This window comes from Embiotoca jacksoni, unplaced genomic scaffold, assembly GCF_022577435.1.
Source record: "Embiotoca jacksoni isolate LCO1_2020_lvr unplaced genomic scaffold, fEmbJac1.0.p SCAF_49, whole genome shotgun sequence".
NCBI classification, from domain to species: domain Eukaryota; kingdom Metazoa; phylum Chordata; class Actinopteri; family Embiotocidae; genus Embiotoca; species Embiotoca jacksoni.
In genome coordinates this window covers 1,542,245-2,118,960 of record NW_027185402.1, presented here as the reverse complement: position 1 = coordinate 2,118,960, position 576,716 = coordinate 1,542,245, and the positions used below count along the sequence as shown (strand labels likewise).

Below are 576,716 nucleotides of genomic sequence, written 5' to 3'. Positions count from 1 at the left end.
CCAAAATCTCTTCAAAAGACTTCTGAACCGGAGAAGCAGACACCAGGCAGCTCCAGGCAATCTTGTACCATCACTACGAGGATGTTCATTCCAAAGGTGGGCCGTGGCATTGAAGTGTTCGGCATGGACGACCCGACATGACAAGAGAGCTGCTCATTAATGCCAAGACGCTCATTAATGGAAGCACTCCGGGTTGCTTTGGGTTTACAATGCAACGCCGCATTACTGTAGCTGCCGTTACAGCTCAGCCGTTAGAGAGGGATCAAATGAATCTGTACAATAATGCCTTTTTGATTTGAATCGCAATTATTTTCTTTGACTTTTACAACAGGCCTGAACTGTGTTTGTGGGAGACTGTACATATAATAAAAAAAAAATTTAAAAAGATATGACTGTACCAGTTCTAATTACAAATGTATCAATAGATCAAATTCATACACTTGAAATACGTTTGAAAATGGACGAGCTCCGCGGGAGCCATCTTACTAAAAAAAATGACGAGACGATCAACAATGTTGATTATGAAAAAAAAAGTAAAGTTGCTTTTCCGTTCGTCTTTTACAGACAATAGAGGAAGTTGCCCTGTTTGAACTGAAATTTTAAAGTTTCATATTAAAGCATCAGGTCTGCATGTTAAGTAAAGGTCTGCTGAAAAACACAAAACTGAGAGTGAGATTACTTTGACATCATATTAACTTTTCAAACAAACTGTTGATCCTCCAGATACATTTTATTCAGATTGCAACACATTTCATCTCACCCTCTATTTCAGAAACTCAATATCTCCCTATTTATGATATTAATATTTTCCAAACATGTGTTTTTTATTTACACGATAGACTCAAAAGAAGAAAACATTCCTGAACAGTTCAAGACTTATTTTAAAGTAAGTTCACAGGTTCTGTATGTCAACTTTGTGTTTTCTATAACCTTGTGAACTGCTAAACATTATCTAGGTAAAAGCTTCAAATAAGCACACTGGGTTTTGGCCTCTATTCCAAAAAAAATTAATAAATAACTGGCTGCTAAGGATATGCAACCAGCTCAAACTAAAGAGATTTTTTTTGTTGTTGTATCTGCTAGATATCTGTAAGAGAATGACTGCATGAGCGTCAGAGGCGCTCCTTCGCTGCATGTCGCAACTCTGTGGCATTAACTCACGCAAAATTACCCCTTTTCTTTGTCCCATTATCTACTGTACTCTGTTTTTCAGTTCCCTCGGCGAAAGGAGTGAGTTCTAAATCACAAAGTGATGAAACACAGCGTGATTATCCAGCCTTCGCTGCCATGAACTTACACCCAAATTTGATTTCCCGCCCGGGAAAGTGATTCATTGTGGTACCAGCGTGCTGGATATCACTGCCGAGTGTGGTCATGCAGCAGCAGAGCGTATTTCTGAACGGGGCCGACTGCAACGCTGGGTGTCACGCGGCTTTTCTTCCACGCAGGCTTCGGCGTCTTTTAAAATGTTCATTTCAACCAAAAAACTGAAAGTATTGAAAACAGGCTGCGGTAGGTTTACGACGACCTGATGCGTAGGAACAACCGTTCTTTTGCATTTCTGTGCGTACATTTCACATAATGTAGCATCTGACTAGCTTTTCCTTCAAAGCACAGAAAGAGCTTGTTCGTTGTAATAAATATGTTTAAAAAAAACACAAAAAAAAACACTTGAATGCAAGTACAATGTGTTCAATCTGAACGAGGAAAATGCAGAAAAGCACACAAAATAGTATCCCCCCCCCCCCCCACCACCCCCCACAACTACGAGCAGGTAAAAGAAAATAAGAGGAAACAAAACAAAAACAAAAAGCAGCACCGGTAAAGAACATCGGCAAGAAATAGAAACAGAAATTCAGCCTTTTCTCACTAATTCAAATTAGTTTCAAGTCTTGTGGATTTGAATCTATCCGTGGCTATTAGTTGTATCTACAAGTGTAGCTTAATACCACAGGATGAAGCCTTCATTCTCACTTGTGGTCCAAATTAAAAAAAAATGTTGCATTGATTTTTGCCACAGTAATGACACCACATCAGGAAGTAAACAAACCAAAACCGAGGCTAATAAAAAACGAGGTTCCTTTTTTACCACATGGAATGGAGAACAGCGGCCAAGGCTCTATTAAAAAGTAGATTAATTGCCTGGCGGTTTTTGCATCTTCCAACCTGTGAAGTTGCAAGTTTTACGTGCATGTCCGTCCAGACTCGTATAACGTGTGGAGGAAAGACTTTAAAAAGGAATCCTTATAAGTGTTCACGCGCTCGGCCAATAAAGCTGACTGACGGCAGACGACGCTTCAGATGTGAATGTCGCTGAAAATAAGCTGCGAACTCCAAAACGAGGAAGCTTCGCAGACATCGTCAAACTGACAACACAAAAAGATCTCCACAATCGACATGCGCCGTCTGCAGGTGGACACCCAACGCGAGTCGCCACTGACCAAACGTTCGATGCGGCCTCGATCTTCTCATCCGTTCCCGAGAACACTTTTTTGCAAAACACTGTGAGGTCACAGAGATGTCGAGCTTCGACGTTTTGCGTACGTCATCGCTTCGTCGTTTCATCCCGTTTTGTCATTTGTGTGAAATGTAGTCAAAACCAGCACGTGGGTTTTAAGAGTTCTTGCAACGAACACGTAGCTGGTGTATTTACATTACAGCGAAGGTAAACGGTAACAGTGAAGGGAAAATTAGGCCAAACGTAACTCGTAGGCTATTAGTGATGCTGAATCTCCAATGAACGTTATTTGTTTTCACTCGCCGTCTGCTTCTCGGCAGCGTGCGCTGGCTTTGCAGCTGTTGGTTACCTCAGCCTCAGGCTTTATACTGTTTGAAAAAAAAAAAAAAAAAAAATGCATTACGATGGAAAGCGCCGGGGCAAGAATTTGACCTGCCGAGGAGAAACGGGGCAGGATTAATACCCCTCTTCCTGCCCAAAAATTGTGCACTATCGCTTTTTTTTTTTTTTTTTTTTTCCAAATATTACATTACATTACATTTAGCTGAGGCTTTTATCCAAAGCGACTTACAATAAGTGCATTTCAACCACATATGCATATACCACATATACTGAAATCTCTTGCCCCCGTCTATCATTGTGCGTCAAAACAGCCTGCTGTCCGGAGACAACAGCACATATGAGGGAAGCGGCGTCTGACTGATCCGAGTCGACAGTCTGCGGTGTGTCTTTATAAAAGCATTTACTGAGGCACGGTGGCGTGGCCTGCCGAAAGCTCATCAAAGAGCGGCTTATTTTATCAGCCAAGTGGAAAATGTGCTGAGAAAGAGAGAGAGAGAGGCAATAGCGAGGAAGTCAGCGAGAGTAACTGAGCTATTGTGCCCATCGCTGACCCAAACACCCGCATTACAGTAGTCACGGCCGCACACGACAAAAGCCCTAATCGGCGGAGCGGGGCTCTAAATTAAATGACCCTGTAGTTGTGACACTGTAACTGACAAGCCGGCCTGTGCACGCCGAGGCCAAAGGCAAAGGAGATACGGCTCATGAACAGAAAACGTATTGAAATGGCGGCATCTCTTCCAAGCAGAGACAGCCGAGAGTTCAACCTCCACGCTCCTCTGTGAAGTGCGCAATATGCGCCGTTAGTGCTTATTCGCCTACTTGCAGCTATTTCGTAGATTATACAGACTTTAAAATGAGCTGCTCTCAGAGACAGAAATAACCCGAGCTTCATAAAGATTTCCTCGGCGCCCTCAGGTAAGCTGCATTTTGAGTATAACATACTGTGACTTTCACCGAATGTAACTACTCCACCTCTCGCACTGTGAGGAAGAGTCTGCATCAACTTTAAAATGCTTAAATCGCACCGTCGCTCCGAGGGAAAAAAAAAAAAAAAAAAAAAAAGGAAATCTCAAAAAGGGGGAACAATTCATCTCTGCATCAAGGGGGTGAAATAGAAACAAGGCCTTTGTTCGTGAAATGTGAGTTTAACGAATCACATTGCGTCACTAAGTGAGTAATCATAGCCAGTCAGTGACAGCTCATTTGGAAGGAAGGGGAAAGCAACTGAAGTCAATAGGCAGCATTTATAATGCATGGGCATCATCCCTACCCTCAAGGGTCACATTAAATTCAGGAAAGCTGATAACAATTGACTGAGGTTGCTGGCAACTACAGGAAGATTATGTATAGTTACGCGTCTGCTTTCTCATTCTTTAATCTCACTCTAATTCTCTGCCTCTTCACTTTCTCAGCGTCCACTCGTCTGCCGCCGCCACCGATTCCTTCCCCTCTTCTTTTCCTCGTCGTTCTTTAACCCCGCAACTCCTTTTTCATTATCTTTAGATTTTTTTTTTTTTTTTTCTTTTCTCCCTCTAGCTCCCATTTCTCTCACAGACTCTGCGCTGGCATACAAATGAGAAGAGATGATGAGGGACGTACAGCGCCGAACACCACACTCCATCCCCAGAAGACTCCCTTAAACACGGGCTCTAATTGACCTTAATTGGAAAGGGATGAACCTTGGGATAAGAGTCTGGAGGTTACTCTGCACTGTACGCATGTGTGCGCTCCTATTTGTGACCAATTGTCTGTGGAAATCTCAAAAAGACATGACTGATGAACACACACAGCCTCCGGCATAATGCATTCACATAAAGCGCTACACAGCACCTCCGTTTTACATTTTCATACGTGGGTGTACGCAAGCTAATGTGTTTGAATATTTATGTAAATGGCATGTTTCTGTACTCCTGGGGCCCTCAGATTGCTTCTCAAGCAAAGAACGAGATTTCTATTATCGCACGATCTCACCAGCGGTCCCGAGCAACGGAGACGGTTCTTAAAAGGCTTCGACGGCCAATACGAAATGCATGAAATGCACGGTCAAAAATATGCTGTCAAAATACCAAGCATTCACACGGCATGCTGGGGCCACGGAGCTGTTTACCTTAGCAGAGGAATGACATTATGCCAATCTCGCTCGTCTTTATTTGGAATACATACGTATTCCCACCATGATGACCAACCTTGCAGCAGAACATAAAAGCCAATAAGAGGGGAAAATTGTATGGGTGACACTAGTGGGACTCGACACCGTAGGTCCTTCACGAGGGTGCACGTCGTGTGCATGTACAATCAGCCATTTAGCATTTTCCTTTGATGGCTATGCCACGTGGAGAGGCCCATTTGTTCTGTGAAGGGTTACCAGTGCAAGGCCGTGGAGACACTCAGAGTGGCGGAGAGGATGCCCTCGAGTGCGGCAACACATCAAAAAGGAGGATTAAGTTCACTGGGTCAGGAGTTTAAATGGATATAGTGTTTTCATAATATGTTGAGTCACGTAAAAAAAAAAAAAAAAAACTGTCAATGAAAGTGATTTCAATGTAAATTAAAACTACAGTTATAAACAGCCATTCATTTTCATTCGAAATAAAGCAATTCAATATATTTCAGATGAATCGAGGACTCATTTATCGAGTAAAGGTTTGGAAACGGGGATAAATACCAGAGTCCGACGTGTAAAACTGCTTATTTTGACCAAAAATCAATGAAAAACTCAAAAGGATTTGGTCTATAATGACACGAGAAAAGTTACCATCAAAATTTCCCAAAACTAAAAACGCGATTGTCCGATCTTGATTGTTCCAGCTCTAAAATAATTTATCCACCATTTAATTAGTTGATGATTCATTTCCTTTTAATAACCTTTTCAGCGCCAATGTTACATACACACTCTTTGTGAGAAAGGGACACTAATTGTGCCTCCAACGGGCCCCCTCTCCACTGCAAGACAGAAAATCTGCAACTGATTGAAGGCGTGGATCGAGTTACAGGTAGTTTACTCCTGAATCCTGGCTCCGTGTGTGTGTGTGTGTGTGTGTGTGTGTGTGTGTGTGTGTGTGTGTGTGTGTGTGTGTGTGTGTGTGTGTGTGTGTGTGCGCGCCTTTGCCCTCCCCGCCCTGACAAATATGGAACTTGACCCTTTCTGAATTCTGATGCCGACCTGCACACTGAATATAACCTTGGCACAGGCGGGGGGAGCGAGGTGTGTTTCCAATAAACTCAACTCTTTGAGTGTGTGTGTGTGTGTGTGTGTGTGTGTGTGTGTGTGTGAGAGTGAACGTATGCCTGCTCTGTGTTTACGTGAAATTCAATTGTGTATGTCTGAGTGCATGCACGTCTGTGTCTTTACACGGGTCCGCTTAACCGCATGTGTTTATTTGTGCGTATGTGTGTGGATGTGTGTTTGTGTGGGTGTGCAAGGGTTCAATGAACATGTGTGCAGCAGGGGGGCTCTGGAGTGTCTCAGCACCCAAGGCGCCAAGGACATGGCTTGACAGGTGTGTGTGTGTGGAGGACCTAGTGGTCTGCAGAACAGCAGCGGGCAGCAGCACAATGTGCCCATTCAGGCCTGGGAGGAGACAAGCAAGATATCGCAGGACCCCCGTGAGGAGGCGTGCGGGAGGGCGGGACGGGGGGGGGGGGGGTCATCTAGAAGCACGTCAACCTTCTCGCTGTGGCTACAAAGAAAGACACAACTATAACTGCTTCAGCACAGTAATGAGCTGTGTGACCTCGTGCCGGGGAGCTCTCTGCCGACATGTGACGGATTGAAGTCTTCTACACTTTCCACCGCAGACAGATTGGGCTCAGATAACTTTGACCACTCAGGCTGAAAATTGGGTTTAATGTGGACCAACGGGTCTTCGTAGGTGGATAGTTGAGTATAGCTGTGAAATTATAAAAGCAAAGATGTGGAAACACTTGGAAGACTCGTCTTAGTAAATGAACGTGGAGTTGTATCCCCAGTATGTGCCACATCCGTCCGATTTCCACCGTCAGCTATTCTGCCAAAAAATGTAAAGTTTCAACAGAAAATGGAACTGGTTTGACTAATTTCCAATTTGGCTTTCTCTCTTCATTTACATGAATGAACAAAGCAGCCATTCAGATGGCAATTTGTTTTAATTATCTCAGAAATTAATAACCTGTGGGGGGAAAATATATTTCTTCAGGCAGGTTTTAGTCAAATAAAAAGATACGCTTCCGCACCGTCACCGACTTACCCCTTGAAATGCAGCCTAATGCATACACGTATAAGCAGACAAGACTCGCGTGACAAACCACAGCGATACACAAGCTAATGGCAGGATGTGACAGAAACGACCGGTGTCTGGAAGAATTACACGGCTGTGGAAGTCCATATGTCTTTAACGCACATCTGACAAGAGCTTTTAAAACACACACAATACCACCAGCGCCGCTATTCATGCAGAAAATTGGACAGCCATCCTTCAGCTCAGACATCAATCTGTGGGGTAGCAAAACGCGTCGGAGAGCAATATAGCAGAGAACGAGTCTCTGCTGAATCCCAAAAAAGTAATTGAATTGAGGATGAATATGGATGGGGAGGGACGGGAGTTGACGGGGAAAACATGTCTCGTGAATTTGATGCTTTGCAACACGACGAAGGAAAATTCAGAATGTTTTGATCGACTTGTTGTCCTTGAAGTGACGCCGAAAGCCTCGACGGTTGTTTCCGAGCTCGATCCCTTGTCCACACCTTTTTTTTTTTTCCCCTCCGTAGGAATTCCTCCTCTGCAGCCACTTGCGCAACGACAGCGAGATAACCTCAGCCTGCATACATTGCCGCCGCATACGCATAGTCTCCTCTGCTGCGACCTCAGACTCCCGAGGCTATCTGCCCACCAAATCACATCTGCAGAGTCGTATTAAACATGTAGCCCCGAGGAGAGCGAACGCTCAGCGAAGAACGATGGGCGTCTTTCTATCACCGAAAGCCTGCGCTGCTTCGTTTCGAGCAAGTGGCTTCCGTGATGGCACGGGATCGAACAGTCGGGGAAAAAGAAACGGGGGGGGGCTGCAGTTTAGCCAATGCGACGGAAAAAGACGCGTGCACGTTCATGATTACAAGAAAGGGCGGCGCAGGAAAGGGGACAAGCGAAAAGCTCGATTGATCCACTGGATGTGCATTATTTCTACAGAGCCTTTGAACAAGGTATGGATAACCTATACGCTACACTCTTGACAGCGCCTCTGAAGCCCCTCCAGTCCCACCTCCAATGTCAGACTGCCGCTGCCTGAACGGGGATGTGACCGCTATGCCAGGAAGAAAAAAAAAAAAAAAAAAAAGGTGGAAGAAGAAGCAATCATACTGCTGAGCAGCAGTGTACCGGTGATACACCTGGAAGAGATACTAAAGTCATGCTCATAGAAAACTTTTTTTTTTTTTTTTAAAGCCACTAGCAGGTTCTCACTTGCAACCAGAGCGGACTGTTTAATTCAGGTTCGGGGCTTCAAAATTATGCCCATATTATACAATTTTGCAGCTCGCTATTTACATAATGCAAACATTCAGTGCCAGTGCAGTAACTAGTTACATTTTATATACAGGGGAAAGTGGGTAAGTGAGCTTTCCCTGACCACAACTATGTAATTGAATTGCCTCACCCCTAACCATGTCCTAACCTAACCCCGGTGTTTGAGGCCTCGTTCAGACTGCCAGCCCAGACATGCTTTTTTTTTTGTCATATCCCGAAATTTACCCCCCCCCCTCCAAAAAAAAAAAAAAAACAACATATGAAATGCGTTCTTTGCAAATGGGATGGCTCTGATCAGATTTCTTGCATCACTCGCAACGGGACACACAATGACAGCGTTATTTTCAGAGTGAGCAGAATCGACGCTGCCGCTAGCAGAGTGCTATCAAAGAATCCTGCCGCCACGGAATGACAAAGAGAACAAAAGTCCGCGGACAGACGGCAAAATAAATTGTCCACTGGCACTTTGTTTCCGCGCTAGAAAGCCACATCATCAGCACAGCAGCAGAAAAAAGAAGCAGTTGGGTCGGGGGATGTCTGGATAACGCCAAATTCAATGGGCTCAAATAACAGTGTGGACATTCTGTCTGTCCTAAATATCTGATTTGAAAAGTAAATCCGATGTGCCTGCAGTCTGAAAGAAGTCATAGTTGCCTAACTCTCACTTTTCCTGAACCACAGTTTATTTGCCACAACTGTTCCCTGATCTTAACCGTATCATAGTTTACCAGATGCACACATGGTCAGACCTTGCATTTTTAAAACGCTAGCACTGCACAGAAACACAAAATTGTGGTTTCTGAAATTGACAATCTTGACTGATTGGTCAAATTTCACACATTCTCTCATTGTGTTGAAATATTCTTATCCATGTGCACTGGTTTTCATTGTGTCAGCTGACTTTTTGATATGGAGAAATGGCACTTTTACTTGGTGTCAGTTCCCAGAGCATTTAAAGCGATACCTCTGACCTCTTTGCTTTTTACCTGTTTTGACATGTTGTTTTTGTTCCAGGAATCAGGTTCGGGGAGGGGGGCGGGGGCGCAAATTCATTTCTACTGGGCACAATAACTCATTCCAGCCATCCAGCCGAGGTAACAGTATCGCAGCGCACCAAATGGCAAACCTTTCCACAAGTCTCAGAAACTAGAGATGTTGACCATCAGCATATTTTCTGGTTTCTGTTACATGGGTCACGTATAGGTCGGGAAGGAGACTTTCCGAACAAGGTTTGTCGCTCATAAGATTGGTTCAACATATTTTGCATGCCATTTAAATTGTATATGGGTATATGAAAACAAACTGCCGGTGCATGGTAACAGACACAGGGAGACAGATGGCTGCTAGAGTGGGGTTTCTTAGGCATGACGAATTGTCGCATCTGCTGGTGAGACTGCGCAAAGCTCGCGGTCAGGGGAAGTTCTCAAGAAAACAGGAGGAAGCGTCGCGTGAAAACAAGTAAACAAAAGCCAGGCTGTCATCCATTTCCGAAGTAACGGATCTTCTCATAGTCCGGAGTCATCTGCACTGGCAGGGAATCCTGCCGGGACCTGAGGGCAATCGAGGTGGCAGTCACTCTCCTGGAAACCAGGTGAGGAGACGTCGTGCCAGGATACAGGCTTGTGATCACAGGAAACAGCCCCCGAGATGGGTCTGCATCCCGAGGGTAAACCTGTAGGAAGAGCTCAGGGGATCCATCCACAAGCTTTGTCACACCTTGTCATTCCAGTTACAAAATCCTCCACGAAACAATTGGGCAAAGTTTGTCAGACGTCGAAACAGATCACGGAAAGCATCAAAACTCGATCACGATGAAGTGCCCGTGCGGCCTCGGTCCGGACTCCCCGAGTCCCTTTCTCACGTCAGTGGCATTTCCTAATTAGACGAGAAGCGCGGTTTGATGTACATGCTCTTGTTGCATTCAAAAGCAGGGAAGAAAAGCACATACGGAGCTTCCCCTTGTTTGCATGCAGTGCAGCGATGGAGAAGGTTACAACTGCCTCTGCCTCTCTCCGGGCGTTCGCACAGAAAAATCGATGCGCAAAAAAAAAAATCACTTCATTCCTGCTCCGTTTCAACTTTTACTGCCAGCATAATTAAAAGTGGCTCTTATGGACTCTCGCATCCAAATTTCCCCATCAGCCTGCTCACTGGCCAGCCATTAGCGCTAAATACTTGAAAGAATCCTGTGTGCGGGACTCGTTGACTGCATGGGAAGTTTGGTTTCTATCGTACAGCAGGAAACAAACAAACAAACGGAAAAGTGGAGAAGACACTTGACGGAGGATTTTAGGCGGTCCTGTTCAACTGCTGTTTTATCACAATTTGTTTTTTTTCCCCTCTTAAAGATACAGCCTAAGGCTAGGAAATTGTGTCAGCAGCATCCCCCCCCCCACCAAAAAAAAAAACAACGCAAAGCCATGTAAGTTCTGTTCGAGCGCGAATCATTTTTACACACTCCTCCCGAAAGCTGCAGCGTCCAACACTGATAACACCAGCTGAGAGACAGAAATTAGCAAATTACCTGTGTGTCATGACTGCGTCCAAGCTGCTGGGCCAATTATTTCTGCTCTGCTGCAATTGCAAAGGCCTCTCCAGCTGCGTTTGACACAAAGCTGGCTTAGGGAGGCTTACGACTGACCAAAAACATAAACAAGATTACAGGTGCCTAACCTTTTGCGGTGCTCATGTGTGACAACAGGAACCCCCCTCCCTCCCCGCTAAACAGACCGTTTGGTTCGGAGATGTCAAAAGTGTGTTTGGATTGTCTCTTTACCGCCATGCTTCAAAATATGGATAAATAAAATAAAATTAAAAAAAAAATACTGGAGCAAAGTCATTATTGCTGTGAATACCAATCAATAACGCCGTGTTCATTAGCAGAAACTGTACAGCACATGGGATCGAAAGGAACAGACGGAACAATGCATTAAGGGAGAGGAGCGGCAGGTGTAATAAAACAGGAGCGCAGATAACTGCATAACTCCGGCATTCCACTGATGACTTTCAAAGCAATAACTACACCTACCTTATTAATCATTATGGGCAGAAATTCCATAAAGGCTTAGCCTCCATTGACCCCAGTGAGCTCATCACCCAGTGGCACGCTGCAGTTTCATATGTTCCGAGCACAACTGGCATGCCACTGTGTTAAGCTATTTGCTCCGCGCCAGCCTGACTTTTAGCTATATTCATTATGTGCGAGAGGGTTAACAGGGGTCCACGGGAAGATTATGAAAGCTTAACATTTTGACGAGATTAATCTCGCTATCAGTCTTTACACGCAGAGAGTAGTGAAGCCCTTTACTCTGTGACGCGGCAGTCAATGAACAAATAACGTTTAGAAATTGCTTAAAAAAAAAAAAAAAAACATCAACTGGAGGCAGAACCCTGTAACATCCACCTTGTGAGCGGCGGGCTGCAACCGTGAATGCGGGGCTCTGTTCGAAGATGGAGTATCACTGTGGAGAACAGGAAGGGAGCGGACGTCAGTCGCCCGGAGAGGACGATCTGACATCTCGACTCCCGCTGTCTGTCATTCTGTCTACCCCGATGATGTACGGGTGGCGTATGGCACCGCTCACCCAGCAGGGCCCGTCGTCGATAACACCATGCCGAGGAACGCTACCGCGAAACAATGGGAGACTGTGACCCCTTGTTATGGAATGACAAAACTCCACGAGGGTGGAGGTCGGGAGGGAATGGGGTTTGTAGGGCGGGGAGGGGGGAGGAGGAGGGGGGCCGCTTTGTCATTCAATATCACGTAGTCTGCAGTTCCAGTGTGGAACATTAAACGTTGGGGGGAATATCGTTATGAATGCCATCCGTGGCTGGGTTTAGTTTGGTTTGCTGCATCACTCAAACAGAAAGATAAAAACACATCAATCTTAGTCCTAGATAGAAGAATAAACTGCTGGGACTTATTTCCATCGCTTGTTCCTGGTATTTCTGGCCCACCAACCTGCATCAAGACAGAGACACGCTTTCAATGTCTGACATTAAGAAATAGTACGAACTCAAAGGTAACATAACAGAGTATTGAATCATACCATTAAACAATAGAGCATTTTGTCTCTGTTATGCACACAATTTAAAGTGCGAGTCATCCGAAAAAATTAGTTTAAGAGCTAAACAGTTTAGCCTTTCCCTCTCCACGCTGCTTTTAGCTCTGAGGCTTATTTCTGCTTGCAGTCGTTAGATAAAAGTCTTTGAATGAGGGTGATAGATAGTGAGCATCACTGATCCCACGCATTCTCTATTAGGACCCGAAGGTGGGTTTGCCATTAACCGGAGGGAGGGCCCGCATCGACGCTCGATGCAGCCCTTGAACCAAGGTGACGTCCCTGCGTGGGCGAACGAGAGGAAAAGTCCCCCCCCCCCATTTCCTGAGCTCCTGGGGGCTCTGTTCCTGCCTGCACACCGGCGCTGTTATCTGCTGCTTATTATTTGGCTGAATGAGCTGGAGCTGGGAGCTCACCGGGCTCGCTTCTGACATAATGACTGATTACAGTCTTGTGGCTCCCCTCTAAGAAATCCCACAGTTGCGCCGCGGCGGCTCAGCATCACAGCCCAGACCAATGTAAGAGTGGCGGCGGAGGAGGGCTGGCGGCTGGTCGTTTCCAGTGACAGCGTAACTGCTACCCGGTCCTGGGGCTGTCACGACTGACAGAGACCCTGGTGGACACCCGGGGTCATCAACCCACTTGTCATCAAGTGCCATGTTAACAAGCACTTTTTTTGGATCGGCATAACATTCTACACGATCCCAGACTGCAGAAACGCGACTATATAACGATTTGAATTTGCCCTTGAACAATGCGCAGCACATTTGCCACTTCTCCTTCCTGCAGAAGTGTGATACATGCTAATGCATACTGACATTAAGCCCATTAGGAGTAATATGCTTAAAACGAACCGTCCGTAAAACACAAACCTTCCCCCCCCCCCCCCCACATGCAGCATGCATTCTGGCTTATGAGTGTGAGAATATAGATGTATGCAGGTGTGACAGGAGTCTGAAAACAACACGCAACAGCCTCTGTCAATAGCTCCCCGTTTCCAAACAAGAGAAGTCTTTCTGTCAGCACTTTTCAAACGCCAGCTTTCAGGCAGTCAATTAAGTTCAAGGTGAGACAAAAATGTGTTGTCATTTAAACGGTTTTGCTCCATTGGGGCGGCGCATCAATTCAGTCGTCTCCATTCCAGAGGTGACAAAGGGCTGGCAGGGAAGTTTATATTTGCCAGTGGATACGCAATTCTGCTGTCATTATACCAACCTGAGATGAAGCGGGATAACAGGTGCACACATTTAAAATCCACCGTTCCCCGGGAGCAGAGCCTCATAAAGACACCACCAAAAAGAAAAAGGAAAAGAAAAAGAAAAAGCCTAGTTTTGAGGAGGCTGCTGGCTGAGGCAGTTGGCCCTGCTAGAACCCACCACCCCACTCCCACACTGCTAAATCCAATCCAATGCCATCGATTAGGAAAATCAATTTGGTTGAAGTCACAAGGAGAGGGAGATGCTAACATGCTGCAATACATTTTAAAGTCGTGAGAGGAATCAGCTTCTGATCCCCTGAACGAATGCACCTTGGTTTAATGCATGACAAATGCGCCCTCTCTTAATTAAGAACAAGAGAAAACGACCTCACCCGATAGAAGCATAAATCTGTCATTGTGGAGCCATCCACTTGTATGAAAACACTTTCATTATCTCCCTGCGAAAAAATAAATAAATAAATAAATACTTTTACACTCTGAAAACCGTATCAAGAACGAATGGGGAAATGGTGTTTTAATTTAAAAACATTCACCAGGATATTGTAATCAACATTTCTGCAAGGCATTCATGATCTGTGCTCCATGACAAACTCTCTTGAACTGAATGGCTGAAAGTATGTAGGAAAAAAAAGAAAAGAAAAAAAAAGTTGGTAATGGAATTTTTTACCCACACATAATAGTGAAACGCTATTAAAGTTTATGTTCTTCAGCGTGTCGGACTCTTTTAAAAGTATAGACCAGGGGATGAATAACTGCGGAGGCATACCGGGCTCAGGCCCACAGGGTCGGGGTTTCAGACTGTGCCTGACACTCCGTTTTAAGTGATATTTATCATTGGAAAGGGAATAAAATGACGGGACGCTGGGATGCAAAATGACTACAATAGACACAAAACAACAGCAAAGATTTCTTTTGTTGTTGTTTTGTGCTGAGCAGCTACAAAGAGACACCTTCAAAGAGACAAAATGACCACGGAGAAGACGCGTCGTTTGTAGTCTCCTTTTCCAGGTCTGTGCCCACGGGTCCATTGTCCACTGAAAAGTATATTCTAAAGCAATTCTTGGTCTAATCGTTTGCTTTATCAGCACAAAACATGGGCTTCAGTGACCATCTGGCATTATTCCAGTAAGAATATTTCTTATTCTAGTTTGAAGGTGCTCTTTTTCCTATGTAGTAAGGCTGCACCTGATATTTGCAGATCCAGCAGTCACTGACCAAGGAAGTTATCTTCATTTCTCTTCGCTGGCCAATTAGTGGTCAGATCAGGAGGTCCCAATGGTTTAGGGAGGCGTAAATACTAACCGTCATTTCCATTCATTTGTATGCGGCTGCAGGTGCACTACCTTATTATGCATTCAAGCCCAAACCTGCCTCCCAAACAGGCCATAAATTAACTTCTTTTAGAGCTTCGGTCTCAGAGAAGCATTGCATCTTTGTTTGAATCCTCTTCGCCGGTCTAAAGTTCACGAGGAAAAGAGAGAAGAAAAAAAACAACCTTTGGAACAAAAGACAGCTATCGATGCTGCTGCAAAAATGTTGGTGTCATAGTGTGGAATGCACGTAGACAAATGTATCAGACTTTACGGAGTAGTAAAGAGGTTGATGTACTGCGGCTCCGTCAGGCTTTGTCAGTTTGATAGCTTTTGGATACTTTTTAACACCACCAACAGGGTCGTAAGAGTGGCTTGGCCTGCTTTAAATGCTAAGTTGACATTTTTGGGTCCATATCTGCGCTCGGGCCGAGTCTTTACTCTTAAACATTAATTTTCCCCGGGCCAGGTCTGCCTTTCAGGGGCGACGGTTAACAATGTTGTACAACATTTATTTTTTGGTATTTTAAATTTTAAATACAGATATGATCGCTGAGAACGACAGCGCTGCTTTCATCGCGTTAAGGGGCAGCTGATTGGATACTGTCCGCTGGTCAGACTGCAGTGGCCCTTCTCTGCGTGCATCACTGGCACAATGCAATAACAGCATCTCCTTTCAAATGCATTCTGCAGAAGATAGTATTTGCTTTTCACTCGCGTCCTCTTGTCATGCAGTCATTGCGTGTCTGCCTGCAGACGTCGTTGAGTGTTAAAAATGGGCCTGCTAAGTGTTTTGACCCCCCCAGGGACAACTTAACTAAGTGTCAAATTAAGGGTGGAGGGGTGGCTTGCAGATAATTAAAACAGCAGTCTAAAACATAAGAATCTTTGAAAGCAAGCTGACACCGGTCGTGGTAACGAATACACTTGAGCTCGGCGATGAAGCAGCCTCGCAGGCCTTTGTGAAAACGGAATGCATAAATTAATGGGACGCGCCAGTGCAATTCAAAACACAGCTGAAACTCACGGTGCCTTCCAATACCAGCACTACCAGACTATTAAGTATGCCGGAGAATAATTTAGTATTTCCCAGTGCATAGTATGTGAATGCAAGTGTGCCAAAAAATAGCAGGACGTCCGACTGCATCCGCCTGTATTTTTAGTGTGCAGGCCAGCATGCTGCTCCGGCTGTTCTGACCCACAGTCCTCGTCACATCGACTGAGCAGCCGAGAGACTTGGTGGCACTAATGTGGCCTGGTTGAAATTCACAAAAGGAAGAAGAAAAGGCATTAAAAAGAAGTATAACATTAAGCGTGGCACTCATTCCAAATTGAATCCTTTTTTTTGTTTGTTTTATTTCAAATGTCGCGCCTCGGATTGCGCATTTTTATAACAAAGTAGGAAGTTCCAACTGTATGAATACCACTGCAACAGTACAGGTTTTGTAAGGGTCGCCACAGTGACAGTGTAAAAAAAAAAAAAAAAGTATGCAATTCGGAACGCAGCTTTTGTGTCTTCTGCCAATGCAACAGTAAGAAAAGAAAAAAAACACTTCTGCTGAAGATTTCATGGTCAACCAATTATGTTCCTCTGCAAATACTCAACTGCACATCCTATTTCTATTCACTGTCAGGATTATCGGCCAAAGACAAATATTTCCATGACCTCAAACTGTCCTCGACACTCAACATACCAACATACAATTACCAAGAACTTCAGGAGTGCTTTAGACAGCCATCGCTACTCCACACGCCCTTCAGCCACAGACAAAAAGCTGCAAATAAATCTGGTGAGCTCGATCATAATGTAGACACATGATAACTGTTTTGGTGGAAATAAATACATATATTTTTATTTTATTTTTTTCTAAATGAGAGAAGAACAGGAAGCATCGATTTTTCACACAGTTCCACAGATAGATGGAGTTGCCTCACACTGTGTTCTTCTAACTTCTGTAACAGAATATTCTTTATCCCAAATATCAATGTGAAATTGTATCTCCATTTCATATATCTTTCAGAAAAACGCCTCTTGTGCTCCAGGGCTGTGAGGAATACACAAAATATTGATGTCCAACACTTAAACCTTTACACAAGAAAGCTTTGCTCAAAACACTGCTGTCGACCTAATAACATCTATTCATGTAATATAATACATTCTGTACAGCGAAACAATCCAATTCTGAAGAAGCATCTGTAATGCTGTTATCTGCTGCTTTCTGGCTTTTACGCTTAAAATGCTCCCAAACGTCGGGGTCACCGTCTACAGAGCGACGCAGAATCCAGAAACTAATTGTCTGCTCTTTCCATCAAGCACCAGCTGAAGTCTCCATCTCAACTCTAACCCCATTTCCTGCAATTTAGTGTTCAGGGGGTTGTGAAAGCTTGTGTCAAAACCTTTATCTCCAAGCTCTTTATGAGACAGGACAGCTAAAGTGTTGAGAGGCAGAGACCTCGTGGACCTTTTCTCGGCCATGCGCTTTCATTTTTTTTTTTTTTTTTTTTTCATCCTCAGCTTTTACTTTTCTTCTTGTGTGACATTGCTGCCAGAGAGAGGGCCCCAGCAAACTGAGCTGTCTCACTTCTAACAGCAGGATAGCCCCAGTCACGGGGACCTCAGGAAAACCAAGGGCCTCACTAGGTGAGCTTCAGCCCACAGGAATGTGTATATGATCCAGTAGTTGGCCAGCTTTCTCTTTTTTTTATTTTTTTTTAAACCACAGATTTAAGCATTGTTTTAAAAGACAAACGTTATGAAGTTATAAATTTCACATAGCCCTAATAAACGGCTGTTTTAGCCGCCCTGTCTGTGGGGTTACCTTGGAGATAGAGCTCCCTATTAGTTAAAACTCTCAGGGGAAAACAATCAGCCGACAAATCCAAAAAGTAATATTCCTTCTCTCAAGATGTTTGTGTGATGCTTAGCATGTCAGCATCCAGCCGCGGGGATAAACAATCATTCAACTGCAAAATAAGTTTTAAAATCCATCACTTAGACAGCCTGTGAGAGGAATCAGGAAGCGCTTCTTATTTTCTAACTTGTCAAGGATCTCATGCGGCACTGCCTACGATAAGGGAAGAAAGAACGTTCAAAGAATAGGCATATCATGTTCAGGGAGATTTGACATAAAGGTTTACTGTGGAAGAGACGGTGGCATATGCTGGATGAAAGCTGAAAACTACGGCCTGAAAGTGGAGCGGGTGAGGTCAACTCAGACCAACAGTCGAAAGAGCAACGATTATGTTCATCAGTGAAAAATCTGCTGATTATCATGTTCAATCGATTAATAATTTAGCACATATGGTCAAAAAATAGAGAAAAAAACGGACATCACAATCTTCAAAACCTCAAGATGCAGCCGTCAAATGTCTTGTTTTGTCTGACAAACAGTCCAAACTCCCCAAAAATACTCAATTCATTATCATTGAGGACTACTCACATTTAACATTTAAACAATTTTCAAAATAGTTACTCGGCAATCTTCTGGTTGATGACGAACTGATGGGAGAAGCGTAACATGTGATGACTTACTGGAACAACTCAAGTCAGCAACGTGGCAGATTCCATGTATGAAAGAGGCTCCTGTGTGGTCGCCATGGAGACCATCAGTTATGCCGCAATTGCTCTTCAATCTCAACTAACTGTACAGTAATTGCTAGTTGCAAAAAAAAAACAAAAAAAAAAAAGAGGGATCCAACTAATAAATAAAAACACTAATAAATCAGTTCCCGCATTAATGTGCACGAGAAGCAGGAGGAAGATGGAAAGTAAATCCCCAACCAGTCCCTGGCCGTGCTCCCGAGAGACTGCACATTTCAAAGGGAGAAAATGTGAATCTATCATCAGAAAAAGTATGCGTAGTACATGACCTTGAGCATTATATTCAGCAGCGCAGTGGCAGTCCAGATGACAAAAGACAAAATAGTTAGATAAAGGCATAAAAAGACATTCATATTCCGCTGTACTGCTTTTCGAATCAGGGTCGATTAGTGTGGCGTTTGGAGGTTTTAGCACTGGTTTTAACTTACTGCCAGAGGGGTAGTTTTACGGCATTAGTCAGTGTCTTTAAAGTCTAATTTATTAAGGGCTTCAAAAGGTTCAGATCATTCCATCCCTATCCATCACAAACAAACTTAAATCGAAGCAAAATACGTCAAAAGATGATGACAGTGAACAGGAAACATGCATGCGTGTGACTGACAGATAACTTCTACGTATGCTTCACTCTGAAGAATGGTTTCCCATATTGATGCACCAATAAAAGCCTAAACTGTACATAATATGAGCCATGAGGCTGCACCCTACATAAGCTAACCTAATGAAGAAAAGTGGAGAGCCCGTGCCTCTATTCATACAACCAAGACAAATTGGATTCCTTCTGACTTGCAATTGTGTCCAAAAAGGCAAAAATCAAATCAAATAAAAGGAACTGCCACATGGGAGAAATTCACTCGCCGAAAAATATACACAACTGAGTTAAAAAAAAAAAAAAAAAAAATAAGGCAACATCACAGGGATCCAACAAAGACCAGACGTGCTTCCCAGCGAGGGCAACAAATGAACTCATATTAGTGTAATACAATGCAAGTGGAAGAAATATGTGCCAGCACTAAGTGTTGGATTCACACTGAAGACAAAAAAAAAAAAAAAAACGTAATGGAATGAGTCACTGTACAGACACAAGAACGCCTGAAAGAATATCTCATATGACCTCCAATAAGTCAAGTAAATTGTTTTTTTTTAAGCTTTTGATTGTTTACAAGAACAAAAAATGAAAGATGTAATTTCCGAGAGCTGAGACAGAAAAAAGTAGACATTTGAGAAGCAAGAGAGAAAAAAAATGGGCTAAAGTAGTGATAAAGAGAGCACTAAAATACTGTTTCCGTGGTTGTTTCTCCCACCTATCACTATCTCGCTGTGTCGCCCCCCAGATAACCAATTTAATCAATATGTTGTGCAGGAGCTTGTATGCAGCAAACTACAGTATCTTCCAACAATAGACTGCAGCAGCTTCGGGGAAGGCGAGGGAACAATTATGTTATTTTCATACAGTGCCGTCCCATCAGGTATTACACCAGATGCTGGGTTCAACTGCCGTTATATTAAATATAACCTAGATTATACTCCACAAGGAGCTTCATTTAGCTGAATCAAAATGGATGAGACAACAAAGTGCAGGTTGGTATCGCAGTTTAGTCAGAAAGCATTAAATGTCCTGTTGAGTTTCCCCCAGAGAAGGAAGTCAAGACATTTTTACTGAGGAGTGTTTTTAGTGTGTGTGTGTGTGTGTGTGTGTGTGTGTGTGTGTGTGTGTGTGTGTGTGTGTGTGTGTGTGTGCGCGCGCGTGCTGTGCATCTGTGTCATCTGCTTGAGGGTAATTCTACCAATGCAGATTATTTGACAGATGGTGCTGCAGTCCTGGACAGAATGAATGTAATTGTCAGATAAGGATACAACCAACAACAATATTAGTGAGATTCTGAAAAAAAAAAAAAAAAAGGGGAGGAGTGTGTGTGTGTGTGTGTGTGTGTGTGTGTGTGTGTGTGGGAGGGGACGGGGTGGAGGGGAGGGGGGGGGGGAGCATCTGGACCACAAGAGGCCCCAAAATGAAAAAAAAAATAGAAAGATCACCTCTACAGTTTACAGCATTTCTGTCATCCTGGAGTAAAAGAATCTAAACGATGAATTGGAAATGAAGTGGCATCATTGTGCGGCGATGAGAAAACTTCAGATCCGATTCAAAGTGATAGGCTTCGTTACCTTTTCCTCTTTGATTCTGACGTTGAAAGACAGTGTGCCGTCTTCGCATCAAAAGCATTCGGTACAGTGGCCCCCTCAACCCTGCACTCCTCTCACTGGGCAGCACGTCTCCTTTTAGCAAAGGCAGGCATCCACCAGTCTCTCTTTTTTATGTATGTTAAATAATATGTGCTGTGCAGTATTTATGGGGTGTTTTTTTTTTTTCGTTTTTTTTTCTTTTTCACTGCAATGGGTATCCTGCAAAGGGCATGCAGTGAGACTTTGGCAAAAAATGTAAACAGTCCAACAGAGAGAGCGAGAAAGATATTCAGTAAAATATATATGAGGATTTCTACATAGCCCGGACCTGCATGCTGCATATTTATTCTTAACACATAGTCTCCCTATAATGAACAATTCAGATACTCACACCACTGCATCTGTCCTCACACAACACAGGCCTGCATGGGGGCATTTCTTCAAGCACAAATGAGCCTTTGCAATCAGCTTCTGTCTAAAAAATAAATAAATAAAAATTTAAAAAAATAGGGCTAAATATGCTATTTAAATTGTGAGGAAAGCAAACGGGAGTCCTGCTTCCTTCAAAAACTTCCATTCATAGATATTCATCCAATATGCAACTTCTTTGCAAAGTCATTTTAGAGCAGCTCGCATTGTTTTAAGCGCCGTGTAAATGCCCCCCCCCCCCCCCAAAAAGGGACCTTTCACTTCTTAATTCCCTGCGTACAATTGGATCGTGATGCAACCTTCTTACAGGACGGATTAATTAGTCCAACAGGAAATTGAAATGATCATATTGGCTATCAATAGGTTGCGCGTTGATCGGCGCTGATTGCACCTGAACGCATCGATAGCCCAGTTAAAAGTAATTAAGAGTGGAGCGCACGCCAGGGTTGAACGTTACCGAGCACATCGACGCTGGCGCAGGGATTCGTTCGCGGACATTATCAACCACCCGGAGCTGAATCTGCAGATAACAGTGGATATGCGCACCAACAGACGCATTGTGAAGAGGAACGTCACACTTACCGCGTATTTGGAAAAAAAAAAAAAAAAAAAAAAAAGACTGCTGGGATGCGAGGATAATAATAATAGTCCTTCGATTCAAAGTAAGCCTTAATTTCTCTCGCAAACTGTCTCTCGAAGCGCAGGGTACCGTCCTTAACGCGCTGCGTGTGAGGAATGGACTTGGTCGGGTCGAGGAGAGAGAACAACGAACCCAAAGTGTTGCCTCCTGTCGCTCCGTTCAATATCCTCGTTTAAAAAAAGAAAAAAAAAAAAAAAAAAAAAAAAGAAAATCGCCTCTATCTTGTCTGCTGTGGCTCCAGAATCCCGGTCCCGGTGATGTCGCGGGAGAAACGGCAGCTTCCTTCGCGGGTGTATCCACGCTACTGTCCTCCCCCCACGCACACACACACACACACACACACCTTTACATCCCTTTATGGCACAAGGCGTCCTTCATGTGCGGGGGTGGAGGGGGGGGGGGGGTGCTACATCACGTCCCATAAAGCTAAAAAAAAAAAAAAGAAAAGAAAAGACGCGAGGAGACCTCTCTCTCTCTCTCTCTCTCTCTCCACTCACGCACACAAAACACACACACACACACACGAGAAAAAAAAAAAAAGAGTATCCAGAAGAATTTGGAAAGAAGAAGCGAGAGAGGGGAGCGAAATCTTGTTGAGAGAAGCTCCGCAAGGTGGGGGGGGGGGGGGAGAGAGAGGAGAAACCTAAGTTGTTTTGGGTCCGAAAACTGAGCTCTCTGCGACTATGACAAACCAATTGTGCGCACTGGCTGGGAGTAAATTCTGTACGGAGACCAAAGGGGGGTTTGGAGAGCCAGTGAAAGGTGAGAGGGAAAAAAAAAAACTCGGATGTGGATTGCCGCTCTCGCAGTATACTCGGGCTCCACCTAGCAGCAAACACTGGATAACATGCACACAAAAAAAAAAAAAAAAAAAAGCAAGAAGCCTCTCCAACCGGCAGTATATCTCTCGCCTCGGGGCGGGCACGGAGACCTATGTTATATTACATTCTGTCTACGCGCCAGTGGCTGCAATATTCATGTGACCCCCCCCCTCCCACCCCCCTTCGGCCTATCTCAAAAGAGTCAATGCTGCTCGAAAACACCAGAGCTGTCCATCAACACTTCAATCTGCAGACTGAATCAGATTTTAGTGGGTGGCAACAAAAAAAAAAAAAAAGGTGGCAGATGAAAATGGCATCCCTTAATCAGACACGTTTGGAAATGTGAAATAATAATACGAATATATAAGCTGCATTTCCTAATGGCAAGTTGTCTCTTTGCACGACACGTGCCCACATCTGGATGCTTATTTATTTATTTTATTTTTTTGATACAGTGCACGTCCTCGAAGAGGAGTTCGTGGTCCCTCTCCTTGCTGGAAGCCCATCATTCAGTTTGCGAGTGGCTATGGAAGCGCCACCTTTTTTTTTAATAATCCCGCCACGTCGATTCCGTCTCATTCCATCTAATTCCAGCTGATTGTGTTTTAAGATGGAAATGCACTGAATTAACAGTCAAAGATGACAAAATTACAACAGAGTATGAAATGCATTTCAAAATTTAAAAAAACAACTAAAAAAAAACAGAATTTTTCTGATGACCTTTGAACGCTGCACCAGCTGCACCAGATCCCCAGCTGGAGCCTGCCTGTGTTCACCCTCTCAATCATCCTATAGCCGTTTAATCACTCTAATAATCCTAATTGCAATCAAACAATAAGTAATCATCCAATCACTCACCCAGTGCTCCACTAATGAGGCCGTGCAAACACGGAGCTGGTAAAGGACGTTTTTTTTTTTTTTTTTTGCACTTTGTTCCCTGTCTGGGGAAACACCTTGAACTCCTGAACGCACCCATGAAAAATAACTGCATGCCTGCATTTGAAATGATGCTGCGTTATCTCTTCCTGGCGCTGCTTTCCACATGCCACCCCCCCCCCCCCCCCCCCCCACACACACACACACACACACACACACACACACACACACCTCCCCATCCCCCACATCCCCTCCCACCACACACACACACACACAACCCAGGATGGAAATGAATTTCTCCAGGAGGAGCGCTTACCAAAGCTGCATTACTCTTGCTTGGACCAGGTAGCTTCAAAGCGACGCCTTGAGTGCCGTGCAACATACTGCTGCCAGCACGACTACACAAACAGGACCTACAAAATAGCAGTCTGTACATTATCCAATCACACGAATGCTACTGTTACCAACAGAGCAAGAGAGTACAGATTTAGATCAGTTCCTTTTTAACTTCTCAATAACCCACTTGTCATGATTAAAGGATAAACAGCTTTGCTCCGCAATGAAATGGAACAAGATTTCAAAAACATGGAAATGAAGGCGAGTTACACTCTTCTAGTTTTTTGTGGAGAGAAATAACGATCGTGAAAGCGATACGTCCCTCAACCGCACAATTATAGCACTCTTCTTTGTTGAAGTATGAAAAGAACAGTGAAATAAAACTCTGAATAAAAAAAAAAAGACAATTCAAGAATTAATGGTAATGTTATTGAATATCTGACAGAATTAGGAACACGTATTCAAAGTTTAGGGAACAACGAAAAAGCTATGATCAGGCAACATTTAACAATGAATGAATATGAATGAATAATGAATAGCTAACTCTGACATATCAGACATGTCAGATTTTGTGCTAATGAAATATTCCCATCAGCAGCATTTAAAAAAAAAAAAAAAAAGAATTATATTATAGCAACTCTCGCTTACAGTGTGCAGATTAGCACAGAGATTTGTTCCTTACTTCATTCAGGAAGAGATTTCTTCATACAAATTCTCATCTGACTGTCCTAAAGGCAGAGATAACACTACTGCTGTCAAAAAAAAAATCTTTCATTTTAACTAAAGTATCCTACAAGGGATTAAAAATAAAGACGTGTATTTTCATATGCCTCTTCAAAATTGCTAAATTAGAATGGGTTAAATTTTTGAGGTGAAGTGTTTTCACTAAATCAAATTCAACACTCATGCAGGCACGCTTGTCAGGATTCAAACATCCACAATAAAATTCAGATGATAAAAGGTGAAAAAAACAAAAAAAAACTGTTTGAGACCTACAATACTCTAAATCAAAGAAGAGAGCACTAAAATATATTCCATAAGTTGAGCCTGAGGCTGATTTACTGCTCTAAAGCTGCTGGGATCAATATGTTTACATTAAGAACTGACCACATGACTACTTGGCTATGCGAGAGGTCGCTTGCAGTCATGAACTCAGAGAATTATCACGAAAGTCAGCAGTTCTACTCAGCTCTGTGAGGCTTTGGAGTCCTTATGTTCACTGTTTTGGTTCAGCCCATTACTTGATTGTTATGGTTGACTCTCACAGCTCTCATCAGCCCCAGGGGCAGCCAGCAGTGAAGTCACCCATTGTTTTGTGACCTGCTGTTGTGAAGCTTCAAGTTTGAATCAGATGGACCGACAGAAAACGAATAACAAGGACTGACTTCAGGGAACGATACCATAATGACTCATGGACAAGAAATTGACTGACTTTCTATTTCATTAGAGAAGTTAAATGGCAGTCTCAGGAGCCAGAGCCTTTTTGGAGCCGACCTCTAGCGGTCATCGGTGGTATTGCAGTTAAAGCACTTCTGCATTGGCCTAACTTTTCAGACCAGGAAGCTTCGTCCACTTTTATAGAAAGTTCTTTGCACTGTAAACCGACTGTACACGGACACTACCAACCAACGACGGTTAAAGTTAGCAACTTTTTGAAAGAAATATGTGAAGCTCGCAGCCAAAGAAAAAGAGTGAACAATTCGACATGCTGCTGGTGTTGCCATATATCAACTCAAAGCAATATATCATTATTTTGTTTGCAGATTGTTTTTGCTGCCCCCCAGTGGCAGAAAGAAATGAACGCAGGTTAACAATGTATTTCGCCTCAACAGATAGTACTGTCGAATTATTTCCATTAAGACTTCAAAGACTTTTTGTTAAATGTTTGATTATTATACTTATCCAGAATTTAGTTGTTAGCGCAGTTTTGGTTTATCACATCAAGAATTAAGGCTGAATTAAAGCTGATCCCAAAAATAACTTGAGGACTTCTTTCTTTCCAGGTGGAAGACTGAATCCGTATTAATCAACCCCAAAAAAATTACACATATTGGGGCATTAAATACTCAAAATTTGATGTACTAAATCATAATGTATTTGGCTTCACAAACCTAATGTTTCCCTTTTTATAGAAGGAACTGAGAATAAATAATCTTTATACAACTGCCTGTAATATCCTGGTCTTTTTTGTTTATCATTGTAATTTTATCTGCGACACAAGCCAAACACAATGAAACGTTAATACAGATGGGAAGTGGGGCAATATGACAGAGTTTCTGAACCGGTTCATTTTAATGTCTACGTCCTTGTAAACAACACCATTTCAGCTCGATGACAAAATGTATAACTGTGTGTGTGACAAGCTAATTCCAAATATCCAGCTGCCAACAGATTTACTAAATACAGAGAGTTAAGCACCTGAGACACTGTCATAATTGAACGCCATAAAGTGATGCATAGCACCATAAAACCTCTGTACTGCTACTCACCATGCTGTTGTGAGAAACTCCTGCCAAATATAAAGCTGTTCAGGAAAATTAAGGCTTATGGGGACAGTTTTTGTGCAAAGTGAATCCAATAATGTAGAAGCCATTCTCCCTGTTTATCCATGCTAGCAAGCCCAGGAATTATCATCTCCACTGTGCTGATACTTGCATATGCAGGAGTGCTTAAGAGTGCTTAGACAACAAGACCTCAGCTGTTTGGGGGGAGGGGGGGCTGTGGAAGTGGGCCAAAGAAGAAACAAGTGACGTTCGAACTAAAAGTACAAAAATAAGAAAGTTAGCAAAGTACTAAATGTAAGTTTGTCACGTAGGTGAAATGTCCCACATGAGGATGTGGGACATGTTGGCCTGACTTGAACCAAGACGCGCGCCGCTGAACCATGTCTGCTGAAGTGCCTTAATCCCACTGGAGGCCACCAGAGGTTGGCTCCAAAAAGGCTCTGGCTACATAAACTCCCATTCAACTTCTCTCGCGAAATACGAGAGAGAAGTTATTTGTTTTCCAGCAGTCTATATGAAAAATAATTCCATCATTATTTAGGAATTAGGCCTGAAAAAAAGATGCATTTTGACGACGCAAACGACTTCTGAAAGAAGCGATGACAAATGAAAAGTTTAGGTCTGAAGCAACAGGAGCTCTTTAGTTTCAACTCATTCAGGGGTTTTGTTGCAACAGCCTCAATTGGCCTGGCATGACCAGCAGCTTGTGGTGGCTAAGGTTAGAAAACTTCAGCAAGATAGAGAGACAATACTGAAATAGTTTGTTGAGTTTAGAACTCTTCTCTTCTCACATAATGTTTCAGCATTTAACGGGATCCTGTAATTGCCGCTCGTGGTCCCACTAAGTTATGTCGAATCACTTTGAGGTTAGGAAAGGTCATTGCTTGGGTAGTAAAACTTCTTGGTTTAGGAAGTAATGTGTTTGAGGCCATGGTTAATTTTAGGGAAAGGCATTGTCACAATCATGATAAAATGAAATCCGTCTTGACTGTCAGAAGTAAACAAAAACAAAAAACTCCCACGTAGCTTTTCTTGACCCATTCGTCAACTTCCAGACAGGTTTTGTGCACAGAAAACAAAAATCACACTGCTTCTTCTGATAAAACAAAGACACAATATAACTGCCTCTCAGGTCCAACATTTCAAAACAAAGGCCCAACATTTTGATGAGATCTGATGAAGGTCCTGTAATGTCATTTCAGATATTTTTTTTGGAGTTGAAGGTTGAACTTTACTCCCGATTCCTAAATACTACTTACAGCCTTAGCAGCGTTGATTAAAACAACATTAAACCATAAAGTGAGTTTTTTTCACACTGAACTCCGGCACATTTATACAATCCACACATCTTATTTCACTCCCCTAAACCTATATTTTAGATATTTCTTCACGTGTTGAATATTAATTTTTTTTTTGTATTTAACTTCAGCGCATAAAAGCACATGACACCCCACAGTCAGTGGGCACTGCATGCCGGCCTACATCCAACATGACGTGAGCCGCGATAAACTTCACCAAGCAACACCTACATGTCTTTCACCCACTGCAGCCTACATTCAAGGGAATACTTCAACTTTTAGCAGAAATCCTTAGCAACAATAACAACCCTATCCCCCGCATTTAAGAAAAGAATAAATATCATAAAATATACATATATACAAAGAACTAATGTTGTAGAAATAGAATCACTTAACGTCCCAAAACTGGAACTGTTAAAGCTCAGTCACTTAACAGTACAGTCCTATCGTGCCGGTCGTGATCGATTGTGTTTGTGTGGGTGACCGTGTGTGTGTTCGCTTGTTGTTGTTGTTGTTGTTGTTGTTGTTTTTTAAACAAGATAAAAGTTTCTCCTTTAAATCGCATTCATGTGATGACTAAGAGATTTTGGAGTCAGCCCTAATAGAAACATTTGAATAATTTAATTCTCCAATCAGAAATATCGGCTGCTATCCACTTGAGATTAATTTCGGCCCTAATGAATAGAGGTGTAATGATTTTGACAACCTCCAAAAAAAAAAAAAAAAAAAAAAAAAAAAAAAGAAAAGAAAGAAAGAGCGGAAAATTCAATGCGCTGGAATTAAAAGCTGGATCGATGGATCTCTCTGGTGTGTTGGATGACCATCTGTGTGACTGTGCTGAGAGTGTGTGTGGGGGGTGAGCTTAGATATACACACACCTACTATCATGTAGGCAAAGCTTGTGTGCGTGGAAAAGACAAATGAAAAGGCCGTGTAGGAGCTTTGCACCTCAGCAAGATTAGATCGAGCCAATCCTGCTCGAGTAAAAAAAAAAAAAAAAGCTTTCTGTTTGCACGCCTCAAATATATCTAAATATCATAACAATAGGAGTTCTATTAATAATAGACCTTGAGTGTACCGGTGTGTTCCTTGAGATATGGGTTTGACCTTTGCCGTGTTTAAACCCCCACATGACTGGAACAAAAATCACTGCAGCACAAAACACAGCAACACACGCACACACACACACACGCACACGCGCACACACACACACACACACACCACAAAGGGAAAGACTGGAGCTTTGTGCTAAAAAGAGACATCCTCAACCGACATCGCAGCGGTTCAGAACAGCTTCTGCCAGCTGCACTCGGTTTTTGCACAACATGCAAAATTTGCACACTTATTAAAAAGTTTATTTTTGAAAAGTTGAGTTTAGCTTAACGGTGCTACCACTGCTATTCATGTTATTTAAAGGTGGAGGTAAGTTTGGAAGAGAAGAGATCAAATCTGCAGAAATGCAGGCACAAAGAACGATACATGTCCTACTTCTGCTTCTCCCGTTTCACACTTCTCATTGGTCGGATGGATTTCCACACGTTTGCCTTTGAAATGAGATCGCTGGAAAGTAAAAGGAAAGGCTCCACCACAGCCTCCATGATCCTGGCATGTTATCCAGATACAATTCTATATTTTGTATTATTAGTAATTCACATGGAGACGCATACCTTTGGAGAGGCTGAGGAGCAGAGAAAAGAACTGCAGTCAAATATGAAGATTCAGTCAAGAGCAGTCTGAAATAAACTGCTTCTTTTATGAACTAGAGCTTTAAAAGAGTCAATTCAGTGAACTAAACCAAAATGACTTTTTGGCAGGAATAGAAAATAATCTTCAGAGATGTGTTTTCATTACTGTATAATCCCCTGAAACTAAGAATTATTGTTGTACGTAGGGAGCGCATCCTCTTTAACAGAGACCACCACGTGGCACCACAATGTTCCTACAGTAGCCCAGAAGGGACAAACCAAACACGGACTCCCGAAAGGGTGTTTCACGTTTTTCACGATGCACAACCTCACTGATAGATGCTGTTAAATCCCACACGCAGCTTCTTTTGTGTCGGCGAAATACTTGAGGAGGTCAAAGTGAGAGGTCATTAGCTTAGCTGAGCATAAAAACTGGAGATGTATTCGTGTAGCAAACACACACATTATACAGAAGTATCAGCTGGATGGGTAAGCAGTTTTTGGCCAAGATATGCTGCAATTACTTCATGAAATTCTAATTTAATTTTGGGGGGGGAGGGGGGTGGAGAAAGCGGCTTGTTTTTTTCTGCCTGTCTTAATGCTACTCTAGGCTAAGTGTATTCCATCTCCAGCTACATACTTAGTGTGGTATGAATCTTCTCGTCTAACTCTTGCACTATGACTTAAACTACTCCTTTAACTGTGGCTTAACCATAAATAAGAGCCATTTGCAAGCCTACTTCATATTAGCTATTTAACTGTTTATTCAACTACTAAACTACTTTCTTTGATAGCTATTTTGGGAAATAAAAAGTATTTAGTGAAAACATGGTTCTGTTGGGGCTGTTCTCAGACACTGTGTTTCAGAGTATTTTTTGGATCAATGTGGTACATGATAATATCAAACCACTGCGTCCCCATATACTCTAAATTCAACTGTCTGTGTAGAAATGTCGCCCAGCAGGTGGTCATGTGTGTTGCTACATAAAAGATCAGTAAAAGAGCTGACAGTCTCCTCGAGAATCCTGACAAGATAGACTTTTTTTTTTTTTCCACCCTGTCACACATACAGCATGGCAGTTACTTCCCTAGTAATCAACAGCATTTCCACAAACAACACTACATTATTTATCAGCACGGCAGGCATCCACAGCTCCCTCTTTAAAGGCTGGTGCAAAAATGTTGACAAAATAAGTTCAACCAGATGGAGACCATACACAAGCTACAGCGAAACACGAGCCACAAAAACAGGATAGAAATTATTCAAGTGCCTGCAGCCACAATCTTTCTTAATCATTACCAGAACCATAACTTGCTATTTCTTGGATACAAGAGATAATCTAAAGTGTTGTCATACTGTCATTAAAGGCTGATTTAAATGCTCATTTCTACCACTGCGTAAAAGTATCATGAAAAAAGTACTGATGACATCCTGAGGAACGCTTGAGTTCAGAAGGTAAACTGGATTAAGGGTTAAACTGACATTATAAAGTGCATTACAAGAAAACATTATCAGCTGAGCTCCCATTTATCATCCTCTCTCCAGAGAAATACTTGATGTCACTGCACATATGCACTTACAAGCAGCCTATTAGCCACTTAACCCACAAAGCCAGTTACATTAAAACCATGGCAATCTTCTGTGGACTGATGTCGTTGCACTGTTTACAGAAGCTCCAGGTTTGTCTTGACAAATAGCCACTGGATAAGCTGCCATGATGCTGGGCACAGACAATCTCTTGTATCTGCTAGTATGATTACTATTCATTTTAGCTTCTCTTCATTTAATATCAAGTGGTGATATGTTGCTTGTAATGCAATTAATGTACAAACGTGCAGTTTTCAATGTAAAATAAGATAAATGTCTCTAAAAAATACCCAAGTTCGGTGATACTTTAGTGATTCTGCTTCAAGAAAGCATCTGTATCTGTCTGAGCAGTTTTAAAGGCCACTATTGTGTTGCAGCTGGATAGTTTTTAGGGTACGCCTCCAAACAGCAGTGAGTGTAGTCAAACCACCTGCAGTGTTTTTCAAAGTCTGGCTTGCAATTTCCCTTTGAGGAAAAAAAATGGTGTAGCTGTGTGACTCAAATGTAAATGAACATGTGAAGGCACATTCTGCTCGTATATAATGTAAATTAACCAAAGGTGACGTGTTCCTCCGCTCACTGACCGATGCTTGCTTTTAAAGAATGAGTGGCAACTTCACATCATTTATTCATCAGATGTTTTTCCCAACCTTACGGCTGCTCGCCTCACCTGCTGTGATTCACAGCGCATTCAAAAGCACTTGACTGCAACATAATGAAACCAAGAGCAGTCCACTCTGTGGAATATTAGCTGCAAGGCCCCTCAATTCAAATATGTCACATATAATAAGGTCAGATATTGTGGAGTCATGGGTCAGTTAACTGCTCTCTGAACTCTTTCAAGTGATGCAGATTTTAATGCTGCCCTCTCAGTGTAATGTTACAAAAACTTGAAAAGAAGATGGAGGTAATACATTTTCAGTAATAAGCCACCATGCCAGGTTAGCAATCAACGACCTACAGTACAGCAAGTAATGCCACAGCTGGCAACTCTCACACATTGAAGGTAATTGACTCTAATCACATTCATTCACATTACACGTCTTGTAATTCACGCAGCGAAATTCTGAAATAAGGATATGCACTAATGTTAAAAATGTATTCTTCTCCTTGTTTTTATTTTGAAATTGTGTTGTACCCTTGCTATATAGGACCTGTGTCTTGCACACCCAGAATTCATACTTAAATATTACATGTCCATCCTGAATCAGAGCTAAATACTGAAGGGAAACCCAAGGTATCAGCGGTTATCATAAAATGTTTTTTTGTTTTTTTTATGTCTGGTTAGAGTGACACTTGTTGTGTACACTCATGCTCTCAAAAGGCAGCTGCGGATTGATTTCCATAACCCTATGGCTTCTCTTCTGACACGACCCTCCGAGACACAACGCAACATCTCAAAGTCTCCAAAATCTCAGAATAGCCGCTGGATTGGCATTAAAGTCCATCTGCACATTCACATTCCCAACAGGGCCAGAGTTATTGATTGGCTTCGACCCGCGTGGCTTTCGCTCTGCAACACTAACAGGCTAAACTTTCAACTGTCAGTTTTCGGACCCTCACGACCCACTGACACGAAGCCAGAAAAAAATTGAGGAACCTCTCCAACACATCTAACTTTCAAATCCTCTAAATCTCTAGTTACTCTCCCTTGTTGCCCTTTACAACCCCTGACCCAACATGCAGTCCCACAGCTGCAGTTTAAAAACAGTTGTATAATTTTCTGCAAGATACAATAAAAATTAAAAATATGTTTTTAATCAAACCTGGGAAGTACTTATTACTTACTTACTTACTTATTATTTCATTGTTTAATTTAATTGCGAGCTCATTTATAAGAAACGTATGTCTGATTCATTGTGTGGGCCATTTACATCATTCGGGGATGTTTCAGGTCCAAAGGCTATTTGAATGTTGATTAATTTATTGCCAATAAATCAAGACAATCAGACAATGCCTGCTTTCATTGTGCCAATATGATTCAGTCAATGAATTTGTGATTCCTTCCGGACATTTCTTTATTACACCTTATGACTTCAAACACCGATCCGGAATCCAATAAAGCAAGATGTCTGAAAGTGAGTTCTTGCAGTTTTCATGCAGTGGTGTTATTTTTTTTTATTTTTTTGAGAGAGAAACCGATTGTCTCCGCTGATTAATATCCACACTAAATAGAAATCAAGGTATATATGAATGTCACTGGTGTTCACGGTTCACACAGCAGACATGTTGACCTGTTCTCCTGTTGCTAATAGCATTAATTAAGCCAGAATGCTATTTAAGGGTGCCTTCCTTACTGTCATCAGTTACAGGCGTGGTCACGAACAACAATTGACAAACACTGGTACCTTTTATTGAATACCCTTATATATTATGTGCAATAGCTTATTATACAGGTGAAACAAGCAGCTGGTTTATTGCAAGGGGAGACTGAGTTGGCGCTTAATATTTTGATGAGTTACTCTGATAATGTCTGAGTTAGCCTCGGGTGATTGTCAAATTAGAGACTCTGACATGTTAATTAAACATTTTACTTTCATAGTTGCTTGTTAACTCCTGTAGGGGAAAAAAAAAAAAAAAGTAATGTAATTAAATAAAATGAAACCCTACTCATGAGTGGGAGCAAAGAACAGAAAAAAAAAATTATTGGAAAAAAAAAAAAGAATAAAATAAGAGAGATATGGATCCAGTTATCACAGATTTGGTGTCTCATGTCACTAAGCCGTCTCAAAACAATGCCGACTGCGGAAGGCCTGTGACAGGCAGGTATAAAAATACAAAATGCTGAGGCTGCCTAGCGCTGAGCTAAGAAGTTTTTTTTGTCTTCCTTTCTTTCTTGTTTCAATCACTTGTCTTTTCCAGCATTTGGCTGAGTCAGACCTCCCACATGAAAGTGGCGTATTGTGAGAGTGAGAAGGGAGTTATTGGGTGGATAAGAGGGAGGTAGAAGTAAAGATATAAAAGAGGGAAGGGATTTAGTCAGTATCAGCTCTCGGAAAGCGGTTTGTATCTCCCTCCCACTTGTTGAAATGAGTTCTTACAGAGTGACCCTGATCCGTCCTGCTCTCCTCCGAGGCGCTCAGCTACGAAAACAAAAAGTTCTGGGGATGGCAGCACAGGAGCCAAAGTGCAGATCGTCAGCTTGGTGGTATCTACCAGACCAGCCTCTACCTATCATAGCTTCCCTGGAGGTAAAAACAGTGCAATTATAATCAGAGCTTTGCTATTGTGGTGCTTTTCGAGGCAACGGACTCGTCCCAGTGTGAATTTGAAATATTCCATTTGAACTAACAGCTCATATTAAATTTGACAGCACTTAGCTGTTTGAAATGGAGTGTATAATCATATAAACACGGGCAGAGAATTCGGCTTTTATCAGCAGGCCATGTCCTTTTCGAAAGAGCCTAAAAAAAAAGTTAGTTTCCACTTGTATTAAAATTCACAACATGTACCAGTGATTACACATGTATGGTTATGCTTTACGATGTACTTGGGTAGGTGCACATTAATTGTATACGTACGAATAGGTGTAAAGTATACGTGCATGTGGTTGATGTGCATCCGAGTTTGCTCTCTAATATTTAAGTAGCAGAAGAAACAATGTTCTGATCAAACTGAAATGTTTAAAACCATCACATTAGCAAAAAAAAAAAAACACCTGTCATCAGACACCAATTAAAACTGATTTGAAGAAACTTCCGACAATTTCACTCAAAAAGCAACAACGTTAGAACCGCAAAGTAATCAAGATGTCCATCTCATCGAGTCCAACATGGCTCAGTGTAGTTTCATAGAGAGGCACCCCACGTAAATCTGAAGGGTTATGAGATGATTGAAGGGAGAGAAAAGAAGGAAGACATTTTTTTTTTAAAAAAATAGTTTTTTAGTTTTTGGACCTTTTTGTTTAATCTTTGATTTGTGGTGGAGTTTTTAACAACTCATACGCCTTTGAACTGCAATACTGACTAACACACTGCTTTTTGTAAAATGTCCAAAATCAAAAAGGTTTGAAACCACCGGTTTACTCTTTAACAATGTGTTGTATTTTAAAATAGTGTCATTTTATTCATTGTGTTGAGTAGAAGGCGCAATATTTCTCATCAAATTGAAGTATTCAAGTAAAGCACAAGTGGCTAAAAAAAACCAAAACATTACTTGTATATACTTGAGTAAATGTACTTAGTTACTTTCCACCACGGTGCATATGCATTAGTTTAGCGCACACATTTGCCTTGTTTGCCATGTATTGTCGTGTATACAATATAAAATAAATGCAGTTAGTCTTCCTCGGAATTTATCATCATCTTATTTGGTATTTGTGCAAGGAGAATGAAACTGCCATCGCGCACATGCGCAGTTCACTTGACGGTAACTTAAAGGAAACACCAAAGTTTTAACGCTCAAGAGATAAAACCCGAAGGTGAAATGGGAGAACGGTTTTTTTTTTTTTAAATGTTTTATTATTATTATTATTTGACTTTTGCCGGGAGCCCGGGCCTGACGTCTGCGGCCTAGGAGTCACGGGCGACCAGCAAGCGGCGCTTCAGTCCCGGGCTCAAGTCTCGGGCGGCTATCGCCGGGAAAAAAAAAAAAAAAAAGAAAAGAAATGTCCACAGAGGATCGGGTTACTCTTACGCCCCATCTTTAAGCCCCAGTCTGTGCGCGCCGTTCAGCCGCAGGACGAACGGGAGCGCACGGCACCGGGGACACTGACCGCCGGGGAGCTGTGTGAGGCTCCAACACTCACGTAAGTGAAACACTTTCTTCACACTTGCTTCGCTCGAAGAAACGTCAAAGTGAGCGTTTTAGGGATTGAAAAACGGCAACTTTGGGCTCCTGCACCAGTCGGCTTTGTTGGCTACGATGGAGCTAATGAGAGAGAGAGAGAAGATGGAGGGGGGGGGGACAATATGATATATTCAGAGACGCCCGTTGTCGCGGAGGGTCAACTGTTCGCCAGAAAGCCGGGATTTAAAACGCTTCAAATGTCTCTTTTCAAGTATAAAGTCTCGTCTGTGTTGGTGTGATTAGCCACCGTGGGTGGGTTTGTTGGGGGGGGGGGGGGGGTTTGTTGTTTTTTGGCCCACAAAACCTGTGATTCCTCCCAAACTTGTTTCTCGGAAGCCTGTTGCTTTCTTGCTCCAAAGATGAAGATTTGGGGAAGGAGGAGGAGGAGGAGGAGGAGGAGGAGTTGAGAAAAGCGGATTTGTCCCGAGTGCTTTGGCGACTATATTCAAATTACTACCAAAGGAAGCTGACTTGTATTCACCGGCCTGCTGGTAATAAACGCGTAATTAGCGCAAAGAAGTACCGGACGGACACGTACTCGACCGACATTGCTGGGTTGTTGTTGTTGTTGTTTTTTGGTTTGGAGAGGGAGGGAGGGAGGAGAAGGAGGGAGGGGAGGGAGAACTGCACGATAAACTGAGAGCCTGTTGTTATTATTAGCTATTTGTGGATTATCTACGGCGGCAAATGCTACCTCGAAGCTAACGTGTTTTCGGCTGAAGTCCGGGTTGTTCCCGGGGCCTCCCGCGGAATCATTACCAGCCTCTCGGATACGCGCGACCTCAACCGTGAACCTATATTTCCAGTGTATTTCAGCAGATACCGTACCCCCCCCCCCCCCCCTCCCTTCCCCAGTTGACCTGAAAACAACACCACGCAGACACGCCTGCAAGATCACCCTGGGATATCACGGCAATTACCGCGGAGTAACGCGCGTACGCGTAAAACAAACCCCCCCAAAAATAATTCGCTCACTGTGGAGGGGCGTAAATGCACAGTGACGTAAGCGCACGCAACACACGTATAGAAAACCGGTGTGTTGCGGCTATTCTTAGCGTCCACACAGGGCTTTCAATTATCTGACCAATCTCCTTTAATCGTGTAACGTCTCCTTGAGTGATGTCATGCTTGTTACAAAGCGCCACATGCGAAGTCAAGTACGGCTCCTTGCGTGCGGGGATCGACGGCTGATCGCACCTCAAAAGGAAAGGACTCCCGTATGAAAGACCACCATCCAGCACTGGGGTTTTTTTTTTTTGTTTTTTTTTAAAGGAGGGGAAAGCATCAAGGCAGCAGGAATCGCTCTGAAGTAATTCGCTATGAAGTTGCTTTTCTGAGTTAATCAGAGCCACTCTGGCGACGGGATGTTGATCCGCGGTCTACCTCGTGTCATATATTACTAAACATCTGACAGCAAGAAGAAATTATAATATATCTTTTAAGCTGAAGAAGATGTAAACTTTGCATTCAAAACAAAATAAATGCATACACACACACACACACGTTACATCAAAACTCCTGCAACTGGATATTTAAATTTAGATATGAGCAGGGTGTTATCCTATTTTTTGAAATAACTGATAAGGCTGTCCGCCTGCATGAGATTATTTATGATCAGGGTGTTGTTTTAGGATGAAATATGGCTTTAGGTGTCTATCTGATAAGAAGAAAATGCATTAACGCCAGCTGTGGACACGTTGCACATTATTCAAAACAACTTCCAAAGTTACTTAATATAAATTGCCGGGTATTCATGCATCAATAAGAGTGCTCGTCCAACATAAGAGAACTAACAAGCTGCAGTTGGATGTGCTCAAACAGGCTCACTCGACTAGGACAGGTCTTTAGCATCAACCGTGATGCTGAAGTTTGAACCCTTCTCAAAAGATAAATATGGGCCTGACGGAAAGGAAATAAATCTATTTTCTCTTTCATGTTGACCTTTCGAATAGAGGATATTCAAGAAAGTTGGATTAAGAGAGGAGCTCTTTCTACTCTGACTTCCTGAGTGCATTGGAAGTAAATAAATGTGTGAATAAGTAGCCTCATATTCCGTCTTCTGACTGCAAAAGAAAAATACATAACTCATCATATTGGTCATTTTTCAGATATCACGTTCATCCGGACTTCTAAAAATGATAGAAACAATGGGTGAGTAATATTTTTCTTTGCTTGTTTTATGCCAGCCAGATACACCTGATTGAATCCGTGTTATTAAGGGTAGAAATTGAGGTTGATTAAAGTATAATCAACTTTATGCCTCAGGCTTGTATCCACTGTATCTAAAATGCTCTTTCTTTCTTAATTATATCCATAATTGGACTGAAACAGGCCCAGCTTTAGTGTCATGTGTTGACATGATAGCAGAAGTTTGAGTCCAATAGCAATACTCTGTTTAATTAAGTTTCGATACCACTATAATAAATAAGATGAACGTTTGATCTTCATATGAAAAGGAGTAGTTTTTGCAGAGGGGTTTGGTGTAGTCAGCTGGGCGTCCGTCTTTGCTGGCACTGCATTGCACATTTGGCTTAGTTTTCTCAACCAGCGTAAGAGGCACTGGATTCAGTTCAAGGCCTGTGGACTGCCAATGTTGCCATATCTGATAATGTTGCCATAAATTTGATTGTTTGTTTGTCCCTGTAGATATTTATTTGTCCAACTGTCAAGCTTGAAGCCAAATTGGTGCTGCCAGCCTCTTTCTTTAAAGCCGCAATCTGTGGTCACTCTCAAGACCGGCATGTTGACCGTATACCGTCAGCTGTAATGTGCAGGTTGGGTTGCCTTGGCATCATAAGAAATGAAGTAATTTGAATTCAAATTTTGATCTCATATTCTTATAGCCTTTGGAAATATCCAATTTGATCAATGGGGGAAATTCGATCATATCATTGTAATGCTTCTGCTCAAGCGCCACCCTATCTTTTGGAGTGCAGACAAACACACACGCATGCCACGGTCCGGAAGGAGTCCACATAATACGTACTGAGCCACGGGTGATGGCAATGATACAGTTCCCTGCATAGAACCAATGGCGAACAGAAAAGAACAAAACAAAAAAATCTGCTGAGGCACAAATGTTTTTGGCTTGTTTACAACCTTTGTTCAAACAACATAGTGTCTCAGTGCAAAAAGTGCTTTGGACCTTGCTCACGCCCTATTAGGTGTTAGTCACGGTTGGTGAGCTTTAGAAATTGCTTCATTTTGGCCGAGATGACGTCTGGCCGGCCCATCCTCGCTAACAAGCCACTCTGGAGTTACTCCATTGTCGGGCTTATTCAGGGTCCAGCAAGCAAACCGTGGAGGGCTTGGTCCTTTTTTTTTTTATCTTTTCCTTCTGATAACCAGTCTGTGCTCCTCTGCAACCCACCATTGACCCTAAAGGCAAAAAAAGGGAAATGTTGCTATTCTGAAAACAAACAGTGCGTTGAAAATGGATTTTTCTTTTTCTTTTGTACAAAATCTGTGGCTCCGTGATTTTGATATACTAAGGTCTGCTGAGCACCAGTAGGCCTTAGCTAACACTAGGTTGTGATATGAGGCTCTCTCCACTCTTCCTTTGGGCTTCAATTAACATAAAGCAATACGTTCAAGGCATCCGCCAAATGCGTATGGAGCGTTGTTTCTTTTTAAAAGCACATTATTAAAGGAACAATTTAATAAGGCTATCCAAGTGAATAAATAAGGTCATATCCAAACGTCCTTCCCAGCCTCACTATCGCCACCCATGTACTGATAAAGCCTCTGTCCTCATCACCTCTCCTCACCTCTTATCTCTCCCACGCCTCCTCCTCCCTGCGTCCACGCCTCCGCTCTGGCCGGCGCTGTCACTGAAATATGCGACGGCTTGCAGATACACAGCGTGCCTTGCAGGCAGTGGAGCGTCTCCAGGCCAAACTGAAGGAGCGGGGGGAGGTGCCCACTGAAGAGAAGCTCAGCCTGCTCAAATCAGTGCTCCAGAGCCCCCTCTTCCACCAGATCCTGGCGCTGCAGAAGTCTGTCCAGCATCTCAAAGATCAGGTAAACTATTTGATTGTATCATTTCCCATAACTTTTTTTTTTTAATAATATTCTCAGACTTTTTTTTATTTATGTTAATTTCTGTCCACGGTATTGGTACTTTCAGTATTGATCTTCTTCACTGCTCGAGATTGCATTTACACAAGCCTCGGTGTCATGGATTATTGAATAACCACTTTTTATCACTCGACTTTTAGCATAAGAACGATGGAATATTTACTATCCTAGGCCTGAATGAGCCGGAGGACTGCGTGAGCATAACGTTAAAATCGGAATAACGATGAAGAATACAAATGAGGGATCCGGGGTTCCCAGGATGCTAAGTTTATTTAGAGCCCTGCATTATTAGTTTGTAAAGCATAAACTACCATAATGCCAGATGGCGGGATCATACATCATTAGTACAGATATGTCTTATAAACATTGGTAGGCATATATGACGAGAAATAAGACCTTCATTGTCTATTTGTATTGCTGTCACTTCAAATGAGGAGAGGTTGAGGCAGGAGGAGGAACCATTTACACCCATGGCTTAGCTAGACTGTTGAAGCTGACACATTAACTATCCATTAATTCAACTTGCCCACACTGAGTGCAAAATTGAAAGCAGTATAACAACTACAACATGCTTGTGCGGGTTAGGGTCCATTTTTTTTCTTTTTAGTACCTTAAAAAACTGTTTATTATTATTACGTTTTACATGTCTGGTGTGAGCAGCGAGACTGACTCTATGGTACAATGTATATTACTGAATTTACTTTACTACTGAGAAGAGTGTGACAGAATTTCACCAACCGGGGGGAGGAGGGGGGGAGTAGCTTTTGTTAGTGGTTACGTGACAACCATAACATCCTCAAGAGGCTATGAGGTGAATCTGACACTCTTGCATGACCTACACCTCAGGGTTGGGATAGCACGTCAGCCTTCATCTTCAGGAAACCCTGGGCGACCTTACTGATTCTTTTTTCTGGCTCGCGTCAAGACACCAAACCCATCCTCTTTCAATTCCCATCCCCAATAGTGTTTGCAGCTCTGGCCAAATTGCTGTCAGGGTTCACACAAGCCAGATATAATATGGGTACATGAGCAGAGATAGTTGGTCTAAGTCGGGAACTCTTTCCCGAGCTGATTCTCCCCATCGAGAATTGGACTTTTGAATGGAAGGAAAGAGCTCTTAAGTCACAGTGGAAAGGGGCCAGGGTAAGCGGTTGAGAAATACAGACGAAAATATGCGAGCTATGCAGTGGGAGGCAGGGATGCTCCAGCTTTTTACCCCTTGTGGAATTTAGATTATAGAAGCCCTGGTGGCATTTTTTGAGCGCTTGTGATTTAACTTATTTCAAAAGAGGTGCATTTCTATATATATGTGTGTGTGTGTGTGTGTGTGTGTGTGTGTGTGTGCGTGCTGATGCATGTGTTTTGTTTTACTAAGCAAAATTTATCAAGCAGCCATTCATCATAGATTCCCCTCAGATCTTAAATGGACCTATTCCATGTTGTAACAATAGTAAAGAGACATATTTCAGAAAAAGCAACACAAATATGAGTCTCTTATGTTTTCATCAAGCTTCTAACCCCCAACTGCACTTGTTTGTCCCCCTAAAGGGAACCAATTTGGAGAGATGGTGCTTTTTGTGTTATGTTCCGAGACAAGAGCCAGACACACACACACACACACATACACACACACACACACACACACACACACACACACACACACACACACACACAGTCCGTCTTCTGGCTCTGCTAGTTAGGCCTTGCTCAGCTCATGTCGCTATGGCGACAAGGCCCCACTCTCCAATGAGAAAGAGGCCGCTGTGTGAAGTGGGGCAGAAACAATTTCTTAAATGTGCAAGAACCAAACTGGAACTTTAATCCTCTTAGCCAGGCCCCAGCTAACAAAGCTCATGCATGAGGACAGCAATTTAGCAGCATGCTACGCTAACTTAGCCCGGCCCGTCGGGTTTTGTTTGCATCGTGCAGCACTAATGTCCTGTCCAATGGAGTTTTGTTTCTAACGACTAATCTGGGGCGCTATATAAAGGAAGCATAATTTACAGTACATGTTTTCCAAGCTCTGAAAGTTGTACAGTCAACTTCCTAATGCAAGTTCACAAGGACAGCTTTGGTTGGCAGTGCCATATGCCAAATGGAGTGTTTATGGAATTATTGCTCTGCATTATGTCCGTCTTTTTGAATCCAATTCAGACGGTCATAAACATTACGCCCTTTGGCTAATGAAATCGAGAAAACACGGTTTTATGTAGTTGTCCTATTCATGTAATTCATCTGTCACGCAAGTAAAGTCATTGCAGTAATTAAAACCCGAGCATATTAAGGCATCCAGATGGCCAGTGACGCTTCTCCCCCACCATGGTAGAAATATTGTATTTGGAGCCTAGTCATTGTTGGAACATCAGCTAAGAGCCATTATCTCCTGAAGGATTAGGCTGCCATAGATCCAGCTAATCATGGTGGTATAACAAACGATCTGCTACCCCGGTGGTTTTAGACACCCACATTCAGGGTTTTTGTGTCTGAAATTAAACCTACCAAAGTGTTTACATTCACAGTAGGAATGAGTTGTGATGCTTTGCATTTAAACTTTGAATTGTTTTTGGTTGGATTAACGCCACCCACGGTCCCTCTGCAGAAACTTCAAAGCCGTTATGTAACCTTCAAACTTGTAATGGAGGTCAAGTGTCACTCTCAATCTGTTCTTTTCCTCCACGGCGTTATTGTATACGTGTATTTCGGTGAAAACGCGTACCAGAAGAATCCATCTGCACCTTTCAACCTCACTGACTCCCGTGTTTTGTTTTTCCAGGGGAGTGTCCCGTCGTCACGAGGAAGTGACCTCAGTGATCACGGCACAGCAGTCAACCCCAACGGCAGTCATGTTTCCTACGCAGACATATCAGCTGCTCCGCACATCAACAGCAAGACATCATCTGAAGAATTTGAACATATCATCCACTCCATGGCGCAGGTATAACCAACTGAAGAGGAGGCAACTCCTGCGAAGTTTGCTTCCTATTTGTGAATTTAACGTGATAAATATAGTGCTATTTTGTCCAGTGTATTGTTGAGGCCCCAGTAGATTTATGACTCCGTTTTTTAATATTTCGCTGACTAACACAAAACCATAAATAAACAGGAACATCCATTTAAAAAAATAAAAAAAAAGTCCTCTTACTCACACCAAACATCAAAAGACTGATAAAAAATGACAAGTAACGACTGCACACCTGGCATTACCATGCAACCTGTATCTTATATGGATTAAGATGTTTTTCACTCGAGGCACTTCAAATAGACTTCTGAAGGCCCGACTTTCGCTTTGATGCCATAGTGAATCATCACAAGGCCAAAGTTAATGTGCTTGTGTGTGTGTGTGTGACACGCAGGGGCGTTACGTGACACATGTGGAGCTGCAGAAGCCAGTGTCGGGAGGTCTCGGCTTCAGCGTGGTGGGCCTGAAGAGCGAGAACCGCGGCGAGCTCGGCATATTTATCCAGGAAATTCAACCAGGAAGTGTCGCTCATTGGTATGTAAGAAACAACAAACCAGGAAAACACTGACAGACTTAGAGATTGATTCAAATTGTCACAGCTTTTGTGCAACATTTAGGGCAATTGTGTTGAATTAGAGAAAAGGATCGAGAGAAGTGAATTTCAGGCGGTCCGTCCGGGACTTTTGCAGATTCTCTAGGGATGTTAGGGAAGTGGTAAAATTGGCTCGTTTACATGAAATACCAGAAAGTCACTTTTCATGTCTTTAAAACGTCTCAAGTGTTTTCCTGAATTGTATTGAAAAATAAATGTAAATTTTGAGCCTTTACGTTGCAGTTTTTATGGACATTTGGCCAAATCAAGCCAATTTAACAAGTGCAAATAAAACAAATGATGAGTATGCCATTTACAATATAAAACAAGGAAAGAGAACAGCAGAGGCAGTGATATAACTCGCTGCACGACGTCCTTCTCTCTTCATGATCTGATACTGCGTGCACGTTGTCCCTGCAGCGATGGAAAGCTCAAAGAAGCCGACCAGATCTTGGCCATCAATGGCCAGCCTCTGGATAAGACAGTGACCCACCAGCAGGCCATCGGTATCCTGCAGTGTGCTTCAGAGAGGGTGCAGCTCACAGTGGCTCGAGGGCCAATACCTCAGCTGGCCAGTCCCGTGGTGTCCCGCACGCCCTCTGCTGCCAGCACACTATCAGCCAACTCCAGTGCGGTACGAACACACTCGCATACTAATGTGCAGACAAACCTCTGCTCGGAACTTTTGATGACCTGACGCAATGAAAGCTGCACGCACACGCTCGCTAACGCGCGTGATACACAAAGGCAAATTATACAACAAGTAGTTCCGACCCAGCGATCTGATCTGGTCAACTGTACATCTGGAACGTGCTCTAATCACCGTAAAGCACACCCTGCTCATCACTAGAAATGTCACTCTGCCTTCTCAATGGGAAAATAGAATTGGAATTGAATTTCATATAATATGCAGTATAATGTTTTACTTGCTATAGGTCTATGAAATGTGACCCATTTGGTGAAATCGGGTCTCTTTTGGTGCTTTTTTTTTTTTTTTTTTTTTTGTGGCTCCGAGCACCCGTACCGTAACACCACAGATAGTCGGGCACGTAAAATGATGGCGGCGGCTAGCTAGACCGTTTTGGTTTTAACACATGTATTTTTTTTTTTATTTTAGCACTGGGTCACGAGTGTATCGATATCTTCTTTCAGCGGATATCTTAATTCCAACGAGACTGAGCTAGCTGAGCAGTTTAGTGTTTCTACTTGCTGGAGTTATTCAGTTTGAGAATCCATCTCCAGAAAGCAATAAAGCGGACGAGATCTCGTCTCTGTTGCTACGTCGTTTAAGGGTCGGACTACTTCCCGGAGTGGTAAACATTACACACATTACATTCGCTTCTGCTGATGCGACCGATTGCTTTCCAGTTGTTCGTCTTGCTCCATCTGTTTTATGACTGGATAAATTCAATTTATGAGTTTATTTGCATTTTTTTTTTCTTCACTTTTACCTCTCCTAGTGGCAGCATGTGGAGACAATTGAGTTGGTGAACGATGGCACCGGTCTTGGCTTCGGTATTGTCGGAGGAAAGACCACGGGGGTTATAGTCAAAACTATACTTCCTGGGGGGATAGCTGATCAGGTGATTGTATTAATGCATCTGTACTTCCTTTAGGAATCGGTTCAGGTTTCGCATTTTTCCGGGTTGTTTATACAGTAAAAAAAAAAAAAAAAAAAAGTGACTTCTTTTTTTGTATTTATGACACTTTAAATGTTCTCGATCCAGTAGACTCCCGTCAAGTGAGATTTCACGAGAACGACTTAATTGCAAGCAGGCACAGAATGAACTGTCACTTATTCGCTGATTTCAAAGATACACATGTTAAGAAACTAAACATACTTGTTCTACCTCAGGATGGCCGCCTGCGCAGCGGCGACCACATTCTGAGAATTGGCGAGACTGACCTTTATGGCATGGGCAGTGAACAGGTGGCTCAGGTCCTCAGGCAGTGTGGCATCAGGGTGAAGCTGGTTGTCACCAGGGGTCCTGTGGACGAGAATCCCTCTGCTGTCATGCCTGTGGTGCTCCCCACTGTCACTGAACAGCAGGTAGGTGGGGGCTGTTTTTCTGGGAACCTAAAATACAGCAGGAGTTCGAGGCAATTTATTACCACAAAGATACGTGTCATTTCAAAATTCATCTCTATAGCGAAGCAGATTCTCAACGATGTGAACAGCTTCAAAATGGCGATTGATTGCCATCTATGACGCAAACTCAGAGTTAGACACATATATTCAAATCTTCAGACTTAAAGTTCAGGTGCTTCAACTCCACTTTTATCTTTTCTTACGTCGTGACAAGCCTGGATAAATGGATGTAAAGACAATTGCAGGTTACATCACCCGAGTCACATTTTGAAAAACAGATAAAACTCAGCTCTATCTGAACATGAATGAATTTCAGTGACTCACGATATGAATGAGAAACGTCATGTTCCTTTGATCGTGAGCGCTTCTTTTTATCAATCAAAGTTCAATGATGTGTTTTGCTGACCGTGAGATGTAATTGGATGACGACCGTGCCGTGACTTGCCTTTCTACTGTGATCAAATGATTCATACTTTGCTTTTGTTTAGTTATCAGTGGATGCTGACCTGCTGTTCCCGTTAACCTTTGCACAGGACTATGAGGAAGATGAGGCTGAAGCATTTGATGTGAACCTTACCAAGAACGCCCAGGGACTGGGCATCACTATTGCTGGCTATGTTGGAGATAAAAATTCAGGTAAGCAAATGCTTTTTTAGGATAGATGGTCCTTTAAATTGAAGTGTCATACTGATGTATATTTACTTCTGTGCTTCACTAGATACGATTTCAATCTGCAGGAATTAATATTCTTATAGCCTAAAAAAAAAACATTGATCGAATTTGTAATGTCGAAGGGGGTTGCTCATGATGAACTCAGTTCTCCTGAGTGTTTTAGCATCTTTTAGCTTATTGTTTCCGTTTTTAGGCCTCGAAACTCGGCTCTCATCAGCCCTGTATCAAGCTGTCGTTTCACTTCTTTGAACCTTTGAACACTCCTTCAACTCCAAACGGATGACACACAAAACTTGTGAAAAGGTTCACATTCATATAAATTGGAATAGGCTGTGACAATAGACAAACACAGTCTCTAATATGTTACAGTTGTGTTTTAAACTTTTTTTTAGGCAGAGGAAGTCAACTAGTGCAACTTTTATATTAACCTTATAATATGTCTTCACTTTTATTCGTTTAAAATATAGCAATCAGCTACAATGTAATGGAACACCGCGCAGCCTTTCATCATATATTTTGTATATTCAGTGAATTAAATCATAACAATATGTCTCTCGTCTTCAAGGTCAGAAAAAGTGCACTGGTTTTATAAAAAAAAAAAAAATGTGTACATGTATAAAGAAACATGCCTTCTCACAACAACTTTTATCATAAAATTGAAACATCTGTTTGCTTTTGTCCTCGGGTTTTATTTAATGTCGTGATTCATGTTTATGTTCCTCCCTCTTTAATCTCTTAACTTGTTCCGACTCCTCAGAGCCCTCTGGTATTTTTGTTAAGAGCATAACAAAAGACAGCGCCGTAGATCAAGATGGCCGTATTCATGTTGGAGACCAGATAATAGCTGTAAGTTCCCCAATTATGCTCTTTGTAGCTATGACTATTTTCTCTGTCTTCAGTGGCATGAGGTAAAATATGCAGTGAATCTTTTATATTATCTATCATAGAGATCACATTTACTCATTTAGTCAATGGAGGGGAATTATGAGATGCATAATTTTGAATAATTCACAATTAACTGATAGTGTTTTTTCTTGTGACTGTGAATATAAAAGAGTCTTGAATTAGCACACTGAGCAATTAAGTTTTGAATTCCATTACTGCAGGACATTAAAAATTAAGTTGAACTGTAATTTCTTGCATAATTCGAAGCACGAGTTCATACCGACTCCTGTTTTCCTAAAGTTCTTACAAACTCCTGTTTTGTTCAGGTGTGCATGTGTGAAGGTGTGCCTGATTTACTTCTGTACTTAAATGCAAATGATAATGTGCTTTGAGACTCCACTTAAGAACTTAATAACACATTTAAATGCCAATGAATTATTTAAACATGCAGCTTTTACCTGCCCGAAATGATCTAAATAAATAATGTAAATTGTTAAAATAGATGGGAACACCCAGGTGCAGCAGTTTCCGTTTGTGAATGTGTGCTGGTTTTTATTATTGACTGCGTGTTATATCAATTTCATCTTAAACAAGAATATAGATGGCAGTTCAGCACACTCAACAATGTCCAGGCAAGCTGCTCTGCCCCTTGTTTAATCCGTAGGCTCACAAATGGTCGCCCTCTGCAGGTCGATGGTGTAAACATCCAGGGATACACCAATCAGCAGGCAGTGGAACTGCTCAGACACACGGGCCAGACAGTCCACCTTAAGCTGATCCGGCGGGGCTTCAGGCCTGACGAGATCCCCCCTGCCGTGGCCCCCAGTGTCACCATCCTGCCCCCGTGCACCACCATCCCCACCACCACCACCGTCATGAGGGAGCTGGAGCTGGAGAGGCAGGCTGAGGAGGCTGCCCAAGGTAGGAGGGATAAAGAGAGAGAAAATCTAATGAGGATAGAAAAAACACACACACACACACACACACACACACACACACACACACACACACACACACACTCCTTGCTAGTCATCATCCTGTCAACAAAAAAGGGGTCATTTGATGTGTAAATGTGGCGTAGACAGGATTTTCATGATGTAGTCAGGAATAATTTCCATTCCAAATGGAGATTGCTGTCACTTTTCATTACAGTTAAAATACAGAACTTTCTCCTGTCAAATATGAAAAATGTTGTCTTGAGTTATATCCTAAATACAGCCCAAAAGGGTGTCATGGTTGTGATATAATGGATTATACAACGTGAATGTGGGCCCGCAACAGAATATCTAGCCGACATCTTTATTCTGCTTCAGAATTTGTGTGTACATTTTTTTAAGCAACCATTTTACATTAATGTAAATATTGAAAAATGAATTGCTTGTTGCCAGCTAAAGGGTTCCTCCGAACAACAGCAACAGATTGAGTACTCCCACGTTACTGCACATTTTCACCTCAATGATGGACGTGAACTTAGTGTGGTGCTACCCTTCGTTGCTTTCATAATAGCTGGTGGAACCTAACAACCTTCTTTCTAAGGAAACAACTCAAAAATTCCCATCATGTTGTTTTGACCTTGAACTTAATGACTTCTATTTTATTTAGCAATAAATTACCATATGATGCACAACATCTGAAATCCTTTGAACCAAGAAACTGACAGATTTACACACGAGGTCTCTATGTTCTAACTTCAGCAATTTTCAAAATACTGACATCACACAAGATGGATGGGAAGCAAACTGAAAGACTCTTGTCTCCAGCTGCACTGACAGGACCTCCAGGCTATCGCAGAAGCAAGAAAAGCAACTTGATCGATGGAGACTGAAAGTGATTAGATTTGGCAACAGGAAGTTGTAGCCCAAAAACCTAATGAAAAACTAGGCATTAGCATACATTTAGGAGACATATTTTCTTGGCTGCTCTGAAACATCTAAAACAATCAAATGAGTTTTGCACAAGAAAGAGACTTCTACAGTTGACTACACCAGGGCATCAGTGATCGTCTCTGGAGCTCCCTGGGTGTGAAAAGAGAACAGTTTGGTGATTAACTCGGTTGCGTTTCAGCTACTTTATGGGCAATAAAATACTGTATATTTTGGTGCGAATGGTTAATAAATGGTTGGGATGATGGCAAGTAATTTAACTGCTTACTCAGACTGTTGTCAAGTCAGTTTTAGGGTTGTTCTTCTTCCATCTCTAACTAGCAAGTAGTAGATTATGATGGCACTTGCTGATGTAAAGCACACGTCATGGCTTGCCCAAGTATGGAAGGAGTCATTTCATGGGTGAGCAGTTCTGCGCCCCATGGAACCCTCAAGACATAAATTGTGGCACGAAGTTGTTTACATTTTTTTTTTACCAGGATCATTTGATAAATATTTTAAGTCCGAGTATGTTTATGGGTAACATCAGCAAGGACATTTACCGTATATACGTTAAAGACAAATAGGGTAACAAGACAGGTTCCTCTTCTAAACCGAGAGCGATTAAGTGACCAGGCTTTAAGACGGTTTCTAAATAAATTCAACATCAGTGTATATTTGCATTTTTTTTTTTTTTTTTTTTTGAATGCATGTCTGCCGTCGGGGAGAGGAGATTGCGTTTTTGCCATTAGCTGTATGCCTATACTGTCTGTGTCGGTATCTCAACTGTTCATTGTGCGTTTACAGTCGCCACCGATGAAAAGCAGCTCCAGACAAAGAGTGAAGGATCTGATGTCAGCCCTGTCACGGATCAGCTAACGAAAGACAAAGATGGTAGGAGGCTGCGATTCTTCTCCCAAGTACTCCAGCAAAGATACTGGGCACACATGTGACAGATAAGGGCTATTGTTGACAGGACCACACCAGACTACAAACACACAACAGGAGGAAATACTGAAAGGGGTGCTGCTGTTAGGTTCAGAGTGCAGCCGTTTCAAACTATTTAATAGGTGCAGATAAAAGTTTACCGCTCCTACTTGAAGTACTTTGCATAGGAACTGAGGGTGCGTTCCAAGTCGTGAATGGTTTGACTTCATTTCATGTTGTTGTGTATATTAACAGAAGTACTTTGTATTGTGTTTTTCAAGGGTTGACGGTAACCACTCTTGAAGAAGACGAACTAATGACGAAGTGGCAGGAGATTCTGGGACCAAGTAATGAAGTTGTAGTAAGTTTGCTTTTCATTGTTTTTCCAATCATACTCAACACCACTAAGTTCCCGAAGCAGTGGCTTTATACTGGCAAATATCTCAAAGGTGATGCGCTAATGGGGACGTAATTCGTTGTTTCTGTGACAGGTGGCTCAGGTGGAGAAGTTCACAGAGAACAGCGGTCTGGGCATCAGTCTCGAAGCCAACAGTGGGCATCATTACATCCGCTCTGTCCTTCCTGAGGGGCCTGTTGGTCGTTGTGGCAAACTGTTCAGTGGAGATGAACTGCTGGAGGTAAAGGGTCACTTGACTGAGACAAACGTTAAGTTTGTTGTTCATATTTACGACCGTTTAAATTTTTACAGGTATTTCAAAAAACATTCTTTTGACGGGGCAAGAATGGTTAACAGTCATTAGCTTTATTATAATACATGTACAGCATAATGCTTGTATTAGTTCCGGAGATTTAAGTATTTAAATTTGCCATAGAAGTTAGTTCAAAAAGACAAGTTTGGAAGGTATTGGGAATTATTACTGCCCAAATATTTAGGACACGGCAAAGGCAAAAGCCTCTAGTGAGAATAATAAAGTAAAAGTATAACTTAGAGCTGCATTCATTGACTTCTTTATATTAATAATGGATTTGGTGGTTGATGGGTAATGTCAAAGGAGTTGCTTGTAGCAATGATGACATTTGAATTAACACTGAACGCTGCATTTCTTTCGGCTCTGCAAGGCGTCCGTGCAGCTTTCAGAGATGTTTTGTATTCATGGCAGGCAGCTTAACTGTTTTAGTTCACTCTCACCGTTGTCTTTTCCAGCTTCAGCGGGAAGCTGTTCTCAGTGAAAAAGTCGAATAACTACTGTGTTCCACATGTACGCGTGTATCAGCAGCCAGAAGACAGACATGACTCTAAAATAATACTAACACTGCTCCCTTTCTGCTTTGATAGTCAGGAAATGTGACCATGGATTTGACATAAATTGATAAATAAATTGATTAAGCCAATACTAACCTCCCCTCTGTCAGGTCAATGGTATTTCCCTGATTGGTGAAACCCACAAAGAAGTAGTGAGAATCCTGAAGGAGCTTCCACTCTGTGTGTACATGACGTGCTGTCGGCCTGCTCCTGACCTTCAGACTGATATGGATGCTGGCCAAGCAGAATCAGAGGCTCTGTCCACGGCATCTAAATTAAAGGTACCACATTTGCATTGCTACCCGACAGCACATAATCACACGGCGGAACGTTTTTTTTTTTTTTTTTCTCGATTATTTTCACAGGCACATTTGTAAATGTTTAAAGTCAAAACCAAGCATAAGTGATCGAATATTTACCTTAAAAACAGGCAGACTATATTATTACAGAGTATTGTAGCGGATGACGAATATAAATCGTGTCGTAAACTCTCTGCCTCTCCTTGACAAGCGGTGATGTATCATGAAACATGTTTCCCTGCCCGTGCATATACAGCAAGGGTATATGATTTGAAAGTGATACTCTTTAAGTACCCAACTTAAGTTTCTCCCTTGTAAGCCATCAACTATTATTAGCGTAGCTTTGCTGTCAATCGCTCCATTGGCTTTCCGCACTGCCAGCCATGATGGATTAAGACGAAGTGATAAGCGAGGGAAGCTAAAAGTTTATTAAGACCAATTCTGGCAATACCTCAGAAGTAGCCAACAACATTTCCGAGAGATATGAAACATCAAAAGCAGCTTCCCTTTGGGGAAGGGGTTTTCATCTCTAGCTTTATCTGTGATAATATACTGAGGCCCGGGCATCCCAAAGATATTTCCTTTTTATCTACTGCCAGAAACCTGAGCCAGAAACACAACTAGAGGGTAGCAGCCTCTGGGTTCAAAATAAAAGTGAGGATGGCATGGTGTTACTTAGTGATTTTGGGCTTCTCCTCTCTCTGCAGAATGAAATAGACCTCAGCAGTGCACTGGTTGCCGAGGACTCAGAGGTGAACCCCTTAGCAGCAGCACAGGATAACGTGACTGAGGAAGCGATAGGGTGTCCTTTGGCTATGTGGGAGTCGGAGATCCAGAATATCGAGCTCGAAAAGGGAGAAGGGGGATTGGGATTCAGCATTTTGGATTACCAGGTGGGAAAACTTCCGAGGACTTTGCAGAAGATTTTGATGTGTGTGTGTACAAATGTTACGAGGAGGGGATTCTTTTGAGCTTGTTTTATAAAAGTATGTTGGTAAAGTTTTGATAGATGTGGCTATATTGTTTATATTTTTGTCTTTGGAGTGCCTAAACATACAGTGAATAGTCATTATTAGCCGAGATTTTGCACATGTTGGAATATTGTTGTTTTCATTATCCACATTGTGTTCCTTTTCTAACATTTACGCAAATATTTCCACAATTAATTAACATTAAATACTCTATATGGCTAATCAAAATGAATTCAATTCCATTTGATTTCCATCTTAAGTTTAAGATGGAATTAGTGATAGTTTACCTGTTGACTTTACTGGCCTGGCTTCACCTCAGGACCCTTTGGACCCCGTCAAGACGGTGATTGTGATTCGCTCTCTGGTTCCCAATGGCATCGCCGAGAAGGATGGGAGACTGTTGCCAGGAGACCGACTCATGTATGTTAATGCCACCAACCTAGAGAACGCCAGCCTGGAGGATGCTGTCCAGGCCCTTAAGGGGGCCAAGCTCGGCACGGTGCAGATTGGCGTCGCCAAGCCGCTGCCTGTAAGCATTAGCATTGGTTATTCTTTCCATTTTTCTCTGCTTTTAAACCTTTCTGAAGGTAGAGTGTAACCTGTGTGTTGGGGGTGAAGTGTAAGCGTATGCAAATCTGTTGGGGGTTACTAAAGAGTTGTATACATGCTTTTGTGATTTTTTTTTTTTTGTTGTTGTTGTAATATTTGTTCAGCAGTCAGGGATTTGTAACTGCACGCCTGAGGTTTTGAGTCAGACAGTCTTTATATCACACGACTTAGTACTCAGTCACGAGGGCTCAGTTTACAAAGGCTTGAATTTTTCATGGAGGGAAAAAGTGTGGAGGTAGGCTGCATGGTTTAACATTCCACCCACTGTTCTTTCAGAGGAGGTGACCAGCCTAAAATGCTCTGTGCCCTCCGTTTCATATTCTTAAGATATTGAATTTTCCAAAAGCACCCACCCTCTTGTACATTTAAACACACCGGGGCACCTGTCAAATATTAAGTCTGTCCGGCGGCATGTTCATTGCTCCGGGAACCTGTGCACTTTGTACGTGATGTTTCGCTCTGCAAAAAAAAACAAAAACAGCTTGCATTCTTTCAGCTGTACCGCTGCATTTCTCTCGTATTGAATCTGCCATTGGATTACTCAGTGAGACCTCTGGGCTGCCTGGGTTAGCAGGATTACAGCGCTGTAGGAAGCCTCTGTGGAGTTATCCAGCTCTCCTGCAGGACGGGGAATGTACTTCTGAGGGGTATTTTGTTGTATTGCCTCTCAAAATCTAGTCTGACTCGTGTAATCCTCCAATATGCCTTCTTGCTTTTCATATATCTGTCTGGGCTGCATGCTCCACAAAATCAATACCAAGAGCTCCTACAAGAGAGAACACACATGAAAAGTTCAAGAGCGTTTTCTATTAATCTTTCAAAGACATTGTGAATGCGTCAATTTCTCTGTTTGACCCAATCTTTATTTCACTCTATAGTTAGTGTACAACATTCTCAATAATTCCTAACATCTCTTTCTATCTCCATTCCATACTAATCTACTAAATTTGGGAAAAATAAGTTTAAAAAAAAAAATTCGAATTACATAAAGCTGGAGACACTGAAAGAATTTCTCCACTTTCCTAGGGAATATGTGGATATTCCCACTCTCCACACCCATATGGTGAGCAGGAAATAACTTCATCATCCACCATCCATTCATTTGACTTCAACAATATTTTGGTTGAAGAAGGAGAGGAAGAAGAACTGACTGAGGGCATCCTTTACCGAGCAGAACCTGCATTGGTTAGTTAGCTTTTTGGGAAAACTGAAAAATCAAAAACTCCTGAAAAGAAAAAACTAATTGTACTTTACATGTAATTTCTGCTTCTGTCTAATATTTACAGAGAGTGCTCTGTTTGTTTGTAATGATGCAACAGTTAGCTTTTATGAATGGCATTGTAACAAATTATAAGGTACATGTTAATGTTGTATTTTGGACATAAATCATTTTGAATTAGTCACATTAGGATCATAGAAAAGTTTGATCATTTCAGCTGTCTGTCACTTGATAGTTCACCAAAGTGCTCGACACTAAATGCCAATTTAGTGCGAGTTGTTTATACTCTCATCCGTTATCACAGATTGACACCAGCGAAGCAGACCTGTCTGATGAAAAGGGGTTAGATCATACTTACTCTGGGATAGAGGACGACACTTTCCAGGCCTCCATGATCGCTCTCCATGGTAGCAGCTGTAGCGCCGACCTGGATTACCTGCACTCGTCCACGCCTAAGGTAAGCAAACATTTCTTAAACATCACAAAGTGTGAGACAACTGAAACCAGAAATCATTTCCTCGTTTCATGCACTTCGTCTTTGTCACGAGCAACACAACGTGGCATGCAGCAATTCCTCTCGGTTTTGTCATCAAGAGCTAAAAGGTCAAGAGACATGTTTCTTTTTTGTCTTTGTTACTGACATTGTTTTTACATGAGCGTTGTAGCTGGGTGCCCCAAGAACAGCAGCTCCCCAAATGGTTATTAAATTATAGGAATATAAACAAAGAAGAGCAAGGGGCAGACAAACAATTATCCTAAGGGTATCTGTGTGCTTCCAGTTTTCCCAACGGTCACAGCAGACCTGATTTGTAAGGCCTTCCTGAGTAATTTAAAAGTATTACAGGCCGGCCGAGAGGGACAGACGGGACAACTCGTGGCATTTTATAGTATTGTGGGATTTCACGAAACCGATTTCAAATGTTTATATGAGACCAGACGGCTCCGTCTTCTTGTGATGATAAGCTCTGGAGAGAGGGGCACAAGTCTGTTGATAAATCTTTTATTTCTTCGTCGCTGACAGTAAATGGTTGACCAGCTTTTCAGACCTGCTGACGGTATCTGAGGAGATATTGTCCTGAGGAATGTGGATGTTTTTGTGTGTTGTGGTCTAGGCCTGTTTACTGAACAGCAATATAAAAGGTCACCAGAGTGTCAGAGTGTCCATTGCTTCCAACAGATTACAGTCCCGCTCTGCTTACCATAAAAATGACTTATTAGATACTGTAGGTGTGCCGTTATGTACACTTTATGAACACTAATAATAATAAAAACTAAAGAAATGTCACTGGTTCCTGTAAATCACTCCTTTTAAAAAGAAAAATAGTAGTATCAGTCTTAGGACTGTGTAGATACCTGGGAGTACTTTTAGTCTGGGCAGCTCATCTACTTCTACATTTATGGTGGTACCTTATTTAAATTCAATATACCCTTTTTCTTGTTTTATTCTACATATCTGCTTTTGTTGAGCCCCACTTGTAATCCATATTTGCATAGTTGAACTTTTTTTTTGTACTTTCGTTCAGGCTCCCAAAGGGAATTTCTCACTGAGATTCATTACCAGCCGGTTCCAATAAAGTCTTAAATGCTGTTATAATAAAACTACATATTGAGCAATTCACACTCAAGATCACCCGGAATTCATGCCATTTTCTATTGGCCACTGTTGACTTCTCTGTGGCACATTACGAGGAGGGCAGGATGGCGACCGAGCAAGAAAAATTCTCGCTGTTGGGCAGTCGTCTAACGAACAGAGCGGGATGCTTAATCAGCTCCTTTGTTTTGTTTCCCCCCAGCTGACAGCTCGCCTCAACTTGTTGGATGAGCATCCCTGCTTTGCAACACCATCCGGCCTCGCAGACGGCACTCAAGTGTTCTCTCCGGAAAAGTCCGCCTCTTACACTCCCCCGAGTTTGACTGGTCACATTCCGGCTTTTAATGCCATTCTGAGCAGCTCTGATCGGTACCTGGCACAGCACCCGGACGAAGAAGACCCAGTGGAGTGCTTAAACGCCTACAGTCCATTCACTGAAACAGAGAGCAGGCCCAATGTCCAGAAGGAACCCGTGGAGCCCCTTCACTACCAGAAGGAACCCGCTATATCTTTTGGCGATATAATGAATTTGATGGAGGTAAAATAACCAGATTTTTGACAAAGCATATTTTTTTTTTGAGTCATAACAAAAAAATGTGAGCAATGGATTTTCTGACAAACTGATGAAGGAGAATTAGTCATCAGCATGCCGTAAACATCAAGAAAATGTCAAGGTCCCTCACAAAAGCGAGAAAATAATCCTCCTTGATCTTTTTTTAAGTGAAATTTCTTCCTTTTAAAAAAAAAAAAGCCTGCGGTCAGAGACTCTATTCAAACACTCGATTAACAATCTTCTCAGTTTATTTGTGTAGAATTAATTTCAAAGCCAAACTGCGGCACCTGCCTTTTTCTCCAGAGACCCCATTTTGTTTATAATCTGGCCTTGCATTTTCATTCAGTGTCATAAATAAGTGTGTTGAATCACCTTCAAGGACGACGGAGCTGGTGTGAACGAATCGGCAGAAGACGGCGACAAAGGGCCGCTGACCTCGGGGAGCAATTTCGAAAGGACTATCACAGTTGTCAAGGGCAACTCCAGCCTCGGTTTGTGTTAATTTCCTCACGTTCTTTTATTTATCCTCTTTATTTATTTTCATCTCATCCTTCACGGAAGCATTAATGAGGTGGCAGGATTGAAAGGCGTATTTGGCCTTTCCTTTTTTTCGTTTCATGTTTTATGAATCCCAGTTTTGAGGCAAAAATTACAGAAGTGATTTTTGGCGGTTTTCCACACAGAAAGGGTAATTCCATTGCTATACCGAGTATTTGCATTTCAAAACCTGCCCTAGGGGCTGCTGCTGGCTCAGAGAATACCAAGTTTGCACTTACAAAACAAATAGGTGTGATGAAGGCACAGTTAAAAATCTTCGGTTCCTTGAAGAAAACAGCCTCTCATTTTGCTTTTAGGTTCTCTTTGAAGGTCTATATTTGGTACTTGAATAGAATATTCTGCAATAATATGTTTGAGTTTTCTCTTTCCATTGTACCTTTTTACCAAATATGATTTTAGTTCCAAAACCGCTCTTAAATAGACCACACGAATTGGTATTTTTATGATCTTTGCGAATTAACTCCCAGACTGAGTTGTTACATAAGAGGGTTTGAAATTTAGGCTTCAACTCCACTGTCCCCTCAAGTTGATAAAGATGAGAACATGCGTGCGGATTAATTGTCTCCCATGCCTCCTCTTCTTCTCTTGTTTAAGGTCGAGAAGTCCCTAAATATATTATGCCACACTCCTCCATTGAGGACGACATGAGCAAGAAAATTTGTCAATACCTCCACAGTTTCTAGGATTGCAAAAGGTTTTTGTGTATCAGAGTTGAAACTGCTGAAAGTGTCTCAATAGATCAAAATGGAGTTTAAAGTACTTGAGAGTCTGACTGATCAAAATTCAAGGTTAGTGCCGAACACTTTTTTTTTTGTATGATCTACCTCAAAGGGATGACAGTGAGCGCCATGAAGGACGGTTTGGGGATGCTGATCCGCAGTATAATCCACGGAGGGTCCATTAGCCGCGATGGACGTCTGGGGGTTGGAGATCTCATCCTGGGCATCAACGGAGAGCCCACCGCCAACCTGACCAACGTTCAGGCTCGTGCCATGCTCAGAAGACACTCTCTCATCGAACCTGACATGGGGTATGACACTGTTAGCAAACAGCAGTGGTGAAGTGCACCATCTGTTTACGCAGATTACTGTGACTCAATAAGAGGACGTAGTATCACTTCAATTTGTCCAATAACAGTGCCTTAATGATACTGTTAATAATGATGTTTTTTTTTGAGCTTGAAAACAGGATGAGTCTAGCTTCCAATTGCATTTGTTTCATGTAATTCTCAGGGCTGTACCAGAACTTTGAATGGATACAAAAAGTGAAATTAAAATCAGGGAAAAGATTGATCACTGGGTTTGTTTGACAAGGCTGGTCAGCTTTTATACAATCATATTTTGTTTGTATCCAATTCTTAGTATTTGGCATTATACAGTAGTTATGAAATCATTGTTTGCTCCGTTCATCTCAAGAATCAACTTTAGCAAAACTTGGACGATGTTTGAAATGTGGATCCAAAATACAGGCTGGGAACATAGACTCAAGTGTTACCGACTGGTTGTATAAACAAAAGCAGGAATAAATTAACTGGACTACATTAGTCCCACCAAAGTTACACTGTGTTGCCATGAAAAAGTTCATCCTGCCCTTTGAAGGACTTCCGTTACACATAAACTGTGTTATTTTACAAGTTCCGCTTGCTGAACTAAACTTGGCAGTTTGTTCGCTGCGGTGCATAAAAGCCAACTCTTCACATTCTAGATCTGCTTGTGCACCCGAGGACGATCTGTGCCCATTTTATGTGTGAGTATGACTAACTTCCACGCTGGTGGCGTCTCGGCGTAAAGCTGCCATCTTGGTTTCCTTCCTCTCAAGTCTCTCCATCTGCTGCCGGGCTTCACTGCAGTCTATTAAAAGAGTTTTATCCAGACAAAGAATTTGAAGGTCAATTCTTCACAAAGAGTGTCAAAACTGTGACAACAGCAAAACATACTACTTTATGGTTTTGGAATTTAGTCACTGAAGATGCTGCTTTTCAAATCAATCAGATGACTCGTTAACATTTTAATTATGCTGTGACCTTGCACTTCAGTATTAACCAGTGTTTAATTCAAATTTGTCTCGTGGCGACAGAACCTAAACCGAATACATCTTAACACGCATATCTGGATAAATCTTGATTGACTGTCACGTAACTGCATTTAACTTTCTGCCTAACTTCATTAATTTTACTTTTGTGACTAACATGATCAACACCGTTTACAACTCCCTCTTCCAACCCCCCGTTTTTGTATTCATCATTGGTATTTAAGCTCTGCCATGTCCCTCACTGCCTGTTCTTAATGAACTGACTCATCCATTTCATTATTTCACTGGGATTCGTTTCCCTCTGTCTGCATGCCATCATGTTCAAAAAAACAAATCAACCCATCTGTTGAAGATCTGTCAGCTCCGCTCAGATGTGTTAATGTGCCCTTCAGAATCAACTTCACTCTGAATTGTTTTGAAATTGGACTAAGTGGGTGTCAGATTTTGTCAGTTATCGTTTGCTTCATTTCTTTGAGTAAATTAGTTGTCTGATCTTTAATTCATAATAGGTGGAACAGATCCCTCAGATTTGTCACCCGTTCGCCGCACAATAGGTGACATCCGGCTTGATTTGCTCAGACATTTAACAAAGTAAACACCTGTTTTGAACAGTCGTATGTCAAGGACCTATATATAATTCATTGCCTTCTCACCTTGTGCTGGTGACAGGAAGACTGCATCAGCAGAGAAACACAGAGTTCAGTTTTCCTGTTGACGTTAAATCTGACAAAAACAGGCTTCTAAATGGGAATGAGCAGATTTGTTTTTCTTTTTTACCGTTTTGTTTATGAAATTTATGTGATGCTTTCATACAAGTTTACACTCAAATGGAAGTTCACTATTTACGGTAAATTACCACGTGCTTTTTAATAAATAGGGGCGTAATTGCCTCCAAGGTGAGTAATGGAGTATAAAAATATTGGTGCCAAATTGTGAAGTTATGGAAAGGTTGATTCATTTATGTGCGTGTGTGTGCTTATGTGTATTGATGTGTGTGCGCGCATGTGTCCAGCATTACATATGTCCCAGCCGAGTATCTGGAGGAGTACAAGGCCAGCCTGGAGCAGGCTAGAGACGATGTCTTCTCTGAGGCGGCTCCCGTTCCAGTTCCACTTCCATCTCCAAAGTACGTCCTGATGCTCACGAACCAAAGTATCTGTTGTCATGTAATTACAGATTAATGCTCTCCTGTTGATCATATTGTCTTTTATTATTCTTTTTTTTTTTTAAGCCCTGTAGCTTTAATAAGCACCCGACAATCAAGAGAATACATTTTTCTGACTATTATAAAACCTTTTTCTTCCACTATTATCTTTTTAGAGATATTCCTATCCTCCCTGAGCGTGAAGACGGAGAGGGCGAAGAGAGTGCCTCTTACAGCAACTGGAACCAACCAAGGAAGTGAGTTCCAAATGAAACGCGCACAAACGTCACATCTTTGAAGGGAAAACTGGGAAAATCTAGAAAGCCTGCATTGGTACCCTCTGCAGAGTGGAGCTCTTCCGAGAGCCGGGCAAGTCGCTGGGGATCAGTATCGTCGGAGGCCGAGGGATGGGCAGCCGGCTGAGCAATGGAGAGGTGATGAGGGGTATTTTTATCAAGCACGTCCTGGAGGACAGCCCAGCTGGACAGAACAGGACCCTGAAGACCGGAGACAGGATTGTAGAGGTAAAGGAACATGTCGGGTCACAAAAGCTATCAAGTTCATGTTGTTATTTGATGTCATTTAGATTTTTGTGGAGGATTTGAAATCAGTTAAACGACCTGGTTTTGGACTAATAACCTCAGTGTTAAATCATTAAAATGCAAAAGGGAGATTTCAGGTCCCTCACTGACTCCTCGCCTTAATATCTCTATTTCAGGTGGATGGAGTCGATCTGAGAGATGCCAGTCACGAGGAGGCGGTGGAGGCCATACGAAGGGCAGGCAACCCTGTCTTGTTCTTGGTTCAGAGTATTATCCACAGGACCAGGGTGAGTCTGTATAATCGCGTCAAACCAATCCCGTATTCTAAAGGTCATAATTTCCTCACTCTGTAGCTTCTTTTTTTCACCTCATGTAAAACTTTACTGTATCTGCACAGGCCATTCAGGGCATTTTCAAGAGCTAAAATGTACAATATCCAACCCCTGTAGTCTCTCCTGTAGTCTCTGCCTTGTTTGGATGTTCAAAGTCATTTTGAAATCTTTCATGAAAGCGATCACAAACCCTGTGTGGCATATTAAATATTTTAGCAAGTTTTAACCTTTAAGAGTGACACTCATTGAAAATCACCAGATCAACAACATCGTTTGTTGTTTGAAAGTGCCCTCAGGCCTTTAAAGCATGACTAAGTAGTTTCCTGCTGGGGCCGCTGCTGGCTCGCCTCCAGTGTCAGATCTCTCACAGTCAGACACTTTTCATGCACTGTTATCAATGACATATTCCCACATGCTTTCCTCTAACATTCTGGTGACTCATTAAGCATGTAGCAACTCATAATCTAACGGAAGACGAGCAGGAGAAGGACACAAGGAGGGCAAGAATTACATTAAAGCCGCTGTAATCACTATTTTTATGAGCATAACAGAGGGGTTGTTTGTTCTGATGTACCCACAGATAATTGACTGACCCCGACTCTGCAGTTCCCCCCTCTGCTCTACGGAGCTTCTTTTTTTTTTGTAGCATCTTTCAGCTTACTGTTTCCGTTTTCTCGCCAGCAACTGTGCCGTTTTGGTTCCCTCTCATTGCTCTCAGTCATAGCAGGCACCGTGTACTGAAAACTCCCTGTGTGCTTAACACCCAGGACCAAACAGTACCAACTTGACAGCTAACTTAACCAGCCGATTTAAAAGTTAATGATATGTCACTGCTGTGAGGTTGTTGCTGCTTTACAAAGTCAACAAAAGTCTGTTAATGCAGGTTTCGATACGCTGTGGCTCGTTGACTCTAGTAAAGAGGAATTCAATTGATTCAATTTGTTACCCCTGGAGCATACTTAATAACTCTTTTTAATAAAAGTTAGGTGAGCAGATTTATACCGCTCTCGTATCTGTCTGTTAAATATGAAAAACAAGACAGCGGAGGGTCTTTATGCAAAGCTAGCCCTCTGTTAACTGCAGCTTCATACTTAGCATTCCTTTAAAGAGGGTTAAAACTCCCACGTGCTTCCATGAAGTGCTTTTTAACCACAGTTACTACATTACGAGTTGCCTGAAACCCTTCATCTCTGCCCCCCCCCCCCACACAGCTCTCTCAGCCCGAGTCAATAACTTGCCCAGCTCCATCGCCCGCTGTAGAGACACACACTGCCGCTTTCACATGCATGCCACATCACACATGTCAGGTAATCTGTCTTTCTCTTTCCGTCTCTCTCATTTCTAGCGCATCACCTATCCATCACACTTAATCACAGTTGCCTTATCTCTCCTGCCTCCTCTGTCTTTTCGACTCTTGACTGTTAGTGGAGTCTTCCTTTTTAACTCCGTCCTTGACATGTACAGATGTATAGATGTAATGTTTGCATTTATAGAAATAAAGGCAAAGTAGAATCGGAGAATCACTCTGGGAGAAAAAAAGACCTGAAGGTTAATGTTAGTATACAGACATCCTATTCTATTTTCTATCACGGTAACAGACATGGCTGACAGAGGTTTTTAATCAGTGAGTGGTAAAATCAATTTTGGTCATGAGGACAGCTCTGTGCTGAAGGTGTGTAATGCTGACACTCAGTACAAATCAGGACCAGATCCTTAATACAATTTAACCACAGGGGGGGCTTATTGGAATTCCATTGCGACCTATTATAGAGATACTCATCACCATCATTTATACAAAATAAGGGTTGCCAACTTTTTGAGGTTGGTAGAGATTTCTTCACATAATGAAGATGCAAATTTCACCAGGCGCTGTGGACCGTTTCATCAGTCGGAGAATTGCAATGAGAACTGGAGACAGTAAATTCTGCGCATTATCTATTCAGCGCCATTGTGGTGGCCATTGATTCTGAAACGAGATGTTGAGTTTAAATGCTTTTTCAAATTGCCGTGAGCGTCACAAATGAATTCCTTTCATCTACAAACCTACAAATCTAGAATAAAAAGGATGGATGGATAAATACCACCCGAGGTTATTGAGAAAACTGTCATTTTAAATAACCCAGATAGAGAGAGTCCGAGGGCGAACTTCAGGGATAATAATCAGCCCAAATATGTCATGTTTTGTTGACAAAAATCATGAAAATTAATTCATGATTTTCTTAACACTTAAAATCACGTCTAGGCGTAGTGATAATTTATCAAACCACAGTAAGTTAAGATGTATTGTCATTGTGACATTATTTCAACTTATTCTGTTATTTACCATAATTATTAGAAAGGTTGCATCCTGAATATTGGAGCTCATCCACCTGCACAGTTATGTCACTACTACATACAGTATACTTGATATTCTTTTTCTCAAAAATGATAACCATAAACTCGCCATAATGAAGCTCAGGACTCTGTTAATAAATGATTTGATTAGTGTGTGACAGCTAATTTAGAAAGTTAGAAAACTACAGAATGTCATTTTCCTTTATATCCCGACTGATTCTGTCTCTGTGTTGGAGATAAATATAAATAATAAAGTTATCATATCACTGTTGTGCCACATGTACAAATGCTCATGTAAAACCTGGATAGCATGAAATGGCACAGAAGATATTATTAGCAAGCATCGTTAATCTGACAGACTCCACCATAATGAAACTAAAAGTTGTATTTTTACAGCCATCTCCATTTAAATGATCCATTATGTGGGTGAACAAAGTGAAAGAGGTTAAACTAAAGATACATAAACAGTGAGACTTTAAGGAGGTCTGTGTGTGGCTGAAGTTGGCAACCCTGAAAATATAGAAAATAAATAAAGAAGTCATTTGTGCCTCCGTGACTTGAGGAGAACACTTTTCCAATTTACTATAAAGTCACTGAGTCACTGTTCAGTTGCGGCTAAACTGAAATTCATAACAACTGACTGAATAGTTTGAAAAATATCATTTTGATTGGACGATGTGTCGAAGTAATGTCGGCATACCTGCGGTGCCATTTTAAAATGCAGCCGCTGCGGGCCACCTGGAGAGAAGAACCACATGTCCGTGCTGTTCCCCTTCAAGTTTCAAATCTTTCTCTTGTAAGCAATGAATAATCTCAAGGTAGCCTGGAGGAATCCTGGAAACAGAAAGAAGCTTTTCTCAGACTTTTTTCATGTAAAGAAAACGCCTCCATCCAGGAATAATACAATTGTTTCTCATTTAAATAAAACCTGAGGTGATTCTGTCCTCGATGCACTCCCCCTTATTTTTCTCTCTGAAGGGCCTCCGATTCAATTTTGTCAGAAAGGCTCCGCCGTCATATTGAATGTCGTCAGCTTGTTGGTGTTGTGTTGCTTTTAGAAGCCGCCCCTGCCCTTTCTGCAGCTAAATAGCCACCGCGGGTCGAGCCTTTGCTGCACTAATCAAACCTCCTTAGCGCCTGCCATCCTTCAGGTTAGAGCTACCCCGTGTCTGTGTCTTTCACTTGACCCCTACTGCTTTGACGTGTGGAAACTTGAGTTAACGAGCTGCATGATGCGAGAGAAGGAGTGGATGACGGAGTGGATGACGGAGTGGCTGACGGAGAGGCTGACGGAGAGGCTGCGTGGGCGTGTCACAAGCTAAAAGGGGTTAAACGTTGTTAAATGTCAGTCACATTCAGATTTCTGCAAGTTGCTCCAAATAACAAACCTTTTTGGAAAATTATTATCCCAAACGTTCTGCTTCATTTCTGCATCTATCCGTGTGTGTGTGTGTGTGTGTGTGTGTGTGTGTGTGTGTGTGTGTGTGTGTGCGTGCGCGTGCTGCTTTTGAATCCATACTTTCCTCTTATCTGTTGGCATATGTTTGTCTTTATGTCTCCTGTGCTTTTTGCTTTTCCCCTCTGTTGTACTGAGCGAAACGCTAAATCATAGTCGAGGCTTTTACTGCAAGTGCATTTTATTTTCCTCCTGTCAACAGCTTTGAAAGGCAATTTTTTCCAATTATCCCTCAAAACATTGTCCCAAGTGCCTCATTGCCAATGTAAGAAAGACAGCTTGATTAGACCGTCTGCAGTCAACACAAGTAGCACGAGGTGAAGAAATGAGAGATCTTTTTTTTTTTTTGAAGGCGCCAGCTTCTCTGGTCGAGCCTTTTAAGCTCCATCGTTGGGAAGAAATGGTCAAGCTTGGATGGACATGTAGAGCTGGGCACGCTTTTCCACTCAACACATCAATGTTTTGCCATGTTTAAGCGTGTCTTGTGTTTTGCCAAGTTTCCTTCAAGTTAGCTGAAGAAGTGAAAGTTTTCCGTTACTTGAGGATTTCTAATAGCATTTAAATAAATAAATTTTTAAAAAAAAGACGGTTTACTGTAAAGCACAACAGACTCCGCTCGGTTTTAGTCATTCGGAACACTTACGACTTTAAGTACGAACTTATTAATATTTATGGGATTACTGTCTCTGCGTTCCTCAGCAGCGTGATACAGTATCTTTCCCTATCTGGTGACATTGAAGGGGATATCATAAATTCGCTCTCTATACGTGACACACATTCATTTGATGGTCCTCATTGTTATTGTCTGGTGCGGAGTTGAGTCATTTACCTTCATGTCTGTCTTTAACGCTCCAGTCGTCGATAACAGACTCCAGCGAGGAGCGAGCCGCGGCCGTATCAAGGGACAACAAGGACAAGGTTGGTGTTTCCAATTACCCTGCAATGACAACACGCGTCACTGTTCGGTATCTGTCGTAGTCAACTTTCAGAAGGTGTCGCTCACCGCAGTAAGAACCAGCTGTGAAATATGCTTCAAAACAAACTCAGTAAAAACCGCGGCGCGTTTTACATGTGGTTCGCGATGACCTGGAGATATGGCGTGTGTCTGAGTAGATGTAGGTGTCCGTGTTGTCTCCTAAAGTCGTTGCCCTTTTTCTCTTCTCTGTAGGAGGGTGACAGTCACAGTAGACTTTTCCTCCGCCTCTCCCCAACTAACCCTTTTACTCCTACCCCGTTTAAGGTTTGTGGGTCTCCCGTGTTGTGCGTTCCAATTTCCCCCATGTGTGTATGCGTGTACAAATATACTCGTATACCATGATATAGTTCCTGTATTGGATATATTCTAACATGCTGTACATGCATACACACACTCTACCATCTCATCTGCTTGTTCCTGTGTGTTTTGTAACATTTTTTTATCCTTCCCTTTTTTTTTTTTTTTTTTTTTTTTGCTGTCAGTCCTTTCTTTTACAAATATAACTGAATCAATACTAACAACAATGACTGCGGAGAAAATTCAAGATTTCTTGGCTTGATAAGTTGTTTGTATAGAAATTTTATATTTAGGAACAACAATTAAAGTCATCAAAAGATTTGTTGCGCTTGGTCTTCAGGTAAGTGGATTGTGTGATGGGTGACTTTTTGATTGTAAGCATTAATTTAATCATAAATAATGACATCAGTCGTTACCAGGTGATAAAAGCATCAATACTGTAGCTTCAACAGGCTTGCTGGGCGAATTCAGATTACAGCCGATGCCTTAAATTTATGACTCAGCCTGAAACATACTCTGCTAAATCTGATGAAGCTGCACATGTAAACCAAACACAGGGCCTCTTGATTCAAATCGATTTAAACTTTAATGCAAAGATGAAACCCTGTTTCTCCTCTTTACCTTTTACTAATCAACTGTTTTCTGACTCCATCTGCGGCGTGACAGCTGGCGAAGCGTGAAGCGGCAAAGATGTCTCCCACCAGCACCGTCCTCCCCCTACCAGTGGTGCCCCATGTGGGAGAGACCGATACAGACACGCTGACAGAGATTCCTGGCAGACCTGTGGAGACAGTGGAGGAGAAGCAGGAGGAAGAGGAGGAAGAGGAGGGGGGCGAGGAGGAGGAGGGCGAGGAGGAGGAGGATGAGTTCGGATACAACTGGAGTGAGTTCACTTTGGCATTTTCTGAGGTTGTGGTTGTGTATTCCGTCACAGGCCACAGTCAAAATTTGCATTTTGTTATATTTTTTTGTTATGTAATTTCACACTGGACTATCATTATCATCAGTTCATCAAAGTCAATAATTCTCTGTGTAAATGTGACCTGCGATAGGCAGAGTTGCCCGACTCCCCCCTGGAATTGTCACCAAAATAGAAATAACTATGGCAACATGCTGTTTCTGTTTACTTGTTGTAGGGTGCAGTGACACCAAATTGCCACAAGAGGTCCTCCAAGCGACATGTTTGTCTTGTCGGCCAATAAATCCATCCTGCAATAAACAGTCTGCAATAAAAGTGCACTGATTCACATGCTCGAGGTGGTTGTACCTCAGCAGAACCTGAAGGACTCAATGTCCCAATTAGGCTATTATCATCCTGCAGGCACTCTAATGTCAGCTGTAGGATGAACTCACTTCTCCAAAGAGAACGGTGGCAGGCAATCAGCATAAAGGACAGACTTCCAGCCTCCAAACACCTGGGACTGTGGAGAATGTGCCTATGTGTGTGTGTGTGTGTGTGTGTGTGTGTGTGTGTGTGTGTGTGTGTGTGTGTGTGCGTGCGAGAGAGAGAGATAGACAGAGCACATCCTGCAGGAATAAGATTGATGAGGTTAGGCCTGGGGAGGTGAGTTGTGGAGATTAGTACAGGACTGATGGTTCAACAGTGGCAGGGAGCCCAGAACAACAGGAGCCCATTGGTCTGAACAGTGGCTATCTAACACACCAGAGACAGGAGAGGTGGCGAGAGAACGAGAAGAGACTGGAATGAGAACAAAAGAGGCAAGATTGAGACAAAGAGATAGAAGGTGAAACTGAAATAGAAAATTCAGCAGTTTGACATTTCACACTTTTACCGTTTACTTCCTGTGCAATCTGCATCTCAGCGAATACCTGCCCCCGTTTCGAGCACCATTACATGAAATGGTGGGGCTCAAGACAAACCTGGCGCTATTGAGCGGTATTGTCAGCTTACATCTGTCCGCCACGACTTCACCTGCCTCTTTCAGAGAACATAATCCAGCGCTATGGCAGCCTCCCAGGTGTCCTTCACATGATTGAGCTGGAGAAAGGCAGGACGGGCCTGGGCCTCAGCCTGGCAGGGAACAGGGACCGCTCTCGCATGAGCGTGTTCGTGGTGGGAATAGACCCCAGCGGGGCGGCCGGCTGGGACGGACGTATGGTGGTGGGGGATGAGCTGCTGGAGGTGAGATGTGTATTCATCGAGTTTCTCCATCACAAACTATTTTCAGTCTCTCCAGATCATGTAGTTTTATAATTACTGTTTCCATGAGCCATTTTTTTTGTATTTTCTGATAGATCAACGGACAAGTCCTTTACGGCCACAGTCATCAGAATGCATCCTCCATCATCAAGAGCTCCCCATCGAAAGTCAAAATCATCTTTGTTAGGTACAATAAAATGTTTTCTTTTTTTTTTTTTACTAAAACTTCTATTTGAAAATATCCATGGCAACAGCTGCTAAATTCTTTCTCTCTGAAAATTCTTACAATCAAAACTAACCTGTTAAAGTCTATTGTAATGATATTTAAAATCCAATAGAGGGAGCTATTGTAATTCAGTAGACACATCAATACACTTGGCTGTGTCCATATTCAGTGACTGAGAACAGATTCTTCGTCATGCACGTATCAAACTATTATTAGCAGTTATCGAACGAATTGTTAGTTTAAAATCAATAATGCACCAATTCATTAATAATTGACTGACTGACTCTGTAAAAAGATTTACCCACCACAACAGCTCTGTCCCAAATCAACTCGACAGCACATAATTCTTCAAAGCCAGTTGTGAGTACACGTCATACTCACGTTGGAAGAGAATATAACATACAGAAATAAGTCAGCGTAGTAGAAAGTCCTTGGCTTTTATCCAGTAAGTAAAAGAGTATGGAATAGAGATATATCAGCACGGAGTCGGACATATTTGAACCTTGACCTTCCCACTACTCGACCTCGCACTTAACTCGCATCCCTTTCCTGACCGCGGGGGGAAGACGCTGTGATCAGCTCATGTAAATCACCGCTCCGCTGTCTGGAGGTGGAGGAGCAACGATTTACCTGAGTTATGACTCTCCGCAACAGGAACACAGAGGCGCTGAACCAGATGGCTGTGGGCCCCGTGAGAGAGCACGAGGGAGACACAGTGGAGCCCCTCGCTGAGGTACAACCCTGCTTCTGGCTACACACACACACACACACACACACACACACACACTCATACACTCATAAAACACACGTCGCACACACTCCAACAGACACACACCATGGAGCAATTAAAGAGCGTGACGTTCGAGCTGCGTCACGGGCTTTTAAACGTTCAAACAAAAGCGTTCATTTTAGGTCGGGCCCCTCGTGTAATTTAGCTTTTACAACGTGTGGTCTCGGAGTTCCCAACATCCCATGACAAAACCGCAAACAGCGGTGTCGACGCACGCAGCACCGTACTCCCACCAGCCGACAGTTTTATGAGCAGTTTTATTTATTTACTTCAGTGTACCAACTCGCTGCCTGTTTCCTCACAGCCGGAAGCAACTGCTGCTAATGGCGATGCTGAAACCTCAAAATCTGATCATCACATCATAAAGGAGAAGGTGAGACAGTCTTGTTCTTTTGAATTAGCACATAAGGACAATAATAGGAAGAAAGTCTATGAAGCAGTGGAGTAATCAGGGATGTGCACACACGAAAAAAAAAAGAAGAAAAAACAGACAGGGAGCACACAGGAGCAGTCAAGTTTGACAAGCTGCCAAAATGGAGAGAGGAGACAGAAAATAGTGAAGTAAACAAAACAATGAGTGAATGGGAGAGTGAAGAGTTCCAAAGGGACTTGAAGGCTCAGTTCACCCGAATAATAAATAAAAGGGAACATTTTTTTTGTTTCCCTTGTGTGGTGGGGTCTACTTTCTACCCACGCAGAAAGCAGACGACGTTTGTGAAAGGTCATTATTTGATCCTTTGAGCATCATGAAGGAAACTCCATTCGGTTCCACAGTGTTGGAGGGGAAGCAGAAGTCTTACTGGTGGATACTTCACAACCTCAGCTCATAAAACTCTCTGTAAGAATAGTTACCAGAAGGATGAAAAAAAAAAAATGAGGTGAAGTGGCCCTTTAAATGTTGAGTTTTGACTCAAAATTGGCAGGGGAAAAAAAAAAGGGGGGGGGTGGGGGAAGAAAACTTTTCTTTAAAAGCTATAACACCGAGATGGGGAACCCGTTCGGGTACACGGGGTACATAAGGTTACAAGGGATGACGGAGTGGATGCGGCAGCTCATTAATATGATGACAAGCTCAGGAAGCTCTCTCTCAGAACAAAAGATCAGAGGTGAAGGGATGAAAGGTGAAGCTGGAGATAATTATATCTCCGTTAAAGCAATAGAAAGTAGCTGTGCGAGTCAGTCTACATTTCTCGGCTAATGGTAGTATCACTTTTTCATTCTCTGACGACGGTTTTCTTCAACAGGACGATGGAGGACTTGGTATCACTTTTGTGGAGGGCAACACGGACACTGGAGTTGAGATCAAGAGTATTTCTGAAATAAAGGGACACACTGGCAGAGTATGTGCTTACTGCATAGAAAAAAAAAAAAACTCTTAATTACCTCTACTTCTTACCTTTAGCTGGCTTTGCTAATCACAGCTCCTCCATGAATGTGTTGTGTGCAGGAGGGCTGCATGAAACCGGGGGACAAACTGTTGACGGTGAATGGTGAATCGGTGCTCGGGTACACTGTCGAACAGGTACGTTGTGCCATTTGAACCGTTGTTATCCCGCATCACTTCAGAGACAATGTGATTTTGAATGTATTTGAAGTTACGATGCGTGATAAGTAGCAGTAGAATTGTTTAGAAAACAGCCAGAATGTTACAGATGAGGTCTGATTGACAATGCTCATGTCTTTTAGGTCAATTCTCTTCTGGGAAAAGCCAAAGGCCCAATGAAGCTAACCTTCTCTTCAAACGAGACCCCCTCCTCCCTCTCCTCTCCCCGGTCAACCTGCCCGGACAGGGGTTGCTCAGATGGAGTCCTCGCCAGCCTACCCAGCGTGCTGAGCACCGTCCCGACAACCTTGAGTCAGCCAGAGGCAGAAGTGATCACGAGTGAGTCCACGTAGATTTTGAAGATTTGCTTTGCTCGATTTTCCACGTCACCCAACTAACCTCGTTTCCTGCTTACAACGCCAGAAGAATAGATATTTTTGATACGTTACACCTCACCTCTGCTTCGTCTTCTTTAGGTCTCAGTCGCTCATCCACCCCTTCCACTCTGGCCTGCGACCCGACGACCTGTCCCATCATCCCCGGCTGTGAGACCACCATCGACATCTCCAAGGGCCGCACAGGCCTGGGCCTCAGCATCGTGGGAGGCTGTGACACCCTGCTGGTAGGAAAAAAAACAAAAAAACAAATAGGGAAAGAAGCCTGCTGATGAGGCTGTATTACCAAAACCAAAACCTACTGTTAGAACAGTTAGTCTCCCTGCTGTCCCTGAAGTCAAGTATGACGTATTTAACAACACCAAATAAAGCTAACAAATGAAGTATTTTAAAGTTGCATGACTCCACTTTGTCATTTCCCAACCACGATGCCACCCACTTAGAATCTTCGGTGGTGGTTATAACTCGGGTTTGAAATAGCCGTCGCAGCTCGGGAATGTAGGAAATGATGTTGTCACAGCCCTCCTCCTCCTCCTTCTCCTTCTCCTCCTCCTCCTTCTCCTCCTCCTCCCCACCCATGCCATCTTTCCTTCGGCCCATCCATTCTGTCTGCTCAGTCAGGCTTGGGGCAGCGGCTCTTTGTCTGGCCTCGGCCGCAGCAGACAATATCCAGCGCTGGAATGTGACCTCTAGACCCTAAATGACACTCACACTGGAACGCAGAGAAAACACTCAGGAACACACAGAAGCAGAACTCAGAAATGATGTCTGTTTGCCAACAAATGCAAAAAAAACAACAACTTCCATGACCTCATACTTTTAAGAATAATTCCCTGGATTTTGATCTATTTTTTTTTTGCCACTATTTACAGTCCTGCATGCCTTTACTCCAAATAACACAATGTTCTCAATATATTTCCAACAGTTCCTGTGCAACTTCTTCTCCCGTCCTGTACATATTTGCTCTTTTTTTTTCTCTCTCTCTCGCTCTCTTTCTGCAGGGGACCATCATTATCCACGAAGTTTATGAAGAAGGGGCCGCCTCCAAAGATGGGAGGCTGTGGGCAGGAGACCAAATCCTCGAGGTGTGTAGCAGTATAATGTGCATCATATACGACCTAGATTTTAAAAAAAAAATTAAGGAGACGTGCCGTCTGAGTTTTAACACGAAAGCTTAGGCACCGTATCGTTTGATAAGACGAATCTGAGCAACAAATATTTAAAATAGACGTTAGATTATTAATAGCAGCTAAAAAGAAAAAAGAATAATCAAACGGCACTTCAAAGCAACCTGCTTTTTCCTGTTAGTGAGACACCATACTGAAGAATGAAGTGATTGTGATTCAAATTACAGGAAAAGCAGTACAAATCCCGTTTGCATTGTGTGCATTGACAAGTTAAGTATCCGAGCTCAACTTGGATTTGTCCTCCATTCGACCTCCTGCTGTCACAGAGGGAGGGGAGGGTTGGAGCTCAGGAGTTCAGTGATTGGAGCTCAATCAGTGGAACCTCAATTCAAAGGCACACACACGCATGCATGCACGCACACACACACACACACACACACACACACACACACACACACACACACACACACACACACACACACACACCCTTTTGACTTAAATGCCCTCTGCAATTAAAAAATAGGGTCAGAGAGGAAAAGTGGAAAGAGCAGTTTCCCAGTCCACAGCGATGCCATTAGCTGCTACGGGAAAAATCTTTTGCATGTCCATGGTGAGAGCTAATGCGCTATTTCCCCTCCTCTAATGTGGTTTAAAAAAAAAGAAGCAGCTGGACACACAATCCTTAAACTGACAGTTTTGTGGGGAGGCTTTCCTGTATTTAAATTCAAGTGTTTTAACAGTTCTCTACGCTGTGAATTAAATATTATGAACTAGTTTCCACATATCTCAGCACTTTGGGTAACTCAAGAGAACGTTGACAGTCGTGAGAAACTGTTTTAGCGTGACAGTAAATTAAGCCGTTTGAACTTTTTATAGTCCTCTGCCGCAATTACTTCATATTAGGAATAAAAGACTCGGGCTTTGTTACTTTACAATATGCCGAAAAAAAAAAAAAAAAGTTTTGGGTTTATATGAATTTAAGATGCCCCACGTTGCCGCAGAACACGAATTGCACACCCGTCTTTCTGCCGTCGCAGGTGAACGGGATCGACCTGCGAGCAGCCAGTCACGACGAAGCCATCAACGTGCTGCGGCAGACCCCGCAGAGGGTCCGGCTGGCGGTCTACCGGGACGAAGCCCAGTACAAGGAAGAAGACCTGTGGGACTCCTTCACCGTGGAGCTGCACAAGAAGCCCGGACAGGGCCTGGGTCTGAGCATCGTAGGGAGGAGGTGAGAGGCGTTGCTGCCTGACGCGGGTCAATGTACGGCACAGGATTTACTGCAGTGGCGGGTAAACCCTCGCATGAGAAACTAACTGAAAGAAGTGCATTTTCTTTCAAGTTTGCGGTTTAGCTTGGCCAGTTGCTTTTCTGGGTACACAAAAACTGTTAGCATATCAGCATTTTATTTTTGCACCACTTTCGAATACAGGACAGCATTTATGAGTACTCAAATGAAAAATGTATAGATTTAACAGAGGAATAACTAGAGTTGTGTAACCCGGACAACAGTAGTATTGGTCAAATAGTTAAAATGATTAGACAAACAACCAGTAAAGTTTGTAATTGTACTGTTCTTATCTTTTAATGCAGATCGCGGGACGAAAGGTAACCAATTATTTAAAACCCTTTTGCATTTAAATATGGAGGAGCAGAAATGACACATCCGTGTTAAAATAATGCATTTTTAGATCGAATACATCTAAAATGGGATCTGAAACGTCAACGGTTTCAGTTGGCAAAGAAAAGCAACGTGTTTGGTGTTCACGACTGCATTCAGAAGAAATCCCACTTTCCAGCGTTAGATCTCTGCTATCGGCGGATTGTATTTTTCTTCTCACGATGGACAACAGGGGTCATTATAGAATATAGTCATACGATATACACAAGTTGGAAACTCGCAGGAGAACAGGGGAACAACGTGGCAGTTGAATGGTCGCTCGTCTGCCTGCCAAAATGTCTTAACGACATCGTCGGGTGAGTCATCACCTCGCCGGGATGCGTTTGCGTCTCAAGTCATTCTCAGGAGCTACGAGTGGCCGCACCGTTTTATCGAGGGGGCCCGGGTGTAACCGCCCGTTGGCTGTAAAGCGCCAGATCAGTCGTAGAGACGTTACTGAGATCAGAGCTGGCAAATTGCGGTCCATCACATCCATAAAATCCAACGCGGGCTCCTGTTCTCTCCCCGAGTGTTTTGAAGTGTGAAGGTACGCGTCGGGCGGGGCTTCCTCATTCCACAGTCATGTGTGATGAGTGATATCCCCCTCCGGGATCACAGGACCGGCTTGCGCAGACCAAATATGCACGTGTAACTACTGATTGCGCATAGCACGTGCATTTGGGTTTTTAGAACTCTGGATTTCTCCGAATGTTGAAACGCTCGTGCCTAAAAAAAAAAAAAATTTTTTTTTTTTTGGTCCTGCGCTGAAGTTTTGTCAGAAAAACACCAAATGCAGGAAGGTCTAAGTCGACTTCAGGGTGAAAGGCCCACGTTGGGGTTGAAGTTCGGAGAGGTCGGACAGCGGCAGGCGGATCAACTTTTAATCGAGGTTCCAAATTTTCTGCCTCCGTCATTGTGGTTTCGCTACACAAGTGGAAAAAAAACAAAAAACTTAAAATACTCATTCAGGATGGAAAGACAGTAACGCGGACAACCTAAAACCCTCAGCTGAAAAGGAAAAGTGCAAGCTAGCAGTTAGTGGTGAGGCGTTGTGACAGCCAAGTATCGCTGGCACTGGGGATTGAATGGGATCAAGTTGCCGTGCTTCACAGCTTCTGCTTGTTTTAGTCTTTATCCACGTGGAGATTGGCAACTCGAGATATGCAAAGTCCTCAGCGGAGATGTCCATTCAAAAAGGAAAAAGGAAAAAGAGAGATTGGCTTATGATAAGTCATCTTTTCTTCTCCTTGAGTTATCTTTTCCAAAGCCAGCGCTCACGGCAAGCACAGAATTTGACTTTGTCGATCATAAACTGCGGCCTCAAAACCAAAGCAGGGTCAAATTGTGTAAAGCGTGCACGCGACAATTTTAGCTATTAGATATTCCATAATACAAGCTGTATGTAAATGGTTTTCCCAAAAAATTAAAGTCCATCGTTCCATTGGGGGGAAAAACCTGTAATTGCTGGATTAATAGTGTATCAATAACAAGTTGAAAAACAGACTTTTGGAGAATGATTAATTAAAGATTAATATAGCCAGTAGGGGGGGGAAATGCATCCTTATGCCGCATACATGCGTCACGTCAACTGTCACGTCTTCCCACCAGGACCGACACGGGAGTGTTTGTGTCTGATATCGTGAAAGGAGGTCTGGTGGACACCGACGATCGACTGATGCAAGGCGACCAGATACTGTCAGTCAATGGCGAGGATGTCAGGTCGGCCACTCAGGAGGCCGTGGCTGCACTGCTCAAGGTATGACACCCCCCCCCCCCCCCCTCCAAAAAAAAACAAAAAACTGCCTTTCAGACTGAAACCCTGTTCGTGATCACTTGAAAACTTGATGTTGTGCCTTGTGCCGCAGTGCTGCGTGGGGCCTATAAAAATGGAAGTGGGGAGGTTTAAGGCAGGCCCCTTCCACTCTGAAAGAAGGCTGTCTCAAAGCAGTGAGGTAATTTACCGCTTGTTTACCATCTATCAAGGACACGTTTGAAGTAGAAAACTGTTCTAATCTAGTCCTTGGAGGAAGAAAAATAGTGTTTTTCAGCTCATTTCAGCTGCTGAAGAAAAAAAAAACAAAGCTCTAAATGCCTTTGTTTCAGATGAGTGAAACAGACAGCTCCAAGGTGGCCTATCAGTCATGTTCAGACTCTGGAAACCTTCCTGCTGACCCTGACAAACCAAGCAGAAGCCAGGAATGTAAGTACCATCAGATTACAACCATAAAATAACAAGCGGATACCAATCTGTGAGGCATATCAGTGAGTCGGCCGTGTCCAAAAAGGGAAAATGTGGAGGAATCCATCATAACAATGTTTTTTTTGTGGGTTTTTTTTATGTCCTCGCAGTTCCAGAGCATCAGGACACCAGAACTGTAGAGTTCACGAAGGGCCCCAATGACTCTCTGGGTATCAGTATAGCAGGCGGAGTGGGCAGCCCTCTGGGAGACATCCCCGTCTTCATCGCCATGATGAATCCTGTCGGCCTGGCTGCTCAGACCCAGAAGCTCAAGGTACAAGATCCGCAGCCTTTCGACGGTCTCCCCCCCCCCCCCCCTCAGCATTTGGCCTTCAGTAGAATGCAAAACGGAGAATTTGCATACCTCTTAATTCTTGTGTGGGATTTAATGTGAATCTCAATTATCTACAGCAATCTCACTCCTACTCACTTTACTCTGCTGGTGAATCTCGAAGGCCTCCAAAGGTCGACAGCCTACAGCCTCCAGCAATGACCTTCACAGAGAAACTGACAATCGTAACTCTGTTTGACCGAGACTGGAGGAGGACAATAGCCATTGCTGACATAGATAATAAATCTCCCACTCCTGCGTTAAGGGCTCACTGAAATGAACAGGGAGGGATCTTGAATAGTGTATTCATGCTGCTTTTTAATTTCAGTGAGAAATGAGGACTACATAATGGAGTTACTCAGCTGAACATAAGCATAGTTTTGCTTTTGTATGGCATTATGGAATGAAAGCCGTAAACACTATTTGCCAGTGAGTTTTTGACACCATAGAAATCCCATAACGGCGCAGAGAAAGGTTTTCGCCACGAAAAAGAGCCCATTTAACACCGTGCCTCCAAAACGTCATGAGAAAAAAAAAAAGGAACAGGGAGAAATCTCCGCCCCGTGCTGCATCTAAAATCTAGCAACTTCTCTTGGAAAGTGTGAAAAGACAGCTTCCCCGCAGAACGTGTAAAACTGTTTTTCCTCGTGCACTTTTATTTATTTATTTATTTATTTTTAAACAAAAAACTGCTCTCACGTTTCCAGATCGGCGACCGGATTGTCAGTATATGTGGGACCTCCGCGGAAGGCATGAGCCACTCGCAGGCCGTCTCCCTGCTGAAGAACGCGACGGGAACCATCCGACTGCAGGTGTCCCAGAACGCACAACCGTACACGCCGTGTTCCCGTTAGATAACCCGGCGGCCGGCGAGATAACCTGCAGCTCCGCCTGCGCCGTACTCTCTCCTTTTATCTGAGGACAAACTTTTCCCCCCCGAAAGGATGAGTCGAAGGGGAGCGGCGGCGGCGGGCTTTTGAAGTAGCATAAAACTTGTCTCACCCATTCAGCAATGCCATCGTGCTATCAGTCTTTATCTTGACAGTAAAACAAGTCTACCAGACCGTAACAGTGTGTGTGTGTGTGTGTGTGTGTGTGTGTGTGTGTGTGTGTGTGTGTGTGTGTGTGTGTGTGTGTGTGTAGGTGGTGGCAGGTGGCGACACCACTGTAACAGGTCCCTCTCAGGAGCAGGCGGGCGGGGGTCTGACGCCCAGCTGCATTTTCCAGGATGACCTTGGGTATGAAGTTGTTTTTACAAGAGCAGACATTTTGTACTGTGTCGCGACATCCGTCTCACCCCTATAATGTTAAGTCTGTCTGAGGGTTTGTAAGAAGATTATTAGCGGGGGGGTGAGGGGGGGGCAGAAAAGGAAGAGGGCTGCATGTTCTGTTTTTTTGTTTTTGTTGCCAGATGGATGCAGGACAGGAGAGGACAATTTTTTTTTTTTGAGTTTGAATTCGTGGACGGTCCCTAACTTCCTGTGTCTCTCCTTCCTTCAGCCCCCCCCAGTATAAGTCCATCACTCTCGAGAGAGGACCAGACGGACTGGGTTTCAGCATAGTCGGAGGGCACGGCAGCCCCCACGGAGACTTGCCAATTTATGTTAAGACGGTTTTTGGAAAGGTGAGTGGGCTACACGCGACAACAGTTCATCTGTGCAGACCGGATGTGCTTGCGTGGTGTTAACGTAACCCCCCCCCCCACCTCACCCCACCCCACCACCCCCACCCCCCGTGCTTGTGTGTGTGAGTTTAGGGGGCAGCGGCAGAAGACGGCCGCCTGAAGCGAGGAGATCAGATCATGGCCGTGAACGGGCAGACTCTGGAGGGTGTCACTCACGAGGAAGCTGTTGGCATCCTGAAACGGACCAAAGGAACGGTCACGCTCACCGTGCTATCTTAAAACGCAAAAACCTCCACCACGCCGCGTCACGTCCGGGAGTGGAAAGAACTCGGCGTCAGCGGTAATTTCACTCCGAGGTTAAAAAAAAATCACACGTAGCCGCGAAGTTATCCGTTTCAATTAGTTGTTGTGTGAATCTCAAAGGGGGGTTGTTGTAAATCGTTTTAAAAAAAAAAAAAAACACTCCACGACTCTGGATTGAAATATTCACTGGATGCAGCGGCTTGCATTTTTGTCTGCGTTGAGAAAAATTGATTTGACAACAGTGCATATTTCCACAGAGGAGTGGCCTATTTTTTTTTTTGTCTTTCTTTTCTTTTCCAGTCCGAGGTAGACCACTATATTCGGAGCATAAAAACAGCATTACGACGCACCTCGAGGTAATTGGGAGATAAGCGGGATTTAGCCAAAGGCCGCATTAGCTGAAAACGGCATTATTTGTCTGTTGCCGTGCACCGCGGGTCGGCGGTTAATCACACTTTGATTCGTCCTGAAAGGCTGATGCTGCTCTAACTGATGTTAATCAACTTATCATGAAGTCACTGTTCTTGTAGGAGTCGGATTGTGTAAATGCACAGTCAGCGTGTTAAAACTTCTCTGAAGGAAAAGATGTGAAATCCTTAAAGTGTGGTTTGAATGCGTGTGTGTGTGTGTGTGTGTGTGTGTGTGTGTGTGTGTGTGTGTGACCTCTTCACTGAAAAATAGTGCTGCTAAAGCTGATATATTAAGGTATTATGCCACAGTATTTGGACTTTTTTTTAAAGTATTAATTCATCTTTATTTCATGTAAGCGCGCAGAGAAGTAAATGAAATGTTATTTAGGTCCGCGTGGACGAGCGGTTCCGACCGTTTGACTCGTCCCGCGGACGGCGCGCGAACGACCCGGGCCACCTTTGACCTTTTTGTTGACACACAACGAAGTCATCCGGTGTGTCGTTCTGAGCACGTGTCGTGTGGTCTAGTCTCAGAAAAAAAATGTCTCGGTTCTCTCGTCTCCTCACCTGAAATGTGTTTCTAGTGCTGTCCAAGTGACGGTATTGAATTCATCCACACTGAATTAAATAAAAAAGTGACCTTTGGATTCAGTTAGTGATCTCATTTGCATCGTCTTGTACTTTCTTGTTCCACATGCGCCTAAAAACAAACAAACAAACAAAAAAACACTCCTGTTTCAGCCTCCTCTATTTACACAATTATGACCAAAAAAAACAACAACAAAAAAACAGGCCATCATTAAATCATCAAAGACAACAAGCAAACTGAAATCCATCACGTTATTAAATAGATAATAGCGGATGTGCAATTCAGGCCAACTCTCCAAATGCACTACTAGAAGTGTAACTGAAGGCTCTGGTTATTGTACTGTATACCGTCACATCTGCCATACATCAGCCAGATCAATTTTCTCTCCGGGAGATATAAAAAAAAAATAAAAAAAAACAACAACAACAAAAAAAAAAGCAATTTACTGTCACCGCAGGTCACAATTTAAATGAAAGGCGACTGGATCCGAGTCGGGAGCTGAAGTGAGTTTAAATGAAACGTACGCCGACAAAGATTTACAGACCGGAGATCAATTCGGAGCGGCGCGTGTGGTTTTGCTTGAACGAGACTCTGTTGTCACCGGAGACTCGATGAAGGCCGGACGGAGAGACGCAGCTCTCCGTTAAAATACGCCGTCCCGTCTTGTCTGCGCGCTGACGAGCGCAGCTGCTCCTCAGCCGCAAGTCCTCGGCCTAATGAGGCCTGGGGGGGCTTGTTCAGTTTCACCGGGCTGTTTGGAGGAGAGCACTGCAGGTCTTTTATTGTGGAAGTACACGAGCTCAACTGTTGGGTGACTCCTTCACGCCTGCCCCCCCCCCCCCCCCCCCCCATCCCACCCCCACCCAGGTCAGGACCCAAAGCTGGTACCTGCAGCTGCTACGAGCCGAACTACAATCTAGCTGTTGCCCTCCACTCGACAGCTGAGGCCGCCCCCCCCCTCCCTCCCTCCCCACTCCCTTCCAAGCACCTGTTGTTTTAACAGCCCCCCCCCCCCCTCCCCCGCGGGTTTTCGAGGTTACCCAGCCTGCCTCCGGGGGGTTCAGGAGACGCTGCTTGGTTTACACGGGGGGGGGGGGGGGGGGGGGACTCGCCTGCACGGGCCTCTCAGATGCGAGATCAGACGTTCTGAAAACCTTTCCGAGGTCGCGTTCGACCTCCTTCCCGCACGGCGGACTCCGTTCCCGCCGGTCTTTACCTACGTGTCAGAAAGATTAGCGCATGGCGGGAGCGCGCAGCCCTCGGCATTCTTTTCAGTCAGCCCCCCCCCCACCCCCCCGCGCGCCCCGTCGCTCTTTAACAGCCCTTCCTCTCAAACACAATGGTGTCACTGTCCACAACATCGGGGCGGCGGCTCCCCGGTGACGGCGGAATCCGTCCGCTCCGGACAAATACGACGAGACGCCAAGAACGTTTATCTCAATGAACATTTTGGATATTGCAAATCGGTGTAATGAGCAGACTAATAAGGATAGGAATGCGAGGAAGCGGCTCCGTCGGCCTGCGTCTCGTTTCCGCCAGATTGAGATCAACCCGCGCGATTAAACTTTATTGAAAGCAATGATTAATGGCAACCGCCACCGAGGCCAAATATTACCCAAGACCGCTAAACAAAACAAAACAAAAAAAACGACAACTCTTCCCCAGCGTGAGGACAAAGCTGCTGGGAAGATGAATGGGGAAGAAAGAAGAAAAAAAAACAACAACGACCGCGCGGCCCTGCTTATGTGGCGTTTCTATTCTTTCTGTTTTTTTCTTCCCGTTTTTACACATCTCACTCTGGCGTCGAGTTTCCAGAGCAAACAAAAAAAAGATATATAACTATCCTCTTTATATTTAAAGGCTGACGATTCTCTTGAGTAAACAGTCGAGACACAAACAAACGCATACTTTCTGTCCTTGCCGTAACCCCAAATTACGCCAAACTCGTACTTTGCGAGCAGGAAGCTGGATGTCACGGTGATTTACAGTGAGGTTTTCCTCATTACAAGGAGAGCGACAGCTCGGCACACGGTCTCACGTTCCCTGACTGTTCAGACCAACGTGGGCGTCAACCACATGACATCATGCGGGATCGGATTTCAGCTGGGTTTTTTTGTTTTTTTTAAGAGCGTTTCGCTCAAAGTGGATCGTGAGGGCGGAGGATCGTGTTTACAAGGACAACAGAGCGCATGTTCAAAGAGGAAACGCCAAACACCGGTGTTTAATGTTCGGCGTGGAACCTCTCACTGCCCCTTATTGCGTGTTAGTAGTAGAAACAGCCGACTCGGCTCGGCCCCATAACGACACAGCAAACGAGACGGTGTCTCTTGTCCGACGGATGACGGGGAAGCTGCTGCACCACCGCTCACCTCTTGCGTAGTTCTGCCGGTAATGTTTGCGTCTCAGTCAGAGGCCTCGAATTGCGTCACCGCGGCCAAGGTCCGATAAGGCCGGGTGTGTAATCGCCACGTTACGAGCGGCAAGTAATTTGGTGACTCAGACGCTGGGAAATGTTTGCAGAGCCGAGGGTGAAACAGTCACCCGTGTTTACCCCGACCTCGAGGAAGGACGCAGAAAACACACAAAGCACAGTGCGGATTGGAAATGGACGCCCGTCGGGCTCTGCCTCGTTCCAGCGCAGTTGCCGTGGAACTGGTTCGGCACCGGCCGGGGCGAACCTCACCGTCGGCCCGAGCCAGCCGTCGCAGGCCTCAGCTGCCCGAGAGCCTCCACAGCGGGAAGTGGGAAGAGATCATTGATGGACGGAGGCGACGCGATTCGATTTTCTGTCACTCGACACGTTAAAGTCCCCCGCAGCAGAATTTATGCTGAGAAACCCAACAATTCAACAATTCAACAATTCAACAATTCCCACATAAGCTATGAGGGGAAAAAAAAAAAACTCCAACAGAGCGAAGAAAAAAAAAAAAACCTCTCCGTTAACAGGAAGAAACCTCCGACAGAACCAGGCTCAGAGGAGGGCGGCCATCTGCCTCGACCGGTCGGGGGTGATGGGAGAGCAGACAGAGAAAAGGAAAGTATAGAGATCCTGTAACTATGGGGGGGAAAAAAACAGTAATAACTTGTTTTTAACTGCAAAAAAACAAACAAAAAACAGGACTTAACAGCCTCTAGACATATTACCTCCCACGCCAATATTACACCTTTCGCGTCCTTAAGTAAGAAATAGTCTGGCGGAGTCCACTCGACATGAAGTTCCCCATCTGAGGGTGTAATGCGTGGGTACAGCGCAGACAGCCACGTACCTCCAATTTGATGAAGAGACAGGTAGGTAGGTAGGTAGCATTTATAGATACAGGAAAGCAATAAAATAACAGTAAAAAACTATTAAATATAAAAATGCACAGTATATACAGTACAGTATATATATATATATATATATTATATTTAAACAAACAAGTAACACAGACAACAGTGTTGTTGTTGTTGTTGTGTGATGGATTTTGCCAGAGGTGAGTTATTGCACAGTCTTATGGCAGTGGGCAAGAATGATCTCCTGTATCAGGAATGATCTCCTGTATCAGGAATGATCTCCAGTATCAGGAATGATCTCCAGTATCTGGAATGATCTCCAGTATCTGGAATGATCTCCTGTATCTGGAATGATCTCCTGTATCAGGAATGATCTCCAGTATCAGGAATGATCTCCTGTATCAGGAATGATCTCCTGTATCAGGAATGATCTCCAGTATCAGGAATGATCTCCAGTATCTGGAACGATCTCCTGTATCAGGAACGATCTCCTGTATCAGGAATGATCTCCAGTATCTGGAACGATCTCCTGTATCAGGAATGATCTCCTGTATCAGGAATGATCTCCAGTATCTGGAATGATCTCCAGTATCTGGAATGATCTCCTGTATCTGGAATGATCTCCTGTATCAGGAATGATCTCCAGTATCAGGAATGATCTCCTGTATCAGGAATGATCTCCTGTATCAGGAATGATCTCCAGTATCAGGAATGATCTCCAGTATCTGGAACGATCTCCTGTATCAGGAATGATCTCCTGTATCAGGAATGATCTCCTGTATCTGGAACGATGTCCTGTATCTGGAATGATCTCCAGTATCAGGAATGATCTCCTGTATCAGGAATGATCTCCAGTATCAGGAACGATCTCCAGTATCAGGAATGATCTCCTGTATCAGGAATGATCTCCTGTATCTGGAATGATCTCCTGTATCAGGAATGATCTCCTGTATCTGGAATGATCTCCTGTATCAGGAATGATCTCCTGTATGATCTCCTGTATCAGGAATGATCTCCTGTATCAGGAATGATCTCCTGTATGATCTCCTGTATCAGGAATGATCTCCAGTGTCTGGAATGATCTCCTGTATCTGGAATGATCTCCTGTATGATCTCCAGTATCTGGAATGATCTCCTGTATGATCTCCTGTATCAGGAATGATCTCCTGTATCTGGAATGATCTCCTGTATCTGGAATGATCTCCTGTATCTGGAATGATCTCCTGTTTGATCTCCTGTATCAGGAATGATCTCCTGTATCAGGAATGATCTCCTGTATGATCTCCTGTATCAGGAATGATCTCCAGTATCTGGAATGATCTCCTGTATCTGGAATGATCTCCTGTATCAGGAATGATCTCCTGTATGATCTCCAGTATCTGGAATGATCTCCTGTATCTGGAATGATCTCCTGTATCAGGAATGATCTCCAGTATCAGGAATGATCTCCTGTATCTGGAATGATCTCCTGTATCAGGAATGATCTCCTGTATCTGGAATGATCTCCTGTATCAGGAATGATCTCCAGTATCTGGAACGATCTCCTGTATCAGGAATGATCTCCTGTATCAGGAATGATCTCCTGTATCTGGAATGATCTCCTGTATCTGGAATGATCTCCTGTATCAGGAATGATCTCCAGTATCTGGAACGATCTCCTGTATCAGGAATGATCTCCTGTATCAGGAATGCTTTTTTTTTTTTTTTTTTCTTCCCGCTTTGTTTGGTTGGACCGGTTCCGGCACCGCTCCGCTCAAGTCGAACTGAACGCAGCCTCGGTTTAGTGTGCTCGAGTGCTGAATGTGCTCATGAGCGTTACAGACGGTACAACCGAGGCTGACGGGAATTAGCTTCGTGGAGTATTTGGTCGTTTGACAAAAGTATTTGAAGGTCAAGGGGGTCACCAGATTTGGAGCGTGGGCACATGTTATGGCAACGCATCCTATATTCATCTCACCGTGGGTTTGGGTTAGAGCCACACTTCCATTGCTCAAAAACATACCGCTGTAACATATTAAAGGTTCTGGCAAACACACCGGAATGTGCTCGTTCACCATTTGTTAATGGGTCACATTATTAACTGCCATCGGTCCACGTGGCCGGTTTAAAAAAATAAAAATAAAGGCATCCTATTGATTTGAAGGCATCGTGGACAAAGGAGCCGGTGATGAAAGCCCGTTTATGCCTCCGGCTCTCACCGCTGCTCGAAAAAAAAAATCTTTCAATCTTTGCTCAGCAAAACCTGCCAGCGCCATTATATTAAAACTAATGTCAGATTAAATGACACACGATAAACATCCCTTTTTTTCTGAAAGTGCCACTTGCCCGGGCTTTGACTTGCCCGATTCACGTTGATCTCCCCTTCTCGTCCCGAGGATGACGTTTTTAGAGCCCTTGTTATCTGTGGCAGAGTTACAACCCCTGGCTTCAGCCCCTATTTAACACCGGGTTACAATTGCAATGAAACCGGTTGTCCCCGAGAGATTTCTGCCGGCTTTGATCTGGCGTGTTACCAAGTCGTTACTCGCACCAAACGGCTACCGTCTCTCCTTAACGTACACTTGTTGTTACACTGCAATAAAGACTTGATGAAGTCATAAAACTCGGCCTTTGCGGTGTTATCGAGCGGTTAATCGCTTCGGGGCCAACGGGGTTCATTCGCGACGTTTACACCGACGTCCAGCCACGCCGACGATGCGCAACGAGGGCAAGTTGGAGAAATTCTCTGACAATAACAAACAATTTAAAAAAAAAAAAAAAAAAAAAGGCCTGGATCCAGCAGTGAAGCAAATGCGCAAGAACAAATTCAATGCTTTTGAATGCGTTGCCGCACGAGCTATAAAACGGTCGGACGCGAAGCTCAGATTCCAAAAAGGCGACTTTCAACAACGTCTCTTCCTTCTCGTCCGAGAGCCGTCGTAAGTGAAGCTGCCCCCGCGGCCTTTCCCAAACTGCGGTGGCAGCGTCTGCGGCGCCGCCGCACTTAAAATCCACCTCCCGCCGCTTGATTTATGAGGACGGCCCCGCGGGGCGAGGCGGCGAGGACTTCCGCTCGGCTCTGAAAGACCACCGTGGGCTGAACGCGGGCCTCACCGGTGCCATAAAACGTGTCCGCGCGTCCCTGGCGAGGTGACGGTATCCCCGCGCTTCGTGTCGGCCTTGTGCTGTTCAAAGCATTTGCTGACGCTGCACTTTTTTTTTTTTTTTTACTTTTTCCCCTGGAGATCACAGATGCCAAACAGTTCTGCTGCTTTTACTTCCTCAGTTCGTTCGGAGCTTTAAACAGGTCGTAACCGCGTCCTCCGGTCATCGTTAAAGTCGGGCAAAGACGGCAGACGAAAGTTCGCGCCGCCGCGACCGTCTTGACCGCCACACCGGCCACGGAGAAAGAAATGCGACAGGGTGACGGCGTCGCGTGTCCTCTAAAGATACGAGCACGTGCTCGAGTCTGACTTGAGATCCCCCCCCCCCCAAAAAAAAATTCCATTCATTTACAGATCCGCTGCATGTGGACGCACCGTCTCTTTGAATGCGCACACCTGTCCTCAACAAGAACGGCCCCGCAGCTACTCGTGAGGCGCCAACGGTTGTTCGTTCAGGAGCGGATTCATTCAGCACATGGCCTCAGAAAATGCACAAAAGAGCGCGTCAGCGGCCTGCGTGGAAATCAGCTCACCGAAGCCGGAGGGCACTCAAGAAAAAAACATTTCCATCCGACTTGCACGAACGTGTTGTTTGCATTCAGCCGGAGCGATTTATGCTCCTCTTGATATTTCTGATCTAAACTCCTATAGGTAAATCAAATATATCAGAGGAGTTATCATTCATCACTGTTAACTGTCATAAAAATCAAGATCCATTTTGGCTAAATCGCAGCCTCGCCCTGTGGGGGTGGGGGGGGGCTTACTTAATGACTTTTAGGACAAACACAGACATTGGCCCGGTCAATGTTGTTGGGAAAGTAATAAAGTCAGCAAATGTCTGTTTGTTGACAGACACAAGGAGAGAGAGAGCTGCCAACAGACATGGCTGCGGGGCTCCACAAACACATCACGCATCATTAAGGGACGCCGTCACATGACTCGACGGCTTCATTTCGCCACGCCGGGAGTGCACGGCTTCCTGATTTCCCCAGAACGCATCAGGACCTCAGGGGTTATGAAAGTACCCGCCGAGCGTGATTTGACTTTCAAAGAATGTTGCAGACGAAATCCGACTTCCGGGGAGACTGCAGAAAGAAAAAAGAAAAGCCAAATGAACGAGACGGATCGGATCCCCGCAGAACACAAACCACTTGGTCGCGGAGTCTCAGCATTCCTTCGTAACGACTTGTGTCTCTGACGTCGCGTGATCAGAATCTGTAAAGCACACCCTACTTCATGTAAATACAAACTCGGCCGGGGACGAGCCTCTTCTGTATTTCAATACCATTTAGCTTTAGTTAAATCAGCATTCAAAACAGACCTTCTATTGAGCTCCTTTGAATGCTGAGAACAAAAAAAAAAACTACACGCGCGACAGGAAGTGACCCTCAACTGTAAACTGAATAAAACTGTGGTATTCATTTTAAGACGGAAAAACACGAGTTTTTATAGTATTTTTTTTTAGAGTAAATATTTATAGCGCTGTAAAATGCTTTCATCTGAAGATGGAATGTCGGCATCTGTGCAGCAAGAGAACAAGACCTTCCGCGAAGCTTCGCAGCCACGCGTCTCTCATCCCACTCGTCACAAGTGGGCCGGAGTGGAATCCACGCTGCGTCGCGTCGCTCGCCGATATCCAGAGATTCCCCACAAATTTCATTTTATAATTCAGCATAAATTAAAAAAAAAAAAAAAAAAAAGCCAGTGGCTGCGACGTATTACGACATCAACCGCAGATGAATTTTCGTCAGCCCGCTTTCTTTTTCCTCGGACCGCCGCCCGATTCCTGTCGCGCTGAACGTTTTAGGACCAAAAACGGCTCGTGTTTCATGGAAGCGCATGTTTCGCTGAGTGGGTTTTTAACGCGGCTCACGGATGCATTCTGAAGCGATCCGCTGCTCAGCTGCGGCTGAGCCCCTTCGTTGTCGTCCCCGCTTTTGAGGTCATGTTTCCTGACTGTCTGCTGTCATTTGGAATAACACCCTTGTCCATCAAAAAAAGAGGCAAACCCCCCCCCCCCAAAAAAAAAAACTCTTAACGTACAAAATCCCATTGGTTACAAAAAAGTGACCATCTCGCAGAGATGGCGTTACCACCGTGGAACACGTTGCCACACAATTGAAAAGGTAAAGGACTTGCTTACGCTTACACTCGGTCCATTTGCTGAGAAAGGCTGAGATTCGCTATCAGAAGCTGGGAAGTGAACATTTTTGAATATTTCACCACAGGAAACTGGTGCCGGCCACCGTGTCGCACGATTTCTGCTCGATGTCTCGAGTAAATAATCCCCGGCTTCCTGTCGCGGTGACGTTCTCCGTGGGTGTAACTATATGTGGAAGTGTTCCTGAAACATCATCAGCAGAATCATTTATAACTGAACGGGTTTAAAGGTTTAAAGGCCAAGAAATCTGCTTTGCTCCTTCAGCATTTTTTTTTAACCTATCAGCAACCTACGCCATCATTTGTCTTCATTAGCCTCTCAGCAATAGTGCAACATCCTCGCCTGTGTGAGCATCCAGCCATCTATCTGCATAAGCAGACAAGCTGTCAGATAGCAGTGCACCAGTGATTCCCGCAGTGATCCGGCACAGAGGCAAATCATTAACGCAAACTGCCGGCGGCCTGAACACTGCGAGGTCAGCTGTCAGTGGCGTCGCCGCGCCGCGTGTTTGAAAGCGGGTGTCGGGCCGGCCGGCCTGCGCTGCGCTATTGACGATACGGGTACGCCCTAATCCTACGCTTGACAACCTTCACAAATACAAAACCAAGCCGAAGCTGGGTTATATAAAAAAAAATAAAAAAAAAATATGAGCAGCAGTAACGACTGAATAAAAGACAGTCGTTGAACCGTGTCACGATGAAACACGCCTGTAACCCCTCGTTGACAGCAGAAGTCTCCCGAGTCCTATCAGTAACGGCCTGCTAAGAGGCTTTATCCCCCCCCCCCTCTCCCCAACACACACACACACACTCACACACACTCACACACACCCCACCCCGGCACAAAGAGCTGTCTGTTGGGCCGGGGAGGCATCCCAGGAGTCAGCCGAGACAGGTGGCTATCCCCACAGGGTATGTACGTGGGGGCTGGGAGCCCGAACGCTGGAGTAATCGGAGACAAGTCGAGACAAAAGCACGGTGTTATTTCAGCAGTGTGGGTTTCCCACTGTTGAAGGTTTGGTGGACGGAGAAGCGAGAAAAATGTGGAATATTCATTCCACCTCACTGGCGGTAGCCTCGACAACATTCAAAAATAAAGTCCAAAAGAAACTCATTCCGATGGCTTCTGATTTGAGACGTGCGACGCGCGGGCGGGGCTTCAGGTCACGTGTTGCGTATTTTAGAAAGTTTGACCAAAGAAAAAGAAAAAGAAGTGCGTTGCCAAGTGCAGAGAACACCGCCATCATACTCATAATCAAACGTCAGTATTGAGAAACAGAATACACTGGCTGGGCGATGCGGACCAAAAATCACATCCCGATATATTTTGTCTGAGTGGCGATTGACGATATAGGGGGGGGGGGGGGGGGGGGGGGGGGGGGGTTCAGCGACTTCCTCGCAGATCTTTGTATTTGATTTTCAGTTATTCCTCTGCCTCCTGTAGTAACAATCCGACAAGTAGCTACCGTAGTTTGTATTAACACGTCGTGCATGGGTCACAGCGAGGGGAACGCTGTCCAGGTAGTTTCTTCAAATTTACACTCCAAATCAACTCCAAATCAACATCTCTTTTGCATGCAAACGTTCAGGTAATTTAAACCTTGCAGAATTACACCTCTGCGGCGGGGACCATCCAAACCCTACTCAAGTAAGAAATGATCTGGTGTTTTCATTGAAGCTCTAGATTTGAATGAGGGGGCTTTAAGAGGGTGCCAAGGAAACCTTGCCAGTTCTGCGTCCTAATCTCCACCCCCACCCCCACCCCCCCCCCCGGATATTAGAGGTCCTCTACCTCTTAAATCAAAGCACTTGAGTGAAATCTTCAAGGTCCTGTTACAGCAGTTTTCAGAAGCAGAGGAGGGCTTCAGTGGCAAGTTTTGAGGTTTGAACTCGGATGGCCCCTCCAACCGCACAAGAGGCAGAAAAAAACAGACACTAACTGCTTTGTGTGCGTCCGTCTGGATTTGTAAACCAGGGCTGCTGACATCTAGAAGACCTGGGGGGAAAAAAGAAATAGACTGATATGAAGATGGAAGTGGGATTGCAGTGATACAAAAAGTGGATGACAGCTGAGAATGTCTCTTGATAAGGCACAAAAGCATTATGTAACATTTCTGGGCTTGTAATCACGGAAAAATGTAACAACATGATTGAAATGAGCGCGACAAAATCTGTTATTTTAATAGGTAATTTCATAACAGGACTTTATATAATAGCAGTGACTGCTGGAGTGCCATGAGAGGACCATGGTGGGGTGGGGGGGTGGGGGGGGGGGGTGCGCCCTTGCAGGACAGTCACAGGAGGGGGGGGGGGGGCGGAATTAGTCCTTTCCCAAGAGGATCACGTCTCTTTTTGCACGAAGGATGACAGATTATGAGGGAGCGCAGACAGAAACGGTTCGGAAAAAGAGATCCCACAATGACAAGAAAGATGTGATACTCTGGGATAACGTGTGCAGAAATGATCATAGATCACGTGGAGAAAAAAAAAAAAAAAAAAAAAAAAGAACCTATCAGGGCAGAAAATAACCGACTGAAAGAGGAGGCTGCAGAGCTCTGACTGATAAACTGGAGCCAACAATAAAGTGAATTGTGAAAGTCCTCAGCAGAATTCTTTACAACCCAAGAAAATACAGAAGAAAAACACTCGGGAGTAGACACAACAACAACAACAACAAAAAAAAAAAAAACAATCTACGTCAGCTATTCTTTTTCCTACGGCCAGTCAAACACTATAGATTCATTTCATTTTGTCTTTTGAATTGAAACCTGCACAAATGCACCTGCTGAGACGACAAAGTAACGCCATCCTGAAAACGCCTCGAGGCATAAGAACGACAACACGAGCTACTATTTCACTCAGACGGCCAGTGTCCAAACGTCTTCACCGTTAAGTCATCGGGTCGAGATTTCCCAAACTCTGTGGGTCAATCAATTATAACGATTTTCCCGCTGACCCCAAACTGCCCTCGTTTGACTTGAATGAGTTTCCAGGGAATTACAAAGCAGCCCTCCGCAGGGAAACGTCCGGGGTAAAGCATGTTTGCCAGCCTCGAGTTTAACACCAGCTCTGCTCCTTTAACGGCGAAGGGTCACCCCGTTGCCAGGAAACACTCGAAAAGATTAGTGACCTCTTGGCCTATTGCTGCCGGAGCTTTTTTTTTTGTTTGAAATCAGCGAGGAGAAGATGAACGTGGGAATATCTTAATAGTCTGCGTCCATTTTTGACAGCATAATTGCCCCGGTTCGCGCAACCACGAAGGTGCACTGGCAAAGTTTTCTCAAAGACAAGTTTGGAGTACGGTCGACATAAACACGCACATTGAAATGCCACAACTTCTGAAAACTTCAAAGCAAAACCGATTTTTTTTTTTTTTTCTTGCTCCTCTATGACTCCCAACTTGGCTGTCAAAGAGCAAAGCAAAAGTTCAAAAGCTCTGACAAGGTCAGTGCCTTCTGTAGAGGTCTCTTTGATTCCTAATATAGTCATGGAAAGGCTTCCTGGCCCGGATAGAAAGAGAAAAGAGGGTGAAAAAAAAAAAAGAAAGAAAGGAGGGGGATCAAACAGGATAGAGGTTTTGTTTTGTTCTCCGCTCTCTGCCGGCTGAAGGTTCACAGTTTATATAGCCTGCAGTTTAATCTCAACTGGCTCAACAGCTCGGACCGCGGCGGTGCGGTCAGGAACAGGCACCCGTGTCCAGAAACGCACCCAAGGCAGTCAGGGGTGTCACGGGGCAACCTGACACACAGGAAGGTAAACCCTGGGCGACAAGACGCAAGGCTGGAACGGAGAAAATACCGACGTTATAAAAGAAACAGGCTCGCAAACTCTAAAGGCAAGAAGAAATACAATTAAAATGACAAAAGAAAAGAGGAATACGCGTCAAGAGTCAGAACTGATCAAACCCGATAAGAACTTGTGACTTTAGTGACATTAATCTCCACGATTGTCACGGTACAAATAAGTTCATGTTTTCTTCTCTGCTAAGTAAAATGTCGTCTTCAGGGCAAAGGTTAGTCATGACTAGCGATGACTAATTGTCAATCTCAGAGCACAAAGAGCCTGAAAAAGAAACTCATTCCCAGAAAAAAACCACAATAGCTGAGACAGGTGTCGACATTAACAGCGGTTACAGTGGAGCCTTTTAGTTGTTCCACCAGTTTATGCCGGAAAGAGAAATGTTATTGCACGATCAGCAACTGATTGCATCTGAATTATAGCGTAACCGAATGAACAGTTCTGCGTTGTGAAGCTTGTTAAATGCCAAAATATGATTGAATTCCTCAAGGCCTAATTTTCCTGTGTGCCCCCCCCCTTGTTCTTTATAACGGGTGGCCATTCAACCAAAACTAATAAACTATGCGAACAGTGTAGCAGCACAAGCTTAAGCATGACAGGACAATTTTAAAACTTGAAATCCATTGCAAATGTTTGGGTGACTTTATCTTATTTTTATATGCATAGGCTACATGCAGGGATATGTGCACTACAGTTAGAAGTATTTAGGCTATTCAGTTTATAATGAGTGGGACATATTTGATCATTATTTAAGTTAAAGCCTGGAACTGAAACACTAAAAACAGGTTCGTTTTGCCAGTCAAACAATAATGACTATGATGACTTAGAGGTAATTCGTTTCATCCCTCGAGGTTCCTGAACACCCGACAAAAATGGTCCAGATGAAGTCTCACGGGTTGATTTTCAATCTTTTATCACTGTAATTATATCTGATAAATAATAAAGCTCTGCATGTTTTATGGTGATTAAAAATACCCCACAAATTATGAGTGGGATGCAGCCCGACCAGTCTGGATGGTAAATTCTCAAGCTGTCCACTTTCTGTATCGGGGTTTCTCAAATGTTTTCCACGAGATGTTTACAGAAAGCTTCCAGAGGGTCACTCTCCAGCTCTCAGAGCGGAGCCGGCCATTGTTAACGTCTAATATTTGCGCTGACGGAGACGGTTTTAAAGTGATTTCTGCTGCGGTCGAACGCGGCGGTTCCCGAGAGGAGCTAAAGTTTCACGAGGCCTTTTATAAGAGACTCGCAGCTCGGCAGAAAGCCAAACAGAGCTCCCATTAGACTTTATCTCCCCGACACGGATGTTTTCCTGACATACGAGCGGGGTCGACTATGATTTCCACTTGTGTAATGATCCAAATGAGAAATTCGGTCTGTATTTAAATGTGCCCGAGCTCGTCAGCCGGCCAGAAAACCTCATGCGAGGGACATCGGGGCTGTGGCTAACCTTGACGTTCATTGAGTATTTTTCCGAGACGAAACAAGATATCCGAGATATCCATGCAACCGAACGGGCCTTATTAAGTTTTCCACGGCTTCGTAGCCTCCCATCGCGGAGCTCCTCGCGCCCGGGAATGTGCCGGGGCGCTCAAGAGGACCAAACGTGCCGTATCCATCCGAGCGCTGACTGCATGTCACGCGCAGCCGTCGCAAACATCCATTCTAATTCCTTCCGTTACTCTTTAATATTAAGAGTGGCTTTTTATAGAGTTCTCCGGCCTGTTTAAAGTTGCAACCGAACTGTGAAACAAACCACACGTCTGCAAAGAGAAAAGCGAATTAAACCAGAATAAAGGAACTTGACAGTTGCGTATGTTCACTCTGGACGCGCAGCTTCCCGTCTGAGGCGTCCACTTTGTCTCTGGCTCTTTTGATCTCCCTCTGCACGCCGCTCCAGTCACCCCGTATCCCGTATCCTCATTTGGTCGCGTGGTGACGGTTTCCCCAGATACCAGACGGTATTGGTTTCCCTTCATCTCGTGGCACGGGTCCAACCCCAGTGTCGAATTTGTTAATGGATCCCTGCTGGAAGCCGCTGCTTTTGACTGTACAGCGGCGTAATTATTTGTGCTCAAGTGAGGTAACCGAGGACTAACTAAGGGAATGAATAAATCATTGTTTTGTACTCCGCTCCCCAACTCGGGAGGGTGGGGGGGGGGGACGGAAGCTGATTTTCCTTTTTGTTTGCTTTCCGCGAAGCCCAGGTGTCATTCACCCTCGCATCAGGATGACTATAATTGCCGACGGGAGGATTTGACAAACTCGGGAGTCACTTTACTCGGCTGGAAAGCAAACCGACGGCCGGTCTCCTTTTACTTTCCGAGAGCAACAATACGGTCATATTTACTTAAGTTTTTATCTTGAAAAGAGGCGCACACGTTTGCAGCGGGCGCAAAAACAAAACAAAAATGTGAAGAGACAGAACTTGTCCGGTTCTGCCTTTTCACGGAGGAAATGTACACTAATAAGAGCAGGAACAGGCCCAAAAGGCAACTCCTGTTCATGTGTAGTGTACCATGTAGCACTCAGGAATTTTGACTCTTGACTTATCGCAACTTAAACTCAAAGAACCTGTTCTGTATGTCCAATTATTTCAAGGCCACTGGTTCTAGTCTCAACAGTTTCCCTGAAGTTGATATCAGCGATCAGTTGGATATTTCGCAGTCGGATGTGTTCGGACATGAAATTAGTCGAGTGAACTTTTTTTTTTTTTGTGTGTGTGTGTGTTTTTAAGCGAATTGCTGACAAGGAAGTCGTGCTGCTGTTCTCGGGGCCCCTTTGGTTTCGCGGCCCGGTTCAGTTTTGACAGGGAGCTTAAGCTTTCCAAAGCCTCTGGGAGGTAGAGATAAGGGATGGCCGCGGAAAACCAAATAAAGCTGCTTTGCAATCGGAGTGAGACAAAGTTACAAGTGTGCTTAATGTGTCTGCATGAAGTGATTACTTCTGTCTGGACCGAATGTGACACCGAAAAGCGTCTCTGGTGTCCAATCTCGTTCTTGCTCGTTCCATATCGCACAAGAGGACTCTCAGACGCGTCACCCACAAAAAAAAAAAAAGATATTTCCAAATAAGATGAGGCCCTGACATGACACAGCTCCGCAGACTGTGTGAATAACCGAAGACTAATCCAACAAGGCAGTGTTTCCAAAGCCAAAATCCTGATGTCAGCTCACAGTCTAAGAACTGCTGAAGTCCTGCGGCCCGTGGCCACTAAGTCATTTGCAAGCCAAAGAGACCCAAGGTTCTCATCTTTCCTGTAATGACTTTCCCTGTATACTCTGGTCTGGAACTTCAATTATCACGTGGAAGATAAGAAGCTGGCGGGGACGCATCGCAAATGAGGACAGCATAAGAGACCCGTCGCGTATTCCGCGCGGTCGGCGTTTCAATTCCAATCGCGTCTCGTTTTCATTTGGGTCGGTCGTTTTCAAAACGGCACGGTCCAATCATCCCGCTCGAGATGACAGATACTCGCGAGTTAGTTATGCCGTGCGGAATATAAAGCCAAAGGGGAGTTTTAAAAAGGCACAAAACGAGCAGCGATTTGACAGATTGAGAATCATCTTCCTGTTTTGACCGAGGAACATGACGCAGTGAATTAACAAGGGTAATTTTCCCTACACGGGGCACCACGAAGTCTGACTGCATTATAAATAGATTATTTTCAAGTTACATTTTGTAAAAAAAAAGAAAGAAAGCAACACGTGGTCACTTTCCATCTCGTTGAGATTCATAATGAGGTTTGTTTCTAAAAATGAACGATTGCTCAACAGTTCAGACTTCGTCAGTGTTTCTTGGCATTAAAAACGTTAAAACAATGCGAGTGAGAAAATCACAATATATTATTTAATTTCCACGACAAAGTTATCAGCAATCAATAAAAAAAAAGTTGTTGTTTTTTTTTTTGTTTTTTTTTTTAAAGCGGGCATCATAAAATACAAATGTCAAACAAATCAAAAAAAAAAAAAAAAAAAAAAGTTCAAAGCCAAAAATAACACATTTATGTACAGCGATGCACAGCATGGCTCGTTCAACCGTTTTAACAGGAGAGAATTCAAATGTGCCCACAAAAGCAAACACGTGTTTCACATATGTCCGCCGTCGAGAGATCTCCCGTCTGCCTCGGGCCCAAATCATCCACAAGACAATCAAATTGCTTTGGTTTTCAGTCTGTGCTTCGAATGTGCAGAATTTGTCATGAACGCAAACTGCACTTGCCGTGACACTTAAACTAATCGTGCTGCCGCTCGAAACGGTTTAACCCCTTGAATCGCTCGGCATGAAATGTCCCAATTTTCCAAACGGCTCGCTGAATCCTAATCTCGCCCGTTGCTCGGATCTGACGATTGTAACCGACCCAAATCCAAGTGGAGTTTTTCAGGGGAACATTTGCTGTTCGGCTGACGTCGCTACTTTCGTTCACCCTTTCTTTAATACTTTTAGGCTAAAAAAAAAAAAAAAAAGTGTGAAGGATGAAACCGCCGAGTTATTAGATAACAATAAATATCATTCTGAATCGTAGAGTACCTTTGTGGACTGAATGAACCTGCACGGTGACCTCATCGAGACATTATTGTTAATGTGTTTTCACCGGCATCGGGTGCGACGCCAAGTAGCAACGGTTTAAGGAGGCGCGTCAACTCCGCAACAGAAGGAAATGGGTTTCAAGGTACGACATAATGCGCGGTCGGGCTTTGCCGTTCCTACAATCTGAGAAAAAAAAATTTGCACGTGGTTAAAAAAAAAACAAAAAAATGGACCGGCGGGCCTGTGTTAAAGTGAAGAACACTCGGGACGCAAATCTTTCTTGGCAGAACGTCTCCGTAACCGCCGCGTTCAGCTTCTCGTCGTCATCCGAAGCAGTAGTATTCGTCGGACTCCACCCTGAGCTTCAGAGGCGAGTTGCCGAAGGCGTCGCCGTCGACGACAGCTTTATCCGCGAAGCGGTCGAGGCCCGTCGGGGAGGGGTCGTCCGGGAGGTCTTCCGCCAGGGTGTCCAGGTAGCTGCCCACAGACAGGCCGTCCAGGCCGTCGCTGTTGCCGCCGTTCAGGCTGCTGAGGCTGCCTCGCAGCGAGGCGCCGTCCTGGCTGTCCGACAGGCTGTACAAGCTGCCCGTCAGGCTGCCCTCTTGGCTGGCCACGCCTCCTTTGTCCTCGATCATCCAACGGACGGACTCGATGCCCTCGTTGATCGACATGAGCTGCTGCATCAGCTTCACGTCGATGGCTCGCAGGTTTGCCTGTGCGGCGGGAGGAAAAGACAACCCAGTCAGGTCATTGCGCTTAAAAGAAGATCCGTTATTTAAAGGGATAAGTTTGTACATGTCGTTTGATGTTTTGAAACCGTCCCCGTACCTGTCCCGTGACCATGCAAACAAGCGCCTAGTTGGCTGAACTTGGCGTAAAGACGGGAAACGAAAGGACGAAGCTTGCTCGTGTCAGTCAAAAGCAAATTTGATGCACCGACCAACGCAAAGCTGACTCGGTTACGCGTTACTGCTCTTTAGGTGAATCCTTTTAAAAGGTGTGAAGATGAAAATGTGTGCTTTTGTGGACTGTTATGGCGTGAACTTATATTTAACAGACAGATGCTAAAGTACAATTGCTCTTCTTATCTAACTCTTGGCAAGAAAGCTAAAAAAAATGTTTGCATTTCCCTAAATCTCAAACTATTCATTCACCGCAGTTATGACGCGAAACGGTACGCCTTCAAATTATGCCGAGCCAACACTATTATCACTTCCAACGTCGGCATCAAAGTTCACAGCTGATTCTCGACCTTGGAAAACAGTTGGGATCTACCGCGGTGAGATTTGTTTTTTTTTCCCTTTTCCAACTTTCACTAATCTTATTTCGTCTCACGGCGAGAGCACCGTGCGCTGCTTTGTTTAGACCAGCAGCTGTTGTTGTATCACGCTGTAAGTATGAGGCACCGGGGAGGAAAAAAAAAAAAGGACTTGGGCTCGTGCAGCAGACGAGGAGACGGGATAATGAACGTTAGGCCCACTTAACACAGTACGGCCATTGATTGAACTCCCTGCCATGACAAACCACGCCATTGAATGCGGACGGGAGTGGCGAGCCCGTGGAGCCATTTGAAGGGATTCCCCCCCCTCCCCCGTTTCTACTGCGTGACAAACACCGAGTCCGAATGAAAAATTGTAAATGGGCAGCTGGAACATCCCGCCACAGTAGACAAGTAAATTTGCAACGTTTGGTTCATATTTCCGCCAGTGTGTTTTGAGTTGTGATTATAACCACCCGTTTCATACACCAGTCGAAATCTAGCAGCTGGAATCGATGTATCTGTGTCAATAATGTTTTTTTTTTTTTCAGAAACAATCGGTGCCGAATTATTGTGTCCGCGTCGAATGGCAAACAACCGCAACGTACTTCTTTTTTTTTAAGAAGAAACAAAACAAAAAAGACAGATCTTTCTAAATTAATTGATTTTCTCCTTTGATGAGGTGTAGATTATTTCAGCCTCTCAAACAATGGAAAAGAAAACGCAATCACATTGTTCCACCGGACCTGTGCACACTGAAACAGAGCGGTCTGCTTGGATTAGTGGTTAAGCTGTGAAGAGAGCCACAAAAACAGGACAAATACTGACGGCCCGAATTTGCCACAGAGCCGCCTAAAAAGTGAAGAGACCACTGGTGACGTCGCACTCTATTGTTTTTGTGTAAATCCTTTTTTTTTTTTCTTCTTCTTCTTATATGAGGAGAATAACAGGATGATTTTTTTGTTGTTGTTGTTTTTTTGTAAATCTGTCAATTAAAGACTGTTCAATTTAAGAGGAGAAAATCAGCCAGTGCCAGGTCTTATATTGTCCTTCACAGCTGAATAAATCTAATCCAATCCAATCAACGCACCGGGTCTCCGGGCGCCGGGGTCGGTTTGCTGGCCCTTCTTCAGCCCGCAAAACTCAGCCAACTTGACCATCTGCTCAGGAATCCTAATACCTTTCATGACCTTACTTGTGTAAAATGGGGGGGGGGGGGGGGGGGGGTGGGGGGGTGGTATACTGTAACTCTAGAACACGAACAAAGCTTCGGTCTGACGTGAATGAGATTTGAAAAGTAACTCCTTGACATAGAACCATGTAATCATGGGAGGATAATTAAACTGGCGCAATTGGAGCAGATCGCCTCCAGTGTTGGGAGGGGGGGGGGGGGGGGGGTTGTTTCCTGAGGTGCCTAGGGTTCAACAACAACAACAAAGGTTCTTTACTCAGTGCTGCGTGCGAGTGTGAATGGCTCTCACCTGCTGACCCGCTTCAACGGTGCTTTTTTTTAAAAAAAAAAAGACTTTTACGCACGACACTCCAAACTGGGATTTCGCCTCCAACAACCACATGTTGATACGCGGACCGGTTTTCCATGCAGCATTTTTTTTTTCTTTTTTCTGGGTGCCCGGGCAGGTTTACAGTGTACACAGTAGGAAAAACAAACAAAACAAAACCAAAAAAAAAAAAAAACACGCAAATAGTTCTTTACCTGTCGCGAACCTATACTAGGGAGGGGTTTGCCGGTTTTTGTATAGTTTTTTTTTCTCTCTCTCTCTCATTCATTTGGACGTAAGTAGCTTGGGTACAGGGAAAACAAAATAAAATAATAAAAAAAAAAATCGTGTGACTTTGCGTGAAATTACAAGTTGGCAACTTTAAATTCAGGACTCGAACATAAAGCAATACGGCGTCTATTTACTGTCCCTGAGCATCGGTACACAATATAAACAGCGTGTAGTAGTATTTCAACTGTTCAGAGCCGCTGTGATAGAATTCCCGGACGTGTCCGTTCAAATGTTACGGAGAAAAAAAAAAAAAAAATGACACTCACCATCTCTTGTTTCAGGAATTGCATTTTGCTCTCCAGCCTTTTCAGGTCGGCGGAATTGGCGACGCGTTCGCCGTTCGCCGATTGCGGCGCCGCCGACTTGTCGTGTTTGTCGCTCTGTCTTCCGCCGGCGAGAGACCGAAACAGACTCTCCGGAACCTTCCGACCCAACTTCGTCTCTATGTCCCTCAACTCGGGCGCGACGCTGCTCTTCTCGTCCATTGCGGACTTGTCAGAAGCTTCAGGCGTTTTCAGTGAGGATGTGTTTGTTTTTTTTGGGAGGGAGGGAGGGAGGCGGGGGGGGGGGGGGGGGGAGACAATTTACAGACCCCACGAATATATCCTCCCAAAAGGTCTTGGAGACGCGCGCGAACTATTTCCAAAGAGGACTCGAAGTAGCGAAGAAAGTCGCAGCGCTCGCGCTCATTGCAACTTCTTTGTTGTTGTTGTTGTTGTTGTTGTTTCTTTCACCCGGCTCACAAGAGTGCGCGTGAAGCCCGAACACTCTTCAGCACTGGATCCGCTGCACCGCTGCAGCACCGACAGACCTCCCATTAAAAGTTGGTGACCAGTAGCAGGACAGGTTTTTTTTTTTTTTTTTTTTTAAGGACAACCCTCCCATCCGGGCGCGTCCTCTGAAACAGGACACCCGACAGGTGAGGCGACACCGGGGGTGTAAAAAAATAAATAAATAAAAAGACAATCAAATGATGGACGCGAGTGTATATTCGATGTTCATAAACGCACGTGTGTTCATCGCTGTCATTGTAATTAATACATGTGTGTAAAGTCAGGCAAATCCATAACATGAAGAACATTTAATCAACAGCATAATTTGACAAGCTCTCAGATTCAACTGAATTGCATATAAATGTAAAAACAGAACATCATTCATGACCACCAACTATTTTTGTTGAATTTATAATTTACTTTAAAAAAAAAAAAAACACACACACACACAAAGAGCTACATTTCTTCTGAATCATCACCCTCGTGTTTTTTTTTCTTCTTCTTTTTTTCCTTAATCTATTTATTCATTAGCAACACATCAGGTCATGCAGATCAGTTTATTCATCATTAAAAAAACAACAACAAAAAAACAGTGCTGTACTTGTCTTGCCGGAGTTTCAGAAATTGAACGACTGCACCCCCTTGTGAGCGTCATCGCTCCCTTACATGGGCATGATCACCTATTCTCTAACAATTAAGTGTCTGGCACCTCACTTGTATTACCTTGTGCAACTAAACTCACCTAAACTAGGAAGTCTGATGAGCACAGGGATTGTTACAGCCTCGGCACGTGGGAGAGGTTGCACATTTTCACGTTTTAAAAAAAAAAAAGATCTTGGCATGTGTGGGTTCAAAAAAGTTACACAATGTTTAGCTTCACTTCTATGTTTTTTACAGCGGCGCACCTTTTAAGTGAAATGTCAAACACTGAACTGCAGAATGAATTGCTGCCGATACCGACGTGCAGATCTGACATTCTGTTTATTCATGTTCACTTTATTTTTTGAACACATTTCTGCTGCGATCGTTGCAATCTCTGCAAAGCCGCGCTCTCACAGGTTTCCGGAAGTAACTTTTTTGCGACGAAAATTCTTCGATAAGAGGGAAGTGTCAACATCTGCGTTTTCTACGAAGAAACGGCATCCGTTTCTGACACGGGGACACGGGGACAGCAAAAAGATGATTTTGATTTTTTTTTTTCACGAGAACAGATTCAAACTGCGTAGCGGTGTGTCACTGTGAAAGTAAAAAGAAGCGGCACGTGGGTGGAGGCTTTTGTTCGAGCGGCGATTTTAGACCACAGATTGGCTTTTTTCATCGTCGTACCGCTGGTACTGATCCCCGAGCAGAGGCTGGTGGCCCTCCATCTGGTAAGACCTGGCGCGCACGAAGCACGTGGTGGCGGCGAAAATGATCGCGACGACCACGAGGGCAGCGACGATTGCCATGGTTATGATTTCAGTCAGAGTGAACGGTTGACCTGGAAAGGAAGAAGCGGATGGTTATTACCTTCATCGTCTGCATCTGTTGAACGGGACGGTGCTAGAAGTTATCTCCAAACAAAACAAAAAAAAAGGTTTTGTACCTGGCCAGTCAACTTCGTAAGAATAACCCAGATTTTCACGGGCCGCCACAAACATGTCAGAGTTTCTCATGGGAGGCCAGAAGGGCACCATGTGGTAGGCCCTGTTGTGACCGATGGGGGCATTTTCTTCAGGATACACAGCCGAATCTGTGAGGAAATACTGTAAAGTTATCTTCAAAGCTCGTCACGGTGATAACAAAGCAGTAAAAAAAAAAAATATATATATATATATATATATATATATATATATATATATATATTTAAAAAAAAATGCAGCGATTGCGGTGAAAAACGACAAGAACATGTGGTTTTCAAAGCAGATTTTGTTGCTAAAACACCTGGTCTGTGTCTCCTCAACCATTCGTCAAATATAGCGTCAGTGAAGGTGTGGAGCAGGACAAAGATGGGGTCGTTGGGGGACAGGTGAGTCTGTCCTCCGGTCCCGTTTAGGAACAAGTGAGCCAGGTTGTGGAGGCTCCTCACGGCTGGGTCATAGTTCCCCTGGGGGGCGCTGTAGCCTGCCGAAACAGCATGAAAGGGGTATGAGAAAACACTGCATGGTAATATTAAAAAAAAAAAAAAAAAAGACAAAGAAAACATCTTTGTAGTCGCTCGCCTTCAACGGTGTTCCTGAAGCTTTGGGAGGAGGTGGAGTAGTAGGGCGGCGTGTCAAAGGCGTTGACCTGCAGACAGTCCGATATGTCCTTGGGCTCGGGCAGACGCTGGACCATCGGCCTGTTGACATTTCCTGCTGGGTTTCTCCTGATGGGAGAACTCTCAGTGCCTGGAGGGTGCAGGAGGAAGACATCACACAAACATTTTCTCTGTACTCAAAGAATTAAAAAAAAAAAAGAATCCACGTAACATCACATGTCTGTCTGCTGTGGTTAAAAGAACAGTCGCATTACTGTTGCAGATGGTTCCCAGTGTGTCGTAGTCCTCCACGCCCTCACAGACGACCCTCCACTGGGAAAAGATGGAGTTTGGACTCAGGGAATTCATCTCAAACCTGCTCCTGGCTCCCATCAGGTCATCTGTGCAGATGTCGCATGTGTTTCCGCCGATGGCAAAGTTCCAGTATGGCAGGGCGAAGGAGAAGTCTTGCAGCATTTCCTGGTTGTTGGGTGGAAAATAAATCAAAGGTTAGAAAACAGAAGCACAGAATCAAGAGAGTTTACCGGAGACTTTATTGTGCTGCTGACTAACGTAATCCCGCTACGTCAAACTGTCCAGAAAATCTCATCGGTATCATATCATAGTGTCATAACACACAGAATAAATGAGTTCTCTTCACGCGCCGGTTTGTTTTGAAGGACCGTCTGAACAAGATCAATTCACAGTCAATAAAGAAATGTCCCATAAAGCTTTTGTAAAAACAATTTGAGGGATGATAATTACTTAATGTGTAAAATATCTACACGGAGACCGAAACAGAGCGCGCATGGTGGCATGACGTCACCATGGATTTGGAAATGGTCAAACTTTTTGGAGAGAAGTTAAAGGGTAATGTTCACCCTTGCTTTGTCGCAACTTATTTCAACCGCCTTTAGTGCACAACATTATTTCAGATAAGACATGCAGGTAAATGTAATAATAATAATAAGAATAATAATAATAGGTAAATGTGTCAATACAGGATTTATAGAAATTCAAATATTCATTAAGATCAATGGAATATAAACCTGTGAGTTAACGCTACTTTAATCCTGTTTTAAAAGAGGAAGACCAAATCTCATCCTGAAACTCCATTTTTTTCGATATGAAACCAGCCACTAAGTTATCTTAAAAAGAGCGAGCCCATATTTTATATAAAGCCCGTCATTTTTCTCAACAGAACAAACTAATCCGCCACACTATTAAAATCCAGACCCAATATGATTTAAATGCAGCAGGACATGGAGCCGAGGCACGTTTTAGTCATCTTAGTTCAAAAATGAGGTCTACCTCAGAGTGCCAGTATACCAGATATATATATAAAAACTGGCTAATTAGGGAACACAATTAAAGCCAAAACTTTCACTGGATGGAGTTTCTCTGCGCTGTCGAGGTTTTACATCCAACACAGCGACTCCTCATTTTCTGTACTTCATTGTGACCCACCGGATGGATTGAATACTTAAACGAGCTCTACACTGGAAGGGATTATTAACAGTCTCCACACATCACCGCGGTGAACTCCTCTCACCGGCGCTCTTTGCAATACTCTCGGTTTCTCCAAACGGACGGCGTGCGCTGATCAAAAAAATCGCAGCGCGTCACGCGGTTCGAGTCCCATTTGACGCGCTGCTCGCTCGTTACGGCGTGACGTTGCGTCATCAACGTGGTGATTCTCCTCGCCAGTTTAGTTGCGGGGAGACGCGTTACGCCAAAGAACCAAGCAGGCTAATCCAACGGGTGATGTGCCGGTGAATTACAAACAATCAGATGCACAGCACACACACTCAGGCAACCGGAAATACAATCCATTCATATGTTTTCTTTAGTTAAAACATCAACATTGGAATTATTTGACAGAATTTGCATGCGTCACTACTGCTCTAATATTCTCTGCGGAGACTGTCCCACCTGCACGTCGCGCTCCAGCTGCAGCAGGTGGTACCTGTGCCAAGTGACGAAACCGGGGCCCTCGTGCGAGAAGTCCACTCCCCCAAAGCTGGTCTGCCCCGGGCCCAGGAACGTCTTGCTCACGGAGTAATAGTGGGTCCACACGAAGTAATTGTAGATGGTGACGTTTTCGAACTGCATGGTGTTCCCGTCGGGCCCGAAGATGTTCGCATAGTGCCGCGTGGCGATCACCAGGTCGGGGTGCACCGTGCGCTTGGCCCGGTCCAGTGCGTTCACAAACGCACGCTTCTCTTCCGGGCTGAGCCGCATCACGTTTCTCCTCACTTGGGGGGGATGAGGGGGGGGGGGGGGGGGGTTACAGCAGAAGGGGAAACTGGATTAACTCAATCAGTCATGCGTTAATTTGGGGATCCGTTTTTTAATGACCGCAAAAAAAAATGTCAAGAACATATGTGTAACAGGCAGATTTTTTTTTTAAGACCGTTTTCATTGTCTGATTATGTAATTGAATTCATTCTAAAAAAAGTTTCTGGATACTTTCAGTTTGTTTCGTGGGGCTCTAATTTGAATAAATGTTGTCAAACCTGTCTTTATCGTTATCATTCAGCTGACGCATTTATCCAAAGCGGTTTACAACACACCGACGGCAATTTTAGGGTTCAGTGTCTTGCTCGGGGACGCTGAGGCATGTGGACAGGGGGAGCTGGGGTCGAGCCACCAGCCTTCCAGATTAGTGTGCAACCCACTCCGACTTGAACTACAGCCTCCCCTATCAGATCGGAGCAGATCAACACAATGGCCAAAATCCATAAATTCTTAGACTAATGGGGTGCTGAAGTGCCACTGAACAACCACCGAACTCCAAATCTAACTACTTCACGGTTCTGTTGGGAGTCTAAATCTATATATCTATAAATCTATCTACCGTATCACACGTCACTGATCAAATGTCTTCCCGAAGGAAGCGCACTTACCAACACTGACTGGCTGGTCACAGTTGGGTCCAGTCATTCCGTGTTTGCAGCGGCCGCAGCTATAACCGTCATAGTTCCCATTACATCGACAGGTGCGATTGAAGTAACGGTTGGGCCATCGCTCCCGATCGTCCCGTCCGTCGTGCGGGTACTGAGGCCCGTGCGGGCGGTCGTCAACCAAGATGGGAGAACACTGTCCGCGCCCCACGCTGACGCCACACGGGTCGTTATTCAGTCCAGAGGGTGACGGACAGCACTCTCCACTCCTGATTCCCTCCGGTGTCACACACACCCTGGGGAACTGAGCGCTAACAACCGCCGCGCACACAAGCACCAAAAAACAGCACCGCCACATTATCCGAAGGTGTTTCCGACCTTTACGCACGGCTGCGGCTGATTTCGAGTCAGTTTCACCGACTGGATATTAACTTGAAAATACAGGCTGCACTTCAACTAACACTTTATCAAAAAAATAAGCGTGCATCACTTCAACGCAACAGCAATGACTTTCTCTGCCAAATGAGTGAGAGCAGACCCCCCCCTTCCATGCGCCCATGCAGGCCCCTGCTTCTATTTCCACCCAAACCACTGAACCGTCGACCTTAAATACCGGATTAGCGCATGACTACCCGGATTTTCTGATTCCCGCGTGATGCCATCACATAACATAATATTTCCTCTGGGGATGGAGGGAAAGAAGGGAGCGTGATCCGGTCATGCGTGGTGTTATTCTTCTCAAAATTCCCTGGATTTCTGCACGAATGCAACGCGAATGTAAGAAAGTCCAATTACAAAATCTGAAAACACAAATTATGATGAATGAGCTCGCTCACCCACGTACACGTACTGCAACGTTTCAGCGCGCTTTTATGAGCTGTGTATGAAAATTAATTTGCTGTGAAGTAATAGGTCCCCCCCCCCCCGCCCCCCTCCACACATGTAGCCTTTGGCACAGAAGGAGATGTTTGTGGATTTTTAATTACTCAACATGAAATAACCAAAAACGTTTCCCAGTGTGGTAAAGACCCCCCCCCCCCTCCCCCCTCACTCACTCACTCTATCTCTCTCTCTCTCACACACACACACACACAAACAAAAATGCCAGGATCTAATCTTGAAATACCTGAGGTTCATGTGCTTATTAAAGTTCGGGTATTTCGGGTCATTTGACTTCTCTCTCTCTCTCTCTCTCTCTCTCTCTCTCTCTCCCTCCACCTCATTCTTTCGAAAACCTAAAAGCCAAGAGCACGTGAGGCATGGAATTAATCCACAAATTTATTCCACAAAAATAAGTCTGTGTGGAATTATTTTTTATTATTCCCATTTCATGTTTCGAACTTAAAGTGAATCAACGGGCAACGGTTGATATTTCCACGCATTTGACGTGCAATAAACTTTCACGCTTAATTCAAACGCTTTCAGTGGAAATAAACAGCTGTGCACTTTTGGTATTTTGTTTCACTCTTTTCTGAATAAACATGGCCTACTTTAAATGCGCCAGACTGCATTTGAGCTGCACCTTCGTCTTTATGTTTGCCCCGCAGCAGACAAAGTGAGTTAGTCTTTGTTTCAGCTCATGATTCCACACAGAAGGTTTGTTTGTGGCACAGGGAAAGGAACCAACGCAAGCCCTTTTCTGCTGTAAAGCCCTTTCGTCTCCAACCAGGTGGCAGTAATGTGAAGTGTGTGTGTGTGTAGTATGAGTGCTGAGTGTGTGATGGCCACTGCCACGCCAGAGAGATTGGGAATAAGGAGGCTGGAGATTTTTGAGGCAGTATGCGTGAAGCAGGGAAGTTTGTTGTTTGGTTGGAGATATGAGATAATTAGAATAATAATTCGGATGGGACACAAAAGTGAATTTCACGTGAAAGCGGTTCATTTTTATGCTTCGAACGCATCTTGCTTCACCTTTTCTAGGGACTGTCTGCGCAACATTCCTTTGACGTCTCCCTCCAATCAGTCCTTCACTGAGTTGCGGGTGAAGGAGCTCAGTTGGAAACAAAAAAATATTTTATAACTTCGAAATGAGCCGACGATACAAGCGACACAAAGAAAAAAGATGATCTGTTTGTGTTGACAAAGCCTCCAGCGATAGATAACTCTTAGGACTTGGAATCTAGGGCACGATCAAAAACGCCCAAAGCATTACATCCGTCCCATAAGTCACAGCAGGCTTTACCCTGGGTTGCAGAGAGGTTACAGGATAGTTGTTAATTGTCAGATATAATTCAGCAACAACCAGAGCATGTATATCAGCTGTCCTCCGGGGCATCAACACCCACTAATTAGCAGCAGATGCTTTGAAAATTCACACATCCAGTGATGGTGATGGGAAGATCCTTCAGGAGAGGCAGAAAAAAAAAAAAAAAAAAAAATCAGGTTAATGTATGCTTCTACTTGAGAGACACTCCTTGTCACGTTTCAGCAGTGGTGGAAAGTCACGATGTACATTTACTCAAGCACTGTACTGAAGCACAAGTTTGAGTTACTTGTACTCTACTTGAGTATTTTCATTTGGTAGTACTCCATTACTTTTCAGAGGGGAATATTGTCCTTCAAACCTCATGCCATTTATTTGACAACTGCAGTTACTTGCCAGTTCAAAATTTGAAACAATGGATAACATAACAAGCTTTTAAAACACAACGTATTGCTACAGATGAAACCAGCGGTTTCCAACCTGTTTGTCGTCCGATATCTTATAAAGTAAAATAACTGGGGTCGCATTTCAGACTTCTATGAGTTGCTAACAGCTCCACCAAACGGTGACTTTTACCTCGAAACTTCTCACATGGTTTCATTTCAATAAATGCTCAAATGATCTAATATCTCAAAAATGTAATATGAGAAAAAACTTCAAAAATAAAAAAGATTTGCGTGTCAGAACTTAATTATTTTGTCTTTCCCCTCTCAGTAATCATTTCACAAACCCTCATATTTATCTGCTGTTCCTGTTTTAAATTTTTTTTTTTTTAATCAAAACCAGCTCTAATTACCCCAGCTACAACAGTAACATGCTCCGTACACACTGATGCTTCGGTATCAATAATGTACTCATGTCATATATAATCATATGTCAGTCAGAGGGACCAAACCACAACTTTAACTTTAATACTTGAACTACACTTCCTGCTGATACTGAGTTTACTTCAGTAGAATTTTTCATGCAGAACTTTTACTTGAAAATATAAGTAAAGCATCTGAATATTTCATCCAACCGCTGCATTTCAGATGTGGGAGAGTTTTTCATGTTCCCAGCAGAGTAATTTTCCCTCTAAGCTTCTCAGATGGTTTTGAATTCAAAAGCTTTTGAAGCCCAAAGAGGTGAAAGTATCAAATATTTCAACACGCAAATTGTAGTGAAGAACGAAGACGAATATTTACAAATTGGTGAAGCTCGAGTTTGTGTTTGTAACCCTCTTAATCCTCAAATAACTCGTCCGATTCATTTTGTGACCCGCGGTTGGAAACCACTGGACTCAACTTTATAAAGTAATAGCTTTACATAAATAGCAAAATCCTACTTACATATCAGTATTAACAATCTAATAATACACAATAGTATCAGTCACATATTTTTCAGACTTTGAGTAAATTCAGCTGATAATATTTAGGTCAGGTTTAGAATGCAGGACTTTTACTTAATTAAGTAATCAAGTACTTTTCTATTGTTGCACTTATACTTTTATTTAAGTTGGGTACATTAACACTCGTCTCATCACGAAAACAATATTGAGGAATTTACCAGTGAAAGGATTGATGTTTGGTGCCGTTTGCTCTAAAAGTAACAAGTTAACTTTATTCTCAGAAAAAAAAAAAAATCATTAACGTCAGTATAAATACTGCGTGTTCAGTAATTCACCATTTAAATGTTCTCCTCACGCACATATATTAATGTCATAAGAATGCATCAAGTAGGGAAACTTTTTTCCAGTGGGATTGCACACACCAAAAGGCAAAGACTCTTAACCCAGTCACATGTGCTTCACGTTGGCCATCATAATTCCTGGGGGGATGTTTTGTTTCAGAATTGGGGCATGACCGGGAGGATTACACAAAGCTAGCATGAAGCTCATTCTCATGTAGTACGTTTGAAAAGGCAGCCGTGGTCCTTATGTATATGTAGTTCCCATGTTCACCTTTTGGGAACTTTTAGGGCGACTGGTAACGTGGCAAGGTTGTTCGGACCATTTAAAACATCATTTCTGCGGAGCCTCCACCCTCGCCATGTCTTAAATGTCAAGATGAATACTCTAATAATTATAAATTATTTTGACCTTAGAGTCTTACACTGGCCCTAAATTAATTTTCTATGATTTATCGTCATAAAAGAGATCTGGGTATTTAATAATTCATCGCGCTATTGGTCCGAAAATGCACTGCTGTGTTTTAAGGTCACGTTTCAGGACAGACGGAGCCAGCGATCTGCTGACTGTCTTTTGTTCGAGTCTATAAAGAAGCTTTTGTTTTCAACATTTCTCTGCCAAACTCTTGTGCTGTTCACTTTGGGCCAGAAAAATTTGAAACTACATTTAAAAAAACAATTCCTTTATTGCCAATTTGTCAATCAACTTAATTTGTAAAAGCCAGTTATTTATTTTTTTTAAATGTATGCCAATTAGACAGTTACAGGACTGGATTTGCTTGAGTCAACAGAGTAAACAGTGGAACGGAAAGGTCGAGGGTCATGTCACGATGATCTGAAATGGATATGAACACACCGAGATCCAAACATACAAGCACACACACACAAGCGCAACCCATTATTGGCTGATCTTTGTTCGGAGATCCGCTACGCCGATCAGCTGTGGGTTCCACACGTGTCCATTTCTGCCCCGCCAGTCCCGCGACCGCTGCTCGGCCCGACCTCCCTTTCATCCTCGCTCTCCCCCGCCGACATCCTGGCGCGCGCTCACATCTGCGCTTGTGTGTGTGAATGAACCTCGGGCGGGATGGAGGATCATGTGAGAAGATGTGACTTGGGTTTAATGGTAATCCTCGCCTTCGGTGAAAAAAACACCCGGCACAGTGGGAGTCATTAGGAGGGAGCTCCATGGGAGCGGTTCGTACGACTGCCCGCCTCCTCGCCTCGCTCCCCCTCTCGGACGACGCCGGCAGCCGCTCGTCATCCTCCACTTTCTTCACGTCATCCCTCCGTTCCTCGTGTTCCTCTCCTTCTCTGTAAACGACGGGAAAATTAAAACAGTTTTGAAACTGTCTCAAAGATGTCCCACGTGTAACACCTCTGTTGCAGCCTCGGGCGTCCGTGGCTGCAGCAATAAGAGACAACAGCCACGCTGGCGGCTCTCTGCTGCTATACTTAGACGCGGCAGTGCTCGGAGCTACGCGGTAACACGATCACAGTCACAATGCTGACACGTTAATGTTAAGCATACAATTTACCCTGATTACCAGCTCAGTTTAGCGTGTTAATTTGCTCATGTTTGGTAATTAGCGCTTCACAGAACAGCTGAGGCTGACGGGAGTGTCACCCGTTTGGCGGGCGTTTGGCCACAAATCAAAGCATTTTATAAGCTGGACTTTCAGAGTTGCTGATGCCAAGATGAAAAGGCAGAGGATCACCGAAGTAATTCACGATCATCCTGACGAGTTTACCGCATTTAGCGAATGGCAATCATTTCATAGTTGTCAAGGCATTTCCCTCAAAACGGCGAATGCCAACCCTCGTGGTGAAGCTGGAACTCTTGACGACTGTAAATATTCGTATAAAATCCACGTAGTAAATGTTTGAAACACTGAGGAAGTCAAAACGTGGGCCTGGCCGAGGAAACGCCAAACTTCAAGGCAGTTAACCCAATTCAAATAGACAAAGAGGCCAACAGGAAGCGACAGAGCCACAAAACTGCTCGCATGCCCAATAAAGAAACAAAACAAAATAGTGTGTAAATCAAACTGAGTGTTCCATTCACTTGACCGCTACAACAGAAGGTTTTAATGTCCAAGACAAACTACTCCCGTTCTGATTTATCACATTAGCGTAGTGTTGGCATAGCACGCCGTGAATTAGTGAGGCGTTTGGTCGGGCAAGGCGGGAAGTCAAATTGAGTCAGTCGAGCTCTGTGGTGTTATTCCACATGAATGTGGCACTTTGCGTGTACTTTAAAACGAAACGCGTTGTGTAGTAAATATAGACGATCAGGAGGTTGAGGTTGAGAAAGGTCGGGCTGCTAATGTGTATTCCAAATGAGCTCAAATTAACGAGTCGATCGTGAATGAGCGCACCTTATGCTGGGAATACAGTTGACCGCTTCATGGAGCCGGGGGGCGGAGGGAGTTCTGTGCTGTGTTTCCGTCTCATGATCGAAGGCCCGGGGAGGTACCGTGGAATGTATGAGGTGGATTCTTATCTCCTCGCACGTGTTCACTGCATACTTGTTGTTTCATTTCTTAAACTGCATCCACATACAAATTTGGAATGTCTTTTACAATTTTTTTTTTTGGACACAAGATAGAATACAATGTATGGTCTGATGGACTAAGCCAAATTCTGGGATTTTTTTTTTTCATTTTATTTAATATTTTTTAAATGTAATTGAATTAGTATTTATTCATGAATTTATTCCATTTTATTTTCTAATTATCATTTAATTTAATTACATTTTTTTTAAATGTCACTATATTGGTGTGTTGCTTGCAAATGTTCAGACTGCGTATGTTTTACTGTTGTTGTTTATGCTGTTCCTCTTTTTATAAAATAAATAAAAACTGCATGCACATCATGTGTTGTGTATATAATTGCAAAACTAAATCAATTTAGATCCTTCAATAGAGGAAAAAAAAAAAAAAAACTCCATTAAGCTTCTCACCATATCTGGTGCAGGAATACAGATAAGCTGGGGAATAAGGGAATGCATTAATATTGCGAAATACCGACGTGCTGCGGGCAACAGAGACTTTTTTTTTTTTTTTTTACAATTAAACAATTAATCCCCTCAATGGAGTTTGCTGTGATAAGCACATTAACAGTCACAAGCTTGAATTCCAACACAAATTACTTGTGCTCGGTGGCATGGTAATAGTTGGTGGGACACAATGACTGTATAGTTTAATTACACTTAGTTAAACCATTAACAAACAAGCATTTTCCTTTGGCCCAAATTGGATCTCCACACCGTGGGTGTAATACAGTACAAAAACCAGCAGAGGACAGTGACATCTCATGTAAAGATTTCTACTGAGACAAGCATCCAATCTGTGTTTACAGCAGCTCTGGGTGGGGCTCCATCCGCTGTACACATGCTGTACATTGTAGACACAGAAAAGCACATTTTCAGCCATAGTTTTAACTATAAACCACCTTCCTCATAAGGAATTGCACTTCTATAGAACATCGTCTTTTTGAAAGCCCTTAACTCATTATTCTTAAAATATCGCACAACCTTAAGTTTTCAATACAAGGGAAACCTTTACAGTTATTATTTTACAGCTCACGCATCCACCTGAAGGTTTTACACTGGGACAGTGAAAGAACGCAAAGGTCTTTGCGTGACAGAACGAAGAGACGCAGGTAAAGTAAGAGTGCCTCCACTACGAGCTTGTTCAGAACTTTTAGGCGCTATATTTCACATCAGTTTTGCAGAAATACAGAATAGGCATTTTATGTGCGAGTCAGAGAGAACTTCATTTGTTCCGCCAGCGAACTTCTCAGAATGTAGTGCCAGCTCGAGGTAGACTGACACGCTGATGAATAGCAGGAGTTATTCCCTCAAATGGAGGCCTCCGCGAATATCGGGATACTGTCTACTTAGCACATGCACCAGCATCTTAAATCTGCTGCTTTCCAATACCAAAGCACTTCAGGTGATTTACATAGCAATAATTTAAACAGCAGAGGTGCTGTGGCCGGGCGTTGGCAATAAAATACAGAGATCTACTGCACAGACTGCTGCTACCACTTAATTGCTTTTTAACAGTCATTAGTCTTGCAGGAACCTCTTGAAAGGGCATCATTTTTTGGTCAATCCTTTGCTCTACTTCACTGATTTCTTACTGATGTGTGAAAATGAGGGAGGTTATTGACAGGTACTGTAAATGGGAGAGGTGAGGGTAATTCTGTGGGAGTTGACTATGTCACAGATCATCGGAGACAGCAGCAGTAATTAGTGAAGAACACTGGAGTCTTGCTCCGGGTTGTGGCTGGAACACAGCTGGGTTGGAGGGTTGTGCCAGCCTCAGCCAATTAAAATGCTGGATAGAAGAAGCTGATGACAGGGATGAAGGCTAAGAGCCAGTTCATCGTTACTGGAGAAACACTTTTTCGAAATAACAATGCTGAGGAGGGATAGTTATGAGATTTTGTAATTTTCAGTGGTCACATCTGATGCACAAGTTTTCTCCCATAAATATATATAAAAAAAAAACCTGTAGAGATTATACGACCATATTTGTTTGTACCGATTGACGGGTATGGTTATTTTTGCGGCTTAAATTGATGGCGACACATGAAAGGTGCAAATGAAGTGACAGCGTCTCCTGCAAATTCACCTCAAGTCAGAGATTTTGGATCGACATGTCCGGCTGGACTTGTCGATCGTTACGTCAGCGCCGGTGAAGTTAGAAGTCACGAATCCACACAAACAATAAAGAGACAAAGAGAAGTCGTAAATAGCAGTAAAAGGGATATAGAGACAGCCAGACTGCTGCATGATCTGCTTGTTTAGATTTTAAAGCTGGTGAATCCCTTCCTGCTTAGATAGATGTTGCCTAGCAATGCAAACGGGAATTCGGATGTTGCATTTTATGACATTTTTATCAAAACTAAAAACAAAACAAAAAAAAATCTAAACTACATGTGTAGGTAAATAAACAATGATTCTTGATCATAGTATAGAAGCTGACAAGTTACGCAAATATAATCAATTATGTGGAGACATATCAACTGGTAAATAGTAAAACAATTCCTTCCTTCCTTTGTAATCATCGAAATTGTTACAATCCATTACATAACAGCCGACATTACATTCGCCATACCGCCCAACAGCCTCTCATCATTCCTGCCGGCGGCTTCCTTTTATCAAACAACCAATACTTTCCTCCACTCCTGTATTGAGCTGTGCAACACACTGTCATCCCCTTGTTCCATTTTTCCCTTCAACTGCTCGGCCTCATTAGGTGTCCCCTCACATGTTGCTTTTTCGAGGCAGGCAGCTAAAGCTCACAGTCACCATGAACGAAGGGATTGGAGGAGCGACAGAAGATCTAAGGCCTGGGATTGGAGGAGAGACAGAAGATCTAAGGCCTTGGCGCAGGATTTTTGTATTTCTGGTTTCTACTTGACCCCTTTTGGACAAACGGCTACGGATACGCTGGCAATGTATGGAGAATATTCTTTGAAAGACCACTTCAGACTTTTCTGCTTGACAAAACAGAGATATTTCCTATAATGTACAGTAGGTGGTATATAGTTATTCGGAGTATAGAGCAATTCACCTCAGTCTGTGGGTGGATGAGAGACAGGCACTGATGTGGCATGAGCTTTACGGAGATGGAAGCACATTGCCTGTCAGGGTAAGGCATGCATGAACAATACAATAGATCCAAAATGAGCTCTAGACCCATTTTTCAGCTTATTACAGTCATAGTGGAGGTTTGTACATCTCTATGAAAATGTAAAATTCCCTTTGTGCCGTGTCACATGTGGGATGCCAAAAGTTTTTGTCACCGCTACCAACTTTTCTCAAACTCACCCGAAATGTATTAGCAACATGCTAATCCGTGCTCACACTGCATAAACTCCCTTTAATGAGTGTGTGAGAGAGTTTTCCTGAAAGAAATGAATTCAGCAGAACTTCTGAATATAGACTCGCTGTTGCGGCAGCGTGTCTTTGGTTTTGACGGAAACTCTGACAACAATCCAAACACTAAAGAAACACAAAGTTTCCCCGCGATAATGATATCACAGCAGCATGGGCCATTTTTCATCAAATCAACCCTTGTCAAATTTCAGTTTCAAAAGGTGATGAGCCGGGCATGGCTATTTTTCAATGAGACAATGTAAATAAACCTCATGGTCATTAAGAGCAAAATATGGTCAATCAAGACTGGTATGGTCCATCCTTTCTGGACTTCAATGTTGTTTCTACGTTCCAGTATACTCATCACCATCCAGGGAATGATCATCGAACAAAAGTCACACAGGAAGCAAAACTGTCTGCACGTGCCAAATCTGCCCTCCCGCACATTTCTTCTCTCTTTAACACTCCCAGACGTGATGATGTGCCGGCGAACACGATTCACCTGCCACAATCTCTCCGTAGCTCGCTCGGGTGGTGAGTCATTTATTAGCACTCCATTATGTCGCGTAGCCAAATGTATTTCATTTGTTATGCGTGCAGGGGTGACGAAGGTTGAAATGTTCTTGCTAATTTAATGCCCATTGAGACAGAAAATTGGATCTACTCCAGGGAGCTCTGATGAGTGTCGGGATGCCAGAGCTGCCAATTTCTGACCGAGATTAATTAAAATGAAATTTCCATGGGGCCTGTGACAGTCGCCTATCTCCTGTACATATTTCTTCATAATTGGAATTTCAGTTGGTCTCTTGAGGAGGAAGGGGATTCTCGGATGTTTCAGGAAACCGTGAGGGATTTGCTGAGGAGTGCACCGGGGAGACCCCGATTGTGTTTGCCCCCCGCCACCCCCCAAAACACACTTTGAAAGCTTTGAACACAATACCAGGACAAATAAATTTCTGCCAGTGAGATGACATAAATGACTTCGAGTTGTGGCAGACTGAAGGACAACGAAAGGCAAGCCCACTTACACTCCACCAGTGGGGCCAAAACCAATATATCAAGACCCACTACAATGGATCCAAGGCAATAATAGGCTTTCGTGGCAACTCATGCATAACAACCTGGCTGTAGCATGAATAGAAGCTACATTACTTAATATGCTGGCACAGCATGAAAAAACAAGGGCACAACAAGATGGAGCACTTTGAGATTCAGGACAGGTGCGCTTTTCTTTCATTCTACTGGCTGCTCTTCTGCAGCTATAGCACTGAATCATTTCAAACAGCAGCACAACAAAACAAAATGATGTCGCACCACTAGGGCCTCGGTTAACCACTTTTATTTTTCTGTCAGGTTTATGTGCTTTGAAAAAAACTGAAATTCATCAGCACACTATAATGAATGTGGCTCCAGCTTAATTTACAGCAGCAGTACGGGAATGGTTAAGGGTCAAATTGTGAGCTGCTACAGCAACAACTTCTCACAAATTCTATCATATGGTAAAAAAAATATATATGTAAAGGTTATTACAGGGTAGAAATTGGTCATATTTGGGGAAATGTTTTAGGAGTTTCGCTCCACTGATTTGACAAGTTCAGTTTATCAGTAAAGACAGGGACTAGTCATCCTGTTAAAACTGGTATCATGCCGACTGTGGCTCTGAAGGGTGCTTTCCAAAGTTTGAAAAAAACAATTGTCTCAGCTTGTGTTACAAGCTGGTGTTGTTGAAATTGAAAGCCAGTCAGAAAGGTTCAGCTGAAAAACACGAATGAAATTACACAAATAATGGAACTATGCAATTGTGTTCTGAAAAATGTAGGATCTTCAAAGCACTAAAATTCTCAATATTTCAGCATCTGCTGCTTTGATGTTCTCCATTTGTGTATTTAATCTGTCCGAGTGTGGTCCCCAACAATACGGAAGCAATTCAATTCAATTCTATTTATACAGTGCCAAATCCAGACAATAGTTATTTCTTAGCATAGTAAAGTCCTTACAACAGAACTTTACTGCATTGTACAAAGGAACCAAACAAATCAACAATTCCAACATGAGGAACACCTGGGAGGAGAAACACCCCTTTAACAGGAAGAAAATCCTCCGACAGCAGAAAGGAAAAACTTCCTTTTAACAGTAGGTAAAACCTCAGACAGAACCAGGCTGAGGGCGGTCATCGACCTCGAAAGGTTGAGGTAAAGGGAGGTCAGAAAGAGAAAAGAACAGCATAGCGACGCAAGCACGCGACTAAATCGCTGGAGTGCCCTCTTAAGTGAAATATGGTCCCATGAAATCCAACATGTCATTGCTCACTCAGATGATGCTGGATAAAAAAAAGATTCACAATATTAAGAATGAATGAAATGGAATCAGTGTCAAATGTCTCAAAAATAAGTTGTGTGTAACTTTTAAGTGGTAACCAGATGGCATCCAAATGGCATGCAGTATATATTTTTTTTAATTTCAACTCTTACTTGAAGCATAACTTTGTCTTTTTTCAACCTGGGTCTCATTACACAACTAATTCCTGACATCTTTGACATTGTTATCACGTCTGCGGAGAAGGAACTTGGTAACTGACACGATCAGACATGTATTCAAAAGTTAGAGATAAGATATTAATGCTGCCCCACACTATTCGTATGGAAATAAGATCCAAGTATTATTCTTAAAAGCATAACTTTCTCTCTGGGTTTTTATATTCACTGATTAGCAGTTGTATCGCAGCGCAGTGAAAAGTACCCCAATAAGTAGAGCACGATCCATCAGTTTTCTTTTTTCCATCTGTTCTGTAATCCTTAGTCAAAAGATCAAGTTGGTTTCTTACCTTTCTAGGTAGACAGGAGCTTAAGTACTGTCACTGGATGGATTTGGGCTGGACCTGAGCTGTCTGTAAAGTCTTTTAAAGTGTCTTTTTTTTTTTCTTCCTACTTGGTCAAAGCGAATGTGCTCATAAGTTAAATGCAGCTTTCTGAGAGGAGTTAAGGGCTCTTTAAAAATGACTGAAGTTCAAGCAGCAACACACACAGACACAGACACACAACTTGGAGGTAACCCAGTGAAATATTAATGAACCGAAGGGGAACTCACAAAGAGTTGGAATAAAAACCAAGAAACGAAGACTGACACGAAAAAACCTCACACTGATTAATTACATTGAGCGTTCAGAGTGATCAAAAAGTGTAAAAGGAAAGAATGTCAGCCGTTAGACAGCAAATGGAAACATGCATCGACTGGGATTCCTGCTAATTAAGGATCTACATAACGCATACATCTGTCATTATTTCCTTTGTGGAGCTTTTCTTAGAACACCAGAAAGCTCCAACAAAGCTCCAAGTTTAATTATAGATTTAAGATTCAGTTTCTCCGTCAGGGGAAAGTAACAGACTCGGAACATTTCTGTTTTAATCTTTGTGGCCATAGGCTATGTAAATATGCTGCTACCATGACGAGTACAGCGCACCGTGATTCTGCTCATTTTCCCAACTCACTGCTTTGGTTGGAACCCGTCCACTGGGTATGACTGTAGCTACGACGATGGAGCACATTAGTACGGCAAGTTCTGAACAGCGAGTAGGTTCATGAACTCGCATCGAATCCAAAAACCCAACTAACCCATCTGTTCACGTCCCATTATGAATTGTTCAGAATTCATGGAGTGTGATTTGAACGAGTCTTTGCTCTTGATTAATTCAATTACTTGCAAGAGTATCAAACAACCTGAGACGTGGCCTAGAATGCAGTCAAGGTAGTTGGGAAAAAAAAAACAACCCTGCCCTAGGATACAAGGCAATTTGAGTTCAGATTTTCAGGTTTTATTCCGGTGAGCAATTTATCTCGAGTAGACAATTCCTCCAGTAACAGCTGTCTGCAACTTTATCGTATCCCATAGCCTTTTCTAAAACACCAAACGATTCTCCTGGTTCTTTTCATGTCAGAAACCGCAAAGACAAATCTGAATAAATCGTTATTTTTGTTTTTGATTAGAATATTTGAGAGAAACAACTACATTTATATTATTAGTGGAAGACTGAAACAACTCAGTGAAAAAACCTGAGTGCAAAACACAAAAGCAGCATGCAAGACCTGATAATACATCAAGCCGTGGGATCCTCTAGTTCTATATTATGGTTCTGAGGGAAATACTGCACAGTGCCTTAGCCATTCATACATCAGACAGAGCAGCCTTGATGCCGAATTGAGGCAACACAGAGACAGAACAAAGCAGGTCAACAGACTGAACGCACATTGACACCACTGGATCTTTGAAAGAAACTCTTCACTGCCTTTGACAACTTCTTGTCCTCAGTCTATTTTCCTTTCATGACCAACAATTATACAACAAACATACATGTGTATGTTTAAAAGCACAAGGAGGCAAGCAAACACGTAACATATGCAAGTGGGCATGAGGACTCCCCCCCCCCCCCAAAAAAAGGACATGCAGTCACACCCCCTGCCATTTGAGTAAGAGACAATACCACGTCTGTTCTTCATATTCGGGCCGCTTACATAACTTTCATGAATTATGTAATGCACCCCCATTATTAATTTTTAAATGCTTCCCTCTTTGAAGCAACTATAATTGGGCATTTATATGTTTTGTGCCTTGTCTCTGAGGTATCGACGCTTTCTGACGAGAGTTCAGTGGCAGCGTAACAAAAAGTCTCCAAAGCAGAGCACACATTTTGCCTCATTGTTATGTGGCTTTAGAGTACAGGCTGGATCTCTCCGATTAAAACTAAAGCAGAAGAGGTTTCATCCTGCCACAGGGAACACAAATGACATGATTTTTTTTTTTTTTTTTTTTTTTTTTTTTGCATTCCCTTGGAAAGTTTCACAGAAAAAAATTTCTTGCGGCAGCCGAGGCAGACTGAAGCGTGTTAACTCGGTGACAGCTGTCACCAAACTTTGTCAGCTGTTGTTAAGCCTTGTGTGTTTTCATAGCACTACATTGAAGGCCTCGGCATCACAGAGCAGGTGTGCTAATTTGCACAACAATGAGGTTTACTCAGCAATGCTCGTCTGATGCTGGCTGCTGTGCTTTGACATCATGTCACCGCCAAATTAGTATGTGCCTCAAAATGTTCCCTCAGAATAGAAAGTGGAGACTCTGCAGAAACATTTGCAAAATCCAGGGTCATTTGCAAAGCCATCATCATAACGCAAAAGCTCTTAATTAAGGCCACATCCTTTTTAAAACCATGCTGTGACGTGGAGAGATTTACAGTCAGCAGTACTCACAACCGCAGCGATGAAGCCTCCATTATGATTTGATGGTTCAAGTATCATTTGTAAATTGAATACAAAGAGAAAGAGGGATCATTAGTAACATCATCACTGGTCCAAACAATGTTCTGTAACAAATAAATGTGCTGTAGCTCTCCGATACTGAAGCTGCCTGGATGAAAAGATTTGTAACATACAGTATACACAGGGTGAAAGGCTAAGTGGGACTCAAAGACACACCACTTCAGGATACCGAAGCTTGTTCAAAACCTTTTTATGTGGGGAAAAAAAAAAACATGATTTGAACAAAATTGCCCTTTTCTGTAGATACTTTGGCTGACAGAAAAATGAACTGAAAAATATCTGGTTTTGATTTTTTTGTTTCGATGAAGCGGTATGAAAGCAAACTATCGACATGAAGACAAAAAGTAATGATTTTAGGAGTTAACAGCAGGCTGGCACTCTGACCTTTGTGGTATTTGTTACTTCAAAAAAAAAAAAGTCAAACAAAAAGGGTTCTGTCCAAACCAACACTCAACTATGGTGTGTTAAAAACCTTGATTATACAATCTAGTCTCACAACTATGACACCGGTCTCACTACGACATGCCCGGTCTCCCCACGGGGGATCATGAAAGTTTCATCAGCGTTGGCACAAAGAGAGCCTGAATGCATTTTTCATCATCATTCGCCATTCGGCATTCACGGTAATCATCTAAAGTCAGAGAGCTTCAAATTCACAAATGAACACATACAAACGTGGATCTGGTGGCCCTCGCTGGCCGAACCAGCCCTCCTGGAGGTGAATTGCAAACGCTCGGTGATTAACTGATCTCTGCAAAGTGCAGCCTGTCAGTAAGTAGTAACATTTAAAAGGAGGACGCCGGCCTTTCTCCTTCTCCTCCTCTTCCTCCTCCTCCTCACGCACACTGACAGTAAAGGAAGACTCCTCCGTCAAAGCATTGATCAGAAATGTGCCCGTTATTGTGAGATGCCCTTAGGCCTAATTAAATATTAAACCTTTTATTGGCTTCCACAAAGGTATTTGTAAATACATTTCGTGCCAGGGAAAGCATCAAAGATTCCAAATTCCCCTCCTGACACAAAGTTGCGGTTATTGCTGCTCAACCCCACCACACCACCCAAACCATTTAGGCGCATTTAGAATGATGAAAGAGGAAGGAAATTGCTGCCGATGGCTTCCAGGGGAATGGATAGTATATACATCTCAGTCTATCTGTGAGAAATTATATGTTCCTGACTTTTATGAGGTTATAAAGTGAGGTTATAAAACAATGCGATGTATGGAGTTGCTTCCCAGTTTGCATTTATTGTAATTCTGATTATCAGATAAAAAAAAAAAAAAAAAGTCAATCTTCTAATGAAGGTGGAAAGAAGATACTGCTAGTTTAGTGGATGCACAAATTGCGGCGGGATAATGCACATTGTTTTACTGCCTCATCCTCGAGAGTAATCACAGCGGAGCCGAATAAATGCAGGATGCTGACTTGCAGGAGCGCAGTCAGTCAGTCATAAACAACATGTGACAGTACATTCAGCATGTCTGTCCTGACAGGGCGCCTTAATTGATCGTCTTGCCCGACTTGACTGGATAAATCAGGAAGTCCATCATCAATAGAACTGCAGGCTATTAAGTCATAACCCCAACCAAAATAAATGGTGGGGAAGCGTGGTATAAAACATATATTGGCCTTCACTTGCTTGGTATATCCATAATTCACAGGCATAAATTACATTGCCTCAGCCTCACTGCCGAGTGCGGCTGCCCTCTCCTCATTTTACGGACATGGAGGGGTGAAGTGAGTCAGCCGGAGCGGTATCAAGTCGCACAGTGTGGAGTTCACAGAAGCAAACAGTAGATGGAGCCCCTCGCATTGGCTTCCCCCCCCTGCAGCGGGAAGCACGCCCTCACCGGAAACATTACATCAGTGATTTATTTTTCCCTCCAGCTCCATATCATCATCATTACATGCCATTTATGTCATTAAGGTTGGCGTGTGTTTGTGTGCCGCTGCCTGTGTGCACTCTGCTTTAGGTCTCTGCATGGAGAGCCGTGCACAGAGCACAACCGGAGCATTGCTGTGAGGAGGGGAGTTTATATTAAAAACAAAAAAAACAAAACAAAAAAAATCCTTTGGAAACACTGAAACAAATATTGTTCAAAGAAGGTTGCATGCCAATTAACTTGATTTGTCAACCCAAATCTATACTGCATTTTTCCATCAGATCCCCTTGGGTTACTTAGTTTCAACTTTTGACCGCTGTCCCTCTTTGTTGATGCAGTGCCTGCATCTGGGGCATTTGTTGTCATGATTTTCCTGGCTGCTTCCCTTTGACATGTTACATAATTTTTTTTTTTTTTTTTAATAACTGGTGCATCTACTACGTGGCCACAGAAACTGGACTGATGCTGCTTTGAAAGCTCGCATACTGAAGTAAAGCACAGATTACTCCTACAACCTGTGTAGGTTGACAAAGTTGCTCATTAACAAACCCGTGCATATGATCTACTCTTTCTCACTCTGTATTTAAAGTTACTTCAAGACTTTTTTTTATTGAATGAGGTATTTCCATTATTTTGTCCACGCCTGCATGTCACCAGAAGGAGCATCTATCTGCTATGCACTAGCAATCCTGCGCCTCACAACAAAGAGCAGCAATGGATCCGCACTGCACTGCAATAATGACAGAAGACTAATGCCTGGATGTTTGTTAGCCTGAGGAACGACCATGGAAGATGAACGCGATGAGAGATGACATTTAAGAAGAAAAATAAAAATACAAAATGGAAGTCGAAGAAGATAAAGCAGCGTGGAAAGCGTCTGGCTCGCTCGCACGCCGAGGCATGGACGGCACTTCTCGGCACTGATTACTGCCACAGCTGAGGAAACCTGTGGATGTGAGGGGAACCCGTTGACATTTAGAGCTTTCTTTAAAAAAACAAAAAAACAAAAAAAAAAGCCCGGATGGAGCCGGCTCAGCTTGTCACATGCTCGGGGAATGTTGAACCGCAAACAACAAGCGGAAGACTGGAGCTGCCACGGCGGTTTCCGAATGTACATAGACGCATGCTCTCACCTCTTTGTCCTAACTATGCTCATATAAAGATACATATCCCTCTTTCACTCACTGTCACAGCCAGACATGAATATCCACGCGCGCACGCACACACACACACACACACACACACACACACACACACACACACACACACACACACACACACACAAACAGCACAGCAGTCGAGCCAGGCCAGATTGCTGTGGCTGAAGATACGTAGAGGAATCATCAATCACGAGAGCCTCCCTCTGGTCAAATCAAGTTTGTCCTGGTGTGAAGGCAGCGCGATGCCAAGGCGAGCAGAGACAGGCCCTTGCTGGGCAGGCGGGTCCGCGGGACATGCCGGGGCTTTTCACGACATCTGGGGGGGGAATGGAGGGCGCATCAATCTTGCGGCAGATGGATGGATGGACGAACGATGATTAGGATGATGTGTGGCTTCTTCAGGCCAACTGGGATGGATCTTCCACCAGTGACAGATCCCTCTGTTCTCCAGTCCACCCTACAGCAACATGAGAACGAGCTGGAGGGATGGAGAGATCATTGTTGAACCCCACATCTGTTCTCTGCTAAATCCTCCTCTTAAGGTAGACTGGCTTTTTGAATCACCATCTTAGACAATGAAGTTACAGTGCTTGATGATTAGAGTGACCTCAGGTAATCGGGAAAGTTAAGTAAAACGCTTCCCGTTCAAAGTTAGAGGCAGAATCATGTACCTACACCTTGAAGTACGGCTATAAAGTGTTATCAAGTCCAGGTTAAAAGACTGAAAACATGGCAAAGAGCCTCAAAATCACCTTCACCATTTCGCGCAAATTCAATCTGCAGCTGCATTCTTGCGAGCCTTGAGCACGAAAGCAGCTCTGTCTTCCGTTCATAAAAAAATACTGACCAACGTGGCTCATACAGCGGATGCTGCTGCTTTGCACAAGATCTGCAGAGAAGCTGAAGTACTCGCATGCTGTGTCCATGTTCCCAATTCCTCTCTGCATTCTGCCATTTGTCAAGGTCAACTATTTCATCGGAATGGAAACAGAAATCTGGGCTCCAACCATGTTTGAGCAGTAGGATTCGAAGGAAATGAGAAAGCTGAAGTGTGGCTCACAAGTGTAATTGGTCTCCTGGCATCTTCACACACGGCTTGATTAACATGCCTTTGAAGCATTCCAGGCACATTTGCTGAACAGAACAAAGACACAGCAGATAATGGTGATCAGAAATTTCGGAATTTCCACCAGTTATTGACAGACAAGGTATTCCAACGTCTCGGACATCCGCCTTTGATGTGAATTGATAGATACGCTCCGTCCCTTTAAGGTGCAGTTATCTTCAAAAAGCCAGACAGTATTAAAAAAGAAAAAGGGAGTGTTTGGGGTGAGCGAGAGGAACATTAATATTAAGGTTCGGTCGGGCCAGGACAGAGAGCCTTCAATGCCCGTCTTCGCTCGAAGCGATCAGTAACTGCGGTTGGATTCTTTAAAAACACTCCCATGAGTGTTGATGGATGCTAAACAGCAGTAGTATATGATATACTTGATTATTTATTAATTGCCTTTACCAGTGAATTCACGTCAGGATCAGTTTGTGAATATTGACGGCTTTATCTTTAATGTAAAAGGGAAGATGTCTTTATTCCTGTGAGAATGTGGGTTTTGTCATACATTTTTTCATCTCACCTTATCGTGAAATATTTATAAAGTATCCTGATCTACAAAAAAGAAAAAACTTTTCTTGAAAAATGCATTCAATCAGAGCATGAAAGCTCGTTTTAGCATCACAAGGTCACACAGTTACACATATTTGCACTTAGGAGGGGCCTGATTCAACCACACTGCTCTCATGTTGGACACGTCGCAGCTCCACTGGAACAGCCGGGGCGCTGAGCACCTCGCTCAATAGCATTTTTACGCTAAGTATTGAGGATAGGATTGTCAGCCATTGATTTCCCTCCTGCTCGAGTTCCAGAAATATCACATGAATGAGTGGTGTTTAATCCAATATTTTCACTCTGTTTCATGTGCCATCAAAGGAGGGATGCAGTCAACTGTTGAGTAAAAGGATCTTCGTATATTTCTTTGCAAATTAGCTCCCAATTCAGTTTGCCTTTTTCTACCTTTTTCTGATTTATGTTGACTGTCTTGGATCAACAATCTTTGACTCGGCTAAATGCCATTTGACACCTCGGGTGGTAGATGCCGTCCACAAAGTGCCAGTGATCAAAGCCACAATAATGATCTTATCTTAAGCCTGTTGTTGGTTGCATGGTGTCAGCGGATGCAAATTTACTGTATTAATACAGGTCATTCCGTCCTACTGGGCATAGATCTTGAAACTGTACGGGCAGCCTTTGTCCAATCAGTACTGACCACCATGTGTGGTGAAACTCCACCACCGCTGCAACTATATTTAACCCTCGTGTTGTCCTTGGGTCAAAATGACCTGCAGCTGTGTTCAACCAAGTTCTATTTTATTTTCACATTTTTTTTGGGCTCATTGGTGACAAGGAGGCTTGTGATGGTTTCTTTAAAGAATGATGACCAATGATCCCAAAAAAATATAAAAAAAATATCGAAATAAAATAGAACTTGGTTGAACACAGCTGCGGGCCATTTAAAAAAAACAAACAAACAAACGCTTCAACGTCATCGCCACCGGCACTGGTCGGTGATTGGTGCACCCTTCAGCGTCAGAGTGAACGTTAAAGCCAGTTTCCAGACTAAAATCACATCGAAGACTGAAGAAATGAGCACAAGTGCGGCACAGCCAGTCTATGTTGATAGCTGAGTTTTAGAGATGAAATGGACTCATGGCTGTGAGTAGTTTAAAGGATTGTGAAAAAAACAATTCACTGTGATCACCAACTTCTCAGTCAGTCAAAGCAACTTTAATCGCGATAGATCCAACACACTATTATCACAAACACACCTCCACATTGTTTTTTTTTTTTTTTTTGTCTTCACAAAGCCATGCTTTTTCTTTTTGATTCACTATCAACTGAACATCTGCAAAATTGCACCTCAGCCGTGTCTGTTGTGTTGCGCAGACGGGAAAAAAAATCTGCATTCGTGTTCAAATCGAGATTTCTAGGGTGGATTTTCCATTTGAGTCACCATATTACATAACGATGCCATTAAAACGTTGCTTTTAAACTGTAAAGCAAATTAAAGAGAGGTGGATTCGAAGAGCCACAAAGACAATTCGTGTCAGTCACATCGTATTTTTCAAAAAGAGACACTAAAAGCAAACTCGGTTCCAGTTCAGCCTCAGTGTACTTCAGTGTTCCCTGTGCTTGGCCAAAACAGATCCCTCTGCTAAATGCACTGCTGATGTCAGACCACATTTCCATTACAACAGAGGCAGCTTCTCAGGTCATTCTTTTTTAATTTGCAGATGAGGAGGAAGTTATACTCCTCTGTGGCGTGGAAAATAAAGAGCAGCCAACATTGCCTCTCCTGATCTCCAGCCTCAATTGCTCTATTGTCCTACATAACATAAAACAAATTAAATAAAATTAAACAGTGTATTTCAGTACCGAAACACCCACACAGGTGAAACTTCTTCACATCATAAAAGCCAAATCACTGTTTGTAAAAGATTTAAAATCTTCACCTCCTTTCAAAAATCTTTGAATCACATCAAAGCAGAAAAACGAGGTTCACCATCCAGTTTAATACAGTTCTGTTTAGACCCAAGCTCTCTCAGTATATATCCTGGGGAGTACAACTGCTCCTTTTCTTTTGCATGCATAAAAAAAAAAAAAAAAAAAAAAAAAAAAAAAATGGAGAAGAAAGAGGGTAAACAATTAAATAGACTCTGAGCGTACTTCTGAATCTGGAGCACTATGCTGTTGATATTCTAGATTCTGCGATACAGCAAACATTATGTTTAAAGGATGTATCATTAGGATTACATCATAATTCGTGAACCTTTTACTTCATGGCGACAAGTGCTTCTTCTTGCATTACTTTCGATATTTTTCTAAATTAAAGCGTGACCAAGCTGATTGTGTCATGAAACCCTGGCACTCCTAGCTGCAGGTCATGAGCTTCACTGTCTGGGAGGTCACGTGTGGGGTGTACAAAAAAAAAAAAAAAGTTGTGTGTTGTTCAAAGTTCAATAGAGGATTTCATTTGTTGCTTTGAAGAAGGGATTCATTAGATCATGTCGTCAGTGAGATCTGCTGGGCAAAATGAAATGAAGTCATTTGCAACCAAAATTCTCTCATGCCCCGTAGTGGCCTCGCGATTCGACTCGTACGATACCACTGCAAACTTATCTGGAGAAGCCAAATGTGCAGCTGCATCCATTTGAACCCGACGACTAATTTTGTAGGGGGCCCTGATTTCCTTGACATTACCAGTTATTTGTATTCCCAGGTGATAGCCAATAAAAATCAAAGTGTTAATTAAGCACTACATATTTAATACCGGCCTTGATTATCAACACCTGTGTGACCTTTGTTGAGTCAAGCTAATACAAGTTGAAGGAAAGAATGGGGGCAATTAGGAGGAAGCTGGTCGCAAACATGGAGTAAATATTGAAGTACGCCTGTTAAATAAATGTGTGTTTCTGTAAAATGGCCTGGTCTGCAGCATGTTCTGATTGCCATACGGGCACATAGAGAGAGAGAGAGAGAGAGAGAGAGAGAGAGAGAGAGAGAGGGGGGTGAGGGGGGTGGGGTGGGGGGGTCTGTTTTAGCGTCACCGAAATGTCTCCAAAGAGAAAACGAGAAAACAAAAAGAGAGAGGCGGATGAATCATCACATTCTGTTCTTTGTTGGTACAAACTGAGGGAGTGCTTTTGAAGTCACTTAGGAGTTTGTAATTCCCAAACTGAGGACACTTTTGAGTTGATGTTTAACTGTTCAAACGGCAGTCTGAACAACCGAGATGAAGAGGGAGCAAATATCAGCAAACCACACATAAAAAGGAAGCCTCCTACAGCTATTGATGTCTTTGAACAAATTATTTAATTTAATAAAATTATATATATTTTTTTTAACACTGAAGTAAGAGAGTGGCAGTGTATCTCCACCTGCAAGTGTGAATGCATTTCCCCAATGCCCCCCCCCCCCCCCGACCTGGATGAAATCTCTTCACATATGAAAGGACAACATGTCAGCCAGCCTTGTTGCTCGACACACTTTTCTGTGTCCCCCCCCTTCAATATTTGATGAGGTCAATATTTTCTTTTTGTTTCATGGTCAATAATGCATCAAAATATCAAACGATATTTGAATCCAACGTGGTCGAGCAAACGCTGTTTCCATCTTAAAACACTGTCAGTTCTTGGGGAGCTTTTGTGCCACAGATCAAAGCATCGCAAGGCTTCTGTTTTTACCCGCCTGCATAAAAGATCAGGGCATATAATGAGGCAACCTGAAAGGTGATAGTTCACAAGATGAAAGTTGTGGTTGCTTTGGAAACGTCAAAAAGACGTGTGCCACTCTGAAATATAACCATCACACGCTTCCGCTACGATACGGATAATGATCGCGATTGGGATTAATTGTATAATATGCACTTGATCTCCGCTCACATTCATTGCATTAATGGCTATCTATCCATGTCATCTGATACTAAAAAGCTTCAGATTCAAGGTGTTTCATACGTTTCATATAAAAGGAATTTTTATGTCTGTTAGATGACATCTTCAAAAATATTTGATGAGTCAGTTTGATAAAGTCCAAAGCCAGTAGCTTGTCCTGAATACTCAAATTGTAGATATTCATTTAAAACTCTCTACGGCTACATTCTCAGCATTACTGTTAAAAAAAAAAATACCAGCGGGCTCAAGTATGGTGTCCCAAAGGGCTCAATACTAAATACTTTTTTTTTTTTTTTTAAATAACACATCAATACATTGTTTAAATTATTTTTGGACCAATAGATTGGGAAAACACAAGAATTAAAAAAAAAGCCATCATTTTGAAATTATATTAATTTTTCTTATTGTCATAATAACAGTTTTAGTGGAGATCATATTTATTTATTTATTCTTTATTTTGATGATGCTTCTGTTTGACATGTATGACTTGACTGTGGCACTATTGTGATGATTTAGTTGACAGGAGGTAAGTGGCTGAATCTGTTGGCAGTTGTTGACAGGAAGCACGTGATTGGCTGAGAACTGAGGAGGCTGTTGTGGTGATAACGCCGGTGGCAAACAAAGAATATGAAACTGTCTAAATTGAAAAAAAGAGAGAATGTTAAACCTGACGAAAATAGAGCAATAATAATCAATTGGCATTTGGACTTTTGATAATAGGTTAAATTGTCTCTTTATTCATTGGCCCATTTATAAATTTAAGAAATGATGATTTAATCGAGTGCACTTGAGAGTTCCATAGTTTGTGTGTACAACATGTAAGTGTCAAACAAAGAGAAACATTTTAAACATAATCAGAGCACCGCTTCAGTTTGAATCATACAGTATGGCACTAAAAGGTTGACCCAGACAGCAATCAGCTAATCTGGTTATTATCATTGACCCCTGGAAGAATGAAAGGGCATTCTAATCAGGCAGGCACCACACAGTGATTTCATCCTTGTGGATCATCAATACTGCGAACAATAGGAAAACTGAAATGAATGTATTGGTCATGTCGTCAGTCATGCTGAGCGTAGCTAGACAGCTCGCCACCCGGGGGGATATTAGCTCTTCATTTCCACTTAACCCTCTGCGGACTGCGGCTGGGCTGCTGAGGAGGGATGCAAGGCCTGGTGGTCTCCCGAGCACCATAAAGGTGCCACTCATATGTCAGATATGCCAAAAGTATTGAGTTAATATCTCGTTAGCTATTGATTTTCACATAAGTCCTTCATATACTTCAGTCAAAATTGTATTAATAGGTGTCTTTTCTGCCATTTTTTTGGGTGTGTGCTGGTGCCCCTTGGATCATAATGAATAACATGATAATTGTTGATCATGACAAATAGGGGTGTTAGGTTGAGGGCAAGAAAGCAAAGAAAACACACCCATACCGGTGCATCTCACGTGTCTCATCGCATAAGAGGTCAGTCAGGGGTTAATTTGACCTCTCCTCTTTGTTTGCGATTAAAAATTCCTCAATTATTCATGTGCTTTCAGACACAGCAGGGTTCTAATTCGACTCCAATAATGCTCGCACCCCTATGACTAATTCTGTGAAGGGCGCAGCAACACACTTCAAATATACGTAACTGCCAAGAGTCTGAGCACCCACGTTGCTTCTTCTGGATGCTGGAAAAGAATAGCTCAATTGAGGAGGGCCATCTGGAGGAGGCGTTACAGTTAAGACTATACCAATATCAATACACCATACCAGTAGGATCTAATGTCAGAGATATTCCGGGACAAAGGCTGAAAGACTTTTGCCTCGTGCAAATTATCACCCGTTTCAAACACATAAGCGACATTGCTAAATAAATATTTATTCTCATGAATATATTGTGTTTTAGATTCAATTATAACGTAGGTTGTCTGATAGCTCATATGGATGTTATTTTTTGTCTTTACTGCTTCATGTTAAAACAGAGATGGGACATGACTACCAGGTCCAGGCAAGATGAGTGGCGACTAATTTAGCTTAAGGGTGTTTAGGGCAACTCTATTAATATGTGATTATGCAAATAATGGCATTAAAAATGCTCTGAAAATGGCAGTAAAATGTGTCAAAAGAATGAGATCTGGCGCACGTGACCATCTTTCAAACTAAAACACCACAACACTCTCGTGGACCGACATGCCGAAGCTCATTTTCTAAACTTAATGCGTGTATATTTATTCCCTTTCTATTATTTCTTACCATTCCCTATAGCCACACATACATATCTAAGTATTTCTTAGAAAACTTTCAGCTGTTGACGCATTTATGTAAAATATGAGGCACAAATGTAAAGTCCAGAGCGATTTAATACATGAAGGACAAAGAGGATGTGCATTGATATGCCAGAAGGGATCAAATCTGGACAAGTACGCTTGGAACTCCTCGTCTGTCTTCATCTTTCACCTGTTTTTAAATTATGCTCCCCATCTGTTTTTTTTTGTTTTGTTTTTTTGCCTTTATTTATTGGAAACAGACCAGAAATTGGGGGAAAGAGAGGAAGGGAATGACCTGCAGTAAAGATCTGGTTGGCCGGGAATCGAACCCGAGACTCACAGCTGACATTTGCACATAACCGCTTGGCTATAAAGTCTCCATTTTAAAGTACTGTATTTTCTTAAACTAAGGTTAGCTTCACAGAGTTGTTGGAGGAGATGCTTCACATCCCTGAATACTGGAGATTTGAATGCAGAACTTTGGGTTAAAACTTAAAACTGCAACATGATGTGTTTAAAGTTGAACTGGGAGATTTCAATAACTGGGTTTACCAGCAGCTGCCATTTAGCATTGCACTCAACTGTCGACCTCTCTGAAGAGGCAATCTCTCACTCCAGCATTTTGGAAACATGGAATAAATCCACGCCACGTGCTGAGATTACTCCCCCCCCCAAAAAAAAAAAAAAAGCCGAGGTGTATTTAAATTCTTTCAACAGCTAATGATACTTGCACCACAGGACAAAGGGCCTGCATCAAGAATGCAAAAACCAGCATGCTCCTTTAATAAGTCTGCTCAAGGTGTCATCTCCTGTCGTCAGTTCTCATCTCTTAATTTCCGTCAGGACAAAAACATACAGTGCTGCGATACGAAAAAAAACGTCTTCTCATTTGACAAAATAAACTGAGTCAGTAAACATGCCTCGCTGTTCGGTGGCTTTGACAACACATTAACGGTGCGGCTTTAACTGTGTTTACCAGTCTTTTATGGAGTAGACGTGCCACAAAACTTGAAACAAATACCAAACAATAATACGATTTGGAAACCCCTATTTAGATGGCCAGCACTAAAGCTCCTAAATACAGTTGAAAAAGAACTCAAGCAAAGATGATAATAACACAAGAGGATAAGCAGAACAGAGATAAACATTGCAGACATAATGTTTTTTAGTTATAATAAAATGATGCACGAAACACAACACAGGAAAAGGACATTTATAAAAGTGTTGAGACACAATATTATCATTGCATCTCGACGATAGGTATTGGAGGTTTTGATCACACAAATGTCATTGCAGAGTGTATTTTTATACACTATTGTAACTGCATGTGTGCTTTCTGCTGTTGTTGTGGCTCCAAAACCAGAATTGTGCTGCAGCTTCAAAGCAGATAGAGAGCAAAGCTTTTCACCCTTATGTGCCAACTTTTTGATAAGCACAAAGAGACATCTTAACCACTTGTCAGTCAGCTATCGTAGCAGCCGGGCCGGAAGACAGGCAGGCCAGCAAAACAAACAACCAACACTCCTCCATCTAAGCCATCGCCGAATAAATGGACAAAAGTAGCCGGGGAGGCAATAACACGACGACTAAACCTACTCTGCTCACACCAGCAAACCAGCCAATTCAGCTTCAAGACACCCAAATGATATTGCATATGTGGAGGCTTGGCCCAGCCAAGTGTAAATAAGCATTTCCACGCTCAGCATTGGGTGTACAACATGGTGTCAGGTAGATACAATGAATGTGGGGAGGCAGAAAGAGCAATCAGCCAACCTTCGCCTTGCCTGAGATGGAGGGCCACTACCGCACACACAAACAACCAATCACCGCGGGACAGTGATTGATGTCTCATCCCGCTTTGAAATCTATCACCCCGACCAAGTGGCTGTCGGGAGCTCGCCTGACAGATTGTTAAACATGGCATCATATGCATCACCCTGGAAAATAGTTCATTAATTCTTTATTATGTGGGCTTGACTTGTGTCAGCCATTGTCCCAACCTGTATTTAATACACAAAGTGCTTCAGTGTCTACGGTTGGACATTTTTAAGTCATGATTTTGTTTAATCATTCAGAATGTCATTCTGACGCTTGGAGTCCCAAAGTGTCCCAACCATCTCATCATGGTTGAATTTTTAGATCTTAAATTCATGACTTCGATTTAATTTGAGCAAAGTGGATAGAACTAGAAAACCTGAAGGGAGAAGATAGATGAGATGTGGTGACATCCTGCACGATTTCTGGCCTCAACACTTCATTAGCAAAAATCCAACACAACTTATACTCGCGAGCGTGGTGAGGCAACAGTTTGGTTTATTCTTAGATCCGTGAAATCACATTGCATCTTGCCAGTGTCATTTATGCTACCTCGCCTCACCCTTTAAAGTTTACTGAAAGACTGTGAAGAATGCAGGCAGCCACGGTCTTCCTGCCAAGATCTTTAAAGTCCTTCTGGATTTTTTTTTTTTTTATAGCAGCTTACGTGCGTTCAGTTTCACAGAGACCTATTTTGAAGACAATAGGTAAAGAGGAGCTTGCACCGAGGCAGTTATCGTAATCATTTTGTATACTTTGGCTCTTTAAAGCTCTGGTGTCGGTGCCCTTGCAGACCGCATCCTTCACAAACTGTGACTGATGTGAGGTAAAACTTTGCCAAAAAGGTCTGAATGATGAATGTCAATGCGACGCGCGTCGCATTTGTCCCGAATGTGGGTAAAGCCACCCAAGGGGCAAGCGGTCTCACTTAGTTCCTCCACCCACATGGAGCTCTGTGTTTATCATCCACCATCTTGACAAGTTGTTCCTCATCCCCGCACGTGTCCTCCTCGACCGCTCGTCCCCTCCCTCCGCATGCTGAGCGAGTCGCGGAAAAGCGGGCGGAGAGGTGCCTTCACGGCGAGGGTTATTTTTCTTCCCTGATCCCTGTCCGATAAGCGTGTTTGCTCTTTTGTGTCCGGGGCTACTCTTAATCAAGAGGAGGTGGAACACAGAAAGAATTTGAACGGGCTGCTGATAAGGAGAAGCATCTGTTTAACATTTTTTTTTCTTACGTGCAGGGTTACAAATGATAGGCAATTTGGCCGAAGGAAAGGTAGATAAAAAAAAAAAGAAGAAAAAAAAAAAAAGAGTACAGCGCATTAATGCAGATGTATTCCACTTTAGCTTGAGAATTGCACACAATGCTAAAGCTATTCGGTAATATTATGTCTTTGCCTGATTCCAGTCGGCGATGATACTTATCGTATCGTTCGCCGATAACAGTCCCATTGCCTTTATGATACTGTAGTACACGAACTATGTCATCAATCATGGTGCAATTTTCTCTGTGCTGCAAGTAGAGATAATTAGGCCTCCTCCATCTATTCATGTAATGGACACATCAAATTGTGCAAATACATGTATATGCAAGTGAAATGGAGCAAATCGCAGAGGATGACAATCATCCGTTTTGAGAGCAGTATCAGTGACATGCAGAGTGCAGACACGAATTTAGCATTTCAAAGCCTTTCCGCTTTTCACATCCGACTTTATACCTGTAATGGCCACTCACAAACATATTTTTAGCCTCGTGGATTCTGCTGTCCCCACTGGCTTGTTCCCCGGGGAAATAACCGGTCCCGGAGCTGACATCCACGGTGCGCTCTCTATAGATCAAACAGGCCTGGTTGTGAATTGCCAAGGCCACGAGGACCCGTGCTGCCAAACACATGAAGTGCCTTTGTTAATGCCTGCTAGTCAACTATCTACTATATCTCCTGAAGGGGGTTTTACTTATTCTTCGAGGACGCGCCACACTGTAAAGCATCACACGCTCATAAAGATACGAGTTCTAAAGCGAGCTAAACTTGATCTCCAGCGAGTCAGATGTTGAGTGGCTTGAAGACGTGCTCTCTCCGCCTTTTGCTGGAGATCAAATTTAGCTTTCTTCTCTCCGTCTTCCTGCCCACTCTCATCTTTTAAAAACCCCAATTAAGAGAAAAGTAGTTGTGTGTGGGCTTCTGCTTACTTCAAACAAAGACCTAATCATAGAACATCACTGGTATTTTTTATTTAAATTTTTTTTTTTTTTTTTTTTTAAAGCAACAAAAATAAAAATAAATTAATTAAAAAAAAAGCACTTGGCAAAGGGGGTAAAGCATTGGCCTGGATTCTGAGGAAAAGTTTGTTCCACTTTCTCTCCACTTTTCACTGGTCTCACAGAGCTCTGTGTTTTGTTGCTCCAAAATCAGAGATCAGCACAATTGTTTTATGTGGAAATTAACTTTCATCCTGTCATGCTAAATTTAACATGGTACAAAGCAACGTTTTTTTTTTTTTTTGCACAGAGGGGGAGCTGAACGATGGGGCTTCTCATTTTAGGAAACCTTGACAGGGAGAAAACAACACACACGTGCACACAGCACACACACAAAAAGACATTAAATTCTCTTTTCCTGCAGCCATTTTCAGAAGTAATTTCTGCAACATTGGCCCATCGAGGAAGCTATCTCGAGATGTAGAAATGAAGTAAATACATGGGCTCTTTCATTCTGACATCAGAGACGACTGCTACTCATTCATCGCATTTTTGGGGTATGTTTCTTATCAGCAGCAACTCAGTGGTAATACTCCACACGAGCCTCAGCAAAATACTGAATATTTCATTTATCGGTCTGCCGCAAAGTTCGTGGTCAGTGTTAAAAAGCAAAAAACGGTGCAAACAGAATATCTAAAGACTTTAACAGATCAATGACTGGGTATATTTTTTATGTCTAATAATGGGTTTTATTAATTCTGGTGGTACTTACTCCGACATTAAGGAGAAAAGTAAAAGTAAAGACGCCCTCACGTATGCACTGTTCATGTACACAGTGCGTATGAAGGGGTGTCTGAGTGAAGAGGAGCCAATGTTTGCACTATGATCGTTTCATAGAGCTACTCACAGTTATTCTCCTTAGCCACGGCTATCTCTCAGAAGACGCCCACTCTTTTCCCGTGGGTTTAATTATCTGTAAGCGTTGAGGATGGTAGAAAGCGGGCAGTCGCAATGAATTCTGACCAGTGTGAATGCAAGTCATACTGTCAATCAGGCAGAGATAAAGGAGCAATGTTGGACGTGGACGCATGGTGTGGACGTTTTTTCTTTTCTTTCCAAGTCCTGCTCATAAAAATACTTCATTGATTTATGAAGGGTCTTAAATGTTATCAATGAATATAGATTTTAGTTTATTATATAAGAAGACAAGCCAAAAAAAAAAAAAAAAAGTCTGGTGCTCCATTTCATCAATATTCATGGGTGCAAATAGTCAGCGTGGCCTTAATAAATCTGATAACATGCTTTTTTTTTTTTTTACTGTCCCATGAGTTCTGCATGAGATTACAATGAAAGATGAAACGGTGTTTGTATAACAACACCTTTATTATTCATATGTTTCATTTTCAAGTGGCCTCCTCATTAATCTAGGCTAATTATGGCTGTAACACTTTGGAGAGTGGATAGCGGAAACAAGATTAGAGAGAGGAGCGCTCTCACAGATGCACAAAACAACCACTGAGGCGGGGTAATTTACAGCAAGCTGCCCCAGATAACAGCGACGCTTGTTTGGAGTCATGCCTGAATCTTATATCCATCATTTACTTTGCACTTTTTACTTCATTCTAAATGGAGGTTGGGTAAACATGTCTTTTCTCACCACATCATTGACAGAAATGTCAGTTTTGATGAGCCAAAAATATATTTTTTTGACTTTTTTTTTCAGCCACAGCAAAGATCTCACCAGAACGAGAGCACTAGAGGTGTGATTAAAACATTACAACACGCATTGAAAGGAATCACTTGCTTCAGTACACTGTATGCACATCAGGATGCATAATAACAGTGAACTAACTGGAATGGCACTTGAAGAGAGCAGACCGCTGCCAATTAGATGACTGCGGTAAGCGTTGCATGACAGTGTATTTACCGTACGTTTCCATTGTCTGAGAAAAAGTATTTATTATTACAATTGTATCAATGTTCTGATTATATTAGTTCGCTACTATGAAAATACAGTACCCAAGTGAACCATAACAAATGCTTGTGTTATTAAGTTTGAGCAAGTACACGTCTATGTAAGTATTGGGCTCATGTTTGAAATAAGTAGTTATTGGTGTCTTTAAATAGTTTAAAGTTATTGATCAACTGAAACAGAATTATTGCATTAAGGCAAAAGTCCTGGACAAGTGGCTAAAATAGCTAAAACAAAAATAAATAAATCATTGATAAACATTGGAGATGTTTAAATTATTGGATTGACAGTTGAAAAGTTAGATTAAAGTAAACACGGTAAAAAAAAAAAAAAAAAGTAAACATTGTTGAAGTGGCAAAATGTATAAGTGAAACGGCTGAAATATTTAGCTGTAAGTAATTGGTATGTCGTTGAAATGTGCAGCTTTTCTCAAACTTGACCAAACCAACCTAAACAATTAGGAGTTAAATTAAAAAGAAGTTATGCTTCTACACAAATAACACGATGTAATGCTGCTGTACAGTAGAGTATCGTTCTGCGGTCGCTACTACAACACAACATTTCTAACCTATTTGTGAATATGCGACACTGCTTGAGCCATCAGGACAGGACAGTGCAACATGTTTAGATTTCTTGATTTTTTTATAAGTTAAATACATACTTAAGACTACACAGTCAATATCAGAATTCCTAATATTAGACTGGTGGTATTTGTGCCAGTTGGAGATCACCTCAGAGACAATATGTACTTCACTAACTTCAGTAAAAACATTAAATTCCCTGCGAGACTGTCTGGCAGACTGTTACTAGGTCTTTGAAAGTAAGTTAAAAAATGTAATCAGGTTGTTTATGATCCAGTTTGCAGATTAACTATTGACACTCCAAGCCTTGTGCGATTACATGGGGTGGTAAAACTAATTATATTACATTCTGAAGGGTCGCATACAATTGTTGTCTGTCATTTCCATTTCAAACTATGATCCAAGGAGCAGGGTGTGAATAATTAGCTTTCAAAATGAGATGAGCGCATATTGGATTACGCTGTACTTATCATGTCTGTTTCTCTGTGACTCTTTTTCCATCCACATTGATTGCAATAATGCAAGCTGATGACTGTACGTGCTTCTAACAAAAAGCAGATCACCCTAACAGAAACGCCTTGTGCTTGTATGTTAATCTGCAGAGCATAAACAAGAGCATCGTTCACTTCATTTCCAGAGTGTGGGGGCCTTATTATTCTGGTTCTTCTGTATGACACTTCTGGGTTGCGTCCCAGTAGAGAACCGCGCAGAAACTGGGTCGAATGTTAAATCGGCTGTTGAATCAAGAACAGAGCAGGAAAGCCTCAAAAGGAGGCTTGATGTTCTGAAAAAAGGTACGACGGTATCAGCATTTTCTTCTCATTTAATGATAGTTTCATCATATGGATTGATTTGACATTCAGAAGCAGATTTGTTAATGTGTAAATGAAGTACTGCTTGTTCGTCAGGTATTAAATAATCACAAATTTCAGAGCGCGATCCGATTAATATGCTCTTTGAGCTCAGTGTTGTCAAGCTATTTAGACATACTATAACCACTGTGTGCTTTTGTTCTTTTCGTTATTTAAAAGAAGTTATCAACTTAATAAATGGCAAAGAGCTTATTAGCTTTTTAAAAAAAAAATTATTCACAGAGTGATTTGCATGTTCCCAGGACTTATTGCTTTCTGAGATCAGTACAGATTAAACTTGATAACATTCAAATATACGTGCACATAAGTTTTGAATGTTCAGTGCAAGTCACCTCCAGATGTAACACCACGGAGGTGCCATCTTGACAGTGTCATGATATAAATTGGTCCCTGATGTGGTGTCTCTCTTGCCTCCTGGCACCCGTTATTCTCAGCTCTCATATGGACCGGGAGTTTGCTGCCTAATCTTTCCAATCAAAGTCTTCCAGGGATTTGAAGCGATGCTTGAAAAGCAGTTTGGAGTCTCTCCATGTTTTCTGTCTCATCTAGTTTCCAGTGTCTTCTGGTTTAGACCGTGGATGGTGGAGTGACAAGTTACACATCAAACGCAGTCATTAGAAAGCAGCTCTGACACACTCCAGGATGTTCCAATAACGCAATGACAACATGTGATGTATGTTACCTCAGGTTAGCTGAAGCTGATTTCTAGGGCGTTAGGTCAGGGGGTGGGTTGATTTGTCTACAGTACTTACTTACACAATTATTTATGAACAACGGGTCTGAAGAAAATGGGAAGATAACTGATGCAATGCCAGCAGAAAATGTACATCCTTCACTCTTTTGTTCCAAAACAATCCCCTTGCCTTACGAGGAAACCAGCTATCTTGACACGGCAAGGGAATCCTTGATTAAATAGTCCTTGTCTTTACCGCACATGCACTTATTAACCGCGTGGCATCATAAGGGCAAAATGTAAGTCCCTTTGTCTACATTAGGCTAAACATCCCGATAAGTGTGGGCAAGGTTGATAGTATACTACCACTGGTGATTCATTATACCGTGAGAGATACTCAGCACCATCCAGAAAATCCAGAACCAGAGTCAGAGACAAATAGGAGAGTCAGGTAATTCCGGGAACTGACACGAGAAACGTATTATCCAGCCCTTATCTTAGCAGGGTAAACTGTATTTGGGGCACTTGCTCGGAAGATAGAGGAAGCACAAATTGCTGCACAGGTATGCAGAACAAAACCATAGAGTATAGACTGTATCTGATGAGGTTCTGTGGTTGTACAAGAGGGTTAGTCACACCGCTCAGTTTCTCAGGGGACCTTCATTACAGAGGATAATAGTATTGAAAACGGGACATGGAAACACCATCAGTCAAGTTTCAATAGAGAGTATATCGGTCTGAAGAGATTTTTTATTTCCCCTTTAAGCAAAAGTGCTCATTGTGAATGTTTCAATTTAGTATCACCAGTTCAATGTCATAATTGAAGGAATATATTTAACACAGTCTCAAAGTTTTGCTGGCATGCATTATGTATTATTCTGCATTGAGTTTAGGAAACAAATTTATTCTTGACATCATCCTCCATTTTGTATGATACCAGAATAACACCAGTATTTTTCAAAAGAATAGTAATTAGGCTGAACACCTCGCAACTCAGTGTGCCGATATAATTTAATAATAGGCATATTCAGCTGAGAAATCCATCTGCTTTCTTGTGTTGAGAGTTGCATACATTTTGCACTCTCACACTTCAAAGTGGAAAGTTGACTTCCAGAATCACACAAGCAAATTTTGAATTCTCATACAGCGCTGAGTGATCGAAAATAAGAGCATGCACTTTGCACAGTGTTACTTTTATCAGATTCGCTTTGGAGACTGAAGTACTTTTTTGACACTTGCTTCCCATAAACAACATTTGGGGGCAAAAAATAGAAGTTTTCCTGCGCATCACAGAAGCTGATTCTCACATCAAGAAAACACATCTTCAGTTGTCAAACTGCTTCGTGAGCCCTCCGAAAGGGGCTGCAGACAAATACATTTCACAGCACCAAAAACCACAAAGGTACAGTGGGCTTTCACACTCTCTTTTACTCTCCCTTTCTCCCACACATAAACTGTGAGCCCTGACAACACGGACCATTTTGTTCACAACAGCTCAGATGCTCCTTCAACATTTTTGCTCTTTCACTTGCAATTGCGAGGCTTCGAATCCTGCCCAGAATGAGAGAGGGCACGCGGCATGCAACAGAGTGCCATCTCGAAAAGCACCAACAGGCAAACAGATGGATGGCATGCATCATTACTGGGAGTTAATGGAGCTGTAGTTAAGATTCTACATGAACGCCGACTCCTCGACTCCTTGTCCAAATTTTCTCAAGTTTTGCATCCTCTGTCGGAGTTTAAAGCCTCCATGGGGATAAAATGCAGTAATAAACCAAGGAGAGGAGATTTACTGTGGAGAGGAATAGAGGAGGGTACAAAATCTTACCACCAGCAAGAAGTCCAAAAAACATCAAGAGCTGGATAATCTTGGAAAAGGCCACCAGCTGTTCCTGCTTGTCTTTAACAATGCATCAGCCTGATGGCAATTTCCTCTCCATCATGGAGCTCAATTTCCAAAATGTACTGCCAGACTATCTGATATTTATCGTGGAATTGGCAAGTGCTGTTAGCTTCTGTTCTGAAACATACCAGCAGCCAAGACCCTGCATTACTCATGCACCCACAGTATGGTAGACTTTGGCCTATTCATTTTGTTCCAGGATATGAGTAATGGCTCTGCCATTCTTTATGTGGCCACAGGGGTGTTTACCTTTGATTTGTTCATCGTTCAGAAACTCTCAAGTTCAAAAAAATAACTTTGTCTTTATACGAGTCGTACTTTTTAATGTTATTAGCATATAATATATTAATTATATTAAGAAAACATTAAGTTAAGCATACATTTGGAATCCAACTGATATAAACGACAAAAAGTGGCAAAACGCTGGAATTTGCCTTCCCCGAAAGCCGAACCCACACGTTTAGCACTTTCATGCATGTAGTCTCATCCTCAGATGACCTTATATTGGCCGATTTCTGCTGTCACATTCCCCCCACCCCGTCATCAGCATTAGTCAGGCTACCAAGGCTGCTCTATCTCATTCTCTCTTTCTTGCCATTTAATCGATGCAGACTTATACTCACAGTCTTCCAGGGAGCAGACGACAAATGATTAGCAATCATTTTGTTTAGGCTGCTGCCAGGGGAAATCTAACTCTCAGGGTTAATGTCCTATATGACACTAGGTAAGCTGAGGAGGAGGGATCTCCCGGCTTATCTGCTGATCAGCACTTTGGGTTATCCCTCTTCAGGTGATTAATATTAAGTAAGGTGCTGCAGAGGTGGGAAGTTCACTGTAATTGTAGCCAAATTATCTTGAGAAGAAAGTTCCTCCCGTCTCTGTTGCATATCAATGAAGAGGCCGAGAGCTCCGACTAATCAATCATTGCAGAAAGCCAAATCACTCAGGTGTATGTTGTCAGGTTTTTGGCCATTGTCAACATGCCTGATGTCCTATTTCTCAGGAAGGGAAAGGAGAAAATAGTGCTGGTGCCACGTATATCCAACTTGGTAATGAGTTTTGGAGATTTAAATGTAAAATCTAAAAATTATTTCTACTCAAAGTCAGAGAAAAATATGTACAAAGATCCTTTAAAATGCTGGCTGCTCCTTTCTGTTGAAGCAAACTGCTCTTAATTTGAGAGACTTCTTCCACATTTTTTTTTTTTTTTTTTTTAATGGCCCAGTTTGGTTTGTTTATGAGAACAATTTGTACTCAAAGGAGGCAGTTTGAAGGTCCTTTTAGAGTTAATTATCATTTGTGGGAAATGCTTTAAACTATATTTGCACAAATCCTAATAAAAACAACTAAATATACTCGTTTAGGGTCTTACTTTCTGTGACACCAAAGCCTTGCCAACCACACAGCTATTCATGCTTTAGTTTTCTGTTTTGCAGCTACTTTCCCAGATGCTGACCCTGTTCTAATTTAATGTAAAAAACACAAGACAAGAAGGGGAAAAAGTCAATAATTATAATGGAAAGCCCCTGAGAGATCATGGAGACCATTAATAATGTGTATAATTTCCCCACTGGCCACTCTATTGCATGATGTTTGACAGATTATCTTCCCATGTCACACGAACCAGCAGCACGCACGATATGAACACAAATGTTTTTACAGATGGGAGGAAGCGGTACCTTCTTATCGTACCAAAGTAACTACCAAGCTGCTTGAGAAGTTTGGTTGTTTTCGTAGTGGTGCCATATGACAGCTTCAAAAAAATTATAACGCCTTTGATAAAAACATTTCTACGCCTACATCACTGCTGCATGTAGACCTGGTTGCAACCCAAGATAGATGAATGCAATTAAAGACAGAGGGTTGTCAGTTTCCAGGAGACAATGCTGTTTATGTAGACACACTGTACTGTGTGTAACAGGAAGAGGCTTTTCTGAGAAACAACAACTTTAATAAGGAACAGAAAAAGTGCAAAACTTTTGCAAAGGTTGGTTTAAGATTTTTCCTGAAGTATATAGAAAGGCGACTACACCCTCTTCTACTGTTTCTACATAACACAGGAAATGAAAAGCAGGTATGTCAGCAAGAAAAGGACCAACTCCATAGAGTCCAGGTGGGAGCGATGGAGAGGAGGAGGCAGATGCTAAGAAAAGAGGTGGCGGTGGAAACTGTTAATGAATGGCTATTGGAAACTCTGGGCGGACACTGCGTTGAAATGCTTACTCGTCCGTGATTAATGACTACTAGGTTGCCGTAATAGGTACCACTGGGACCTCAGACACTGGCACCTTTTTATAGAATAGCCCCAAAAGAAAAAAGATGAAGTCCCCATTACAGTGCTTTTTCAAGGAAAAAAAAAAGAAGAAAAAGAAAAGTCTGAATGTGGCCCACGGCGCTACAGTCATATCATAATGGAGCTTTTCTCCACCCAGCAAAAGTGTTTTTGTCAAATCAACTGAAAATATTAATCATATGAAACACCTGAATTTTTCATTGCTCAGCAACCACGAGCAACTTCAAGTGTGGACCACATTTTTTTTCTGGAGTGCTGTGATGAAAAACGTCACAAATAATGGATTTCCTAATTATTAATGGAGAGGTGATGATGAAAATGCGAGCTGCAGATGATTTGATTCCGAGGAGAATCTAAAATCTTTTGAGAAAGGACACTTGGACAATTTGAGTATTCAATATAAAGTTCAAGTAGACTTTTGCAGACAATTTAATAACCCTAAAACGGTCTATTTTTAATCTCTTTGCGAACATGTTTGGAGTTCACACACTGAATTTTTAAACTAACACTTGTATGTGTATGACCGCAATGCATGCAATGGCCAATAAATTATTCATATCTCTTTTGTTCTACACATTACCTAATCCTCGGAGTAAGGAACAGAGTGCATCTTGGGTTCCTATTACAATCCATTTGACTTTAAAACAACTTTGACTGTGTGTGTGTGTGTGTGTGTGTGTGTGTGTACCACCATACACCGCTCAGGCCGAAGAGCAACATTATATCTTGGCTGCTTTATCCACATAAACATTTATCTTTGCACTTTTCCGAAATACATAAATTCACAGAATTAATCTTACTGTGTTCCACATGCAGGCAGGCACGGCAATTCAGAAATGAATTAACCAACCCAACACAACTGCCTGGTTTGCATTTTTCAAGGTTATATTGAACTGATTACATGTAAGCAAGGTTGGTTAAGGAGAGAACATTTGTTATTTCTAACTAATGAACACAATACAATTTGTTGGATTTGTTTTTATCAGCTTCTTGAACTGGAGCCTTTTTAGGGGAAATTTGAAGTTTGTAACAGTTAATAAAGATTCCAATTGAGTTTCTCTTTGTCTCGTCTCCATGGCGCTGCAGGTTGCTGATTTGTAAATGGTCGGTCTCTTTTTGCATGGAACAACATTGTCTGCCTATGAATTGAAGTGTTATTCATAAAATTCCTTTTTGTAATGAAAAGCGACGAAGCAGGCAGAAGCATTATTACAAGATGGTCTGATAAAATTTGTGGAAGAAACACAAATTATAAAAGGCAGCTGCAGGGTTTGTTAATGGTTGAGCTTGGGCAAATAAAACAATTGTTGCCAACATACAAAACAACAATCTTGGAATTGTAGTGTTTCAATTTACATGGGTGAGATTAATGAACTATTTCCGATTCGCAATTAAAGTTGTCTTAAACTGCAATGGGAAATGTTTACCTCGGATAAGTTTGCTTTTCTGAGGTTTTTAAAGTTGCTTGTTATCGTCACTGTGACTAAAGTTACATTCAGTTTGTATCCTCGATGTCGAACAAACGTGTCGAACGCATTTCCTTCCTCGTAAAACATTTTCAAAGCTTATTCTTAGAAAAGTCATACTTTACCTCCATGCTTACGTGCTCGCAGTATTCTTCTTCAGGCCTGCGCTGACAACATTTCTGCGCCTTTTAAGGCATTACTGCCGCCAACTGTTGATTAGTGGAATAGCATGAAAACAAGAACACAGAATTTTCTATCATGTGGCCAGCTTGAATATACCTCTTCATATGCATGCACTATACAGACAGAATGAGGACTCACTGAAAACAACAGTTCTCCATAATGCTACAAGTGGTCAACAGCTCCACAGGGTACCTTTAACTTACAGGATATTACTGGTTTATTTGAACTTGGGTCAAGTTTTCAAGAAGTGTCTGATGATTATGATGATACTGTACTCATTGTGATAATTGCTCCAATTTATCTGATATACCAACAGTATGCTGAGATGATCTACATTACTCTTATAGGACGCAAAAGTGAGAGCACATGAAATGTTGCCTGGAAATCAATAACTATGCCAAATATGGCGAGTTAACGCTGAAGTAGGAAGTCTACCCACCTCTGTAAATGATGGATGCTCATAATCGACAGGTTTGCTGATGATTTTGTATTTTGACTTTTTGTTTCCCCAGTAAGTTCACTAAACTGGTAGTTTGTATAAATCTGTAAAATAAAGTTTTTTTTTTCTCATGTTTCTTGTCCCATCTGACTTAAATTTTTTCTCATCATTTAAATTGGTAAAGACAAAGTTATCATGACCAACTCATGCAATGGATAAACCTAAACAAGTGTATGTTGTACAAAACTAGAATACTGTATATAGAAATATGTTACAGGAGTGAGGACTGAATCAACACCGACCTGATAATTAATGGATTATTAATGAGCAGCTCCTGAACAACTCAGAATCACAGACTCTCCAGAACATAATGATGCGTTGCTACAGAACAGACCGGAAAACCAATGAACGATTAGGTAACAATTAGGTCATATATATGAGTGAACTACTGTAATAGCTCAAAGTCAATCATGCCACGGGGCACTTTAGAGTTGCAGGGCAGAAGATAAAGTATATCTGCAATCTTATACTGCAAATTAAACAAGAGCAGACCTGCTGGGAGATTTGCAGAGAAAGGCCAATGAAAATAACATTTCCCTTCGTATGTAATCTGCACATTGGAGCGATATGGACGATTGAGTGCAGCTGAAGGGATTCAAAAATTGGACTGAAATGCAAAGATCGCTTTGTGAATTCGAGCACAACACTTTCCGTCACAGGTAACAACACAGCATTATCAAGACAGCATCAGAGTCAGCCAGCTACATCCTCTCCTCCCCAGTTTACTCCATATGACATAATCCCTCTTTGTTCTCTTTCAGCGCAGAAAGCCAAACTGTTCACAAGCTTCTTTTGAAAAAGTCTCTTTTCATTGGGTCCGTACAGGAGAGCATAAAAAGATCTGGCTCCGAGATTAATTGAAGAGGGACCTTTACAAGAAATGAGAGAAGGACAGTGTGATTGTCCCAAACCTTTGCCAGATAATAGTGTCTTGGCTGTAGGGATCTCTCTGGAGGTGTCTCTAAGCCTCAAACAATGGAAGAAAAATAACCTTGCGGTAGCCCATGCTGACATTGGGCCCACCCAGCACAGATTGGTACCATTGTGACACATAGGCAATCTTAATTAGATTTGACGTCACTATCCTGCCAATTGTATTGATCTAGGTCCAAGTTTATCTCTGGAGATCACAATTTGTGAAGAGGACTTGGAGTTTGGGGTTTTCCGACCATGACCAATCAAGGCTTCCAGGGAATTCAACTTCTCTGGTAAATGGCTAAGCTGTGTAACCTATCTGTCTCTTCGACAAAACTAAATGGACATAAACAACAACAACAACAACAACAAAAAGAAAAAAATATCACGTGCAAACTAGACACCACATGCTGTGATTGCGTGTCTATTTTAGTAGATGCGCACATCGGGAGAGACGGCTGCTCTTATTGTGGTGAGAAGGAGACGCAGGAAAACCAAAGGATACGCAGAGAACGTGGTTTTACACCCGTGGAAACACTTTTGAGATGACAGAGGGAAAAATGATTCGGACATATCATTTGTCCAGTGGTGACATTTCAAAGTTATTGAATGAACTGAATGATGATTGACAGCCAACAACAAGGAGGAGCCACGCAAACCCTCATTTAAATAGAGCACTTTGCACCTGATATCAAATTGCTCTTCGCAAAACGGGTGCAAAATAAATATGTCAACTTTTGGAATAAACACGCAATTTAGTAACCTTTATTTGAGATCTTAAATGTGTTCTCGAGAGGCGGCAAAAACGAGTCTCATTTAAACTTGAATGAGTTCAAACACAAAGATTCCCCGAATAACATTTACTTAAAATGTATTTTCTTTTAATTTTCCACCAGTTGCTTTAACATTTTGTCTCGGTGCCTTTTATGTTTTATGTAAAGCAATTATGGGATGCCTTGTTGCTGAAATGTGCCATACAAAGAAACTTGCCTTGGCAAACCTGAGCGGTGTGGGTGTTATATTGAAGCTGAACTTGACTGGCCTTCCTCCTTAGACTTTATAAAGCACCAGATCACACAGTTGAACAAATTCTCAAACAGTGTCCAAGGTATGAGGTTTCAAGGTGATTGTGAAAGGAATCAAGGCTGTAAGTCAAGCTGCCATCTGCCGCCCCATCCTGCGTTATTCCATCTTCACCGGCCCTACCGGCTTCACTGAAACCATCCCTCACTGCTCTAAGGTCCTGTCATACATTCTTTATGATGGTCTGATAACCAGGCACAGGATTGGTGAGGAATTCAGCTTGGTAGGGGAAGGGGGAGACAAATGCAATGCTGTCAATATATCATGGGAGACAGGGCCAGATTTGATGATCTAGGCCTGACTGAGACAGGTTTAAGCAGCAGCATCAGCAACCTGTTTGTGTCCGCTGTGATCCTGACAGATAAGCAATCTGCCTGCAACATCACCTCAACTCTGACGGACTGTGATTCAGTTTCAACCAGACATAAAAAGATGGCTTTCTCGGGGTGGGGTTTGGGAACAAGCACAAATTAATTCAGAGCTGTTAAAGGAAACGCGATTTGTTGAGACCGTATTTCCTAAAAGTCTGTGAGTTTATGATAATGTAGAAATGTGTACACGAGGCAGGACATATTTAACTAAATGGATTCATATTTTCTCTACGCCTTATATTATGTAAGTTATGCAAAGGACCGTGCTTAAGGAATTGCAATTTGTGTTTCATAACACCATCAGTCACCTGGAAAGTGGGAAGCATCCACTAAAATCTCTGTGGACTGTGAGTGTACGCCTTATGAACCCTCTGTCACACACACACACACACCAGTTAGCGCAACATACTATCTCTTCCTTTTAGCAAACTAAGGAAGGCACTCACAGCAGCTGCAGCCTGGCTAATGGCAGCTGTATGCTAATGTCCTTTACTGAGTCAGCAAACGCAGCCAAGTTCATGGCCGGCCGCCACAGTTCCTCTGTAAGTCATCCCCTTCCAACAAGTCGAGGAAGAACCATCATGGAGGAAGAAGTGGATTGTGCTTTGTTTGAAATCATTTTTGCACACGCTTGCAAGAGGCTGCGGTGCAAATTGACTGGAGGGATTATCTAACTGCAAGATCTGCAGAGTTTAAAATACATTTGAGTGGTTTTCAGTTTCTAAATTCTAAAGATACATTTCAGTGCAATCAAAATACAAACAGCTTGGTGGTATCACCAGAATGTTCTCCGAGTAGCCATCTACAGATCAATGAGATTTGCGTAACAACTGTACGTGCCAATTCTGAGCAGTTTCCTCAATTCTTAATGTATTATTGGACACAAATCACGGTCCATAATCACACACACAAAAAAAACAAGTAAATAGGGAATTTTAGAGATGAATTGAATTAACATTAGATTAAATAAGACGAAACCGAACTGCAGCCAAGCGTAAAGTCTCAAGTTCGGCATTTTGGCGATCACCGTCTTTTTTTTTGGAGCCAGAAGAGACCGTATTTGGGCAAGCTGTGGAGGAGTGAGGGAGGAATCTGACTTAATCTGACTGGCAACCTGAGTACACCAGGCCCCGCCCAGCAATAGTGGAAACCTGACTGCCCCACAGGCCTGTCAATCAAACCAGACACGTTCCAAATACCGCATCTTTGAGGCCTAATATCTAATTAATGATGGAATTATTTCCAGAACACTGATCAGAGGGAGTGAATTTAGCAAATGACTCCAAATCTCCAAATCTGATGAACTTTATCGGCTATTTTATGAGAGAATTTCAATGAGAGTCTACGGAGCCAGAGGCTTTGTAGCAACACCCCCTGGCAACCCTCAGTGGTGTTCCACTTGAAGACACTTTCCGCATTGGCTTCACTTTTCAGACTCATAAGCTACATCCACTTTTATTTACAATATATGGACAGAATCGGCTGCTCAGACCAGTTAAAACAAAGAATAACTCATTTTTCTTGTATCAACAAAAAGGACTATAGCTTCAAACAGCTGTGACCAAGTAAACCTAAAATACATCACATCTTTCAACAGACTTTTGTCACATTGGTTTCATCTTAGATAAGAAGTTTACCTTCGCAACGTGAACAGGTGAGTTGATAACTGTTTTCTTGTAGTTTATCATTAGTTGAACAACACCTCTATGGGATGTTCATAATGTTACTGGTTACAGTCTGGGTACATAGTTTGCTATGATGATGTGGAGCGGTTATTTATTTTTTTTTTTTATCTATGGAGTGCTTTTATTATTATTGACACCAAACAAATAGTTTGAGGAATAGCATGGAGCTGCGGACGTAATTGCAAAAATGCACAAGTCCCAAGTCGTCAACAACAACAACAACATTCCAAGGTATGCATTTAAGGGGTTCAAATAGTTGAGGCACCACTGAGCCGCAGCCTGGTGCTACACCAAAACTACAGTACGTTCCCGCCAGTTGACACAACGCGTCACGCAATCACAGGACATCCAAAGAACCATGTTGCAAACACAATTCAGCCAAGACATATTGTTCTCTTTACATCAGCTCTCCGACAAACTCTCCAACGGATGCATTTCTTGCTCAAACACCGACGGCTGTTGTGATCATAAATTAAACATTATTCATGTCCAAGACTTGATTCCACAAATTATGTGTTGAAATAGGCTTTTATTGAGCAGAGGAGGAGATGGAGTGGCTCATCTCAGGATGAAATACTGTACCTGCACATACTGTACTTAACGATCACCGCATTTTTTTTTTATCACGCACCCTTTCTCTCACTTTGTCTTTCACAACCTCACGCCCACACACACACACACACACACACACACACACACACACACACCTGCTACATAGCTCATTTGGGTTCCTCATCATATAGTTTAAACAAATACATGAAATGTGGGTGAAACAACTTCAGCATGGTAAACTTGTTAATCAACATTCCGCAAACATCGTTTCTCTGGTCCCTCGCGCGCTACATGCATCTACATGTGCGTACACACATGCACACTGTGATATGTAAATGCAGACAGATGCTCTTGCATAACATTTGCAAGTCATTTCTTAAAATGAAAAACGATCTGAAAGCAGGTGCACCGACTTAGTGGATGCTTCGGATAGGTTTGTGGTAGCACACGGGAGGGAGAAGTTGCTCTTAATGGCCTCTAGAAGTCACCAACAGTGAATGAGGAAATGACAGATCTTTTTTTTTTTTTTGAACTGGTTTCTATTAAAAACACAAGTGCCTGCTGGCTTCCTGGCATTTCTCCTCAAGCTCGGAGCCGTCAGGGAATCCGACCCTTGAGCTCCATTTATCTGCCTGACAGCGAGATGACACAGTGTCAATCAAGAGATGGTGCAAAGATTCTCTCTAAAGCACTCCTCGCACAGTGGTGCAATCCACAAGATGGCACAGGAATTCCTCCCTATCTCGGGTAGCCTGAATGTGACACAATCAATGCACTATTTCAGATCGGTTTGATCTGTTGGGGAGGTTTGCTTTGAGTAAGATCACCGGAGAATTCTGCAGAATGACTGGAGCTCTTATTGTATGGCGTACATTTTTGCTCAAACATATGACCTGTTGACATGAAGCAATATCCTCCATTTTCAAATAAATTTGACTTTGGATTGATATCGGCCACTTCCTTGATTCTACATAAGATTAACAGGATACAATAATCCCAAATCTGTATGGGCTCTTGCCATTGTCACACTTTGTTGTCAAAGTATCTTAACACCCAAATACAGTGCAGGGATGATACATCTTTAAACAAAAGATTTACTCCGCCTCGTTGTGATGTGTGAATAAACCGATTAGTTCAGCAGAGATAATGTCATTGTTATCGATCTCCTTTGTGTTTATGCTAATTACAAATCCATAAATCTTTACAAACGGATTTAGCCACTGATGGAATTAATCGTAAGCTATTCCGCTGGCTTTTCCCTTCGTTCCTCCGCAGGTTGGTTGATGTCTCATGGATTTAATGCCGTTAATGATGGATTTGGTTGGCAGAGTTTGCAGAGGAGAAATGCAAAAGTGAACTTTTTTTTTTTTTTGTGGAACTATGTTGAATGTATCCATTTTTCATTATCGCTGACACCCTGCAGTTGTTTTTGCATGTAAGAGGGATGCATTATTCAATCATGAAGCAGCTAAATATAAACAGATTAAATTTTGAATCTTCGTCAAAGCAGTTCTCAGAGGGAACTGTCAGTGTAACCCAGTTTTAAATGTCTCTCTTGCGCAATCATTTCATCTCTTTGCACAATAAGACTGCGATAAAAAGGGTCACGGACTCTTCACTAAATCCTTCTAGCTTTATTTTGAGATAATCTCGGCTTGACAGTGGAATTTTGTATTATTATGTGGTCCCTTTCACACATAATCGGCATTTTAACAGGGAATTTAACCTACAGTAGTATTAAAGAGTCAACTTCAAAAACAATTAATAAAGTCTACTGGGTGAGGTTGTGTACCAGTTTTACTTGTTTCAGCACGATTAGAAAGAAATACTTGTTTTTGAGTTGGTTGGTGGTTTTGTAGGATTCTTTCACTTCTAAGCTTTTAGTGCTCAATAAAAAATTTAACGACGTGTGCATCAGCAGGCTGCTCTCGGTTGCAATGCATTAATAACCACATCCAAGGGATTCTATTCAAAAAGGCTAGTGTATGATGTGGTTTTGTGATCACATAAACTGTTATTTGACTTTTTTGAGGTCAAAAGTGGACATTTCGAGCCAAATTCAGCCCAATTTGTAGTAGTACTCTTTCATTTAGTACTGTTGTCAAAATCTTCTTCATTAACTAAAATGTAAGTGATGTTTCATTTTCATATTCACCATTGGGTAAAAAGCCACCTCTATTTGATCTACAGGCATATGTCACATGCAAAACAGGAAATCCAAGATGGAGACTCGTTTGTGGTTTTCCTTAAACCATAAAGCCATAACAGTTGCCATGGTCAAGTGAAACTCCCAAAGGGTGCGAACCTGACCAATGGGCAAGAAATAGCTGCTGCTCATTTGAGAATGACAAATATTACACCTTTCCCTTGCCTCAGTAATGGATTTTTCCTTGAAGCTCTGACAACTCACCAGTGACCTTGACATTGAGCAACTATCCTTGGGGGTCAATTTCTCCATCCTTCACTGTAAGCCATCGCTGTATCAAGTAAATGGTAAAAGTAAGGTTTGTTTTGACTGGTTTGTGTTGTGACCTGGTTGACGATGGATGCAGTAGTGAAAGAGTATTTACACGGACTGGATGAGGCGTAAAATATTCACTTTTGAGTGTTTTACTGACGCTATTAACACACAAAGTCTCAAATTTTGGACAAGCACAACAACATCACGCTGATGATTCAAGGCTACTTCAATATTACTGTTTGTTTTGTATGCAAGAAATAATATCCATGGTTATATTTAGTATATAGAGTGATCACTGATAACATTGGCAAATTAAGCTTTATTACTTATTATTAACCTTTTGTTTTTGCAGTATTTGAGAATACAAGTCTTTGTCCTTGGCCCACATAAAACCTCCACTTCATTTTTTTTTTTTACAGCAGGTCCAAAAGTATTTTTCAAAAGCGGTTACACAATACAGGGAATACAAAACCCCCCAAAAAACAAAACCAAATCCATCTGAACCTGACACATCACAAAGCATTGTTACATGAAGGACTGTCAGAATCACGGCGTAAACTTCTGAATAATTAACGCTCTTTTATGAAAGGCTCTCCACTGTGATAATACTGTCTGATCACATAAACAACACACACTGACTTTTCTGAGCTTAATAACACCAACACATTGAGAAGAAATCAATTTTTTGCTTAATTAGATGACTATTTACAGCAACATCTTCCCTCCAATCTCCATTTACTCCATTCGCTCATGTGCTAAACCCCAAATGGGATTGCATTTATTCTGCACCACAGCAGGCTGTTGGGCTTATCTCAGCCTAACAATAGAGGGGGGGGGAGGACAAACAGGCTGATGACCTGACATGTACGAGTGCAGATCGTAAAAGACAAATGAGATCAGGAGGGTGGGTGGATGATGGTCCCGCTCAGACAACAAGGCAGTTTGAAGGGTTATAGGCACGGACATTAAGGGCAGCCATAAGGTAAGATGCGAAGGCAAAAGAGGGGAAAACCACCATTGTGGCTGATGCTCACATCCACGAAATCCAATTCAAAATGATCATTAAAAAGCAAAAGATTATTCATACTGCTCTAAAACCAATTTTTGGTGGTTGGAACATGCTATTAAAGCCATGCTGAGCAGTGTGCAGGATCATAATCCAGAGCCTTCAGCATCCATGCTCATTAATATTGGCTTAACAATTAGTCATGTCAAACAATTATCCACATACGTCACTGTGTTGCAAATTTTGCTTTTAGGGAGCATTCCGTTATTGAATTAGTTCCATTTGAGCATGCCTAATTCTGCATTTCTGGAGCAGTGAACACGACAGTCAGACAGAATAATACCCCAAAGTCTTCCTGTCCTCTGGCTAAAGGCAGATTTTGTGCTTGACGATACATAGAGAGTTACAAGGATGTGTCGGCCTGATATGACAATGCATGTTTTACAAGCCTCCACTAATGTGTTACTCATTAGCAGGGCAGCTGGAAAAAAAAAATGCCCAACTTTACGTATAACATCAGCAGATTTGCCCGCTTCACTACCAAAACTGTGACAATACAGGGAAACGAGTGTTTCAAAATGCCTGCCATTTTCACACTAGTGTAAAAATCTGTCACAGGCAGGACTGAAAATAAATCTATAGATTACAGAGTAGCTTTAATGGCAGCACACAGCAAAATTATCTCAGTGTCTGAGCGAATTATAATAAGAAAGCAAGCAATAAAAGATCGTTTCTATTCATCTATCTAGCATTTATACTGGTGTAGCAAACACATCAGCCTCTTTTACAACCATGTCCTTGTCAGAAGGTCTGATAAAAGTCACACACCACACGGAGGTGTTCTGTATGCTGTGACATGGTATAGATAGATATCAATATTTCCATTGGCTGAGTAAAGCGGCATCAAACCGAGCACAACTGCAATTTCAGCAGATTCTGCATCACATTTAATTAAGAGGACATTACGGTCAGAGCGTGTTCCGTTGGACATGTCAGGGTATTGATTTGGCATCAAGGCGAACACATTGTTATACCTCACCATATACCAGTCACACCCAATGTTGATAAGGTGCGAGACATTTAACATGCTATCCTTTGCCTTTTCCATTAGTGTCTTGTATATTGTCCCTGCTAAATGGTGGAAGAAGAAAAGCATTGCCTCAGAATGGAAAAGCAATAAACGTACTATTAGGTCGTCCCTCATAAATTCTTTCGCTTTAGTGCTCAAAAATCAAATATGTGCACTGCAATCAATGGCGTAACAAAATTACAAATGCTTAAACCCTTAACCTCGATTTAGCTTTCCTTCAATAACCTCACATTTAAGAACCTGATCGTCTCTTTGTGTTTTGAAATACCATGGCCTCTTTTCACCTCCCTGGCCAGTGGGAAGTACAGTAAGCCATCTATGACCAGTAATTTGTCTTTATCATCAGCCTTCTGTAACAGACAAACTGGAAGCAGCCGTGTGGAGCCTGGCACACGGAAAAACCCAACAGCCAAGTATTATCATGCATTAAGATGGATTGTCAAATGACAGCCGAAACAAAAAGCAACATCTATCTCTTTATGAATAACCTTGCCTGTTTCAAATTGGTGTGAGCCCAGGGGACAGTTTGGATGTACGTGTTGTCTATACACACACAAATCAATCTGTAGCCATGAGCATCTTCTCGCTTTGCTCTTTGTTCGTCATAATGAGAGAATGACATAAATAATGCCGAAAACTGGATAAATTTAAAGAACCATCCGTCTCTGTGACATTGTTTATAAACCAACAATCACTGACTTTGATTTCAGACTCCTGTTGATTAAAATATTATGTATTTTAAGAGATTCTCTCTAAAACAAGAAAATTTTTTCCCAATTGAAACTGGGTCGTCACTTTTGTAACTGCAGTTGTTTTAGCAAAAATGTCATCGTCTTGTAGACCTAAAGAGGCAAAGTCAAAAGATCGCAGCCCTAAATAGACATAACACAAGGCTTTTACATCGGGACACACGAAACAAAACAAAAAGTTACTGTTCCTTGATGGAAGTGACAGGCTAACCATGCTTGACTACACTAATGTAATACCACAAGCTGTCCGACCTAAAACTCTCAACTCTGGCTGCTTTCTGAATAAAAAAAAAGGCCTCAAGAAGCATCGTGGATCCTTTGGGATACATATGGCATGCCAGCTCCCAGCGGGGTATTTACTAGGGCCAAATCCTTACTTGTAGCACTTAGAAAAATGCAAGCTACCTCAGGGCATGATGAAAATGTGAAAACACAGAGCGAGACATGCAAAGCTTTTGGCCCCGAGTGGGGACAGTGACAACCAGCACAACCAAAATTCCAATCTGCTCCTCATTGGACAAAATGATCAGTCCCTTGGAGTGAGAATAACCACATCGGACAGCGGAACCCAATTCCAGCAGGAGCTGTGAAAGTAGCCTAAAAAAAACAAATGCATATCAGCACCTGATTTACGGGGCCAATATCAGGTCAACGCTGCTACGCTACAACTGAAAAGAATCACGAAACTGTCGGAAAACCGAGCAAAATCCAAGAACACGTGGCAGAGATGTTGCCTTATCTTGGTCACTCCCTTTTTGGTAAAGACGGCTATCAAGGCAGCCATTTGTCTGATGGACTGTACCCTTATGGCACATTGAGGATCCAAGGAAGCCATCTCATAGGAAAGTGAAAAGAAATGACAGAGCAAATGAGTGAGTCTCTGTTTGTTTCAGCGACTGGGCATGTGGCAGGCCCTCATTGAAACAAAGTGACTGCGAGTGACTGTGCGTTGCAGAGAGCATGCCGAAGAATGAACAGTACCACTCAGTTTGAATGGGTTCATTGAATCTCTCTCATGGTTTGTGGCTTGGAAGAGTAGTTGGCAAAAAATAGATGCAAAGACTCGTGCCATGCAGCCCAGTCAGATCTCAGTGTGGGAGCCAGTTCGGCCTTCGGAGCTGTGAATCGAGAGTGGAGCAGCCTCGGCCGTTCACTCACACTATTATTTCCTTGAGCTTCTTCCTCAATTTCCTTTCACCTACTGCAAATCATCACTGGCTTAATAGATCCACAAATTCAACTGCCGTCTGCTGCAACTCAACAGTTTCATTCATAGGAGATGATTATGAATGTGATTAGGGAGAATAATATGAAGAAATTGATAGTCCATTGTGCAACACACAATGTTTTGGCCCCTTGTTTGCTCACGTAGAGATGGAGCCCTAGAGGTATTGAGCTGAGCCAATCCCCTGTGCTGCCTTAGTGGATCATGGGGTAAGCTCCTAATTACTCCGAGGGACAGCTCAGTGGCATTATGAGCTGTGTAAACACACACACACACACACACACACACACACACACACACACACACACACACACACACACACGAGCTAAGTGGGTGAAAATGCATTCCGCATAAGTACCTCTTAACAAAGTTTTAGATAATGTATATATTTAACAGCATGCCTCAAATTTTGACTGCCACCAGCATATTGTGCTAGAATAAAGAAAATAAGTGGCCTTATTTGTACAAAGAAAATGACCTACTATCTGAAAGCCAACATGGGGTAATAAAATTAATGTTCGGTAAAACTGAATATCCACCAGTGTCACCAAGCCTTGAACAAACTAATACATTCAACTTGTATTTATAGCAACCAAATCCACAGAAAGAAAGAGCTGCACTTTCACAGCCAAGAATGATTAAAACCTAGTGAGTAGGGTGTACAGAGATTCTGTTCTGCTGCGGCATCATTATTTATCTCCCTGTTGGAAGTGTGCTCTAATGTATGACCGTAGAAATATTCGGGAAGAGTCAACATTTGGAAACCACGAAAGCATTCATCATCTGGTGCCTGCAAACTGTTTCAAACTAAATGAACACAAACATATGATATTCACCGAGGCGAGTGTGAATGCAGTGGCCTGTTCAAGGTCACAACATGACCTGAGTTCCTCCAGAGGGAAGGTGTGTGTGTGTGTGTGTGTGTGTGTGTGTGTGTGTGTGCTTCCTAGTTAGGCTCATTCCCACCAATACAAGAGGCCATGTTGATGGCCTTCACTCGTCAGTGCCCTCAGAAATCTGCTACTGGCGTACTGCATGGAACAGCCACAGTAAAATCGATAACGTGTTTTTAAACCTCGGGAGAGCCGGGGGTGGTGCTACATGTTTACTGCGCTGCAATGAAAACTAAATCCATCATATATTGTTTGAGCCGCCTGCTTGCTCTATATTTATTTTCTCTTTTGTCATGTGTCTTTTATTTATGGTTTTATTTCTGATATGAAAAAAATAATTTAAAATGATTTGAGGTAGTCAGAGATAGATAATCATGATTACATAAGAAAATACATACTGCTTGTATGTTCTGTATATGCTGATATTTGACCTAAAATATATATATATATATCATGTGCTGGTAATTTGACTAATGTTAAGATAAATATTTACAATTAAAATGTGACTTTTCAGATGTTTTTTCAGTCTAGTAATTAATAGAAAAAAAAAAAAAATCCTCTACAGGGATTAATTCCCTTAATTACAGAGTAGCCTATGAATAATGAATAACATAACAGGTGCTGATGCCGGGGATTACTTTATGGTAGTAGCAAGCTTCCAGCAGCTAATCCAGAGATTTATTTTCTACATCGAGTGTGTTTAATCTTTGATACAGTTTTACATGATTTTCCTGTACCAGAATAACAAATCATAACTTTCCAATTTTGACAACCTAAGATAGAGATATCCCTTTTTTTCCTCCATCATATTGAATCCTGATTTTAGTTTTTCAACTACAGGCTGTTAGGTATTGCAATAAAATGAATGCAATTGAATGTGGCATCAGCTGTCTTGTTTTACTGATTTCTTTCTTTTTTTTGTTGAAAGTTTTGAAGGCTCACATATGTAGTTCATGGTCCAATCTTAGCATCCACATTAAAGTTACAGTAAAAGGCTTCAACAGGTCCAGAGATTTGGACATGATCTGAAACAGGAAAAACCTCCCTAAAAATAATGTGCATACATTGATGTTTTAAAAAAGAATCTGAAAGGATCTTCAGCACAGTCAGACTTGAGCAAGAGATAATGAGACCTGATCCACCGGCAAAAGTAATGACCAATCCAACAAACAGCTGCAGTCAAAAACATGTCATCTTTTTCCTCCACTTTAAAACAAAAAATGTTTTCTCGTCTAATAGTGTAATCAGTATGGCTGACCTCTACCCTGAACTGCCGAATCCTCAGACCCTTTGGATGAGAGCACTTAGCAGTAAACGCTGAATGTGCGCAAGATGGTGTGAGGCCATGACATGTTAATGGCAAGACAGAAACAGCAGTTTGTGACATCAGAAGAATTTCTGTGGATCGTGAAGTCAAGTCAGGGTCCTTCATGCTCACGTTAAGAGACAACCATTTCTTGCGTCTGATGTCTGTTAGTAATTGTACTAAATTTTCTGCATCAAATAAAATAATTAAATTGGCTAGCACGCTATTTACACGTCAATTTCCTTTAAACGACTTATTCAATGCACTTTATGACCGTTTCGAAGGGTGCTTTAAAGCCTCAAAAAGTCTTTCTGAAGAGACCTCACATCCTTGCCAATTCCACAGTTGGACAGCCCTGAGCCGTTTTGGAGATATCAGAAACAAGCATCAAAGTGTCTGAGGTTGGGATTGGACCCATCACTCACACTTATCATACCTGCGGCCATTTAGGAGATTTGGTCAAACAACCTTATATACCTTTTGACAGGACGATGCAGCGATTCAGTACTTCTGTAGAACAGAAAGCATTCTTCCTTTACTATCTTGACATTTATGCAATTTTATCATTATACTATTGAGATTGTGACAACTGCATAAATAAAAGGAAATAGAGAACATAGACAATGAGGTTTTTCCCGTCAGCAGGATGTGCTGCGATTCGACTGACTCAGTATGAAGTAATCTACGTGGCTCATATTGATCTGACATGTACCCCTATCCTGACCGCGTCCCATTTCAACACTGCGCGGATGGAGAATGTTGACGTTCCCTTTTTCTCAAAGTTTTAAAGCAAGCACTGTGCAGGTGTGTGTGTGTGTGTGTGTATGCGTGTGTGTGTGTGTGTGTGTGTGTGTGTGTGTGTGTGTGTCTGTAGGCAAAGCCCTGCTCTGTTCTGAAACATATTTCCAGACCCTGGTGTTTGAGCTGTGGGGGAAGAAGCGAGGGGAGATTGAAATGTAAGGAGCTGCCGCCGTGGCGCCACAGTGATCTGAGGGGTGCCATGGAGACGCCTGTCATGGGTGGGGGGGGGGGTCCTGTGATGTTGATGTGTCTCTGTCTGCAAAGGCTGACAATCTGCTAAAGTCAAACTCCTCAGATGAGTGCTCGGTGTGTGTGTGTGTGTGTGTATGTGTGTGCGCAAACGTATGAATTTCTGTATATTCTCTGTGCATGAGTGTGTTTGTGTATGCGTTCACTGCGTAGGTGTGTGCCTGCTCTTTGTAGATGTCTACTTTGATTTGAATATATCCAAAGAAGGTGCTGCCTGCAGCACAGTGACAGGTTCAAAGGCAAATCGACCCAATTAGGACCAGAAAATGGTATTCTCATGTAGAGCCCATGAGTACAAGTAGATGCAGACACCGAATTATAATGCGAAAGGTAATTATTCTTGCACTGCTTGACAACAAACAAGAGGAGTTTTTATAATTCTACTTCATCGGCTGTGAATGAAAAAGTCGGTCCTCCAAAAATGATTTCAATCAATCTTATGACCATAAGTGGACAATCAGTGACCTACCCAATGCACTTGTAAACCTGCCGGTTTGTATCTTTTTAAAAAAAAGGTAACTAAAAACAGTTCCCATGAAGTGCAGTCACGACTCTAAAATTACAGTCATGCTCACTCACATAGCATTAGTAGAAATGTCAACTTACTATAATTTTCCAGACTGCTTCCCTTGACATTTTAATTAATTTAGCAGTTTTTGACCAAAGCACATGTGGTTTGGGTACAGATGAGCTGGCCTCATTGGAGCTCTGCAAGTGTCTCATGTTGCTCTGAAAAAAGTAGGAGGCTTGATTGTTCTCTGAATGACTAATACTGCCACTTGGTATTCAACATCATACAAGTGACGATTGAAATGGTCACTTTTGAAGGAGAGTTTCAGTTATTTTTTTTCCGTCTATCCCCTCTAATATTTGTTCACGCCGAGCGGGAAAAGTCTCACAGTATTTCGAACAGAACCTCGCATTTCCAGTCATGATTCAGTCGGGCACAACCCGTTCCTGGGTGTTCTGAACTCTTGATTTGTGCTTTGATGTACTGCTTCCTAACTCGTAGCCAATCTCGCCCATATTGCTAAATCAATATGCCCGCTGATGAATGTTCACCCTGACAGATTGTGGGTGACAAAAATCAACTCAAACATTTGCTGCCTGTTCATTTAACAATCCATTTGTATATCGAGGATGAGGTGATGGCAGCGGGCTGGGGGACACTATCCCTATTTCAATTACAGCAGAACTCTCCTGAGGACGAGGTTGAAATAGAGTTCACACACATAAAGAGAAGCGGGTCGCAGAAGTTAAGGGGGCTGATTTTAACAGATTAATTTTCTGTGGCTTGAGTTGGGTGTGTTACATTCACTGCACTCCAAATTTACACCATCAACTTTTGAACTTACTGACATCAGTTGCTGTTAATTAATGGTACATTAAATATGCATCTTTATTATATGAAAACCTATTTAATCTAAGCTAAACTATATTTTCCAAAAGCTTTACTTTGATCACACTATGGTACATTTGATTTTTAATAATAATAATGTTACTGATAATTTCTTCCAGAGTTATTCATAAATCCCTATGTGTGATATTTAAGTATTATGGGTTCACAAAAGAACAAATCCTGAGTGTGAGAATGTGTGAGAGTCAGCAGGAGGAGGGAAGTTATTAGTGAGAAAGTGTTATTTTTAAATTTCTGCCATGAGAGTTAACTCCTGTATGACAGGGAGTTAAACATTTTCAAAAGTAATATCCATATATGCCTAGAAACTTTTTTTTGTCTTACACTGCAGTATATTAGGGCAATGCTCCTTCCCCAATGCCTGTTGTTGCTAAAAATTGCCACAGATACTAATGCCATATTTATGACAATCTGACTGTTGCGGTGATGTTAGCACAAGACAAGTTATGACAGCGACATTTGACTGCAAGAATCTTGTTTATGTAAGACACGTTACCTCACTTCCACTCTGTAATGATATAACAAGATCGTATCTCACTTGCACTCTCTCGCTGTTTTTACATGTCTATACCATCATCATCGGGTCTTGGGGGAAACCTGCTAAACCTGTCTCTTTAGGGGGTCTCAGTGCGGGCCGAGCAGCTCCTTAGCCAGCAAAAAGAATTAGACACAATAAGTGAGCAGACAAATCTGCCATGAGGAAGCTTGGCTGACAAAGACAGCCAGACTCTCCAGTGGAGCATGAGCAATTCTCTATATAAGCACATCTCTGTGTCCAGAGGGGCCCCAAATTGAAGTCGAATGTCCTTACAGCCAAAGCAGCCATCAGCCATGACCCCAGAAGTGAGTTGGGAAACGAATACGGTCTATATTTTTAGGCCCATACATCAAACATTTGTTTCTAGGCTGATAAGTATATGGACTTACTTCTGTAAGCACTAACTGTTCAATTTGCTGGGGCTATTTTGCCTCCACTGAGAAAATGATGTTGAAAAAGGACAACACAGTCTCATGAAATCCATGAAGTGAGCACACAGTCAGTGGCACGTTATTTTACAGTCCAGTGGTCAGTTAGTATTCACAAAGTTTATTCCACAAAGCCGTTTCATTGTTGGCAACAACAATGATCATCTGTAACTGGCACAGCATTACATTATGTACTCATTATGTAACTGTTTGAAATGCAACTGTTTTTGTAACATAATCTAACATAAAACCTATTTGTTAATTGTATCTGGTATTGTACTAAAGGATATTCACGTTCATAACATAAAATCTGGACTCAAATAGGGGCCAGTGTATTGTCACTCTGAGGCTGTGATTAGGCGCTGTGGTGCTTTGAGCTCAACATGTGGTTGCATTGCTCACAGTAACAATGCTAAGATGTTGATGGTTAGCATTGTTGCTGTGTTTACCACGTTGGGGATCTTTCTTTATGATTGTGGGATCCTAATATCTGCTCATTCTCACTGAGCACAAAGTACACGAAGAGTGGTAATAAGCATTTATTTGATCATTAACCAAAAAAAAATAATTTTTAAGTTAGATGCTGCCGTGAGATGAAAAGCTGGGATCACCGCGACAGTTTATCCAGAGGGGAATATGAATGTCTCCACCAAATCCCATGACAATACACTTCGTGGTAGTTAAAACCTCTTATTAGTGAAAACCACAAACGCTCGAGAAAAAAGTCAGGCAATTACCAGTGATTAAACTGTCTGGGAAGCATTAATGTCAGTACAACGTTTTTGTTTTGTGTCAATCTATGAAGTAGATGTTGAGATAATATGACACTAGCTGACAAAATATTGACCTGTTTGGGAAAAAAAAAAAAAATCAGGGGATTACCAAAGAACTAACCCTCTGGAGACCTTGGACATCTCTACCAAATTACATGGTAATATGTTTAGGATTGACATTTCACTCAAAATCAAAAAATGTCAAACTTATGGTGATGCAAGAGATAAAAAAACAAACAAAAAAAAAAAAAAAACAGTGGATCATCCAAGTCAATAAACATCATCCTCTGAGGACAAGGAATGACTGAACACAATTTTATGTTAATCCATCCAATACTTGTTGATTCTATAGTTATTATTTCTGTCTTCGGACCACGAGGGTGGACAAATGTACCTACATTGCCATCTGTAATGTCACTCAAGTGACTGATATAATAATTCTAAGTAATGATGCCTTATTAGAGATTGTGTGAGAGGATGACTCGTTCACAAATATGCTCCAACCCTCACAACCATAGTCAGACCACACATCATTTGCCAGCTGACAGAGATTGAGTCACATGAAAACATACAATTTACACAATCAGTTCAAGAAGCAACAGAGCAGCTGCTGTGAGTCACAATCTGTCATACCTATTTCTCCTCTCTCCTTAGCAGACTTTAGCAAAAAATTATCTAAAATATTTGACAGGTAGCACTGACCCTGAATACATCTTTATTAGACATGTGGGTGCACCTGAATACTGAGGTATTTCATACCCAATAAAACTCAAAAAAGGACTCACGGGTACATGCCAGCATGTCAAAAAGCAGCCACACGCTAATATCAATGCCAATTGCACGACACACCTGCATGTCGGAAAGCAATGGGTAAGAGAGCAGTCCTTAACTACTCGGTGTCACACACTCATCTGCATCTGTCACAATCCCCGTTTACAAGCCCCCCGGTCATGTCACACAGACGTGTGAAAATAGTTGTCGAGAGAAAAGTGGAGAGGGTGATGCAGGGAACAGCGGCTGGGAGTGAGAAATCCGGTAATGATGAAATGAAATCGGGTGGTATAAACTAGAGAGCAAAATAAAGAGAGAGGAAAAGTGAAAGCAGGATGGGAGACCAAGGAGAAAATAGGAAAAGTAAATAAAGAATATTGCCAAATCAAATTGACATGGAAACCTGATAGCTGCGCCACACTGCTTCTAATTTAAAGCATCTAAACTTCCCATTTTAAATGTAAATTAGAGCTATAACTGCGATGAAATACAATGAAATGAAACAAGATGCACTTAAGGATTGAGCGCAGTCTGGAAATGTTGACGTCAAAGAATATACTTATTGATACTAATGAGCCTCATAGCTGGTCATTTAAAAAAAGGATGAGAGCATCCTCCACCTAACAAGACCAAGAAGAAATCATCATTTGGAAAATTAAAAAACTACATCCGATGCACTTAACTGGGAGCTCAAATCATACCCTGACGTCATATTGACACGCCAATTAGAGGAGTCATGTAACACCCTTTGGTAATATCACCAAACATAATTGCAGAGCTAAAATAGAATTATAGCTAGATCAATACAGAAATCCTGAGAGGGATAGAGACTGCGAGTATGAGACTGTGTCTGAGTGTGTGTGTGGGGGGGGGGGGGGGGGGGGGGGGAAGCAAAGCTGAGCTTCATTGTGTAGAAGTTGATCTGTAGAAAGAAAAAAAAAAGGTGGGAGCGAGCGGTGGGAAGAGGGTTCCCAAAGGATACCACCATTTCATAGCACAGCGCTCGGTGGTACCTCCTGGGCTGGAACTAATTGGTGAGAGATTAACTTTCCTGTGGGATATAACGACCCCGAGTGATGCCACACATCTGCGGATCAGTGACATCGGAAGGGGCCAGTTTCCATGCCATGCGCTGCGAGTGATTATTTGGTCCTGGACTGTCTGTCTACCACTTAAAGCCCAATGGGACAAAAATAGCATGCTTTTGAAAATGCTGCAGGGACGTGATGTCTGTTTATCTGCAGAGCTGGGGGAGCGAGTGTGTGTGATGCACCTGCAGATGCCGCATGATGGTTAAATCAATATCAAACAGGATCAAATCAGGAGAAGAGATGGTCTGCTTAGAATTCACTGCTCACTCATAAACATTTTAGTATAATTAGCACCACCAGATTTTTCCCTGAGCTCTTTATGATATCTGGAGCTGGAGAGGAGAACGGTCCGAATAAATGCTTATGGTCCGAGTTTGTGAAAAGAAGGCAAATGTCATCTCCCTGCAGAGCAAGAGTGAGGACAAATTGTTGTTCTTTCATAGCTGCGCATACACTTTTTGATTGTGCTTAGGCTGCATTCTTTTAGGTTACGTTAGTCCTCAAACAACCGCTTGTTTTCCTCACACCCACTCATCACCCAATCTTGACAACCTGAGGGCAGCACCAGTCAATTGCGATGTTGAACTAGTGGTCGGTATCCGACAACATTGTTGTTGACTTGTTGATCTCCGCCACGATCGATCCGGGCTCTTGTTTGATTACTGGATGACAGCTCGTTTTGGAAGGCTTAGGACTTCAACCTACAACTTCACCCGGCTGCACTGCTATTTGTTCTCTGCAAAGTTGATGTTGGTTCACATGATAGTGCAGCACGTTTCACCTTGATGAAAAAACACTGCTGTGATCTCGAATGCCATTCTTAAACTTGATTCAAGAGTTTGAAATTAAACCCAGTAATGTTTATATATATTTATAACATACATACTGTAGATGCTTAATCATCTTTCCCTACTTCAATGGATCTGTGACCTTTCTAGGTCATATAAACAAACAAAAACCAATCAATTTGAAGCTTAAAAATATATGATTATGATCCAGCTGGTGAAAACATTTCCTTTTCAAGTAGCACTTCATTGTCATATGCCAGAAAACTCTTTCTACCCTTTGTGGCTGATCTTCTCTCATCTTTTTCTCCCACGGTAATGAAAACGCACTTTTGCACCCAAAAACAGGCATAATTGCTGTCCCTTTGTGCCATTCTCATCTTCTCACTGCTCTTCTTATGCATGCACCCTCAAGGTGAACAATTGTCGGTTTTACCCAAGATTGTTCTGCAAATAATGGGCCGTTTGACGGAACGCATAGTGGTTGTACAGAAAGAAAAAAAAAAAAAAAAAAAAAAAAAATCATTCATCCGGGGAAAGGAGCAGTCTCTTTCTAACGGTTTGAATTTAAGTCTGATGTCCCAGTTATCACAGCAGACTTGACAAGGTGCAGCTACCACTACTCATTTCACCTGTCAACAGCGGGTGTATTGACACATGGAGGGGAGACGGTGTTTTCATGGGTGAGTGGCACCCAGTGGAGAAAACCATTTTGCAAGGTAACCAGACCATTTGTGGGTCATATCCTCCCTTTCAGAATGTGTAGCGTCTCATAATGCTTCACCAGCTCCCCACTATCAGTGAAATTGTTGTGTTTGACTTCCAGCATGGCATCCTATCTTTATTTCAGTAGAAACCACCACGTTGAGGCCTCATAGGAAACACCAAACCTGCAGTCAGCGCAGAGCAGTGTGTATTCGCTGTGTAGAAATGAACAGGCAGAATTCAATGGTGTTCAGGGTGACGTAGAACAAGATGGGAAAGCTGCAGTTTCCTGTCCCATCACATGATTAAGTGGAATACATCTTCATGTGCAATCTATTACGTGTACAGATAGATACACCGCCTTTATATTACATTAAAATGTTTCCTGTGGTTCCATTTTCTTAATAATGCATTGATCTCATTTTAAACCCTACCTGCTATTGTGCAGAATAAAGTGGTTCTCTGTACATTTCCAAAATCACAGCAGGATTGTAATTAAGCGAGTATAAATAGGTCATTTTTCTACACTGATGTTCATAAGTCTTTACAAACCTGAACTGGCAGTGTCTCGGGAAACATGCTGATGCTAAGCAGGTATAATATGTGCTCGACTGCCAACATTTTGATGTCCCTTCTTGAAACATTCTTTCATTTCATTGAGCGTGTATATTTGCAAAATGTTTCTTACAGCTTTTTTCTTTTACTCCCGTAACTTTCATATTCTATCCTACAATAACTTTTTAATCTGCAGTATTTTGATGTTCTTGTCTTTTTTTCTTTCCCTTTCGCCTTCAGTTTTATCATGTTTTTTTTTTTCCCTAAACCATTTTGTAGAAAAAGTGCTAATCCCCCCCAAAAAGGTATTATATTATCTCTATATTAGTTAAGCATGCTAATACAGAACACTTTGGTTTGAAGCTGGTTTAGTTTTGTAGACATTTGTTTATAAATTATGAGACACAAATATATGAAATGATGATGGCACAAGCAAAAAAAAAGTCAAGAGATCACTAAAGGTTTAACAATTTAGCAAGAGGGGAAAATCAAAGTGTCTTCAAATGTCAATCGATCTGATAACTTTCACATTTCACCAACAATCACCATGATGACTCTAAAAGAGTCAAGGCATCACTCAAGTCATCTGGCTTCATGCTCAGAAAATATCAATTCTTATAAAAAAAAAAGAAATGTTAGGTCATTTCAAGTATAAGACGTAGAGAAAAATTAACTCATTGATGGCGCCATACAAAAAGTCATAGCATCACCGACATTCATTGGTATTCATTGGCTGGGAACCATGAATCTCCGTATCAAATTTTACAGCAATCCATCCACGAGTTATTGAGATATTTTAATAATAAAAAAAAACAAAACATGAAGAAATGTCACAGGACCTACAGTCAGTACAATTGAGCCTCTGGGGACCACAAATCTCTGTGCGCACAGTATCACGGCAGGATCTAGTGGTCGTTTAGTTATTTCAGTCTGAGTCTAAGTGGAGGACTGACTATTAGCTATTTATGGAGGCTTGCTACAAGCCACGCCACAAGGAGGGCTCTAGGAATTGCTAGAAAAACAAAGTGTCTTAATACAGAAGTTATAATGGAGTTATAGCTCTAATTTGGTTCAACGTCCCCTGAGGAAATCACCTGGCTGTCTGCAGTTTGCCAGATGTATGTTTCCCATTACTTGACACTTGTTTACTTCGGCTCCATGCCAACAACTTGTGCAAGTGGACACATTGGACATAGAAAACAATGAGCTGCAGACCGGGCTGTTGATTCTCAGTGGGATTAGCAGGACCAGCAATCTTTTTTATATTTCACAGAAGCATTTCATTTAGGGTTTAATTATTTCCATTATGCATTTTTTTTTTCATATATTTCTTGGAGGACACGGAATAACTTTGTCGTTTCTTGTGTATTAATGCAAACTAATCACCCACCAAACCATTTTGCTGGGTGAAATTATTTATTGTTAGCCTGTAACAGCCACACTAAGTCCTTAATTGTACTGGCTGTGCTGGATGGAAGGGTGTGTACTCGACTATATTTGGTATAATCAGAATACTTAATAAAGAAATAGAGCAGAAATATACTTCTAGTTTTGGTGAGACATTTTAAAGGCATTCAACTGGCTTGGTATAACGTACAGTATGTCAAACCAAACCTAAAACAAATAATTACAGTGGGTACAAGAGAATCCAGACATGTTTAAAGGCAGCAAGAGGACCCAACTTTTATTAATACAAGAGACATACTGGTCTCTGAATGCAGATGATAACCATACAATCTATTCCTGCTAATACAACTGAAGTACACCCCCTTTGAGAGAAAAATCAAGTTTCAGTCCGAACGCTTGCCTGCTGAGTAGAGCACTCCGTTAACTGCCATTTAAACATCAATAATATTATCGAATTCAAATCCCATCCTTCAGCGATGCCAAAGTCAAATATTGACCCGGCCATGTTTCACCACGTTTAGAGGAAATGTTGTCAAGCCAAATGACACGTGGTGACCTATTCAGAGAAAGTGTCTGTGTATCATATGGTCGGGTATAACACATCAAGTCTAGCCTCTTCGTAACCTCTGTCACTCAGGAGGTAAAACCTGATAAAGAAGACCGGCTCTCACTACATTTCTCCTGCATGCAGATCTCTCAAGTACTGAAAAAGTCTGTGCCTTAACCAACTTTGTGCAACAATTCTGCAATTTCTTACAGGATTTGACACAATATCTGAAATTTGTAAAAGTTGGTTAATCTATGTAGCACCTACATACTATTGATCAATCAGTTCAGGAGTGATAGAAGTTGTCAGAGCCTCTGAAAATCCTATGAAATCTTGGATGGTCTCCAGTAGACTGTTATAGAAATATTGAAATTAATTTGCTCTCAATTACTGCTGAACGTGGGTCTCAAAAAAGTGGTGCACATGCAGTCCAATATATGACTCCATATGAGCAACACAGAAAGTATATCTTTTCTCAAGAAAAAGAGGGAATGGAATCAAAACACAATGTTCTGAATTTCCCAGAAAGCTCTGATTATTAATTCCTCCTGGATCTTAATCAAGTCTCTGCCCTTTTTAATCCTGCCTTACCTGATCCAGTGGGACTCTGAATAACTGAGGAGAATAAATAAGGCTTTCAGCACACCATGGAAGAACAGATAAATCTTTTAAGATACCCATCCTGAGATGGTGTAATTTTAGTTATATAACAGACATGCATTTAGAATAAGGCAGAGGTGTGACGTCAATACGAGCAACTATACAAAAATGACGTGTAAAAAAAGAAATGTTAAAACCTGAATTAATTATGGAGATGGCATTCTATTTCCTTGCTCTAAACATTTTGAAATACGAAATCTGTGTGGATGTGTGTGTTTGAGATTCCTTTGCCATGGGAGAACAAACTAAATGCCATAGATGTGTGAATAATTCACAGGCTTACCAGGCTGAGGTTGTTTTGATAATACCTCAGACGGAGGAGGAAACATGAATAGTGGATGGCCAGACACAAGACTTCTATTTACCTATTGAGTCTAACTTGAATCAGCAAAACAGAAATAACGTACTTCCTACAGAAGATCTATTGTGTCCCAGTTTGATTAAAATATCAAAATAATACTGTTTTTGATAGAGAGAGAAAAGTCCACTGAATGACTTTTCTATTTGCATGACCACCACTAACCTAAACATTTTGTTATCAGATCTGGTCACTTTTCAGACATATTAGTGACATTTCACACAAATGTAGAGCTATCTCGAGCAGTAACTAGAGTTGCTTCTGTACGTAGAGCTCAAAAACTCACATAACAGATGCAGGCTTGTGTGAGTTCACAGAGCCAGGTCTGGTGTGAGCAATGACTCAATCAGCCTTCATCAGTGTCTCACTCCACAAACACGTTTTCACTTCTTCTGCAGTTCCTTTTGAATATTCAATGATTAAGTGTGTCATCACTGATATAAATGGGAACAGACAGAATATCAGAAACACCTTGCAAACAGAACCATGAAGAAGCAACAATGGCAGCAGAGTGTACACAAGTCACGTTTTCCATAAAATACAAATTACACACAAAGATTCATAAGGACAACCTTTAACCCAGACGCAAATTAAGTGTTTTCACTTCCCATACATTATCATTTTCCTGATATCACTGGACGAATGACAGTGTGCCAACAAAACAGAGACAGATTTACGGGGTTGCACGGTGTACAACACTAACTGTTGAGAGCTTAAGGTCAAAAGGAGCCAGTAAAAGAGGTCACACTGCAACAATAAAGCTAATCCAATTTTACAACCAAAGACAGCGAGACAGTTTAAATGCTGACCCGGGAATCAGAAATGCCAAACCAGCCAGGATTTGATTACTGGCTTACAGCATTCATCACACAGGCATCAATACTTCCAAACGCACTGACAGATCTCTTCATACACTGGGTTAGTTTCTCAGTATGTCATGTCTCAAATCTTATTTTCACATAAAAAGAAAACTACATCGTAAATGCAGAAATCAACCGTGACAACATGTTTCCAGTTATGTGTTTGTATATAGTGTGGAATAAACAGATATGAAAACTGTCATCACTGACAGTCAGTAGATCACTGCTTTTCTGTCAGCAGGGTTTCATCACAAGTCTGACAGCTTGTTAAATGGAACAATGCAGGAATAATTGGTCCCATTTCATGTCCCTTTTCATCTACGGCACTACGACTCTACCTGAATCTACTTGCTTTTGGTAGTATATATGTTTCTAGATTTAATTTTCCACTGCAGATAGTGCACACGCAGTGTAGCTGATCATCATAGAGATGCCACATGAAACTACTGTGATGCCGCCTTCCACACAACACAGACAGAGACAATGGAGGATATGTTGGCAGCTAAACAACAGAATGTCTGCACCTCCTCACCACCATGTGTGGGTTGTCATTAATCAAGTAGTCCAGTTAACAAAAGGAAAAGTGTAGCCGCTGTAGTCGCTTGGCTATTTAAGAACGGAGAGTAAGTGCAGGATATCCTGTGACAGTCATGCAGTGATAATTGGAGTGACAATTTTCTTTGACCAGTCAGTAGTCTGCAGTGTTTTCATGACATTGCTTTAGAATTGGCTCAGTTTGCTTGATACCAAAAATAGTAGCAGGAACAGGGACTATTCACAACTTTTGTTGGATGGAAAATCAAAAGAAACCAGTAGAAGCGAACTGAGTCACTATCATGCAGTGGAAAATGGCCATTAGAGCTGGTTCCGCATATTGAAAGTGCCTTGAGGCAAAGTTTACTGAAAAGCAACTCTAAAAGGGAAAGTTGTTACTGGCGCTCTCTTCAACCTCAACCAATACAAAGTACAAAGTCACGTTTCGACCATAAACACCAAAAATCAACTGGATAAATATGGTCATACTTCACCTAGTACTGCATATCTCATACACCTGCCATTTGATCTCACCCCATCCCTCAGCTTTGGGCCATGTATAGAACATTGAACACAAACACATCTGGAAAAAGATAACAAGATCGGGAAATTACACAATATATAGCCAACAATATTTGAAAATGTTGAATGGTTACATGAAAATTTGGTCTAAAAAAAACAAGATTTTCAGGAGAACTACAATTTTTAAAGGTCCAGTTATGAACCACAACATTCCCAGTTCGTGACCGAGTGAGAACCTATGTCCATTGTCAATGACGCAAACTGGGAAGCACTTTAGATGAACGACCCAATTTTTACAACAAAGCCCCTCTCAGATGATGTTGGAGAAGGATTACAAAGATGCCGAGTAAAGAGTCTGAGTAAAAACCAAAATTGTCATTTGACAATAATTGATTTGTTTTTTTGTTAATCGAGATGAATTTACAGACAGGTTCTCTCCTAATGTGTTTGCCTTTTATATGTGTGCCGGCTAGATACTCCAGAACAGCAATAGTAAGGTAGAGGGAGAGAGTGCAGGCTTCCATCTAACTTTATGCTTGCAGGGAGCTGCTGTTAAAAATAGCCACAAGCTGAACACACAAGTTTCCTCCTACTTGCCTCACATCAAAACCCCACCACAGTATTCACCACTGAAATACATATAGTACCTCTGTGAAGACAAGAATATTCTCAAACTGCACTGGTGGTGGTGCAATATTTCTATCTGTGTGTTTCTGCTAGTGGTGCAGTCCAATGCTGTGTCTAGGTCCATTCTGAGGTTTGGCAGAGATCTCCAACCACATTTACATGCTGCAAGAGAAATGTAGGCAGACGTACCCCTAGGCCATCAAGTGAATCTGAATAGTCATGAAATAGTAAGATCTTTTGCCTCACTTTGTAGCACTTAAAATCCCAAACTGTCAGAAAATATTCAAAACAAACCAGGAGAAAAGATAAAAAGGAAAATTTAACAAACACCCCTTCTGTCCAGGGTAGCACTCAAAATGAGGGTGCTGTTATTGCCCATTAACGTGGATGACTTCTGCATCAGGATGAGACAAGGGGACCAAGTTGTGAGAGAAGCATTGTGAGGAGGAACCCCAATTTAAGGTGCCAGTCTGCCAGTTTGAGGAGAAAAAGCTGAAATCACCACTGCTGCAAAAAGTTTGATCCATTAGTCTGACAATGTGCCTGGGATTCATTTTTCTTGTCTTCGACTCATAATGATGACATCCAATCATGCAAGAGATAGTTCTGTCCTTGGGCCATTTATAAGACATTTCCTCCCACATGGTGCAGTCCAATGTTGATTAAGTAGCACCTCAGTTTAGTGAGCTCTTACCAGCGCCACATCAGCTTCTCACACAACACTGTTTACCACAGACCGGGAGGTAAGAAATCACCAAACTATGACTTTTTTTTGCAGTAAATAGAGTCTTCTGTTCTGTCCAGTAGAAAAACACAATGCAGGGAATCACAGAGGCACTCTTCTACTACAACGATGAACTTGTTGTCCAGATTCAGACTGCTGAAACTAGGAATCTCTTTATGACGAGCTGGAAAAAATAGCATGAATGTTTACCAGCAATAATAAATATATGAGCATGTTTATTGCGATGGCTTGACAAATTCTGAACCCATCCTTTAACCAAACCGCGGACGCCATGGAGAAATCAACACCCACCGTTTGAATATATGACAGCAGGTGACAAACAGTAAAAAGGTTTCCTGAGGATTTCTCTCCTGATTGCATCAAGTCCACAAGGACAAAATGAGCAGCTAGTAAAACTGCCAGTTTGTTCGGTGTTTGTTTCAGGAGCGTATTTCCAGGTATACTTTTTAAAATCATGTAAAGACAGTCCTTTTATTCAACACCCTGAGAAACCAAACATAGAAAATAATAGACAGATAATCGATAATAGCTCACAAATTATGCAAAGTTAAATATATCAAGTCACAAAACACCTAACTGACAATTTAAAGAAATGTTTGGATACAACCCCCTAGAGGAGTGAACACTGGCAGAGCTGCAGAGAAAAAGACAGTTATGTACTGCAGGTATAGAAAATAATTTCAAGAATGCAGTCCAACATAACCATGAACTGCAATTGAACAACACTAACAATAGGGCTGACAAATCACAACAGAGGACCCTCGACCCGCTGTGTCACATTTAATGTCAGTCAAACCAAACATTTCATTCTGAACAAAATGTATACAGTGAGACTCATGGTGGCACTAGAGGCAAAGTCAGGGGGCCAACAACGTCATCAGGATTCATCCTCTGGGAACCAATATCGAGAACAAATCTTTTCCATTGTCCCACCTGCTAGATGACATCAAAATATTTCCCTGAGTGAGTGAAAACGTTGACCTGCTGGTGGTGCTAGAGGAAAAGCCAGAGGATCATAAAGACATTTGATTTAATGCCCTCAAGAACGTTGAAAATCTGTCCATCCAGCATGTGTCCAGATGTTTCACACAGAAGCACAAATGTAAACCAGGTCAAAATCCACAAAAGCCAGCACAAAATGTAAGGGACATAAATCTAGTACTGTAGTTGATATATTAAATCCTCGATAAAATTCTGCCTTACTGCACCTACGACTTGTTTCTGGGACAACAAACCATGTTACATTTGGAGCAGTAACATCAATTATATGACACCCAAATAATAAAGCATCATCATTTCTTTTCATTTGGGAATTTCATAAATATACATAAAAGTATGAATATGTGATATTTTATTTAGCTGTGAATAAACTGTATTCAGAGTCAAGATGTACATGAAAAGCAACACGACCAACTGCTTGCTATTAAATGTATAAAGTACTAGAAAATGACAAACATCAAATGGAAAATGAAATCAAACGAAATATAGAGGAAAACAAGGGGGAGGGAAGGTTGAGTAAATTGTTGAAAAGAAAAAAAAAAACAGATGGAGTGAGCAAAAAGAGTTTAAAGGATGCAAAAGACACACAAAGTTAAGACATGGTGAGGAAGTGGGATGAGGTCACGGAGCCCAAGAGGTAGCAGCAAATATCCAGCAGCACAACCCACGCAGTCTAATCTGTCATCACCTCCTCAGATGGCTATTAAGCAGATACCCCTGTGATGCTCGCAGACACAGAAAATAACAGCTGTTTACCCAAGCCATCAGGAACCTCAACTCAGTGGAACATGCGAGGGCACACACATCCATCCTGACATGAAGCAACAGCAGGTGTTTCACAAAAATAAAAATACAAATAAAAAAAAATAAAACTTTGTTTCAATCGCGCAAATAATGTGCTTGATTCTCTGTCCGAGACAATAACAACTATGGACAACACAACAGAAACACAGCGTGTTGTTTGATCAATTGGCCTCGCTGGATACGGAGACAAAAATGCAACTGACACGAGCAGATGTTGCGTGTTTTTAAAGTCGATTGTACGTATTTTGCTCTGCGGTCTGCAAACCGCAGGCCTGTGCACGTAAGCAGTGGGAAGAGACGCTGACTCTTCTGCTTTGCTTGTTAATGCAGCACATTTTCACCAGTACGTCTGACAATGGTGGGGCGCTTTCTCATGGTCCAGTCTTCTCCAGCTTGTCCCAGCGTAAGCCGACACTGTGGTCGAGTGCTCGTTTCTGTGGACAGAGTAAGTGTGTTGCACGGTATTACAGGACGGTTTAAGTACTTGACGTATGCGTTTGTGTGTGTGATAAAAAAAAAAAAAAAACGAGAAGAGATACTGCTGTGTTTCACCACTCGGCTCTCTCTTTGAGACTCCTCCCCTCTCCCCGTCTTCCCTCCGAACACACACACACACACACACACACACACACACACACACCATACATCATATCATGCATTTATGCCAAGCAATTGAATTCTTATTGGATATAAATCTGGGCGGTGACAAATGAGGCCTCTGTCTGCGTCTTCATCTTATAAACTGACGTGCATCTCTCGTGACTGATACCTTTAATTAGCACAGCAGTCTGAGAGATCCATAGCCCTCTGTCTTTCACCTCTAGAACCGAGACACACTGACTGAGTGGAGCCACAGATAAGAAGCAGCTTGACGCCAAGTTAACTGTAGCTGCAAGGCGCTCTCAGACCTTCTTTTACGGCAAATCATAAAAAGTGTGAAGTCAAGCTGTCTTAAAAAAAAAAAAAAAAAAAAAAACGCATCAGGACAACATATCCTTTGTTATTGATAAAGTATGTGCAGTCAATTCCAACCAATTAAACAAAAGTAAAAGGACTATTTAGAAAGAACACTGATAAATCAACACTGTAAATTTCCTACTAGATGACAGACTTAGCAAATCATCAATGAAAATAATTGTCATTCGTCATGATCGGATTGTAATGGCTTCTGCCTTTAAGTAGTTCAACATTGACTGGCTTTTATTCATTTTTCTTTGTCACGATTTTGGGATACAGAAGCGGACAGGACAGAAGACATAGCCAGGAAGAGGTTCTGAAGAATCATTTGATGGGTTAGAGAGGGGACATATTCATAGCCAGGCTTTTCGGTAAGAACTCGAAATTGGTGCCATCAAAGTTGAAGGAAAATAAAAGATGCAATTAGCACTATAAACATCTCATCACGCTTATGATTTGGAGGGTGACCAAAAAAAATTCAAAAGGCTGATACAAATGGTCAAGATGAGGTATACGCTCGAAGATTTAGACTGACTTCTGTATCCGGGCCTCTCTCCTCAACAGTGAGAAGAGCTAATTGAGAAGGTTCTGGCACTGAGTAAGGATTCCTTCCTGGCCCGTTTCCAATTCAGATGTTATCCAGATGTGTCCTTCTGGGGGGTGACCCTCGGGTAGACTTACGACAGCTGGGGAGGGCTGCAAGGGAAAAAGGACATATTGGCTTCTCGATGTGCCCAACTGCCACTGACATCCCGAATAGGAGAGGATGAAAATATCATTTTCTGCTTGTATCCCTATATTCATTACTTCTTTAAGGTGCAATAATTTATTGAGGCACCAAAAAAAGCAGGAACAATCCGAAGTGTGATTCAATGGAATTTTGGACAGAATGGACAATGAGTTAGGATTGTTCAAACATCAATTTTGACATTATTGGTTGGGCATCTCACTTACACTGCAACTTTTTTGACTAAAGAAATAAATATTTGTATTTCCAGTTTAAGGATTTATTACAAATTCAAGAGAGGCATTGCTCATCTATTAACTCAGGGTGTCAAAAGTTTACTCGGTTGAAAAACATAACAGTCCAAGATTATACACTTTTTATTTATGATCAAACAAATACCAAAAACATTTCAATTATCTGAAAAGACAAGAAATGGAAACTTAGGCCATTTACTGCCCGTGAGGATCATAATGATTGAACATAAAAAAAAAAGTCATATTCACTTTAACTGTCCATTTTGTCCAAAGTCACAAGCGATTTCCTTTTGAAATCATCACAAAGTGTTCGCTCTTTGTATAATTCCTCCAATTCTAGTGTGTGTCAACTGTATGCACGACTCTGACAACTTGGCCTTTGATGTACAGCGCACACATCTACCAGGACAGTTTTAGTATTATGAGTGAGGCAGAAAGATTCATTATAACCTGAAGAGGAATCATGGCTTCACTTATCTCTCCACAAAGCTACAGAGAATCACTGAATTCCCAGCATGGCAATAATTATATCATACTTTCAAAGGAGCGTTTAGGGTCAGCTTTAGAAATAAAAACTGCTAAAGATTAGCTTGTTTGAATGTGTCTCCTGTCTTGAAACATAATAACCATCATCTATGACGTGACATGATATGATGTCATGTCATACATAGTGCCTTGTGTACGGTGGCACTGAGGTGCAAAAAGAAAACGCAACAACAAAAATTAGCAGTCCCGAATTGCAAAACACATCCATGCAAAAAGAAGACGCTAAAACTCCACAAAAACCTGTGGTCCTGAGATGCAAAACACAAAACCAAAAAGGAAACAACCACATAAATGAAACGTGCCAAAATCAAGACAAGTTTTCGCCTTTTTGGTGACTGAATTTCTGTTATTGATTGGTCCGACTGGCTATGGTGGCTAACATTAACTCAGTTAACTACGGCCAGCTTTAATATTTGCTTTCGGCACATCTATTGGTGGTGAAGGAGTGGGCATACCACCCGCTTTCCCATCTCGGTGCTGCTGCCTGAAATCCTTTGGAAACGGAGCTAAAGTTGACGGACCAGCTGATGACGCTATTTCCGTTATGTTTGGGCTGCAAGTTGCATTTCAGGACTGCTCCTTAATGTTGTTGTGTTTTTTTCTTTTAGTATTCGTGATTGGCACTTCGGGACCGTACATTTTTGTTGTTGTGTTTTTTTATTTTTGTATTTGCGCTTTTTACTTCAGGGGCCTGTTTCACAAAAACAGAATTATGAGAAAAGCCAGGCTTGACCGAGCTCAGTCAGTGCATCCTGGCTTCATCTGTTTCGCAATTGCAAAGCCTGGCTGATCAGGTGCGGCTAGTTCGAGCCAGATTTAGTTAATCCGGATAAATGCGCATTGACAGCTGCGTTCAAAAGACCACGAGGTAGATCACAGATTCACCGATGGGGAAATGGAAAAGGGGCGTGCCTTATACTTAAATCCCAGTGATAAACAGCTCTTAATGGAAGCATATAAAGAGGAAAAGGACAAATTATGTAAATAAAGGGAACACTATTGGTATAATTAAAGAGCTTCAAAAAGTGTGGCAAACAATAGTGGACTGACTGAATGCGTAGTTTCCTAAAAATAAACATTTACCGACCACATATTTGAACTAAAACTGTCATAATTCTATAATTCAAGGAGTTAATGGCTCTAATTATCAGTTGTACACCTTAAGGCCTTAAAAGTGAGCAGAGGAAGTTAATGCTACTTATATTATTCACCATGAAGATTACAGCTACCCCTCTCTTTCTCTCTGTGCACACACACACACACACACCAAATCTGTAATTCATTGTCCCTGAGATTTAGTAAAATTCCTTCCTAATATTGCACATACTTCTGTGGGAAAATGTGAGACTATTATTTCAATGCCAAATATACCCTTCTAACGGAGCGACAAATTTGCGGCTTTGCTTAGATTTTCAGCATCTCCTGCTGCATGGAGAATTTTTTTTTTAGCCCGGTGTGGCACGGTCAGGGCTCCATGCTCTGCGGTGCTGAATCTTGGGAACGCTCATGCAGGCAGTCATTAATAAAAGCCGAGGGGGCAGACCTGTCCCGAAACACCTTTTTCCATCAGAAAGCCTGTTTGCGTTTTATCATCGATGACATCATCCAGGGCACGCGATTGTAAAGGGAGAAACACTCGTGTTTTAATACTTTATTGTCTTCATGACTCCATTTAAAACTCCTGTGCAACTTTATTGTCTATTTCTAATCATCTCAAGGGGTGGAATAAAATACGACTCAAACCTCAATTAATAAAATAAACAGTAGTCTTCATAAAGGTAAACTTCTTTTATTGTGTTTTTTTTTTTTATATAGTGAAACTTCCCTTTGACAGGGAATAACTGTAAGATCAGATCAGAGTAAACACCTGACTGCAAGGCACCAAGATTAATTAAGCCTGGCTGTTAGTCTGGTCTGAACCAGGCAAGTTTCACAGAATAAATCTCCATAGTAATTTATGTGCCACTGCTTTCGTGAAACCGAGCCAAGGATTAATTAAGTGAGGATACCTGGAAAATCACGGCATAATCCCTTATTTAGGTTTTGTGAAACAGGCCCCCATGACTGTAAGTTTTTGTTGTAGTGTTTTTTCTTTTTGTATTTGTGATTTGCACTACAAGGCTGCTCATTTTTGTGGTTGTGTGTTTTTTTTCTTTTTGTATTTGTGTTTTGCACCTCAGGACCACAGGTTTTTGCATTTTCTTTTTGTATGTATGTGTTTTGCACGTCAGGAGTGCACGTGCATTTTTGCGATAATGTCAAAGTCAATATCTGTAAACATCGACCAGAAGCAGCAGTAATAGAAAACCTGCAGAAAAATAGAAGTAAAAAAAAAAAATCACATATGTAACCTTCTTTACCTTCAGCTCATGTAAACAAATGAGCAACGCATTCACATTTTTCCTATGTGCCTTTTTCCAAAATGTTTTAGTTTTGTAAAACTTGAGCAAAAGAGAAGCCCCTCTAATGAGGCCAGGAGAGTGTCAGAATAAACAGTTGACAAAGTGGGGCCAAAATTCAAATGGCAGAACAGCAATGTCTGAAAACATCCCAGCTTATCGCACTTGGCTCAGCTCTTCGATGCTCAGCGAGGTTTTGTCTCCTCGATCTCTTAAATCTCCTCTTCTTTGTCTTACTTTTCCTCCCTAATCGTGTCCCCTCTCTTTCCACCTCTCACTTTCTTTCAACACGCAAGGAAACACACCCAAGCACCGATGGTCCTCTCATTGACGCAGGCCTTCACAGGGCCAATCACAGCCTGACATTTTGTCTCACAGTTCAGTGCATAATATTCCCAAAGGGATCTATTAAGTTATGGTATGCAGCGAGCCAAGGGAAAGGAACGCCTAGCTTCCGATTGGATTAGTTAATCAATAATATGGGGAAGCATTAAAATAGATGCATTCATACTTTGATTTAGAACAGGGGCAGGCAGCCATCTATTCCCCGAGGTATTAATCCTGCTAAATGGTAGGTGGACGTCCTCCATGAAAGGCGTCACAACAGTGAGCTCTTGGTATTTACGTGAGTCAGCTCTAAAAGAAAGCATTTGGCTAGAAATTACTCAAATTCACATGCACCGCTAAAAAAAAAAAAAGTACCATATAAAAGACATTAATAATATTGTGAGAGGACATTATTGTTGCAGTTATTTTTGTCTGACTCTGTGGCCTTTGAGGGCAAAATGACCCTGAAAATATATATATTTTTTGTCCTTATACAAATTATACTTTTCTTTAATTCTCAAGGGAGTAAAAGAGGAACTAAGCTCATTATCATGCAACTTTGCTGCATTGCTGCACCAGTGAACTCCTTTCACCTTGGCTAACATCTTACTAAACCTTTTCTGTTCACCTTGTTGCTGCGTGAGATACTCTGGTCCCTGAACCCCCACCCCCCTCCGAGGGCGACTGAACAGCAGCTCAACTGGGACTTGCAAAGAAAGCAATGGCTGATAAAATGATGTGTAACACAAGTAAGCGGCAACAGTAATCTGTAGCCTGAGGGCACTTTTCATTATGCAATTATATTTCATCGTCAAGTGGACAAAAGGGCCTCGATTGGGGAGTTGTTGAAAATGGAGCATGGATGAAGATGAAGGGAATAAAACGTGGAGGGTGACAGCAGGATATATACATACTGTACAGTGTATGAAGGCCAATCAAAGCACGTAGGGACGCTTTTAAATAGACTTGTATAACCCAGCTCTCAATGATCTCGGATTGATGTGTCCTTGTGAAAATACGGAGTTGTTCATCTACACATGCCAATCGTATCTATCTGGACATCACATGCAATGTAATGAATTGAGAACATGACCTGTATGTGGTCTGTGGGGAAGTAGAGAAAGTGTATTTAAAATCCAATTTTTCAATATTTGTTTGAAATAATAAAATACAATAAAATGAGGAAATAATGAGGAAAGGTCTCCAGCACTTGCAGTAGCCACATATTCAGGTGGACACGCACATGCCTTCTAATGCATGTGAATGTTTATCTCTGTCTGTTGGACGTGCTACGCAACTATTTGCTAACATTGTTCCCATATAAATGTTATAGGGTGATAACAGTTTAAAGTACACAATAAAGATATTTAAACTGCAAGAATAAACTAAAACATGCACAGGAAAAGCAAGCTTTGAATATAAATTAACTTGATGAGGTATTCGCGACAAGTTGTCAACAATGGAGGATTGACTTGCAAAAAATGGCACCCGTGACACTTCCACTGGGACTCTCACATTAAGAATTTAAGAATTTGAGCTTGGTGCCATCCATCCACTTATAGACTCCAGTAAATAAAAATAAAAAAACTGGGAAAAGGCAAAAATCGCAAGCCAAAGGAGAACAGACACCCAAAGAAAGAGTAACTGTAAGGCATTATAGTGTTAAAAATAAACAAATCAAACCAGCAATTAGGTGTCCAGTCAAAGTGTAGACAGCGCGATGTCACAGCCAAGTATTTCAAACACCTCTAAAAATACACCTTGATAGAAAGAAGTGGCTAATCTGTTGAAAACATCAACCACACACATAAGGTTTTGATGTCTGCCTTTCAGAATAAAAGAGAAACAACTTCTATCTATCTCGTGTAATCAGCTTGCACCACCATTCAACAATCGCACAAAGAGAATGATAGAGATGGTTTTCTTCACTGATAGCAGCTGCAGTAAATTACTGCGCGGTCGCAGCTTGTGTGCTTTATCTGTTGTTTGTAGCATCGTGGAATGCAGTTCCATCTGCGATGCACTTTTTCACGCTTTAATCAGCACATCGGCATCTCACTTCTACGGGCTACAAAAACTATTTGAATTTCCTCCTGCTTGTACACAGTGCAGAAAGGGATCCTTTCTGGAGACTGCTAGAAGCTGAACTTAGGCTGATGTGAAAAAGTCCTTACACGTTAACTTGCATACGTAACTTCAAACAAGTCGACGTTAACTTGTGTGTTGACGAGGGACACGGACAGCGGTCTCCTGAGTGAAAGAGTCTTGTGCTTGATCAATCCAACCAACTCCAACCTGCTTCCTTGTGCAGACTTTATCGCCCTACGTCACCTGCCTTCTTTTTTTTGCTCACAGCATAATTATGACTGCCACTAGGTTGCATTCACTGTAACCGTCTGGCTTACGCGTCGGTGCAATTTCCCCAGTAGGTTTAGCAGGCCCCTACAAGCCTATGTATTTGTTACAGAAGAGTGATGATGGCTCCTTATTGGATAGTCTGATAAGAGTCAGATCGGGCGTTTCTGTGCATGCCGTGATTCTGTGCCAGTGTTGGAAAGTAATGTAAACTTAATGTAAACACCTCGGTCATAATTTACTTACCACAACCACAATCTGGCTTTTATTATAACCAAGTGTTAAGTGGCCTGAGCCTAATTATAACACAACTGGAATTTATTTGCCATGACCACAATCTTCCCCTCAGCTTCATTAGCTCAGATACTCTACCCATCAAGCATAATCGTCCAAAGCCCTTTTCAGACATGGAATATGTTTCAATGCTGGCTTCATTCATGTGGTAAAGTGATTGAATTTTTTTTTCTCCATTCAAACATTGGGGACTTTTACTTTAATATTCCCTAAGGCTTTATTCAGACATGACTGGACATGCTCGAGGAAAGAAGTTTGTGCTTGTGCGATATTTGACACCTGCTGTGAGAGGAATGACGTTTTACAGCTGGAAAGCAGCAGAGAGTTGAAAAGCTTGATGACGTGATGGAAGACACTGCTGATTTTACGTTGTTGCAATAACTTGATTTTCTTAGAGCGTGGGGAATCAAATTTACGAGCGTATTCACGGAAAACGTGTGCTGCTGTAGACTTTACGTTCATTTCCTACTTGTGTGTTAAAGGTGATGCGGGGAAAAAGTACTGGGTTTGAACTGTTGCTGATGTGGCTTTAACGCAAAAGTGACTTGGGTGCTTATTCAGACACGAGACCAACATCTCAATTGTCCAGCACCTTCATGCAAACAGTCTGCATGTCTGTAAAGGCTTTGGCACTGGGTTTGGATGACAAACTGGCATAACAGTGAGAATGGCTACACCAAATGAATCCCAACAATTGATTACAAAGTAACTCCTGCTATAAACTCGCACGTTACAAGCTGATCATATTTAACACCGGACAAGTAACCGCTGCTGTCTTTCCTTGTTAAAATCTCTATTTCTCGACAATGCTTTGATAACTTCCTGCAAACGAGCAGTGTATTTATTGAATTCAAATGTTTACAGATGCAGCACAATCAGGAATTGGATGCAAATTGTTCCATTTATTAGGCTGATCCTACACCTGCTTCTGCTACCGACAGTCTTTCCGCTCTTTCTCTCCAGTCTTTTTTTTTTTTGTCATTTCTGTCATCTCTTCATCTTTTTCCTCTCTCTCTCATTCTCCACCCAGCATCTTTTGTGCATCCCTCATTTCCGTCTCACTCCAAAGCCCCTTTGGAATCATCATTATGCACACGCAACCATATCATCTACAAATATTTGTATGCTAATGCCTTGTTTTCCTGCGCTGCTCTAATTAAGGCTGGTAGTGTGACATAGGCTAGCAAACAACCCATAGAGTGTTCTCAGTAGGCAAAGAAATGAGTAAAACAATCCATAAACACTGCTACTCAGCATGGAAATGTTCGAGCCTTCTCCCCATAGGCCGCAAGCTTGTGTAAAACAGAAACTGCTTGATTGGCTGCCACTGAACTACCTTAAGCTGACCTCCCAATGGGATAGCAGGTAAGGTAATTAGGCATGCAACAGCTTCTCCCTAGCTACAACTGGTCTCTTGCTGGACAGAAAACTTAACAGCGTTTCCCCTTTGCTGTGCGGTGTACGTTTGTAGTGAAGCACAGAATAGTTAAAGCCTCTGGGAACAGGTTCTAAGCTATGACCTGATGTTTGTACATCAGAACCAAGTGTGCCAGCTTCCTGCTTATATTATTTTTGGGCTGAACCCAGAGGAAATGACTGAAACTTTGTTCCTGTCAAAATTCCCTTCATTTACCCTCTCCGAAAAGTATGGTTTTCCACGGGGCCCCTTGGCTATTGTATTTTTATTTACTTTTTCATTTGTGATAAAATATCCATGCTATTCACCAAAGGCCTACTGGCCTCAAGTTTAGATGAAATTAGAAATCTATAATTCAGTTCACACTTCAGAAAGTGTGCCCAGCAGAGTAAATGTTTGGCAAGAGAAAGAGAGAGAGACACACACACACACACACACACAGAGAGAGAGAGAACAAGTAAGGGTAGTGAGAGAATTGGGGGGGGGGGGGGGGGGGGGGGTGATTTAATTTCCTATGCCTCAGCCCATCACTGCTTGTGGCACAGTAAAGTCCCAGGAACAAAACACAACCTTGAATAATGAACTATACGTGCATAACAATATATTGCTTTTTCATTTTGATATTCAAATGAAAAATGGCAAATGGGTTTGAAAAGTAAAATAAACAAATAAAAACACTGCTCCGAAGAACAAGCAAGAATAAACTCTAAACATCAACAGTTTGACAAGTTGTAGCAAGAAGGCGAGAGATGAGATCAATGCTTGATCTCCTGACATGATATGTGACACATTTCTCTGATATAATTGCTTATGGAGGAAACTGCATAATACCTTTCGCATCATGCAACTTTTTCTTTTCTCCTCAAGTCTCCGTTGGTTGAAATAGTCACTTCAAAGATCCAACTTAGTGGGATGTTATTGAATTTTGGACGGGGGTGGAGGGCAGGCTGGAAAAGATATTGCTCGAGAGTTTTTCGCCAACACTCAGACCAATATCATCAGATATTAAACATGGGGAGAAATCACTCCCTTTGAAGAGCGGTGGAGGGAGAGTGAACAAAGGCAGGAAAACACAAGATCTATTACCTGGGATGTTGACAGAAAAAAGAAAAAAAAAAAAGAAAAATATATATATATATATCAAATGTGGCTGCGGGCGTGAGGCATTTTAACCAGACTCACACAAACACTTTCCCTTTTCATTCCATGCAGCAGCACTGTATTCTGCTTTGTACACTTTAGTACACTAGGAGATGCTTCATTGCTTGACACAAGTAAACAGAGCCTCTGTTTTCATGGAAGATGTTGAAATATAAATGATATTCATGGGTGGTCAATCTGGTGGTACTTATTGGGGGCTCAATGGTTCGACTCGTGTGAGAGGAAAGTTATAGGGAATCGATGTCAATATCAGTCATGATGGGGTTTTTTGCAGTGTGGTACATCTGACCATGAGCAGATGTGTGCCGGGACTTGTGCTGAGAGAAAATGTTACCTGTGTGTAGCTAAGTACAGACAATGTACTATGTGTCCACCGCAGTTGAATGTCTCATGAATTGAAGGCCAGAACTGTGACCGCATTAAGATAGCTGATTTTTCTTCTTCTGCCCTGTTTTCTAAAGGGCGATTCACTCCTGCATTTTTGGAGGGACAGTGAAACACGATGCTCCATGTCGCTCATGAAATGCATCATTTATTACGTGGCTTTTCTTTCCACTGATTTGCCTACAGCTGATGCTACGGCTTTATGTGAAACCATTTCTGGAGTATCACTAAGTAATAACCTTAATCCCCGTAATATCTGTAACATATAATTTCAGACGCCTCAGGTTATTTTGACAGGGAAGCATGAAAGGATCTTTTTCACTGTCTTGTCATGTGTGAGACAGATGGATATTTTTTCTTGCCGTCATGCTCTGATTCAAGACAAAGCAGAGAACACAGGGAGATGGGTTGGGGGTGGAGAGTTCCTTTGTACCGCAGGAGAAATCCATCCAAGTCTGTTACAGTGTTGAAATAATACAGGAGAGAAATGAAGACATCATGGAATCAACTGCTAAAAAAAACAAGAGATGGCAATGACATAATGTACTACTTCCTTATAAAACCACACAATAGTTGAGGTTACAATTATAACAATGCAGATCAGCTATCATTAGTCAAGTAAATAAGTAGTCATTTGCATCTATCTGACCTCCAGTAAAGTCCATTTTACTATCCAATGATTGTTTTATCATGCTCATTTCTGGGTTTGAAAAATCAGTAATGGAAGACAAAAAAAAAAAAAATGATAATATGACTGTAACCAAGAGCTTCATCAGATTCATATTGATGTTTCTGAAATAAATGACTGAATACACCTTTATATTCCTTCCTGAACTAATTGGCCTTAAATTCTGCCACTTGAATCTCTCAATGATGAATAAAACATAATCAGCCTGTTATAGAATAGTGTTTTTTTGTGATTCAGAAATAACACAAGTGTGTCATTGCACTTTATTTGACCGCAAACCCTTCAAACCCGACGAAAGACCGCAGACTTAATTTCTACAGAAAATGCATTTCAGCCAATTTCATGATTGTTTGCCTTTAGTCATGTGACTGACGTCCAAAACAATTGGTAAATGCTTCAGCCTCTGGTTTTTCTATCATACCCTCTCGCAATAATGAAATGCATTACTAAAAGCAATAAACTGGTATTATTAAAGTGAACCCTCGCACTCCCCATGAGTGAGACACTAAACTGTGTGAATCCAAGCTTTTTTCTATCAGACAATTCAATGACCTAACACTGCAGCACTGGCCATTTCTGGTCTAACTCCGTCATTTATTTGAAATAACAACACAAATGTGAAATTGATTTCACCTCTTTAAAAGGTGCAAATGTTAAATGTCTCATCTAATGGTGCACCACTTTGGGCTGATTTTTACCCTCAGCTCTCCAATAAGGTTCCTTTGATGTTTTACACAATGTTTATTTTATTTCTATAGTATTTAAATATAATTGAGAATAATAACATTCTCTTTGAAAAAAAACGTATTAAAAAAGAAAGTAAAGTGAGACAAACCTGCTGAAATGCTTCCTCACGCTGTGTCGTGTTACACATTAAAATCAGTAATTAACTGCGACTTCTCGAACGTCAACTTGACATCTAAAATCAACTATTTAAATGACTCTGTTACTGGAATCTGTTCTATATTTTCAGCCGATCTGTGCAAAAGCTTCTGAATTATTCAGCCCTAAAAACTGTGCATTTTTATTGATATACAGATTCAATTATGTATTGTGTTTCACTGTCTTTCCTTTGAATTGATCTGTACCCTCCAACAGGCATTATCAGCACATTGCGACCTTTCACAGGATTTGATGACACTCCCCATCAACACATTGCCAGGAAATATTGCGGCTCAAAGAGGTCAGATGTGCATCAATATACAGTATATTACAGCATGTCTGTCAGAAGCAAATTTAAAGTGTGACACAACAAAAACAGACATTTTAAACCAGATATCTTCATTATGATGATTAACAGTTTTGGTGCATCCAGATGCACATCTAAAACAGCCAGGCACAATCTCTGTGTAACTGAGAGGTGCCACACAGTGGGGCCAGCAGCCACTTCAGTTCGCTCATAGGCCATCTGCCATGGCCACACCTGAGAACCACATCTGACAGGCAATTAATAAGAGAGCCTCTGGCTGTGGTGGCCAACCTCTGTGGCATATGTCGCTCTGATGACACCAGTTTGTCTGGCATCTTCTTTAACTGGACGGGACAGATGCACATTATCTCAGTTTTATTGTTGCACTCACACACACAAGTGCATTTGTTCAAAGCTCTTCATCGAGAAGATTAGAAGCTTTTGGAAATTGGACAACAAACAGGACAGCAGATGTTATTTGGTTTTACTTTATGTTAAATATTGAATTATTATGCTCTACACTGCAAAGATAGCCACGTCAGCTACATTACTCTGCTCATGCAAGAATGACCAGCTGAGTGGTTCACTTTGGGAATGTTCTGTGATTTTGGCCTTAAGGTTGTGCTGACTACTTGAGTAGCGTATTCAGCCTGTTGCCGACAGATTGTGCAGATGTTATATCTAAGTCACAGCACTGAAGTATCTGTCAAAAGGTCATATTTGTGTGCGTATCTGGTCAACAGTTTGCCACGTTCGAGGCTGTGCCAGGCAACTCGCTCAGCCTCACGCTGCAGCCCTGCAACATCTACCTGACTCTGGTTGCGTCCACACCATGGAAACTGACAGCCACGTAGCAAAGTACGCTGTATGCGAGTTAACAGCTGTGAATCACATGGATGAATTGATGCAGCTTGGCACTGTGCCAGGTTGAAATGTCAGTGCTCCGTTATGGACTGTGGATGTGCTGAGAGATTCTCAAAGATTTGGCAGGATGCAGTCCATCAAATCGAGATCTGCCGAAGAACTTTGGGTCAGTGGTGTGAGAGTGATTGCGCTGAAGAGATCCGGAGACAGTTCAGCACTCATGTTGGATTTATGCAGCCACCACTAGGAGATATCAGCCATCAGTAATGGAGAGATGTCATGCTGAGCAGCTGCTTCAGTAGTTTTGAAAGGAGCAGAGCTTGCCTTCGTTTTTGGATCTATGTGCTCTAGTTCACGACAGAAGACGTGCACAGATTTTGGTCAGTGGCAGCCAGTTTTACAGACTCCAGGCAAGACATGCAACGCTACTCCTGTGGGTCACCCTCTACAGATCCACAGCAAGAAGTCCTTCAAACTAATTTCCCTTAACTTGTATGTTGCATCGAAAAGAGCCACACTTCTCACACTCCGATCACACAAGAGCATTTCTGATGTTTATTCAAGGAGTTTGCGGGGGTAGGTGAGATTCAAGGCTATTGGCTTCATGTTAACTTTATAACACACACTTCAGTGGATGTGATAGCCGAGATCTGAGGGTTTTTTGCAGTAAAAATATAAAGCAATATCTATAATCTAGTTTGTCAATCCTTTGATTTTACTTTGCATCTGGGGTTCAAAGAGTAACTTTTGGTGTGAAACTATAAATGTCTTGCTTTGGCTGAGGGAAAAGAGCAGGGAAGGTTTGCTGAGCTGAATAGCATGGGTATATCTAATATGAGCGGGACAGTGGCTCCAAAGCTTAAGGGAGTGAAGGCCCAAGGGTGAAGCTAATTGGTGCACTGGACAAACCTTGAGCTTTGAAGGGAGCATACCAGATATGCTACAATATCGATAGCAGGGAGGTCACTCGTGTTCAGTAATGAGGTGAGGCAAAGAGAAGTGAGGGGGGTACATCCAGCATTTGTGTGTGTGTGTGTGTGTGTGTGTGTGTGTGTGTGTGTGTGTCGGTCAGTACATTGTAAGTCTCTTCTCCTGAACTGTCATCTGGAAACTGCATCAGACCAAATATAATCATCTCTCCCTCATACTCCACTTTACATGTCATATGGTTTGGTCTAATGATAAACATTTAACCAGACTGTGTGTGAATAATAATATATCTGGAAGCTATGGACATTCATATCATCTAGGCAAGCCGGGGTTTTGAATGGGCTGTCTCATGAAGTGATTGAGCTTTTCTATTATACACAATGCTTATGAAAGGACAGTCTCTTTTCATTCTTAAAGCCTTTAAGAAGCCTTATTAGGAAAACAAATTGGTATTTTACAAATAGCCGCCAGATTGTGCGCATCGGTCTTTGAATTGTACTGAAATATGTGTCCTTTGTACTTTGTTGAGTAGATACAGTATTGAGGGTGAGCCGAGGACCAAAATAGTTTCTTGTATATATGACAGAGGCTTAATGAAATTACTAGTCTGAATGTTACCAGATAAAAAGATGAGTTTGCTAAAAGTAAAATCACATATGTAACAGTTGTTAGTTTGTCCTCACAGCAGAGTACATTCATTGGCTTATTTCAATATCAAGCAAATGTATAATATTAATGCCTTCAAACATCTTTCAATATGAAGGTGATCCAAAATGGCAAGAAACAACATTACTGATACAGTAAAGTACTCCTTTACTCTCCTCAAGGGGCCACACACTGATGCTCTTATCTAGTCAATCCATAATGTCAATGATGTGAACGAAGCTGCATTTGTTGTGTCTCATCAACTGTGAGCACTGAAACATCATGACTTTTTGCAAATGGACTGGGTAAGTAAAAAGTGAAAACAACACCCAAAACACAATTATGACTTGCGGTACCAAATCTTCTGGTACCAGTGGAAACATCCGTTTTAGGAAGATGGTTCAGGCTACCATCAGACCCAAAACCACACTATTATTATTTGAGAAGACATACTTCTGTCACAACAATTCTGCCCAACATTGCAAGAAATGAAGCTCAAATATTCCATTTCTATCAGAGCCAACTAATTGTTACCCCACTCTAGTTCATCTGTCTCGTGAATTGTGGTAGTTTTGATTATGTCTGCAGACTCACCAAACCATGCCCAATGCAATTTTTAAAGCATTGGCCGTGTGCTTTTAACTCAACTGGCCCTCTCTCTGGTGACTGTCTTCTTGCAGTGATAGTTAATTATTGATCAGTAATTGAGATCTTCTCTTAAAACGCTCTCCTTTGGGTCGGAATTAACTTTAGCTATTTAAAACAGCATCTCAGGCTTTACAGCTGCGATACTCTGGGAAGAGTAAAAAAAAAATGGAAATGGCTGTAAAACACGTTTTAACTGATCTCAACAGGTGAGCTGCCTGATAACTGGCAGTTTCTCTGAGGAGAAAAAAGGTTGGAAAAGATTCAATATGCAGATGTTCTTATCACTCTCAAACACTTTAAGCATGAGGCTGAGTGGAGGGAAAACTAAATTGCCATCTTTTCTCAATAAAAGTGGTAGGAAGGGGAAAAAAATGACTACACTGGGCTGATGCAGCCAATGACCTCATTTGCATAACCACAGCTGACTGACAAGTGACGGTCTGATAATTACTGTGCGCTTCTGTAAGTAAAGGAGGATTCCTGATGCAGCTTAAGCTTCACAGGTGCTCATTTTATATTCACTGAACACAGAGCAGAAGGGATTTGGACTTCTACGCATTTTCGCATTTAAGTCCTTAGATATTTTTAGACTAAGTGGACAGATAATGGATGGGGAATTATCTTCATGGAATGTCATTTGGAAACTACAAGTCATTTGCTGTTTATTCTGTCGTAGTCACTTGTTAAGCAGAATGTAAGTCTTTTATGTAATGTATGCTATCAAATGAATGAGCCATAAATAGTGGCTGTCAGTGTACATTTTTGCCCTCATCACTATTCTCCCCATTGCAATCCTCCATCAGCTATTAACATGACCATCAGCATTTCAAAGAATGCTGCTCATGTCATCCATCATGTTTCTACTGAGGAATTGACAGGTAAACAGCCTTTTATCTCCACTTTGTGTGCATGGATGTCTGCATTTGGTTTGTACCTGAATTAAAACTAGAGGTCATTTTTTTAGACAAGTTTTGGAGAACATGATTTAAAGAATAGAGTCACAGCAATAACAATGGTATATAATGCAACTTGGGGTCTATATTGACAGCACCAATGGGAGGGTTCTATTGGGAGGGAGGGTTCTTCATTCTTCGGTGCAGCATATCCAATACATTCAAGTGCAGAACTGTAAGTGGGCAATGAAACCAAAAATCAGCACTGTGTTGGTCCATACTTACAGTTACAAGTGTGAAAATGTTAACATGCAAGTTGACTGATATCAGACCACTTAATAAGTGGTTATCATCTGACTTCTATCCCAAATACATGGGTTGAAAGGGGCCAACCAAACCGACCAGTAGGTTCAGGAGGCTTTTACCATTCATTTGTTTTAGTTGTCCAGAGGGTTACATTTACTGCGACCTCTAATGGCAATAGTAATTATGGGAGCAAAGGAGGAAGTCAAGTGATGAAGTACATAGATTGATAAAGTCAGAAAAGGAAGGAGGTGGGACGGAGTTGGATGGTTCAAACACAGGACTTTCACCCTGTTGTTCGCTGGTCATGTCCTGTGTGGAAACATATATCAAAGTATTTAACTTTCGAAACGAATGTCACGTAATTTACATGAGCAACGTACTTATTTTAAACCGAAACGTGTTCTCTTCTAAAACCTAACCAAATAGTTTGGGTGCGTTGTAGACAACAGCTTCCTGAACGGACCAGGAGGTTAGGTAGGCTCCAAACAACCCATATATTTGGGACAGATGTGTGATGATAACCGCCACTTCAATAGTATGATAACAGTCAATCTGGGTCATCTTAAACTCTGCGAAGTACAGAGGCAAACTCTTGATGGCACTCCCACTACTCCACTCCCTTTACTGGTTACCAGTAGCTGCCCGCATCCATTTCAAAACATTGGTACTTGCGTACTGTGCTACGAACAGATCGGGTCCAGTCTACATCCAGGACATGGTCAAACCTTACATCCCAGCCCGCTCCCTCCGCTCTGCATCTACCAATCGGCTTGTTGCTCCCTCACTGCGAGCTAAACACTCTACTAAATCACGACTGTTTGCTGTCCAGGCTCCTAAATGGTAGAATGAGCTCCCCAACGATATAAGGACAGCGGAAACTCTGTACATCTTCCGCCGCAAACTAAAAACACACCTCTTCCGACTTTACCTTGAATAGGAGAACTTTAGTAGCGCTTAACATGGCACTTACTTTTAGCACTTGAAGAAATTGTATTTTCTTGATTCTTGTTGTTCTGGGTTTTGTACCCTCATGGTTGAAATGCACTTATTGTAAGTCACTTTGGATAAAAGCATCAGCGAAATGAAATGTAATGTAATGTAATGTCAACACGAGAAGGAGGTAGTTACAAAGTAATCTAATATGAATGTTTTGAATGAGTGAATGTTATAAGATCAATCCAATTGAAATTGGGCATACAGCGTATATGATGTTGCACTGCAATGCTGTAAAAGTTGACTTTTTTCTTGCCAAGGCACTTTGTGTTGTGACACCTTTTGGCTTCTCTCGTTGTGCTTGTGGGATTTAAATAATTGAGTGGGCCGAGTTATTTTGATTTAGAGTCAGTCCAAATCCTGCATTAGACCACGGCTCAGTAAATGCACCAACATTTTCATTAAGGTTGTCCCCTGCATTCAAGATACTTGCACGATGCCCTGCCAACTAACACATCACAAACAATTTAGTCATCATGCAAAACTGTACAGACATACTACAGGCAGCCTAATATACCAGAACCACTGTGTTGATTACTGGCATAATAATAATGAAGTTATGTAGCTGCCTCATGCTGGGCGTTTCATCTGTTGGGGGAGTGTTGAGAGTGTCGAGTCATGCGGTCAGTCACATTGCTGAGACTGCCATCTGGGTGTCGCACATACTGGGTCAGCCAGTACTGTATGGAGTCATGCTTTCTCCATCACAGGCCAGAGGTATCCCTGTGACTCAGCAAGTTAACCACGCAACCCTTTGGACCCTAATGGTTGAGACAGGCAAGCTACAGTACCCAGCCAGCTTGGCATCGCCGGCTTCGAGTGGCATGTGATGAGCCAGAAGGGAGAGCACAAGCCAGTGAAAGGCACTGGAGTCTCTCTCCTTTTGATTACCAAAATGCTTCATTCTTCAGACAGGCTGCCTTTGTCTCTATAACAACTTCTCTTTCATTTTCTGAGAGTCATGCCTACTCATACATTTTGGACACCGGACACCGTTATGCCTTGCCATGGGCCACAGTTGTAATTCCACCTTTAAAAATGTTATTTTTCTTACTCATTCTAAAAACACAACTCATTCTCTTGACACAGAAGTGCTTTCTGGCATCTGTTGGAGGACAGAGCTTCGTGGTTGATCATTTGAACTGGCCAAGATTTTGTTAAGAAGCATGCTACAGCATTTCCCTGACTATGGGAGTGTTTCTATTCCCACAACAGCTAGTATAGCCAAAATGGAAGAGGACAGCCACGTTGCCATCCAAATAGATGTCTCTTGTGGAGTTGGGGCTCCCCTTTAAGAGACATCCACCTCAGTGGATATTGAGGACACGGCGCCATCTTCAGTTCCTAACATTTTCCGAAGGGTAAACTGCCGCAGTTTGTCTAGACCAGGAAAAATAAATTTGAGGGGCATTGCAGTGTGGGCTTAGGGAGCTTCGAAACCAGTGCAGTTTGGCTGGTCCGAGAAGCCAATTTTGGAGTTTGCATTGTCAACACAGAAGTGGCAGAGCTGGTCCAGATCCACATTAGCAGCCATGGCAAAAGGAACATGTTAATCACAACTGTGTGTGATTATCTATATTCTTGGGTTCTGGCACTAAAGAAAATTCAGGGTGTGGACATTGTGTTTGAGTGTTCCATAGGATTATCCTGTATAACATTTGCTCATCCTGATTTGCTGTCGAGTATATATGAACGTTGTCAATGGACAAATGGATGAAGTAGTCTTTAGACTCCTACTAGAGTGGGAGGCTTGTTGGTTATTTAATGCACATAAATTACATAAACTAAACCACAAAAAAATAATGGCACTGTTTAAACGTTAAGAAGCGGCGGGATTGTGTCAGTGTTTGGGAATTCCTTTCACAGTGCAGCTTGGCTCAGATGACACAGCATGTAAACATTTTCTGGCAAGCCATATGAGTAATCCCATCTCATTAAGCCACTGTTAACAATGCTTGGTCAACTGTGACTTTTGAATGGTGCAAATGAATGAGAAAATAACTGGGCTGGAAAACACTTTTTCCCTTGTCAGTCCCTTCTCAACTGTGAGCTCGTATAAGAGGAAGCACGTTCTCCAAAAGTGCATCAAGTAGCCTTTAATGAGTCAAAGAGACAGAAGGAGATTCTGGAGTGGGGACTTCCTCCACTATGTGACAGCAACCCAGTTATCTAATTGGTGCAGATATATGCAGTCCCCCAACAAAACTTTGTTTCATTTTCTATTTAACTGACAATGTCTTTAGGATGTCAATATCACTAGGTTCATCATTACTCTTACTATGTCGGCTATGAATATTCTGACTGCAGTGTAGTGTCCTCGAGAAATAAGTTTGTCAGGGATCCATTAGGAATTTTAAGACGGCTGGCTCTAAAATCCCATCCAATTAGAATCAATCAAAGTCCTGACTCAGTCCTTCAGGATCCTTTTGGGTCTGACTTTTATTATGCCGAGAACCTCCAAAGCTTGACAAAGAATTAATGGCGGCGTCTGAAAAGGATTGCCCCGGGCGCTCAATTTTTAAACCTGTATCAATTGTTATTATTTATTTATTTACCTAAACAAAGCAAAACTACAGCTTTAAGCAGACATTACTTCACTTGCCATAGAGGTCATGATAACATCTGAGAAATATTCACAATCCCCCACACCAGCGTGATTACCTGCACATGCAACCTCAGCCCTGAGACAGCAGTGCATGACTTAAAGTTACAGATTGTCTATCGAAGCTGTTACTACAATATGGTTGACTTGGAGGCTGAAAAGCTTAGATTAGGCCACCATGAAGCGGATGTTCAAGCTTAGGGGCTTTTGAATGATTTGTCACTGTTCTCCATCTCTTTCAACTTGAGCTCGGGAGACGTGATCTCCGAGGACAGGGGGGACTTCAGTCCAATATAATCATTTGTGACAGGCGAGTTCACATTGGTACTTGCACCACAAACTCACTTGTCAGTGTGAAATATGTTGTGAGAATGAACATGTTTGGGAAAAAAGAGAACAACATGGCGAGATGTGTACTGTTGCTTTAGCATGGCGCGTGGCCAACTGATATCTCCGTTTCTCTCATCGTTCTTTCTTCAGGCGAGGCCAGCGTGAGGTTAGCTCTCTAATCTAAAGAGAACTAATGATAGTATCACAGGGGTAGTACACTCCCCTGTCTCTCCTCTCCTCCCTCCTAGTCTCCATCCTTTCTACTGAACATCCACCAATTCTTCTCACATTGTTGTATTTTACATTGACCAATATTCAAAAGTGTTCAGAATAAATCTAAGCCCACTACACTGAAATGTGGCATGCTGTAAATGGCCAAATTAATTCATAGTAGAAGAAAAAAATGCAAATCTGCTTTGTCCTATAATCCAACAGTGATCACAAGAGGCTCTAAAGAGCTGTGGAGTCATGATACTGCGCCTTTTGAAACGGGTATGAGCAACTGAACGTTCCAAATAATTCCTGTCTCCCAGAATAATGCTATGACTCATAAATATCACCTTACTTCTGTGAACCAAAGCAAATATCAGATACAAAGCACAGAGCATAGCTTCACCCACTCAACTTTTATTTATACTGCATACTTGGCAGAATACCAGCTATATATCTCAATCCAATACCAAGTCAAAATACAGCTAAATAGTGGAATCCCATTTGTTCATCCTCTGTGGGTTTCACAAGTGTTTCAATATCAGGCCTCCAGAGTCACTTTGCTTTTAGTTATAGATGTATTCAAATGCACAAGTAAATTACAGAATATCACACTGATTATAATGACTGAAACCTATTGTACATTGAAATGTGTACAAAAAGGTGCACAAATCTTAACAAATTTGTCCATAATACATACATACTTCCACAATGACAAATGTTGAATATACTCCTTGGGTACAAAGTATGTTAGTCTGGTCTGATGTGTGGAACATCTACATATTTTGTATCTGCCCTCAATGATGCCCACTCTCTTAAATTCGTAAAAAGTATAAAAATCATTCAATGGTCAACCAACAAGTGACGCCAGAGCTCTTGGGAAGCTCAGGTCATGAAATATTCTTGAGTCACGACACATCCACAAAAGGTCAAGAGCCCTTTTGTAATGCAGCTCTCCCACATGGAGAGCACAACCTTGGACGGCAGATACAAAGGTTACATTAACCACCTTGAGCCAGTGGATGACCTGACACAGTGGCAAGTGATACAAGTCTCATGTTAACAAGCCAAACTTGTGTTAAACCCACATAAAATAGTTTATAGGAAAAATAGTGTAAGCTTATTCTACGCTTGATAAGATTTACAGGAATAAATTAAGCTGATTAACGTGGATTTGCTTGGTCTGCCTCTATATTCTCAACATCAGGAATATAAGAGCTTCCACAAACCCATATAGGAACAGTATAAATGCAAAGGATGTAAGGAACAGCACATCTCCTCCAGACATAATTATTGTACTGCAGAGCAGTGTGAGAGAGATGAGGCAAGGCAGAGACATAATGTTTTAATTCTAAAGTTATTTTAAAGTAATACTTCACAGTCTTAAAACGGCACTTTTTTTTTTTATTGTTATTGCAGACACAAACTCACCCTAACGAGCAAACAGATCGAGTATGGACTCAAGCTGGGATGTAGACCTAACACTAACTTTTAACAGCTCTCTGATATCCTTCTGTTTTCAAAGAGGAAAAACAGGATGGTCAGTGGTTATCAAAACCTGCAAGAGTCTGAGAGGGGCCCTGCTTTGAATCCATTTCAGCCATATCCGCATCTTTATTTTTCTGACAGGGCATTGCGCTTATTTCAAGAAATGCAGAAACCCTTAAAATGGTGGAAGTGCTTCAAACCGACGGACCCCAAAGACACCTACAGAGTGTATGTGAGGACCACGTTTGAGGATTTCAGCTCCTAATTAAAAATGCATTTCTCCACAGTAAGATAAATAATCTAAATTTTTAAATTGAATGCCTGTATATAGGTTACCAACTTCCTGCCAGATGCAAAGTATGTAAGACGTCAGAGTTGAAGAAAGTGCTGGCTGTAAACTGCCATCAATCAAAGACGAGCTGGCAAGGTTGGTGCTGACCCCACACACCTCCGAAGCGTTCTTGTCACTAAACTGCCATCTCAAAGTCACTACAGGTCATTCACCACCTGGACTTCCTGGAATTTCTGCAGCTTCTCTCCTGAGCTGATCCACATCTATCTGCCTGCAGTTAAAAAAAAAAAAACTTCAGGATTTGCACACCCTTCCCAAACACAACCACATCACTGTGCATTGAGCCCATGCTCATTGCATTATCCTATATTCTTACAGTAACAGGCATAATGCTGTATTGTATCATAACATATATATCTGTGTTGTGCTAAATCAAAGGATTTCTGGTATTTTCTGCCGCCAGTTTGCACCCAAAGCTACTTTTTAACTGTAGGTTTTGTTAATTTGAACACAAATTAAGCTGCAAAGTTAAAACGTGTCTGTCCACTGACTTTGTTTTCTTTCCAGGCAACCAGTGAGCAGTCATCTTCATTTTGATTTAGAAGCAGGAAAGGACTTAGTTAAGCACCTCGGTACTACCAGCTCCTAGAAAGCTTTGGAAAATAATGCCAAGTATGCCAGATGTCTCTATGGAATCTTATCACATGCCTGTATCGTAGTGTATTACCACAAATACGTCACATCTATTTCTTTGAAAACATTCAAAATGTATTCTCATGCACAGCCATCAGTACGCTTTCTTTAGCCTGAATTACAACTAGCCAAATGGCAACCTTTAAGAAATGCACACACTTAAGTGCACTCACTTGCAGAGACCAGTTGGTTCCCTCTTTGAGGATGGACTCTCTCAGCGGCGGTTTAAAAAACAAACAAACCTGTCAGCCAATTAGTATGCCAATTTTACACCTTTTATTGAGCCTCAATAAGCAGCTCATGGTCCATACTCTTGACTCTGAAGGCTACAGGATAAGTGGCGAGGCCCACTTGATGAAGAAGCCAAGTCTGTCTGTATAATAACGAGCATATCATTATACTGTCCTGGAAAAGATCCCTCCTGGAATACTGAACATTTTCCAAGCAACAACGTTGACTCATCGCATCACGTCTTATTCCATACAACACACAAAAAGAAAAGAGTAAGACACTTTAAAAACCGTCCACTACTTTTACACTGCAACTACACTCAAAGAAACTGGTCCAATACCCACCCAAAAAATTATAATCTTTTATTTATGTTATATCTTACATTTTCTTTTTGCTCATCACAATTTTAAGAATGCTGAATCTTTTTTTTTATTTCAAAATCACAGCATGGTACAGCAGAATGTACTGCCTTTTGTATTGTCAAAAATGTCACTAACTTAAACTTTGTTATTTATTTTCGACACTGAACATCTCTAAATGTGTATTTGTGTTTTCCACATTATGTTATCTACATTATGCACATCATTTTGTTTGTCACACTAACCCCTGGTGGACTCTATCAACAGTGAGTGATGTTTATCATCTTTAAATGATACTCAACCAAGCACATTTGTTTTCAGTATCAAACACTCAGACTCGTAGTAACGCTTAGTCAGAGACAATTGTATAGTTGCAGTCAACTTGCAGGATTAACAGTTACAAGTGAATCCCATCGCTGACTCTTTTTCATGGCAAAACAAAAAGGTATCAAAACCTCGTTACAAACTACGGCGGCTGCATAATCCTCCAATCAGTGTAATCTCGAGCCTCATATGTTGACTAGAGACTTTGCAATACATATGACATTAGAAATTTCGATGGTCCGATTCCGACGATATGATACGATACACTTTATTGCCCCAGTTGAGACATTTGTCTTCGGCATGTGTTGCTGCATTTCATCGAATTTTGCATTCTGAACGGAAGATATAATTATTCATAAAAAAAATATATTTGTGTGCCATGAGTAGCGAAATTTAAGCAAAATGACTGCACTTCAAATCAAGATAGGTAGGTAGGTCGGTAGGTATTTACTTCATTAATCCCCGAGGGGAAATTTTTTTAGACAATGCATCCCATAATTCCCCCCCCCCAAAAAATGTCACACTAAACGCCATGTGGTAGCAGGAAAGGCACAGGTGTTACCAATCAACCTAAACAAATGTCAGGGCTCAGATAGTACAGCGGGTTGCCAACTAATGAAGTAGGCGGTTCACTCCCGGCCCCGTCCAGTAAACATGCCTAAGTGTCCTCGGACAAGAAACTGAACTGATGGTGCTCACCTGATGGCAGGTCAGCACCTTACATGGCTGCTCTGTGAATGGGTGTGCCTGAGTGAATCTGAGGCAAATTGTAAAGTACTTTAACACCGCTAAGATGAAAAGGCTCCATATAAGTGCAGAACATTTACAATGACTGTGTTCTACAAGTGTTCTGTGACAGTGAGCCAGTGTACCAGGACCCTGAGAGTGAAGCAGCCAGACTTAATTTCATTACTTACACCTGTACTTTCCACACTGACACTTGTGAAAATGTCTTCTGTGGAAAAAAAAAAAAAATCCTCCTGCCTTGAAGTTTCACCTCAGAGGAACTCCACAGCCAGAGCCCCACTTTTTATTATAAGACTTCAGTTATGTCAAACCATAGTTGAACTATATGACATCAAACTCACAATACAGCAGTGCAAACTGAAACAGAAGCACTAATCGAGAAAATACAATCTAGAGCTATGAAGCCACAAAACGTTGCATCATTATCGCAATACAGGCATCATAATATCCTATAGCTGATGGGGAAACCGGCTACAGACCAGAAGAGATGTTTGATTTGAACTAATAACAATAATAAAAAGCTGCATTGATATTAGTTGAGCCAGCACATAGTACTCACTGGTATGAGACACTCGGTGGAAGTGATAAATCATCCATATCATGAGTTACACATGTGCTTGTCCTGACCCTGAGTCTAATAAAATCACCAATGTGTACCAACACTTCTCCAGGATTTATAGTGTAACCTAGAACAAACAATTCCTGTGAATGTAAGCTGCTGTTTCATGATTTTAGTGTTGGAGACAAAAATTAAATAAAGACTTCACTTAAAGGGCTTCAGCGAATAGGATTTAGGGGGATCAATTGGCATAAATGGAAAATTCTATATATAAATGTGTTTAAATTAGTCATCTAATTAATCACCTAAATTATCATTGGGTTTTCATTACCTTGGGATGAGCCTTTCATAGCTATACAGGGAACGGGTCCTCTTCTCCAGAGAGGATCTTTCACATTTTTGTGGCCACAGTAAATTATCTTACACGCTCTGGAAGCTGAGGGTGAAGCCAGGGGTGTTAAATCTGGTCACCACTAGAGGTCACTAAATCCTACACGCTGCTTATTTAGTTAAAAGTTGCAACTCCACAATAAAAACACAGATACAAGTAAAGGTCTAGAACCTAAAATGCCATTTTAGTAGGTGAATATTATTAGCAAAATGCAATTGAAATATGAGAGATAAATATTCAACATACTGTTGGGTAGTTTAATCTACAACAGTTTAACAGTACAACACGTTTATTAAATCATATGGTATGTGTGAACTCTTAATCTGTAATATGGTGGACTAAAACCACTGCAGTAGGAAAAAAGTAGCTACCTCAAATTTCTACTTAGACTTATTAAGGCACTCCAATAAATGCAATTAGTTACATATCACTGTGCCAACAGCTATAACTGAACTGCCATTCTGTAGCTGTGAATGTCCGATATGTCAGCCACAGCCAACAACAAATAATCACAGAAGCAATTTCAGTGTTAGTTCAGATGATCTTAACATTAAGACTGTTTACAATAATACCACAGACGTGTCAGCTTTAGCACCCGATTCAAAGGACAACGTGGCTGTTAAATGTGGCAAATATCCCAGTGTCAGCTGTTCCTCTAGCTGGCCATCAAGCGGCTACACCGTGAAGTGCAGCTCTGAGCGCAGCATCCCAGCTCTCTCCTCTCCTCTCCTCTCCTCTCCCTCTCCTCTCCCTCTCCTCTCCTGCCGTCGCCGGGAGCTGTGAAGTGTGTGCGAGTGCGTGTGTACGCGAGTGTGTGTGAGCTGGTAGAATCTGACAGCGCGCTGGGGCTGCGTTTCCTAAGAAAAGCTCAGCCCTCTCAGTTTTCTGCCCGTCTTATTGCCGCTCTCATTGTCTTTCCCGACAGTGATAAAGAGAGCAGGTACCATCTGTCCATTCCGCCAATTTATTACGAGTTGCCTTTTTTTTTTTTTTTTGGTTTTGTTTGCTGCTCTTCACAGATGTTATGTCAACACTTTTTTTTTTTGGGTAGTGGTGGTGGTGGTGGTGGTGGGGATTCCCGGTTCTAATGGAATTTGTTGTGGCTCTTTTGGTCTCTTCTCTCTTTCAGTTCAACCAGGGGCCTGTTTTTGGAATAAGAAAAGCATTGCTGTTTTCTGACTTTGAGGGAAGAAAGAAGGGACTCCTCTGGAATTTCCTAAGGAATTTACTCGGACAGCCCCGGTGAGTGGATGGAAAGCTTCATGATTTAAAATGCATACAGCTGTGGCCACGATGAGTTTATTTTTTTTGATGAAAAAAAAAAAAATAAACAAGCGCGTCCTTCATTTCCCCCCCCCCCCCATTCTTCTATTTTAATTACAGTTACCGGGGCTTTGCATTCTACCGCCTGGGTATATAGTAAGTAGTACTTTTTCTGCATCTTCTAATGCCGTGAATTGCAGCTGAGAGCAGCTCGTCATGTTTTCCATGTGTGGAATTAAGTGTCGATTTTTGTGTCCACTCCAAGTTGTGTGTCGTGCCGCGATCAGCCCCGGGTGCATATTTTTGCATGTCTTGGAGCTGCGTTATGGATAATGGAGCGCACAACGTGCACCGGTCTGCTGCTGGCTGTTATATTCCAGATGGTGCCGAGATATTTACAGATTTTTTTTTAATTATTATTATTATTTTTTTTTATCGTCACCATTTATAACACACACTGTGCTCAAAAAGCCAGAGCCATCTTTGCCCCGACCGATGGTCTGCCCCTCGTTCAGACGCACACAGGATGCACAAGCACGCGACGACAGTCCGCATATTGTGGGACATGCTGCGTGTTAGTTGTGGGACGTGCTGAGAAAGTTTAGTTAAATGTTTGGTTCTGGTGACTGTGGCGGATTGGATGGTTTATCTTTGAATGTAGCCTATATGTGTGTGCGCGCGCGCGCGCGCGTTTGTGCGTGCCCAAAGGCTCCTGACTCAGGTGTTGGAGACGGTGGGTGGGCTGTGACTCACCCAGTTTACCCATTTTGCTGCTGTCATCCGACATGCTTTGATGACATATTTGACTGGTGATTGACAGCGGATCATGCGCAGTAATGTCAGCACATGCCCATGTTTTTCTCCCTCCACAGCCTGCTATATTTGGCTGTTCCATAATATATACAACCCCTTCTCTGTGTTGAAGAGTATTTGCCGGACTACTACTGACAAGTTATTCACAAAAAGCCAATTACCTGTGATTTGCAGTCATACTTCGCAGCCCGAGAAAGAGGGAAAAAAAAGCAACTGGGAAGCCACTAAGAGGCAAGATAATGAACTGAAAAGTTTGAGTTCCTCTGTGTTTTGTAGCAAGCCGAGGAGAAGCAATCGCAAATGAGGGCAAGGACAGCTCACACAGCCAGAGAGATGTGTCTTCCCTGGCCAGTGTGGAGTGACAGAAGGCTAAGTGAGCATGACCATCGAGGAGCGCAAATAGCATTACGGTCTGCCAGTCAGGAGGCAGTGCAAGATATAGGCTACTGTTGCATTTCAAAAAGAACTAAATGGGGAAGCGCACAGGACAGGAGACTGTGACATGAGGGCACTTGGGATTTAATACCTACAGTAAAAGACCCCCGTGAGGGTTAATAACACAGTTTGTATTTATGCAGAACATTTGGCTTCATACTAAGCTGTTTTCTGATTTGTGGTCAGCGTTACAGAGGTCTTCCCTTCGGGCTCTAATTAAGGCTTGATTTAGCTTTGCTTACTCGCTCTGGGGTAGAGATTTGATTCGGATGAGTTTATTTGGCATGATTCCATCTATCCTATCTATCTATCTATCTATCTATCTATCTATCTATCTATCTATCTATCTATCTATCTATCTATCTATCTCTATCTGAGCTTGAAATGTAAACGCACTGATTAACAGAGCAACACTGTGACCGTGGCATAAAAAACTGAACGTGAATTCATGATAAACAATAAATACATGAATGTGACATTGCCAGTACTAACGTGAAAATAAACAAATCCAACTGGAACACCAGCAGAGGTACACACGCTCTCTCTTTGAAGTGATACTGCTCGCCCAACAAATTTCAACATGATGAAATGTTGGAAATGTTGAACTACAGCAGGGGTTCAGGTCAGGTGTCCCAGTGTGGGGACAGTTTCGAGCACACAAGTGGATTTGAATCATTTGCTGTCAGGCAATTTGCCGCAAAGCTTTCAAGGATTAGTCCCAGGTAAGAATGTCCCTCCGCCGTCATCACTCCCATTTTATAAACTGGCAACATTCGGCAATTTTCCTTCGTCTTCCCTTTGAGTGATACTCCCAAAACTACTCGCCAGGCCCACATCAATCACTGCTGGATGGGATTTGAGCTGCTGCTAGAAGTCGTAAGCCGGGAAGACAGGTCTGCTTGCTCACAGTTGCACAAGCTCCTCCACTGTGACCCCCAAGAGCCACAGCCAGCATTGCCGGTCAGAGAGTTGCGTTTCTGCAAATCCTTTTCTCTCATTAATTATGCCTTAACATCGGCTGCTTAACAGTGACCGTGTTGATGCCACACTTACTTTTCTTTCGCCTGCTACATCTCCATGGAAAGAATCAGGAGTAAGCTGTAATCACGGTCAATCAACTTCATCCGGGTGACACAATCGAGGCATGGATGAGATGGCAAGGGGATGTCATAACTGCTGCTAATAAATGTAGCTTTTTTCCCTCTACATTGCAGATTTTTTTTAAACTGTGTTACAGTGTAGTTTGTTAGATGTCGCACGTTGTATACAGTTGAAATTACAGTCACGATATTCTATTCACATATTGTTTTCCAAAGAAAACAGGTGTGCACTGAATTAGAAGAGAGCAAATATTGCCCCGTTCACAGCAACCAAAGGTGGAAACGGCACATATATAAAAAAAAAAGTAGTGGATATATTATCCATGTGTTTATACTGTGAAGAACACCTTGATTGCGGTCCAAAGCTCGGCAAGCCGAGTATCCGAATCCCAGGGGCCGTTTTATAATGAGGATGCGCTGTCAGATAATTAGATACACCTGGCGCAGGCGTTTTCAGGAAATTTTGATTCATCCCAAAATAAAATGTCTGTGCCTGCCAACATGAAAGCAGGAAAAAAAAAAATAATAAAAAAAAAATATCCCGCTGTCACATTGCCTCTCCTCTCATGGTGGCAATGTTTTATTTATTTATCCACATCTTAATGCTCTTGGATGAGGCAGGCTTCATTTTGTGCTAGCTGATGCATTAGCTGCCAAAGTTTCTCATCTCTTGCAGTGAGCCGCTCACTCACAGGGCGTGAGTGAGACACAGCCTCTGTGAAACTGCATGTTCTGACGCCGCTAAATTTAACGACTCCCCCGGCTGCGTGCCACGAGGCACACCTCATTCTGAGTCTAAGACAGTGGGGGGACAACACAAATCCATCCCCAAATAGATGTGCGTAAACACGCACGTCACATAACCTCAGATGTGGTTAGTCACGTGTCTGAAAATAAGAACAGCACACGTGTATCGGAGGGAATATTCATCAAATGTCAGTGTGTGTGTTGTCATTTTGTGCTTCTGGATGATGTTTCAATACAGAAACGAAATGTTGGAGATTCAGAATTTGATAGATGCAAATGCAAAATAATCAGCCATTTCATGCACACACTGTATACAGCAAGCCATGAATGATGAGCTGAATTGACTCTAGCAGCCCCACACGTACACACACACACACACACACACACACACACACACACACACACACACACACACACACACACACACAAACTTAAGTATAATGTATTTTTCTGAGCTGTTGATTAGAAAATGTTCCATGAGATAAAACCCTCTCACCTGTAATGTTTATTTATCAGGCACATGGCTCCAGTCATAAATCAGACACTCATTAGGTTGTTAAACAACAACTTTTGCCTACTGCAGCAGACATCAGTGCTATTAAGCCTGATGTATGTGGTACAGTAGGAAGGTTGCAATGCAGACTGCTCATGTTGTCTAATTAAGAGACTTTTTTTTGTTTAACACATTCTTTTTACTCTGGTCACATTCTCGTTAAAAAAAAAAGTGTAATACTGACACTGAAGTAAATATCAAGTGATCATAAAAAAAAGAAAAATATTGTCAGGACTCACTACAGAACACACACAAGTGATGCAGCTAAAATGTACTTTTTGTCACCTAATAGGTAGCTACGTATCAACATGTCAAGTCTCATCGAATGACAATCAATTTTCACGTTTTCTGGGTTAGAGTATAATCAAAGTAAATCGGTATTTCGACTGTATATTGAAACAGGTCAACAAAAATGTTGAATTAGCCAGTTAAATTAGTTTTCAGGGTCTGAAGGGGGATAAATAGTTGAGTTTTCTTCTTCTATTTCTTCCAAAAGGACATCTGCAGTCACTGCTGAAGGTTTCCAAAGGTGCCCCTTGACCAGTGCATGCACCTTGCTGTGCAAGGATTTTTTTTTTTTTTTTTAATTTTTTTTATTTGAAGTGAGACTGTTTCCACTAACCTGATCTGAACTTTGTCCCCTTACTCGAACGCACGAACATAGCATGACAAAAATGCCAAAAAAAAACCAGACAGTCAAAGTCAGTCAGGTGACTCACTGTTGTCCGCAAAATCTGGTTTAAGCATGCTATCAGTTAACATTAGCCACCATAAGCTGCTGATTATACTATGACAGAGCAAGTAGGGCTGTGACAGTCAAACACCTGAGAGTATTAAAGCGAGAAAAGATGCATTTCATTGGTTAATAGTGACACTTCTACTTTTTAAAAGAAACATTAGCCTATGTTATTTTATCCCTTTGAAAAAAAACAAAAAAACAGGCAGTGAATACAGAGCACAATATGTGCAGATAGCACATCTGATCTACCATGCAGAAACAGTTAGCTGGGTGTTGTGTACATTGGCATGGATGAAGTCTGAAGTCGTGTCAGTGAGACACGGTTCATTGTATTAGTGCTGGGCTTTGATTTGTCCTTGGCTGTCTTAACCTTGCAACAGAGAGCTGTTCACTCACAGCACTCTTGTTATTTGCTGTTACCTAATTTCTCCAGCAGTACTTGTAACCCAGGCTCAACGATGCACGACTAGAAATGTTAGTATATATTATATCTCAGCAGCAAACGATGCGGTGGATCTTTCCCTTCCCTGCCTGACCGTCGACTGTGCTGTTATTGCCTAAAGAAAATCTGTGTCTGTTTTGTGCCGTTAAAGTTCGAATGGAAAAAAGAGAACATTTCTGTCTCTCTGCATTGACATGACAGGAACTCACAAATCTGATGGATGCCGACAAAAGACAAAGACAAGAGGAGAATTTTATAGATGTGCTGCTGTGAGACAGAATCCCTGCCTGAACTAATAACTATATACAGTGTAGGGCGAAAACAGTATCAGCAACATCTGTACATTATCAAACAATCCACTACAACAATGCTGATCATGGGATTTAAACATGTCTACGAAGGTACATTAAAAGCACGTAATCGGACAAATCATGGCTGCAAAGGTGCTGCAGAGCTGCTTTCTATTGGAGTAGACTGTGTAGGCATTCATGATATCACCTTCACCCATTTCTTGTTAGTATATCTTGCTCTTAATTCTTTTGATGCAATAGGTGCTAGCTTAGATAATGACTTGGTGTGGCTTCAAAAGAGCAAATGCCAGTGTAATCTTACAACCTGACCTTTTTTGTAAGCCACGTGTACAGCACCATGATGTGGGTATTTTATCTCCACACGTGCAATTGCCCTGGCATTCCTCTGCTATCTGGCACCTTGTGAGATTTCAGATGGGCAATGGTATGTTGGAGTATTAGCATTATAGTCTGCAGGGCTGTAGGGAGGCAAAGAAGAAAACGGAGAGGAATAATGCAGGCAAGCTGGAGCCAGGGTACTCTGCACAGTTCGATACTGCTGCCTCTAACTGACATGAACAAGAGAAATCAATTAGACCTCCTCGGTTGTTATCCGAGGGACTTCCACCGTGGGATAGGCTAGAGCGAATCAAAGCAGTTGGAACAAAAAAACAACAAAAAAAAGAAAGTACCAGAAGAGGAAAGTGAACTCGAGTGGCGGTTTGTTGTACTCCGTGTCAGATGAGCTGCCTCTGACCTCAAGATAACAATTCATTTTCTCTGTGTTCTTCTCAGGTGTGCTTATAATTCCAGACACTTTCCCATCTCTCTCTCTCTCTTTTTTTTTTTTTTTTTTTTTTTAACACATGCAAAGCTTTTTTCTCTTACTGTCCTTTCAGGTCAGTAATGAGAAAAAAAAAAAGAAAGGCTGGCAGAAATGCTGCTTCCAGAGAATATTTTGGATGAAGCCTTACTTTTAGTTTTAGCTGCAAATGTAGAAGTCGCCCCAGCAGCCATAGATTCACACTATTACGTTTTTATATTCCTACCTTAAACCCATTCCAGCAGTCACTTGGAGGTCGCGGTGAACAACATTTCCTCTCCACGCCATGATGGGCATCCGCATTGTAGTTTTGCTGAAAGGAAAAGAGGAAACAAGTTGGACTGTTAGGCTATAATGCAGCTTTAAAACTTGTTTTCAGACAAGGTTTAGTTTCAGAAAAGTCTTTATTTGGTTTTATGGAAAAAAAACCGGGTCCCCCGAGATTGAAAAATAAATCTTCATATTGAATGTGCAGTAGTCAAACTTGGTAGGATCAGTGAGGCTTGTATCCACGGCATATCATTTATTAATAGTATTTTACAAGCAGCTGCAGTATAGTCTCAGTGTAAGTAAAAAGTATATGCAGGGCCACAGGAAATATAGTGATTGAATAATTTCTGCTTCCAAACGTGACTGAATTGACATTTAAAATCTATACGTGGATCTCAACATTATTTGCATAACTGCTGGAGATGATTGAAGGAGATAAGGCAATTGATGCTTTATGCATATTTTATTGAGTGGAGCTGAGCTCTGTACTGTAAATACGGTGGTTGAGAGTGCGCAGCATGGATTTCACAGGACCCAGAGGCCTCATTGTCTTTGATCAGACTGAAAGCGGACACTTTTTGATCAGGCTCTACACCTTGGACATTTAAATCAAATCCCTGACAGGCTCCGCTGCTCTGAGGCTGCAGAGTGTAATCTCTACACATAGGAAGATGTGGACATCCCTGGAAGTGTGCTAGATTCTATTATATTGTACATTTTGAAATCTTTTTCCCCTTTTCCCTTGATGAATATCTAGCACTCAGTGATAGGGGAGTTATTCTACAGAGTAGAAATTCGATTTGACAAAGAAGACCTGTCTCGTGGAGTCTTTTAAATGATTATGATCGCATAGAGTCTGCAATGTAACAGACCTGGGAGGATTAATGAACAAGAATCCAGTGCTTGCTTTTTTTTTTTTTGGCCCGTGTAGCTTTTTATGAATACATTTGCAATAGAGGAAATTGACATGGGAAAGACAAAAGCATAGCAGCAGAGGATTTGAGACTGAAAACCAAAAAAAGACGATTGTGTGCGGACACAACAGTGGACATTTTAACAGCCCGAGCTTTGAAAGTTGTGTTTCATCTATAATCCTGTGTGTACAGTTAGCTCAGTCCCCTGACAGAGCACACATGTAAACACACCACCCCCACCTCCCACTCAGCCCTGCTGTAGGTTTGGCTGTGGGTGCTCGGCAGATCCCTCGGCATCATGAGAGAATAACAATGAGGGTTTTGGTAGGGATCAGTTCCCTAGCACAGATCCATGCTGGGTACGGCTTATGTAAGACCCAGGCTTCCTGAGCTCTCTGCCAGGTTAAGACGACAAACAAATGGTACCGAGGAGTACTGACTTGCCCGAAGGAGGTGGTGGTGGGGGAATTGCATCTCTTCGTGCTACCCCCAACGCTTCATCCTCCCTTCACACACAAGCACCCTCTCTCTGTTCATACACAAGCCTGGTTATGTGTCGTGGCTTGTGATACCAGGTCTCATGTGTATCCATGCAAGTTGATATATGTGCTTTCACACCATTTGCTGGCTCTGCAGCACCGTAGCCCACTTTGAAGCCACAGCCTTCCCTTATCCTCCTCTTCCTCCCTTTGTTTTCCTCTCTCATATGTTCCAATGAAAGAAGGCTGGGATCTGTCAAAACCTATCCTTTCTTCTGTCTGCCTTGTCAACTTTTTTTTTTTTTTTAGGTACGCCGTCATGGAGATTCACTCAGCCCCGACACCCTAGTGGTTCTTAAAATGTCAAAACAGGTAGAGGCTGAGGCGCTGTCTTTTTGGATGATACAATTTATGTGTTTTCATCAGTATTTTGTCTGTTTCCACATCATGATGCAGTGTTTCTAATGATGTGATTCACATCATAGCTACACTCCAGCATATTGAGTATCTTAATTATCTATCATTCATTATTCAGGCGTTATAAATAGACCTTACATGCTTCCTACCCGTTTTAAACATCTCAATTCATAGCTTCTTTCTGTAAGTTGCTCCTGCAGAAATCAAGTGCGCAAAAAGGCATAACAAGTACTGTCACCACAATCATGCACAGAGAGAGACTGCTAAACAGTGATTAGAGGTGACAGAGCTTTTTGATTTTTAACCTGGACCACCCAAAGGTGTCAGTCCAACTTAGGCTCATTGCAACATAATAGCAACCAGCTACTGATAAGATGAAGCCCAGAATCCCTTTGTGAAAGTAAAAGTGTGTATGGTTTGAATTTCTAAACAGAAGGTATCCAAGTCTGTTGTTTTAATCAGCAAACTCTGCACTGAAAAAAGTGGACGAATGCATAAATAAATACATTTCTCTGTTTGTTAAAGTTACAGTATTTACACATCAACTCTGAAAGCAAACTGGAGGATGAAGTCAAGTCAAGTCAGTGTATTGACTTGCACACACACACAAAGGAAAGGGCAGTTTCTCAATCATTTCATTCCCCTGACACTACAAGGAAGACATATTGCATACACTGTCTTCTGACATGCAGCAGTCCAGAGCAAGGTATCCATCTATTCCTGCATGGAACAGAAATACACCATAGATGACATTAGGATCAACTGAATTGGGAGTAAGGAGAAAATCGATGGAAGGTGCAAATTAAATTTGGCCCAAAGAGCCTTTAGGCAAAGTGCAATTTGACAGCACATCTTTTATTTTCCCCTGGGTGTCTGATCGAGGCTGGCAGGAGATGGACAGTGGATTTAACCATCATAGAAAAAGCAGAGGTATGCTATGAGCGAAAGGAAAACACCCTCATATCGCTCCTAATGTGCCTCCCCTTTGATTGTCTAATTCGGTTAGGGCTGTGCGTCCCTTATTGGATCATATCAAAGGTCAGAGGCATCCTGTAGACAAATCAATCTCCCCGTCTGAGGAGGCGCACAGGAAGCATGGATTGAGGGAGAGCTGATCCATCTAGTGGGTGTAGAATGAAGGTGGGTGAGGAGAAAGAGGTAGCGGCAAGAAAAATGATGGCATCTGCTGCTCGGAGAGAGGTGGGCGAGTAAGGTGAGATTGAACTGTTGACTTGGGGAATGCAATATCCTCAGAGAGAGAAAGAGTTTTCAGCATAGCTTGTGAGATAAGTTCGAATATTTGAGCAGATCTGGATCATTATAGCCTACCTGACTACTAAATGGGCTATCTGTACTTTCCATAGCGGCTGAGGTAAAAGTGCGATTTGGTTTCAAAGACAATATAAGTTTTGACTCACTAGTGGTTGGAAGGTTATTTTTTTCACCTGACATTTTCATTCAAAAAAAGAAAAAAAAAAGAAAAAAAAAGCTCTCTGGTGGTCACCACAGCCTGACACAATTACCTCCGTGTTGTAATAGGTGTGAAGATAGTCCAGCAGCTGCACATCTCTTCATGCACGGCTTCTCTCATCTAATTCAGTTTTGTTCAATTAGAATTGGTTTACAGTGGCTCACTTCAGTGCATTGAGCTGCCTAATTAGCACCCCATGCTAAGCTTTGTTTCTTCTGCACAAGGCCACAAATAGTGTTGGTTTGATGAATTGATCAATTTAATTTTCAAAACCATTAAAATCATTTGTCGTGCCAAAATGTCCAATATTTATTTTTCAAATTTGACTTTTATACACGACTGTAAATTTCATATGTTTGTTTTGTACTCTTATCTGTGAAGAACAAGGAATTTGAAACTCTTTGAAAAATCTGCCCTTAATGCATTTCAAACAACATACACTGTACTAATGGACATTCACATGAGTACAAATATTGTTGATTTTTGATGACCTATCAAAGGTTATCGATTCAGAGTAATTGTCAATGAAAATAATCATTAACTGAAGCACTGTCAGTAAGTCAGTGATATACTGCCTTTTAAGAGGTCTACTAAAGGTTCTTAATGAGGAACACTGCTGTAGTGAAACCACTGTTTGTTATTCCTCTTATCCTTCTTGACCCTGACTATTTTTAACCAATACTCCAGACCTCTCAAAGCCCATTAACAAACAGTCCTAATTAAACCATCGATGCATAAACACACTAGTGGTGAGCAGCCGTCCTGGGCAAAGTTTACAGGTGAGTATAAATCATCCGCAGTTTAATTTTGTCCCTTTGAGTGCGTAATTAGTTCAATTAGCCTCGATCCTGCACGGAGGAGCCCGTGCAGAAAGGACCCAGGTTGCCCTCTGGTTGCCTTACATTAAATGGCAGCAGTGTATTTCCTCTTGTAAGATTAAAACTCGCTGTGTAATAACTCACCGGAGCCTCCCCCCCAGACACCGCTGCAACGGTTCAGTGTGAGATAATGTTTGCTCAAGCAACTCTCAATGAGATTCAGCGCTCTTGTGACACCATTGCTCTCAGCTCATTGCCTAGTCAGGTTGGGTGGGTCCACCCTGCTTCAGAAAGTCAAAGCTCGGAGGCGCCAGAAGAGAGAGCGCCTCTCGAGACAGATTACATGTCTGTGGACAAGCGAATAGGCTTGCACTTCACCTCTGCCTGAGAAGAGCGGGTTATTATCTTTTGGAAGGTTTTTTTTTCTTTTTTCTGATGCTCGTGCCAGTCATGTAATGCATCTGGGACAAGATGCTTGCCTGGCAGCCCGAGCAGGTGGACGACAAGGCAGCTTACACATTTACGCTAATAGCAGGCAGTCAGTGAAACGTATCTGAAATGAAGATGATGGCACAAGCCTGCAGAGGAAGTCAAAGCAGCCTAGGCCTGAGCCAAAGTGTTTTAAATGGATTACACCAGTGTGTCATTGCGATTACACGCTCCTTGCAGGGACCGCGACAAGATGAATTGTATTTTATGGCTTTACAGCAGATCTTTTTTCTTTCTTTTCTGCTCCAACTTGAATGCATTTTCCCTTCTACGATGTACCGTGGTCTGAATGTGGGATTGTTTTTTTGCCTTTGAACTACCTCACAAACAGTTCATCTGCTACTTCTCCTGAAGGGGATGTTTTCTGTTTATCTTAGTGCTGAGTGGCTGAATGGGAAACCTATATATAAATACTCTTTCATGCCTTTGTAAATGATATTTCAGACTCATTTTGGCTTGTTTTGTAAGGCTGAAACACAAGAACTGGCGCTCATTTAGGCTTTAATGCAAAACATGCTCATTGCATTTCAAAACATACTGTTGGCAGTGAACCTCGAAGGGCCTTAGAAAATGATACTTATGAACACATATAGCAGTTTTTCTTCCGTACCTCTATTGTAGGCCCAATCATTCACTTCCTGTGTGAAAATACCGTCTTATCTTTCCTTTCCCTGTCAGTATAATACATCGCTGCAACCATCCCATTTGCACATGCATGCACAGCACAATGATGACTCACATTCCCACTTTCTAATGGGATACACTATGCACCATCTATCATAAACCTCACTGATAAAACGTGATTGAACAACAGTGTTTCAGGAATGTCCTCCAGTCCGAACTTCGTTATTGCAGAAAATGGGCAGAAATGGCGAAGTGTGTGTGAGCCAGCAGAGGGTTTGCGAAACCTTCAGCGTCAAAGAGAAAGAAAGCGATAGACGTGTGTGTGAGCAAGAGGCTATGTCTCAAGGAAGTCCATTAAGTAGGGAAAGGGCACGGGGTTAAATGCGAGAGATCTCCGATGTGACCCAGAGGAACATATGTTCAAATGCAGTCTCACACAAACGCACAGTAACTTGCTTTCAAAGGCACGCCACTTATGAGCATTACGGTCTAAAGCTACTTTCCTTGTTAACCAGAACATTTGAGGAGCACTGTGTTTCGACTCGCTCTCTGTCTGTGATGTGGACTCTCGCTGAGCCACTCTGTGTTCCGTCAGCGTGATGTGGGGGTGTGTTACATCTAGTAGTTATGCCAGAGGCAATAACCCCTTGTACAAGCCCGAACAGAAACTGTGAGTCCAGTGAGTCAAGTTATTGGAAACTTATAATAAAGGTGTCACGTTGTACTTTGCAAAGTAACTTACAAATGGTCGTGGAATTCTTTGTTTTCTCACGATCTTCTTCCTTTTTAAAAAAAAAAAAAAAAAAAAGAATCATCCAAAATGTTAAAGATGAGAAGATCAATGCCACTCTGGCGTCTGTATGTCAAACGCGAAGCTTTAGCCAGCAGCCTGTTAGCTTAGCTAAGCATAAAGAGTGGAAGTGGTGCAAAAGTTGAAACAAAATTTGACTACCAGTGCCTCGAAAGTTCAGCAATTAGCCTGTCCTCGTTTGTTAAATCCATCGAAACAGTAAAGAAACAACAAGCTTTGTTTGTCCAGGGGATTTTGAGGGTGACTATTTCTTGGATGGATGCACTGAGTTCAGGCAAGTAGTGGAAACTGTAAGCTCTTGGTGATTAGTGAGCTTTGGAGGTGTTGACTGGCAGAATATGTTACCTATTTCAACTTTTTTCCCATTTTGTATTTATTATGCAAAGCAAAACTAACTGGCAACTGAATGTACCGTCCTATTTTTTTAACTGCACATACATGAGTAGTATTGGTTATCGTAATTTGTAACTACACTGACATGTTTTACAATGCAGTACTGAGGTCTAGCAAAATTCAAGATCTAACAAATCAGAATTAACATATAAATATAAAGTTAATACAAAATGTAACACACTTTCACTGAGAACCGTTTGGACAACAGGACCTGCATTAGTTTAGAGAAGCAGAACATTTATGAAAAATCAGATTATATTTTCACAGAGACTGGTGCCAACCTTACTATGCATGTGGGCCAGCGGTGGTACTTCTTCACATGGTCCAGTACCTTCCAAAGACACAATTTCATAAAACCATGCTAAGACAGAATCTGGCTAATCATGTAAGTGAACTCTATGACAAACTCTGTTACAATCCTACACCGGTGTATTTCAGTCAGTGCTTCGCAGAGATTTACTGTTGCTGCCCTCAGCACTGAAACAATCCTTCAGTCTCTCCACTTCAAGTGCCGACAGGATTTAATGCCCTAACCTGCTTTATACCAGTGAATACACTTGCTCCTCAAGATAATCATAGCACTACCGCCTATGAAATTTGAGCAGTCTTAACAATGACCACTGTGCGCTCCTATTGAGAACCATACAAATTAGCCTCTGTGCTGGTGGCCGGTGGGACAATGTATTCTGCTCACTTTATCACATCTTGCCCCGGCCTGCTATTAATCTTGTGGACTGTATGGGATGAATTAATGCACCGAGGGATTTGCAAGGCTATGGATATGGATTACATTGTCTAACACTATATTTGAATTGGTCTCTGAATGTAATTCCAGTGGACTGAGATTAAATTCAGCTGATAAGAGTTGGCTGTAACAAACCACATCATTATTGCCCTTGTCAGTCTGTTGTGCATGGCAAAATGAAGCCTTGCTCTCATAATCCTGTTCATCTCCAAGAGGTCTGTAACTCTGATCGAATAAAAGTAGTGCAATTGGTGCGGATTGGCTGGAAAGTAATTTCTACTTTAATATGTCCTATTTTTTTTGCTCTTGTTTTCTGTCATAACTCTATTTTTCCATCAGCTTGTGAGTGCACTGATCACACATGTATAATCTATCCACAAATGTTTAGCCTTAAACTGTCTACGAACCTGTTTAGTAGTTTCAGTCAGCCTGAAAGGACAAGAGGCCATGTGGAGTGTAACTTTTCCCTCCACCAAGTGACTACCCACAGGGATGTCTAGACTGTGGCTGCTCTTTGTCCTCCCTCTCAGTTTTTATATTGCATTACATCAGATTACTGTATCAGAGTGTAATTTCTCTTAATGCTCCCTGCACTGTAAAATCATCACTTCAGTCTTTTATCTAATCCTGACCTAAAGTGATTTTTAAAAAAAAAATTGTATCCTTGTAATTGAATATTATCTTCTTAAATGAGTCATTAAGGGTTGCAAATTTTCTCCCACACACTGAAAGCATTTCCTCTTGCTTTTTTTTTTGGACAGTCACATTGAGAGAGGTTAATGTGTTGTGTGCATTCCAGGGATCTGCACTTGGAAAAGGCAATTCATAACAGTCACAGAGTGGAAAATCTACATCCTTGGCTGTGCCCAGGAAACAACAATTTCATGTCTGCAATATACATATTTGTTTATGGTGGGGGAGGGATTTTTCCATTTTACGTCCATCACCCACAGTGGCAAAGCGATAACAACTGCTTGTAGCTACTTGTGGTTTTTGGCAGGCCAGTGTGCGCTACCAGCTATTACCACTTTCAAGCCAAGGAAGATGAGAAAATAAATTAGCATTCAGCTCCAGGCTGTGCCACAATCTTGGTGGAGCATCTCCACACAGCAACACGATTATCCACATTTAAACTCGCATATTAACAAAGTGTTGTCACGATTCACCAGCGGCACTTCCCCGTCCCTCATGCTTCACCTCTGCTCCATCTCAAGCAAGGCGTTTGCTCAAAGACGTGATGAACGGGTGGTGTCATGGAGTAAGTGGAGGAGGGGGGGGGGGGGGGGGGGGGGGGGAAATCATCCAACATTCAACAATCAGCTTCCTACTTACCCCAGTGAATTTTTTATGAACTGACCCCAGAGGTTCATAAACATTGAGAGACAGTGAGAAAGAGTGAGTTAGCAGGAGAGATGTGGGGGTGGAGGAGGTCCCCTTTTGGGGTCTTGGCAAAATGTTGTCTTGCATTGCGCAGACACCTGCTGTAACTGAATTTACAGGGAGGTGGCAGCACTTGCAGCTGTCAACAAGACTGCGTCACTCTGTGTTTTTCTGCGCTTAGAGCTGCCTCTGCCATCCATTTGGCCCTGCTTTATGATTACCATAAATGCCTGGATTGCCTGCATAAAATTGTGGAGTGGAGACGAAGGCCTCCGCTTCCATTAGTGGCCTCTTTTTACTGGAAGGGCCAAGTATGTCCCCTGGGTAATGCCAAAACTCTCAGTGTCCTCTACAGTCTGTCAAATAGACTCTGTAATCAAGGACTGGGCTAAGTGGATAGCTGCATTGATGGTGATGTTCATAAAACGATTATTCATAGAGAATACACTGAGTGTGTGTGCTAGAGAGGTAATAGGGGGCAGGAATGTTTCCGCACAAAGACATAATCTATAAGATATTGAAGCTCAATCAGTAACAATGCATTTTATTTTGCTAAATTCCTGATCGTCTTCCCATCGATTCTTTTGTTGAGCTGCAGGGTGATGTTATTAAATTATGATTTGAACGATGTCTGGACATTTAAATATGTTTTAATTCGCTGCCTTCACACACAAAATGTCAAAAAACAAAAAACACATGAATGTATCATTGTCTGCTGGGGCTGTATTGATATCAGTGATAGATTGTATCAACAATTTATGACATACTTAAATCAAAAAATATACACATAAAAATCATGGGAACTGATGAATGTAATAACATCAAAGCAATAATCTACCCACCAGGCACATGGTCCATTGTAATCCATGGCTCATAGATTTTTTTTTTTAGGTCATTTAATCATTTGGATTTCCAACTCAGTTTTAATATCAGCAATTCGCAGAAATTTCCAGGCGGAGCGTCGGGTTCGAAGGTCTGAGGCTGAGACAGTACATATAACAAAATTGCATTGTCTTATTAAGGGATTTGAGTTTCAATTTGATCTTATCCTACTTATTTCGAAAAATCGTTTTCTCGAGATAAGTCTCTGTGAGGAAGGACTATTTAAAGATCCCAACAATAACTGAAAGCTTGCATGGCATACAAATTTTCGACCAACAAAAAAAACAAAAAACATACAAACAAGCAGCGTAGTTGTGATTGGCATGGACGGTGCAGAAAAGCACATTTGCCTTGTTTTTAATGACGCGAGATTAAAATGTGAAAGCAACTCTCTCATAGGTACTCAGGGGGAAAGACACACAATAACTTATTCAGAGGGAGAGAAAAAAAATCTATTATGAGCATGATGACAAGAGATCAATGTTGCCACTTATTCCCAGTGACAGTGTGAAACTAATATACTCATTAGAGTTAATGCCACCGTGATATAAATTAAACCGGCTTTATTTTCAATAGTCCTGCTGCTGTCTGTGTGAAGTAAAGGGTGATATTCTGAGTCAAACCTGCCATGTGGCCTTTGGCGTCAGTGGACAACAGAAGGGTGAAACTACTGCCTTAAAAACCTTACAAATGTGTATACTTTATGTATGAACTTTGATCAACTGTAGCAGGATGGTAGTGCATGAGGAGAGCAAGAAGAACAATTTATATGGTCACCATTTTAACTTTTAAATTCTAACAATAGAATTGAGCTCATTCCCACATGTGCAGATTAATTATTTATTTATTTATTTTTTTTAAATTTGTTTTACAGTGCAGTCATTGGTCTGTTTTTTTTTCAGTCAAAGTATAACTATGACCATCTTTTCCATGTCTCTTAAAGTAAAGTAGTGAAAAAATGGAAAGTCCTGTTACTGTATCTAATCTAGCAATAATAAAACGTACTTACAGCTTTGTGATCGTCTACTATACGGACAACCATTCAACCATTATCAGTTCACTTTTGCCAACTTAGCCATTATAAATCAATAATTTATGTTATTTTTAGAGGACTCCTGGCAGAATACTGTGAAAGAGACGTTTTGGACTGCATCAAGTGTGATCACAAAAAACAGTCGTTCCCCTTTAAATTATCAATCAAGTAAAACAGAAGAGGAGAGAAAAAAAACAGCTGGAAGGAGAAACAGCTAAGCTGCTGAGGTTGGGAGGTTTTTTACAGCTGCTGCCAGCTAACAGCAACAACAAAGCCAGCGGCTGGGATTTAAAAAAAAAAAAAAGTTGGTGGCAAATACAGCTGACTTCTAATAAGTGAATGCAATTTCCTGCATTTTTGAGACGTGTATTTGTAACATAACGTACGAGTAGATTGCATCATTAGTAAATAACTGACAGAAAGGCGGCCAACTCGGCACATCATTAGTAACTGATATTAGTTACTATGTTCATTTATACTTCCAGAGCTCAATTCGTGGCTTTGTGAATGTCTATTAATTTAATAGATATGTGAAGATAATTAGGCTTGAAGCCAGATGAAAGGATAAGAACCACTGGTTTAGCTATACGTGTAAATAATTAAATTGGAACATCAATACAGCAGAGAATGTATTAAAAACAAAAGAAATGACCCAAAATCAAGGTTTTTATACATTATTTATATCTCATTTGAGGGCTCGATCTTTCAATCTTTCATCAATATAATTGAGTCAGCATCAGACATTCAGCATATTCAAAAATACACTGAATTACTTTTGAGTTTGCACATGGCATTACTTTGAGAGAAGTTCCTCACGGAGCGAGCGCGAGCGACTGCTCAGACCTGTAACCCTGCAGCTCTGCGTTTTGCCGACCCAAGACAAATAGCCTCCAGTCACACCTTCCGACAGAGGAAAAGCATGTCACTAGATCCCACTGCCGGTTCAGTTACACAGGGCCGGCTTACAGATCAATATGAACCTGACAATGACAATGTCGGTGTTAATGCCTCAGGCCACCGCTGCATTCTCCCTCACAAAGCCATTCAGACAATCCTTCCCTGTAATTGCATATGCATTCTTTGTTTTCCTCTGCGTACATTCTCTGCAACAAGCTTATAACAAGGGCTAAAACGCTTTCATTCCCTCATTTTACAGACTGCCAGCGAATTTTAAAAATATTCATTCAGTTACGCCAAGAATGCCAAATCTGAGTTCTGAGTGTGATGAGCGCTAATGCTGAAATGAGGGGTTGTGCAAGTGTGCGCTTCCTGCTGCATTATAATCATGTGCTTGTGTCTGACTAATCGCGGTTGTGTCGAAGTCAGCCGCCGTGTTCCTGGGCTTGCGCAGATAGACGTGAAGAGAAGGTGGAGGGAGGTAGGCAAATTAAGAACAAAAGAAAGACGGAAGATGGAAGATGAGTGAGCCGCAAATAATATGGAACAAAGACAAGACAAGAAAGAGGAAGGAATATATTTCTGTGGGTATGAATTATTCAGGTGTCACCAAAACGGAGTGTCCAACCACACTATTGGTGCTGTTGTGATCTTGATTCATCAATTTGGACTTTTTTTTTTTTCATATTTTCAGTTGAATTGCAGTGTCTTGATATTTCATGGACTGGTTATGTTTCATGACCCAAAAAGGAGAAAGGAAGGCAGAACTCTCTGTAGATATCAAACAAAGGAAAGTTGTCGCAATGAAAACTTTTAATTAACACACATATTTTTGGAGAATGGGGGTTGTCATTAACTGGAGCCATCATCTAAGGCCTTAGAAAATGACAATGTGATATCATCATTGCTGTTGGATATGTGATCACACTTGAAAAATAGCTTTAATGCCGTTAGTCTAGTCCAATGATTGACAGTTGGGGTCTCGTCTCTTTGCTCTTTGATCAGCAGCAGATTGACAAGGTGCTATACACCCCGGACATCAAACTGTAATTGCCGTGTGACAAAATGCATGTATACAGACGCTCATAAATATTGAATATTTTCATATTTTTGTGTATTATTCACATGCTCTTCTGGGCCTACAGGTCATACATTTTATCAATATAAAAAACAGCAGGGAAAATCACTGCCGCAGAGCCTTCAGCTCCCCACAGTTGCATCCAGACATTTTTTATGTTTGCCTCCTCCTGCACATGCTGAATTTAAACAGAATTTATTTGGAATTATAGTTGTGATAATAAAAGACTATAATATGGTCTTCACAGTGTATAGACTCCTGAATGTCCCATTGTTTCATGTAAAATAAACAACAAAAACTAAACTGCAGCGGGGAGGCACTGCATGTATCGGAGTTAATGAATAAATATGTAGCATGAGGCATACGCTCTCAACAGGTGGAGTTTGAGTGGGTTTAATAATGGTCCATCCCTTCAGCTCCCGTCATCGCCTTTAAAAGCAGCAGACAGTTTCCTAATGGTCCAGGCCAATCACAAGGCACTGTGCTGTTAGTGCTGTACAGTAGAGCTGATATTGCATTGGCAAATAATTCACTGGAAACTATCATCTTCATTTAAGTAATCCTTTTATGGAAAAATGCAAACCAATCCTTCTTCTCGCTTGTGAGTGAAAGTAAACTGAATATATTTTGGTTTTGGACTGTTAGTTGGACAAAACCAGCAAGGTGAAGACGTCACCTTGAAATCTGGGAGAGTGCAACTGGCACCTTTCATGTTTATTGACCTCAAAAAGAGCAAATTATGAATCAAGACTGGCAGATTAAGAAAAGATAAGTAAAATAGTTTGTGTGCAGTGCTGCAGCACAGCATCTTAAATATTATTGAATATTATTCTATAATGAGGTCTAATTTTGACCTTGATTTATGTTTTAGGATACATTCCTGTCAATGAGAAATTATGTGCACAGAGTTATAAGTCAGTGAGAATTGTGCATTTATTTAGGCGGCAGCTTTACTGCAATGTTGTAGTACAATATGAACATATTTGGGAATTTATTTTCCCATTGGAATATATTTGGGTGCATTTACATGCTTTAATTAATGCTACTACTGCAAACTAGTAGTGGAACTGCTGCTTCTGGGCTTGTTGATTTAAAAAAAAAAAAAAAAAAAAAAAGGCATTGCAAGTGCATTTGCACATCTGCTGGTTTTGCACCTGCATGATTTCAATGCAGCACGCATCACTATAGTCATACCAAACCTGAAAATCTGTTTATGGCTTCTGCCTACTACGTGCATAATGGAGTACAGGTGTTTAGCACGTGAGTACTGCATGTACTTCATTACCAGTGCGAAGGGCTCTGGAGAGCTTCCTGCACCGAGGTCGAAACAAGCAGAGCTTTGCAAAAGACAGCTGATTCCGTCCAATTGTTTGCAGAGAAATTGGGCCAGCGCTTGTATAAAGAGCAGTGGGGAGGAAGAGGACAGAGAGAAAGAAAGGGACACGGACACACACACACACACACACACACACACACACACACACACTTACTTTTACTTTTGAATACTGACTGTACCAGGTCTAGTTAATTTTAAAGTCGGACTGCGCGTACCTGTACTTCAACATTAATGATGATGTTATGGTGGAGTTTTAGAGACTCCTAAAGATTAAAGACTTTCTTTGTAGCTCTGCAGATTCTGTATACCACCTGCTGGCAATCTTTCTGCAAGTTCATTTTTTCGAGAGCTTCTCATTAAATTTATGAATGCTTGAAGGAAGTCAGATTTTCTATTCTCTCCGTCTGTATTTTTGTCCATATGGGACAAAGTGCCAAATAAGTTATTTTCTCCCGTCTCTTTTATTTCTCCTGACGTCATTCCGCTCTGCCTTTTTTTCCACTCCCGGAGAGTTTGCTGAGAAAGCAACACGTGCATACATCAGCTATCTAATCTATCTCCTCCGAATACATCAGCACGGCGACGCACTTTACCAACCAACCAACCTTCTTCACGTTCCGTCCTCAAGCTGCCACCATAGAGTGAGAGTTAGAGAGACATAAGTCAAGAGTGGCAGGGGGTGCTGAAAAGGTCAATGCCACACCGTTAGCGATGGTGAGTGTAGGAGGGAGAGATAAATAAAGAAATAGATAAATAAAAATAAGCCAAGGTAGTTAGCAGCGTAATGAGACAGCTGCGCCCATCCACAATCGATGAGCTCCAGAGACAGTAATCACTACAGCTTCCTTAACAGTGTTTTAATTGGATGTCAGTCATTTACACTGCTGATGCAACAACCGGCCTAAAATGGCTCTAGGTGCTTGTGCGTGCATGAGAAGGATGAAATCATCTAGGTGTGTGTGTGTGTGTGTGTGTGTGTGTGTGTGTGTGTGTGTGTGGATCTGTGCCCCCACAGGTTACGGGTAAATTGCATAATGTGTCCTTTGCGTTTATGTATACAAGTGTGTGCACTCGGGTGTGTAGAAGTGTGTGTGTGCGTGTGCCGGCACTCACTAGTCATTAGCATTGATTTTTCCAGGAGGGGCCTCTCTCCCTGGTCTCCATCTCAACATGCCCCCCCCCCCCCATTACTCTATTTTCGTTCAAATAGCTATAATTTTGTTCTCACGGTCTTGGTCACTGTGGGCCCTGCCCTCCTGTGGTGTAAAAGATGGCAGTCATCGATCGGGGCATCCGGACGCCTGCCCTGCACCCCCCCCCCCACCCCCACCCCACTAAAGGATCCCTTTGTCGATTGGAATCTCAGGTAAGTTACGAGCACTCCTTCACGGCTTCCAATTAAAAGACCCAGTGCCAGCCAGCCACCGCCTGCCTCCCTCACAACGCATTTGTCAGCCGTTGGCATTGAACTGCACAGTCGCACTCAACTTCTACAGGCCTTTTTTTTTAAAACTATCAGGGGCAGACGTAAGTGTTTTCAAGAGCTAAAGTCAAAAGAGAGGAGGGTGGGTTTTTGTATGTACGTCACAGGTGTAAGTGTTTTCACCGAGAAGTGACTGCTCAGTGACAGGCTTTAGATTCCATTTAACAACAAAAAAAACAACCCCACCTTTTTCACCTTGAATGGCGATTATCATTCACATCCACCGCGGTATAATCATAAAAAAAATAATTGTCTGGCCTTTTTTTCTGTAAACACCCTATTATAAATGCAGAGGTTATTGCGTTGGACGCGATTGCTCAGGAGTAATCGGACTCATAACCAGTCTCACCGAGACATGGTACCATTTCCGGCAAAGTCACTGGGCGGAAGGAATATTACTCAATGTGATTGTCCCTACTGAGCTCAAATCCCAGTTGCTGTTTCTGTGCTGCATGACAAAGTCATTATTTAAAGTCTGCGTTGATTAAATATTGAGTGACATGAGGGATGCTGTATTGAATCAAGTTCATTATGTAAGACACCACCTCTGTGCCAGTCAGTGTTGTGTGTCTTTCACATCATGGAGACATGCTCCAAACACACTGCCGCCTATGTGGTTTACATTAACCCCAGTTTAGTGAGCAAGCCAATCAGACCTTTAGTTGGTTAATAAATATGGAAAAAAACAAGTAGTTCAATTATATCAGTATCATCTCTGGAGAATATTTGCATTTGTGCTTATTATAGCTATTAAAACAAAGCTGCCTTTTTAGAACTAATTCAGTAGTAAGAAGACCAGAATTAATCAGGCACAGACAACAAACAGCCGAGAAAGGAAATGGAGAAGAAAAATAATAAAAAGCTTCACAGCTGTGTGCCCACAAAACTGAAAACCCGGCTGCTCGAGCTGCAATTAATATTCCAAGACCATGGCTCAACTGCCACAGCTTATTTCAAGTGCCATTGTTTTTTTTTCCCACCACTGAAGAGGCTTAATCATCTTAATGTTTTAGGGAGAAGTAGTGAGAAGCCTGACATTTTGTTTTTGCTTTTTTATTTTTATTTCATTCAACGTAATAGGGCCAGAAATGTTTGCAAGCCCCAGCACATTAGGACCTGATTATTCCAATTTTCTTCCATCTCCATACCCAATCCTATTCCTTCCCCTCCCTAAATAAACCCAGAGAATCTGTCATTTTGCCAGGCAGCTGTTTTTTGGCAGGTTTTCTTGCCTCCGTCTCCTTTCTCTCCCCCTCCCTCAGCCTCTAAGCCCACTGGGCCCAGTGGGGAAGATCTAGCAATCCGCGTAATGTGAGCATAATAACACCAACAAAACATCTCATTCCACGTCTAATTCAGTGTAGTGGCTGGGCCGCCATGTGTGGGATAGCAGACAATCCTCTCTGCCTTCCCTCACCGCGACACCCTGTGACTGGCTTTCCTTAATCGGTTTTCATGGCAGGAAAATCGGATGGATGCATGTGGCTATGACGTATTGTTCAAACAAGACAAAAACCAAACAGTGAATGATGGTACTGGTGGTAGGTAATGACGGTGCGGTTTGAGTTTGTGTGGCCCTTCCTGTAGAAACTATGAATATAAAACCTACCTGATTTCGGTGGCATTTTAGGTTATTGCATTGTGAGAAAAGCCAGTGGCAAGGCTTTTATGCCTTCTCCTTCTGAATTCCAGCCCATGGGGTCCCGATTTCATCAGCTATATTACAGCTGTCATTACTTCAGAAAAAAAACCCACAGTGGGCCACATTTTAAGTCACTGCTCTCTTTATGAGCTTCTTTGGCCCTGAGCATTGATATCATAATTTTTTTATTTTTTATTGCATCTCTATTGTCCGTTTCCCTTGTAGTCAGGGTATTTGAATCAAGGATTTTGATTTGGCAGTTTTTTCCTGACCGGAGCCAGCGTACTACGGGGCCCTGTATTTGAAAGGGGTACATTTTTTCTATCATTTGTGTGCATCTATTAGTAATTTGTAATGATGAATGAACAACTTGTACCCATAAAATACCTTATTTTTTCCCTTATAATCTAACAATTAGTGCTTATGAAATATTCAAAAATATAAAATTAACAAATATTCCCTCAAGTTGCTGTCTGGTCAGTTATAGTGTTAATATAAAACACATAATATAAAACACGAGTATTACTTTGAGGGAATTAAGTACTAATCCTCAAATAACGTATAATTTGTGCTCAGATTATTTACCGGTGTGCACAAATAAGTAAATTTTTCACTCTGACCTGATTTTACAATAAAAAGCTAAGATATATGTTTTAAAAATGTATTTCAGGACCCATTGACACAAAGTGAGGTAAATCATTTGTATAATAATCACAGATTGAAATCAATAATTTAAAAAGAGAAGTCACCTGCCTGCCAGCCCTCTTCTTTGACTCTGCTTGTCAGTCACCACTCATCAGCGAAAACTTCGGTAGCACTGTTACCTGAAGAGCTCACACTTCCAAGACCCCAATTAGATCTCAAACCCAAATGCTAATTATCCAGCAATTGTATAACCCTCTCTCACCTCCTCGTGGGCCACATTCAAATCCCTAAAGACACAAACACGAGAGATCTTCCCTTTTCCCAGGTTGTCATGGTACCTCAACAAATCATAAGGTGACTGGATGGAGTGTGCTCTTTCCGCAGTGAACAGAAAACACAGCTACTTAACATTACCGACACAGATGACAACCACATGAAAAGATCAGCCACTTAGGAAAGCACCCAGGGGTGGCTTTGGCTAGCAACACAGCCTAACCGTACAGCACATCTTGTTTTCATACAGTAGTCAGCCAGCTTGGCTTTCCTGGAAAGGTTTTGTGATACATTGGGCCACAACCATTGGCCTAAGTTTTCAGACCCAAATTCACAAATCGTTTCCGGTAGTGGCATTCGACGTTTGAAACTACTGGAGCAGCCTTTAACCAATCGGCACCGACCATTATATGCGCCAAAATTGACCAAAACTATCAAGCTGCAACTACATTTAAAAATAAAATAAAATAAAAAAGAACCCTCAAATTCAACGTAATTGTATTTAACTGCTGTCACTGGCTAGTGATTGGTCATTAACAGCGAACATTAATGTGAACAGGGTTCCCAGACTGCAATCACAGCCAAGAAAGATATTTTTTTTAGGAACTCAGTGCCAACCAGAAACATTACCGTTAATTTTCAATTTAAACAAAGCACAATACAACTGAATTGAAGGGAGCTTCCTTTCTTTGATTAGAGGACTCTTTTATTTTGTGCAGTCCAGAAAAATAAAGAGAAATAAAGAGTCAATGTTTAGCGGTTATCTGATTTCAAACATATATTTCTTTGTTTGCTTGCTATTAAGGCCAATACCACACAGAGTTAGTTTCCCTCCATTGATGAAAACAAATCCCTGGCAGACAGCCGAAGGAATGCGCTACATCGCTTTTATCATGGCCACTTTTTCCCCATGCACTTCACACTGAATAAATCCTCATCTGCTTGTCTGAATCTCGTCTTATCTCAATACAGATGCGTTGGGTCTCTCTTCACCTCTGGGTCATCTCCACTCAGAATTTTAATCAGAGACGTGCTTCACACTTGAAAGACAGCTTAATTAACCAAATAACATATTGGTGCATTTTCAGTTTGCGTCAGCCACTGGGCAGTAAATAATGGTTCGCAACCGATGTAGCACATAGCGGGAGCTACAGCAGTCGGATTTATTCAGATGTATTAATAGCTGTTTTGATTTTGTCTGCAATGGAAATACCCAGAAAAATAAATAAATCTGCCTGTCAGTACAGACTAAACACAGAAGATGTAGCATGCAGTGAGCTTTATGTGCGCTGGTAGGCTGAGTTTGTTACTTTTGGACAGAACCATGCCAGTGATTTCATCATTTCCAGTCTTTGTGTTATACTAAGTTATATACGTGTCATTTAACCCTCCAAAATAAACAAGTTTATTCCCCTAAGTTTCTGACTATTTCATTACTCTAAACAAAAATCTCTCTGCTAATAGATTGTGGCACTTGTTCACCTAATTGTGCTCCTTTGGAATATTAATGGTAAAACTCATGCATAGTTAATTGGACCTAGCGCTTAGGTTTTTACTTTATAAATGCATTTATGCATATCATTGTGCCTGAGTCTTTATTTCGGGCACAATTAACAGCTCACTACCTTGTTGTGACATGGGGCTCCTGCAGGGAAGAGAAAGGCTCAAAGGGGCCTCCTCAATCGCTGCATACTAATTCTCCCCCTCTCCCCCTCCTCCCCTCAATACTGCTTCTTTTGTTGGACATACTTGCTCCATATTTTGCAATATTCTTGTTTCTTTCACTGATTTTTCTTTATTTCCTTTTGTCCGTCTCTCTCTATAATTATTATCCAGTTGTTTCCTTGGCCTCTTAACGTGACGAACCTCTCCTGAGTCCTCCATCTCAGTCACTACAGCGTGGCCTGGATGTATGATTTAAATTTCCAATCGTGATTTCAAATCAATGAATAGCCTTTAACAAAACGCAGTCATACCAGCATTTTAGCGTGAAATCTGAGTCATTGAGAACACCTGCCTCACAGGGCAGTAACAGTGATGTTAATATGCCTGGCTATTTTTATATTCATTGTTGATCAGCACAGATGATTCATTCACAAATAGTGTGCCTTGTCAGTGAATACACATGAAGGAAGCAGTCTAATCTGTACGCAGTGTACTGAGAAAGCAAACAAAGACAAACTGGGTCAAAATAATAATTAGCCTAATTCTGATATAGGCTACATATATATACTGCTGATTTTTCAAGGAACCAAGCAGCCCTTGGGAAAAGAAGCCATTTGATAAAATGGGAAGATAATTAAGTAATTCATTATTGTTGATTGTAATGTCAGACTAACATACGGTGGAGAATGTGTGCTGCCGAGGGTCCTGAAACTCCCCTCCGAGAGCCCCATTGCACAACATAGCTGACTAAACGCAAGTTTGTTTTTTTCTTATTTCATGCCTCCTCCATCCTCATATGACCCAGGAGTCGATCAGGGCCATTATCAGACATTTCAGTTCACTGATGTGGGCCAAGGGGCGAGAAGACTTCCTGCTGGAGGTTTCAGCAGGGATATACAGTACGGGAGCTTCATCTGACTCATGTGCTGGTTCAATGGAAATTTGTGAGTGCAGTTGATGTAACGAGAATGAGCTGTATTAAAACTGTCGACACAACAATGGCAATTTATCTAATGTCTGTTGGCATGGACAAAATGTCAACATCCACTGATTGTATAGTGCTTTTTTAAACACATTTTTAATCTAGTAAAAACTAAATGGATATTAACTTAATCTAGATCTGAATTATAAAAGAGACAGAACAAAACATACATTTTTCAAGCATTCCTTCATGAAAAGCGTGCTCCTCTTAATGGTCTGTTCCATTTAATGTCCTCTTGGCTCATTTTCATAGGAGAGTGCAGTGAATAAAGGATTTCCTTAGGGCCATTATCCTAATAAGAGTTCACTGACTTGTCTTTTTTGCTGCAATCAAATCATTTTATTTAGCCTATCTGTGTCGTTTATATTCAGTAACCGTGAAGCAATCAATCACTGTACGGTGGAGTGAAACACCTGCTGACTTCAAAGCTTACTTTTTTCTTTTAAGTTTTTTTCCCCCCCAAAACAGTTGCTAAACAATTTCTGCAGGTGATAAACCCTCCTCATCATACTCTGGATTATTAAAATATTAATTTAAAAGTGAAATCAAAAATGAATGAATACAGATGTTAATTATTTCAAGGGAAATGCTTTGCTGTTGTGGCAAATTGCCGGAGGCAAAATGCATTGAGTCGACACTTGCTGATATCACCTTAAAACACTTAATATGAAACTCTCACATAGCCATATAACTCTTTACATTGAACAATGTATTACTTTATGTTCTTAATCATTCCAAGAATCACCACTGCCATTGTGGTTATCCAGCTTCTTTTCACAACTATACGATAGTAGTTACAAGCCTCAGTCGCTGTCCGTGGTACTGAACCTACCATTTCCCACCGAGTCCCACTCAGACAATATACACTTCATCAACTACATTTGATGTGCAAGTTTCACGACTTAATGAACTCAAAGCTACAATATGAAAAGTATTTCCAAGACATGTTCAAACAACTCAATATTATGTACTGACAATAGATAGAAGCAGAAAGGGTTTTCAAAGCTTGGATATTTTTACACAGTAAGTGTTGAACTGACCTTTTAATCACTTAAAGCAGGGGTGGGCAAACTACGGCCCGCGGGCCACATCCGGCCCGTTGGTCTTTTTAATCCGGCCCGCCGAAGATTGGTACAGAATTGCCCAAATCAAATCATATCATAATTATGACTGCATTCATTTGACCTTGTCCTGTAATACCTGGCGGTCCACCAGGTGGCGCACTTGGCGCAGTGATACGTTGACTTGATTTTGCGGAGGCCGGGCTGCTCTCTGTTGTTACTCTGCTGCTGCTCTGAACACATCTGCAACAATGAACGGGCCAAAGAAAAGAAAAGTCAACAGCGAGCGCCGAGTGTTTAATATGGAACGGACGACTAAATACTTTTTCACTGAAGTCCGGTCGAAGGCTGTGTGTCTTATTTACCAAGAAACCGTCGCGGTTTTAAAGGAATACAACATCAGCCGTCACTTTTCCACCGAGCATGCTCATTGCGCCAACAACCAGTCAACGCGGGAACGGACGGCGACCGCTCGGAGGTCAGCAGATAGTTTGCAGGCTCAAGCCTTTCTCCGAAGGGGAGTTTCTCAAAGAGTGCGTGGTAGAGACAGCAGGTGTCTGGTGTCCTGAGAGCAAGAACACGTTAGAAAACATGAGCTCATCACGCAGGACAGTGACGAAGAGTTAGCTACCAAGCTAAACAAAAAAGCGGAGTCATTTCCATGATATTTCTTGGCACTGGACGAAAGTAATGACATAAAGGACACCGCTCAGCTTTTAATTTTTATCAGAGGGATTAATGACAATTTTGAGATAACGGAGGAGTTTTTGGCCGTGGAGTCCCTGAAGGGGACACCGTCTTCAAGGAGAAGTTCAACTCTCTTAAACTGGATGAGTTTTATGCTTCATTAAACGCAGCCAAATTTCCAAACATCCAGAAGATGTCACAGAGGATGCTGGTGTTGTTTGGCGCTACGTACGTGTGTGAACAGACTTTTAGTGTGATGAACACCAACAAAGCACCTCGCAGATCCCAGTTGAGTGATGAACACCTCAGATCTGTTCTGAGAACACACAACAAAACTAACACCAGACTTCGATGCACTGGCAAAGAAGGGTGATCAACAACACTGTTCCCACTAAAAGTGAATGGAAGTGTTAACACTGTCATACCTTTTTTTATGTTTATGTTTGATACGTATGCATCTGGTGCTGGCCTGGCCCGTCTGTCAAATTTTAAAAGTCAATGTGGCCCCTGAGCCAAAAAGTTAGCCCGCCCCTGACTTAAAGCCTGTTTGAAAATTCGACATTGTCACTTGAAAATCATCCTGTATACGTTTGAAAGTGCTTGAAATATATGTAGGGTCTGTCCATGGACATAAATATAATGCATTTGGTGGTAGCTTCATCCTCTGTGGACAAACTTTGAGATTTTTTTCCCAACGGCAATCCCATGCGCTTCCTCAGATCAGCTTGCCCTACTGCTGAAATATAAACGTCGTGTGCTGCTTGCGTACAGCTCAGGTCACAGGCGGTCTCTCATTTTCTGAGCGGATCCCTTTCTCAACGTTGCCACTCCTGAGATTCCTTTTGCACACTTTGCCGAGTGGTACCGCTCTTAGAGGGACTTTGTCTCCACCGTTTGACCTCCCTTTCACGCTGCCCTGACTCTTTCCGTTATGAATGCAGGCTTTGGGGCTGGAGGTCCACACCCCTGACGCACGACCTCTTCACCCTTTCACTCTGGCTTCATTAGGGGCGAGGATATACACAGGAAGACAGTTATCAAAGCTATGATATGGCAGACCTATACTCATTTCATCGAAGCGAGTGGAACCCGTTGTTCAGAGACATCATCAATCGTACGCTGCTGTGCGCTTTAGTTCTCCTGAGTTTTAACTCAGCGATGTGCTGAATGGGCACTCAGCCTAACCCTATAATCCTCTCGCGCTGCTGCATGCACCGCTTCCTACATTCCTCCATCCCTGCTTGTGTTTAATATCAAACAACACTTTATTTGTGTTGCTGCGTAAGGTGTACTAACTGCAACACACTGTTACACTTCACATTACCTGGCCTACTTATGAGAGGAGAAATATCCACCTTCATTATGCATAGGACTCTTGACAATCCTCTCCTAGGATTAGGTACGCGTGTGACAGGGAGGGTGCAAGCAGGCAGCGCTCAGTCGAAATTGGGGAAAGGAGGAAAATATGCATGGTTTTATATATATATATATATATATATTTATATATCATCACCCCCTCCCCCCCTTTATGCTTTCTATCTCACGCTGTCCCGTCTGGCCAACTCAGTGTATTATACATTAAACTGTAAGTAATAACAGAGCTCAAGTATATTCTAGTCAGCAATAATAGGAAAGCCTCAGGGATTTTTGAAGATCTGCATGCGCAGGCATATAAAAATCTGTACAGCCCCAAAATGCATTGTCTTTTTCTTTCTTTTTAATGCTAATTGCAGGTGAGTAGTCACTAAGGTATGATGGGATCGAGCAACCTTTTCTTGTTTTTTTTTTGCCATGCAAATGCAACATGACTGCACAACCTTTATATTTTCGTATTCAATCCAGGATCAAAAAATGTTTAAATGGAGAAACTATTTGTTATTTCATTATTTGTTTCCGAAAACAAATAATGGCTTGTTTGCGATACTTTTGATTTCTAGTTTCAAGTCTAAAATACTAAATTAAAAAAATGTGCCACTGACCAAATTTGATTCTTCACCACGCTTGACTGCTGCGATGGCACTATCTAATTTAATGTTCTTTTTTTTCTTCATAAAAAGTATTTCTGAAAATGTCATGTTCACAGTCTTCACTTGTGTGAACCACTTTTACAAGCCACAAGAAGTACAATGTTGCCATGGATACAGTGAGTAGACTATGCTGCAACTTAAGCCTCGTTTGATATTTATTTACATTCTGGAAAATGAAGTCGGCTAAATTAACTATTGGGAGTTCCTTTTTACTGTGTGCCATTGCATGTACTGAGAACTATAATTTAATCATGGCATCATGTTAGTGAAGAAATCTTAAAGGCCCAAGGATCCTCAGGCAAGTTCTAAATCGTTCCCATTCCTGTCCTGGTACACCTACACAGTAAGCTACACGCTGTTGTTTAACTTTCGGTTGTAATTAAACAGTTGTAATTACTACATCCTAATACACACTTCCATTGCTCATCTAGACTATGAAACAGTTTTCCATAATTACGTGATAATGTAAAACAGACTTATGGGAAAGAAACTGGAACGTCACAGAATGTGGGAATCCTCCAGTTTTTAAGGTTTTATCACAGTCATCAAGTGATAGTTGTCAGTACAACCAAAAGAAGCCATTCGTTTTTGTTTTTTTTATATATATATACACATATATATTGGATTCATACATGAGTAATGAAATAATGAATTTTTTTTCATTTTCAAATTTTGGATTCTCAATTAAATATGTAAAGAACAATTAACAGATTCTGCACCAGCTGCTGTGGTACATGAATGCTGAAGGCTAATGGTAAAGGATGATTTGTCCAAGTATTTCCCAGAAAAAAAGAAATTAAGTTAATATGGTAAGTATGCCTACTTTAGCTCACAGGTGGTCAGGATGTACTGATACCTGAAGTTCTTTACAAAGTGTATTGACATATGAAATGACTAATGTGGACACTTTCTTCCTCAATTTGGTCAAATTTTGGTCAACATGTATTAGGAGTTACAGTAGAAGCCAGTTGGAGAGAAGAATAATTCCTCTTGCTGAAATTAATTAGGTTCACACGATTTTGACTCGCTTTTGCTGAAAAGGACATTTTTGACACTAGTTAGATCAGTCTGAACGGCATAAAGCAGAAATGTATTCTGTAATGGATTTACTTTGCAAAAGCTGTGTGAACCTTTCATGTTCCTCCTAAGTGAAAATGAAGATCTTGTATTTTAACACCTTGTTAAGATTTTGCCTATAGATTAACATTTTCTTCCTCATTATCGCTGCATAGATGCCGTCTCTCTTCCCTCTTCACAGCTCCGAGCGCGAGAGATTTCATTAAAGTAGTGGCTTAATTATCTAGGTGTTGAAATTTAATTAATGAAAGGATAGAGCGACTCCATTTCGCTGACACATTTTTGACGCTTGCTGAGGAGAAGAATAAGGTCTCGTTTTAGCAGAGCAATGTCCCTAGAACGTATCTTTCTTTCTCCAGCCTGTTTCTAGCCTACAGTACCTGTCTTTTTAGTTGCTAAGCTTACACCTCACCATCGATCATCTCGAGCAGTGTCAGAAGATTTGACAGCAAGATTCTCCAATCCCCAAACCTCACAGTCTCCCACAGCAAAAAAGAAAAGAAAAAAGAAAGTCCAGTGACGGAGAGTAAAAAGCTCTCCTTTCTGCTGATCTACACTTCTGTACAATCTGTTCATGGATTCTCTATTGAATAAGAAATTCATACAGGTCTGCCTGCTTTTGTAATGCTGCCTGCACACGTTGTCTTCATTAAGTGAGATGAGCACCATGGTTGACTTTCAGCTTGCAGGCGCTGGTGAAAAGCATGTCTTTATTCAGTTCAGGACCTGTACTTATGGAACTCTCAAAAGTAGAAAATGCGCTCCAACTTTTACACCTGTTAGAAATCTTCCTAACTTAGGAAATAATCTATATCTTAGCCAATTTCCAGAAGTGTCCTAACCTGTTAAAAATTCAGACCGAATCTGTGCAAATGAATATTGATGAATATCATTATAATGATATGTATTATTTTCACATATTTTAGCCGAGATAAAGCTCAATCCTGCACACATTAACATTTTCAATTGTACCACCGTCTAATATATCAAACTTCAGCTGTCCAAAAACTAAAATAAGTCATCCAGTTGTTGTATTTAAGCAATTTGAACATCTCTCTCAATCTGCTCTGAAGTAGGCTTCTCTACCCCATATATCATGGAAACAGCCTCGCACAATAACACACACACACACACACACACACACACAAAGATCTAACCCCAGGTGCATTCTCATGTTCCCAGCAGGTGCCTGACTGGCCGCATGCCCGATCGCCTCCCTCAGAGAAACACAGTGTCTCTCACAGTGCACTGAAGTGACCTCTGTTCCCTGAAGCTGGAAGCCAAGAACAATGTGAACCACATAGCGACAGACCTTTGACATCGTTTTCACACAAAGTACAACTTCTTCAAAGTTGGGTGGTGACATTTTTTTGCCATGTTGCTGGTAGAGCAAACACACGCACAGTGTCCAGGTACAGGATTACATGGGTGACTAATCCTTCTGAAAGCGGTTGCATGGTCGATTCGATGGGCATCTTGAGTCACAGAACCATTCACTCACAAGCCCTCTTTAGTGCAGATCAGAGGAAAGTTCGGGGGCAACATTTGCCACAGCAGGTTTTGCCCGCATCTCTGTTCCTCAGACAGAACGGCCAGCGATGGCAGCAAGCGGCTATTACACGATCTGCGGCACCGTGATCTCTGAGAGACAGAGGCAGAGGGACCGGGGGCATGCTGGTGTGTGACAGAGAGCCAGGGCACCGGATGGAAGATGACGAGACTAAAAAAAAAAAAAAGAAGAACAAAGTTGGTGGCTTTCCAGCTTCACTGTGGGATATTCATAGAGTATCAAACCGTAGATGGCCCCCATGTGCAGCAGCTCCAGCCAACCGGCCAGCTCAGCCGAAGCCGTGTCACAGACTCCCTTTGATGTTGGGTGGGAGCGCAGAGGGAGGAGGAGAAGGGAGGAGGGATGAAGAGGGAGAGGATGGGGAGGGTGGATAGACTGCAGCTGTTTTGGCCTCAACTGCCACAGCTGACACGGCGAGAGCTAACAATAATTCTTCTCTGTAGTTCTGCACTACAACCCTCATCCACTCCCACGCCTGCCACCTTCCCCAAGCCTCCCTCACGCCCCCTGCTGGGATGGCTGCCCGCCTGCTTGTCTACAAATTGAATGCGCACACACACAAACACAAAAGTAATCGAAGCAAAAAAGACGAACTGCAGCGCAAAGAGACTGGATGTCCAATTTATTGTAAGGCTGCTATGAGTCAAGTTCCGTACAACTACACAAGATCCCCATGTGCAAATGCAATCACTGTCGCACACTGAAGGATAATAGAAGTGAAAGTAAGTTTAGTTACCCTGTTGCATTCAATTCAACGTATAGCATTGAATGATTTGTGGGAGCTCATCCCTGAGAAAGCACTAAGACTTTCAGCAACAGCTCTTCAGGGTCCTTGTTAACCTCATGTTGCGTCACCTGCTGCTGACCTGGCAATGGACTTCACAAGTTCCAGCATCTTTCTAATTCCTTCTCTCATATAGAAAACTTGTTCCCTGAGAAAACTCCGTCAGAAGCCCGAGCTCGCCTTTCAACCGTTCCCCAGTGTGTCCGTCCGTGCTAGTTCGGTACTGTGACAAAAACAACACTATTTCAGAAAGGGTTTCCTTAGCAATAGTTCTGATGGAAATTAGTCAAGTCAATTATATTCATATGGCGCCAAATCACAATATAGGTTATTTCATGGCACTTAACACGTTAAACTCCTAAGAACAGAACTTTACAGCAGAGGAACCCAAAGATTAAACACGTAAGCTCGGAGGAAAAAAACTCCTCTTGGCTCAGTAGTCTTCCCTACCTCTGGATTTCTATGCTTCAACAGTGTGCATGTTGAACACAGCAATACTCCGGAACAAGTACCAGGCTAATTGTAATTTATTGTTGAAATCAAAGACTTCACTTGAAATTGAGTTAAACATGAAAGCTATTTCTTTATTTGTACAGCTGTGGATAATTGTGGGCCGCTGTGATCCATTTATGGAACTCTGTTACCTCCGTCTGCAGGACAACTCTCCACTTCCAGTGACTCACATTCACCTCACGCTATCCCACCTCTACACTTTCCTCCCTGCACTAACTGGCTGTCTGATTCATACTGTTCTGTGTGATTTTAGAAGGATATCTTTAATAAAAAAAAAATTTAAAAAAGCCATCCGCTTTGAAGTTCATTTTTAGACACCCCGTGGATTACACTCGGTGCTCAGTGGAATAGGTTAAACATGTCCAGATGTGCTGTGAAGAACTAAATGAACTGTAGACAATTTCGTTGTGATCTATAGATAATTCTCAACTTTTTAATGATACCCCTTGGCTCCTCTGGAACATGATACACCTGCAGGCATTAGCACCGTTACAGCACAAAGGGAAAAGTCATCTTTGTAATAGTGAAAGCTCATTTCCCATGGTGCTCAACGCTACCTTTGCAAAAATAGCATAGTGATTGGGATTTATGTCTCGCCCTGTGCTATTGCAACTATGCAAAAACTTACAATAGATTTGAGAAAATACCCATACGACTTCTCTGGAGACGCGTAGCTCTGAATGGTGCGCTGCGTTTTCTGCATGTATCAGTAACACTGTTTGTTTTACTGTCTTTATAGTATTGTTGGGGGGCCTTCATGTTTTCGCCAATATTAGCCAAAGAAGGACAAAGTAAACTAAAAAATATTTTCATAGTTTTTTATTTTTTTTTAATCTCATTATAAAGTGAAACTCTTCAAGTGTTGTCAGAGCGAAACTGAACACATTTTGAAGCAGTTTCTCCAGCTTCCCATAATAATGACAGGTATCTCATAACATCTGCATGACCAGGCATATTTGTGAAGGCTTTGGACTCATTACAACGCACAGCAGCCCAGCATCCATCAGTGTCGTACCACCTTTGCATCGATTTTGTCGTCTTTTTAAGGTGATGAGACAATCTGAATGGTTGTCTGTACAGTTGGTTAGACACTGCATGCTGTGTTGGTATTCTGGCCAAGTTTCTTTTTTGCCATCCCAGGAGGAAGTTCATGCATAATGGATTAATTGTTGCTCGCATTCCACATGTAAAGGGCCCACAGGTTAGTATGCCTGCAGTCTCACACCATTCAATAGGTCAGGCAAACGGTCATGCCCAGCAAAATCACTGCGAATCTATGGAAATAGTTCAATTAAGTGCACAAGTGCTCGACAGCCTCCAGTCAGTGACTGCTAAAGAGCCATAATAGGTACCTTTTGAGTATTCCCAATCCCTCATGTTCAAAACTGACACAATCACGCTGTGTCTTTCTCTCACACACACACACACACACACACACACACACACACACACACACACACACACGCAAAGGCCTGTGTCCCAGTGGAGAATGACTTTGTGAATGTCAATGCGATTCAGTGGTGACAGCAAGCCGTGTCAGCATTGAAATGGGCCCTATGTTGAGCGGAGTGTAATGACTCACAAGACAATTGGAGTCGAATATGGAATGGTTTCCACTTTGTTGTGACGTGCTGAGGATGGGTGACAGGCGCGCAAGCAAAAGCGAGCGAGAGACCTTCAAGTGGCTCGGTTCTCCTCTCTCCTCTCCTCTTCTCTCCTTTCCTCTCCTCTCCAATATATTTCCACTTCGGCATTTATATTTATGCCAGCTCCCCTGTTGAATGCTCAGAGATATTGGTTCTGTCTGAACCTGAGTGAGAGGTCCAGCTCTGCTTTTCTTGTTATACCTGCATTCTTAGCAGCTGGCATTTATCTGCAGAAGACTCAGGCCCCGAGACAAAGCAGCACATAGGAATATCTCCGAAGGATGATAGCAGAGTAAAAGTCATGTTCAAACAACAAAGAATCTTTCACATCCAGACAGGCCTGAGGAATTCTTGGAAAGTTTTTTTGTGTGTGTCTGTGACAGAAACTTTTGTTTTGTTTGTCTATTTCACCCGAAGCACAGAAGCATAACTATTTTTTGATATACTGATTTGTAGTTTTACTATGGAAAACTGAATAAATTAAATAAAAGATTACTTAGTACATGATGCCTATTTTTGAAGACACGGTGTAATGCTAAATAGAAATATTAACTTAGTTGAGTACAAAACATTATTTTATTGCAGATTGAGCAAATTGAGCAATGCAAATATCATCTCTGCATAACAGGCACAGCACAAATGATGTTACCCAGTGCATAAATATTTTGCCAGAATACATCCTACTCGTGAATGAGTAACAACAAAATGAATACCACCATCAGCCTTTCCGAAGCTTTCTCTAAACAGCACAATTAGACGCTGGGAGATTTGAGTCCTTTACTGAAAGCCTCTTCATTTCAAACGTCTCTTTGATCACTTTGCTGACAAGAGCAACAATTCAGCCCCGGCATTCAAAGTAATAAGCAAAACCGAGATTGTTTTTTTTTTTTTTTTTACTAACTAATTTATGCATGTATTGTGTCACAGTCAAAATGTAGAAACAGTGTAAGATATGCACAACAAAAATGATCACAAGAAAAGAACAAAATGATCGTTACACGATATTTAAGTAGGATTGTATAACAGTGTTATAAGGTTGTGTTATCGGGAGGTTAGGAAGTCATCGTGGTCTTTGGTCAATGACATAAAACAGTGTCAGGAAATGGATGGGTGGAGGGAATCGGCAGCCATTTTGTGCCCTAATGAACTAATGATAAACATCGGTAGGCTGGCCGGCTGGCTCACGAGCAGGCCCGTGGAAAAAAGACGCCGTGTGAGAAAAGAAGTGCAAGAGGGGTAGCCGTGGAGCAGAGAGATGAATCACACAGCCGAATGCTGGAAAAACACAGGGCTGCAGAATTAACAAGCTACTTCCAGTCGCTCCACCAAGAGAGCAGCGAGCGAAGATCAAAGATGGTCATTGTTGCTGCCAAGGACATCTTATCAGAGCTATCTATTTTTTGGATCTTTTAATTGCAGAAGTTTTCATGGGAGTGCTGAAACAACAAAAAGTTAACAGGCACAATTAGGGAAATATAGAGGCTGCATCCAATTTGTCATGTGCTAACTTTGAAAACTTTGCTTAGTTCATGACTTCTGCTTTCATTTCACATTCTTCTATTTAATTTTTGAAGAAATGAGATATACAAATCACAGTACTAACAACTGTGAGATCAGCATCTAACATATTGTTTTCAGTCCCTGAATTTTTTTTTAATTTTTTTAATTTATTAATTTTTTTAAATTTGTTTCTCACTTCAACGCTTACTTCCAACAGAGTTTGAGCATTTTGTGGTTATTTCACATGGTGGATTTTTGTATTTGTGAAGTGGAATTAAGTTGGAAAAAGGTGATGTCATGCACTACCATTATCCAATCAGAATTTAGCATTTGAAACAAAATTGAATGACAGTTGAGGGGTTGTTTGTTTACATGCCATCATTGTCAATCAAATCTGATCAAACTACAACCACGCTTTTTTTGGGTGTGAAACTCAACTCAAATTAAGTGTGGTTTTGTTGTTGTTTATTTGCTTTGGCAATTTTAACTTTTATTTCATTTAATAGAAAGCACCTGAGCTTTAGGAGGCTTTAAAAATAAGGCTGATACAAAGTAGGAGATTGTCAGATATTTTGGTTTACTTCTAGCAGATTTATAAACTTAAAAATAGATCAGTGAGTCATTTATGTGTCTAAAGTTGAAGCCTCTGAAATTGAGGTTAATGTGGTGTACACAGACAAATCTGTTTTAGACGGGAGCATTTAAAGCATCTGCCATTAATGCTACGCTTATCTTTAAGTACGATCATTCAATGCACATACAAACACAAAGGCAACCTACTGCTTCTCATTCCCTTACCTCTAATGAGTTCTGCGGATGGAAACGTCTTTTAAGTACTCAACCACAGTCAATTACTGTTGACTTACAGTAAAAGACAAATCAATTCCTTCTCTTTTGCTGTGTGTTGTAGACTCCTGCTGAGGTAACACAATGGCTTTTTTTTAGGGCCACAAAACAGTTTAAGCGCTCTACTTTTCTTATTTTCAGCAAGGGCAATTTGCCACGGCAGAGCTGTCTCAGAATATCAACAGTCTGGGCTAAAACACTGGCTGCATACATCATGAGCTCCAAACTCAAGGAGCAATCTAAAGCTGTATTTTCCTCCCAAAATGCGTAACGTTTGAGTGACACCGCCGATGGATTTCGCTTTAAGGCTGTCAGATGGCACCTTCGCTTAAGAATGTGACACAATGAAAGATTTTATATGTTCCTGTCAGTGTGGGTATTAGAGAAAGGAAGTCGTGATATTGAACTGATAGAAACAAGACATCTACAAATTATACACCGTTCACTGGTGCTGATGGATCGCGTGACGGCTCTCCGTGTGATATATCCATTTCAGTCGATCTTTATAGCAATTTGTACTCTCATCGATCCAGTGTCTTTATTTTTGATCTAGCATGCGCTACAGTATAAAACTGGATAACGGAATAAATCTTTTGCCTGCAGTGTAACACGATAAATCACCCTCTCCCAGAATCATCATTGCACCAGTCATAGGGGCCATCCATAACTTAATATTCATTTTCAAAAGACTGAAGGATCAGTCACAGTCTGTCATAGGATTGACCTGTTTTGGAGTGGCAGTGAGGGTCAGTTATTAAGCTCAGAAGGTTGCTATAGGTGCAGTCGCACACCACAGCTCGCAAGTGGAGCCACAGGGAGCAGCTTGTGTTGGTCAATGTCACTGGAGCACTCCCTTTGTCTTCCAGGGCGCTGAATATTTTATAAGTTCAGAATAGGAAAGATGGTGCTGCACTCAGGGCAACTGACCTGTCAGCTTCCACTTATCATAAAAAATTCTTCTGTCTGACCTTCTTTTCCATCCCAATACCTGGCTTGAACTAAAAAAAACAAAAAAACAAAACCTCTAGACATCGTGCATTCATGTTAGATTATGTGTTTTGTACATGCACAGATGAATGAGGGGTTGATGGATTTTATCAGGCTGATCCTGCAAGATAAAAATATATTGCTTTTATTGTGATCACTGTTCCTTTCATTTGATGTTGTTAAAAGCTTAATATAAAAGATGAAATGATATAATAGAGCTCAGTCACATTAACTTACAGAGTCATTGGTGCACTGGCTTTCACAGAGTGCTGCTTTGATGGCTTATCAAACAATCCACTTCTCAAACAGCTGAGTAGGAGTTGGAGAGTTTACTTTAGAATTTAAAGATTAACGGTCACTGTATTGAAAAGGCTTTGGAGGTAAAAAAAAATAAAATCTCTGCCGCATGTCGGATTCCCACGTGAAAATTCGCATGTCAAAATGGCGAATACGGCCGCATTTGTAAGCAAACTTACATAATGGACATTTGGACTTATTAAGAGATTGTTTCCCATTTCATGTTGCAAATAGTTTCCTGCACTGTCATCGTTTCACATTTAAGTTGATTGCATAACCTCGCAAGCAGCATCCACAACAACCAAGCCACTTACGAAGCTGCTCAAATCACATCATTGCAATTTTCTGTAGAAATATAATATTTTTAGATATTTATGGGGCTATAAATGCCGTAATGTGAGGTATCAGTTCAAGCTAGATAGCTTATTTGTAGCTATAGGAATTATCAATAAATAATAGGTTAACATTTTATGCCTGTTCACTTTCTTGCTGAGAGTTACAAATATCAAATATGTAGCTGTGGTTAGCAGCCAGTTAGCATAGAAAATAAAATAGTGGAAAGACTAACCTGCTTCTGTCTAAAGATAACAAAATAATAGATATATATCTAAATAATAAATATATATATATATTTTTCCCCACAAATAATTTACAGGGGTTTAGTTTTTTGAATATATTACACAAAGAAGAATTACCCTGTTGGTCAATGAGCTTTCTGTTATCGGTTAGAGCCAGACAAGTGCTTCCCCCTGTTTTCAATCATTATGCTAAGCTAGGCTAATTGGCCGCTTGCTCAAGCAACTACATTTCCTGGTGACACGAAAGGAGGATCGTGAGCTTCTTATCTCACGCACGGCAAAATGTTGACTTATTTCTGCAAGACCTGCATTTCAATACATTTTGCCAACAGTTAGTCCAAGTTGTGAACTACACAAATATAAATACGGCTGTCTGGGATACTTGTAACGGGAAATAGGCCTTCATGATTTCTTGCGTGACTTACAACAGCATTACAGAGGCACAAAATGCGAAGCACATTTGCAGAAAAAGGATGCTTCCAACTCCTACACAACGCTCCCTTTACAGACAAATCCCCCTCCTCCCTGTTAACTGGGCAGCGTGCTTTCACTGAATACACAGGAGACACGAGGGTGAAGCATCCATCCATAGTTGGAGCTGTTTATTCCTTTGCTTTTTGGCATGCCATGCACCTTGGGTGTCCCCAGAGCCAATCACTCTTGGGTCTCGAGCAAATATAACAAGATCGGCACAGCATTTAATAGGGGGTAGCAGTAGGTTGAACAGCACATTGTGTGTCCATGTCAGCCCGCATCATTTCAGTTTAGAAGTAAAATTAGAGTAGAGGCCCAGCCAAATACGTATTTAAAACTAACCTCTGGGCTATAACTGACAGTGCCCAGTAGATACAGTAGGTCTATTTCTACAGTTATGATGATGGTTGTGGAAACTGTGAAGAGATTATTCCAATAGGATGCTCTTATGTTGTGAACTAGCATTGGCTGCTTTCCCTCACAGAGACTCAGCTTAGTTTGAGACTAAAGCAGTTGAACTCTGTCTGGCCCTCTCAAACATGGCTTAAAATAGTCATACTGTGGATTTAGGAGACACTTCAGTAAACATATCTGATCTGTGAAGCGTTAGGTAGAGTCACTCATTACATAATTACAGTCATTTCTGGAAACTCAAAATTAATTTATCCCATAACTTAGACAATAGTTAGGGAGTAATACATAAAATGTTATGACATTTTTAAGATAGAATTAGTCAAACAATTTAAGATTAAGACTAACTTTAGGTTTCATTACCTAACCTTACCAGAAAATTGTTTATAATTTATTTTACTAATAACCATGAAATCAACTTTGTGCTACTATTAGTGACACCACAATAAATGTTTGTCGTTTAATTTTTTTTAGTAAAAAATATGGTTCTATTCAAACAAACGCAGTCAAGCAGCTGAACATCTTTTTCAAAATACACATTTAGTTTTTATTGTGGGCCAACACTGTGTTTATTACAGTGAAGTCCACATAATGTGTTTCTGTTATCTGAGTTGTGACACAAACTCAAACACGTTGTCAGCGTTGCAAAACAAGTGGTCAAAAACTCTAAAGGGCAACTTTAAATGTACTGAAATTGGCAAGAAAATTGTTCTGTAATTGCATGTCTCCATTATGTGGCGCTAACTGGATCGTTAGGAAAATACAATTCAATCAACATAGTTAATTTAATGGACAAACGTATTAATGCCAATACCATCAACTCAACTTAAGACCTTTACAAGAACAGGCTTCAGACAAGCCTGGGTATAATGTCATACACATTATACAATGATATATCATGCAGTGTTTGCACTATTTCAACAAACAAACAGATGATGTCATATAGAGGCTTCCATAACACAGGCCTCCGTCCGACTTCAAAATTTACTCCAAACTATACTGCGATTCGGATCTTTTTGCCACACGTCAAATGAGTGATAATTGACATAATTTCACACAAAGTAGTTTGATCAGGCACAACCGCGTCACAGATAGCAGCATGGCTCAGAGGTTTGATCACTCAGATAAAGGGGCAATACAGCTCTAATGTGTCGGGAGGAGCAGAGCTGCGTAGGGAAAAAAAAGCACCCTGAAAAAATTGCAACAGTGCAGCCCTTATTTTCTTCTCGATTGATACTAATTGGCAGCAGAATGCCTTCCTGACAAGTCTCTTGCCCTCAGCACCTCCCGCATGCGAGTGTGATGAACTGCCAACTCCGGAAATAATCCCAAGTTTAGCTGGGAAGGATCATCAGGGCCTTTAAAAGTCTGCTGGGACCTGAAAGATTTTCCTTTCCTGGCATTTTCACAGATATCTTAGGCATATTCTCCTTGTCTTTTTTTTCCCCTCTGCAGGCCCACAACTTAACAGTTCAAAACTCAAATACAAGAAAATAAAAAGAGTAACCCTTTCGACAATTAGACAAGCTTATTTTAGTTTGACCATTTTGTGGATATATATATATATAAATCTGTTTTCGAGTTTTAAAATAAAAACTATCACTTCAGGATTGTGGAAAAACACCCACCCATTTCTCACAGGTTACAGCCTTCAATATTTAATATCTCTCAGACGCTGTACCAGATATCCAATGATATAGATCTTGGGATATATCACAAATTAATTTAACACCTCGCGCGCTGACAATTCACATTCTTCACAATGTTAAAAAATGGACTTCACAGTAAAAGATCATTCAGGTTTTTGCGGGTCTTAGGATAGATTTTTTTTTCTGCTGGTGCGTAATTTGACACTTGACAAAGTGTGGTGGGCTTCATGGATGAATGAGTGTATCTATCAGGTCTGCTCGCAGGCCTTTCTTTCAACCATACAATCCACTGTTCTGTATTTCTCTCTCAACTTTTTCCACAGTGGATATTTACCAGGTATATCTGATGTTTAAGCTTTCAGCGCATAAAAGCACAGATCCTTTAGCTGAAAAAAACAACAATCACAAAGTAATTACAGATTGACTGTTGTATAACCGTGCAGAAGAAAATTAATTTGTCGCGATCAAATTTGAGCAAACTATCGATCACTGATGAGATGTTTTTTTGATTTTGTTTGTACGAGAGGAATTCAGAGGAGGGAACATTTTTTTTTTTTATGCCTTTGGATGCACTTGGGAAGGGTCATTAATCGAAGAAGTGCTATGGCTTTTTTTTTTACCCTCCCCCCCCTACACATAGAGGAGAGTGCGGGGATAATGCGCTGATGATAAATTTAGTTTATGCTGAACTGATAAATTCCATTTCTGGTGCTAAATCTTTCCCTCTTTCTTGCTAACTTCTCTCATCACGCAGAGTTCAAGTTAGGGCACCTTTGTGGTCATGTTGCCATTTGAAACAAATCAGCGTTGACAGGACAGGATCCCTTTAGAACCACTGCCCCACAAAGAGGTCAATCACTGGATGAATGATTTATCTCTGGGAGAATAAAGTGTTTCATTTCAATCGAAACAAGATGTATGCTAAAACCACTGCAGAGAAAGCTCCCCATTGAGGTAAACTATATATGTACTGCCTGACTTGGGTAAGAATGTGAATGTGCACCATGTTCAGAATGATTGTGTTGTGAGTGTGAAGGTCACCTTTCTTTCACACTTGACTGACTTTGAAAATAAATCTCCACCAATAAGGCAGCACAGGTCTATCTCAGAGCAGATTCAAGGCAGTGCTGTCTGGAGCGTGTGGTTCTCCCAAAGGCTGCACACTATGCTATGCTGCCAAGCTCTCTTAAATGTGCCAAAATGCACTCTGCCTTGAGGTACACCATGTCCAAAACCATGAAGCCTCATCCAGCTAATGATGTAAGTCCCCCTTAAGAGCAATGCGTGCAAACTGGATTTGTTCTGACCTGCTCCAGTAGTCTGGCAAATCTCTCTGTGGCATACCTGTTGATGAAAGGATTGTTCATGTGCATAGATAACGTGCCTCTTTAGCGGTGTGTAATAAAATGCTTTTCTTTTGAGTCAATTAAGTTATGTTTATTTCTCCGCTGGCTGCACAATCCTCACCAGTGCTCGATGATCTCTTTTGCAGTCAGAACACCCTCAGCTTTTAGCAGTTATTGAGGTCGTGTCCTGCTACCATCTGTCTTTAGCTGCATCGGGACTAATCCTTGAGTCTACTCTCTTAACCTTATTAAAGAGATCAAGAGCAACAAGCAATCGCTGCAATTTTCATTTACTTGGACCAACTGCTAATTTCATCATATCGCGTAGTGGCATAATGGCAAATCTCACATTCCCTTCCATCTGCTGTTATTACGCCACCTTACTTTAACTACAATCAGCAATCTAATGACAATGTTATCCCAGTTAAATAAAGTTATGTGTAAATACATAGAGAATAGGAGTCATTTATAGGTTAAATTCAGGATGATGGTTGGAGAGTTCCTGGGAAGTTCAGAGACTTAACGCGTCCGTAACTTCATTGCGCTGATGTGAATCCCCGCGTCGACATGTGCTCCCCACGACGACAGAGAGGCCGAAGGGTCTGGATAAGACACTGCGGTACTAGTTAGTGCCTGTCAGAGGATACTAAGTCAGGTGCCCTTCTAGCTAAGTAGGCATATTTCTTTTCTCATTAAATACGGTGCGAATTACAGAGACGTTACAGAGATGTCACAACAACTGCCAGGCCAATAATTTCCACCTGGGTGGAGACAAAAAGCATCGCAGACTACCAAAGAACCAGACCACAAATGAGTCGAACCTGACCAGCGACACACTATAAAGGGACTAAAAGAAGAACCACATCAATCCTTAAACTCGCTCTTTGCCATAAAGCCACAACATGAATAGTATAGTTGTATTTTGCAATTTAAAAGACATCCACTGTTATTTCACCACTGATGTGCAGCTGTCAATCATTATACATTTAAATTTGATTAAAAACCAGTAGCCATTAGCTGACCTGAAGGAAAGACACGCTTCCTCTGAAGAATCTCTCCGGAATCTGTATCAGGGTATTAATCTACCTGTCTGCAGTCTGATATCAAATGTGATGGATGACGGCAAGCCAATGCCAAAGTCAGCTATTTCTGAGGAGCTATCTGGTTCAGACTCAGTCAAGCACAAATCTGAATGTCACAGTCCTGCTCACATCAAAGGGCCCCTTTTGGATTCATTAATCCACAGAGATGGTCCTCCCTATCAATTACAGCCATGATTAAAATGTTTGGAGTTGTCTTGCTCAGACTTGGAATATTTTCACTTAAGGCATAACTTCACAAGTACGACTCCGTTCCTCAGAGAAAGGAAATGCTTAAAATCTTCTTTCTGTTCTTTGATTCAGAAAATAAAATACGCTTGAACAATTATACTGTGATGGAAATCTATTTGCAGTGGTGGGCACATTTTAAGAAAATAACCTCAACACAACATTACTTTTTAGAGAAAAAAAAAGATAGAAAACTACGTAAAAGCAGATTGAAAGTGGAGTCATTTTGTGAACATGCTTATGGCATCAACGTGTCTTTTGATTCAAATATTGAGGTTATAATCACCTTAACATGATAAAATAGATGCATGGACATGGATAACTCAAGAAGAACACAAGTGCCACGTATTATTCTAACCTTTGTAATAACTGTAAAAAAAAAAACAAAAAAAAAAACAACACTATTTTTGGCTGGCTTTGGGGAATTGATCACTCAATAAATATTTGTTGGTAAAAATATATCAACACAAGCTCCATTTGTTACTCTTCGTAATTATTGGGGGGATTATAGAATGGCAAAGGTATAAATATTACGTTTCTTTTAAGTATTATTCTTTTTTAGTTTTTAAAGGACATCTCATCTGTGCTTCAAAGTTGAGATGGGAATTAACATAAGTGCTTTGTTGACTGTGGAAACATCAACCGGCACAAAATGCACCCAATAACTAATCATTGCGAACGGACCTTGAGGTGAGCTTGTTTCTCACAACTGTTGTGTCCCATGTCAGTGATACACTTTTGACATCAATAATACCTAGAAAACCTTTCGTATTGTAGACATAACTGTAAGAGGTTTTGGTTTTGACAGAAAAAACACACACCGAGCCGTCTCCGATGGAAGGGTTTGCAGAGAAAAAACAAATATTTGCAAATGTAAATCGTGTTTTAGTGCCACTTGTTTAGAGAAGCCCCCCCCCCCCCCCCTTTCCACCCCCGTCCTTGTCAGTCAGACTAATTTTCCTCATCTGTCCATTTGGTTTGAAAGACCCTTTGAAGAATCTCTTTTGAGCTTGTTTGTGATGTTTATTTCTGCAGTGCACTGGCGCTGCCTCACAGTTTCTACGCTGGGAGTCAAAGAGAAATTGATTGATGACAAATTTGGCTGTATTTTGATGAGGGGAACAGCAATGCTGTTGATTGGTATGGGTGTTTTTTTTCCCCTTTCATTTCTTCATTGTTGACATAATTGCTTCTATCATCATTTTCAGCAGCTATACAGTATCATCATGTGAGGTTTCCTCTGCGTACATCATCCCGGCCTTTACTCTCTCCCATAAACTCTGACAGCCAGGTGTGAGTCTATGTGCTCTAAGCACTCTGTTTTGCTGAGTCCTTTATTTTGTGTTGTGTTTTGCATCCCAACCAATTGCCACTAAACTAAATCCAATAGCAGGAAGAACGATTAGTGAAGCTTCACTAAAGACTGCAACACACAGCAGTTTCCTCTTTTTGCAAATAGCAGTTTACCGCTGGAGTAAGACAGGTGACGCAACTTTAAGTGGTAAACTGCATCACTAAAAATAACATACTAATGTGCAACAGTGCGCTGCTGCTGTGCTGCTTTGTTTGTTGTTTTTTAGTCAATAATCTTCAAACACAAAATGCCCATCCATGGGAATCAGCGAAGTGAAAGATAACATAGTTTGCCAAGCCAGACAGCACACAACTGCTCAGTGTTTCACTGGATAGGTAGGCATCCGCCTGACCGTGACGCTTTAGACACACTGGGTCTGATTTCATCAAAATGCATGCATCCCAGGGTGAGACAAAACAACATTTGTTCTGAAGCGCACAGCTTCATGTTCAGAGCCACTGTGAAATAGCAGGAGAATGGACAGTAAGGATGCCATCTTTTATTCCAAACTACAAAGGAGGTTTTTTTTTTTTTTTTTTCACTTCTGTGTATGAATGTCACACTGTACCCTGACTGTCAAACTCCATTGATCGAAGTCTTTGTTTTAAAGAACACAAAACACCTCAAACCTCACAGTGTTGTATCGCTTATCCTTTGTAGAGCTATAGTATCTCTGCATTGCTGGGCATCAAAAACGGCAGAGCAGGTTCTCATTTTCACAATTATTTCAAATCACATCATTCACAAAAAGAGGAGAAAAAAAAGCCCATTGGGCACTTTACAGTGTACATTGTGACACACATTAGAGCCCTTGTGGTTTTGGTGAACCTCAGATTAAAACCCCCACGACTCCAATAACAGGAGACGACCCATTTCCTCCTCCTTGTCCTTACACCAGAAGGGTTCCTGAAGGCAAGCAATCAATACAGCTCTCATGCTGAAAGGCTGTAAACCTGAAATAGTACCCATGACAAGCCCTTGCAGGTAATAGGTCAGATGTATTGATTGATCTGTTCATAAACACACCTTTTAGGATGGCTCCCAGTAAAACGTTATGTCCATGTATACAGCAAGACGCAGAAAATGTATGATTTATCTATGTCCAGGTAAAGATTTTAATGTCTCTCCGGCACTTATTTTACAGGGAATGTAGCTCTGAGAGGTTTGTTGGCTGAGAGAACATGCAATATAAATCGTTTGTGGCAACTTCAAGTTCTGAAATTATAAAGTGCCCTCTCAGCCAAACGGCCGTGCCAGAATTGTGATTCATACGTCAGACCGCATACCATTGTCTCACCTCTGCCGCCACACTGGGAAAAGTTTTTTAGCAGGAGCCATCATGAGAACGGCTATGCAATAATAAAATGTTCAGCCTACAGTGCAAACTGACATTTACTGCTCACTTAGCTGTGTCATTTTTTTTTTTTTAATGCACAGCATCCATGCACTCGGAAGAAGTGGACCTTTCTCAATAAATAATATGATAACCACCTTCTGAGATGGCATTTTAACTACTTCTGAAACAAACTGTGGATTCATTTCTTTAAGGGACGGTGCGAAACCATTAGGAGGGAAGTTGAGTCTTGGATTTCTCCTTAAAAAAAACAACGTTCCTTTGCGTTGCTATTTTTACTATAGACACTACTTTACACTATAAACTGCATTATCCCCCACCACACTCGCACAAATGTATTAAAAAGTGAATCAGGAAATCACTCATCTGATCCTGTTCCCCAATTTAAACCTCAACATCGACATGGAACAATAATGTGGCCCAGTGCATCATTATAAAAAAAAAAAAAAAAAGAAAAAAAAAAAAAGGTGAGCTGTACCTGATATTCACTTGGCGTTGAGATGTGACCAGCATCTGGATACACCATCTGTTGGACAAGGAAGAGAGAGAGACAAAAAAAAAGTGCCAGGTGTGAATACATGCAGGCCGCTGTGATCACTCAGACAACATTTTCGGGTGGTTAGTTGTGTCCCTACGTAGAGTTGAAAGGTCACCAAAGTCCACCTCCTGCTCACTGAAGCAAGCGCAGCAAAGGCGAGTGGACAAGCTTTCCAACTCATTTGCATATTGAGATTGAGTCACAATGCAGGCTCGAGATAACGAGAAAACATTTTAATGGCAGGTGTAAATGCAAAGACCCATTGATTACAAGTCATTATCCAGATAACGTATACAGATATACATATTAACACCAGATGGAAATGGGCCCAACATGGTTCTGTTGGCGATCCATGAAGTGGCAGAATAAAACATCCATGATGTAACTATATTGTAAGCGAAGGCTGAAATGAAATACATGTCTGGAGTGACAAAATAAATACATAACTACAAAATAAAAAAACAACCTTATCTGCTTGTCCTCTAATAAATTCAGACTAACCTCCCTGAAGCCAAAATAAAAATGGAAACCATCGCCCTCCCCCCACCCCCTTCCACGCATATTCATTTTCACAGACACACGAGTTGTGAAAAGCTTTTATATAGGCTTCAGCTCATTATGCAGCTCACAAAAAATGGCCAGTCCTAAAAATAGCACTGGTTTTGCACGTTATCATAAAGATATAGGGGCCAGTAGGAGATGATGACCCTGCTCGGTGTCACTGTAAACTTGCATGTGCGGACCATCTGAAGTCACGCCACTTTTTCACTGTACACCTGTGAGGTCCTCACCACGCCGACTTCTGCTCATCCTGAGGACAAACCGTGTCCTTCATCAAACCGAAATTGAGACGAGATTTAACCCCCCCCCCCCCACACACACACCCCCTTACCCCTCTTTTTCTGTCTCCCCTCACTAATAAGCAGTGCTCTCTTCTTCATGCATGAGGGACGCGTTTGCTCCCCCTCCCTCAGTCAGACAGATAGCAGGGGAGATGGATGTGTCAGCGCCGTCTCATCTCAGTCAGGTGCTCTGTGTACTTCAGGTTATTTAGAGGCCTGCTGGCTGGTAAACTGCACACGGCTTGTTTTTTTTTTTTTTTTTAAGTCTGAAATTTGTCTGGGGAAAGTGGAGTTGAGCTCATTTCGTCTCGTTTTTTTTTTTCGTGCTGTTCATAGCTTTTTTTCTGACTGGTGCTTCTTAGATGCTGGCCTGCGTGTTAATTTACAATTCAGCCCTCGATAAATAAATAAATGAAATGGAGATAAGATAATACCCTATTTACCCGCGGGTGGGGAAATTCGGGGTGCAGATAAATAAAATAAATAAAGAGGCTTACATTTGGCATGCCCTTAGCATTTAGTGCCAACTGCTGTTTTCCTCAGGAACCCTTTTGCAAAGACGTAGGCACCCGTGGCCAACAGAAACTGGAACAGTCAGTTCAGTACATCCCTCCATCTGCCTCTCTGCCATGTCATGTCAATGAATAACAAGCACCCGGCCACAATCTCCAATTATGCAAATCAATGGCGGGATCCAGATATAGGGTTCTTTGTGGCAGATTTAAATGCAGATGCACTGATGGTTCAGAGTTCTATCACATTACAGTCATGAATAAAGGTCTCTAAGACACTCTGCTCAAGCATGTCTGTAAAATGACAGTGTGCATTGTACAACACTACAGGGATGCTATTAAAGCATGAAGGCCTGACAATCATTTTTCGATCCGTAAACCCCATTAATTTCCTACACATCATCCTTGAGCTTCTGTAATAATGACAATGTGACACAGACGATGCGACGGATGGATGGAAGGTGGTGTGTTTTGAGATTAGTTCCTTTCATACATAAAAAAAACCTTTCAACAAATCCCAGGTCTTTATAGCTACCCCATCCAATCATCTTTCCCTTGTTGTGAGCGGTCCTTTGTTGAGCCTCTTGCGTCTCTGTTGTCTTTCTTTTAGCTAATGATCAGTAAGTGCCGGTTTACACATTTGACTTATATGTTCTAGCTATGAGCTCATTCTAAATAGTGTATTGCAGCACAAATGACCCCGATCAGTTAACTCTTCAAATTCCTCCATTATTATCTGATGAAAAAGTTGTTTTTCCTGGATGAAATTATGTGGATAAAGTCCACCTTCCACCCAGACATGGACCATTTATTGGGTTTAATAAATAGTATATTTGATATTAATTTTAATCTAAGGTTTAGACCTGTAATTTGTAGTAATTTTCTGCAGAGTTCAATCAGGTCAAAGCAAATGCCAAGAAGAAGGTCGACTGCTTCTCCCTCAGAGCGACCACAGGAACAAAACAAAACAAAAAAGTCGGATGGCTTCTAAAGAAAAAAAAATTGTATTTCGAGAGCATAAAGAGACTCCAGTTGTCATGAACTTCTCTGCTTTTCTTCTCTGCCATTAAGGTCGACTTATTCATGGCCATCTGAATTTTGTTAAGAACCATTTCTTTGCTCAACCGACCCATCTCTTTCAGTCTTGAGTTTGGTTTGGTTTAATCCTAGCTTGTGACGTCTCCGGTCACAGACTTGACAAATTTTCTTCAATTGAAATGCATCGCCTGAAGGACGCAACATGTCATCAAAGCTGACATTTTTCTTATTAAAATCATTCGCATCATGGCAAAAACATTGTTTCTTGCGTTCATGTAACAAAGAGCTTGTCAGCGCTCTTTATTCAGGTCAGAGCTCTTCTGCAATCAGAGCCAGAGTGATGACCTGATCCCACTTAATACAGCCCTGCTTGAAAAGCACCGTGGATCTATACGGGAGCTGGGTGCAAGAGATAGAGTGAACTGGGGGCTAAATGCAGCAGCTCTTTGTTAAAGAGCAGCGCAATATGGCTGATTTGTCCCATCCCTTTCTTTTATGTATTTATTTTAGTGGTCACATCTGGCTAACACTCATGCCAGTGTTCTTTTTGCTTTGTACTTTAATTGGCTAGCGTTGCACCTTCATGTGGATTTTCACAGACTATAGAGCTGGCTTCTGTTCAAATGAGAGCACCCAATGGGTGGCACCTCACTTCAAAATCAAAATCTGTCTCAAATATCCTAAAGTTAGTTACCGTGAACTTGTTTATACGTGTGCAACAGACTCACATCATGGTGCTTACAGGTTGTTTGCAGTTCAACAAGGAATATGAAACAACACAAATACAACAAAAAGTGGCTCCATGATGTGGAAAAACACTAACAACTCCATATGAAGATACATTTCATCATTTCTATTCTCTGACCACTGTTTAACAGAACTGTTCCATCGTCTTCCCCACTGAGGAATGCCATTTAAACATGCAAACCGCAGGGAGGCCAGCCACAAATGCCTAATTGAAACCCTTTTGAGTTTATGAATAAGAGAACACCCATGTGCCTGGATGACAGAATGTCTTCAGCAGCCTTGCATCATTGCAAATGCAGGGCATGTCGAGCGGCCCTCTGACTGGCCTGTTACATAACCCGCCACTGCAGGTGCAACTCATACAGAGCGGATATGAATGGCAGGCGGCAGCTTGTAAGTGACCATCAGCTCGTGAATGGAGGCATGGGAGTAGGGTGCTTCAGAGGAATGACAAGTGAGGGAGTGTTGCACATCTCCATGTGTGCTGCAGCTAAAATCAGACGTGATAATAATAGTCAGACTATTTCTTACTGCGGCGAGGAAGATGCGAGTTTGTGAAAACACCATCATGGCAGGATAGCAGTGTGAAATGCGGGAGAAGAGACCACGTGATGTGCAATCCAAATAGCAATCATGAAAGAAGTTCAAGCTAATTTACCAAATCATCTCTAACATGACATATAATATTAGGAGGGTGTTTGAATGAAAGAGGTTTTGTGTTTCATTTGTGAATGCTGCCCGAGAGTGACGACGCCAAAACAACGCAGTTCTGTAAAAGTAAAACGCTGCATCAAACACCTCGAACAGATCTCGGTGCAGTTGGATTAGAAGCTGTAAAAGATGGATGTGGTGGGGGAGTGGGCTGCTACACATCCTCAGAGTTGCTAGCAGCTGTTCAGGGTAGGGACTTGGCAGGTACAGATCGCGAGGGAGCTCGCTCGCAACTCTCTCCTCCCCTCCTCCTCCCTCAGCTAGCGATGGCCTCATTTATCTGTCACCACCCCTCCTACTCACCCAACCCCCTTCCACTCCAGACATCTTTGTCTAACATGCCTTCACCGTCGCCGTTGAGCTGAAACAACTCCTGTCACTTTTGTTTTTATTCCATCAATTACTTTCCTGCCAAACGCTCTGATCGTCCACTCTGGAAGCTGCCTGCTGCCCCGACGACTTTGCGTCGTGGCCGACACCAGAGACCTGTCATTTAATGACTTACCAATAGGCGCGACATAAAGACTGTATTACTCATTCATAGTCCCTGTGTTGCCCTGTAACATGGTGGCAAAAAATACCTATGGGCTCCCCAAGCACATATTGTTGCTCTCTCCTGAAATATGCCTTCAATTACAATGTCATATTGCTGTGCCTCAGTAATTTTTTTGCCATTGCTACGAATGATGAGAGGGAATCGGGCAGTAGTTCTCCATCTGACGGATGCCTCCCATCCCAATCTCTCATTAGTCAAATGCATTTCTACTCCATCACAGGGAACTCGCGTTGTTGACCGCGCATCCTTTTGATGATGACCCACACCCCTTGAATTTAAAGCCCAATTAGTTACCATAGAAGGTAGGCACACAAATATTTTTTGCCAGGCAGATGCCAATACTTCATGAAGTGTGTTTGAATTTACAGTCAGCACAGTCAGAAGCAGAGCAGATAGGCAATTTTCCATTTAATAGCACATGCTCATGTTTTTTTTTTTTAGCGGTAGACGGCGATGTAAGACAAAGAATAATTTACTTGCTGTGATAATGAACTTTCGGTTATGCACATATGGACAGTGATGATTCATATGAATACACGGGTTCATTTGCACTTACACACAAAAACTGTGATGTGTGTGTTTCAGGTCGGCACTGCATTTCTTTTCTGAGTAACCTCCGTCCAACAAAGTGTTGAACTGACCGCAGGAAGTTTTCTATCTACTCAAAACATTCTCGGACTGACATCAATCAGCCATCTCCCCTGCTCGATACTACGTGCTGTTGAATCAGAGTGCCTCACCATTTGGATGGTCCTCGCCGATAACCGAGCATTCAGTCTAACAATCGGGCCAAGCAGGTGTTTGGCGTTGTGTCGGGGGAATAGAGCAGCTCAACAGCACATTGGAGGATCAGAGGAGGCTTCAGATGCACCTGGTCACGTGCCAGGGCCTCCCTCCCCACACAATCTGGCCTGTTCTGTTCCTACTCGGTGGCAGACGCACCTCCGCTGGCAGCTCTGATGGACGCTAAACTCTTCTGGTGACAAATGCAGAGATCATTCGCTCCTACCCACGCGAGCATTTAATCATGATGCACTGCTACTGCTGCTCACACTCCAGATATTATGTCGCGCAAAGTCCTATTTGTCTTGCATTCTGAGAGTTGATAGAGTTGTGGAAATATAAAACTCATTGGAGGTTATGTTATGCTGGGTTTTTACCCGGTCGCCGTGAATTTAACTTGGCAAACAGTACATAAAAAAAAAAAAAAAAAAAAAAAAAGGTTTATGTAGTCACGTTAAGGTGAATGGCAATTTCTTAACATACTTAGTATTCACGCCACGTTTTGGACCCGCAGCACATGTCCTCTACCGAGCACAAGTAACAGGCATGGAAATCTCTTGTTAATATATGAATAATTCTGTGTTGTATATGCAGCCCTTTAGCTGACAGTTTCCATCTGACTTCCAGTAAATAAATGGACTGTTTATATGTTCAGACTGGAGTACTTTGCAGTGCAGAATGTTAATGCATAAAACTGGAGCTGGGCGATTTATCTTAACGTTAAATCACATTTATTTATTGTGTGGGAAATGTGTTTTTCACGTTGGCTCTTCATTATGCTCAGCCGGGTGAATGTTGAGTGTTTAATAGCTCATTCCTGCTTTTACACTATATGCGTAGATATACAGTAGCTATTAAATTTCCTACTATATGCCAATGGTACAAATTTATCTACAAACCTTTGTGTAGGGGAGGTATCAACAATATCAAAAGTAGCCTGAGCGACAGGAATAAGAGCATCCCACAGGGTCTGTGAGCTGAAATAAGGCAGATACAGCTGAGTGAACCTTGATGGGGAGAGAAAAAAAAAAAAGAAAAAAAAAATATATATATATAGAAAAAACAGGTCAAAGAGAAGAGGCTTGGGCCCTGGGGATGCCTGAAGATGGGAGACAACATGAGGCCTTGTTCACCAAAGTCAGGCCCTTCAAGATTGACAATATAGAGCAGGAAGACAGTTTTTAAGCAATTGAAAGTCAAAGTTCACCAAGTGTTGGACTAGGCTTGCACTACTGCACATCGGCAGCAGGACTGGGGTGCATTTACTGTAATTGTCCTGGTAAGAGGGTCAGCTTGGCCTAAATTATAAATCCCACACCCTGACTAAGAGACAGAGACATTTAAAGGATAACTGCGGTCCCATGTGCAAGGGTAAAGGAACAGTCCCACATTTTGGCAAATGTGCTCCTTGACTTTCTTTATCTGAGAAGCTGCTACTGTCATGTCTGTCTGCTAAATATGAAGCCGCGGGGCCAGGGGATGTTTTGCTTAGCTTCAAAACTGTAAAGAGGGGAACGCAGCTAGCCTGGCTCTGTTAAAAGATTAAAAAAATCCATCTGTGCTGGTTTCCTGGCAACCTCACAATGACAACAAGACTATTGGAAGTATCTGCTCCCGGCCGTGAAAGTGTCCAGCTCGTAATTTTCTTAAAATACACAACTTGTCATTTTGAAGATTTTTACAGCAATAAAAAAAAACAACAACAACAAAATAAAACTCAACATAATTTGTTGTAGAAGTGCAGTGTTATTGATCCTCTCAATTTAACTTGTGACAAGAAACTTTTCTACATATACCTTCAAACGAATTGCGAGAAAGCATTGCGAGGATACAGGTTAGAAAAGGATCAAAAGAATTGCATTCTTTCCGAAGCTTCAACTAAGCTTGCACTATAAACCCTCCCCACTCCAATTGAGACTGAAGAGCCATTTACTTCCTTCCATTACAACCTTCAAACCCCCTGCTTAAAGAAACCCTCTGTGTGAACCACCTTTGTTTCCTTTAACATCCTTAAACTCCCATTCTGAAGAATCGCCTACCCCTTTATTTGTGTCAAAACCTCGTCATGATAAATAAAATGATAATACTGAATCATTTTGCAGTAGACGTGTCCCCATTTTACCCCAGAAGGAGTCAGTGAGGGATATGCTCATTTGATTGGCTGATTTAAAACGTATATCGGTGAATCGCGTCTTAATTGCTGCTTCATGCTGTTGCAAATGAACTGAGCAATTTCATGTTGCAATTCAATGTTTGCAAATTTTTGCTCCTCTAACAAGTACCTCATTACTATGTTATTCAGCCCTCCATCTGATCATACTCTACAATTCCAGCTCTGCAACTGATGCTGCTCAGATTAAAGTATGTCACTTTTCATTATTTTTTGTTTTCTAAAGTCTGTGTATTTTTTTTTCTTTCTCACAACTATATCCTTGGTGTCCTCTTTACTGTCTTACATGATGTCCAGTTGAGCCCTTGCTGAGCTGATAAAGCTTTGCGACATCAAGGACCATCAAGGGGATGTCTAGTTACTCTGCCCTGGTGTTTTTCTACACAGCTCAAACCATTGCTTATAGTGGCACATTGACAGAGTCGAACTGACAGCTGAGAGTTGCAATTATTTCCAGGTTACTGAAAAATGTCAGAGCCAAAAAACAGTTCGGATTTACCGAAGGGATCACTGTTTAATCAGCCACACTCACTTTGTGTTCATATTTAGATCGTCTCTAAGGGATTTTTGTTGCTGTTTTGGCAGCCATTCAATGTGTTTTGCATCCAAGCTTTCCTAAACAGCTATGGATGTGCTTACTTTTGTATTGTTTCTCGAGTCCAATGTGGATTAAACTGCAGCTTCTGCAAGTGCGATCTGTCAGAGCGTGCTTTGATATGGACAATCTGCGTGTGAAGTTGAATTAGTATGTGCACATACATTCAGATATGTGGGCAGTGTGTCCCCAAGGTGTTACATGACAGGCTGAAGCAGCCGGGCTGTTTCTCACTCGGAGCCACGATTGCTCAGAGGTGTGGACAGCAGGAGTAAAATGTTTGTATTCATAATCAGTCATACAAATGTTGATAACTGGTCTAAAATAGATATTGCGAAAGGATATTTAAAATAAAACAAGCAGAAAGACACACACACACACACTTATGCTAATGCCCTAAAAGGGCAGTCGTCTACAGTCAAAACTGTCAGTGTTGTTAAGGACAATCATCTGTTTGTCTCTCCCTTCAGAGCCCTCTCAGAATACATGGACAGAACTGTGGAGATTTGATTATCATTCTTGCAGTGATCTGAACCGCAGAGCAATTACTCGTCAGGAACTGTAATCACTCGGAATCTAAGCATGCATTTAATTACAGGAGTATTAACAAAAAATAATCGCTCTCAAACACCAGTCACACAATGAGATTTGGCGAGGGGACTCTGAGATGATTACTGCCTGTAAATCTAGCCATAAAATTGGGGGCTATTATGTCTCGTGCTCAAATGGCTTGTTCAACAAAACTCTAATCGCATGCATAATTTTACACACTTCATTACTGTAGTTCATTACGATACCAGAGGTGCTTTTCGCAATGAGGCTTGTTCGTAAATGTTAAAACAATGAAAATGACACATTGAGTGGTATTGTTAAATGAAGCTGCTGGGATCACAGTGCACCAGTTCTACAGCAAATTGCCAGTTCTACGTCTTGTGTTACTCTGCTTGGGAAAAGGCACCCCATTGCCCTATGCTGGTGTTATCCCCAGCATAACCCTGTAAAGATAAATTAAAACCATTACATCATTTATGCAACACCTTCTGCACATAACGGTTACCACTGCCTCTTTTTTGCTGCTCTATTTCCCCTTTGTACTTTCCGTCAGCATCTCATAGCAATGATAGCGTATGACCACACACAGCACAGGGGGCTGCACAGCAGGTGGCCCCCGGGAAGCTTGTTGTCTCTCAAGCGACCGGCCTCTGGCAACCGCTGACCTCGTAACGCATGCCCACACCCATACGTACTAACCACCTAGTGTGGCAGCTGTGGCAGCGGAGCAAACCCAGGGAGCTTGTCCAACATGCTGAGTCGACAACAAGGGGAGCTCAAGTGGCAGAGAGGACAGCAGCCTCGAGGGCTCGCTCGCGATGTACCTACGTCACCGCATAAACCGCATGGTGTTGACAGGCCGAGCAGATAAAACACAGAGGTTAGTGTGAAAACATCAAGTGCACTCAGAAGGCAGAGCGGCTGAGTATTACCGACTGGACGTGCAGGAAACCAAGGAGTACGTTCGTTCTCTTTGCGTAAAAAGCAGCGTCTTCCTGTCAGCTGGCATCACTTTGAAACATTAATGAGGTTCTGAATAATAGCAAAGAAGGGGATGTACTGTTTTCAAACCCATGGTATTGTACTGACACGGCTGCACCTGGGAACATTTGCGCATTAACATTTGATGACATTCACATTAAAATATTTCACATTCAATCCCTCACACTGCTTTTTGGAAAGAACTAAAATGAGCCTGTGAGCGCACGGTCTATAAATAACGGTCTCACAGAAGGAGGAAAAAACAAAAGCAGAGCTTCTTCCAGCTACACGAATCAACAACGATAAGTCCACCAGCAGTCATTTGTCTTCTGTCGAAATTGGTGTTGAAGCCTCCTTCCCGTTCTTATCACACTTGGCAGTTTGTGTTATGTTTATATGCAGTTATGCAGTGAGTGCCCTTCTCCCCGACAGCTGGGTGGCTCCTAAGGAGCGAGCATATATTTCAAGAAAGGGTGCCCTTCTGCGGGCTCAGAGGCTTGATGTCAAGGTGATGCACATACTGTAGTAGTATTTCCTGGGAGATGATATAATCGGACGCAAAAGTGGCTGCTGATTGATGACCTGAATGAAAACAAACACAAAAACAAAATCAATTGAGCTGTGGTGGGATTTTCTCTTCTGCATTGTTTTTGGTTTTTTTTACCCGATATTTGACATGAAGCACATGTAATATCGCGAGAAAACGGTTCACGTCTGACTGAGGAGAAACATTTTTGTGACACATCTGATGATATGGCGTTCATTTTACACTCTTTTTGTTGACTACAAAGTTTAGACTCCATCAGTTTTTTATACAAAGTGAGCTTGAGCGGCTCACATCAGGTTTTCATTGTTGATAGAACTGAAATATATGCATCAACAAAGTTGATGACAAAGTTGTGAAGAAAGGAAGCGGCACGCGGTTCCTAAATGCTACATACAGACTTTTTTTTTTTTTTTTTTTATGATTTCCTGCACTTCAGAGGAAACTTAAAAATACCCAACAGCAGTAATTCAGGAGCAATTTTTGTTATTTCTAAAGACTTGCCTCAATCAAACCACCTTGTCACATCCAAGATTAAATGCATTAAATGTATTCAGCTTTTCAAGTGGCACATAGCACACCGCATCATTGAGCATTCATGCACAAAGTGCGCAAGTCATTGGACGAGCAGAAACCGTGCCATTCTGCAGTGGAACAATCAGACAAACAATGCTTCTCATACGGTAGGAATAGCATTAACCTTTACTATACCCAGTGACTAAACAATTGCTATTACTTGCAATCACTTAACTGCTGCCTTCACTTAGTGTGTTAGTCTTAGTCTCGTCTTTCAGGCCATTTCCTGTTCTTAAAAAGCATTTGCTGGAAACTGCCGCACTGAAACAGAGCGGGCAGACACAAGAGGCAGCAGTAGGCCACGCTGCAGTCCCACCTTGCACACGTTCAATAGCAGGTTAAATCAATACTCTCTCACCTTTTTCTTTGTCAAACATTGCCTTACACAAGCTTCGCTTGATCTACAAACAATGCCCAATAATGAACCAAGTTTAACAAAACCAGGTATCCAGCGGAAGAGAGGTGGTAAAAGGTGGGGGACCTCTTAGTAACGATTCAGTTACATTTCATTTAGGAAATGAAAAGAAAAAAAAAAAACTACAGCCCATCAGATAGTACGACGTGTTACTGCTTTCATCTCCGCAGGTCAAGGCAGGGTGAGCTCTTATCTAAAGTGAAGATTCAAACCCCACCGTCTGGCCAAGGCAGATGTGCGAATACGATTCACCTCAAATAATGTTGTATTTTGTAAGCTTTGTCGAACACACAATTGAAAGCATAACAGCAGTTTACAAAACAACAGTGAAAAGACAAATACATTTCATCAAACAGGATTTAATTCTTATTCAAAAGATAAGATTCTACGTTTTGTGAGAAGGGATGGAGGAATAGCGTTGTGAGATGTAATGGATCTAACTGGTCGGAACAAGTGTGGTGATGTTTATTTTGGCTTGTCTTCATGCCTTTGTTAATCCTTCAGTCTTGGCTTTATGATTTCAAAAGAATTTTTCACACTTTCACATTTGTGTTTTTCCATTCTCCTCTCTAAACCACCAATCTGTGAGTGCAGGGAGCCAGCTATCGGCTCTTAAGTATGCTTTTAGGGACCTGCATGGCTGTTTTCATTCATCTTTGGTTTTGTTTTGGTCAGATTTGGTGCTGTTAAATAACACAGTCTGCTCTTTTGTGGAAATTCAAAATCATAACGAGGCACAATTTGATAGCTTGTTTCCCTTGACAACTCAGGAACATTTGATGTTGCTTTTATTGACAAAACTAGGTAAAACATTATGAGCTAAACATAATTTGCATTCATGAACTTAAACTCTAGAATACTGTAAGGTTTAACTGTAACTGTGATCTATAAATACAATATAAAAAAAGGCATTTTACATGTCAAAAGTCTGAGTCTGAACGTGTTATCGATGTTATCCAGTGAATTATATTCCCACTAATAGTTTAATGACATGTAATGTATCATCCCCGGTCGTCACGATAGCAGTCACCTTCTTAAATACCACCGACTGTATATCAGTACCACATGCAGGGACGCGGTACAGTGGGCAAGAAGGATGATAATACCCGAGGTGTGATCATATGCCGTTCATGCCAAGTAAAAGTGACAGGAGGAGACAGTAATCCCTGCTCGTCCTGCTGCAGATTTCGACTGTAATCTCAGATTAATGTCCAAGAAATGTCCTTACGAGGAGATTGCACACTAGTGCAGATGCTGCAGCGTGTTAAGTCATGTGTTGCGCTGGAGCTAGAAGATAGGTGAATGAGTGCTCACGTTTTCGGCTCTTTCCAAATCTGATCACGTGAGGGAACCATATCAGAACACTGTCGTGTCAAAGATAGAAGGCTTTGTCTTCTCTCCATAAATGCTAACATATATATATTTCATTTTTTTAATCTGCTCAAAAGATTGCATCATAGAAGAAAGCATCTAGCGATCAATATTTGTTCTGAACTAGTTTTGTTTGGTTCTGTTTTGCTAGCCCTGAAACTACTCCTGAACTTAAAGTTGTAGAAACGTGAAATACTTTTTCCAACTTCTTTTGTTTTTGAGCTAGCAGATTTCCATTTGATTTTTTTCCAATTGAGCTCGATGCCCAGGAAGGCTGCATTGTTTTTTGGACTTTATATCAAATATGAGCAGATGAGAAGTATTAGACATAAAAGTGGATTTAGTGAAACTTTATTTTTGTTTTATCTACTTTAAATTTTGTTTGTTGGCTTTTCTGTCTCCAGTCATATTAGGTTTGATTCTAAAGGTTTTGTTTTTCCTTTACATTTTATCACATTGATTTGGAAGGCTCCTTTGTCTCATTAATTCAGGTTTCGGTGTCTTCCTCATCACAAGTGCACAACTGCCACAATTACTTACAAAACATGGCAAGACAGTATTTCTTTCATACAGTAATAAACAATCCAAAATGGAGGCATTCATTAAAGGTTAATCATTATAATGAATTATAATCAGAATAATCAGAATGAGTTGCTTTGAAGCGAAAATAATGTCTTTCTCGTAAGCTGAGTGAGCAGTGAAATGGTTAAACACATACAGCTGGACAGGAGAAAAGCTTTGAACAGTGAGTTAATGCACTCCACTGAAGCCGTTTCACATCCCTCTAATGGATCATTTTTCACCTGGCACCTCAGCTCTCAAGATCGACTGAGAGGGATCAGCTGTATTGATCCCTTTCCTCTACACCAATGTGGATCAATAAGGATTCCTGCATTATAAACCACCAGCCTCATTTCCAGTCCTGCTGCACTCTTGTAATTTAAAATCGCATAATGAATTATGTTGTTACTTCTGATTTGCCATATTAATAGCCGCATGCTCAGAGGGTAGCTGTGTGGTGAAGTGCACTTTAAGCAAAAGCCACACCTTTGAATTGCTACCTTCCCATTGTCCTCTAATTAAAGGTAGTGATTATAAAAGCCTTATGATGTCCATCTTTAGCGTCGGCTGCAGCATTCTAAATGACAATTGCTCTTGCGAGTTGTCTTCATCAATGCCCAGATCTATTCCCCGGGTGCGCATTCTGGCAGATGATTCATTGGCATGTTGAAATAGCAGTTGGAAGTCTGCGAGATTGTTAAAACCTGCGGGGGGAAAATACATGTGCACCATTAGTATGCAATACATCAAAGATGCTGAGATGCCTCAATGATGCGCTCACTGGTATGATCAAAACAGCACACTTAAAATGCAAGATCTCACTCTGCGATAGCTGAGATGGAAATGGAGCACTAGTATAAACAACAATATTGAGGTAAAAAAAAAAACAAAGGAAGAAACTAAACACACCAGAGTGGAGAACCTTCAAAGAAAATATGAATTTGCCTGAGTGTCATTGTGATAATGACCTTTTAGCTCGGATTCAACCTTCATCTGTCCCACTCGCAGGGAAAGAAAATAACAACCCATTTCCAGTATGATATCACAACTGTAAGATGAAAAAGAAAGCAATTATTTATACAGCTCGTTGACACTGGCATCAGATACTTGCGGAAGGTGTTTTGGTGTCAGATCTCGCTTGGGTACAGTAATGTGGTGGAGAGGGGGAGGGGGATGGGGGCGGAGAGGAGAATACATTCTCCGTTTTACCCGCAGCATTTGCAGTCCTTCATTATGCGCGGCTACGCTGGGTTAACGGCACGGGGAGGCCTCTACGCCTGTGAGGATTATTGGCAATATGCTCCCACAAAACAGCTGTGGAAGGCAAATAATTGTCTTAAGGTGAACAACAATACCACGTTATCCTGGCATGAGGGGGTGGATTGTGGGAGGGGGGGGGGGTGAGTAAATGCAAAGCAAATAGACTTTATTTCTCCAACCTATGTTTCATTTATGAGACGCTCAGATGAAGCCTGTTATTCTTGGTTTATATTCATGGCTTACGCACAGAAATGCAAGGCGGGAAAGGGATTTTGCAGAACGTACGTGGAATTGAACACAGGTTGAGGGGCCACGGCAATATGTTTGTGACACAGTGGTACAGGCACTCTCCGCTGCGCGAGTTCAGATTTTGTGAATGAAACCTTCTTTATCTATTCTGCTCGGGCTGCCGATCAGTAAATGCTGCCCGGGGCGAAGCTCTCTCTGCAGCACGCAAAGATTCAAACACATTTGCAAATGAGCCTGTTTCTCCAATCTAAATAAGCCGAGATCTGCGGAGCCAGAGGTAAAGCATATCAGAATGCCCTGACTTGGTCATTACTCGGTGGTAGCATGCAGTCTTGCCTTGGGTTAGTAGCTGAGCATGGCAGCCGTGAGATTGAGACAAAGAGCTGGTGCTTCTGACCTCGCCAGGTCATGGTGCGCCTGTTTGTGACTCATGTTAGGTCAAATGGAACAGATGCTGTGTAAAAAAACCAAAGGAATTGTCTGGTGTGTTGCCTGTCCAAATCTCTGCGAGGTTGGCTAGCTTGATGTATTTTATCAGTGGTACAGTTTAGTACATTTGATGTCTTTGTCAAAATGGCAACAACAACTACTACTTTTTATGGTTTGAAGTTGCGTCATTATCTTTATGCCTTATTGGTTTGTTTTTTGTTTTTTTGCGGAGCTCTCAAATTATTTTAATGAGCCATCGGTTTAACTGTCTTGAGAAAAGCAGAATAATGAACAGAAGATGTTACTGGTTTTAAGGTTTCACGCGTGTTTGGATACAGTTTCACCCCGAGCTATGTTTGTTTTCTGTTGGTCTCAATGGGCACGTTACCTCAGTACGTTCCCAACTTTCAGTATGTTCGAGTTAATCCCTTTCCCTTATCAGCTACGCCCCAACATTCTCTTTCACATGCTGTAATTAGTGCTTGATAGAGATGAAATGATTAGAAAGTGCAAAAAGTTAATGAAACCCCAATCTTGGATCATGCTTTTAACATGACATTTCATTTTTCACAGTGTTACAAACATGGATTAACATCGGCAGGATCAATAGTTCATCTACGAGTCATCGGCTTTATTTTAGCCTTTACATAACCCAATTAAACACAAGTCTTCAGGCCAAATGAACCAAAAGGTTTTAGCAGGTTTTTAAATTTTTTTTTTTATTGCACAGCTCCTAAAATGCACAGTTTCTACTTTTATTTGTTTATTCTCATTTGAAAATCTAAGAACCAATTGTTCATGTTCGTTTTTGACCAAAGGCAATGCAATTTGTGGTTCAAAAATATTTTTCACAAACTCTTGTTGTTTACTGGTATGAGTAAACATATTCTTTCCTGGTAATTATCAGTGTGTACAGCATTTAAAATAATTATTATAATGTATAATTGGTGCCGATTGATTGCTGATTAAAACTAACTAAAACAAAAAGAGAGTTTTTTATTTATTTCATTTGTCAGTGTTAACTTAAATTAAGACCTAATGCTGTTTACAAATTGAAAATCCCTGCTTCTTCATCTGACAGTTTGATCTGGTTTCTGCCTCGAACCACATGCTGCAGTTTTGACAACCTTGTCTCGCCGTGTTTCCCTTTTGTGAGAACCCCCCCCAAAAAAGGGTCAATTGAAGAAAATGAAGAAAATTGCAATTTAAATATTCATAAGGCTCTTTGTCTTTTCTCTCCCATCGGCGTTAGAGAGAGATCATGCTATTCCGCCGTGGATTTTGGCAATTACCTCTCATTGTAACCTCCCCGTGTCCAAAGTCACCCCATGTGCTCTTGAGAGGCACGAGCAACCTTAACATAATTGTGAGGTTAGAGGAGGATGCCAATAGATTGGATACTGCTCAAGCTGACATCATTTTACTGTTGTTGAATAGAAGCAGACCCCTACATTGTCTACTGCGAATTAGTCGTAATGCCATGGCTGTGCAGACTGTAAAAGATTACATCGTATAATTGCATGTCTAGCTCTGGCATAATGAGCCATTGTTAATGCCAAGCAGAGGGTCTCGATGTGGGGGGAAATTATTTTGTTTTGCTTTTAACTTGCACAGGATTTGCTCCTGATTTTGTTGTTAGTAGTGTACATCCCTTACTTTCTAAAAATGTGTTGTATCTAACTATGTGTTGTGACAGCATGGTCGACATGGCTTAGACAGGATCTTGGCAACAGGCTTTAGCTAAAGGCCAACTCGCTGCCAGCTCTGTCACACTATCATTCCAGTACGGACCGTGGGGAGCCCTCTCCCCTGTGTCTCTGTTCTCAGAGTGCCAATTATGCCATCCAATTGAATTATGCCCTTGAGTGGTATTATTAGCAGTTGCTGAGGGATCCAAACATTTGTATTCATTAAGGCTTGTTCACAGGAATGACTGAATGATCAGCTCGGTCCAATTAACATGTGAATAAATGCGGTGCACAACAAAAATAAATGTTTGTATGCTTCATGCACAGCAAAAAAAGATGTCAGTTTTGGTCGATTTAGTTCCTTTCAGTACATGAAAAGTAATCTTGGCCTCTTTGCCACTGAGCGCAGCGCACCATGTCCCAAAACATGTCTCAAGTGGACTGCACGGAAAAGTAGTCAGTTTAATGAAGCTGTGAATCAAAGGGCTTCTTTTGGCTAACTGGTGCAGACGCTAATTTCCCAGTACTCCCAGTTTTGCATGCAACTGACCCAGAGAGGATTCAGGGTTTAATGTACCCTGAACTCGCACTGCAAACTAACAGACCTTCAATTATACTTGGTTCAATGTCCAATTTAGAATACTTTTGTGACTATCAGTGGCAACAAATCCCGTTGACACCCGACGATAACTAGAATTGTGTAAAGTATTCAAATGTTACCCGTGTTAACAGACACTCGAAAACAAATCACAACCCAATCGCTCCTGAAAACAGCACTTCAACATGTTACCATGTTTTAGACACCTTCATATTTCTCCCTTAATCACACCCTCCTCTATCTGGGTCTTTCTTGCTCTCCCACCGAGGCACAGCCGATTGGGCTACTTGTGTCACACTTGGTGTCACAGAGTCCTCTCAGTGGGAGCGAGCAGCCAGTTGGCAGAGTCCTTCCCCTCGGTAAAACGCCCTAGGTTTTCTGCACGCCCCGGTAGTTCACCCCTTTCATCCCACTCCCTGCCTGACACGGCCACATCTAGTGTACATGTCTATTGTTGGTGGTGGTGGGTCAGACCTGCCACTGCTACTATGTGGGTCAGAGCCAGAGAGGCAGCATGCACCTTCTTATGTGTGAAGTCAACCCCGCCAGGAAGTAATGCTCTTTTCCATCTCTGTTATTTTGTTCTCTCTGGCAATATTTGCTCTGAGTTTAAAGCCACTGGAGGATGCAAAGCCAGTGCCTTCCTCTTTATACTGCAAGGTGACTGGTCATCTAAAACCGCACACAATTAGGAAGTGAAAGTCTCCTGCTATCACTCAGGATGACTGCAGCAGTATCATAGCTATTTTAAACTTGGCTAACCATCCTTGCGAATGTACTTGTTTTAACATGCCCGGGCAAATTCTCCACACCACTGAAGGAATTTTCATTCACCATTGGGTCTCCCTGTCTTTGTCAATCCAGTCTCACTGTCTCTCACAGTTTCCCAAGCTCGAAACGAGGTCACTCTGTCCTCCTGAACTCTGTGTTGCCATCAGGCGAGGCCTGTTACAGCTTAACAGACAGTCGACTTAACAGACAGTCGACCGTTCCAAGGTTAACCAAGTTTCATTGATGAGGCTGGCACCTCTCCTTAACTGGAAGTATAGCACATTCTGTGGACAATATTAACTGGACCTGGGAGGGTAGGAACTCAGAGATGAATTGGCTCGAGCCCTTTACATTTGTCACCCTGGCTCTCCTCAATCGAGGTCTGTCAATAAACATCACTATCTTGCCATCCAAGGCGGTCTCCTCTGACTTGTTCACTCCAACTCCATGATTTCAATCACAACTGCCGGCGGAGTACGGCAGGCTTTTGTCTTCATCCTTTGATGTAAAATACATCAGTGTAAATGGTTTCGCTCATGGTGTCAACTTGATGCCATTGGATTCTGAATGAATTTAGTTTCCTACATTTAAAGTTCCTCAAATGCAGTCATTTATTTTGTTAGACACCAAAAATCAAAAGGTTGCAAGATAAAAATCAATCAAAAGCTCCTCTTTTTCCTTCTCATACTCAATTTAACAGACCTGCCACTTCATCCATATTTAATCCCTAGCCTTATTCCTCCATAACAGTTATCTTATGCGCACACACATATTAGGGTAGTGTCTTATGACTCCAAAATGGAGTTTAGCCAGGCTATTCGGCTTAATAGCCATATTGCTTAAATAGACTGTTGATTAAATTTATTCGATACAACTCAAATCATCTTCTTTTCAAGAAATAAAGTAACAGCATCCACTGGATGCCGGAGTGAATTGTCTACTTCAAAGGCTTTTTCAGAGCAACAGAGATGGTAACCTTCGCGGAGATCCAAGTTTACTTTTCACTGGTCCGGAGCTCCAAATTCAATTTATTACAATTAAATGTAATCCTGTGTAGGGAATGCAGGTAGCACACAGAGGTTTGATTAAAAATTGAACAATACCGTGACAGGAAAATCAAATTAAGAACATGGCTGCCTCAGTCAATCAAGTGCTCGGTAGTGGAAACTCATCAGTGTCTTGCTAACGGAGTGTGTGTTGAGAGTGCGGACGTGCTCGTGCGTGCATGTGTACACGCATGTACATGACCCTGCCATCTCAGTACACTAGATAATCCACATCCTGGACAAGCGCAAACTGCAGTCTTCCAGAACACTGCAGAAGGTAATTACAAATTAGGCCAGCCCTTGGATCATGAGACAGGCAGCATTCTCCAGTGCATCCTATCACCCCGACTCTCCCCGGCCAAAACAGGCTGAGGCTAAGTGAACAATGACTCAGACCTCCCCACTGTGACAAAAACACAAGCGGGCGTCCTGCACTAAGCCCGTTGGGGACTGTTGTCCTTGGTGAATGGCTTACTGGTGGATTCGCACCAGAGGTCACCGGTTAGACTGCGCACTGAGGACAATTCTGGGGAGGTATACATTTAAGGGACGATAGTACGTGATAAAGTAGAACACTTTAGTCAGTCAATTTCTTCTGCTTAAGAAGGAATATTGTGAAACTCTGACATCCATATGATTAGCTGCGATGCTCCTCTCAGCGCTGTTCGGCGTGGGAATAAATGTCTGTCTTCATCCAAAGATTCTTTCTAAACAGACAGTGGCAGCTTCGTTTCCTCAACACATAGGTAGACATCTCTGACTGTTCTGATGATCATCATCAAGCTTCAAACTTACATCCAGTCCCCTGACAGGATGTAACACGCATGTGTGAGCGAGAGAGCGCTTGTGGCAACTTCGACAGCGAGCCTGTGATCGCTCTTTTGTGAGGCAGAAAGAGTGAGAGGAAGGGTGTGAGCAAGCGAGGAGAAGCGCGATTATTATTTGCACGTGCGCACGCATATGTTTCCTGTCTTCACGGTCATCGGGGCTGATGATGTGTTCAAGGTGGCGCGAGAGCTCGGGGACGGCACATTTGGGCGAACGCTGAGGGGAACACCAGCAATCGAGACGTTCCAGTTCATGAAGTGTGCAAATCAGGTGACAGGGGAGGGGGGAGGGACAGAGATTAGAGGGGAATGAAATAGCCAGGCCAGGGCCAGACCACCTCATCTGGGAGGAGAGGGAGGGATGAGGGGATTAGCAGGATAGAGAGGACAGAGAGCCAGTGAAGGGGAGTAATAACAGTAGGGGTACAAAGACAGAGAGAAACTCGCAGATAATAGATGAGTGAAAGAATGCGAGATACGGTGAAGTGCAAAGAGGCGGTGAGTTGAACGCGGCAAGTGCTTCCCCACACGGGCTGTATCTTCAGTGGAGCAGACTCCTGGTAGACAGCTTAGCTATGACTACCTTCCTCCAAGAGGACTTTTTTGGGAGGAGCTTGTTACAGCATGAATTAACAACTGCACCGAGCAAACACGATACATTATACATTCTGCCTTGCCTCAGAAGTGGTAAACAAGTCTCTATATCAACTTGTCATGCATGTCATTCTGGCCCCTTGGGGTGTCAAGGTGCTTAATCCTGAACAGGGTCCCTGGGGGCTGGAGCCCATCCCAGCTCTCTTTGGGCGAAGGCAGGGTACACCCTGGGCAGGTCGCCAGTCTATTACAGGGCCAACACAGAGACAGACACGCTTTCATTCACACTGAAGGGACATTTATTTTAGAATCACCAATTAACCTGTGATGCAAGTTTTTGGATGGTGGGATGGGAAAAGGCCCAGGCCCGCAATCGAACCCGGACCCTTTTCGCTTTGAGGTGCTAACCACCCCAACATCATGATTTCAAATCAGGTCTTTGTATGGAGATTTTTACATCACCCCCCCCCCCCCCACACACACACACACACTTTATTGGTTGCCATGGCAACAGGAGTTGAGGCTTTGGTGAAAAATCTTTAAGACTTGCCAACGTTCGCAGACTTTTTGGAAAGTGTTTTTTTTTTCTTCTTCTTCTTTTCACCCTCCTCCATTTTTCCAGCAGTTTTCTGTGATTTTCAAATAACCAGATTAGTGTGAAGAGCAGTACTGAAGTGGTGATGACAGGGGCAGTGCCAACAATAGACACTGGCAATTTCACTTCTCTAAGCAACAAGACACCGGGGCACATTTTAATCTGCTTGTTTGAGTGGGCTCTCACTCTAAAGAGAGACCTGTAGTAGTAGTTTAAAAGTTTTTTTTTTTTTTTTAATATACAAATCATATACAGTACTCCTATAATATGAGCCTAACGTATTATATTTGATTTAATTTTGTTTAATTACATACTGTCCATCCTCTGTTGCTTGACTGACTTTGTTCATATCTTTGAGTGATCGCAGGGCGTGACTCCTCCCTATTCACTAAATACAAATGTGGAACTAAATGGGCAGATCGGCTGAGTGATTTTGTCAGTGCTCGGGAGTAGTGTGTGTGTGTGTGTGTGTGTGTGTGTGTGTGTGTGTGTGTGTGTTTGGGGGTGCTTTTGTGTAATGGTGTTTCTCGCTATTAGATCCCATGATGTAATCCATCTTCTGGATAATTAGCAATGAGGGGATAGATGGGAGGAGGTGGAGGAGCTGCCGTACACTGCTACAGAAGAAGACTCTCTGCCTTTACCCTGATGGCGGTTGTGTTTAGTAGGTGTGTGGCATGTTAATGTGGCTTCCACATCATCTGATTACTTTTATATCACAATGTTGATGAGTGTGCCTACTTATTATAACATCTATATTTTTTGTTATGCTTTCTTCAGTTGAACTAAGATTTTAAGTCTAGTTTCTATTTGTCTTGAAGTTCGTACCTTGCAAGTTGCAGGACATACTGTGTGCATTTCTGGGGCATTAAACTAAGAACCAAATCCAGACTTTGGCCAGGGTTTGTTGCTGTGTTTACAAACGGTGACATTATGTCATTAGATGCCACTATAACAATGCAATCTACTCTATTACCTCTACTAACATTGCAATCATCTGCCATAATTAAACAGAGGAAGGCATATGTTGTCTTAAAAGAAAGCAGCATGTCGGATCAAAACAGTTGTTATACTGGCTTATGCGTGGACAGGTACAGGTGACCTTGTGGCTGGCTGTCACATACACAGCATGGAAACACAGATGGTCATACAGCTTTACACGCAGACAATGCAGTTGCACAGACAACAACAAAGACAGTAGACTAATGTGCGCATCATACAATGAAGCCAACAGTATAAATGAAGGTAACATAAAATAAAACGTTAATTTTCCCTGGAGACTTTGGGGATACCATGAAGATTAGAAAAGGACTGAATGTCAACGTCACGCCTGCATCGAAATTACCGCTTTTGCATTCCATCGTAGGTCCCTTGATTGTCCCCAAGAGAGCTCTCTGACTTCCCCGATTCGTATATTGCCTCGTGCTCACTGGCGCCCAAACTACAAATACACAGCATCAGCTTGAAGGAGTCAGATTTATTACTTGAACCTGAGATTAAATAACAGCACCCAGAAATGGTGCTGACCAACAACAAAATAAGGCTGAACGGGGAATATGCAGCAGCGTGCTTGTTTCACTTTCCCACAAATGCTTCACAACAGGTGCACTTCAGCTCATCTATATTTCATTTGAGCAGCCGTTGTAGCATGATGAATGTAAACTGGAGTGGTCATGCGTGCCGTCAGCGATGGCCAATAAAGACGGCCTCCCTTCAATTAGAGCTGCTGCCCTGCTTCTTCTTCAGAAACCATCAAACCTAACTCCATACAAACACGCATGCTTGTGTGTGACGGCACTCTTTTTTTCTAAGTGTATGCACTTTGTGTTTGTGCCTGCTCCAGCGAGGTGCCTGTCAGGGCTCATGGGAGGGGTCAAAGGGAGAGGTCATTAATCAAGACAGACAGGAGCAACGCCCTTGCGTTCCCAGATGACGGTGTTGCTGGGAGCTGTGGGTCTCGCAGCACAGATCCCTATCTGATCAGAGCACCAATTAAGAACCGTGCTGCTTCAGTCCTCGGCAGAGGCAGGGAAGACAACCTTTTGTTCCCTGGCCTTACATCGCACTCCATGAGACGATAGCCCAGGAGCATTTATGTCCAGCTCCGTTTTGGTACAGCAAGAAACAAGATATATTTGGTGCACTCTTAAAAAAAAGCAACAAAAAAAACCAAAAAAACACTTATGTTTTGCTTTTTGCAAACTACGTCATCATAATATATGACTTGACAAATTTAAGGCTATGGAAAGAATATAAGAGATATACAAAGCAATACACAAAATCTAATTACAATTCATATTGTAAAGCAAAGACTATTGTGCAGCATGTTTTGGGAAAAAAGTACTTAAGTAGAGCAGGAGAAGGTGGTCATTAGATGGCACAGGCAAAAAAACTAGCAAAATATCATTACTGACAATAGCATGCATCTCTCAAGGATCATTCTGTGCTTCGATACTAGTCATCAAATTGCAGGGCCCCTATTCATTCTTGTTTGTTTTTTACCTCCCCCAGACAGCACTAATGATCAATTCCAGCTCTCAGCATATTTATTCATGAGTGTATTACACCTGCTTCCTCTTTGTTGCCGATGCATTTCCTCAAGTATTATGTGACGCCTTGCCTCCCACGCTTCTGGCTCAGATGGCATTTCTCTCTTCTCCTTGTCACTACCAGGCTTTGTTGAACCTCACACACGCACGCTTTCATGTGAACACACGCGCGCACACATGCACGCACGCACACACAGATTCGTCTCATTAGATAATCTGAGCTCTTTTATTGAGCTAGGTCTCCCCCACTATGAATTCATTTATTGTGAGTAGGAGTGAGATGATCTGCTTGTTTGAGTGTGTGTGTGTGTGTGTGTGTGCGTGCGTGCATGTGTGTGCGTGCGTGTTTCTTTCATAATTTCTGTATGTCTTTGGATGTACATGCACTCCTTTTCTGTTTGATTCATGCATCTTCCTCTTACTGTGTGTATGGGCCCGCACATAACTTGCAAGTGTGTTTGTTCACTGTGTGTGTGTGTGTGTGCGCGCGCGTCTTTGTGGAATCTGAGTCCGTCCTGAAATGATGAAGTGGCATAAAGGTATTTCAAATAAACTCCATACCAAGAGACGCTTACACCAAGTGAACCACTTTGCCGCCTCAGGTGGGTTTAGGTACATGCTAAAGTATTAGTTTTAACAATGTTCTCTGCAATGTACTGTACAATTCAAATTCCAGTTACTACCAAGAATCACAGTGATTAATAATATCATTTGTAATTATCTTCAAAATGTCAGCAATAGAAGAAAACACCCCAGTTCCTAGAGCCAAGAGGACATCTTTAATGTGTCCTTGAAACAGAAAAAAGCTGCAGATTCTCACATTTACAAAGCAGAGAACAGATAATAAATGACTTTTAATTTGTAATTAAAGTTGGTCCTTGAACAATTATGAATCAACAATGTTATTAAACAGCTTTTATTTTGGTTCCCAGGACTAATCTAAGCTGTTGCCAAAATAAAATATTTAGATATAATAGTGATAAAGATGGATGATTTTCAAGTTTCTGTTTAATCATTTTTTTCCTGCATATTTTGTTTTTTATTGGTTTAAAATAAGCTTACTTAAAAAGATTTACAAAATATTGTTTCAGAAAAGCAGCTCACCAATTTAGCCTCCAATTGGCCATGAGAAGGTATTGCAACATCTACAAACTTTACACTGAATTATGATCTATCACTCGTGTTATCTGCTGGACTGTCTAGTCTGAATCTCATTTGTGAATCGGTGTGTCCTTGTTTGCTTGACTCTATGCCTGTAAACACAACACTGTTTATCTTCCTGTTTCATGGATTCTCAAATGCTTCAACTCTCTCCTTCCTTATCTCTCTGTCTTACCTTCTTTCACTTTTTTTCCTTGCCAGACTGATGCAATGCACCATTTTATGTCAAGCTGTGTTTCCTCCCACTGATATGATTAGGTGTCATTAGCCAGTTCAGTCGTTTAGGTCCATTGTATTGCTTACCTCTTCTTCCAAGCACTCACATCCAATCTTTGGCTTTGTTCGACTCGAATTGAAGCACCCTACTATGGCATCAGCTCGCAATATCAGCCTGAAATATTGAAGAATGGCATATATATATATATCTCTACATGTATATATCCATTTATCTATGTATCCATCCATCCATCTCCTTGACTGTCCTGCAGCCATTCTCCTCCCTCAGCTGTGTGGTCGCTGAAGAGTATGAAGTTTTAGCCGTGGCTTTCTCGCTGGGGAAATATAAGTTGACTGTCTATTGCATTACCGTTTCTAAGCCTCACATCAGGAGGTGATCAGATTCCCTGAGGTAGAAGGAGCAGGGAAATGGAGACAGGAATGATAGAATGCGTGCCAGTTTGTCTCTGTGTGTGCGCGTATATGTTCGTATCTTTGTGGGTGCACATTAGAGCTATTACTTTCCACTAAATCACATTAGAACAGGCTCTTGTGTTAGGATATGTTTTTGGATAATGTCATGCTCTGCATACTGTGTAAAACCTCGGTAACCATTTCATTAGCTGTGTGCTTGTTAAGGCAAACTGGTCGCAAGTTCAATCAATTACGTAGCCCGTTGATCAATGTAAAAAGCCTAAAAAGAACACTAACATTAACACGATGTCACCTAATAAACGTTCAATATGATTAAATTATTGGTGGAAAGACAATGTGGCAGTATTTGAGGAGCAGCTGCTGTTCTGGGATTTTCAGATTCTGTGTTGTCGAGATTTTGCAGAGGATGAAAAAAAAAAAAGATCAAATAAATTTAGTCAGCAGCTTTTGTGGAGAAAAACAACTTGTCACTGACACACAGGAGACAGTTCACTGAGACAATGGCCAGAAACATTTAAGATAACAGTAAATCCACAAGTATGCAAAAAAAAAAAAAAAAAGTGCCACAATGGAGCGCTCTCTATTTATCAAACATCTAACTTTTGTGCAGGTGATCAACAGATGTAAAATACAACTGGAAAACATGACGACCAAAACATGTCGAAATTTGGTATCAATCCAAAGATTCCTTCTGCATTTTGTCAAAGGAAGTAAATACTGGTATAATAGTGCAATAAAGTGTTCCCTTGGCACACACCTGGCCCTGAGGATCATTGTAATGCTGCACTGTAGCTAAGTATCGTCGCCGACATGGTGCACCCACTCCATCATGGTCACACCCTGTACTTCCAACACAATAATGCACCGTGACAAAGCACTCATCTCACAATGGTTCCATGGACATGGACAAGGACTTCAGTGAATGCAAGCTTCCAAAGTGCTCAAACCTCCATTCAATACGCATTTAAATTATGGATCTGCAATCCGAAATCTGTGGTAACTGCACGGCTCTATCAATTTAGCATCGCAAGTAAAGCTAAAAACGTACTGTGCCTGAAAGAACTGAGGATGTTCTACAGGTAACTAGATGGCCTGTCATTTTTTAGACTTGTGTGGCTAAACATGGGAACATAAAAAAGTATTTCAAAGTCACCAACATGAGCTCAGTGCCAAGGTTCCAATGTTTTAATTTGCTAAATTGGCAGATTGAGCTGGTACTCATTTTGTAACCATCCTTCTCAAAACTCCTCTCTGATTGAATATACATCCCCACCATTCACAACTATTTAGGTTCACTAAATCAGGGTAAGCACTTTATCCAGTGGCCTGTAACAGCAAGGACCAGCAATACTGCCAGTGCCCAGAGCACTGCTCTGACGCCGAGTAGCAGCTTAACAGGCTTATAACGGAGCAGGGGAGCGAGTCAATCAGCTGCTATTGAGTGACTCTGTAATGGCCAGCCTGACCATCACACTCCCCAGATAGACCGTTTTGTTTTCCATTAAGACTGTCATTACGCAGGGAAGCATGACACAACCTCCAAGTGAGTGTGTCTTGCGATCGAAGGAAAAATAGGAGTTTTTACTTGTAATTATGGCTGTGGAAAAGATAATAGTTTCCTTAATTTAATAAGAAATGATGCAATCAAACCAACGGTGCTTTAGTTTTCATGCCATGCGGCCATTTCATCAGATTTAGGATTGCCAACAGTTTACTTTTCTTTTTTTTATGTTTATTTACACCTTGTCTTCACGTTGAATAGGAATTCAATTTCCAGTTGATATAATAAAGACAATCACAGTTTTGATTTGAGGACACAGTGTCCCACACCAGCTAAAGGGGAACATGATGTTATCGGTGTCAGCCAGCCTACCAGCCCGGGAGGGAGAGCCATTAGTTTTAATCAAGCGCCACTCTAATTGAGAGGCCTCCCATCTTCATAAAGATAATTACTAGAAATGTCAGACTCTTCGTGTGCAACCCCCTCCCATAGACTCGACCCGTAGCGAAAAACCACAGGGCTGGACATGTATCTTTATAAGAGGGCAATGCCATGGCATCTACTTGACTGGAACAATTAGTCAACATTAGCCACAGATGGCCTCCATAACTGAATCAAATGTGGCTGAGTTACTCTAAATTATCCCTATTATACCTTTATGGACCGATCATTTCTGTTACTAAGTAATAGAGTGGACATGGAGATTCACTGAAAGAAAGATCTACTGTGTTTATCAAGTAGAAGTCCTCTTAAAATGATAAATATATTGTCGGAAAATACTATTAAATTAGAGACTTAAGTTCAGAGCAATATATTCTCAGATATTTTGCTTGATATTATCTGTATGCAAAGTGAGTATATGGAGCCAAGGCAGGCTTTTATGTGGTGAAACCTCGAGGCTCGTCTAGCTGGATGTATTTAGATATTGGAGACATAAATATTAATCAGAATATACTGCATGTTACTAATAATAATGGCTATTCATAATTCCATGGGTTCGCTACTATAGACGGTTTTGGGTATGAGGCATTTTTTTTATTAAGGATGAAAATGTTGTAATTGAAGTTTAAATTACATTCAGGAGCAAATCAGCACGAGTCTAAAAAGATAAAGAGAGAGAAGGAGGGCATAGGTTGGAAACTAAGTGAGACTGAGCATGAGAGATAGCAGCTGAACTGAAAATTATACTGAACTTCATTTTGCATTTCATGAATTAAATGTAATTACGTGTGCATGTTTATATAATATATGAGCATATGTATAGGGGACTACAGTTGCACCCTTAAGCCTTTCCCTGAATAGTGATGGCCCAGGATGAACCTGTGACAGCAGTCTCACATACTACATGAGAAGCACATACTCCTTCATACTATGTAGGAATAAGGAGATGTCTTGTCTGGGAACGTATTAATAATATCTCTAAAACTGCACTTCAGTACCAGTAGTAATGACCTAATATAAAAACACTGTAAAAGTCTGCTCTCAAAATTATATATGAATTAAAAGTACAAAAACAGTATCATGTCAGGTTAAGGTGTTGTTTTTACTTGCATTCCCCTTTGATGTGTGTATATACTGAATCTCTATAGTATATAGTGTGTATCTCTATGTACACTGCACTTTTGGAGTGTATATCAACAACAAAATTTTGACTGAACAATTCGTACATTTCTCTTTCTAAATTTTAGTCCTTGTACCCACTGCGGGTTAAAGACCATGTAAAATTCAACTGTGCACAACTGTGTTCCACGATTCTCACGAGTCTCATCAGCTCTTTGATGTAACGTCCCTGTCTGCTAATCTTTGAGTGATCGCTCTCTCTGGGCTGCAGCGGAGTGTCAAGAGAATGGATGAGGTGGCAGAGATTGATTGACAGCCAACAGGCAGTAGCTGCTCCCCCAAGAAACCACATTTCATCCAGCCTATCTTTAAAAGCTGGCAATAACTGAATAATAAGTACCTTTTAGGATGCGGACAATAAACGGTACGTTTTAAAACCCGAAAGCATCTTTTAAATCTTTTGCTACCAAAACAAAAAGGTACATTTTAGCTGAGCTGAGCAGTGTAACACACCGATAGCGGTCATTCACACGGTTTATAATTAGTGAAATAGTTGACATTACTCTGTATACTTACAATCTTACAGCATATCACACATATGGTAACAAACACAAGAGAATTGTTATGGATCTATCATATTCCCCAGTACAAGCGTTAATTTGGGCCGACCCACGCACAGGATATCAAGAAATCAATATTGCTTTCCCATGTCTATGGCTGCGCTAGGTGGGCCTAATTGAAATGTATGAGGGAGCCTGCTAAATGATCTGTGCAGGCAAGGGAGCTAGAGTGATTGCAAACATATGGAACGGTTCCTTAGACAAGAGAAACATTTGTACAATGCTGCGAGAGAAACAGACAGAGGAGCAAAAAAAAAAAAGAAGCGAGAGCAAAAGAAAGAGCAAAAACAACAACATAAACGTAAGAAATGGAAAGAAAGGGAGCCTGAGCGGAGGAAGGAGTAGCTCTCTGCACTCCGCACTATGAGATGTTTCTTAATGTTCATGCATCTGGACACGGATAACATATTTCATGAGACGTTGACAGCTTTTCAGTTGGATGCCCAAGTGAGTTAGAAAGAGAGATGAAGGTAGAGAAAGCTCAGAAAGATGTGGGTTTGGGCACATTATCAACCCATTAAAAACAAACGAAGGCTCAAACATGGAACTCGGCAGCCCTTGGTGTCACATGTACGCTCCAACACTAATCCTCGCCTTGCACGAATCTTTGCTTAACTCTTTCCGAGTGAGAAATTCTGCACTCTGGCTTCTAATTATACCTCCTTTCGCTTCTCTTTCCCTCTCCTCCCCTCTTGCTCCCTCGCTCCTCCATCCATCTCTCTTACCATGTCTCTCTCTCTCTCTCTCTAATAAGATACTGACATTTTGCTTAGTAATGACTGATAGAATAATGGGTCTGGTATCGTCCAGAATGAGCAATGAGTAGAAGTGGCATTTTCTAACCTCCACAACAGGTGGACGACCAGGCTCACTCAATTCCAATTGGTCAGTTTAATTGGGCTATCTCCTCTGGGTAAAGGGTAGCATCCCTTGTGCACTGGAATTGGCACTCTACCACTCCACGATGCGGCGATTAGTCAGGAACAGCTTGCACTAATGCAGCTAACACAAGTGAGTCACGTCCGTTAGAATCACAGCAAGGAACGCGAGTTACCCGGCAAATCGTGTACAGACGTCAGCATTTGACATGATTAGAGGGGAATGTAATAATGAATTTTAACATGGCCCAAAGCTCACACCACGTCAGTCTGAAGTAACAATATCTGATGAAATTGTAAAGTTAATTTCTGCTCACATATTTGTTTCAGGACTGCAGTTGTGTTTTATTTCTTCTTGAGTTCAAACATCCAGTGGTGCAAGAAGAGTTTTGAAGTCATGCAGTCAAACAGCAGATCTCACTTCAGCTAAAATAAACAAGGCAACATGAGGAGCTCACCCAAAAAAACCAAACAAACAAAAAAAAAGCCTATTTTTCCAAGTGGCCCTTTAGCTCTTCTCAAATGCTAGGCTGTTGAGAGGTTACACACATTTCCCAAGTAGCAGAGATGGGATTATTTTTTGACAGCCAACTAGTAATAATGTGTCCTTACAAACATTGCTTGAGGCTACAAACAAAGCTCGAGACACATGCCTACGGCCCAAGTGAGGTTCATGGGCAAGTGTCAGGTGTGCTGATAAACACCTTGCACATTTCTTCACAAATGGAAATAACTCTGAATGTATGAGCACACAGTTCATGTTAAACTCTGTGGCTAACAAGGTTAACTGTTCCGCTCTGCATCAGTTTGGACAGGTAGAAAAATGCTTTCCTAGTGATTCCCAGAACCATCGAGAAATGATAAAAAAAAACAAAAAACAAAAACAAAAAAAACACCCAATAAGGCCAATATTTACGTTCAACTTTCTATCGGCCTCTCCTCAAAACAACATTTTCCAAATTTCACCAGCTTTTGAGCAACCAGAACTGAGAAGACGCCATGGCATGAGGAGAAAACACCAGAGCACGTCATATTTATTCAGTAAATGTATTGAAATGGATAGATTTGATAAGCATAAGGACAAAAAAATGAAATCTCAAAACAAGTTAGAGATAATAATAAAAGGTGTCAACATAAAAAAATATTAGTTAACTTTGCAAATATAAATTCGTCAGTTTGGTGCAAATGTAGGTTTTGTCTTTAATGCTTAAGATTTTATGGCCTTTGTTTTTACCTAAATGTATGGCATTTTCAGAGTACACCCTCTTAAGAGCAGGACATTCTACATAGGATCACATGAAGTACATATTGTAGCAATAGAGCTGAGTGACAGCCAGATTGATTTGGTTGGCACAGGGCTGATTTCCTTTATGTGTACTAATGAAGAAGTGTTATGTTTCGCGCTGCCATTTGCAGGATTTCTATGTTTCTTTTTTTTTTTTTTCTCATTCACGCTGCCACTGCAGACTGGTAAGTGTTTTGGAGCCGGCATGATCCAGCCGAGTGTGTACAGATGTGGTAATCCATTTGTTTAAATACATCTGACATGACCATTAAGCTGCTAAGCCACACACCCTCACATTTTTCCCCCTTTCTCTCTCAATCCTCCTACCAAAAGCTGCTTTTTCTTACCACATTGAGACTGTAATTACCATGCAGTCAAATGAGAGGATGGCAAGCAGTAACACAGCGCGCGCCTGTGGCTGCCTGCCAGCCGAGCTACTTACACTGTAGAGCACACGGTGCCCCGACTCTACAGGCCAGAGTTGGACTGCATGTAACTCTGACTTCATGAGCTAATACAGATCATATCTTTGGTTAAAGACTGAGTGAATATTATATTGTATGTTGATAGTCTTTGACAGAGGATATTGTATGTTTGTGGGTGGCTGAGTTGTAGGTCACAGAAACACTAACATCCAACAACAAAACAACATTCAGACTGCTCCACGAAGACATAGCGGAGGCTTTTGAATTGAAATGATGAAACACTTATATCGAGAGCTCAGATCACGATGTACTAACACTCCTAACACTGACGAGTCACGAAATCAGACAGGCCTTGTACCAGACTGTGCCATTTTCATGAATTCTGTGAAGAAAATAAAAAGGTTCTCCACCATCTTTTCACTCCAGGAGCATTCGAGACTCTCTGCCTGCGTGCCCGCCTGTTTTTCAGGCACACTGCTGCCAACTTGGCATATCACCCAGGCACTACACTGGTGTCGGCAGTGAGCCATCTCTGCCAGCTCCATGATTACCATGATCTGGGTCGGCAAGAGTATTACACGGCCACCTGGAAAGAGGCGAACACCTGGACACAGCTTAGTGCCCAGCTCGGTCATAATACAGGTCTTTTCTGTGCCAGTATATACAAACCTCCTTCTTTTCTTTTACATGGTACACACAAGTGATTAGGCATTGTGTAGGTCCACTGTTGGTCTTCAGTCGGTCATATTTTGTCAAATCAAACTGCATTCACTGATCAGCCTGTTCATGGGCAAGCTGAACGTAATGGCAGCTGCCAGATGATGCATTGTCTGATACATAGCTGGCGTCACTCACTTCCTACCAGGGAAGTTCTGCGTAATTAGTTTAAATCATTGTACAGCATGTTTTCCTGTAGTGAGATCTTTTGTGTAGCAGGGAAGAAAATGGGTTGTGGCCTCTTTAATTGAGTGTGTATTCACACACTGTGACTGTGTCGTGCAGTTTTGGAACCGTTTTATGAACACTTGTGTTGTATTTTAAGGATAATAATGAATGTACATTGTGTGGCTTTTGAATTTACTGCAACTCTCTCTAACTCTTGAAAGAGTGTAAGAAACTTCTGGTTCTTCTTTCTTCACAATAGAGTTTTCTTCTCTTTTTCTCCTGGTATTATAAATCTCACAGCTTTTTACGTTGTACTCGAAGCGCGGTGAAAATCAGTTGTGTCCTCGCCAATGAATTTTCATGACAGCACTGTCATACAACATTGTGCCAAAACAATCTTCTTGACCTCTGTCACTAAATTTAATCATCTGTGATGAAATTCACAATTTTTATGTGCGCCATTTTTTAATATTGGTTTTGCAGAGGCTTAACCTGTGTTTTCTTATCATTGGCGCTTAACTCGGGCAGGAGGATCCATTTGCTGCATCATCCAAATAAATCTGCCCTCCTGTCCACGGAGATAAGTTACTGGTTAAATCCCCTCACTTTTATGCCATGTGTCACTGGATTATGACTGGATAGTGCCGTTTCCCTCCTAGGTCCTAGCAAATCACTATTATCTGTTTGCTTTTTAACCAGATAAAAAAAAACAAATATGAAATGTATTCAAACACTATTGGTTAATATTTTCTGAAAGCATTAGCAATCAGTTATAAGTCTATTGTTTTCAGGGTGTATGTTTCTTTAGTATAAAATCTAGAAGATACAATTCCAATCTTAGAATAAGACTAATCTGATGTACAGTATATTGCTCCAATACAGGTGCTGTCCTCCATCAAATATGGTTCCCCTTCAGTCAGTTCAAGAATCACAACTCACAAACAGCAGGATGCAAGATCATGCCTAAGAGAACCTTACAAGTTCAAATGTCTGACTTTTTGTGATCTTGACAATGGATGTCGCCAAAGGCCGTCAAATCAGACAGCTCCCACAAAGGTATTCAGCAAAGCATCGCAGCTTGTCCTCCCAAATCATCTGAGGCATCGTCAACGTTGAAAAAAACAAAAACGGACTGAGATTTGAACACTGATTGAACACGGATGCTCAGAAGTGATACTGACAAGTTGCAGGAGAGTGAAACTACATGCAACACAACGGGAACAACACGGAAAGGTCATGCGAGTAAAGAGCGTCGATAGACCAAACAACACCGCTGCCCAGCAAATGAGGGGAGAGAAAGTGTGACCGAGTTAAGTACACCTCAGAATTCTTGCTAATTACTAGTCCTGTGGGTGGTTGTTAGTGGGACATGTCCACTGCTCATGTGTGCTTATATAAGCAATCAATGGCTTTAATTAGACTATTAGGTGGGATTGGGTCCCAACAGACTCCTTCCGAGCCTTAAGCAGCCTTATTGTTTCCCTTCCTGATTGATAAAAGTGCAGCACGTTGGGAGGTTGGAGTGTTGTACTATTGATGTTGTTTGGCTACATTCTACACGAGAGTAAAGGGTAGGTCTGACTCAATGTTTGGTTAGAAGTAGTTACTGGTTACGACAGGGATATCTTTGAGTAGCTTTTTAGCCATGATGGCAGTATTGCTCGTGATGGCAATGGATGAATTACCATTACATTTTATTTAAGCATTTATGGTCCCAAAGGAATAATCCTCATGATTTTGGTAATTCCCTGATATTTCATAGTGTAAACAGCCCGTCAAATTTTTTAACCGGGATATCTAAGCATCTACCATGTGTATTGGGGTGTTTTTTATTTTAATTTTTTACTTTAATTGAAAAATGTTGTGCAGATATTGATGTTTATGATCCCCTGACTTTCCTCTTGTGCCACCATCAGAATGATGTCTGTGGTTATGCGTAAGATTGCCTGCCAAATATTGAAGGTATTGTCATGCAATTTGGTGCAAACATTCATACAGTCCTCAGGATGATTTGTGATGACTAACTCAGGTCATTCAGTCTCAACTTAGTGTTTAGTGCGAATTATCAAATGTTAGTTTGCACACAAAACTTACTTCAGGAACTCTGTAAATATCAGCGAGCCTGCATTGTCATTGTCAGCATGTTAGCATGCTGGTGTTAGCCTTTATCTCAAAGGTCCATTGTTCCTAATTAAATCCTTAGCAGGGTTTCTAGCATGGCTGTACTCAGATTTGTTTAAACATGGCGATACATAAAATAGAAACTGAAGATATCTATACAATAATATCAGCATATAATACGTAAAGGCATATCACTATTCATATATTCATGTTTTTAATGAATACCTACAATGGCCGCCTATTATTTTTGAGTGCTGAACTGTTGCTATCTTTTATTCGGCGCAATTCCTTCTTTACGTTCCGCTGAATTTTTATTCCCCCTAATTTCTTTTTGAGGTGCAGTGTAAGCTGAAGGTGGCCTTTTCCCTGAACCAGGGGAGGCTTGTAGATCCAATAACACTGCATTTACTGAGCAAATATGCTGAAAAAACACTATGGCTCTACCCATCTTCATATTCAATATTCCACATCACGCAGATTCCCTGACCCCTCAGAACTGAAACGATGTGAAATAGGAAACCCTAATGCTGGTATTATTTTCAGTAGCCTTTTATCTTGAAGAGTTGGATTTTCATATAAGCAACCAGGGTAACATGAAGAGGAGTTTTCAGTGCTAGCTTTTATTCACGAAGGAAAAACAGAGGTGTATAAAGAGGAAGGGAAACTAGTGATGCAGAATAGGTAATGAAGAGGGAAAGAGGAGGAGGAGGTGGTGGAGAGGGGAAGAAAAGTTGGGCCGAGCTCATAAAAAGACAAATGCAGAAAAAGATCTCGGTGAGAGCGGAAATGAGACAGAGCAGGAAGGTGGAGGGGAACACTGTAATAACTTCATGCATGTTTAAGCACAGAGGAAACATGAGTTAAATGCCCAGGGGACGAAAGGACCAATGTCCAGCCAGAGAGATGACACCGCTGCTCCTGACTGTAGGAGGACTAAATTACCATTTTTAGCCACACAAGCAACCGTAAGTCTGCTAAATATCAATATGAATTGACATTCACAACATTGGAGGTAGGGTTACAGCAGATGTTTAATTGAGTTTTGCACAATTTGTTGGAAAAAAAAAATTGCCATTTGAAGAAGTCACTTTAAACTCAGACTGTGGGCATTGTTGACTATTTTCAGTTGAACATTAATTGACTGATCATGAAAATAATCGACAGATAAATAATCAACAGCTTAATCAATGCAGAAAACGATCATTAGCTGCATCCCTCACACATACAGTACAATCGGACACACGGTAACAGAGTTGAGTTGTACAGTATGTAAAAGATAAAAATAGTCGTGCTCTGTGCTTCTACTCCTCTGTCCTTCACTATCTCCCACTGTCGTACACACACTCGCACACAGGCTCCTCTCGTCTCACCAGGGAAAATATCCACCGTCAGTGTGAAAAATGGAGTTGAACAGATGGCATCAGAATGATTGAAACCACATACAATGGTTCCCACAACTTCCCTATCACCCCCCCCCCCCACACACACACACACACACACTCTCTCTATCCTTCCTTCGCCGATTACGTCTCTGTCTTCAGCCCCCACCCCACCCCCCACCCCGCCCCGTGTTCCAGCACTCCTGCCCAACTACAGTACACCCATCGTCTGGATGCATCTTTCCAGCCTTTTCAATGCCATCCAGTCTCAGTTCTTGCCAAAGAGGCTCAGGCTCACTGGAGGCCCCACGGCGCGACACAAAGTCAGCCAAGAGGAGAAAGAGAGGAGGGCGGATAGGGACAAGAAAAAAAGGTGGAGGAAAGAGGATGCAAAGGTTCTGCTGTTCCCCCCCCCTCTCCTCCCACTATAAATCTTCCTCTCATTGTAGCTGCATTATTTTTAGTCTTTAAACCACATTTACACGTATTGATATGCGCATGATATTTTGCTGCTCCTTCTGCTGCCAATTTCTCCTCTGAATTAGTTCGCCTCTCCCACCTTTCCTCTCACCTCCGTCAGCCCCTCCTTCCCACACCACCTCTTACCTCATCACACCTCCCCAACACCAGGCCGGTTTGCTGAGCGCCAGTCATGTAAATGAGATAGTTAGCAGATCAAAAGGCATGGAGAAGAATTTTTAATAGAAGAAGAGGTGTTGATTAGTGTCAGAGAAAGAGAGACAAGGCAAAGTGCAGGCAGCCTGTGTTATACTCAAATGCTTTGAGGCATATGCTGAAGTGTGTAAGTGTTGACGCGTGTGTGTGTGTACGGATGTGAGGAAAAGACAACGCAGAGGAATGGATGTCTGTGTGTGCTTATTTTTTTGCCTGCATTTACTGCATACCTACAGACATCAGTGGTAGTGTGAGTGTGTGTGTCGTGGCATCAAAGTGTGCACGCCTTCCCGCCGGGAGGTGATCGTTAATGCATAATACATCGCTCCATATTTCCGACTATAACAGCAATAATGTTGGCGCGCTGAGTTTATAAAGAGGATATCAGGTGTAGGAGAAAGTGATTACAGGGCATAAACACCGCAACTGATATTGCTTTATTGTGAGAAGTAACTGCCATGAAGATGACAGCAGCCAAAGATAGTCCGAAGAAGTGTGCCAGCAACAATGCTAATCAAGTGCTCCACTGGAGTGAGAGTCAGTAGTTATGGGGGAGTCACATGAATAACGAGTTTTCCTGGTGAATCTAATTGGAGCTCAAATCAGGCTAAGTGTTGGACATGGAGGCATAAACATTCCAAACGTGCATTAAGTCATTAAATCCCTGTATATGATGATTATCTGGCTTGGCTGTGTTTATTTGTTTGTGCAATTCACATCAACAATGGAGATTTATGACTATAATCGGGCGGCACTGTTCTCTGGTAATGTACTGTTTGTAATTGTGGAGTTAATTACATTTTAGCTTGATACTAAGCAATCTGTGTAGCATTTTTAATTAGACCTCTAAGGGATTTTTTTTTTTTTTCTTACATTATTAGCGTCATGGTTACGTAACGCTTGCCATTTGTCTTTCAGATTTTTATCCGGAGCAAAATGTTATCCCAGCCGGCAGTCTTTATCTCTGAATCTAATTTTGAATCCAACCCTTTAGATAAGGTGTAGGAATAAATAAACAGCAGTTCAAAGCTGGCATATCAATGGCTCTTCATTCTGTGTCCAGGGGCTTGCCCGCATGCTTCTGCCCGTGTCAGAATTTTCATCTTCCCGCTCTCCCCAGCTGCTTCCCTCTCACGCCTCTCTCCCTCGCTCGCACAGATGGCAGAGGGGTCGGAGCACTTTAATGAATTTTCAAAGGAGCTGCATTGGCAATATTAAAAGAAGCTCCCAAACTTAAACACATCTGACACCGGAGTCAAGCGCATGCGCACAATGACATGGGAACGCAAATATAAAGGCTCAAATAGACATGACTGGATGCAAACACGCATAACATGTCACACTCGCACAACCCTCCCTCCCCCTCCCACCAACTCCCACACACACACACACACACACAAATATTATTTTCCTCAGAAACCAATAACATTCACAAACACAGAGGGAAAATATCATATCCTGCACACCGGTGGACATTCTTAATGAACTCCATTAGAATGACAGGCACCCGCTGGAGGGTCAAAGGTCAATTTTAATGATGAGCTTACATATGGCAGCCACCGTGTTGCCTTGCAAGGGAAACGAGTAGCACTTCTGCTGATCCATCTGTCCCGTGGTAATGACTGCACCTGGCCTCACATGGGCCAACGCGCACAGGTACCAGAGCAAGAGCTCAGAACGAGTTCAGTGTACAGAGAGAATCACAATTAAAAAGCAATAAGCATGCTCACATCTCGCTGCCACATTGTTTACTCATTATGTCTAATTATCTATTTGAGTCAGAGATTTAAATATCTCCTTTGTACAAGCTTTTTAGACAGTCAGCGTGAGTGTTTACTGTGCAATGAGGCCACGAATGACTGTGATCTTGGACCCGATGAATTTCAATTGGAAATGCAGTCAATTGTCAGGTGTGTCCTCGTGACCTGCGTTAATGGTTTTCTTGTGCCGAGAGACCAATGTTTAGGAACCTGATTTGTGAGTTGAAAGTTGAGCGTCAGGCATCATTAAAGCCTTTCTGTTTTTGCTTCACCAATGCACATCAGAGCCTGAAGTAAGAACTCAATCCAGGCTATTTTAGCTGGCCTTGATCGCGCTAGTCGACATACGACTGCCTGTAGGGTCCCCCCCCCCATCTTCACAAGTTGCTGATATGAAGGGCCAAGCCACTGCCGTGCTGTTCGAGGCATCAAGGCTATTGCCGCTCTCTCTATTTCTTTTTCTTCCTTTCTATTCTGTCCCAGCCTCTACTTCTCCCTAGGCAAGAGAGTCTTTATCCCACCTCTACGTAGCTGAACTCAGGGTCGGGACTCAGCATAGAGCCCACGGGTCTCTGATCTCCCAACTTCTGATCAGTCATCAAGGTCTGCTAGGCTGAATTCTTTAAAAAGCTGCATTTGCAAAAGTCCCTTAAATCCCCTCAGTGCTTCATCTTTTTTAACACAAGAGGGTGGGCAGGGCCCCCGGGAACATACATCGGACCAAGACTGCATTTGATTTGCCTCTGTTCTTTCATCAAATTATTTTTTTCTGTTGTTTTTCTGTCTGCTTTAGCCTAGCAGATGGCAATAGGGCATAAACATCTCTAATATTTTAGAGGATCTGTCCAAACACTGTGACAAATATATTGAGCATTGGCTTGGGAAAAGGTGTCTAATTCATACACAAAATCAATTAGCTATGAGCTTTTCTGTCATTGTCTAATTTGACTCTACTCTGACCTGGGGAGGTGGGGGAGGGTAGATAAGTGGATCGTATTAAAGATCTGGGGATTGAGATGCACAGAGCACAGCACGGCAATTCAGTTTTCAAACAGGAGACAGCTGCAACAGGAACAGAACATCTGCTGCAGCGCTAACATAAGCGTAGCTCGTTCGCGTACTGTCATGCCTGAGCAGCCTTTAAACCGGACAGACCTGCATCTGACAACCGCCTGATGAAGTTTGGAGTTTCTATAACTGCGCTCATCAAGCTATCACTCACAAAGTACTTCTTCACACCTCAACTTGAAGAGAGATTAAAAACAAGTGAGCAATATCTTTTTTTTTTCTTGCTCGAAGAACAGCCTTAGTTTTAGATCCAATCTGGCTTCTTGTCTGACTTGTGTAAACTTCGAGATACTTTCTGCAGTCTGTGTGAGCCCCGGCCATCTGCAGCCTCTGTCATGGCTTCTCTAATTCTTTGTTGCAACGGGAAAAAAAATAAGTCGTGTTTATTTCAGCTCAGATGGAAGAGTGTGAGCGCTCTCAGTATCAATGATAACATGGCAGCAGTGTTCTCTCTACTGCTATGTCTGTTTCACACCTTCTCCCTTTTCTCTCTGCATCGGGGCCTTTTTGCAGCGAGCTGGAGCTCGGCCAGCCAGAGCCATTTTGTCCCATTATGTGGTACTGTAAAAAAACAGCTGCTCCCATTCCACACTGGTGAATAGGTTAAATGGTGACACAAGGAACAGGTTTTTTTTTTTTGTCATGGTCTAAATTGACCGACAACAGGCGCTTGAGGTTCCGCTGTTCCTTCTCGGCTGCCTTCCAGCTCCATTGCTTTTGATTTCCAATTAGTGGCTACTCAGTCCTGCAGCCGTTTTGGAGAGTGAACTCTCTCTCGTGTGGTTGCTCTCTCTTTCAGTGTGTATGTGTATGAATGTGCGCATGTGTGTGTGTGTGTGTGTGTGTGTGTGTGTACATCCACGTGTTGCCATGTGCTACCGAGAAAAAAAACAGAGATAGCAATTCCAGAAGACGTCTGCCCCACTGATTAACCAAAATTAATCTGAAAGGCGCACTGTTGATCTAGAAGAAGGAGGACGGCCATGACTAGATTGAGTGCCTGAACCCAATAGTAAGTAGGGATGGGCATTTCAAGCTTAAACGCTATTTGAAATTTGCTCTGAACTATTTGATTAAAAATCTAATGTTCTCCCCCCGTCTGCTCGGTGCTTCATTCTAATGTTGGTGCTTAGTTGTGGTGAACTTATATGCAAGCTTTACCTGCAGAGTTTGCACTGCACCTTCATCTTCATTTATTTACGCAGAAGTTTCTGACGGCTGTAGTCGTCTTTCCAGGTTCCTCCTGTTTGCTCGTGGCATCCAATCTCACAGCATCACACAGTTTTATCTGGCAAAGCCCTGGAGTCAGATAGCAACGTGTTCTTCTTCTCCTTATGTTGTTTAGTGGCGATTGACGGACAACTTCTAGGCGCGTTACCGCCACCTTCTGACAAGAGCAACGCACTGACCTCACACGCACATTTTCCTGCCGCACTGATCATTTTAATTCACCCATCTCCGAGAAGCTGAAGATTGGAGGGGTGGGTAAGGTAAGAGTAGTCTAAAACAGAATACGGGCAATGAAGGTTGACAGAATTTCCAGTGGCTGGCAAAGAATAATTTAGCCAAAAATAATCATTAACAATCTGATCTGACCGTTTCAGATTTACGGTGGTGATTTGTGTTATGGAAGTCATAATCTTTATGGGCATTTAAGGCGAGATCAAAAGATGGTGAATTATGATTGCTGGAAAGAAACCCTGCAAATTATGAACGTTGTCTAGTTCAAAAGCAGGAAAAGCCCTGATTAAGTAGAAACTCTGATCATATAACAGGTTGTGTTTGTAGAGATCACATTTAACAAATAGTGCAAAGGGGCTAATTGAACTGAACGAGTAGGCGTGGCTGGGGTTTGCTTGTCAAAAAGAAACAAGCTAAAAAAGAAACGAACTCCACTGACTCCCTTAAAATGCAATGTTGTCCTCGCTGTGATGCAATGACTGTTAAGTAATGAATGAGGAAAGTCAAGACCGGCTGTGTCAAAAAGAATCTCCCTCGAGGAAACTGATGTCCTTGTCCAAGAACTGCAAAGTCTCGGAAGACTTACGATATCGCACCCCACCCCAAATTTCCCACCAAGGGCAAATGATGTCTCTTTAAGTTTCATCCAAATTCCCGGACAAAGGGTAATCTCTGCTGCCATGTTTTCTTTGCACATCAAGAATTTTATCGTCAAAAAGCCCAAAACTGCATGACGACGTGACAAAATAAAATGTTGACAGCATCTCAAATAAACGGTTGCAAGAATTCAGAGTTAATTCCACTCAGTACAGACCAACATTCCCTTTTTAACGTCATCTACTGTAAGTTCATCAGCTGGACACGTTTGCAACTGGTTCACTTGTTCAGGACGTGACTTTTAGGGACTGGACATGGTTTTTGAATATTCAAATAGTTGTTATAAACTACAAAATCGATTAATACGTCCGACTATCGTTGTTACGAGATTACACATCACGGTGCGAAAAGCAGAAACATGCAAAGATGACTATGCCATCAAAGTTCTGAGTGGAACTCCTTCAAAACATTAATGAAGAGAAGGTGCAGTCAAACTCTGCAAGTAAAGTTAGCATGCAAGTCCACCACAGATAAGCACTGTCATTATTAATCGAACAGTTCCGTGTGAATTTTGAATAGTACTTTTGCTTGAAATGCCAATCCCTAGAGACTATCGGTATAAAAGCCATGGTGTGCTGTGTTGAAGAGGTCACATTATTTTCCGTATATAGAGTAGGTTGTAAAACAGAAAAAAAAAAAAAACCTAGAAACTTCATTAACATCCCATTCATTCATTATCATTCAACATATTTAGGCACAAGTAATGTCATGGTGATATATGGTGCCAAATAAAACTGTCCACTTCCGTCACATGCAACAAAGGCACCCTTTAAATCTGGAAGAAAAATTATTGGGGTTCGTAGTGAGGTTGCCTGTTACTCATCATGGCACAGCTATTTCTGCCTTACAGTAATGGCTAGTCAAGGCAAAACTTGACAAAAATTAGTCCAGGCATTCACTAAAACCCATGTCTGACCAGTGCCATGCTCACTGTGCCACATCACAGAGGCTTTTTATAATTCCCCCCAGCACTGACCACTCCAAACATCCCCAAATCCCTCTTGTCAATAGAGAAAAGTCAACATAAGGAACAGACTTCTCAAGCTTCCTTCCTTTCTTTGCCTTGTCAAAAGTTCCCATATCGTGTTGTGGGTTCTACACAGCATAACTAAGACCCTGGAAGCAGCTTATCTGCTTAAAACAGGAGGGTGAGAGAGTGTGAAAAAAGTGTCTCCGTCTTCCATTTATTTCCTGGTTCACAGAGTGGGTTTATTGAAGCCACCAGAGCTTCAGTTTCTCCCTCTTGGATTCTCCCTCCAGCATCCCCTCACGTCTAATCCACTTAGACCCACGCTACCTCCACTGGTTTTGATTGGCCAGGCATCCAAATTTCCACCAAAGGACTCAGGGAAAATCAATAATCTCCACTGCACTGCAAAAAAGTCCTACTATTAAAAACAGAAAATGTGATTAGATGAAGATAAATATGGCATGGTTGAGAGCATAGAATTTCAGGTTATTCAACTTTCTTTTAGCCGTGAATGGTTTGCTCAGTTGGAGAAAAATTCACAGGTCCTTCTAGCAAATGTTGACTTTTGAGTTATTTTTGTATGCATGCGTGGTGGTGATTGATGACGTTTCGTTTGTTGTATTTTTTTTACATGCTCCTCAGGTATTCACACTTTGCCAGAATGTATCGCATTTACAATTTTGCCACATTCCACTCGTCTCCTTTACATTTCTATTGTTGCCTTTCAAGCAACGTCCCTTCAAGTCTCTTGGTCTCTCACGCTTTCTGTTTACCAAACTACGCTGATGCTGTCATTGAAACCCCAGGTGCCTCTCGTGGCTCTTGAAGTCTGACATCAGTCCCTGCTATCCCCTCCCGTAGGTCCAATTTTACCGGCATGAAGCTTCAAGGTCCTCAGCTGAGCTCTCTGTTTAGAACAACAGTAGCAGTGAGTGCGAATGTGTGTCAGACAGAATGGTAATGAGTGTCCCAGAGGTTGAACCCTGCCCCCCACACCCCCCACACCTCTCCCCTGCCTGAAAATAGATTAGTTCTCACGTGCAAATCAGATATTGTAATCACATTCGCTCATTGTTGATCCCCTTTGGGATTTGCTGCACACACACCAAACATGTAAATGAATGCAGGGGGAAAGACATCATCTGTAATAAATCATATTACAGGCCAATTCTGCTTAGCAACACAACCAGACTGCACTGTAAGCAATGGCAACTCAGAATTAGTCCCGAGTCTACTGTTTCCCTCACCGTCCCCCGAGTTACGTTCACTTCACTCCATGTACTTGTTTTATTACACATTTACAAGAAAGCAAAACCGTACTTAGGAAGAGTACAATCGTACAGGGACCACTTTTGAAATAAGAAGAAATAAAAAAAAGTGCTGTAATGGAAATCCAGTATATAATTCCCAGGGTGCCAGAGAGTTGGTAGAGGGAAGTGGAAGGGGGGCACCAAGTCTTATAATATCCCTTTCTATAAATCTTTGGAGAATGTCAGGTAGGAGTGACTCGCTGAAGATGGGGCTGATTGTTGCTTTTTTTGGCCGACCAGTTCATTGCTTGTGTCGGGGCACCCTGAGGTCTTTGTGGGGAGCGTGGTACGACCATTTTATTATGCCTTTGGAACCTTGGATGTCTGCTGTCAAACTAACAAGCTTGGGGAAATGTAGCAAAAGTCCAAGCACATGGGGTGAGAGATATCCGAGGGCAACTAAATTACCACAGAGACATATGGAGAGAGGGGAACACTTTGGTGTATATTTGTGTGAGCACATTTGCTTGTTCAGTGGTTATGTTACACCGGTGCAAAAATAAAATAAAAGAGGCAGTAAGTTGTCGGTAATAGATTGGGTGTCTGCTTACATCCTTTCTGCCTCCACCCTCAAAATCTTGAAACACTGACAAATATTAATGCAAGTTGTGCAAACTTGGGATCCTCGGGGGAGACTATCTCAGACATTTCATGTCCCTCGATTAATAAATGATGTCCCCCTCTTGACAGGGACTATTCTTAACCTCAAGTCTCTACAATGCTGTGAGACTATAATTTTTCATGGGAGCTGGTGACAGCCTCACCCCGCATTGAAGTTTAGCTTGCTGTACATTGTAATTTGCTGACATCTCTTTTTTTCTCTCCCTCTTGCCTTCCCCCCCTCTCTCCCCCCTCGTTCCCTTCTGCCTCTTTTTCCCAATGGCCCGTCTTCAGATGTGACCATCTATTCCACACCAGGTAAGACTCATTCCATTTTTTTTTTCTTTTTTAATAGTCCTTCTCTCGGGAGTGAGAGTCCTGTTTGACTTGTTGTGTGTTTTAGGGAATGATGTGAATTAATAACGATAGACAAAAGTTAGATGGGGGGGGAGGAGTCGAAGCAGCACCAAGATGCTGCTGTTTGCTCAGTAAGGTATGCAATGCTTTGCAATCCTCACCCATCCCATTTTCCCACATGTGCGCGTGAGAATACACAACGGTAGCTTTTTCTGGCAAGCGAATTGTGTGCTCTGTGCCTTCAATTTGAATTTTATTCAAATGAGAATCAAATGGCCCAGATTGTTCAAAGAATACGCCGGCAGTGTTGACTTAAACAAGCATAGAGCGGATGGTGTTTGTTTCCACACTACGGTGAGTGTTTAGAAATATCTCGTATGTTAAGCTGCGAACCCCTCCGCTGTTTCCGACTCCACATGTCAACACTAAACCCCTGGCAGGGTGGACAGTGTCCGTATATGATGACAAAACCTTGGATTTCCTGACATCGTGGACAACTGTTTCAGGCGCCTCCTCATCTGTCTTCACTTCATACTCGTTTTAAGGGGAACCTTTCCTAATTTCATACCGGCTCAGAACACTTAGGGCACTGTCACACACACACACTTTAGTCTGAATCCTGTAGCAATTTGCCTCAACATTTATGAATACACCTTCCAAAGCAGGTATCAACCAAAAACCCTTTACCTAAACAAGTATGTCTTACGTCAGTTAAGTAGCATCATACTCCAGTTCCACTTTGAGTGTTTTATGACATTGTATATTTGTTAGCAATAAAATAGAAATGAGAAAATTCCTCAGGTGTACAAGCAGGGAAACAATTTCAAAACAGGCTCCATACCACATATTATTTTTCAGTATAGAGAGAGACAGTTGATGAGGGATTCACTTCATACTTCTTTTTTAGCCTGTACATGTCATTTTCCCTTCAGTCCTACTCATGTCAGTTTGCATATATCAAAATGGCACTAATCTCTTTCTGTCACAGTGGTTGTAAACAGCTGCAGTGAACGATTGTGCACTCAAACTGTGGATTTTAACAGTCGTAAACAATGCTGACAGCAGACCGGTAGGGTTTGCAGACATATAGAGGGAATATGTGAAAATGTCCCTCGCTGCTGAATACCAAGACAAATGCAGCATCCTGTGTTTTGTCAGACTGTTTTTAGAGCCACCCAGCAGGCTGCTAGAGTGTGATAGAGGTCAACTGCATGAATGAATCTACCATAGCAGGGTGTCCGAGCAGGACAGCGGGACCTTTCAGCGGTACCCACGGCTCCGAGCATCTGTTCACACGGGGAAAATCAATCATCTCATCTCCAAGGTGGAGCAGGTGTAATGGACAAATGAGAAAACTGGCATACCTTGACTTTACTCTTACTTGACCTGTGTTTTCTCCCAGATACATAGTTTCTCTCAATGCACTTGACTTTTCATACTCGGACACCTTTGGGACACCGCCACCTTATTGTGTAATTGAAAACTCAGTGCCATGCCACTACACCAGCGCAGTTTGGCTATTCGGTGGAGCATCTGCAAGCAGTTCTGGTCCGGCTCTCAACTCTTTGAGGCAAGCGCTGGCTGACTGCTCGGAAACAGAAAACCCCTGGCTAGCTGAGAATAATAAGTACCCACGGGAAGCTGCCAGATGGACATTTACTGTGAGCCTAGCTGGAGAGGGAAAAATCTGTCAAACATCACACTAGGCATCTGTGGGGGAGCAGTGCAGGTTCACGTCCACTATGTCGGATAAGAGGAGTGCTCTTTGTCGAGACTAAAAGCTGTTCGATTTTTTACATATCACATCTCGTTAATGCATTTACCTTCGTTAAAGGTCAGCAAGTCATATTAAATTAAAGGCACCTGTTAAAGTGAAAGCGTTAAATAATGGGCACTATAAAGATGTTTATTATATGATAGGAGTGGCCGTGCAGTGACTAAGTGCTGCTGAGAAGTCTTTAGCCATTTAACTCAAATGTTATTCCTATTTCGGAGCATTCAGTAGATATTAATTAACACTAAACAATCAATTTACAGCCAGGTTCTGCTGTGCTGCTGATGCGAGGAGGGAGATACAGATAAGCATTTGAATCTTGTGTGGGAATCTTTCAGATACCTCACTATGTAAAGAGTCCCTTTTGTCTCCCTGACATTTTGGTACATGCAGTAGTTTCTGTCCCTGTCACGAAATAATAACTCAAAAGCATGTTTCTGCATCAGATAATCCTTGAAGCCTTGTCTTTTTACTTGGAGTAGAAATGTTCAGTGTTTTCGTCTCCCCCCCGCCCCCCCCCCCTGCATACGTCTTCAATGCAAAGCTATAGGCGAGGAATTACAATAGGCTCATTATGCTCTCGGAAGCTCAAGGGCTTTTGAGCTGGTAAAGAGAGGGAGAATGAGAGAGAAAGAGCACAAAGAGTTCATTCCAGTATCATCAGCAGTGAAATAGGACCTCGGTTCTCTTAGACAAGCTGTGCACCCGTTATTATTGCATTATGTCTGGCAGCCCTCCTTTCAGACAGGAACTGAGCCACACTTGATCAGTGATATGACACTGGCAGAGAGGAGAGTGATTGCTGGCTGCTCAGTTAAGCAAATACCATTATGCTGTTGAAGTCTAAAAGTAGATCTGTGCTTGGTAGAAATTACAAAAGGCCAGCCCGGACAGTATCCAAAGCACCGGTAGCTTTGTAATACGTCGGAGTGGATTCTTCTGAAATGGTTTTCGTTTTTTTTTTTTCCATCTCTCGGAGGATAAGAACAATGCTATTCGTGGATAGTAGAGCGCTTTCAAGTTTCCATCTGGGTTTTTCATGCCCTGGAAAAATGATGTTACATACTGTTAAAAATATTAAGAATAAATAAAAAAAACGTTGTTTTTTTTTGTGATTATGTGCATTTTCTACAGATTTATTTTGTGCATTGGTAATGTTTACCTCCTTTCTAACGAGATAATGTCTGAATCAAAAGGTAAATGTGAGAGGATATACGTTTTGGCAAAGGTCTTGAGTTCACAGGCCTACCAGGAATTCCTGTATTGCGGGAACAACCATGCAGATTTCTATAGTGAGCAGTGAAGTCTTTTTTGCCCACTTTCCCCAACAACAGCTGGACGAGCTGTTAATAAGAAATATGACTGATGGCTTGTTAGTGTGCCTTTGCATAAATTCGACAGGATTTCGACTTGAGTGACAGATTCACCAAACGTTCACTTTTACAGCCGCCTCGGAGAAAACTGCTTACATTGCATTCTGTCAGCAGAGCGTGTCCCTTCTTGCCTTTAATTTTTGATAGGCAACGCTCAATATTTTAACAGTAATAATCGCTCATCATGGCAAATGATTGCACATGAGACTTTCCATACTAAGCACATACAGATGCCTTGAGGATATTGTGCAAAAGTAATTAAGGCAGATGCACCACACAGATTTGTGTTCACTTGGACGGCCTTATTCCTGCAAGTGAAGTTGGGCTGCTGTAACTAACAGATGGCTTATCTTTAACTTTATCAACAGCGGCACTGTCACTAGCAAATGCAATAAGTTACTCCAGTAGCTGGAGAGAGCTGCATCCATCAGTAGCTAACAGCATATGGTGAAGGCACATTAAGGTGTCCCCTCTCCCTCTCCAATGAGAGGTTCTGAAGCCAAGCATCAGATGCTCACTTCACAGGACAAGGTGCGCGTGTATGTTGACGGGTATTGGGCACCCAATTTGAGATCCTCTGCTTTCTGTTTAATCTGTTTTTTCAAAGCCCTACAGCCATTATTGACTTACTTATGAATTATGACGCCAATGATGAGGTTTAACTAAGAGTGGGTATTGATATGATGGCTTGATTTCGATACTGGTTCCAGAATGATCCTTTTTCTCCAACACCTCTTTTATAAAATCCATTTTAAGAAAAGATAATTATAAACGCAGTACGTTACAAATGTTTTGTTTTCATGCAGTTTGGAGGGGGGGGGGGGTGGACTGTAACGCAGGTTGTTTTCTGTAGCTAAGCTTCTCACATGGAAAGTATTGCGCGATTCTACAATTTACCAATGTTCCTTGAAGGCCTCAACATGGAAGCTATTGCTCGACCCTAAAATGTACTGATGTCGTTGGAACACCTCATGTGGAAGCCATTACTAGAGTCTAAAATTTACCAATGTTCCCTAATCACCTCAAATGCCTCAGCAGATGCTAACTTGCCAGCTGCCCACAGAGAAGCCTTCAGTTACTGCAGCACATACAAGTCAGACACGTGTGAAACCCAAAATTAGTTTGAGATGAGTGAAATAAGGCATTGCAATGTAAGCTTTCACGAAGCCAAAACAGTGATTTTATCCATGTTGGTGGGCCGCCAAAGTATGGTAAATACCGTGGTTCACAGACACTGATGACATTTACTTCTGCATGAATGTAGATACATCTTTGTGTTATAAAATGAAAACGTGTTCATGTGGATGTAGCTGACGCATTTAAATTTGATACGAATTACATTATTTGCATTTTATGATAACATCGAAGCAATTTGATTGGTGCCATAAAAGAATTGAAGCTCAGTATAAGGTTTAACCATAACGCCCATCCCTATCATCTACCTACTTGTTTGTTCATATTTATTTCCTCTATTACTTTATTTTTTTGGTTGTTTGTGTTCTTAAGGACACTTTAACACTGAAGCATGATTGCCAGCCTTGATAAAACATGTTTTTATCCATTTGGAGAGAAATCACAAGGCAATATCAGCAACCATGTCTGTGTCAAGAGGGTGTTGTTTTTCCTTTCCCTCCCACTAAAAACAGCCTCCATTGCCACCCCAACCTAACCACCCAGTAAGGCACTCCTTTCCAACATTGGAAGAAGAGCATGTTTACCAGATCCTCCATGTGTTGCATCCCTACATCAAGCCGAATGTCAATCAAAGTCTTGTTTGCTTGAGCAAGTGGCTCAGTTTTCCACGGACCAACATGACAGAATGGTGTTGGACACAAATCAGATGCTCTACAAAAATTATATTCACCTCATGTAGATTGGCGAAGTACATGGCAATAGTGCTCATGATAAAAAGCCTCCCCGAGACATGCACAAATTGTTATATATTGGTATATTTAAGTCATTAACAAACTAGATTAAATTCATCACGACATAAATGCCCTCGTGTTTTAATGCCATCGCCCCTTAGTAAAATAAAATGCCTAACTAGTGACACTGTGCCTCAGTTAGTGCCATTTCTCTACACTTACTACATTTGTCCTTATTTTAGAGTCATTGTTTTTGAGGAAGTAATTAATATTGTGTAATTATCACCTCCAGCACTCTTTAAATGTACTTTTTCTTTCACGCTTTCAGTTTTGACACCCTTTTTATGCAAAGTTTCAACTCATGTCTAAAACGTCTGATATGTCACAGCACCCATCCCACAAAAACTCCTCCAGCCTTGCCTTTCCTATTGTTATTCCCGTGTTATGTCTCTCTAATAAGCAGCGTTAATTAGCCTGCTCTTCAAAAATAAAATGTTCTATTGTGTCTTTAGGGTTTAGTCATTAAATGAACAATGGCAGTCAAACAACTGCCACAATAGACTCAGCTGATTAAGGGTGCAGCCGTAACAAAACTTGGTTGTGAAACAATCAGGAACCAACTTCATTCTACATCATCATTTTATCTCATATTGACTATACAATTTGTGCGAAAAACATGATGTAATGTCTATGTTGCAGCAGCACTTTTTTTTTTCCAGTCAACTTACAAAACCTTTTCATTGCACCTGGTTGTGATGCTGCACATTTAAAACTTTCAACTTTAAGATTAGGTAATTCTTTTTTTTACTGGACCTACAGGAGCAATGATCCCAAAATACTACTACTCTTAATGCCTGAAACAGTTTGTAGTACCAAGGCAAAATTTTCCTGTACCACCAAGAAACTCTTTTGGGATATCAGCGAAAGTCATATGGTCCCCTTTGAGGCAGCATCTGGCTTAAGTTGGCTCAAGCGTTGGGCATCCATTTTGGCAGAACATTTGAGAATGATGAAGACCACTGGACAGAATCCATGGCCTCGCTTCTCTGAAGGTTGAATGTCAGAGGTCGTTGGGTGGCCAACCCATCTGCCATTCTGGCACTGCCATATAGAGTACAGGCTGGATGTTTGTAATCGAGCGGCATGTTTTGTGGGAGTTTGAGCACAGACAGGCTGTGTTCATAGCCTGCTCAGATATATTTTCTACATCCACATCATTGCCTACCGTGCCAGCAGATTATGTCATCGTCAGTGGCTTGACTAACAATGTTATGACGGATGCAAAGAGATGGGAAATGTATTTGTTTTTGTGAGCTATATGGTGTGTGGAGGATATTATATACAAAAACATATGTTGAAAAGTCATGAAGCATATCATAGTACACTTTAAATACAAAACAGTTTGTCTCTCCTCATTGTGGATAGAAGCAGGGGATTCCCATTGGGTGGAATTACTATGACCTCATGTCTTCACAATCTAAATTTAAAAAACAAACCAAACCATGGGGTCAATACAATGACAGGATCAACCAGTTTGGGGGCCCGGACCGTGAACCAAACATTGATCTTGTGCCAAAATGAACTCAACCGAACATGCACCAACCTGTGGATTTTATATGAACCCTGTTACTCCTGAGTTCTCACCAGGCAGGCCTCACATCACTTTATACAACACCGCAAGACAAACCAGGACTCCTCTACTGGCATTAACAAAATGCTTTAATCTGTGCTTACAGCTGTGTTTAGAGAAGTCTAACTAATATTGTACTTCAGTGGTGCAGATAGTCTATACCTATTGGCAAAAACCCAAATTATTAAAATCATGCATACCCCATCATGTAAATCATAATGCATATGCAAATAGACAAAACAAACACAGTAAGAGAACATGTTCACCGATTTGACAATGCACATTCACTATTCAAAAAAACTGGTCCTCATTTTCTGAGAAATTGTATTTGGATTTCCCTCACCTAACCGTAGCCTTAACTCAAGTTTATCTTTAACTTATTTATATTTACCTTATCTATCCATTCCTAACCCTCGTAGCCTGACTGAAAAAGTCTGTATCCCTGCTTTGTATCTGTCAAGGAACAAAATACAAATCTTGGGGTCAAAATGAGCTCAATGAATGGACCATCAGAATTAACTAATGCTCCTACCACATTCAATCCTTCAAGAGTTACATTAAGATAAGCTTTAAAACCTTTAATCTGGTGATTTCAGAGCCAAATTGCTCTTTCACAAGAGAAATTTAGGAAGAATGTGATCAAGGACATGAATAAAAGTGCTGTATAGTCGTATTCAGTCATGGTATGATATGACCACATCATCATTCAGAATAAAGAATGTATTTCCATATAAACTAAACCATCTTCCACAAAATACAACAGACTGTGGGCTGAGGGCCTAAAACTGTGTTGCTTGTTTTCTTTCTTTTAATTACCTTTAACGGTACAGCAAGTGCCACTGCACCGTGGTTAGGGGCAGCAAAGCATAGGGGGCTTCACCATATTTACCCTGCAGAGCTCTATGTACACAGAAAGCTGCTTCACTGTCCCAGTGCAATACTACTCCTTGCTTTCTTGACCAACACCAAAATAGAAACTTTTGTTAATTAGTCCTTTGTGGCCCGACATACAGAGAGTCCAGGTTTGTAAATACAGGAGAGGATGTGTCCTTAACTGTCCCTTGTTACGGATTAAGCCCTGAAGCCAGCTGGGAAATATGAGCCAGGCTGTTGGGTTTTTCTTTTTTCCCCGCTCTGACATTCCTGCAGGCCGAAAAGGGAAATTACTATAGGGTTTGTGTTTGCTCAGGGCCTTTATAACCACAGGCTCTGCTAAAGGGTTACCCTATGGGGTAAGCACAGTAGAGTGGCCGCTGTATAGTCATGATTCAGACACGAGTAGGTTATTGAACTTCTGTGTTTACAGGAAATAGGCTTGTAATCTCACCAGTAATGTCACCAGAACACAAAAACAAGTTATCAATTGTCCAGAAGGGACATTAACAAAAAAACCACAAAAAAAGTGCTGCTGATATTTGCAATTTCACTGTAAATAATACAAAAAAGTTTCTGCTTAAATATAAATATGTTACTGGGGCTGCAAAAGTCAATCGTGGCATCATCAGGTTGTATTAATCTGCTGTTTTCTGAGATGCAATGAGGCTGTTACACGTGTCACTGCAACATTACACTCATCATCAATTTGCTATCTTGTTCCCGTACAACCACATCACACTTCTTTTATTCTCTTGCTCTCAAACTCTCCTCTTTGACTTGACATGATAATCACCTCAGTTGAAAGATGGCAGGCAAAGAAAAGAAATCTAGATACCGAGATACTGTATGCAAGAATAACAAGCTGACACTGCACTGTCAACGGCGGTGAATAATCTTTCCCACATTTTTATTCCTCCCCCTAGATTTTTACCACAAACACAGTCCGTTATCTATTTGTATCCATTTTCCCCTCCTTCTCTTTTATCACTATCAATCTATCTATCTATCTATAATTTTTCTATTGTTTCATATTTCCTCGTGGATTCCTACATTGCAATCTCCACTCATACACGCTCTGTCATGCACACAATTAGATATCTTACAATATTGAACGGTTGTATTCAACAGAGAGTAACCTTTCACATTCATAACAGAAACCATCAATCTTATGCAGAGATTAGAGCAATGTCCATTTAGCCGTTTTAGTGCAAAGATTTGCACAAATGTACAGTATCTAATCCAATCACCAGACTCTCTTTCATCATCAATACTGTTTAAACATTTAAATTGCTTTTGACATGAAATGAAGTGGAGCAAAATCATTACAGAGAAAGATTTTGTGTACAAAACAATAAACTATATCAGTGACCAGCATGGTGGAATCATGTCACCGCTGCCTGAATCATATTAATTACTGAGTGAGAACAGGTAATTTATGGGCGGACTTTCAGTGAGGCAAAATTGAGTTGGGTGCATTATGATTATATTAACATAATCCAGTCATGTTAAATTGGATCAGCAATATTATTAAAGCAGGCATGGCTTTCATTGAGTGTCACTAATTCCTTTCACTCTAAGTCCTAATGAGAAATAAGGAAGCACTTACAAGCAAACGGACCGACTGAACGGCAGGTACAGATTATCTGTCTATCTCACTCAGTTTCTCTCTCACACACTTTGTCCATGTTATGTGCACAATTACACAGAGTCCACCCCCCCCACACCCCACCCACACTGGAAACAAAGAAAACCCCACACACACTCGGGACCACATTTTGACTTGCAATTCCTGTCTATACCTCTCTAAAAATGAATAGCACTTTGTAGTAAAGCCACAAGGATTTTCAAACACATCATAATAAGGCTCTTGGGAAACTGTGTGGTCCTGGGAGTTTTGAAAATGAAATCATACTCTTGTCAATGGCAGTCTCACTTAAATTATATTTTGCCACAATGGAAATTATAAAGCAATGCCTGCAAACGCCTAAAAATTAGGATTTGCAATCATAGTCATAATGCTAGAGAAGTATTGTTGAGGCGTACTAAAGTAAAACTGCTAAAATGAACTAATATACATACAGCCTGAAAAACCTTTTACCTTAACATTTGCTGCTATGAAGGTGTTCACAAGGTCCAAGTGTCTTTTAAAAATATAATACATCGACTCCTTCTGCTTTGTTTTTTCTGCTCTGCCCTCTTGCCAATATTTTGTCATAACACCTATCATTTGCACTGATTCATGACAAATATCAGCCCTGGTTGGAGAAAGAGACCTTCAGCAGCTCTGGCATGTGTGAATAAGCGCACATGCAGAGTCACAGACAAGCAATCCGAGGGGAACCATTCAATGTCTTATCGGGCTATCTGACGACACACAATGCTAATTCAGGTGTGAACAGTGAACTCATTTCCATTTTGTAATCTGGCTGTGCTTTCAAAAACATTGAGACTGTGCCCATCTTTTTGCTTCCCATTGGACACACAAACACAAAACTTAATATCCAGAATAAATTGGGACTGAAATGAGTTAAAAAGGATTATTCATTATGCACACACATAATATGACAGTCAATACCCTATCGATCACTGTGGAATTTTAATTTACCCATAATGACACAACATTAAGTGAACCTGATTGATAGTTTTTACACATGGGAGGACACAATTATGTTCCACGCCGGCTACACATGCACGCGCTAATGCGCACACACAGATTCCCCCGTGCGCACAAATCTGCCGCAAATTCACACACTCCCATTCCACAATGTTATTATCTCTTTCTCCATGGTCTCATTTTTCACAAAGCCCCAGGGTGTGTGAGGGACAGTCAGGGTTGAGCTCACACAAGCCCTGGCTGCACACCCGACTGCAAGTGAAGGTCTGTGTTAGTACCAAGTGCAACATTGCCAGAAGAAAGAGTAACGGGGAAAATGGACAGAATCCAGATGATCCTGCAAAACAAAGTGGTGCAGGAGGCCTTTCACACAGCCAGTGCAAGCAGCTGCTCAAATTTATTGGAGATTACCGTTTATTTTGAGGCTAGAATTGAATATTGAAAGGACATGTCATTATAGGGGAGATAAGAAGGCTGAAGCCTGTAGTCGCATAATACAAAATGACCACAGTATATCTGAGCTACAGTTGGTCATCAAAGTCAATTGTTTCCTTTAAAGCAATTTTTTTTTGGGCTTATGCCACCATTTTGTCTTCAGCCATTTGAATTTTGAGATACTTGAAATGTTTTCCCATCTGTGTGCATTTTCAGCTTTGAAGGCTGAAAAGAAAATTGATCTTAATCCAATTCATCTTTATTATAAAAGTGTGGCTTTTGTGTAAGGGCACTGCAGCTCAAGAGGGTACAACTGAGGTGGATGTGTGTATCTGCCCAAGACCAAGAGACGAGGCTTGGTTATCAAACTCAAGAATGTTCGATCAATACTTGTCTTTGTGAAGAAATTCTTCTAAAGTTGTCATGGGCGGTCTATTTTTTTTTTTTTCTCATCAAACTTGCTTCCTTGCTGTATGAAATGAACTGAGGGATTCATTTTACAGTCAAGACACGCAACTGTCCATTTTCCCAGACTCTTAGAGCCTGCTCAGTGCCGTCGACTGCAGCACTGCTTGGACATTATGCGTCATCATTGCAATGAATTTTGGGACTTTCTTATTCAGTCTCACGAGTGAAGTCACCATTGGAAGCATCTGCAGTCAACTGGTTAACTTCTTTCAAACTATTTTCTCCCTCCATCCTTGAGATATTTGTCTTTATATAAAACCAGTGAAATACCACAGAACATAAAACGCAAGGTTTGAAAAAAGTTCACATGCTGCTGTCAGTGCAATAGATGTCATATATTACCTGATACAACTTATTACATCTGCCTCCGTAGGTATATTTTCAGTTTGTCTGCTTATCTGTTGGTTCTTTTGTATCTCAAAATCAACTGAGTCGATTTTAATTGAATTTGGTGGGCCAAGGAAATAACGGATTAGTTTTCAGCTACCTGGTCACTTATCAAACATTATATTTTCACTTATCTCTAACTCCTGCACACAAAAAGTTCCCACTCTAATCTTTCTATGAATTTGACATTTTTGCAAAACAATTTTTACGACTCTTCCTATAAAAGATACAAATGCTCATTTAATGCTCATTCTAAAACATGTTAAGTCTGAGTTAACCGGCCAAAATGTGGTGCATTATAGGAGCCACAACAGGACTGGAACATTTTAGATTATGTTAATATCTCACTTTAATAAGCATCAATATTTTAATCCATATATTTAACTACCAATGTGAACTTGGTAAACATTACACCTGCTAAACATCAGTATTGTGGCATTGTCACAAGGATAATGTTAACAGGCTGACCTCAGTCTTTAGTATCTGACTTATTGTTCTGTGCATTAGCAGACTTACTGTCAAGCAAAATAATGAAAAGCATTTATAGTGTTATGTAATAACAAAGACATCAGCCTTTAACTGTGGAACAATCAGTATACATAGAAGTGACGTGGTGCTGGAGGCAGAGATATGATGACTGGACTGCCAGCAGACAGCCACACGCATGATTAGTGTCAGACCACTGACATAATTTAATGTGATGCCTCAGACACGGGGCAGCTGTTACTGTAGGGAGCCAACTCCCCACCATCGCTTCTTTGGTTTAGTGCCACGGTTTTATTTGTAGGCACAGGCAACATAAATAAGGGGTTGAAAACCAAATCTCAATGTTTCTCTGTCTCACCAAACGGCCGCATCTATTGCCTCAAGGTGAAGCCATGCACAACTGAATCACAGAACAAGTGATTAGCAAAGTTGGAAGGGCACAGACAGGAACAAAAGCCCAAACCAATAACTCTCAGCATTGAATTTAATGTTTGTCTAGGAGGTGCTGTAAAATGTTCTCTCCATTTTTCAATTTCCACATTAATATCTTAAAAGAGGTTACAGGACTCATGTGGCTTTGACATCTTGCTCCGAGGTTGTCAAGAGATGTGTGTGAATCTACTCACACACCTCCACTGTGGTTATTTGCAATGTTGAGAATAAGTAATATGTTACTGTAGTTTCACTACTATTGGCACTAACCATATATTTAACAGATTCATTTAAATAATGCAATTAAAATTATTGAATTGTAGATGGGCTAGTTACTCATTATGTTTGTCTTATATAGACATAGATAATGATGAACAATAGCAGACAGATAGAGCCTATTTGCCCAATTTCCTGCCTGGCCCCCGTGAGGAGGAGGGTGCAGATTTGGGTACCCCAAGGCGCACAGAGATTCTATTTGGCGGGCATGGACTGGGTGTCACCAGATGTGGGCCCCATATTGGCCTCTGCGCTCACTCTGAGATTAAGCCCTCGGAGCAGTGCCGTGGGTGGAAGTGGTGGGGACACAGGTTCATCGAGTCAGGAGCGAAGCCCACACTATGGGATCTCATCTCGCAAGGGCTACCTGCTGGTATCCACAGACTATCGTCTCCAGCAGGGAAGACCTGCGGATACGGACGGGGGTGATGAGAGTCCTATGTGGCAGGCGTCACTTGCTTTGGGAAGCCACGGGGAGAGTGACGGGGGGGGCACAGGGCTGAGTCCCCCCGACTGAAGAACAGGTGTTAGCTGGCAACCAAAGGAAACCTCCACCGTGCCCTGCGGAAAGTGGACGAGGCAAGAAACCCTCTGCAATCTGGGGCAGGAAGCTGGGTAGCCAGCACATATGTGTGCATTAATAAGAACAATAAGGGAGACATTTAAAAGAAACTTAAAATGTACTGCATCAAGAAACAAATTAGTTTTTGGACAGTTTTTGGCAATTACTTTTGATATAGTAGATTAGTAACGGTAACAAACTACTTATCTTCACTTCCTTGCACAACACTAGTTATTTGAAACTGTGATAAATTTGACATTTATACTTTTGTCTTGTATCCAGATGATTTCAGAAATCAGTAGCGAGAAAAGCAGCAGCTATTACAGCTGTCAACAACACAACATGAGGAATAAAATTTGCCATAGGGAGAACACACGCTTATGGTGCCAGTGATATGCTGAATAATACATGACTCATGGGACACTGGAACATATAGAAGCATTACACAACACTGAGGCAACTTTTCTTTTCCCACTTTTGTTGTTGGAAAAAACACTTTTCTAACACATCCACGAGAATAGCAATAGCAATATCTTTAAATTTAGAAAGGCGAATGACGCCCCCTGAATGTGTGATGAACACCAATTAACAGCCTTCCAGCTTGAGAACATGCTAGTTTCTTGCCTCTCTGCACGTTGCATCCCCTTGTTGCTGATGCAGTGCCGGGTGGAGTGGGGGACTGAGCAGGGACGTTTTTGTATGCCTCCTGTAGGATGTTGATTTCCACACCTTTCCGAAAGTGTAAAGCTCTTGTTTACCCCCACTCACGTCACCTGGAGTTTCCAGATATACCATATGCTTTCATCCTCAGAGTTGTTAATGCTTTCTCGCAAACTTTGCTCAGCATACTTCAAGTTTGTTTCACACCTTACAAAAGTGTAGAACCTTTGCAGATGTGTTGCCTTTGCTGCCAACTGTGTTTTCTTAACTTTACTTAGAGGGACAAACATTTTTTTTAATCTGTGTTGCTATTGTACGTCAGTTGGGTAAATTACCAGGGTTATTTTGTCTAAATTTTGTGTTTTTGTCTGTAAAGGGTGAAACTTTTTTTCATTTGGTTGTTAAAACAAAACATCCCATTTGATGTTTAACAGCTAAAAAAAAAAAAAACTTTATCCCTCTGACGAAAAACAAAATATTCAGCCAAAGCTTTTGCATAATTCAGCATCAAACGACCGGTTGGAAAAAAAATAAAAGGGTACTGGGTTTTTTGATACGAACATAGTTGTATATCTAACTGAAGCTGACTATGTTGCAGTCAGCACCTGTTTGGTGAGAAGAGAAGGAAGTGAACCCCTCTCTTCTCTGAGCGCTGGGCATCATGCCCAGACATGCCTGATATGTGTGATATCTGCACATCGCTCACACCGAAGCCTTGAACACAGGTGCGAGTTCAACTATGCTCTTGTGGCTTTCCAAGCAAACCAAGTGCCACAAGGACATGTGAAGACAGCTAAAACTAAACAGTGTATTATCCTGAGATAAAACCGATGCTTTAAAGGCTAATGAGTATATTCTTGAATGCAACGATTGCGGTTACTGAATATCACAACACAATCTATACCATAACTAAACAGTTTGACCTGAAGGTAAAAAAATAATAATTGTGCCTGATCTTTATAGCTTAAGGAAGTCCGATTAGTACTCTGTGTACAAACAAACATATATGATGTAAACACATCTGCTGATATTAGAAAACATTTACATCTTATTTAGTTGTATAGTGTACTAACTGTACTTTATGCACTTAAACATTATATCAGGGAGTTTTAGCAGGCTCCAAAAAAAACAATTTTAATTTGAAATTTTGCTTATTGGGGAAATTACTACTTGTTTTGTTTCAGCCCAACGTCCTAAAGAATTACATTTATATTACATTTAATATGACGATTATAATATTTCCTTTTTAATCATTTGCATGTTTGGGCACTGCTTCATGTCCCTGTGCGTAACAAGCAGAGTTATGCACCTCCCCATTTAGGCACATATGAGTATTTCAATAATGCTCTTTGAAAATACCAGTGGAATACAGTAGCACTGACTTCACACTAGGTTTTTTTTTTGATCAATCGCACAATTTATTTCCGCCGTCTCAAGACGCGCCAACAATGCGTCCAACGCGCACACTGGTACTCAGATGGGTGCAAGTACAGTTGCTATTTAAACAACCTGGAAAATGAAAAAGCACCAACTTCATTGGTTTAAAGCTAGCAAAGACACTAGAATGGCACTTGGTGTGCTTTATCGCAGCTGCAAGATAGAGCCCTCACTTGTGCCCTCATTTTGACATGTCATTGTCAGAGAAGCATCCCACATAAGGGAGGTCCTGATTTTGCACAGATTTTGTTCACCGTCATTGCTTAGCGGGACACTTAATGGACCTAAAACGATCATTTATCTAGCTGGGCTTTCAATACAAAGACACGTCAACATGTATGCCATGAAAAAGGTCGATGTTATTTGTATTTCTTCACGTAAAATACATTGCAGCATTGTTATTGTAAGAGACTCCACTATTGAATTAATGCAACAGAACTGCACTAATTATTTTCATAGCATGCCTGGTGTATTTTTTTATATTTCAAAACTTGCTTTATCCTGAAATAAGAGTTATTTATTTATCTTTAAAGTGCAAAATAAACTCTGCAAATTTGTATTTGACTTCAAATCGAAAACCTCTTCAAATTTGTCCCTAATCTTTCGAATCATGTCTATTATTACTCACAGCACACACTCGATGTCAAATTAGTAAAATAAGCCGTGATCTACATGCTTTTATGAAGGCCTTTGTAACTTAATGGCTCTCATCCACTATAAGTATGATACACTGTGACAAAGTCTGAGTAATGCATACCATCATTGGTGAGCACGGTGCCTAAGAATTTTAATCAAAGTCATTATCCCCTAATTAACTGTGTTAACAGAGGGTTAATGCAAACAACGAGTCCACTTCCAAGCATGAATATCACAATTCTGCTTCACTACCGCTGGGCGTCCCTGCACAGTATTTCTGAGGCTTTTGAGGATCTAACTCCGGAGTCTCAGAGGTGTATTATTCAGAAAGAAATGGGGCTTACTACCATAGCCCTCATCCAACACTCACTTTAAAAAGGTGATTCTCATGGTGGAGTGTTCTCTGCTGTTCTTATTGCTCTTTCACCCGCCCTCTTCCAGTCGGTCTTGCAATATACTATCCACTATATTCGATATTCTATCCACTTCTTGCCTCTTTCATCCAGTTCCATAGTTTGCCTCTTTGTACTGCGATTCGCCGACTTCAAGCTTCTCTGTAACAAAATGCCAGCCAATCACACTGCTATTATTCCCTGATTAAATTGTTGGTTGAAAAAAAAAAAAAAAAAAAAAACCACATTCAAGTCACTCAAGCTTTATTAACAAGATTGAGTATCCATGTTTAGCACAATCTAATGGATGTGTGAAATAAACCCGCGCTATTAATGTTTAATGTATAATTGAATGTTCTACATGGCCAAACTTGTTTACTGGAATAATTGATGTTTCCGATGTCCCATTCGCCCGCAATGCAAGAAGGAACGCAGAGAGTCGTGGGAGGAGACAGAAAAAAACAGATAGGGACCCCCTCGGCTCACCCTCTGCAGCTGAAGGTGTTGAGGTCAAGCCGCAAATGGTAGAAGTAATTATCACGCTTGAATCTGTACTTGTTTGATGAGCTCCGAGAAGCTTTCAACAAACCTTATGTTTCAAACGCAAGCTGCCACCCCCCCCAAAAAAAAATAACATCTTCGGAAAAACGGTGTCCTACAGCAGAACTTATTAAATCATCAACCACCAAAAACAAATGCACTTTCCTTACACGTTTCTTTTCTCACCTGTGCAAAAGGTCCACGCTGGCTGTGCACAGTCTGAGAGGTGGTAGTTTTAGATCTTTGTTTGTGTGTGTGTGTGTGTGTGTGTGTGTGTGTACGTGTGTATGTTTTTTTCATTTCATCTGTTGGGTTTGGGTTGCGTGTTTACCTGAGGAGAACAGCAGGGTGTGACTGAGGTGGAGAGTGCAGTCTCATGGTCCACTGCACATTAAACATAGCACAGGCTCCAGAGTGAGTCTTCATGCCTTCAATCTTTCAGTTTTTATTTCTTTCTTTTGTTCTAGTCAGGGCTGAATGCTTTGAGAAAGAATAACTAATTGTCATTATCGTTACAGATATTTTAAATAGGACAGAGTTTCTATTATTTAACTTGCGCATTATTCTCAGTTCATGAACAAGCTTGTATTTGTAGTGTGAATATTATAAAACAACACATGACCGTGATTAGATATTACATACGTGCTATATTTTACATTCCTCAATAATTTATAAAATCTAGTCATGTCCTTCAAAAGTGGTCATCTGCAGAGTTGTCCAGTTACATCAATATTGACAAACTGCTGGTATGTCAGGTCTGACAGCGTTTTAATATCAGACTGATTACATCTCAAGCTGCTGTTGGCAGCTCCGCATTTTAGCCGCTGACGCTCACCTTCGTTTTAAAGACTGACAAGACGAGCTGCTCCACAACAATGAATTCTCAAAGTCTCAATACAAAAACTTTAAGGTTACACAATTAAAAATACATGACGTGAACATACTCTGCACACCAGCTGTCCTTCATTTACAGTGACTACTGTAAAGCTACTTCCTACTTCCTGCCAGCAATCTGTGTTGATCAATATAATTATTGAAATCATTCACGTAAATAATATTACTACTTCTTGTAAAAAAAATCAATAAAAAAAAGAGACAGCCCACTGCCCAGTGTTATCTTTTCTAAGAGACTTTGACCGAGCATGAACAAAGAGACACCTGAATACAGACAGCATATTAACTACAGCCAGCCAATATGTCTGTTTTTGCCCATGTTAATTAGCTCCAGCTGAATAAATTTGTTGGCCACTGTTTTTCATTACTGTAAATTAAATCAATAGTTTTTGGCCTAAACTTGCTGCAGCTTGTTAAAGTTAAATTTAAAATCCTGCAAAAAAAAAAAAAAAAGCACATAATTCTGACATAAAAACAATCGTTAAGCTCCTGCTCTATCTGGTTTATCATAAACTCTAATGATTCGTTTCACTGAACTCTCATGATTTATCCTCTTCCCTGCTCTCTCGGTTTCCTCCCACACTTCTACTCCCATCATTCTAAGCAATCAATAATCAATGTGCATAGCCTGCCAAAGACAAGTCACCTGTGATACTGTTTGCAGTGACTGGACAATAGCCAAGCCTTGATCAACACGCACAGAGGTACTCACTCTCTCTCCTGCTGCCTTCACAGAGCGTCACACTTGGGACACATTTTCCTCCCTCTTGCCCCCCCCACCCCTCTTTCACACTCCTTCCACCCGGGCTGCTTAACACCGCTGCCTTCGAGTCATTTAGATTTCTCCCAGGTGGTTCAAATTTAGTTTGAACTTACAGGCAGGTTTAAGCTGATGAATAGCTTTTATTGAACATGAATAAATTTAAGGGTTGAGATTAGTCAGCTCCTTCTCTCTGATGATCTGAGTCCGCCAGAGGATGTGCACAGCATTAAAAACTGCACCGAAGGAAACAAAAATGCGCCCATCTTTCATTGCGAGAAGAGAAGGGAAAGCTTGGTCTGTTTGAGCTGCAGCTGAGGATCATGTACAGCTCATTACGAAAACACTAGTTCAGGATGCATGGGAATCTTAATGAAAATATCCAAGGAAGACAAAGGTTTCCCAGAGAGTTTAGTCCGTGTCGTTGGCAGTCACTCACCCGGCTCCGAATCTCTTGTGTTGTCTTATCGCTGATGTCAGTCTACTCCTTCCTTGTCCATAACTTTACCCTATTATTTAGCCCCTTGAAAATTAAAGCCTCCGACACCAGATCTCTCCCAACGAGAGTAATATCACAGCTGCTGACCTTCCCATCCTTCAAGCAGCCACAAGCCTGCACATTGATCGATCCCGCTGATGGCCTTGGTGCTAATCTTCCAAGGGACCGACAGGAGGGGACGGTATTTCACTGTTCAATCTGGTGCAATTACCCTCACAATAAACACATTTTGGATAGCAGCTGACCTTTCGACGACGGTAGGTAGGTGGGTGAAATTTTTGTGCACTGTGTGAACACTGTTATTTATCAATCAAGCTGCACCGTAAACAACAAAAATATCTCCAGCAAAGAGACAGTAAGAGATAAGAATAGTGGGTCAGGTCTGTTAGAAATTAAGCTCCTTTTCCTCTGAAGCCTTTAAATGTCCCACAAGGTTGAACACCATTCAGCACAATTTCACCTGGCGCCATTTTGCCAGTTATTTCCTAATGAATACTATTTTGGATTCTTAGTGAGACCCATTCAGACCATTTCACAATGACATGAAGCATTTACATCATAAAACAAAAGTCCCCTCTGGGAAGATTAGTAAAGCAGTTAAAATGAAAGTGATGTCATGAGATCACGTGCTAAATTGAATAATGAAATGTGCTGTAATCACTCTGGATTCAAGCAGCAGTAATTAGAGCAGAGATGGTTCTTTACCTATATTAACAGTGACCCCGGCCTTGTCTTTGCCACAGGGCAAAGCACAGTGGCCTGAAAATACTGTCTTTGAAGGCTGAGTCAGTCGAGCGTGGCCCAACATGAGCATTGCTTCCCTTTCAAGTATTCCACAACAGATGTTTTACAGACATCCCTCTGAGCGACTTCCTCATACATATATCTAAAAACAACAGTGCAACAACGACCAATGAGGAAAATCAATCATCAACAATAGGAGAGTAGAAATGCATTTTAGTGTGTGATCAGATGTTCCTGAGGGCCAAACAAGTAAAGTACATTCAAGAGTTGTCAATATGTTTAAAGTATTTAAGGGCCACTCCAGAAAATGTGGTATTTTACTTCAGGGCAGTTGAGAAACAACTAACATGAAACAAAGATTCACATAAAGAATCAAAATAAGAGCAGCTGCTATCCTGGCTTTTAGCTACCAGTTCAATATCGATCAAGCTCCAAAATGCTGGCTCCTACATTTCTCATAATGCCACTGGAAATCATCTTTAACTAGATGCTCCTTTCCTCCTAAATCTGCACCCCAAGTTTGTAACACTGCATTTCTGATGGCCATTTTGAATCTTAAGCTTCAACCAAAATACCCCCAATAACATCCTCAGACTTTTTTTTTTCATTATTTCTTTTTTAGATCAAACTTTTGAAAGCTCCCTCCAGTGTCACATTGAACAACTGTTCACAGGCTGAGTGGTGCTTGTGATGAGTAAACTGAATTTAATAGGAACAATTTGTGAAGATAATTTAAGATGATATTTTATGGCCAAGGACACTTCAGCAGGGCAGAAGCTTGCTGATATAGTGGCTTGAATTTGGTTATTTTGCTTGATGGACATTTGCTCGAACCACTCTTCCACCCTGCCACCTCCATCAGATAAAATGTCCAAAGTGTGACAGTTGAATCGCAATTCAGTTGCAAAGTTTACACCTACTTTCATCAAGCTTGATTTTTGACAAGCCATTTGGAAATGGACCCCATACACAATTGATTGTGGGATGGGCATCTGCCTGTCCAGACGCACTATAGTGGCCTGCTGTTGGTAAACTAAAGGGACAGCGACAAGCACTTAGCTGGTCCCTCAGCAACCAGTCCCATTTCCCTCCTCTTATCTAAACTGACAAGAGAAGTTTTCCAGCCCTCCTATGCCTCAGGCTCATCCTGCATTATCTCCGAGAGTACCGGCACCACAAGCTATCGTCTGTCCCCGGTTCCCTCCGTCTAAAAATATGCTAAAAAAGGATGATGGCATTGCCAGAAATTCAGGAGTGTGAACAACTTGTGTTGCTTGGATGTTTTTCAAACTGCCGATCATATCACGGGATGATGGACTCGGAGCAAGTGTGCAGAAAGCATGCAGGGATCAGTGGAGGTCCATTTTCCTGTATCTCGTGCCGTGTAGTGCTCTGCCCTTCCCACCGAATGGCTGTAGTTACCAATCCGATAAAGAGTGTGTAGAGAATGCAAAGCGACAAAACATGAACTAAAGCAGACACCCTAATGAGATATTGATTGCCCACACTGATGTTTACACTTTTTCCTGTCTAATACTCTCCAAGTCCGCCATAAACAATTGGCCGTCTGTTCAAGCACATTCTGAGTTCTGCTGTGCAATTTAGATACATCTGATGTTTGAATGAATTAACTGAAAGTTTTGATACACAGTGCAGCCGGTATAACTCACGCATAATTAATACATTTTTACATACTTCTCATACTTGTATATACTCCCACTGCACAAAGTGGACCAAAACAACCTAAAATAACTAAATGAATATGCATCATTTTTAAGCAGTTTCACACTGAATGACTCCACCGTTGCATGCTCGCACAACTAAATTTGACACTCCACATACATAGCACAAACTGCACCCGAACAAAGCACATGAAAATGCATGATTTTTTTTTTTTTAGCTGTTTTGACAATTCTGTAGACTCAAAGGCTACAAGCACAAAAACACTTTCTCCTTGAGACGAGCCTGAGAAAACCACAGCAATTACATCTTAGCCCCCATCCTTCTCCTTTTTTTGTTGTTGTTGTTACTGTTTAGCACCAAATGGTCTCATTTCTTTGTGCTCAATTAAAATGTGTATTAATTGTGAAAAAGCCCCAGGGGCTCAAGTCATTCGGATGGTATTCATTAGCCATGGCTTATACTTTATAGCCAGTGAATGCAAAACAGCAAATGATTGAAACACATTTTTGTTCTAAACAACAAAGGAATGCTCACCCCGAGCTTCCTGTTATTTGTGCAATGGCCTCGCTGTCTAAAGTATGGGCTGAGAGTTCTCATATAATGAACCGGGGAAGCTGCTCTTCGTTCAAAATCAATAGTGACGAGCTCCTTTAAAACTCTCAACTTTGAGCCTTTGATGCCCGAGAATACATTACCGCCGTTAACTAGGGCTCCCGTCCAGGCAATAAGCATGCAGCTCACTCTGCAGGCTCCATTTGCCCCCTATCCCCACACAGACCTGCACCGCTGCTATTACAATTACAGTGTACATCACAGCTGTAGTCTACCAGTTGCTTTATTTATCACCCTGATCATTCCCACTCAGCAAATTTATCAAATGTTACAGTTTTATTAAGGGTCATCGATAAATCTGTGGAATGGGCATGACATCAGCTATAAAGTACAAAGCTCTATGCATTCAGAGTGCTACATCACTGCACAACTCCACCCACCCTGTCACCCTATCAAACCACACCGTGCCCCACACAGTTTTCATATGAAGCAGTTTTCAGTATTACAGTGAATGCAGAAGCAAAATACAAACGTTGCATGTGTTTGCTCTGTGTGAGTGTTTGCATAAATGTAAAGCAGAATAAATGTTCTGCCTCTGAATAGTTTTGGCCCCGTGAACTCCACATAAGCATCAAAGTCGGCTTGAATTCAATTACATCCTGCAATAGGCTGCCTTCTGCTGCTGTGCTCATATACACAGTCACACTGTAGTAGCTTTGCTGCGAAGCGCAGGTGAATTGAATATTTGCTTTTAAGTATTTGCTCACGTGTGCGTTTCGATATGTGCAAGCAGTCTTCTCCAATACACTGCCCATTACGGTCACATGCTGGGCCATAATCATATATGCGCTGGGCTTGTTAAGTGCTTTCCCATTTCCTTTGCAGCTTTGAATTGCAAATGTGAGGAAATAAATTCGAAGCAAAAAGGTTGGATTCTCGCCTCACTGTCCGCCATTAACTAATTGGCAGCATTGTGTGCGCAGTGAGGAACAGAAAAAAAAAAAAAAAAAAAAAGAGAGATGGAAACAGCCATCCTCAGAGCGTGTGAGTGAACCAAACTCTGGATAAGACAAGCTGACAGCGAGGAGACAATTCCCGTGTGACTCGCTTTAATTTATTGATGCGCAGATTTAAATGGTGTATTGAATCACTTTCATAACAAAAGGATGGTAATTTTAGCAACAAAATGACGGAGGCATCTGAAACTGGCGTATGAATATTTGAAATAGTTCACTTAACCACGTGTACTGCAGCTCACCTACACTGCGGTAACATACTTCTGTTTCATATACATAAATTACAGCTGTATTATTTTTGGTTAAACATCCGTGGCTGTGCATTCATGCATGGGAACTGCAGCATCTGTGTAGGTCGCACGTCTTTATATATTTTAAGAGATGCGTGAGGTTCATGGCCTGTTGATTGCATAAAGAGACGTCTGTCCCCAACAGTGATATGTGTGAGATTACGTCTGTGCTTCAGAGCCCTTACGTGTAAGAGTATTATGCGTGCTGGGTCTCATGTGGGAGGACACAGGGGCTGAAAGCTATTTATACAGATTATAGCTGTGAATAAGGTGTGGAAGGGGATGGACTGTACGCAAGATTGAGTGATGTCATCTAAAAAAACAAAACAACAACAATGTTATATTGGGTGTTTCAGTAAAAAGTCCAATAAAAATATAAACAGTTCTGGCTTATATATTTTCAGTTTTTTCATAGGAATTTCTTTGAGTTTTGCAATAGTGGTCCGAAAACAAAAGAAGTAATTTCAATGAGCAAATTTGAGTTTTGAAAATTATGGTAACCATTTATCATATCGTGGATCAAATGTGCAATCTATTAAAAAAAACTAATGGCAATTATGAAAATTACAGTTTCATTTTCATTCCTTTAAATCGGAATTTCTGCAAATGACAGTCTCACAAAGGAAAAATGTACCTTTATCGTAGTATTTATTTGGTGTATTTTATCAGGTAGCAAAGAAGGGGACATTATTATCTTTAAATATTGCAGCACAACATGAAAAAAAAAAGTGTGCATCAGTAGGCAATGTGCTGCAATGGAATGACCTCATATTAGCTGCATTTCACAAGCATTCAGAGCATTTGCTGGGTTTAGTAACACCCATTATATGGCTGCCAATATCATCAAAGATCTACCGGGTGTGAGGAAAATGGTGGAGTGATGCCTATCAGGTGTCGCCGTGTGATCTTTCAGGGAATTTGTGCATGTCGTTCCACATTCATGTTTATTTTTCTGTCGCCGTGTGTCGGGATGGAGGTCTGTGCACCTCACACTGTCCCATAGCACATACAAGATGTTCAGATATCAGATGTTTAAACTTTTTATACACCTACTGTTTTTTCTCTGACAACCTAAATGCCTTTCGTTGGTTTGCAATTTACAAGAAAGTGGTAATGGCCAGTTGATGATGATAGTTGGGCCTATATTCACAGGTATATGCTTCTAATATGGATTTAATTTTACATATCACTATTTTGGATTGATACGTGTACAATTGATTTGTTAACCTCCTTGTTGGAGGCTCCTTTGTATCAAACAGAAGTGCTCTTGACTAAGATAGTGAATTATTGTCTTGCTCATTGTTTATCGCTCTGAATAGTGTTAGTATATTACTACTAAGATCGTCTTCTGGGACTTGGACTAAATAAGGTAAATTTAAATGTAACAGCGAATACTGAATTATTTATGTTGCAGTTTGCATATCTCAATTAACCAATGTCACAACTTATATAGTATTAACTGAATAATTAAGAACAATTTGAGAATGTGATACAGTAAATAGTTTTAAATGTTTGCAAACAAAAGTTTTAACTTGTAAGTGATTCTGATGATGACCAACACAGGAAATTACCTAAACCTCGGTCTTTTATGGATGATAGAAATAATTAGGGCTCTCCTCACATTTTCCCAAACCCAGTCACGGTGTCAGGATTGGTTACAGCTATCCCTGTCATTTGGTTCATGGACAGCGGCACCACAAATCGGCAATTACAAAATGTCAGTAATCAAAGGGGAAACGGTGTTTGTCACGGGTTTTCAAAATACAGATGCTTTTAGAGAAACATGCAGCTTCATTATGACGTCGGTGTTGGCCTTTTAAAAACACATTTGAGTAGCAAGTTTCTACTGGATGAAGCTTGGACAGAATATAATTTTTCCCCCCGCAAGGTTTCAGCTGGAGTGATTACCAACTTGCATTACACGTCACTACTTTGTATAATTTCCACATTTGATATATTTTTCCGTTCTCCGTCCTTTCCTGCTTTTTGTTCTCCATCAGTACGACAAAGCTTCATTTCTACATGAGAAAGTCAGGCCTATTCATTGATTTCCGCATCTCTTTAAAACCACAGTATATCTCAGATTACAAATGAATGATTCACAGCCTGTGTTTTTGGAGTTTTTGTTTCCAAAATGATTGTTTGCATATTGATGTTTCCCAGCTCCCCCACCCTTTTTGTTTTTCTTTTGACATTGAGATTTTGGGAAATTCACTGCTTTTTTATCTCGCCCGGGATCGAAGCCTCATATGCCGCGCCTCTGCATCACCAGCGGGGACAGAGCCTGAAGTTGATTAGCTCAGCTTGACAAAGAATGGAAGCTCTCTTCACAGTTCAAAAATACACTGACCGGCGCCCTTGAAAACTCACCAAGTAACACAATGTATCGGGTTGGCTTAATCTCAAACGAACCACAATGTAGAAATAAAAAAGGTGTGGGTTTACAGGGAGTCACGTGCTGGAACTACTTTGTAATCTATGCTGGTTGCCCGGCAACCACACTCCAAGATGTCACTTTGCCAGAGAAATGGTTCCAACACTTCATTCCCGACAAAACTATCATGTATTTTACAGCTTGGGTATAGATTAAAAAAAAAAAATAATAATACAGGACATAACATGTTAACCAGTGAACTTCAGAGTTGCTGTTAAGCACTGAACCAGGTCAGCTATTACTCTTTTCTTCCCGCTTTATGCTATTGGAGTATCACTTGAGGGAGGTATAGCTCTCATCCAACTACTGGACGGAGGAGAGCACAAATCCTTCTGCTGCTGATATTTATTAAGACACTGCTTCATCTACAGACTTGACTTAAAGTCCCTGCTGACTCTTGTGTTAACACCCCAGCCAACTCGGAACAGGCTGTTCTTTGTTCAACAGCAAATGCTTCCTAGTAAATGTGGGAAGAGTATGTTCTCCACTGTGGAAAGAGCATTTAGTTTGGTTATGTTCAGTTTGTTGCAGGGCACTTGCCTTCAGGGGGGAACAAAAAACCCGTATTGTATTTAAGAAAAGTGTGTTTTGGTTCATCTTCTCCCGACATGTCCTTCACCTGTTGTTGTTGAGATGTGAGAGAAGGCCTTACACTCACCTGCTCAAGTCTCAATATCTCCACCACTGCCAATCTGGCATTTTACTTCCCTAAGCAGCCACATGCTTGTTTTCTCACCTGTTCCCTTTTCATGAAACACAAAGTAAAGTCTATGGAGGGGTGAGCGCTGCTGCAAAACAATGCAGCACAAACATGGAAATAACAATTTCCCTTATTTTACATGCTGAACCACCCAACCAGTTTCCCGAACAGCACCTGGAAATTACTTGACCAGATGCAACACACTCCGCACACACACACACACACACACACACACACACACCACTCAACTGAGAAAACAGCAGCAGCACAATCAGAAAAGCCATTTTTTAATGAGCCTCTTCCCTTCTCCATCTATCAGAATGGAATTAGGACAGCACTCGGCGACTGAGGGGAGGGAAGTTGGGAGAATGGGGGCACATGGCAGAAGGAAAAAGTCTTCATTAAGGACACTGAAGTGGAGGTAGGAGGAGAAAGTGAGGGAGAGAGACAAAAAAAAAAAAAAAAAAAAGAGTAAGAGAGACTTAAGTGATCCAGAAAAGCTTCTCCCCTCCTCTCTCTGACGCCTAATCAGGGAGACAAAGTTATGCCGGTCAGAGCGTTTGTTATTCCAGCTAATCCCTCATCACGGTATTTCATCAGGTTTGGCATTTGGCTATCTGCATTAATTAGATGTTCGAATGGACACAGCGTTAATAACTGACGCACAGCAGATAATGAGAAATCGTCTGCACAGCCGTATCCTCTCACCATCACACCCCCTTTGTCAGCGCTGATACCTCTGTGCTTGAAACATTGCGTCGTGTTTACCTGCACCGGATTTCATTTATTGATGATTCAGGCTGTTTTTAGTGCCAGTGGCGATAATGTACTGTCTGCACTTTGGGAGATAAGTGTGTTCAGGCGCGATAGTTTGGACTTGTTCGGAATGTCTCTCCTTCTGTCTCCTTCTCTATTTTTATCTCTGCTCTCCTTCCAATTTTTTTTTCCCCTCTGCTCTCTACTTTTCTTTCATCCCACATTTCTCCTCACTCCCCTCGCCATTCTCTCCCGTTCACTCTATCTCACCTGTCTCTCCCTTTTTTTTTTTTTCTTCAGAGCTTCCCAGAGGAGAGTAAGAACCCCTATCTCTCTTTTGCACACTGTCCTCACTTTTAGACTGTCTCCTTGCTACCTCCATCCCTCCCTCCCTCCCTCCCTCCCGCCGTCCATCCCCGCCTCCCATCCCCACCTCCCATCCCCGCCTCCCTCCTTCATCCATATCAACACCAGGTGAATAGCCACTCTCCCTAATATCCATTCACACCGTTTCCCTTTTTTCTTCTCGACTGCCTCCCCTTCTGTGGCTGTGTTTCAGTCTCACTGTACCACTTTCCAGGTTACACCCCAACGCTTTAATATTCCTGCTATCCACCCTCTCGCTGTCTCTCGACGCTTTGCCTTCCTCCACTTTCTCTGTCCTCCCAGTGACAAGACTCGCTCTTTAGTATTCTGTCAGTCATTGCCAAGTGCATGGCGATGCGCCTCACTCCGTCACAGGTCTCAGATCAGCTGCAATCATGGAAGGCATGCCGTCCTTGACCTGACTGTCTCCTCTGATGGAAATGCTGGTCCCTTTCTGCATCTCAAGTTAAAACTATCTACTGTCATTTGTTACTTTCAATTTCCTCATCTTTGAAGTGATTTATTTTACTGCTGTTCTCCACTCCGCTGCTTCCATTCCCTTGTTCTCACTCTGTGTTGCTCTCTTTAAGGCTTAATCCTTTATCAGACAGGACATGTTGACTAAGAACACATTTGTATTTACAGGAACAGCCTTAGGGAGTAGTTGCACGGAGAGAAAGGGTCGTACTCATTCACAACTTCACACCTGGGAGCTGCCCAGCACTGTTCTGTTTGCTATGGAGGAGCTTCAATGGAACAGATGGAGTGCCTTGCTAAAGGGCACTTGAAGGAATTGTGAGGGCATGTGTAGATTGTGGCGAGTTTTCCGCCCTCCGCCATGTTTCCTTCCTCCATTTTCCCTCAAACAGTTCCTCTGTTCTTCCAACCTCCCTCTCTTTTGCCTTTACATTTACTTCTCCCTCTGCTTTTCCCATCTGTCCCGTGTTGTCACACATCAGGAGTGTGTCGGCATGGATTCAAAATGTGCCAGCACAAACCGTCTGGTCACTGAAGGTTGTTTTATTTTAACCCTCCTTCATCTGTGAAGGTTTCTCTCTATCGCCTCCTTTTTCTTTCACTCTTCACTGCCATTGCAAACAACTGATTATGCCTTTGAGTTATTTCATTTTTTTTTTTCAGCCTAATGCTTCTTGTCATGGCACAGACCTAAAAAAAAAAAAATTGAGGCACTCACAGATCCCCAGTGTAACAAAGCCTTTATCTTTCAACTTTCAAATCCTAAAAGTTCCTTAAGTCCTTTCTTTGGAGAGTCGGCACCAAAAGCCAAATCTCTCAATTTACCAAGCGGCCAAGTCGTTATTATTTTGTGCATACTGCCATGATCTTACCATCTTTAAAATGAATCCGTTACATAAATATCAAGGACGTGATACCTCTTGCTGAGAATAAGAACAGAATGCAGCACACGCATACACAAACACGTACACACTGGCGGTCTTCTTTATTTTTCTATATGTATTTACTTTCCTCTCCCCATTTTGGTAGAGGCAATTATTCAAAAGGAATGAATGCTCAATAAGCACAAGCCGTGTGTGAAATATTCAAATGGTGCCCTATTTACAAAGGCTAGAGAGATTCTCTCCCACAGCCATCGCATGTTTGTTATGTGATATAAAAAGAGAGGCAGCGGCAACTCTAGAGACATCGTCCACAGATATTATGCGCCGAGTGGAATCTTTTATAGCAAATATAAACACATTAGTTGGCTCCATTAAAATCTACTCCAAATGTAGGCAGTTGTCAAGGTTTGGACAAAAGGTATGCCACGTCTTCTTTAACAAAACATGAGGGATGCCTCCATGTGTGTTTTTGGTGAGGGATAGGATGTTTGAGGAGTTCAGCAGAAGAGGGTTTTGTGGGTACTTCTGCAAAATCCATTGAGCGCCCACACCTGTGAGGAAAGGAGCACGTCTGTCTGTCTGTCTGTCTGTGCGTGTGTGTGTTTTCGGCCCGAGCTGCCAGGCGGCTGCTATCTTCGCGAGTCAGACGGGCAGCGAAGCTGGCGAGGCACGCCGATCGTTTGAAGTGCTATTCTTTCCCGGAAGTTTCGATCCACCCAGAGGAAATTTGTCATGTTGTTCCACCTTTCTGATTCCCATATGGTGGGGTTGAGTGGAAGGATATTTGTTCGTATTTGCTGTTGACAACTCAATACACACGCATGCCAGTAATTGGTAACTATGAACTTTGCTTGGCCTTGCTGCAAAATCCCTTTATGTGCTATGTTTTGTTTTTCTTTCAATGAAAATCTCTCATCCTGCCTCGGCAGATCCCCAATCAGTTTTTATCTCTCTCCTGACCACCTCTATGATGAGGATCTCCCCCTCTATCTAACAATAGCCACTGAAGGCTTAGAGTAGACGCTGCTGGAAGCTCTTCCATTGGTTAATTAACCCCCCCCCCTCTATGTCTCTCTCTCTCATTATTAACATGACTTCTCTGAGATCCATCCAACTCCCTGGCCAGTGAGTGAAAATGAGGCCGAAAGGGGAAGACGGAAGGAGAGTGAAAGAGACACATAGATGGCCATAGAGACAGAGAGGAAGAAGGACAGAGAGAGAACATATTGTATAGAGATAGAGAACCTCAAGAGTGATTCAGCCATTGTTACTCATCTCCTTTTTGCAAGAGGGCTCATGTCATGAGTATTTTAAGTGCTCTCCATTCCGTTGTTCTCCTTTAATCCTGTTAGATAACTCACTTCCTCCCTCCTCCTTCTGAGTCTTTTCTATTTCTTTTCTTTCCTCCTCCGCTCCCTGCTGCCCACTCAGCAAACGGCGAGTCTCATGCTCTCTGCCACGAGAAAAAAGGCTATCGTGTGCCTCAGCAAGGTAGAAAAAGGAAAAAGGGAGAGGAAGGGAAAGCAGAAGGGAAGGGGAGAGATGACAAAGATGTGGCGGTACTGGTAGCTGCTGGAGGAATCTGTTGGCCAGCACGGGCTCATTTGTTATGAGGAGGGATGAGCGTGGACAAGAGCCAAGACGGTGGCGAGTGAGTTGTGAATGTGGAACCTGCGCGCAGCTTGTAGTTAAGATGCACATTGAAAACAGAGAAAAGGGTTGGAGTTTGGGTCAATGAGAAATGCGTGCGATAGAGAAGATATTGTAAATTAAAATTTTATATATCCAATGCAGTGTGTAGCTGGTTAATGCACACACACACACACACAAAAGAGAACGAACGCTCCGACATAAAAGTGCATTATTTATCCTCAAACCCGAACTGCGTTTTACCAGCCTTTCCCTGCTTTTTATAATGTCTGATGATACGAGGTTGAATCACACTGGATTCACACTTGAATCCAAACAATACGTGACGCAATGTTTCAAACCTGCCTTGTAACCGCTATGCAAAACCAGCAACACTCCATCAACCTCACTGAAGTCAATTCTACTTCACAAGAACAAACATTTTTCCACAAGCCTTCATCCCCGGTCCATCATTTACATGAGGACAAATACAAACGAGAGTTGCAGATCAGCAGCCCGCCACTGTATCTTCTTTGCCAAGACGAGGTATAGCCACTTAGCACAGGTGAGGTGGGGCAGCTCCATCCCTGCAGCTTCCTCCGAGGAAAAATAAAATGGGTCACCAGTGCAGAGGAAGAATTTGCTAGACCAATAGCACAGACTAGTGGTACAAGCTGAGAACTGCATTAGAGCAGTTGTGGCAAATCAAAGGTCTGCACTGTGGGTTTTAATGTCTGTTTTAGGAATACTCATTCAAGTCCAACAACCCTAATGTCTGCCATCACTGAACGCGTATGATTCCCGTTGATATGCAGTCACTCCATTTAAGCAGCACCATCGCTACTCCTTACTTAAACAAGCACTAACCTTCTCATTTGCATTCCCACCAGCTGATTTACTTACAGATTCCACTCTTCCTCTCACTGCCAAAGAAATTAATTCAACACAAAGAGGAGGTAGGAGGGGTAGGCACTTGGGCTGAGAAGAATTTGCATGACCCAAAAACGCCCTGCCTCTTCTCCGACTCCATAAATCAAAGGGATAGAGAGAATCCCCCGACGCCTCCATTCTTTGTCCTCAAAGGTGATAAATTGATCCCTGGCCAGCTAATAAGCAGAGGCACATGGCAGCCCAAACTTCACCAAGATTTATGCGGCGACAAGTGGATTTATAGTGGAGGAAATGTGAGCGATCTGGAGAACAAAATCTATTTACTTTATTGTTCCTCTCGGTACTCATGAGATTTGAGATGGGAACTCCTCAGGGAAACCCGGGGGTGTAAGAATCAAAGAAGTAATGCATCAGGACAATAGAAATAGAATATCTGCCATAGAGGCAATGAATGCGATGGAATTACCTGGTTTTGATTGATGAACATGTGTTTCCAATTACAAAGATTCTCAGTCCATGTGAATATGCCGACTGCCCTCGGATGGGGCACAATTCAATACAGCTTTAAGTAGATTTCAATTCCTGCCTTTGCTCCCCTTTCATTAAATTTGATCTAAAAACAGAGCTGTTTGCTGGAAATCAATATGACGGACACTTCTTAGGTTTGTCAGCAGTCTCACCAGATGACGGTAGGGAAGTATGTAGAAGGCCATCTAACAGCTTGCAGCCTTTGCCAGACATAAGAGAAACCTTTTAAAGCAACTCAACCAGTCATCTTAATGATGTGAGGTGATACGGTGACAGGAAAAGCGGTCTTTTAAGAAGATGATCAATGCTATCATCTTCTCCAAAGCTGACTGGAAATAGGGACAGAATATAGTGGCGTAGAGTTTCCTCAGAGTGCCAAAGGCAGATGAAGCTACCCCTCTGTCCTCCTTCTTCCTCTTTATCTAATACTCCCACTTTTACCTTAATGTGTTTTCCCTCTTCCTGTCCTTCCTCGTTGCATCTTCCTGTTTTATACTCAGTTTCATCATCTCACCTGATCTCTCACCCTCTTTGTGTCATTGCGTCCCCCCCCCCCCCCCCCCCCCGCTGACTTTCCTGTCTACCACACACACTATCTCACTCACTCCCCTCTTCGCACTGATGGCATGCTTATCCTGCTGTGTTGATGAGATATTTGAACAATTAACATTATGCATGCTGAGCAGATTATGATAGCCTTTGGGGAGCAGCACTTTCAGCCTGATGGAAAGTTTGCAGCATGATAGAAAACTCTGCTGATAAGGAGGCTTTGACTGCAGACGAGGGAGCGGTACTATACAAAGATGTATAGTGTATAGTGTATCTGTACTCACCTATTCTTCACCGCCACAGCAGTAGCCGTCCACATTCTTTATCCTGAGAGTAAGAATAATAATAATAAAAAAAAAGCTGTTTGCATTTAAATTGTACAGCAAATCCCCAGCAATGCGGAAGAACTCGATTGAACGTATTTGTTTATTAAAGGATTAGCATTTGCATTGAGAAGAGGAGGGATGCTAGTAGCCAGTTTTCCCAATACAGCACAAACACATGTCGGTTTTTCGGGCCAAATGTGCGCAGACCTTTTACGTAAAAGTGAATTTACGAATTTCTGCCTTTGAGTTTGGATGTGAACATCCCTCACTGAGACAGCTCTCATGGCAAATGTGATACCCGCCAACAGCCGGCTGACTGCTGCAAACCTATGCAAATGTGTCTAAAATATCAAACCTCCCCTCATCCACAGCACATCTTTTTTGGGGTTTCATGACACCGATTCCGAATAGACATATGATATAGTCTATAACTAATTCTATGTCTGACAGTGATGCTACCCTATGCCACAGAGGCAGCTGTGGGTACACAGAGAGATGTGGAAGTGAAAGGCAGATCACTTCCCAAATGCTATTTTTTTTTTTTTTAGCCAGCTTGTTTGGGCACAGCGCACCAGAGCTGACGAGCTGAGCACAGAGTTTTTGACACAATGGTGTCAAACTCGGGACTGTGATGTTCAGCTCACACAAGTGATTTGCGTCACACCTGCTGGCAACATGCACACGCAGACACGAACAGACCGTTATCAAGTCTGTGTGGCAATTAGTGTGTTTGGGAGTGCTGTGAATCGTAATGACTCATTTGCCTTACATTGTTTTCATTAAACAGGCTTTCAGGGACATGGCATATGGACTCCACTGGAAATGCAAAAACAATTTGGAAACGGCAGTGCTGTTAAGTTGTCAGTTTTAGACTGACAACATTATATTTGCCATCTTTGTCAGCTTCACTTTTTCAGTCCCGTTTTAATTAATTATGGGGTCTCACTTTTTTTTAATGCCTCAGTGTTGTTTTGAAGGTTCTTTTTTTTAATTTTTAATGTTTTATTATTCGGCCAAAAATGGCAAAAATATAAAAACATTTAATCAAGCAATGTACAATGTAAAATAACTTTACTCTGTTAAAGATGACCCTTGTAGTCACCACACCAAATTAGCACCTGACACTACACCCAGCTTTACAAAATATATTCACACTTTTCAGCTCATTATTTCCATTTTATGGCACAAATCTTTACAGTTTGGGTTCCCCGTCACCACTGTAATTCACCATGTTTCAGGCTGCTGTTTTTCCCCTGAAAAAGATTGCTATGGCGGATTCTCACCCAACAACAAACTGCAGACGGAGAAGCTCACCAACTATTTGCTGAACGGAGACCAAATATAACTGAAACATGCATTCTCTGTGCTCAGAAACATGGTGTGTGCAATTAGGCAGCAAGTATGTGATTACCATTCAAATAAGGTACTCATTTTTCATAGAATTACTTCATAAGTATATGCAATGAATCCCTGAAGTGCTACCCTTAACTAATATTTAGTATTCAGTACTACAGTGTTTTAGTTAACATTTCTAAAGCATCTGATTGCCAGTTTTTGCAACAGGCTTGAAGCTGTTTTTTTTTTTTTGCTGAGGTCTTGCTATAAACATTAAAATAGCCCTCCATACCCGAGTCCATTTCCTGTGCTGTTTGTACAAGCTTGATGGCACCATAATTCCTCTGCTTTGTCAGCACTAAAGTGAGTAGTGCATTACCAGTCATTTATGACTGAGAGAAATCTTCCAAACACTGAATCATAGCACTAAAAAAAATAAACAAATAAGGATGAAATTTTTCTTAACTGCTCCCACTTGACTGGCGTTTTAGAAGTCATGTATGGATAAGTAATATCTTAACCTTCATCTCAACATTCGGGTGGTTTTATGAGTCGAGCTTGTGTCTCTGTTGGTTACTGTTCAGGGGAAGGTCATAAATGGGCGATTTATGTCTGAAGTGCAGCCAGGAATGCTGATGCTACTGTCAGAGAGCAGAGATACTGTCTGCTTTGACTTGCATTTCATGGAAACTGTAAAGTTCACAACTGCACATCCTAACTCATGCATGTTACAGTGCATGCTCACACAGAGAAGGAGTTAACATAACTGGCAGACCGAAATTATATAGAATGGCATAATAAGACAGACGGAAGATAAATTTGCTCGCAGTGACACTCAAAGCAGATTTTCCACTTTCAGCATCTTGCGTCACATTCCAAGTCTAATTTGAGGTCTAAGTGCACCGAGTGAAATGGCTGGCATTGAAATTAATGGTCATAGTAGGAAAGGAGAACACTTCATTAGCTCTCAGGGTTCCAGCGATGTCTGCACTTCTGGGGAATATTATTCAATACAAACACACGACGTGCAACACAATTTAACAATGAGATAAGTACAACGGTATTCATTTACACAACACTATGTCTATTACTGGACCACCTACTTCTTTCACAGCCGCTATCTGGACTTTTAAACCACCATTGTTAAGTTATGGGCATTTTAATTGCTGCAGACAGGGTCCATTAGCATAGCTTCTTGGGTGGCCATGACCATGTTTCTCTAAATCATTAAGCTAATTATACAAGCTAATTAATCAGTATGCTTGGAATGGGCTGCATGAGCAGACTGCTCTTTGTTGGCTCGCATAATGAAAGGAGTCCATTTTTAGATGGTGGAAAATGAAGAAGGGGAGGGAGAAAGAAACTTTCATCTCGGAAGTTAACATGATTTTTGCATATGAAGTGCTTCAGGAAAGTAGTGTGTGGGGAGGGGGTGGGGGGGGTGAAGTAGGATTGTAGATGCAAAAAGGTCAAGCTAGATGAACATTTGTAGTGCTTTGAAGACGCAGGATCTTGCACGGGGACAGTAGATGGAAGATGTAGCGTGTGTCACGGTGTCCAACATCTAGTTATCAGCGTCATTTCCATGCAGGACAAAACACAGGTGGGGATCTGTCAATCATTGGTGCTGCTGTGACGTTTCCGGACTGTCAGACAATTTTGGGCTAGTGATCTACTTCCCTACTGAAGCAAACATGGAAGACTGTTGATATTTGTGTCCATCTAAATATGTTTGAGTGTTTTCAAGAATGAGGAAAATCCTTTATGCTTCTTGGACACCGTTAAGGCTCCTTTGCTGCACTGTTCCTTTCCATCCGGAATATAAACCCGGCAATCGACAAAATCCATAAAAATTCCACATATGTTTAGTGTATGGTTCTCACGGCCATCTATGTGGGTCAGTGTGTGCGTATGTCAGGCTCATATTCATCCTTTCATGTACACAACTAAGAGTGTGGGAGAAAGAGTCGCTGTCAGAAATGATTTACTTGCAAGCAGACAAAAACAAACATGCTGCTATGCTGTCTTCACTATAAGGTGGAGAAACTGTCAGCGTTCATGCAGGGGTCTATTTTTAGCAGCGCTCATTATGCATAATGGTAAATCACTTCCTCAAAGTAGATGGAGAATGTTTACAAAGCTAATAGGACTATGATGATAACACGGCAAAGCTGAGAGGTCACGGTGTGCGTTAGTTCATGCTCGTCTCTTTTCATCTCAATGTGTGACTGTGTACGTAAACTCAGCATCGATCTCCAGTCCACGTGATCCAAGTGTTTAGTGGTGAACGGACAATGATACAATAAACTAAGCATAACGCATCCTGACCTCTTCATCTCTCTTCCTCCAGGGAAATTCTGAGGAGTTCTGTTCTTTCATCGCTCTGGTCCGAGGCAGCAATCGCAATTGATCATTCCAAACGGGTAAGATCCACATTTTGTAACCCTGAAAAAAATGTCCCTTGAAATTGCTACGTACTACTCTATTGATTGCTGGTGGCCAAAATCCTTCTTTTTTTTTTCTTTTTTTGGTGTTCAAATGTCAAGGCACCAAACAATATCAACAGGATAATAATGTCAACCCATAGAAATCAAATCAAGGGTCAAACAGCTGAATGTTGTTAGACTAGATTAAAGTATAGAAAGAAAACATGTCTAGACATGATTTATTGCTCAGTCACAGGAAATTGGTTCCTTGACTGTGTGACTTTTATTATTTGACATAAAATAGCTCTTCGGCTTGGCAAAAAAGTTCTATTTTAATTTTTTTTTTTTTTTTTTTTAAACTAGCACATATTGTAGAAAAGTAAACAGCTGTGGTTATAGTATTATTCAGTAAACTGTTGTAATGAGATTTTTTTTTTTTTAAATCAACCATTTTACTCATGTTTACAGATTACTTTCAGTGATGCTGTTTTTTTTGGTGACTCCACTGGACTGATGCTTAATTTACCTGCAAGACATTGGTATTATTGCTCTGTGTAGAATAATGACACATAAAGCATGCTAATGGTGCCCTCTGGAGTACAGGGATCTCTACTGCTGCCAGTCTACTGTTTTAACAAGTCTGTTCTCACATGAAGGCTATGTTGTTAGATGACGCACCCATTCACACTTCTCACAGCATTTAGACAGAGGACTGACAGATGCTTTTACCGCATTGTGCCAGTACGAGTACTCATCCAACACACACAGGGATGACAGCACGAGGAGTCGTGTGAAAAATAAGCGATGATAGTAAGTGACCTAAGTGTAAACACACTGAATCTTCAGGATGCGTGTTGTGTCAAAATAATATTGTTACAGAGTGGAATAATTATATTTGCCTGATGCTGTATATTCACGTATAAAGCAGCACTTTAATCTGCACTCAAATTCACGTGAGCACAAATGCTCCACTGTGGTGCCATAAATAATTATGCCTCAAAAACTCCCCTTGTCATTGTCATAATAATGTTCTACTTTGCACATTAAAAGTACAGTTAATGTCCTTTGGAAGTGGAGGGAAGTTTCCCTCTATCACAGTGGTGTTTTTCAGATCAATGAGCAGCACTGTGGTTTCCCCAGAGGACCTGTGGGTGCAGCTGTAATTGGAGCATTTGTGTTGCTGTGAGATACTGCTCCCTGGGCAGAGGCCAGCATACACCAGAACATTCTTCTACATGTCCACAGGATTTCCAATGAACGTATAAAATATACTTGCAGGGAAAGTGGGTTGACATCAAATTAGGGCAGGGAGGTGCCAATGTAGTCGCTCCTTATTGAGACACGGCCCGCACTTTCATTTCTTATTCCTACTGGCAGCCTCAAATATATTCCTAAGTGTGCGAAATAGGTGATGCTTTTCACTCAGAGCATTTCACATGTACTATGTGATGCGTTGTGGTGATTACTGTGAACATTTGTGAAAAATTTGTTGGAGGCACAGGTGGTAAAGTGACTTTGATTAAAGATGACAGCGACAAATGCAGCTTCGGTGGAAAGACACGGCAAAAACGGTTAAGTACAGATAAGTGAGTGAGACTAACTTTGGGCCTGAAGAATTGTAAATGACAACAGCAGAATTTTTTGTATCGCCGAGTCTGTTGGAGGCTATTTGAACGTCCTGTTCAAGAACTATTAAAGACATTACATTTAAATTTAATTTGCTGTTTCTCTTCAGAGCGAAAGGCTTAAAGACGTGTAAAATGATGTTGGAGTGCATCTTACACAGCATGATGGGTACACAGGTGCCCTTCGCCTGTCATGGAGTCGTGTTATATAAAGTAGAATTCACAGCAGTAGCAGGTGACCTGGTTTAGAATAGAAACGAGTCTGGCAGCCCCCCAAAAAACTTCCAAAGTCTACTTCCTAACACTGCTTACATTAAATGTGAAGTGGCCTATTAGCACTGAGAAAAAAAAAAAATTATATCAGGTAAACAGAAAAATTGACACAGTCCATTACTGCTGTGTTGAAAAATGGATAAGCGCTTTATATTGTTTGGAGTATACGCCAACATGTCTATTAAATGTCTATTCTGTCTTCTGGTAAAGACATGGAAGTTGTCAGGTATGAGTTCCTTCAGAGTAGGTTTGGGGTTAATCGTCATGCTCAAAGACACTTCAGTTTGGTATCTGTGGTGTTAATAGTAGGCATTCCTTAGTGATGTGTGGTGTGACCTAACTGACTACTGGTCCATCCTGCTACCTCAAAAGGTCAGGGCACTTGAGGGTATGATGGCGTTTCCATACTTTCTAAATTTGATATATTATTTTATGGCTTGAATTGTGTGTGTGTGTGTGTGTGTGTGTGTGCGCATTGAAGCATGTGTTGTGGGCCAGCCCTGGCTGTGATGATTTATTATACCGCTTGAAGGGATTTGTACTTTCATGAGGTCACACGAGTAACATGTCAGTCAGGCATAGCTCGCTGTTCTCTTTGGCCCTGCTGGCGATAGGGAGGCATGCCAAAACAGCTAACACACATTCCAGTTTCCAACACATTCTGGTACACAACTATGTATACAGTCATTGCACGCACACACGCACATACACATACCACAAAATCAAATATTATAATCCAGCTTAATACCGCTTTATCGCCTGCAGAGGAGGCAAACGTTATGCAAATGCAAGTAAGATATTCCAAAGGCACGTCAGATTTAGGCCCGTCTTTAATATGTCTTTTAAGAGGTTAATTATATGCAAATACAGCCTCATCAGTTGAAAAAAGCCAAGGCTATTTTTCTAATAACACGAAGGGGAAGCCACCGAGATGTAAAGTGGAGTCTTTTAGATTGACCCTGGGTATTTATTTTGAGCCTAAGTGTAGCACAACAATATTTTAGTTTTATTGAATGACAACGATCAGTTCTATTTTACAGCTTGTTATGCCCCCTATCAGTTGTCTTTCGTCATATTGTTTTGCAGTATCAAAACAGTGGGCAAAAAGCATGCAAGGTGCATGAGAGCGACAAGGATTCAATACCACACAAGAGGAAGAAGAAAAAAGTCAAACTGATCATATTTGTTCCTGCTTTTTCCATTTCTGCCACACTAAATAAATACCTGCAATGCCCAAGAAGCCCATGCAAACAGAGTGGATTATAGCATATACACAGAATGGACAACACCTGTCAGGCAAGCAGTGCATTGATGCTGGTTGGTTTTGATGCTGGTATACATAGACATAGTACTAGAAACTCTTATGGCTGTAATTCAGGGATTTCAGATTGTACTCTCCACATGCGTCTTTAAACCATACCTGATCCTGCTAACTTTTCTCTTCTCCTAGGTGGGGGCAAAGGTGGCTTTAGTTTGGCGTCGGCAAGGTAGAACAGCAGCATCGGGCAGCATGTTGGCACCTGCATGAGCCAACAGAGAAGCCTCATTTCTTGGTGAGTTGGACAAGTGCTCTTTCAAATTCAACAAACCACACAGTCCACAGGGCAGCTGTTTGCCTCAGACAAGGTTTTTCACATTAAGCTTAACCATTGTGGGAGCTAATTCATTTATGAGCTTATCTTATTCATTCTTAAAAAAAGAGCTTCATTGCAAAATAAGTGGCAGATGTTTCCTCAACATTTTAAGCTGTTAATTTGAGAAAAGCTGCTTTCAAAATAAACAGGAACACTGTTTTCACTGACGAAACACAAATGTGGTGGAGCAGAGCATCTCTGCTCTGAAACCAGTCTTTCATTTTAAATTGAGACGTTAACCTGGAAATGGTATAATGGGAACATTATTTTGATTTTGCGAATGACATAAGCATAAACTATTGTGAAATTATGTTTAATTTAACACATTTATTTTCCCATACACGAGTCACTCACTAGACAAACATAAACCACCAATTTAGTGTGTTTTCAAAATTGAATGAATAAATTACACTAATATCTATCAGGATTTAACAATTTTCACAGATGTTTAAAAACAAAGCCGGCTCCTTCAATAATGCATATCAAGCTGTTTATTGTCTTTAAATGTGTTAATTGGCTCGTCCAATTTTTCACTTCACAATTTGACTGGTAATTATTAGAGTTAATTTTGATCCATCTTTACTACCTCTTCCAATTTCTCACATGTAATGGAAAGCATTTAAAACACTGTTCCAGAAAAGATGGAAATCTAGCAAGGTAACGGACAACATCTAAAACTGAAAGTTAAAAACAATAAATGCAGCCGAAAACGGCAGTGAAGAAGAGTTTCAATTTGAGAAAAACTTCTACAGTTGAAACCACATTTGTCGATTTGGGTATCAGTCTATTAAGCCAAAGACGAAGTCCAACTAATACACTTATTGTTATATTTAACACATTTTAGGATTCCATTTGACAAAGAGAAAATTGCTGATACTAAATGGGATCAAATTCAATGAGTATCAGTGTTTGAAATCGATTACAAGAAAGCGCAAAGTTGTTTGTCATCAGCATAGAAGGTTCAGTCAGTGTAATACAAATACAGGAGGTCAAACAGAAAAGCCAGACTAACTGCCACAATTAATATTAAATCATCAAAAAAAAACAATGATACCCAAACTATTTTATACTCGAAACATAGACATCATTCAATTGTTATGGTTAACACTGGTAACACTGACAACCTGTCTGAAATGGGAAACGAGCAGGGATCGCCTGTGCTAAAGTTAATCTTGAATAAAGGCCTGTAATTGAAGTCTTGTATCCACCCTCACCACCTTGTGCAGAATGTTTGCCTCTTTTACTAACATAACCTCCTCTGCACCTGTCATAATTACTATGGCCGATAGAGGGCATCGTCAAAATGAAATCAGTGGTTCAATGGGATAACAGTATCCTCATTTCCTGTGTTATTAAAGATTGAAGTTAGAAAGTATAATTGACTGGCATGTACTGTAAAGGTCGAACATTTGATATAGATAAGCAGCAACTACATCGCATACAATTAACTGTTGTCCAATTACTTACATTATTCTGTTTATGGCATTGTACCATTTTACGTTTGCACATCTTCCAACAGTTTGCATCTTTGAGGAAGCACTTTCATTAGGAAACATTTCCAATGCCGAGGAGTCCAATAAGCCTCCTCTGCATTAAAAAAAAAAAATTTTAATCACAGTTTGAAGTATTTACATTTTGTGTGAAGCCTCTCCAAGGAGAAAAAGAAGGAATGAAATGACACGATCAAAGACGATACAAAGAAAATGGCAGTATGAGACAAAGATGAAGAAATGACTCATCAAAAACAAACAACAAATGAGCCAAAGTCCTCTGAGGGTTTACTGGACATGGCACTGTAGATAGAGTGGGCGAGAATACGAGAAGATGCAAGAGACAGACACAAGTTGTAAAACTGACAGGGTGGCTTAAAGTCCGCCAAGTCTACTAAAAAAAAAATCTCCAATTATAGTTGCGAGCGATACTAAAATCATCCAACTATCATCTCTGTAATTTAGTTTTACTGCCAGATTAATACACCTGATCGGTGGAAAGACAGTTTAAGATGTCAGTATTAAAACTTTACAAATTATAAAAAGTTTAAAAACAGCCATTGGCCCCGGAGGCACATATGCCTCATTTTAAGCAGCTTGAATGTGATCAGGGGGAAACTCATAGTATTGTTTCCCAGATTTCACGAAGGTCTGAAACGCTAGAGCCCTTTCGGAAAGGAGAACATTCCTGACCCGAGCCTGTTCAGTGATGTAGCTGAGGAAATACATTCAGCTGGATATAAATATTACACAGCGAGTACTTGGAGGGCTTTTTGGCCGATGAATTATTACAAAGTCCTGTGGCTTCATGCCAGTCTCAGAGTGTATCTCGCCCAGCTTCACCCTGCAATAAGCTGTGGCTGGAGAATTGTGGTTATACACACGCCACAAATAACTACCAATGATACCAGGAGTCCATCACTCTCAGCCCACGTCATGTACTTACACTGGAGCAGACTCAGCAATAGTCAGTTCGCTTAAAAAAAATCACAATCATACAGTGAGAATCACTTGTTAGCCTACACTGCAACAAAGTTCATTAAACCTGTGTTTAAAAAGGATCCAGGAATATACACTGCTCAAAAAAATAAAGGGAACACTTAAACAACACATCCTCGATCTCAATGAATTAAATATTCCAGTTGAAAATCTTGAGAACAAAATAACATAAGAATGATCAGTGGAAATCAAAATCATTATCCCATGGAGGTCTGGATTCCGAATCATACTCAAAATAAAAGTGGAAAAATCAGATCACAGGCTGATCCAACTTCTGTGGAAATTCCTAAAGACAAGTCAAAATGAGTCTCAGTAGTGTGTGTGTCCTCCACGTACCTGTATCACTCCCTACAACGCCTGGGCATGCTCCTGATGAGACGATGGATGTTCTCCTGAGGGATCTCCTCCCAGACCTGGATCAAAGCATCAGCCGACTCCTGGACAGTCTGCGGTGCGACGTGGCGTCGGTGGACGGAACGAGACACGATGTCCCAGATGTGCTGGATTGGATTCAGGTCTGGGGAACGGGCAGGCCGGTCCGTAGCATCGATGCCTTCATCATGCAGGAACTGCTGACACACTCCAGCCACATGAGGCCGAGCATTGTCATGCATCAGAAGGAACCCGGGGCCCACTGCACCAGCATATGGTCTTACAACGGGTCTGAGGATCTCACCCCGGGACCTAATGGCAGTCAGGGTACCTCTGGCTAGCACACGGAGGGCTGTGCGGCCCTCCGAAGAAATGCCTCCCCAGACCATCGCTGACCCACCGCCAAGGTCATTTTGTAGGGCTCTGGCAGTGCTCCTCCTGTTCCTCTTTGCACAGAGGAGCAGATAGCGGTCCCGCCGCTGGGTTGTTGTCCTCCTACGGCCCCCTCCACGTCTCCTGGTGGACCGGCCTGTCTCCCGGTATGTCCTCCGTGCTCTTGACACAGTGCTGACAGACACAGCAAACCTTCTTGCAACAGCGTGCATTGATGTGCCATCCTGGATGAGCTGCACTACCTGAGCAACTTCTGTGGGTTGCAGACACCGCCTCGTGCTACCTCTGGTGGTGAGGGCGCTGGCAAAATGCAAAAGTGACCAAAAATCAGCCAGAAAGGACGAGGACAGAGAAATGGTCTGTGGTCACCACCTGCAGAACCGTTCCTTTATAGGGGTTGTCTTGATAATTGCCTCATTTCCACCTGTTGTCTGTTCCATTTGCACAACAGCAGGTGAAATTGATTCACAATCAGTGTTGCTTCCTAACTGGACAGGTTGATTTCCCAGAAGTGTGATTGACTTGGAGTTACATTGTGTTGTTTAAGTGTTCCCTTTATTTTTTTTGAGCAGTGTAGTTTTATAGTTGATTTTATCTACACATACAGTACAGGGTATGAAGTTATTTTCTCTGTGTGAAAGAGGTGAAGAGGCAGGACTGAGAGAGAACATGTTTACCTAAACATTCAACTCCAGGATGCTTTGACAGATTGCTTTTCCCCGTACAGAGTAAACTGTACATGCATATTTTGCATGTTGGCACATGCATATTTTCCTGTGCTCACTCTTAGACAGCAAATCGAGATGAATGATGACGAGTCTATTTTCTCAACATCAGTAGGACAAGTTTGTGAAATTAGTCCATCTATTCATTTTTTTTTTTTTTTTTTGCTCAATCACTTTTTATTTGCAAAAGATAATCACGTGAGTCAGCAGAGCATGAAGTTAATAGTTAATCAATCAGATTTTTCTAATACAATGAGAATAAAAGAAGATCAAAATAAGCATCTGCTGTAAATGGGAACATGACTTTTGCTCAGTGCACTGCATTGTTAAACCAAAGAAATGTCGGGCAGGTTGGGTCTTTTGGTGATTAGCAAAAAAAAAAAAAAAAGCATAATCCCCAGACTGCTGACATATTTCTTTTGAAAACTGCCTGTCTGAAAAAGACAGATATGCTCTGGAAAAAGGATCAAATCTGTTTCATGTCAGATAGCAGCCAGCGGTTTCCCAGGGTGAATCTCTGCTAAGCCACAAACAGACAGGATTAGAGATTGAAGTACTGACCATAATAGATCAGAAAAATACAAAAAAAAGTAAATGATTAGAGACAACTTATGATAACCTCCTAATTACTGACTTAAACACCGGACATAATTCGACGTTGTGTGCTCTGTGACTTTGAATCAGCAGGGATGTTCAAAAGGATGTGTTATAGGTTCAATTTTATAGCTTACCCGAAATTGTTGAAATAAAACTGCTAATCCTTTAACATTACCTTGCCATTGTGATTATGAGGAAACAAGCATAGAAAATTCATTTTATTTCCTGTGCAAAGGAGGAATAATTCTGCAGAAGAGCCGAGCCAGTGTGTGTGCGTGCGTTTAATGAAATGCGTGGATTTGTCTCAAGGCACTATACATGAGGTATTTAAGTCTGGTGCATATTTCATGACCATCAACTGCGCGCACACAGACTGCTCATTAGTCGTGTGACAGGTAATGGCTGCAGTGTTTTTTCCAAATGCATTGTGAGATCTCAAGCACATGAATGCAGAAATATTGTAGCGTAGGTTTATCCCCAGACTAATCAAAATAAGTGGTTCTAATGGCTCTGATGTTTAATGTCCAAGGAAGATGAGGGTTAAAGATGAAGTGGTCAAGTAAGGAAGGAAAGGGAGAAGCCTGGAGCGTTTCCTTAAAGGAGACGCATCTTACAGTCAGCCAAAGCCAGGGAGGTCCTCAGTTGCAGCCAAACGGGTCCAAGAGAGAGTTGAACAAATTCAGCTCGGTCCACCTGCTCCAGGGATCCACACAGCTCCACAAGGCCTTGGTCTCCAAAAAAGGTCAAAGCACTGCAGCCGGTTCTGGGATAACCCAGTGCTCGGTTACTTGAAAATATATATAACTTTCTTTTCTAGAGCAACGAGATCCAGAAACAGAATTACACTTTGAAAAAGCTCCTCTATCAGTCACTCTCGGTCCTCCTGAGTTCTCCGTCACGCTTCTTTTGTTTGTTGATTGCCCCTCCTCCTGCTCACGGTTGTACTTGATTTGTCACTTCCCTGTCAGGGTGTTAAAGGGCTCTTTTTTTTTTTTTCCCTTTCTGCTACAATATATTAATGTATTCACAAAAACACAGACAAATGCAGCAAAAGCAGCTCTGGTTATTGCTCGGATGCAATTTACATTACATACCACAGAGCAAACATTTGTGAAAGGGCCGCATGGTAAAGGCAGATGTTCAATTCGATTAAAACCACTGCAACTCCAAAAAGAAATCAAAGAGAAATGCTAATATACATCTGATCAAGTTTCCACATTTTAAAGGAATACTATAAGTTTGAAATGTCAATGAAATCATCCTGGCTTCAACCTTAATCACCAAATGTATGCAAACTATTTTTCAGTCAAATGACATAACCACAAGATGGTGCTGTGCATCACCATTTGCCTTCCAAGACTCCATCTCTCTAAGTGACTCTGAGCGACTGGCATCATTAAAAATACGGGCTTCCTTCTCTTTGATTTGCTATCCTACAGCCTCATTTATATGCAAAAATGTAATAAATAATCAATTTTTATCAATGGATTAAGATTTATTTTTACACCAAACTAAGTGGGTTCCTCCTCTTCACCAGACAAAAAAATAAAAACGCACTGTACAAAGTTGTCGGAATTTAACTTAACCTAGGAATACAAAAACATTTATTTCGTCAGTATTCAAAATTGTACTTATTGAATGTGTATTTACATTATGTTACACTTATTTCCGGAAATACCTATTTCCAGTCTCTAACTCTATAAAAGATAGATGCTCATTCTACCTCAGAAGGAAAGACTCAAGGGTGACTTCTAAAGAGTACAATGAAATAGTAGAAAAATGAAACAAACATTTGGAGTAAATTACTTGTTAAGAGACTGGCTTTCAACCTTGACACATGTCAGTGTGGCTTTACAGCCGGCATAATTACAGCAAATCCTAATCAGTAAAGAAAATGACATGTATTCATACTGTATGTAACTGTAACTGAATATAAGGACAAGGGTGATGATAAAATAGAATATATTGAAATTACAATAAAATCCAGTAGATGGCAGTCTGTCAATACAGAATCACATCGTCTACACCCCTCCAGTTTTTCCAGTAGGTGTGCCTTTCATCATCAGGAGAGGTCCCTTACATGCAACATCTTCTCAGTGCAGCATGACGGGTGAATGCAAAGTGACAGCGCAAATGAGCTTTCATTGCTGCTCTAATGAAGTACACAAGCTATTTGGATGTGGAATATATATAAAAAAACAGCACATGGATCAATGATTTCATGAAGAAATCACCATTCTCTCTCTCACACTCACACACACACACTCACACACACACACACACACACACACACACACACACACACACACACACACACACACACACCTCTGCAGTGTTTTTCCCTCCTTCATTTTCTCCCCTTATATCTCTCGCGCTCCATCTCTCACACTTGTAGAAAGCCGAATGGCGTCACCACCCACCACTACACACATTCAGCATCACACACACACACACACACACACACACACACACACACACACACACACACACACACACACACACACACACACACACACACACACACACCTCGCCATCTGTCTGTGCAGCGGCCCATGTCTCTTGCACTGGGAGCAGTTGGGAGCAAGAGAGTGAAAGAGAAAGTGTCTCTTGGCTCTCCAGTCCTGAATCCCACTTCCTCTCCTCTTTCTCCTGCTGTGCTGTTGTCTATCAAACGGTCTCACAACATTACGCTGCCCGCCGATGGGCTCTCCCTGCTATTGTAACACCGACAGTGAAAACATTTTTTTCCGAAAGCCTATTTCAGCTTAGATCGTTAACTACAGGACCATTTCCTCACAAATGCTAAAGCTCACCAAGAACAAAAATATAGATGCTTAATTAGCTTATTTTTAGTTCATAAAAAGTTTCAAATTAAAACCACAGATGGCAGAACTACACCCGCCGTTTCTTGACAAGCAGACATATTTGGTAAAAGAAAACAGTGGGACCGGCATGTTTCCTGCGACAGAATGCAAAAAAAAATCTGCAAAAAGTGGATATCATTTGGTTATTACAGAATGGAAAGAAGAAAAAAGCAGAATGAATTTCTCAGCTTGCTCCTTGATTGTATTTAACAGCATGAGCTTATTGTATGTGCAAAAAAAATAGCAGGAATCACAGATCACACATCACTCATTAAAATCCACTGGAAAGTCGGTGATAGGTGTCATCGGGACTGTTTTTTGTCAAGATTTTCTGCTCTTTATGTTGGATTTTCATAAGCGTGCGACTCTACAAAAAGCTTTGCAGGCAGCTTAAGTAATTTGAACAAAAATGCATCACCTCTCTCTCAGTCTCCTCCATTTAGACAGCAAGCAAAAGTGCCTTCATAACGGAGCTATATTCAAATGGAGTGATAAGAAATGGCAGCTATCAGCAAGCGGTTTGGGAGCTGCATTCAACTGTTATTGTGTGTGTGTGTGTGTGTGTGTGTGTGTGTGTGTGTATAGAAAAATGGATTTATGTGGCCTATCACTTAGCAGACGCAATATGTGGGTGAATGTGGGCTAATATAAGATTATGGGATGACTGAGAGGGTTAAGGAAAGGGCCAGGTGCTGCCTAAAGGTAAAGAAAGGATGATCAAAGTCCACAAACGTACGATAACAAATAATTTATTTTCTTCTATGGAGCTTGCACATTAATTACAATTTTTAACTACAGATGAGTAATTTGGATATGGAAAGAAAATAATTACATTCCTAATGTTTGCAAAATTAAGGGACTGAGTGGAATTTTTGTGGCTGGAGATGTTTTTAAAAAGAAGCGCCCTTACACAAATTATCAATATTTATTTCTGACCCCCATCACCTATAAAAAAACGATTGTGTGCCACATTTTTAAATATAATATTTTAATAGAACTGCAAAGCGGTGAGATTGTCAAATTTAAAAAAAAAAATTATATATATATATATATATATACATATATAATGGCTATTACTGCTACAGAATGAGTGTCATGCTTGATTTTAATTGTATTATGAGCCAATTTATTATACCACCTTTTTTCCCTTTTGGCCCTCCAAGCTATCAGCTGATTATGATAGAAAAATACAGATGGATTTACTGTCCTCAGTAGCTTTCCAGTTTGACATCGGCCGAGGCTTGATCAAACTCAGTCAGGTGGACTGGACAAAGGTGTCTGTCCTGCTACCGGAAAAGCAAAATGACTCGAGGGTACAACGCTGATTATTTAACTATGTGCCTCTTATGTGCATATGTATTAATTTACTATTTAATCCTTTCACCCCCCTCCAAAATGCTAAAATCCCGAATGAAAAGTTATTGTGTTCGAACATGTTTTCATTCACATTTAACTTCAAAGATGATGCTTGTATTTAGTATTTCAAACAAAATCTGAGACCATTTTAAAGACTTGTTTTGCAATCATGTACAGATTTAGATCTCAAAAGCTACTTTTTCTGTTTTGAATATCGTTCTCTCCTCCCCATTAAATGCAGTAGGGAGAAACAGGCTTGGCGGCAGCAAAAAGCCTCATGTTTACCCCTTGGCGCGGAGCTCGTGCCATGTCCAGACTTGTAAATCAGGCCCATTGAGGTAGCATAATGCCGATGATTATGACAGCCAGTCGCAGGGGAGTGATAGAGGGATGTTGAGTTATGGGCTTGGGGAGGATGCCCAGAACTGAAGAGTCTCACAAATGGAGAAGCACTTTCACCAAAACACAAGTCCCCAGATGGGGACTAATGCTGCAGTTGGCGGCTGCGCCACCCAAATGAATGCACATTAGCTGCTCAAAACCCCCAGAATAGTGAAGTATGCTTTTTTATTCTTATTAATTCCTAGTTCTGCTTTTTTTTTTTTACTCGCTTGCTGTTTGATAACATTCAAAAAGGAAATTAAAAAAAAAAAAAAGAATAAAGGAACAAGACAGTCAAAGTATTTAGAAAGTGTTTTGTGTTGCACTAGCATGCAATGCATCACTTAACTAGATGGGCCGGGGAATGCTATTCCATTCACTGTACTACTAAAGAATGTACTGTTTGCATTCCACTTTATTCATTCTACTCCCCTTTGCGCATGAACGATCATTCATTCGCATTGATCGTCAGCCATGATAATACAATCAGGCGTAAAGCCTGACAAGGCTGGCTGGTCCGATAGATCAGAGCTGCTGACAGCAGAGCTATGCACAGGTCATAAACCCTCACCTTCCCCGTTTGACCCCGCATCAATTTGGCGCTTCCCAATATGAATGCAAATAACGATGCATTTTTGGTGACATGTTTATGGTTATCTCTGTATCTCCCCTCGCTCCGCCCGCTGCGCCTAAATGTGCTGATGTTACTGAACTAATGGGATTGAAAAAGGTAACCTACTGCTCACTAGTGGTCAGCTCGCCACGACCCCGCTCCTCCAACGCCTCCCCGTAACGTAAACTCAAGCATGAGTGCATTCCCATGCTTACACACACACACACACACACACACACACACACACACACACAGAGTATATGCATGTCCTCCACCGCAGTCACTTGTGTATGCATTGAGCTGATAAGTACTGCGGTTCATTTTCCCCATGGCGAAGCACAGTAAAAAACTGGGGAGTAATAATTGCTTTGGGGGTGGGGGCAAGACGAGGATGGCTAAATATGCTTGATTGCCTCCTAAGCTTTGGTGCTGTGTAATGAAATATGGCTTCTGCAGACAGGGGCTCCCGTGCGATAGCTTTCTTGTCACTTTCTCACTTGCCTTTTTTTCCCCCTCCCCGCACCCTTTCACTCTTATGTTCTGGCATGTTCATATTTGCTCGCCCGTTGCCGTGGTTGTAGAATGGAGGCCATCAAAGCATTGGTTACCATTGAACACTTATCTTAGCTATAATGTAATAATTATGGAGGCCAAATCCAGCCTAATTGAGTATTCCTTACCGCATCAAAAACGTCAGGCGCCCTAATTTTCTTCTGTTCTACAATTTAATTTGTAGATTCATTAGTATGAACAGGGTGTACAGAGAGAACACATAACAAGGAGCTCAGCAAAACACACTGGTGATGAGGACAGGTTGCCGGGACCAGATATATCCTCACCTGGATAATTACGGTCATTTGCATGGAAAGACTGTACAATTGAAGACCTTTTAATGCCGCTAAATATCAAGTTAGCGTATTTGCTTTTACAAAAATAGAAAAAAAAAAAAAAAATCATTCAAAATAATGTTTGAAAATATAAAGAGTCAACTCAAAGCTCAGCCAGTGTAGCTAAAATAAATAAATAAAATATTTATCCCCAACTCATTTTTGTTGCAATCACCCAAGGCACATTTCTCCCTGTTGGTTAAATAAGTAGCTAATCACTTACAGGAATATTAGTCCACAGGCTTGTATGGGCACAGCAGCATCTGCTAATGCATTTAGCAAGAAAATAGCCTGAGAAAATCTTCGCAGCACATTAAATAGACTTAAAAAGGCTTTTTTTTTTTTCCCCTCTTTTGCTTCCAGAAGAACTCACAAGCCTAATTTGTTGTGCTACTTAAAGGAAAATGTAATTACACTTGTTTTCATAATTCACAAAGTCAATCGATAAACGTGGTTAAGTCATTCTCGACTGCATATGCAATTTTCTGTTCCTTCATCTGAAATTTGGTTGAAAAACAAGTATTCTGTCTGTCTTCACTATATATTTTGTTCATGATGGTGCTGAGTAAATTAACTAATTAAATAACAGTATAACAATAAGAGTTTATATGGAAAACGCAACACTAAACTTGATCGGCGCTTTACTTTTTAGTAAGCAGTCCTTGTTGTTTGGAATAAATGTCGAGAAGTGCCAGTTTGTTACTCCACGCAGACAGGTGGATTAAGCTGTTCATGCCTCTCCTGTTCCTTTCTGTCTTTTTCATTTATGCAGTTCTCTTTCCTGAGACGTCAACCACAGGATGAGGCCTGCGGCAGGTAAGAAACTGAGAAGAATAGCTGATGAGTTGAGGACAAGAATGCTCTGACCTCTGTTATGCATAATTTCCCATTTGTTTAAATTTCATGCAACACATTAAGGGTCATCACACGCTATGTTTTCTCAGTATTTTCTAATTCTTCCGATTGGAGGTGATCATGTTTCCAAATATCCATCTGTTTTGCCCATTTTGAGTGCCGAGGCAGGCCGGAGAATATGTCAGGGGATATCAAATCAAGTGTTAAGCTGAATCTCGACTCCAGCTCAATCCCTCCCATCTCCTGACCTGCAACGGCGCGGGGGAAACAGACTATATCTGGCAACCTAAACCTTTTTAAGGTGACTGAGAGAGTGAGGGAGACTGACTGGCATTGATGGGAACAGACCAGGACTGTGCGATGCTGTGCTGCACTGTGCCCAGGTCTCAGAAGCCTGATTGATAGAGTGTGATGAGACTGTCACTGAGCAAGAAGAGCAGCGGAGACATAGGCTCGATGGAAGGAGGGAACTTGGCTGACCACGGGAGAGAGATAGAGAGAAATAAATTTGAGAACATGCGAAGGATGAAGTGAGGGAATGAAGTGGCTGGAAGGAATGTGTTTCGGACATATGAAGGATGAGGGGGGGCTGAGTGGGATCACTGTCAGAGAGGGGAGTCAGATACTGAAAGGCTGGAGGATTCGCTTATATTTAAGTTAGATTTGACAGATTTAGTTGATATGAAACTGATTATTTTTGTCAAAATGGCATAAAACCTTTAAAAAAAGTGAGATTTAATGTATTCAAAATATAAATCATAAAGCACTCATGACAAATTATGGCTGCACTTCATTAAATGTGGGTTAACCCAAAAAGCTATATTTCACTTAATTCGGGTGTCAAGCCATGAAGAGAAATTTGTATTAATCTGCTGAGCTTTAGTGATGTTTCCTTCTTCGCCCTAATACACTGGAAGTGAATCAAATTTTTACTCTGTTAGTTGTAAAAAATGACAATCACTATTGAGAACTCAGAGATAGTTTAAATAACTGTTAAAAAGTCATTATATGAATTTAACAATGATCCATCAATGCTGACATTTATGAAGGCCAGTTCTCAATTCTTAGCACTCCAAACTAATTTCAACATTTTCCAAAGTGTTGGTGAACAGTGTTTAATTTGTTTGAAACTTTGTCTGTGAGAAATAGTAATGAAACGTTCGTCCTAAACATGAAAGCACTTGTGTCAAAAACATTCCATACAAAAACGTAGTATGTTAAACCGATCAACTTAAAGCAACTTAGGCAAAATTCACTTTTTTATGGTCATGTTTAGTCATTTAAAGCACTTGGTTATGGCAAAGGAAAGATTGTCATCTTAATCAAATATAAAAATATCTAAGGAAACTTAGAGCATTACAGGCAACATGTTTACTTTTAATACTTATCAACAAAATACTCGGGACTCAGTCTCTAGTTTCACCACCCACCTAATATTAACCCGACCACCGCTGGTCTTGTTTGTACAAGACACTACCATGCACATAAACTAGAAAACTATTGTGTTTACTTCAGGGCAAATTATAGAAGTATATGAATTTAATTCTGAAAAGTCAAACTGTCGAGTCTGAAATATCTAGTCAATCTTGACGTGGAAATGAAGTTATTCTGTCCAGAAACGTCATAATTCCTGTGCTGTATGTCGTCTATGTGAATATGATAAAAGGTTTGCTTGCTTGTTTATCAGGACCTGCTTTGGACACAATATTAGATCTTGCGGACACAAGGCATCTTGGCAGAGAAGGGGATGCAGGCTGAGTTAAAGCCCTGTTCTGGGAATTCCACAGTTAGTGATTTCAGACTCAATAAAGGCACCATGTTTTACTTTTATCCTTGCCTGAGGAAAGCAAGCTGACTCACCAGAACGGCAAAGTTATTATTAGTGCCTCGTGTGGAGAAAAGCAATGTGTATGTGCATGTCAGTGTGTGAGAGACAGAGAGAGCGGCTGAGCTTGAGCAGCAGTAGCGAGCGCATGCAGGAGCAGCATGAGGAGCTCTTATCTGCCGCCTGCCAAGCCCTGACCAGGGCCCTGACTCCGGCGCTCCCTCCCTCCCTCCGCCCTTCTCCAGTGGGGCTTCCCACAAGTCTGCTAGAGGCAAGAGGGCCAGGTGAAATAAGCAATTCCCATTCAGGGACGAGAATGCCAGCACAGACGCGCCCCGCGAACTGGCTGCTCACTTTGGCAGATCAATGCGCTCTCTTTCCCTCATGCACTGCCACTGAGTGATAGCCAGGAAGAAAAAGAAGGGGGGAAATGAGTATGGGTCGAGAGAAGGGAGAGGCGGTTTTGTTTGTTTGTTTGTTTGTGTGTGTGTGTATGTGTGTGTGTGTGCGCGCGAGAGTGTGTGTGTGTGTGTGCAGAGGGGGTAGCGTGTTAGCAGGGCATTTAATGATATTCCCCATGGCTGCTCTGAGTGAGAGCTGTTGGAGGAAAATGGGAGAGGATGCTTTGCATAAACTCAAAAGACATGCAATATTGCTGTTCATCTTTGGAAGAAAAAGTGCCGTTCCTCGTCCCACCGGATATGAGAATATTCAACCGCTCAACTGGAAATTTTGCCAATATGAATGATATTAGCCACAGTCATATTAAAATGCTTAGTTGTGCCAAAATGAATTCCATACCTCTGCAGTGATGAGACTCATATGTCACGTACAAAAACCTGTGAGATGAAATATGCTTAATGTGGACAAATTCCCTACACAAAAAAACACATTTCTTTTCTGATACACCGAGTCTGTACTTGATATATTGTGTCTTGGTTCTTAGTCCATATTGATAATCGAAATCAGATTTAATAATATTTTTGTGAGGGCTGGTGTAAGACCAGCCAACGATGTCAGCACGCAGTAAATCACAGGTCTATATAATGTACAAAGACTCATTCATATCAGATTCCATGCTGCAGAAGACCTGTAATAATGCAAAACTGACTTCTTTATAGTTGTTAAATTTGAGTACTCCAGAGCTGAACCACTGTCAAAATCACCACCATAGAAATGATAAACTAGTTGCCGTTGTTCCAAAATTCACACATACTTCACACTGTATATATTTAATTGTTTATCTTGTTGGCAATTTAAGCTGCTACAGAGGAATCTTTCATTTTTGCAGATTTACTCCCATTTTCTTTTCAGAGGACTGAACCAAGGTTCTTCCTCATTTGAGGAACAAATATGTCAGAGACCTAAAATTGGGTTTACTCTTTGATGGATTAAATATGATCATGCATTGTAAATTCAAATCTGGCTATCAAAAAAAACAACAACACTGGTTTGCACTTTGTACTATGCCGACGTTGTGGCACTTTTGCTGACCTAAATGTTGATGTATCCATTTTTCTAATGTACAACAACTGGTTTCACAAATATCTAAAGCAACTTGATCAGAAAACAGGTGTTCTCACATATTAACACATGTACTGCTGCCGTCACATTTTGTAAAATCTCTAAATTTTGTCTCATAAGGGGAAAGGGATTTTTTTTTTTTTTTTAACTAAAACTTCTCTAAATCCTCATTTACTTGGGTCATGTGTTGTAGTCTACTGTGTTCCTATATGCATAGCAAACAGCTGCAAACCACAGAAGACGGGAGATTAGAATTTATAAGAAAATGAAATCACCTTACTCCCTCTTGTAAATCTTGAAGGAGCGATAGTCTCTAAGCAATCCAGACCACTTCAGATTCATTAAAGTGTGCATGCCAAATCTGTGCTGACTTAAAATGACATACTGAAGAAACTGGAGAAAAAAAAGAAAAAGCAATTGCTTAATGAATAAGCAATGAATTAGGGGTCCAGTTTGAACAAGGAAGTACATGAGCACTTGACCTGAATTTTATTCACTGTATAATATGAGAAGAAGCCTTTTACAGCTGTGTCATAATTGAAGCTGGAGTCTTAATCATTTGGTAGGACGCATACTTCAATGTGTAGAAATGTAATACATTTTTACAGTTTCACTATTTCATTTTACAAGCTCATGAAACATATCCCAATGAATTCAAATGGGAACCTAAATGTCTCACAGGTAGCCCCAGAATGAATCACTCATCCTGACATCTCCGCTGCTTCAACAGGAAACGTAGACAAAAACTCCAGATGCTAACTTCATATTGGAAGATATATATTCCAGTGACATATGTGGCACACAAATTGATTTAACCTTTTTTGCTGCTGCTCAGGGAGCTCACTTATAACTCGGAGTACAGTTCAAATTCTTATAAACTATTTATTTAGCTATTCTCTTTGTTTTAAAAGGTAATCTATCATCCAATTCTAAAAGCCCGATGCTTTCTCCCTCCCGCTGTCTCAAGTCTCTCGACATCAATGAAGCCTGACTTGAAAATATAGTCAGACCTATGCAGACATGACAGCAATAAAGTGCACTTGATTACATGGTTGAAAGTAAGGACAAGGAGACAGAAGAGCGGAGGATAAGAAAATAGAAAAGAGCACAGCCTCTCAGCTTTGATCGCACTGAACATTTTGAAGTCAGAAAGTCCCTTTTGTGTGCTGTCTTTGCAGAGGCAGGTGCGGGAAGGTTGAATGTTGGCCATCAGCTGTCAAGGCAGTAATGAACAGTGTTTACTAGTAATACCAAGCGCTGCCACATTTCAGGGTGTGAAATGTCAAAGTGTCCATTTTCCCCAAGCTCGTCAGAGGCTACACTGTGATGGTTTCAGCTGTAAACAATGGGGGAAGAGAGGCAAGAGAGCAACAAGGAACTCTCTCCGTTTCACCCATTACAGTCAGAGTAAGTGTGAAAGAGTGGTAGAATGTCAAGCCAAGAAAAATAGAGACGCTTGCAAAGGATAGAAAAAGTGTGTTTCAAATGGATTCCATTTGGCAGACACGTAATAATAGCTATTAAACAAAACCGAGGGAAGGAAAGCAAGAGAGGCCGAGAGAGACACACAAAGACATGGAAAGACAGACGGAGGATGCGAGACAGACAGGCAGAGAGACACCTGCTGTTGCATCACCTGCTGTAATAATAGTGTTGACATTCAAATAGAAAGCTCTGACAATAGGAGCTCGCTGAGTCAGCACCCGGTATTCAAATAAAAAAGAACACATCAGGAAATATTAGCAAGCGTCAGGACTTTTCATAGCACACACTGAAAACCACTTGACCCTTTGGCATCCCACAAGTGCTTATGTATTATAACGGAGTGTGTGCATGTGTGTGCACGCAGGCGAGCACAGGCGACACATTAAATGAGCTGATTCTCCACCAAAGTCTTATTCATTCCATACTAGTTGTCGATCTGAGGCTATGGATAGAACTATACCGGTATTGTATGTTTATTTGCACTGTATGTAAATGCAGGTGGAGCCCAGTGCAGTTAATTATTTCACTGCCTTCCAATTAAATTAATTAAACCTGTGCTGTCGGTTTGTTTTCCTTGATTGGCATTCCAATTCCACTCACACTTCCACTCTTTAATTCTCGCTGGCACGGTAATCTTAAATAGCCAGGTTAAACATAATTCAAGAACGGAACGGATCATTAGCCAGCAAATTCTTTTTTGACTCTCTGTTTCATGCACCCCACATACCCCCAAAGAGCCTATCAATCAAAATCCGATTCAGCTGATATCACACCCACCATTGCACATATTTTATTCCCTTTTAAGTGCTCAGCAGTCTTTTGTATCAATGTAGACTTGTGGTGTTTGCAGTAGAAACTTTTCATGTTTGAACTCAGTGGGGTTTGAAGGACTGCAGATATCAGCAGATCCTTGCTGATGCAGAGGTCAATACCTATTATAGTAAAAGGAATAGTCAATATCGTGCTCTCATATTACCAGCTCTCATTGTGGTTGCTTTCAAAAGCTGTGACCCTGTCTACAGCGCTTTCATGATGAATCTGATGGCTTAACAGCATTGTGATTGTTTGTCTTCTTTTTTTCTTTATTATTTGAGCAGAACAATAAAAAGGGATGGACTTTGAGAGAGGAGTTTCATGTCTCTACAATACATCGAGTATTGGCTGGCTGTTCCAAAGTAGAGATTGATTGGGTGCTTGCCACCAATGCTCTTTGGAAAGGATTGTGCATGGAGCTTAGGCTTGCCAAATCACTACCACTGTTTTAAATCACTTCCAAAAGCTCACTGATATCGACTTCCCTTTACTTAATTATCTTTAACTAATTGTTCTTGCATGGCTTCTTTCTTATTGCAGTACTCTGAATCCATTAGTATGATAGGTAACAGTCAAATTTGGGACAGTCAAATCAAAGTGAATTACTTTGCTTCACTAACAACATGTGCTTTATAAAACATTTCAAAACTGTTCCAAAAATGCCCTTCATTATTGGCATCTTAATCATAATCATAATCATCTCACATTCAAACTAAATGTATTGACATAATATCCTAACTATGATCAATTTGCACTGACTTCTGACAAGGTATGGATAGAAAAACACACATTGCATAAATGTATTACTAGGATTATGATTATTTTTAAGGCAAGAAAAATCTTCTGCTACTTGGGAAAATCATATTTTTTGCCAAAAAGGTGCACCATTCGTACCATCGGTGCTGTGGCCCGAATAAATTAAACCCTAATCTGGAGCCATTTGGCACTCCAAATATTAATTCATTAAAAATCCCTCTATTTGTGCAGTATAAAGACTTATAAATTATTGTTTTTCTTTTAACAATCAGTTTAATTAATATCTGTATCACCTAACTTAACATATGTCATAATTAAGTCTTCCGAGCAAACATGTTCCTATTTGTCAATCCAATAGCAGACTGTGACTGCCAATTTTAGTACCAGGGAATATTGCGTTGCTTATACAGCAGGGCAAAACAATACGGTTAAGATGGTGTCTGATTTTCATGCCAGAGATAAAAACAATAAAAACATGTTTTTTTTTCTTTTTTTAAACATTGATAACAATGTGGAGAGTTGCTAAAAAAAAAAAAAAAAAAAAAAAAATACCATGCAAAAGCCAAAGAGCATGGTCTCTGATTTCCTTGTTTGGCAGCATTGTCTAAAACCAGAATTATTTTTTTTGCCACAGTTGGTAAATTAATACTGTCATAAAACAGGATTTCAGTTATTGCCATTGTGCTTTTTCACTTGTTAAATGTTAGTCGTACATGGAGGGAATTTATTAAAAAGAGCAAGACTGAAAAATTTGAATATCTAAATGTATTCAAAAAAGGAAAAAGAAGGGAATAGAAGTGCTCTGATATATACAAGAGTGCAGAAGAGTGCAGACAAGCTTGAGCAATTTTTTAAGTTTTTTATGGGAAATGAGATTTGGAATATGACAGAGCTCCTAATATCCTTACACACAGCGTTCCAGCATGTATGCTAATGCCCTGCCCTGACCACTAATACACAACAGCAAAAGTGGGCTAAATAAAATGAAGGCGGAAGCTGTGAAATATAATTCTGAATGGCTATAACGACTACAGTATCAGCTGTCCTGGATCTCTACTTCTTCATTCGGATGTTCTCATTTGTATCCACACCTGTGTCATTCACAGCCTTACGTCTTAACCTAATTTCATGGTCTATGAGTTTGGATGGATGGCTCTGCTGCAACTTTTACACTGAGGGGAGGAGAGAGAGTAACATGAGTGTGTGTGTGTGTGTGCGCGTGTGTGTGCGTGCGTGCGTGTGTGTGTGTGTGCATCTGTGTGAGTATAACACAATTGACACAAAGAGAGAGAGAGGGAAAGGGAGAGGGAGAGGGGGGGTAGTGAGGTGGGCGATGCGCTACTACAGTAGCAGGGAGAATTGTAGTCACTGTCTGATATTAACCTTTTAACCTTGTACTTCTCTGTTAACAAAAATACATTAAGCTCCTCTGGATAGCTGACAGTGAATTGGGGTTTTACAGACTTTCACTGAGCCTGACTGAATGATCAGAGGTGAAACCATTTTATGGTAATACCCTTCAATTACAGTAAAAGTCTGCTAAAAACACATGAGTTAAAGCCAGATGACATATTGCAGAATGTGTTAACAGTAAATGTTATTGTCGTTCATGATCTGAATGATACACGAACCATGGCCAACAGGAAAAGCGAGAGCTACTGAAAGCAAATAACATGGTTGACGTTGTAGACGGTGCAACCAATAACCTTAAAATCCCCTAACACAGGAGTCTGTTTCTTTGAGAACTGATGTTTCTCACAAAGTGTGAGTAAGTCTTGGTAATATGATTAGAAATTGTCCTAAGAGCTTTGTACACAAAACCATTTTTTGTCGATGTAATTGCTCGCTATATTCTTAAGAAAATGTCAGCAATGCCCTTTTAGTTCGCCAGAGTATCTTCATGGTGTGTGGCTTATTTAGCCAAACCAGGCATGACACCAATTAGACTGGAGGGAAATCGATTCCAACAAAGCTCTCGGCCGGGACAAACAATGAAATGATCAAAGTGACTGGATGTTCTGCTTGCGACAAGCAGCGAAATTAGTTTGTGCTTTAAACTTAGTTTTTAACCCAGTCTAAATCTGTACTTCTTGAAGATATTAAGAGTACTTCCCTGCGTAATACGAATACATGGACACAAAGACACAGATAAATGAGCAACAAAGCTCAAAGAAACTAAATACAAACTACAATGGTGTTTTGGCTGCAATAACACAAGGACAATCAAGGCCCATCTCATTGCGTCATTGCAGATTTTCTTTACCACTCAAGTTCACAGTTCCACTGAAGACAGAATTCAAGACCATTGCTTTTTTTGACATTTAAAGACTCATCTTCAATTTTGATGAAAGCAACCTACGATAGACAAACAGAACACTAAAAAGGTTGTATCCAAATAGCACAAAATAAATATTTAGCCCTTTTTTTTTTTTTTTAAATCTCATCTGACTAATCAGTTTTTATTTCCTTGTTTAAATCAAATTGTTTTACACATTTCTATCAGGCAGACTTAAAGCATTTCAATATAATCCTTTACAGATTGTTGATTTTTCATACGCGAAGGAGAGCAGTAATATCCCTCGCCAGTAATTTGGTCCCTTTTAATTCATGTACAGTCGGTGCACAGTGAAATACACAACTTTATGCAAATTAATAGTTTACCTTTGTCTGGCACATTGTTGTAAGAGACAACCACTGCTGTATTTAATCATCATCTCTTACCTTGCTTTTGAGGCATTTCATTTCCTCTGTTGTCATTATGCATGAGAATTTTGTGAAGTTCAGAAGAAGGAAATAAAACAAAAAAAAAACAGGGAGCCACAGTTAGCACAAAGCTTGTTTTAATTACTGTAGTATCTCACTTGTGCTCCAACGGTACATTCCTCTCTGAATTGTACAGTACAGTGAAAGACATTAAAATCATAATGAATATGCTAATTATCCTTTTTTATATTCAGAATCCCACAATGGTTTTATATTCGTATGACAATAGCACCATTTTATGTAAGCTATAATAAGTGCATGTAATTACTGATATTATAATAACGTGTGTCTGTGTCATAAAACAGTCGTCCATTGTGCTGAAATAAGCTACAGATCTACAGTATTATTGCAATCGGTAAACCATAAGATTAACCCTTAAATGACCGCAGACAAAGTGTTTGTGATTGTTCTTTTACAGTTCATTTTTAGGCTGTCTGCTGCCTGGCAACGTTCATTGTCAATCTTCATTCTTAAACGCCAGTCGGTCTGAGATAGACCCCTCATATGTCAGAACCACACAGACCATTTCCTGGAGTTGGCTGCGACTGTCGAGCTCCATGGACCGTGAAAGCCGTATACGCGATGCCCGGAATTACCTCATTGTAGAGTGCCACAGACGACCACATTGCCATGATCACAACCTTTACTTCAAGAGACACTAAAAGAGCTCACTTTTGGCCAGCTCTTGCCAACAAATATAGTGGGAACTGTTTTAACATCTTCAGGGAGAAACATAAAATAAATCCATTTTACAGTATGTGGGTAGAAACCGGGTAGAGTATAAATTATCATGTTAATATTGTCCAGCACATTCTGTCGGTTCGATCATTGATTTTACAATGAAGGATGATGTGTTGTTGTCGGGTTTTTTTGCATCAAAGGCGCCCATAAAATACAAAATCAAAAACACTTGAAATCTGTGTGAGTTTTTGGAATCTGGCCCACAATGTCAGCACTCAGTCTCTTGTCTTAACAAGAGGTGTCTGAGGCAAGAGTGGGGAAGAAACCCAACTCTCTCTGGTACAATTATAGAAGTGCACCGCAGTCACTTAGCCCGCTAATACACGGTGTGATATTAATTACTGTTTGTAAACAATGCACTTTGCAGAGATTATTGCATGCACTCGGCGTCCTCCATTTGTGTTTGGTAATTCTCACAAGTGATTAAGTGGTGCAGCTAGGACAGCTGTTCAAGATGAGTTCATTGGCATGTTTAATTAATTGCACTTGAGATAATTATTCAATCATTACTTTGATTAATTTTCTGCGTCCCAGATAATGCATCAAACGTCTGCTTGATGTCAATTGTTTTGAAAGCATGAGTGGAACAAGGCTAACCATTTTTGGTGGCTTGATTTAGGACTAAATTCTGGTGTGTTTAGAAAATAACGCCAATGTCGGCCGGCCATGATGGGAATTCATTATTATGTCTGCATGGTTGATCTGAGCCGCATGCCGATGCTCACTTAACAGACACGACGCAAAGGTTGTTGTAACACCCAACACCTGCCAAGCCTACATCCTTTCTTTGTGTTTCCAACGCATCAACAACACCCTGTCACTGCTCACTTCAACGTTCTGAGTTGATTCACTGTGCATTGTGTTTGAAACATGCTTATTCTGCACCTCCTCAGATATGCAGGGTAGTGGCAACATCCAACTGAAAGAAAGCCAAGCAAATCATTTGTGAGAGATCTTGTCAAACAGATTAATTCCCACCCTGGGCCTTGGGGTTCTCGACCGTTTTTCTGTCATGCTGCTTTGCCAGGCTCCCTCTTGATAATACCCCAAAGATAAAATTAATTGTGCAGGGAGATGTGGGATGGGGAGTATCTAAAAGGACCTTGAGCAACACATGAAGCTCTCGTTTTCTCTCCGCTCCTCTGAATGTGAAAACACAGAAACAATCAAACCGTCAGAAGCATGACACATTGCACCAATGATCACTAACTTTGTTCGGAAGTTTCTGGAAGTAGGAGGTTCTGAGAGAGATGTGAAGGGACAGAATCAACCCTCATGAAATATCCTCGTCTAAGAATGTCTATGCTCAAATTACCATCAAAGTGGAATCCCTCACTTCATCAGCAGTTTACAAAGAGAGACGGCACACCAATGTTTGTCTGATTGTGGTTGTACATCTTCAAATTTAGGAACCTTTTCTTCCCTTCTCTGACACTGACAATTAAAAGTTTAAACAAACCTACGATGCGACAGCTCAACCTAGTTTCACATCAAAATGTGTCATAGCTCTGTTGGTCGACAGCGAAACATGTTTTGGTTTTCACAATAACGGTTCATGGACTAAGATACCGAGTCTTTTCTAGGCTTTTTTCTTTTCTACCGCCGTCCACTTCACGCAACTGTCCAGTAAACTCAGCTCTCAGCCTTAGGATGAGGCGCTTAAACCGCGCGATCAGGGTTCAGAAAATGTCACTGTTAGGGTTAAATTGAGTTTGACGCGTAAGATAAGTTATGTTATCCAAGTTAAATAATTCACGACATTTTCAATCACTTTACCTTGTTAAAATATATTGCGGCTTAATTTTTCTCTTACGGACTCGAACACATCTCAGGGGTTTGATACATCGAACCAGCAACAGTCTCCTTCTTACGCAAACTTTATCAACATTTCCACACGGTCACATGGCCGACTCTCTTCCACAACTCAGTTTTAATTGTAGGCATCGTCACTTTTTTTTTTTTTGCCGTTATTGTGAAACTAACACATTAGTTGCTGTGGACCGACGAAGCCATTACACATTTTGATGTAAGACTGGGCCGAACGTCATCTTCAGAGGAATCTAAATACAACAAGATTCAGAATCTACTGCCATGGTGGCATCTCTGTGAGGCCTCTTTGTATGACAGGAGTGCAGCGTGCTAAATGTTAACGTCAATGGTAACGAATGATTGTACGGAAATTCAGTTGCTGAGACGTTTCACTAAACAGTGCTAAAGGACAAGCCAAAAGACAACCAAAGTCAAATTCCTTCATCCACACCACGAGCTGGACCATAAACCATTCGTCTTGGAATACTGCCCATTTAGCTATGCTACACAGTACAGCAGTTACATGCAGTCACACTTTAAGTGAAGCAGACCTTTCCCACAACCTCCTGTCACTGCATACAGCTCACAACATCAGCTAACAAGTGCTAATCCCCGCTGTGACAGTGTGCAGCCACACAATGTCTCAGGCTTTCATCACCATTGCCCTTCAAAAGCTACCAAAAGACCAATTTAACCAAGAAATATTCCACGGAGGACAAAGCAGAAGAGCAGGTAGATTATGGCAGCTGTACTTTTTTTTTTTAAGGGGCCCTTGGCACTTGAGTTGCCCCTGTCACCTCCACTGACAGATGGTGCAAATCAGCCTTTATATGCTGCTGCTAGAGACTTTGGACAGGCAGCCAAAGCGCAATCACAAGAGATCCACGTTTTCATGGGTAGATAACTGAAACAAAAGTGTTGCTTTTACGACTGCCACAGTCAAAACACATCAGTGACTGCCTCAGAGGTGGAGAACGTGTTACTGCTATAGTGCTTAAATCAGGGTTTTGTCTGCTATTGTCTTTTTATTTTTGGGTGACAACTGCAGACTACAGTGACTTAGCTGTTACTTTTTTTTTTCACAGCACATAATAAGATGCTGGAGCTGTCAAGAGTTGTAGTACTGCATGAATAAGAGATGAGATCATTGAATTGTTTGTTACGCATTCGGTTCTTTGTGCAAGGATTCGCAACATAGTCAAAGTGTAGTCCAAGAATGTGGCTGTGCTTACAGCAAAACAGTTCATGTGAAGGATATTATGTTTGCCACTTTCCCTGGATATGCATTTGGATCTCATTTTGGTGAGCATTTCACACACAACCCCACGTAAACACTCATAGTCCCTGGCAAGTCCACATCCAACAGTTCTGAGTTTAAGTAGTTGCCCCTGTCACAGTGTGACATCATCAACCGGGCTGGCAGTGTCCCAGTGGTGTCCTCCTTTGGAGCCAGAGATATCTTTCAACAGAGCTCATCCTGTGACGCTGTAGTGTCACTCAGGGGCCTAGACAGGCAGTGCAGCAAGGATGACAGCCCAGGAATGAGAGCTCAAGAGCAGGTAGAAATTATTGACAGGACCCTTGGGAGCAATTATGAGTCAACCCCAAGGGCTTGCTCAGAGGAAACTACGGCTTGTTTAAGTCTATTAAAAACTAGCTGCATCCCGTGTTAAGGAATAGCAGCTTTTGGTAGTTAGCGAGTCAGAAAAAACTTTGAAGCTCAACTGGTGACAGATTAATCATATGAACTGCAAGGGGTTGTCAAACTAAAGAGTTTAGCTTAAAAGTAAATTAAACTATTTGGATTTTCTGCTGGCAAAATCGTGTCAGTCATCATCCGTGAATCTGTGAAACATATAATGTGATGCGATTAACAAGTTGACCTTTTGTGAGCATTTTCCTCCGAAGCATTTGTATTTTTAAGCCAACAGGGATAAATTCAATAGCTACCTTTGACACTCAGCACATCACTCTCCATAAAATACCTTCAAATAATCAAGGCAGACAGATAATGGCTTGGAATAGGACTCGGCTTGCTGCCCTGTGACAGACATTTCCAATTAAAAAGGGTAAATAACTTGAGATTCATCTATTTCACCCTGTCCTGAGATTTATCAGTTTATCGTGCTTTAAATCCTTTCACCCTTGAAATGGTAATATCTCACATTTCCTCTGCAAAGAAATATCATATATATCCAATATCCTCACACAGCTATTTAAATCTCCCTACCCTGTCTGTGTTCGAGCTTTCATGAAGGAACCCGACCATGGAAAGAAGCCGATGATTGCTGGGTGTGAACTTGCAGGACTTTTGGATTTGACTTTGTACATCAGCACTACGCCAAGGCTTTTTCAAAGTATATAGGTTAGGTTAGGTTAGGTAGTTACTTTATTAATCCCCGAGGGGAAGTTTTTTCGCTACAGCAGCATACAGGAAGCAATAGATATTAATAGAATAATAGAAAGCAATAAAATAGCAGTAAAATAGCAGTAAAAATATTAAATATAAAATATAAAATGCACAGTATATACAGTACAGTATATATCTATATATTTTATATACAATATAATCATCAATATAATTGATTTATATTTGTACACATGACAATGGGATCTAAAACTCACCAATGGGATGCTAGCACTGTCATTAACTTCCACCAACTGCTTTTGTATGAGCTTAAATCTGAATATGTAATATGTATCAATGCATTAGACTGTTGTCATTTTCCCCCCAAAAAAATGTTGTTAAAATAATGCAGATACAATGGATGACAGAGCAATCAACAATAGAAACTACAATCACCTAACCAGTGTCATCCAGTCCTATTTAAGTACAGTATGTGTCCAGTCTGATGTACTCCAATCATAACCTCTTTAAATAAAATTAAATAATAATAAATGCATAATTAATTGGATTAGTTCTCACCCAAACTTTTATTTCTGCTGTTATTCTTCCCGAAAAGAAAGGTTTTCTAAATGCACGGAATCTAAATATAAAATGTCTTTCTATAAATGGTAAATTCCTTGACAACTGTGATTGAAATTGTAAAAATATCATAAAAAAAAAAAAAAAAAAAAAAATCAACCAAAAAAAAATCAACTGCCATTTCGTACACAAACCAAACTTTTGCCGACCATGACCTAAACCCGGAACAGCTGGTTGCACAAACGAATGCTGTGAGTGTGATAAATGGCCCACCTTTGGCCCAGAATTTACCCAAATGCTAATAACCAGAGCTGATTCAGAGACCAAATGGGCCAATGTATGCATCACCACAACCCGGCCAAATATGGACCTCGGGCGTCCAAAAACAAGCGAGCAACATCCAGCTGTAATCAGCTCAACTTAGCTGGCAACCTGGGCTACTGTAAATTGATACTCACATTGCCTTTGCCTCGATTAACTTCAACCAGCATTAACAAAATTCCGCATCTTGATAGTGGGGACCATCCAAGGGGGAAAAAAAAGTCTCCCTTTTTTGTAAATAAAGTGACATGACTCATTAATGTGATGAATGACCATGCTATTCCCTGGAACCTCAGCATCAAGCCACCCCCTTCAGGCGTCCCTCTTGTGGACCATTCCGGGTGAAAGCCGCACATTTAAATGTGCAACTCTAAGTGCTGAGGCAAGCAGGTCCGCCGGCCAAATGGTTGCTCTTTTCAGCTGTTGAAGCTCCCAAGGACTCATTTCACAGGTACCATCAAATCATTAAATTCTCCACATACTCAGTCAGTTAGACAAATAGATTGGTCAAAAGACAAAGAGAGAGGGTGAAATAAAAAAAAAAAAAAAAAGTCATTGTCGGCTGTAAGGGCTAAATAGACCACATTTTTAGGTTGGGAATAAACAAAATCAAAACTGACCCTCTCTTACTTTTCATGTTGCTGACCAAAAATGCAAATTACTGAGTGCAATTTTTCTTCTTGAAGGTGATCAATAAAATATGATTTGGTTAATGTGTTACTGTCAAAGCTCAGAACTTCTTATTCAATGGTATTAAAAGTTCTATTGCATATTCACTTGAGTTTTAAATTATTTGATAGCATCATAACTTCAGCGTGTATGAAAGCACATTCAAAACCTGTCCGATTCATGAATATTTCCAACAAATTTGCTTATTCTATGCAAGTTTTTGTGACTTGGGAAAAGAAAATCGTGGTGCAATGTGTGCATTTATGTTCAGTTATGTACAGAAGAAATTTCAAAACTATCCACAGCAGATGGTGTAGTCCTTTCTACTGTATGCTCAGTCTCTCTGGGTAAAGGGAACCTTGATGTACACAAATGTGTTCAGAGTTCAGACATTGTATTCGTTCAAACCACCTTAAGCTATTTCAGTCGTCAGCTGTTTCTTTCAGTGCATCTGTTGTTTAAGGAGAACTCCTGCATCTGATGCATGCCACCTCAGGGTACAAAACACCCAACCAAAACTGCAATGAAACGGTCTCTGATCGTACATGTATGGCATTTAAAATATCAGAGCGGCGTACACAAATTCCCAGACAAATCATGTATTCAGAGGTACTCTAACATTATTTGCACTATTGCTACTTCCGTGCATGCTTGTGCTACCGGCTACACTTTTCTATGACGCTAAATGTAGTCAAGTCCACATAAATCACTCGATACAGAACATCTAAATATGGCATCCCCCTACTGCATAACACACTGCCTAAGTACTGATACTTGCAATTATGTCCAGAAACTGCTCATACAGTGGAATCTATTATAATACGTCCACTTCAAAGACACTTACAGAGGTGGTGTACCCCTCGCTAATGTTGGGTGACTGGACTTGGTTTCTATGGGAACCAAAGTGCAACACAAAACAGTAAAATGAGGATACAGCTGCTGTTGCTCAGATAAGCAGCATGAAGACAAATTAAAATGAAATCTATTAAAACTAATAAAGGTGTTCAGAGAGAGGAGCAAAGTGAAAGGCTAAGTCACTGAAAGAGCCAGACTAATGAGCACACTTTTTTTTTTCAAAGATAGACAACTTATTTCTATTCTTTTTTTCAAACTCAGCTACAGCTAACTCGTCTCATACATTTTGTGCTGCTGGAGAGTGAAAACAGGACTACATGACATAGTACATTCTAAAGCCTTTGCCTTTCCCCAATTTCATTACTTTGAGTTCTGTAATCTTGATGTTCAAGGAACGCAGAGAGATAGCAGGTGGAAGCCATCATGTTTGAACTAGTCTTAGTCGGGTACAGTATGAACTTACAGCGGCACTGGGAGCTTGAAATCACTCAGATACAGCAGTCTGTGCTTTGGTGAATATAAAATAATTTATAGTTATAGTTATATCAGGTTACTTCCTTTGTATCGAAACCTCCGGTAATTAATTTTCTTAATTCAACAGCCTCAGTACAGAAAGACCAATTTCTCCTCTTAAAAGATGATTTGCCCAACCTGTGTATGTGTGGGCCTTTGTGTCCGGGTGGTCATTTTAGAAAATGTGCTTTAAAATGTACGGATGATTGATTTGATGACCTGGCCTTCAATAGTGTAACCTACACACATTGTGCCTGACTAAAATTTTATGAGAAATGTACCTGCACCTATTAATAATCAGTATGTGACAGTGTGTTCTGCTTGTTAATTAGCAACTCCAGTTAAACCTACTTCCAAAATCCCAATCTGTACACCATTTAAATCTCACTGTTATGAGACATGCAGTCAGCCATCAGTAAAGACTTCTCTTCTTTTTCTCGACCAACAAATATTCGGGGGATTTTCTTTTTTGTATTTCACGGAACCTGCGAATGTCTGTGTCTTCATCCTTTTGTGAATGTGTACCTTGTGTGTCTACTGTAAAGTTTTGGAGTAGAAAAAAGTTGAAGCACCAGTCAGATGCTTTGCTCAAAGCACCGGCTGTTTTTGGCAAGCGCCCTACTCACCTGCGTACATGGCATGAATAGAACAGAAAGCAAATGTGTCCCTCCTTATGGCAGGTCAGACTACAAGGCAGTCCAGATTTTTGCAGGGAGTATGTTACAGGGCTGAATCAAAAAACTGAATTTCAACGCAGTGGCATATGAGGCTCTTGCCTTAAGGGCCTGATTTCCTCGTTCCCTGGTGTTTTAACAATGAGGCTGTACTTGACAGTCCAACTGAGGAAGTCATGTTTCAGTGGCCCTTGAGTTCAGCCTGTTTTTTGAAACAGAATAAGAAGCACCACATAGCACCAGCTTTTGAAAACATGCATGTGTGCCCAATACGCGGTTATCAAGCCAGTAAAAAGCGAACCACAAAAATGACCTTACAATCTATTATTGGCAATTTCTCAATCCTTCACCCTGCAATAAGACATATTAAGATAAAGATTTGAGTTGTCAAAAGTCATTATTTTCGGTTATATTTTTGAATCTTCTGCAATGAGCATGTGATTGTCACTGTTTTGCCCCCTATTTGCCAAATTTGCTCCTCAATCTATAGACATGGCTAAAATTATTGGTAGCCTTTTCTCAGACTTTTCTCAGTAATTAGCATCAACTACTCTCAATTCAGTATTAAAAAGAATGGATATGATGCTTTAGATTTTCTGAGTAACATATCTCAAATAACGCAACAATTTAAAATGGTAAAAAAATATTGGGATCAAAAATTTTGTAGCACACAGTTTTGACAAAGTCACTGCAATCAAGTGCTTTTTGTAGCTCAATGAAACTCTGAAACTTCTCAGCTGGACATTTGGCTCATTGAACAGCTCCAGCTCGCTCAGATTTAAGGGGTGCCGTCTCCCAACTGTGAGTTTCAGCTCTTTCCATAGCTGTGCAATTAGATTAAGATCAGAACTCATAGCAGGCATCTTTAGAACAGTCCACTGTTTTCTTCCTCGGTGCTTTCAGATGTACATTTTGGGTTATTATCCTGTTGGACGAGCCATGAGCTCAGACTGAAACAGATCTCTCTGGCACTGAGCAGTATGTTTCACTCCAGAATGCCTTGATAATCTTCTGATTACATTGTGCCCTGCACAGATTCAAGGCACCCTGTGCCAGATGCAACAAAGCAGTCCCATCACGCAACTGAGTCTCCACCATGTTTCACAGTGGGATGGTGTATTTTTCTTTGAAAGCTTAAATCTTTCTATTGTGAACACAGAGCTGATGTGACGTACCAATTTTGTTTCATCTGTACTGTGGCTTGGAGCCCGCTTTCATTCAGAAAGCAACATATGGTGCAACCAGTCAGTGTTGTGCCTTAATCTTTGAAGTCACCTTGTATCTATTTTGAAGTTTTCCTTGCTCCTTTTTTTACAATTCAAACTATCCTTCTGTCCAGTCGAGGCTATTTCCATGTCTCCTGCTTTGTAGCCTTTACCTTGACCGTACTTGGAAACTATATTCGTCCTTATTTCTGCTTGAAATATCACGATGAACCACTTATTTATCAACACTTCTAAGGAGTCTCAAACTTTGCATACTCAGAGCTGACATTGAAGGAAACATTTCATTGCAATGCAAACACATATTGCCAAATATTAGCTAAACTGCCCACAGGTTGATACAAACGAAAACTACAAAAAATAACAAATCGGTAGATTGTTCCAGGGTTTGTAAATAGAAAATGCTGGGCATTATGACCTAAATGTACCCTGTGGAGTCAACAAAGTTATGTTTTACATGAACCTTCGGTTATCTCTATGTGGGCCTGTTGACAATCCTCTCCTTCCTCTAATGGTGTATTACTACATTTCTATACTCATGTTGCCACCAATTCTTGATCATGTGACATCACAGACAGAACTGCAAATTACATAACCTTCATGCATGCATGTAAAAACAAAATGGGGGCCTATTCTATAAAAAAAAAAAAAAAAAAAAAAAAAAAAATCCTCCACAGTGCCACTTGTCAAATACTTGTCAGTTACGAGCTTTCGAAGAGAACATTAAACATATAAAACTTATTCATAGATGTTGAGGGGGAGGGGGGTTGGGGGGCATTCTTGGAACTACTATTTGAGTGTCTATTGTCCTGACAGGATTTTACTTATTCAAAGAAATTGTTGACGAGATTTTTAATTCATCATGTTGGCTGAATAATAGAAACATGTTTCCATGAAAGGAAAAGTCATTATCTAACTTTTAATAGCCTTGGCTTCTGGTCCAACTGTACGAAATCAGGCATGCACCTGCATACTGTATGTCTGCCACGACCAAAGTGCTGCTGGAGACGGGCTGATCCTCTTAGCGCCGCAGCAATCTGGGACACTATTCCCACTTCTTACTTTTGCCAATTTGCTCCTGGGAGCCCCTGAGTCCTTGTCTTCATTAAAGGAGTTCCTCATTGATCAATCACTGTCAGAGGAGCTGCTCTGTAATTGCACTGTGGCCTAATCATGACTGACGTCTCATCCCCCCCGCTCTGCCGCAGGTCTCAGGAGAGAGAATGTTCCATGACTTTCACACCTTCGACCTCAAGGTAGGCCTCTCTGAGGATTTTTTTCTCTTCTCTATGTGGTTTATCTTTAAGCAGTATATGGTTTTAAATTAGATATTATAACTCATGTCTGTCAATTAGTTAAGATGTGATGGACATTTTGAATATTTAAGAGCCCTGCTGACATCACTTTTTTTTTTTTCTCTGATTTAAAGCAACGGATTTTGATAAATTGTGAAAATCAACTTTTGCTTACTATCACATGCAACTAAAGATGCAACATCACGGATCGGTTATTACAAAACTATGAACAGTAAATTCACAACATTAAAAACTTGCATGATACATTCAAACTACAATAAAATAGAGGTCCAGTTTCAAGCACACAAACTGTGCACTGCAAATGATACATACACAAATACACCTGTAGCCGTAAACTCGCAGGTATATTGCATCTAAATGTCAGGTTACATTAATTAGCATCCAGCTCACATTCTGACTTCCTTGTGTTTACACGTTGCAGATTTTGCGTCAAATTGCTAATATGAGGGTTTAATTAAGTCAAGTCGAGTTACTCTTGGAATTTATGTTGTGTAGTGTCAGCTAAATCTTACCTGCAGCTTGAGTCATCTGTCACTTTTACCAGCAAAGGTAACTCTGCAGTCTTAGGGCCCGGTTTATTAAGATTTCAAATAATGGGTACTAAATCGTGTCATTATTCCAAAAGTTTGAACATTTATTTTGCACCAGTTTTACTTCAGGTAAATAAGTAATTGCTTCTTTGATATCAGGTGCAAGTCGCTCTATTTAAATGTATTCGCTTGTGTTAAAGTGATTCCAGTCGTTCTAACGGCTTATATTAAAATGGCGGCAAATAAAAGATGAGATGAACGGTGGATGAGAAGCAGGTCCAGCTCTTTCTGTGATGAGCAGGTGACTTTTCATTCAGTGCCTCGCGAGTGCTCGTGAACCTTAGGAAGCTACTTGTGAATTCTGAGGGAGATCGCAGTCAGGACCTGTGACAGCACACCTGACTAACGGGACTGGGTGGGATATCCAAGCAGCGGTACGCTGGAATGACTCGGAGGCAAGAAAATGCTGACTCGTGAGATGTTTTTTTTTTTTGTTAATGCTGGTATTTTGTGGCTCCTCCTTGTTATTGGTCTCAAATTAACATTCAGTCCTTTCAATAAATGTCATCGCTGGACGGACGAGATGTCTGAATAATTTCTCCGTCTGTCATCTCCCACAGGTGTAAAACCACGTTCTCTGCATATTCTTTGATTTCCCTGCGTCTCCTTCTCACCACAATTAGAGTAGCCATCTCCCCTGATGTGCGCATATGATTAATACGTGCCTTTCAGTCGCACTAAAATAGACACGTGATTTTACACACACACACACAGACCTTCAGTAAATCAGGCCCTTAATGTTTTGCTCTTTGCCAGCAAGAGAAAAGAGAGATATGTTTTGTTGGCATCAGAGTTTAGCAAATCCATATTTTTTGCAAACTCCATGTTGCATGCATCCAAAACTGAACAAGCACTGTAAAGAAGGAGCTCAGAAAGTTTTATCCATGAAGTCTTTTTCTTTTTTTTTTTTCTAAAGTTTGCCAAAAAAATGCTACCCACATTTGAATGTTCAGTCCCTCTTGACTTCACAGAACTGAACCGATTGATTTTCTTCTCGAACAACATGGCTAAAATGATTTAAACATGATAAAGCATGGTTCAAGCAGTTAGTCATGGGACAATAGCAAATACCTCCAGGATGTGACAGTGTTTTTCATGTCCCATGCCTTAGCCCCATAATGTTTAGAAAATGTATTTAAAAATATTCCTGCTCGCAGTTAACTTTTCCCAAATCTGGTGTCACATTGACAACATGGATTTTTAAAGAATGAAATGCAAAAGATGCAAAATGATGTTTAAAAAAAAAAAAAAAAAAGAAGGAGAGAGAGAGAATAGAAAGACAGAAAAGAAAAGTAAAAATATCACGAGTGATTTTCCGGATTGAAATTGATACCTCTGCCATGATATTAAACCCACCAGGATGCAAAAGTTCAGAGAACATGATGTGATTTTGCAAAATGATTTGTGAGTCTGCCATTTTTGTCACTTAAGGAGGATTCACATGGATCTGATAGCACAGATTAGTCTCAGTCCTCTTGTGATCTTCCTATAGCACACAGTTATTCATGCTTACAAATAGTGATTGGACCGAATGCCTAATAGACCTGCATTACGTCCAGCGTATATGTAAACACAGTATGATTTGGCTCCCAACACATGTTGATTTTTTGCTTTTTTTTTTTTTTTAATCATTGAAATGATTAAATTGCAGTTCGCAGCTCATGTATGTACATGACATGATCTGCCGTCTTCAATAGAGGCCATGGATACAACTGCATACACAGCCTCCAGATATGCTAATACTTCAGCCGATGCCATATTTCATGCAAATGAATTTCATCGTATATTTTCACGTGTCATTTATATGACAGTTGTAGCACAAGCATCCGTAATGTTTTGACCAGGGGGCAAATTGCAACAGGGAGCTCAGTCATTGTGAATTCTCGCCACAGTCAGAATAAGAGAAGGTCAGAAATGCTGAACTCTCCTTCCTACAAACATGATTGTTTTATACAACTTTGAAAACATGTTGATGATTAATGCTGCTGTGACAATACTGCAATAGGATCATCTGAAAAATGCTTTCCCAACGCCAAAATAACGTAGCATTTTCAGCTGTTGGATCTGGTGGGGATAATTCAGTGTTATTTTATGCATTTTACCAATGACTGGGGTAAGGGGTTGGTCAAGTCGGAAAGTGTCTATCTACACACAACTATAGAATATATAGACTCTATTTTTTACTCCCAACACACAACAAATTATCCTTTAAATACTTTTATTTTGACGTTTGTAATGTCCATATATAAAGTTCTGTAGCTTTAATGCAGCTAAAGTATAAATAAAAGTGTGTTATTCATCTGCCGTTATATGCGATATTCCAGGGACCTTGGCATTTACTGAGCCTGCTATGTCATTGTCTGCAAAACTGTTCAGGACCATGTACTAGGAGGAAAGTTTTAAATTTAAAATGTAATCAGCACAATCACCACAAGCAATCAGTTCCTCTTCATTTCACCTGATCGAGCCCCCCCCCGCTAAAACGAGCCCACTAAATAGAGCATCTTATCAGGCCTGGATTAAGCTTTGACTTTGATTAACATCTGTAGTCTGAGTTGAGAATGTCAAAGTTCAAGTTTGGGGGGAAAAAAATATAGTTTTTAAGTATGCAAATGCACCAGGTGTCATTATAAAACAAGGTTTCTGTTTGGAACAAAAGATTTATAAGCTTTTGGTCTTTGAGCCGTAGAATACTTCACACCAAACAGTATTTAAACATGTAAATGTTAAAGGAATAGTTTGGCATATTATGTAATGCAGTTATTCATTTCTTTACCAAGGCCTAGATATTGAAACTGTCTGTACAGTACAGCTGGAGCCAGCAGCTGGGTAACACAGTTAACATTAAATCTGATAACAAAGGGAAGCAGCTAATCTGCATCTGTACATAAATAACTAAATCTAGATTCGAGCACCTTTAAAACTCATTATTTAATACTTTTTCTTTGGTTTGTTTAATCTGAACAAAACCTGAAATCGAATTGGAGGTTTAGACAGCATGCAAGGTTAATTTCATTGACGGCATGATTTACATAAAAAGTAAAGAAGACGCAAATCCACCCATTAAGGCGGGAACTGAAAGACGTGTCCACACAATTAGAAAACATTTAAATATGAATCTGATTAATAAACATAAAGAGATTATGCATGATATAGGGGATGAGAGGGAAGTAACAGAGAGGAGGAAGATGGAGTTGCAGCAAGCACACGGCATCTGTTGCGAGCTATCTTACAGCTAACGTCTGTATAGTTGGTACAGCGGCAGTTTGTGCCAAAAATTAAAAAAAAAAAATAAGTGACAATTTTCAGGGGTTTACGTGTTGGATTGTCCTTTGGCCATGAGAATATCACTTCCTGGAGTCTCCATTGGTAGCAGCTGATCCTTGTTATTAGCCATGTTAATTCATGAGCTTCACAGGTGATGTCTTGTTACCTTTGTACAGATTCTCCCTGTTTCCAGTCTTCACACGAAGCAGAGCTAACTGGCTGTTAGCTTTGGCTACATATTCACAATACAGACATGAGAATGGTGTCAAAATTCCCATTTCAGTCTAAGCGAGAAAGCAAACGATCTTGATTCCCAAAATTTCAAAAACTTCCAAAGAAAAAAAACACACTAAATGCTGTGAAAAAGCTAAATTCAGAACAGTATATGCTTGTAGCAGTTGTACAAAGCACCCTAAAACTGTGAACACATGGCTTTTAGAGACCAACATACTGTTCACAGAAACTACACAGGTGCAGTTGCAGATGCTCATACAACCTGCCCACATGCCCCCTACAGAGAGAAGCTGGAGAGGGACACAGACCGACGGGCCAGTGGAGGTGGTGACAACCACAGACACCAAAGCATTTGCACTGATTAAGGTTTTTGCAGCGACAGCAGCAAACCTGCCATGAAATTAATTCCCCATTTACCAGCGACATAAATTTGTAAGCAATTTGTAACTTGAGGCCATAAACTCATTCACATTGTTTGTCCACACTATTTTCCATTGACTGCAGGAGTTCCGCCCTTTTTTTTTTTTTTTCTTGATAGCACTGTTCAATTAAATGAATCACAAAGAACACGCATATTGTCGTCCTATTTTCAGGGTAATTGTTTCTCGGTAAGCAGTACTGACGCAGTGTGGCAAGGCAATCAACAACTTCATGATTCAAATGATTTGCAAACATAAAAAAAAAAAAAAAAGAAAGTCTTGCATTTGCAGTTGTCCAAAGTTCATTATGAAAGCCACAACAAGCAGTGCTGACCGACCAACTCTGAACATTTTATGAATTTCAATGTCACTTCAGCTGAACTCATTTGGGAAAAGGCAAACCAAGCACACACAGGCCACATCCAGTCGCCCTGTTCACAGAGGCGTGGAGAGGTGAGAACAGCTCCCCAGTACATCCTCAGACACATCTGTGCCCATGCCCTAAAATTATGTTTCTTTTGCGCCGCAAATAGGTCAGCCGTGAATACCTGGCTCCTTCCATCTAAAAAAAAAATCCTTCAACACACTTAATTAAGAATGTGGATTTATCGACTGTGAATCCCAAAATGTTGACAATGTTTTTTTTTTTTTTTTGTCTGGCCTTTAAACAGCCGTACAACTGTTCAAATGCTGAAGAAAGGCATGTTATTCTCAGACGTTAAATTTTTCCATGAATCTTCAAATTTAAGAAGCGGCTTTGTTTGGAACTGGAAAGGCACAATAATGCCAACTTGGCCCACATTTAGACACTGCCAACTTGGCCCTCATTTAGACACTGAATCATTCAGATTGCACCGCTGTGATTGCTTAATTAAATGCTCGGCTGTGTAATGACTTTGCTTGAAAGGGAATTAAATGTCTAAATGCTGCAGAATCCGCGCTCAGCTGAATAGAAATCAATGGGACATAGTGCAGGAACTGAAGGTGTTTTCCGACTTGTTTAGGGTGAGCGTTCTGTATTGATGCCGTCCCTCAGTCACCGAGTCAAAAGCTCATTCCTCTTGGTCCAAAGCATTGATTGCTGGCAAACAAACAGTGTGCCTGCTTTGTGTTTTCAGGAGAGTTTTATGAAGGCAGTTCCTACATGTTGGCAGAGTACTGCATGGGAAACTGCATTTATATTTAAAACTGTTCAAATAAACATAATCTTAAGGGACTGCAAAAACAAAAGAATATGTATCTAAAAACTAAGAACCCTCTGCAGTGAGAATATGCGTAAAAAATGAACACATATCTTCATGATCATCTCACATTCAGCCCCGGTGAGCCTGTGCGTTTATGTCACTATCACATTTCACAACTGGTTTGGGTTTACAATGTGTATCATTCCTTGATGCCCATTAAATGACAGCAAAGCATGGCACAATTTTTCTCAAAATAACTTTCAGAGTCCAGTATTATCAGTCTCCCAGCATACTTTCAGAGTGTTTTACCATAAAAGCCTAAAGGCAAACATTAAAACCCAGCCCACATGGAAATAGTTCTTGAAAGGAGTGCAGCCAACTAATCTCACAAACATTTGATTGAACCAAAGACCTTTAGAAAACCGCCAAAGCTGAGGAAGGGCATACAACTCCTAAAATGACAACCGATTATCAAACTGCCTCTGGCTCGAGACTCTGTAATCCCCCAGATGTTGCAGTCTATGAAATATGAGAGTCTGAATTAGATCTCTCAAACAATGTCAGCTTGTCTGCATTCGTAAACCCTCAGCATTTAAGTCACAAAATTAAGTTGACCCCGTCAGAAAGCTTAAGGACATGTAACAAAGCCCCCGGCAGTCTTATTACTTCATCTGCTTTCATCTCATCTCCTCTATGTAATAAGTTCCCACTCTAGCAAGACCACTGGGGCTAATAAGGGTTTTATCTGCTTTTGATATTAGATATTAACACCTCATCAAAGTTAAGCCAGCGGTAGGCTCTCGTTCTCCCTCCAAAATTTACATTAGCCTAACAATGTCTGAAAAAGAAATCTTATCAAATTCAAATTAAGGGCGAGCTGAATAGCCAGAAGGATACTGCTACCCATCACTCAACCAACATGTAATTTGGTTCGGCTGCGAAAGAAAAAAATACAAGCAGGCTTTGTAAATCACTGAGATCATAAGGGTTTTTTGTATAATAATGTTAATACTTTGAATTTGCCCCTCATAATCCCGAATCAAAACAGAGCACATTTGTCGCATATGAATGATGAATGTTTAGCTTTTGGGTATGAAAATAGGTCTGAGTGACACAATCAGGATTTGCTGTTTTAAAAACTCTATAAATAGCTTCTCTAGACAGGCAGCCTTGGTGATCTTCACCTGAGGGGAAAACACATTTATCTGTTGTTTAGCTGTTTTCATCTGAAACTCAATGCAGGTTGTAACCCAGCGGTTAGTGCTGGTCACCCACAAACAAATCAAACACTGATACGTAATGGTTCTGACTGGTCTATTAAAAGAAGACAATGTATAGCTTTTACTTGAATCCAAAAAGAGATCGCACTGATGTTGTTTTAGGGTTATTTTAGTCTTGTTTCTCCAAACATTTCTCGAGGTAAATCCTGTATCTAGAGCGAGGGAGCAAAGGTTTCAGAATCCTTATCATCCCTTGTGGCATCCTTTGTCAGGTTGTATATATATATAAAAAAAAAAGAAATATTAACTGGAAAATGTAGCTCGGAGAGATAGAAAATAAATTACTTCAGTGTGGCAAGGAAAAGAAGATTGTGAGATTTATCAAGTCAAGATGGAAATGCCTGCTAAGTCCGCGGCCCTACCTTGAAAAATTAAAGAGAAATCAAATGTCTTCGAGTACATAGTGATTGTGATATTAGGGAGTGTGTGTGCGTGTGTGTGTGTGTGTGTGTGTGTGTGTGTGTGTGTGTGTGTGTGTGTGTGTGTGTGTGTGTGTGTCTGCATACTTTTTTTTCCTGACTAAATTGTTGTTGAAATGTCATTGTTCAGTATCAGTTATGTCATTTGCTGGTGTTATATGTGCCAGAAGATACAAGCCTGATATACAGTCTAACTGTATGCTTATGCACCGACACACATTAACATTAATTCTGCCAGAGAATTGAACTCACACACACAGTTCGCAATTAGCCTGGCTGTACTCTCCAGTCTTTTAACACTCAACAGATTTGGTGGGAAACAGCTTGACTGGCAAAATCTATAATTGTACAGATAAGTGAACATGTTAGCGAGATAAAGGTTAAACTATCAGGGATATGTTCTCCATCCGTCTAAAGCCAATTTTACACATTCAGCTCAAGCAGTAGTGGGTGGGAAAGGGGGGGGGGGAAACTGGCAAGTCAATAATGATTGATCTGGAGCCTTAGCAATTACCTCCATGTGCAGAAGACCATGTTAAGGTCAGTATTATCTTAGCTCATTTTATGGGTCAGCGCTCTGGCTTTAGCTGAAATAAATTAATGGGGTAAACACTTTTGCTCACCTTGATGAAATTTACAGCAAGTGTAAAAGCTTTGCATAGGCGGAAGGTACAGTGCTGCAGTGTGACCCCTGGTATTTGGCTGAACCCTCGTGAATTTAGATAGTAAAATTCCATCTATAAATAACACGGACTTCCATGCAGTGAAACTGTAAGAGGACAATAATATACTGTTAAGATGCAATGAGCCTATTAAATAAATCAATTTTATAGGATTACTAAGCCCATTCTGTTGAATGAAGAACAGTTATGATGCTATTTATGTAGGGGTGAGTGAAGAAAAATCATTTCAACTAAGAATCACAATTCTTATCTTCAATGATTCTACATCAATTCGCAAATGCCAAACATTTATTTCTGTAATTACATTAATGACATTATTTCAAATGTAACATTGAGACAAAAAAAAGACAGAGCACCAGCACGCAGTCGACTTCTCCACCACAAAGGACATGAGTCTATGGTTTGACACAGTGCACTTAAGTGCCAAATTGTGACACTAAGAATCACATCACGAGCACAATGATATAAAAAAAACATTTTTTTCAAAGTTTCATTAATACTATATTTCTGCTTCTAGCACCTGCCAAGTGCAGTTAACCCATACACGCCAGACTGTACACGGATGCTATTATACAGCAGAGACTGCATGGATGTGTCAACCATTCTTAATACATTCTTACACTGTGCACTTCATATGCAGCATTGTGCCAAAGGCTGCCATCATCATTTCAAACGAGTCTAACTGCATCGAGCAGTCCTCTGTATGAAACAACTCTAGCCAATAATAATATCTTAGTCCTCAACTTTGCATGTAATTTCTCGACACCTGTATGTATTTCACTGGAGGGAGCGGGGAGCGATGTTAGTCAACCAAAACATCCCATCAGCTGTCTGTGTATTGGAATTCTTCTGCGGCCTTCGGGCTCACTCGCAAACAGCTCTGTTATGTTCTTAAGTCCAAACTAAATTCAATTTCCAATGCAGTGATCTCCTTAATGAAAAGTCAATGTCCCTCAGTCTTTGGCGAGCTCCCACGGGGACAGTCAGAGAGATGAATTTATCAACAGGCCGGAGACTGCGCCCTAGGGGACACCACCCCTTATGAACAAACAGAATGCTACAGAGTGTGTCCGACCAGTCCTCCATTATTATCCAGCTTGTGCTCTAAATGTGAGGTGACGGAGGAGGGATGACAGTATTGATCTAATGAAAGTGCTATTTATATTCTCACAAATCCTGTAACTAGTGATTACAAAAGCACTCTACAATCGTAGCCAGCCCGTTCTCAATTTGTTAAGTGCAGAGGGTGACAGTTCATTGGCCTGATATGCATGCAGCGGTATCTTTACATTCCTATTTTGCAGCATTTCCTCCATGTGTCAAAACATGTTCCTACCGTATCTCTCGGATCAAATTGATGCCTCTTTCTGAATATAAATCGAATTGTAATTGATGTTAAAAACACCCTTTACATCTGCAGTGTACATTTATTTTGTAATTTCAGTGGGAATTCCGCATTGTTGGGCTTCAGACCTGTGAATAGTTCCGAGTTTTTTGATTATTATTAACACCGTGTCTCGTCAGCAGCATAACCTTCTGATAAGGGCGACATGAGGTTGTTGTCACGGCACACGGCTAACAGTACTATAGATAAGCTTTAATCCCCACAAGGCTCAATGAAATGCATCGCAAAGACGGGAGCGCAGAACGCACATATGTGTAAACATCATCTACGGGAGGAGCGGGGTGCTGAAATCACAAACGGCAGACTGAAAGGAGATGCAGTGGCCTGCTCGCTTCCACCGCAGATGTAATTCATGCTCATCACATTCATTACTCCACGGGCGCGGCTCTTGTGAAGCTTTCACTCACATGACCTACAACAGGAAATCATGTATAGTTTCACGTGCATGATCATATTCTTCACGTGGCTGTGCACTCACGAATAAAACACTGACATATAGATCATTATTGACCTCATATGTTTAACTGAGGACCTCCACGCAACAGAAAATCATGTACATGTGAATCACCCACCGATGACTCCATACCATGCTGCAGGTGCAAAAAAAAAAAAAAAAAAAAAGGATTAAAATGTCTAAGAAAAGGAATTTTAAATTCTTGAGTCGAAGGAAAAAAAAAATGCTCATTTATATTAATCTTATTCGAAACTATCTTCATATATATCAAAAAACAAACAAACAAACGCATTTTAAAAAATCAGTGCTCAAAGCTTACAAGTGTTATAGTTTTAATAGCCATGAAATATTATTGTTGTGCAAGTTGCATTTCTGAGTGTTGTTCAATGCTAAATGTCATCTAAATTATAGTCAGACCACATCAATTTAGTTTAATTTGTTTGGTTGCAGTAAATTAGTTTGTATCGATGACACACTTTATAAGACAATTATTTCACAAGCTCTTATAAACAGTATTGTAGTTACAATAAGCACAGACGTTCGATAGATTGGAGAGGTACGTGTACTTCTATTATAAAAATCTGTTTTTATATGTTGATGAAAGCAGGCTGACAAGAAGGACATTTATGTTGGATAAACAGCTCACTGGATTTTATGTTTAGGTTTGATGAGTTATTTTTCAATAGATCAATATTTCTTTGTTAATAATTCCTCTGTTAGCTGAGATCAATGGACAGTGGCCCGATGGCATGTGGACTAAGAGGACTAATGTCGTGAGGAATATAACAGGAATATAACACACAGAACGATGTTGCATATTATTAAGATACCAATGTGCCGACTTCAGCTCTGCAATTTTAGCATTTAGCATGTCCGTCTGAGAAACCAAAGCACATTTCAATGTGCTATTTTAGTTGTATAGAAAATAAGGTCCTTTTTTTTTTTATTGTCTTTTTCTTTTTATACCGGGGACAATCCAATACATTAAAAAGATAAAAAGAGAAATTGATTTTGTTCAGGTGGATAATGCCCAAAGATTAAGTTGGCTGTTCAAATGTGAAACATTTAAATAAGACAGTTACTTGGAGAAAGCCTTGAAGATTAGTCTTTTATCAGGATCAACTTTATAATTTGAGGTAAGTAGAAGAAAGTATACCACAGTACAACTTTGCATCTATTGCAGTTTTTGTTATGGTTTTGTATATGCATTTAAAGATGCGCGTTACATTTATGTTTGAAAAATTGCTGTCTTGTCATCCTATGTATAGTCCAATGTTTGACATGACAAAAATAGAAACCAGCTGGCAGACTAAATAAATATGACTACTCTGATGTATATTGCTGTAAATGTGCTACAATACTTTCTGCCACTATTGTGGATCCATAGCCAATGAACAATATTTTTGTTTTCATAACAATATGTACAATTATGTACAATAATATGTACTCATGTTTTGTGCCTGTGAGTTAAAAGTTTGCATACAGTCTGAAACTGTCAAAATAGATTCTGCATGTTGGTTTGTAAGCAGATCATACAAATGTATGCAGTGTTCAAAAACATCTATTAATAAAGAGTCCTTAGAGGGTTGTGTTGTGTTATACTGTATAAAAAGTTCACAGATTGCAGTGCTGCATGTCTGTTTGTTAACAGACATGCGGAAATGATGTGGAACTTATTAAACTTGAATATTGTTACATGGTAACTGTATCCTTATACTCTTTGGGAAAATGCATACGATCCATTGAGACTTTAATTTATTGGATCCTTCACAGATAGAGGATCTCTGTTCATCTCAGTCTGCACTGTGCGAGTCTCTTTCTAATGTGGCTGTACTGCCCATAAACAGACATTGAGTGATTAGCGCTGCTCTGCCATTGACATCATTTGCATTTTAATAGACCATAATTACAACTCAGGGAAAATAAATTGCAGTTTGAAGAATGTTTGAATTGCTCCAACTCTGCAGCTCTCCTTCTGAGATAGCAGTGAGCATATGCAGGAGCCGCTTGGATAGTTAATGTCAAGTTCAGAAATGTACAAAGAAGCCGGATTGCCAAGTGAAAAGAATAGAGGAAGACAATGTGGACTGTGTTAATGTCATTCATAGCACAAATTACTGATTTTGATATAAAACATTTTCTATGATTAAGGTTTGAAATGCACTGCCAGAAAGGCTACAGTGTGTTTCACAATGAAAACTTTACTTGTACTGAGTATAACTGTGTGAGTATAACTTCAACATCTTGCTTGAGAATACTTTGCAGTGCAAAAAGCTGTTGCACTGCTTATACACACATTGACTATTCCTGGGATCAAATATGTGACCTTTCTGATACGGAACATGTCTCTAATCACAAAGCCACCATGCCACCTTCCTGTAGTTTTCTCTCTTTTTTTTTTTTTTTTTTTTTTTTTTGGGGGGGGGGGGGGGGGGGGGGTTCCTCATTAATACCTGTGATAATTGCAGTTTGCCTATTTAATATCGCCCCAGTTTGCCTTATCGCCGCACTTCACCTGCTGAGATGTGACACCTTCCCAGGATTTGCCGAGGGATGTCTAACCCTGGCAGTTAAAGCCCATGTGACCCTGTAAGCAAGAGTGACAACACAATAATACTCCCCACGTCTAATCTTTCATTGGTGGATTATCAGATTAGAGGCCCCAGTTGTTTATGGGCTCGGTGACTATCGAAAAAGTTGATCTGTCGAGTTTATCTTACACTTGTCGTATCAAGGCAGTGTTGGACCATACAGTTGGCTGTGGATGGAAGATAAGGCCGACATAGCTGAATGGAACCTTTGGAAAATGAGAAACAAGGCTTTTCTTTTTACTCCGACAACGATACACTTTATCTCGGTTAAGAAATGGACCCCACCGAAAGCATTTCTGCTCCTTTGGATTCACTTGATTTCTTTGACCTCTTTAGTGTGACAGAGCTGCCCTTTTTTTTTCTTTTTTTTTGTAAGGATATATCAGAAATCATCCACCAGTTTAGTGGTGTTGAGTCACAAGTTTCAAAGAAGACATAATCCATCCTCTTTCAAGCTGCAGCTTTGTGACATTTCAAAGACTTGAACCGATATAGGTTTCCTATCAATCAGTCGTTTTGACAAAGTAAGAGACTAGAGGAAGTCTATTATTGAACCTTTGGATGCGGTTCACTAATTCAGGCTCACTGGTTTCTTTCCATTTCAAAGCAGTGACTCTGAAGGTCACGGCCTCCTCAAACATGACTGTCAGAAGATATCTGTGAATAAAGTCAGAAATGAGATCACTATCTTTTTAAATCTGCTCTTATCTGATTTGCAAGGTAAGGTGTAAATGTTCTGCCGTCACCACTGGTAGGGTGGGAAGCTGAGTTTCCAATTACTGGAGAAACATGTACTATATGAGCAGAATAATAAACAAGCAATACAAAAAAAACAACCTTAATGACAGATAATCATCCAGACTGTTCAAAGCAAACCTATATAAACATCATAGTCACCAGTTTATGTATATTCTTCATAATGTTTTGACAGACGGGCTATTAAAGGATATTCTTAGAGAGCTGCATGAATGTCATAAGCAGGCAGGAATTATTTAATGTAATCCACGATACATCACCTATGTGGGAGGAATGTGTCAAGGTTACTTCCTCAAAGTAACGGTTGTGGTAAGGTATCTCGCAACCTGGTTCGAAGGTTGGGTCCATCACTTTGGTTCAGACTAAAATATCCTGCCTACTACACGAGATGATATTGATTGGATTCGTTTCAAACATTTGTTTCACCCTCGGGATAAATTGTAATAACTGGTGCGAAGTGAAAAGATTAAAGATCACAAACATCCGTAAATCCACTAGCACCATCATACGGTCAAAATGCTACTTTGTACAAAACAATTTGGTGTGCAAACTGTGTCCAGCACTAACTCTCACATGCGAGCATGTGAACACCCTAACCTAATCATAACTGCAGTGAACATTTGCATGTTTGTATTGTAGTTGTGGCCATGTTAATTGATGCACAGTCTCACCGAGTCACTGCTGTGGCTGTAGGTTTTTAGTCTTTTTGTAAGCATGTACACTACTATTACTGCTGCTACTGGTAGTAGAAGGAGTGCCACATGTTTTGTGAGAATAAATTTACCAAATATTTTACAGCTAACTTCATCAGAATCTTATATCAGCTAGCCGCTGCCATTTGTATTCTACAGTCGCTGTATTTAGTAAATCATACTCATCAAGCAGAGGCTTAACTGCTTGGGAATCCATGTCATCACCGTTGTGATTCATCTAAAGCCCCTTGTGCCGCATGGTGCCCCACAGCTTTAGTTTAAATTTATATGTATAAGCACTAGCCTTATATTTTAGACTAGTAACAGCAGAACGCCCTCCTAAAGGGATAATAATAATTCCTCTGTCCCATTCCCATCTTATTTATGGCACAGCACACTGGTTTGTCATTTCCAGCCAGTGTGATTATTCACCTGGCGAGCATATTATTCTAGCAAATACCACAGCTATAAAAATGTTTCATATTTCATTCCAGGGGTTTGATGAGAATGCGCTGAATCCCATTTTCCCAAATATTGGGTATTCTGTGCGACAAGAATATGGCTTTCCTGATTACATTATGCCTCTGAGCTGTGTTTAGCCAAATGTGCATGACTTGCAAGTGAAATGTACAATAGGCTGCTGCTACTGTGTCATATCAAGGACGGAAAAAAAAGATGGGAATAAGGCAGAAAATACTGGTCCCCTTTCATCAGACTATTTACATGTAGATGAAATCCTCCATGTTGATTTTGGCTTTTACTAAAAATGATAACTCGGCTAAGGTCATGTCTGCCTTGTTACAGCAGGTTCTTTTAAATACTTAAAGGTCTTAAATCACAGTATATCACATCTTGGCCTTGAAACATTTCAGTGTTTCGGATATTAAATTAAATTCTGGAGGTTCAACAACGTGTTTCAGTTAGTTCCACTTGGTCCAAAGTCAGCCTAGTCACAGTGTTATAATCACATATTATCTTTGTTTATTCTTGTAGGTCTTTGTTAATACCACAGAAAGCAGTTAAATTGCCTTATAATTACACATAACACACATAGGCTTTGGTTAAAAAAAAAAAATCCTTTTTTATCTCACAAGCTACATATTTTCCTATTTCAAAAGCAGGATATTCCATGTTTATGAATACGATTCCTCTGTGATACTAAAACAAAAGGACCTAAGCCACAACTAGAGGCAGTCTGTAGCACAGATGTCCACCACATGGAGTGGACGCAACTCATTTGTTGCACTTTGCAGTTATTTATTTATTTCCTAGGTCTGATCGAGGGAAACATCTGTCACCTTTGCCTAAGTGTCTGCTTGCATGATACATGGACTATGTTTCGAAATAAAGCATCCCCATATTGTTTGGCTCCCTCTTCTCAAGCTCAGGTGCAGAATCCTGTTAGGCATTTGGAACGCCCTGCTGTTGCAATCGAGCAGGCAAGACCCAAACACCTGGAGACCTCATGTGTGCCACCAGAATTAGCCGTCCCTGCCAAGCTATCATTGTTTTGCGATGTTTTTCAGTGACACCCCACGTTCCTTTGATTCTTTTTTTTATATGTGTGGAAAGACTAAAGTTGTCGCATATTAGTGATTAAAGTGTATACACTGAGATATCAAACCAAATATACTTCAACATAAGGGAGTGAGTTTGGGATGGTTGTTTCTTTTGCTGAATGAAGACAAAAATGTAAATTTTTCGAGCAAATATAGGGAAGCCAAAACATGTTAGCTGGCTTGGTCAGTACTGTAAAATCCCTTAATTGCTCCTGTGTCCCTTTCCATAGTCCTTTTCCTCATGACATGCAGTCACCCCCACAGTAAATTAATTAAATTGGCATAATGCCATACTTGTGAAACAAAATCTGATGCTCACGTCTGAAGTATTGGAAGTGTCACCCAAGATAATAGATGTTAGGAGAGGTTTCTAATTCTCAGAGCCCTGCCCCAAATAGCACCAGTAGCCATCTGTATTCTCGTTTCTGCAGCACTCACTAAATCAACACACTCGACACAAGCCTGAGGATGCCTCCGCACAATCATGCATGACAACATCAAAGCTTTTCTTTACTGCCTCTCCTCTTCACACACACCCCCCCCCCCCCCCCCACACACACACACACACCCCTCTCAGCCCCCTTTAACTGCTATCTAGAGCTAAAAGCAGTGGTACCATTTCAAATATTATCTTGGGGTTAGTGCAAACACTGAAAATCCTTGCTGTTACTTGTCAGTGGTTTCAGTCACAGCTGATAGCCATTTTCTGAGATGATTTTATTCTTGCACAGGTGCAAATTAACAAATAAACCTGCGCGCACATGGATTACCAGGAAATATTTGTAGCCTGATCTGTGAATCTGTGGCCTTTAAAAAGTCGCCCGTTCAACAAATCATTAGACTGCTCCGCATTCTTCAGGAAGCGTCACTTAATTGCCTGTCTTTGTTCCTACCTCTACATATTGACAACCATAAATCTCTAAAATGTCGGATGAGTCAAATCCCCAGATTTCCATGAGCAGGATGTTTCAATGATGAGCTGGATCTGTCACTGGGGAGCCACTCAGCACCCACAAACAGATTGAGCAAGCACCCAAGATGGATCTGTCGTCACTTCATTCTACATATCTCTATTTAATGATATTATATTTCATTTCCAGAGCAAAGAAAACACCATTACCCAAAGCAGTGAGTCGTAACGAGCCTTTCTGCAACAGATTCCATTCCTCCTTGGTGGTACAGTAATTGAATTACAATAGCATATGACACAAAGTTTCAAATGGATTGTATTTGTTTCCATTTGTTCCATCCATGTTACACACTAAAAGCAAATTCGCACACAGTTAAAGACATTGAGGCATCCACTAGCTTGGTACAATTTCCAAATATGACCAGTCTGGCTTCAAGGGATCTTGACTGGACACTTCATTCCAGACAGAGCTTCACTATGAACAGAAATTATTATGCTACATGTACGGATGTGGATCAAAAAGATAAGAGCAGCTGTCTAAAGCATATCAGCATATAGGAAAAAATAGGTAACCAACCAGGAGAGAGGTCACAGGAAAATGTCCTTAGGCAGGATTTAAGTTGATTGCTGACAATTCCAATGCCCAGGCCCATATTGATAACTAACCAAAAATCCATTTAACCAGTAACTGGGGTAAAGTGCTGCGAGAGCCATTGGGGTTTGAAAAGTGTGCCCAGTTGTTTTGACCACAGATTGAAAAGCGGTTATCATTTCAATGGGAGCAATATGCTCACAGGGGAAAAGACAAAGAGGTCAGCAGAAGTGGAGTAAGTGCTCCCTCAGGCACAAACACCCGGCCATTGAAAAGGCCCCAAAGAGAGACTAGAGGAAATTGATTTCAGCTTTATTCCTGTTCAATTGCGGGGCTGTACTGGTGGGTGACCCAATGGTGGACCTGTCCACTCAAATTAGGAAACCATTTGGAAGATATGGCCACATGTGAATGGCCAGTCACACTCTATGAATATTGCACCACAATCACATTATTTCACACACCAGAACATCTAGAGGTCATCCATTGCTTCTGTTCTGTGAGTGATGATCTTTTTGTTGGGGCAACTCCCCATATACTAAAGTAGTTTGTGATAAGTGCACTGTATGGTCTCCACTGGCAAAACTGAGAGGTAACACTGTAAAATGTTTCTGGGGCATTGGTACAAATTACATAAAGACATAAAAGCTTTTGCTACCGGCTGCATGCTTTTCAACAAAAGCGGAAATGGCACATATTTTTTCCTCCATTGATAATGGCAAGTGCTTTCAGCTCCCACCATCAACCCTCTGGATAAGGCAAGAGGGGTACATGTACAGTATACCAGCTGTCTGTTGATATGACACCAACTGAGTTGACAGAAATGTAATGGATATTTAGTTATTTCCTCAACTATTTAGTTATTCACCATCAAAGAGGAAGCCATTCATTTCCCATCGGAGGTAACGGTAATGGTTGGATGTCAGTGAAAAGTTCTTTGGTGTGGTCCATCAGTGCACTTTAAGTGAGCGAGGTTTGAATCCCATGTGGAGCAGAAAGTTCATTAACTTGGCACATATACACTTTGTCATGCAGTTCCTTCTGGCAGGACTGATAGTAGAGGCAGTAAAAGGAAACAGCCATGACTTCATATACACTCTTTTCTGAAAACGTGCTCAACAACATGACCTTATTTTTCTTAAAGTTTTCTTGAGATTAGCTGAAATAAAAACGAGTAACTCGGGATCGACCGATAATTGGCGCCGATATTTCGCAGTTTTATGATTATGGGCATTTTTTTTTTTTATTCAATCATCGATAAAAATGAATGAATTAAAAATGTGCTACTTAGGCTCTGATGCAGCACCTCTCTCAGTCTGTAGTCACCACTCTGTGGTGTTTTAGCAATGTCCCGCCAACAACTTTATCTGATTGGTTACACCTCACGAGTAATGGCCAATCAACTGAGAACTTCTCTACGACAGAAGAAGCTTGCTTCGCTTCAGTGGCAGAGAAGTCCTCAGCAGCCCAGAGGAGCTGTGTGTCAAAGGTAAGACAGTAGACATGGCAGAAGTTAAAAAAAAAAACCACAGTCCTCTGCGCTGAAGTTGCAAAACCCCCACAGTCATGTCACGTTTACGTTCTCTTTTTAAAGATTTTAATGACACACGTCGTGTTTCATAAAAGTTTGTCTCACGTCGTAGCGTTTCCATGACCACTGTCTGGGGAGAGCAGCCCTGCTAACGGGACCTCCTGCCCTGGCCAGAACAAAACAAGATATTATGTTATTTACTGAGTCCCAGTGCTCCCGCTTCATTTCAGCCCAGTGTGAGAGTCGCTCATGCGTTTTTTTCTGTCACTGAAAGTTGCGTTAATTTCTGTGCTGCTGCTCTTCTGTTCGCTCTCTTTGTATCCTGAAGAGCAGGCCGGTGTCTCGCACACAGACACAGTGCACAGCAAAAGGTGGACGCAGGTGAAAATTACTGGAGTTGATAAAAACTACATTCGTTACGTGACTGTAAAAAGAAAGTGCAATAAAAATCCTAAAGTTAAGCTATCGATGAACAGACCCCAAGCCCATTTTAAAATCATGCATCACACATTCTGCTGGTGCTTCAATAAAGGATTTCTTTCTTTTTACAATAAATACCCCACATTGCAATATACCTTCATAATGTGATTACATAGTGGCGGCATTTGTTTATTTAAAGTCATTTTAATAAAGTTTTTATGTTAGAATTTTGTAATCAAAATTTGGACACAGATTTTTATTTTCACTGCAAATGTATATCGGTTCAAAGTATCGGTTTATCGGTCTCCTTGATTACCAATAATTGGTATTGGCCCTGAAAAAGCCATATCGGTCAATCCCTACTAGTAACGTCAAGGTTTGTGGTTATCCGGAGTGATCCAGACATATCTTCTGGAAAAATAAGTGGTTGTTGAATGGTGAGGTGCCTGAGTTACAGTCAAGCCGCAACCAACAGTGACATCACCCACTGAATTGTGAGCTGCCATGATAAAACCTCGAGTCTGCGAGAGGTGACCATATTTGGACGAGCTTGAAAGGAGCAAGCGGTAGATCTGATTCAATCCGATTGGAAACCCAAGGATACTACGCCCCGCCCACCAACAGCAGAAACATAACTACACCGCAGGCCTGTCAATCAAACACACGGCTTTTTGAGGCCTTATATCTAATTAATGATGTTATTATTATTAGATGAACGGCGAAACAAACTTTAAGGAGGAGAGACTTTAGCTAACAACACGATAATAACCAACTCTAAAATGTATTGACTTTGTATTTCACGAGAGAATTTAAATGGGAGTCTATGGAGCCAGAGGCTTTTTGGAGCCAATCCCAAGCAGTGGTGGTATTGCACTCTATAGCACTTCGGCATCGGCCTCGTTTTTCAGACCTGGAAGCCACATCCACTTTTATATACACTTTATGGTCACAGTACCTTTGAAGCCACACACTCTTGACATCCATGTTTTAGGTATGTTTTGTTTGCTTCGCCTTTTTTACGATGGTGCAGATCTGGTCCAGTTAGGCTCTGACTCTCGTCTTCAGCCATGTTTACACACTCGACTCCAGTACATGAAGCAGGACGGGAGCATTGGTACGGAAAAGAGGGTTGTACCAACCATCACTATGTTGCTTCAACACCACGAACCTTGGGGCTTTTCTGGCTGCCAAGCTGCAGTCACCCACAGAGCTGTGTGCTTATTTTCTCTGCCCTCTTCTTGACCATATGGAGCATAAGGGTCACAGGGACACTGTGTATCACAGATTTGTCTCTGTGTGTGAGAGTGTGTGTACATGTGCGAGCGAATATGTATTGCCTGCTTGCAAAATGAGCCAAATCTGTTCGCTAGTGTTTGTGGATTTGGCAGTGGGGTGCATTGATTTTGTCAGCATTAGCATTTTCCTGCCAGCTAAGAATACTTTTATTAGCTCTACCAATATAGATGCAGAAACCAGTTCATAGTCTTTTCACATTCTGCTATGTTGGAGCTAACACAATGTCAGTGTCCTCCTCTCACTTCATGCAGGGATTCTTTTTTTTTTACATTACATTTGAAACCAAGAATTGCCAAGCCGGTATAAGCTGTTTCTATTCACGTGACTGACTGACTGAGCCATCATACAAGTGTAAGGAAAACCCCGGATGACAAACGTTAATGCCAAAGGTCAGAGACACTCTATAGGTGCGAGATGATGAAGTGTCTTTTACTCCATTGCCGGCTGATCCGGGGTCAGCTTGTCAGAGCTGACATGGTGACATAGTAGCTACCTCTCATTTAATCACCATATTAATTCACCCATCACAAAGCCCTAATGACACCGCCGCTGGCTGATTAATCTCCGAATTTGATTTAGCAAGTCTCCATTCATCATAACTGACTGTTTCAGTATGCAATCAATATGGCCCTTTTAGCACTTTGGACACCTAGACCTCAAGAGGTACACAGTCATGGTGTGAACAGTGTTATGATAAAGTAAATGCTTGCCCAGGCCAAAGGGGAGACGCATCAATCATGTGCCAGGGCACACATCAACAGCACTTTTTCCTCAGGTTCTCCTGATAAGCTTCTTCGGACAAGAAGCAGAGGCTCGTGCTCTGCTCGTCAAAAGTGTCATGAACAGCCAACATGTGTTTATCACTTCATAAAACATGTCCTTCCTGACTACGATGAAATCAGGATGAGATAAATAATTCTGTTTCATAGATGGGCAACATGTGCTGATATAGCCTCCCACCTCGCAGCTTCCAATTTACTTGTGTACAGCTGTTTGTATTCCTGTATCTTGGAATAAGCTGCGTTGCCAGTGCACCTTGTCAGTATCCCCGCATGCTCGCGCTTGGACACACACTCACCCATACATACACATGGCATCAAGCCGCAGGGCGAAGGCAGCTCTGCTCATTCAAGGGGAAAGTGAACAGCTGTGCCTGTGACAGCTGGAGCAGTCATGACATCCCTTCACCAAATATCAGGGATGGCTTTGGACACAATGGCGTATCAGCCGAGAGGGGTACATTTACAACCTGGACAAGATGCCAAGGCTTTAGCCTGCAACCAGGCAGAGCTCAGTTTTTCCTCCACGCATTTCCAGTGATAATGCGAGAAGTAATGAGTTTCTCCTTGGTCTGCAGCCCATATAATAGTCCCCCATTTGCTTCAAAACAAGCTCAATGGCGCAAATTAGATAATGTTGTGCTTCTGAAAAATGAGCTGAATACTAATGTTTATTTTTGAAGGTCCAGTTTCAATGATTCCTCATCAGATTCTCACCAGATATCTTTCATTGCTTACATTTTTTTCATCGTATCCTCAACAAACATGGTGGTAATTCACTTCAAGAGGAAAAATATGTACAAGGTGCCTTAAAAATAAGCGTTATACATTCAGAACTGAATCTGTTGCACTGACTAACATGGGTGGCATGTCAATCCTTTCGCCTTACCCTGGAGATACATTAAGAATGCAAAATGTTATCACACACAAACACTTTCTCTAATCAACCCAGAGTTTGGGTTTTGTTTGAAATATTACAAATGATGGATGTCTAATGTGTTAGAACCAGTTGGAATTGTGGAGGCAGCATTGAAAAAAAATAAATCAGCGCACTATGCAAATGAGCATAATCACCTTCAGCCCCTTTAGCACCAGACCGATTTTAATTACACCTTAATTTCGTGTATAAATACCCCCAATTCAGACGAGCTGCTGCAGTAAGCCCCAGCAGAATAGACTGTGTGGGAGGACTGTATAGGTACAGATAATTACAACTCGCTGTTATGGACTCCTGATTATATGAGGTGGTGGCCAACATAATGTCTCCAAACACCACTGAATGAACTTCATTGGGGTGACAGACTGAAGTATATCACAGTTTTGGCAGCGGTGTAATTTGAACTGAACAGCACTTCATACATACCCCGTGTCTTTATCTTGACGTTACAGCCTGGCCTGTTCATTTTTGTGATGTTAACGCAAGATAACTAAAGACAGCAGTCTTGACACTTTAAATAGCCATGAACATGTGACTCCAGATCACATAAAATTAAGTTAAGTGGAATCTTACACTCATTATACTGTGTGGTTACATGGTGCAGTAAGACGCGGCGCAGAGGAGCTGGATTTTCCGCTATCAGATGTTTTCAAAACTGTTCACTAAGTGGAATTTTGTTGAGACTGGTTAATGTGTCAAAGGAACCTCTTTTTCCTTAGGTTCCCTGTAATAGCCAAAGACGTATGGTCGCGTTTGTGGGTACATTTGTGTTTCCAATTACGGGTGACTTGCGTGTGAAGTTTCCAGCTTTTAATTAACCTGATAAAGTGCTTTTACAGACGCAGCCAAATGTTTGCTTTTTTCTCATTTTCCTTTTAATGTAATCCATTGAAATTGTAGGAAAGATGATACTTGAACAGTTAAGTTAATGTACTATACTTTGGAGCTTATACACTACGATCTGTGAAATGAGACAAAAGAAAACAGCAAAGCCACAGTCCATCTTGAGGACCCATTAAAGTTGAATGACTGGATTTGCTCTATAAATAGAGGCTTTTCTCCTGCAGGGATTGAAGACTGAGCATTGTTGAAAACACCGGAGGAGCATATGCTTAGGCACAGCTTGTTGCGGCCTCAGATGTTCCTTAACAGTTGATTTCCTCAAGTTGCATTTCCTTTTTCACCACGTTATTGTGCTAATTATTTTTCGGCACGTTCCACTTGGGTGGCTCACGACTCGGACCGCACAAACTCAAACCAACACAAGGGCTGCTGAGTGTGTTGCCAGCTGTGTGACACATTTGTTTCTGAACACTATTGACTGTTTTGAAATGCTTATGAGAGTTGATGGAGCATTTTTATTGCTCTTAGCTTTTGGAGTCAAATAAGATTTGCTCAGAGAACATTTCCTGCAGAGCTGCTCTCACAGTTTTGATATTCAGGTCATTTCCAATATATATATATATGTATACAAATCAAATCATTGTTTGTATATCCTGTTTAGGGTGATTTGTAGTCTACTATATTCCACCTACTACCATGCTGGATGGCTCAGAAAATATGAACCAAGCACTTCCATTATTCACAAAGTGCACAGTGTCGCCGCAAGTAATTGCCATAGACAACAATATAGACTGACATGCAGGCAGAACAGCAGAGCAGTCAAAAAGAAGTGTGTCATTGTATTGCTTGTCACGCTAAATTTTTCGGCTATATATTTTTCATGTTTCCCTCAAACGCTCAAAGTTGCTGCCTGGAGCTGTTGCTATCTGCCATGATGTGAAATGGGTATGCACTTTGTGTGCACACCTGTATACCAATGTTACAGTTAGAATCTGAACTAGTGTTTATTTTATGCTGGGAGGAACTTCTGTGGTTTGACCTGATTGAGAAATCGAATGACTTCAGCGTTTCAGATATGATCTTGTCTGAAATGTCAGCATGGAAATTCATACTACATCTGTCACTCTCTGTGATGTTTCTCATCAATTTTTGTTTTACTCTTACAAGCAAAATGCAAAAAAAAAAAAAAAGTTCAAGCCAGTGGGGTTTTTTTTCTTTTTTCTGTAAGGAGTAAAAAAAATAAAATAAAAAAATAACAACAACAAAATCCGCCAATGCATATTTCACTTTCTTTTAAAAGAAAGGAGAAAGTGCTGGCTGTTCTGTAATTTCAGACTTGCCCACTGAGGTCAGGGGTTCCATGCTTGAATGCCCCGATTTGCATCTTTGACTCGGTCTGGCCCAGTGAGGAAGAATGAGCTGTTGCATCTCCTGTGATGTGCAAAAGTGAGAATGTACAACAGCATTCACTGAACTACTTGCGCTCCACTGATCTCAGCGTGAAACTATTTTACCTCAGTAGGGTATGCCTTCTCTCGTAAAAACTATACAAATGCAAAACCACATGGAAATGGGGCCAGGCTTTAATGGGAACACATAAATAAATGCATTGAGACACAATGAGCAACATTGTCATGCAAAAAAGTGTGTTCCCTAAATGTTATTTACATTTTGAGTCAAGAACATATGGTACTCATTTTAATGGTCTTATTTAGGCTTCTTCGCGTGGTAGGTTTCACGCTGATCTCTTCATCGGCACTGCTTTTCATTCCTCAATTTATCATGCAGGATCATAACAATAGCAACCAAAAGCACTTTGAGTGTCTGAGCTATGGAACCCTTGTTTGTCATTCCTAAACTATTACACTCTCAATCCGTGCAGGCAAGGTGAAATCTGCATCAGTTTCTCATATTTACATATGAACTAATGATTCCCCTGTAGGCGCACTATGGCCTTCCAAATACTCTACGTGGTGCAACCAAGGGTGATGTATGGTACTAGTGGGCAACTAAAGCTGGTGACTAACTCAGTATGATACATGGTTTCACAGTGTAAATGCAGCTCCCAGCTGAATAGGACATAAGCCAACAGAGACCTACTGACCTTGGTGAATGTTGAAAAGGGCCCCATGCCTCTGCATGACCCATTTTGTCACTGAAAATCTTCGCTAGACATTAAACAACTCTGAAAGGCTGTTGTGAATGGCCGTATTTGCCAACAGTTACTACATACTGGAGGTAAAATGATGCCAGGAAAGCTGCCTGTGTGGCACATTGAGAAAGAAGTTAACATCTGTCACATACGGGGAGAGTACTACGAAAGTTATACAGTAAGTAGTTCTATGGCAGGATTTATAAGGGTAGGGGTATCAAACAGCATCAAACACCTCTAGTTAATTCTGTGGCATAGGCCTCTCTACCAACTGTTCAGTAAACTAACCGCATGTCTGCATTACTTCACCAATACTGGTACACACTGTTGTGTCCAACTATATTAGACACACGTGGAGGAAATCTGCTCTGTGGTGGTGGTGGTGGTGGTATGCTACACAAAGATATTGATGAAAAATAACATGCCATCTTTCAAAGAGCCAGATGCCGCCCTCTTTGTTCTCTATCACCCATCTTCCTACCCCTTCGAAGCTAACAGCTGTTCTCTCAAACAGCCAAGTAAAGGCAGGAAACAGATAATTGAAAATGTCTCCCTCATTAATTATCACGGTGAAAGTTGAAGAAGCAGCTTTCATTGGGAAATAAGTGGCTCAGTCTGATTCAGGCCTGAGTGCTTACAAAGTAAAATCATTGCATGGCAAAACCTGTTCCCAATATAGTAATACATACAGTAATCGCAACAGTTTACAGCACCAATAATCGTAATATAATAGCATTATGTCAAATGACGATGTGTATGTTAAAAGAGCTGCTAAACTGACAGAGAACCATCACCCGACTCTGCAGGTCCCCTCAACTTTTCGAAGGAGCCTCTTTTAGCTTATTGTTTTGGTTTTAGGGACTGTAAAAGTGAGCAAATAGCTGGTGAAAACAGCGGAACATTTAGCATTTAACATTTACCAAACAGGCAGGTATTCCCCTACAATAAGATAGACTGAAAACAAAACAGCTAAGAAATAATGTGAAAATGAAGTGGCCATAAAAGGGATTCCAAATGCGTGATAATGTTGCAAGACATGTATGTAGGAAACTGTTTGCAAATACCGTCCTCGTAGCTTGTTACTGCCGACCTCCGAGAGGCCGAAGAGTCAGAGATCGCATGTTTAAAGTTTGTCACAGTCCAAACAAGCACATTAGACAACTTGTTGCTATGACAGTAGTACCACAGACAAACGCTCACATTTAAACTGCCACACAAACCCAAGGAAAACATGCCAGATATTCATAAGCCAGTGTTCCTGTTGTTGTTTAGTTACAGTATATAAGATGCTATAACGTCAGTGAGCGGCTTCACGTAATCTTAAAGAGTTTAATAAAACTCAGAAATGTGCAGTGCTGGAAACAGTATTTACTTCTTTTTTTTTCTTCTTTTTTTTTTTTTTATCTTTTCAGTACAACTCTCTGCTGTCAAAACTTTTTAAAACTTTCTAGCAACTCAAACTACATTGTGAAGCCACTCCTCACATGAGGAAGATTTGAGAGCAATTCGGTGACAAAGTGGTGAAGATTACAGTCTCTTGCGTTTAAAGCTCTCTTCTTGGTCCATTTAAAGAGGTGCCAGCTCCTCTAGTACCTGTGACACATACTACAAGTCCTAATTGATTTTGCAAGGCAGCTTAAGCTCTAATTGCTGATTTGCCTGGGGAGATTCTTGATCCAAATGGCTTAGTAACTTATTTTGGGGCGTGCTGTTAGGAGATTTTCATTCATGGCAGAGTAGATTGGATGGGGATTGAACGAATGCATCAACAAACAAGTTGTGTGCTTCATTTAGAATAAACAGATGTATTCCGTGTACCTTGTAGTCTTCCTATGTCTAGTTTCAAAGTCATCTTTTTTTGGGGGAGTGCCACAGCAAATGTTGTTCACATTTGGAGCATCATCATGATGAAAATGATGATGATGATGACCAACGACAATATTTCTGACTGCAAGATTAGGAGAGTAAGAAATCATTGCAGTGTGATAAATAGATGTAAAACTGCTTTCACAGTGTTTGAGGATTACATTTTGCAAACTCTCAAGGACCGATATTCTACTTGGTTTAAGTGAATAAGAAATTAATTGGATGTAAATTGCACTCCATATTTGAACATGACAGAAACCAGATCCTTGGGAAGATGAAGAACTGGATAACAATATCAAAAAGATCCAAGCGATACAACACTTTGCATTCTATAGTATTGTATTTATTTTCCTTCATTTAATAAGTAGTGCAATACACAACAATAAAAACAATATTCCCTGCATGATAAAAACTTGTCATCTCTATTTCCTTTTGACTTTTAATGAAGCTTCAATTCCAAACACATCAATAAATTGCCCTAATGGTCATCAGCACAGAGATAGTAAATGCATCAATCAGCATTAATCAGTGCGGCAAGAAATCTCATTCAAACTCAGATTATTGAATGGCCATTAAGCTAATGTAGTTCATTTTAATACCACGACGGTGAGGCATCCACGTGGTGCTGCAGTGGCTGAGGACGGTGCACTCATGTGCCTTCGAACACTGTAGCTGCTCCGAAGACAATGAGTGGGAATACTGACTATGTGAACTGATGCGTTTGCCATTTCCCCCCTTTTTGCTCCACTGGGTTTTGAATAAAGGTCCATAATTGTCAGCATTACTGGAAGCTAAAGTTTATTTTAGTGTAAGATAAAAAAATGGGATGGTGTAAAGGTCAGTGTCTCAGTCTTTGACTAGGGAAGCAGCAAGTTATGTGACAGTACAGTTATAGAAAACTACAGAAGAAATGAATCTGGTTGTTCCTTTGTAATACTTGGGGCAATACCCTTTAAGTTATATATGATATAAAGCTGCACCTCATCAACATATGCATATAAACAATGGGTAAAATCACTGTGTGTAATAAGCGCTGCCTATGATGATGAAGCCATTAATAATGCTCAACTAACTCTGCAGCTCCTTTTCAATACAGCATTTCATTGTTTTTAAGCTTTGTGGGGTTTTCTTCTTCTTGTTTTATGGTTCTTAACTTCAATGTTTTGGTTAACTGTTACTCCATACATAACTTAGTTGGTTAACTTACTGAGCAACTTAACACCTTAACAGATTGTCCCTGCTTGTTAAAACATTATCCTTAACAGTTTTATAAATTGACAATGTGCCAATTTTGCATTTACAGCTGTTTTTTGTTTTGTTTTGTTTTTTAGCAAATAAGTGGCTAAATTAATAATTAAATTTGCTTTAAACTGTATTAGAATATAATTGTTTTGTCCTGCTCATGTGACTCAAATGTGGTGGTGGCCTGATGCAGGGTGATTTCCTCTCGGCTGAAACTAAAAATAGTTTTGCCATGTTAGTTCTGATTTGTTGGACTTATACACCACTCTCTTCGTGTGCATTTTTTTTTTTTTTTTTTTTTTTATCAATTGTATTCCCAACAATCAGCTCATGCTCAGAATGAATAGAGGCTTTAAGGTAATTTCCACTGTTGTCTTTTTTGTAGTTGGTTATAATGCATGCACTTTTGGGGATATTATTTATTTTCTTTTATAATAAACTGACAGAAAAACACTTATCCATGTGGCACTTATCCAATGGCACGTTACATGCAAATTATTAAAATAAAGGTCATTGTAATTTGCTCATGTGTTCACTGAGACTGATGGTTTACCTTTCAGAATAAAGCATAAAAGCAAATTATAAATACGGGTGGAAGGCCTGAATAAATATCTCCTTAAAATGATACTCAACTGAGTTTGTACTCTCCATGTATATAACCGTAAAGATGTGTTTAAATGACAAGAAGTGTGTATTACCATCATAATATGATTTAGATGTAATAATGTGCCACTGAGACCTTACACATGATCCAAAATATATTCACCACATCACGGGATCAGAAAACCATGAATTATTTTTTTTTTTTTTAAGCACAAAGGTTCACAGTTAAATCTCTGAGGGGCAGCATGCCTCTGATCAGCTCACACATTCTGTGTTGTTTTGCTCCTCACATCCAAATCTGCTCCTCAAACACCCCAAAACTAAACAGTATGGGAATATGATGGGAGTAATCTGACAGAATATATGCAGTTTCATGAGACTAGCCAGGCAGAAAATAGATTGGGGGGTTGTGATTTGGGAGTGTTAGGAAGGGAGGGGCGGAGGTTATAGAGAAATAATGTGTCACTCACAGTGCAGAAACTACTGCCTCTGGAACTGAGACTGAGGCATGACCTGCAGCCTCTTCCCTGTGATAAAACATCAGCATTTGTAACTTTCACCATCAGCTACATTAAATGTTCTTATGGGGAGGGGGGGGGGAATGCAAGAAAAGGAGACTTGACAGGAAACTAGATCAATTTAAGACTCTTTTTTCTCCAAATGTATTTTGTCTGTAGTGCAGGGATGTAAGCTCAGTCTTTCTGTATGTGCCTTGACAGAAGTGCAAGGTAATTATTGAAACATATGGATGGCTGGCCCCCCTCTTAACCCTCTCACTAATGATGCTTGGCTGTTACAGAAGGGCACAGGAAGGACACTTCTACCATTAACTGATGTACGCCAGCAGAGATCCATGACTTCTCATACACTTGTTGGCTACAGAGAAGCAGAGCATTGGAAAGAAATGTGGGAGAAAAAAAAAAGACACATTCAGCCCTCTATGTACTCAAAACTATTCCTCAAAACAGAAGAAGGAGCCATGACCTGCATACTAAAAACACAAATAAAGAAGTTTTACGTTCCATGATAAAATAGTCTGCCCTTTTTTCTCCAAATCTGGCTTTGTAGTGGAATTTTCTGGTCACTACAATTTGGATGGCGTCGCCTGTTTATACACTGACATCACGCTATTATAAAATGATTACTAGCTGCATCAGTTCACGTCCAATAAGAAAATCAATCAATATATTTTCCTTACATTTAAAGCATGCAAACCAGCAACTGTATTTCACAACATGCTGTTACCAGTCACTGATAAACTAAGAAAAGGTTCAATTGGAAGCTCTCCGTTGCTGATGGTCTTCGACATTTGAACATAAAATTACTACAATTGCTTAATCTTTGCTACATCAAAGCCTTTCCGTTGGCAGCGGATTCTATTTAACTCGAGACGACCCACTTCAAGTCCATTAACTTTCTTTGCTGAACGGGATCAGGGAAGATGCGTTCCGATAATGTCAGCTCGCTTACGGCAATTTTTTCGGCTCGGAAGCCGCAGCCCTCTCTCATGTTAATGGACTCAACGATTACCCTCCACGGTCCATGCAAAACATGCATACATGCCCCAGGTACATTGCAGTGTGACCCAGCCAACTGCAGCTTTTGTTCATGTGGTCTTGCAGCTCCGAGCAAAAGTGATGCTGCCACACAATGGACTAAAAGCCTTGGCGGACAGCAAGAGACCCCAACACAATGGCGTTAGCCAGTCCAGAAGCAGCAATTGGAAATAGCTTCACTCCTTCTGCTATTTACAGCACTTACACAATTCAGCTGAAATTGTGTTTTGCTTAATAGACCTCAGCTTCAGCTGCAGTTATCTGAAGGACTGTTGAATATTTGCATTTGACCATCATCAGAATGTAAAGTGGATATGTGAAACATATACTGTATATTTTGAAAATTTTAAAATAATTCTTTATTCTGGCATTTTTGTGTTACGTTGACACCACCTCACTGTGCTGTTGATTTTATGTTCAGGCAGTGTAGAGTATGTACCAAAGGCCTAGCTGAGAGGGTGCAAAAGTTAAGAAAATGAAGGCCTGCCTGTACATCTGTTTAGCCATTTCAAGTGAAGATTTTCACTTCACTCATGCTTATGGACCACCTCAATGTATCTCCCAATTGGCACACAGCACACATCTTTGGCTGGCCCATAACAGCACAGCAGTTCTCACATCCATCTCTCCCAGTTGCTAATTGAGACAGGAGAAAGGCTTCAGCCATCCCATTCTTTCCCTAAATGACTATTGGACGCTGGAGACCAGATGGTCAGTTTGTGGACGTCACCGATGGCCAGTTGTTACATTTGACAATGTGGGCTGATCTGGCATGTATCAGTACAATTGTTGCAACCTTCAGGAAGGAGCGACTGGAAAAAAACGGGGGGAAAAAACCCCAGCAGCAATACGATTGATTTCATCCCTCATTCGATGCACAGCAAATATTTTTGATAAAGACATATGGTGGAGAGAAGTGCACAACAGCAGGTTGGCCAGCCTCTAGCCCGAGATGTTTTCACTTGATTGTTTCAGGCAACGTGCACATCTCGACAGGCAATGTATGCAGTGTTTGCATGCAGGCAGGCAGGCAGGCAGACACACACACACACACACACACACACACACAGTGCTGTAGCTCAAACACAGACACAAAGGCAAGCGATTAATCTCTGTAGAACCACAAACACCCCTCCCCGCCCTCACTGAATTCTCCCAAGAGCTTTTTCTCTTTTCCAAAACCATCCTAATGTTTACAAATATAATTCAACTCATTGCTCCTTCCCGATAATACATCATATTCATCAGCCTACAGGAAGCAAAACTACTTGACCACAACACTGCATGCCAGATGTTGGCAGGAACATGTCAGGAAGGAAGTAGCAATGCCGCCTCAACTCCACCTCAGTCACCCTTGTCTTCAGCTGAGCCAATCTTTGAGAAATAGAGTCTTTCACCTTCAGTCCATTTGGAATTGGGGGAACCAACCTGACGTTCAAAGTTGCTTGCTGAAGCACAGTCCCTGTCTGGGCTTTGGCAGCTGGACTGATAGCCAGCCCTGTGGAATGGCAGCTGTTGAAGGGCTTTTTAAATTGCACCCAGGTTGATGGGTGGCTGTCAGGAGGGCAATGGACAGAGAATTCTGAAAGAGGGGGGAGGGGGGAGACAGATCAGGGAGGAAAGGCTGGGGAGGGAGGGAGGGAGGTGGAGCTGGGAGGACAGTGACCCTGACACCAAGGTGTACAGAAGAAGAAATGTCTCAAATCCTGAGAGAAAAAAAAAAATGGAAGTATGAAGTAAAAGCAGTAAAAAAAAAAGTGGTGATTGGGAAGGGATTTGGTAACGGTGAAGGGGGGTGGCATTAGTGTTGAAATAAATGGAGCACTGAGGCCCATCATCACCAGGGTTATTTAGGCAGGCTTCACATCATCGCTGTTCATCAGGTTTGATATTCCATGCCTATGTGTACATACAGCAGGATAATATCACTGCCTTAGCGAGCTTAATTGCCTGCCACAGACACGAATGGAAATATCAAATGACAGTGCTCTCATTTTCCTTTTCACTGAATTACAGTTGCCTTTGTGCCCATCAAATCTAACAATTCTTTGAATTACAATAGCTAATGTTTCCACTGGCTTCAGAGTGAAATCTCTACGAATGCACAATTGTATTTAAAATCAAGTGATGTGGAAGAACTGTGTTTTGCCATTTACAGTGCAGATGAACACTGTGGGTGTCATGTAATGTGACGCTTTAAGCCTCACTGGCTAATCTTGCCTTGCTGTGGTTGTGCTGCGCAACAGATGGTGTTTTAAGAAGGTCATCACGTCTATTTCCCAAGTTGCTACACGTGCTAGTTTAATTATTTGGGGATATTTAAGACATAATCTGGAATCTGTCAAGGCGTTGTCAGACGGCAGCTGAATAAATATGGGCCTTGTTAGACATCTTAGACTGCAGAGATCTCTGTGGAGTGTTAAAGAATTGCACTGAGTGCACACTGAACAGCAAATTATTCTACTAACTACCTCATTAGTGCTGTCAAATATACAACCTTACAGTGTATTGTGGAGTGCCTAGCAGCAATGTCTGCCACTACAATATATTTCACAGCGTAAAATGAAGACAGGCTCGGGGACCATTATTTATGTTAGTTTTAGGGAAGGATCATTGTTATCCCTGTACTGTTCTCAGTCTCTCACACGCTCAAGAATTTTTTTTTAGATGGATATCTTTGCATGCACTTCCACACGTCACCACAATTTCCGCAGAAAACCAGCAGACTGACTTCCGTCTGTTTGTATCTCCAACCGACTGGCTCTGTGAGGCTCTGATAGTACCGGCGTGGCTACATTCATGGCCAATTATTAGCCATAAATCTACAAAGGGCGGTAGGACCTCTGACAGGTGGCCCTCTTATTGCTTGCTGATTGCTGGAGTGTACCTATTAATCATCTCCTGTATTCCCCACGGGTCAAAAAAACCTTTCTAGCGCAGGGATGGATCAGACACAACGGGGCTACCGATTTTCTCTCTCCTAACTCCCTGTTGTGTTTTGCTCCCTCATTTGCGTACTCCTAAATTATACTTGCATCAGATTTCTCTAAGATAGGACTGATCATCATCTTGAAGGGAGATTAATTCAAAATGGATTTCTTTTAAGCTCAAGTATATCAGATTCGCAAAATGACATTTTTTTCCACATAACAAACTGACACATAGACCAATATTGAGTATGTGGTAATTACAACAACGGTTTATAATGATTTTATCTTTCTAAATGCAAAGGATTTGTCATTTTACGAGCAAATGAAAAATGTATGCCTTTTTTGCGCTCACTGAATCCAGGCGTAGCTCCCATAAGCCCATGCCCAGCACAGCTCCATGATTAGCGTACTGTACATCAAACTGTAGCCATTTAGTCTCAGTAACTCCATGATATAGCTTGCATATAAACTAGGAATAAATTCCGCTTCAGCATTTTGACAGCAGCTATTCAGATACTTAGCCCTTATACTCTGCAGTCATATTCCTCTGCCAGAATCAATTGTGCTGGCAACCACTGCCAAGCCAGAATTTTATCTCCCAGCTGGAAAAATAAAGGGGTGGAAGGGAACAGAGCATGGCGATATGCTGTTTATCAGTCAGACAACTAATTCTCTCTCCCATCTCTCCCGATTCCCCTTTTGAAAGTGAGCTGGGTAATAATCTACAAGACCTTGAGCGCCTTAATGCACACAATCAGCAGTGACGTGCCCCGATTTCACTTCTTTTTTTTTTTCTTGGTCAATCTCTGACCTTTTGAGCGCCTCCCACATTTTAATTAGTACTCAATTAAAAAGCTGCTCAGTGCCCCCCCCGAACTCCCATATCCCCTTTGTTCTAACAATTCATTTTTTGTGCCCCAATGAAATCCAAGGGAAACACACCACGTTCAAGCAGTGATTGAATATCAGTGGAGAAGAAGGGGTTTTGCAACGGGTTGGAAAATTACAAGGGCTTAAGTGTCAGACACATATGCCTGCCAAATGTAATCAGTGGGTAATAAATGTCTGCCCTTTACACTATAAAAAGCAATGGCAGTACTGAATTAGTGCTCAGCTCAAGGCAGCAGATCACTGCGTTGTTGTAGCCGTGATCAAAATTATTTCCCAACAGCACTGTCTTCACCAATTCCTCTTAAACCCTAACCCACAAATGACTTTTGTGACTAACTTTTTTTTTTATCTTAACAGCTTTTATGACAGGACAAGTGTGCTGTAATCTAACATGTATTTTGTTGTTTCTTCCCTGCAGCTCTTGAACTGTTGGAAAGGTTGCTTGAGTTCTGAAAGGTAAGCTTTTGAAATCATATGTGATGCAAATTTCGTTCTGAAGTCGACAACAAAGATGGGTCATAGCATTTTAAGCTTGGTTTCCATTTCTGCTCAGCCTCCGAACTGTGTTAATGCTGGTGGCAGCACAATGGAAACTTGCAGGTTGGAGAGTGAAGGCCTCTCGGTCTTCTCTCCCCGCTGTTTAATTAGCACGGTCTCGGAGACCGGGGTGCCGCTTTAGCAATCACGAATCCTGCCCAGCCAATAAGAACTTTTGTTGAACCGAGTCTGGCAGAGATAAATGGCAGGCCTTGCCCATCATCTCTGTAACCCATGCAATAGTGTATTGTGAGAGGACAAGAAATCTAAGTGGGCCTGTGGGTCGTTCAATAACAACATTAATCTATGTGGGCATTTTCTGTGTGTTTGTGTGTGCAGTATGTTTGCAAAATGAACCAGATCTTTTTGTGTTTGCATTGCATGCATGGTTCGACATGCTGACAATACTCAATAAGTGCACTGTGGAGAATTTTGGGGAAGAAATACACTTCTGTTATTAGATTACAAGATTATACGGTTAGTTATGGTCAATACGTGGGTAATTTACGATGGTTTTATATCTAGTGAACGTGAGCCGATCACAAAATACTCAGAGAATGATGCATTACATCCTGCACCTTAATCCATGAGAGCATGGTTGAAGTGAGGATTCAACACAAAGAAAGCACTTTTGGGGACAGTGTCTGAAAATTGGCACATCTTTGAAACAAGGGAACTGTTATTCTTCCATGCAAAAGACAAGATTCTTATCCGAGTACAGCCTAATCAGTCTATAACCAATGTACAGTGTGTAAATAAGTACAACCACTATCACAACAAGATAATTATACCGACTGATGAAGAGGGTACCATGTTCAAAAGTTATGTTTGAAAAAAACACAACAATTCATCGGTCAGCCAAGCTTAAACCACACAGTAGGATAGGAAGACAGACCGGTTTCCTGTATTCCACAACTAAGAATCCACAGACCAATTTAACCAAATAAAAACCTATTTTTAGATGCTAAATGCGGTTAATAGCCACTGGTGAACGTCCCAGTTAAACACAACATGACTATGAATCTCCTGCAAGCAAAAGCTGGGTCAACAGAAAAACCAAGAGAGTACATTCCAAATAAGGAGAAGCAATTGAAGGTCTGAGAGCCATTCAGATGACGCAGTGCAGTTTTATGGAGTTTCTGGCTTGATAGAAGCTTATCTGTTTCCTTTAGCTGATTAAACTGTTTCAGATAAAAAGTAATATGTCATTAGTTGCACTTGTTTGCTGTAATAAAATGTGTGATACAGAGTTCTTGTGACATGAAGTACCCTGTGTTTGGATAACTCTTGCCAGGAAAGGACCTTTCTTTCTTTTATCTCCTCTAAATATCATGCAATATATCTTTTTAAATGTAAACATTTCCAGTGCCTTTAAATGCCATCACGATCTTAAACTAAAAGAATTATATCCAAAAGTAAGGTGTTTTCATGAAGACAAAAATTCCTTATCCTGACTCCTTCACACGACGAACATGCACAGCACTGGTGGTTTCAGCAGTAATTGCTGAGTCGTTTCTGCTGTTCTAGTGGATCATAGTAACGGCACAGTTTGTAGCAGTGGGGGCATAATTAGTGATAGGCCTTGGACATGTCATACTCTGTTAGTCAGCCTCGCTGTAATTCCTTTGTCTCCTCTCCGCTCCCAGCATTTATCCAGGTTGTGTGTCTGTAAGTGTGTATCTTTACATACGCATTACTATGCACCAGTATACTTAATGTATTTAGTGAAAGCTTATTTGACCTTACATGGAAATATAGAAAATATATATCATATCTGGATGCTATTATGTGGTCATGATTGTCTTTTCTGTCTGTACTGAGATACCTGTGTGAGTGCCCCTTTGATTTCCTGCACAGCAAAAGAAAAACAAATCATTCCATTTTGGCTATGTTTGGAAAGGCTTCAATATTCAGCTGGCTCATGAGGCTCACTTTGGCTAAAATTAGAGGAAACCTTTCAGGCTTTCTATTTTCCTTTTTAAGCGGTTCCCTGTACATGCATGAAAAAGATTTTGCATGATGCCAAAAGGTAGACTGCCGATTATTGTCAAAGGACAGTTTTTGGCATGATCAGCGTGTGTCAATGTGTGGAGTTTTCAGAGGGTTTCTCAACCTAGGCTGAAGATGTGAGGGCAGATGAAAGCCTCTTTGAGGAGAGAGTAGACGGCTGGGAGGAAAAGCTATTCCTCCACCACCTTCCTTTGCTTTTCTGCAATTTCCCCCCTCTCCTTCATTTCCCTCCTTTCTATCCGTTCTCATTCTCCTGCCACTCTCCCTTTGCTATCTCCTCTTGCCTGCCTTTCCCCTCCCTCTGTTGTTTCCCTATCCAATTTTCCCGATACATCCAGCCCACTCTTTCTCTGTAGCCTCTTTCCTCCGCCACAGCCGTCTTCATGCCTGCACTCATCTGTAGCTGCTCAACTCTGTGTCCTCCCTCTTTCAGTTGGTTTTTTTTTCAGTCATTTCTTAGTCCTCTTTCCCCAAATGAGCCTGGCAGTAGTGAAAGACACTGCCCACAGTATGCCGATTAGCAGCATTCCTAGATATGGGGATTAAACAGGTATGGATGAAGGTCAATGTCGAGTACATCACTACATTTCTGGTACAAAATTCACTTTACACTTAACTATAGTTTGTGTAGTTAGTGCAGTGTTGTTGCTTTGAATCTTCAACTCATTTTGAGATGTAAATTCATAAATGTGGAGCGCAGGGTTCAGGTGAATGCCCAGAGCCATTTTAGGGAATATTATTTTCAGCCATCATCGCACATGGCACCTATGCAGATTGCAACCCTCGTGCTTCTGTTCATTCATAACGCTTTTTTAACTTTACACAGAAAGAAAAGAAAAATCGAGTGTTTGGAACTGAACCTTGAGCTTGTATTTGTAAGATATCCAGATTTTTTTGTTTTTACAGTTCTGCAACTAACGTCATGAGCAGACCTAAATTCAAACTTCTAGCCAAGATGAAGAAGCAGTAATTTGTTTTTGAAAGTAGAAAAATCCTGTTGCACAAGCAAATTTTCTAAATAGACATGATTGCAAGCCATGCACTCCAGCAGGTGTCTAAATGAGAGTATAATATCAAATTAGAGTTTACAACACCTGTGTTTCATGCATATTTATCAGAATATTATGGCTCGGTATAAACATAAATGCCATGTAATAAAGATTGCATCAGGGTTGTTTTGGTATTACTCGGGACCTTTATCCTTTCCATTACCCATCATCAGAAGGCAGGCGATGGCTGTGGCTGATTCCGATTTCAGATGGACATCAAAGTCCACTGGGTACACAAAGCTTTCTTGTTGTTGACTCTCTTAAGTAGGACTAATTTTCCTCGTATTCGGGGTAAATTAGGACTGCTTTCAAACTAATAAATATGGCACACTGAGATAAAGCTCCACACAGCCAATCTGTGTTCACTCCATTAAAAAAAAAAAATCAAATGCTAAGAGATAATGCAAACAAAATATGTCTTTTCATGGGGTTATCATGGCCTCTAAAATCGTTTTCCCTTTACATTGATTCTCTACAAATTTGTGAACAAATGACAAATACTGGTTTGTGTGTTCATTGTCAGCAGGTGTTATTGATTCTTAACTCTGAAACAGCACAAAGCACTTAGATGTGAGGTAGTTTGGGGATCGGTTGGCTAATGTTTGGAGCTTGAAAGGTGCAGTGTATGTTTCTGTGCAACTGTCTAACTCACGCTGGATGAGGCCAAGAGAAAAATGAAAACTGGCCTGACGCACCTTTGCGCAACCATTGCCGGCTCTTTCCTCAGATACCTTCAAATACCTCACAAGGTCATCACATTTAGCCAATAGTCACAAGAGATTTACCCACAGGCACGTACCTTAAATGTACTGTATCTTATTCTGCATGTATGGTAAAGCTTGCATCCCTCCCACATTCTCGCTCATACATACCTCTAATATCATTTGCTTGATTGTAATTCACTTTCTACTGTTTGAAAAGACGAGACAGCTTGTTTGCTATTGATTTTATTTACAATGCTTCTATATTTCACTTCATGCATATCAGAGCAATTGTTCCCAAGTGCATGCATGAATCAATGCCTCCCTGGAACCAGCGCTGGCAACTGCACGCAGCTCAATACCTCCAATTTATGCTTTAATTACGATGATCTACTAAGTGTTGGGAGCTCGGCCCTGCTCTCACAATCAGCACCAACAAGCCGTGTAGCATGCATTGTAGTGTACATTGTATTTTACGGTCTACATAGGCATACGGTGGTTCTGACTGCAGTCATCAAATAGCCCTGAGTCTCAACTATGCTGATTTGTGAGAGATGAGGGTGGAAACTGCACTTACAAGGATGTAACGCCGTTTGCAAGCATGGTTTAAGCTGAATGATGATTGAAAGAGACATGAACACAAGTGGAAATGGGTAAAAAAAAAAAATTAAAAAAAACTCGAAAGAATGGCTGTCATGTTCATATTTACAGCACTGCGGTGACTTTTGGGAAGCCACAGATAAAATAGCAAGTAGTGGTTAACTTGATTTGCTATCAACTGTTGTTCAGACAGAGTATGACAACAACAACAACAACAACAGCATTGTTTGGCAATCTGGCTCCAGACTGGATTTTATACCCCTCCATGTTTGTTCTGTCCTGGTTTTGTCAAGCAGAACAGAATATCATTAGATCACTTGCCATTAGAAGTGATTGCTCAACTCAGTATGCCATATAAGGGGCTTCTGGCAAGCCTGAGCGCCATAAATTTGATTGACTCCTGTAATTAGGACAGATCAATAAAAGGCAGTTTCTTTCGCTGCTTCCCTGGACTGTATTGGTCGGTGCACTTCTCTATGTCTTCGTTCCACTGCAATAGAATGACACAAAAACACTATAAAATGATGAAAAAGGGTTTACGTGTATTTTACAAACATACATATAGCAGTGAGATAACTTTTATTTTACCGTATCAATCTGAAATCGAGAAGCAATACTATTCTATTTTACAGAGAAATACATCACCAGGGTTGCACTCCTCAAACTTCATCATAATTTGTTGCTGTTGTTTTATGTTATGCCATTTGCAGATGCTCCACCAGTACTAACTATTATAACACAGTAGAAAAATGGCCCCATAGTGTGTTGCTGTCAAGTCTTTTAAGTTGATAGCTGTGTCTTTGCACACTGCGGGAAGAATCCCTTCCTGTCAAACAACAGCTGGTGAAGACAACATGATGCGGAGGCCACGGACGAGTGAGCCATCAAACCTCTGTCTCTGACAGGATTTTGGCAAACCACGTTTCAAAAGAGTCTGTCTCACTCCGCTCTGCTTTTATGGTGCATGAATCAATAATAATTGTTCTATGTTCTCACTTGAATGGTAGAAGTATCCCCCATGTGGCAACAGACAAAGGCAGGGAGTTTATAGGGATGGATCAAGGAATACCCAGAAATTCACATGAATGCCAGTGAATCACAGTTCCCCAGGGATTATGATTTATTAACTGGAACATTTTCAGTGCAGGAGGTATTGGAATATAAAACTCATATAACTCATTCAAAGCAAGTCTGAACAGCCATGAAGAGTGAGGTTACACTATGCATGATGCAAGTCAACTCTCCACGCATTCACACCTCCACAGCTGATTTGGTGATGTGTGAATGAAAAATTCCCTGTAGGGATACATTATATATACATTTTTTTTATCTTTGTATTTCACCTAAGCTGTATAGCATATTCCATGTGCGGTAGGTATGATCAAACATGTTTCTAACAAGCTTTCAAGCAAACTGTGTGACCAAATCAAAGCCAACAACAACCTTATCCTCAGCTCCATCAGGGCCTAATTCCAGTCCAAACCAAGCTCCCTTTCTCCTCTCCCTTATCCCCTCTGAAAGGCCCAGTGATTAGAAGTAGACTTAAAGTCGACTACAGCAAAGCCCCCCACCCCACCACTCCATCCATTCCCAACAGGACCTTCTCGAATCCCCAAAGCCTCGGCCAGTTTATCAGCATCAGGGGATCAGGCAATCTCTCCCTCCCTCTTCAAACGGGGAGCCCAGTGTGTTCCGTGGCCTTCGGTGTAATCTCTTTGGCTGTCGACAGATCTAGCAAAGGGTCAGCTGTGATAACAGGATCACTCAGGTGGAGACAGGGGAGGGGGACCACTAAAGAAAGCGACAGAAGCTAAAATGAGAGAAATGTGGGCAAGTGCGAGGCGAATTCTGGGCCGGCGGGTCTGAGAGGAACAATATTTTTGTGCAGAAGATGCAAAGCCACGGGACATTTATGGAGTAGCATGCTGTCATATAATCATGCCTGAATGCTAATGCACAGTCTCAAGCATATTCTAGACAGTAACTAGGACTGCATTATTAGTCAATCAACTACTTATTAATCTGCTTGAGTCAAATTACAGGTTCTATCTAAAATGTCTTGATTTTCTGTTCTTATGTAAATGAATTTAATATTTTTGACACAACAGCTAATATTTTAGACATCACCAAAGACTCAGAGAACTGAGCATGTATTTCTAAGAGTTATTTTTTTCAACCTTGTATAGACTAAACAATTGATCCAATGATCAAAAACAAAGTAATAATCAACAGATAAATCAATAATGGAAACAAATTGTTAGTTGCAGCAGAATGAGCAGCAGGCTTTGACGCCAAATGCAAAAACAAAGCTTCGGCGGAAAGAAATACAATTATGTCCAAGCTATTATAGTGGAAATAATAGAAAATCCAATATTTGGTTACAAACTGAGCCCTATTTGACATGGCTGGATGCCTGACAAAACAGCGAGGCACCCTGACAAGGCTATTTTGGCCTGTTTTGCCCAGTCTGCCTCCTGCTCCATCCACTAGCACTCTGACCTGGCATCTTATTAAAACTGCGATCACCCATCGAGAATATAAAAAAATAAAGAGCAGCGGTGGACATAAATAGCGGAAAAAATGGGAAAGGTGAAGGGTCGGGAAAAACTGAGGGGCTACAGTATCGATTTTACGCTTCAGCATCCAACAGACATCAAGCAACAAACACATAAGCCATTACTCACACCCTATCACACATGCTAGTATATACGCAAAGTTTTACAAACACATCTCATATGCATACAGACGCACTAACATTCATACACTCTCTGTTCTCTCTTTTTTTGATTATCTCTCTCTGACACACACACACACACACACACACACACACACACACACACACACACACAGAGAAGCAACATGGCAGGCAGTGACACAAAGCTAATGCCTTGTCACACAGGCTGTCGGCAGATTAGCCAGTGGATTACACCCCAGCCATTAGATGTGCACGGAGCGAAAGGCCACAAACATGGCAGAGAGAGGAGAAGAGGAGAGAGTGAGGCGAAGTGCGAGACTGGCAGCGAAAGGGCACATTCTGGCATAAGCCATAGGAACAGCAAACGAGATGAAACAGAAGGACAAATAAAGGCTGGTTAAATAGCGCAAAGCAGGAAGTCAAAGTGACACAGGAGTTGTTGTTGTTTTTTTTTTTTAAGGGGAAGATGTAAGGATAAGAGAAAAGGGATTGGGTCAAGAGAATTTGCTGGTGGAGCAACAGTAACAAGATAATCACACAGACAGGACAGAGAAGGTAATAACATTGGTAAATGTAGAGACACGGAGAAAAACAGAAAATGTGAGAGAGAGAGAGAGAGAGAGAGAGAGAGAGAGAGCGAGATGCTGGGAGAGTATCCAACAGCACATGAGGGAGCAGAGAAGAGGAAGAGAAGTTGTGTAGTGTGCAGGTGGAAACAAAAAAAAAATACAGATCGGAGGAGTGGATGGGTTGAGACAGACATGAGAGGGGAGAGAAAAGGACGCTTGAAAAGCAGAATGAGAAGGGAGGAGAGACGAGGGGAGGGAGAGCAGGGAGAGATGGAAATGAAAGAACCAGGAGTAGAGATTAGAGGGGAGAGATGGGATGTGAAGCATCAGAGGAAAGGACTGAGGATACTCTGTGGTACATTAAAAACAATGCAGCGCACGGTGGGCAAACAAAACAGATGGTAAGAAGTGGAAGATGGACCGTAATGTAGAGCATAGCAGAAAATAATAACAAAGGCTGGATTCAGTGAAGGACTGTGGGATTCACACATTTGTCCTTACAGTTTCCACAAACATTATACCAGCGCTGTGTGGTTGTGCTGTGGTTTATTTATCCTATGACACAAGACAACTTCCTCACATACTAACTTAGAACTCCTGCCACTGACTTTTTTTTTCACAATCTGCACAGCAAATCAGTTTGATTTCCTTTTTCACAGAGGACATTTTGCCACTGGAGGAAAAGTACCGGTGGAAATGATGCAATTAACGGTGGCTCAGTTACATTTAGAGGCATCAGATTTTGAGTCTTTTTCTCTGTGATGAGTCAAAGTGTGTGATGAATCTTTTGAATATACGCAACAAAAACTTAAATTCATGTCTTTGTGTAACTTAAAGCTGCATTAACTGATTTATTGGCCACTAGGGGGCAGCATAAAACACAGTAAACACAATAACTCACATCAATATCTTAAAAATGTCCAATTATTTATGTTTTTATTAGTTGTTAATGTATTCATCCAGGAGATGCAGAGTATTATTTGCAATAATTTGGATTCATATTTTTGGTCACCAGAATAATACAAATGTGTTACTCTTCTATTAGCTCTGTATTGACCTCTACCATCACACAACAAATTGTACTTATAGATGTTCGACAGCCACTGGCTAACTTTGTGGATTTGTAATATAAGATATTTATTTGTGCTGCTTTAATTTCTACAAATGAATAGAAAATACAGACAGTCCAGAACACAGCACTCAGGACCGGACAACTTTAACCCAGAGATACTGAACATTACCTTTTGCTTTTTATATAAATTGTAATGTTCACTTTAATTGGATCTTTTTAACATTTTCAAGTTGAACTCTGCTAACGACCATCTGATATAATTTGGGTTTTGATGTGAGATTGTTTTGTTAACTGCAATAGAACACTCAGGCTTTTTTCTCCCCCCTCTGGTTCCTGGTAGAGAGATGTCAGCCCTTCTCAGCTGGTGTTTCATTTTACAGTAATCTACGAGCCACTGTTACCTCCAGCCCCCACCACTTTGCAGATGTAATGACACATAATTGTCTGATGAATTTGCCTGTTAGGTGCTTCATTTTGAGCTGGTATTTGTACAAGAATGGAAGGGGAGATGTCAAGTTAACAGAGGCTAATGTGAAATTCTAATATCCGATCAGACTGGCAATTGTGTTGAGAATAGCCATGCGATGTATGTCACACTGTACACTCACACAGAAGGCATGTTTAGTGTGTAAACTATGTCGTATGCGCAATGAGTGAAGTATATTTACTAGTTATTTTTAGTGATTGAGGTGGGAAGGGCTTTCTGTGTTCTGTGTTTGCATGCATACCAACATGCGTGTGTGCATTATGTAAAGGCATGCATGCATACAGGAGCGTATATGTGTGTGTGTGTGTGTGTGTGTGTTTGACAGCAAAGCTGATGTCATTCAGGACACTTTAGCTGGTTGAGTGATCTGAATGTGTACTGTGGAATGAGCTGAGTCTCAGAAGTGCCGGAGGGAGATGGGGGGAGACTAAATGTGTGAATACCCACAGGATATTTAGACTGTTTATTATGACAAGCCTCTGTGCGCACACAACCTGCACATAAACATACAGAAGCGCGCACATAAATTCATGTGCGTACACGTAAAGAAGGAATGAAAGGCAAAGACGAAGATGTAAAGGGAGGGGAAAATGACTGAAAAGAAAAGAAAAGAAAAGAGAGACAAAGAAAAAGGTGGAGATGTGACTCACATTTGTACAGTGATAGGCCCGCAGTTCACAGCCTATACAAACTAATTCCACACCAGCCTATCCATAGCCATCTCATGTGGGAGCCATTCCACCTTTTAAACCCTCTCTCACGTAAAGCGGGCCCAGATGTAAGTCAAGGGGCTGCTTTGGATTAGCCAGAGAGAAAAACTCATTTCCTTTGCCATTTTACGAGCATTTAATTTGAAACAATTAAGATATTACGGTGCTGCGGATTCACTGCACAGAGTGACAGCTGGGAGCAATCCCATAAACCCCTGAGCCAGTGAATGAGGCACCTTGCGAGTCTTTTATTTTTTTTTTTGCTCCACTCTCCTCCTACTCTCTGTTATTCCATTGAAGCATTTAGCTTAAGGCTGTGTTCAGGTGAATGTGCTACTTTTGCCTCAGCTGAGATTTCGCCACCGCTGCCAATTACTTTAGCTGCTCATAAATGCACCAGTTGGCTGATGATAGAACGGCCTAATTTCCCAAGACTAACGGGAGGAAGTGAGCGCAGAGGATGTTTACCTTCTGGATGGCTTTTTTTCCATCACACCTTTTATTACATTATTGAACTTATTGCGCAAGATGCATGACTCATCTTTGGTGGAATAAATGAGAAAGATGCCAACTACAGGGGGCAGCAAATGGTAAGCTGAGATACAGACGGTGGCAATGTGGCCAAACTTCATGACAGTGTTACTCATAGATCCTAACAGGCATGTTTGTATTGAACTACTTGTTTTGACACCATATATCTGTTTTCTTCAAGGACTTTGATAACACACATATTGATGACCCTTCATGTCCTACTTTTGTACTACTCTGCCACTCCTAGACTTTGAATTCAAGCTAGCTTTGTCAGCTTTCACCCATCAATTCACCTCCTCCTCCTTCCTTCCACACTGGCATAGAAGGGCATCGGAGGTGTGAAATTGATGAAGGTGTGCTTGTGAAAATGTCAGTGGGGCATCACTGGCTAGAGAGGGGTGGGGGTGGGGGGGGTAGGGGGAGAGAGAGAGAGAGAGAGAGAGAGAGAATATTTTGGGGCGGTGGGGGTGACAGATAGGAGTGGCAAACGCTCCTTTTCATGAACAGTGAACTGTAAAATGGAAGACCCAGCGCAAACAATGGACATGATCAATCGGCTATGGTGAGATGCTTCTCGTAAATGCCCGGTGCACACAAGCCCTCAAAGAGAAAGAGAAGAAAGAGAGATGGAGAGAGACTGAGGGACAGAGAGTGACACAGACAGAAAGGAGGTATGTGTCAGTATTAGTTTGGGGAAAGAAAGTCAGGGAGGTAGAGAGCAGAAGCAGTGCGTGTAGACAGCGAAGTAGAGAAAGGGCAAATAAATGAGCAACTGGGATAAGATGATGGCAGGAGAAGGTAAAAGGCTTTTAAACAAGGGGAGATTTAAATAAATGAAAGGACAATGAAGGGGAGTGCAGGGAGATGGGAAACAGACAGAGATAGCAAGAGTGCACGGTTTTTCTTCCGTCACACCTATTTTAATTCAAGCATGAGGGGAAAAAAAAAAAAAAGCAGGAAGGAAAAAAAAAGGGAGGAGAGCTCTACAACAAAAGTATCCTAACACTGTCGCATCAGCACTCTTAACAGTGTTCTTCCTGGTTTACGTCACCCTGTCTGCTACCATCCATTCCTGTGGATGGCTTGCCACATCAAGGGCCCTCTTCTGGGGAGTAACGTGCAAAATAGTATGACACTAAGTGTGCAGCGATGATTCGCTACCACTTTTCCACGATGGCAAAATATGTAAAAAAGTTTTTTAAAAAAACATCTCTTTGGCCTTACATTGACTTAAAGCCATCAGCTACATCGGGCTGCAACTAATGGTATTTCTCGGAATTATCTGTAGCCATGCATTTTATTGATTTATTAGATTGAAAAAAATTGGAAACATAGTAAAAATTTAGCATAATCTCAAGCAAGTTTTTGCAGTCCAAAATGAAGAAAAGCAAAGAAAGACAATTTAACAACCGGGAAACAGCATGTTTGCTTGATAAATGACTTAGAGGATTTGTTAATCATCAAAATTGTTAATTCATTTTCTCCTGATTGACTCAATCAACTAAAGATCTTAGTGCTACCTTAGAATATATATATATATATATATATATATATATATATATATATGTATGCATAGTATGTGCTCATACTGTATGTGCACAGAGTACAGAGAGCACATGTTCATTGCTTTGAGATAGTTTGTCTTTGCATGGAAATAGCACATAATATAACTCAAAAACAGAGCGACTCATGCATCCATCAGTACGTGACAGCTGTTAGCCTCCAATGGAGGAGAGGAGAGTTCTTGCGATTTACCTGCTTACGTTTACCCTCCTTAATAAGGAGTTCCCGCCACAGCTAAACATGTGACTCGATACTGAGTGATGAAAAGGCCCCTCTCATCCACTTTGCCTGGCTTACTTCCACTTTCTTGACTCGTCCTCTTTCTCCATCTCAATTCTATGACCACAAAATTAATATCAACTTGTGAGGCACTTGTTAAATTAAGCATGAATACAAACATTTTGCATGTGCATGCTTTCACTAACACAACTTAACACAGATTTAGATTTAGAAATTTGCCCCGTTTCAGTGGACAGATGTCCCGAGCTTGGTTCCACAGAGTGACTCTGTCAGACAGAAGTCGACTCAATCTGTCTCAACCTCTTTCCCTCGCCACCTTTATCTCTCTTTGTCTCTGTGTGCAGCCTGCTGCACACCATGGCTGCTCACACCATCCCGGTTGATCTCTTAATGGACCTAATTGTGTTTCAGCTCATTGCACCCAATGCCAACACTAAACTAAATCAAGCCGAGGCCCCATCCACAAGCCTCATCGCCAATCTGATTTTGCTTGACATCATAAGAAGGTGATATTGACTACTCATGACTCAGCAATTCCAAAAAAAACATGAGTAAGCATGTGCCTCTCGTCATGACATGCCCGATGCCAGGCAGAACTGTTGGGGTCATATAAGAGTTCAAGTAGCCATTCTTAGGAGTGCAGCCTATTTTGTTCTTACAGTCAATGTGTTTGTCCCTGTGGCCAGCAATATATTGTAGATTGTTACACACTGAACTATGAATTATAAAACTAATATACACATGAAATAGATTCTGTTGCCCAACAACACAATCTGTAGTCAAGTCTGCCTCCGTGGTCTCACCAGAGTGGCTTTTTCGTGCCACATGGATGCCGTGTGGGGTACACTTGAAAGCTAATCAAAACCAATCAAACATGAGTCATCGGTTTGTAGTCAGCTCATCTGATCTGAGGCAGTCACACAGGACAAAACATATTATTTACACCAGAATTGAAGACTATATGCTTTCAGCGCCGTAGGTATTGTGACACAACGCCGCAGTCAGTCGGACCAAATGTAGTTATCAGAAGGCCACTCGGAGAGCGCAGACCTCCACAGAGGCTTTTAGTCCACTTTTCCATTATATGTAAATCTGCAATCATCACCATATATTTGTAGATATATTTACAAAACTATGAGAATGATGTAAAAATGTGCTTTTGTCTCTGAACTATCGTGTACCCGACGTTAGGTTGGCCTGAACTGGCTACTGGGACCTGAGCAGCTAACACAGCGAACGGGTTGTTTTCTGTGAAATACATTTATGACAAATACCATTATCGCTAAGGGAGGCAGAGGAAAAAACTAGACAGCTGACAGATTGACCAGGAGAGAGAAGGAAAAACAGAGGGGGACAGTGAAGTACTGCTAACTTGCTGAGCTGGCTGACCTGAAATAGTATGTTAAGTATAAAATTTGCAAGAAATTAGAGTATAACAAGCATTTTGCAATTTGAAAATAGATACAGTGCAATAGCACCAGAAAGTGACATAATACACTTATGATTCACATGTATGGCAAGATAACATCCCTATCTCGGAATTTTAATCTAAGTGAAAAATAATTCATGGATCCATCCCATGATATATATACATTTCAAAATGTAATGGATTTTTCATGGAAATTTCATAAAAAATCAGTAGTTTTTCAATATTCCTGCTCAAAAACTGAGAAACAAGCAGAAGATCCTGACAACTCTTTTTCTAAATCCACTTCTTACAATGAGTGATTTCATGTCCTACAAAATTGGACCACATCTTGACAGATTTCTGGATTTGTGTTTTTGGTCTGTGCTTTTCTCACTGGTTTGAATTGGGTGGGACCATATTGAAAAACATCAATATCGCAATGTTTATTGTGCTATCAAAATTTACCCAACATTTTAATCAAAATGTGATGACAGTAGTGGAGTTGTTTGCTCATATTCCCTGCAGTGTCAATCAAATCTGATCAGAATCCAGTACACCCACAAAGTCCTGATGCAGTAAATAAGATGAGTTTCTCGAATATCAATAAATAATTGTTTCCTCTGAATTTAAAATCGTATTGTTGCTCATTGAGTCGTGATTATGTAGTATTGCTGAGAAATAATTCAAAATTGAAACCCAGTTTCAGTCTGATTGTGACACCAAATCTCTCCAGTTATGAATACTTTTATTAACTAATGCATGATTATAGATTATATATTAAAAATTTTGCTTTCCGTCATCAGACAATCATCTTAACTCCAAGTAACTCTCTAGGGGAGTAATTTGAAAACACAAGTGGGGTTAATTTAATGATATAGTTTCAGGAGTTAATAAAGAGTGTTTTGCCCCGGGGACGTGTGAATGGTGTCTCCAAGTTATGTAGGTCAGTAAGTAAATTATATAGGTGTTATCAGGGATTGTGCAAAGCTGTCTTTACAGCTGTCTGGCATCTGGCCAGTAAATTAACCACTTCTTTCCTATCATGTAGGTAATTATGGCAATCAATCTAATTCTCAAACTTTACAATCATTTCAACCACATCAATTAAACCATGCTTTGTCTGAGATGAACTCTGTGACTATTAAGTCTTCAAAATTTGACTAAATGTTAATTGCTCATGAAAGCATGACTGTATGCTAAGCCATCCATCATGTCTGACAGATTTCAAGAAGGAGAGAAGTATTAGATGTCTCAGCCAAGGACTCGGCTTGGGTGTTGGTTTACATTGTTCGTGCCCCGGAGATGTGTGTAATATCACCTTGGCATTTGTTGCTCTTCGCCGCCGCCACCGCACCCATCTCTCCTTCTCTTGACTGCTTGGGCAGCGGCCATAAACAAGTCAATCTCCATCCGTCTCAACACATTGGATTAGATTTATCCGCTTAAGATAGATTGTTATCCCAAAGAGCGTGAGTCTCGCTTGATGGGGAAATTAATTTTACGATGACTGGTTTACTTGATCAGGGTTTGTGGGGAAGGTAGGGACTACAAATGTATCAACTCTGGGGCGTGAGGAGCTGAAAACAACAAGCCTTGTGTTTGATTCAGACAAGTTGTCTCTCTTCTCCACAACATTATACATGGTGTTGTCTTTGGGTCACAGAAACTCGAGTAATGACTTGACTGACAGTCATTTGTAAAGTGCCAGCAACTTGTCAAGAGTGAAAAGGCCTGCACCTCGGGCTATAGGAAGAGTGACAGTGAAAGATATTGTCCTTTCATGTCTGTCTGTCTAACATGAAATGTGCAATTGTCAATTTTGTTTGCAGAATTATAAAGAGGCTGCATGATCCGAGGTACAGTGCAACTTTTCTGGAATCAAAATTCTGTCTGTGGAGGAGAAGAATGTCTCTAAAATAGCTTGTCAGCCCTCCCAAATCCAAAGTGTTGCACTGATACTGCACTTATTGGATTTAATTACAATGGAACTGACCCTAACCTGTTGAGCAACCAAATCAAGTCTGAGCCTACAGTAGCATTACAAGCATTACTCAGAACCTCTTTAATCAGACTAAAGGCAAACTTCTTTTCCAGAAACTCAGAAAATCAATCATCTTCTTCTTTACTTGTGTAACCTATCTGTTTCTGAACCAGACACAAGCTGATACACAACAAAGCAATATGCAGTTTTATCTCCTAAAGAGACAAACACTGCACCCTGTAAAAATAAATCCTACCAATGAATCAATTGGCTATTTAAAGTACAGTGGCTTGCATTGTCCTCAAGGCCACCAGTGAAGATGGCGTAGAGAGAAAAGGTTTCATTTAAGTGCAAAAGATCCACAAACTCTCGCACCATGGTAAAATAAGCTATCAAACACGAAGCTTGCAGTGTTAAAAAGCACTTCACAGTGTATATTTTGCACAGAATGAAAGTCCACAGCCAGGCTAATGTCTGTCTGAGGCTCAGAGGTTATAGTCCTTGGAGCTCAATGCTAACTGGTGCATGCTAAGATGTTCACAATAACAGTACTAACATACTGATGCTTAGCAGGCATAATGCTTACATTTACCAACTGAGTTTAGTGTATAACTTGCTGATTAATACAAACACAAAGTACAACTGAGGCTAAAGGTAGTGTCATTAAATCCATACAGGTATTTAGTCATAAACCAAGTTATTGGGAAAATTACGTTTTGACTCGATGACGGCAACAGATGAAATGAGGAGATCACCAAAATGGTCACAATTCTTCCTTGAGGTGGACATAAAGGTGCGCACCAAATTTCATGGCTATGCAGCCAGTAGTTGTTGAGACAAAATTAAAATGACAACTTCATCATGGGACCAGTTAGACAAGTCATGGGAATATAACCAAAGTCAACAGGATTCATCATTAAAACCAGCTGGTGCTAATCCAACCACAAAACATGGAGATATTTCACAGGACAAGGGGAAACTGACCTGCAGGTGATGCTCGAACAAAAAGTTGGAATCATGACAGCTAATGATTTCATCATGTCGAGACCAAGAATGTCAGTGTAAATTTCATCCTAATCCATCAATAGTTGCGAAGACATGTCAATCCAGTTCTAAAACTTGGAATGGCTGCAAAAAGCACAATGATTACTTTTTTCATAATACTAAATAACCTCCGCGTTAATACGGAATTCAATTTATTCGTCAGCCCACCTCCGTTGTTTTTTTTGTCTGTTCAAAAGTACAAAAAAAGAAAGAAAGAAAAAAAACAATTTAGAAATAATGAGAATTATTTAATGCTAATTAGTTTTCTATTGTCAGAATTATCCCCGATGACTTCCTGTGTAGGCAGGTACACAGGGAAACACATAGATCAAAAGATAAGCTTACATTATTCATCCAAATGCATATTGATACGGTACAACCTTTACAATCCTTACCGCCATTTGCATAGCAAATGTCAATCAGTGCTACATTTTTCATGACCCCGCGCACGTATGAATGTCAACATGCACAGGGCAGTACATCAAACACTGTTGACTTACATAATAATAATGTCCTACAACAAAGAAAACCTTCTCCAAGTGAGAGTCTTTTTAAATGGCCCTCCTTCTGTCAAGAGTATTAATAGGTAAACTTGCAGCAGGTTGTAATGCATTTTCTCAGCTCAGCAATCAGGTTTACTCCCTCATGGATCCGTCTTATTGAAGGACAGTTGGTTTATAGACTGTCATGTCGCGTTGGGCGACAAAGTTCAGCCACAACAGGCCAGCAAGGCAGGCTCTTGATAAATCCTACCCTTGCCCCCATTTATCAACAAGTGCTGCTGTAATACTGGTATAGATGGTGCCAAGAACATGAAAGTACAAGGTTAGATGCAGAGCAGAATTCTAAATCTAACAACTAGTGTTATCCGATTATATTTAAAGATCAAGAGTATAGTCGAGGGCTAAGAAAAAAAAAAAAAAAAAAAACTCTCAGTCATCCATAGAAGGTGAATGCCAACAGTCCTATGCGAAAGGGTTAAAATTATTGTTTAACAAACTGAGGTTTATCAAGGAAAACATTCAATGTTTTGGAACGACATATCTTCACAACCAAAACAGTATTCCAAATCTTCGGTCTAAAGTCTTGATAAAGAAGAATATTTTTCCCAAGCAATTGCTGTTTGTGAAAGTCTGATAATCAGATATTTGTGGTCTACAGTACCGTGCGCCTCGAGCCACCACGATCTCACTCCCACAATACTTTCTCATAGCCAGCAGTTGAGGGCAATAGTTCACCTCACAGTAATTTCATTAAGTTTCTCCATTGTTCATTGTCACAAAACCACCACTTTCTTTTGGCCTCAGAATCTACATTCAGAGTCTGTATCAAATTCTGCCCTTAGAAAATTGAGCTGGGTGTAATTTGCGGGTATAAATCACCATCACAGTTACTCAATCAGATACATGACATGTCTGAGTGCAGGTAAGAAAACAGATCTGCTGACTGCAGTAGTCTGTGTCTTCGTCTCTCTGAGTGCTATTGCTGGATGCAGGATGTTCGTGTCTGCGGGGCGAGGTTGTTCATCAGAGGGTTTGGGTTCCTGCCACAGAAGCAACTTTTCTCAAAACACAATTGGTCATAGTCATCTGTCTCCCCCGGCCGTTGCTGGTATTTTTCTGTAGCCCTACATCAGAGGACCGTGCACTTGACTGTGTTATCAAGAGCAATATTATCCCATTGTTGTGCAACACGATGTCTATTCAGTGGCACGGCTGTGAATGAATCACATCTTGGAATCATTACATGAAAAGTGTAATCATTACACATGGATTATGGAGGTTACTGTTCAACAGCCTGATCTTGGAGCACATACTGCAGTCTATGAAGGCAGCGCTCCTACATACAGAAGTAATGCCTCTGATAAAAAAAAAAAAAAAAAAAAAAAAATATTCCTTCCAAATAGACATGCATGCACATTTAAGTCCAACCTGACAACAGAATCAATATAATATCCCTACAGGGACTTTAAGTGTGTCTGTGGCTCTTTGTGATTAGTTTATAGTGACCCTCCTGCACGTGATGGCGTTGTATTTTTTTTTTATGGAGTTTGTATTGACATTACTTGAACCATTATAAATCTGTGTGTGCCACACTTTGCCTCTCATCTGCATGAGGATTGTTGGTGCAAAGTAACTAAGCACATGTAAGTAATGTGCACAACTGCTACTGAACTTGAGCTGTCATATTATGATTTATTATCATTATTATGCTGCACTTTTTTTCAGCAATGTTTTGTTTGAAAACGGTATTTACTATATATTGTCAGTGGTGTCAATGACCTCAAGTACTGTGCTTCATTTTTGCCATTTACTTCTTGCCCCAAAACATTTATTTGACAGCTCGAGTTACTAGTTTTCAGATTAAAAATGTATACAAAACATTAACAATTTATCAAATAAGATGCATTGTTACAGATTGAACTATCTATAAGTATTTAGAGTGGCTCAAAAAAAGCTTCACCCTCACTTACTATAGCAATAAAAGTACTGCTTAAATAACACTGCATCAATGATAATAAACCAATCATACGATAATCTAACTGTGATAAGAGTATTATGTGTTATTATTACTTCTTTTTTTTCAGATAAGTACATTTTGTTGCTAAATCTTCAAATTGTAGGGCCAGACTTTTATGTTTTATGTATTTTATGGTGGGGGCATTGCTGCTGTTATAAAGCCTCAGTGAATGATTTGAATACTCCGCACACTGAAGTCATGTCAGAAACTTGACATGACTTGACAGTATGTGCTTTTGTGGTATTTGTAGTGTATCAGAATGTGGTGTAAATTCTGGTGCATGAAATACCCCTCTAAATGACTAAAATGACAATACATCTACAGCTGTAGAATAGCTGGCACTGGCTGCGCGCGCACACACACACACACACACACACACACACACACATATGGTCTGACACATGTATTCATATTCTCACGGCTTAGCATCTGAAAATAATTACCGGGTCAGACCTAAACACTCACCCACGCACACACACACGCTCCCATGTCTCTCCTCAACACAAATCTTCCTCTAAAATAGCCATGTCCAAGTGCACATTCCTGCACTGGACTTGGGGGGTGGGGGGGGGGGGGGGGGGGTTGATCCAGGAGAGCTGGCAGTGTGGGACCTCGCTGAGTGACGTCACCCCAGCCCCCCCAGCCCCCCCTCACACACACACACACACACACTCTTAGTTCGTGCTCGGGTCTCGGCAAAGAGAGAGAGAGAGAGAGAGAGAGAGAGAGAGAGAGAGCGAGCGAGAGTGGTGAGAGTGAGTGAGTGAGTGAGTGAGGGAGAGAGAGAGGGATACCGAGAGAGAGAGAGAGAGAGAGAGCTGTGTGTCCAGCTACACAGCACTCTCCAAAAACAACCACAGTCTCGCCACGTTCAGTTCAATGAAGATCTAAAGAGCACAACACAGACAGACCCAAACCAGAGAATATATTCTACACGCCCCACGTGCGTGGGTTTTTTTTTTCCGCCCCCATCTCCCCGACAATCGTCAATGCGTTGGTGACGGACAACTCGAGGAAAGGAACGACATTAAGAGCTGGGAGGGGGGGGGGAAAGAAAAAGACCTGAGGACGGATTTCTTTCCTTCACGTTATTTGATTTCTCCGGGACTCGACTGCCATTACTGGATGTAAAAAGAAAAAAAAAAAAAAAAAAAACAAGAAAAACAAAAAACTCTCGACTTCTCTGTACACAGGAAAAAAAAAAAAAAAAAAAAAAAAAAAAAGAAGAGGAGAGACTGCGTTTCAAACTGACCGCAAAATGGTGATAAGGTAAGACTGTTTTGACGAGCCCGGGAGTTTGGAGGTGGTGACAGTCGGAACTGAAGTCGCTGCCGCAGTGATTTCAGGTGTCCGTCGAGCCCCGTGAAGTTGGTTCAAAACACATTAGCGGCACCCTGACGGGATTTACTCCCCGAGTGCAAACAGTCCGTGAGCGTGTTTTAAGGGGGTACAGTCTTTTCATTCACGTGCCGATGGTTGTTTTACGCATAGTTTATTGGGAATGCGCGCAACCTCCGATAGATAAAACACGCGAATAGCGCCTCAACTGCATACCGTCATTACCTGCTTTAATTACTACCGTGAATATGTACCTTACATAAACTATATGTGGACGCGCAGGTGTAATGTGTTTTTTTTAAATTATTATTGTCACGGTTTGCGGTGTGTGTTGAGGGGACGGAGGTTACAATCTTGTTTCGATTCCAGTAATTTTGTCGCCACACATTGTTTTAAATACGCACGCATTACCTTTATGTTGCGCGTTGAGTGGGCTTGTAACTATTTGCTCAGCGCCACGTTATCAAAAAAAAATAACATCATCAGCCCAGTTCGCACGTTATTTTAAGCTCACTTTAAGCTTAAATACAGTTCATGTAGTGCATCCTTTTAGAGTTGTGGAAGCCTTTCCAGCGAGCGGTATTGTGAAGAATTTTCAAAGTGCATTCCTGCAACTCTCCAGAGATCCCTCATCGTATGCGTCTTATTTTAGACCGCGTTTTTTTTTTTTAATATATTTTGGTGGAGGTTTAAAGTTGACGGTGCTCTTTAAAGAGCTCGCACATTTGAAAAGCAGCGAGATATCAGTTCAGACAGGCAGAGAGTCGGTCGGTCACGCAACCGCTCTGTCAATCAGGTGGAAGTGAAGCTTTATTTCCAGTAGAAGCGCATACCACCTGTGCTCAGTGTGCCAGTTGGGCCGCTAGGGGACTCGTTCTCTCCAACCAGGGAGGACAATGCAGTAGAGAGGGACGACGCAAACCACAGACATGGTATTTTAGGTACCATACCATGCCAACACCCCCTCTAACTGGCGAAAAAAAACAACAACAAGAACAACAACAACAACTTTCGTCTGGGTGTATGAACCAATTTTAGAATATTATCACCAAATGAACACAGGGACTTCCAAAGCTCACAAAACAACTGATTATGTGATGATCAGCTTGTTATAAATAATGCAAATTCACGTTAGGAGGCGTTGTGATGTAAAAATGGATGAAAGGACTTCGCACAGAGTTTAAAAAAAAATAAAAAAAAATAGCATTGCGATACTGCTGTCTGGAAAAAGGTAAATGAAAAGGCGAGTGATTGAAGGTGGAGAAGGGCCAGTGAGATGTTTTGAAGGGCCAGTAAATGTGCATGTCTGCGTGTACACGCGTGTGTTTCAACATGCAAATTAGTGTGCATGTGTGTTTGCTCGAGCATTACCGGGTTTATCGCCCCGTAAGCACTCTGGGAGAGCACACCCAGCACCTCCACCGTCTTACATGTTTTACAGTTCCCAGCTCAAACAATTAGCACTCACCCAATTTTGACACAGCGCAATTAACGCTGTCACCACACATTCGATTTCCAATTTTGCTGTTGCGACGGCAGCACTCAAAAGAGGTGGGGGGGGGGGGGGGGGCAAAATGGATATGGTGCTCAGTTTAAGTGCTTGCTATCGAAAGTCGCTGAAGGGAACAAAGTGTCTCAGTCATCGAAAAGCGGCACCGACGCGGCCATCTTCACTCAAACCCTCGTGCTTCACCTTATGCTGTTTTCAAACCCTCCATGTAGCTTTTGTGAAAACAAATCTTAAAGTAGATTATGAAAAGGTAAACGCAGACTATAGTGTAAAGGAGTTGAAAGGGGAAAGGCTCAAGCTTTTGTGACTCATTCACCAATTGTGTGTGTGTGTGTGTGTGTGTGTGTGTGTGTGTGTGTGTGTGTGTGTGTGTGTGTGTGTGTGTGTGTGTGTGTGTGTGTGTGCGTGTAGTACGTGTGTGTGTGTGTGTGGAGAATACAAACAGTTCATGGCATGCAAGCTATTAAATTGAAAAATGATATAAGGGGTTAGAAAGTGCCTATAAGGGACTTTGGCTGTTTTTTTGTGCCCGCCGATCTACTCTTTTCCTCCAGTTTCTTTTTGTGCCTGAAGCAAAGTCTGAAATCATATCCTACATTTCTGACAGTGGCTGGAAGGGACAACAGCGATATATATATATATTTTTTTTAGAAAGAAATGTTCAAGAAGTCAACAGTGTTTTTTAAGTGTCTTTTATTTGTATTGCTCTTCCAGCGCACGTTTACTTGTGATTCTCTGATGGCTACTGGTCGAGCTGCTGGTTTAATTTAAGCTCACCGACGGCAGTGCATTTAACGTAAAAGCATTTGGATGGACTGAAGAAGCTTTGAATATTTCCTTATCCGTGTCCCTCTCTGGCACAACGCCAAGTCCTCTTTCAAACAAGTGTGCCTACACCTCACAGTCCCATTGTTTAAGCACAGCCAAGTAGCTCTGACTCACTGGTTTATTTTCAAGAGTCTGGAAAAAAAAAAAAACAGAGCGAGAAAAAAAGTTTGTGTACTGTATCGGTGTGTGTGTGTGTACACACATGTGCCTATGCCTGTGTGTGTGTGTGTGTGTGTGTGTGTGTGTGTGTGTGAGCACCACTTCAGGAATTCCAAGGCCAGGGCCTCTATTACAAGTGTGGAATGAGAAATCAACACTTACATTACAAAAATGGATACGTAAACACAGAGGCCACAATTATCAGGCGCCGTGGTGTTGGAAGTGGAGGAGATGGAGTGCCAATAGGTCTGTTAGCAATCACCCCCCCCCTCCCCTCCCCCTCACTACCTGCCCTCTGTAATCCGGTGGGTGGATTTTCGTTTATTTTGTGCCAACAATGGCCCTTAGCAGCTACCCACTGACTGGCAGGCCGGCCGGCTAGCTGGCACGGTAGGTGGCTGGCGAATGCAGGAGAGAAGTTTGACGAGTCGATGTCATATTGTGTGTGTGTGTGTGGGGGGGGGGGGGAGGGGTGGCAGGCAGGAGGGGAGGGGGTGCGTGTCCATGTGTCACGTCAGTGTTAGTATGTGTGCCTTTTAACTGTGCGTGCGTGCGCGGATGTATTTTGTATGTCTCGGAGTTAAGTTTCCTCCTGTTAATCAACTGATGTGTGCGCCTGTGCGCCAGGGGCCTCCCGCCGACAACAAACCCACTTCACAGAGGCCGGCTTGATGCATTGTGACAAATGAGAAAGCAGTTTGATTTCGCACAACACTGAGCTGCACCGCAGCATAATGAAGTGATCATGACTTTACCCTTGGTTCACTTTGGCCCCGGTCCCGCTGTGTTTCCCCCCCCCTCGATTCAATCGCTTCACTCACTTATTTACTTGGCAAGCATTTCCTCCCGTAACCTCTAGTACTGCATAACTAGCGTCAAGGGTGGGTTGCTTGATAAAAACCACCGCTACGGGGCATTGGTTTTACACATAGGGAAACGCTAGCGGTTTTTTATTGATATTCAAGTTGCCACTGGCTTGGAATAATAAGAAGCCTATTTTCACGCCCAGGCAAAACCACCTCTACTGTCCATCACCCTGTCAGGGCAGAAAGCTGAGGCGTAAATATTATTTGGCAGCGGAGGGAGCACAGCACAGGGCTGTAGCTGAGCTTGTTCTTTCCTGGGTACTCTTATTCTCCAGTTTTGTTCCTCCTGTTTTCTCGGTCTGCCCTTTCTTATATTCTCTCTCTCTCTCTCTCAAATGAGTCTCGTCAAAATGAGTTAATGAAAAAAAAAAAAAAAAAAAAGTCCCCATTCTTTCATCTTGATTTCACTACAGGCATCTCCCTTTGATAAATGTACTTGTATGTGTTAAAACACAAAAGCCCAGTATCAATTTGAACATGGTTCAGCTCAGAATGCTTCGCCTTGGGGCACTGCCCCCAGGCTTCGAGTACAGGGGGAGCACCGATGTGTCAGAAACAGGGAAGGGGTGGGGGGGGGGGGACCGCTTTTCTAGCGCAGCTGTCCTTTGCTTGCAGATTGGGTTTCAGGAGATGTGATGGATGCCAAACGCCTGTAGCCAGTTGTGAAGACGTAGAGGGGGGAGGGAGTATGCTGGTATGGATTTGGATCGGGGTCAGTGGCACTGGCAGAGGATTCTAATTCTGCCCTTGACCTCCATTTTGGATCATCCCACATCCAGCAACTAACAATCTGACACTATTAGCACTTTGTGAGAATTGGGGCTAATTACAATAAACTGAAGACTGCACGTGAAACATAGTAATTCACGGTTTCAAATATTGCAAGGATGAAGGTGGTGGGGTGTGAAATGGTAGCAGGGTGATATTTTTAAGGACTTAATTCTGATTGTGTTGCAACCCAAAACATTATTTCTTTTTATGCCCTTCCCATTGTCTCATTTTCTCTTATCTACATTTTTGGAAAGGCTGAGAGCAGACTCCACTGAGGTTCATTTGAATAACCGGCGGAATGAGGAAATAAAAGCTGGGAGAAGAAATGGAAGTGGCGGGCAGCTCTGTGCATTCATGTCACACAGCTTTATCAAATTATTCCACAATAGCAGCCACACAAGTGATGGAATTTCAATTAAAGTATGACAGTTTTAGAATTTGTTTCTGCTCGCAAGAGAGTTAGTGGGGGTTGCGTTTCACGGATGGGGGACGCTGGAGTGGACGGCGGCGAGGGTCTTGTACAGAAGACATATTTTCCAGTCTATATTCTGTGTCTACTCACCTCCCGACTTGCCCCCCTCTTCCCCCTCCCCCTTTCCCCCCCCCCATCAAAAGGGAATGACTTCGCTGAAACACTTTTGTTCGGAGGCACTCCGCGGTTAGAGCCTGGAGCCGGCCAAAAATAGGGTGTTATGATAAAGGTCTTTGCGACAAGAAGTCAAAAATGGGGGCTTTAGTTGATAGGCTCTTTCCAAGAACAATTACACTACCTGCTGTGCCAAATATAAGGGTGCAAGAGATAAGTGCAAGGGGAGGGGTGCTCAGCTCAGACTGGCGGCGAGCTCGTAAACTGGGAAAGAGCTACATATATATATATGACCCTCAGGGACTGTAAACTGTTTCGAGGCTGAATTTGTAAGACACACACGCACTCGTGCGCGCGCACACACACACACACATACATGCACATATTAAGTACGTGCATACACGCACAGGGATGGGAAAGAATGTGAAAGCCTAAGAATACACAAAACATACAGCGTTTGTTGCAGGAGAAACAACCATAGGAAATTATTGGCATACAATAAACCTAAAATAAAATGACTTTTACCTAAAATGAAGCTTAAGAACAAAGGGTATTCAGATTAGTATTTGTTGTCCATTTGCATTTTCCAGACTCCTACTGGAATTGGCAAAGAGCGGAGAATTCCATTAAAAAGTGCAGTGACATTGCCATACAGCAATTTCACGAATGAGAAATGCATTTAATAAGGGATGGATTTTTCATAATTTGGAAGTGTTTCCCCAATTTGTGCCATAACTCTTGAAGTGACACGTGTTGTAATGGGATCCAGTCCGCTCGCATGTTTGGCACCCCCGTGTCCACAGGGAGATTTAAAAAAAAAATATGTTTGGATAGCTTGCACGCAAAGTAAGAAATGTAGTAAAAGAAAAAAAAAAGAGAATATTTTGTCGACATTGACACGGTGAGAAAATGTGTTCTTTAATATTCCTCATTTATCCTTCCTGTTTTTAAATTCAAATTTAAATTCCTGCATCACTGCAAGGTTAGAAGTCCATGTTTAAATTCTGTATAACCCCTGCATTCTCTCCCTACTCAATCTGCAATTATAGCTAGCTGCTTTGAAGAAGCCAGGCGGAACTAAAATGACTTTTCATGTCCGGTATAATGACTGCCATTTGGAAGCGGACATGGAGAGAGAGGGCGAGAGAGACAGAGAGTGAAAAAAAAAAAAAAAAAAAAAAAAAGATGGAGGGAGGGGAAGAAGGAGGAAAAAAAAAAAAGGGGGGGGGGCAATCAGTGGATGAAAATGGTTTAGGTCACCTCTGGTTCTGCCCAGACAGCCCAAACCAACCACCTTTCATTCCTCACGCACAGATGAATCTACCACATTTTAAGTCCTTTTCTTCCCTCTCTGTGCTTCTCACCGAAACTTTCACCCACTTCTCCCTCCGTCTTCATCTTTCTTGCCATTGGTCACCATTCATTTGGCTTCAACAGAAGCTTAGCAGCTTTAAGGCGGATTACAAGATGAATTGCACAGAGCGAGACGCCGTATATTCTCTTTAGGGTGGGCCGCTACTGCCAAAGGCCAGAGCTGAGTGCCGTCACCTGGGCTAGCAGCTGGCTATCTTTTACACTTCCCTCACTAATGAGGCCAGACAGTCGGGGCTGAAGTTATAGCGCAGGCTGGATGCTGTGTTGGTAATCTATTATTTAGGCTCTCGTGGGGAGGCTGGTCTCAAGAATTTCATGCATGCATTTTGCAAAACAAATGGCAGCCCGGGGGGAATACAGAGCTCTGTGTGGGAAAGAAATGAGTGGGTACGAGACATTAATGTGAGCTGCAGCGTTTCCTTGTCCTGCCTATTTCCAACCTGCCAAGACCTGAAAGGAAACTTTTTGGTATTTTGTCTTTTTTTTTTTATAGTAATGTTGCTCATGCAGATGTGCTCCAGTGGTGCCAACAATGCTGACAACTCCATTCGACAACACGAGGATTTTCTTTTTTTTTTTGTCTTTTTCTTCCTACTGTCCATTATTTCCTGCCTCATTGTGATATTTTAGGGATGACAGATGAAGGTTGTGCTTGGGTCTTCAAACGACCGACACAGGAACAAAAAATGGGTATATCTTTCCATTCCCTTTTCATGTATATTTTAGGAACTATTTCAGAGGGGTTTCGGAGAGTTGCATCACACTGTAAAAGATAACACCGCGCAGACAGGCCTTGTTTATATTTAGTCAGGCTAGAAAACTATGGTGCAGGTGACCACGCCGATGTATTTATAGTTTACATTTCCGTAGGTAGGGAAAAGCGTGTATTTCTTAAAAGTCCTATCTATTAACGTTGAGCATCCAAACATTGGGAAGGCATAACGGCCTGGCGCACCAAAATCGACAAGTAAGGAGTTGGCGTCCAACGACTTTTACATGCCCGCGAACCCATTGAGCAATTAACTATATTTGGCTCTGTGCATACGCAAATCCACTGGGAGATGCGATGGCAACAGTTAAACATAGAAAGGCAGTTTTAGACAGAGTTGTTCAGCAGACTTGGGTTACTCTCAAATGAAGTTCGCTCAAGACACTAGAAATAGCTCAGAGCCATAGATAGCATAAATAAGCTGCACATACCAAACCCTGTGAAGTCCCCGAGTTATTCATAACCACACATGCAACGCAGATCAACATCAGGGCAATTTTATGTTGAGGTTTTTTCTCGAAGCGGGAAATCACCCACGACGCGAAGAAAGGGCGCGCAAATGTCGTCACGAGGCCCACCGAGTGAAATCGGTTGTGTCGTACTGTCACACCTAAAGTACCACAGTCTGCGCTTTTAAGAACGTCGCCAACCACTTTGCGGCAGGCATGAATTAGCCTAACGAGGTATTTCTTTTTAGTGACACGCCTCACGATGCATTCAAGTTTTACAGCTGCAATCGCCACAATGCCACCATCTGTCGATGAAACCCATGAAGCTTCAAAAGAGTCGAGTAAATTACAGTTACCGTGACCTTCTAATACAAAGATTTTCCACCGAGTTGCTCATTCTGTTCGGGGAAGTCCGTGTCAGGTGTAGGGCACCGTGACCCCAGCCGCCACACTTAATCCTCTACCTACCCTTACCTCGTCCTTGCATGTATTCTCTTGTCGATCTACCCTAAAGAAACATTCCAGGAGAGTTTAAGCGTCACTGTAACCGGACGCCACCTTGTTTATGTGCTTAACGGGGAGAAAGGGAAAGTTTGTACATGGGGATTGGAATGCTCGAGTGCGGCCTTCGCTTTTCTTTTTTTTTTTTTTCCAGTGGCTTCAAGTTTAACATAATATGCTGCTTAGGTTACATCATGCAAAGCAACAAATAACGCCTGAGATCAGATCCCCAGATAGCAAAGGCTGCGAGTTCTGGTCTGTGTGATGTGATGACAACACTTGGGCCATGAGTGGCTACGTACAGTACATTCTAGATTTCACAAGGGAAGCAACAGAAATAGAGGACGCGCGCACACCACACACACACACACCACACACACACGCGCACACACACACACACACACACATGCACGCACGCACACACGCACATATGATTAGCAGGAAAAGGAGTCGGTAGGGATAATATTAATATTTACTCGGTACAATCGAGACTAAAACATTACCGCTGTCGCTGTAGTTGAAACCGAGATTTAGACTTAAGCGTCATCCTTATTTGATGTCTTGCCTCAGGTTCAGACAAGGAAAAAAAAGGTGTCAATTACAGCACATTTTATTTTAGAATTATTAGTTCAGAAAGACATCTAATAAGTGTTTGAAAAAAAATGGGCAGCCGGATGGCAATGTAGCTGTTGATGCTGTCCACCACCCCCTTCCCGCTCCTCCTCCACCCCCCCCAAGCTTCAAATATTGCAAATGGATTTTCTTTTTGCTTTGCTGATTTTCATTGCTGTTTCAGTCCAAGAAGTGCGCGTGCGTGTGCGAGTGTCTGTATGTGTGTGTGTGTGTGACTGTGACTGTGTGCGAGTGTCTGTCTGTGTGTGTGTGTGTGTGTGTGTGTGTGTGTGTGTGTGTGTGTGTGTGTGTGTGACTGTGACTGTGTGTGGGCGTGTGTGTGTGTGTGTGTGTGTGTGTGCGTGAGTGCGTGCGTTCGGTCTACCGTACTGGGCTCTTTGTGTAACAGTCTATAGAAAGGTTCATTTGGTAGCCATGAAAACACATTACAATGCAATCCCTTCTTCCCCTTCCTTCTGCTCTCTCTCCCTTCTTCCCACCCTCTGCCGTTATTTGGAAACCGTCCCGACCGTCTATTGTGATAAGCTAAACACAGAGCTGTGAGGAGGATGTCCCGCGTTAGCTGCTCGCCATATTGTTGTCTTGCTCCTCCGCCTGGATTGCCAGCCTGCATAACACTGCACCGGGGAATTAACCTCTTGCTGCTGTTTCTTTCATATTGTATAAATTCTTTGCAACGGCCACTCCAACAGAGCCGCCAGGGGAAAAGTACTGTAAATGTTGCCAAATCACTGACGGCGTCTCTCTAACCCAACTGCATAAATACAAAGTGAATGTGATAAACAGCTCTGTCTCCCTTAGCTGGTGGCTGCCTCCAGTGCAACCTTTACAGGAATAAAAGGGCACGACATTTTTTTTTTTTTTAAAAAGACAAGTTCGTTGACGTAAAAGTGGGAAGTTAACTAAAGGAGAGTGTAGTTCAGTGAATGGGACATTACTACATTGTCACAGTGTGTGACCTTTCCCATTTGTTCTGACAAGCCAGGGTTTTCTCTCTGTCAAAATGGGCTACGCGACTTGTAAGCGATTCCTCCCTTCCTGTTCCTTTTTTTTTTTTTTTCATATCTGCCATCTGCAGTGACTGCATGACGCCACAGCTTCTGTGTCATCAGTGACAACACTCACACGCACACTGGGACTAAACAAGGGATTGGAGAGGAAGAAAGCGGGAGACAGAAGACACAGAGAAAAAGAGAGCTCACTTCATCCTTTAATTGTGTCTCTGAATGTCCCGGCGGACTTCATTACCCAGGCATCCTAAGAAATCTCACTTGTTTGCTCTTAGAAACATGTAAAAAGCGTTTGTAGTTCTTTTTATGTCTCTGCAGCAGCATGAAGTGCTTCAGTCGGGCGAGTCGAAATTTCTCTGTTGCACAGATTGAGGCGTATTTCAAGCGGGCAGTAAAGCCAAGGGTTTCTTTGCAGTTAGAAAGTTTTGATGACTATGTGCTGAGCTAATGGATCTGATGGCTTTCCACCAATCGTAATACAGCAGCAGATTTGAAGGACATTCTCACAACCTGAAATAATACTTTTTGGCCTGGTGTTTATTTGAACTAGAAATGTGTTGCATAATTGCAGTACGTAAAATAGAAACTTTGTATTTAAATTGGCCCAGGGATGCCAATAGACACTGCAACAGACTGAAAGGTTCATTCGGGGTATGATGCTGCTCTCAATAATTCTGCTAAAAAAAAAAAAAAAAAAAAAAAAAATTGCCAAATATTAAGTAATTAAGTGTTAATAGAAACAAAGTATTAATATTTTTCCCATGGAAAATGTTAATCCCATTGCAGACTTTACAGTATTCTCATTATTTCTCGATAGTGACATAAATCCTTGAATTAAGTGCCATGTTTGTGAAAATAACAGTTTTTCTTTGACGATTTAAAGAAAAAATGTTAGTGACACATTCAGCGTCTGTAAACCTCACCAGCGGATTGGAGGCAATTTTTGACTTCATTAAATCCGAGGCTAAAAATCTACAGCATCTTTGCATAAAAACACAGCAGGAGAGGTGATTATCTTTGGAAATTAGCTCACTCATTTAGAGCTGTGTGGATGCAGATGCCTCTGTTCAATGGAAGCCTATTATTCCAAACGACTCTCATTAAGCCATGGTGAAATAAGGCGAGCTGTGGAAGCAGTGAAATAAAATCTTTAGACTGGCTGTGCAGAACTCGTCAGCGGTGAGCTGCGCTGTCTTCATTAAGAGCTGTGACGTCAGGACAGATAATGCAGAAAGTGACTCGGTCTAAAAGGAAAATTGTATGCAGCTGATTTCTACCTCTTATGCCCCATACGTGGTTATTTGGGGTTTGTGCGACGAGCCGGGGATGGCGACAATACAGTCTGAGCTTAATGAGTGAGTTTAATAAAAAAAAAAAACTAGCACTGAGGCGCATGAGTCACAGCTGATCTGTAATTTCTGTATTTCAATGCAGGCCTGCTGTTTTGAAGCTCTTTTGAATAACTTTCATAGCAAGCCACTTTGCTGGTTAGTCAAGCTGTGCTGCGCTCACTTCATACAGAAGTGTATGATGCTAATCAAATCCGATCAGAGACTCTGAGGCCGATGTAACCGGTTCTCAGAGACGGTCATGATGATCTCCCAACAGCCAACGCTCGTCTGCCGCCGCCTAAGGCCCTTCCAGGTAAACGTTGCCACAAAAAGCAAACGGCTCTGTAATGTCTTGATTAAGTGCTGCTTGTAGTGAGTTAACAGAACAGTGTCATCCACCTGCTCTCCTTTTCCAATGACCACTTTTCATGTTTCGTTTTTTTATTTTTATTATCACAGTTCAATTCCTGCAAGTTTGGAACTCGAGCGTTTCCTCTTTAACTTTATTACACCTTTTCTTGGATCCTCCACAGTTGACGCCTGGGTCATAAATACATGTCATGTTGCATGTCATGACCCATTTAGATAAATTAGTACAGGTTTAACCCAAGTCACTTATTAGGGGGCATCACTGATGCTCACTTGCCAGATTATGGTTTAGCCAGTTAGCAAAACATTGACATACGCTTTGCAATTGCATTAAATGTCATATTTGTACAAACTAAATCTATATGACGGCAAAGCATTTTTTTTTCTCTCATAAAACTAAAAAAAACTAAAAGGAAGTATCTATTATAAAGTAATGAAGTTCTCTTTTTCTTAACAAATTCTTTGGTTCCTCTGTTTATTGCAAGGCTTAGTAGTTTAAAGGACAGGAAAACCCCCAGCTGCAAAGCAAAGTGCTGTGGGACTGTACAGCATCTGGAATTGTCGTCCCCCCCCAGGATCCATGGTGTTTTACACCAGGGGAGCGCAGTTAAATGAATTAGCGAGGAAGGAGGATTAGATGGACTCTTGTCAAATGAGGAAAAATACTGATGGGTCTCGCTATTCCCCATGGTCTCAACAGCACAGCAGGTGGCCTTCATTTGCATCCCCCATGAGCTCCCACCCTCCCTTTCCCTTTTCAGTTAATTTATTACAATGGCCGCAGGTGGAAATCAGATGACTGTCAAATCACCCTAATGTTGTAAAGCATTCCATAACATGCGCTGGCATGCGCACACGCACAAGCTTGAACGCAGAGTTGTTTTTTGAGTGTTTTCCAGTTTATTATTGCTCTATGATAACCTCCATCCATAGATTCATGTGCTGTTTGGCTGGGGCCCTAAACATCAGTAGCCTGTATAAAGTGATGGAATATACACATTAAAATTCGATCTCCTGCATCAGTACATCCACTGCTGGTCAGAAAGGCAACTATAAATTGCCGGCCATTATTTTCGATTAACCACGCTGACACCGTGGCCCATCACATTTCTTTCCATTTTTACCCCCTGTCACAGTCGCACCACATTGCCAGCGCTGTTTCATTTTAGATTGTCCCGAAGCGTGATAACACAGACCGGCAAACCTCGGGACACAGGCTAGCAGGCGATCTTATTAATAGCAGAGCTGTGATAACAGTAGTTGTCTACGTCCTCCGTTGGTATCTCGATCTTCAGGCACATCATTTCCAGTGCCTGAAGAGCAGAGGCGTCATACGGGGTGCAAAGGGGCAACAACTTGGCAGTTTATCATCAATATGCTGGAAAAGTTTAATTCCCCGCATCCCACATTCAGCAAACAGGATTCCCTTAAACTGGGGGTTCAAAGGAAGACAAATAATGGCTATCGTGGGTCGCAAATACAATTTGAACTTGCTTGTTAAAGATGTTAACGGTCCCGTAACTGAAACAAGTGCGTTAGTGGAGGTTGGTGTCAATTCAATAATCTTAGAAGGGGGAAAATAACTAAGAGCAAAGAAAATGGATTACACAAGAGAATCAAAGTTAACTGTTATGTGCCAGATTTCACAACCTTGAAAGCTTCACTTCAAATTAAACATGAAATGCGGATAGGATAGAAACAGATATGCTGGTCGGCTGCCAGCTAACATCAGGGATAACAGATGCACAACACAAGAGGAGCTGATACATGACTTTGTTATCAATTACTCATTCTATGAAATAATGGCCAGTGTCTCGAAAGCAAGAAACCACAGTCAGAATCTCTGTTATCAGAATTACCGTCATTTTGTTACATAATATATGTTCACCTAATTTTCTCGCAGGTATATATTTAGTCAGGGACAGCTGATATTAAAATTGTTGACGTGGCACGGAGCCATAGCTCATTTGCAAAACAAAGAGTTCAAAGGGGCAAACGAGTAAACTGAATCGGTGAAAGCAATCTGACTGCGAAGCTCTTGTTTTGACAGAAAGAAATTGTTGTGCCGGTGCGGAAAGTCCTTCTCTCAGTTCTTAATGAGTTTATCGGTAATCAATATCCCTTTCTCGTCCACCGGTATGTGACACCGAGGCCGTGACCCAAGAGGGACCCTAAGACAGTGGAGCTGAGTGGGTCAGTGAGGATCCGTTGTCGTTTGTTCATACTTAGGCAGACAGGAATGCCCCAGTTTCACCTGGCTGAGAGGAAGGCAGGAAATGAAACAAATCTTCATTTCTGTTCCTTTTTCTATAGTAACTGGGAGGCATGAGGTCCCTCTTCAATAAAATAAGGAAGCTGTCTTTCTTTTTTTTTTTGTCTCACATCTTTCAGTTCTTTCACGACGTTACATTTCTTACGCATTCTGCAATACATGCTAACTGATTTGGCTCGAGACCAATTCTCTTTGAAAGAAAACTTCCTCAAAGAGCTGGTTATGCGTCCCTGTCAAATACTGCACAAAGTGCTAGTTTGCCTGTCACTCAAAACCTTGCAGCGGAACCCCTCTTCTAGCGATTCTGTGAGCATCCTGCTGATGCAGCCGATTTATCCCGTAGTGTTTTTTTCAGGAAGATGGGGCCTGGCCTCCCGGTGGGGGTCAAAGCAGTTGACCCTACCCTGGCGAGCTCTCAGTCTTTCTGCGATGATTTTATTCAGCTCCATTCAGTATAACAGCAGGGGTGTTGCCCAGATCGATGTGGCACTGCCAACGCCGATTGCATTGAGAAAGTCAAGGCCTATTGAGAGGCCCTGATCAAGGGTGCCGGATGTTTTCGATTCTCACTGTTGAGTCTTTATATATTCAACAGTCAAATCCATCTGCTAAAATCGGGCTTGTTTGTCTTTTCTGAAAACATATGACTCAATGGAGCTGGCAGGGTGCAATAGAGCTTCGCTATGCTCAGAAAAGATATAGTCCTTCTAATGTTGCTCCCGTCAAACACGCTGCATACACGCAGTTTAAGGTCTGTGCCTTTTTGCTATTATTTAGCCCCATACGAAGCAGAACAAAGGAGGGACACAAGAGGATATCTGGCAAATGAAAAACTATTGGGCCACGCGCCAGACTCAAATCAAGCATGTGAGCTCGATAAAGCACACAGTATCGATTTGTGAGTTATTCATTATTTGTTTTGGATGTAGAGAAAGTTCTTTGGAAAATGATTTTGGACGGCAGTTCAGACTCTGAAATAAATGGTTTGACAGATCATCGATGACCATAGAATGTGATAGTAAATGGCCTGATATTGATTTATTTCCCAATGCCCCCCCCCCCTTCTCTTCTCATCAGCTGTTATGCTTAAAGCAAGACCAAGCACTCTGCTGCGTATTGGATTTTTGCCCAGCCTGCTTTCAGATGTGAAAATGAGGATTTATTTTGTCCTGCTGCTTGACGGATGCGTGTAAGAGAGCATGGATTCAACGAGATAAATGGAGATGGGAAAAGGATATACATCACACCACGTTTAATATCTCTCGTGACAACAAACAGCCTTGCTGGTGGTAATATGCCTGCATCTAGACCCTCAAAATGCAGAAATGGCAGCTTTGTTTACTGCATTGAAAATAAATGTCTGAGGCCCCGCTGTCACTCACAGATGGCACTTCCTTAGAGGAGAAAAAAAAAAAAAAAGAAGCAGAGCCAGTGACTCGTAGTAATGCACTGGCATGGCGGCAGCCATTTTGCACAACCTCCGGAGGCACTGATCGTCACAGAGAGGCGTTGGCATTGTCTTGGCACCGGCCCGACCTTAGGCTCAGAGTAGTAACCGATAGCCAAGCTGGAGCTTGTCAGGCCTGACGCTTATCACTTTTGACATCTGTCCATGCAGTCTCTCCTCCCTCATCTGTAGCTGGCCCCTGAACACTGACCTTGGGATCCCTTTCTCTGTTGCTCCACTGCCCCAAACCTCCCGCCCCTTCCTTCAATGTCCTCATTTGGCACTGCTTCCGTGTGTGTTGTTTTGAGGCTTTCATTTACCCTTTTAGACCTTGCTTTGTGCTCTGGCATGGCTTGCAAACTGATGTACAAACACTGCCTTATTTGGATTCCTGCTTCGGTGCAATATTGAGTAGAAGCAGCCAATGTCTATATTGTAATCCTGTCTTGTCTGATACGCCAATGCAGTGTGTTTATTAGTGCTGGATTTGTGTCAGACATATATCCACAATTCAATTCTTACATAAGGTAATAGCGTGGATGCTGTACAATTACAACAGTGAAGGAAACAACACAAACTCGGGTGTGTGTGGCTTTTCAACATATTCATGTAAATCTTGAAAACTTGAAATCGAATCATGCCGGCAGATGTGTTTTTTTCTTTTCTTTTTAAATATCACTATTTTATGCATTTGTCCCAAAAAGACAAAAGAGAGAAAAATAAATCAAATTCACACACACAGGCCAGCGTTGACAGGCTGGCAGGAAATGTCTGACACGCTGTGCTGAGGAAGTGCTCCTATTGCCAGAGCGAAATGTTGTTGTTCAGGAGTCTACAGAAAGGGTCAGCAGGATTTTTTTTTTTTGTTATTATTTTTACACATGGAGCCCACCAGTTTAGAAACCCTCACCCTACCCCCATATTGTAACAAGTCAAGGGGAGTCTTGTGAGTTTGTGTTTGCATAAAGCAGCTGAGATACAAAGAGAGCTGGTAAGACACCCGCACTGCTTGCAATCACAGATCGTTTTTGCTGAATAATTTTTTGCTACTGACTCACCACTTTAATCAAAATCCACAAATCCGTTGCATTTATAGCCTATCATCGCTTTTTTTTTTTCCCCCGCGTTGCATTGCACATCCTTTTACATTATGCCGCTGTGACTCATCAGCAGCCTTCACCCCTGGCCTCCCTTATGAGGTAATTAAGCCCCTGGTTGTTTGTTTAGCTGTCTGCATGTGTGTCCTGTATAAAACACAGGGGGGGGCATATGTTCTTTCTACCATAAAGCCATTGAAACAGTGGGACATGAGTGGTGAGGAGGGGTCGACTGTGCATTCGTGTGTGAGTGTGCGCTCTAATTAGGCAGGCAGAAGTGTATTAGCCTCACTGGGCAACTGCCAGCTGGGAGCATCTGGAATCGTCTTTCATACTCACCAACTTCCCCACTCCACACATACTTGTCCACACGCACGCTCAAAATTAGAAAAAGATATATGTGGAACAGCAGTGTGATGAGAGGGCAGAGGTCAGGCATGACGGGTCATATAAGCAGCTATTTAAGACAGCCAACATTTAAAGCCTCCCTCACATCACAGCCCCCCCCCCCCACCACACACACACACACACACACACACACACACACACACACACACACACACGTCCCCAACTGGAGTCTTTGTTTAAGAGTAACGGTGCCACTCTCACGTCTCTCTTGAGATTGGAATGCCAAAAGCCAAGAGGGGAGGACCTCATCTATCCCCAGCAGCCTCTGCACTTCAAGATGCATCAAAGCCTTTCCCAACAATAAACAAGAATTTGGTTTCAAAGCGAGGGTCAATATCTAAAACGATCCTCAGCCTCTTGCGTTCCCTCTACTCTCTGTTTGTTTTTATTCACAGCCGACAGACATGAGATGGCTATTTGAACTGTTTTTTTTTATGGCTAGAACTTTCATCCCTTAATGCTTTTTTAAAAAAAAACTTCTCTTTTCCACACTCTGGAAGCACTGCTATATGAACAACAGGGCTTTTTTTTTTTTTTGTCCTGTGAATATCAATGACATACTCAGCTGCTCCTACTCACTGCATTCCCTCTAAAGTCCAATTCAGATTCCTGCGTAGGTGCACACTCACCACTGCACGAGATACATCACTTCCTGTGTATAAGCTAAATATATTAAAAGAAATACTGCTGTCACATTGTGTAGAGAGAGAAAAAAAAACTGAGTTGGCACTCTCAGTATTTCTCCTGTACAGAGAGCTCAGTGAGCCAGCTGAAATTGTATTTCTCTGTGCTATTGATTAGCTGGTTAGGCCATGAAAAGCCAGGGACAAGACAGCCACTGAGCTCCCTTCCTCTGGCTTACCAATAAATGCTAGTATGTCTGTTCTTTCACTTTACTGTCTTTTACGCTATCTCCCCCCCCCCCCCCCTATTCATCCCAATCCTCTTCATGTACTGAATTTGTCACCCTCATTCTCGTTCTATTCTTATGAATTTTACTATTCTGCTCACAGAGAAAAAGCCCCAACAAGCCGCTTGCCAAGCGAGATCACAGAAACCCAGCTGTTCACAGTCAAGGGCCGCTTCTTTTATTAGCCGTCAGTAGGACGACCTGGTAGGGCAGCGAGAGGGAGAGAGAGTGGGTGGTAGGAGCGCAAGGGCAGTAGGGGGCACAGATTTCCCAGCTGCGAGGCCACAAGCTAAGCCTCCCTGTCAGAGACTACGTAGATCTGTGGGAACACAAGCACATATACAGAGGTGAGACAAGACAGCTGACCGAAAACGGATCAAGATAGTCTGCTTCAAGGATAATAGTAGTTGTGCACGGAACACCCAACTCTAAGTTTTTTGTTGGCTGTAAAGTTGTGCACACTGCACCACTGGAATGCACAGTGGGATAAGGGACAAGCCAGCGGGCGTGCAATGCCTTAATACCACTACAACTCCCCTTCTCCTGCCTTGCGTCCCTTTTATTTTTCCCTACCATCTCACAAACTCATGTCGCCTTCCAGTCTATGGAGGACTATTTTACTAGTAAACCAGTGGTCTGCAGGGACACAACGGACCTAAGTGTAAAATGATATTCCAAGCTACATAACAAGACCTCCATTGTGCTATTTTTATGATATTATTTTCATTAAGATTGCATGGACACTTTTCTGTTGTTGTGCCTCCCCCTCCATCTGCTTCACTTCTAACCGCACTGGAAAGAAACCACTCAAAAGAAGTGGCAGTGATGAGTGCAGCACAGAGTGCTCGCATTTTGTATGATTAAATTTACTGTGACAAGCAAGCAGGCTGTGTTTTGGCAAAACATGTTGCTGTGGGAACCCAGAAACGTTCTGGAAAAAAAAGTGACCCACATGAGGTGCTCAAAAGACTCGACTTGAGATTTGAGAGACGGTCTTCGGCAAGTCTATGCCTAAAGTCACTTTTTCTCTCGAAGTAATCAACATGTCTGTATGGTATTTGCATATTTATGAGAAATGTCACAGTGATTAAGTTAACTGTGAAGCCGGTTCTGCACAGTGTTGATAATTAAATCATGTAAAACGTGAAAGTCAAAGGACATTTTCTTAAAAATATTTCTTAACCTTTGTCGGAGTTGGTAAAGTTTGGTTAATAATATATCCCTTGTGTCCATCATCTTCCCAGTGTTTTGTGATTCATGTCAAAATATTTTTTTGGAGGTAAGATGGTTAAAAAATATCCATGATCGAGTAGACATTTCATTAGTGTTATAAGTGTAAGTATAATGTTATAAGTGCTGGGCACACATTTAAAGTCTATGCTTCGGGATTATTATAGCTAAAATATCAGTGCAACTTCTCCCGTATGAAGAAAAAAATTGCAACAGCAATAAAAAAGAAAGCTCCAGACATTCATGTTGTGTTTAATAAACATGGAGCCAATATGGACTTGATTACTAAGTGTTTGAGACCAATGTAGCTCAGCGGCCCCAGACAAGTAATTAGAGTTCACACCGAGGCCTGACTCTAAAATACAGTCATTATCCCAGGAATACAACCTTTCCAGGTCACATCACTTTGTTTGCAGCAGTAAAAGTAGTTTATTTCTGTATTGTGCCACTATTATAGTAGCCCCAATCCACTTGCCAGCATTTTATGGAGCACAGAGTGATTGGGGGGCGACAGAGATTCAATAAAAATGTAGTAACACAATTGGCTCAACGCAAGGTAACTGGGAGAGCGTGACAATTTTTGTGTGGAATTTGTGCTTGATTATAGCATTATTTTATAGACCAGTGCATGTGAGTTGTTTTCATCATCCTAATTTACTGGTGCATCAAGAGTGAAGCCCCAAACCAAGGCACCGGATTCTTTACTGCCCCCTCAAGAGCTAATCAGCCATCTTGCAATGAAACACTAGAGTTTATATTGGCCCCGCTCACACAATAGTCCCAGTGTATACTTGTTGTTAAGCTCAAAGGTCTTGGCCCATCCTGTTGCCGTCTTGGTGATTACTGAATGCAGACAGGAGAAAACAGGGCTATAATCTGAGGGGACAAAAATTAAGCCCAAAGTATTTTTGGCAACAGCAGGCTGGACTGAGGGCAAAAGTTTGTCACTACAAAGGGAAAATGTCCCCCAGAAACATTGCCCTTGGAATGTGAGATCAGCTGTGAATTTCCATTCAGCTTGACTTTCCTCCTGCAAGACTTCTGATTCAGCAAAACATCTCATACATATAAAGTCTAACCACTTTTCAGGAACACAGTTTGCAGTGAACCATCGGATTGGGTGCGTTTTCTGTTGAAAATGTATGATTGAGATAAATACACTCATCTGCTCCAGTTTTGCTGAGCTAAACTTAATCTGTTAACTGCTTTAATGTGGTTTCTTATAGAGTGCGAGTGTTCTGCTTAGATGTTGATACCCTGATAATGATATAAGTATTCTATGGTACAGCAGGGTATGTTGACAGTGCATTACTATAGATCATAAAACAACATCATGCTTCTTGGTGATTCAGTCCATATTGAGCATTTACAATTTCAGTTTCACTTCAGGACCAAAACCAGTGAAGAGGTCCTCCTCATTTTTTTCCCAAGTGGCACCACTTCAATGAGGATATGTGGGAGGATCCTGCTAAAACTCTGACTTCCAGCATGCTGGAGATACAGGCACCACTTTCAAAGCCTATACACTTCATCAAACACAACACTGAAGGGGAAGGGAGGATGACCCTACTCACAAATACACAACACTACTCGCACCAGTGCCAATTTATCACACGTAATTTCCTCAGCTCTTGAACTCTGACCCCACCCCAGGGCTGTGTTTGTATTGAGGGCAACGCTCCACTGTCTGAACTGTCTGTCTGAAGTCTCCCTTGAGGGACAAGGCAGTATTTACTGGAGAAATATGCTGCTTAAGCCACTGGTGGTGAATCCACCCTGGTCCTCAGCATGTGTTTCTGTCTGTGTGTATGTCTATCATTGTCTTCTCAGCCCTCTCGTGTTTTATGCATGCTGCTCATTAGCCACACAATGGCCACTTACGATGAAATGCCATTCAGGGCAATATGTCAGCAAACCCTCGGGACGCAAGGACGGCAGCAAGAAGCCATGTGCTTAGAAAGAGAGAATGGGCTTGCGCAAAAGAAAAGAAAGGTGAATGGGAAAGGAGCGCTAGGGCGAGTATATGGAGAGTTTTAGAGGAGACGGGCCCCACGTCTAACAAATGACGAGGCGGTTTCTACTTTTTTTTTTTTTACAGCAATGACTACCTAATAAAGAGCCAGCGAGACCTCAGGTTGACTCAACAACCTGCCTTTCGAAACGGTGATGTTACAAGCGAGCCCAAAGGGTCAGACTGCCCTGACCTTGTGTGCTTGTGAAACCGAGCAGAATGAGACAGTATCGCTGCTCCATGCATGCACCAGCCACACCGCTGCAGCCCTAACTGAGGCACGAGCTCCATCCAGTGTATGCTCGCTCCCCTCCCCTTACATCACCGCGTCTGGAGGCAGAAGGTGGGGAGGGGTACAAGATTAATGATGGTGCTAACCGCGTATTTATCATCCGACTGGAGAGTAATGCGACACCTTTCTAATCTGAATATATTTCATTGGGCTGTTATGGCACTCAGCCCCTCTGTGCGCGTGTGTGCTTGCACTTGTGTGTGTGTGTGTGTGACTGGAAGTGTATTTGAATGTTAATCATATCTGCATGAGTTTGTGCGTGAGAAGGCGTGTGCTTGTAAAGTCATGAGATACCAACCAGCAGGCATAAACGCTCGCGCTATCTACCCCGGCAAAACGGCCCTGTGGTAATTAGATAAAGATGAAGTTCCTCTTTCCAGCACGTTGGGGCCACGCTCCCGAAGATCTTCTCTTCTGATTCTCAGCCGCCTTATCAGGTGAACACCCTTCTTGCACCCTCCTCTCCATCTCTCCATCTGATTCTACCACTACTTCTTTTTGGCACTCAGCAGAAATCAAGATGGATGTCTCCCCAACAGTGATGGGGAGATAGGGAATGCGCAAGGCCAAGATGAGGCCTGATAGGGCCCACATTGGGTCTCCCCTGAGATTGATTCCAGCAGGGCTGCCAGAACTATTGAGGGACTTTGGAATAGAAACTGCCTGGTCGAGAGGATATTCTGCTGTGGGCGTTTTCAGATGGGGAACACACAAGCTGAGTAGGTAGTTTGTCCACACTTGGGATGCGCACAAGACCACACACAAATGTTAAATTATGCAACAGTCCGGCTTTCTTACACTATGTCATATTTACTGTTACAGTGTTCGATTAATGTGGTAAAAATTCAAATCGTGAGCAATAGATGAGTGTGAGATCTGCTCTGCTCACATTTTTCTGCACCCACTCAGGTGTTCGGGCTTGTATATGGGGTCCAAATGTGGTCATAAATGTGTAAGACTGGATAAACACAACATGCCGTGCTGATCATGGGGGAAAAAAGGATTTACAAAACTCACTGACAACATCCAACATTTGAATAAAAACTGGTTCCATTAATAATAAATAAGTCTGTAGCCAGTAGCAATCAGTCACAAGGTAGAGAATTGGTCTGGAGACAGTCTTCGCTCCCTCAGGATTTTCCATCCAAGGCATTCAGAGTGTAGAGTATATAGGCTTATATTCTACTCAACAATCACAGCAGTGACAACGCCGTCGAAATGTTATGCTGGAAGGGAATACACACTTGCAGAAAGAGGTTTTCTCTTGGAGATTATGCGTCTTGCTTCCTTGTGTACCCATTGCCAACCTGCCATTTATGTAAATGAATATATTTCAGTCTCCGAAGCTTATTGCGCGTTTCATTGTTCAAGTTCATTGTAAGGCAACAAAGGGAGAGAGGGAGTCGGACGACAATTTTTCAAGTGAGATTTGGATAAGGCACCCTACAAACTCACCTACCCACCTATCCGAGCTTACATTAAAGACATCACAGCAGCAGCAGCATCTTGCACACCACATACCAACTCAAAAAGATTATTAAAAGCCAACGTTCATGTTACAGATATGCTGACAGCGTCTACTGCCTTTGTATTTGCTTGAACATCTTCATTTATTGGGATTACATGGATGCTAGTCAGTATATCTGTCATTCTCCATTCCCCGATTTCCAAATCCGACACATCAAAGGTTGCGATGGTTAAATAAATGGTTTGGATTTACCGTAGCATTGAGACATTTGAAAGGGGACAGATTCTCAAGACAGATCATGCAAAATCACATCAGCAACAGATTTCTCACTGGCTATGTACAAGATTCTAGTTCATTTCCCAGCAACTGTAGGAGCCTTTTCCGCCTCCATCATGTCAGAGAGGAATAATAGGTCCGGTGCTAGAATAGCACTGACAGACTCATGATGTTTCAGTGTCATTAGAGCCCCGGGCGTCTGTGGCCAGACTTCAGCACACATGAATCCCGAGAGAGAGGGACAGTTTATCTGTCTCAGTTAGCAGCTGGTGTCTGCCCCAAAGACTCTTAACAGCTCCCAGCTAGCATTGCCACTTCAGATGCTAGTCATTTAGCAAGCAAGTCAATCATGTGCAAGGCAACTGCCGCTGATTTGCCAACGTCCCCAGTGATCCCTGACACAGCAATGAGGGGGCAAAGAAGAGTCACGGCCTGCTGGGTCATGGAAATCGTGTCAAATTGGTCATCACAAAATTATCTGCATTCTCCTCTAATGGTTGTCACCATAGAAATTCTTTGTTATGACAAAAGATCAGAGGTCCCCGGTGAGGTCTGGAGTCCAGTTCTGTTTGTTGATTTTAACCCCTATCATAGGCCAAAGCAGCATTGTAGATCTCCTAATTATGTTTGGAATTACCAACTGAAATGAGACTCTTTCACCAACGCTAAGATATGCGACTAAATGAGCCGAGTTACACAGTCATGTTGTAGAATTACTAAGGGATGTGCGGCCATCCAAAAAAAAAAAAAAAAAATGTCAGGTGGGCATATAGGAATAGCATTCTCCCTGCATTGTACTGTTGGCACTTCTTGTCACAATAGCTTTGAAGACCTTAAAAACTGCACTCATGAAAATTATTTTTGAAGTAGATGTAAAGTAAAAATGTTTAATACAATCCAAGCTCTACATCAAAAATGTCAGTGGTAAACATCACAATGAAAAAAATGTAGTGTCCTAGCTTGTGTAAGGCAATAAAAACAAGAGACACATCTGTCTTTTATTTAATCTCGTCTGACAAAACTGGAAACCAAAGGGCCGGATGAGTTTGACAGCTGACAATGTAAATGGCAGTAACTCACTTACTGTCTTTTGCTATTGGGTTAAAGGACAGTGAGCAGCAGCGTGTACACACAACGTTCCTTCTATTGGATCCAATTAGCTTCACAGACAAGGGAAGCATTTCATCTTTGTAGTGTCTATTCTTTGTCATGTGTATCAGAGCCTAGTAATCTCAAAAGCCCTCCTTTAGTTTGTAGCTCTGTTTGTCTTGCATTGCTAAAGTTACCCCAAATTAGAAGTTGGAACATCCAAAGCCAAATTTGCATTCAGTTGGCACAACAACTGCACACATCTCCCAAACAGGTCTTGTTTGGCTCAAGCAAGTGACGAATATCTTCATCTCTCTCTTGTAACAATATTTTTTTTGAATCATAAAAATATCACTTGTAACAATGTTTTTTATCAAGAAAATGACGTAGGGTGATGGCACCTGTGTTCAATATCATGTGAGCACTGCAGAATGACAAACTTGTAAATTTGGAATTGCTCCCTGTTGGACAGCAGGAATGTGTCTCGGCTAACTCACTTTGGTTCGAGAAAGTTAATAATTTGCAAGTTGCAGAATAACTGGTATATTTGGTTTTGATTTAATTGTAAAAAAATGTTATCAGATTCAAGCAGTTGTCACATATTTTCAGTTCATTGAGGGGGGTCAGGCGAACTTTACATTATTATATATATTATCAAAGGTTGGGCAGGACTCTGAAATGAGATATTCCTATGTTTACTCATGTCTGTCAATCAACTATGTTGTACTGAAGGTGAATGTCTGTTGGATTTACTTGCACAATCATGTGCCAAACAGTCAAAGTGCAATGTAAACAAAAAAATAAGCAAGAGACCTTGTTGCTGGCAAGGTAACCCTTAAATTCAAGGTTACAGTCTGCTGCAGTTCCAAAATGCAAACACAGGCATATGCACGCGCACATACTCGTATCACCACCTACCCACACATGCAATCGCACACGTACACATGCATGCTCAGACAAATACGTCTCTCTCCCTGTAGTGCCCTCCTTGGCAAAATCTCAGTGCCAGTCTCTTAATGAAATGCTCAATTAGGGTCTTTAAATAGGTAATTATGCAGTGCCTAATCCCCTAGCTCCTGGGCCCTATCTCATTTAGATGACACTTGGGCAGGAAAAATGGGAGGGGCAGGCACTGGGGCCTTAGTTTCTGTCATCAAAGCTCCTCCGTGGTGGCACAGACGGCCCTGCTAATGATAAGGCACATCCAAGCAGTCAGTCAACAGCAACTCCCAATGAGGGCCACTGACAGCTTGGGAGATGGCAATGTCAGGCTTGACAGTGTCTTAATCATGTTTGGGAGTGTTCGGGGGTGGATTGTATTGGGTTGGGGGAGCTTGTACAAAGGTTTCTAAGAGGGTGTTAGATGTGGAGTGAGAGCTGCAAAGACTATTTGTGTGGTGTGGGTTCAAATGCATTTATTCGGACAATTACCAAGTTAATTTCATGTGAAACAAAGACAGAGGGAGAGAAAATCACTCCCAAATGTCAAACTGTGCATTTTGTTTGATGCCAGGCACCGACAGAGCGCTTTTGATTTTGTATACTGACATTTGTTTGAAGGTGGCATTTGATTTGAATTACAATCTTCAAACTGTGGCTGGAGAAAAGAATTATTCATTTATTTTTCGGCAGCATAATAAAATGTCTAGTAAGGAAGCTGCAAACCTAATCTCGTTGTACTTGTGCAATGACTATAAAGATATTCTAAATGTCTTGTTCGAGTGCTACAATATACCATCACTGACAGGGAACTACACTTGCTCGGTTGCTAACGTTGCAATGGCAAACATTTGTCTCGGTGAAACGACAAAGAGGGAATTGTTGCTTTTGCCTTGGGGTGAACCGTTACTTTCCCTCGACTGAGTTGCACAAGCAGCCTGCACAGCTTTTCATGAGAACAATAGCTTAGCCGGGCTAAAACACCTTTCAAGGGCGTCCAAGAGCTAATAAAAGTTTAGCTTTTTCAAATCTAATAATCAGCAGCAGCCACATCAAAGTGCTTAGTAAACTTGAAAGTATTGTGAGGATACTTGAACCACTGAGATATTGAAACAGCTTTCTGAAATGATGTTCATCCCCACCTAGTGTGTCCTCTGCCGGCCTTATCTGGATGTAGATGGGAAGGCAGCAACAACACAATTTCACGTCAATCTGTGTATTCAGCAAAAACATATCGTATCTGTGATAATATTTTTCGTCCTGTTGCCCTCCGTGTTGGCACTGATGAATTTTCATGCAAAAAGCTTTGATAAGCTGCTGGTCCTAATGCCGCCCGGCTGTTCTTTCAGTTGTTGACTCGGGTTTCTTATCAAATCTGAGTCACGGCAAAAAGACCAGGGCAACAATAATGGCTGCCACAGTCCTTGTGGATACTGATGTGACCAACTTTTTCTCAGCAAATCCCCAGACTACACTTAGACAGGACAGCATATGGGCATTGTTCGAAGCATGTATATTAATAAAATGACATAATAACAATAAGAATTAATAATAATAACAGTCAAATATTCAGCATTTTAATGTCACTTGTATATCCATGAAAATGCCCATGAAAGAGAGGGGCAAGAACCGAGAAATTAACATGGATGTATGCTAAGGCCTTGTAATAAGTTCACTTATGAACACATCCCACCTTAGGTAAAAGATGGCATACAGCGTCCTAGGCTAATTGAAGGGAAATTCACCCACCGTTGCCTGAGTGCACTATGGCAACCATAATGTGGCGTTACATTTTAGCTCAGGGTATATTGAGTCAAAATAGCATTTAGATAATGGGAGACATTTGGCATTTTAATTATGTTGCTGCCCTTTGAGTGTAGCATGTATGCCCCAAGCGCCTCCTTACATCCTTCATGTACGCCTAAGTAGCGTATTTACATACCAAACGGTTTGGCATGTGCACAAAAGCCAATAAAATGTCACTGGCGCACAATATACCTTGGTGTTGAATTGTTTTGAAAAGATAAGGAGGCATATTGCTCCTGACTTGAGCCATATGTATTAGGGGGCAACACAATTCCCGGTGCTGCATTATTCAGTTATTTTCAATAGAGCTCTGTTCTGATGTTTTGTGCCATGTCGGCGGCGAGTGGCAGAGGAATGCTGTTTTGTCTGTTCGAGGGCTCTGTACTTTCCATAAAACGACATGAGCTCAGGCTGGGAACAACCTCCCTCTCACCCTCCTTCCTCTCTCTCATTTCTCTGCCTCACGGAAGTGAGATTATTCATCCTCCCACAGACCGTTGCTGTGTTGGGGGTAGATGTCAAAGTGCCAGGAGCATGTGGTGCAAAGGGTATGCGTGCCTGCGCTCGGCTTGTATGTGTCTATTTGTGCACACGAATGCCTGAGTCTACATTTGTGAGCATGTTAGTGTAGGAGTCGTGCATTTTAAGCTGCATCTATTTGTTTGGATTCGGTCCTGAACCCGAGTATGTGTGTTCGAGGGTGAGGAGAGTTTACGTGTGCCATGTGTCTTATTTGCTTCTTTTTTTTTTGTGGGCTTTTTTTTCTTTTTTCTTTTTTTCACCTACTGTCATCTTTCCAGTTCCGTCCCTTCAGGAAACAATACCTTCAGACTGCCAGAGTGGCCTTGCAGCTATCATCTCCTCTTCAGCACTGACTGCTTTTTCTCCCTCTATCCTTCATTCCTTTCTTCCATCTCTCTCGCGCAGCCTCTGTCAGACGTGCAGGCACAGACGGAGTGTGAAAAAAGCTGGCAGTGAGGCACATTCCCTTGCTTCCCTCCATCGGTCTCCACCTCTCTCCTGCTCTATACCTTACAGCATGCTCTCCTTTCCCTCCCTTCCCACTTGCCTCCTTCCCTTCCACATTACTTTCCCCAGTCCTCCTCTCCCTTCTCTCACCACCTCGCTCTCCCTCCTCTGGCTCGTTGCACCCCTTATCCATTATATTTCCAGCCCTCTGCTCCGCCCTCCTCTCACTCCCCGTTCTTTTTTTCTGGTTCATAATATGTAACATGATTTAGCCCTCCCCTGTTCATGCGGCGTAAATTTAATCCCAGCCATTCCAGGTTGGCTGCTACTGCTGCGTCTACCATTTTTCTCATTTTCCCCCCCATCCTGCCACACTCTCTGCTCCCGACACAATAGACTCCTCAAGATTCAGCCTGTTTGCATGATAAGAAGTTATTTCCCTATACTAAATGCTGATGCGCAAGGTCAAGCACGACCCAAGTGGCACATGCTTGTACTATAGAAACCGCCCATGCAGTGACAAGCAAACATAACACAAGAGAAGGCCTCCCGACAAGCTGGCAATCATTTGAATAGTTTACGCAGCTCAGTCGCTCACCAAAAGGCTGATTGTATTCTGCAGCGGTTTTATCTGCTGCCCATTGAAAAGGCATTAGTGGCGTCCATTAGCGTTCAATAGGAAGTGTGTTTACCAGTGTCAACAAGGTCAAAGGAGGTGATCCAAACATGCCGACAAAGATGAAATAGGTTGCTTTGACTTTTTGCTTTCACTCCCCCCCCCCCTCTAAATTCCCCGGTGTCCCTAAAGCTTACCCAATAGCTCCATAACCTTGTACGTGTGTGCTTGTTATGCCTGCGTGTGCACTGTGTGTCGGTATGCGTTCAAGGAGCAGCACAACAGGGCACTGGGATAATCAGTCACTAGACTGCAGGTCAGGGTCTTGCACTGTGGGTACCATCCATCTGAACCCAACAGCTGCTGGGAAACGTGGCGAGAGAAAGATGGGTGAAGAGAGACAGAGAGAGAGAAACAGAAAGAGAAAAAGTGGCGAGGTAAGATCAGGTGGAGAGAAAAGTCAAGGATAGGCTGTTGCAAACACAAAGAGTGCACAGAGAACAAGTGGGGAGGAGGAGGATGAGGAGGAGGAGGAGGAGGAGTATTTGTGAGATGATGGTTCGTGGTCATTTTAGTTTCACTAAAGCGTATGCTCAAGGGCAGTCTGGGTGGGCTCAATTCTCACAATGACACAACCTTGCACTTTCACCCAAACAAGGTAACAGTTTTCCCATTGCAACACCTTGTTCTTGAACTGTTTGTTTTTTTCTGTATCAACTACAAAATTGATTTTGTTGAGGTTTCTGTGTGAGACATTTTCGAAGTCCACGTCGTTTTGCCCACAGAAAAGGTGGAAATGCTTTGAAATCTCCTGCTAGTAATTTGCCACGGACACACAATTGAGATGGGACTGCGATAGCTTCCTTGTCCTACAGCCGCAGCAGGTGCTTTTAAAGAAGTTATGCAGACAGACAAATGTCATCAGATCCAATTAGTTTCCTGCTGTGCGTTTCATGTTGGGTGAACCATTCGTAAGAAAACAAGATATAACCAAAGACGTCAGCTGCAGCACTGGTAGCTTCGGCTTGTCAAAAATTAGTCAGGCGTGCAGGCAGAACTGTAAGCCCTGATTTTGTCAAACAGAAAGTCCGCCGGCACCACCCAAAGGGTATTTTATGACCGTGAGAGGCCTGTTTGAGGGAGGCAAGGAGGGATGGGGTGTGTGTGTGTGTGGGGGGGTAAGTATAGCAAATAAACTATACTCAGATGTGTGGTTGTCAGGGTCTTTCATGTGGAGGCTGCACTTGAGGGCATAGCTTAGCTTAGCTTGAGGGATGTTATTACACATGCCGGCTGATCTGGAGCGATGTGTGAGAAACGGCCTTGTCACTCGCTCTTAAATCACACTATCGAAGTAGCGGGAGAGGGAAAAAAAAAAAAAAAAAAAAGAGGAGAAATGGGAAGAAGCGAAAAACCATGGCGGAGAAGTAACGGAAAGAGAGAACTACACATAACAGAGGGTCTTTATCCAGTGAAGAGAGCGACTGAAACTTTACACAGTGGCAATAAAGAAAGAACTTGGGACAAAGATTGTCTTGTAGCTGGCCTGTAAAACATATTGTGACTTAACCCATGATGAGGAAACAAGGATTTTAACAGGAAATGGATGCCTGCAGATATACGAAGTATACACATGTGCTTTTATGAACTAAATTCTATCTTTTAAATAAAACTCCAAGGGGCCCCCGTGAGTGTCACAAGCAGTCATGTTTTACCCTACGCATCTGTAAAAGAAGAGGAAGGGCGAGTGCAGAGGCTCTCGTGATGTTCGAGATGACCTTTGACCTTTGGGCTGATATCATCGGAGCGTGTACTCTGCCACTCCGCAGTGCTCCTAACGTAAATAAATGATGCTGACCCCGTGAGCATCTGAATCCTACCCCTATCCCTGACATCAACTACGGCATCTAAAAACAGGGAATTCTCCACAACTTCAGAGAGAAAAATATGTTTTACATACAATTCTTTACGTAATCTTTTTTTTTTTTTTACAATAATTGTTATAATTTCCCCTCAAAAAGGGAAGGGTAGAGGACAGCATTTATGAACTTGCTGTAGAACATGTTCAAGTGACCATTAGTGTTTAACATTAGAAAATATCAGATAATTATGACCATATGTACTTTGATGCTCCCAATTGAAACCGCAACACCTGATTTTTTTTTTTTTTACTCCCAGGATTTGGACTACAGTGCCTTCATCATGGTGTTAAGTCTGAAAATACTGTATTATGTACTATGTCAAAAGTAAATGTAAGGCGGTGTAATCTGTATCGGCAGCAGCTCCGTCTCCTCTCCACCTTGTGTCCTCTTCGCTGACCCGAACTTCACAACAAGAGCTCATGTTAAGAAGCAGTTTCTGACGCAGGGTCTCTTTCGCTCAGCATCAGGTCAAAGTCAACGACAGGAATCAGAGGGAGCACTGCAGTTCGAACACAGCGGTCCACCCCGTGTACTCACTACCACAGCCCTGCGTATCACTGTAGTTGGAAAGTGTGGGTGTGGAGAGTAATTATTGCATTCTTTAACTTTGCTCGTCTGGAGGGAAATAGAAAGTCCTGTTTCATAAAAGGAAGCAAATTCTTATTTGCTGTGCCTGGCTGGCCATGATACTACTTTTTCTAACACAGTGCAGCATGGTTCACACATCCTCTGTAGTTTGCCGTGCTTTGTCCTTGAATGTGTTAGGCTAATTACAGACGGGTTGGCCTTAATAGATTTGGTGGCATTTTTGTGGCTGCTTTGGTCTGTTAGGATAACATACCATCGCTCCTCTAGTTCCTTGAAGTTCAATTCGGTTTGTGCATGAGCCTGAAATTAAAAACACCCCATTTTAAAATTCCCTGGAGCTGGCCAAAGTGAAATTAGTCAACTTGTACAGGATGAGCATAATGTGGTAGAACTGCCACACTCAAATCTGTGTTAAAAATGAAAAAAATCAGAAGCATTCTCAAGTCACCATCGACTTCCCACTGGTTTGTATTCGATGTGGCAAAAATATTGCAGCATGTGGGAGAAAGGGAAAGACACAATTGGTGCGAAGCTGATGTTATGAACCTGCTGCTTTGGGGAGCTCATAGCTATTCTCGGTGCATTCGTTCCCATAACAAGTTTATTGCTGTATGGCTGGAATATGAGATGAATATGACTGATTCTTTGTGGAGTTGTTTTTTTTTACCCTTAATAATATTGCTTGTCTAAATAGACAAAAAAAAACAAACGAGCACGCTCAAATGAGAAGAGAGACCAGCCATTATAGAGAATATAAACATCCCACCCTCCTTCTCTTTCACATTTCTGATAAGGATCAAGGGGAAGGAGAGAGAGTAGACAGCTCACAGCCCCCTTCTTTTTCTTGCCACGCACTCCCCCCCCCCCTTTTCTAATTAACATTGTGCATGTTGTCAGGCTTTGTTTAATAATGCATGATTGCTATCAGCAGCAAAATCCTTTGAATGAAGCACTACTGAATGGGAACACAATAATACCACCGGGGGCTCAGGAAGAAAGACAAGACTGTTTTTTTTTTTTTTCCTTTCTATTGTAATAAATGTTCAATGGGAAGCATCAGTGCCACCAAATGTATGAAAGTCAAGGTGCGGGGTGCAATGCTAAACGGCCATGTTGAGGATAAAATGGGCTGCCTTGGAGGGAATCTTTTTTGTGTGTGGACTAATGGAAGCAGAAAGGATCTTTTAAACTCACGTGCATGCCCATACATGTGGACACCAGCTTTCATACAAAAAAAAAAAAAATTGCTGCAGCGTTTAGGCCGAATCCGTCGTCGGATAACAATGCCTTTCTGCCAGGTCTGGCAGGTGGCTCGCTCATCACCCCCTTAGAACGCTGGGAAGGAATCCGCAGCACGATTTACATGTAAAAACCCTTGCAAATCAACACCAGTTCTAATTGCTTTCATTTTTGCTTGGAATTATGCTTTAGAGGGGTGCGTTTTAGCGGCGCTTACGTTTGCTGCTCCTTGTATTTACTCACATGGCACAGCCTCTCGGTTGTCTCACTGGTGGTTACACAACATACAGATGGTTTTGTTTGCCTGTATCAGCATGTGTGTGTGTGTGTGTGTGTGTGTGTGTGTGTGTGTGTGTGTGTGAATAGAGAAAGGGAGGGCTGCTGAGTACTGTTTCTCGTGTGCCGCCTAATGTCATGTCATTATGGAAATTCACACTTCATTAATTAACTCAAAGGCTATCACTTAGATTTGGAGGGGCAGATCCGTGAAACAATAACCGGAGGAGACAGACAGCTGTACCTGCACCACGTATGGATCACTTCGCTGCTTTATCCCCGTTCAGGGTTTCTCAGTCCAATTGATTCTAATCAAATTCGCCGTCGCTATAAACACTACTCGTGTGAAAATTCTGCCTAGTGTTCTCAGATGGTATGTATATGCATACGCATTTGTGTGTGTGTGTGTGTGTGTGTGTGTGTGTGTGTGCGTGTGTGTGTGTGTGTGTGTGTGTTGGTGGTGGCGTGAGCGGGGGATGAGATTGTCTCAAATTGATTCCCTTCGCCACACGTCCCCCGCTCTTGCGCTCGCTACGAGCCCCGCGGCGCTCGGAGACAGGTAGTCGTGTCTATCTCCCCCCAACACAAATCGAGTGTGACAGGTGCGCTATCTTCCCGTCTTTTCTGCCATTTACAGCCCACAGAAATGAAAGAGGGAAAGCCGGGAGCGAGAAAGAGGATGATTGGTAACAGGGAAATGAGGTACTTTGTCATCATCGGGCCTCGTGATTGGGCTTAGGGGTGCTTGTTTTTCCTTTTTTTTTTTTTTTTTTTTTTTTTTTTCTTTTCGTGGGTGGCGGTCAAATCTGTAGATAAACAGTCTAATATGATATTATTTCTAGCGAGAGCATTTATATGCGGAGTTGCTGCCTCCTGAATAAACACTTGGCGAAACCCCGCACGATCGCAAAAACTTCGCGAGATCTGCCGCGGCGTGCGGTACGCGATCTCGCGGTGCACAAACTGCGCTCCGCCCGGTCGCCGCAGCCGGGGACGACGGCTTCCTGCCGGAACGACGCGGGCAGGCGAGCCAGCGTGCTGACCAGCAGCGCAGTATTGTCGTCGAAGCTCGCACACTCGGATTAGCTGGGAGCCGTGTTATGAGCCAGAGACGACCGCAAAGCACCCATCACTTAGGATCAACCTCAGGCTTAAGCAAATGGATGACAAGGGATGGAGCTGGTCTGCAACTAATACTAGCTCACTGGATCACATTGATTTTTTTTTTTTTTTTACAGCCGGTCGTGGCCCTTCGACAAAAGGCTGAAACATGAATGGCATCAGCTGGCCACTCTGTCTTCTTGTTTGTGCAGCACTTTGAAAAAAGACAAAACCTGTGTGTGTGTGTGTGTGTGTGTGTGTGTGTGTGCGCCGAAGCCATGCCACTCCATCATTTTGTCGAGGCACTTTGAGCTATTAAAGCATCCACAGTGGATGGAAATGTGGCGCAAGAAGCTTCATTATGTGCTTCAGATGAATTGTTTTATTGAATATGTACAGAATAGCCCAACGTAATTAAAAGAGTTACCACGTGTTTTTTGTTTTTTTTACCTCCCGGTTGAAGAAATATAAAATAGCTTTCGCCACTTACATGAACGTTTCGTGCATTTCCTGACTATTCTTCCATGCAAGTGAAGCATTTCTGTGAAACTTATATCAACACTGATCTGAGTGGGGACTTAAAACATACTCTTATTATGCAGCATATTTAATTGGCGCTCGCGACCAAAGCTGTGAAGACAAAATCATATTAACTCCCCCTTTCATCTGTGTGGTTTCTCCCTCTCTCTCTCTCTCTCTCTCTGTGGCACTCTCTATCTCTCTCCCTCTCATGCACACGTGCACACATATTGTGTGAAGTGACTATTCCATTTAGAGAACTGTCAGAACATACCCCGTGAGCACATCAGGCCCTTCCTATCCTCTGTCAGCTCCAGCCGAGGCTGTGTGGGGGTATGTCAGAAATGTGCAGGGATAGATAAAACCCATGGAGCCAAACAGCTTTGTTTCATTCAGTCCCTCTCTCTCTCTCTCTCTCTCTTTTTTCCCTCCCTCCTCCTTCCTTCTCCCTCTTCCTATCCCTCCTTGCCTTGCATAGGCTGTGAATACCCTGCATCTGAGAAATCAGACCAGACTGACTCACAGGGCTCTGTGAGCCAGTGCCACCGAGGCTGCCAAAGCATGCTGGTGCCAAGCTGTCCCACCATGCACAGAGCCAGACCCACGCTGCTGCTGCCGCTGCTGCTTGTCCTGGGTCTGCTCCTGCACCTCGCCGACGCTCAAAGTAAGTACACCGGCGGCTTTCGTGTGGGCCTCAAGTGTTTGTGTCCTGCTGGGTTGGGGAAGGGGTGGTACGGGTGGAACTGCTTTTGTTTCTTTTCTTTTGTTCTTTTCTTTGCTGAACATCAGACACGTAAATACTGAACGTAACATACTCAAAACTTCAATAAATATGTGATCAAATATATAAAACTTCTTCACGAAACACGCAGGCTGGTTCCTACGATGACGAGTCTGATACACAGTTCATACTTGCGTAACACTATCTCTATGACCACTGTCAAATGTTTGTCATGAATATAAGAAACGCTCATGCAACACTGAATTATATAGGTTCTATAAGGTTATTAAATAATGGGGAGAAATACCATCACACACACACACACACACACACACACACACACACACACACAACGTGTTATATAGCTTATTGTTGCTTTACTTGGGTGTTTGACCTGCACTGTGCAGAATGGTGTATTTGCAGTTTTACACTTGAAGGCTGCTTTTAAATGTATCTCCTGAAGCGGGAATGTTCCTCTGTGCTCAACCTAAATTTGATTTGAACACTTGTATGTGGAGGATGAACAAGTTACACAAGGGTGATTAGAAATCTTGAAGGCTTCAGACACTAACAGCCCAAACACTGACAGTGGGCTAGTTGAAGTATTCGACACCGTGTCTAACAGTTACATTCTTAAAACTAAGACAGTTTCTGGATTTTTACAATGAGAGAATATATTTATTTTTTAAAAAGATCATGATATATATTTTGTTTTATTTATATGTCTTAAAACGTGTTTAAAAGGGATCTTTAAAAATGACGAGTAAAGTTAAAAGAACAAAAAAAAACCCTCCAAAATCATGTATCAGTCCACTTTGGTAAGAAGTAATGTTATTTTCATATAGTGTCCCCGCCCACCCCCACCCCCCTCCCCGCCCTCTCTCTCTCTCACACACACACACACACACACACACACACACAAACACACACACAACTATATTTCACTACAATAGATCTCTTCACCTCACCTCACCGAACTATCAAAATGTGTTCATATCTTTATTATTCAACTACTTTTTCTCTGCAGTAAAAACCAGAAATCCTCAGCCAAGAATCTCACAATGAGAAATCTTTGGAATTGAGTTACTTGACATCAGACACCTGCCCATTGATGTGTGACAACAGTTTTCAAACCTCATTTAGCTCTGGTCCTACACCAAAGATCCCCCCCTCTCCCACCTTCTCTTTTTTTTTTTTTTTTTGCACTAAGATCCATGAATCATTAGCTTCTGGATTCACAGTGGGATGAATAAAAGTTTTATTGCTCCCTTTGCACTGACTGAAATCCCCTCAGTTCAGCTGAATATCTCTGAATGAAGGGCTCATTCACCCAAGGTCATATACAACAGAGCCACGCGGAGTGAAATTGATGGGCGAGATTTTCAACTTTGTGCTTGAGAAATGTTGCCTGCAATCTGTTCAAATGTGTTTTATTTTTCTTCTTTGCCTTCCGTCACATATGTCTCACAGCAGGGGAGAGGCAAATGGAGAAATGTATTCTCCGTTTATCTCCCGTTTTATGTGCAGCTCCAGGATTTATTGACACAATTTAATTATGGGACCTACCCAAAACGGCATTAACGGTCGATAAACGTTCTCTTTAGGAGCTATCTTTTCACAAACTCCCATCTTCCACAGTCTAGAGAGAATTTACATAACAATAGTTGATGAGAAAAAAGAAAAAAAAACACACACACTATTGCCAAAGCCTTCCCTCAGACAGCTGTCTTGGTAAAACTTCCAGACATTCCACAGTTGCATTTGAGCACAAATGTAACAGAAACCTGCACAACTGCAGTCAGCAGCCCCCCCCCCCCCCCCCCCCCCAACCCCCCAAACCTCGACGCCTTGGTGCTCACCATCCCCCTTCGACCCCCCATTAATTGCCTTCCTTTAGCAGCCTGGCTGTTAGCAGCTGCTGCTACCCCTTACCCTACTTAAACAGCTGTGCTGGGTCATCATTTCAAAGCCAAAACAAACTTATCATGAGACAGCCACAGTGGCTGTCTGTTAATGACTACGGGGGCGTGTGGGAGTCGGGGAGGTTACGGGGATGAGGTGCGTGTCCTGTCTGCAGCCAAGGTGTGAGAGAAAGTGCCTCCTCAAAGCCAGAACCACTTTAGGCGGTACATATTAGCTCCGAGATTTATATTTGCTCTTCTCTGTTCCTGCACTGCCTCATCTCCCTCGTGCACGTGTTTGTTCCTCCCTTTCTCGGCTTCCCTCTATTGTTTTTCTTCCTAATCGCTCTCTTGCCAATTTTCTCCTCATTTCTGATTTGGGCTTTTTTTTTTTTTTTTTCTTTCGACTGTTTTCCTGCCTGCGTCTTTGTCTTCTCCCCTCGCTGTTTGGAAGAAGTGCAATAGCCCCTTCCAGCGATTTAGAAGCTCCTTAATTTCCTCTACCGTGCCTCTGCATATGCACATCCAGCCTCCGACACTCTCGGGCACTCTCATATGTGGTTTACCCCTCAGAGCCAAAATCCGACTGCATTTCCAAAGGGAAAACTGCCCTCTGTCACCGCTCTGGATCCATTTGGGTGTGAGCTCGCCTCCGGCTGTGGACATGGTGGAGGATATGAGGCACGCAAGAGCAGAAAATGGCTGAGTCTGCCTGCTCAACAGATGGCACGATCCTCAGAGCCAGTCCTACTCTCCACCCCGCACAGCGGACACAGCAGCCCCCTTTTAAGAAAACCGCCAATCAGGACCCCTAATAAACTTTAATTTCTGTTCATGTGTTAATGGGAGTGCTACCATATTTGCTCCTTCTGCAAACGTTTCCAAGTCAGACCTTTTCTAGCCGGAGGAGCATGGTGGATTTAAAATTGATCTTAGAGGATTGTCTTGCTATCTTTCCTCTGTTTGGTCTGTTGGTTTGTTTTCATTCTGTCATTGTTTTGTCTTTGGCCTTCTCTCTCTGTTGCACTCCCTCGTTTTCTCCTTCACCCTGTCCCCCTTGCTCTTCAAATGCAGCCCGTTTAATTTGTGTGGCAAATTGGGCTTGGCAATCGCTTGAAAGGGGGGCATAATTGTCCCTGGTGAGCCAAGGGGACAGAGCGCGAGGGAGGCAACAAACAATTTCTCTGTCTTTTGCTGAACAGTAATGCAAAAAGGAAGCATCGCAGATGAGAGGAGAGCTGGAGGCATTAAACATCTCCACCTGGGCAAGGATGAAGCAGGCTAAAAACTCTGGTGTGAGCATCAGAATTAAATAACTTGGAGGTTCATTAACGCATTAAGAGGATTGGAGTCTGGGAAATGTTACTGAGCTACATCTTCAGTGAATTCAAACCAACACCCCAGCTCCCCCCCCTCATTCTCCACACACACACACACACACACACACACACACACACACACACACACACACACACACACACACTCCCTCTAGCCCACTTTGGCTCATGCTGTGTTGGACCATGTCAAACCCTGAGCCTAATAGTGTTTTAATTGATTTCTCCCATTGATGGTGGATAACGTGGGGAATCCCAGCGAGCCAGCATGATTCTCTTTAACACGTCAAATGAGTATCGACAGGCTCCCCTAGCCTCTCTAAACATTAAGATGTTAACAGCCAAACTTCATCTCTCTCACTTGCGCTTATTTACAGGGTGACGTACATGCGGAGGCGCGCCGCGCACACCCAAACACTCTGGGCATCTAATGTATGTGCAATCCGTTTGAGCCGGCGATCAAAGGTGAACCGCATGGGACAGCAACAACGGATCGGCTATTGATGTGGCACTTCTTTTGAGCCATTGCTGTGCGAAGGAAGCAAAATGGGGGAGGGTTATTTACATACTAAAGTGTTTTACTTATAGTATTATCTGGGTGGACTGCGATCATAACTACAATATGTAGTGGTGTTTTATATATCACAGAGAACATACTTTAAAAAAAAAAAATAAAAAAAAACGACAAAAGAATCAAGGACAGGCCTGTTGGGACGGACGAGTACACCAAAGCACGCACAAACACCAAAAGCCACACTGAAAGTCACGTGAGCTTGAAAATGTTATCCAATCCAATAAAGAGACACATACAAACAGAAAAGTCCTGTGCACATACACCCTCTAAACAGGTTCACCTTGTTACAAGTCCAAAAGCTAATGATACTCGATTCCCCAGATGATCAGGCAGTAATATGTGTGTTTTATGCATGCCTGGCCTAATATGAATTATTGTAAAATAGCGTTGTATTTGCATATAAGCTTCCGGGCTGTACTGAAATTAGCATTTTTACAACAGCTCAAATTAAATCCCTCTGCTTAATTTGCCAGCATGCTAATTTGATTTAAATTGAGTCTATTCCATTCCCTTTTACACTCATACCCACACAGCGCTAACATTCAAACTGGGCGCACACACACACACACACACGCGTATAAACAGACAGTATGAGCTGCAGCCCCCCCCCCCCCCCCCCTCGTCCATCCCCCCCACACACACACACATTCTGCCTGGTACAAAGTGAATTAGCCACAAATAAACACACAGACCTTACATGTTTGCATAAAAGGACGTTAAAGCGAGAGGAGAAGGGAACTCGCGGAGGGTTTGATCCAACTTTAAATCACTGTAATTCCCCGAGTATACCACCTCGTTCATCATTCTGCCGGACACTGCTCAAGTGGAAATCTCATTGTTGGCTCCACTCGTTCATTTCAAAACGTGTCTTAGTACAGTACATCCTTAAAAAAACTAGCATCAATATGTACGAGGGGAGAGCAAGCATCGTGTTCACACTTCAAATAGATGTGGTGAAAACACCTTCGGCGAAGAGTGCCAACACTTAATTACCATCTCGTTGTTTGGATGAAGACCTTGTGACAAGGCTGAGAATCTGAGATAAAACAATGTTATCAGTGCCATGCAAGATGCCTCTTGCTTGCAGGTTGAACTAAATGAGTAAGAAGTCATGATCGTTTTCTTTGGCTGCACATGCCTCTGCCAGCTCCTTGTCAACAATGTGCTGTGCAATTATGTTTAAAGGTTGTATCAGGCCCATTATTAACTCCATGAATGCCATTAGCTTCATCTATGGATCGCAGTCATTTTGCCTCGCACTTAGAGCACAGAATCACACAAAAGCCGAGCAATTCACACTCCTGACCCTCCTACTCAAGAAAAGCAGATAATCACACACAATATGGAGATGTTGTACAGGCCAAGATCAAGGTAATTAAAGGCCAGCTCTCAACCACTAATGCTATATCTAAGTGCACTTATGTCTCCAAGACAAACCTGACTTGAAAATGTTGGAGCAATTTAACCATGCCGTACCATTCATGTCTCAGAGTGGGAATATTGACAGAACAAAAGCGCCAAATTGTAATCCAAATTGTAAATCCATTTTAGTGGCAATCAATAAACTCTCAAAATACCACTCTCTGAATCCATATATTTGAATACCTCTGCATGAAACGACTTGGTCTGTCATACTGTAAAATGTTATGGATTTTCTTCGTCATTTGAGCATTTAAGGTGCCCGAAAAAAAAATAACGTTGACGCGTTCTCGCTCTCGTACACACACTTTCTCACACAAAGGCAACCTTGTGGCATGTCTCTGAAGCTGGGATCAGCCAGTGAGCTGAGCCCATTGCCAGCCGTTTTGCATCTGCCGGGCTCACACTTGTCGTGATTCTGGCCGTGCTGGCGTATCCACTGAATCTGATCACCCTTCACACACTGCGCCAGTGAACTGCATCAAAATGCAGGTGTTTCATGACATTGCCCCAGTGACAGTGCAATTAATAGATTGATGCTGTAGCTGCAGCCGTGGGATTACTCGGCCAGTCAAGTCTGAAATACACGAGCGCTCGCTGCACGGATGATGTTTCACTGCAGCGTGAACAATGAAGAGCAGGAGAACATATAATCTACACAGACAGAAGAAGCATAGCAGCTCAAACGGGGTTTAAGATGTTTTTGTACTCTGCAGTTCCAACACAATTCACATTTAATTCTTTTAAATACAAAATGCAAGTCAAAACTGCACCATGTCTATGGATCCCAGACATTATGTTCCCAATCACATATACTGTCACTAGCGGGGTTTGTCTCGTGGACATTTTGCATCACGTCAGTCTCGTAATAGTGACGGATTTGTTCCCATATGTGGATTCATTGACTCATTAAGCACTTTCTACATGCAGATATCACAAAAATAAATGGTCATTTAAAGCACTACGTTTGGCAAAAGCTCTGCTCCGCCTGCTTTACCTTTCATGGCTCATTAATTGATTTTACGCCAGCAAAGCAGGCCCATGATTACAATTTCAGCAGTTATTACCACTATGTGGTTTAAGACATATACTTTAAGCATATAGCTTTAACTATGATATACGGTAAGTCAAACAATTAGTCTGTGTTTTGTATATCATGAGCAGAACAAGTAAATTGAAACATCCAGGAGGTAGATGTACAGTGTGACAGGGTTTATTTGTAGTTTTGTTCTAAATAAAAGAGCCACCTGGACTTTGCTGAATGCATCAATTTGGTTGGAGAAGCAAAACCTCACAGCCCTCATTTGTGTGTTTGGAGAACAGAAATGTGTTTTTATTCCCCTTTATAGTACACAACTGTTCGATTAGAAAAGCCTTTTAAAGTTCTCTGCTTCAGGATGAATGCATCTGTATGTGTGTGTGTGTGTGGCCATGCATGCGTGTTCACACGGCTCACACCTGGCCCGAGGCCGGAGCTTTGGTCTCACTCCAGGGGTCCTAAGAGTGTGACACATTGCACTGATCTCAGCGCAGCACATTTGTGTGCCTGTGGGGTATGTTGGGATTCTGCAGTGGGGTTAATGGTCTAAACCATTCATCTCCATGGAGCGCCTCGGGGCAATCTCTCAGTCCAAGCCAGAAAGCTTACATCCCCACCTTCTTACCTACAGCACTCTCCAATGCTTGACGCGGATTGGGAATCTTTACGCCCCGAGCTCCTCCTGTCACAGCTGATTTACATTCTGCAGAGTGATGGAGTGAGCGCTCAAAGTCCGTCTTTGGAGAGCCATCTTTCTCACCTAATACGGTCTCACACACTACATCTGTCACCCTTTCCTATCACCCCCCCCCCCCCCCCCATCCTCCCTCCCCCTCTTGTTTGTATGCTCACTCATTCATTCATTAACTCACTCTCTGGCACACGTATTCACGCACACTCTGACTTACACACTGTCCCTCTTCTCTGCACCGCCAAAATGAGTCATGCCATTTGAGGGGCTGAGATTTATTGTGACACACAGCTTTAGTGTGGTATATTAGTTATGGCAAATGAGAGTGAGAGCCTCCATTGAGAGGTGAAAATGCTCTCACGCCACAGCCAGACTCATAGGCTTTTCAGGGTGAAACTGAGCCAAGCCCTTGTTTCTAATGGCACAGCACTAAGTGCCCATCCCGTCACAGAGCGGAATATGGAATATGCATTCTCACTCACTCTCACACACACACACACACATACATACATACATGCATACATACATACTCATACCATTAGTAAAAGGTCCCTGGACATTTATGAGGTGTTTAGCCAGCATCCATCATAACATCCATAAAGACTCTGGTTCCCTTTAGTGTTAATACTCCCTTGGTGCCATCTCTCATGTCATTCATCATTCTCTCATCAACTAATTAATTACCACAATCGCCTCCATCACTTGAGTAATGATGAAGGATATTTCAAGTTGAGAGTGGATAATTAATGTACAACAAAGAGGCAAGATGAGAGTGGAATCGTGAGCCTCAAAAGGCAAGACCTTATCTGTTATTTATTTTCTCGCTCCAAATCTTTCAGGGCCACATGGAGGCAAACATGCAGTCCAACACATTTCATCGCAAACTTTTACTTTGGTTAAATTCAATCTCATTCAGTCCTCACACACTTTTCCTTTATTCCCCCCCCACCCCCGCTTTACTTTTATCTCCTTCAGTCTTGAGTTATTACAAGAGAGCATAGAGCACACTCTATGATGTCAGGATTTGTGCCTACATGGATTTCTTTAAGTGCACTTTCCAAATAAATTTTTCCCACTCTCCTCCTTGTGTCCATCGGAGAGAGGAAACATAACACATGATCAGAGAGTCTCGCAGAGATCCCCTTTCATTCCCTCGCTCGCCTTCCTGCCACTGCCTGGGTAAGACAGAAATTTCACACCGCATGATCTGTTGCCTGTCATTACACGGCACAATCTAATTGGCTGGGCTTTTTCCCTCCACTGCTGTTATTCAAGGAGAGATGTCCACAGAAAAGGAGAGGCTGGAGTTTTGTTATAAAATCCCGCAGAGACATCCTTATTTGTGTCTCTGGCCAAATTATGTTAAATCCTGTGGGAGGAGAATTGGAACGCCCAGGAGACATTACTCGGCTAACAGGTAGCAAAATACCACTGCAAGTCCTGGGTAAATGATGCAATGAAATGCATGTTGTAAGTGCTTTCAGTCTGCATTAAACGCAGGTTTTATTCCAAGTTCGTTGTGAAGCCCCTTTTTAGCTTTAAAATCCATGCATATCCAAATACATCCATTTCACTGCACACACTCCTACACATACGGTTTCTTATGTGTACTTTCTTCAGGCATGCTATAGACAGTATGTGTGTGTTAGCTAGAAGTAGCAGTTATGCATGGCTGTACACAGATTCATAGCCTGGGTAAAAATAGCACACGCATACTGGACACCTAATGGAGGCAAGAGATGGACAATATGGCAGATCTGTAACAAGATGCTTTCATTCTCTATTACTGCCAAAGAGCATCACCGATCAGATGGTGTGAAAAATCCTCTTTGACCTGTCCCAGCCACAGCAATATGCTGTATAGTAGAGTACACAAATGAAGCAGCAACAGACACAGTGAAGCACCAGAAATAAATGCAGAAACATATCGATCAGAGGACGAGGTCAGATTTGCCAACAATCAGAGTGTTAACTGCCACGGAAGTGAAATAGCAAACTACTGTGGGATGCTGAGCGGTTAAGAGGAGGTAGATTGAAAAGAAAAATCCAAATGTGGCGGAGGAAGAGCGTCGATGGAGATTAAGTGAAAGAATGGGTGGATTGACTTTCAAAGGCCTCCGAACCAGATGAGGTGATAGGAATGAAGGGAAGGCTAATACGAGTTACAGGGATTTATTTTATGTTTCTTCACTGCCGAGTCTTTTTCTTACAAAGCTCAAAGATAATTTCCAAAAAGTAATCTTGGAGCCTACAACTTTAATCCTACTGATATGATTAGGTTCTTGGCATCTTATGAAATGATCTCAACCCTTTTTATAAGGATCTGAAATTTGGTAATGAAAGTCAAAGGTAAACAGATTAAAGATATTGCAGTTTGGATTGAATGTCACATTTTGATCTTATTTAAAATTTCTTGTCAAACACAATAAAAAAAGAGTCAACTTTTATCTTTAGAAGGTATTAGCCTTTAAACATAACTTTAGCCAACTTCTAACAAAGCTGAAAAAAAGAGAAGGACTTTGACTTGCGGTGCTACTGGCTTATTGTCGTACTTGTGGTATTATTATTAGAGCAAATGGAAACTGAAGCATTAAATGGAAAAAAAAACAAAACAAAAAAAACACTGGAGCTTTATAATGTGTGCTGGGAATGAAAAGGTGAGCCGAAAATGCAATGTTGTGTTAAAATCATAATCCATTGTTGCAAACAGTAAGGCAATAAGCAGAGCAAATAATCAAGGTCCAGGTTACTTAGTAATCAATTGGTTGCATAGTGACTAAAGTGATCCAGGGATGGAGACGAGAGTCACAATAACAGCAAACAAAACAGAACAGCAAAACAGACGCATGAGAGGGTATTCTTGTCTCAGATGACTGCTATCTCGCATAGAAGACAGCCCCTTTTGTTTTGCAATGCCTCATTGTGTGGCATCTTTGAAATCCACAAGGGCCTGTTACACAGCATTCATTTTGTTTCATCACTCGCACAAAGCCCTGACTGATATTATTTGAGATAGTTTGTTTCAGGTACAATGAGAGTAATTATTCAGTGCTGCACTGAGAAAACAGAGAGTACCGACAGAAAGTAAGCAAGATTACTGGCAATGATACGATATTACAGCAAATTACTAATAAAAATACACAAATAATGGCTTTTTTTTTTTTCTTTTTTTTTTTTTTTGTATGATCACAGCCACATGTCATGAGTACATCCCTCCTGGATGATGCATTGGTGTTTGGAGCTTTTGCTGGTAAATGAGTTAGAGTGGCACGGGGCTGTGATAAACACAAACACAGCCCTGTCTTTGGTCAAGGTCGCTCGTGGTAACAGCATCAGAACGAGAGAAAAACATGGGTTTGAGTCCGTTAATGAGAAAATATTAAAGTCAGCGTGGCGACCATCCAAGGCGCTCGTGTGTCCCCAGAAAAGGGCAGCAAAGAGCAGTTCTCAAGGGGAGACGTATCCTGCTCTTTTTGTTTTTTGTAGCCAACTCCAAAGTATTCAGGTAGAGTGGGGCTGGTGTCCATCAGTGGCCTCGGTCATGCATGTAGACTATAGTACGCTCCTGTTCACTGCAGCCCTGCCACTGTTCCCGGCTATCACATCCATGCTTTTTTTTTTTTTTTCTCCTCCAGCACAGATTCTTCTCAGAAGGCAGATCTATCCACTCGGTCACTGCTCTACATCTGTACAAGATCTGAAAATATTGATTAGGTGATAATTAAATTGTCCACCCCAGCTTGATATGGATTAATAATTGCCCACTAATGCCCCCCTGACATTTTTTTTGCATCGACTCAATACTGTTTGCAGGGGCGCACTGATAATTATGACGGTCGGTATTCTTCATTTTGTCCCTAATGAGACCAATCTGAGTTGGCTAGACTTTTGCCTAAGAATTAGAAAGGAGTGAAAAGGGAGAGAGAGAGGGAGGGATAGATTTTCTCTTAGCCCTCATTACTCAGTACTTTGGGACTTATCACGGATATGCAGTATTTCCTTGTTTTACGGGAACATTTCTTGTCTTACAAACCTTATTTGTTTCTGTGTGTAATCAGCGCTTTGTCAGATTAAGCATAAACTGTCATACTGGGTGGATGTAAATCCCGTTAAGAGGACATCTTTGGACAAACAACAGCACCACTAGGAGTACTATAAATACTGAGATGAGAAGGTGGTATGGGCATCGGGCCACATCGCTGCTTCGACTTCCTCACTGCCATCTGTGAGTGTTCCTCCTCTGGCATTCTCACAAAGGCCTTTTGTGCAATTTTTCCCTTTGTCCCTGTTTGCTAGGTTTAATTAGGTTATTTACTTGAGTCTCACCTCCCAGTGTTTCATTATAGTGGTCATTGCAGATAGGGCTTCACACAGGGCAGGGGCAGATAAAAAGTTAGGACAAAAGATGATAAATGTTGCGAGCGGGGACCGGAATGCAATCTGGCCGCCACGATGCAGAGATGTTCTAATGGCTTCCCAGCAAGGAAGGGGGAAGGCACTGTCGAGATGGCAACGTGATAAATGGCGCTGGGATGGCTGTAAGGACTGTAGGCACAACAAAGAAAAAGAAGAGAGTCATGGAAGGAGAAAAAACGAAGATGACCAAAAAATGGAATCTAATTAATCTGGACTTGGTTCCCCCTCCTGACAAATTCAGCGCAGGAGAAGAGGAAGGGAAATTGTTTTTAGGAATCGCCCCCCCCCCAACCAGCCTCCACCCTCCCTACTCCTGCTTTCCACCCTGGTTGAAAAGGCAAAGGGACGTATGGGTTGTGACAATGCTCCTGCACCTGTGGAATGATTAATGACAGCCAACTCGCCTTGTACGCCGCAGAGTGAAAATATCTGCTGCAAAAACACACCAAGGAGAAATCGGTTATAAACATAATTCTTCTGCCATTTAACGCTACATTACACAAATGTAGGTTTTAGAACTCCTTTAAGGGTAAACAATGATCATTGTGGACTTTCTCTAAAGTATACAATGCTGCATTCTCTGGGCTGGATTAACTACCCAGTTGGCTTCTCAATGGTGAAATGTACCACATTACACAGAGTGTAATGTGATTACTATAGAAAATGGACAGACAAAAGAGAGCATGAAAGAGGAATGGGAAGAAAAAGCCTCTCATAAGTGGATGAATGGGTGGATAAAACTGCATTAGTGGCAATATCTGATTCAATGAGATGCATTTTGAAGCGATGTCAGTACTTTTTAGATGTTCAAGTGTTCAGGGAAACTAATTTACAAGCCATATCCAGGTTCAATTCATATGCAGAAGACTGGGCAATTTATGGATATAGTTTTTAACCAACTATTAATTATAGATGGAAATTATACTTTACATCGCCTATGTGATCTTACATCTGAATTGTACGCATGTAATGATTCAGATGGATATATCGTGCCCCTTTAAAGGACACTTATTTGATGCAATAGGCTCAGCTGTGTTACTAACCACCTCTTCAGGTTGAAAATCCATCACTGCGTTCACTCGAAGTACTTAAGTGCACTAGATTTCCTCGAATATTCATGAAGTTAACAATCACACTCATTCGATGTGCAGGTTTACTAGTTATCCTTTAATCTATGTGAGGAAACAAATGGAGTCATAACTTAGGATCATAGTACCTGGGGGCATTTTGAGACAATGTCACTGGCTTTTTACTCTCTCTCTCTCTCTCTCTCTCTCTCTCTCTCTCTCTCTCTCTCTCTCTTGCAGTTTCACTGCCACATTAAAAGCCAATAACCGCAGCCATCAATCAGAGTTGAGCTTTTAGAATAATCTAGATAAGTGTGAATTTTTTTTTATTGTAGATAGATAGATCTTTTAAAGGGAAATTTCTCTTCTCCAACTTATTGATGTATGTTCACAAGCTCATTGTTTCGACCCACAAATAAATGTACAGTCTGTAGAGCACTTCTCTTCGCATACTTATGTACATATTCTTAATACACACATAAAGGCCACACATTTGCTTGCCCAGTGGACTAAAGCCCATTACTGCTGGCAAACATTTGCACTTGAGGCCAGCGCCTTTGTGTACCCTCTCTCTCTCTCTCTCTCTCTCTCTCTCTCTCTCTCTGTCAACTGAGGGTCAGTTTGGCGAAGGGTGAAAAGGACTTAGAAGAGAAGCGTAACCAACTTCATCAGTCCAAAGGCCACATCTCCGGGCCCCAACGGCCTTTTAGCCTGAGGAGAGTCCTCAGCTTTAGAAATCTACCTGGTTTTTTTCCCCCCAGCCTCCAAGAAAATGGATTTAAATTGAACAGATGTGGAAAGATATAGTACACATGACCGATGAAAAGCGTTTTTTTTTGGTATTTCATCACATCACATTTCATTACAATTAATATCCTCGTGAGGTCATTAATAGTGTTCAGCGTCCTTTTGTTTGGTTTCTCTTTTTTCTTTGTTTTTCAAATTGCAACCGGTGGTGTAATTCACCCCTCTGATTGTTTTCACTTTAACTATCTCTACAGTGATGCAAATATTTCCAAGGTTAAAGCAATTATATTTCATTAATTACAATATGCAAGCAGGACTTCAATGAAAAATTTAGGCCATTTTCAAAAAAAGTGAAACATTGTGGAACCAGATGTGTGATTTTATGGTACACTGCACAGATGTGTATGGAACAGGTTGGTGATTATGACAAATGTGAATACAGCTAAAAAAAAAAAAATGGGGCTCAAGAGCAGAGTGTCTATTAAAACCCACCCACTGTAAGCAGACAGAAACACAGTCATACGCTTTACCTTTCCACCCATCTTCCGCTTCAACGTCCCCACATCTTCACACATCAAGGAAGAGCCTTTTAAAAATGCTGTGAAGCACTTAATTTCACTGGATTATTTTAATTATGTCCCCTGAGGCTTCTTGTTTTTTTGCTCCTGGGGTGACATTGCACTGTTTGCCTCAAAGTAAAAAAAAAAAAAACATCCGCCATCCTGACCCTGATACCACCCGCCCTCATTTGTTTCCCATCTGTAGCTCTTCAAAGACACACACGCACGCGCACGCACGCACGCGCACGCACGCACACACACACACGCACGCACGCACGCACACGCACGCACGCACACAAGAACAAACACAACGGTTTTCTTCAGGGGCTTGCAATTAAGAATTCAAAGACCTCAACTTAGATTTACTGCATGTGGTCTAGTCGGAGACATATTAATAATGTGTAGCTGACAAAAACAACCCACGAATACACAAGTCACGTGTTATCCTGCAGTAGTGCATGTCACTAAGTTCAATTTAGAGAAACATTAAGATTAATAATTCAAATTCAGTTCATTTGGACAAATTCCAGGTCCATGATGGATCTGAGATCTTCTCACACAGTATGACCCTCCAGACCTCTCAGATCAGCTGGTTCTGGTCTACGGAAGCTTCCTATAGTTAGCAGTGAACACGGTTTAGATGCTTTTAGCTTCTACGCTGCTCACAACTGACACAAAGAATAAACGCAATACTTTTAAATCTAGCTTGACGATGCATCTGTTTGCAATTGCTTTTAGTCACACATCAAAGCTGCACTTTACATCATTTACACATTAATTATTTACATTTTTATACAATTTTAAGTGTTGTATTTTTCTCCTCCTTTTACTTTTTTGGTCGTATGCTTCTGTTCACTGTGTAAAGATCTTTAAATATCCCTGTGTATGAAATGTGCTACATAAATGAACGTGTCTTGCCCCAGAAGGTTACTGACAATTTCCTGAATGCTTTCATGCCACTGCACTCTGACAGATCACACTCAAGTGTTGGCTTCAGATAGGAAAAGGTGATCTTTACCTCAGAAACGTTTCAATTACTCATAATCATTTTTCTCCCTCTCTTTTATATGCAATGCTATTCCTTCACTGCTGCATAAAATTAGTGGCCTGTGAAAGGTCACTTTGGTCCTTCAGTGACTGTTTGTGGTACCTCCCCTACATATTCTTTGTCCCAGTAAAAAAAAAAAAAAATTGGTCTGAGGATAGCCATGACGTCAGCTCTTTATAGAGAACAGTGTGCAGGGATGCACATTGCACCTTTTGGTTGTTTTAAAATAAATAATATTGTTTTAATTGTAGTTTCATAGTTTTAGATTGTTTATTACGTTTACCCCCTTAACCTTAGAATATAAAACAAAACAAAAATGGGTAAAACGTGATGGTTAGATGTGAAGAAATTAGTATTAGAGCCCTATTTATTCGTACCAAAAAGCTTGGTTTTGGTGTAACCTGGTTTGCTGAACTCCGGAACATTTACAGGGTGGCTGAAAGCTGCTGAAAGGAAGCCAGTTGTCATCTTGGAGGATTGCTGGAGCATGGGGCTAGTTTGTCTGTAAGCGCTTGAGAAAACACAGTGCAGGGAATGTGTCACTTCTTATGGCCTGACAACTGGCATCCATCGGAAATGGCTTGGCACTACTTATCCATAAAATTAGAGTCTGTTTAAATATACAATGTCGAATCCACGGAATGATTTGCTACATAATCCATCTCTGCTCCTGCGGAGACAAATATGAGGCAAGCTTTTCCGCTCCGTGGTTGAGGGCAAAGACAATTATGTGAAGTTTATACTATAAAGAAATAGGACAGGCCCAAGCATAGTTTAATTCTCTCTTGGTTACAGCTAGTCGAATATGTTGCTTATTTGATTTTCCATTCCACTGTTCCCATCTATATCTTTTGATTTGTGCTACATGTCGTGGAAAGCTGGCAGCTTTGGAGATAGTCATCTGCAAATGCAGTCATGGTGATATTTTCTTGTCAATCTCACGTAAAATCTACATCATGTGTGTAGTAGAAGCATCAGAATCGCACACAACCATGTTCCCTCACTATCTACACATTGGCACTAATCTGACATGGCCAAAGCCTGTTTATCACTTTTGCCATTTTTACCATCTTTTCAAGTCCGTGCAGCCTCAACATGATAACTATTGGCCATTTTGCTGCAGCACTGCCATTTAATGAATCGTTCCATTGCCTAGTGGATAACAGAATGAACAAATGGCTTTCTGTGTTAGTCGCTGCCACTGCCTATCCTATCAGATAATTAACTTTTTGCAAATAGAGTGCGCTGACTACCAAACAGAGTAAGCCTGCACAATTAGAATAACTTATCTATGTTCTTTCTTTTTCCCAGACGTTAGAGGAAAAACAAACAAGACAAACAAATCCAAATTTCATACTTCTTGCTTGACTGTTTTTTTTTTTCCTCAAATGGCCACACACGAATCGGCCCCGGATTTGTGTATTCATACACAAATGAACAAATAATGAATGAGCGGAGATGAAATGAAGTCTTGGCCACTGTATTATTTTGCATTGCCGTTTGACAAGACGATGCCCAGATGTTCAGAATTTCTAGCAGGAGGGTCTGGCGTTTTCCACTTCCCTCCTCCTCTTCTTCACTCTTTTTCCTATGTATTTTTTATTTATTTATTTCACAGGCGGACGCTCTCACACCGACAGTGGTGCAATACAATATTTATACGTTTCCTTCTGTTTGGTTTCCACCGCAAAGGGAGGTGTGCTTTCATGTGTCTGATTTGCCACAGCAGCGACTCAGTTCCAGCTTTTAAAGTGTTGGGGGCCGTTTGAACAAAGCCATCTGTTTGAGTGGGCCGTTTTATTAAGTGACAAACTGGATCCCTCTACCTCGCTAATGTGTCCCGTGGGAGATGGCGGGAGCTAGTGTTCGTGTGTGTGTCTGGCAGAGAGACAAACACGGTAAGAGAGAGAAGTAGAGAGGGCGCAAGTTTTCATCTGCAAATATCATAATAGACCACAGAAGAGACGACATGGCCAATGCAGCTGTCATTCCACAACTGAAAGGTCTTTGCCTTTATGAATCTACAATGATAATTGAATAGGGAGCCTTTCAACTTCCATCTCATCACATGAAACGCGAGCTAGGAAGCCCAGCACTGTTCCATAAATAACCATTTATACTTATTTAATGGAACCTTCCGCAATTTTCTGTTGTCCCACGTCCCTCGATTTATTCATGTCCTTCTCCCATTTGCAATTCTCCCTCCATTCAGCGAGAATATTCTAACACCCTTGAGGGTGTGTGTCTGTGTATGTGTGCACATGTGCATGATAGGTTGCGCCTGTGCACCTCTGGAGCCTTATTCCTCCCCTGTCTTGTCAGAGAATCTGTCAGTGCATTGAATGTGGGACAGGAGCATTAGCCATTCTTTTTGAAGCTGTTGCTGTTGTCTGTGCAAAAGTGCCCTTGCTCCTACAGAGTTATACCCAGAAGCTCAGGCCTTCCATAAAAGCGCCACTGAGCATGAGTAATACACACTGACTGGGGTTAAGAAAGTCCCATTGGAATATGATTTTTGCAACCTTAGTCACTGGGCTGAATATTTGGCAAAGAGAATCCACGAGAGAGTTTGTGTATTATAATGCCTGCTGTAGTTTTCCTGCCTTTGAAGCCATGTTGTAAGTGATCATATGCATTTATTTATTCACAGTAGACTCTGTGCAGCTTAGGAGCCAAATAAGAGAGCCTGACCATATCTCAAAATAGACCTGCAGCCCCTACTATCTGTAAGCAGTCTCAATATTAACGTGTCATTAAGCTGCATTCTTGTATATTCTATTAAATTAGTTTTACATAATGACTGTTTGGAATTTTGCTCAGAGAGCACATTTAAGCGGTTAGGAAGAGGGAGCAGTGTGGGAGAAGGCTTGTATTATGAACTTCATTATGTGTGACAAGCAGCACAATATTGATGGAAGAGTGGGTCCCCATCATTTCACTGCATTAAAACCTCTGCAGTGAATTAATGTACTATTCCTGATCCAGTAATTAACAATCATTCGGGGGCCATATCCCTTTTCAAGTAATCACTAATTGCAATAAGAATTTCAGATTCCATTTAAGGCAAGATTACCGATGAGCATGCAATGCAAATCAGCCAACAGTTCTAATTAAGCTCCGATTCTTTTTCTTTCTTTCTGCCTAGACCCTTTGTGAGCTCATACAATGTGGAGTTTGTTTCCTCTGCATTACAAAAGACATTTTTTTTTTATCATTATGCTGCAGATAGAGAGCTGTGTAATGCCCCAAGAAAATAATTTCTGCTTGTGTTTGTTCAAATGATTAGCATGTGTGGTTTATCTTCGCTCTAATTTTGTTCAATGCTTTTTCATTGTTTATCTCTCTCTTAGCGTGCCGGTTTTCTTTTTGGTATGCGAGGTCAGATTTTCTGAACTCTGTATAGGCAGTTAATTAATCCATAGAGTGGCTGTGAACATACGCAGCTGCATTTAAAATCACCAACAAACCCACCTGTCTCTACCTTTCTGGACTTAACTACAACGATAAAGATACTGCTGCTGTTTGGCTCACAGAACACTTAAAAGGATTATATGATGTCAAATGTCCAAAGTGTACAGTATATCCTGCATGCGTCACTTTTACCCTGGCCCAACATTAGCAGCCCCTTCCAGTCCAATTTGCATCGCTTGCTGCCATTGTGACAATTCATCAATATCACAGAACTGATATGCTGCGGCTTAAAGATGTCGAATGAGGTTAATGGCATCTTTAAATGCTCCTTTCTTCCACCCGTATGTCCAAAATGGAGCACGGTATTTGCAGACTGCCACCCAATGTGTTAGGATTAATTATCGCCCTCCACAACCCCACCTCACCCTGCAAGTTAAAGATTCAGAGAGGAAATGGCCCCTTTCATGCAAATTAAATTGAATATGTCAGTCAGTATAATTGTGAAAACCGAGTCGTCTTGGACTGGTGTCTGTGCCGAATAGAAGTTCCAACTAAAAGTCATTTTAATAATGTTCTTCTCTCCACTCTTTGATTCATGCTCTTTAATGGCTTGGCAGATCAAACTTAAGTCCATGGAGGGATCCCGATGACTTGAAAAGTTCTGGCCATTGTGAATGAAACCCAGACTCGAGTCTCTTTGAGAAAAGCGTTTAAATGCAATGTTTGGCGACGAGTTAAGCCAATATCAAACAAGCTCGTAATGAATGCAGATCCGCAAGATGCTCTGAACCAAACTATGACGACAGAAAAATATGAAATCATTGGTCCCAGTCTTCACAGTTAAACCTTCCACTCAATTTATAGTCTGACCCTCCAACAGGTGCTTAATGTGGAGGCTTTTTATTTACTGCCAGTCCAAATTTGCACAGCTATGTGCAAAGTACAGGATTTGGTTTAATGATCTGTTCTGCCCACATTTTACTGATGGTTTCTATTTAGATTTGAATTTGCTTTTCCAAAATAACAATTAGTATTCACTTAATAAACATATTCTGATTTGGCTTTTAGTTCTAGTGTTAATCTGGAAGGAAAAACAAATAATAAAAAAACTGGTCCATTTTTATTTCAGTTCAAAGCCTCCACTGCTGTCTTCCGTTTTTTCAACATCCAAGTTTGACCAAATAAAGTCATTGGTAGGAGTTTTTCTTTCCAACTGCTTTCCCCCTAATCTTGCTGATTTGGACTGGTATTTATTTTAGACATATCTGCCTTTGTCAAAAATATGCTTGAATAATTATTGGGTTTTCTTTTTCAAATTAGATCCACGAACACAGTTACCAGACTTTAAACATGTTCTTTTTATCTCTCTGGTAATGTATTAAAAATAATATATTTAGTATGTTTTTTTTAACTGATAGTATATCTGTTCCGTAAGTCAAAAATTTGAATAATTGTTGTATATTATGAATGCTGACATTTGCATGGGAGTGAAGAGAAAAACTTTTAGCCAGAGCCTGGAGGAGAAAAGGTCAATGTGCCTGCCATAGTGTAGTGCAGGCATTTTAGGATAATTACCTAAAGCAACCTGATGGATGGAGCAGACCAATTTATTTAAATGGTGTAAGCATTTTACAAATTAAACACAAGAAAAGTATACGTATGATCGTGTACAGTAGTAGCAACTAATACTTTTCATCTTCAGCCCACATTGTGAAAGGCTTCCAATTTTCATTTATTTTTATGAAAAAAACGATATTTAAAGTCATGAAAGAGTCTGCCCCCTCAGCCCCGTGGACATGGATGTTCTGAAGAACAGTAAAGCCGTTAACTTAGACACCGAATTATTAACGTGGCATTGATCCATGAGAAATGGAGCAGTGGGATGCTCTGAAGAGCTTCCTCTTTTCTTGTAGCAACGAATGAGCAAGGCTACATAAAGACCACAGGAGAGGGCAGTCACAGGCCCATGTCACTAAACTTTCAGCTTGTGACAGATTTTACACTTATCATTTGTTTGCTGGTGACATCTTTGTACTGAATCAACAGGTGCCGAGAAACAGTATTAATTCATGTAGATTATGGTGACGTCTCAAATGAGATGCACACAAGCAGCTGAGGTAAAAGGATCCTCTTTCAATTTAGACTCATTTTCAAAACAATGCCCACACACTATTCCCAATGCCATTCCATGTTAATTAAATTAATCTTTATTCAAATTAACATGATTACAGGCAAACAAATGGCAAATAAATCTTGCTACTTTCTTAGTGGAGGCTTTTCACTGTAGTGGATGTTGTAATTTTCTGTTACGATCACTGAAAAATCTGGGCTCCGTGGTGAGGCTTCTTTATGGTGCATGAGTTTGCACAATGTTTGTTCACAGACCGTATCTTTTTATTCGCTGTCAAGGTTCTAGTCGTGGCATTGTTCGGATAAAACTGAGGTTTCAATCAGCCTCTGTCTACCTGAAGCCATACGAGGAGTCTACCAAAATGGATGTTTGTCAGCGGCAGACCTAAAATGGGGGCATGATGGTGATATCAGCGGCCATGTCTGTGAAAACACCATTACCTCCATGTCACGCCTCAATCACTCCCCATTGTGCGATGACTCCCCTCCCGCCCCACACCACCGCCCGCCTCCCCTCACCTCCAGAGCTGATCTCCCGTACATGTCGTAGAAGTCTATTACAGCCAGCATTGGGAGACGCATCGAGCCATAATGGATTGTCCCGGAGCAAAAACAGCCCCAATAGCATATCAATTACCCATCAGCACCCTCTTGGCTGGATGCCAACGTGCACCACACCCCAGCCAAGTGAATGAGATTAGGTGCAAATGCAGATATAATAGTGCTTTTTGCCACGTACAAATTACACAGTCAACACTCAACTCTGCTGCCCACCTGTCGGATCTGTCAGCTGGTGAATGAGAGAAAGACTCGGAGAACTCTGTGTGTGTGTGTGTGTGTGTGTGTGGGGGGGGGGGGGGGGGGGGGGGGTTGTTAATGTCTGTGTGCAGTGGAGGCTTTGTGCCTGTCATGAGGAAATCAGGTGATTTCCCAGACTCATTTGCCCAGTGGAAACCCAGCTGCTTGCCTGTTTATCTGTTCGCCCTTTTGATTGCTGGCCACACATCTTATGTCACCTCCCCGCGAATCCTGCAGGTTAATTTGTCCCCTCGCCCGGAGTGCCGCCGCCACCGGGCAGTACAATCTGGGAGGGGAAATCAGTCGGCGCACAGGCAGCCACGCGAACAAGCACAATGACACATTCTCACACACACAGATGAGGTGGTTCAGATGGTTGGCATTACTGCAGCTGTGTGGCCCCTAATGGCCCGCTGAAGTGATTGATAAAAGGCAAACAGTTGCTCTGTGGGGGGACAGATGGAGCTGCACCTCCCACTGAAGCTGGCACTTAAGCTTCACAGGCAAATACTGGGAGCGGGGGTCTGACTTAGCACTTTGACATTATTGCTATTGAAATTATAAGAGCCTTGATCATCATGATAAAGCTGGGATGTAAATCTCACAATCAAAATCTCATCAGGGAGAGACGAGTTCCTTTGATTACTAATCGCTTTCATGTGTTTTGATTTTTCTGCGATTGTAATGGAGACATCAGCTCGTGAACAGGAGCAGATTGTCCTGGGGGGGGAGGAAAAAAAACAGAACAAAATTTTTGGAAATGAAAGAAAATAGAGAATTGTCATAACGTCTGACAAAGCCCGAGTTGTATTGGGGAAGAGTTTCACCGTAATTCTAAAAATCAAACTGTAGGAACGGAGTGGTGAGCCTTCTCACTGTTGTGAAAATCAGAGCCAAATAGTCGCGTACAGGGCTGGAAAAGCCACCGGAGGAGATGGAAACGTCCGTGCGATGTCCACACAAAGCAAACACTGTTCCCCTCGGCTATTCTCTCACCTCAGCTCCCCCACATTTTTAACATTTTTGATCCTCATTTTCTTTACACTTGACTTGTTGTGCTGAATTAAAGGACCAATTAGGAGCAACAGAATGCTCACACTGACAATCAGAGCATTTTGAGGCACTTATCAGGTGCATGTCTCATTTGCGTGGGGCACCACCACCGTTCCAGTTGGTGCTGTTGTAGAGATTAGTGACGTGTGCAAGTGAACTGATAGACAAGCTTATGTTTCTCTAAAAAATAACTTTGGGAAATGTCAGCATACGTTGTGAGAAAAAAAATATGAAGAACCAATGCAGACACAATTAGCGTTTCACTTTTTTATGAAAAACAAATGATGATCCGAGATAAGCTCTTTTCTTCCTTTTCAGAACTTTTTCCCTCATTTAGCAGCATGGGAAATGTGTTATTCAATCACAAGTTACTACAACTACATAGTTACAAGGCAAAGGCTTTAAAAAAAGAGTGAATTGGTTTGTAATCTTGTTTGTGACCTGCATTGAGAACAAAATTCACAGTTATCACGACAACAATGTTTACGGCCACAGAAGTAAGACGCTGTCTTTCTTAGTTGGTGGTCTTGACACAAGTCAAGCTCTTTTTCAGTATAAATACCTCACACCCAAACCAAAATTTCCATTTTTAGAACATGACAAACAAAGTATAATGTTTTTATATCCCTTCTTTCTTTCCTACAACAAATACTTTCCCATTAAATCTCAGCCAGTCATCCTTCAGTAAAGCTACTTAGAAAATACTTCCAGGGTCAAGATAATATGTTTTGTACATTCTGCTCCCAACACCTCTGTCCTTTTACTTCTGATCTCAGCAGCTGATCATCTGTTTCCACTTGCACAGTAAAGTCAATATAATCTCTTGTCTTGATCTCCAAGGAAAATCCTCTTACAGGCCACATGCTTAAATTTGTAACTTTGTTACTTTCAAGTGTGTGTGGCTTGATAAAACAGATGAATTGCTCCGTCTGCAATGCTTAACACGCACACTAACTATTTTTTTTTGTTATCTGTTATTCTATTCCTGTCTCTCTCCAGCACCACCAAAGTTTTTAAGAACCCCCAATGACCAAACAGGCGTGCAGGGAGGTGTGGCATCCTTCATCTGCCAAGCCACAGGAGATCCACGGCCGAAGATTGTGTGGAACAAGAAGGGGAAGAAAGTCAGCAACCAGAGATTTGAGGTATTAGGTCTATTGTTCTGATGTAAAATGCTCGACAAAACTGGAATGCTTCAGCACTGCTTTTGGCTCTGCTCGCACATAATCCATCGCGCCAAGCCCCGCTCGCTTGCTTTTCGCCCTGACTTGCCACCACGCATTAGCAGATCCTAATAATCATGCTGGCCAGGCTTTTAAACATGCATGAGTTCTAATGAGCAAGTACACAAAATAATATCTGGGGACAAATTTGGAATCAAATAAAAGACAAGGAAAGAGCAATTGGATGGATGAAAAAACAACAACTTGTGGTGTGACCCAGATACCTACATTAGCATTACGCCACATTTGCCAGCTTCATGCAAAGTGAAAGGGAAAGTAGCGCTTTCACTTCCCTATATCCTTTTGCTTTGTGGCATCTTTAGCCAATGCATGTCCAACTCTCCTTATTTTGGCTGAAGCTTTGATTCCTGGTCAGCTTTAATCTGCACTTGGGCTCAAAACCCATGAGAAATAACACATCATCATAGAACGCTGATAAGATTTCTATTAAATTTTGTGTCAGTCCAAGGGACTATCATGATGTCGCTTTTTTTTTTTTCACCTCGCTGCTCGAGATGTCATATTTGCTTGCTACTACACAGCAGCGACGGCTTAACGGAGCTCCGAACCCTCTTCCCACCTCGTCTCTGCGTCTCACGCCCACAGAAATCTAATCTTATCAGAGTTCATCGCGTTTGCATCGCACGTTGTGCTGAATGCTAACACACCCGCTTCCATCCCTTCATTGCCTCACAGGGCTTGGTGGCTGCCGCCATTCGGCACTCATTCAATCACGCACTGCCGCCTCATCTTCTAACAAAAACCCATTTCCTCTTAGACGTCTTACAACTTCCTTTCTAATTTGCTCTTCGGGTTTGACTAAGAAAGGAAGCTGTTTTTACCATCACCCGCTGACAGCTTGAATGCCGACACCGCTGCAGCTTGGCCGATGAAATGTTAAAGTGATTTTTAACCAACACATGCTCGGATATATTGTGAACTTTGAAACTGTTGGTAGGCCTCGGTGTGTTTGTGTGTGCGAGTGTTTGCGTACGCGTGTGTGTGTGTGTGTGTGCGCGCGTATGTATGGAGAAGGGGTCTCAGGCCTATCTTTATTCAAATCTACCTCTATGCTTAAAAGACATTGAGTTATGACACAGGGCTTTCTAAAATCAGTGAGTATACAACACGTAGCATGCAAAAAAATAGCTGAATAAGCTACAATAAACACCCGTTTGTGAGCATTTTTATGTGTCGTTCGTCCAAAACAGTCGGTCCTGTCTTTTGTACCACTATCTCACCTCATGGTACAACTGTTTGTAACCGTTTATCAAGCCACCTTTAACTGTTCGTGCTTGTTTCTGTCCCATCGACACAACTCCGTGTGATAATAGAGTGTTAACTTTAAGAGTGGGACACATTCAGAAAATTTACTCCACAACCCCGATATCCAAGCGAAAAATTGTCAGACCAAAATAACCTCCCCATTCTTAAAGTTAGTCAGCCACATCAAATATTTTACAAGCCAATGCATCGAGTTAGATTGTACTTTAGGTATAGTTCATTTACCAGAAGACAGCACGTCTGAACATAAGACACTACATAACAACAACCAATCAGCTATGTTTCTGGAAATCAAATACTGACAGTACCTACATATTGTCTATAAGCCATCCAATACAGATCCTGAAGTTAGTGTTTGTACATGAACAGTATGCACAGTAACAACAATATTCACAAATGAACACAAAGTCAATAGAGTTCAATGTAAGGGAGGCAGCAGCTTTAGTTTCTGTCATCGAAAGCACATTGTGTCAGTCCTCATCAATGTTGTTTAGACAAATGTCCTCGACAGTCTTGTTTTTTTTTGTTTGTTGGTTTGTTTGTTTGTTTGGTTTCAGCAAAAGGTCCCGCACCCATTGTGAACCAAAAAATCTCCTTTAACATATCCTGTCTCTCGCACCTGCAGGTGATTGAGTTCGATGACGGCTCTGGTTCAGTGCTAAGAATTCAGCCATTGCGCACGCCCAGAGATGAAGCCATATATGAATGCGTCGCCTCCAACAGTGTTGGAGAGACGAGCGCTACCACCAGACTCACTGTTTTACGTGGTAGGTCCTTCTTAACAATCCCCAAAAGAAAAAAAAATATATACACACACCCGCACCACTAACTCGCCCTTTTCTACCAACTAACACAGGTAAGCTTGCATTTTACTGTTTTCTGTCTGTCGTGTCCTCTTTTCTTTGTTTCTCACCCTCGTTCTACACAGTCAAATGCAATATGAGACTCTGGTTGCACTCACGTTGTGTATTCTAACTTGATAAGATTTAGTCCATTAGCCATTTAGCCAAGTAAGTTTCCGTCTCTAACTGACTTAAGTCATTTGCATACAGATTTCTGACACAATAATTAAGATGCCAGTTAAATTATGCAAATAGCCATCTATTCCTAGCCTGCGGTGGTTTAATGGAAAAGCTCAGCAATAATTGTCAAATCACTAATTTTTCATCTCTGCACTTCAGCTTTGATATTCATTTGACCGTGCAGAAAATAAAGCAGCGTATTCTCATTGGATTAACAAGCATATATTGTTTATGGAATTATTCTCGTGGCAGGTTGACTCAAAGTCAGCGTCTTCCGGTGACCAGCGGTTGTTAATACGCAGCACTGCTGTAACATGTGTAACAACCCAGGTGGGAAAGGTCAGCCACTTTGTTTACTTCCAGAGAGCAGTAAGAATAAAAGTCAGATGACAAATATCATGCTGGATGACAGAGGATCTTTTATAATAAGCACTGAGCAAACTTTTTTTTTATCTTTTTATCTTACACATAACATTCCATTCAAAGGCAAATGTGTGGTGGCCCTGAGCTCAAAAGGCTGCGTAATATCTCTCTAAAACACGACTTGTTTGGCGGTGAATGGAGAAAATGGCTTTAGAAAAAAAAAAAAAGCCTTGGGCGGCTTGAATGAGGTGTGCTCCATTATGTGCCACAATTACACAACATGGCAAATGAGTTCCTATTGAGAGGGGTGCTTCCATCCTATAGAAAAAAAAAAAGCTGGCTCTGCGAGTCTCTGAAGCTCCCTCTCCCCCACTCCCACCACCCCCCCACTTCTTATCTCACCAGTGAGCCAACAAAAGGCCCTTCGCACTGTCTCCAGAGGCCGATTGAAAGAGAAAGGTGGCACGTTCACATGCAGCTCTCTCTTGTTTACTCTGGAGTGCAGTATGTGTATGTACGTATGTGTGTGTGCGCTCTCACTCACATGCAATATTGTGCACGTTTCCTCTCCCCTTTCACTCTCGCTCTGTCTCTTTCTCACACACACACACACACACACACACCAACAGATAGGCTCAGGGACGGGTAGAAGCTGCTCTTCCCGGCTTGCCAGCCTAGCATTAGCATGTTTATTACTATTTCCATTTTGCTCTTCTGCTCACTCTCCTTTTCCATCAATGTATTGAAGGTGAGTAGAGGCCTATCACGTTAAAAAAAAAAAAAAAAAAATGGAAAAACAGGAGCAAGCTCCTTCTCCCTCTGCTTTGGCGCAAATATAAAGTTGTGCTCCCCCACATTGCCACCTGTGGATACAAAGTATTCGTAATGTAAATTTGTACAATTTTATATAATCTGTCAAATTTGAGTTCTGAAACAACAGGTATTCAATCAACACCTGGTTTGAGCATTTACATTTGCGAGGTCTGGTTTTACATACCGTTACGCACACTGGTAGCAGTCCCTTTAAAAATCTAGCAATATATAATATAACTGCATAATCCTTATAAGAAGTCATAACAGAGGTCACAGCTTCACGAAGGAAAGGAAGCGCAATGAAAATGAAGTCAGAACAATGAGGATTATTATGATAACAAACCGTAAGTCTCCTTTCTCTTATAATTCAAGCTGTAGACAATATTAAAACACAATTCCAACACAAGGATGACTGCGACTCTCAGGAAGCTGACGGGAAGCTGACACACAGCCTTGTAAGGGCACAGAACTGTACGACCAACAAGAGACAACACAAGGTTACGTCATTGATGCATTATATATTATTTAAGAGAGCTAAAAGCCTCCTCGTCCCAAAAATACTTTGTACTGTAAAAAGAAATAGGACACTGCTGGTTTGTACCTCATCATTCCACATGACATAAATGGCAGTTTGAAAAATACAACCACACATTTTTAAATCTAGTCTGTTACTATGACAAAAAAACAAAAAGTGTTCCTCCCCTCCTTTGGCCATTTCAGTGGAGAAATACTAAACTTGCACAAAAATGCAGGATTGGAGCGATAAATAAATAAGCAAATAAAGATAAGTGCTATTACACCAGGCCTAATACATAGAAAGTGACTGTTCGCTTAGTTCATTTGGGCTCCAATGGTCTGTGGAAACGACTGCAAAGCATCTGTTGTGGGAAGCTCGCCACAGGGGGTGATGCCTAATTCCATGAAGGAAAAGCACATTGTTGTAATTGCCATGTTATGAGGAGAGGGGCCTTGAGGTGACAAATCCAAAGTACCACGGGGTATTAGTATTCGGATGGGCCTCCAACTTGATGGGAATCGGCATTAGTAATGAACTTCCAGGCTTGGAGAAGCGATTTGCATGAAAGGCGAACCCAGAAATGTAATGATGTTCCGAGTCAAATCTGCCAGGCTACGCCATGAGTTACGGGCTTTGTTGTTGCACTTTTTGCACCCTCCGTTTTGATTATCAGTGAGCGATGATCTGACTTGTACGTGATTCGTGTCTTTGAATTAAAGACGTCTTGATTTGCTTGAGAATTGAGAATGACAAGAAGGCCTTGAAAAATGAAGAAAAAGCACACTTTGGGTGTCACGGACGGAATATGATTTCAGTAAAGTGGTATTTGATCTAATTTATGACTACGGCTCTGCAAGATATTTGCATACACATGTGTCCTCATGGTGAGCCTCTCACAATCAATGTTCGCACGGTTAGATAACCTCTTAACCATGAGTGAACAAAGGAACCTTAAAATGTGGCCAGAACACCTTTTGGGGTCTCGACTGCCTTCCAGCAGAATGACGTGTGCATTTAAGTGCTGCAGTTCATGATTCAGGCATGATTAAGGATTTATATTGCATCCTGATACTCCCATTATTCTGTCAACAGCCATTTCCTGTGCCCCACACACAAGCGAGTAAACTTATGCAGCTGTGCACAACTTGACAGTGGGAGCGGAAAATGGGAAGCCGCTCTCGTGTGACGGAAAAACAGAATGCATCATTTCCATTTGTATGGAATGGTGCAACGTCACGGTCAAAGCTGTGTTGCTGAGACACATCTTTCCACATACAATAAAAGGACTGCAACACGATCAGTGATTATTCATAGACGATGTATACACTCAGGCTCTTTGTCATCGTTGCGCGAAAAATGGTTTCCACGTCTAATAAAAGGCACCAGCTGCTTAATTTATAATCCAAATCGAGTTAAATGATATACATTAAGATGCGGGTCAACATTAACTGCGTGGACCTGCCGACTGGGGCAAAAAGAACAAACACAAAAACATTGAGGGTTAACTAATAATAATGATTAAAATGTCCCTTAATTCAATTCTCATCATCTTTCATCTGTGTGCTCTTGCACCACTTCTAACAAGTGCAGAGTGCAAGATGAACAAAAAACGGTCCGCATTTTCAAATTGCTTTGGAAGATAAATGCTGTGTCAGCTGTCCTGGCCTGTCTGACCAAGTGTTGCAGTCGGAGGGGAAGCAAGTGACCATTGTAAAATTACTGTGTTTGTGATCAGTGGTTTGCAAAAAAGGAGAGGATGGGGCCAGGAGCTTCCGTACAATTCTCTGGTTTACTGGCGGGAGCTGTATAGATGGCGAGGCCTGAGCCGCCACATGGAACACTCAATTTTGTTAGAAAAAAAATAAGCTGCATTTTTCCTCCAAAGAACGCTGCTGGGGAAACATGCTGACTCACCAAGAGGGGTTTTAAATATAAAACTAACTTCTTGGGATACAAGGTTTTACACAATTAATACAAATTTCCTGTTATTTTGCACTGCTGTTTCGGAGGACACCGGTGTTTTAAGTCGTCATTTAAGTATGTGCAGCATACTTTCTTCTCTCAAACCGCCTTTCTGTCTCTTACCTCAGCATGCCGGGACAAGCAGTGACTGAGTGCAGCCACCTTCACAGAGAATCAGTTATCATCATGTCCATTAGATGTTTCATAAAATATCTGCAGGCAGAGTTATTGCTTGGGATTTGGCCAGCACTGCCTTGATGCTAATCTGCTCTCGATTCCCAACTTTACTCGCTCGTACGTCACAAAAATGGAGCACATAATGACAAGTTATTCATTATCGTAATTAAAAAGATGGAGTTGACTGTCCTCACAGAAATTGATCTCTTCTCAGAAAAAAAATTATATATTATATATATATATAGTATATAATTTTTTATATATATGTGCTCCATATATATATATATATAATGTACTGTGTGGTTAATCATGAGAGCCAATCAGTATCTATAGTATGCAGGATGATTTAAAACAAAGCTGCTGCTGACAAGATGGATGTGAGACTTTACGCTCTGCATAGTGTGTGAGAAAACATCTGCTGGGGCCTCAAAAAGACTTGGACTGCACTCTGACCATGATAAATAACTCTGCACATGTTGAGGCCCAGAATTTGTTTTAATAAAAGTAAACACAGCCTACTAAATTAATAATTATTGATTCAGACAAATTAGGAATGTGCTGTATTTTCTTTTTCTAGTTGCTTGCTATAGAAGCCACTGTCCTCCGCAGTGACCTCACAGTACCGGCAGTATAATAAGGCAGTACGTTTATGTATATGTTTCTTATCAAAGTACATCTAAGGTGTGATGACAGAATGAGGTTAACACTTGAAAATGTTTCTTTCTGAGATCTTTGATCTGAGCACATACAAGACTTCCAGGTGTAAATATAGTAAATATAATTTAGTAAATTCTTATAAGATACATTATGTGTTATGTAAAAGTAAAGAAGACAAAGACTCTGCACAAGCAGTCTGTGCTTTCCACATTTGGTATACTGCTGATGTCAGCATGTTGACACTGTCACAATGACAACGCCAAGCCTCTCCACACCATGCAGCTATCATGTTTACCAGGTACACCATCCTATTTCTGCATGTCAGCGTGATAACATATGCTACGTCCTCTGAAAGTTATATCATGAACAAATATTCAATCAGGATTTCTTTTTTTAGCGACATCTATTTAATTTTAGCTAGATAATTTACTATCTGCCTTTGTGGATGTAACAGGATACTGTTATCTGGTGGTAGAAATTACTAGAGGCCCCGAGATACAACACTATCCCAACACTTGAGTCACAATATGATATCATTGTGATTTAACACATTTTGGGATATGCTGAGCATTGCGGTAACATATTGCAAATATTGCAATTTATTACTTTTTCCCCCTCACCTATGTCCTATTAAGCGAATATAGAGCTGGGAACATCTTTTTCTGGTTTCCATAATGTGCTCGGTAGAGCTGCTGAACATAGGACCCTTTGCCATGTTTCCGTTAAATGCCATACAAATCTGGGGAACATAGGAATGACTCCTCCGCATGCACTTCACAGTGGCTGCGACTGCTTCTGGTACTATCAGGCACACGTCGGAAAGAAAAATCACTTCCCCAAACAGAGTGCACCGGACTACATCCAACACACAAGTCACCCAGTGGCCACCTTCCTACAGGGGAGGGTTCGGCTGGTAACAACGCACTGCATGACAGAACACAGCGCATTTTCACAAAGGGATATTCCATCGACTCGAGGAAATACAGGGTCATACAATGAGGAGTGTCTGAGCCAGGTAGCCAAGGGGTGCTAATGTTAGCAGCTTTGATCTCAGCCGCAATCAAAAGTGATTTTCTACGAGCTGAGGCGGATGCTGCAGGGTCGTTCTTCATGGATCTAATGATCTCGAGAATCCTCTCAAGAGGAGAACGGCCGCTTGCTAATTACAACGAAACAACTTCGGATGTGGAAAAAGTGATTTTTGGGTGTTATTAGTTGTCTTTACAAAATTACAAAATTCAGTACAACAAAGATAAGTGCAGTGACTAAGTCAGAGCAAAGGGGGACAAAACCTGAACTGCACGTTTCATCAGCTTTTTAAGTCAAATCTCAAAACGTGGCAATATAGCAATTTCTATAGCTGTCTGCTGTGACACCCAACGTCTCCCACAGTCACATTTAGGGGAGAATGCCTTACTGCTAAATTTGAAAAGCCTGATATAACCCCGTTTTCCATTAGGGCTCTGAGAGCCAAGAGGTCCCCTCTGCAGGATGTTAGCAAGCATGGATAATCTCAATACTCCCCTCTCCTGTAGCAAGCTTTTAGCTATATAAATTATTGAAATGGCTGGTACAAGGTTTTTTTTTTCCTTTCTCAGGAGGAAGTGAACTTGTATGAAGTCAGTTTCCTCAGACATTCATACCGCACGTCTCCCCGAGTATCCGGCAGAGTCTGATGATACCATGTTCAAACGAAAGAATCCCAAGCCATGACCCATAAACATATCTGGCACTGTCATGCACAAAATTGCTAAAAGTGATTAAAGTTCAGAGGATTTCGTGGAGGCATTCTGACAGCTGACGGGATACCACTTCGCCGGTGAAGCAATACACACCTCAACAGAAACGTATGAACACCGCCACGCACGAGTTTGTACCCTTTAAAAAGGTCTGAAAGAATACACAGACTTCTGTAACCACGCAGATGATATGCCTCGTGACAATCCATGCCAAGACATTAGAAACGCCTGTTGGATCAAACTAACCCGCCTGCTTCTGAATGTACAGTACATGAAGGTACATGAAGGTACATGAAGGTAAATGAAGCAACTCAGCGTCTCACAGTTCTGCCTTCTGTCTGTTTTCCTGCCCGGTCGGACGACTCACCCAGTCGCTGATTCTCTCTTGACCTCCCGCCGGGTCCAGCTTCTGGCCTTGGCCTTTCTTAGGCGCCCCTACACAGACAAAGCAAAATGAATCAACCTAAACAGTTTAATTTGACTTCATGGTAAATGTCGACACGTACACATACTTTATTAAACTTTGAAATACCAAACATAAAGTCATCCCGAGTGGGCCATAAGAGGGTAAATATACAATGAACAAGCCTGAAACATAAAAACAGAACAGATGTCTGGCGGTATATGCTTCAAAGTAACGGGAGCGTTGGCGAGAACGGAGGCCTCCCTAAAGGGAAGGTAGTGTGCGCTCGTTAATACATTCCTTTCCTCGTCCTCTTTATTTGTGAATGCTTAATGCACTCAAGAGGATCAAATGAGGGTTGATGGACTGTTAGGAAAAAAGCTAAAAAAGAAAAAAGAGAGGCTTCTTAAGGTGCTTCGTGTGACATAAATTTCAGCTTTGTGTTTGGCAAATAGCTGAAAGCATTGTCAAATAGTTTTCTCCTTTCTCTGATGAATATTACTAATAACAACTGGAAAAAAAATGCTGATGGCAGATAAGATGACAAGAGCAAAAGTTTTTTTGTTTTTTTTTCTTCCCCCGACTGAATAAATGGGGTACTGTTTTCTGAAGTAAATGGAATCATTGCTCAAGGTAACAACCAGCAAATGGAATATGCAAAGTGAAATCCTGAGGAGGGCGGGAGAAGGACAGAAGGGAGAGAAGGCAGGAGACAGACAAAGACGGATCGAGGGAGTCGTTAACATAAAGCAACTTTAAAGTCTCAGCTGCAGTGAAACGAGTCGGATGAAGTCAGTAAAAGTAAGGCGAACACAAAAGACAACGGCGGAGTGGAAGAAAGACGTGATTGCAGGTAGAGCAGGTCTTGAAGTCTCCCTCTCTACCGTCCCCCCCAGGTGATCTTTACTCAGAACAGTACATCTGGCGGAGTCGGCGTGGAGTCTGTAAAGCAAGAAGTGTGTGTGTGTGTGGGGTGGGGGGGCATTTGAGCGTAAATGGAGCTTTGTGCCTGGCTTCCTGCCTGCCTTGCTGCTTGCCCAGCCAGGCCTACAGAGAAAGGCCCCCTCTCCGCCCTTCCTGCTTCATCTCTTCTTTTCATCTCCCTCTTTACCCATCCATTTTAGCACTACCCCCGAGGGGCATCCGACACTAACACTCCCTCTCTGCTTTCATTCTCTTCCTTCCATTCCCTTCGCTTATGTTGTAAATGGAGGAATACCACAGCTAATCCGTCATGTTTATGAATGACGTGGGGCCTACGAATGGTTGGGGCGCCTTGCCAGAAGTGGCGTACATCTCTGTTGCATGCCCTCTGCTTGGCTGATCCAATCTGCCCCAGCAGCAACGGCCATAAACAAAATTAAAAGAAAAAATGTCTATGGGGGATGGCAGGCTTGGAGGACCACTCAGCTGAGTCATTTTAAAGCTTTTTTTTTTTTTTTGAAAATCTGTTTCCCCGTGACTTTCTATCAAATTCCAACTAAAATCCCAAAACGGCTCACGAGAGCTCACGTCAGTTTAAGACTTTCCAATGTTGTCTTTAAGGGAGTAGTGGGAACCAAATTCTAAACCATCCCAACAATGTCAACACTCTTTGTAATGGTACATGAAAACTACACATCATAATTCTCTGGTATGGTGGGACATCAATGGTGAAAAGTTACTCCCCCCCCCCTATAGAATAAAAAGTATTATGTTTTCCACAAAATAAATGTACTTGCTTAACTGTACACGAGAACGGATTTGAAGTGTTTATTAAGAAAATCCTGGCGTTTTCTTGCGTGTTTTACTTTGGCGAGAGGATGTTGAATTCAGAGTTTTACAACTAGTTCTCCAAAGTCATTCAGAGGGAGGAACGGCTCAGATTGTTCATCTGTGAAGGTTTTTCTGAGGAAAAAAAAAGGGGCCCGATGATTAATAGATGGAATTTACAATGGTTTCCTCATAATCTCAGGCATTAGGTTAGGATTTTTAATGACAAATAAGCAGCATTCAATTAATTATACAATCTCAAAGTGGATTTATGGAAGAAACAATCAGTGCGGGGCAAAGGGGGAGAGGATGCTATTTTTCACCGAGACAGACTGCCATGAACCTCGGGTTAGGAGGGCTTTCTGCGCCTTCACCTTCCCCCTCCGATATTTCGTTGAAACATTCATCATCACGGGAGTTTTAAAGAAGACACCGGAGAGTATTTCACAAGCCATTCCTTCTTCAATCCTTTGGGCAACATCGGTAAAATAAAATTTTAGTGGATAGTCGATGGTCCCTCGTTGTCTGCCCTCGGGCCTTAGCAGTTTCCTCAAAGAGACTGTATTTGTTCAGCAAATTACTGAACTACCTTTTAGAAGTACAGAGCTTGTGAGAGTTAATGCCACTTTGTGCCAGAGTGGGAATGTTCCTCTTAAAACGCTATTACACTAAATTGAAATTAGCTGTTTGAGCCAACTGTGGCACATTCACAGTAATATTCATTAGTGTGCTCTGTACCTGTAGAATCAACTAATAGGCTAAAGTGAAGTTTATTTTCCTCAGCCTAGCTAAACTTTTACTGCAAATTTCTGTTGCACTGAAAGATCTATTTTTTTTCACTGCACAAAATACTGTACACAAGGGCACATTTGCAAAAGTATGTTCTGATGTACAGCTTTTCTGAAAGCCCTTGTGAGGACGCGAGTTTTTTTTTTGTTTTTTTTTTCACCTAAAACCTCACATTTACCAGACAGTGTGTAAATGTCCAACTGCGACAGCTACAGTGCTCCTACAGACACATACACGGTAAACGGTCAGTCATTAGGTGCTAGATCGTAGAAGTACACCTTTTACATACAAAACTACCCACTCCATGGATGGATCATGGGATTTAATAGCAAACATGAACTTTCCAGCACTGTGCGAGATACAAGAGGATTAGTTCTGACCTGCGAGTCCTGCACAGATGCATTTGTAAACCTAAACTGGAGAGCAGTCATGCCTTGCCACTTAACATTTTCTGAAATCAGTTCATCTAAGGCTCTGGAACATAAAGAGACCGTGGCACCAGACATATAATCGGGATGTGCTCTCACATTTGAGTTCGGCAGGAGTCTTTTCCAGTCAGTGCAACCATAAAGACCACATCAGTCCAGATACACGCCATGTTTTAAAACAATTTTGAGGTTGACTCAGAGTTCAATAGCTTGGATCCATTAAAAGAGCATCACAGAAAGGTGAATTAAAAAAAAATATCCACCACCACACACCAGCGTCTGCTTTACTTGATGGAAGTGCTGAGCATTTTGTTTTCCATTATTGGATTACTTAAGCAATATCTGCCCAATGCAGGTGCCTGGAGGCTTATTTGGGAGATCTGGCTCAAAGGAAGCTCTCAGGGAAAACCTAATCTTATTTAGACCGGACAACATATGTGCCAAACAGCACTGGGATGTATCAACGAGATAAATACAGGCTTTAGATTCTCTGAGGGCATTTAGGGAAAATTTAGACATCTCAATTCATCATTTCTTTATTTTGCTCAGCAGTGATACACGAGTGTTTCTACGCTGGATGTTTGTCTGACTTGTTGCCCTCTAAATTAATGGCTAAACGTGCCACTCATGAATGCTACTGTATGCCTTACGTCAAGGGTTATCACTTTTACTTGCAACTCAACTATTCCAAGCACGCAGCGCAAGGACATCTGTAAGATGACGACATTGCCCGGGCATGTGTGGGGGAGAATTATACAAAAACTGTTGCATCTATTCCAGATCCAGGTGTACATATTTCCTGTTTGGAGTACTAGAATAAAGTTGAAATAAACTAAGATAAGAGACTATATTTAAAAGGCCTTCAAGACCAAATAAAGTAAACATCAAATGTCAGTTTTTCCATAAAAGTTGGACACAAGCAAGACAAAATATTAAAATGTCCTCATGGTCCCATGATCAAAGATTTATGTGGGGAAGTGTTTCCTGCAAAAATATTTGGGCAGAATGATAGATGGAGTGTTCAGTAAGGAAACTCCAAGTTTGCGATTGTAACTGATAAAGGTGGGCTGAAATTTAGAAGCTGTCAGTCATTGGGTGCCAGATCGTAAAAGTACACCTTTTAACCACAGCATAAAGTGTACCTTGAAAATAGAGCAAAGAAATCAGCGGTGGTGTGGGTGAAAGTGGTGAAGCATTAGCGAGGGGAAAGAGGAAAATAGAACAGATGCCGTCATAGAATTGGCACAAAATGGAATTGCTGCCTTCCTTTGTTAATCAAGAGCTCTTAGGTTTGGTTGAGTAATTTTGTTTGTGTGAAAACAAAAGCATAATTAACAGTTCTCTCTCCCATGCCAAAGGAAAAAAAATAATTGAATATGTCAGTGGAACAGGAGCCGAACAGAACATTTTGTTGAAGAGCATTCAGGTCGTCTCTGAACGGATCTATTAACTAGGCTTGCCACAAATTTTTAGAGAACTGTAAACAAATTATACTGGATGTTGTTTCCGTGTTAATGTGCTCTAAATCAACAACCTAATTTTTTTTGCCATAGGCGCCAAATGTTCGTGAGGAAACTCGGCGCTATCCTTCCACAAAGATGGACTCCGACTGAAATATAGTCTCAAATTCTCATTATGTAAATACATTCAAATTGTGTGCATGGATTGGTATTCCTTATCGATAACATCTAACTAGTTTATAAAACACTGTCCTACTTTAGTCTAGGCAAGCTAATGGTTTCGGTTTGAAGGTGCAAAATACTGGGAGGGGAAATGCAAATAGAACAATTTAGCACCTGTAATAATATTTACTAATCCTGAAAGGAGAATTTAGAGGATCTCATCCACCGCCCCTCCTCTTTTATTACAGACGTTGTATTATTAAGGCTTTTTTTTATCACCTTTTTGTTTTTCCTACAGTATTGACTTTCTTGCTGATAATCTCCGACATAGCGTTTTGTTATTGTTATATTTATATTTCTTAATTTCAATGGGATCATATTTCCTTTTCCTTTTGCGGTCGTGAGTTTTCCATTGCTGGAATCACTTTAACACAAGCAAAGCCCTCATTTAAACACAGCGATTTGCACCTGATTTCAATGACGCAATTACTCTCAGTAAATCACTTGCAAAACGGGTGCAAAAAAAAAACTTTGCCAACTTTTGGAAGGAACACGCAATTTAGTACCCTTTATTTGAGATCTTAGTGAATCAGGCCCTAACGCTGCTAAATTCCCTGATCTTCCTTCTATTTTTTTTTTTATTTTTTTATTTTTCAGCGTGGAAAGAGCTTTAATCAGAATCCCTCAACTTCAAATTATATGCTACGGTGTGGTAGGGAAAAAAATGGTTTTGGCTCAGGCTGCTGAGAAAAATAAGCAGTGCTGTCACACTGCACGGGTAATGTTTTGTGGCTTTCTTAGCTGGCTAAAGTCTTATCTTGGGAGGGGCAGTGAGAATCAGATTGATTCCTAAACTGGGCAAAAATAATCCCTAGGACAAAGAAAAACGGAGTGTAAAATGTAAGAGTGTCATACTTGAAGACATCTGCCCCAAATTCTCACACTTCCATAATCCAGCATCTTTAGCTAAAGCGGGATTCCTGAACAACAATACATCTTGACACATACTTTTCTCCACCATGCTGCCACAGCAAGTGACCTGTGACAGCCTCTTTGAGGAGATTGTATCCACTCAAATACGTCCAACAAATATATCTTATTATGGCCTGCAGGGATTTTCCCTGAAGAATAACCTCAAGCGCGGGGTGAAAAGTCTTGTTCCGCTTGGGGGGGAAAGGGGTCGGACCAAATCCAATCCTTGTGCAGCAACCACAGAACTAAAGCCAGAATGTGACCAGAAAGGTTTATGTTTTTATGGCTTTGCTTGGAAAGTCCGGTGCAACAAAGGCTTACATTCTTTTCGGATTCCTTTATTGGGTATTTTTGGAGCCAAATGTGATTTCAGTGTCATAAAAGAGGACCCATAACTCACATAATCAATGGGACTTCACATTTCACTTAATTTCCTGACCATTACGTTGTTTTTGTGTTACTTCCTGATGAAGGTCATTATTTTCAGAACATTGCATAGCATTTTGACATCTCCACAGCCCACTGCGTAAATCAAGATTTTTATTAGATAATCTGCAAACCTACTCTACTTAAAACTGCAAAGCTTTCAGCTTAAGTACATATAATATTAGCACAGTGTCAATATCTAGCAACACCAACTCACAGTGAAATTGCTTTGTTTCAAACCTGTGTTCTCTGTACAGTTTGACATTCATCTAATAAAAAAAAAAAGAGCAATAGCAAAGGCAGGCTAATGTTTCTGCTGACCCTGTGTAGGAGCTAAGGAGGACAAACAAACAGGCTTTTCATTTTGATGTGTGGACCCAGCGGCACACAGCTGTCAACATATGACCATAAGTTCAACTCAAGCAGACATCCTGGCTATCCTGGATAGTTCTACTATCTGGCTCCCCTGTCTTTCTAATGAAAGGTGTAGCACTAACTAAGCAAACTTGTGAACAGTAACTAATCACACCTTTATCTGCAGAGACTCCATTACACAGATTTAATTAAACCTAAAACAGAGGATATAGGACATAGGATAAGCATTTCCCCTCGGGGATTAATAAAGTAACTACCTAACCTAACCTATTGTCACTCAACTCGCGACACCACAGCAAGTGTATGTTTTACTTTGAACAGAGAGTCTGTTTATGTGGGTAGCAGCTGCGGTATGACAACAAATTGCGCAGAATGTATTGCTGCACTCAAGTGACATTTTAGAAACTGGAATGGCCACCGTTGTCATACAAGGAAAATGTGATTTCACTTATGCTCTTATTTTGTGTGAGTGATCAATAGATATAATCTGCTAATGGGGTGGGTTTATGTCCAATGGCCTTAAGTCTTCTGCAAAAATCTGCTCACTGAGGTACTTTTTGAGCCAATGTCCTTACCTCCTATACTTGGCACCACACACTCATATAGCCTGATAGTCTGGCAGTGGCTAATGTGTGCAAATTGTCATTGGGAGTCTTTTTATATCAAGTACCAGTGCTCAGCACTTCTTTAGAAGGTGACTTCAGCATTTCTCTCCCTTCCATCTCATTTAGTGTGTAGATCCATTGTTGAATATACAGTATGGGTCTGTAAAGCAGAAACTGCCCTTGTCTTAGACTGTCCTTGAGATTGCAGTCCTCAGCGAGGTAGAATAAGGAAGCAAAGCAAAATTTAAAAAAAAAAAAAAAACTTTCCTTTTTTTTCTTTTAATTTCACCTTTCAGGTTTAACTTTCATATATTGGGCAGTATAGCTTCACGCCGTATGTTCAGGTCAGACAGCACATAACATATTAACCCCTACCTACATATACAACAACCAACAGACTACAAGTACAGCAAACATTTCCAATCTCCGCTCTTATCAGGCTGCAGCTCAGACTTCCTAAAGCTGTAATGAAGCAGCTCCTTGCTGACAATTTATGTAACTCGAAAACCAACCTCATGATTGTTAGCGAAACTGCAAAGATAGCACATGGGAAAAACTGCTAGCTCCTTGGCTCTTGGTTGATTAATTATTTCAATCTTTACTTTTAACACCTTGTCAATAACCCAACTTCTCCAAAATGTACAGCATGTGTGATTAAACAGTGATTAATCTGATTTCACTTTGGTCTCTTGGCCTCGTATGGAAAATGCTGCAGCAGCTCTGTTGACGTGCGTTGTTAATCACAGCACAAGCTACCAAATGTGTTCAATTCCCCTCCCTTTATTTACTATCACAATGGTAATTCACTTCCCAGGGAAATAAATGAGTCTACAGCTGAGACTTGCAAACAGCTTGAGAAAATCAAAATACTTTTGTTTATTATTTTTTATGTCTAAATCTGAAGTTCCATGTGAGGAACGTTTTTTTTTAGAGACCTCACTGTTTATGTCATGACGTTGTGGCCATTTAAGATGAGCACGAGTCCACAGAGAGGCTGTAAATTACATTTCTGGGCTGAGTAAGAATGCATTCAAAAGGCCAAAAACCTTTGTAACAGATCATTAATTTTAAACGCCGTGCCTGGAGTCATATCAGCTGCCTGCACTGGAATTACGGGCGAGCATCATGTCACTGTCATTGTACAGGAGGGGGAAGATGGGTTTGGCGAAAGTGCCCTTTGTTCGCTTGACCCGTCTCGTTTAAAAAAAAAAAAATGGTGACACGTTAATCAGTTGTGTGAATTGGGCATAAATACTGTGACAGGATCCTGATCTAGGCTAAACTTTTTTTGCAATTTAAAATAAATGTGGCCCCACACCCTCTTCTTTTCTACTTAGAGTTGGTTAACCAGGGACATTACATCCTGCAGCATAAGAACAATTCTGACATCTTAAAAGGGACAGCTAAATTATGATCTCTTGAGCACGTTGTTTAAGAATATACTGCAATTTCACAGGAGTTGCTTTTTAGTTCGCATGGATTGTCACATCCAATTACTATATTCAACACGCATCCATGCTCTGAGGCTTGCTTCTGGCTATTGTGTTTGATCAGGTATACTTTTGACTCACTGTAGAATCAACTAATTGTCTGTTCGACCTTGAACAGGCTGCAGGGAGCTTGGACAGGAGCTACCTTGTACAATTAATTCATTTTCTCCTCCTCCCTGTCTTTTGCCATTTGAATGAGCAGTGCAGTTTCTCAAATTCAACTCTTCTTTCATTCCTTGATAGTTGTTAACATAGTGTTTTTAGATAAGATAAGTGGTTACGACCAACCTTTTTTTCTGTTACTACTGCAGGAATGCATGCACGGGCTTATGGTACTAACAAGTACTCCAACCCATACGACCATACAGGTCATTTTTTTTCTACCTTATTTTACAACCCACAGGACTGTTTCCTAAATTAACGCCTCTGGTTAGGTTAAACCACTCAGTTGGGGTGAGATAATAAGATAATGGCTTGAGTTAAAATGATGACTTTAACAGCGTTGTTTATTACTTTCTTAACATTATGCAACCTTCGTGGTCACGGTTTTTTAAAAGCGGGAAGCGAACAGCAGTCTCCTGCACGCAAGTCTGTCGCTGTATTAAAACATGCACCGTCCACCAAACCCACATCCTCCTAACAAGAAAAAAACATGCATTACATCTGAACAGCCTCACTTCTCCGGGACACCGCATGGTTATTAATTTATAAGACCACTAGAAGACATTTCACTTTAAAACATAGCTGTGGGTCATAATAAGCTGCTTGCACCAAAGACCTATGGGGTCGTATTTGTTTTGGAGGAGGACGGCCTATTATGTACTGTACCTTGTGCAAAATAAATAGCTGTTGCTACCTGGGCATTCTTTTCACATTTGTGTTGATTATGTTCACCAACATGGACAGATTGAATATTGCATTTGTATTCCTATTTTTTTTTTTTTTACCTCTTTTACAAAACCAATGTCAGGAAGCTAATACTACCTGAAGACAATCAAATTAACATCCAAAGACAAGAGGATGCACTATATATGTACCCATATGAGTACAGTCAGGCCAAACAACATTCACAATTCACAATCATTTCTAAAAGTTTTATCCTAAAATTATTCACATCCTTCAGCTTTACTTTCCCACTTTAATTATGATGTGAATTCAATATGGGCACTCTGTGACTGAGGGGAATTCACTAAGTGGTTGTTATTTTAATGAGCAGCAATTTTGTGCCAACAACAAGCAAACACAATGGCAGACACCTACAAACTTTTAACAAGAGTAAAGCCAGAGCCTCTCTCATTACCTTAATGGACACTGAAATGGGTAACGAGAACATATATATTGTACATCATGTGAAGGAATTACGGCGATTAACCATAAGGATGCACGGGCCAAGATAACTTGTATATCTAACAGCGCGCACTTGCCAAGAAAATGTCCAGTTGTGAAGGTAGCGCATGCACTATATAGGATTAGAAGTCATAAAACCAATTCAAAAAGCTTTAAGATAACGTTGTTGTTTGGCTGTCCATTTTCAAACATGCAACAACCCTTCCCATCGCTCATCAGTTCAGGCAGGGACACAGAGTTGCATTGGAAAGTTTTGCGGTTAAGTCTGAAGTCACTCATTTGTAATACAGTCTATTTCTGAGAGGATTTATCCATGGAGGTGGTTTCTCATGCCAGATACCCAAAAGCATTGTTGGAAGGCAGCCACGATTGTCGTTTGGCTGTGTGCAGGCTACGGCATCTCAAAGCTGTTTCCAGACTGATGTCGCCTCATGAAAATTTAATGAAGAAATAGTTTCCAAAAAGGTGCCGTTTACGAAAGCCACAGAAGACACTAATTAGCCGTATCACAGCAGGGAAAGGAAAACTCGAGGTGCACACAAACCTCGTCGGCATTCAGAACAAGCAGGTCTTGTTTTGCAGGTTAACACTTAGCGAACATCGCAGAGGCAGACGTTTAGCGTATGGGGGTGGGGGGATCTTATAGTGGATGGAATATTCCAATCCGCAGCCTCTCAGAGATCATCCCTTGCTGCAAGCCAAAAATACTTCCTGTTCAAAGCTGTGAGCTTCAGACAGAGCTGCTTTGATTTTCTTTGTTTTGCGAAAAGAACATGTTTGGAGCAAAGTGCAACGCGAGTTATCTGCTCTCACATCCCAAACGGCGGCAAGATGTAGCCCGCCATTCTTCAGTCAGAAAGCTGAGACACCGGCAGGGACAGCTCAAACGAGCCAGCAAAGCCATCTGCCATCATCAAAGAACATCACAGCTCCACCTCTCCTGAGCCGGTGCAACTCTGTCCCCTCCTTTCCATCACTAAAGACAGAATTTGACAATTTTTTTTGTTTTGTTTTTGCTATCTTGTAGAGAATTAGATGATACGATTAACACCGCTGTCAGATCTGTTTGTTATAAATAAAGTTATCACTGGAGAGTTTTAGCGTAGCTTTGCATAAAGAGTCAAAACGGGGAGTTGTATCTCATATAGCTGTCGTCAAAAGTCTCGGCCAACAAAGCAAGTGATATCAGGTTTGTTTAATCCAAACTATTGAGCTGTTTCTCAGTGTTAATGCAAAGCTAAGATAGCCAGCTGCTGGCTGTAGCTTCTCGAAATAATGAACTATTTAGGAATGAATAATACCGTCACTTGTCGTGTTTTTCCATTGTCACATTTTCGTTCGTTTTGTGTCCTTGTCAATACCAAATGTACAAATAGAAAACCCTGTTTTAATGTCTCAGTTTTAGAATTGATTATTTCGCCGTTGAGTTAGTAGAAACCCTCAGCTCTACATTGTCTATATTTTCTTATTCTTTCTCTCCGTCTTTACTCATTCTGTTGCTCTGCACTCCTCCGACTGACTCTCTACTGGTCCCCACACCCCTCACTAGCACAGGGTTTGATGAAGACCACCGATGTGCTCAGTCTGACATCTGCCACAATGTCTCTAACCTGTTTCCAGAGGACCAGCTGCCCCCTGGTTTCCCCACCATAGACATGGGCCCACAGTTGAAAGTGGTGGAGCGAACACGCACTGCCACGATGCTCTGTGCTGCCAGCGGCAACCCCGACCCAGACATCTCCTGGTTCAAAGACTTCCTCCCCGTCAACACCACCAACAACAATGGACGCATTAAACAGCTCAGATCAGGTAGGTTTCCTCTGCTGAAAACGTAATTACCGAGCAGGGAGTCTTCTTTCCTGTTTTCTTCTATCTGATCTGCTCCCCCTATTGTATCCTCTGTTCTTTCATCCTCTTCTTTCTCCCATCATTTAACTTCTCATTTGGCTTTTAATTTTGTAGGAAATGGCATTGTTTCTACTATTTCCTGTCCTCTACTCTGTTCACCCCGGTGTGTGTCGTCTGTTTGTCTCCCTTTGTCTTCCAGTGTTGTCATGGGCTGTTGGGATTGTTCCCCCTCTGTGTTTGCTGGCTTCTGCCCTAACTTCTGCCCTCATTGCTCACTGCTGTGTCTTTTTACAAAGAATTATTTTTGCTGTTTTCTGTTGATTTCCTTTCCACTGCATTGGTGCAGTATTTTTTTTTTTTTTTTTAAAAGAACCATTTTCTTCATTTATTATGTCTTTTTTTCAACAATTAATATTCAACATTCGGCTTCATTCAGAATCTGCAAAGGAGTGCACATGATTTTAAAATAGGAAGACAAATGAATCAGCGTTATCGTGCATTTGTTGAAATTTTCCTTCCTAAAGACTGTACCAGTCACCTCCTTTGAATAGATATTTTCTTTGTTTAAGCACCTTTTTTAGGTTCACAAAAAACATTTAATTCTGAACGCTAATCAGCCACAGTAGTGCGTAAAACTTCATAAAGCTCTCCCCCCTTGATTCTTTGACTTTACAGTCCCTGCTTTAATGTCTAGATGCCAGCTTTGTTTTTATTTGCCTGTGACACACCCTAATATACCCATTCGCCTCAGTAACTTAAGTTTGATTTCAATATCTCGAAAGAGAAATGATCCTATTTTCTAAAAATGTTACCCTAGCTTGCAGCTTTATGTGCCAGCTAACAACAACACATTACAATAACTACTTACTTAAATTTTAAGTCTTGTATGTTTGACCACCTGTCTTCACAGATTTCACAGCTGTCCATTGTTAAATCATCGTGTTAACCTTACTTCCTTGCTGACTTGTTTTCAACAGAACTGTGTAGAATTAACCCTTATTTCTAACATGCGACTTTGATTCACATAGAGTTGATAAAGCATTAACGAAACCTTGTTAACTAAACTTACTTAAAGAATATATAATCATATTCTTATGCTGTTTTTCTTCTCTCTATATTTTTAAATCTACAGAATCCTTTGGTAAGTGCTTAGCTCTAAAGCACACATCACCCCCACTAATTTCCATGTTCCAACAACTATTAAAATGCATGGCATGCATTTTACTAACAGATAGTTTAGTTTGAGGGCTACTACTAGAGGCACACACTCTTCCCTCACCCCACGGTGTTCAAGTGTCCTACAGTGTCACCTTAGCTGGAGATTATAATCACATAAATTGAATTTAGTGTTGTCATATACTGACCTGGGTAATGACCTGTCCTCACATGTTTGTTACTCACTCACTGACCCACCACCTACTTATCTAATCCTTTAACACCAGCACCTTAGGAATGGAAATATTCAAGAACTTTTAGCGAGATGACCAGAGCTGGTCAAGAGAAGGGATCACAAGTTGTTGTTTTTTATTTATCTTTCTTTTTTAAATATATTTGCTCTCAACCTCACACACACAAAGTCCTGAAAGTCTTTCCCTTCAGTAGATGGTCTTCAGAAGCCATTGCCACTTCCAAAATGGCACCTCCCCGTGGTACATCAATGTACAAGTTCTTCTCTCTGACCTATGATTTTTCTATGATGAATCCTGTCTTTCTTTGCCAGTAGAGTACAGAAAAGTTCTTATTCTCTTTCTCTCTCCTTTCTCTTTCCTGTAGTACCTATATTTACGTACCCTGTTAAATCTAATTTGATTCTTCTTCCAAAGCCCCCAGCCTCTATCTACTCGTACTAATGCTTCTTCTTTCTAATCTTATTTGCATTCATATTATCCACCCAGGTGGTACACCAATAAGAGGTAAGAGTGCTGAACTGACGTTCACAGAATGAAAGTAATACAAATTCATTCTTGCTGTCAACCCATCCATTCACTTGAATCACCTCCATTTTTGTCCTGTTTACCAAGACCAAATCCCATTTCGTTCATATGGACCTTCCTTTTTATTTGTCCTGTTTCGTTGACTAAATTTGTATTTCATCTTTTTGTCTATGCTTTATTTACTCCTTTCTATTCTTGTTTCGAGAGCCCGTTTAGCTCAGTTGTGATATGCTTGCCCCGGCTCAAATAAGCATATCCAATGACAATTATTTTTCAAACTATATTTTTACGTTCATTTTTGTTTTCTTTTTGGCCATAGCGAATCATGTGTCCCTCTTTTTGTCCAACTAAAACAACCAAGCATTTTTCCCCCTTAGCTGTTCTTGTTCAGCACTAAAACAATGCACAGATGCTGTGGAATCACGCAGGCATGCTGAAGACAACATTGCCTCTCCTCTGCTTTTTTCCTCCCAAAGAATTCTTTCTATCTTTGCAAACTATTTTTTTTCCATTTCTTCTATTTGCTTTCCTCTCCTGTACCTCTACAAAAAAGCCCAAACAACCACTTTTTTGATAAAGTTTCTACGGTGCTTTTTTTCTCTTTCACCTATTTTTCTTACTTTTCTTGGGTTTGGAGACTATTTTACTTTTTGACTTTTTTTCTTCAGGGTTTGAGAAAGGCAAACTGTAGAGTCTGGCGAGGACCTGATTGGCTCATTTTTGCCGTGTGACATGGAGCTGGAGAGTTGTTGATGCATGAAGCCATTTTTCCCTGGGTCATGTGACACCACACTGCTGATCCCATTGGTGGATTTTTATGGGTGTCTTTTGTAGCTTTCACAAGCTAAAGCAGTGGTTGGTTATCTTCTTGTCGGCTCAGGCCGATATTTTGAATTTTGTCTTCTAATACAATTGCATTTTATTTTTCAGCTAAGGGTTGTCAGAAGGTTGTAAGTTGTGTCGACATACATTTCTTGCCAAGATTTGCATGTCAAAACTTTTGTTACAGAGGGTTATATGCTGTTATAATACTTCAATTAAATTTTTTCCAGATACATGAGCAGCATTTTTCAATTTTTTTGTATGAGCTGCATTTTTTGGACAGTTACTTCACCTAGATGAAGTCCCAAATTATTCTGTAGGCTGAAGATTACACCTGATCTGTGATTGAATATGCTAAAATTCATACCGAAATTTCTTTCTTTCAATTGTCTTCCCCTGTTATGCTGCTTTCTTATACTGTAAACCTCTTTTGTTTGATCCATGTTTCCCTGAAGCAGTATCACTCATCCCCATATTGACCAGTCCAGTGATATGTTGTATATTGACGGGCTTGTCCCTACTCTTCAAAGTGAAATTATGCAGGTTTTTTTTTCATTGGCGCTAGGATGAGTGTCTTTTTAGACACTATAAGTAATTAGGCTTTTTCTCTAAAGAGTCATCAACAAGGTAAATATATTAGAGACAGAAGATGACTTAGTTTTTTCGATTTTGTTTTTTAATTTTCTTTTGAATTTGGTTGACAGTGTGTTATTTTATTTTCCCTTGTCGCTACTTAAGGCCTGTTAAGGGAAACAATATATTTCAATGTCTTACATGATTATCAGTTGCAGCTATCTCTCACCTATAGTAGGATTGCACAGTCTCCATTTCACCTCAGCCAGTGGATCAGGCTGTGATTATAATTGGGAGATAAACTATCAAATTTAGCATTCATAGTGACAAATAGAAGACTGCAGTATTTTAATCAAGCATTTCATTCGATATTGGTTACGTACAACTTTCCTCAGACTGTCCAAACTACTGAGGCTTGAAAGGGACAAAGCTAAACTAGAAATGGAGGGGGCTGCTGTTGGCCTCCATGAGGCCAAACAAGATCATTGCTTTTTTTTGTTTTTGTTTGCGAGCTTGATGCCAACCTAACTTTAACCAAACATACTCTGCTGCCCCGTTTGCTATTCCCAACCAGGAGCCCTCCAGATAGAGCAGAGCGAAGAGTCTGACCAGGGGAAGTATGAATGTGTGGCGACCAACAACGATGGAACCCGCTACTCTGCCCCAGCAAATCTATATGTCAGAGGTAGGACACACGGGTGAACAACAGCAGCATGCTTTTGTCAAACATTATATTAACTTACTTCTTAAAAATCATGAGGAATCTTTAAATTAGCCAATAAAGTCTACAGCGGCCATATCGTGAGGCCATTGTAAGTATGCTTCAATTCAGTTTGTATTTTTTGCCTTTTTTTTTTTCTGTCTTCTTGCACTTGACTTACCTGCACTGATATGAACCTACAGTATCTGCTCTGTTACTGTATGTGTTTTTGTTGATTATCCTGAACCTAATACTAGTGACTAGACTGCTTGCTGTGTTTATCTACTAATTGCTTTTAAAACCTGACTGCTGAAGGTGATGGAGGGTGGACAGGCCCACCTCCTTAAATCCCGACTCTTTCCCCAGCAGTGAACAGATCCTATTTCCTCCCATTGAACCACATTAGAAAGTCACATTTTATTTCATTTCTTTTAGTTACTGAAGATGAAATTGGAAGAAAAAAAATCTGGAGTTAAAATTGTTATATAATAATTTTAATATATAGTGTAGTTTGTTATCCTAGTCTATTAGTAAAATTAGCCTGTACAATAAAACAGCCACAGCTTTCGGTTGCTGCGCCAACTTTTAAATATATCTTCAAAAATACAATGCAGTTCAGGCAGAGTAGCAGCAGGAGCTTGTTTACAGAAATCTTTTTTTCCACAGCCTGCTTTTCTTTCATTCTTTTTAAAGTCAAAATATTTTGCGTAGTGGTATAACTGTTCTTATTGAATGTCACTTTTCTTCCTCACTATTCCTTAAGGATCAAATATTGTCTTCAATTCACTATATTTACATACCTAGCTGGTATTTTATGTTAATACATTTTTTATGTATTTTTCATATAAAATTTACAACGCTCTACATTCCTGTGGTTAGATTACGTAATCATCAAAGACCACAAAGTTTGAGACTAACATGATAAACCATGCATAGTAAAGCAAAAAAGATAAATTTTTGATTATTGTTATAAACTAAACACATGGTTTAGACCACGTGAGGCTTTTGTTTTGTAACCTGGGTGCCGGAGAGATTCAAGGGGCTCCCTGCACCTCAGAGACAGAAGGTCCTTCGAATTGTTTAAGTAGCATTTGAAAACCTAAAACATGGCCTTTTTACTCTCTGTGTTTCCCCTGTTTTTCTCCTTTCCTTATTTCATTTTGTTCTGCATCAAATTCCCTACATCCCTCAGAGCTGCGAGAAGGTTGGTGTGTTTTTACTTTTCGAATACAACACAACACAGAAGTTCATTTTTGCCACAGAAAGAATCGCTTTTTGCAGACATTCAAGTCAAGACAGAGACGGGTTACTATAGCCTATGATTCATTTTTTTTTCGTTTATTTATTTATTTTGCATCTGTCATTACCCTTTCTCTCTCTTGCGCACATTCAATGTTCCCATTGTTGAGAATGCCCCTGGTCCATGCCAGAATGCTTGACTGTGGTGCATGTTTGCATCTTCGAGGCGGGGTGGTAGGGACGATATTTGCATCTGTCTATGGGTCTATTTGCATGGTCACCTGTTAGTGTTTGAACCATCCTTTCTTCCCAGCCCTTACCCTGCCAGTGTTCCTGCTTAGTTCCTCTGATAACTAACAGCGAAGCAGGTCAATAGGGTGAAAACATTTAAAGAAAGACAGATAATGTCAGTAATACATTTCTCAATACAAAAATGTCAGCAAAAACATTGTCCTTAATTTATGTGGACACCTGCAACTAATAGCTGCTGCTCTACATGCAGTGCTGCTTCATTTGTGATGCTCTTCCCAGCTAAAGTTTCCCGTATACATAAATGTATGTTAAAGCTAAATCCATCTCTTGTTGTAACTGGCAGTAAAGTCAAGCATCAAGCTGTAAAAACAACCTAGACCTCAGAGATTATACACTTCCTCAGATGAGGAGGATTCTGAACAGGAAGTCATGAAAGAATCATGTATTTAGAGCGTTATCCACAAGACTTGACAAATGTAATGATATTCAAATGAGCAGGATAATATTATGTCTGCGGGGAGCGTGATCCAATTGGATATTAATTAAATATTGAGTGAAAGAAACGTTGTATTTAATAATGCAAGCAGTTCCCCTAGATTTCCTCTCTGGAGGGCTGCAGTCTGCTCAACAGAATTGGCTTTGTGAATTAGTAGCAGGCAGCAGGAAGGGCCTGCATATGCTGCAGTGAAATATAGCAAATACCTGCACAAATATCTAGTTCAGACTCACAGGAACTATTACAGACACTGTGTACAAAGAGGGGCAATTGACAGGCAATACATGCAAGTATTCAGATGTTTAAAAGTGACATATTCCTTAACAGATTTCTTCAAGGTTCACGAAAGAATTTAATGAGTAATGTAACCAGAGCTAAATGCAATCTATTTTGAATGTCATGAGCAGTAACGCTGACTTTACTTTTAATTTGAATCTCCCGTAGAAGTTGCATAACAGTACCGAACAGTTCGTCTGTTACCTTTACGCCTACGTCCATTAGCTACCCACATCATCTTTAATTCAATATTTTTTTGTCAACAAATCCTCACCAATAAAAACTGAGGAGAATTAATATAGATTCACCCTTTGTCCAAAGCTTTTGTTGTCTTCTTCTCTGCCTCACTCTGCCCCCCCACCCCCCCCACCCCCCCGCTCTCTTCCCCACTCCCCCATGACCTTTAGCTTATGCGAGTCACATTTACAGCAGAGTAACAGTGTCAGACTAACCCTTCCATTTATACCATGTCTCCTCTCTGACCCTGTTACTTCCTATATTCCCCCTGACTCCCTCATACGGTTGCCTCCCAAAGTCATGTATTGTTCTTGTATGCATGATGGACCACTGCTCCCCTCCCAGGGGCCTTGAAGTCGTCCATGTCTATTATGGATGTTATATATTTAAGTTTACTTACGAGTGTAACTTCTTCTTTGAAATTGTAGCCTTTTATTTTTGTTCCCGAGAGCATTTTTTTTGGAATGTGTAACTACTGAAGCTGTCAAATGATGCGCATTTAAAAAAAACAAAAAACAGATTCATGTCAACATTGCTGTAGTTAATCATAATTATTTGAAATAAAATCACACTTGATTATATTTTGAAATTACATGATTAAAAACATTGCTATAATTGCACATTTTGATATAGTGCAGAGTTGTTTTTGGAATTGTAATTACATGTACTGTAAAATAAGTAATGAAAGTAAGCCGAGTCGTTGAAAAATGTTGTTCCCTGCAGATGCATTGGTCTTGGAGTTTATTATGTCTTCTTTGATATAATAAGATGGTTAGCGTTCCTGGAAATCCTTGACATGTGACACAATTTTATAACAAATTTAGAACTATCAATGTGAATGACCTCTCACGGCCCTTTCTTTTAAGCTGCACTTAGAGGCATGCAGTCCTATTAAAAATAGTTTGAATGAGCACCAGTTAATGTTCATATAATGTGGTGTGGTGAACCACGTTAACATGTTAAGCACCAGCATGCCTGTTTTTCATGTAATAAGCCAAGGACTTCATATTTGACATTGGAGCATAAATAAAGCATGTATGAGACACTTGTATCTTCTGCACTGTTTGGCACATTTCTAAAGTTGACAGCCACTTTTAAAGTTAATCTTTTATTATCAATCACCCTGCGTTGTTTACAAGCATGACAGGCTTGTTTTCTTCTGTAACTTGTACATAAATAGAAATACAGGAATGTCACTTAGCCTTGTGAGACTATGCCAATAGTTTTATGTATTTACTTCAAATGAGTGTTCTCACTCCAAAGTTGATCCAGAGTGTAGATGCATATACATTTGACAGCTATGGTTTGTATCGCAACTGAGCCTAAAAAGCGCAGAAAAACACCAGTCCTTTGTGTCGCGTGTGCGGCTTCTCAAGTGTATTATCTTTATTTCTGTGTGATGTGAGAATGTGATGCGGCACATTATCTCACATCAGCTGGAAGTGCGCAGCCCACGAGTTGTTTGTTTGCATACAACTGTGGGGTGCTTTTGACTCTCTAGCACTTCTGTATATCTGTACTGATGGTGATGCAGTATTTTGTGCATGGTGCTTGTGTTGGTGTTAACCCATTCACCACTAAATCCAAGTCTTGGATGGAATGTGATTAAAATGTGTTTTCTTAACCTTTATCAAGCCATCATAAATAATTTACCGAGAAACAGATTTCAGTTTTGATTAATTCTGCAGTTAAATCTTTAACATTTTATTAACATTCTCGTAAAATATTGTTTTTCTTTCGGGCAACATTTGAGGAGAACACAGATCATTGTCTACTTGGTTTTCACACTATGTTCTGTCTTTTTTCAGTGCGCCGGGTGCCACCGCGATTCTCCATTCCACCTACAGACAATGAGATCATGCCAGGCGGCAGTGTCAATATCACATGTGTGGCAGTGGGCTCTCCCATGCCATATGTTAAGTGGATGCTGGGCGCGGAGGACCTCACGCCGGAGGACGACATGCCCATTGGACGGAACGTCTTAGAGCTTACCGACGTCCGGCAGTCGGCCAACTACACCTGTGTGGCCATGTCAACCCTTGGGGTGATAGAGGCTGTGGCACAGATAACAGTGAAAGGTAAAGGAGCTTCTGGTTCTTCTTACTCTTATAGACTGCACGGCTAGAGTTCTGAATAGTTCAGTGAAAGTGCTTTTCTCAAAGTGTTTCAAATTCTGTGTGCAGTTAAGACATGTGCTTCAGTTTGCTGATAGTATTTGTCATTAGTAAACTATCCGAGCAGACACTACTGGCAGTGCTTTGAAGACACATATTTACCTCTCACTGCCACGATAAGTCATCTGTACAGGATTCCTTAAAGCTTGTGACAAGCCTTGGCACCAGCCTCAGTGCATTACATGCCAGATTGAGAATATAGTGAAGTGCTTAACACTCAGCTGGGGAGCTACAGAGCCACAAGCTCACCATTTCTGCTCGCAAGATGTAAGGAGGAGGGTGAAACCTAGTGAGTATTGTTTGGTGTCCTCCGTAGACATGGTACTTATCTGAGTGTAATCATATCTACACTGCAGCGGACCAGAAAGATATCCCAGATTGGTGTCGCCATATTCACGTGCACACTAGGGACAGACTCACAAACACACACACAGCTTTGTTTTCCTAAGACACAACAGAGATATTAGTCACAATATAACAGTCTGGCCGGGGCTCCCCCAGAAGCACACTTCAGATGGCATATAAAGACAATCTATTGCCCTGATATTTTTTTTGCCTTGTGCCATGGTGTGTCGGAATTAAAGCAATAAATTTACCTGTGTAATTATTAAAGTGATAAACACTGGGAAATATAAGATTAATGACGACAGCACTCCCAAAGACTGAACATGGGAGTACAGATGCCTTTAAGCACCATTTTTACAAAAATGTAAACTCAAAAAGGGAAATAATATTAAGATTACCGCCCACCACCACCACCATCTAATAGAATTCACACAACACATGAGTCTCCTATGACTCCAGATATCCTGTGTATCATCAGTATCATGTGCAACGGTCTGGTAAATGAATGAAATCCATATAAGACAGCCATCAACAAAATAAAGTCTCTACGGCTTATAATAAAAAATAAACTACTCTGCAGAGGTAAAACTTTGTAATGTTTACCCTATATTTTGCATTTCTATTAATATTTATGTAATCACTATCATCACAGCATTGCCCAAGGCTCCTGGCATCCCTGTAGTGACAGAGCGCACAGCCACCAGCATAACATTGACTTGGGACTCTGGCAATCCCGAACCAGTCTCCTACTATATTATCCAACACAAGTCCAAGTACTCAGAGGACTTGTACAAGGAGATCGATGGCGTCGCCACCACTAGGTACAGTGTGGGGGGCCTCAGTCCCTACTCTGATTATGAGTTCCGTGTGGTGGCGGTAAACAACATCGGCCGAGGGCCCCCCAGTGAGAGCATTGAGGCCAAGACAGCTGAGCAGGCACCCAGCACAGCACCGAGGCAAGTCCGGGGTCACATGATGAGCGCCACCACAGCTGTCATCCAGTGGGATGAACCGGAGGAGGCCAACGGGCAGATCATGGGCTACCGAGTCTACTACACCATGGATTCCACCCAGCACGTCAACCTCTGGGAGAAGCAGATTGTTCGGGGGGCTAACTTTGTCACCATCCAGGGCCTTATCCCAAATAAGACCTACTACATCAAGGTTCTGGCCTACACCTCAGTAGGCGATGGACCTCTTTCTCCTGACCTTCAAATCATCGCAAAGACGGGAGGTGGGTTTGCTTACATTGCACGAGAACCAAACTGACAGTTCATCATACTACCAACTGAACAAGTTCAAGAAATGTTTTTCCTCCACAATTAAACTTTGAGAGTCACAAGCATTTTTGCAACCACATTTTTGAGCCACTGATGCTCATTAGTGGGTTACAGAGCAGTAAACAAATAAACATCCTTAGGCTGTCAAGAAACTCTTCAATGAGCTCTCTCGAGTAGGAAAAATTCTTTCATATGATAAAGTTAACTAGGAACAAAAAAAAAAAATCCAAATGCCTGGTTGTTTACTTAGGAAAAGTCAAATTTTTTTTTCAGCATTAAGTAAGCATTACTATTTAGTGGGTTACTAATTTGGGTGAAACAGCTGCATTGTCTGAAATTCAATGCGGCTGCTGTTGCAATAACTCAACCACTAAGTTGCGTCTGTGCAAGTGTGACTGTAATGACAATGAATCATGCAGAATGTGGAGAGTAATTAATTCATCTTTCCATTCCGATTGCAGTTCCCGCCCAACCAACTGAATTCAAAGGAGAGGCCAAATCAGAAACAAGTATTTTACTGTCATGGATTGCCCCGGCACAGACTGGACAAGAAAACCAAGTCACAGGATATGAACTTATGTACAGAAAGAGAGACGACAAAGAGGAGGTAATTATTATACAATATTTGGGGTTGTGAACCCTTCAGGTGTCAAGTCTGTAATAACCAATGAAATGCTCTAAATTCCTCAATAAGAAAATATGATTGTGCAGTAATAGGACTGCTATTACTTTGAATATAGTTGTATAATAGGGCTTTCGTCTAACTATGATATTCACGCAAATACTATAAATAAATAATAGGATGATAGAAGACAAGTTGGTCTACTCTCGACAAGTTTGTCATTTATATGCATTAACCTGATGCTGATTTACTAATTAAGGGTTGAATACATAGCAATTATTTCATTATAAGTGTCTTATAAGATATAAAAAGCATATTAGGTATGGTAAATAACAACTTTAAACAAAACTGAATAATGCAGCAATTTTTCTACCAATCTATTTTTGGTGTTTCAACAGTCAGGAGTAGTTCATACTTTATGGTGAAGGTTAATAGCTTTTATTCTTAACATAAGTAAGTATTACTTTTACATATAACTTGTCTATTAATGTAAAGCCTTATAAATAAAATATTAAAGACGAATATCACTTCAATTCTGACAATTGAATTTGATTCTCTTCAACTTATTTTTTCTACACCTGAAAGGACACTATGTTTTTATTCATAAACAGTATTCCTTTGCACTTTTCAAACTCAATCTTTTTTATATAAAAGGTAACAACAACAAACTTTCTCCACAGAAACGAATCAGCTTTGAGCCGACAACAACGTACCTACTGAAGGAGTTGAAGCCCTTCACTACTTATACTTTTCGGCTGGCGGCCCGTAGTAAACACGGAGTTGGAGCTTACACCAGTGAGATCTCTGCAGAAACGCCACAGACACGTAGGTCTTCTTCCTTATCTGGGTTTAAACTATTTGGGAAGGAACATATTTTCAAATGCATTCCAAATTTTACATGTGCTGCAAAATCCAAAAGGGGACCAAAAAAAAAAAAATGTCAGGAAGGTCCTACTGAGCACAGATAAAGCAAAGAAGATTTTTCTTTCAATATTTGATGCATTTGAAAATAGCAAAGATGTAAACATTAAATATAGTAAATAAGTGTTATGAAGTCTACCTGACCATGCAGTATTCACTTTGAAAAGGTTGCATGGACAGTGTATCCGGGCTTTCCTGTGAAGTCAGGAGACAAGGTTATAGAAACTACCACTCTCCACCTTTGTTGTGCAAAAACAGCCCTGACTTAAATGAATGATAAAGTCTTGAATCATTTATATGGATGCTCACATCTATGTGTTTTTTTTTGTAAATGAAAGGGCATGGCTGGCCTTTAGGAAGCCTTGTCTCTTGACATTACATGTCAGCCAAATATAATAGAATAGACAAGTTTTGAGACTGAGCTTTCTATGTCGCTGCAGCTGCAAGAACCAATTCTCTGGATGTCAAAGGGACTTTCCCATTTCATTCAATTGTCATATTAATACTCAATTTAAATTAGACTCGAGAAAGTTTTGGAGTTCTAATATCATAGAAAGCTCAAAGCCAGTACTGTCCTTGTAGTTAGGGACATCAGACCTCAGATTTATGGAACAGGTCATGAAAAATTGGATTATGTTGTGTTTTATAAGATTAATCTAAATTCATTGCAATCTAATTTTGATTACCAGTCACAGATTTCCTATCAGTTCATAAAAGAAAAAAAAAGAAAAAAAAAAAAAAGACTTTGGACATTAACATAAATCTGAGGGCTCTGAAAGACAAGGGGCAGAGATCAGGTGGGTATAAAAGCTCAGAAGTTCAAACTCTGTCCAGATGTTTGTTCTGAGGTAAATGATGAAGTTAATAACAAGACAAAAGTGCATGCCAATGTGATCAGAATCTAATAAATCAGTCATGTCTCCTTGGGAAGTTCTCTGTTGTACAATCAGGCTTTTACCACAAACCAACAGGCTTCGGAAAGGTTGGTGACAAATACAACATTTTTCTATTTTGAACTAGTTACAGCATCAACCTTTATGTTTTTGGATTGATGGTAACTGCTTGCCAAATTTCTCACGTACTTATTTTGAAATGGTTTATCTTAAAAGACTTCAGAAGAAATAGGTTTAGGTTTTCATTTAAGAATTCAGGGATCTAAGAAATAGTCTTTTAGGATATGTGATTTTTGTTTCTCTTTGTTGTTTTTATTGATTTTTTCATGACAAAGGTAGGTTACATATGGTGAAGCTGTCCTTTTTCCAATCAACACCTTCCATTCATCATGAGCGTGTACACGTTTGTGTTTGTCTTTCATTTTGTCTTTATTTGTGATGTTTTGCTTATTTACATTTTTATTTATCCACATAAGTCCTTGTGCTTTTTCCTCATTTTGTGTCATTTTATTTTCCTCTTCTTTTTCCTTTGTTTGGTCAATTCTACCATCATCACCCCGATCAAAACAAAAACTGAAACTCCTTTTGAAAAAATCAAATCAACTCAATGAATGGCCTCACCAAACAAAACAACAACAACAACAACAAAAAAACCTGCACCTGCTCCAAATCCAACCCACCAACCAGAACCCTCGGGCCCACCTCAGGAAGTCAAGTGCTATAGCGCCAGCTCCACCAACATCCGGGTAAGTTGGCGGCCACCCCCACTGGAATTACAAAATGGATTCATAACGCAATACACCATCCACTACGCTGCAACTGAAGGCGAAGATACGACTACTCGGCAAATCTCCAGCATCCCTCCTGAAAGCTCCAAGTACCTTTTGGAAAATTTGGAAAAATGGACAGAGTATCGTGTGACTGTCACTGCTCATACAGATGTCGGAGCAGGACCGGAGAGCCTGCCACAGCTCATCCGCACAGAGGAGGATGGTATGTGTTCACTAAAACAAAGCTCCAGCTGCAAATCTACCCTTCTTAACCTACCCCATCAAATACTAACAACTTTGCCTATATCTACAAATCCCTCTTCTTTCTACTCCCTCTGCCCGCTTCTAATAGGACTGTTAAAACTCGATACTTTATGCCCCATTTTGGACACTTTTTTTTCCCCCAAACAAACTGTGACTCATATGTGACTTTTTTGGGGCATTTTTTTTTTTCCCCTACGCTGCTCAATTTCAACACATGGTATGGCATTTTCAGCTGCAGGCCTCCAACTTCCAGTCCCAACTGTCACTTTTTTGTCATTTTCAACTTTGACATATTGTCTGCAGTTTTTATTTTTGAATGGCAGCATTTTTTATGTAATTCACTTTTTTTAGTTCTGGACAGTGGGAATAACAAAAGGTGGAAGAATTTTTTGAAGGCCATTTTTTTTTTCCCTCATGTGATAAAATCATTTTTTATTCATTTTTTTTCCTTGCTCCATAGCCAAACTTCTTGTAGTGCTTCAAGCATTTGAAACTCTTGAAGCCCCCTTTGGCTCCATTTTTTCTATTTTGGCAAAACACATTTTTATTCCATGTTTTTAAAATCCACTCTACCCATTTTTAATGTTCCAAGATTAGGTCAGTTGTCAGACCTGTTTTTGCTGTTGTTTTTTCCCCTTACCATTGTTGGAATATTGATGTCATGCAGTGCTTGTTGCAGTTTGCTACACTTTTGTGATTTTTTTGGTCACTGCAGCATTTTGCGCTCCGGCTTTGGGCAAGATTTAAAAAGAGGGTGAAGAGGTTCTCTATAATTTTGACCTTTTTTCTTCTATCCCATGGTGTTCCTCCAGTTCCTAGCGGGCCACCTCGTAAAGTCGAGGTGGAGGCTGTCAACTCCTCATCAATTAAAGTGATCTGGCGTTCACCGATGCCCACCAAGCAGCACGGTCAGATCCGAGGGTACCAGGTGCACTATGTCAGGATGGTTAATGGGGAGCCCACAGGACAGCCAGTCATCAAGGACATCCTGATTGATGATGCCCAGGTACGACACCCCCTCAGCCAGCCACCTCATCCCTCAGACACACAGTATCGCTTTCTCCCTCATCTATACATGGGCTATGGCAAAGTCTTTTATCTGGAATTGAAAAATAATGAATCTTTAATAATGTAACATCACCTATGGAACTTAGTGACTATTTAATCGTTGTGTCATTAATTACAATTCAACTGGATACGCAAGCTTGGTGTATATTTATCTATATACACATATATATATGATTACTATTACGATAAATATTTTCATCAACAAACTAATTCATTTGGTGGCTGCAGATAAGCTGTGTGTGTATATTTTTCTCACCAGTGATTTAAGTCTGTACCTGGCCTTATTTCTCGTATCTTTTCTCTCCCTATTATGATGTCATAATCAGTGGGAATATGATGATTCAACTGAACATGTGAGTAGCTAAGCTAAAAAAAAAAAAAAATCCCAATATTGCTTCCCCCTGCTCTCATCTTCTGCATGAATGGCATGGTGTGCACATCTCGACATCCTGGTGCAATAGGAGTTCATGGCCTGATTTCCACTAATTGTTTGAGCATTATTTCTCAATGTACCAAAGTTTACCTTTATAAACTGCAAATGGAACTTTTTGACTAACATTTCGCTCAAAGGAAATTCAAATTAAACTGACCAAACTGCAAATGCTAGTATTTCCAAGTTATGTTGTCGCATACAAAAGGAAAATACACGTTATTTATGACTTAAATCTTATCCACACTATCCTCGTCCAGTGTATGCATCACTTTAGAGTAAATGCTGAGAGAATGTGTCTGTTTGTGATGATAATGCTCGTATCACATCCCACTTCTATCCGTCTGCTTGCTTGTGCTGTTCCTGAAAAATCAGCAAATGACTGTCCTGGAAACTAAAGTCGTGCATCTTTACAGGAAATGATCATCACAGAGCTGCATGCTGACACCACGTATTCAGTTACCGTGGCAGCCTACACAACAAAGGGCGATGGTGCACGCAGCAAACCCAAGCTGATCACTACCACTGGCGCAGGTAACGTAACCATCACAGCTGACAAACCCCCACTATTTCTCTCCTAATGTAATATTTGTTTATATGAAACTGCATTTCCACCAAGCAAAGCAAGGAAACTGCACTTAATAAGGAAAAAAAGCAGTATGCACTATGCCAAGCACTATTCACTCCTGTCAGTGAATGTGTAAAGTGTGAATTCTCCCTTACCACGGGGCATGACACGCAACACATACAAATTATGAAAAATGTACTGACAGATTGACAAAAAACTAAAATAAGGACACTCAAGCTCACCTTTTGTTCTCATCTCTTTTGACAGTGTTATGTCACAGTAAAAGACACACAGATAGGAGATTAACTGATACTGAATGCCTGAGAAACATGGTTCTCCATATTTGTAACAAGTTGTCCCTTTCTCCATTGCTACTATTAGTTCCTGATAAACCTCGGCTTATGGTCAGTACAACCAACATGGGCACAGCTCTCCTCCAGTGGCATCCCCCAGCAGTAACCCACGGGGCCCTGCAAGGCTATCGCCTTCGCTTTGGCCGCAAAGATGTGGATCCGCTGACTGTCATTGAGTTTCCCGAGCGAGAGAACCACTACACAACCAAAGAGATCCATAAGGGAGCCTCATACACTTTCCGCCTTTCAGCGCGCAACAAGGTGGGCTTTGGTGAAGAGACGGTCAAAGAAGTCACCACAAATGAGGATGTTCCAAGCGGCTACCCTCAGAGCATTACAGCAGAGGGTGCCACCACCGCCACCATTCAGGTTAGCTGGCAACCTGTTTTGCTGGCAGAGCGAAACGGCCAAATAGTGAAATACGCTCTGCAGTATAAGGACATCAACAGCCCACGCAGTCCCTCCGAACTCTTCATCACCGCCCCGGAATCAACAGTCATCCTGGACGGGCTTAGGGCAGATACCACTTATGATATTAAAATGTGTGCCTTCACCAGCAAGGGCTCTGGTCCATATAGCCCAAGTGTCCAATTCAGGACACAGCCTGTGGATCAAGGTAGGACCAGTCCCTGAACTCTCTTTGCCTTTTCCCTTTTAAAACCAACCTTTCCCAGCTCAGCCCTTTCCAACCACAGCAACTTCCTCTGTTGACAAAGTATGGACTCAACTAGAAGACTTTGGTATTAACGTATTGCCCTATCCCTAGGCTCTTTAATCTAAGAATGATTTAAGAAACTCGTATGGTGTAAGTATGTATGTCTCTTTGTGTCTTGTCAGTTAAGTAAAGGTCAGTCATTAATTTTAAGAGTTGGTGTTTGTAAGAAGGTAAGAGGACAGTGTTGAGTTCAGTGTATTGCTGCTTTGAGCCTGGTTTTGAAGGAGACTTTATCAGGTAAGCGCTGGTGTGGGACCATTGGCAGTAGATAAAAATAGAGATATTTTGTGTCTAAATCACCTGCTCCCCCTTTCTTTTAGCAGTGTTTGCAAAAAATTTCCACGTGAGAGCTGCCATGAAGACATCAGTGTTGCTGACCTGGGAAATTCCAGACACCTACAACCCCGCTCAACCTTTCACTGTGAGAATGGCCAAGCTAAAACACGTCCATATGGATTACAATACACTATACAATACTGAAATTAAATCTGATTCAGTTAACTTACACTGTTGGAAACTATGATACATCAGAACGCATACAGTCCGTCACTAGTATGTGAAACGTCGACTAATTTTGCTTGCAGATCCTCTACGACAATGGGCAGAGCGTTGAGGTGGATGGGAAGCTAACCCAGAAGCTAATCACAGGTCTCCAGCCTGAAACCCAGTATTCCTTCCTCTTGACCAATCGCGGCAACAGCGCCGGGGGTCTGCAGCATCGCGTGTCCACCATGACAGCCCCAGACATCCTCCGCACCAAACCCTACCTGATTGGCAAGACAAACTCGGACGGCATGGTGACTGTAACGCTGCCATCAGTGCAGACATCTGAGAGAGTGAGGTGAGCAGAAATGATAAAAGTAGAGGTGATTTCTTGTAGTTTGTTATTTCAGCCGCACCCTGAACAGTGATGATTTGAATCACGAGTTGAGAAGCCCCCGGGTCAACTTAAATTGTGCCAGTTCAATTATTAGTCTATATTTCATTTTAATCTCGTCTCAAAATTACCCACAAGTCCATACGCCATCTGGGAAAGGGCATTTCTGACTCAGCTCTGAAAACCCTGAAATCCTGGTCCTGCCTTTCATGCAACTGAAAACTGCATCAAACACAATATAATCTGACTTTATAACAAAATATCTCCTGTTGGATATTTGACTGGTACAGACGTCACTCTGATGATCATGTCTCACTGTTGCTTTGTGAATGGAAATAAACAAGTTGACTTGACAGATGACCTTGTCAGGGGTAATTCTTCCAAAACAATCATTTATATTCATCCCTGCATTTCAGTGTAATATCCACTTCACCTCAGTCATTACACACTGGAGCAGCCCAACTCATTTAAGCACACTCCTCTAAGCCCTATAAAGTCTCTTATAGCCTTTCAACAAAGCCCAGGGTTGTCAGAAGGCCAAGGAGCACATCCGATTGCAGACCGCAGCTTCAAACCCAACTTGGGTTTTTTGATCTTGCTGGATGCGCTTGGCCCACCCTCTCCCATGCCAGAGCTTAAGCTAATTAGTTTCCCATTAGCTTGCCACACTGCCATCCTGGCTAATGCTGGCTAGTGCAGTGCCCAACCGGGAAGCCCCACTGGGGCAGGAGTCTGTTATCTCTCTTGCCACCCCGATGAAGGGATGAAAATCCCTCTAATTCTGTTTCTTTTTTGTGTTCACAGGCGTTTCCTAATTAGCCGATTGGGGGGCCTCAGTGAGGTGTAACCATATTGCTAGACTTCTCTGAAAACGCTTAAATTAAACAAAAAACGGAAGAAAATGGCTCTAATCGAGTGATGAAGATTCAGATCACTTGCTAAATACCCAAATACCCGTGTCTCTTTCATAAGATTCTGGTCAACAGACAACCATCTCTAATACAATCAGACAAGAAAGAGACTAGGCAGTGCTGTGTTTGTCCTTACCGTTATATTGGATTTTGTTTGTGAAGGGAAACAATGTCTACTGGTGGTGATAACATGCTGTATTTTACATTTTTGTTTTTTTTTTCCCAGGGGGTATTATGTGGTGGTTGTACCTCTGAAGAAGCAGCGCACTGGCAAGTTTTTCAAACTCTGGGACAATCCGGATGAGATGAATTTGGAGGAGGTACGTTCAGAAGATGATCTGATAATAATGACTCCGGTTACAGGACCAAAAAGTCAACATGTAACATTCAAATGTATTGTTCGTGGGAAAAAGTATTTTTTTCTACGACTTGCTGATGGCACTAAGCTTCTTAAGAGAGCCTACATAACTGTGAGTATACCACATTTATTTTCTCAAAATAGGAACAAATAAGTTGAGGCAGTTGAGAGGGCAAGAGGAACAGGAGATGAGTCTCACTGATTGACGCAAATAGTTGCAGGGAGCACTGTTCATATGGAAATGAGAAGATGAAGTAGCCATCAAGTGCACTGCAAACTCAAACCCCATCCCCACCTCCTCCTCCTCCTCTTTGTGTCTGTGGTAATTACCTGAAGAGCTGCATCAGGCCTGCATGTCTCTTCTCATTTTAGGCAAATCTAGGCTACTGCGGATGCACAAAACACTTGACAACTTTTATATTTAGCCAGTTGAGATAATTCAGGAGCTTCTGTGCATTGCATGCATGACTAAATGTGCAAGCAAATGAGAGCTTTTATCACTATGTACTTAAAAGCTGTGATTACATTCTGGGTATTCCTTCAGATGGAGTGTCCCTCACTGGAAGCAAATACTCTTACAAATTCAATGTAGCTCATGTTGTTTCTCTCAGAGAAAAGCAGAAAAATGGAAACTTCTAAACCATTTTTTTTTTTTTTACTGTCTGGTTACAACAATTTGAAATTCTTCCAAGGATTCTTACTTTTAACACCCTCTGGTGAATTATAGTTTATTTTAAAATTGTGGGATTTAATATATTTCCATTGTACAACCATCACAGTATATCACATGTCTCGGAGGCTGAAAGAAAACACACCATGTCTCATCTAGCATTGGCTTTACAGCTCCTGCCTACAGGCCCGTGTCTGTAGCCTTGACCGATTGCCCAAAAGTCACCCCTCTGTCAGAATTTATTTGTTTGTCAATATTGGCACTCACCTTTTCACAACTTTTCCCAAGGGCAGCTAGATTTAGCCGTGTTGACAGGAGAGATGATTGAAGACATTATCGGGCAGCACCAACAGCCCCGCAGCCAAAACAGAGCACACACGAGAACACACACACTCTAATGTGAATGACAGCTGCACGCAGCGCGCACATGCATGCGCACACAATTATTTGTGCATTGAGACACTGAAAGTAGTCACATTTGATTAGCATAGTTATCATCAGTGCTGTACTAGAAATTTAAAGTCCTTTGACATAAGCCTGTATGAGGGGCGGGGTGTTTCTTTCAGCCTCTTGGAACTATTATCAATTCTATTATTGATGGTTTGGAGAGAAAAGGTGTGACTATTGGCTCTAACAATAATTACTCGATGAGACTATAATACAACTTTATTATTATCATGTAAAGATTCCTTTTAAAAAAATAGTTGTGACATTAGAAAAAAGTATTTAAATGGAATTTTTTGGGTGGTAATTTTTGACATTTAATTTTGAGAATATATGTTTTAATACTTGCCAAAACATGGTTTGAAGCCATTTTTTTATATTGTTTATAATTCACTCTGCACATCTTTCACTCATACTTAGGAAAAAAAAAATGTGACGACATGTTTAAGCAAATATGTGTCTGATTGTATCAACCAGAAAAAAAATAATTGAGCTATGTAATTTTTGAATAAATTCAGTCTCTTTGTTACTGTTTGAAGTTGCTGGATAATCCTCAACTGTTTTATATGCTGGAAATCCACACAATCTTTTAATCTCACCATTTTTTGCAGTCCAAAAACAGATGAAATAAGTCATTGATCTTTTCTGTAATGTTCCTCCTTTTGCAATCAGCGGTTTCAGCTCGGCAATCAGAGGGGAAAAAAAAAAAAAAAACTCGAGATAGGACAGATTTGGTTTGTGTGGATTTGTTTTTAAGTGTGGACTGGAACGTGTCCCTGTGTGTTATCAACTGTCTGCTTCTTACTCCTTACTGTAGCTGCTGAAGGAGATAAACCGAACGAGCAGAGGCCTTCGGTTCCAGAGGCAGGCAGAACCCAAAGCTTATATTGCTGCTTCCTTCAAAGACCTGCCAGAACAGTTCATCCTGGGAGATGGCAAGATCTATGGGGACTTTGAAAACAAGCAACTCCAGAATGGCCAGGAATACATCTTTTTTGTGCTTGCTGTTCTGGAGATGTCTGAAAATGTAAGTCTGCTCTTTTTTCAGATTCGAGCTTGCTTGCCTCTGGGATATCCACTGCTGGTGATATCCTGTTCCTTGTTGTAAAAACTGAAAATGTTAACAGATAGAGAGGGTTAAATCCACGACATATTGATGGCGGGTCGGAGTTTGCGTCTGGTCAGATGTGTTACTCTGAGCCCTCGTGAGGCTTTGACGTGAATACTTAAAGCTGCAGCTGGACCGAGAAGCTGACCCTTGCTGCTTTAGGGAGCGAAGCCCCTTAAGACCTTAGCTGATCGCGAGAAAACCTCGATAACAGAGCTGCTCTTTAATTGCGTCCTACGTGCGGTCCACCTTATCGCCGCCGCTGCAGCCAGTGTGTATGTGTGCATGTGTCTGTCTGGACGGGAGAGCAGAAAGCCGCATGATTAGGCAGCTGCGGGCGAGATGATGGATTTGATGAGCTACAGGGTCTATAGTGCTGCCTCACACTCTCCACTAACCTCGAGTTCAGGTAGAGCAAAAACGATAATGACGGACGGAGGGAAATCTCTAATTTGCCCACTGAAGCATATATTTTCTTCCCACAAGACTATTTTTTTTTTTTTTTTTATCTTCACTTAGAATATGAAATGGTTCAATCAAGGCTTCTGCATAGGAGAGATACTGTAGATAATTCGGACTGGTCAAACTGCAGCTTAGCAGAAATTACACGGAAAAACTTTGAATTGGCTTCTAATTTGTATTGTTGGCCTCGCTGTTATTGTCAGAAGTCCCCGCTAACATGTGTTCTGTAAGTCTTCAAGCAACGCATTAAATATGTTTGCATTTCCCAAAGAGTTTTGGATCTATAGCATCCTTTAGAGTTATCTATGTTGATATAACGCAATTTAAAGAACGTTTTTGATAAGTTGATGTTAAAAGAACAATATGATGCATCGGAAAAAATAATTTCCCCAAATGAGATTAATTAATGAAAAAAGGAAAAAAAAGAGCTCCAAAATGCATCAATAAGAAATGATGATTGAAAAAATAAGTGGTGCCTATTTTATAACTAGGGAGGGTTATGAGTCATTGAAATATAAAAAAAAAAAAAAAAAAATCAAATAGTTGTGAGCGATTATCAACTAGTATTTTTGCCTGAAATGCCCATCCCTATGTATGATGGGGAACTGATCAGTGACTTGCTTCTCCCTGCCTCAGATCATGTATGCGACCAGCCCGTACTCCGACCCAGTTGTGTCAGCCGACCTTGATCCCCAGCCAATCATCGACGAGGAAGAAGGCCTTATTTGGGTGGTGGGCCCTGTGCTAGCTGTGGTCTTCATCATATGCATCGTCATTGCCATCCTCCTTTACAAGAGGTGAGGACATGAAATTATAGTCAGCACATAAAAGAACAGATGCACATGAATGCACCTCAGAGGGAACTAACTTCACATTTAACCACACAAGGAGAGTGCAAACACGTGCACTACATACACATTATTACTTATTTAAAATTCCTGCCATGTAATGCGTCTCAACATTTATGTGTGGCCATTACATATTTATCTGTAATGAAACCAACACACTACCACACACAAATCTTCAATTTCAAATTCAAATTCAATTAGCACATTTGAATGCAGGCACTCAGCGTACGATTTGAACTTGAAGCCTGGGGCGCATTGATCCTCAGACTATCCATGACCCTCTCTCTCGGCAAACGCACACGCTTTAAATCTCATTTGAGTAAATCCAAGCTTGCAGCTACCCAAACTGTCAAGACATCAAGTGCAGGCACCCACAATCCTTCGCACAGACACGTGCATTGACTGAAAGCTAATCAGACACATCCCTCTACCTCCCGCACGCACTAACACCCTCAAAAAAAAAACAACGTTGACACAGTAGAAAACACTTGCTGCAGTGCACTTTCACACCGAATCAAAACGGCCTGTTTTGCCTGAAACCCCTTAGTGGTAGTCGGACTTCGTGCTGTCACCGCTCATCAGTCAAGCGTAGAAGGGGAGAGCTTTGACTATCTGCTGCATGTCACTGCATGTGTGTGCAGCTTTAGAAAAGCCTTGGGACCTGGGCTAGCTTCTCAGCCACCCCAACCCCTCCCACTTTTACCACTGCCCAATCCATGGAGGAACTCGGCTCTCGATCCAGACTTTGACCTTATGCTGCCCTTCTGTTTTGCCAGGACACATTCATGCATTTCTTACATACACACATCTGTACTTTTTTTTTTTTTCCATCCTTTGCTTTCTTGTCTCGTCTCAACGTTTAGATTTTCTGCAACGTTCATTCAATCAAATGTCCAGGCCTGAGTAGAATTTGTCAGTCGGCCTTAAGGTGTAATTTTGGAAAGGTGAGATTAGTAAGTGAAGAGTCAGCACAAGCTAAAATCAGTAACAGTAGCAATACTGGAGACAAAGAAATGCATCAATAGTATCCGTATAATGTAGGAGATGATACGTACGGCTTTACTCTGGCTCATGCTAAAAACGTACTGTCATTGGGACCCATTTATATCAAATTCTGGTTTGAAAAATACAAAGGTGAATTGAAAGTGAACGTAGACTACATGTGCGGTGGGCTTCAGGGTTTCCATTTGTGGCATGCAGATTTACACATCGATTACCAAGCTAGTGTTACTGCCACATTTGGGAACATTCAGTGCACAGCCAGGAGACATTTCTCTTGTCGAGATCAATTTTTATGTGACACAATGCTCACAAAAAAAAAAAAAGAAGAAGAAGAAGAAAACATGTTCTGTTGAGCTCTAGTAAAGGACATGGGGCTGAGCATTTGCAGCTTAATTGTAGAGAAACATAAATCAGAGCAGATTGTACAGATCATGTCTACTACCAGACCAATGGTTCCAGGTCTCTTTTCTTTGTATCAAACCTAAATTTTAATGTTTTATGTGCTTAATTTACACACAGTCATTCAAATTTGTGATACCACAGGGTATTTGCATTTACAATATCACATACATGAATTTTGAACATGCATAATTTGTGATTCTAATAAATGCAACAGTGGTAGGCAGGAAAAGACAGACACAGCAATTAGGAGTCAAGAGATGACTTTTATGCTTGAACAAGAAGCAATCAGCTGAAACGGCTTGAAATAGCAGAGATACAATGTACAAATCTTGGATGCACCTGGGAAACTGTAGTATTTGAAACAAAGAGCCCCAAGGCTGCATAATTGAGCATGATCTCTGAAGTGAAGCATCACTAATCTCGCACGCAAAGCAAAACTGAGATATGATTGGTATCGTTTGTCTGTTATGCAGCTATTCACTTATTCCAAAGAAACATTTCTGGAATTCTCCATTATATAAAGCCAACGATCTGACCCCCTAATGTTGTCTCGATATTTCTTTTCTTGCTGACCAATGGAGCAGCAAACCAGACAGGTAAGAGTCAGAAAGAAGTAGAAAAAAACTTTCCTTTTAAATCCCTCTACATGTAAACATACAGAAACTGATCAGAGTGGATGTAATTTGTTAAATCATGGTATTTGAACTGTTAAAACACATGATAGGTACTATGAGCAATGCGATGTTGTTTCTGAAAGCAGGCAATTGTTGAGAATTCACAGATATTTTGACCTACTAATAAACTTTGAAATCATAAAGCCACATAACCACCAAATTATTTTATATTGCATTTCCATCTATGAAACTAGGAAGTGATTCATTCAGTATGTTTGGAAAAATATGTAAAGACAATAATAAAACACCACAGACTCTACACATATGAATCTTAAAACATTATCCTAAAATTAAAAAAAGTAGTGGAACAAATAAAAACACAACAACATAATACAATGCAGTACAATTTCCCTGTAGTAAATACAAAGTCACAATGACCTGTAAACAACACCCTAAACTACAGCTTCCAAATTACTATGAAGCTGCATCAACATCCGATCTGACACCATCTCTGAAATGGAAATATTAGGTTTCACGAAAAGTAGTATTTAATAGCTACGGGCTATTGTACTGGATGGTATTATACTATGAAGTGAAGACGTTATTTAGTCGACCCCCTGTAGCCTTTATGTTCTAAAAGATTGTAGTCCTGTCACCTCCTTAATTGCATACCTCCCTTCATTATTCATGACACCACAAGGCAAACTTGAAGGTTATACAATAAGAATGAAGAGTTTTGAGAACAAAACAGATAAATATTGATCAGAATTGATTAAAATCTGCCATTTGTTCAACAGAAAAAGAGCAGAATCTGAAGCTAGAAAAGGTAGTCTCCCCAACAGCAAAGAAATGCCACTTCATCATCCCACTGATCCTGTTGAGCTCCGACGTCTCAACTTCCAAACACCCGGTAAGTATGCAAAATGAACCTCAATGTGTTTGTGCTATTCACTGTGAATGTAAGACTGAGTGTGCATTGTGGAAAAGAATGCCAATGCTTCTGATTGCTTGCTTTTAAAAAGGCTCATACTCACAATTAGCCTAATATCACCCATCGCTTCTTCATTTTAAACCTCTGCCTAATAGCCCCATGCTTTAAAAAGTCATCTTTGCTGAGAAAAAAGCAAGCAGTTTGCAGGTGAACAGTGGACAGGTGCTGTGAGAAGGCACAGAGGGTCAGAACTGACACTGGCCTCCCTAGAGACACTTCTCAGTGGAAAATGAAGAGGCAGAAATGCAATCCTGTCAGTTTGGCGGCATCTGTCATCTTCCTCTGCACCTGGGTTACCCAGGTCATCAATACGTGTCATGCTTAATCAGAACAGTACAGTCCTGCATGGCTGATACTGTGGCTGCTGGAAGTCACAGGGAGCTGCACTGCAGAAGGGTAAAGGAGACAAAAAACCATCATGGCTATATGTCTCAGTCTGTATGCAAGCCAGCTGAAAGCAATGAGAAAGTAGCGACAAGCTGTAAACACTAGTGTTTATGCACTCTGACCTTTAGTGCTGAGGTGAGTGGTCAGTGGTCATGCCTTGGCTCCGTCATGTGGCCGTTTCTCGCCTCGGGGGAAGACAGGACTCGCAGTCCATTTATCACCTGGAAAGGCAGTGTGCATCTTTGCCCCTGTCCTGATTGAGTGACACACTTAACTGCTGTTTGAGTTCCTCTGGCAACGGCTGCTTTGCGACAGGTGTTCAGAGACTGCCAATAATGTTGTATATCAAAGCCATATTTTTCAGGTCAGCCAATATGCAAGAAGGATGAATTATCCCTGCAGGCTGATTTTTGCAAAAGATTATGCGTATTTATGAAAGCTCTTCAATGATTTTAGGACCATTACAGACAGTTTCATCCAAGCAAAGGGGTATTTTTCCTTTTGCTTCAGAGTGATCTCAACCATCCCTCCACTATTTCGCTCGCCTCTCAAGCCATCATTTTCACCCCCCCTAACAGCCTTTCTGAGAGCTGGTATCTTGGCTCTCTCGCTGCTCAAAAAGGACCAAACATTTTTTTCCCTGCCACCCAACCACTTTCTCTCAAGTCCTGAAGCGATTCTACATTAGACCACCTATCTCCCCTACTCTCTATCCTTCCTTTCACCTCTTTACCCCCTCAATGGACATTTTCATCTTAAGGATGCTTGATGTTTGAGCGACGGCGTGTTGCAAAGGGTACTTTCATTGTCCCCCTGTGGTGGAAATGGGTTTTGAGGAGTGGGCTGCGATAGAAACAGCCTTTGCCATCTTTCAGAGAGCCGTGAGAGTGGGTGGGAAAACAGCGCCGCTTCCATTAGCTAATGCCCACTTGTGCCAGAAACGAAAATGAAACATCACCTCAACCTTGTAGAGAAAAACTGTCACCCAAGTGGTGTGTCAAAACGTCACATGAATTCTTAAGGTGCAGGTCTTTGGCCACAGACTGGATCGTGACAGCATGTGCAAAAAAGTTGTCTTGGGAAAGTCTCAACGACCATCAATATTCAAACATGTTAATTCTCCATTGTCAAAGTAAAGCAAACTGAATTGAGGGCTGAAACTTTATGCTGTAGGCTATGCGAGTGTTGCATAACCATGTCAGCATTCTGAGGTTAGAGTCAATGCGAAATGATATACCACAATTTCCCAACAAGTTTGTGATGGTGGGATTTATCTTCCCTGTGTGCTTTCTTATTTCCATGAAATAAGCATGGTGGCTTAGCAAAGCTTCAAGCATGATGACTTGTATGTTACTAATGAATGTCCCATTTAGAATACACATAATCATTCAGCTACTTCTTGTCACATTTCAATTTCTGCCTTCTGTTTTGTGAAGAAAATAGTCATCACATTGCTAAGACGTCTGCTATGTATTTAATTCCACCGCCGTTTCCTCCACAGGTTCAGGTGCGCCCAGTCACCCCAGTAACCTCCATTTGTCAAGTTAGTTGGTCTCGATTATGCATTTGACATGATTTGGTTTATTTTTCAGCTTTCTCCTTTTCCATTTTTTGTTTTTTTCCTGCCAAGTCTTGTATTCCCATCATCATCTAATCCATCTGCTGTTAATGCTATGTCATCACAGGAGGCGGAGTTTGAAATGACAGCCTGAAAACATGTCATCACTCAAAGCAGATGTTAACATCTGGCCTAACATTGAATGTATTTTCGTTTGTTTGTTTTCTGGGATGTTTGTTCGTGTCTGCGCATTTCCGTCACGCTAACTATCCACTGCAGCATTCCGTGTGAATAACGTTCTTCTCTCTCGGTAGGGAGAGTCCCAGTGGGGCAAGTGTGCTCGATGGCCTCTCATTGGCTTCTGTGTCCATATTCTCTTTATGAGCATGGTCACTGCTTTGAGTGAACAAACTAGCCTAACAAGATCCACTCTTCCATTTCCCCTGTTCTAACCACATGCTGCTTATCTAATGATTCACTGGGTGTTTGTGCTTGGGTGACGCCCTCTTACAAGTCTGGTGACTGACCTTCAGTACCGTCTGATTGACAGGTATGGCTAGCCACCCTCCGATCCCTGTCATGGACTTGGCAGATCATCTGGAGCGCCTGAAGGCCAATGACAACCTCAAGTTCTCACAGGAATATGAGGTGAGTGTCAGATAATCTTGAGGAAGCGGTTATGAAGCGAGAGCGCTGTCTGAGCAATGCAACATGATGCTTGGCATGAGAGGAAAAGTGCATTCACCGTGTACTCAAATAAACTATAAAATTAGATACATTTTAAACAAAACATCAGATGATTTTCAGTATGTTGCGTTGGCCAAATCCCGCACTGTTGCAATACATTATAATTGCCTGAAAGCATAAAACTAGCTTTACAAACTCATGCCAACCACACAGCTGTTCAAGCATTTCATTGTGAACTTGGTTTGCTTGGTTGAGACCTACATTCGTGAAGAATACCTACACAAGAGCAATTTGAACGCACAGGTGAAATTTATAACATTAATAATGAGCCACATTCCAGTTCTACTACCAAGAGGTCATTATTCATGTTATTAGCAACACCCGCGCTGTTCCTGCATTGTCAAATGAATACAGATATGATATAAATATGAAATCTGCGTTTGACAATTAAGATGTCGACTGACAATTGATATCTGTATGGCGAGGAGGAGTAGAAAAAAACAAAAACAACAACAACTGCTCCTATCAGTCCCAAGAGGCAGCAAACAACACAAATACAGTTAACTATACACTATATAGGACGATAATTAGCGTTGCTTATCCTTTAGAACCTTAATGCTTTCCTGCTTAGTTAACAGAATGCACGACAAGATAACAAGGAGATTTCAGAGGCTACGATACACTGAAACGTTACCGTGCATGCAAATCTCACTCTTGAATGTACATATGGCCACTATCACAATAAAAATGCATCACACAACAAAGATGAAAGTTAGATTTATGTATCCTATGATTCAGCCTTTAAATGTAAAAGTCTAACAACCCTGTTGGTTGTAGTCGGCCAATGTAAATGTTTCCTGAATAGCAGCATCGCTATGGAGATGAACTTGCAGAGCACTCGTTGAGCCTGAAAACGCATGCAAGCAAGAGGTCCTTTCTGTCTGAGATATGAGCCTTCACCCTTTCTATGCTCATTTCTCTCTGCTGGGCCTGCAACAACTCCAAAATCTATGAGGTCACCGTATGGGTGCCTGCCAAGCTGCCCAATCATTATTGCAGCTTAAGTACATTGAATTCCAATTTCATAGTGCTTACTCGAGAGCAGTGGAAAGCAATTTTGCGAGCACAATGAAATAAAGATTTTTATTATGAGCAATGTTGCAGCCCACTGTTTCAACATATTTTTTTTATAAAATATTAGGTTTAGCCGATGATTCGTCTCCCACATATTGCTGCTTAGGTGATTTCTGCAGATAAAGCACTCAATGCTGAAAGTGTTCACACTGAGCTTTTATACTCGTATATTACTCTTGACATGTCCTTCCATATTCATGGTAGCAATGTGAAGTTTGTCATCATTAAAATACCCTGAAAGTGAATAATAAAACTAATTGACATGCATTCATTGTTCATATTAAAAAAAACTCAAAACAAACTCATAAAAATATGATCATATTCAGATTTTTCTACATTATAGCAAAGGGAAATAAAGGTATAACTTTCAGTGTCTTCTGTTGCACTTGGGTTTCTACGGCCTTCAGTGGAAATTAACTAATTAATAAAGCAAGTACAATATTTTTCACTTCATATCAAGTGGAATAATATGTTGCTTGTCTTTTAATTTTCCCTTTGTGATATTTTATTTCATAGTTCATTCATGAGTGATGAGGGACTTTTATCAAGCCCTGCTTTACAAAGCTGAAAGTGGGCTTAAGAGGCAAACTCGACTAGTCTCAAGTGTGGTATTCTTGTATGTGTCATAAGGTCATGTTAATCAAATGAGCAAAGCTGGTGAACACAAGCACCTCCCATGTGACCAATTCTGAGTACATACTTTTGTAAATCTAATCATCAACATGATGGACTTTAGTCCAAAGACACCACATACATACAGTAGTTCAAAAAAGTGCAATATTTGAGCCTGCAAAATGTTCTCTCCCACTTTTGTTGTCAAATCTGCGAACAAAAAAATAAAATTAGATTGCAGTGTCTGTTGACACCTGTTTTTTCAAAGCTACAGAGAAGCAGAATAGGTTCTTCTTAAATCAATGCTCAGCATGTCTTAAATATCTTAGTTAGACGATCAAATAACTAAATCAGCATCCAGCCAGACAACAATAACTTACTTTGCACTCAATAAGCTCAGGTATATTTATGGAAAAAGCATGAAATACTTCATCATCATCATCACAACTTACTTTCGTAGTTTCTACATTTTGTGTGGTTGAAGTGGTTGTTATATTATGCCGGCAAATACTGTGTGTTGTGTCAAAGCAACTTCTTAAGTTTGTAATGGGAGCAACAAAGCAGGATTACATTAATACAAACGTGGTACCGTCATACAGCAGCCAGTCATACACTGAGAAAAGCATTGTCTTAAATGACAAAGCTCTGTTCGATTTTAAGTTCATGCGATGGCTTTTTTATGAAAGTCTTAAACGTATTTGACATTATTTGACCTTGTCAGGAAACGATATTAATGCAAGAATGCTTTGATGCTCAACGGCTGGAGGTTAAGTAATATTTTATCAATATTTGATAAGCTTTCTGCAACACTGTTTAGACTGTTGGGACAAAAATTACCCATTAGGCGCAAAAGACTGCAATATGTATCAGAGTTTTTACTTTTTTAAACCACCTTCCTCATAACCTTGGCAAACAAAGCCCTGGTTCAGTTTGAAGGCACACAACCAAGTATGACCTAAAGTTTCAAGGACATTCCTAAAGAGATGCATTTAAACACCAGTATAATACAATAGGTCAAATTTCCATGTTCAGTTGCTCTGTGGTAAAATGCATATTTCAATAAGCTTTCTATACAGATGCACAAACACCTTATGGGCAATTACTATACGTTGAAATATGATGTTGTTGTATGTTCCTATGGAGGAAAATATGTCATTGTAATAACAGAAATGTACTTCTCTCTTACAGTCCATTGACCCTGGCCAGCAGTTCACTTGGGAGCACTCCAACCTGGAGGTCAACAAACCAAAGAACAGATATGCCAACGTGATTGCCTACGATCATTCCAGAGTCTTACTCTCTGCTATTGACGGTATGCCGCCCACCAACATCTTCCCTCCTAACGGCTGTATCAATTATACAGATAGCCAGTATTACAGAGTCCGTGAGGCCTCAGGAGCTCAAACATACTATACGTTTAAATTATTTTCCCCCAACAGCATGTCAGCCTTCTTATTTCCTCTGATACCTCAGGTGAAGAAAGAAGTAGCCTTAAAAATAAAAGACACTTCTCCCGGAAACATGCTCAGCTAAGCATTCAAATCTAGCTAAACAATCAGCAACACTAGGAGGCACAAGTGAGTTCTACCAGCATCTATTGCTCTGACTTTGACAAGTACATTGGAAAGGACTATGTAGTTTGCAATACACATTACACTCCATTTTTTTGTGGGTACCTTTTGTTCAAATATCAGACAAACACTCTTTTGCCCATTTGCTACCTGGTTTAACTGGACAAAACTCAGCAACACACAAAAGTGATACTGTGTGGCTAACAGGATTATATGTAAAGGACTTAAATCAAGATGTTTCAGTGCTCTGAGCATCATAATTTGTGCTTTTTCAATGTCACTGGAAGAGAGCACAGAGGGTACTTGAACCAGTCCAGGGAGATTCTTTGGTACATTAAAGATGTGTTGTACACTACAGCTTTAATGAATGTAAGGGCATTTTGAAATGGCTAGTTAAGGGCTGACTCCATCACCAGTTTATTGGATGAAACACAACTGCACATACACTCACAGCTATTAATTAACCATCTCCATTGAACTGCTCCCATGGAGGGCAAAGGAAAATAAAGCAGTAAATGGATGATGTGACAAAAACAGATAGATAAAGACTTAGAAAGCCCTTTTTGCAGTCTCCCAGAAGCAGCCGACAGCTTGAGCGTTGATGGAACTCCATTAGCCGGCCGTATAAATGCATCTGTACAACCACATTGGAGCCGTTGTGCTGTAAGAAGTGAGTAGTTCTCAGCCAGAGGGACATGAGGGACTTCCTCCTTTCCTTCCACAGCTTAAACAAAGCCTTTTGGCAAGCAATGTGTCCATTGTTTACTTTGATTGAGTTCTTTGAATAAAAAGGGATTTGGGATTTGACATCAGAGTTTGAAGACAGAATTTATTGATGTGGGCATGGATCAACAGAATCTTTGGCAAACAGGCAGCCTGATGGTTGACTACATTTGTGGACTTTAATTGTCATTGAATTTGCTGTACTTCTGACGACTTGGCAAAGCACTTCTTGACAAGTTGCCTGACCATAGAAAGCAAGTACTTGGCGGGATTAACCTGGTATGTAAAGTTAATCCCTCAGATTTTGTCTAATCTTGATTTGGCAAAACTGTACAGTTTATAATTCCAATTAGAATCTATTAAATTATGTTCACATGATCCCTGAAAATCCAGTTTCCTTCAAATTTGATCAACTCGAGGTTATTTTTGGAACATTTTGCAAGAGCTCTCTCATTTTTCCACTGATCTATATTTAGTGTCGGAGCTTTCATCAAAAATACAAAAAGAAAATTGCTGAATTTTGAGTCACTGGCCTCCAAACTGACAATGAGGTCATCTTGTCAGATTATCAAAAAATCTACTGTGAAAACTTTTGAAATTTGTTCTGTAATAGCACCGTGCAGGAATCAGAAAAAGAGGGATTGTTGTCATCTGCTCAAAATGTACAGTATCTCAAAAGGAAGACACGACTCGAGCTAGTACCAGTAACTTCTGCCACTACTGACAGTGATCATCATTATAATCAGTCCAATATTGTACCCTAAAAGCTTTCTACATTTCTTTTGCGATTCGTTTGCCTTCCTCTGATAAGGACTGAGTGCTGAACAACACTGTGGCAATGTTTATTTCTTAATAACTATATTGTCAGAGAAAATGGTGGAATTTATACAAATCCTGAGTGACAGAAAGCATAAAGGCAAAAACCCATTTGCAAATGTGCATTAAACAACTTGCCTCATTCTCATTAAACCACAGTAATGTGTCTTTTTGCTTCTTCTTTTCAAATTGAAAACACACTGGGCTTAATTGTACTTATCCCCTTGTCCATCACAGAAATGCACAGCCGCTTGGCTGTGTGGACAACTTCAACAGCAATATGAGAGGGCGGGGGGGACAGTTGGAAAAAAAAATGATGTGTGGGTTTTTCAATGTGTTCATATTCCATTTTCTTTCCTTTTTTTCTGTTGAATAAGTTACCTGGGAGTAAAAGGGAGTCTGGGGGAGAAGGGGGAGAGGAAGCAGTTGGAGTGAGGGGATTCTCTGAGACGTGGCGCCCATGCAGATGAGACTTATCTTGGTCGACCATGTGTGCACGGAGCCCCTAAACTGCCAGTCCTGAAGCATTGACTAGCTGTCAGCTCTGTCTCTTTCCCCTGGATTCGAAAAGGCTGTTGTGCCTTTCATTTAATATAAGCAAAGGAAAGGAGGAGTGTTTTCTAGTTTTTTTGTTGGTTTGTTTTTCTCCATGTGAGGTGATAGACCAAGCTTTATCTGTAAGTCGGTTGCAGATACGGAAGAGGGAAAAAAAAAAAAAAAAAAAAAAAAAACCTGTTGATTTAAATGTGTTGAGGATAACAAATACAAATCCTTTTGGACTGTAACACTTCCAAAACGGACTGTTTTATACTACATTTCTTACAGAAAACATTGGCTTTTCCGACATAATTTAGGAAACACAAAGGATAGGCTCACACTGTGTTATCTGAACACTATGTGGGAAGGAATCTGTCGTTACCGCTAACAAACTGCGGGGAAAATAAAGATTTAGACCAACTCCAGAAGCCCTAAACACCACTATTGTACGACATTCACTGTCTTTTCCACGTTGTGTTAGACAAACAAAATCAACCATTTCATTTGAGATACCATTTTTGATTGATCTTCCAACTCATCTCTTTTTAGGTATCCCTGGAAGCGACTATATCAATGCCAACTACATAGACGGTTACAGGAAGCAGAATGCCTATATCGCCACCCAAGGATCCCTCCCAGAGACATTTGGTGAATTCTGGAGGATGATCTGGGAGCAGAGGAGTGCTATCGTCGTCATGATGACCAAACTGGAGGAGAGGTCAAGGGTAAGTGACGGAAATACACAAAAAGACACCAACTAAAACTAGTTATAAAGCCTACGACACAATTTTCCCATACTCGTTTAACATAAAACTTGAATATAGACTCCTCGGTGACACAATCACTTTAAGTTCCTTGTCCTTATCTATTTTTTTTTGTGATCCTGTTTAATTTGTACAGTATACTATATTCTGGCCCTCCCGAGGTGCCGACATTATTCTCCACATGAAGCCAGGCTGCATCCTGTTACCCACTGATATCCTCCATCCTCACACACTGTTGTCGTGTTGCAGTGATTAGTGGCCGGACTTACTTTATTGGCTTCATACTGCTGAAGGCACCGGATTACAATCAGCGATAAAAGGACAGACTGTTAAAGCCACATTGCTCTGCACAATGCACTTGCTAGTCCTTTAAGTGTGACGTGCTCAATAGCCACTATTTCTCTCTCCCAAACATCTTGCAGTATTTGACCGAGCACATGAAAACTTTACACGTACTCCGTAAGCTGCTGACCTTCACACCTGCATGCCTTTAAAAGCTTTACCTAGTGTTAACAGGGGTGCCGACTCAATCTAAACCGCAGGTTTCGCCATGAAATCTGCAAAGCAAATAAACTCTTGTCATGATTTGTTAGTTAAATTTGATCCCTGATGCCAGGTGTCTGTTTTACTCGAGATGTTTTGTGATAAAAGCATGCCTCTTGGCTGTTTCCTAGGAGACAAGCCCCACCCTGATCTGTATCTGCCATTATATTGTTTGACATTTGTAGCGCATAATGTGCTTTTGTTACAGCTAACAGCTCGTGTCTTTCATATTAATCAGTCATATCATTCACTGGGAAGCACTCAAGCTGTTTTTGTACGTTTCGCATTGCTAAAGCTCGACTATTTGCAAGTAAACACCGTAATGAGTCACTTCATTACTCCTGGTGTCACAAACACTCCGTTGCTCTTTGTGTCAATGTTATAACAGCTGCTAAGGAAATGGAATTAGTGGATGGTAGACTCCTAAGAAATTAGAGTATTCCAATTGTCCTGAAACTACATCAATGCCAATGAACAATATAAAGAAAAACAATTAAATTGGAACCCAGTTATTTCCTCCCAAACACAAAAAGTATTTCTCTTTGTCAGCAGAGCAGTAGTGCTATAATGGAACAGTGGTTTATTGGCCACGTACTGGGAAACAAAGCTGTACACTCAAATAACAATAAAGTTGAGACGATAAAATGACTGGACACTGTGCTTACCTTTGTAATTACAGAGCATATCAGGACATTTATAATAGCGCTGTCAACTCTATACGAATATATCAGACCACTTCATTGATTAGAAAAGCAAGCCTAGTCAGCAGGAATAAGGGGAATTTGGACATTTCTTTTGTCATTATTTGACTTTGTGGACTTGCAGAATTAACTGAGAAGCAGAGAAGGGCAGAACGTGTTCAAAAAAGGCTCTTGAGACTTTGTCTAATGTGATATTTCTCTCTATTGCAGGTAAAATGTGACCAATACTGGCCTACAAGAGGGACAGAGACATACGGTCTCATCCAAGTGACACTGCTCGACACAGTAGAGCTGGCCACATACTGTGTCAGGACATTTGCACTTTTTAAAGTAAGAATTTTGTTATATACAAGAGCTACTTAAACCCCACAATGACTGTAGTCAGACTATAAGTGTTGGTCACTAACCTCTCTCCATCTCCATAATCAGAATGGCTCCAGTGAGAAGAGAGAGGTGAGGCAGTTCCAGTTCACGGCCTGGCCAGACCACGGGGTGCCGGAGCACCCCACTCCGTTTCTGGCCTTCCTGAGACGGGTGAAAGCGTGCAATCCTCCAGATGCAGGGCCCATGGTGGTACACTGCAGGTAAGAAACAACATGGTTTCACAAAAACATCCTGAAGCATGAAATTGATTTTTTTCTCTCCATTTGCTGTAATGAATATATGAATACATATGACAAAACACAACGTATCCACGGTTATTTAGAGATTTGTGGCAGTCATTTGTGTGCTGATAATATATATATATATATATGTGTGTATGTATAAAAAAAAAAAAGATTAGACATGAACCAGGAGAACATATATTGGTGAAAGGAAGAATATTTGGTAGGAAGTAAACTATAGTCCACTACAGCCCAAACAAATCAGCCCACTAGCTTTCACAGAAAGCACTTTAAATCAGAAGGTGTTTTCAACATCACGGCACAAAGAGGACAAGTGTCATTGCCCTCAGCAAACTTAAACATCTCCTCCCACACAGTGACACACGGATACACGCAGACCTGTCGTCTTCCTTGCTACACCACTAACATGTCGCACATCAGCAGCCCACAAGTCCTTGGCTTATCCCTTGGGTTATTGCATCTGAAACAAATAACTTTCATGCCAACTTCACTTCCCTCAGCTAGATCAGCGGCCAGACTCCCAACAGAGAGCACAAAGATGTAACACAGACTTCTGGCTTGTCTTAACTCAGGAAGTCATCAGAGGCTCTGCACAGAAAATATGACAGAAGGAGAAAAAAAATAAAAGGAAGTAAAAAAAAATTAAGAAGCGGCGATAGTGAGTGTAACAGATATAAACTTTTGTCAGAAAGTGACAAAAAGGGAAGAGGAATTACTGAAGAATTAGAACTACCACATGCTGAAGTTAATTAGCGCTAGTTGGCGAATCGCTTCAAATTGAAAACCCTGACTTGTTGCAATGAAGCAGAATACAGGAATTAATGTCACTCTGCAGATGGGAGTTTTTAATTCCTCTGGCTCCCTATCAGATACAGCTGTGTCCAGGCTCCAAATCCTTTATCAGACATTTCTTAACATCACGTTTTACCACAATTTTAAATACAGCCACTTTTTTTTTTTTTGTATTTAAATAATTCTGGGAGTGTTTTGTGGTTAAGCAGTTACAGTTCAGATAAAAATGTGTTTCACTGTAGAAATCAGTGTAGATTTTTACTTTTCTGAAGCTGTTTATGGACATGCAAGAGACCTAAATAAAAGCTTAAGGGAAAAAAAAAAAAAAGACTTTTACTGCTCATAATTGACAGCATGCAGCAGTTGCCTGATTAGTTGGTGCACCAAAAACTGCTGCTTACCATGTACGTACGTGCTAAGACGCCTCATGCAAAGACTATAAAGACATCAAAATAAGCAATCAAGGGCTTCTGATATGCTTGTGTATGAGAATGAATGATAGCTTCGGAGGGAATATGTAGACCTTTATAAAATCAAGTATACATGGTTTCCTTCTGCATAAATCACGAATTAGTAACATGTTTATTTATCTTCGCTGCCAGTGTCTCCTATCTAACATGGATTACCCATATCATCAGATATACCCATTCAGTAGTTTCATCTATATTAATACATATAGACACCATAAGACAGAGATTTTCACACTTTAAAATAAAACAAACAAACATGAAATGTCCATAAATTATACCTCTGCTGTACAAAACAGTCGGGCTAAGAAATGTTTGCACAAGTAGAACTCATTTTGTGTAGTACGTGCTTATGCAACATCATTAATATGGGTTTAGTGGGTGGCTAATACAACCTCCACAAGAATATTTAAGAATCTCAATCAAAAAAAAAAACATTAAAGTACTTTCTACAGCTGACGTAAATGCTTGACACAAGGTAACGCGTTGTGAAATTTTTCAGGGACATTATTGCATGTTTTCTGCTTTCCTCGTTCCTGCTGTTTTCACTAACCCACAGGTCAGGGACTGTTTTTCTCGTGTATCTAAAAAGGTCCATCCAGGCATTGTGAGGTCGCAGAGGGGGTCAAAAGGACAAGATTAAATGTCATGGAGATCACTGGCTTCTCCCTGTGACTCAGAAAGGAAACTTTTTGATAGAACAACCTCCACTTTCAGAGGTCTCAATTGACAACCTGGCCAGTTTCCACTTTTTTTTCTCTCCCTATGACTGGAGCCAGCAAATAATGTGGAATTTAGTCAACTGCCTCCACTTACGTTGGTTACAAATAACAAGTTGTGTATTGACCTTTTTTCAAGCAAGTGAATGTAGGACTGGATTAATGCTATAGGTTTGGTTGGAGAAGCTGCGATGGACTTTTTTTTTTTATTGTGAAAAACAGTTGCCATGGGAATCAAATATAACTGTTCTGACTAAAGGAATAACTGCACCCAGGCAAATAACTTTGCTCGCCTGGCCAACTAGTGGTGACTGCATGTCTGTTGCGCAGTCTGTACAGCCATGATGAGGTGTTGCACTGCACCGCTGGGTGTGGTGAAAGTAAAACAGACCATACCTGATTGCAACCAGCTTTGTTCGTGGGTTTCGTCGGACATTCAATGGAGCTCTAACTTTGAATCCACAGGGGTTAGTGTAGCAATGCATTGACTCCACACACGACCCGATTGGAATAACTCTCTAACACTAGCTTCTACACAATCAAAAACCTAATACACCACGAGAGGTTTGGTCACACGGGGGAACGAGTCGAGTCGCTGGTGGAAAAACGCAAACGTGGTCCGTTCATTTCATTCAAGCTGTACCGAGTAACCACCATCTTCCAGAGGGTCAAACAACAGCAACAATTCCAATACAGCTAGGTAAATGGATCGCTCCGGAGCACTGGCCCTAAGCTCTGCCTCCCTGTCACCAAGGCATGGTTGCATGAAGGAGAAATAGTCTGCTGCTGGCCTGTCACAATGGCAAAGATTCAGCAGTCAACTTTCTCCACTGAGTTGTGGCTAAAACTTACAAAGCCCAGTTTGAAGCTGAAGCCTGTCTGAAAGAACAGGATTCTATATCTCCAAGTTGGTAATGAATTTCTGATTTACTTTTCACATTTTGAAAAGTATTCATGCACGCAAAGGACTAAAATGATTATCGACCCCATTAACAGCAATGCATGATCCTGGCGGGTTTCATTTTGTGTGTGTGTTTTTAATAGGCAGAGTAGCGAAATGGTGACAGGTTAGCCGACAGCTGTAGATTTTGTAACAATACATATGTAATTGCTTTCACTGCTGCTCATGCTTTATCTTCACAGGACTCATTGCAGCTGTATTTTACACTGCACTTTCTCTCCCATCCCTTATTCCCTAAACTCCTGGAAAGCATATTAGTCTGACACTTAATGTGTGTCGACGTCCAAAGCAGCTGGTTTTGACTGGCTGAAAAGGCAGTGTCAGGTCATTAGTGCACTCAGTCCGCCAGCTCCCCTTCAACTGCCAAATGTACCGACAGCTTTCTGCACCATCACACACACACACACACACACACACACACACGTTAATAAAGAAATATGTTCCCGAGTATTTCCTTTCCTTATTTTTAGGGGGGAAAAAAGTGTTTAATATAAATTCCTGCAGCTCTGTCTTTTAGAAAAACTAACTTGAGAACAACACATATTCACAATACGTGGCAGGCAGCATCTCAAGCTGCATAACACAATTCTGCCTTCCTTCTCCTCACGTCTCTCCCCCATTCCTCATCTTTCCCTGTCTCCGTCTCTCTGGCTCTGTGCTGTCACTCTGTCACTTGCTCTCTTGCAGGTCATCACTCTCCCATATTCAGGTCTGCACTGTAAAATGTTTTCGGATTGGAAACAGCTGGGGTAAAGGCAGGAATCTCCTCTAGTTGCTGTATCCTCGCCCAAGGGCTGAGGTGTTCTCAGTCCTGGAAGTGATTCATTCTCCAAATATCCCTGAGACACTTTCGTATTTCTTTTCACAGCCCAATTCTCTCTTTTCACTCACTTGGACTTTTGATTTGCCCTACAGCTGGGACGAGTTTTGTCAAAACAGAGAAGAAAAAGTTCAGTCTCATTCAGCCAATGTCAGCCATTTTGAAAGTGATCATCAGATCATTTGTTAAAGCCAATGACTCCCTTACGTGTCTTTATTCCATTTGCAGCACAGTTCCAGTGCAGCATGGCACATTAAGCAGACTTGGCCCTCGGGGACTAACTTTACTCCCTCTTGAGTTTTCCTTCTCAACCCTTTCCCTGTTCCTCAGAGCAAATGAAAAACAAATGCTTCATCAGAAGGAGGAGGCACGAGAGCACGGCTCACACCTCGTAGGCATGTCAGCTTAATGAATTGAATAACCTATTTACTTTGGAGTGCCAAGTGCAAGGACTTGTCTTGTCAGTGCAGAGCTTTGAGGGAGGTGGGAGGAGAGTTAACGAACAAGATTTAACACTACCCTGTCGCCCTGCGGTAAATAAATTGTCATCAGAAAACATCTTCTGTGCTGAGCCATGCGCTATTAAAATGTGTCATGCGCAGGGGGGAGCATTTCTAAATCGTCAGCAGTCTGCAAAAAGGGGCTACATTTATACTGTGTGTCTCAAACTGGCCTGCAAGGACAGGTCAAAGTGAAACGGTAAAACATTTTCCCTCTTCTCCAGAGTGCTTTTCTCATACGTATATTTTACACACTAATGCAAAAATGTGCCAGAGTGAATCTTATTGAAGAGGACCTGCCTTTCAGTGCCTCTTCTAAAGCTCTCATGCTATTTAGGTGCACTGTGTTAATCTGGCGGTATTAATTGTTGTCAGCTGCACTTCTCAGAAGTTGACCGGCACATTAACCGACCTGTCAAAAAATGTTCCTCTCAAATCTGCAACTGCGTATCCACATTGTGTTCACATTTGCTGTAGTGGCACTTTCCAGAACTCTGAGATAAAGGTTAAATGTTGCTGTTGCGTAAGTGATTAGCCCTGATCGGTTTGAGAGCACAGGTGGGGTCCAGAGGGGAAGGACTAGATTGCAAAGCCAGTGTTGAGCCCGTTCAAAGCTGTGAGTGCCAAGCCCTCTTCTCCACACAGTGCCACTTCAGATTTAATTACACTTTGAGCCAAATGGTCCATCCTGCAGTGACAAACTTGGCACAGACAGTTTACCTTTTGGCCTCATTGCAAGGAGAAACTTCTTCAAGCGCCTGCACTTGTTTAGAAAAGCCACTTCGTCTTCCACTGCACTGCCCCTCATTTCTGAGGATCAGACAGTCAAATCAATTGTGTGTGTTTGCCAAACATAGTATGAAGCTCATGCATATGTCAGATTATATAGTTTCTCCATAAAATAACGTCATAACCTTATTTCTGCTTTGTCTTGTTTGTAACCACAGTGCTGGGGTGGGACGCACAGGTTGCTTCATCGTGATTGATGCCATGCTGGAACGTATCAAACACGAGAAGACTGTGGATATCTACGGGCATGTAACACTAATGCGTGCCCAGCGCAACTACATGGTGCAGACAGAGGACCAGTATGTCTTCATACATGACGCGCTCCAGGAGGCCGTCAACTGCGGCACCACCGAAGTGCCCGCCAGAAACCTATACGCCTACATCCAGAAACTGACCCAGATAGAGGGTGGCGAGAATGTCACTGGCATGGAACTTGAGTTCAAGGTACAAAATGTATAGCTTGCTTAATAAAAAAAAAAGATATATGAAAAAACAGTGTTCCCACAGAATATTCTAAATATTGCAATCCACACCTGAAAAAGCTTTACACCAGCAACTTTCCATATGGAGAATTGAGCACCCCATTGGCATGCCGTGTCCCAAGTCACATCTTGGCCACGATGTCACTGATTAGCCGTTCTCAGTAAAACTCTTTTCCAGTTCCCATTAGTCCTCCTAGACAGCAAGGGGCCTGTGGTTTCCTCTCTATCCCAGTTAGTTAACTCGCTTATGTAACCCAACATATGATAAAATCCCCCTTTCTGGTTTCCCCTTCCATAGCTCCCCTTCCTTGAGTAGCAGGGGTCTTGGTTTACATGAAAACGCCAAACACAGGTTTCTCCTACCACAGAACAGTTGCCAGAAGGACTTGTGCAATATACTGTGCATTTCCAATGAAACCAGCCTCATCCATCCCAGCCTCTGTGGTGTTTCTGTGTGCATGGTATTGCCTTGCTTGTCACGCACCTACTTTCTTGCTGTGTGAAAGACGCTGATTCCACCAAGAGATGATAAACAGGTTAGATTGCACTCCACTTATGTCCACTTAAGGCTAGCTTGTGTATCCATTTCCCTATCTTTTCATCTTATCATGCTATTTTTTTAGAAGAAGAAAAGGGGCAATCTGTGATACTAACTTTGATGCCATTTCAAAACTTTATGGTTACATGAACCATGTTTTTGCAGCTTATCATTTGCAGCTTCGGTTTCTTCCTCACAAGACATTCAATTGTTCATAATGCTTAGATCTACAACATGCTGTTATTGTCAAACACAGTCAGTCACCAAGGAAATAAAGAAACACCCGGATGTCAGTGCTCTTACCCGGCAGCAGCACACTCACAGAGATCTTTTTTTTCTTTTTTCCCATGCAGCGTTTAGCCAACACTAAAGCCCATACATCACGATTCATCAGTGCCAATCTCCCCTGCAACAAGTTCAAGAACCGCCTTGTTAACATAATGCCATACGAGTCCACACGAGTGTGTCTTCAGCCCATTCGAGGAGTTGAGGGCTCTGACTACATCAATGCCAGTTTCATTGATGGGTACAGGTGAGTGCTAAAATACTCACATAACCAATCGGATTGCAGCAAATTAGAAAAGTATAGTACTCTCAAAATACTAATTGAACAGCAACTGGGCGATTAATTAATTTAAACAAAACAAGATCCATTGCCATATGTTGGCTTGTCACTGCATACATGGTTGGATATTTAAAGTTACAGTAGAGTTCAAATGCTACTTGTATCACATCTTGTATCTTGTGATTTTTTTTTTTTTTCCCCCACAGGCAACAGAAAGCCTACATTGCAACACAGGGACCACTGGCAGAGACCACAGAGGACTTCTGGAGGATGCTCTGGGAGCACAACTCCACTATTGTTGTTATGCTCACCAAGCTAAGAGAAATGGGCAGGGTATGCATGCACTTATCTTGTTCTGGCAGCCTTAGATGTAATACCATACATAGGTTCAGGAACTGAGAATACAAGATTTCTAGCAGCAGATAAAGCATGAACTGAGAGACAACATTTCTGGGAATGAGCACAATGAAGCTAGTCTATGAAGAAAATGTTGTGGCTCATTGTGGTATTCTATTTTTCACTCCCTGCAGGAAAAATGCCACCAGTACTGGCCAGCAGAGAGGTCAGCCAGATACCAGTACTTTGTGGTGGACCCCATGGCCGAGTATAACATGCCCCAGTATATCCTGAGAGAGTTCAAAGTGACGGACGCCAGGGTAAGCAGACATTGTTTCATAGAACAAAGTTTGAAGATCAAAACTTGGCATTGTGGGAATGCAACTCTAAAATCATTGTTGTTTGCAGTTTCGTCTTGTGGTGTTGTTTTTCCAAGTCTGGGTTGTGATCTCCAAATGGGTCACTGAGGACACTGACTGGATCAGCAAGGGGTCACCAATAAAAACATAACACTGAAGTCACACTGCACTTTAACGTTTTGCCACTGGAGCAAAAACAGTTAGAATATAAAGGAGTGAGGTATTGACCATACAACTGGTTATTCTAATGTTTTAATGCATCCCATAATGCAATTTCCTAACCATATGATTTTATCCGACAAAAAAGGAGATTTGAAGAACAGGGTTGAACACGCTGGATGGTGAACACTGACTGTAATGAACCAGATTTTTTTTTTGCAGTAGTCATTAGCTCACAGTTTTTGGCATTGTATCAAATATTTGTTTATATCAAACTATGGCCTTAAGTGTAACATAAGCATAAGTATAAATTTGGGGAAATTATGACACATGTCAATGTGTAAAAAACAAATGTGGTGCCGGCAGCACTGAGCTGCCAGAGTTTTTAATTCCATCAAAGGCTTACACAGATAAATGGTGCAGGCTCCCTCCTTTGTAGAGCATGTTACACTGTCGCGTCAATGGGATTTCTTTCCTTATCGAGGGGATACAACATCACTTAAGTAATGCACACCCTCAAAGTCAATTCTCCAAGCATTCTGTCAAGGGTAGCACATCAAAGGAATTAGCATCTTTACTGTTCACGTTAAATACATTCAGGTAAAATGAAAGGCAACTTTAATAACAGAAAAAAGTCACGTATGCTTCAAACTTGTCGCCTGAGCTGGATGTTTTCAAGAATGAACTCTTGCGATGTAAAACTAAACAAGACGTGGATTAATGTGATGGAGATGGTCATGGAGTGAACCGGCAGGGTGTGACTGTCAGAAAACTACCTCAGACTGGTTCCCAAGTTTAATTTCAGTCCTTAATGTCCATTTTCCAGATGTCTGAGTAATGCTTTGTTTGTACATTCGTTCTCCCTTCCCGTCTTGTGTTCTCAGGATGGACAGTCACGGACAGTAAGGCAGTTTCAGTTCACAGACTGGCCTGAACAAGGAGTGCCAAAATCAGGAGAGGGTTTCATCGATTTCATTGGCCAAGTACATAAAACAAAAGAGCAGTTTGGCCAAGATGGTCCCATCTCGGTCCACTGTAGGTAAGTGACCAACCAACACAACCCACAAAACCAAGTAAACTGCATCTTGTATGAAGTGAAACAACAAATTGCCAATATGTCTTGAGTTGCACTATTATTGGAAAATGATACACCTGAACTGGTATACAGTTTTTAGCTTTTAAGATGATCGAGCTTCTCTAGCGCCAACTTTAACCTCTTCGCCCTGTTGATCTCTGTTTCACAGCGCGGGTGTTGGTAGAACTGGAGTTTTCATCACCCTCAGCATCGTCTTGGAACGAATGAGATACGAGGGCGTAGTAGACATTTTTCAGACAGTGAAAATGTTGCGGACACAAAGACCAGCTATGGTGCAGACGGAGGTGAGGTGGTCACTTCTACACCAAAGAAGCCATAACTGAGATACTGCTCTATAGCTGTTTATCATACTGTAGACGATGCATTGAACCAGCTGCCATGTTACTAATTTAAAAGTTTACTCCAATAGCCTTAAAGGTCTGGTCGGATTTCAAGTATCCTCTTGGGCAAGCCACCGTTAAACACTATGATTAATTTCGTGGCTGAACCAATCTGGAATGCTCGTGTTTCAGAACAGCTGACTAGTGTTTTCTATCATAAAAACCTTGTATTATTTTAAAGTTTTGAAAATGGATTTGTGTAACAAGCATAAAACAAATATTTCACTTGGTATCTTTGAAATACAAAAAAGGTTTTGGTTTAATGGAAAAGGCAGCTTTAAGGTGGCTTATGTATTGAAACTACAACGGACAAAAAAATGATACAGAAGATTTGGTCAAATCATCATTAAGAGGCAAAGGGGACTAAACTCTTCTCTCCTTTGTTTGCAGGATCAATACCAGTTCTGCTACAGAGCTGGCTTGGAGTACTTGGGAAGCTTTGATCACTATGCAACGTAAAAGACCCAGTATCGGAAGATAAAAGCAGAGGGCCCTTTGGAAAAAGAAATCCCAGTGAGCCTCTGTTCTGAGCCATAAATTCCTGCTTGAGAAAGTACTCCTTAACTCCTTGCTAACAACTCATTAAGTGTTGGATGTGCGACATGACTTGTCAAAAAATGAAAAAGATGATTCCCGGAGGACCAAGTATTTCCCAACCCCAATAGAACCTTGCCTTGACACAAAGTGAGGGAATCCTGACTGTTGAAGCATCATACGGAATTACCTTTTCTTTTGCTTCAAGGATTCATTTTGGGGCACATAAAACTGAATGAAACCAACACAACAAAAAAGTAAATGAACAGTAATGACATCGTCAGAAATGCATCAGTGATTATGAACCATTACGAGAGGCATTGGAGGCACACAGAATTGCGGGGAAAAAGAACTCAATGCACATTGTAAAAAAAAAAAAAAAAAAAAAAAAAAAAAAAAAAAAAAAAAAAAAATTCTGTTTCACAATCAAGTCCACAGAACCATCGCAAAAGAAGATAATGCTTGGTCCACAAGAGCAGGACAGACTTAAAGTAATAATGAATAAATACCCCTTTTCCTGTCACAATGTTCATCATCTAAATTTTGGGGAGAGGGTGGAGTTCAAATGCTCTATAAAAGAAATACAAATTATTGATTTAGTTTTTTAGTACTTTATTATACAGCTGATGTGCTTTTTTTGAACTGTGTGAATTTCCTTTTTTTACACAAATTTATCACGAGGAAAAAGTGATAAAACGTATTCACGTAAATGTTCTTTTTTTTTTAAGCTGTAGAACTGTTCTAACGTATGTGCTATTTTGCAGAGAATCTCTTTGCTTTTTATTTTGGTTTTCCCTCATTTTGTTGCACTTGGTGCACAGAACAGAATTCACACTACCAAAACTTAACTTTGTTCAAGGGTTATTTTTTGGTCTTGATTTTTCTGTTTTTCTTTTTTCTCTTTTTTTGTTTTGTTTTAGTTGTGTTTGTCCATGATCACATACATGGTAACTTAATTACTCCCATATAAACTGGGGCTTTGTGGAATCAACAGGGATGAGCAAAGTATGAAGTTGCTGCTACCGATTATCTTAGTTCTTCCATGTTATAATGAGGATAAGAGAGAACCTGATGATTTGGATACAGATATGAATATATAAATATATGGTACAGATTGTCAAATATGTGAAATATATATATATTAAAGTATAAATACAACATTCTAAATATATTGATAAAAAATACATAATTTATGAGTACAAAGTATATGAAATATGGACTGTCTATGAAAGCTTCAAATCAAGAGTTGTGTTCTATGGGGGAAATGAAGAGATTTTTCACTGGAATGCACATCAGTAGGACAAAACTGTATTCTGATTCAGTGCATCTTTTCTCGTGCAATAAATATGTGTGTTTTTAGATAGGGTTTTATGTGGATATGTTATTCACTCATGACATTGTCGTTTCCCCCCGCGGGTGAGGTGTGGGAGTGGGAATGTCAGGTGCCAGTCAAAGCATCACTGGTGCATTTTTCAAGCTCTCATACGGTTTGTAATTAAATCCAGTGGGGTCATACAGTCACACTCACCGTTCCACACAATAGGGCAAGGTACAAAGACGTCACTTACTTGTGGTTCTTTAAAGCATTAGGTGGTAATGACATCTTTTTTTTGTTCATTTTGCATTTAGAGTGCCTTATATTTATGCCTGTTTTTATAATGTTTCATTTAACATATTAATGTATCCTTTGAGTAATCTAGGCATCTAGTGTAAATGTAAATGTATAGTTTATTTACCTTCAGTATCCATTTGTCACATGATGAGATTATATATGCAAATAAGAACATTTCAAAGGTCATATTTTTCATTTTCAGTGGCCTTATTGTGGCTGAGTGAATTAGAATAAAACAGTTTATATATCACTGGCCTCTACAGAAAAACGTCAAGATGACAAATAGCTTCAAGAAATATATTTAACATTTTTTTTAGACCGTCAGGGAAGAGACTGCAGAATACTGGTCTCAGAACTAAACAGGATAAAATAACAGCCTATCAGTACAAGTCTTAAGGCCCAACATGAAGTTAATGAGCTCACCAATTGTAACTACGGTCACATTTGACAATGGTTCAACACGGCATACTCAGATTTCAAAACAAATTTGATCAATAAGGATGCCGAATGCACAGGTCGTCACCGAAGGGTTTCTTCTTCATGCCTTAGATTTTGACTTCATATGCGTCTCTACAGACAGCAGATGTAAAGAAATATTAACTACAGACAAAATATTAGTTCTGTTATCCTGACAATGCTACGCGGTGTGTCATGTCCTTTTTTTGTGACAATACAGTAAGAGACGGGGTTTCGTTCGGTTATGTTTCAGTCTTTATGTTGAGCAGCATCTTTAACTTCTCCGTACCCTCTCTGATGGCTTTGTGGATGTGCATTCCAGGTGCTTTCTTTCCCTTGTTAACTCAAGCAGCTATGTGTTTTATTTTTGTCAACTGCTTAAATGATTACTTTTGTCATAATTTTGAGATATAAAAGTGCTATTATTTAACCTCATGGTGGCTAATGTTACATTATGTTCACGTCTCAGAACATGTTTATTTTCTCATCTTATTTTGCCCTTTTTTTTTTTTTTTTTTTTTTCTTTTTAATAGATTTTTCATATGCATGGTGAAACATTGCAGAATGGCCAAAGCTGGCCTGGTAGGAAGACTTGCACTTTCTCTATCTTTGTACTATGCACTGCCCTATTGATTCTAAACCCAATAATATATTACTTGAACCCATCTATAAAAAAAAAAAAATCTCCTTCAGCGTTCACTTTGTGTGTATGTAAATAACACAAAAAAAGGTATCAACTCTTGAAAAAGACAAAAAAAAAAAAAAGTTTGTGGCGAAAAAGAGCATCCATTCTGATGCCATGGTTACTCCAGCAGATGACTTCAGAAAAATCTGTCCCCCAACCATCTGTTCTTGTGGCTTTGCCATTCAAGCTTGGAGTGTCATTAACAGAAATAAACGTTGTGTTCTCTGCTCTCTCTATCTATCTCTCGTCTGGATGCATAGACTGAAAATTAAATAATGAAATTGTAAAAAAAAATGGCTTGTTAAAAAGATCATACAATTACCTCTGATTAGTTGTAAGCGTAAACTGTTTCTTTCTCTGAATGAAAGGAGTGCTTTTTATTTTCTTACTTAGGTTACATTGGTGGCGAAAGAAGTCTGTATGAAAATCAGTTCTTTGCTGACACAAGTTCCATTTGTTATAAATGAATTCTATTAAAAAATGTCAGTGTTATGCATCGGCGTTTCACTTGTTTCCCTCCACCTCACTTTGACTTGAAAAGACTGATGAAGCTATTTTACCCCCTACTGGTCTGGGTCCAACATATTATCCACAGCTCTCTCATGAAAGGGGAAATTGAGCCTCACCACATTTGAATAGATTTCCATCGCTCTGTTTTTTTCTGTCACTGATGTCAGCCACAATGAATCATCAGGGGAACCTTTGACAGATGAAGTGCAACGTTTTCAAAGCTGCTTTGTTTTTGTGGGTTTTTTTCTTACTCCGATTTTGTTCACTCTCGTGACACAGTGGGGTGCGGTACTATCACTCAGAATTAAAACCTCACTTCATTTCTCCTAAATACAGTTGTATGTTGCAGCACTGTAAATATTTTTGATGTATGTTCCTGGATTATATATATTGTTTAGGTATCCTTTAATCTTATACCAAAAGAATAAGACGAGTAAACCCTCCACCAAAATATCAACATCCATAAATCATAATCAACAAAATTCGAGAAATGATGTGGTTAACATTATGATTCCATATCAACACCACAAATTTATATACACAGAGGCCATGATTTTGGCCATCCATTTAACATGTATCTGGCAGAACAGAGGCCCTTTTATTTTAAGCAATACACCTAACTACAGCTTGTTCTTAAAACACAGATATGCCCAAATACAAGCATATATTTACACTTCAAATTTACATGTGTAATTCAATGGATTGTGTATTGGATTCTGAGCACTGCAACAAAATACAGGTAATACTGTGCCTTAATGAATCATGTGTATTTACAGATGAAAGGTTTAAACTCTTGTAAAATAAAGAAGCTTTAGGCTTTACAACACAAAAGGAACAAAAGGAACTGCTGCTCTAAATAAATAAGAAGGATTTAGTTGTTCTTAGTGGTTACAACTGTGCCTCTTTCATGGACACAAAGTTTAAATTACAGCCAGGCCAATATTTACCATAAAACAATCTTTGCAAAAATGTAACTTACATTACATATACTTGTTTATCCATTACAGAAAAAAGACGTACCTGCACTTTTTTTCCCCTTCTTGACGTATATTGTTCTTTTCAAAACCTACACACAAGTCAAAGCAATTAAGTACTTATACTGCTAATTGACTAATTATGTCTGACAGAATATATTCACAATCAGGCTACTTGTGCTGCTGTTGTTAGTTTTAGTAACATCACAGGATTAATTTCCCCATGAATCAAAACTACAAATGTACAATTAAGTGCCAATGACCTGAAGCAAGAAAAGTGCACAAACATAAAATGATGTTTTAAAACAGTATTAAACTACTTGACGGCAGAAGTACAAAGTCACCAACTGTTTGCCTGGAGAGGTTACTCGGGATTCAGAAAGCTGCCCTTGCACTCAATTCCAAAACCTCCTTCCACACGATAACACATGACAGATGCCGACAGGTATGGCAGCGAGCTCGAGTTTACCGTGGAAAGTTCTGAAGAACAAGAAGTTTTGTAAAATCTTAGTCCACATAATCTGATCATAGCGGTGTTAGAATGTAATAAACAACAAGTGCTCGTCTCAGACAGAAAATGCTGTTGGAGATATTACGTGTCAAAAACAATGATACGCTGCAGGAACTGCAGAGATGATGTTCAGCATGGATTTCTGCAGGCGTGACGTGTTATTTGTTCGATGCTCTTTGCTTTTGGAAATCCCACTTCAAACTGAACATGCAATTCTATAAAAGTATAGAATATAAAGCTTTCATAATGTGCGATAAGTTGCATAGTGATGTTTGGTGTGCCTTGCTATGTTATGAAACATCAAAATTGCAACGATTCCCATCCATTTCAGCTCCTCCACCCCCACGTTCAGGACATTATTCCCCAGATCAAGATACCGCAAAGACTTCAGACACCGAAATGGAAGCTTGAACAGACAGGCTGCTCTCAACGCTGGAGTATCATATTACCATGCATACAGAATTGCGTATGACATGAAGGAAAATGTTCACAGATCAGTGCATGACAAGAGCAGTTATTGCTTCACCTTGTTTCTGACAATTTGATGGAAATTGGCTAAAATGAATTCTGGAATTTTCTCGAGCAATCATGTCAGTGCAGATGTCGGCTTCACAATATACAAGAATACAAGAAAATAAAGAAGCTCCACTGTCATCACATTTTATTTTTCACCGAAGACTGCGCTTCAGATGTGTCGAGCAGATGTTCCGTCTTCGTCTCTCAGCAGTTTTTGCAGAATTATGAAACCAACCAGCCAGTCACAACACTGTGCACCAGTCATTTCTCATTTATTCCCTCCCCAACCCCCACTCCCCTTTTAACAACGACAGCTTGCCTCAGTCCCCCAGTGCTTCATTTCCAACATCCTAAATTTGATGAAACATGTCCAAATGAAGACTCGGGAGCCGTTCGGCTTTGTTGTCAACTGTACTGAGTGGGATTTAAGAATGAGACATTTCTTTTTATTCTCTCCATTTTATAAGAAGTAAACCTTCTGTACCCAATCCTACTGCAGCGGAAAAAATTACATAACTGTGTGTTCAAACAATTCAATTACATTAGCACTTTACTTTGATCAAGAAGTCAGACACTCGCTGCATTCACCACCCACCGTGTTCTTGATGCTCCATTCCTGTGTTGGTAAATAATCACCTGTTAGTACTTCATCAACTCAAGTATTTTGTAACTAATTTCTTCTTACATTTTCAATAAGGCACTTTGCAGTTAAGTTCCACATGCATCCATTTGTTAAATTAACATTGCTGTGAACTGCCAAATATTCAAATATTCAAATGAATTCAAATTCAAATTGTATATATAACGCTGCAGGTGCATGTTTGGTGCAGAAACATAAACCTGGCACCATATTCCGTTTATTTGTTCTCCTGTGCACTGTACAACTCTCCATCTGTATCTTTAGCCCACTGAATTGCAATTTGAAACATTAAGGATGGTAAATGTAAAGCTGGTCTTGATGACAGTTACAGAAGAGGAAGAAAAACAATGTGAGGTAAGAACTTATTTGCTGTACTTTTTTCATGAAGAGCAACAACTTGGAAATAAATTACCCTGCCTGTATTACAATATTTAGGCGGTATTGATTTGTCTCTTCTCCTCAAAAATAATTATGTATTTACAAAATATTTTACTTTCATCTTGGAAAGCTAATTATTAAGTCATTCAATGCAAAACACATCCAAATGTTCACCTTAAAAGATGAAGTCGAAGGTAACTCGAGTGCGAGTCCACTCTTCGGTATTCCTGTATTGTTGTCTTATCCCATTCACAACGTTTCAGAAGATTTGGCATCAAACACATTTGTACTTTCAACAAATGTTGTAAAATGCCTTAATGTCTCATCTTTAGAACTCATGAGATCCCCTCAGAGGGCATGGTTTCCTCTGTTGTGTCATTTTAAAATAGTTTCTTCCACACCCTAAAAATAACTAAAGAGAATGATCAGAGTGAATATAACAGAACACAACTTTCCACTGCGGTCTGTAATTGGGACTATATTTCAAACACTTGCCTCACAATTCCAGGTACAGTGAAGAAAAGAGCCTGGTTAAACTGAAGCCAGTTTAATCACGATTTCATCAGTTTACAATATGAAGTGCAAAACCTAAGCCGTGATTGTTTGTACTTGTTCGGGGCAGAATTCACTGTCACAGCTGGCTGCTAGCAAAGCTAATATTAAACTTGAGAGCTAAGCAGCTGAATAAACAGACACTGCACCTCCTGGATTCTTGGCTTGACTGGACTAAAGGCACAATGCAGAGCAAGTGGAGCAACTGTGTGCTACAAATGAAATAAGACAGCCACGGGTCTGCGAGCAGCACAACCCAGGGGCCTTTTGCCGGCAGAATGGGGAAGACTGTTGCTGTGCAGCAGCTAGACAGGCACCATGCCCTGCAGCAGATGGATGATGATGATCCATATGTGGATCCTCAATCGAGCGGCCTCCCAGTTCAACGATGACGAACCCAGATAAGAGCCGACACTGCTGCCAACGCTACATTGACTTTGTGTGCACATCGCATTAGAACTACTTCAGAGGCAAAAGGAAGGTTTGACCTTTACTTACTACTGCAACTGGAAGAAAAAAGAAAGAAAAAAAAAAAAAGACGGCCACAAAGGGCTGTTAAAAGCATGCCGCCATTAGTGTGATTAGACATTTGTTTGTTTTTGAAGTGCAAATTAATCCACAAACTGAATCAGACGAGAGAAAATAGAGAGATAAATGAGGAAAATGGAGAAGGATGAGGTAGAGGCAACTTCAGCGAAAAGGTTGACTGGAGAAATGACAGAGATAGTGCGAGAGGGTGAGGGGGGGTGAGAGAGCATTCCAGCATGAGCCAACAGTTGCCGCAGTGTATAAACCTCTGAAGGTTAATTTCTCCAGCTCAGCATCTTGCCAATATCCCCACGATCAGAACCTCTGTAGACCAGCCATCTGCTTCCCCGTCTCTCTCTGCCTGCACTACTGATTCCTAGTTGGCTTCATGTGGGAGTGGACATGCATCAGGGCACTTTTAGGATCTAATGTCTCTGGAAGCGAGCGGGGAGGGAGGGGGAAAAGGTTTAGGCATTCAAATGTGGACCAAAAAACTCTTGTTTTTTTGAGAGGGAGATATTCAGAATTTGCTGTTGACATTTTGTATGTGTGTGTGTGTGTGTGTGTATACAAAACAAAACAAAAAGTGAATAAACATTATTATTATTTTTTTTTTAAGCTTAAAAGGGCCAGAAGTAAATGACAAAATGTATATAATGCATCCAAATTCAATTCACACTGCCATTTTAGATCTGACTGACAACAAAGGAAAAATATAGAATATATAGGGTAGTTGAAGTCAATTGGAAGTTCACAGCACACATCAATTATCCTGTCGAGCCTGAAAAAAAAAACAAAAAAAACGGGGAAAATATAATTTACGAGCTCCCCGACAGGTTTTTGTTGCAACCTAAAGCAATAATACACCTTCAGTTCGGTGCTCAGCTGCAGTCTTTTCATACACTGCCGCTTCACCATGGGGATAAGTACTCAGGGTATATTTTTTTTGTGACCTCAGAGGACACGGTGTCAATTATTCTGGGTATGGCCCTGTGGAGGACTTCATTCCCTAATCAAAATAAATGGCCAGGGCAGCAGAAAGTGAATCGAGCTAAGCCCCCAATATTCCTTCGAGACAGGACGGGGGTTCGAGCCACAAACAAATCCATTACCACAAGGTAAATAGGACACATCAGCACTCTTGGCCCATTTGAATGGTTCGAGCCCTGCGGGCACCCCTGTGCAGGATTCTTCCATTTTAGACACGGGCGCTGATAGCAGGAGCTCCTTTTTTTTTTTCCCCTCACATGCCACCCTGCAGTCAATCTTACATAATACGTCCTGATGATAAAACTTGTCCGTGTATGGCAGCTCCGTTAACTGAAAGAGGCTGTGACTAACTCAAAGTAATGGGAAAATTTAGCTTCCTGCATATAATGGGAAAATGTGGAAGAAGTGTAAGTTCAAACTTTAATGCAATACTGTAGCTTAACGTGGTCTTAAGCAATTCATGGAGGGGTGAGGGGTTGGAGGTTGTGGTGGGGGAATGTCATTAAAATCAGCTGTCATGAAATTAAATAATGTTTTTCTCAGCTGGTAGTCATTTCACTGTCAGGGTGTGTATAATTTCAGCTGATAGTGAAGACAGTTCTGCTCGAGGGCACTTTTTTTTTTCCACAGCGAGGCTGCTTTTAGGGGGCTCCTTGTACACAACAAGGCTTTCATGTTGTCCATCTTCTTCCCAATGTCTTGTTCCCAATAGTTTTGCTTTTGACATGAGATAAAACTACATCAGGGATAACATGAAGCTGTCATGCTGTCCTACAGAAGTTTACAGAGTCAGACAGTGATATGCTCAACCACTGAAGCTCAGTAAAGGCACTTGTTATGGAGTCGAGGACGTAGAAACCCATGTCATGAAAACTAATTAAGAATTCAATTAAGAAAGAATTTTATACTGGAACTTGGATTCAAAACAAATTTCAGATGCATGCTTCACCTCATAATGAAAGCACAATACAATAATTTCGTTGTCAGTGCCGAGCACCACGAAAAGAAGACAAAATCCACCTGTTGTCACGAGTCAACCTTTCATTTGTTGCAACTGCTATCACATTTGGAAGAGTTCTTGTGCCCAACACCAGGGAGGTTGTGAAAGCACATGCAGTATTGAAGGCTGAGGCCAAGAGTCGGCGGCCTTCAGCACAGTCGGTGGCACAATCCATTTTCTATGCGCAAGGGGCGGATTCCACCTGCAGCTACTGAAGCACAGGAATTGTTGTCATTTAAAAAACATTTCGTTTTGCCTTCATCTTCGAGCCTCCGGTTTGTGTGTGGGGTGATCAATGCATTGTGATATCAAAAGCGGTGGCTCAGTAAGTGCTTGCTAATGAGCGTTGAGGAATCCTGCTGGATTTTGTGGTCGGCACACGAAGAGCCATGAAAATGTGTGTCCAGTTTGTTCAAATGTGACAATGTAGCAGATGGAAAATGGGATTACACAAAGGAAAAAAAAAAAAAAAATGATAGAAGTGTTCTCATTGATACCACTGAGGCCTTAAACAGAAAAGCACCGAGTTCTTTTTGAAACCACAACACAACAACCAACAGACTCACAAACACTTTCAATCAAGATATTTGATGCAGAAATAATAAACAGGCTTAAAAGCGGTTAATTTAAAAAGAGCCGCTCTATTTCCTCATGTAATACATTAAAAACGGGCTGAACAAATTCCCCAAAGAACAAGTAAAGTAGAAACGAGGAGATGTTTGACTGCTACTGCTCAGGGCCATACAAGAGCATTTAACTAGCAGAGATTAACTACTGTATTCCCACTGGTGGCCTAGATGTCCTCGTCTACTGCCTCAGGGAGGAGAGATAGCAGAAAGGCAGCAGTGGAGAGACGACAAGGAGAGGGAGGTGGCGGTGGAGTGTCCGTGTAGCGCCGACAGCTTTAGTCACTTGTGAGTATAGTGACAGGTGATACAAAACACAAACAGCCTCCCTGCCTTGATTGTTTTCAGCCTTTGATTCCCACCATAAGGTTGCGATTATTGTGTCATGCCGAGAATCACATGACGCTGAAACCTCATTATGACTCAATCAATCCAGGTGGGTAATTGTTGGGTTTCTGAATCCCATGCATTCACCATAGTACAAACAAGAAGATGGTGGAATAAAGTTCCTTTACCAGAACTCCTCAACTTGAGTCAACTTTTTTTTTTTTTTTATCTTTAGTAGAACCTTTCAAAATGATGGCATAGCAGCTGTGTTCACAAGTCAATTTAGTTCCTCCTGAAAACTGTCCCTCACTTTCCCCACTGTCTGTCTTGACCGTGCCCAGAGATGGCAGCAGTCGCTCTAACGCAATCGGACACATTTGTGAGACTTCCTCCAATTGCTCCTGATCCATCCGTGACATTTTCTCAGGCCATCGCTTGTTAGCATTCATAACATCACAGCCATACCTACTGGCATGTATGTTATAAAGCACTCAAATCGGTCACAAAAGGTTTGGTCTAATATTAGTGTCGCAGTGCCTGGCAGTCGTCCAGTCAAATGACAAAAATCCCCACGAGAACTTCAAAGTAGTATTTGCAGAGTAGTTTGAAAATGTTTACACGCCATCATCAGTAATGCCACAAGATCAACACCTGTATTGTCTCTCTCAACGCAACGCATTTTCAAAGGCTGAATTTCAATTGCAATCAAGTGCAACTGCAATTTACTCGCAGAAACAAATATCAATGATGTATGACATCATCATTCTGTGGCAGGGTCGTTGATCAAATGTTCAAGTTTTTCCGGTTGTGTCCGGTTTCATTTGGTAATTGGGGCTATATTATTCTCACAGTCCTTTAGAGTGCCTTACAGCAACTGAAACATTTACGACCCCCAACCAGGACGGTGGATGCCTCGAGGAAGACTACCGAGATGTTTATTGTATCAACAGCTTGCACTGTTGGCTTCCCCCATATCTGTGATGTGCCAGCGGAATCTTTGATTGCAGGGAACTCGCAGCGGGGGTAGTTTGTCTTTTTTTTTGGCCCCCCTCGACGGCCTAGCACTTTCCCGTTCTCTCTCTGCTTCCCTGCACCTTTCCTCTGTGTTTCTGCCTGGAAGTGGAACCGATCACTCCGGATTCTCCCCTCCAACACTGAAAAAGCTCCTCTACTTGTGATGCAAAGCACAGGAATATGGCACGTCTCCAGCAACGCTGGTTCACAGAGGAGGAGTGCAGCATTTTGTATGCAGGCAGGATTAGCCTAATTGAAGTGTCAGCCTGAGAAAATTGTGGATGCATGCGGGTTAATGTCTGGGTATAGCAGAAGCTTCACTCATCTCAGTGATGATGAGGAATTTGGCTATCGTTACAGGCCTCATTGCATTGTGTATGCATGTGTGTGAGTGTGGACACCAACCTATGGTGATGCTAATTGTAAAAACCTCCTATCTCGCGCATTTGTGATGCTGAGACAGCAAGGTGGAAGCTGTTGACGATGTAATTACTTTCCACCATTGGGCTATTACATTAAGAATTCACAAATAAAAACAGCCACCTCTTGATTAATTAAATTCATGTGCAAACTTGTGAACAAACTGATAAACACGCTCTATTAAAGGTGGTGTGAGTTAAATTGTACAGCTCCCATATTTTTCTCCCGTTTCCATCGGTGTAATTGTCACCGTAATTGAAATGTGTCAGTGTGACAGTGATAAGTTTGAATTAACGCTGAACCTAGGAGGGGGAAACTAAAAGGATACACGTCACACTGAAGCCACACTGGCTGAGCAACACGCTTTGCTCATTGTATATATATATATATGTATATATATATATATATAAACACACACATCAAAGCAGGGAACCAAAATGACTTCCTTAGACAGGTCTAACCCAGCACATTGACAGCGTACCCAGCGGAGATGATGTCGGAGGCTTTAATGCTCTCAACAAGACTTTAAGAAATAAGAAACAGGTAGTTGCATGCTGAACAGCATGACAGCAGTTTCCCTCTTTTTTTAAACAAATACTAATACCTAATTTCACACTACACTTAGTTTTCAATTTCCTCGATGAACAACTAAATTCAGTCAAAAACCCACAAGTGGTATCTATCTTTAGTGTGAAACTGATTACCTTTTCTTCTTTATTACTGCCCGTCCATCAAAGGGGCTGCAATCCTATTACGAGCTTAAAACAGAGCTACTTTCAGCTGATATTGTAAATATTTGCTTCACTTCTGCAAAAAAAAAAAAAAAAAAAACACGACACCCGTCATAGCTACTGTATTTGCTATGTCATGCAAAGTAATGGCTCATTTTGAAATTTCAAACAGCAGGAGCTCATTTTAATTAGCTATCGCCTGTCACGTTTTACACGGTGAAAGTGATCACCTGGCGAAGGGGGACATCATGGGCTCATATATCTGCCGGTGGCAAATTTCAGCCTCCGTGATTAATGCCTTTCAGTTGACAAATTTGGCTGTTGTCTATTTTGTGTGCTCTCTGGTACACGAGTGTGATTATTTCTGCTTGGTCAAAGATGGTTTATTTGAATTAGAAACACCAGACAAGTTGAATTAGATTAATTTTGGTTGAATTATCTTACCAATCACTTCTGGTCATGTTCTTGCCCGGTGTAAGTAAGCAAGGTACCAGTCCTGCAGAATAGTTGTGTTGAAAGAAAATGTACATTTCTGTACGCTTCTGTAATGGAGTTCATGTGGCATCTCTACAGATTCCGTAAAGTGAGTGAACGCCATCGCCGGCAACAACAATTTAAGTGTCGAGACAAGATATTGTGAGAAGCCATTTAGGAGACAATGACAGATGAAATTATCTGACACCTCAAGACCAGCCCTGTAATATACAGTACGGTGCTTGTATAGATGTGTAGCCAGACGATATCAAAATAAGGAGAAAAAGGTATTCTGGCAAACCGCAAAGCGATCCAGCACAAAGTGTGGAGTTGGCCAAAGCATGTGATTTTAAGACATACAGCAGAGCTTTCACTGTATTGACATTATGTCACGGTCATTTTGCAGCACATGCTTGATTACTACACAGCAAACAGTCATTCAAAAGAATTCTTCGCAGCTTGTATGAACCATAACTTCAGGACAGGTATGATGTAAATCAATATAGGATGGGGCTTTCTTGATATAGTCAATTAGCTTAATGTGCATGAGATGGAATTGCTAGCTCCGCTCGTGTCCACTGTGGGGTTACCCCACTGGAGGGCCACTTTGCACTCTAATATTGCTGAGTCATTTGATCCTGAAGACGAGGTCAGCCTTAAATGCTACCGTAGGGATCTGGCACCTATAGTGATTTGACTGAAAGGTGCTGCCGTCAAGGTAAAGACCTCTGCGAGTCCTTCTGCACCACATGTCAGCTCACTAGTGTCAAAGAAGCTGAGCCCAATGGATAAAAAAACAACAACAATGTTACAGTATGATAGAGACAAAAGCTCCCGACACTAAATGGCTGTTAGTTATTGGACAGATGATCCTTTTACTACCGTAACTTGTACTCTGTTGTTTTTCTTTCAAAACTTCACATCACTTCAGTGTTACAACAGTGCACAGAACATAAAACATACAGTGCAGATGCTGCTGCTCTTTGTCTGCTTGCATACCAAAACAAGCAGATGCTTGTGTGGTCTTCCTCACGGCAACGCCGACAAGACTCCAACCATGTCCAACGACGACATACGGAAACTCCAGCACGTCGAGCAGTCCTATCCGAGAGCATCAAGCCCACTTTGCAGTAGGTTAACACCAAAATTACTGTTAATTTACACTGATGAGAAAGAGTGGGCGAGCAACTGGTAAATACTCAGTACAACTGTAGCCTGTGTCTTACGGAGAGAGCTGGGCTCAGAGTTGGCAGAGGCACGCGTGGGATGGATTACTGTCTTCTTGTTTATTGCGCTTTAATAGGATTTGATTTTATAGATTTTTTTGGCAATTCCTCCTCCTCCAAACACACCATCTGAGGGCTGAGAGATACATAATGTGGATTAAGAAATGCCTTCTTTGAGAAAAATGTGTCCATTGCTTTGCTTCAGAAAGATATTATCCTGCCACATATTAAAGTTACAAGTGTATATATATATATAAAATTGTGGGCCAAAAAAGAAAGTCCTCATGTTAATATGGACCCCTAGATAAATAAGGACTATCAGAAAATCTTTTAGAAAGTGAATTATTGCTGACAAAGAGAACTTGAAAGTGATGTCATGTCTTAGTGCAACACTGTGAAGATTACAGTAGCAGTTCCACCCAGATATTGGATTATGTTACTCCCAGAACAGATGAGTCTGTTAAGTGTTTCCACAAGTATCCAAAGAAGACCCACAGTACTTGCAGGAAGAGTCAGACTTTGTAAAGCTGTGCTGTAAAAAGCTTCACTGAATACCCAATGGCATCTGTCACATTTAGAGTTAGGGAAACTATTTCATATTTAAAAAAATAAACTGCTCCTCTGGAGATCTGCAGTACTGCTCAGGACACAGTAGCTCTATATTTATGGGAGAAGCTCTTTCAACAAAGAGTTAATTGAAATTAAATATGAATTAAATTAGCTATGTGGTCTCTAAAGATCACACAAATCGTTTCAGAGGAAGTGATATTGTCAATTCATAAACTGTAATGTACATACCAAGAGCAAAAAGCTTGAGGTTATAAACAACAACAATGTTGTTTATCTGGAACAACCAGGCAACATAGCAGGGATGTTTGGATTATGTGCTTAGCAAAAAAAAAAAAAAAAAAAAACCACCAAAAACTCCCCTCAGGAGATATGTTGACAGTCTGCTCTCTTTGCTGTGAGCTATACATGTTCAAATATTCCACTAATTATTTGAGTGGATGATCACAGTAGGAAGACTCCCACTTCAAATTAAATGTAAATATTTCAAGACATTTTTCTCAGCTGTTAAAAAGAAATGCCTCAGATAGTTGTTATGTTATTTATATTGTTATTTTAGCCAACAAATTACACCTGGGTAATCATTTCAGGGAACGAGACATTGGCTTTGCTATTTGAAGTGGAGAGCTTTCGCCGCTTAACTTGACACTCATTTTATTACAGCCATTAAACCCTGAAGAGCCTCAAGTCGTTAACATCAGGGAAACAACAGACAGAAAAAAAGTCCAACATGTGGTGGTCCACTTTCAACACAAAAACAGCAGGAAAATGAACAATGCGCGTGTTATAATATGAAATGGAAAAGCCCAAAGAGCTCGGGGTGCCGATTAAGTTTGGACGCAGCACAGATATAACTGGCCTCCAAATGCAACATATTAGAGATATACCCCACCCACACTATTCGCCTCACTCTTTAGTATAACACGGCAGTGAGAGGGCTTCCTTTTGACTGCAGACTTTTGTCATATTTTTACCTTATCTGTATTAATTCCACTGACAGCCTGCAGATAAATTCAGAGCTGTCTCAGAGCGACAATGACAGCTCCCGGAAATCCTCTGTGGCGGGAAGAAAAACCCCCCAGCTCAGTGGGACAGGGCTGAAAGAGTATTGTGCACCTAAACCAATTTTTTTCGTCTGCAAATTCCTGAGCAAGATTTTAGAATAATGTGCCTACCCCAATGCTTACTGTACACTGTAAATATTAGAGCTAGTAACATAGTATGTACATATGTAGGCCTCTAATACGAGTAAGAAATAGAGGATAGTGGAGTCGAAACAGCAAGTGGAATTTAGACAGACTATAAATGGAGGCTTCTCCGTTCATTTGCTACAGTGTCTCTCAGCTCCGTAGAAGGAAACCCATCCTCTATGCAACATGTCAAACCTGTGCTCAGGATACATCACAGTCATTGTCATACCCCTTCCTCCCTTCTGACTTTCAACAACTTTGGAAATACCTCAAGAACTTAAACCAGGTTGTCTTTTTTGCTGAGGGTACTTCCATTCTCATGCAGTCACATTCCTCTAATACTGCCATCTATAAAACATATTTACTAATTAAACTGTGTCCAGACACTCTCTTGTAACTTCAGCATCAGCAGAGGGTTGTGCAAAGTCACAGACAAATGTAACCAAGGTTTACTTTGAGTATCATAATGATACAAACACTGACACACACTCCGTGACCCCTTCAATGCACCAGTGAAGCTCGGCAGCCTTGTCACTCCTTCTGCTACTCATATCTTTCCCCCACCATCCCTCCCCTCTACTGCCTCTTTTTCCTAACTGTATTCTCTCATGTCTTCTGTCGTGGCAGCAATGTGTTTGTGGGATAATGAATATGGGGACATTTAAGGGCTCATCATTTCTTGGAGATGACTGCATATTATGTGATCTTAATTTAAATTTGCATGAAATACATCATTTGTGAAGGAATCACATAGAACACAGACATCAGGACCATGTCCCTGCATCTTGCGAAATGCCTATGTAATTCGCATTCAATGCATATACAGTTTAAATGCCATATTTTTTTTAGAATAGCTTATTGTTACATCTATATTTCAGAGACACGCATGCCATATTACTTGCCTTTTTTTCCCTCAAGTGTTCTGTCCTGATTTTTAAAAGGCAAACCTGCCAATTTCGATAAGTGTAAATTAGACCAGAAAACAACAGTATAAATGCTGTGACAGAGTGGTTTTAATAAAATACCTAATTAAAAAAGGAATGCGAGTATAACCCACCAGTATTATACCCCGAGTTTCCTCTTTCTAGATTAATATTAAATAACTTATGAATGAGGTGATACTGAAGTCTGTGTTCATAACACCGACTTTTGTTTATTCAGGCTTACAGCATGATGTATTCTATTGTGGTGTACTTTTAGCACCTGCTCTATCTCACCAGTTTAGAGCTGATTGATGAAGAATCTCAAGAAAATAAATCCAAATCCTTTGACTTTTATGGCTCTGGTTATTGTCCAAACACATGGTCACCATCAGTCTAAAAAGAAATACAGGAAATCCTGGGTTTCATTCAAAAATGGACTGAGAACAGCTGCTGTCTATGCAGTGGGAAATAAAGGTAAACTGAAAAGGGAGGATAAATTCAGTATGGAAACTGGGAATTTTGCCCTATGATGTCATCGTCTTGTCCAAATAAAAGGCAAGCCTGTGAGCAGGAAGCCAAGGGTCTGTCGTCTCTCACCATTATTTGGGATGACACGTGCTTTCACAATACACCATGACCCCACTGTCGAGGAATGGAGGCTGGGGAAGAAAGAGGGGAGCGAAAGTGGGGTCAAGCGCAGCTGCGAAAGTTGAACCTCCGAGTACAACCGACACTGCTGCAAAGGGATTCACATGACACAAACATGCTCCTCAGGTTTTAAGATGCAGTTATATTTCAGAATATCAACTCTGTACGTTTCATCTTTGCATGTCCTGTACATCTTTGTCATTGGTCACATCCAATGAGTAAGTTTACAATAAATCTTGAATGACAAGTAAAAATGCCTGTTAGTTATTCTGGCAGAATTAATTTGGTTAATAAAATAAATACATAATACAATAGGTACTTTTCATTTAGAAGCAAGTACCACACGGAAACTTACTTGAGGCCAGGAGAAAAATAATAAAGAGCACAATGAAATGACCAGAGATTTCTCAAGTATCACCAGGTTAACAACTACTGTATGCCACTTGCCCTTAGACTGGATATTCATGAATTAATTATCATGGCATTGTATTTGTATGGAGTAACACGTAGCAATAGAAAAACAAACAAAAAAACTCAGGTGTCCTGGTGCAGTTATGGACTGCAAAAGAAATGGCTGCACACTTCCTTTTCTTTATCCCAGAGGATTATCAACGACATGCAAAAACAAAAGGTAGGAAGCCAAACCCTAGCCTACATCATCAAGAAGAAAGACACACGGCAAGAAAGTCAACTTCAACATGAGTTCTCTTTGCATCCCATCAGACTGCAAACATTAACCACTGTATGTACATAACAGAGAGCTGGATTGTCTTGCAGGAATAGAAGAAAAAAAAAAAATCACATTAAAAATCTCATTAAAAACGGGTAATCATGCTTTGCCTCAGGACTGGGGAGGGGGGTCTGGAAGAGGAAATGCTTACAAGTTGAATCAGCCTGGGGAAGAATACATCTGCTTTTGCTGCATGCCTTAATGCTCCAGAGTATTATTAATGTTGAGAGGAAATAGATCCCATGTGGTATGGTGGGGAAAAAAAAAAATGATGTTGCCGCTTCTCATCCTGCATTAGGTCGTCACCTGATTTACTACTGTGGCGGCTTCAGAGTACAGTAGACCGCACTATCCAGGATTGTATTCCCACACTGAATAAGGCAGGTGGCTCGGGGAAATAAAATTATTGTGGGAGAGCGGTCACTCACAGTATCACTCTATTGTGTGCTCCAAATATTCCTGCGTATAGCTGTTGTTCCTCAGAGAGAAGTGATTGTGCCGTGAAAAGCAATACGTTTCATACACTGAACAATAAAATCGGTTTTAAAAGGAGGTAACGTCTGACTGGACTGTTTTGTTCTTGTTTAATTCTCTGCACCTGAAAACATTAAAATGCCACCCACCAAAGGTCAGATGAACCATAAGGTTATTCCAACAAAAATCTAAACATGTTATTCAATATGGATTTCCTTTTTGTGGTCTAGTCTTGCCTGGCCTGGAATATGAAAATATTATTACCTACATTACATTAGAAGCAGACCTTTGTTGGAAAATGTCCATCAATAATATCATCTCATTCTTCATTGTAAGTAAAGCAAATCTTAAAACGTTTGATCCCAGTTGACCCTGCATTATTGATGCCGTTTCCCATCGAACACAGTTAAAAAAAAAAATAGAAACGGTGCTGAAAGCATGTTCCACATTAAACAGATTTCCTGCTGCTTGTTCCCTACTTATTCCTGGCACTGCACGTTTCGAGCCTTTCTATTTGCTTTGGCCTCCTGCAGGTCAGGTCCATGAATACAAATAACAGGCACCATATGTGTTTTTTCGAGCTTTCACCATTTATGCTACTTAACCAAGCCAGTGTTGGTCGATCATCATTGAGCAGCAAGCTTCATTTCATGCCATCTGTACACCCTCCTAAAAACGGTGCAAAAGTAGACGTCAGTGGCTTTAACACTCATGAGAGCTACTCCGTTGAAGATAAGGTTGTGTCTGCTACAGATAATACTGTTATGCCAAAGCTCTGGGTAACCCTAATCAAAGAGGACACATCAAACTACCTCGCTTTCTCTTAAGTACCCCGTCCTTTCAGTTAAAACAGCTATTCCTGTACAGCTTTTCATTCTAGCACAATTGTAGCTGGAGCTTAACTGTATATTTAACTATCGTGATTTAGAAACAGCATGTGGTCTGCTATTTACGAGGAAAAATATGAAATGAAATGTGGTGAATGTAAATGTTGCCTTTTTTCTCAATGTGATGAAATGTTATTGAAAATATAGAGCACACAATGGAAATAAATCGTGTGGCACCCTTGGCCCATCCTCAAGGCACCACGGGGTGTTGCAGCACCCCGTGGTGCCTTGAGGATGAGATACAGTATCATTGTCTTGCTTCCACACAGTGGACTTGCCAGTCTTGAATGTCGAATATAAACTGTAACCCCCAAAAAAGATGCATTTCTCTAGTTATAAAGTAAGACCTCTTTGGTCTTGACTAATGCTACATGACCACTACGGTGTGTTCCATACATATACTTTGATTGGGCGGCCCGCCCAGGTCAATTTACGGCCACCCAGGTATAGTTGGGGACCCATTTTCGCCTTTTTATATTTATTAATCTGTCCGAGAAGACAACGCTGTGTCGGGAGCGAGCGGAGGGGGGCAGCTTTCCGTCCGCAGCTGCAGCGGACACTCAGAAACAGAGAGCCGAATCCTCTACAGGCAGCGGCGGAGAGAGTAAACGTACAAAAGGGCCGTTACTCTTCACTACAGTCGAAGTTAACAATCATTTGGATGTAAGGGCTGTAAGGCAAACAATCTGCCGAGACAGCCAGAAAGTCCGTCACATACAGGCGGAGAGAAGAAAGTTTCCGACCAGCTCGAAGTCCATGCGTCAGTGCTGCAGTATGAAAGCAGCGAGCAGCTACAAAAAGGGTTGACTAAAGTATACCAACATGGGTTAACAATTAAAACTAACCATTAACCAGCTGATAGTCATGTAGACGCTCATTAATTCAGCCTGAAATTGTCAGGGCGTCATCTGAAACCTGAACTGTCGTTCAGAAACTCAGTTTCACAGTTTCATTTCACTTAGAGCAGCGGCTGATCAATCATTCAGTGATGAGGCGGCTGCACGAGAACTACTGCACAATAAAGATACTGTCAAAGAAATAAAATAATGCTGCTGCCGTTTGCTACTCAAGAGTGTTAATTTATATACAGTACATGTCGTGGTGTTTTTTCTCTTAAAAAAAAAACAACAACAACCAATGAGTGTCATTAAAGTATTTAACCAATAGGCAGAATCATTAACGTCGTTATGTATTTATTTTATCTTTTTGTACAAGTTCTATCAACAAGAGTCTCAATAAGTGTCTGTACTTATTGTACAGACTGAATATTGCTCTTACTACAGCCACCATGCACACTGCTGGAGCACATGGAGAAAACCAGAGCGAGAGAGGCCTGATATGTTCTTTTACAGTTGCTAAGCAATGATTGGAAAACTGGTCAGCTGATATAAAAAAAAAAAAACATATGTTGAATCAAATAAATAAATTATCCCTTTTACCTACCTTTAACAAACAGCCATGCATACATATGAAAGAAACAGGCAAAAAAAAAAACAACAACAACAAAAAAAAACCAGATTGAGTGTTGATCTGTAAGTGATTCCAATTCATATTTGCATCATTTATGCACAGACAAAGATCAGGTGATTGTCGGAAGCCTCCTGATTTCAGATGTCTTAATGTTCAAGCCACAGGGAGACATTATCTTCTGCCTTCTTTTTGGCACTTGACAACTGACATTAATTACAGTACTTGAGCCTCCTTTTAATTATGCCCAATTATGTAGCATATGTAATAACGGTCCAGACACGCCAAACACCAAATGTTCAGATGATAGGTAGATTGATAGTTGGATGGATCGGCAGAACATCCTTTTGTGCTTGGCCCAGAATTAACACAGCAATTACAGCACTTTTATAGCTCACACAGGGAAGGCTAACCTGGACATCTCTAGCATTACCTCCCAATAGGAAAGGAAAAGCTACCCGTAAATCAACCAGGCCATCTACGGTGGAGGATCCCACACAAGGCCGCTGTAAACTCTAGAGACATTAAGAAGGATGTGGGGACCTAAAAGTGTGGGATTTATGAGTGTGAATTTATATTCTCATTGCTGCAGCGGGCCTACTTTGAAAGGATGATTGATTCCTCCTCCTCATTACGGAGCTATTCAAACTCTACTATAGATTTTTTTTCTCCCTCATAATGATGCAAATGGGGGAAGATAAACAAAACAAAAACAGATCTGATAGAGCTGGAAATGCATTGTGCTCACATGGAATTGCAGGCTTATTCATGTAAAGACAGAGGATTTTGTTTGGCTATGGCTGACTTAGTGTTACTGAAATAACCACTGTCCATATGTGTTTTCTTTAACTATTTACATATGTTTGATCAAAGTTCAACAGCAAGGAAAATGTTTCATTGGGGGCTCTCATGACACTAAAATAACTACTTTGGTGGTTTCTTTCAAGGTTTCTCGGTGGGAACCAAGACAAAGCACGTTTAGAAGGAAAGCATTTCACAAAAATCAACAACTGGCCGTTTCAAAAGTAAACACTTTCTGCTACATCAAGTTCAGAAGCTCAACAACATGGCAAGGTGACTTCAAAGTGAGAAAGTTCCATTTCTTTCTTGAACTTTTCCATGAGTCATCTTTCTGGAACACTGCTTGTAAACCTTAATGCCCCAGCAGAGCTGAATAGTACTTGCATGTAACCATAAGTTCTCAAAACACCCACAGTGATTTCTTAATGGTACGTCAGCATCAAAAATTCATTGTGGAACTATTAAGTATAGGTTCTTTTCACAGAAAAGGAAGTTATGAACTAACTGGAGAAATTATGTCACTTGAAAACTGTAATTGCCCATCTCTGAAAATGTACTTGAGATTTGTTCTCTTTTCAGAAAAAAAAAAGCAGGCATTCAATGATAGAAACAGCTGTGGAAAAGATAAACTCAGTCAGGTTTGCATTGCATTGACAGTCTGATCCGGAGGGACAAATTCACCGTGTACAACCCAAAAATATCTTAAAGAAAACCCACCTGGGTGTGCATCTGACCTGATGTGCCTTTTTTTGTCTTGGACAATGACATTCTGCCCCTCTCAAATGCAAACAGGGGCAGCTTCATAATTTCTGGATATATTTACAAAACTATAACAATGATGGCAAAGGTTTTTTTTGTTTTTGTTTTTTTTTTTACAGACAATTAACATTTTGATTAAAGAGTATTGTTAGTTGCAGGTTGTATGTATTTAGGTTTCCATATCTATACCTACATTTAAAAAATAAATTGCATTTATTATAATTCATTTATTAATTAATACAATTGTGGCGATGTTACAATTTTACCGGTTCGAATTCTCCTCTGTCTGTTAATGCGTACTGCATGAAGTTAGAGCAAGTACATGTGTATCCCAGAGGATTACTGGTTCCCACGAATCTGAATTGGTATATGGAGTCATTGTATTTCGAGAATGGCCTTTGTTTTGTCTCTATTTAACTTTAGTGGTATGTACTAGATATTAACATCTACTGCATTTAGTAGGCCAAATCCCCTGTCTCGTAGATAATGAAAAAATAATGAATGGATCCACTCTGTGATTTGGATCCACTCCAAAACTAAATGGGTTCCGTCTTGGCCCATGCTGCAATACAGGGCTGATAGTTTTTCTGTAATCCTGCTGATAAACAAACAAGTAAACCGCATCAAAATCATAACCTTCCTTGGCTGAGGTAATAATATAGAAGTATGATTTGAAATATTAAAAACACAAATGGATGTACAATGATACACTGAACAGTCTAGAAATGCTCCAAAATTACAGAACACTTTCCAATCTTTGATCTGAAAAGCTTATTTCAATAGCTCAAAGGCATATAATCTTTACTTGTATTCAAACTGCAGGTGTTACACCCATTTTCTCTCTTCTCTTTCTGCCTACCGCTTCCTCTCATCATCTGGGCCTCAGTATTTTGCTTTCTTCTCATTCATTTTTAATGAATTGTTTCAGGTGCAGGCACGAGAAGAGCAAATCAAGGGGACATTTAGCACTGGGAGAAAGGGGGTGACTATTGAGCCGATAAACCAAAGTAATGAACACAGGAGCTCCAATCTCAATGCTCTCCGCAGGACGTTTGTCTTTTTCTCATAAGCGGTGAGCCAACTCAGTGCCTCTGCCTCTCGTGAGCCATAAGAGTGTCAGACTCAAGATTGTAAAGGGTGAAACTTGGGCCTTGGGCATATTGTGCGAATGAATTCCCACATTTCTCGCGCTCACTTCTGCAGTTGCATTGCATCATGTCTGGTGAACATTTTGGTTTTGTGGGTGCCTGAGTGTACACTTTGTGGGTGGTCTAAAATTAGCCCATTTGTGAGAGATGGAACACATAGAAAATTCACCATGAGGTCATTAGCGATGATAGGTTGAGTGTGCGTGTGCGAAACTATTCAATGTGGAGCAGCGGGACACTTTTGGCACCATAAAGGATATAGCATGCCATCCTTCATTTTCCTCACATAGCCAGCCCTATAAACATGGAAGGACTAACCTAACAGTGCAGCTCTCCAAATGGTGGTTACTGTACAAACAATGTGATTATGTTGACATCATAGCACTTTGGTTATATGAGGGACTATTATTGCCTGACCACAATGTCCTCGGACTTGGCCAGTGGTGGGGACACACTTACGTAATGGGAGAAGCTGTGTGGGATCAAACTTGGATCCAGGGCTGCTCTGGCAACAAGGAAAAAATGAATCAGTCTGTGCCAGGGTGGCACAATGAAACAAAGTCTCTGCTAGTCAACATTACCTGTGTCTTAAATACTTCAGATATTGTGAAGAAGGTTGATTGAAAATAACTGACTGGCTATGTTAATAGGGACTTGTGATCATCTAACACCTGGCATGTGGTGTTTTTTTTGTCATTTTTTTTTATTTTCCCTCACTTTAAAAGAATAGTTCAATACTCTGGGCACTGTATGTATTTGTGTGCTAGCTGAGAGCCAGATGAGCGGATCAATACCATTTATGTGTCTCTTCATTAAATATTATGCTGCAGCCAGGAGACTTTTTGCATAGCTTAGCACAAACATTGAAAGCAGGTGGTAAAAGTTATCCTGACTGTCAAAAGTTCAGAAAAGCTGCCTAATGGTACTGAAGCTCACTAATTAACAGGTTGTATGTTATTTGTTTCATCCATACAAAAACTTAAGTGTAAAAAAAAGAAAAAGGCTATTTGTGGTTTAACAGGAGGTTACTGTATGTGCTGTAATGTGTTTTTTACCGTGATGTTGCTAGGCAACCAGCAGACACTTGAGGAAGTTACCATTTCCATCCAAAAAAGAAAAAGGATTCCTAAACCCATTCAAATAACCTTGCAGGTGAATCATGCGATTTTGAAATTGAAGGAATAGAAAGCATTTTGTTCAATAAATATAAGGTTGGGGGAAATAGCTTGCCTGGCTCTGCCCAGTTGTAAAAATATCCACATACAAGGGCCAACATATTGTTACATTATTTTCCATGTTAAAAGTAAGAGTGAAAACAATGCAGTAAGATATGCATAATAAAATGTCATCATCTTATTTTTCCCAGTTGCCCACATTATGTATGTATAATCTCAGTGGACAGGCCAGTGGGGAGAGTGAGACAGCAATTTTGGCTTAAAAGTTGTTGTTTTTTCTAAAAGTACAAACATGCCCACAATACATAAACCCTTCACTTATTATAATTGTCATAATTTCACCTAATTGTCTACCTGGATTGCAGGAATTATGTTATTTTTGAAGCTGGTGTGGGATGTATACCTACAGTCTGTCAAAGTGACAAGCGCCAACACACATTTTTTTGCACAACTGCTTTGTTGCTCTGCTTTTTTCTTCTCAGATAAACTTATTTACTCAAACCAGAAAAACAGCACTCAGAAATCCCTCTTTTCCTAAGACGTAGCAGAGGCGAATGTAAATGCTGATGACAATGGTAATCATTTAAAAAAATATATAAAATAAAGAAAAAAACCTTTTTTGGGAAAGAGTATCCAATTCTCTGGATCAAAAATATTTCACTGCCTACGAACAAACATGAATCACAAAATTGAGGTGTAATGATGTAAATTCCAAGAGTTTGTAGCAAATGACAGCCCACCTGCTGTGAAAAGACAATCTGATCAGTGGGGGGGCCATGATCCACAATGCACTCTATTATGAGCTCACTTAATAAAACACATTTTTATGATGGAATTTCATTATAAAAATGGTAATGTATAATCAACACTTTGAGACTGAAAGCATTTGCCAATCAACTTCAGATGAACTGAATCTAGTTAAAAATATTTTCTCACCTATTAAGCATAAGTTTTCATCTATTTAATGCCAGGGAGGAAAATACTGTGTTTAGCATTAGTAGTTACTGGTGGTGCACCTTTGCCTTTCTGTGGTTCATAAGTTTAACATGACAAATCAATTTGAGAATGTCTATTCTATCAGTGATCCAGAAACAGTATTTCTATGTTCCTGTCTTTTGTGTGTGTTTTATTTTTTCTCAACAGTTAATTTCACACGAGACAGTAAATTGTATAGACGTGAAACTTTGCACACATCATAAATACAGTACATGCCTCGTGAAGTATGATTTAATTTCCCCGTTACCCTTTTTGAAATCAATATTTCCACATATTTATGTCTATGGTTCACATGAACTGAATAATGATGCATATTCATTGGACACTAACACCACAATTCAGAGCTGTATCCACCTACTTGTATCAGTTTATTTCCGAGTGACATCTTGAGGTCTATTTGCGCCAAGTTTTTTTCATGTCTTTGAGATAAATAGATATTTTGCAGCACTATTAACACAACAAATAATTGCATTTTTTTTTTCCACAAAAACTACAATTATCTGTTTAATTGCAATTATTCCTTCATCTGAATCATCTACCCGTTTCTTAGATCCCATCCCAACAAGACCCCTCAAGGATGTCTTCCCTTTAATTAATACTTCCATATTAGATCAGATCCATCCATCTCTTTCAACTGGCTATGTACCACAGGCTTTTTAAGTGGCTGTAATTAAACCTTTACTTAAAAAGCCTACTCAATTTACAACCTGGCGTTTATATTTCTAAAATCCTTTAAAAGGTTATTGCAAATCAACTTTGTGATCATCAGGGATGGTCTGTTTGAAGATTTTCAGTCAGACTTTAGAGTACATCAGCGCTGGTGAAAGTTACAAACTATTTTCTAATAGCCTCAGACTATGGACTTGTCTCTATACTTGTTCTTCTGGACCTCAGTGCTGCTTTTCAGTCTTAGTATTACTGGATCTCAGTGCTGCATTCAAAACGGTCGACCATGGCATACTACTAGACAGACTAAAAATCTGGGTGGGACTCTCTGGCACAGCACTAAACTGGTTTGAAACCTACTTGAAGGGCCGAGAATACTTTGTGTCTGTAGCTAATTACACATCAGAGCGGACTAAAATGACGTGGTGTTCCCCTAGGTTCAATTCTGGGGCCTCTTCCGTTCAACATCGACATGCTTCCACTAGCTCAGATTGTGGAAAGAAACAAAGTGTGTTATCATAATTATGCAGACGACACACATCTACATAACTATATAGCCAGGGGACTATAATCCCATACAAGGGTTGGGTAAATGCATTGAACAAATCAACAACTGGATGTGCCAACATTTTCTTCAATTAAACAAAGATAAAACAGAAGTAATTGTTTTTGGGGCCAAGGAAGAACGATTGAAAGTCAGCGCTCAGCTTCAATCACTGATGTTAAAAACCACAAACCAAGCCAGAAATCTAGGTGTAGTTATGGATTTAGACCTCAATTTGAACAGCCATATCAAGACAATTACAAAATCAGCCTACTATCACCTGACTAATATATCAAGGATGAGAGGACTTATGTCTCAACAGGATTTGGAAACACTTGTCCATGCATTTATCTTCAGTAGACTCGACTATTGTAACGGTGTGTTCACAGGTCTCTCTAAAAAGTCAATCAGACAGCTGCAGCTGATTCAGAACGCTGCATATCGAGTCCTCACTAAGACCAAGAAAGTGGATCACATCCATCCAGTTCTGAAGTCTTTACATTGGCTTCCTGTCCAACAAAGAATTGACTTTAAAATCCTGCTGTTGGTTTACAAATCAGTGAATGGTTTAGGGCCAAAATACATTTGTGATCTGCTGCTACATTATGAACCATCCCGACCCCTCAGGTCGTCTGGGACAGGTCTCCTCTCTGTCCCCAGAGTCAGAACTAAACATGGTGAAGCAGAGTTCAGTTTTTTCTGCTCTACATATCTGGAACAAACTCCCAGAAACCTGCAGGTCTGCTGAGCCTCTCAGCTGCTTCAAATCAAGATTGAATACTTTTCTGTTTGCTGCTGTTAGTTAATCTTGAAGAATGTCTGAAAGACATAAAGGCCTGGATGACCAACAATTTCCCTGCTTCTAAATTCAGACAAAACGGAAGTTATTGTACTTGATCCTAAACATCTCTTTCTCTAATCACTTCACTGCGAGGAACCTTAGAGTCATCTTTGATGAGGATTTGTCCTTTAGCCACCATAAAAAGCGAGTCTCCAGGACTGCCTTCTTTCATCTACGTAATATTAATAAAATCAGGAAAATCCTTCCTCAGCGTGATGCAGAAAAGCTAATTCATGCATGTGTTACTTCCAGGCTGGATTATTGTAATTCCTTGTTGTTAGGATGTCCAAATTACTCACCAAAAACCCTGCAGTTGATCCAAAATCCTGCAGCAAGAGTACTGACGAGATTTAGCAAAAGAGATAATATTTCTCCTGTTTTAACTTCTCTTCATTGGCTTCCTGTTAAATCAAGAATAGAACTTAAAATTCCCATGTTGACTTACAAAGCTCTTCATGACCAGGCTCCATCTTATCTCAGAGTTTCTGAGAACCATATCATCCTGACAGAGATCTTCTCTCAGCCTGCTTGTGATTCCCAGAGTTTCCAAAAGTAGAATGGGAGGCCGAGCCTTCAGTTTTCAGGCTCCTCTCTTTTGAAACCAGCTCCCAGTTTGGGTTGGAGGGGCAGAAACCCTCTCCAGCTTTAAGGTTAGACTTAAAACTTTCCTTTTTGATAAAGCTTATTGTTAAGGCTGGCTCAGGTGGTCCTGAACCATCCCTTAGTTATGCTGTTATAGGCCAAGGTTGCTGGGGGGACTTCATGTGATGCACTGAGCTTGTTTCCTCTCACTATTTCACTCTCTATAACCTCATATCTCACCATTGCATCTCATTAATTGCACTCTTCTTCTCTCCCACAGTTTTTGCTTATTGTCTGTTGCCTCTCCATACAGTTCCCTCGCTCGCTGTTCTTTCTTTTGCAGATGTCCCGGACATGGAGCTGCATGTCTCTGCTCTGTGATTATCGGCCCCACCAACAGGTCATGTTTTGGATCTCTATGCTGTCCTTTTCTCTCTCTGCTCTCCCTTCACCCCAACCGGTCGAGGCAGATGGCCACCCTCCTCTGAACCTGGTTCTGTCTGAGGTTTCTTCCTGTTAAAAGGGAGTTTTTACTTCCCTCTGTTGGAGGTTTTTCTTCCTTAAAGAGGAGTTTTTCCCTCCTAGTTTATGTGGGAATTGTTTGGTTTCTCTGCATAATGCTGTAAAGTTCTGTTGTAACGACTTTAATGTGTTAAGTACCATGAAATAATCTGTGCTGTGATTTAGTGCCATATAAATAAAATCGAATAACATGGTATGATTGTTTGCATTTCCATTTGGCCAAACATAAAGCAAGACTGATACACCTTGATACATTGGGTCTAGAAATATAGTAGTTCTCAAAAGGCTAAAGAAGCAAACAATTATGAGCCCCACACCAAAACATTATTTTTATGTGCTTCAAATTCAGGTACAATTGGTGCATACTGTGCGCTGTATGACCAAGTACAAGGTATCAATTTCTGTCTGAAGAGAGAACGCATATCCATGTTGTCAAATATATTTGATGAGAAAGCACTTAAATAGATTATTTGAAGACGGTTCTTCTTGAGCAAAGGAGTA

General features: G+C 41.4%; 4 protein-coding genes across 49 annotated transcripts; 2 read left to right on the top strand and 2 right to left on the bottom strand.

Moving 5' to 3' along the window:
• The first annotated feature begins 35,362 nt into the window (after window positions 1-35,362).
• On the top strand, window positions 35,363-79,337 carry LOC138210885 (multiple PDZ domain protein). 8 transcript variants are annotated; one of them, XM_069170231.1, is made up of 50 exons: window positions 35,363-35,597; window positions 37,747-37,789; window positions 39,492-39,658; window positions 42,489-42,650; window positions 43,069-43,208; window positions 43,687-43,900; window positions 44,727-44,849; window positions 45,122-45,316; window positions 45,889-45,991; window positions 46,785-46,873; window positions 47,602-47,833; window positions 49,582-49,668; window positions 49,983-50,062; window positions 50,193-50,339; window positions 51,076-51,246; window positions 51,972-52,157; window positions 52,555-52,764; window positions 53,871-54,029; window positions 54,368-54,520; window positions 55,857-56,192; window positions 56,587-56,698; window positions 57,597-57,795; window positions 58,470-58,511; window positions 59,809-59,922; window positions 60,117-60,197; window positions 60,287-60,464; window positions 60,659-60,769; window positions 64,207-64,299; window positions 65,460-65,522; window positions 65,773-65,844; window positions 66,544-66,760; window positions 67,824-68,020; window positions 68,134-68,225; window positions 68,919-68,997; window positions 69,359-69,427; window positions 70,299-70,394; window positions 70,502-70,576; window positions 70,741-70,936; window positions 71,074-71,219; window positions 71,994-72,077; window positions 73,157-73,350; window positions 73,713-73,727; window positions 75,388-75,535; window positions 75,645-75,731; window positions 75,883-75,979; window positions 76,129-76,292; window positions 77,057-77,161; window positions 77,493-77,587; window positions 77,850-77,973; window positions 78,106-79,337. In XM_069170231.1, the coding sequence occupies exons 2-50, from the start codon at window positions 37,774-37,776 to the stop codon at window positions 78,250-78,252; spliced, it is 6,462 nt and encodes a 2,153-aa protein (XP_069026332.1). In that variant the 5' UTR covers window positions 35,363-35,597; window positions 37,747-37,773; the 3' UTR covers window positions 78,253-79,337. The 8 variants fall into 8 exon arrangements, with proteins under 8 accessions (XP_069026332.1, XP_069026338.1, XP_069026335.1 ...); XM_069170237.1 differs by lacking the exon at window positions 51,972-52,157; XM_069170234.1 differs by lacking the exon at window positions 64,207-64,299.
• A 16,137-nt stretch (window positions 79,338-95,474) lies between these two features.
• Window positions 95,475-99,759, bottom strand: LOC138210894 (leucine rich adaptor protein 1-like). Its single transcript, XM_069170262.1, has 2 exons — window positions 99,494-99,759; window positions 95,475-96,892 (listed from the first exon to the last, which is right to left on the bottom strand). Exons 1-2 carry the CDS (start codon window positions 99,710-99,712, stop codon window positions 96,503-96,505), a joined length of 609 nt encoding a protein of 202 aa, XP_069026363.1. The 5' UTR covers window positions 99,713-99,759; the 3' UTR covers window positions 95,475-96,502.
• A 782-nt stretch (window positions 99,760-100,541) lies between these two features.
• On the bottom strand, window positions 100,542-105,716 carry LOC138210892 (5,6-dihydroxyindole-2-carboxylic acid oxidase-like). Its single transcript, XM_069170260.1, has 7 exons — window positions 105,125-105,716; window positions 104,151-104,473; window positions 102,494-102,698; window positions 102,202-102,369; window positions 101,924-102,103; window positions 101,586-101,732; window positions 100,542-101,480 (listed from the first exon to the last, which is right to left on the bottom strand). The coding sequence occupies exons 1-7, from the start codon at window positions 105,477-105,479 to the stop codon at window positions 101,293-101,295; spliced, it is 1,566 nt and encodes a 521-aa protein (XP_069026361.1). The 5' UTR covers window positions 105,480-105,716; the 3' UTR covers window positions 100,542-101,292.
• A 96,230-nt stretch (window positions 105,717-201,946) lies between these two features.
• Window positions 201,947-550,370, top strand: LOC138210910 (receptor-type tyrosine-protein phosphatase delta-like). Of its 39 annotated transcripts, none has more exons than XM_069170313.1 (47): window positions 201,947-202,098; window positions 202,288-202,400; window positions 202,542-202,577; window positions 295,939-295,962; window positions 332,508-332,580; window positions 335,932-336,034; window positions 347,565-347,608; window positions 367,753-367,800; window positions 402,360-402,397; window positions 456,868-456,960; window positions 457,106-457,291; window positions 480,536-480,681; window positions 482,669-482,810; window positions 501,123-501,311; window positions 502,483-502,491; window positions 503,246-503,263; window positions 505,254-505,364; window positions 506,572-506,583; window positions 509,688-509,957; window positions 511,051-511,632; window positions 512,140-512,285; window positions 512,981-513,125; window positions 514,802-515,107; window positions 515,961-516,154; window positions 516,543-516,569; window positions 517,063-517,180; window positions 517,596-518,183; window positions 518,603-518,703; window positions 518,867-519,123; window positions 520,297-520,390; window positions 522,360-522,569; window positions 523,749-523,909; window positions 525,949-525,960; window positions 526,776-526,888; window positions 528,858-528,899; window positions 529,465-529,562; window positions 532,536-532,659; window positions 535,544-535,719; window positions 537,213-537,332; window positions 537,432-537,586; window positions 542,835-543,120; window positions 544,050-544,228; window positions 544,468-544,594; window positions 544,792-544,917; window positions 546,000-546,154; window positions 546,360-546,495; window positions 546,982-550,370. In XM_069170313.1, the coding sequence occupies exons 11-47, from the start codon at window positions 457,189-457,191 to the stop codon at window positions 547,048-547,050; spliced, it is 5,847 nt and encodes a 1,948-aa protein (XP_069026414.1). In that variant the 5' UTR covers window positions 201,947-202,098; window positions 202,288-202,400; window positions 202,542-202,577; window positions 295,939-295,962; window positions 332,508-332,580; window positions 335,932-336,034; window positions 347,565-347,608; window positions 367,753-367,800; window positions 402,360-402,397; window positions 456,868-456,960; window positions 457,106-457,188; the 3' UTR covers window positions 547,051-550,370. The 39 variants fall into 39 exon arrangements, with proteins under 39 accessions (XP_069026414.1, XP_069026397.1, XP_069026396.1 ...); XM_069170296.1 differs by lacking the exon at window positions 456,868-456,960 and adding an exon at window positions 417,943-417,969 and having other exon boundaries at window positions 518,606-518,703; XM_069170295.1 differs by lacking the exon at window positions 456,868-456,960 and adding an exon at window positions 417,943-417,969.
• The last annotated feature ends 26,346 nt before the right edge of the window (window positions 550,371-576,716 follow it).

Excerpts from the sequence above, each read along its gene's own strand:
- LOC138210885 (XM_069170231.1), top strand. Across the intron at positions 45,317-45,888 it reads CCACTGTCACTGAACAGCAG|GACTATGAGGAAGATGAGGC; the intron begins GTAGGTGGGGGC and ends ACCTTTGCACAG. Across the intron at positions 65,523-65,772 it reads CAAGGGACAACAAGGACAAG|GAGGGTGACAGTCACAGTAG; the intron begins GTTGGTGTTTCC and ends TCTTCTCTGTAG.
- LOC138210910 (XM_069170295.1), top strand. Across the intron at positions 518,184-518,602 it reads GACACAGCCTGTGGATCAAG|CAGTGTTTGCAAAAAATTTC; the intron begins GTAGGACCAGTC and ends CCTTTCTTTTAG. Across the intron at positions 544,229-544,467 it reads AGTTTCATTGATGGGTACAG|GCAACAGAAAGCCTACATTG; the intron begins GTGAGTGCTAAA and ends TTTCCCCCACAG.
- LOC138210892 (XM_069170260.1), bottom strand. The coding sequence starts at position 105,479 with ATGTGGCGGTGCTGTTTTTTGGTGCTTGTGTGCGCGGCGGTTGTTAGC. Across the intron at positions 104,474-105,124 it reads TGACCAGCCAGTCAGTGTTG|TGAGGAGAAACGTGATGCGG; the intron begins GTAAGTGCGCTT and ends ATCCCCCCCAAG. Across the intron at positions 102,370-102,493 it reads ACTGGGAACCATCTGCAACA|GCACTGAGAGTTCTCCCATC; the intron begins GTAATGCGACTG and ends TGCACCCTCCAG.
- LOC138210894 (XM_069170262.1), bottom strand. The coding sequence starts at position 99,712 with ATGGACGAGAAGAGCAGCGTCGCGCCCGAGTTGAGGGACATAGAGACG. Across the intron at positions 96,893-99,493 it reads AATTCCTGAAACAAGAGATG|GCAAACCTGCGAGCCATCGA; the intron begins GTGAGTGTCATT and ends CCCGCCGCACAG.